General features: G+C 47.6%; 18 protein-coding genes, 2 long non-coding RNA genes and 5 pseudogenes across 63 annotated transcripts; 14 read left to right on the plus strand and 11 right to left on the minus strand.

Annotated features, from left to right (window-relative positions):
* Positions 1-2,483: 2,483 nt before the first annotated feature.
* LOC141567258 (uncharacterized) lies at positions 2,484-14,537 on the minus strand. Its single transcript, XR_012489762.1, has 3 exons — positions 14,389-14,537; positions 11,767-11,862; positions 2,484-11,539 (listed from the first exon to the last, which is right to left on the minus strand). It is a non-coding gene; the product is annotated as an uncharacterized LOC141567258 (long non-coding RNA).
* Positions 14,538-14,661: 124 nt separating this feature from the next.
* Positions 14,662-45,080, plus strand: FAM193B (family with sequence similarity 193 member B). Of its 12 annotated transcripts, none has more exons than XM_074313393.1 (12): positions 14,917-14,995; positions 20,974-21,034; positions 23,564-23,683; positions 29,226-29,468; positions 30,265-30,490; positions 31,563-31,938; positions 34,296-34,497; positions 35,362-35,601; positions 41,629-42,643; positions 42,773-42,848; positions 43,626-43,723; positions 44,700-45,080. In XM_074313393.1, the coding sequence occupies exons 3-11, from the start codon at positions 23,564-23,566 to the stop codon at positions 43,720-43,722; spliced, it is 2,595 nt and encodes an 864-aa protein (XP_074169494.1). In that variant the 5' UTR covers positions 14,917-14,995; positions 20,974-21,034; the 3' UTR covers position 43,723; positions 44,700-45,080. The 12 variants fall into 12 exon arrangements, with proteins under 12 accessions (XP_074169492.1, XP_074169497.1, XP_074169491.1 ...); XM_074313392.1 differs by lacking the exon at positions 14,917-14,995 and adding an exon at positions 15,261-16,051; XM_019711002.2 differs by lacking the exon at positions 14,917-14,995 and adding an exon at positions 15,261-16,051 and having other exon boundaries at positions 20,979-21,034.
* A 4,797-nt stretch (positions 45,081-49,877) lies between these two features.
* Positions 49,878-55,097, plus strand: DDX41 (DEAD-box helicase 41). Its single transcript, XM_019711036.2, has 17 exons — positions 49,878-50,013; positions 50,097-50,207; positions 50,476-50,635; positions 50,710-50,784; positions 50,913-50,973; positions 51,102-51,238; positions 51,629-51,701; positions 51,826-51,979; positions 52,057-52,193; positions 52,947-53,109; positions 53,222-53,353; positions 53,616-53,687; positions 53,816-53,912; positions 54,051-54,200; positions 54,291-54,362; positions 54,465-54,575; positions 54,740-55,097. The coding sequence occupies exons 1-17, from the start codon at positions 49,987-49,989 to the stop codon at positions 54,874-54,876; spliced, it is 1,869 nt and encodes a 622-aa protein (XP_019566595.2). The 5' UTR covers positions 49,878-49,986; the 3' UTR covers positions 54,877-55,097.
* Positions 55,098-57,014: 1,917 nt separating this feature from the next.
* On the plus strand, positions 57,015-61,463 carry DOK3 (docking protein 3). The gene is made up of 5 exons (XM_019711037.2): positions 57,015-57,173; positions 58,142-58,447; positions 60,129-60,228; positions 60,321-60,493; positions 60,573-61,463. The coding sequence occupies exons 1-5, from the start codon at positions 57,108-57,110 to the stop codon at positions 61,251-61,253; spliced, it is 1,326 nt and encodes a 441-aa protein (XP_019566596.2). The 5' UTR covers positions 57,015-57,107; the 3' UTR covers positions 61,254-61,463.
* A 5,326-nt stretch (positions 61,464-66,789) lies between these two features.
* On the plus strand, positions 66,790-82,158 carry PDLIM7 (PDZ and LIM domain 7). 3 transcript variants are annotated; one of them, XM_019711041.2, is made up of 13 exons: positions 66,790-66,917; positions 67,877-67,983; positions 71,544-71,695; positions 71,770-71,800; positions 72,249-72,367; positions 73,011-73,147; positions 73,308-73,344; positions 74,395-74,456; positions 74,606-74,843; positions 75,800-75,980; positions 81,355-81,475; positions 81,564-81,679; positions 81,824-82,158. In XM_019711041.2, the coding sequence occupies exons 2-13, from the start codon at positions 67,888-67,890 to the stop codon at positions 81,908-81,910; spliced, it is 1,377 nt and encodes a 458-aa protein (XP_019566600.1). In that variant the 5' UTR covers positions 66,790-66,917; positions 67,877-67,887; the 3' UTR covers positions 81,911-82,158. The 3 variants fall into 3 exon arrangements, with proteins under 3 accessions (XP_019566600.1, XP_019566601.1, XP_019566602.1); XM_019711042.2 differs by lacking the exon at positions 72,249-72,367 and adding an exon at positions 72,733-72,749; XM_019711043.2 differs by lacking the exons at positions 74,395-74,456; positions 74,606-74,843; positions 75,800-75,980; ... (1 more) ...; positions 81,564-81,679; positions 81,824-82,158 and adding an exon at positions 73,623-73,984.
* A 7,464-nt stretch (positions 82,159-89,622) lies between these two features.
* On the plus strand, positions 89,623-104,319 carry DBN1 (drebrin 1). Of its 4 annotated transcripts, none has more exons than XM_074313401.1 (15): positions 89,623-89,867; positions 94,287-94,342; positions 94,909-95,021; positions 95,215-95,289; positions 95,404-95,550; positions 95,661-95,738; positions 95,991-96,142; positions 96,234-96,297; positions 100,138-100,197; positions 100,288-100,411; positions 101,162-101,299; positions 101,627-101,797; positions 102,206-102,879; positions 103,176-103,278; positions 103,441-104,319. In XM_074313401.1, exons 1-15 carry the CDS (start codon positions 89,782-89,784, stop codon positions 103,509-103,511), a joined length of 2,112 nt encoding a protein of 703 aa, XP_074169502.1. In that variant the 5' UTR covers positions 89,623-89,781; the 3' UTR covers positions 103,512-104,319. The 4 variants fall into 4 exon arrangements, with proteins under 4 accessions (XP_074169502.1, XP_074169503.1, XP_074169505.1 ...); XM_074313402.1 differs by having other exon boundaries at positions 89,643-89,867; positions 100,138-100,191; positions 103,441-103,715; XM_074313404.1 differs by lacking the exon at positions 101,162-101,299 and having other exon boundaries at positions 89,643-89,867; positions 100,138-100,191; positions 103,441-103,715.
* A 308-nt stretch (positions 104,320-104,627) lies between these two features.
* On the minus strand, positions 104,628-113,863 carry PRR7 (proline rich 7, synaptic). 2 transcript variants are annotated; one of them, XM_074313405.1, is made up of 4 exons: positions 113,714-113,850; positions 110,158-110,324; positions 105,410-106,072; positions 104,628-105,191 (listed from the first exon to the last, which is right to left on the minus strand). In XM_074313405.1, the coding sequence occupies exons 3-4, from the start codon at positions 105,828-105,830 to the stop codon at positions 104,794-104,796; spliced, it is 819 nt and encodes a 272-aa protein (XP_074169506.1). In that variant the 5' UTR covers positions 105,831-106,072; positions 110,158-110,324; positions 113,714-113,850; the 3' UTR covers positions 104,628-104,793. The 2 variants fall into 2 exon arrangements, with proteins under 2 accessions (XP_074169506.1, XP_019566554.1); XM_019710995.2 differs by lacking the exon at positions 110,158-110,324 and having other exon boundaries at positions 113,714-113,863.
* A 2,911-nt stretch (positions 113,864-116,774) lies between these two features.
* On the minus strand, positions 116,775-131,286 carry GRK6 (G protein-coupled receptor kinase 6). 2 transcript variants are annotated; one of them, XM_019710993.2, is made up of 16 exons: positions 131,087-131,286; positions 127,359-127,454; positions 126,269-126,381; positions 126,069-126,146; positions 125,658-125,758; positions 125,237-125,329; positions 125,071-125,134; positions 124,789-124,929; positions 124,308-124,498; positions 123,480-123,517; positions 123,298-123,387; positions 122,177-122,385; positions 121,954-122,091; positions 118,725-118,862; positions 118,509-118,643; positions 116,775-117,858 (listed from the first exon to the last, which is right to left on the minus strand). In XM_019710993.2, exons 1-16 carry the CDS (start codon positions 131,136-131,138, stop codon positions 117,805-117,807), a joined length of 1,731 nt encoding a protein of 576 aa, XP_019566552.1. In that variant the 5' UTR covers positions 131,139-131,286; the 3' UTR covers positions 116,775-117,804. The 2 variants fall into 2 exon arrangements, with proteins under 2 accessions (XP_019566552.1, XP_019566553.1); XM_019710994.2 differs by having other exon boundaries at positions 116,775-118,316; positions 131,087-131,283.
* Positions 131,287-131,366: 80 nt separating this feature from the next.
* On the plus strand, positions 131,367-147,157 carry LOC141567259 (uncharacterized). Of its 2 annotated transcripts, none has more exons than XR_012489763.1 (2): positions 131,367-132,581; positions 146,612-147,157. It is a non-coding gene; the product is annotated as an uncharacterized LOC141567259 (long non-coding RNA). The 2 variants fall into 2 exon arrangements; XR_012489764.1 differs by lacking the exon at positions 146,612-147,157 and adding an exon at positions 134,889-135,561.
* Positions 147,158-151,813: 4,656 nt separating this feature from the next.
* On the plus strand, positions 151,814-169,792 carry F12 (coagulation factor XII). 2 transcript variants are annotated; one of them, XR_002135785.2, is made up of 16 exons: positions 151,814-151,935; positions 152,249-152,306; positions 154,857-154,956; positions 155,073-155,143; positions 155,408-155,518; positions 155,653-155,784; positions 155,940-156,044; positions 156,180-156,345; positions 156,440-156,646; positions 156,730-156,978; positions 157,183-157,319; positions 157,416-157,565; positions 158,117-158,265; positions 158,357-158,632; positions 160,328-160,529; positions 168,498-169,792. XR_002135785.2 is itself a non-coding variant. In XM_019711033.2 (14 exons), exons 1-14 carry the CDS (start codon positions 151,879-151,881, stop codon positions 158,522-158,524), a joined length of 1,860 nt encoding a protein of 619 aa, XP_019566592.2. In that variant the 5' UTR covers positions 151,814-151,878; the 3' UTR covers positions 158,525-158,671. The 2 variants fall into 2 exon arrangements, 1 of the variants encoding a protein (XP_019566592.2); XM_019711033.2 differs by lacking the exons at positions 160,328-160,529; positions 168,498-169,792 and having other exon boundaries at positions 158,357-158,671.
* Positions 158,804-160,162, plus strand: PFN3 (profilin 3). Its single transcript, XM_019711035.2, has one exon. The coding sequence runs from the start codon at positions 159,691-159,693 to the stop codon at positions 160,102-160,104; it is 414 nt and encodes a 137-aa protein (XP_019566594.1). The 5' UTR covers positions 158,804-159,690; the 3' UTR covers positions 160,105-160,162.
* SLC34A1 (solute carrier family 34 member 1) lies at positions 161,141-173,659 on the minus strand. Of its 2 annotated transcripts, none has more exons than XM_019711031.2 (13): positions 173,503-173,659; positions 172,145-172,274; positions 171,855-172,004; positions 171,640-171,768; positions 171,425-171,568; positions 170,288-170,399; positions 169,984-170,179; positions 169,807-169,902; positions 164,822-164,891; positions 164,384-164,551; positions 163,044-163,160; positions 162,831-162,955; positions 161,141-162,180 (listed from the first exon to the last, which is right to left on the minus strand). In XM_019711031.2, exons 2-13 carry the CDS (start codon positions 172,251-172,253, stop codon positions 161,659-161,661), a joined length of 1,938 nt encoding a protein of 645 aa, XP_019566590.1. In that variant the 5' UTR covers positions 172,254-172,274; positions 173,503-173,659; the 3' UTR covers positions 161,141-161,658. The 2 variants fall into 2 exon arrangements, with proteins under 2 accessions (XP_019566590.1, XP_019566591.1); XM_019711032.2 differs by having other exon boundaries at positions 172,145-172,285; positions 173,503-173,583.
* A 10,216-nt stretch (positions 173,660-183,875) lies between these two features.
* RGS14 (regulator of G protein signaling 14) lies at positions 183,876-198,011 on the minus strand. 3 transcript variants are annotated; one of them, XM_019710996.2, is made up of 15 exons: positions 197,785-198,011; positions 190,354-190,375; positions 190,001-190,179; positions 189,547-189,639; positions 189,319-189,462; positions 188,842-188,985; positions 188,623-188,725; positions 188,177-188,289; positions 187,543-187,746; positions 185,721-185,797; positions 185,370-185,496; positions 185,175-185,256; positions 185,023-185,069; positions 184,830-184,944; positions 183,876-184,582 (listed from the first exon to the last, which is right to left on the minus strand). In XM_019710996.2, exons 1-15 carry the CDS (start codon positions 197,827-197,829, stop codon positions 184,380-184,382), a joined length of 1,698 nt encoding a protein of 565 aa, XP_019566555.2. In that variant the 5' UTR covers positions 197,830-198,011; the 3' UTR covers positions 183,876-184,379. The 3 variants fall into 3 exon arrangements, with proteins under 3 accessions (XP_019566555.2, XP_074169508.1, XP_074169507.1); XM_074313407.1 differs by lacking the exon at positions 190,001-190,179 and having other exon boundaries at positions 197,785-197,964; XM_074313406.1 differs by having other exon boundaries at positions 184,229-184,582; positions 184,830-185,069; positions 197,785-197,970.
* A 2,852-nt stretch (positions 198,012-200,863) lies between these two features.
* LMAN2 (lectin, mannose binding 2) lies at positions 200,864-220,817 on the plus strand. Its single transcript, XM_019710997.2, has 8 exons — positions 200,864-201,294; positions 201,460-201,578; positions 211,536-211,653; positions 212,295-212,374; positions 212,549-212,710; positions 212,829-212,943; positions 215,606-215,725; positions 217,224-220,817. Exons 1-8 carry the CDS (start codon positions 201,105-201,107, stop codon positions 217,382-217,384), a joined length of 1,065 nt encoding a protein of 354 aa, XP_019566556.1. The 5' UTR covers positions 200,864-201,104; the 3' UTR covers positions 217,385-220,817.
* An 11,292-nt stretch (positions 220,818-232,109) lies between these two features.
* LOC109434223 (proteasome subunit alpha type-2) lies at positions 232,110-233,027 on the plus strand (annotated as a pseudogene).
* A 759-nt stretch (positions 233,028-233,786) lies between these two features.
* On the plus strand, positions 233,787-234,632 carry LOC109434216 (large ribosomal subunit protein eL15; annotated as a pseudogene).
* Positions 234,633-246,039: 11,407 nt separating this feature from the next.
* LOC109434222 (large ribosomal subunit protein eL39) lies at positions 246,040-252,316 on the minus strand (annotated as a pseudogene).
* A 181-nt stretch (positions 252,317-252,497) lies between these two features.
* MXD3 (MAX dimerization protein 3) lies at positions 252,498-257,155 on the plus strand. The gene is made up of 7 exons (XM_019710988.2): positions 252,498-252,630; positions 252,884-252,980; positions 253,259-253,364; positions 254,068-254,097; positions 254,225-254,339; positions 256,399-256,582; positions 256,656-257,155. Exons 2-7 carry the CDS (start codon positions 252,911-252,913, stop codon positions 256,766-256,768), a joined length of 618 nt encoding a protein of 205 aa, XP_019566547.1. The 5' UTR covers positions 252,498-252,630; positions 252,884-252,910; the 3' UTR covers positions 256,769-257,155.
* A 251-nt stretch (positions 257,156-257,406) lies between these two features.
* PRELID1 (PRELI domain containing 1) lies at positions 257,407-260,524 on the minus strand. The gene is made up of 5 exons (XM_019710991.2): positions 260,244-260,524; positions 259,449-259,674; positions 258,391-258,504; positions 258,201-258,279; positions 257,407-257,949 (listed from the first exon to the last, which is right to left on the minus strand). The coding sequence occupies exons 1-5, from the start codon at positions 260,333-260,335 to the stop codon at positions 257,801-257,803; spliced, it is 660 nt and encodes a 219-aa protein (XP_019566550.1). The 5' UTR covers positions 260,336-260,524; the 3' UTR covers positions 257,407-257,800.
* A 36-nt stretch (positions 260,525-260,560) lies between these two features.
* RAB24 (RAB24, member RAS oncogene family) lies at positions 260,561-272,450 on the plus strand. Of its 3 annotated transcripts, none has more exons than XM_019710989.2 (9): positions 260,561-261,056; positions 261,140-261,208; positions 261,417-261,495; positions 261,603-261,670; positions 261,757-261,856; positions 262,084-262,134; positions 262,275-262,337; positions 265,436-265,501; positions 268,311-268,448. In XM_019710989.2, the coding sequence occupies exons 1-9, from the start codon at positions 260,940-260,942 to the stop codon at positions 268,361-268,363; spliced, it is 666 nt and encodes a 221-aa protein (XP_019566548.2). In that variant the 5' UTR covers positions 260,561-260,939; the 3' UTR covers positions 268,364-268,448. The 3 variants fall into 3 exon arrangements, with proteins under 3 accessions (XP_019566548.2, XP_074169522.1, XP_019566549.1); XM_074313421.1 differs by lacking the exon at positions 268,311-268,448 and adding an exon at positions 271,886-272,450 and having other exon boundaries at positions 260,562-261,056; XM_019710990.2 differs by lacking the exons at positions 265,436-265,501; positions 268,311-268,448 and adding an exon at positions 262,455-262,810 and having other exon boundaries at positions 260,565-261,056.
* NSD1 (nuclear receptor binding SET domain protein 1) lies at positions 268,491-409,531 on the minus strand. 12 transcript variants are annotated; one of them, XM_074313415.1, is made up of 24 exons: positions 409,337-409,521; positions 406,763-406,876; positions 405,939-406,028; positions 355,307-355,442; positions 345,322-345,494; positions 340,858-343,423; positions 320,055-320,179; positions 316,942-317,212; positions 315,140-315,249; positions 309,449-309,524; positions 307,250-307,368; positions 306,175-306,318; positions 303,085-303,208; positions 297,769-297,969; positions 295,728-295,907; positions 290,198-290,354; positions 288,536-288,741; positions 285,632-285,744; positions 281,411-281,680; positions 279,919-280,035; positions 278,681-278,822; positions 274,073-274,179; positions 271,994-272,198; positions 268,491-270,405 (listed from the first exon to the last, which is right to left on the minus strand). In XM_074313415.1, the coding sequence occupies exons 2-24, from the start codon at positions 406,790-406,792 to the stop codon at positions 268,778-268,780; spliced, it is 7,290 nt and encodes a 2,429-aa protein (XP_074169516.1). In that variant the 5' UTR covers positions 406,793-406,876; positions 409,337-409,521; the 3' UTR covers positions 268,491-268,777. The 12 variants fall into 12 exon arrangements, with proteins under 12 accessions (XP_074169516.1, XP_074169514.1, XP_074169519.1 ...); XM_074313413.1 differs by lacking the exon at positions 409,337-409,521 and adding an exon at positions 408,802-409,054; XM_074313418.1 differs by lacking the exon at positions 409,337-409,521 and adding an exon at positions 408,554-408,623.
* Positions 332,921-333,506, plus strand: LOC109434228 (large ribosomal subunit protein uL6; annotated as a pseudogene).
* A 26,725-nt stretch (positions 409,532-436,256) lies between the features above and the next one.
* On the minus strand, positions 436,257-451,430 carry FGFR4 (fibroblast growth factor receptor 4). Of its 4 annotated transcripts, XM_074313424.1 has the most exons (20): positions 451,266-451,430; positions 450,278-450,495; positions 447,066-447,219; positions 443,871-444,013; positions 442,959-443,222; positions 442,786-442,866; positions 442,499-442,665; positions 441,892-442,015; positions 441,187-441,377; positions 440,918-441,056; positions 440,380-440,573; positions 440,153-440,298; positions 439,949-440,070; positions 438,625-438,735; positions 438,348-438,538; positions 437,862-437,984; positions 437,715-437,785; positions 437,344-437,481; positions 436,996-437,101; positions 436,257-436,896 (listed from the first exon to the last, which is right to left on the minus strand). In XM_074313424.1, the coding sequence occupies exons 4-20, from the start codon at positions 443,959-443,961 to the stop codon at positions 436,750-436,752; spliced, it is 2,406 nt and encodes an 801-aa protein (XP_074169525.1). In that variant the 5' UTR covers positions 443,962-444,013; positions 447,066-447,219; positions 450,278-450,495; positions 451,266-451,430; the 3' UTR covers positions 436,257-436,749. The 4 variants fall into 4 exon arrangements, with proteins under 4 accessions (XP_074169525.1, XP_019566566.2, XP_074169526.1 ...); XM_019711007.2 differs by lacking the exons at positions 447,066-447,219; positions 450,278-450,495; positions 451,266-451,430 and adding an exon at positions 446,429-446,586; XM_074313425.1 differs by lacking the exons at positions 447,066-447,219; positions 450,278-450,495; positions 451,266-451,430 and adding an exon at positions 446,384-446,560.
* Positions 451,431-459,256: 7,826 nt separating this feature from the next.
* Positions 459,257-485,919, minus strand: ZNF346 (zinc finger protein 346). Of its 5 annotated transcripts, XM_074313428.1 has the most exons (8): positions 485,695-485,919; positions 485,031-485,145; positions 476,004-476,107; positions 475,353-475,445; positions 473,514-473,658; positions 469,503-469,688; positions 463,609-463,702; positions 459,257-460,611 (listed from the first exon to the last, which is right to left on the minus strand). In XM_074313428.1, the coding sequence occupies exons 2-8, from the start codon at positions 485,107-485,109 to the stop codon at positions 460,524-460,526; spliced, it is 789 nt and encodes a 262-aa protein (XP_074169529.1). In that variant the 5' UTR covers positions 485,110-485,145; positions 485,695-485,919; the 3' UTR covers positions 459,257-460,523. The 5 variants fall into 5 exon arrangements, with proteins under 5 accessions (XP_074169529.1, XP_019566568.1, XP_019566567.1 ...); XM_019711009.2 differs by lacking the exon at positions 485,031-485,145 and having other exon boundaries at positions 485,695-485,914; XM_019711008.2 differs by lacking the exon at positions 485,031-485,145 and having other exon boundaries at positions 469,503-469,736; positions 485,695-485,914.
* Positions 485,920-496,153: 10,234 nt separating this feature from the next.
* Positions 496,154-497,971, minus strand: LOC109434224 (U6 snRNA (guanine-N(2))-methyltransferase THUMPD2; annotated as a pseudogene).
* Positions 497,972-511,671: the final 13,700 nt, after the last annotated feature.

Here is a 511,671-nt window from a genome sequence, read left to right on the forward strand (position 1 = left end):
GGCAGACCAACTTTTACTTGGTGTCATTGTTTTTAAATTCTCTGCAGACACACCCCTTATTGCCCACATCATGGGTAGAAGATTCCGCCACCCATCCTTGGTCAGCGCCACATTCCTTGCAGAGGGAACAGCAAGTGCAAAGGCCCTGAGGTGGAAGCATGGGGAACAAAGGCCCCTGCGGCTGGGGCATAGCGAGCAAGGGGAGAGGGGAAGCTCAGGAGTAAGAGGACAGCAGGAAAATCCTTGTAGACCATGCTGAGGATTTCAGCTTTTACTCTGAATGCCTTGCAGGTCTAGCTGAGGACTGGGATGTCTTGGATGCATCTGGTGACTTGGGCGACCCAGAGGCCTCACCCATGGGAAGGAAAGATATTACCCATATGAGGAATGCCCAGACGAGGCAATAAGAAAGTGCCCTCTCTGTGCTCCAGGCTCTGTGAAGGGTGATCTTGTACGTGGAAATCTCAGCCCTAGAGGCCTAGGCTAGAAGTGTGGGATGTCCCTACCACAAGGTGCCCTCCAAGAAAGGATTTTTGGAGGGAGCTTGTCACCCCTGTAACTGCAAAGACTTATCTGCAGAGGAGAATGAAGCCAGGTTTGTTTCCTGCCATCTTCTCATGCGATGTGCCTCTTCTGGGATATGGAATTCAGGTGGGTTTTGGAGTGAAGGAACGGAATCCTTCTCCCAAATTCAAAGCCACCATTGTGATCCAGACCAGCATCAGAGAGCCTCTGGAGGCTTGAACGGGCAAGAGCTGCTTCTTTCTTCAAGGAGATGGCCAAGAGGAGCCACGTGCTGGACCTTCCCACTCCTCTCCCTCCTCCCAGAGCCACTGATGGCAGCAGAAGTGGTGGAAACCTGAGCGATGCGGGCAGAGCCCCAGCTTCCCAAGGGCACTCCAGCTGGACTTCTGGCCACACAGTGAGGCCCCGGCAGCAACAGCAGCTGGAAGAAATGGGTCCTTCTGGAGATTCCTCAAGCTTTCCAGGATCCTATCCTTCAAACACCTGCACTGGCTAGGGTGACTGAATGGCGGACCTACCACAGGAAGGAGGACACTCTTGGCATGGTGAGTAGGGCCCCAAGCCGATGAATAGAAACATTAAAAGACATGTAATTTTTTTCTGGTGGGGGGAATCCAAGTTGTTCCTGTCAGCCCAATGTTATCCATGTAGTAGACCAGTGTGATATCCTGTAGGTCAAGGTCACTGTGCACTATGTTGTTGCCCAAAGCCAGGAATGGATGTCCCAGGGCAGCATGAGGTCAGGTGTAAACCCCAGCCCCTAAGGGACCATTGTTGGCTTCAGGCCTTCAAGGCTCGCTTGCTGCAAGAATGTGCCTCTTTCTCCTGGCTCTGAAGATGCCCCTTCCTTTTTTCCAAGCTGAACAATGTATCTAAATTTGTATAATGTTGTGTTTGGAGTAGGGGGGATCTCTCCTCTTCCCTACTGTCTTGGTAACCCAAGTATGCTTGAGACAGCATCCCTGTGGAAGACAGCCCCTAATGATCCGTCTTTACTGGTCTCCATGGTCCCATGTGGTCCCTTCTCACACTGAACAGTGTGGATCTGGGTAACTAATAGGATACGGCAGAAATGACAACATGTGACTTCCGAGGTTGGGTAACAAAGGCACTGTGCGTCTACCTTGCTCTGGCTTGGATCACTCACCTGAGGGAAGCCAGCTACCACTCTACCCAGGCACTCCAGCAGCCCTGTGGAGAGGCCCACATGGCGAAGAACTGAAGCCTCCTGCCAACAGCCATGTGAGTGCGCCATCTTGGGAGGAGACCCTCCAGCCCATCAAAGCTTTCAGATGACGCAGTCTCAGTGACATCATGACTGCACCTCGTGACAGACCATGGGCCAGAACCACTCAGCAAAGCTGCTCCCAAATTCTTGACCCACAGAAACTATGTGAGATTTTAAATGTCAATTTTTGTTTTAAGTCACTAAGTTTTGGGGTAATTTGTCACTAAAACAGTCCTCCTCCCCAATTAACTACCTTTGAGAAGTTACCTTCTTCCAGACCCCACCTCCGTCATGGGCATTTTGCAGGATCCCCATTCCCCACAGACTCAGGTTCCTGGGCGTGGGCTCCAAGCCCATTGGAGTTCACATTTCTTGCAGACCACTAGAGTGTCATCTCCTGGACCCACTTTAAGCCAAGAGATACCAGGGGGACTAGGGAGTATGGGAGTGGGTACTGCTAGCAGATTTCATGTCCATACTCTGCCCTAATGTGATTTCTTCAATGACTATATAGTCTCAGGAGTGCAGGTGAGACCCTTTCTAACTTCCAGTGATATAGAAGAATTTTTCCTATAACTTCAGTTTGACTATTTCAGTGGGAAACTGGGAAAGGGTATAAGTCAAAAGCGCATACATGGAATGCCACTTTGGACTGGGAAGTTACTAAAACCCTGAGTTACAACATTATCATATCTATTAGAAAAGTCACTCCAGGGTAGTGGGGGCAGGGGCCTGGAAGGGACAAACATGGAGTCAGAGTGCTCTGGGATGGAACCATTATTGGCCAAGATAGCGGAGATGACCTCATTGTTGTGATGTCGTTGCTTCCGTGATAAATCATTTAATTAACTGACTTCTGACAGGGCAGCCTGCATTAGTTATCAGAGTATTTCAAGAGACCCTGGTCTTTAACTCTCTCTTGGCCAGGGCTCTGTTAGGGAGCTCTTGTGTACAAACATCTTGTGTACGAGGTCTGACAGTTAAGTTCGCGAACTCACCCTAGAAAAAGTGCTACACACCTCATTGCTGAATATCACTACAGTCACCTTCGAAGTACTCCCCTTGGGAAGCTGTGCACCAATGCCAGCACCTAGTGCACCCTTCAAAGCAATTTTGGAACTCTTTTTCTGGAATGGCCATCAGAGCTGTCATCGTATTACACTTCACGTCCTGAATGTCATCAAAATGTTTTCCTTTCAATATTTCCTTTATCTTTGGGTAAAGAAAGAAGTGATTGGGGGCCACATCAGGTGAGTAGGGAGGGTGTTCCAATACACTTACTTGTTTACTGGCTAAAAACTCCCTCACAGACAGTGCTGTGTGAGCTGGTGCATTGTCGTGATGCAAGAGCTGTGAATTGTTGGCGAAAAGTTCAGGTCTAACTTTTTCATGCAGCCTTTTCAGCACTTCCAAATACAGATAACCCCCGTATAACATGGCTGTTAGGTTCCTAAAATGCCGTGTTATGTGAATCCGTGTTATATGAAGCAAAGAACTAGTACAAAAAAGGGGGTTAGGTTCTAAAAATTAAAAAAGCAAATTATTATATTTTTATAATTAAGAGAAATGTCTTTATTAAAGCAATTTTCACCAAAAGGATAACATATTCATATGTATTAAATAATGTTTTCTTCGTCATCACTACTAAACACCATTAACCAAGGGCGTTTTCTTTTTGACAAGATAGTTTCATCCTCTGAACTTAATACTCTAAGAACAAAATGGATTTAAAATTCTAATAAATTTTAAAATTCTGCAGTCAAATCTGATATGACAGCCACGCTTGAATGAAAAATTTCAAATGAGTTATCGTTTGCTCTTAAAAGCTCTGTTTACGTTCTGTGTTGTTCGGGGATTTCTCTAATTCTCAAACCGTGTTAGGGTGAAATCGTGTTCTAGGATGCCGTGTTGTACGAGGCTTTTCCCCAGTTCTCGAACCATGTTAGAATGAAACTGTGTTATAGAAGCGCTGTGTTATACGGGGGTTACCTATAGTAAACTTGTTAACTGTTTGTCCAGTTGGTACAAATTCATAATGGATAATCCCGCTGATATCAAAAAAAGTTAGCATCATTGTTGCAACAAAGTTCTCAAACTTAAATACCAGACCTTGCATGTGCCAGGCACTGTGCTTAAGGGTGGCAGAATATGCCACCCCAAAATATGCCACTTTGGCATAAGAATGATTGAGTTAAAGGTACTTGAAAAAAACAGCTGGTACAAGAAGGGCATTCTTCCTAAAAGGAGAAGATAAGACTCCCATGAAAGATGCTCTCTCTATACCAAGAGGAAAGATTCTTATCAACAGAGAGGGAAGTCAAGGCCAAGAGAAATTTGTACAAACAGATCTTGTGAAAACAAAACAAAACCTCTTATCTTTAGTCTCCCCACATATTTAGTTATTTTTCCACAACTGTCTCTCTTCATTCAACCTAGTATATAAACACTTAGGCCTGGCCACTTCTCTGGGTCTTCATTTTCTTATGGGGGCTCCCATGTACATGTAAAAAATCTATACAGTTGAACCTTGAACAATACGGGAGTCAGAGGTGCTGACCACCACTCCAAGCAATTGAAAATCTGCAGATAACTTTTGACTCCTCCCTTACTTACCTACTAATAGCCAACTGTTGACCAGAAGCCTTACCGATAATATAAACAGTCAATTAACATATATCTTGTATGTTATATATATATTATATACTGTATTCTTACAATAAAGCTAGAGAAAATATTAAGAAAATCATTAGATACATTTACAGTATTTATTGGGAAAAAATCCACATATAAGTGAACCTGCACAGTTCAAACCCATGTTGTTCAAGGGTCAACTGTATACTTTTCTCTTATTAATCTGTCCTGTATCAATTTAGTTCTCAGGTCCAGCCAGACCCTAAGGGAAAAGAGGTAAAGTTTTGACTCTCTGGTGCTAAAGTCTCCATTTACATCTCACAGTCCCAAGAGACACTGCTTTTATCCTCATTCTCTAGATGATAAGACTGAGACCCAGAGAAATCAAGGACTTTCCTAAAGTATTGCCAGGAAGTGGCAGAGCCTAGACTGCAACCTAAGTCTATCTGACTTCCAAGTCTTTGCACTACCGTGTACAGAGGAGTGAGTCACAGATGGCTTCAAAGAAGAAGAGACACTTGGACTGGCCCTCAAATGATCAGTACAAGTTGATCAGACTCAGGAGGGGTAAGGGAGAGCATGCAAACAGTATTGAGCACATCAAAGTTGTAATATGGGGCTGAAACCCAGGGTTCAAGGGAGAGAGAGGCGGGGAAAGAGGCTGCTGCAGGCAAAGGCCAGCTGATGAAGGGCCCTAACTACCAGGCCTGGTAACTTGGAAACTATCCTATAGGTGGGGCCTCCTGTGTTGTCCTCGGCTGGGGTGACATGGTCAGACTTAGTCTTTGAAGACACTCTGGGGACAGCACGGAGACTGGATTGGAACAGAGTTCTCAACATCACTGTACATCAGAATCATCTGGGCTGCTTGTAAAAAAACACCTGGAAATCACACTCGAAGAGTCTGATTCAGCGACTGGAGAGAGGCCCAGTGATCTGCATTTTCACAAGTTTTCCAAGTGATTTTGATGCAGGTGGTCACTTGAAAAACCACCAGTAATCCAGAGGGAGAAAAGAAGCAAGAAGAATAATTATGAGGTGGCTGCCAGAGACAAAGGATGAGTCCTGAACTCAACGACCTCAAGGAAAATGGAAACAGCCTAACTAGTAGGCAGGACAATGTTTTCATAATATTACCCTTTGTCTTTCCTTTTCCTAGTAACTCACACCCTCCCCCCAGACACACCCTTTCAAATAGCTAGTCCATTCTCCGCTCATTGCCCCTCAGGGGTGCAATATGACAGGGCGTTAACAAAATAAGGAGTCTGTCTGGTATGATGTGTTGGACTTATTTCAAATAACACAGGAGTGGAGAAGAGAGGGAGAGGGAGAGGTTATAGACAAATCAAGGCTGGCCATGAGTTGATAATTGTGGAATCTGAGTGATGACTGCAAGGGGATTCATTATAGAATTCTGTCTACATTGGTCTGTTTTAAAAAGTTTTATTAAAAATGGGTTTTTTAAAAAGCATTTCTGGGGCCGGCCCGGTGGCTCAGGTGGTTAGAGCTCCATGCTCCTAACTCCGACGGTTCGATTCCCACATGGGCCAGTGGGCTCTCAACCACAAGGCTGCCAGTTCAATCCCTGGAGTCCCACAAGGGATGGTGGGCTCCACCCCCTGCAAATAAAATTGAACACGGCACCTTGAGCTGAGCTGCCGCTGAGCTCCCAGATGGCTCAGTTGGTTGGAATGCGTCCTCTCAACCACAAAGTTGCCGGTTCGACTCCCTCAAGGGAAGGTGGGCTGTGTCCCCTGCAACTAGAAAACCGGCAACTGGACATGGAGCTGAGCTGCGCCCTCCACAGCTAAGACTGAAAGGACAACAACTTGAATTGGGGAAAAAAAAAAAGGCCTGGAAGTACACACTGTTCCCCAATAAAGTCCTGTTCCCCTTCCCCAATAAAAACAAAAACAAAAAAAAGGGGGGGGGACTATTACCCAAAAAAAAGTATTTCTGGATTTGGTTTCAAAAAGACGTAGGGAAAAGGGGAGAAATCTCAGATACAGCCAAAAAGTTGCAAGAAAATTCATGAGCAAGAGGGGGATAGGGGAGAATTGGCCCAGGTGAAGGGGCGCCACAGGCAGGACACTTGTGCACCTGGGAGAGAATAACTCACCTGATCAATGTATTGGGGAAGAACACGGTATGTGCTTCGCTCAGCCCTGCCCTTCTTCCTCTTAGGCTCTGCCTGTCTGCAGGGGGGTACACATTCACTGCCCCCCACCAGGGGCTCTGGGACGAGACCTACCCAGTCGAGCACTGCCATAACAGGGGGGTAGCAGGAAGTGTGCCTAACTCAGGAGTTCAGTTATCTATGAGTCCACACTAGCAAATGCTCTGACATGGCTTTTGTCAGTAGCAAGGTAATAGTCTGGCCTCCACCTGCCTCTCCTTTGCTTTATTTTCCAGTGTTTAGAATACGACTCAGGAAGACAGTGCCATCCATGGGGGGGTTCACCAGAAACCCCAAAATGAGGGGTTCCAGGGTCTGGTGAAGAGGATGGAAGGGAAGGAGGATGGAGGGAAGCGATGACAGCACAGAGGGGGCCCCGAGGAAGGAGGAAAGAATTCAAGAGAGAGGGGAACATTGCCCTGGGGAGCAGCGAAACCTGGCATGGAGATGGCTGTGAGGCACATCTCGGCACAAAGGACCTTAGCTAACCTCAGCCAGATTCCCACAGGCCAGAGTGGCACAAGGCAGGACGAGAGCTGTGGTCTCTAGCAGACGTGCGGGTGAGAACAACCAGGTCTCACCAGCAACCAGTGGGGACCAATGGCATCTCCATGAATAGCTGTGAGCACCAATGACCTTGAGAACTCAGTCCTCCACACACTCACACCCGAGTACTAGATGAGGCTCTGGGCCTTAAATATAACCCTAGGGAAGGGGTAAAACCCTCAATTAGTTGAGATTAAGTTTCTGCCACTCCAGCAGAATGGGAGTTCAAAATAGAAATTAACTTGAGTTATAGAAAACTTTAATTATATTTCTTGCACAGGTGAATTTATGAACAGAAATTCCTCTTTGCCGGAGTAAATATTTTGGAGGCAGAATCAGTAAGACTTGGAGGTCAGATGGATAATGGGATGGGGAGCAAGAAGAAGCCTCTCCTCCCTTTGAAGGGTTTGTTTCCCAAACACCCCAGACAAGTGCAGGTTCTTGCAACACTTTCTGCCAAGTTTTCATTCCTTTCCCTGGTGGTCTTCCTGCATGGCCCTCAAACACGGGTTCAACTGTTCTTGCCGTTAATTAGTGATTAGGAGCAATTACCAGGTACTCTGATAAAACAATCTACTTTACTAGCAATTTTCTATTTACTTCCTAGAAAACGTAGCTGTTAAAATTGCCCCGTTCAGACTATTGTACAACGGTCACTGTCCATCCAACACGCTTAGTCTCTCTGTTTGTGGACCTCCCTGTTTCATTCTGCCTGTGCCCAGGCTCCATCACCCTCATGAAAGGTCCAATTCTCACCCTGGGATTTAAGATCTTTCACTCTGGACCTCATCTGTCCTCCTCTCCAGCCTTATTCCCTCTCTTCTAAACCCCCTCTCCCTCTCTGGGGAAGTGTGGCAAGTCTGCCCCAAGCCCTCATGCCCAAAGCTGCAAGGCCATTCTCAAGTTTAGAGGGTGGAGGACTGAGGGAGAAGTGAGCAGAACTGGTTACCTCTCTAAAAAAGTACTAAGAAAGTGCTTAGTTTGGCAGAGGCCCCACTCAGGGAGAGAAAGGGGCCCTGACCTGCCTTCCTCCTGTGGAACCAATTCTTCCCAGAAGCCTGCCCTTCCAGGTCAAGGGTGTGAGCTGGGTGGGGCTCAGTAACTGCGTGGGGGCTGGCTGAAGTGCAAGCATGTGTGGATGCATGTGCGTGCATGTGTGTGTGTGCGCGTGCGTGTATGCGCGTGTGTGCGCGTGTGTGCATGTGTGAGTGTGTGTGTGTGCATGTGTGTGCGTGCGTGCGTGCATGCGTGCATATGGTCCCAGGGTGCCCAACATCACCTGTGCAAGTGGGAAACATACAATTTCTCCTTCCCTACTCTCCACTCAATTACAGGCACATCTTGGAGATATTGTGGGTTTGATTCCAGACCCCAGCAATTTTTGCTGGTGGAGGGAAGGTCATCTTCAATTTGTAAAAAACGCAACATCTGTGAAGCGCAATAACGTGACGCACAGTAAAACAAGGCGTGCCTGTAGTTAGTTCTACACTGCTTGCTTTGGGGTGGGAGTGGAAAGTGAATCACATACGTGGGAAGTAGGAGAACTAGCAAACCATCCAGGCATTTGTGTTCCAAGCCCAACTCCTTACAGACCTGCAGATTGAGGCCAGTGGCCTTCAAATTTTTGCTTGCATGCCCTATGAAAGCAATTTATAAAACTACATACCCTCTCACACAGCTACACAAACTGTAGCGCCCAGTGCAAAATGAAAGCCTGGCCCCCTTGCTCAAACATTATTAAGAATTTCAAGAAGGTGGCGGCCAAGTTCAGAGCCCTTCTGAGTGCAAGGGCCCTGTACGGCTGCATGGGTTGCACCTCCATGAAGCCGTGCTCCCACACACTTTTTAGTTAACATGTAAAAAAATACATAAATTCAAACAATCGCAAAAGATGTAATTTCAGCATATTGTACATTGTATTCTTGCTTTAATTGTATTTTCTTCCAGTTCTCAGAACAGCATAGTAAGCTAATTTAATGTATGAGAAATGTTTGTCATGACTGCTCATCAATGTCGAATGGAAAAACTGTGGTACTTCCATACAATGGAATACTACTCAGCAGTGAGAAGGAATGAGTTATGGATAAACACTACAACATGGATGAATCTCAAAATGATTATGCTGAGGGAAAGAAGTCAGGCAAAACAGAGTACACGCTGTGTGAAAATGCAAAATATTTGCAAAGAGAGAAAGCAGATCAGCGGTAGCCTGGGGAGAGGGGAAGACGTAGGAGGGAAGGCTTAAAGTCAGGTGGAGCCACGTGGCTGAAATCTCATCAATAGAGTGGAGTGAAAATGATCTATAGTCATTTCTGGGTATCGCTCATTAAAACATCCCACGCAACCCTCACTCTGTGTTCTTTCCCAGATGGATGAAGAGAACCTAGATGGGGGCAGAGTCATATGATAGAGGGGGACTGGGTCCCTGAATGACTGCATGCAGCCAAGTCCCCTTTGACTGGCATTGAGCTGTGACATGAACAAGAAACTATTATGTTATTGAACTGCTGTGTTGGGATTGTTTGTTATGAGTCAGCCAACCCTGAGTAACACGTGGTCCAACGTAACCTCCCTGCCAGAGAGAGCTGGCTGGTCCCCTCAAAAAGTCAGGCTCTGCCCAGGGCTCAGGCTGGTTCTGAGGCTCGCAAATTGGGTTCAGCACTGAGAGTAGAGAGGCTGGACGTGGGAGGGAGCAGTCCGTGCTGGTGGGCCTGTTTTCTCCTAAACCATTGAACAAGCCCTGAAATGGCTGGAGAAGGAGACTCTAGCCTGAGAGCCGCAGGAGGCACACTGCCCACCAGGTGTTTAGAGGTTCTTCCATACATAGGAAAGCCCTTTCGATGAACGTTCATCTGGGACACAGATAACCCAACGCTCTGAAGCCATTCCGGGCAATCGTCCGCACTTGTCTGCCTCAGAACTTCCTGTCACTCAGCCTTCAGTATGTTTCCTTCGAGTCTCTGACCAACAGATTAAACCATTACCCAACACCCAGGAATTGGTGTGGTGTGTCTTTACTTCAGGACCTCTGGGAACTCTTCCCTTTTCTAGATTCCCTAGGCCATCTCAGAGGAAGGCTGGAACACCCCAGCAATTCACTTCTGGCTGGAGCCGGCTGTAAACTGGGCTTTAGATTTTTCTTCCTTGGTCAACTCAATATCGAATGTAAACAACTTGCTCAGGCAACCTACTTATGCCTTTAGGGCTTGCTTGGACCCAGGCCATACATGTCACTTCCTCTTGATGATGGAGTGCTGCTGGCCGCCCAATTTTATGGCTAGGTAGATTACATAACATGGTCATCTGGTATGCCATAGTCAGGCATCCAATTTCACCAGACCCATGGAGCAAGCCAGGAGATTTTTCTCAAAAGGAGGATAACTGTTTGGTGAAGGAGACTATAACTGCTTCAGAAATCCAATGCCAAAGGCAGAATTACTTACTCTGCAGCCTGATAAAGTAAGAAAACCTGCTCTCTTTGTATGGTTCCCCTAAAGTTGGCAGCTTTCAAGTGACCCAGTAAAAGGTGAAAATAATATACCTAAGTATGGTATATTTTACCACCCAAGTCTAAAGGAGCCCACCAAGTATTATATCTCTTTCTTAGTGGTAGGGAGTGTGGTATACAGCAGCTTGTCCTTTATTTTGTAGGGAGTATCTCAACAAACCCCCAAGTCCTAGAAAGTTCACTGAGTAAATAGGCCCCTATGTATTTGTGGGACCTGTTATCTGTTCTCTGACAGAAACATCTTGCTTACCAAGTCATCTTGGGTATCTGCTACTTCCCGTTCTCAAGGTTCATCAGGATGCAATGTCATCAGTGTCACAGATTAGCTGATATTCATGGCAACGGTGATATGGTAAAAAATTTCTGTAAAGTAAGTATGTCCAGAGAGTGGCATACCCCTGAAGCAAGACAGAGGAACACAAACTACTCCTGAGGTTTGGTACAGAAGAAAAAGCATGGACTAGACATATACTGACTATTAGAGGCCAACTGTGCTAAACTGCTCCAAGAATGACCCCTCTGAAAAAGTGCCTGCAATGGGGGTCCCTACTAGAATAAGTCGATCATAATGCTCTGCCATTCTTTAAAACCATCTATCTTCTCTGTCGATGTATGAATGGATAAAGAAGATGTGATATATATGTATGTATTTACATATAAAGAAATACATATGAGGTATGATCAAACAATATGGTAAATGTTTAAATTAAAAATAATTTATTACAGTAAAAGACACATTGCCATTAATCCCCCTCAAAATACTCCCCTTTGCTTCAAACATACTTATCCCATCGTACTTGACACTTTCTGAAGCAGTTCTGGAAATCTTGTTTCATGAGTGTCTTTCGTTACACTGTTGTGGCTGCCTCGATGTCCTGCATCATTTTGACTTTGGGGAAGAGCCAGAAGTCTCATGGTGCCAGATCTGGTGAATAAGGTGGATGAGGACACACCATGTTTTTATTTGACAGAAACTGCCATGCCAGAAGTGATGTGTGACACAGAGCATTGTCATGACAGAGGATGATTTATGGCACACTTTAAAACACACCTTCTCTCAACTGTACCTCACACCCGACTGACTGCACCAAAGAAGTTGAAACTTGTCACACACTCTTACTAAGGTTCGCTTCCTATATTGAAGGTCCCTACCTTTCCATTGAGTGGCACTCAGCAGCAGCATTCACCATATTTTGTGATCATAATGGGAAGGCTCTCTGTCACACATCGCTTCTGGTATGGCAATTTCTGTCAAATAAAAACACTTGGAGGAAAGCTCAGTTGGTTAGACGCAGTGATCTTAACAAGGTTGCTGGTTCAATCCCCACATGGGCCACTGTGAGCTGTGCCCTCCACAACTAGACTGAAACAACTACTTGTCTTGGAACTGATGGGTCCTGGAAAAACACACTTAAAACCATTATGGTGTGTCCTCATCCACCTTATTCACTGGATCTGGCACTGTGTGACTTCTGGCTCTTCCATAAAGTGAAAATGACCATAAAAGGTAAATTTTTTTAATCGATTCAGGACATTGAGACAGTCATGACAGCACAACTAAACACACTCATGAAAGGGGACTTCCAGAACTGCTTCAGAAAGTGGCAAAAACAATGGGATAAGTGTGTTCAAAGTGAGGGAATCTATTGAGGGGGATTAATGGCAATGTGTCTTTTACTATACTTTTTTTATTTAAACATTCACCATATTGCTTGATCACACCTCGTATAAAGTACATATATAAACATATATAGGAATATATGAGGTCGGACAATTAAGTCCGCAAACTCATCCTAGAAAAAGTGCTACGTATGTACCTCATCGCTGAATATCACCACGGTCACCTTCGAAGTACTCCCCTTGGGAAGCTATGCACCAATGCCAGCACCGAGTCCACCCTTCAAAGCAATTTTGGAACTCTTTTTCTGGAATGGCCATCAGAGCTGTCGTTGTGTTACCCTTGATGTCCTGGATGTCATCAAAATGTCTTCCTTTCAATATTTCCTTTATCTTCGGGTAAAGAAAGAAGTCATTGGGGGCCAGATCAGGTGAGTAGGGTGGGTGTTCCAATACAGTTATTTGTTCACTGGCTAAAAACTTCCTCACAGACAGTGCTGTGTGAGCTGGTGCATTGTCGTGATGCAAGAGCCATGAATTGTTGGCAAAAAGTTCAGGTCATTTTTGTCTAACTTTTTCACACAGCCTTTTCAGCACTTCCAAATAGTAAACTTAGTTAACTGTTTGTCCAGTTGGTACAAATTCATAATGAATAATCCCTCTGATATCAAAAAAAGGTTAGCAACATCATTGCAACAAGTTCGCTAACTTAATTGTCAGACCTCGTATATAAAGTATATATATAAATACATGTAAAGGAATATTATTCAGCCTTAAAAAAGGAAACCCTGCCTTGTGTAACAGCATGGACATTTTATGAAGTGAAATAAGTGGTCACAAAAAGACAAATATTGCATGATCTCACTTATACGTGGAATAGTATATTTAGAAAAAAAAAAAGCCATTCTCACAGTAACAGAATAGAATAGGTTGCCAGAAGCTAGGGTGTGGAGACAAGGGGAGTTTAAAAAAATAGAATGGTGGGGCAGGCGGTTAGCTCAGTTGGTTAGAACACGGTGCTCTTAACAACAACGTCGCTGGTTCAATCCCCACATGGGTCACTATGAGCTGTGCCCTCCACAACTAAATTGAAACAACTACTTGACTTGGAGCTGATGGGTCCTGGAAAAACACATTAAAAAAAAAACACAGAATGGTGGTTGCCAGGGGCTTGGGTGGAGGAGGGAATGGGGAGTTATTATTTAATGGGTACAGAGTGTCAGTTCTGCAAGATGAAAACTGCTCTGGAGATAGGTGGTGGTGATAGTCGCACGACCATATATGAATGTACTTAATACCAATTAACTGTACACTTAAAATGGTTAAGATAGGAAGTTTTATGTTATGCGTATTTTACCACAATAAAAAATAAGTGGGAAAAATGCTACCTATCTTATATTTTGGCCAAACTGAAGAGGTAATGGTGATATAGTGAGAATCACCCTGAATCTTCCAAGTTTTTGGTAGATGAGATAAAGCGATGAGATAAAGTATTAATATGTATTTATGCTCTTGGCATTTAAGGAGAGCCCCAAGGCCTTCCATTACCCCTTCCTCTCAAAATAGCCCTGGCTTCCATTTTTAGGCCAATGTCAAGATTCTGCCCCTGTTAATGACACTAATAGCAACTCTACATGTAACCACCATATGGTTTCAGGGTACCACTGGCCCTGGCTCGAGACAGACTGCACTCAAAACTTTTTTAAAAAGTTGTACCATGTACATGTGTTATATATTCAAAAAAGGAGAGGGAAAAAAATCCTATTTTTAACAATTAAATACACAATTATTACATTTTAAAAAATGTTCCTTTGTGTATTACTCAAAATCTCCTGCACATACCACTTTTTGGAAACAATGACCTAGTATGTGTCCCAGTCATCTCATTTTTATCACACTGGTTGTAATTGCGTAACTGTCCACTTTCTCCACCAGACTGGGGGACAAGGACCCGGGTCTCAGCCCTGCTGTCCCAAGCACGGAACGCTGGAATCCCAGTTGACCATACATTGCAAATAAAGACCTAGACGAACCCTTCGTCTCTTTCAGCTTAGGCCGTCCACGAGCCCATGAGTTCTGGCAGGACGATGTTGAGCAACCATTCGCCTTTAGTAGCCTCGATTTTCTCCGCTGCAAAATAGGAACGATCGTACCTACCTCTCCGTGAGTCAGGCGAAGGGTGTGAAAATACCGTAGCACTAACTAAACTAATTAATTCACTCATCCATTTAACAGGCAGTTCTGAAGCGCTCAGGGTCTTGCAGCGCACTTACTACAGTGGACACCTTCTCCCTTCTCGGGTCGCGGGACCGGGTGGGCGCTTGCCCACCAGGTCCTTTCTCCCGCGGACTCAGGGTGGTGACCTTATTCAAAATGGCGCAGGCAGCCTCTGGGGCTAGTGCGGCGGCGCGGACTCCGCGTACCCTCTGACCTGCTGGCAGCAGCGGAGGGGGGAGCCGGGCGCCGCCATATTGGCTGTTGTCCTGCGAGGGGAGCGGCAACAGCGGCGGCGGCGGCGGCGCGAGTGGAGCGAGGGAGCGGCGCGAGCAGCAGCATGACTCGGAGGCGGAGCAGGCCGAGCGGCGGCGCGGGCCGGCGCGAGCGGGCGCGGGCCGCGGGGCCGCAGAAGCCCCAGGCGCCCGAGCCCCCGCCGCCGCCGAGCCTGGAAACAGGAGCGGGTGCAGGGCTCCCGGAGGCGCCCGCGGAGCTGGACCGCGACGGCCCCAGGGAGGAGGACGAGCATAAGCTGACGCCCGGCCCGCAGGTAAGAGCGAGCGAAGCGAGTCCGGCTGCTCCGGCGCTTTCACCTCTCCGGAGCGGGGCAGGGATGGGTTTGGGGATGGACCATCTTCCCCCGCAGACCCCAGGGTCGGGGCTGAGGCTTTCTCCGCCGAGGCAGGGGTGGAGGCTGGACCCCTCTCTCCAAAGCCGAGGCTCGGCCCGTCCTGTTCTCCTGAGACCAGACTGCCTGCCCCTTCTGTCCGCCTCCGGGCTGGAGCAGAGAGGCTACACCCACACTGGGACCGAGCTCTGATCCGGAGGCCACAGCTCAGCCTTCTGCCCTTCAACTTCCCCGGGCCCACCTGCTCCCCCACCCACCCACGGGCCATCTCAGGACGCTGGGGCCTGCAAGGCTGCAGCCTCTTCTCTCTACCCCCGGGAGCAGCTCCACCCCTTCCCCTCACTGCCTGCAGCCACTGCCCCCTCAGCAGCTGTGCCCCCAGCATGTGTCTCCTGGGGCCTCCCTCCTCTCCCTGCCCAGCGGAGCATTTGGAGCAGAAGACTATTTGATGGGGCTCCTGCACTGAGCTGGAAACCCAGCAGAGCCTGCCCTTTCCCTCTATACCCCTGACCTCCAAGGCTCCCGCCCCAACCCTCGTATTCCTGGGTTTGGCGAATCCTGGTGAGAGGAAGCAATGGGAGGACTCGCCAAAGCTTCCAGCTTGCCACCTGGAAGGTCACTTTCTTTTGAGCAAAGGAGCTAATGGGAGGTACCCTGCCAGTGTTCAAGGAGAGGCCTGGGTGGCACGAGCCACAGCTGCTCTGGGAGGGTTGTGGCACCTGGGGCTGGGTGGCTGTCCCTAAGCTTGCTCTGACACAAGAGTTTTGAGTTGGTCTTTTGGCTGAGCCTGCCAAGGAAGGCAGGCTCCTGCAGGAGTCTTGGAGGGTCGGATGCGGCGCCGGATGAGGCTGAGGCGTGGCGGAAGATGCGTTTGGCTCTGCAGACACTGCATCGGGCAGCAGGGGACTCTGGGAGGCTGGTGCAGCCAGAAGGCATGGCTCTTGACAGCCTTCTAGTAGAATCTCTGGAATTGTGCATGTGAGTGGGGATGCTGTTGGGGGTACCATTCCCAGAAAGCCTTCCCTCACCTCCCCAGTTCCGTGAGGTGTCCCCTCTGTGCCCACAGTCCCCTGTGCTTCCCTCTGGTATCACTCCCCATCTGTGATGAAACATTCTGTTGATGTGCCTATTACCACGCTGCACTGTGAACTCCAGAGGCCCAGTCCGTGTCATCTGTCTCTGGTCCTCCATGCCTAGCCCTGGGCCTTGCTGACACGGAGTAGAAACAACTAGGTGAATGAGAGAAAGAATGAATCCGTTGAGAACTTGTGCTTATTGTAACCCTGTGTTGATGCTGGTTTTTGTGTCTCAGGTCACAGTAAGATTTTTAATTAATGAAGATGTCACTGCTTACTGAGTGTCAGAAGCCCCACTTTTACCCCAGCCCCCCCCCCCCCCCCCGGGCTGAGACAAGTTCCAAAGGATTCTACTCCCCACGTTGGAGCTTACTGTCACCTGGTCTGACTTCTGACCCTGAAGCTGCTTCCCCTCTAGCTTTCTCTTTCCCTTCTCTGGACTGCTATCCAAAAGCGATAGTGAGGGAAGGGAGAGCCAGGAAGCTGTTGTCTTCTCTCCGTCCCATTCAGACCATTCAGTACTTTAGAGACCCCTGCCACAGAGCCAGCCGGAAGTGTTCATGGCCAGAGAGTTTGGACGGTGGCTTGATCATTTAGTTTTTATTTAGGATGCGTCTTTCCTAAGAGTTATAAGCTTCATTAACACAGTATATTCCTACCATGTTCTTACCTACTCCGCTGCTTTACCTGGCCATTTCATTCATTTATTCATGCCCGGCACTTCACAGACCTTACCTGTAATCTTCCACCACCCCTGTGTTCTCCTCAGCATTTAGCAAAAATGTGATGAATTAACTAATGGAGTAATTATTTGTCTGCTTTTGCTGTATAAACTCTGAGCGTGCAGGAAACATGTGTGTTACTATTACACCCCATACCTGGTGATTAACAAATGTTAATGAGTTAACCAAAGGATATAATTACTATTACGTACTCCATTTTTCAGATGAAGAAACAGAAACTCAGAACACCTAAACATTTACCCAAATAGCTTCCACTGTAGGTCTCAGTGCACCGCACTACTCCCCCCCCCACCAAGGATACTCTTGTGTCCTGTAGGGGATTTAACACAGCATTTTTTGGGGGGAGGGGGGGTTAAACTATAGCCACAAAAAGGTAAAACTTACTGGCAAACTCTCTTCTGATTGTGTGCCACTTTTTTGTGCTGGGGAGGGGGGTTCTGGATTCCAGAAGCAGGCTTTTGTGACCTGGTGAAAAGCACCTGGCAGAAAGGGTCAGTCACTGCCCACAGGCATGCCTTTGGTGGGGATCGCTGGCTTACACCGCCACTTACAACCCTGGCTTACGTACCCAGAGTGGGTAAGTAAGGTGAAACTCAGTGTCACATGCCAACCTGCAGCCAGAGATGGCAAATCGGACCATTTCCATCCACAGACAGGTTCTAATGTCCCAAGTTACACATTGTTTTATTTTTGTTTTTGTTTTTATTTGAGCCAGTATTTAAAACAAAATCAAACAGTTTCCCACAAAACTGGATTTGTGCCATCTCTTAAAACTAAAAGTCTGGTGCTGCTGGGCCCACATTTCCACGAGGCAGTAATCTGCAGTCTCTGAGAGGTGTCTGCCCCCTTTAGCATGTGAGGGACACCCGATCTGTGCCAGGCCCTGGGCTAGCTGCGGATGCAGAAGTGAATCAGACCTGGGCCCTGCCCACAGGGGCTCATAGTCTAGAGAACACGGGTGTAGTAATTGCAGTGAGGCTAGGAGAGCATCGCTTCTTCTGAGTTAAGCTTCATAGGCCACTCACTTTGGTTCCATCAACTCCCCTTCCTTCATTTGCATAACCTGTACATGTTTAAATGCAGGACCTTGAGCTTAATTGGGATCCCAAAAGTCTTTACTTCCGATTGTTTCAGGCCACTAAACTATAACACATTGATCTGTTCACTAAGAACCCAAATCCTCTTTATTTCACAAGAAGACAGTTACTGTCTTCTTAGCAAAGAAAAAAAAACCTTACAAAGCAGTTGAATGAGGCAGTGAGAAACGTGTTCAGTGTTCAGACTTGGGGTGAACTCTAAGCTCAGACTCTGCGCTTTGTGACTCTGGTCTTGTTCCTCCCCTCTGCCTCAGCGGCAGCTTCACAAGACAGCGTGGAGCAACCCACTTAGCACCTAGTACATTGAGATTCCTCACACAAGAGTGGAGTCAGAGGTAGTATGAGTCAGGAGCTATGCCAGATGGCGATCGAAAGCCCAGGGGTTCTCACCTGCCAGCTCTGCTGGCTGTCTTTAGGTCTCTGTTGGACCACTCACCTTGTAATGCAGGTACACGCCCAGTAAACCCCCAGGAGACTTGTGAGACTATAAACCATCAGTTTGTGGGGGGTGAGCTCGTCCTGCCCTTCTCATTTCTGATCTCCCTCCAGCATTCCCTGGGACTGTTCCCAGCCTAGTTTAAAGGGACTCTAGAGACGTGGTTCCCCGACTGCTCAGAGTTAAACCTCCTCCCTCCAGGGACTGGAGCAGATGATCCGTCAGTATCTTTATTAAAACTGTCTCATGTTTATTCACTCAGTAAGCATTACCCCCTCTGTGCCAGGGCCTTTATTTGGGGTACACAAATGATGAAGCTAGTCCCCATACCCTGAGACCTTCCCCTTAAAATCACGGTCCACCCAGCCTGGGTATCTTCATTGCCGGTAGGAGGGAATGATAACGATGGGAAGATCCCTGCCACCTCTGGTTCTTCTTTGTAAGCCAGTAAAGATTCACTATGTAGAAATGCCAAAAGGCCTTGGAAGATGAAAACTTCCCTGCGAAGATTTTTTAAATTTTAATTTTAAAACATCCCAGAGCTGTAAGCTCAATATCTAATGTTGGATGGACTATTTAAGATCCTAACACCTTTACGTACTAAACCTCGAATTTGTGAGAACAGTTACGTTTTAATTCATTTCTGGGGTATTTATTGTGCATGTGCTCAAAAAAATGGCTGTTAAACTAAATTACAATAAAAGAAGTAAGTTAGGTTTTTCCCACTTCGTTCTTACCTGCCCTCACTGCGGCGCCAGGCTTAGGCCCGTTGCACACACCATGCCCAGTCTTCCTCTCGCCTGACCTGGGTGTTCATTTATTCTGTAGGCACCAATGGACACCCGATCTGTGCCAGACCCTGGGCCAGCTGGGGATGCAGAAGTGAATCAGACCTGGGCCCTGTCCACAGGGGCTCATGTCTAGAGGACACGTGTACAGTAATTACAGTGAGGCTAAAAGAGCATCGCTTCCTCTGAGTTAGGGTTCAAATCCTAGATCCTAATACTGATCTTTGGAAGTGTTTCAGCCTCTTGGTTTGTTTTCTCATGCATAAAATGACAGTGATGCCAGGCTCATGTCAGGGTTTGGCCAGTACTGCATGTCACCCACTGAGCATATGTGGTAGCCATGGTTATTATAGATGCTTGGTGCTGAGGATGCACCGACGTGATAGCCTAGACAAGGCTTTTCAGAGAGAGGCTGCAAGGTTGAATAGAAGTTCCTCCAGACAACAAGGTGGGAGAAAGTGTCTGAACAAAGGAAACAGCATAAACAGAGACCCAGAGGGAAGACATGCCCAACTCGTGGGAGGGAGAGTGACGAGAGGTCAGGTTGGAGAGTTGAGCGGCGTTCCTGAAAACCATACCAAGTTTGGGCTTTATCCTGTAGGCATGAGGAGTCAATGAAAGGTTTTAAGTAGGAAAGTGGACGTCACATGCTTCAGTAAATTCTCTGATAGCATCGGAGGAAGTGATTCTCAGTGGGAGAGACAGCTGCGATGGCCTGAGTCCACCTGTCCCTTAGCCCGGCCTAGCTAATCATCAGATCCCCTGGGCTTTGCTGGACCCTGTCCCACACACACAATCGGAGTCTATTGTTGTTAAATTGCTCCAGGTGGTTCTGATGTGTGGCTGGGCCTGGGGACTGCTGAATTGAAGGTGCTGTGGGGATCCTTGCAGGCCTGGGATACTCTTCAAAGGCTTGGGCTTCCAGGGCAGGTCAGGGGAGCTTTTCCATAAGCAGGAATATAAATAGCCTCAGTTGTAAAGAAACAAAACCAAACTTTCCCCAGTTCTCCATTTATTGCCCTGTTAATGATATTCTCCAAGTGCTAATCTTCCTTTGTATCAGAACACTTACCCATGCCTGCTTCATGGTGTATCATTGGGATGCAGTGAGTCATGGGACACGGGCCCTGCCCTTGCAAAGCTCACAATATTGTGGAGAAGGTAGATTTCAACAGCTAGGATACCTGTGATAAGCTCTATTCAAGAGAAATGTGAAAAGTGTTAGCGCGTTCCAGAGCAAAGCATAGTTCATTCTGCCTGTAGACTTAGGAGAACGTAACACCCACACTGACCCTAAAAAGGAAGAGACAGAGGGAACCGCATGAGTGAAGGTATGAGTGCTTTATGTATTTGGGGAAAGGGATGGTTAATGGTTCTTTGTGCAGGGCGTGCAGAGCAGCAAAGGACTGAGGGGAAGCGTACTGTGTCCTGGGAAAAGCCCCGTGTTTGTACCCTTCGGTTCTGTGCCCATGCTGCAGTCCTATAGGCCATCTCCCCTTTGTTCCCTACCCAAGGCTCTTCGTTCTCCATCTCCCTCTGTGGTTCCCCTCCATTCTGAAATAGATAGAGGGAAACTAAGGCAGAAAGAAGGGGCCTGAAACACTGGAAGTTCTTACTAGGAAGTTGGAGCCAAAGAACGCGGACTGGGGGGTTCAGAGAGACCTTGAAGGTCACCTGTCTAGTCCTCTGTCCTGTGCTTCAAGTAATAACTTTGGATTGGGCAAGTCTCACTTAGTAAGTTTCCCTGTCATTTCTTCCAGGACAGAAGAGGAAAGAAACTAACGGGTATTGAGCACCTACTGTGTGCCAGGCCCAGGCCAGGTACTTTACATAATTTATTTCCTTCTGTCCTCACAACTCTGAAGTATGGTTTCATTTTAATTTCATAAATGAGGAAATTGAGGTTCAAAGAAATTGAGTAATAATCGAATATCATACTGAAAATGGCAGAACTGGGATTTGAACTCACAACAGTCTGTCTCCAAAGTTCATACTCTTCCACCCATGAGATATTTGTGCGGGGGTTAAAGAATAGTAGGTAATGCAGTGTGCCTGAGGTTCCAGGTCAGGAAGCAGCAGCTCAGGCTTTCCTGTGGCTAATTGCATCCAGAAAGGAGTTTTGACAAGAGAGCTAGGCTTGGGGGCATGAAGGCCACTGGGGTTATAGAGACTCACTGCCCTCTCCTTGACTCAGCTTGTATAAGAGATGATTGGCCACAAACTGGCTTTATGGTATGAAACAAGTGTCCTGCCTCCTGGGAGGACCTGAGCCAACTTCCTGGGTGGGAGTTTGGGTGAAAGTTCCAGGGCACTGAGGTACGGTTATATCGGCTCCCTAAGAATAACTGCAGTTCTGATCACCAGCGTTAGAATGGTCCTGCGATTCTTAGCACTGATGCTTTCTCATCAGTGGCCCAGAGTGACACAGCCATACCTTTAGCATAGCATGTCAGGAAAGGGCTGGTTCAGCTGTGTTTTAGATTCTCTTCTTTGTGTAGAGCAGCTGAGATGTGAACCAGATGGGCTTTAGGCATTCATTCATTTATTTAGTGAATGCCTGCTCGGTGCCAGGTTCAAGCCAAGCCTAGGTTCCTGGGCACACTAAGTGACCAAGGTGCACTCCTTGCCCCGAAAGAGCTCCCATTCTACTGGGGGTGTGGGACCAACAGAGAATATGTCTCTGGCATAATGTAATAGGTGCAATACTTACAGAATTAGTTCTACTGAGCCTTGTCCCACAAATGTTTCATTGACCTTTAACCAGGATCTTAGGGGTGAGTAGAAATTTGCCAAGGAATAGAGCCGAGGTACTGAGGTTTAAAGGGCAAGGTGTATCTGAGGAACAGTATGAATAGAACCCAGGGTCTCAGGAGGAAGTGGAGCATGGAGAGGTCAGCTGGCACAAGTCATGAATGCCAGGGGCCAGAGAGTGCCATGATAGTGAGCTCAACAAAAGGAGCCTGAAGACTGAAGAGAGACCAAGGTAGGAAAGAGGAGCTAAAGGAAAGAGGTCATCAAACTCGACAAGTATGTGAAAAGGCACATACTGGGCTTACGTTAAGTAGAGAAGCCCAGTGTCCTGATTGGTTGGTTGTTTTTGTGTATTAATTTTAATTGTGTACTATTTTAATTTGTGTTCCTGCCCAATTCCCTAAAACAAATTTGAGGCATCCTAGGAGTTCGGGTGCATTGACAGCCCAGTGCATGAACCTGCCTGGTTTAAGCATGTGTTCTTAAGGCAGGAACTCTGTGGTTTGATGTTTTCCAGCACCTAGCACAATGGTGGGCACCAGGCCAGGCTCTGAGAATGTTTGTTGAATGAGGGAATGATTGGTGAACGGAACAGTGAGTGGCGACGACTGGGCTGATGAGTTTTTTCAGGCTAGGGATTCATTATTTTCTCTGTTTCTGGAAGAGAACTTTAGCTGCTGCTGTTGTCCTCTGCCTGTCTTGGAGACAGGGAGGCTCTTGGAGTTGGGTGCCTCTAGAGTGGAGTGCTCTGATGGGCCATTTCAGAAGACAATTTGGAAGGTGTTGCAGGGCCGCTGGTTAGATACAGCATGTGTTTGGAGGAACCCTCTCCGTACATGTAAGAACTCTTGGGAGTATGAGGAATCCATAAGAGGAAAGGGAGCAGATTTAGTGCTGGAAATTAGACCCAGCTTCACAGCAGTCTTGACAGCTGCCTGGTCTGATGACCCAGGTTATTCCCCAGCAGTTCCTGAATTGTGAACAGAATGGCTGAGGGGGAAATTTATTCATGCCACCCAAAAGCTCTCCAGGTGTGCTGTGAACTATATTATTGTTTATCACCATTGATTAGTGAGCACCCACTGGGTGACAGGCACTGTCAGACGCTTTACATCAGCGGTTCTTGAAGTGTTTGGTCTTGGGGCCCTTTTACATTTCTAAAAAGTACTGAGGACCCAGAAGAGCTTGTGTTGGTTATATCTATTGATAATCTACCAAATTAAGTATTAAAGCTGGGAAAATATAAAAATATTTAATTACAAATTAATTTGAGAATAACAATTTTAAGCTGATCATGTTAATGTAATAATTCTTTAATGAAAAATAAATAACTATATTTTCAAAACAAAAATGAATGAGTGAGAAGATGGTCTTGTTTTCATTTTTGCCATTTTTTTTAATGTCTGGATTAATATAGAAAAAACTGGATTCTTATATATGCTTCTGTATTCAATCTGTTGTAATTGCATTGTTTTGGTTGAAGTACACTAAGAAAATACAGCCTCACAGGTACCTAATTGGAAATTTTAGGTAATTTGGAAATTTTAATAGCCTTTCCAAATGATTGTTTTTATTTTATTTTTTTTATTTCTTTTTCAGATGATTGTTGATATTCTTCTCTGCAATATAGAATCTGAGACCATATCAGTGAAGTCTTTATACTCATTTACATTAAAATCTGTTGGTCCGTCTAGCACTTTCAGTGGACAGTTAACCAATGTATGATTCTTTAACATCATGCTTTGATCATTTGGAAAGTAGGTTCACTGAATTATGCAGATCTTCTAAACGTTTTTCCATTTCATTTTATAATATCAAAGATAACAGTTGTTAATATCACTATCAATTACATCAGAAAAATCTTTAAGTATTGGGAAGTTTATCAAACTCTTGGTGGTGGATACAGGTTTTCCAAAAATCTAAGTTTTGCTCAAAAGGTTGCTTTTTATCATTGGCCACAAATAAATTGTTTTCCTTGAAGTGACAGGCTCATTTTGTTCATTTCTTTTTAGAAAATATTTGCCAGTACCCAAGTCCAAATAACAATAGTTTGTCAGTCATTCTTTCACATGAAAGTGGTGTTCCCTGAAAAACGTGGCTTCCCCTTTCTTTGATTTTATCTTTTTATCCAGGAAAAACTAGAATGCCTAGCATAGTGCTTCTTAGACGAAGACAGAAAAGTCTTGAGCCTGATCAGGTGAGGGCACAGAGATACTGGTTTCATTGGCTGCACACAGCAGCCCCCTGGACTAGGGGTGGCCACAGACTGGGCTGGCTTGGCTCATTGACTGCTGGGGACGCGCTGCTACAGCATGGGTCCCCTGTGTGGCTCCCCACACTCTCCACATACTCTGGTTTTGTTCACGGAGTGAAGCCAAATTACTTGGAGCTTGTTTGAACAGATCCCAACTCAAGAGAACACCTGGGACCTTTCCTTCCTCTTCTCCCATCATTTGCCTAAGTCTAGACCTGTATCTAGAGAGTCTCTGAAATTTAAACTGAGCTGAGAAGGAATAATCAATTGTTGCCCCAGACAGCTGGGTTGAGGAATCACTTCCATCAGCCTTTGTGATGAAGGAAAATGTTTGGATGTTTCATTCATTTGATAAATATTTGTTGATCATGTTCTTTGTGTGGGAATACATGCCAGGTGCTAAAAATACAGCTTGAGAACAGTTAGTTGAAAGCCTGGGTTGATTTCAGGGCATAAGGGATCATAATTGCCGGGAATTTGGGAAATGGCAGGAGGTTGCAGTCAGAGGAATTTGAACCAAAAGCTTGTCTCGGCCAAAGCAAAAATACGAAGGAATAGTGGTGGCACTGACCAAATATGACATTTCCAGGGATTGGGATTCACACCATCCTCTGGCAGTTAGAGACGAAAATGTCAGACAGAGAAGTCCCCAGGCCCCACCAGCCATTGTATCCTGGTGCAGGAACCAAGGCTGAGGGTTAAAACAGCTTTGGGGGTCGCCCCCAGAACTGCCTGGGCCTAAAAAGAAGGGTTCAAGTATACCAAACTCAGGACAGTGGATAAACTAGTTTCTAGTATAGACTTACTAAGAACAGAACAGCCAAGGGGCCTAGATCCTAGATTGAGGGCCTACTGTGTGGACCCCTTGAGCTAAGCTTTGCATCTCTCATGTCACTTAATCCTCTGGGCAACTTTATGCAATATAGGTGGTATTGTCTCTGCTTCAGTCAGGAGTTACTTAGCTTCCCAGGCCCTGTGTTTCTTTAATTAGAAAGATGCCTGTCCTGTAAATTCACTTCCATTGATGGCTGTCATGCAGGAGACCCCGCAGGCCGCCCCACACGACAAATGGCACAGCGAGCAGGGTCTCCCGCACAACAAATGGTGCAGCGAGCAGGGTATCCCGCACAACAAATGGCGCAGCGAGCAGGGTATCCCGCACGACACTTGTACACAAGTGTTCAAAGCAGCATTATTTATTCTAGTCAAAAAGTGGAAACCACTCAAATATCCATCAATCAACGAATAGATAAATAATATATGGCATACTCACACAATGGAATATTATTCTGCCATAAAAAGGAATGAAGTACTGATACTTGCTACACCATTGATGAAGCTTGAAAGCATTACGCTAAATGAAAGAAGCCAGTCATAAAAAAAACCACGTATTATTCCTTATATGAAATGTCCAGAATAGACAAATCTATAGTGACAGAAAGTGGGTTAGCAATTGCCTAGGGCTGGAGAGGAGAGGAAGAATGGGGGCTAGCAAGAAGGTGGCGGCTGGGCTGGCAAGTGTGGATGGCGGTTTGCGTACAGTGTGGATCCAGCCTCCAGTGAGAGTATAGTGGTATGACTCCCCTACCTATGGCTCCGTGGGTGTTCCTTTTTGGCCTCACCATATCCTGCGTTCTTGTATGGGGAGCGGGAGCAGAGACCCCGCAGGCCGCCCCGCACGACAAATGGCACAGCGAGCAGGGTCTCCCGCACAACAAATGGTGCAGCGAGCAGGGTATCCCGCACGACAATGGCTAATCTCATATATTACGTGTACCAGTTTGGCTTTAGAGAGTCACATTATTTCCACATTATATGAACAGAGGCAACTCACTGTAATCTCTAAGGAATGCAGTCTCCACTCTTCCACACTTGAGATTGGAACCATTCGGGTAGAGGTCCAGGGTGGGGAAATGGCCTTTCTCTGTGGGAAGCAATAATTTCAAGCAGTGTCTCACCAAGCTGCCTGCAGCTGTATTGCTGTGGGAACACTTGACAAACCTCATTTAGCTGCTATGTGCCCAGCTGAGCTTAAGCCCTGTGCTACCCTGTGAGGGAGCCAGATGAGAATGAGACCTGGTGCTGGCCTTCTAGGAGCAGAGCCTCGTAGGACAGACAGAAGATGTAGGTAAATAAATTAGGTAGAAGGCACAAACGCTGTAACCAAGGCACAGTGTGCTGTGGGATATGGGAATGGAGGTGGATTACAAGAGGGGCTCTAGGAAAGCTTGGAGGAAGTTGGATGAAGCTGGGCCGTTCAGCACCCTCCTTATTGGTAAACGTGGGAAGGAAGGGAGTTTTAAGCAGAGGACCCCTTTAGCGAAGGCATGAGGTAGGAGAATAGAGTATTTGGGGAACTTAAGGAGTCACTTCATGGAGTTTAGGGCAAAGGTTAAGATGTCTGACAGGTCACCTTCGATTCATTGCATGTGAGAGATTCTTGCATTTGTAAAACAGTGGCCATAGTTTTTATATTTTCCACCCCAGTCCTGGTTTCAAATACTGTTTTCTCTCGCTGCTCTCTGGCTCATAATTAGTACCATGTGTTGAGCAACATATTATGGATCTGGCACTGGACTAGGTGCTGTGCCACAACCAACCCTCCACAGCCAACCCCGTTTTACAGGTGAGGCGACGAGTAAGTAGAACGTGCCCAGCATCGTATGGCTGGTAAGTGGCGGAGGCCCAGGACTGGTGCCAAAGCCAGCGTTGTCTGCACTGTACCCTACCAGGCCTCCCACCAGCCCCCTGGCACTGCATAGTCACACTGGTCACACAGCTAACTTACGAGAATTCTGTATTCGCTTTTAAAGGAAAAAACACTGACCGTATATTGCCATAAACTATATATTATACATTTGAATTCTTGGTTGTACCTAAAAAACCATATATGCTGTACTTCACAGGCCCTATAAAGAATTTAAAGAATAATTTTACTCATATAAGATTTTTATCTTATGTAATTACTTTAGAACCTAACACCCAAATGAAATGAAACTCTATTGAAGTAAACTTACTTGTCTGGGTGTTTGCCTTAGACCGTGGTCCCCATCATTACAGGGAAAGGGTTGTGAGTGTGGCCTCACTTCCTACCCCTGCACTGACTATGGCACCTGTAGCTATGGAAAATGTCCTGGGTACACTTCACAAAAAGACCTCATTTGCCTTAACTTCTCTGACCCTCATCCTTCTCCGTCCATCTTCCACCCTTCCCATGAGATACTCACCGTCAGTGGGTTCTAGGAGGCTGCATCCCCAGTCACTGAGCAGCTGCCTTGCTCACTGAAATGTTCCCTTGGCAGAGACCATTTAGGCTGTTAGTACCTTGTATGAGTTCCACATGTAAGGTTTCTCTCTCTCTCTGGTATTCTTTTCCAAGGTCCTTGTACTTCCCCAAACATTTCATTATGCTCCTGGTACTACTGTTTGGTTCTTTTCTTTTCCTAGAAATCAGGGAGCCAGGTCAGTAATTGTAACGTTACAGATGTAAAGGTACTCTGATGCCCACTTACTGTGAGAAGGTGATTTTATTCAGGAAAGATGATGTCATTAATCTTCTGTAGGATGAGGACGATACTCTTATTATGCCTCTGCTTAAGCCTGTGCAGACACCTTTACCTAGTGGTGGGTAAGTTTAGAAGGTACATCAGCTAACTGTTGCATGTAACAAGCCACCCCAAAACTTAGTGGCTTAAAACAACACCATTTATTACCTCTCGTGAGTCTGTGGGTTGACTGGCTATTTTTGCCAGTCGGGGCTGGCTGGCTTGGTTGATCTAGGCTGGGCTTATTCCTGTACCCGCTCTGCCGGCCAGTCAGCTAGAAAAGCTCAGTTTTCTCCTCACGCCTCTCACGTCCCTCCAGCAGCTAGCCTGGTCATGCTCATGGCATGGCTGAGGTGCAAGAGCGAGCAAGCCCAGCTGTGCAAGAAAGCAACTAGAAATGCACACACACTTTTCAAGCTTATGCCGGTGGCACATTTGCTAACATCCTTTGGGCCAAAGAAAGTGACATGACCAAGCCCACTGTCAGAGTGAGAGGAGACTACAAAGTTGTAGGATATGGGAAAGCTGTTAATTGGGGTCATTAGGTGCTATCAGTCTCCCAGTCAGTACCCCTCAATGTGAAAGAAAATCTGTAGGCTTATATTTCGAGGTCACGTTCATCCTAGGAGGGAAACAAAGTCCAAATAAGAATTGCTGTGTGTTGGGTTATGCCATGGGCGCGCAGAGCTGGGTGCTTGTCCTGTTCGTGCACCGAGCCTCACAACAACTCTGCAAGGTGGGTAGGAAATCGAAGCTCTGCAGGGTAAGTAACTTGCTCAAGGTCACCCAGCTAATACGTGCTCAGGCAGGGGTTGCAGTGCACGCTGGTCTGACCCCAGCGCGCAGCTTGTTTTCACCACAACTTTTGCCTCTCGGAAGCACCAGGGTCTGTCTTACCTTCCCTCCAACTCAGTTTTCAGTCGAGTTGATGCCTTTTGATCAGCTATACAAACCCTTCCTCCAAAATGCTGCTGTGGTCCTAGTGGAATTACACAGCCCTTCAGGAAACCTGTGTGTTCCCCCACACTCTGCATTAACTGCAGCGTTCTTTCATTCAGGTGGGGATTGGTCTGTAGACTGCACAGAGGGCCCAAGAATTGTGGCCTCTCCCGACATGTCAGAAGAAAAGACCGTCTTTGTACCCTTCACGATCTGGACATCGGGCAGTAGGGCGTTCGAGCACGAGCTTTGGAGTCAGCCTTCCTGGGCTTAAATCCTACTTCAGCCCCTCACTAGCTCTGTAACCTTGGGCAACTTACTTAACTTTTAAAATCTGTTTTTTCATCTAAAACGATGGGAATAATCACACCTAGTTTGCAGAGCTGTTATAAGGACTAAAGTTATGTATAAAAAGTGCCTAACCCAGTGCGTGGCACATAATAAGCATTATTTGTATTGTTGATGTTATTTCTAAGCAGAGCCTTTCCCCTCCTGGGAAACCCTATTTCTGTCTGTTGGACAGGCTCCCCTCGCCCCCAGCCAGTCTGTGCAGACTTGCTGCCTGCTGTGTCATCGGGAACGCAAAGGCTGGGAAGAAGGTCCTTCCCAGAACGGACTGGTGTTGCAGGGTGAGAAGCTGCCCCCTGACTTCATGCCAAAGCTCGTCAAAAATCTCCTAGGCGAGATGCCTCTGTGGGTCTGCCAGAGTTGCCGAAGGAGCATGGAGGAAGATGAAAGGCAGACAGGTCGAGAGCATGCAGTGGCGGTAGGTAACCGCTGGGAAGGAGGGCCGCCTGGCGCAAAGACAGCAGGCTGTTGAGCTCTTCCTTCCTGGCCTCTCAGGTGCTCACCTCGGGCAGCCCTACGCCCGCTGCTGAGAGGCTGCTGGGCTGCATTCACACAGCATTAGCGGCTGGGGTGCCCATGTGGGGGAAGAAGAGAGAGGCCTCAGGCAGCGCACCGGCCCCTGAGGAGCATGTGCACAGTGTGAGGGCCGGCTTGTAGGTATTGGGACATGGAGACCCTGCCCCCTTCATGTGACTGTCCTGCCCTCAGCTCTGTGGCAGCTTAAAAGCCAACCAGTATGATAGAGGGCAAATGTCAGTTTGAGGGTCTGCAGTGGGCCTCAGAAGGCCTCCAGAAAGCTGGGAGCCAGCTAGGTCTGCTGTTCCCTGAGTCACAGCAGTCAGACCATTGTTTCTCAGCCCCTTCAGCTGCTGCCTTTTGCCCAGGGTCAGTCCAGCTTCAGGACTCCCGACTTAAAGACCCTCCTCTCCTTGGCAGCTCTCAGGACTCCCTGAAGGCCCACAGTTGACACGCAGTCTCTGCCCCTCCCAGAGTCTCTCACCAGTACCCACACACTTCACTTCACGGGGAGCAGTACAGCCCTCCCGGCCGAGGCCTGGCCTGTGTTTGCCCTTGCACCTGGCGTTGTGCTGCTTTGGCCACAGCACAGGGGCCCAGCCTAGGGGAGGAGGCACTCCTGGGTCAGCTTAGGCAGCAGAAGGTCGGCTCTGATGTTTGCTCTTTCATCGTGGGCCTTTTTCTCCCCGCTTCTCCAGATCTCCTTGTCACACACATCCTGCAAATCACAGTCTTGTGGGGGTGACTCTCATTCCTCTTCGTCGTCCTCTTCATCGTCCTCGTCCTCGTCCTGCCATGGGAACTCGGGGGACTGGGATCCCAGCTCGTTCCTGTCAGCACATAAGCTCTCGGGCCTCTGGAACTCCCCACACTCTAGTGGGGCTGTGCCGGGCAGCTCACTTGGGAGTCCTGCTGCCATGCCCGGTGAGTCTCCAAGCTCGGGAGAGAACCAAGCCCCATAAATGTGGACAGCTGTGTTTTCCTAAACCCTTTATTCAAACAAGCCAGAAGATCAGTTATTAAATTAAGTGACAGTAGAGCTGCTCTGGTGGGAGCAGAGGCAGACTCCGTTCTCCAAGATCCTGAAGTTGCAAACTGCTGCTGTGTGTGGCTCTGTAGCTGTTCCCATTGGATCCAGGAGGGGACCTGGTGAGCACTGGCCGAATAGAAAGTGGGGTCTGGGGGCGCTTAGGGAATCAGGACATAGATGGCCTCACACCAGGCGCGTGGCTCACCGAGGACCTGGGTGCCCTCATCCTAAGGGATGGGTCTGAAAGGCCACTTGTCCCACAGAAGGCTGCTGTGATTATTAGCCCGTCTCATAGCTGTCTAAGCCTTCTTTAGACCCTGAGGTAACCCTTACAGACCCAAAGAGAAGAGTCATGGGTTATTGATGTCCTTTGTAAATATGGAATTACTGTCTATTTCTGAGAGGAGGGCCCAAGCTCTTCAAAGGGGTGCTGCCCCCAGAATTGTGAGAGTTGAGCAGTACAGTTGCAGTTATGTGTAAACCAGAGTTGTGAAAGCCTCCCACTGCTCTGAAATTTGGGGCCACCAGAGCGGATAGTGTACACCCAGCTGCCTCGGTCCCTATGGCCCACCGTCCTCAGCCTGCTTGCTGCTGCTCTGCTGGCTCCTGCAGATCCCGCCCTGGGCCTGAGGAAGCAGGTCCTAGAGACACCCTGACAAACAGCCCTGCTTATGCCACAGTGGCGGTGCGTGGCCATCCATGGGGCTGGCATTCCCGGTGCCTTCTCCTGCAGGCCTGGGCTCCTCGAGCCTGTCCAGCCGAGCTGCTGCCTGCAGAGAAACCTCTCCAGCCCAAGGCGGCACTGCTGGACATTCCCGAAAGCTTATGGTCCATTGTGCTGAGAGGCTGTGCCAGACAGTTCCCTCTGGTCACAGTAAACAGGACGCTGGGGCAGCGGGCCCTTGGGCTTTCCTTCCCAGAGTCTGGGCTCCCGCTCTGACACCTTTCTCCCCCATCTGCCCACAGGTGAGGTTTTCCCCATCTCGGAGCACCACCGGCACGCAGACCTCACTGTTCCACCTAATAGCCCCACTGGCCACCACCCCCAGCCAGCGTCGCTGATCCCATCTCACCCCGGATCCTTTGGCTCACCGCCCCACTCACACCTGCTGCCCACTACCCCAGCTGCACCTTTCGCTGCCCAGGCTTCAGAATGCCCTGTTGCCACTGCTGCCACCCCCCACACCCCAGGGGCATGTCAGAGCCCCCACCTGCCCTCCACCAGCATGCCGCTCCTGAAGATGCCTCCACCTTTCTCGGGGTGCAACCACCCCTGTAGTGGGCACTGCGGTGGGCCCCTGCTCCCCCCGCCAGGCTCGCAGCAGCTGCCGAGCACACACAGGTGAGTGAGTGAGCGAGCGGCCTGAAGGGCAAGCTCCTGCTGACTTGGACTTAGAGTTTGGGAAACCTTTGCCCAGGATACCTTTGGGGTGGAAATGAGAGGGTAGACTCTGTTTATGGTTTCGTGGGGTTTTTCATTGTTTTTCCAATTATGAAAGAAAGATGTGTTTATTATTTTTTGAAAACTTGGGAAATTTTAGAAATGTATAAAGAAAAAATGTCCTCATAACCTAAACTTTTTTTTTTTTTTTTTTTTTATAACCTAAACTTTTAATGCTGTGGTATTTTTTTCTTCCTGATGTTTCTGTATGTAACATAATTAGGTCCCTGTTCTATGTACATTTTTGTGTAATTTTTTAGTATCATCCGATGATCATTTCCCCAGTTAAAATTCTTCAGAAAACTTTTCAGTGCCCACATAATGTCTTATTTTATAGCTCTAGCATAATTTATTTTATCATTCCCCTATTCCTGGACATTGAGGCATTTCCAGTTTTTAACCATTATAAAAAAGTCTGTGATAAGCATCCTTGCACCGAAATCTGTGTGTTTGGGCTTATGTCCTTAAGGTAGAGTCTACCAAGTAATTCTGGGAACTGAGTTATGTTAATATGTATTTGAAAGATAACAATTCTTTGGAGAAGACAGATGTATATTTTTGTATTATGAATCAGATCCGTATTTATTATACATTTATATTTTCCCATCCAGAAATCCCACCACTCTGATACAACCACTCTTAGCAGTTTTCCCTCCGTGTCTCCCCGGCTGGGTGTTGGGGGCCCTGTGCCCTGCTCAGTGGTGGTGGCTGGGTCTCCTGCTGAGTGTTTGCGGCCGTGTCTCTCCCACTCGGTGTTGGTGGTGTCTGTACAGTTTCTCATCACCTGGTCTCACTTGGCATTCCTGTGTGGTGTTCTGAGCCTCACCATCACAGGATGGAGGATATTTTCCACAGTGCACTTTACTGTTCTCCAGTTGCTGAACATTTAGGTCATTCCAACACGTCAACATTATAGATAACGTCTCTAAAGAAGTCTTTGCCTAAAGTTTTTTCTGTTGTTTGGATTTTTCTCCTTGGACTAGATCCCTCAGAGTGAGGGTTCTTTGTTAAAAGATGTCAGGATGTCTTTCTTATTTTTCGTTTGTTTCTCTTTGCTTTTTGAGAAGGGACACACTGAAGAATTGCTTCCCGGAGAGCTCTCCAAAATGACATAGCACCAGTATTAGGGTGCTGGTCTGTCCGTGCTCTTGGGAAAACTGGGCATTTTCATTTTGCTAATTTAGTAGACGAAGAGTGGTCAGTTTGGATTAAGCTTCTCTAAGCACCACTGGTAATGGTTTCTTCCTTTTCCACCCTGTGCCAAGGGGACTGCCCTGTAGCCAAGCCTCCAGGCTCCTTGCCCCACCCTTCCACTTGGCTCCTCCCACTGTTCACCGGAGGAGGAGCCATAGCGCCTGCATTTCTCGCTCTAGATCTGGGAACTTATCACAGACTTGTCTCTTCCTTACCTGGGAAAGCAGTCTATATTACAAGATGCCCGCATGCTTCCTGAAGTCCAAAGTCAGAGCAGTGCAGAGGGTAGCGTGAACTTTGCGGACAGACCTGGGCTGAGTCCTGGCCACTCCTTGAGCAAAGCAGTGAAACATTCTGAGCCTGTCTCCTCCTCCACCGCCTGGTGGGGATAGCAACACCTATTTTGCAGGCCTTGGGGGATAGATAGAAATAATATGCTGAATACAGCACGTGGCCCAAACAGTAGCTCCTAGAGTCTGACCCACAAGGCACGTTTGACTTCTTAACCTCAAGGCCTCACGACCAAGGCAGCTTCACACACTGGTGCAGACCCGAGCATAAGACCTGAGAGTGAAAGACTTCCTTTGGATGCTCCAGGGGAGCCATCAGCCCACTAATGTGTTCAGACACCTACTTACTGAGCACCTACTATGTGCAAGGTTGTTAGGCTAAACATTGGGACCCAAAAATAGAAGTGGCATAATGCCTGCCCTTGGAGAACGCACAGTTGGTCTGAGACAAACAGGCAAATAGATCATCATGATAAAGTCTGGACAATAAGATAGAACTGTATGCAGTGCCGTCAGAGTCCCGGAGGGTCCATGGTGGGTGTGGGGGAGGGAGGCATGGGGGACCTTTCCTGAGTGGCACCGTGGATCTGGGCGCTGAGGGACAGCGAGGGTGTTGGCCATGTTCTTGTGAGGGCACTGAGGGGCCTGACCGCCTCCTCGGCCTTCGTGAGATGAGGCTGCTGAAGGGCTGTGGGGATGACAACGGAGGGGCTGCTTCCCCGGGCTCCTGCCCTGGCCTTGCTCACCTTCGGGTCTGTCTTTCTCCCCCATCAGCAGAGACCCCGTGTGCAAGGGGCACAAGTTTACACACAGTGGCCTGGCCTGCCAGCTGCCCCAGCCCTGCGAGGCAGACGAGGGGCTGGGCGAGGAAGAGGACAGCAGCTCAGAGCGGAGCTCCTGCACCTCGTCCTCCACCCACCAGAGAGATGGGAAGTTCTGTGACTGCTGCTACTGTGAGTTCTTCGGCCATAATGCGGTGAGTGAACCTGCCCAGGCCGGAGGGCTGGGGCCGGCACTGTGAGCCCGAGGCGCTCCGGCTCCCCCCAGCGGCCCCTGGCTCTAGTAACCGCACTGGGACCCTGTGCGTCCTCACACCTGCGTCTGCTCACTTCATCCTCACAGCACGCTGGTGAGGTAGGGATTCTTAAACATTTTTCTCCCTTTGCTCTTTTCGTGGTTTCTCTTAAGATTGACTATTTTTCCTTAGGCAAAAGGAAAGGAAATGGCAGAGAGAAAGCTATGATTCTGATGAGTATGTGTACGTGTGTAATCACAGAGAAATGAACGCTTGTGCGTGATGAAGGCAGAGTGGAAGCAAGGCTCTCGGTCCCCCAGATGGGAGAGCCAGCCGAGGGACAGGCTGTGAGCACAGATGGCGCCAGAGTACATGCTGTCTCTGGACAGGGGCAGGAAGCAGTTCAGAAGTCTCCTAAGGTGAAGAGGAAAGGGCGGCCGGCTAGGGGAGAGCAGTTGAGGACAGAAGAAATGAAAGTAATGACATTGCTAGTCACCTTTGAGCTAAGGGTTATCCTCATTTTAGAGATGACAAAATTGAGGCTCACAAGACTCAGTGACCTGCCCAAGGTCATACAGCTTCCAAGTGACGAAGCTGGGGTTCAAACTTGCTTTCCTGGCTCGCAACACTGTCACATATCTCCCGTGCCCTCCACCCACCGCTGCCTTGGCTCTGGCCTGGCTGACGGTGAAGCCATTTGGCCGTTGTGGCCCTGGGAGAAAAAACAGTTGTCTCGCTTCTCACCACATGTTTGGTGCCAGCGGGTGGGAGTGCTGTGGGCTTCCCAGGCCCAGGGTGTAATGTCAGCAACTCCCCCTCCCCCAGCCACCCGCTGCCCCGACGAGTCGGAATTATACTGAGATCCGGGAGAAACTCCGCTCGAGGCTGACCAGGCGGAAAGAGGAGCTGCCCATGAAGGGGGGCGTCCTGGGCGGGATCCCTGGGGAGCCCACCGTGGACCACCGAGATGTGGATGAGCTGCTGGAATTCATCAACAGCACGGACCCCAAAGTCCCCAACAGCACCAGGGCCGCCAAGCGGGCCCGGCACAAGCTGAAAAAGAAGGTGGGTGTGGGGGGGAGCCCCGGTCCACCACCTCTACTCCCCAAGGAATCCCTCGCCAACCCCCAGGACTTCTGGGGCATCAGTGGTGCTGGCTGCCAAAGGCCTTGGCGTGGCTCCCTGCTCTGGGAAGGTCTGAATGAGTTTGGGAGACATCAGGGTCAGGGAGATGGGGGGCCAGTGACTGGAGGACAAATGAGTCCTGGACTCAGAAGCCGATTGCTGGATTCGTCCAAGCCCAGGACTTGCTTCACTCAGTCAGTCATTTATTCACTCAGCAAACACTTCTGCAAATACTGGGAGGCAAAGCATGATGCAGTTAAGTTCTCACCCTGGAGAAGTTTGGTCCAGTGGTCCCTGGAGAGGTTGACACAAACCTGGACGAGCACATTAGTGTGTGACAAGTCCTGGGATGAGGGAAGCCCCCATCCTGCCTGGGCGTGCTGGAAATAGCTGTACCAAGAGGCTGACTCGGGAGCTGGTTCCCAGGGAGTGAGTAGAGATTCACCAGGAGGACCCTCCTGGCGCTGGGCATAGCACAGCCACAGCAGCTCGGTGTCACCAGGGCTTAAACAGAAGGGGCGGGACAGATAGCGGAGGTGGAGAAGGGCCTCGGGGGCCCTGCTGAAGAGCTTTGACCTGACCCTACAGCTGAGGGGGAGCCACTTTAATCAATGAATGCACTTGGTCAGATCTGTTTTCCAAGCTTTTTGTGTGGCAATCTGGAAGGTAGCTTGGCGGGGTGATACTCCAGGCCGGAAAGCCGAGAGCCAAGGCAGAGATGATTGATGATGGGGCTGGAGCAGGAGAGATGGATTTTCAGAGGAAGCAAAAGTGACAGACTTTGGTGATCTCGTTACAGGACAGGGACATGCAGGAGTTAGGGATGTGTCCCAGTGTTTGCTTGGGTGACTGGCAGGATGGCATGCCTTTCGCTGAGCAAGGATGGGATTGGCAGAAGATGGGAATTTGGCTGGGGCACGTTGACTCGGAGACATCCAAGTGGAGATGGAGGTGCGGGGCTGGGAGTTGCCAGCGTGGAGATTTAATTGAAGTCCTGGGAGTGACCCAGCCCATGGGCTGAGTGAGCTCCTCCCAGAGGGCTGAGGACAACCCAGTGAGCCCTTCCCCGGCAGCCCTGATGCCAGGCGAGCCCCAGGGCTTGACGGCTCATCCCCTGCCACCTCGTTACCTCTTCGCCTGCCTGTCCCCAGCTGCATGTGCACAGGGCCACTCTCGGGACCCAGCAGTCGAGGACATTGGGTTTGACAATCAGCTCGCTTCAGGTCCTGGGTGGTCAAACAGCCCTGGTGCTCTGGGAAGCAGCAGTGGTTCTCCATCTTTTTCCAGCCCAAAGGACAAACCAGGACTTTTGCCCTGCAGCACCAAGTAATGAGCCAAGGGGTCCCTCCACTGCCTGCAGAAAGCACTTTCTTCCTCCCTCCAGCGTTGCCTGGCCAGAAGTTCCAGTGGGCAGCAGCGGTCTCTCTGGCCTTTCCTGGCCTCTTAAGGCAGTTAGGTCCCAGCAAGCACACTTCACAGTCTCCAGGATAGTGTGCTTTTCATAAATCTGTGTGCTGCACACCCTTTCTCCTTCACCCGTAAGGCTCTCCCCTCTCCTTTTCCTTCTGACAACTTCCTTCCAAGCTCAGTTCAGCTGTTTCCTCTTGTGCAGGCTCGCTAAGCTCACTTCTCCCACTGTACTCCTGCTACATCTCGCGTGTCTCTCTAGTCTGTCATTTATCACATACTACTCACTTGCTCAGAAACTTACTGCACAGCTACTGTCTGTCCAGCCCAGTCTAGAGGCCAGGTTACAACGGAAGCAGGCAGTTGCAATGTCATGTGCTAGACGATCATGGTCATTATCTGTTCATACATCAGCTTCCTTCCCATGTCCCTCCACCTACCTCCTGGACTTACAATCTGGCTGTCTACCAAAAACCCATCTTCCCCTAGGAGTCATCCAGTAGAGCCTGCTCATTGTCTCCCACCTCGGGAGATGAGCAAAGCTGAGTGTCTTTCTGCTCCCTTATACCATTTCCAGACCAGGACTCTAACCTCTGCTCCTTTGGAGCTGCCCCCAGCTCTGTCCTCTATAACCTCCCAGCCACTCCTCTTTATCCACCTGCCCCCTTCTCCTCTCCCCAGACCAGCTGACATCCCTTGACCATCGTTTACTCCTTACCTCTCAATTCCTTGCCCTATTGCCCTTCCATTGACATGCACTCAGGAAAACCGCAGCCCTGGGTCACCCCCTACCTGCCTCTCCCCTTCTGTACCTCAAGGAAAGCACCGAATCTATCTGTGGTACCGGGCCGCATGGCCTTCCACTTGCCTGAGCCCCACATTGCCTCTCAGGCCTCTCTAGCTCCCTAGTCTTCTTCCTCTTCATCACTTCGTTCTTCACAGCCCTTTTGTCAGACCGCCATTTTTCTCTAACTTCCAGGTTTTCCCCACCCCCACCTTAGTTTTTGGCTAATACCCTCACTTCCTGTTTTAGCGAGGCCAGTGGACAGGCACTCAGCGTCTTCTCACTGTACCTGCAAACTTTCTTCTTGTCATGAACGACCAGTTACCCTTTTCCTACCTAAGGCACATGCAGTCCTTTCCTGCCTCTCGGGCTAGCATCGACTTCCTGCCCTGTGGCTGCAGCCTCTCTGGGCTGTTTCCCATCAGCACGCCACTGTGCCCAGTATGCTGTCTTGTTTGAAAGCCCACTTCCCTGAGCATACAACTTCCATCCAACCCCGTCTCTTTCCTCATCACAGCCCAACTCTTGAAAACTGTTCTCTGTAGTCACTGTCTTTACTTCTGTCAGCTCATTGCAAACTGTTTTCTACCCCCCCACCTCCACCCCTCAAAAGCCAAACCATGCTCTCCTGTTCCATCTTTGTCCGCTAGGCAATGTCTCCCATTTTGTGTTTATTCTCCTTTTCTTTGGCTCCTCCACCCTCATCGGGGACAAGGAGAGGACAGTGGGAACGCTGAGCTCTGCACGTTCTCACCATGCTCTCACCCCCCTTCTGTCTCCTTTCTGTGCTCCTTTTCCTCCACCTGACCCTCCCCCTTGAGGACATCTCCCTGGGAGACAGAAGCCATCTAGATAGTGGTGCCTTCCGCTTGGTATCATGGCCACCTACTCCTCCCTGCACGTCACAGTGACGGCCGCTACTGCTACTGGGCACCTCCTCACGACGTCCCACAGGTACTCGAACTCAGAGCACCCAAAACTGAACTTGTCGTCTTTCTCCAAAGAGACCTGCCCCTCCTTCTCCGTTGTCTATCTAGTTGGATGCACCACCCACCGTCTGCCCAGTTGCCTGAACCAGAACGCTGGGTGCCACCCTGGGAGGAATGCATCCTGATGACCGGGAGCAGTGGGCCTTGCACTTGGACCTTAGTTTGAAACCTGGTTCTGCCACTCTTGCTGTATGACCTTGGGCAAATCACTTAACCTCCAAGCCTCAGTTTCTTCATCCAGAAAATGAGAATAACAATAGAACCTAAGTCAGCTTGTTGCGAGAATGAAACGGAGTGATGCACACAAAGGTTCGGCAGAGTGAGCGCTCGGTCCGTGTGGGAGTCGGAGCAGCATAGCAGGGGCCGCGGTTGTGCTCGTGACGCATCTCGTTCTCCCCATCCACCACCAAGCGTCCTGGCCACACTACCTCCTACATCACTCAAACTGTCCACTTCTCTCCACCCACGCCCACTCCTTAAAAAGCCTTCAGTGGCTGAACATCCCCTCAGGGTTGAACCCAGACTCGAGCATGGCCTGCAGGGCTCTTGCCAGCTTGGTTTCAGTCTGTCCTCCTGGCCTTCCTGCCCACCCCCACCCCACCTCACCCCCAAAAGAAATCTGGGCTCCTGCTGTACCTCTGAGTGGTTGGCATCCCCTAAATATTTAGTGCTTTTCCATTTCCCAGCCTTTCCACTTGCTCTTCTGTCTGCAAACTGCTGTCTCTGTCCAGGATAATGCCCCCCCGCCCACCCTTCATGCTCAGGGTGATACCGCCTCTGGGAAATACTCCCTGATGGGCCCGGTCCTGGTTCCCAGAGCACCCTGTGCTTTCTTCCCTGTAGCTCTTGGCACTGTCACTCAGAATTAAACAGCCTGTGTGCATGTCTGTCTCCCCCAGCAGAGTCAGGTCAGCAAACAGAGACTGTCTCCCGCACAGTTGAATTCTCAGAGCCCAGCCCAGTGCCTCAGAGTCGATGGTCAAGAAATGATTGTCAGACAGGACTGAAAAACAGGAACTTCTGCAGATCACAGCTGGTGTGCTGTCCTGACTCTGCCACTCACTAGCCATGCAACCTTCGGCCAGTTTCTTAGTCTTTCCCAAGTCGAGTGTCCTCATCTGTAAGTTGAGGCTAATGATGCAACAAAGGCAGTTGTGAGGATTAAATGAAACAGCATGCGGGAAGTACTAGCTCATGGTACTGAGCAGAAAATGTGTGTTTTTGTGCTTTCCCCTTCTCGCTACCAAATTGTATGTGGTTCCACATCACTCCCTCTACACCAGCCGTTTTCAGACACCTTTGTTTAGCAGCAGAATGCTCTTCTGCAAATGAAGTCTTGCAAGGAACTCAGTTTCTAACAAAGCAGAGCTGTTCTGGTGCAGGGGAGGAGTGAAGAGAGGCACTCCCAGTCCTTTGTGCATACCCACGGCCTTGAACTCCAGGCCGCATAGCTGGAAACGCTGCTGCAGACTGAGCTGCTCCCTCACCTGAGCGCGGTACCAGGGCACAGCCCTAGTTGCACCCAGGGAACGGAACACACCCTCTCAGGTATCCCCATAGCGACCCTGTGAGGTATAGGTAGGTCATTTTTCTCCCAAGTTTACAAATGACGTTAGTAAGGTTCAGAGAAGAAGTGATTTGTCCAAGGTCTCACAGCTGTGGTCCTAGTCAGTTGTGGAGCTAGTGTTCAAGAAAGACGACAGGACAAATAAATGCACGCCTATTGGGCACAGAGTCACCCTCCTTAAGTTGACTCTGAGGTGATAGCAAGCCCTCTCTTCTCTCCCCACTTTCCTCTTCCTGTTTCTCCTTCATTCCCAGATCGCTAGAAATATGTGAAATGGTGGAAGTCATGCAGCCCCTGGCATGGCACCACCACCTCCTTCCTATAGGCCTTTGGCATCTGTCTCCTGCTCCCTCTAAAGGCCTTCTTGGCCTGCTGGTGCCTTGAGCTTGGGCGGGCGGCGGGGGAGGGGTGACTCAGCCCACAGACGTTCTTTTTCACTCTCCACATCTGGCTCTGTCAACACTGATTGGCAGGGCCTGGCCTCCCTGAGCCTCACACAGGCAAAGACACTGCTTTTACATCTTGCCCTAGGGCCCCGTGTGGCTGTCCCTAGTGTGTCATGGGGCACACGTTAGGCATGCCCTTGATTACTTGAGGCCAAATGAGCAGTGAGTGGCCTTCCTATGGGAACTTCGCCCTGTTCAGTGGCACCCATACACAGCGTTAGGAGGGCACACACATTCCCAGCCTCCAGAGCAGTCTCAGCCTCACAGCTTCCTGAAAGACCCTCATGATGGCACGGCTTTTTCCCCTACCACCTGCAGAATTGGAGAGAATGTCTGTAGTCGCCATCTTCCTCACATGCATCCCCACTTTGGTCTTCATTTCAGAACTATTGTCCCCATTTTGCAGATGAGTCCACTGAGACTCAGCAAATGGGTGGATTGCTCAGGCTTAGGCCTGGGAGGCGAGGTTCAATTAGCTACGTCCCTATCACTTTGAGTCTAGCCTCCTTAGGCCCTAAGACGTCACTGGGGCTCTGGATGAACAAGCTGTGAAAACCATGCCTTCTGTGGCTGTAACAGCCTCCAGGCCCAAGATGCGTACCTGTCTGATTGCACTTCATCTTCACTCCTGCAGGGTGGGAGAGCGGGCCAGGATCATGAGGCACTGCCTGTAGCCAGTTAGTGGCAAAGCTGGGCCCCACGCTGGTGTGTCAGTTGTCACGTTGTGTCTGGCAGCTTCCAGGCCCTTGCTGAAACTGCCTCTTGTATTGGCAGGAAAAAGAGAAGGCCCAGTTGGCAGCAGAAGCTCTGAAGCAGGTGAATCGTGGTGTTTCTGGAAGCCGGGAGCTGAGGCCTGCCAGGGAGAGGCTGTTGGAGTGGCCCGACCGGGAGCTGGATCGGGTCAACAGCTTCCTGAGCAGCCGTCTGCAGGAGATCAAGAACAGCGTGAAGGACTCCATCCGCGCCAGCTTCAGTGTGTGTGAGCTCAGCGTGGACAGCAATGGCTTCTCTAAGGACGGGGCTGCTGAGCCAGAGCCCCAGAGTCTACCCCCCTCGAACTTCAATGGCTCCTCAGAGCACCGGCCTGACATCAACCTTGACCTGTCCCCTTTGACTTTGGGCTCCCCTCAGAACCACACGTTACAAGCTCCAGGCGAGCCAGCCCCACCGTGGGCAGAAATGAGAGGCCCCCACCCACCGTGGACAGAGGTGAGGGGCCCCCCTCCCGGTATCATCCCCGAGAATGGGCTAGTGAGAAGACTCAGCACTGTGCCCAACTTGTCCCGGGTGATCTGGGTCAAGACACCCAAGCCAGGCCACACCAGCTCGGAGGCGCCAAGCCCAAAGGCAGTCCCCAGTTGCAAGCAGGAGCTGCCTGAGCCTGTGGCCTCAGGTGGGAAGCCACGGAAAGGCAAGAGACAGGGCAGTCAGGCCAAGAAGAGTGAGGTGAGCCCAGCCCCCCGCTCCACGGCCAGCTTGGAGTCTCCTGGTGCCAAGGGCCAGACCCCCAGTCCCAAGCTGCCAGGCAAGGCCCTGGAGCCTCCCAAAGTGGGCAGCTGTGCTGAGGCCGGAGACGGGAGCCGGCCAGGACCAGGCTGGGCTGACAGCCCCAAAGCTGACAAGGAGAAGGGCAGCTCCTGGCGAAACTGGCCAGGTGAGGCCAAGGCGCGGCCTCAGGAGCAGGAGTCTGTGCAGCCCCCAGGCCCAGCGAGGCCCCAGAGCTTGCCACAGGGCAAGGGCCGCAGCCGCCGCAGCCGCACCAAGCAGGAGAAGTCAGCCGCCTCCTTGGGTGAGTGCCCCAGGAGCAGGGGCTGAGCGCCCCGCCAGGCCACGGGTGGAGGGCAGTCCTCGTGTGTGGGCAGCGCTGACCCAGAGGCCTGGCTGTGGGCACTGAGCCCTCCTGGCTGTGTCTTCCTAGACGACGTGTTCCTGCCCAAGGACATGGATGGTGTGGAGATGGATGAGACCGACCGGGAGGTGGAATACTTCAAGAGGTAGGTGTGGGCACTGCCGCCCCCGCACTCCCAGGCGTTTCCCACCAGCCTGTCTGCTGGAACCCAGGGAGCCACTTGGCAGGACAGTGCAAGGGACCAGGCGAAGGAGGCATGTCAGGGCCCCCAAGAACCAGGGCTTTTCCGGCTTCATTCACTGGATTCACTTGCACTGTCTGCTCTGCCTGGGCTGAGCTCAGGGGCTGAGGCAAATCAAACAGGCTGGATGGGAAGAGCATAAACCTATAGTCCAGCAATGAGTGCTGTTAGAGGAGGAAGGGTGTGGGTTTGGGCAGTGGCTAGAAGGGGTACCGCAGACCACGCTGAGCGGTGGGGGCAGCCAGGGCAGCGCTCCGACAAGAGGTGGTGACTGAGCCGAAACCTGAGGAGTAAGAATGACTGGCCCGGAAAAACGAAAAGGGTATTTTTGACAGTGGGGTCAGCACATATAAAGGTCTGAGGGTGAAAGAAACTTATGTCCTGAGGGGAACGGAAGACAGCCCAGTATAGCTAGTGTAAAATACAGGGCGGGGGGTGGCGAATGCCCGTGCAGCATCACTGTCTTAATGCGTTGCCACCTGAGCTTGTGGCACCCCAGCCAGGAAGCCCCCCTAGCCAGCACAGTTGCCTTACCTGCTAGACTACAACACCCAGGACCTGGACAGGTTGTGCACAGCTGACCCGGCTCCTTTAGTGACCAGGACACATGGGTCTAGGAGAGAGATCCAGTAGGTGGGTTCAGTAGATTGTGCTTCTCCTCTGTCCCCCCAAACCTGACAGGTTCTGTTTGGATTCTGCAAAGCAAACACGCCAGAAAGTTGCTGTGAACTGGGCCAACTTCAGCCTCAAGAAAACCACTCCCAGCACAGCTCAGTGAGGTATGGAGACCCCAAGTGTTGCGTGCACCCCCTCCCAGTGCTCTGAAGCACAGGGCTACAGTAGGGCTGAGGCTTGCCGCCCTGGCCCCTCCGTCTTCACAATGACAGCCCAGCAGGCTCTGTTCTCCGCAGCGCAGGACCCATCTCTTCTCCCGCAGCCCTGTCCTTCCATTACTCCTCCCTGGGTCAGGCCCCCCTGCCGTTGTTCCTGAAGCGTCCCTTCCTGCACTGCCATCCCCTGGGGTATCTCCACCAGGCCCCCACTTCCCCTGCCAACTTCCTCCCAATGTGCCCAACAGCCGTGGGCCCCCGAGGGCTGCCCCTACCGCTGACGTTATTAGCCTCGGTGTTGAATCTCACTTGCTGGGCCCAGCTCCTCGTGCATGCTGCCAGGGCCAGCCCCAAGGGAGCAGCGTGGCAGCTGAGCTAGACCAAGGCCTTGGAGGTCATTTAGGCCCAAACAGGGCAGGTTTCACGAAGAAATTAATAGTGAAGCCGCCTTCTGGAAGAAGAGACCTAGCCTCCCCTCCCAGCCACCTGCATAGGCCCTTCTGTCTGAATCGTTGACCTGTCAGATGATGTTTTGGATGAGAATAGAGCAGGAGGCACTGGGGTGAGAACTATAGGACAGGAGAGAAGGGTCGCTGGCGGGCACGCTTTGGTGCTGGCTTTGAGGCCTAATGGCTGTGCATTAGGGCTCAGCTGTGTCTCTGGGCTCAGGCCTTTTCTGACTGACAATCACATAGCTGTCCTTAAGGCAACAGGAAACGGGGGCTGATGTCCTCACCTGCCCTCCTCCTGTCTGGCCAGGGCAGCAGACTTCCTGGATTCTCTGCTGAGTCTCGTAGTCCCTTTTTGGGTCAAGATCCCCTACCCTTGATGCTGTTCCTGCCTCCACGGGGACCTATGGAGACCCAGAGCCGGCATGGGGAGGCCATTGCTCTCACCGTGTGGCCGTGCTCTTCTGTATTCGCAGCTCCTGCCGGGTCCAGTTTCTTCATGGTCTCCTGAGACCCCTGACTGCCAGCTGAAGGTCTACAGTTTCCTCGTCCTCCACAGCCCCACCCACCTGCCCAAGACCCTCGCTGCTCCCCGCCATCCCGGTCCAACCAAAAGCTGAATGGATGCTGAGCCGGGCTGGGACCCCTCAGGACCTCCACAGAGCCGCCTCCTGGTGCTACGCGGCCTCCACACTCAGAGTCTGGGGGCTGGGCTGGCCTGTGGGCGGGGGCTGCTGGCCCAACACTGCTCTTTTTGTGTTTGTTTTTTTGTTTGTTTTATTTTATTTTTTAATTCTTTACTTTTGATACTGTGAAGATCTTTCCTGCCGAAAGATAAAGCAACATTTGGACACAGAGTTGTGTGTTTCGTTTGCTGGGCTGGGTCAAGGGTGAGCTGAGGGATGTAATCAGAAGCACGGGTCTGTCTTAGTCTCTCACCTTGTTAAGCATGTACTTGCTGTGTGTCAGTGGTTTGGCATTGTTTCCACATAATTCTTGCAGCAGTTCTAAGTAGGACTGTTATCCCATTTTATAGATAAGGAAACTAAAGCTAAGACAGGAAAATGACTTGAGTGAGCTCAGTCTAGCTCACAGGGTTAGAACACAGGCCCGTATGACTGCCGCTTGCCTTTTCCTCCTGTTGGGAGCAATCGTATGGGAGCAGCCCCTTCCCCGCACTGGGTCTGTTTCCCCCTCTGCAAGATGGGTGAGTTGGAGCGATGGGACTTGGTCTCTGGGCAGCTGACATAAGAAGGGGCCTGGGAGAGGCTTGAGGTCTTTATGGACTGTGCATGTGTAGCCCAGATGTTTAGGGTTATCATGGGAAGTGGGGGGTAGATGGAGTTTTTATAAATTGAGTCTGACTTTCAAATGGGAATGAGACATGTAGCTTAAGTGCTTGAGAGTTAAGAGGATAATGAACCCTTCTGTAAAGTAAAGCAAACTACCTCCCCCCACTTCCATGGATCTGTTTTGTAAATTCAGATATTAATATGCTAGGTTTGCTAAAAATGCAGCATACCCGTGTGTCCCAACTCCCCCCAATGTCGTTTTCTCCCCTAAAACCAGCTCTTAACTTGAGCTAATGTGGGGGGCGGTGGAGGCAGGGGCCACACAGTCACTAAGAACCCTCTACGGAGTGCGGGGAGCCAGATCAGAAACCGCTTGCTATTCCCTCCCCCAACCCCACCTGGTGGAGCCCCACCATGGACTGGCAGGCAGTACCAGCTTTCTCTTCTAAAGAAGTGAAACAGCATTGCCCACATGCTCACAATTCCTGGTCCCTGGCCTTTCCCAACCCCCAGGGAAGTGTGGGCACTCCCCTGTGAAACCTTTTTCTGTGTATTACCTGTGTTCCTCTCACACTTCAACTCTTGGCACCAGGCTCCTGCCATGCAGTTGAATTAGCATAGCTATTTAAAATTCTGCATTGTTCGAAAATTGAAGGCCTGATTACAGCAGTCGCTTTTCCTACAGAGGAGGACTTCTGCGAGTGGCATTTGGGGCCCTCCATGCCTAGCCTCTGCCTCCAGCCACACCTGCAACCTCCGTCACCAGCGAGGCCTAGCACCCTTAGATCTCTCAACTTTTGCTCACACACTTCCCTAATCCCAGACTACACTTTGTGAATTCCTGCTTATCCTTCACATCCCAGTTGAGAGGCCACTTTTACTGCCAATCAGTTTGCCCTGCCGTTGTGATCATTTCAAAGTGGTACCTGCCTGTCTTTTGCTACTTCTTAACCTCAAAACTGGTTAGCTATATTTCTGTCTCCTCAACAAATCTGTAATCTCACAAGCCAGGTTTGTGTCTTGCCCATCTTTATCTGCTTCAGCACTCAATACACAATGCCCAGCACAGGCTCATATGAAATACATGAAGAAGGAAAGGACAGCATTGACCACCACTCTTCTTAAAGTCCCCAGTGATAAAATTATTCCGACGGGGCCCCACATGCTCTGGGCCCTATCTACCTCTCCCACCCTTGCTCTGGCTATCCCCACCCCATGTGGGCCAAGCGATCTCTTTATTCCCTAGGAATCTGTGCACTTGTACATGGCCAGACCACTCCTGCTGTACCCTCTTTCAGGAAGCCTCGTCCTCTCCACTTCCTGCTCTGAGATTCCACACTTCTCTGGAAGCTCAGATCCACTGTCTCCTGGAAGCCTCTGGTTCTCCAGGCAGCGAGGCACTCTGAGCTCGATTACAGCATTTACCATAAGCATTTACACACATATGTACAGACCCTCACCATCATCAGTATTTTATTTACCCCTCACTACTCTGAACATAGATGTTGTCTCACATAGATGAGGACACCAGTCAGCCTCAGTGCTTGAGTCAACTGTTCCGCAAGCAGCACCCCCGTGCCCCGGGCCCAGTCGGTCGGGTCCTGGAGCTCCCTGGCCACTAGAGGGTGCGCCAGGAGACGTCATAGTCTGGGCGTGGCTGGGTACCTGACGGGATCCGCGGTCTTCCCTTGGGGTGCCTCTCCCACCACCGGGCTTGATTCAGCCTTTAGCACAGGGGTGTCCAATATTTTTTCACCAAGGGCCATATGCGGTAAAATACACAAACAGCCGGGCCACTCACTCGAGGTGAAGTACATATTGCCTCACCTGGTTTATTTAAGTAAACTAAATCAACCAGCCTACAACACTGCTTTTCATGAATGGGACTTTTTTTTAATAACAAAAACGGCAGTTCATTCTCAAAATAGTTGCCTCTGATTGCTTCTGGATGGTGGTCCTTCTTGACAGACCTGGAGGGGGTGGGGATATAAAATAAATTATATACTATATTTCAAGCTTGTTATGCAAATAAGTTTGGATTGTAAACAGATCGACTAATATTTGTTTTAAAAATGCTATCAACATAAAATGATTACATTTATTAAGTAATAGGGCTTAATAACACATGGAACATGTAATATATTTTGAACTCAGGGGAACATGGTTGCGCTCAGTGGGAAAAATGAAGTTGCGCTTTGGCCTGCACGATTGCTGGCAGGTCCAGAGTCAGTTTTGTAGTTGAGATGCAAAGGACGTCACAGAGATGGTCGTTGGTCATTTTGTTTCTCAATCTGCTTTTGTTCAGCCTCATCAGAGAAAACGTTTGTTCACATATGTATGTTGAGCCGAACAGACTCATCATTCTTTTTGCGTGGCGTCTCATCAGAGGAAACTTGGCTTCTTCCAAGCTCCGGGAGAAGTCAGGTAAGGAGAGAAGCTGGTGTTGATTCTTCAGAGAATCATCACACTGCATTTCTATAAGTTCTAATTGTAGACTCTCTTCTACTTCTTATGCATTTATCACGAAGGGAGTCGCGAATAGCTTGATATCGTTCTCAATGGTAGAAAAATCTTGGAAGCCCTGAGAAAATTCTGTCATGAGACATGTGATCACAGACACATATTTCCCCTTTTTATCAGAGAGATCGGCCTTTGGAAACGCAGATCTGATTTCGGACAGTGTGGGGAAGTGCGCGACATTGAAGGTGCGCAACTGTGCCTCAAACACTTGGAGCTTCACACAGAATGCTTTCATGTGTGCGTGAAGATGCGGTACGAGTTGGTCTTTGCCTTGTAGGTTTTTGTTGAGTGTGTTGAGGTGTTCAGTTAAATCAACTAAAAACGCCAGGTCTGCCAAACATAGAGGGTCACTCAGCTCGTGAAGAGGTCGGTCCTTTTCTTTCAAAAACTGGTCAATTTCTGATCTCAGAGAATAAAACCGCCGAAGCATGGAGCTGCGACTTAACCAGCGCACTTCTGCATGGTAGAGCAGGTCCCCATATTCAGCATCAACGTCAGGTAAGAAAGTTTGAAATTCTCTGTGGTAGAGTGCTCATACTCTAATTATGTTTACCGTTTTCACAACAGTGTTCATCACGTCGCTGAGCTGTACTGTCTTGGCACAGAGTGCTTCTTGGTGGATAATACAGCGCATTTTAACTGCCTCACCTCCGCTCTCCTGCACCTGGGCACACACCATAGAGGCCATTCCTTTGCGCTTGCCTGTCATAGCTGGAGATCCATCCCTTGTAACTCCACACAACTTGTCCCATTTAAGTCCTATTTTGCCAATTGCATTTGACACAGCTTCAAAAATGTCTTTACCCATTGTTGTGGTATCTAGACTGCTGGGATCAAGCAGCTCCCCCGTAACGCAAAAGTTATTGTCAACTCCCCGCACAAAAATGAATAACTGTGCAGTATCCGTGGCGTCTGCTCTCATCATGTGCAATGGAGTAGAAATCAAAAGCACACGTTTTGTCTGACAGTTGATGTTTTATGTTGGCCGACAAATCTTCGATTCGCCACACAGCTGTGTTTCTTGATAGGCTAACGCTGTCGAATTCTTGACTTTTTTCTGGGCACATTATTCCTGCGACTTTAGTGAGGCACTGTTTTATAAATTCACCATCTGACAAAGCCTTCCCATGCTGGGCAATGAGTGGAGCCACCTCATAGCTGGCTATTGTGGCATTTTCTTGAGTTTTTTTGGCACAGGAAAAATACTGTTGTTGAGTAAGGAAGCTAGTTGTCATCTGCTTAACCTTCTGTTCTCGTTCCACACCAGGGTAGGTAGGACAAGTAGGTCTGATGTTTGGTTTCGTAGTGTCCTCTTACATTGTACTCCTTCATCACTGCGACACTCTCATTACAAATCAAACACACACACTTCCCCTTGACTTCCATAAAGACGTATTCATTTTCCCACCGTGTCTGAAATTTTCTACACTCACTTGCCATCTTGCATTTTTTTGGTGTTGTCATTTTCAGTGCCCTATGGCAAAATTTTTCTTTCCTTAATTTCGTTTTGTAGAGGAACTGCCTTGATCAACTCAGTAGCTCCACCTAGAGTTAAAACCAAGAAATGCAATACCGCCAGGTTTCATGTGTGGGCCATATTCTGGTATATTTTTGGAATTTGCTGGGGGCCAATTAAAAGTGGATCTCAGCTGCAGTTGGCCCTCCGGGCCGTAGTTTGGACACTCCTGCTTTAGCGCAAGCTCCAAATCCTCCAGCATCCCATAATGCTTTGCCGGATGTTTTCGCCCTCAAACCGGCAATAGCTGCGTCGCCACTCAGGGAACATGGACGCCGCGCGCGCTCAGGGCAGCAGCTCAGTAGGAAGTTTGTCCCTCGGTGCGATCCGGCACTCAGCTGTCGTTGCTAGGCACCGACGTCCGCTCTTCACATATGATTGGGTCTTGGAGATAAGGCGGGGGTTTCGCCGTGGTGCGCATGCGTGCAGCGAAGGATGGAGGAGTCGGAACCCGAACGGAAGGTGGGAGCTAGGTTGTGATCCGCGCTGGTGGCGATACTCAGTGAAGGCTGAGGGTTCCGGACTTGACTTGTGTGTCTCTGCAGCGGGCTCGCACCGACGAGGCGACTGCCACAGGAAGCCGCTCCGAGGCAGAGGATGAGGACGACGAGGACTACGTGCCCTACGTGCCGTTGCGACAGCGTCGGCAACTGCTGGTGAGGGCCCCGGGTCGGAGGACGAGTGAGGGCGCGGGTGGGGGTTTCGCAGTGGGATGGTGACCCCTGGTCTGCGGGGTGAGGTGTCTACACGGGAGTGTGGCCCCCAGGCACACGAGGGACTGGCGACCTGATCTGAGAGGCAAGGTAGCTCTGCGCCTCGGGGCACAGGACCCTCTCCCAAAAGCCAGGGTCCTGACGCAGCTCCTGGGCCCGATGCCCCACTCTGTGTTGGGCTTGGCTCTGAGGGACGCTGGTGGAACCTCAGCTCCAGAAGCTGCTGCAGCGAAGGCGCAAGGGAGCCGCGGAGGAAGAACAGCAGGACAGCGGCAGTGAGCCCCGGGGAGATGAGGACGACATCCCGCTGGGCCCTCAGTCCAACGTCAGCCTCCTGGATCAGCACCAGCACCTCAAAGAGAAGGCTGAAGGTAGGCTCAGCAGCTGCGGAGGCTGGGCTTGGTGCGCCCTTTGGTCTGCTGACATCGTCTGCTTTTTTCCTCAGCCCGCAAGGAGTCTGCCAAGGAGAAGCAGCTGAAGGAAGAGGAGAAGATCCTGGAGAGTGTGGCCGAGGGCAGAGGTACAGTTGTAGCTGGGGCAGGGAGGAAGTGTACTGAGCCTCCTGCCCCAACCCCAGGAATGTCATATCTCAAGGGGCCTGGCGTCTGGGAAGCAGGTGCCAGCTCTGAGCACCATCTGTCTCCTCAGCCCTGATGTCAGTGAAGGAGATGGCTAAGGGAATCACATACGACGATCCCATCAAAACCAGGTACCTCTTTCCAGTTTGGGAAAAGGTAGTCACCCTTACTTGGGATGGGATGTGGCTGAGACTGGCAGGAAAACCCCAACGCCAGCTATGCCCCAGGGCCTCTCTTGACTTCTGCCTCCCACCCAAAGTTGGACACCCCCGCGTTACGTCCTGAGCATGTCTGAAGAGCGGCATGAGCGTGTACGGAGGAAGTACCACATCCTGGTGGAAGGAGATGGTATCCCACCACCCATCAAGAGCTTCAAGGAAATGAAATTTCCTGCAGGTACCTGGGGACTGGGAGAGGTACCACACTTTGATAGTCAAACGTCTGTCTGTGAGGTTGTGTCCCATCTCTCACTAAGCTCCGCAGCTGTAATACAGCCAGTGGGGATGGAGGGATTTAAGAAGCAGTTCCTTTCGGCTCCTTTTTCAGTTCTCCCAGCTGTACATAGTCCCTGTTTTGTGCCATTAGAGACTTTAGTGGATAAGTGGTGCTGGCCTTAGACCTGGGTGCGGGTCCAGCCTCCACTTATCCTGGGGCCTGTGTGTCTTTCCCTTGCTCTCTTTCTCTGGGCCTCAGTTTCAACACTTGTAACTTGAGAGGGACAGAGCCCATTTTATAGGCTTTGGGGCCTGATGAAGTCCCTGTGCGACACAGTGTTGTTTCCCATAGCCATCCTGAGAGGCCTGAAGAAGAAGGGCATCCACCACCCAACGCCGATTCAGATCCAGGGCATCCCCACCATGTAAGTATGGACGTGGGGGTTCTGGGGAGGGCGGTGACAGCCGGGAGCAGTCACTGGACAGCCATCTGGAGACGCAGTCCCTGTGTTCTGCCGAACCCGACTCAGGCCCATCCTCTCCCAACAGTCTGTCCGGCCGCGACATGATAGGCATTGCCTTCACTGGGTCAGGCAAGACCCTGGTGTTCACTTTGCCCGTCATCATGTTTTGCCTGGAACAAGAGAAGAGATTGCCTTTCTCCAAGCACGAAGGGCCCTATGGACTCATTATCTGCCCCTCGGTAAGATAGGCTGGCCTGGAGGGCAGCGCACCAGGAAGACTGCCTTCTGGTACCAGCCCCTGCCCCTGTACCTGCAGCGAGAGCTGGCCCGGCAGACCCATGGCATCCTGGAGTATTACTGCCGCCTGCTGCAGGAGGACAGCTCATCACTCCTGCGCTGTGCGCTGTGCATCGGGGGCATGTCTGTCAAAGAGCAGATGGAGACCATCCGACAGTGAGCACAGGCACCCCCACCCAGGGCCACCCCACAGCCGCTAGATAAACCAAAGGACCTTGTGTTTTAGCTACTCACAGATCCTTGCGGAGGCCTCCTGTGGGCCCAGCCCCCAGTCTAATGGGGTGGTCATTTGGGGTGGAACAGAGGGATGTAGTGAGAGACTGTGGGGGCAGCGCAGATGGATTGGGGTCATTCCAGGCAGAAGGCGCAGCGGCTGGGAGCCCGGGATGTCCCGGAAGGTCAGGGTGGTTCAATGTGTAGCCCAGCAAGGAGGTTGAGGCACTGGTTGGACCTGTGCCCTTGCCACACAGTGCAGTCCCCAGAAGACATCACCAGTTGTTTGGGGTCGCAGACAGGCCAGCCCCAGTCCCAGTTTCAGGGATGGTGCAGACACAGAACAGTTGAATTCAGCGAACCAGGAAAGTGAGCCCTTCAAGGCCTGCGGAGGCAGGGTGCAGTCTGAGACCTGTCTGGAGACTCAGGCAGCAGCCTCCTGGGAGTGAGAGGAGGACGCAGCAGAAGGATTCGCCAGGCAGAGGTGACCGTGTGGCTAGGGAGAGCTCTGGAGCACTTGGTTGGTCAGGAAGGCTGCAGCCCCCTCCAGGAGAGATGTGTGCTGTACATAGGGCAAGGTGCTGGGGGTGACGAGGAGGGGACAGGTGAGCAGTAACAGGAAGGGGACCCAAGGGCAGAGAAGGTGGAACACCAGCCTCTAGGTCAGGCTGAACAGGGTCTCTCCTTGGTCCCCAGTGGTGTGCACATGATGGTGGCCACCCCTGGGCGCCTCATGGACCTGCTGCAGAAGAAGATGGTCAGCCTGGACATCTGCCGCTACCTGGCTCTGGACGAGGCTGACCGCATGATCGACATGGGCTTCGAGGGTGACATCCGCACCATCTTCTCCTACTTCAAGGTGCCTTTCCCTGCTGGCCAGGGCGCACCTCCGTCCACTACAGAGGGCCCTGAGGCTCTGCGCTGCCCACCCTGTCGCACATGCCCTCAGCCCCTGCCCTCCTCTTCCTCAGGGCCAGCGGCAGACCCTACTCTTCAGTGCCACCATGCCTAAGAAGATACAGAACTTTGCCAAGAGTGCCTTGGTAAAGCCTGTCACGATCAACGTGGGGCGCGCCGGGGCCGCCAGCCTAGATGTCATCCAGGTGGGCAAGCAGTCCTGGAGGGCAGTCTCAGCTGTGAGGGCGGGGTCTGGCAAGGCTCCCTTTGAAGCTGATTGGAATGGGGTGGGGGGGTCCACCTTGTGGGCACTGGAGGTTTCATTCAAAGGAAACATTCTTAGTGTTTCCTTTGGTGGCAAGAGGCTACTAGTCACCCTCCGGCTGGGATTGGGGGACCCAGCCTCTGGCAGGGCCATGCTAGTGAGGCTGTTCTCAGATCCAGCTAACCTGAGCCCTGTGGTGGCAGGAGGTGGAATATGTGAAGGAGGAGGCCAAGATGGTGTACCTGCTCGAGTGCCTGCAGAAGACACCCCCGCCCGTGAGTGCAGCCAGCCAGGCTGGCCCAGGACACCCCAGAGGAGGGAAGAGGGCAGTAGGAGCAGCACATGGGAGAAGGTCACCTGGGTAGAGGCAGCGCCCGTGACTGGCATTGGCCTTCCTGGACAGGTGCTCATCTTTGCAGAGAAGAAGGCAGATGTAGACGCCATCCACGAGTACCTGTTGCTCAAGGGGGTCGAGGCTGTGGCCATCCATGGGGGCAAAGGTCAGAGTGGCGCCTGCATAGGCATGGATGCTGCTGCCATTGCAGCCCCTTACCTAACCCTGCCCCTGCCTGGCTGGCTTGTCACTACTCCCCAGACTCTTGCTATCGCTCTAACCCCTGCCACCTGACCCTCTGCAGACCAGGAGGAACGGACCAAGGCCATCGAGGCTTTCCGGGAGGGCAAGAAAGATGTCCTAGTGGCCACAGACGTAGCCTCCAAGGGCCTGGACTTCCCTGCCATCCAGCATGTCATCAATTATGACATGCCTGAGGAGATCGAGAACTACGGTGGGAGCTTGGGGGCCACGTGGGGGATTGGGCTGCAGGCTCGGCCCCCGCCCCAGGCAGTGGGCCAGACGCTGTCCCCTCTCTCTGCAGTGCACAGAATCGGCCGTACTGGGCGCTCAGGAAACACAGGCATTGCTACCACCTTCATCAACAAGGCCTGTGGTGAGTACCCCAGGGCCCCCTGGGGTCCTGGATCCCCTGGGTCTTCCAGGCCCTGGTTACAGGGTCCAGGGTGGGACCTAATGGTGCCCCACTGCCCCACAGACGAGTCAGTGCTGATGGACCTCAAAGCCCTGCTGCTGGAGGCCAAGCAGAAGGTGCCACCGGTACTACAAGTGCTGCACTGCGGGGATGAGTCCATGCTGGACATTGGAGGTAACTGCAGAGCGGGGGACGCTAGTCCAGGGGGGCATGACGGGAACACCAGATCTACTCTGCCCATCAGGGGACAGGGGGGCTTGGGGGGGACCAAGGTCTGGGGCGTGGAGCCTGGCCCTGTCACCATGCTGACCTCCTCCCCCCATACCCCATGCGCCCAGGAGAGCGTGGCTGTGCCTTCTGCGGGGGCCTGGGCCATCGAATCACCGACTGCCCCAAACTCGAGGCCATGCAGACCAAGCAGGTCAGCAACATTGGCCGCAAGGACTACCTGGCCCACAGCTCCATGGACTTCTAGCTGCCTGCCGCCCTCTTCTCTCCAGAGGCCTCAATCCCCAGGTTCCAGCCGCCTCCCACATACCAGCTCCCTGGACAAGAAGCCAGCATCCGCAGCCCAGCTGGCCTGGGCTGGCCCAGGCCGCGCCTGGCCGCCTGTTCCCTGTGCCCCCAGAATTACTATTTTTGCTTCCCTTTACCCGAGCTGCCATTAAAGTACAAGCCTCTGTGGTCTGAGCCCCAGCCCTGCCTCTGCGTTTCACCTCGTCCTCCCCCTGCTTCCTGGTAGCCTCACTGACCTCCAGGGCCTGGGCATCTCACCCACCTTGGCCAACACCCCGCCGGTCTGGTTGTGGAAGGAGCCGCCTAGCTGGACCCCGCTCTGTGCCAGCTGGATTTGTGACTCAGAGGGACCACATTGGTGGATGAGGGAAAATCGTTGGTCGGCTTTTCGGGTCTCTGGTTGGCTATCTAACCTCCAGCCCTGCCCCAGCCTCCCTCTTCATGTCGGTTGTATGATGCTCCTGGGGCTTCTGGGGCCCCTTGGGAGGTGACTTCCAGCCTCAGGCCCCCTGCCTGCTTGCCCACCTGTGCAGGCTCCCAGGAGGGAACCCTCCACTCTGTTTGCTGAGGGGCAGCAGATGCCATGGGGCAGCCACTCAGGCCACAAGCATTCCGTGGCGCACTGCCCAGCTCAGCCACAGGTGAGTGGCAGAGAGATCAGACTTGGTCATGGGCGGCAGTTACAAGAATATTGGCAAATGCACTGGGATTTCGACATCTGGCAAGGGGTAGGCAGAGGACTGGCACTGGTGGCAGCTCCTCTGTGCCGGGCACTTCATGTGCACAGCCACATTCCTATCCCAGCAGGACAGCAGTTGCCCAAGCCATGCTTGTCGCTCGGTGTGTGTCCTCGGGCCGGTTACTTAATGTTTCGGAGCCGTGATTTCCTCATCACTGAGATGGCAGTGAGAGCGCAAAGGGCCTGGGGTGTGGCGCTGAGGCTCAGGGCTTCCCGGCGACAGTGGGTACAGGCCAATTGTGGGAGACCCTTGGAAAAGATTTCCTGCCCAAGAAGCTACACACCCCATATGTGACCCCCAGTCTATTCCTCAGCCTGTTTCCACATTCCTTCCCATAGGTGGCATTGAATGAATGGTGTGAGGCTGTCCCCAGAATTCAGATCCACACACAGCTCCGACAGTGGCCTCCAGCAAGGCACAAAAATAAGCCACCAGCAAGAAGCAAAGCTTAAAAAGAGCATGTGAGCTCTCCAGGGGCCCACTGGGGGCATGCCACCCGCACTCATATGGGCAGGGCCATGCCATGAGGACTGGGGCACGCTGCTGGGGCCTTTGTGCTCTCAGCATGGGGTAGTCTGGGGAGGCCTCCCAGAGGAAGAGGCAGCCAGCGTCAGAGCATGGCGGTGAGGGGTGCCCTGGAGTGTAAGGACCGGACACAGCACCTGGAGTGCTGGGGTGAGGAGTGCAGTCTAGACCTGAGGGCAGTGGGGAGCAGGAAACATTTAGGAATGGGAAAAAGGTGGGCCTCGGTGAGCCAGTGGTTCAAAGGAGAGATGTGGGTCTGTGGAGTACCCTGTTTCTTTTCCTGTGAGTAAATTTATCCCTGCTTTCATTTCCCTGGCAGGAGCGGGACTGCTCTATGAAGTAGCCTGCTTCTTGCCTTTCCTCAAACAAACGAAATGCACAGGCAGGCAGTGGATGAGGGCAGCAAAGATGGAGAGAGCAAGTGAATATTAGAAATATTCCAAGATAAGGACCAGCCAACCAACCAGGGCTCCAAGTGGGAAAGCAAGGAGCTTGCCAGTCTGGCTGGAGAAGGGTCCTGGGGCAGAGTTGGGGCTGTGGGAATACCAGGCTCCAGGGTGCACAAATGCCCCCGGGGGGATGGGAGGAGTCTGAGCCCATGACTAGGGAGCCAGCCTGCAGGTCAGATTCTCACTCCCGGCTGACCCAGGTGCAGGCATGGGGCATTTGCCCTCAGGTGGTCCAAGGTCCCTGCCAGACACACGTGGGCATGTTGGCCAGTCCAGTCGGAACCCCAAGGAAGAAATATGCCCCCAACCCCTATCTTAACCCCTTTACTGGAGATGGGGTTCCCTTCCCCCAGTCATGCAGCTGCCTCTCTGGACAGAGGGGAAGTGGCCAGAAGGGGAAGTGTGAGGAGTTCCCCTCAGCCTGTAACCAGTCTTCTCAGGCCCTCGGAGTGGTGGACCTGTGGCCTGCCGCAGCCATGGAGCCTCTGGAGACCCCCATCAAGGACGGCGTCCTCTACCAGCAACACATCAAGTTCGGCAAGGTGGGGACCCTGGCTGCCAGGCAGCTGCCCAGGACAAACGGCCTCTGCCCCAGACTGGGACAGCCCACCAAGACCTGGGAGAATGGAGATGGGAGTCAGGGTGGGGGATCCAACCCAATGGTTGGGGTGGGACAGAGCCCCATCCTAACCTGAGCAGGTGGGCTGAGCCTGAGCCGGCCTTGGTGAGACCCTGCCTCATTTACAGATGGGGACGCCGAGACAGGAGGGTGTAAGAACCCAAACCTTGGGGCAGGGCAGAGTCGAGAGACTGGCTACTCCAACAGCATTTCACCCTTCCCAGGGCCAGGCTGGGCTGGGGGGGGGGCTGAGCTGGAAGAGGCCCTAGAGGTGGAGCCCCACCCTGCAGAAGAGGGCATAGCTCCTCCCAGCATGTCATGGGACATAGTGGGGGGGGTTCACCTTCAGGCAGAAGGCCCTACACCCCCGCAGCTCAGCTGCAGCTGGTGCCGGGGCAGATAAACAGTCTGTTTCCTTTGCTTGACACTATTTGCATGTTTCCTTCCTTGCCATGGTGAAAGGGAGGCCTCAGTCAGCACCCGTCCTTGTCCTGTGGCCTAAGTAACCTTTTTGGGAGGTGGGGGGAGGGAGGTGCACCAACATAATAACGGCAGTGTCAGGTGGTCTGTTGCGGCCGCTAGATACTTTACAGACATAGTCTAGTAGAAGCCCCACCCTGGTCTTCTCATGACCTTTTGAGAGACCAGAACACTAGTGATTATGGGCGTACCAATTAGGAAAGCGTAGGGTGGATCTGAACCCAGGACTGACTGACCCCAAGCACAGACTATTACCCCTGCTGGGGTGGCTGTGGTAAGGCCTCCTTCTCTGAGGCCCTGAGGAACTGGGGGAGGCAGAGGACAGCCTGAGTGGCCAGGAGCATTTGCTGAGCGGCTTGTGCTGAGCTGAGCTGCAGGGAGGGTCTTCATCCCCATCCTTATCTCCCCCAGAAGTCCTGGCGGAAGGTATGGGGTCTGCTGTATGCAGGAGGCCCATCAGGTGTGGCACGGCTGGAGAGCTGGGAGGTCCGGGACGGTGGCCTGGGGCCAGCAGGTGACAGGTGTGCAGGTCCTGGCCGGCGTGGGGAGCGGAGAGTCATTCGCCTGGCTGACTGCGTGTCTGTGCTGCCGGCTGACGGTGAGAGCTGCCCCCGGGACACCAGTGCCTTCCTGCTCACTACCACCGAGCGAAGCCACCTGCTGGCTGCACAGCACCGCCAGGCGTGGATGGGCCCCATCTGCCAGCTGGCCTTCCCGGTGAGCACAGGGCAGGAGGGCAGGGCATCCAGGGGCTGGCCCAGGGGAAGTGCCTCCCCCCACACACCTTATTCATTCCATGCTCACTCACATCCTGTCACTTAGCAAGTAGCTGCCAAGCAACTATGAGCCTAGGAAACAGCCCAGAAGCCACAGAACAAATCTCAGATGGCCATACGAGCTATGGGGAAAATACAAGGCTGGGGTGGGACCAGGAGTGAACCAGGGGACATTAGGCAGGATGGTCCAGGAAGGCCTCTAAGGAGAGGACAGTGGGCCTGAGTCTTCAAGGACAACCAACCAGGCAAACATCTGAGGAAACAGTGTCCCAGACGCTGAGGTCCGAGGAGTTTCCTGAATAGAAGGAGCAACATGGGCAAAAGCTCTAAGGCGGGGAGAAAGTTAGTGGGTTCAAAGGGCAGAAAGCAGGCAGTGTGGCTGGAGGCTAAGGAGTGGGAGGGCTGAGAGCCAGCTGAAACCACCTTGGGCCACATGTGGAGTTTGGGGTTTTATTCCCAGTGAGAGGAGAAGCCTTCAGGGACTGAGTCAAGGACTGAGTTTTAAAGCTTTACAGGATCTGTAATGGACCAAAAGGAAATGAGTCTCATGGTTTCTCAAAAAGTGAAACAGAGTTACTGTCAGACCCAGCAATTCCCAAGAGAATTGAAGCAGCTATTCAAACAATTTGTAGTAGAATGTTCAGAGCAGCACTATTCTTAATAGCCCAAAGGGGCAAACAACCCAAATGTCTGTCAGCCAATGATGGATAAAGCAAATGTGGTCTGTCCATACGATGGAATATTACTTGGCCATAAAAAGGAAGCAGTGCTGACACAGGCTACACCGTGGACGAACCTTGAAAACATGATACTAAGTAAAGAAGCCAGACACAAAAGGCCACGTGTTGTATGATTCCATTTACCAGAAATACCCAGAATAGACAATTCCATAGCAATAGAAAACAGGTTGGTGGTTGCAAGGGGCTGGGGGGAGGGAGGAATGGGGAATGGGTACAGGTTTCAAAGTACCTAGAGTGATGAAAAGTTCTGGAACTCGATAAAGGTGATGATTGCACAACTTTGTGACTTTATTAAAAGTCACTGAATTACTTTAAAATGGTTAAAATAGAAAATTTTATATTGTATATATAAAATTTTTAATTAAAAAATTTTTAATTTTAAAATTTTGAAAAGAAAAAGGGAAATGAACAGGAGCAAGGAGACCAGTGAGGAACCCACCCGTTGCATTTGACCCTGGCCATACTACCGTGGGCCAAGGTGGTAGGTTCCAAGTCAGAGCCCAAGTGTGTGAGGGGACAAAGGGTAGGGAGGGGTGAGATGGAGCCAGAAGCCTGGGGGAAGAAGCTCTGCCCCTTCACCACTGTAAGCTATGGGGGACACACATGGGCTGGCCTGGTCCCTGGCCTAGTGCAAGGGTGTGGGGCCCACCCTGTTGTGTGCCTCTGCTTTACAGCTCACAGCACCCTCCAGGGGGAGCAGAGGAGAAATTAGCTCAGAGAGGTGCGCAGGATACAGTGTGTCAGGGGCAGAGGTGGCACTGGTGCCAGGTCCCTGGGTGGACTTGCTTGTCACAGAGTCCCGGGTGCCATCTCTCCCATGAGAAGGGATTCAGGAAGAGGAGTGGAGGTGACTCTAACCTCTGATGATGACCCATTCCCCAGGGCACAGGGGAAAGTTCCTCCGGACCAGGGGAGGTGGAGGCTCCCAAGCGGGGTCTGGTCCCCATGGAGGAGAACTCCATCTACTCATCCTGGCAGGAAGGTGAGTCAGGGAGGTGCAGGGGCAGCCTCAGCACCACCACACCCAGGGTTAGGACCTCTGGGGGACCCATCAGCTGTGCCCTCTGCCTGCAGTGGGCGAGTTTCCAGTGGTGGTGCAGAGGACCGAGGCGGCTGCCCGCTGCCAGCTGAAGGGGCCCTATGTCCTGCTGCTGGGCCAGGACGCCATCCAGCTGAGTGAGCCGGCCAACCCGCAGACCCTCTACACCTGGCCCTACCGCTTCCTCCGCAAGTTTGGCTCTGACAAGGTGAGGGGCTGAGCCTGCAGGGAGTGGGGATGGCAGGTGGCCCCTTGGTCACTGACCCACCCATGTCACCCGTGCCCAGGGCGTGTTCTCTTTCGAAGCCGGCCGCCGCTGTGACTCTGGTGAAGGTCTCTTCGCCTTCAGCAGCCCCCGAGCCCGAGACCTGTGCGGGGTCGTGGCTGCTGCCATTGCCCGCCAGCGGGAGCAGCTGCCCGAACTGGCAGCCTCACGGCCCTGCCCCCTGCCACGGGCCACCTCCCTGCCCTCGCTGGACCCCTTTGGGGAGCTGCGGGAGGTGCCCCTCGGGCCCGAGCCGCCTGGCTCCCGGAGGGTGTGCCTGGCCGAGCCTGGACCACAGAGTCTGCCCCCGCTGCCCGCTGAGCCCGGGCTGTATGCAGCTGTATGCAAGCGAGCCAGTGGGCCTCCACGCGCTGCGGAGCACCTCTACGAGAACCTGTGTGCGCTGGAGGCCGGCACCGCACTGACCGAGCTGGGGGACCCCATGCAGGAGGGACCCAGTGGCCGCAGCGCCCCAGCCAGCCCCATCTACCACAACAGCGAGGACCTGGGCTGGCCTGGCCCCGCCCAGGACAGCAGCCTGGAGGCCCAGTACCGGCGGCTGCTGGAGCTGGAGCTGGGCGACAATGGTGAAGAGGCCGGGGTCTCCAGCCGCCCCGGAACTCATGCGGGCTTCAAGGCCAAGCTGGTGACACTGCTGAGCCGGGAGCGGAAGAAGGGCCCAGCCCCCTGTGACCGGCCCTGAATACCTAGAGCGGCCTGGTGTGGGACAGGAGGGCCGGCAAACAATGGACATCTGGGGACACAGCCCTGCATCCACTCTGGACTTTGGGGACACGGGGACATGGCAGGTGGCCTGGGGAGGCCCCTCAGGAGTTTTGCTGGCCCTCTGGTGTGTAGTGTACAGGTCTGCTGAGAATAAAGCCTTCAGCTCCCCTCTTGGCCCTGCCTTCTAGCCCACAGCCCACACCTCCTTGCTTTAGCTCCTGACATTGGCACTTGGGGTCCACACAGGCACACAGATCCTCCCTCACATGTGTTGCAGCAAACACCAGTGACCTCTGCTGGGTTCTAAGAATATGGATGACCTGGACCTGATCTCTACTGCCAGTGGGCCCCAGTCCAGTCCAGTAGGCAGGCAGGATGCAGATAATTATGGCTCCATATGCAGCAGAAATGAGTAGGGCAGAGGGAGAAGTGAGGCTTGCTGGTGGGAGAGGCACCCTTTGGATGGAGTGTGAGGGGCAGGCAGGGCTGTCCCAGGCGGGTAGGGAGCCCGGGATTTCCAGGCCAAGGGTGGGCATGGTGGGCCCAGAGACCAAGGAAGAACATCTACATAGATGCTCCAAGGGCCTGAGGGGAAGTTGGGGGCCCAACATGAGAGGCCTGATGGTCCTGCAGTGAGTTTGGTCTCATCCTCAGCAAAGGGACAATCAGACTAAGGAAGGAGCAGGTGGAGGCAGAATTTGAGGGAGCCAAATGAGACCACCAGGAAGTCTGAGCTGTGGAGAAGGTGATGGGGGTGGGGGAGGCAGGTAGAAGGGACTTCACCCAAAACCCCTGCTCACACTGAGACTCAACTGCACAGATGTTCTGGGGGAACCCCTGGCTTCAGTTTCCTCAACTGTCAAGGCTAAAACTAAATTACACACCAGATATGCATCCATTCATTTTTAACTGCGTGTTTTACCACGTGCCTACTCTGTGCTAGGCACTGAGGACGTGGCTGTGTTCAGGAGCCCACATCCCAGAAGGAGATAAGCAAGTCTCATGAAGACTTTAGTGCCAGCCTTACTGTCCTCCCCTCCTGCTACTCCTGTCACCACCCCTGGGACCTCCATGTACACGAGCATCATGCCCCCGAGGACCTGGCCTCCTGGCCCCTTGACCACAACGCGGCCTCAGCTGCCCATACCTTTGGCACATCCTGAACTTCATCTTAATGACAGTGATGCTCCATTGTCACTTCACAGTGACACAGTCATTTCCAAGCATCTGCCTTGCCACCTCTCCTTCTGGCCCACTTTTTCTAGCAGGATACATAGGGCTCCTCAGCTGCCCGGAGCCACAGTGACCCTTCTTGCACTGTCTGCACGACTGCTTTCTACAATTCCATCCTTATCCTACTTGGATTCTGCAGTCCCCTAATGGAGCCATACCCTGCACTTCTGTCTCCTTCCCTCTTATTTGTCCAGCAAAGCCCCAGCTTCCAACGGTGCCTGGCAGTTGCCCATGGCAAGAGAAATTCATGTAACCAGGCTGACTACACTCTTTTCACCAGCATGATCTCAAACCTCACAGAGACAGGCTCTCCATACTGCCCAGAGATCCTGTGGCCCAGAGTAGCTGCTGTTTTTCCTCCCCAAGACCTTCACCTTCTCTCCACCCCTGCCCATTCCCACCTTGCAGATACCCAGACAAATACTGGCCCACGGAAGTGAACAGCCTCCACCTCCTACCACCTACAAGTGCACCTGCACCATCTTCCTGACCTATGTTGGAAGAAGTGTCTGTTCCCAAAACGTTCGTGCTCTGACCCCAGCTCTTCTCCCCTCCTCACAGCTCGGCAAACTGAGTTGTCTCCTCTCTCCTCAACCCATTAATTCCATTATCATCATTTCCAGCCTCACCAACATGCTCTATAATTTCACATCTTTAAAAGAAACCTTCCCTTGACCTCGAATTCTCCTTCAACACCTCCCCACTTCTCTGTTCCTCTTCACAGAGAAAGTCCTCAAAAGAGTTGTTGATTACTCTCATTTCCACTTTCTTTCCTCCATTCTCCCTTCCGACTCGTCTCCCCGTGGTGTCCACTACACCATTACATTGCTCTTATCAGGGTCACCCACCACCTTGTTCCCCAAAACAAAAGCCTCTGGACTCCCTTTGGGACCAGGACTTGCCCCACTTCTCAGCAGCACTTGACACCCCTCCTTGACTCGTTTCCCTCCTCCTCTGCTCCAGCTCTGCCCAGGGCTCTGGCCTCCGACACAGTGTGACTCAGCCCTGGCTGCACGGAATCACCTGGGAGCCTTTAAAAGATGCCCACGCCTGGGCCCACACCCAGGGGCTAGGGCTTCAGTCCAGCCATTTCTCCAATTCCCCAGGTGATTGCAGAGCGCAGCCAGGCTTCAGAACCACAGCCCTAAGTGAGCCAATCCTGTCTCCATGTCTCCCAGACATGGCGTACCTTCAGTTCAGACCTCTCCAACGAGCTCTGGATTTAAGTGTGCAGCTGTTCAAGATTCTGGGTGTCTAAGATTCACCTCCAAATGTCATGTGAAGGCAGGCTGGGGGAAAGGGGCTGCATGCAGTGCTGTCCCAGGGTGTCTGTGGCCACAGAGGGCAAAGCCTGAAAGGATGTTGCAGCCACGGGGAGGCAGATTTTGGTTCCACTTATGGACATTCCTTGTGATAGTAACGTCTTCTCATGAGCTATCTGGCTGCCTGCCATAGAGCAAGCTGAGACAAGGAGGCTCCAGTCAAGTGTCTGCCGCAGGGACCCCTCCACCCCATGGTGGCAATCCAGCCCTTGTCAGCTCAGCAAATCCCAGTTGACACTGTAGGTTACCGAGAGTGTCAGGGACATAGCCAGAAAGGACCCAGAACTCTGAGTACCCAATCTGGTGTGCTTCCCTTTATTACAAATCGAAGCCTCTTTGTGTCATGGCAGTGGCTGTGAGCTTCCCACCACACTGGAAGCGAAAGTCTTTGGAAACAGATCTCTGGGATTTTAGGGTCGTTGCCCTGCAGCTGCAAGTGTCCTGGCCACCAGGGGGCAGTGTGTCCTAGCCCAGTGCCTTTCCCTACCCAGGGGCTGCCTCTGCAGGGAGATCTGGTGGCCTTCCAGGTCTGAGCCTTGCACAGTCCCAAGGAACCAGACTCTGGGGTCCTCTCTGCTGGAGGACTGCCAGTACCCCCAGGCTGACCCTTCTTCCTTTGCTCAATTTCTGTTTCACTCTCTCAATTTTTTCCTTCACAGCAGGGACACTGTGTGCAGGCACTGGGGAAACGATGGGCAAGACAGACAAGCCCCTGCTCTCATGGGACTGACATTCTAGTGGGGACAAAGGACAATGAAGAAACAAACACTTAATATAATGTCAGATGGTAGTAAGTTCCCTTACTACCTATATATGTCAGATGGTAGTAAGTAATGTCAGATGGGGAAAAATAAAGCAGGATAGGGACTAGTGCATGATGTAGGTGAGGTGTCAGGGGGCTGCTGTTTTAGATAGTATGAATCAAGGAAGGCTCCTCAGAGGCAACATCTCAGCAGACACCTGAACAAAGTGAGAGAGGCTGTTGTTTAGATAACTGGGGGAAAATGTCTCAGGCAGAAGGAGCGGCAAGTGCAAAGGCCCTGAGGCAGGAATATGCTTGAAGTGTTGGGAGAAGCAGTGAGGAGGCCAGAGGGACTGGAGTAGAGTGACTGAGGAGGAGACAGGTGGGAGGTGGAACCAGTTTATTAGTGCCATGTACATCTTAAGGACTTTAATTTTATGGGCAACATGAGCCCACCAGAATGCTAAAAGCCAAGGGTGATGTGGTACAATTTTTGCTTTAAAAATATCATTTTGGCTGCTGCAAGAAGATTCTGGAGTGGGTAAGGATAGAAGCAAGGAGGTGTGTTAGAAGACTGCTAAGGGGTCTAGGCACGAGACGGGTGGCAGCAACAATGGTGGCAGTAGTGACCAGATGTGGAACATATTCTGAAAGAGGAATTTGCAGAATTTGGAGTATGACAGAGAAAGAAAGGAAGGATAACTTCATAGTTTTTACTGGACCAGGTGGATGAACAGTGAGTGGTGCCATTTACTGAAGTGAGGAAGGAGCTAGGGAGGTGGGAAAATCACAAGTTTAAATTGGGACATAATGATTTGCAATATCTAGTAGACATCAACTAGAGAGGTTGGACCAGGTGGTTGGCTATTATAGCCTGGCAATCTTGCGGGGAGGTCAGGGCTACACACATAACTTGGTAGTCCTTGGCATATGGGTGTTATTGAAAGCCACAGACAGGAGGGGGTCTCAGAGAGGAAGTGTAGAGCGGAAAGATCTGATGGCCAGGCTGGGGGACAGATGACGACCTCCCAAGGAGGTGGAGAAGCAGCAGCAATGGCGGAGGAGGGATGAGGCTGGGGAAAGTCCGAGTGCGCCTGGACCAGCGCTGCTCCTAGGTAGAGTCAGAGGAAAGCTGAAGAAACACCACTGATTTGATAACTCAGAGGTCTTTGGAAACCTTGAGAAGATGGAATTAATTCAGAGAATTGAAGTGGGGAGGACAAGAGCCCGACTGGAGTGGGTTCAAGAGAGAACAGGAGAGCAAGTCGAGACAGCATGACAGAATTCCTTCGAGGAATTTCACTCTCAAGGGGAGTAAAATAAAAGAGCCATAGCTGGAGAAGGACGTGCGGTCAAGAGAGGATTTCTTTAAACACGAGACTCTTACAGCAGTTTGTGTAGTGAGGGGAATGATGTACAAGAGGGGGGAATGAGATGATGGCGGAAGGGGGAGAACTGCAGCGGCCATGTCCTAGAAGGAGCTGAGTTCACTCACCCGCACACTCCCGGTCCCTGCTCAATTTCCTCCTCTCCGCCTACGCTGGCTGCCCAGGTTGAGCAGGGACGGAGGAGCAAAGTGGGGACTCTGACACCCCCACTGGAGGCGCTGCCCGCTTTGGAGCGGAGTACCAGGACACAGCCCACCTCGACAGTGTGGGGCCAACCCTGAGCCGAGCTGACCGACCAGGGTCAGAGGGCAGGGCCACAGGTCAGGCTCAGGGCCCAGCCAAGGGGCCCCTCCACTTACTTCCCTCCACTCCTGCCATTGCTTTCTGCTTTCAGTGCTGTGCAAACATAGCTTCAAATTTCCCTGTCCCCCCTTCAACTGACACCAACTCGATGTGAGCCCCCCACCAATTCCCTCAGCCGCCGATGGCTGAGCCTTACGCCAAACAATGCTTGTCTTCACGGCGGCCCTGTGAGACGAGCTTTATCGTCCCATTTTTCCGAGGAGGAAATTAAGTTTCAGAGACGACTGTTTCCAAAGGCGGCTTTCTTTTCAGTCGATCAATAGGAGGCGCAAGGGGCTGGGCGAGCGGCGTCGCGAATCCCAGGCCCCGCCCAGACCCCGCTCCAGTGAGGGGACCCTGGCGGGCTGTGTTTTCCAGCTCAAAGCGAGATGGGACTTCGTGATTGGGCGGGGAGGAAGGATTGGGTGGAGCTTCCCACCGCAGGAGAGGCCGACAGTGGGCGTGACTTTGATGGGGCGTGGCATCGGGTACCGCCCCCTTCCGCGGTCTCAAAGCGGACGGCGGACGCGGGGGCGGGGTCAGAACACCTCGGCCAGTCCCAACGCGGTTCCTTTGAGCCGGCTGCGGAGCGGCGCCCCGGAGGGGCAGAGCAGGTACCGGCGACCGCGCGGGAGTTTGGGGCTGGGCCAGGGAGGGGGCTGCTAGGGAGCACGGAGGACTTTAGGGGTCGTAGCCAGCACTGAGCTTCCTCCCGCGGGCGCGGGCCCCTGCCTTCGACCCCGCCTCCGCCTCCGCCTTCCTGCGGCGAAGCCGGCTGCGGCGGGGCCGATTGGCGCCTGCCCTGCTTCCTGCCCCCGGGACTTGGCCAATACGTGGGGCCCAGGCACGGGAACCAGGGGGAAACTGAGTCACGCCTGGATGTAGCAGGCCTGTGTGGGAGGCACCACTCCCACTGAGCCCCAGGATAAATCTCCTTCCTGGCCATGCTTTGGGGTGCCAACCCCCACCGATTTCCGCAGGGGCCGCACCCCCGCCCGCCCCCAACCCCCAGCGCCCAGGGGTCCCGCCCTGGCTCGACTGGTCCCGGAATGGCTAGGACCCGCTCCAGCCCCCTCCCTCTCTCCCCCTCCCCCCGGAGTCCCGAGCCCCCGGGTGCTCCCTCGGCTGGCTCTCTGCACAGTGTCAGTTTACACGCCTTATATAGTCCGAGCAGGCTCCAGCCGCGGCCTGCCTGCTGGGACCTGGGGGCGGGGGAGAGGAGCGCCGGCCCCTGACTCACCCCACCGAACGAAACTCAAGGCTGGCTTGGGGGGAGGCCGTGCCACATTAGCTCTGCCGCCCACTCCTGGATGAAAAGAACCTATAAGCTAGATGCGGATTCTGTTCACCCTCAACAGTCCCTGGAGGAGGGGGGTTGCTCCTGTCTTTCCAAAGTGAGACTTGCCAGCCAACAGCCCAGCTAGACCTGACAAGGAGAGGAGCCTGACTACTTGTGCCCTGGGTGTGCTCAGCATCTGCCTGTGCCTGCCTGGCATCAGTCCAAGGCTGGTGTATGGAGCTGCACGTGCTTGTGTACCCACCATACCAGCCACTCACCTTTCTCTCCTCTCAGGAGAAGGCACCATGGATTCCTTCAAGGTGGTGCTCGAGGGGCCAGCACCCTGGGGCTTTCGGCTTCAGGGAGGCAAGGACTTCAATGTGCCCCTCTCCATCTCCCGGGTAAGCCTAGGTTGGGGGAGGGTCTCCCTCAGGAGTCTTTGGGTGCTCAACTGTGTATGGGGAGTGTGGGAGGGATCTGAGCAGGAGTGAACCAGGGCCAATAGGCCAGGATGTATCTGGATCCAGAGGTGTGGGGGCACCTGCCATGAAGACTCCCAACTGAGTTACTGGAAGAGGAGCCCCCACACTTCCCCAGCACCGCACTGTATCTGATGCCATTCCAGGAAGCTCCTGGGGCCACCTCTAAGGCTCCAGGTGTGCCCTTTCTGCAGGAGGGGAGCCTGAGGTCTCTAGGAAATGTCTAAGCAGCTTGAGCGAGCAATACTTGGAGCCAGGCTCCAGGCAGGGCACTCTGACTGCAGGCTCTCACTTCAGCCTCTTTGCCACCCAGGAAATAGCCATTATTATCGTGGTTTTCCATATGAGAGAACTCAGGGCTGAGAGATGGAAGGGCTCTTTCTGAGAGTCCATGGTCAAGCAGGAATTGGAATTAAGGCACTGGGATAGCTGCAGTTTTGTGGGTAGGACCCAGGGGTGGGTCTTCCAGCCTATGTGAGGACCTCTATCCTCACCCACTGGTCCCATACTGGATGCAGTGACCTTTGACCCCTAGTGGGTGTGGACTGAGTTCTAGGGCTCTGACCAGCTCCTGAGAGCCTGCCCTGGTGGGGGCGGAGCTGGGGGCTGGCTCCTCCCTGTGGCAGGGGGATTGCCTTATAAGCCAAAGAATGCAGCCCCACACTGGGATGGCCAACTGGTGGCTGTAGTCTGCAGAGCCCAAAAAGGCTGGCCTAGGCCTGGACCCCTGAAGCCCATCAGTGGATGCCTCAGCTGGTGACCACCAGTCCATGGCTCCAGTTGTAGGGCACAGAGAACAAACTTCCTACCTAGGCACAGTGAGGCCAGCCCTTTGGCTGGAGTCTGACTAGTCTGGGGGTTAGGAGGGGGTGGGGACTTCCTGCCCCCACATCCGCCTGTCCAGAGAGGCCCACTCAGGCATCTGGTGGGCAGGCAGCTATTGGCAGGAAGCCTAGGGCAAGCACAGCCCAGAAGGGGCCAGAAGGTTGTCCAGGCACTGCCCAGCCTTAGAGGTGCCCCAAGGCGGAGTAGGTCTCTGGGAGTTGGGCTTGGTGGCCAGGGCAGGGAGTTGGTTACCGTTTTTCCCAGGGACTTTTCCAAGGGGTTCCCCTGGAAACTGCCCAGTCAGCAGGGTAGTTAAGGGCAGTGGTCCCCCTAACACACACACACACACACATACATACACCCCTATACAATCCTCAAGCCTTGCAGCCCTGAATACCTATTCTGTATCCCCCTCCCTGGGAAAGTGCTGGCTAGTGTGGCTGGGGAGCTGTAGGCCTTGGCTGGCGTGTGAGCCTCAGTTTCTTTGGATGGGATGGGCAATGTAGTGGTCTCGGGGGTGTACTTTCAGATGTGGCCTGTTGGGGGCACTCTTGGCTCCCTTGTCAGCAGCCCTAGCATGTGGGTGGGACCACCATCTGAGCCCAGCCCTGGAGTTGGACCTGGGCCCTAGTGGGTGGGTGGGTGGGGTGGTCTTTTATGAGCTGGGGCGGTTCTCTCCCTCTCCCCTGACCCCAGCATGGAGGGAGGGACTAGGGCTGGCTGTGGGCCCAGGCCTGGGAGATGAGGTAACGTCTGGGACTGGGGGGTTGGGCTGCTCAGTGGAGCCCTCAGGCTGACTCACCCCCCCACCTCATGCAGTGTCCAGCCCGCTGGCTTTTTCCCCATCTTTGGTCTCTCTGGCCTCCTTGCTTCTCTCTCAAGTCACCATCCCTTCCTACTATCCTAGTTCTCCTGCTTTTCTCTCCACCGTTCTGACCACTCCCCTACCCCTCACGTGCTTCCTATCCTCCTCATTCCCACTCTTGGGAAGGAAGTAGTTCCTACTCCCCACCCCCCTGGGAACCAGCTGCTCCTGCCCACCCCAAGACCCCCACCTCAGTCTCAGCCCCCACCTCCCAGGAGCCAGCCTGTGGGTAGGAAGTGGCTGAACCAGGTTTCCCTTCTACTGACTCACTATGACCTTGAGTAAGTCACTTCCCCTCAAGGGCGTCACTTCCCCATGTTCATTATGAGGGGTTAGATTGAACTAAAGGTGAGATAGGGGATCCAGGCTCCAAACCCAACCAGGGGGTCAGGGAGTCTTTCCAGGTAGGCCAACCTCTGAGTTGGGCCCCTCAGCACAGGTGGTCTGGCCCTACCTCTTGCTAGATGGGCAACTTGAGACAAGTTACTTAACCTCTCTGTTTTCCCGTGTGTCAAATGGGTATAATCCCAGACTACTCCACAAGGTTGTTGGAGAATTCAGTGGCAGTATGTGGCAATACTAGGTGCTCCATAAAGTCTTACTGTTTAGCAGGTGAAGAAGGAGCCACCCTGTCTTATACTTCTTACCTCTCAAGTGTGAAATACAGCCATCAAACCCATCTCTCCTTTTTTGCCCTAGTACTGTCATTCTCAAATCTGGTCCCTCTGTGCATGGGCCTACCTGAGGAGCCTCCTGGGCCTGTGCGTAGCCTGTACCCCCACTTCGCCACTCCCCCCGCCCCGCTGTGAAGTATGCATCTCTCTTCTATCACTTCCCCACAGAAAGCCCGCTCATGTCAAGTGGCTGGGTAGCCCTGGGGGCTTAGAGCCATGAACAGCAGCACTGTTCCGTCTTGCAGGGCCCAGTGGGGTTTGTCGAGGTCACTTCTATCAGGGACCTGGGAAATAACCCCACCCCAGGCCTTCAAACTGCTAATGGCCCCTTCAACCTCAAGGCCGAATCTTGGTTCCTCGTCCCCACCCCACCCCACCCCACCCTCTCCCTGCCTTCAGGACTTTATAAATGGACTGTCTCACCTCCGGGGCAGCACGTGCCATTCTTTTCACCAAGGCCCAGCACTTTCCAGAAGTCATCCTTGATGGTCCCAGCTTACGCTGGTGGAGATCATTCCTTCCAGCCTACTGTAGCCTCTCATTTGCCCCAGTAGCCTGGGATCCCCCACCAGAGCCTGAAGGATTGGAAGAATGGGTGATGTGGCAATTGAAGGCTTGGGATGACATTCATTTACAGCCAAGAAGCCCCAGCTGACACCATGGGCCCCTTTTAGGCAGACATTGTTCACTGAGAACTGGAGGTGATGGGGGCCTGTTCCTGGCTCTCAGCGGGTCCTGGCAGATCCCCGCAGATGGCCCCAGGACAGGGTTGTTGGGAGTGTTAAGAGGTCAGTGTCAGTACCCAGGGCTGTCAGGAAGGGGCTTGCCACATGCTGAAACCAGAGGGCATGTCTGGTGGGTGGAACAGCCTGGGCCAGCTGTGGTCGGAGCTGAGAAGCCTAGAATGTGGGGAGGTTCATGGAGGTGAATAACTAAATAAGCTCGGTGATAGTGAAACTCTGGTGAGACACACCCCTCCCAGATGGCTTTGGAATCCAGCAGCTGCCCAGAATATGTTGAATGAAGAGGCCTCTGGGTTCTGGAAGTGGGCAGCTTGGGCAGGTTGACTATTGTTGGCCTCAGTTTGGTCTGCAGTCTTGTGTCTTGTCTCTCCACAGCTCACTCCTGGAGGCAAAGCTGCACAGGCCGGCGTGGCAGTGGGCGACTGGGTGCTGAGCATAGATGGTGAGAATGCAGGAAGCCTCACGCACATCGAAGCGCAGAACAAGATCCGAGCCTGCGGGGAACGCCTCAGCCTGGGTCTCAGCAGGTATGCAGGCTGTGACCCACCGGCGGGTGGAGCACCCTCAGGCCTGGCCCACTCATTCCTTCCTTCTTCTCCAGGGCTCAGCCAGCTCAGAGCAAACCGCAGAAGGTAGGCGACTGGCTTGGGCCATCTGGGCAGGTGGGGTGGGATTGGATTCACAGCCTCAGTGCCCCCATCTCTGGCCGGGAGTAAAGGACAGAAGCCGGCACTGGGGAGAGGTGGGGGGGCGGGCACTGGGAGTTGGGTTGGGGGCTGCCGCACGGTCCTGGCACCACGCATGTTTGCCTGTCTGTCCACGCTGCCTCTGCCGGCCTGTGCTACAAGCCGCATTCATGGGCTGAGTTCATCGCTCCCAAATGGGCCCCTTGAAATCCGAGTCGCCCCCTCTCCCCAAGCCTCATCCAGATGTGTGGGGGCGGGGCTGGAGTGCCTCTGTCCTCTCCGCACCAGAGGGGGTGCCCCCACTTCCCCCCCCCGCCCCCCCCCTCGTCAGGCCCCGCCACCACCTGCCCGTACTGCCCTGCCCCCCACCGTGTCCGGATCTGTCTTCGCCCAGGCCCTGGCCCCCGCCGCGGACCCCCCGCGGTACACCTTTGCACCCAGCGCTTCCCTCAACAAGACGGCCCGGCCCTTCGGGGCACCCCTGCCCGCTGACAGCGCCCCGCAGCAGAATGGGTACGTCCCGCCTGCCCACCACCCACCAGCCACATCCTTAGTCTGTCCCTCCACCCGCTGCTGCTCTGTCCGCTCTGCACACCAGGCTGCTGTCCAGTACCGTGTGGCAGTGACCCCTGGCGGCTGGCTGCAGGCTCAGGGCCCATCCTAGGGTATGGCTCCTGCCCAGGCACTGCCCTATTGGAGGCTGGGAGTCATACAGCATTGACCAATGGCCGCCCGGGTTTGGGGTGTTGGGCCCACTGAGCCCTAGACACTCAGTGCAGCCTTGTCCCCGGTCACTCTGACCCCTTGCTATCTTTTTTCTTCCCTTGTGTCTGTCCCTTTGTTCCTTTATCTGTCCCATCTGTCTATTTCCTTCACAGGTGCAGACCCCTGACAAGTCAGTGAGCCCCCTCCTCTGCCTGTTTCTCTCTTCCTTCCTGTTGGCACTCTGGGTGGTGGCCCCTCCCCACCCTGGCTCCCTCTTACCCTGATTGCCCTCCTCCCCTCCCACTTATCTACCCCCCATCTACCCAGCAGAGTCCCAGCCTTGCCCTTCCCTACCCTCCCACCACCATGGCCCACATGTACCAATTCCAGGGAGGGGCTGCCCCCACTGCCTACCTCCAACATGAGGTTCTGAGCCACACCCTCCCCACAGACAGCCGCTCCGACCGCTGGTCCCAGATGCCAGCAAGCAGCGGCTGATGGAGGACACGGAGGACTGGCGGCCGCGGCCTGGGACAGGCCAGTCCCGTTCCTTCCGCATCCTCGCCCACCTCACGGGCACCGAGTTCAGTAAGTGGCAGCCCAGGGCAGGGCAGACTCTTCTCCTGGCCCCCAGCCTGGGTATGGGCTCATCTGGAGCCTGCTCGGCACCCTGTGACCCTCTGCCAGGGCTCAGGGCTGGGGTGGCCCTCTGTCTTCTCTTGGTCAATGCCTGCCTCTGCCCTCTCAGTGCAAGACCCGGATGAGGAGCACCTGAAGAAGTCAAGGTAACAGGCACAAGCACCTCTGTCTCATGTCCTGCCTTTCCCGTTCCAGCCACCACCCTGTGTCTGCTCCTGGGGGTCCCCAGCCAGGGCTATCCACCCTTCCTTCTTTCCTTCCTTCTTTCCTTCCTTCTTTCCTTTCTTCTTTCCTTCCTTCTTTCCTTCCTTCCTTCCTTCCTTCCTTCCTTCCTTCCTTCCTTCCTTCCTTCCTTTTTCCCTCCCTTCCTCCCTTGCATCTCTCCTTCCTTCTACTTCCTCCTCCTTCTCTCTCTGCCCCTCAGGGAAAAGTATGTCCTGGAGCTGCAGAGCCCACGCTACACCCGCCTCCGGGACTGGCACCACCAGCGCTCTGCCCACGTGCTCAACGTGCAGTCATAGCCTGGCACTCACCGGCTGGCTGCCCTCTCTGCCTCTCTCTCTCTGTTCCTCCTGCCCAGGGCATCCCCTGGTGCCTGCAGCTTCTGCCTATCTGACCCACCCTTTTCCTGCCCCTCGACTGAGCCTCCTGCTATCCTGGCCCTGGCTGCCTGCCTGGCACAGGGCCTGGCTCCGTCTGCCACTGCCTTCCCTCTTTGCCCTCTGGTACTGTTGTCTGCCAGGTCTGTGCTGGCTCAGGCATGGAAATAAACACTCTCAGCCCTGCTTTCTCTGCCTGTCTTCTGTCTTTCTGGGCTGGGTTTGTATTTTGGGTGTGGGAGTGTTAGATGGTTCAGACCCAGTGTGAGTCCTGCCAGTCTAGGTCTCAGTGGAAGGGGGTACCTGGCAAAGGGGGCCCTGCCATCAGAGCTGCATCTCTCAGGAATGAAGGGGCCCCAAGAGCTGCCCCAGAAGCAAGAGCCCTGCTCCACCTCCCAGCCCTGTACAACAGACCAGCCCGCTGGAACCTAGCTAGGAGAAACTGTTACCCATTCCTACCCCAGTGGGACCTGGAGTCTAGCCCAGCAGTTCTCATTCACCCAGGCATCTCCCATGGGCCTAGCAAGACCGAGGTTGGGGGGTGGGGCCACATTAGGAGCCCCAGCTGTGCAGGGCCTTGAATAGCAGATCTCGCAGCCAGGTGCCCAGGACAGAAGCCCCAGTACCAGCCTCAGCTACACCCCAGGAACCCTGGCCTGGTGAGAGAGTGGGTTTGGGCCTGGGGAAAGGTGGGTAGCCACAGGGGTGTGGGGGTGGCGGGCCCCTCCCAAGTTGCCCTGGGCTCTACCCCCTGTCCTTTGGGGTCCCTGGGCACCCCCCCTAGAGTCACTTTCCTTGACCTTGGCAGGCCCTACCACCCCCAGCCCCACCAGCCGCCCACCCTGGGCTGTGGACCCTGCATTTGCTGAGCGCTACGCCCCAGACAAGACGAGCACAGTGTTGACCCGGCACAGCCAACCCGCCACACCCACACCTCTGCAGAACCGCACCTCCATCGTGCAGGCGGCTGCTGGAGGGGGCACAGGAGGGGGTGGTGGCAGCAATGGCAAGACTCCCGTGTGCCACCAGTGCCACAAGGTCATCCGGTGGGTGGCCTTGTTCCTTTCCTACTCAGGCCTTCCCTGTCCTAACTCCTGGTCCTAGTGTCTTTCCAGCCTCTACTCCCCTGTCTTTCTCCCCACTCATTTCAGCTGCTACTACAGGAGGACGGGATTTAGTTTGCAGTTGGAATGGGGGTAGGGACCTGGGCTGGGTCCTCAGATTCTGAATCCTGCGTCACTTCCCCCCTCCCCCCTTTCCCCCACTCAGCCTCTATCAGCATTTGCCCCGTTGAAATGGAGGAAGTGCCAATGACGCATCAGAGCTGCACCCCTAGGCTTGCTGCTCTCAGACAAGGAAGGGCCTGCCCCTCCCAGCCCCTCTGCCTCTCTCCCTCCTGCTCACTCGGTATGTCTCTGCTAAGCCTCTGTTCTGAGAACAGACAGGCCAGAGGCCCCTCCTTTGTACTGCTCCCTGGGGCTCAGCAGACTCATAAAGCCCCCCAGAGTCAGTGTACCAGTTTCTGGAGCCTACTGAGTTCTCAGCCCTAGCCCTGCTCTCGAATGCTGTCAGCTCTGAAGCTCTGCAGAGTACCCCCATTTATCTGGGACCTTGGCAGATGGAACAGGCAGGTAGGACAGGGAGGGCCCGGGGTCAGCTCAGGTACCCACTGGTCATCAGGGCTCATGGCACTCGGGGCCTCCTGCACCCCAGGGCTCCGGTTCCCTGGGTTCAGCTAATTAGACCCGAGTCAGCAGCCCCACCCAGTATAACCCCGCTCCATCCTGTCCCAATACTGCCTCACTCCCTCATTTCCTGTCACAAAGCAATGCAGCTTCATTATTCTCACTGTGACTTGGTAAGTCACCTCCTAAACCTGTTTTTTTCCCCTCTTTGGGAAATGGGGAGAATGGACTTTCCAGGCTTCAGAATAGGCGTTCAGTAAACCCCCTTGGGCTCGGGCCAGGAGTTCCCACCTCATTTGCCCTCCCTTCCCCCTCAGGGGCCGCTACCTGGTGGCACTGGGCCACGCATACCACCCTGAGGAGTTTGTGTGCAGCCAGTGTGGGACGGTCTTAGAAGAGGGCGGCTTCTTCGAGGAGAAGGGTGCCATCTTCTGCCCACCCTGCTATGACATGCGCTATGCACCCAACTGTGCCAAGTGCAAGAAGAAGATTGCAGGCGTGAGTGGGGCTGGCGGATGGGCAGGAATGCAAGTCTGACCCCGATGCATTGAGGAGTGTGGTTGAGTAGCTCCTGGGCCTGGGAGCTCTCTGTGGGTAAAAACCCTTGGGATCCTTCACAGCCTAATGAGTGGGCTGCTCTCTTGGCCTCACTTTGCATTAGCCAGGATCCTCTTAATAACAAAAGTGTATTGGTACCAATAACTGACAAGCCCAGGGGGCACTAACTTCAGATCCAGCTTACTGAAGGTCCTGAGGTCATCAGGACTCTCTACCCCTTGCCTCTATTTTCATCTGTGTTGGCTTCATTCCCAGCTTGCCTTTTCCCTAGAAGGTGGCAAAGATACAGCCACAGCGATTCCAAGTCACATCTTCTCAGCTTAGCACCACAGAGTGAGCAAGGGCTTCACTTCTGGGCCTGTTGATGCATCAAGAGTCCCAGTGCTGCTGCTCATTGGCCTGGCTGGTGTCGCATGCCCATCTGACCCCAAGCCCCGTGACTCTGATTGGTCAGGCCTGGGTGACACCCTTCCAGGGTCACAGGCTGAGAGTGAGGGAGGACTGGTTCCCTGAATTAAAACTAGCATGATGTTCCCTGAAGAAGGGAAGTAAGTGCCGGTCAGGCCAAAATAAGAGGTGTCTGCTGTGTCAGTGACATTGCATTGAGCTGCAATAACAGAAAACCCCACTGTAGAGATTTAAGCAGAAGGGGTTATACTTAAATTATAAAGATTCCAGGGCTGGAACAACAGCTCAAGAATGCCTCTAGTCTTTGCCTGCCTCTTTGCTCCCAAATGCTTAGCATGCAGACCTTTGCCCCCAAGCTTATCAGATCATGGTCACCAAATGACTGCTCAAGCCCCAGCCTGATATTCTTGTTGCAGGCAGGAGGGAAGCGGAAGGGACAAATGGGATTCTTTTAATGAGGTTTTGCCTTATAACTGGAAGAAAGGAACGCGCATCTTACGTCTCCTTGTTGGAACTGTTACCCTCTGAGCCCCTGGGCCACAGGGCAAACCCAGTAATTTGGCTTCCATGCTCCATAAGAGAGGAGCTCCATAACTCCATGGGAGTTAGTTGTGACAGACTTTTGAGAGGCTGGTCCACAGAGTCTGCACCCCTGGTGAGTGAAAAAAATAGGAGATTCAGAGATCAGTTGATGTGCTTAAAGGACGCAGGACTATTAAGTGGCAAAGCCAAAAATTCAGACTAAAAAACTTGATTCAAAATCCGAGTCTTCCCACTGAGGCTATACACACAACATAGCCTGGCCATGTTTCCTGTGGTGCCAGCAACCTGCCACCAGAGTCAGGCTTGGAACTTAGATCAGCACGTGTCATGGCTAAGAGTGACAGGCCATCTACCTCCCCCATTCGTTCTCTTTGTTAAGTGTGGGCAGTGTGTCCCATGCTGGGGACACCTCGGAAGAGACAAGTGTGGGTCCTGCCCCAGGAGCTCACTCTGGGGAGGGGGACATGGAAGATAAGATGTCAGACTGAGGCCAGAACCAGGGGAAAGGGTACAGAACAGGCCGGGGTGACAAGCTGAGGGCGTTCCTGTTGTTCATACATGGAAATGAAGCACAGAGACAGGCACAAACTGCCTAAGGCTGCACAGAGTGGGAGGGCTGAGCCTCAGGCCCTATTGACTCTAGCTTGGGCTCTTCCTGCCACTTGTGCTTCTCCTTATTCCTGTATCCAGAGGCGGAGCTGCCAGGTGTGGCCAGAGAACTCTGTGGTGATACTCATGTTAGTGAGCGTTACCTTGACCACAAGTGGTAAAGAACTCAAAATGATGGCAGCTTATTTCTCACCTAAGAAAGTCCAGAGGTGGGCATCTGGAACTGGTAGGCAGATCCAGGCTCCTGTGTCTTGCTGCACAGCCATTTGCGACACAGGCTTACTTTCCACTAACAGTTCATGGATCTGGAGCCTCAGCCAAAATTCCCACGTTCCAGCCAGCAGGAAGTTGAAGGAGAGGAAGGAATGGAAGGCCCACGGCAGCCATCTTTAGAAGATGCTGCCACCCAGCCTTCTGCTTCCGTCCCATGAACTCAGAATTCAGTCATATGACCCCACTGAGCTACAAGAGAGGCTGGGAAATTCAATCTGTTTTGGGCAACCATGTACCCAGCAAAAAGTGGGGGTTCCATCATTAGATGGAAGAATGGATATTACCACACTCTGTCACTATAGTGAGTTTATGTGGGGCACTTACTGTGTAGGCACCCAGCTTCACAATCACACTACAAAGTCAGTTTGGTTATTCCCATCTTACAGATGAGGGAATTTTGCCCAAGATCACAGCCAGTTCCCTGCCAACGTAGGCCACACCCTATTGGACTGTTTTAGAAGAATGGGCTGGATCCCAGGACCCCTTGAGCTGGGCATCTGGGTTTGCTAACTACAGATCAAGGCCCTAATTTTTTTTTAATTAGTTTCAGGTGTAGGGGCCCTACTGTTCTGCCTGCCTTACACTGTTCTCTTGTCCTGCCTCCTGCCCCCCCCCCCAAGTGCTGGGGGACAGGGTTATCACCCAGGCCACAGATGAGGAGCTGGCTTGGCTCCTGAATCCTGGAGTAAGCTTTGATGTGAAACCCTTCTCCTGCTCCTGCCCCAGCCCGGGCCAGTGATTCCACAGAGAGGCCCTGAGACCTCAGCTTCCCCTCTTGCAGGGATTCTAGAGCCTGACAGCCTAGGGAACCCCCACCTCACCCTTGGAATGGGGGACAGGAGGATGACCTCCCCAACCTGCCATGAGCTCTGTTCTCTTCCTGCGTCTGGTGCTGGGGACTCTGTGCTTGGAGCTCAGTGTGGAGCACGGGGAGGCACAGGGTGATCACATTGTGAGTGGAGTTGGAGAGAAACTGGAGGATGGGGACACATTAGAGGGGGGAGCCATGCTGGTCTGGTGACCATCTGGGACCCTGTGTTCTCAAGGCTCACCACTCACCACTAGACCCCTTCATCCCAGTAATCCAACCACAGGTGCTATCCCATTTTGCCAACGTGGTGTTCTCCCCACTCTACCCCACCCCTTCTACCTCAGGGCCTTTGCACAGACTTGTCTGCCAGGAACACTAGCCCCCTCTTACCTCGTTCCTTCTCATTTGGGACTCAAACATCGCTCTCTCAGGAATACCTTCCCTGATGCCCACCTTCCCCACCAGGCCAGATACCCCACAGTTTACTCACTACCCCCCAGTCCTTTTGTCCCATCTCTTCCGGAGATGTGAACTCCGTGGGCTGGACTAGGGAAGGTGGTCAGTCAACACTTAAAGGAGTGAATGGAAGTGGCCTGTAAGCTGACTTAAAACATGAGTAGGAATTAACTTGGAGAAGGATCAGGAAGTGCTGCAAGCAGAGGAAATAGCTTGTGTCACAAGACAACACCTGGGAAAGTGTGAGGTGAGGCAGGAGAGGTGGCAGGGGCCGTGTTAGGAATTTGGAGCTGGGACTGGTGAAGACAGGTGTGCCTCAGCAAGCTGCTGGGGCCAGGGTTGGGGCAATGGGGGTGGGAGAGGCAGACAGGTTTAGGAAACTAGGTAAAATAGACGTTGATAACTGTCTCACAGGTTCTTGTGAATACTGTCAGAAGCCTGCCTCCCTGCCACGTGCTCACTGGGCCCAGCTCTGGGCCTGCCCAAGCCCCTGTCTTACCAGCAGACAGCTGACCTTCACCTTCACATTTTGCTCCTTGAAAAGAGGCAACTCTAGGCAGTGAGAAGAGTCAGCCAGAGGTGGGCACAAAACTGATTTCTGCCATCCATTGGCTGGGTGACCTGGGTCAGGTTACTTTCTCTGGACCTCACTAAAATGAGGGTGGCAGTAAGTCCTGGCCAGGGTGGTTGTGTGGTGTATGTGAGATGAGACATAGATGTACAGGGCACGAGTGGGCCATCTTGAGAGCTAGATGCTGCCTACACTTAGATCTAACTTGGTCCATACCGTCATTTTTAAGTGAAGGGCCAGAATTTAAAAATCAGATTTCATTTTAGTGCATAGATTTCAACCTGAGCTCTCCAGGCATTCCTGAATGAAGCAGTCAGCACACCCCTACAGGCAGGATAGCTGCTCCCCGTGACACAGTCCCCACCCTGCCCTATCTTGTATACCGCCTGGCCCTGGCAGGCACTGGGTCTGGGAGTCCCAGCTTCAAATGTGGGCCCTCATGACAATCCTGCCAAGAATGGGATTAGGTTCCCAGTTCACAAGAGAAGGAACCAAGTGTCGGGCTAAAGCTGATGGCCAAGAAGAAAAGCTGAACCCACAGATCTGACCCCCCTCAAGGCTCCACACTGCCCTCTGCCTGCTCCAGGTCTGAATGCTGCTGCCATGATTGGCCGGAGGTGGGAGTGGGGGCTGCTGAGACTCTGCTTCCAACCTTTAACAGTGGAGCAGGTCAACTGAGAACTCTTGAGTACCCACAGGGCCAGGCTCTGGTGGGAGATAATAGGACAGCTGATGTTTCCTGTCTTCCAGGACCTTACATTGGAGCAGGGGTGGGGGCGGTGGGCAGGTGATAAGCAATAGACCTAACAGTTAAATTACCTGTAGTATGCTAGTAAGAGGCATCTTATGGGAAATGGAAAGTGCAGGTTAAAGGTTTTGGGAGAGTGGCATTGGGAAGGCGGGTTGGAGTATGAACCGGTGTTGTCACAGTAGGCCTCATGGATAAGGTGACACCTGAGCAGAAATTTGAAGGAGGTAAGGGCTGAGGCTTGCAAATATCCAGCAGAGCAATCCAGGCAGAGGGGACAGCTGGTGTGGAACCCTAAGATGGGGTGCCTGATACTTCAAACAGGCGAGAAGCTGTTGGAGCAGAGGGACAGACCAGACCTGCTAGCCTCTGGGCCCTCACAGGGCTCTGGGTTTTGCTTGGAAATGTGGAGCAGAGGGGGATGTGGCCTGGCCCTTGCTGACGTTAGTAGGAGCAGAGGAAGGAGCATAGAAGCTGGTTTTGTGTGATGTCTGAGGCTCATATCCTGAATTAGGGAGGCTGTGCAAAGTGGTCAGAATCTGGATGCCTCTTGAAGAGTAACCCAAAAGGATTTTCTGGTGGAACTGACGGGGGGTATAAGAGAAAGGGGAATTTGGCCCGTGCAGATGGAAGGATGGAGTTGCCAAAAATAGACGGGGACAGCTGTGGGAGGATCGGGTTTGGAATGTGGAGATTGGGAACTGAGCTTTGGACATGGCGAGTCAGAGGCATGGTGGACATCACGGTGAGACCTCGGGAGGAAATAGGGAGGATGTGTGTGCAGACATAACATTACCATAAGAAGGAAGAGGGCCCAGGGCCCACCTCCGTGTATCCCCTGCTCTGGAGAGGAAGGAGGGGACTGAGCTGCCAGGTAACTGTTGCCTCCTCCCAGGAAATCATGCATGCCCTGAAGATGACCTGGCATGTGCATTGTTTCACCTGCACGGCCTGCAAGACACCCATTCGGAACAGGGCCTTTTACATGGAGGAAGGGGCGCCCTACTGCGAGCGAGGTAAGGGGGCAGGGCCAGGTAAAAGGGGCGGGGCGAGAGCAGGCAAAAACCCAGCCCTCACCTTCTCTCTGCCTCCATTTCCCCCCAGACTATGAGAAGATGTTTGGCACAAAATGCCGAGGCTGTGATTTCAAGATCGACGCTGGGGACCGCTTCCTGGAGGCACTGGGCTTCAGCTGGCATGACACATGCTTCGTGTGCGCAGTGAGTGCCCTCTCAGACTCGGGACCCACCCCCAGTGCCCTGTGTTCTTCACCCACCACCTGCCTTTTAGATTCATGAAAGGTTGGGAAGGGGCCTCTCCTGCCTCCCCCCAACCCCAAGGGACTGGACCTTGGCTGTCCCCAGATATGTCAGATCAACCTGGAAGGAAAGACTTTCTACTCCAAGAAGGACAAGCCCCTTTGCAAGAGCCACGCCTTCTCCCACGTTTGAGCCCCTGCAGCCCACTGCTGCCCCGCTGCCCAGCCGGAGGGGTCACTGGCTCTGGAGTCATCGTCTCAGATTTCTGGGTAGGGCTGGCAAAGGTCACCCCAATCCCAACTCCTGGCCCGAGCCTGGGGTTCCCTGAGCCCTGCCCCACCCCCTCACTTCCCCCCACTCCCTTCACCATCACAAACCGGTGCTGGCCACACCAGCCCCTGTTCACATCCAGTGCCACAATAAACCTGCATCCAGCTGTGTCCTGTGTGTACTTCCCCTACTTGGCAGGAATGGTGGGATCTGAGGCACATAGAAGAGTAGATGAAGCTGATTTTCCTAGGGCTGACCATCCTGAAGGTACTTGTGAAAGGGTCATGGAGGACTCATGGTCAGCAGGAAGAGAGGAAGGGGGATCCCATGTGCTGGGCCCAGATGCCCACAGAAGTGAGGGGAGCCTGGTCTGGCCTGGTGTGGAAGTTGGAGAAGAGGAGTTGGGGTGATGTGCAGAGATGGGACTCGGAGGTCCCAGCTGCCATCTGTCTGCCAGAGAGCTGCTGCAGGGGGCTGGAGAGGGAGGCCCCCAGGTTCTGGGCTGCCACAGTGGCAGGCTGAGGACCTACGACTGCCTCCTGAGAGAAAGGGGTGTGTGTGTGTGGGGGGGGTCAGGGCACAGAAGAGTTTGAAATAGTGAAGCAACCAGTTCAGACTTGTGTTGTAGAAAGAGCCTTGGCTGTGAGCTGGGTGGACAGGGAAGGAGCCTGGGAGGAGGGGTAGGGTCCAGGGGAAGAGAGGAGCGGAAAGTGACATGGCAGAGATGGGACCCAGTGACAGGTCTCAGGGAGCCTAGAGTGGGGGCCCAGGGGGCTGAGGGGTGACATGAGGAAGGCAGGCAAGTTTGCTAGGCCTCTGGAATATACCAACTGTTGCTTACATTGTCTTACGCCATCCTCCGAGCAACCCTGTGAGGTGTCTGCAGTTACTCTCACTTTGTAAATGAAAGGTTAGGAGATATGATCTGATCACACAACCACTGAGCCAGAAGCCAGGCCTGAAGCTTGGTGTACTGTCCTGGGACTGATTGGCACAGCCCCATTCACCAGCCAGTGCCCCACTAGGAAGCTTGCTTCCGCCTGGTACCCTGATGCATGTTGACTGGTGTTGGCCCCATCTATGCAGGGCCTCTTGGTTCTTACTGGTACCATCCACCACCCTAGGGGGACTGTCATCCCAAGCCTGGACTAGAGAGGGACTGAGGAGAGGGCCAAACTAGGCCAAGACAACTCAGCATACCTTGACCACCTGTCCTTCGGGCTCCCTGGCATGAACATCTGAAGTTGATGTTCTCCACAGGTTCTTGGGCCCGTCCCCTTTAAGAGAAGAGAAGGATCTGTTGTGTTCTCTCGAGGACTCTGGGAAATGGGTGCAGGGCTTCCTGTGTTATTTTCATCATGTCTTGCCAGAGTCTAGAACACTACCTGACGCATAGTGGATGGCCAACAAATGTTCCTCAGGCACCTCGTTCAGTCTCTCAACCAAATTCAGGGAGCAGCTGAAGATTAAGTGTGGATTCACCTCGGATTCAGTTCTGGAGAGTTTGGGACAAGTCTGGGGCAGTCATCACAGATGCTTGTAGTTGATGCCTAGGGAAGGCTGGGGCGCTGGACCAGGCAGGCCGGACCAGGAGGAAAGCAGGTGGAGTGTGTTTTTCTTTCCACCTAGACATCAGCATATTAAACAGTATCTTTCACTTCCACAAAAAAATGTACTCTCTCCCACTTCTCTTGAACCGTGAAGCCCTTGGTCCATGCTTGGTTTCCATAGATAAAAGGGAGCAAGATCACAAGGGCGGATGATGGGAGTTGTGGGGAAGGCTCCCCACCTTCTCAGGGCAGCCGCCCTCAGCCTCAGCCAAGGGCTGCCACACGGGAATGCCGAGCTGTGGCCAGATGTGCCGGTTTATCAACAGCGTCCGCAGATCCAGACTTTCATGTGAAGTCTGGTTTTTTAATGTTGGCAACTAAGGCAGATTTCAAAATTCTGTTTAAAAAAGAATAAACAGGTCAAATCCAGTGTGAGCACAGCTGGGGCCCCAACATAGAGAAGAGGTACTCCAGGAAGCTCCAACATCTCAGCCCTGGGCAGAGAAGGCAGGAGCTGCCAGAGGCCAAGAACAACCAGAGAACTGGGGCCAGGTGGTCGGGCGGGGCAGCCGGCTCAGCCAGAGTGTTTCCAGAACCTGCCAACAGTGTCAACCAGGCAGATAAGGCCGTGGAGTCCCCATGGCATTTCGCAACAAGGTGACATTTGCCAGATCAGTTTAGCAGAGCGTTGGGGCTGCTGCCAGAGTTAGAGGAACAAGGGGGAGGTGGTGAGGATGTGGAAGGAGAGTGTGGACAAGAGAGTGCAGACAGCTCGGAGGAGGCTGGGCTGTGGTGGCTGGAGGACCACGAGCAGCCCTACAGCTATGCGCCAAGAAGGGTGACAGGAGGAAACGGAGGTGTCTGCCAAGGGAAGGTGGTTGAAGAAGGGGAAGCTCACACCGTATTTCCCAAACAATAGGCCGGCCAGACCAGCAGCCCAAATGTGTCTTTTGGAGCAAATATTAGTATAAGACCCGGTCTTAATTTTACTATAATATAAGACTGGGTTTTATATTAGTTTTTGCATTAGAGCTGATGGTCCGGCTAGGTCTTATTTTCAGGGAAACAGTAGAAGGGTGGATGTAAGGGGAAAGGAGGATGAAGAGCAGAGAGCTGGGGACTAAACCTCAGAAAAGAGGTGCTCACCTAGATGGGAGTAAAAACAAGCATGGGGTACCTGCTCTGAACGGCCTCCTCTGCCAGGACCCACAGAGCAATCACTTAAAGAGTATATGTCATTTAATCATGGAAACACTTAACAGAGATGTCATTAAGTGCATATTTCAGATGAGGGAGCTGGGGCTCAAAGAGAAAGTGACCTGGCCAGAGCCACCCAGCCAAAGTGGCCTGGGTCTGCTGCTTCAAGGCTGCAGTGCTCCCACTGCGCCTCCTGGCTGCCCCCCCATCACAGAGCTGCAGGGATCACAGTGTTCCAAAGCTGGGGTGCGAGGCTGTGTGGGTGGAAGCCGTGGTGACTGGGAAATGTCCTTGTGTCAGGTAGGGGAAGCCATTAGCGCCCTTGGAGAGTGCAGCCTCCCCAGCTAAAGGGGCAGAGCCCATGGCAGGGGGCTGAGTGGGAACTGGAGAGGCAGTGTGTAAGAGGGGCTTTTTCCAGCTCAGAGCAGCTAGAGCTCATTTAAAGTCAGCAGGGAGAGAGGCGGTAGAGGGAGAGGAACTGAGTACAGAGAACAGGCAGGAACTGATGATTCTGTTGCTACCTCCTCAGTGCCAGGCCCTGCGTGGCCTTGGAACACATACAAGGTACACACCACCCTGTGGACCCTTCCATGCAGCCCTGCTATGGGAAGGGAGCTGAGGCCAGCTCCATGCAAGCAGGGAGCAGCCAGGGGGCTGGGATTCCAACCTGAGTGGGCCTGAGTCCAAAGCCAACCAGGAGTGGAGGTAGGGATCCTCCCCAGCTGGGGTATTAGGGGGAGGTAGGGTTCCAGGGGCCCTGGTAGGACAAGAAGAAGCTTGCTGGGAGCCTGAGGAGGACTCAGGAAGTCGGGCCACGCCTGAGAGATCGTGCAGTGGGGTAGCTACAGAGTGGTCAGGGAGGGCCCCAGGGTGGGCCTGGGTCTCCTGCTCAGCCTGGGGAACTAGGTCAACTCAGCTTTCACCCATTTCCCTTGCCACTGACAAAAATGACCGCTACTAGGTAGATTAAGAAGGACTCTTTCAGGGCAAGTCGAACTAGTTTAGCAGAAACGGAGAATTTATCTCATTTAACTGAGAAGGTTAATGGTTTCAGATCTGGTGGGATCTGGTACTGTGGGTGTTACCATCAGTCTGTCTGCTCTCTCTCCATCTCTGGGCGCTGCTTTCCTAAGTGCTGGCTGTATTCTCAGGCGGCTCTCCCCATTATTGGGGAGACACCCCTCAACCAGCTCAACAGCCCCAGTAGAGGCTTTCTTAATGATTCCAGCAAAAGTCCCAGGGCTGATGCCCATTGGGCTGACGGGTCATGTGTCCATCCCTGAAGCAGTCACTGCATCTGACCTGCTGGCCTGGATCACATGCTCCCCTCTGGAGCCTGTAGTGGAAAAATCAGCCGGAAGACAAAGGTAGGGATTATGGAGGAGAGACCCTCGAGCTGGATCCAACAAGATCTGGGCGAGAACAGACTGCTTCCCATAAATCCCCTCAGAGACTGTCCCATGGTCCCCTCCCATGTGTCCCACCTCCTGCTCATTCCTGGAACAGGTCACTGCACACCTGCCCCCAAGCATGGGAGGCGTTTTCCCCTTATCTGGGCAGGTCACACCCCAGTGCCCCATCCATCCTGCCCTGCCCTATATAACCCTTTGTGCCTGCCACGTGGCCTGGAGGACATCCCTGTCACCTCAGTGCCATCGCCCAAGATGTGCCTCTTACGTAAACTCTCTTAATAAACTCTTGATATAATGCTGGAGTTGTCAGCCTTTTTCTTCAGTCTCTCAGGGCTGGGAAGTTTTACATAACAGGAATGCCTGACCATGGACATCTGCTGCACTGGGCACTTTTTCTCCATGCCCAGGACTCCTGTGCCCGGACTCTTCCTTAGACCCTACAGCTGTAGCCTGAGGAACTACCTCTGACTAAACTGCAGGCCAGGCCAGCCCTACATGTGGAAATGAGAGTGCTAGAAGGGGAAGTGGGAGAATATGTGGTATACTGAAGTGATGTGGGACAGACCTGGGTTGCTATCCAGACTTGCCACTCACCAACTGTGTGCCTCAGGGCAATCACTGCTCCTCTCTGCACCTCAGCTTTCCTGTCTGTAAAATAGTAATAACAGCTAACATCTCAATGGCATCTGCTATGTGCATTTGCCATTTTAAGCACTTTCTAGATACTGTTTTAATATCCTCAAACAGACCCTATGAGGTAGGTATCATCATTATCATCCCCATTTTGTAGCTGGAAATAAGTGAGACAAGGAAGTTCAAGGAGTGAGTCTAAGGTCGCACGGTTAGCAAGGTCTGTGGATTAGCAAGATCTGGGCAGCAATTGGCTTGTGAGGAGCCGAGCTAATGTGGGGAAGTGGCTGGCCCACCATACCTGCAAGGATGAGGGGGCATTTTTGAAGGTGTGCTTGGTATGAACTTGCAGAGTCAGGGTGAGGGCAGAGAAGGCTCCACCAGCCTGTGCTAAAAAATAGTCCCGAGGCCAATGTGCCATCCTTGAAGCCTTCCCTGAGATGTGTGGGGAGCACAGAATAGGAAGGTGGGTGTGGGAGGGAGGAGGACTAGGCTGTGAAAATGAAGGGAGGGGTTCTTATTTTCCAAGCTTCCATCCAGTCACATTTTATCCTCACAACATATTATCAAAGCGGAAACTCAGAGAGGGAAAGCATTTTAACCAAGGTCACACAGCAACTGACCAGCTTCAGAACTGAATTCTCCCTCTTTGTTGACTTTTGCACTCTGGGGACCCAGAAACCACTGGACCAGCCTCCCAGGGTGTTGTGGCAGCTCACTCTCTGGGGGTGGGGGAGACCACTGTGTTAGTGGCTTAAAAGGTGTTCAGTGCTGAGAGTAATAGACACCAAGTCCTGGTGGGAGGACCGCCAAGTAAGCACCCAGCACCCACCCACCAAAGCGGGGTGTGTGGCTTTCAGGGCTAAAAGGAGGCAGGCTCACAGAGGAGGTAGTGATCAATGGTCACCCCACTCCCACAGGTTGAAGAAACGGGACTAAGACAGGACCACTGAATTTGGCAATTTAGGGGTCACTAGTGACCTTGGCCAGAGCAATTCCAAGAACAACAGGGACAGGGGGAGACAGATTACAGATATACAAATTACAGGATGAAGATGTGGAGGGGGAAGGGTGAGAAGACCAGAAGGGGTGGGCTCCAGGGCAGCCAAACAGGCGACCCTCTTGGTTCCACATACAAGGCCTCTCTGTACCATCTTTGTAAATTTTCTATGAAATCTAAAACTATTCTAAAATGAGCTTATATAAAAATATAGATGGTAAAGAGGGCATGGCTGGAAAGAGGCAGGAATTTGAGGGAGAGCATGCATGTGGGGCTTCTGTGTTGTGGATGTGAAATTGAGTGAGCAGGAGGCTGGGAAGGGGGCCAGGGAGGGGAAGGTGGGAGGAATTCTGAGCTGGGACAAGTCAAAGGAAGCAGGAAGGGACTGAGACCCAAGATCTCCCCTTCAGCCCTGCCATGGGGTTTCCTCCCAGAATCCTAGTGACCTTGCCTGGGCCTTGCTTCAAGTGGGGGCTGTGGAGAAACTGCCAGGGTCAGGGGTCCATGGGCATAGTGGGCACAGGCAGGGGTCTGTGAACTCTTTTGAGTTTTAAGAGGGTTTTCTTACTCCAAAGCGCTGGGAACCACTGCTGGAGGAGATCAATGCACACACTACTCTCCTCCTCTCTTGGCCAACTCAGAACTCAGAGGCCCAGCTGGACCACCTCCCAGATTAGACTAGGTAATTAGCTCAGGTTCCATCACCTCCCTGGGAAGATGGGGGTGGCTTTGTAGGTGGTGCGAAAGGCTTCTGGGAACTGAGGAGAGTTTCAGGGTCCCACCTCAGCAAGGAGCAGACGTGTTTCTAGAGGTGCTGGCAGTGGTGCCCTCTCCTGCAGGGGACTCCTCTGAGGCCCTAGTGCATTCTGCGCTCAGAGCTTTGGGGGGGAAAAGTGCCAGGAGGCTGGTCCTGGAGGAACCCATCCCTGAGTCTGGGGTTAGATGCTGCTACTTGAAGGAAGTCTACTTGGGATCCTCCAGGACGCCTGAGGCTTGAGAGTCAAGGCAAAGGAGTTCCTGGGCTGACCCCATCTCAGAGGGTCCAGGAGGCTGCTGGTAAAGAAAGGGGCGTGGAAGAGGCTGGCGATACTGTGGTAATGAGCTTGGTTGGGCCTGGGAATGGTCAAGGAGGCAGGGATGTAGAGGCGTGGTTGGGAACTAGGATAAGAACGAGGACAGGATAGGCTGGACTGAGGAGGGTGCATCTAGGGATGGGGTGTGGGGAATGGGGGTGCATGCCAAGCAGAGTTGGGAATGGGGCTGGAATTGGGGTTGGGAAAGAGATGGCAGTGGACAGTGGTAGGATGGACTGAATGGGCCTTTCCGAGGTGAGGTTGGGCGGCAGATGGGCCAGGGGTGGCTGATCTGAAAGCCAAGGGGTTCTGTGAATTGGGTTGGGGCTGGGGATTGGGATGGATCAGGGATGGGGGTGAGACCAGGATGGAGATTATTAAGCACCAAATGGGACTGGGCCGGATTGGAATTAAGTGGATTTGGGATTGGGACTGGTAGCTGATTAGGAGAAGAATGAAGCAGGGTTTAGAGAAGAGTCGGTGAGCTGGGGACGGGGATGGTTGGAGCTGGGGAAGAGGGTGAGTACCTTAGGCTGGGAACACGGTAGGTGAGGGTTTGGAACACGGTAGGTGAGGGTTTGGGACGCGGTGGCGATGGGCCTCGGGAGAGGAGGGGCAGGTTGGCCCGGGTGCGGACGCAGGGGCGGTGGGTGAGGGGCGCGGGGGCGCCTGGGGCAGGCCAGGAAGGGGGGGCAGGCCTCCCCCTGGGCAGGGCCCGGGCGGCGCTAGGACCGAGCGCGGAGGGACGAGCCGGGCGGAGCCAGCGCCCCCCGCCCCCCGCCGGCCGGCTCCCCTCCCCCGGCCGCTGGCTCGCTAGGCTCTCAACGCTGCAGAGTCTCCGAGGCGGCGGTGGCGGTGACTCCCTCGTTCCCTCCCTCCTCTGTCCGTCCGTCCGTGCGTCTGTCCGTTCGGCCTGGGTCCGGCCCGCAGTATGGCCGGCGTCAGCTTCAGCGGCCACCGCCTGGAGCTGCTGGCGGCGTACGAGGAGGTGATCCGGGAGGAGAGCGCGGCCGACTGGTGAGCCCCCGCCCCCGCCCCCCGGCCCCTTTGTCCCCGCGCCGCCGCCGCCGCCGCCGCCGCCGCCGCGCCTTTGTTTCCACCCGGCCCGCCGCACGGCTGCAGGGAAGGGAGGGGGCGACCCCGAAATGGTGGAGCGGCCTGGGAGGGTCGGGAGGGGCTGCCTTTGTGCGCGCCGGGGAGGGGCCGGGCGGGGTGCTGCCGGCCCCGAGCGCCCCGAGGCCGGCCCAGGCGCGCGGTATAAGCGGTGGCTAGACGCGGGCCGGAGAGACGCAGAATCTGGACGTGTGGCCCGGGGCCACATGGTCCTGCAGGAGCCCATCCCCCGTCCTCTCCCCCGCCGGGGCTCAGGGGACAGGTGTGCATGGGGCGGCCAAGGGCACCTTCGCTACCTTCTAGCGGGCGCGGACCGGGCGGTGACGGGGCGGGGACCCAGCTAGCGGAGCCAGCTCAGCCTGCCTGGCCCAGCCCCGCCGGCCGGCCACAGCACAAAGGAACGCTAGGGCGGGGGAGGAGCAGAGCGGCTGGGGGCCGAGGCGCCCCGCCCACCGGGGGGGCCTCTCGGAGTTGGGGTGTGATGGAAAGACGTTCATTGCACATGGCAACCGTGCAGTGACTCCTGTTCCTCTCAGTGGTCGTGGAGGAGACGGAGATAAAGGGGATTGTAGGTACTGGGCAGCTGGGCTGGGAGATGCCAAGGGGGCCAGCTGGGGACCTTGGGAGGAAGCCCTCAGGCGCACACGCGTGGAGGGAGCCCCTAGAGAGGGATGAGAGTTGAGTAAATCCACTGAGCTCCTAGCCCCATCGCACAGTGGCAAGGGGCTCTCGGCTCCCTGGTGGGGGAGGAGCTGGGCTGCCCTCTTCCCCCTCCCCAGCTGTTGTCTCCCCGAGCTCTGGGAGGGGTGGACCACCTGCTCTGAGGCTGGAGTCCCCAGGGTGGTAGGAAAGCCAACGGGTTCCACACTGCCCCATTCAGGAATCATCCCCCCAAAAGACTCTTCACTTGGGGCAGGTACCCATTCTGTTCCCAGGCCTCTTCTACCCCTGGCAGGCAGGAAACTGAGGCACAGAGTGAGGGCAGGCCTGAGGGACCTCACTTGAGCTGGCCTTACCCTCACCCTGGGAAGGCATTTGGGAAGGGACACTGACCTGGGGGCTGGAGGAGGGGACAAGTGTTGAGGTATCTGTGCCACGGTACTGCAGCACTGGCGGGCAGCCAGGCCTGGAGGGATGGACGCGGGAGACAAGCTCTCATGTCCTGCAGGTCAGTCACAGGAGAGGCCAGCACAGGCTAAGTGGTCAGGCGGTCCACCCATTGTCCCAGCCCTGCCCCTGGGGGCTGAGATCATGGGAGAAGTCCAGGGCAAGTGGCTGGCTTGGCCTAGGGAGGAGCTGGCCTCGAGATACGATGGGCCCTGCCTGAAGAGAGGCAGGGTCCATCATAGAATGCCCCCCTCACACTCATTCTGGGGATGCTGTCTACCACCACCCCATCGGCCCTCACCCCCCAAAAGTAGAGCTCTGGAGGCCCAGTGCGGGACCACACAACCACTGCTGGCCCACGTCCTCTTCAGCAGAGGGCTGGGCTCCCACCACGCAGCAGCATCCGTGTGGCCAGAGTGAGTTATTCATCACTGGCGTGCGTCATCCCATCTGGGTGTGTGTGGCACACAGATGCACACAGCCTCGCACATGCACACATGTATTCACTCTCAGTGGCCTAGGTAGCATTTTGTAAAAAGGGTGTGAGGATCACGTCCTGCTGCCATTTCCGAGCCAGGGGTGCAGTGGGGTCTCAGGACTCAGGCACAGACCCGACACTAAGTCTAGAGGAGGATGTCTTGGGTAAAATTGTGCCTGAGCAAAGGAAGCTTATCATTGCCCTCTGTTATCTTGCCTCTGAGTGGGGTGGGAGAGCAGGAGGGGAGTGGTCACTCCTGTGTCAGGGCATCTGAAATGGACCACTGTCCAGGTGCTGGGAGCAGAGGACCCCAGGAAGTTAGGTTGTGTAGTGGGAAGAGCCAGTGTTGCCCTGGATGTGACAGACTCACTGTGTGACCACACACAAGTGACTGCTCCTTTTGTGTTCTTGAAAACAAGGAGACTCAACCATATCTGGGACATCCAGGGCCCATCTAGCTCTGACATCCTGAGAGTGTAATTGTCCTGAGGGGTCCACCTGCCCTCAGCCTCCCACATTAGCTGACTCCAGCATCTCCTTGGAGCTCCAGCTCCCAACTCACCTCAGTCCAGTTTCTCTGGCCTAGATGGTTTTTCAGTGTTAGTGCCAGTATCACAGGTACCTACTGGGTGCCACTGTGGGCTGGACCCTGGACCCAGAGAGTGAAGTGTGTTGATTGACTGAGTCAGACATCCTGCCTCCGCGAAGCTTAGGTCTGAGGCAGTGCCTGTCTCCAGGGCTTCGAGCTGGTGAGACATGTAGATTCCTGGTTACCCCAATTCTGACTTCGTGCGGTTTCACCAGCTCCCACTGCCCAGGCCCAGGCCCAGGCCAAGGCCGGCTCTGCTGTATTTGAGAAGCACTGGTTCAGTGAGATCTGCGGCAGGCTTAGATGCCTTTTTCCATCCCTGCTGGGGTGTGATAATGCCTGAGAAGGTACAGCTCAGGACAGGGCACAGCTTCCTAGGGAGCTGGCATTGGGGCCCTGAGGGATTTCTGCCAGAGGTGGGCATGTGGTGGAGAAACTGGTCTGGCCTTTTTGTGACAGGAATCACATATGCAAAGGCTCGAGGGTAGGAAATATCCAGAACTGTGTTTGGCGTCCGCGAGCCATCTAGTGTGACCCCAGTGTGTGGTGTGGATACAGAAGGTCTAGCTGGAGAGGCAGGCAGGTGGGGCTCAGGGTTGAAGGCCTGCTGAAGGCTTTGAACTTAGCTATGGTTTCTGTCAGGTCAGTGGCTGGAGCTGAAAGGTGGCTGGAAGTGGTCAGGCAAGGGTTGAGGATGGAAGGGGCAAGACATGTGTAGCAAAGGCCCTCAGAACTTCTGGGAGGCTAATAGTCACCCCTGGGAGGTGTGTGTGTCTGGGAACCAGGGTCTCAGAGTTCTGCCTCAGTTTCTCATTTTTGGAATGGGAAGGGGCAGACTTTGCTTCTCTGAGGGCCCTTTGTTCCCAGTGATGGGTTAGGGCAGCCGGACAGGTGGTGGGACAGCTGTGCTGGGAAGCAGCTGCCAGCACTGGGGCCCAGGCAACAGTTGGACCAGGAGCTCTGGGCCTCACAGCCCACCTGTGTCCCTTTCTGGAGGGAGGGGTCCCAGAAAGTGTGTGTGTGTGTGTGTGTGTGTGTGTGTGTGTCCGTGTGTCCTCCCTCTTCCCTCCCTCCTCCCCTCTCTCCCTCCCTCCTTCATTTCCTCATCATACCTTCACTTTCCGTCTTTCTCTTCCTTCCTCCTCTCTCTGATTCCCTCCGTCCCTTTCTCTTCTCCATCTCCCTTGTGCTCCCACCTCCTCTCCTCTAAGCCCCCAGCCTCCTGCCTTGGCAGTAGGAAAAGGGAAGCTTGGGGAAGGGGCTGAGCCCTCTGGAGCCTCCTCAACAGGGCCCTTCTTTCTTGCCCCAGGCCTGTCCTCCCAGGGGGTCCTTGGGAGCAGACATCTCTGCCTTCCCGCCTGTGAAATGGATGCTGTGCCACTGCTGCCTGGCGAGAAAAAAATCTAGGGAGGAGGAAGGAGGAAGGCTCCTAGGTCAGTTTTCTGGTGATGCTAAGGCAGAAGGAAAGGCCAGCAGTCCCAGGAGGCCAGGGCCTCAGCTGGGACAGAGGTGGCTTAGGAGCTAGAAGGTCAGAAGAGTGTGGTCACCCAGGGGCCAGAGTCTGGGCAAGAGTGAGCAGGTGACCTCATCCCCATTTCAGAGAGGAGATTGAGACCCAGGGCGGATCCCTGGGGTCCTTTGTGTTCAGGAGATTGAGGTTGGGATGGGCCAGTCATGTGCCAGTTGCTGAGTTGCCATGGTTACCAGGGGATGCCCTGAGCAGAGTGAGCACCAGGTTCTCTCCTCCTCCTCCCTTGCTGTGGTGGGGAGGGGCAGTGGGTACAGAGGCAGCGCCAGGTAGGTTCCTGGCAACAGCCAATGGGGATGAGGAACGTGGTAGCCAGGGAACAGTAACCAAGGAACCGTTGCCTTGGAATCTCCATCTCACACCCGCTTGCTGGATTGTAGGCTGCCAGGGCCAGGGCTCTGAGGACATGACACATGGGCAGTGATTTCTACCCCACCCCCATTGCTTATTCCCCACCTAACCCAGGCCCCCTCCCCTCCAGTTGTCAGTCGGAGAGTGCTCAGCCAGAACCCTGTCCTGTTTTGCCCCCTCTGTGTCCCTCCTCCTTCTCTGTAGTGTCATCCCCACCCCAAATTGGCGCCTGGGCCTTGACAGTTCTGAGCTACCCCTCCCTCTCCCCAGGGCTCTGTACACATATGAGGATGGCTCAGATGACCTCAAGCTTGCAGCGTCAGGAGGTAAGAATTCCAGCCATTCCTTCGCCTTCCTCTCCCGCCCCCTCCTCCTGTTTTCTTCCCCACCCGCCTGGCTCCAGGCCACCTTCTCTCGCCTGCATCCAGCAGACCCACACTTATCTGGCAGGGGTCCTTCCTGGTCATCCCTAAGATTCCCCAGGGTGGGGAGGGAGGGAGCCTTGTTTCCTGTTGGATTATGAGAAGACAGCCTTAGAGAGGGACAGTGACTTGCCCAAAGTCACACCGGGTAGGGGGTCCAGCAGGGATGGCCCAGACCAGCCCCACTTTCTCCTGAGCCTGAAGTCTTTATTTTACCTCATTGGGCACTAGTACCTCCTGAGACATGAGGATGTGGGAAGAACAAGCAGTTTCTCAGTCCTACCCCAAATCAGGCCCTGGGGGATTTAAACGCAAAGCTAGTGCCTGCACCCCACTCTCACACCAACAGAACTCCAGGTCCCGGGGGGTGCCTGCAGACCCATAAGGGGAGTCTTTCCTGTGGGTTCCAGGCCCTTTGCAGGGTAAGGGGTCAGGAGACAGGAGTCCTGACACCCTCCTGATTCCCCTAGATGGGGGCTTGCAGGAGCTCTCGGGCCACTTTGAGAACCAGAAGGTGATGTACGGCTTCTGCAGCGTCAAGGACTCCCAGGCTGCTCTGCCAAAATACGTGCTCATCAACTGGGTATGCAGCTGTGGGCAGGGAAGGGAGCTGAGGCCCCAGAGCAGTCACTCTCCACCCTGCTCCACCCACTGACAACACTGCAGAGAACCCCACTAGACCCCTGGGAAGGGAGCTGGGGGCTTCAGGCTGCTGTCCCCTGCCCCCCGCCCCCCCCCGTCCTTTCCCAACAGCCTCTTTGTTGGGTACATTGCAGGTCGGTGAAGATGTGCCTGATGCCCGCAAATGCGCTTGTGCCAGCCACGTGGCTAAGGTGGCTGAGTTCTTCCAGGTGCGAGTGGGGCCCGGGCTGGTCAGGGCGGACCAGCCACCTAGGGCAGGGTCAGTATACAGGTGGTGGTAACAGAAAGGAGCCATGCTGCCTGAACACACCTTCTTGCTGCAGGGTGTCGACGTGATCGTGAACGCCAGCAGCGTGGAAGACATAGATGCGGGCGCCATCGGGCAGCGGCTCTCCAATGGGCTGGCGCGGCTCTCCAGCCCTGTGTTGCACCGACTGCGGCTGCGCGAGGATGAGAACGCTGAGCCGGTGGTCAGTGTATGCCTGGGGCCAGCTAGTCTTGCCCAGGGCTCCGCCTGCCCCCACCCTCTCTGTCCTCAGACATGCCCTCTAAGCTCATGCCACGCCATTTGGTTCTGCAGGGCACCACCTACCAGAAAACTGATGCAGCTGTGGAAATGAAGCGGATTAACCGCGAGCAGTTCTGGGAGCAGGCCAAGGTGTGGTCCCGGACCCCAGCCTGCAGGCCTAGCTGACCCAACCCCACGGGCGGCTCTGGGCCTTACCCCAGGTCCTTCCTTCAATAGTGTGTCCCATTCCATGCACTCCCCCAGCTGAAGGCGAGACTTATTCCTGGCGGGCTCACCCTGTTTCCCAGAACCAGTACCTCCCCAGCCCTGGGTTGGGGTGGGCAGGAGGAGCAAGGGGCCCCAGGCTCAGGGCCTACACTGCCTTGGCACGGGTGGTTGCAGAAGGAGGAAGAGTTAAGGAAGGAGGAGGAGAGGAAGAAGGCCCTGGATGAGAGACTCAGGTTTGAGCAAGAGCGGATGGAACAGGAGCGGCAGGAGCAGGAGGAGCGGGAGCGGCGCTACAGAGAGCGGGAACAGCAGATTGAGGAGCACAGGTGGGCCAGCACCGCCCACCGCAGGCCGCACCCCAGCCAGCAGGTCCGCTTGGGCCTGTCCTAAGGGCTGCCTGCCGGCTTATCTTTCCAGGAGGAAACAGCAGACTTTAGAAGCTGAAGAGGCCAAGAGGCGGTTGAAGGAGCAGTCTATCTTTGTAAGTTCTTAGCCAGGGCTCTCAGTCTCCTGGTCAGGGAAATGAGGATGGTCTTTGTGTTCCTGGGCTTTGTGGGAAGATCAGTGGCTTGAGGACAGTGCTGGGCATTCTGGGTACCGTTGCACGGAGTGTGATGGAGTGTCAGGCCTGCCACTCAGTCACGTGGGGTCTGACCCCTGACTGTGGAAAGAGACCTCCTTGGAGAAGCTTATACTTTAGACAAAGAAAAATCTATCTTGATCCAGATCCTTGCTGACCAGGCTCCCTTGTCCCCTCCCAGCAGGGCCTGAGTGGCTCAGTGTGGATTAGACATGCTTCCTGTACTTAGGGGGCTCAAGAACTGGTCCTTATAACCCAGTGCTGCAGAGTCACACAAATGAATTTGAACTGTGTGTATAGTGTCTCCTTCAGAGCAGACCCTTGTTCCAAGGGTGCTGTTGGAACCTCCAAATATTGGGGTGTCCCATAGGACCTGTGGATTGGCCCTTAAAAATCATGTTTTGAATGGAATTTTGAGCATGGTATAGTTTAGGACAGGAGGTGGGTGATATGTGGGTGATACTCAGGGCCACACCCACAGGACACTGGGAGGGAGGAGGCAGGACACCCTGCAGACACTGGCATTAAGTGGCTATCACAGGTGACTCCGGTCACATCAGCTCCTGGGCAGATGAAGGTGATGTGTGTTTGGTAAGCTCCAGCCACAGTTTATTCATTCAACAAACCCCAGCCACCACCTGCCATGTGACAGGTGTTAGAAACATGGTGAAGAATAAGATGGGCAAGGCCTTTTTAAAATTAATTGATGAGTTTATTTTTAATTGTGGCAAAATACACATGACGTGTACCATCTTAGCCATTTTTAAATGTACACTTTAGTGGCATTAAGTATATTCACATTGTTGTACAAATATCACCACTGTTTATCTCCAGAATTGTTTTCATCTTCCCATGCTGAAATTCCGCACTCATTAAACACTAACTCCCTATTCTCCTCTCCCCAAGCCACTGGCAACTGCCAGTCTACTTTCTGTCTCATGAATTGTACTCCTCTAGGTATCTCATATGACTGGAATCACACAGAATTTTTCATTTGGTCACTGGCTTATTTCACTCAGCATAATGTCGTCAAGGTTCATCCTGTGTCAGCATGTCCTTTTTAAGGCTAATAATTTTCCATTGTATCTATATACCACATCTTGTTTATCCATTCAGAGTAAGGGCTTTTTGAAAAAGCTTTTTATGGGAAATTTCACACTCACACATGCACACAAAGTAGAAAAGATATATAGCGAACCCCCTGAACTGATGGCTTATCTGCACCAATGATCAACATTGGAGGCAAAGTCTTAAGGAATTTTTTTTTTTTTTTTAGGAAGTACTGTTATTTTATTTTTTATTTCATTTTATTTTATTTTTTAAATTTATTGGGGTGACAATTGTTAGTAAAATTACATAGATTTCAGGTGTGCAATTCTGTATTACATCATCTATAAATCCCATTGTGTGTTCACAGTCTTAAGGAATTTAAACCATTATTTTATAGTCCCATCTGACCCTTTAAGTGTGGCTCATGTGGCAGTGATAGTGAATGTTCTAGCAAGTCCGTGTGATGGCCTTACAAGTAAGTTCAGTTTCTCTAAGGAAGGTCCCATGTGAGAAACTTTGGAATTTAGAACTATAAAATGCTTTCTCTTAGCTTAAGGAGATGTTCTGCTTTCTCTCCCCTAAGAACTGCATTCCTTGTCCGAGTTCCCTTTATGTCTGGGCTGCCAGGGAGCTCCCAAGTATGTTCAGGTACAGCAGTGCTGTATACCCGTATGGTTAGTGTATTGATCTCTCTCCTACCCACAGTTTCAGTGTTTTTGACCTTGTTGGTAGTTAAAGCTTTTGTGGTATGTTGCCTCTGGTCTTTTTTCTGAATAAGGCAGAGGAACCTCAGGTGGTTATACTAGGCAGAGGCAGAGTATCCACAAAGGCTGGTGGGGTGTACATCTATGAGAAGGCATGGAGCCTGACTGGAGCCCAGTGGGCTGAGAAGCAGGAGAAATTTGGAGAGCAGTTTAGACTTAATTCTGGAAGACATGAAATTGCGGTTGGAGTGACAACCTTCTTAAGGGGGGATACTTTGAAGGGTCATTCTCCTAATGCACCCTGACAGAAAAGTTTTCAGTTCTAGGTTATGTGCTCAAAAACAAAGGAGCCCTGTTACTTCACCACCGTACCTGCAGCTTTTTCTCCTCCCCTCAGTCCCTCCTGTCTCATTTGCCACAGGAGCAGCAGGGGACACTGATTAAGAAGCTTTTGGTGTAGTAGTGAGTCCAACTGAGCAAACTTGTATCAACTCATCCTTGTACTGGCCGCTCACACACAGACCTGAGTTCTCGTCTCTGTGTCACCCACAGAGAGGGGGGAGATGATCCCAGAAACGAAATTTCTCAGTATAATCTGGTGTGTGCCTGGAACACCTCGTGGGGACTCAGAGAAGGAAATGACCTGAATGGGCCAGGGACCTCTTCCCCAGGAGGCAGTACACAAACTGAGGCTGGAAGCAGGAAGAGTTGGAGATAGGGTGGGGCTGGGGCATTTGGGGAGGGAGAGAGAGCCATCAACCATGTCAAGTGGAATGACATACATGTTCCAGGAACGGCAGCTATGTCGTGCTGCTGATTATGTCTACGTCTCACAGAGTGTGGGTGGGTCAAGGTGGGAGGGGGGTGTTGGGAGAGGTAACAGGCTAGGTCAGGCAGCGGCAGGGGAATGTGGACCAAGCCAGGGGCCTGACCTGCCTATACTCCTGAGGTTGCAATCTCAAAACAGCAAGTGAAGTGAGCAGGTGAAGGGCAGTAGGGAGTGGTGGAGACTGTGACAAACTGGATAGATTACACCTGGTGTGAGGTTGGCTGCAGCATATCTCTGGTCAATGGCTGCCTTGGGGCTTATGGGCCAGTGTTGCCAGGACTTCTGGCATTTTAAGAGAAATTGGAGATCTTGATTTCAGTATGAAATTTCCCAATTCTTAAGTGGAGGCAACTAATTAACGTGTTTTAAAAACATACAGTGGGGAAGACCGTTCGAATTCTGAAACGTTCGAAAACCGAGGCATGGTTTCCCCGTAGAAAGTAATGCCAAATGGATTAATCCATTCCAGACCTTTAAAGTCAACCCCTAAAACTGCAAATTTAGCATGAATTTTACTATCTAATGATACCATAGATCCATAAAATTTACAGCGTTCGTAAACCGAAATGTTCGTCAACGGAGACGTTTGAAAACCGAGGTACCACTGTACTGGCAAAACAGAAGCCATGTATGTGCCATATTCAGCCAGCTCTCACTGTGGCTCATGAGAAACCCCTGAGGGATTTTAAGCTAGGAAAAATCATAGTCTAATCTGGATTTTGGAAGGTCCTTTCAGGGCGTATAGAGAAGAAATTAGGGGAAGAGAGCACAAAGGCAGGGGACTAATGAGGAAGCCTTGGTCATGATGCTGAGGTCCAGGCAGCAGTGATGGGGGTGCAGTTGGCTGGGTGCTGGGGTAGGAGGTTCAAGAAGAGTTGGCTGCAAAGCAGGGAGCACTCCTGGGTGGCCTTGGGTGCCTGGTTGGATGGGGTGAAGGAGCAAGCGGAGCTGAGCTAGGTGTCCAGGCACTTGTTTAGGCTAGAGATGAGGTAGCTGAGAGCCTTGTGGATGGAGAGAAGGAGCTGAGTGACTGGGTGGTGAAGGGAGCCAATGTGCCACCTCCAAGCCTTTCCTGCCAGATCATGGAGGAAATATGGACCTATACGAAGGCCAGAGCTGCTGGTGGAGTGGCCCAGGAACTGTACCTTTGGTTTTCAGGGTGACCAGCAGGATGAAGAGGAAGAGACCCAGATGAAGAAGTCAGAATCGGAGGTAGAGGTGCGAGCTAGTGGAACAGGGCAGGTGAGGCCAGCAGGGGCTGCCTCAGTGGGGCCCAGCCTGGCCCTGACCCTTTCCTTGTGCCTCCAGGAGGCAGCGGCCATTATTGCCCAGCGGCCTGACAACCCACGGGAATTCTTCAAGCAGCAGGAACGGGTTGCATCGGCCTCTGCAGGCAGCTGTGATGTGCCCTCTCCCTTCAACCACCGACCAGGTAGTCCCAGGTCCCATCCCCACCTAATCCCCATTCCTCAGGTTTTGGCCTTGAGCCTTTTCGAAGCCCTTTCTTGGAAGGGAAGCCTTGCCCAAGGACCTTTGGAGACCGCAAGGTTGTTCATCAAGTGTGCTTCCATCCGCTGCCTCCCAGGTGGCAGGACTGAGAAGGCTTGGGTAGGGGGAGGTCGATGTTGGGCCTTGGCTGAGCAGTCGGCCCCGCCCCCCCCGCCCCCCCCCCATTCATCTGGACAGCTTTGGCATGGGCGAAGGCGCCCCCTGGCTGTGGGGAGTGGAGTGGCCCTGCTGGGGTTGAACCTAAGCCCTACCTGAGGGCTGTGGTGCATGTAGGGTGAGCTGGCTCTGGAGCCTGCACCCATTTTCCCTGTCGGGATTCTCCTTGCAGCTTCTGCCTCCCCCAAAACACCCTTTTGCTGGCCTGAGTGTTTGCCCCTGTGTGTGCTTGGCCTGCGTTGGGGCTCTATGGTTGGGACAGGCTGTCCCGGGGTGTGTGCTGCACAGAGGCTGGCTGTGTGGGGCAGGCTCCTTGCTGTGCGTGGCTGTTGCTGGTGGGAGTCCTGACGGCTTGAGGCTATAGCCCAGCTTGGCTGAATGTGCACCCTGGCAAAAGGCAGCTTGGACATCCAGGGCCAGCCCTGGGGGCGGGTGAGGCCTTGGGGCCAGGGTGGGGGAGACTGACCCTCTCTTGTCCTCTGTCTCTCTCTCTCTTTCTGTCTGTCTCTCTTGGCAGGTCGTCCGTACTGCCCTTTCATAAAGGCATCGGACAGTGGGCCTTCCTCCTCCTCCTCTTCCTCTTCCTCCCCTCCACGGACTCCCTTTCCCTATATCACCTGTCACCGCACCCCAAACCTCTCTTCCTCCCTCCCATGTAGGTAGCAGCCCCAGGCCTCGGCAGGGGGGTAAGGAGGGCCCCCCGCTTCCCAGCAGCCCCCCACCGTCACTCCCCCAGCCTGATCACTGATCTCTGGTGTTTGTCCCCAGGGCAGGTACTGCCTGCCTCTTTTCCCTGGCCCTGAAGGGGCACTGGCCTGGCTTACAGGTCTGGAGTTGTGGTCTGGCCCCTGGGGGGCCTGGGGAGCTCCCAGCCCCCATCCAGACTCCAGAGAAGAGGTGCTGGCCAGGCCCCAAGGTGGACGGTCCTGGTCCCACCTGGCTCCTTGGCCCTCATTGACCAGCTTGGGTGTTTGTTCCACAGGCAGCCACCTGGACAGCCACCGGAGGATGGCACCCACCCCCATCCCCACTCGGAGCCCATCTGACTCCAGCACGGCCTCCACCCCTGTCTCTGAGCAGATTGAGCGGGCTCTGGATGAGGTTACGTCCTCGCAGCCTCCACCACTGCCACCACCACCTCCACCAGCCCAAGGTAAGTGAGGGGACCTAGCTGCCCCAGGCCTCTTATCAGTCCCTGTGCTGGAAACCCCACGTGGCCATGGTAACAACTCCCCAGGGATCTGAGCCACCCATCACCCAGACTGCACTGCCTTGGAAGTGGCAGTCAGACCTGTCCTCTGAGCCTCAGTGTGTGTCTCTCCCTGTAGTGGGGATCGGGCCTTCCTCCCAGGGCTGCTGAGCATCTTAAAAACAGTAGGTAAAGATGCAGCAGGGCCCACTGGGTGCTGGAGGGTGCATGGAGCATTTAGTGGAGGTCTTCTTTCCAGAATGTCATTTACTCCTCAGTGGGTGGGCCGGGTAGGTAGGGTGGCTGCCCAAGGCCTACATCCTTCCCTGAGGGAGCTGGTCACATCTGTCTCCTTCATTTGTGCTGCAACAGAGACCCAGGAGCCTGGCCCTGGCCTGGATAGCGAAGAGACCAGTAAGGAGGCCAGAATTGCAGCCCCTCAGGCCTGGGCTGGCTCCGTGGAGGAGCCCCCTCAGGCACTGGAGCCTCCCCGGGGGCAAGGCAGCCCCACAGAGGACTTGATATTCATGGTAGCTCCAGAACAGGCTGTCCTGGCTGCCCCTCTGGAGCCTGCCATAGCTGACACCACTGTAGCAGACACCCTGGCTGCTGCTGCCACTGAAACCGACATTGCTGCTGCTGACACCGCTGTTGCCAACACTGTCACCTCAGCCAGCCTCATTGACCTATGGCCTGGCAACGGGGAAGGGGCCTCCGCACCCCAGGCTGAGCCTAGAGCCCCCACACCACCCTCGGGTGCTGAGGTCACTCTGGTGGAGATGCCCCTGTTGGATGAGGTGGCTCAGGAGCCACTGCCACCAGCAGGTGAAGGCTGTGCCAGTCTCCTCAATTTTGATGAGCTGCCTGAACCGCCAGCCACCTTCTGTGACCCAGAGGAAGCAGTAAAAGGGGAGCCCCTGGCTGCCCCCCAGGCCCCAGTTCTGCCCTCTGCTCTAGAGGAGCTGGATCAAGAGCCGGAGCTGGAGCCGGAGCCGGAGCCACACCTGCTGACCAATGGCGAGACCACTCAGAAGGAGGGGACCCAGGTGGGGCAGGGCAGCCTGGTGGGACGGGTGGGAGTCAGGACTTGAGCAGGGGACTGACCCTGCATTTTCAGGCTTGCAGCAGTGACCCCCTTTCTCTGTGATCCACATTATTGGGGGGAATCTCCATTCCATTCCCCATCCCTGAGCCCGCTCTGCTTTTGTTCCCAGGGTAGGCATTTGTTTCCCTGGCAACCAGGGATGGAATCTCTGGTTGCCAAGGAAACGGGCTCAGGCCTCGTAGGTCAGCTCAAGTCTTGCTGGGTTGGACCCAGTGACCCGGTGCTTTCCTCCTACAGGCCAGTGAGGGGTACTTCAGCCAATCACAGGAGGAGGAGTTCGCCCAATCAGAAGAGCTGTGTGCGAAGGCTCCGCCTCCTGTGTTCTACAACAAGCCTCCAGGTAGCACTGGGATGGGGTGGAATTAGGGTAGGGGTGCTGGGTTCAAGCGTGGACAGGCACCCCCAGACGCCTATATATCTGGCACAGCTCCCAGGGGTTGGAAGACATGGCCGTGGATCTGCTGTCTTATCTACTAACTCTTCTCCCTTCCCAACACCATAGAAATCGACATCACCTGCTGGGATGCAGACCCAGTCCCAGAAGAGGAGGAGGGCTTCGAGGGTGGAGATTAGCAGTGGCGCCTGCCCTTGCCAAGGCCACCCACCCACGCCAGCCTCTGACCAGATGGCCTGCCGCGCCTGCACTGGAAGCAGCTCCGCCTGGCACCCATTCCGGATTCCGGCCCTGGCCGGGAACTTGGCCGCTTCCCTACCCACAGGGCCTGACTTTTACAGCTTTTCTCTCCCTTTTTTTTAAAAGTTGATAGGAGACTTGTACAGTTGACTGGTTTTTCTCCCGTTGGTAGTTGAGACGCTGTTGCAAATTATACCCCCTCCCTGCCCGGTCCAGATTGTAGCGCTTAGTCCTCCCTGCTCACTCAGCTGGCCGGGGTGGAGGCCTCACCCTGCTTGGGGCCTGGCATCGGGGGGATCTCTGGTGGGAAAATGTCCCCCCCACCTCTTTTCCTAGTTTTATGTTTCTTGGAAAAATATCACTTTGTATTCTTTGTCCAGGGCTTCAGATATTTTGCACGAATTTGAAAACATGGCAATAAATGGCTCGTGGGCTCTGGCTCCCTGGGACCCCCTCCCCGCCCTTCTCTTGACCCCTCCCCACCCGGCCCAAAGGAAGTAGCAGGCCCAGCTGGGGCCCCTCAGCTTCCCAGCCCTTTCCTGCTCGCCTCCTGCTGGGCGGGTCCCAGGCTGGAGGCCTTAGGCGCGATTCAGGACAGGGCTATGGGTGGGGCCAGGGGCTTTGGGGGCCCCGCCCCAATTCCTCTTTGCTTGGGTTCCTTTTTCACATTCAGTAACTGTTTTTTGGAAAGCACAAACTTATGTAACGGGTCGTGCTCATGTCTGTTAATAAAGAAATCCAGATCCCTTCGGGCCTGCTGCTCCGGGCCTCCAGGGGCGGATCTGGGGTGGGCCGCCAGCCCGGACCCCCATTTCCAACTCCTCCCACTTCCAAGGCCGCAGAGATCGCCCTCAGTGTGATCTCATGGGCAGGGAGGGTGGAGGTCTGAGGCTCCCGCGGGTAACGAGGCTGTGGTTTGAAGCAGGCTGACTTCAGGTTTAGTTGTACACCCTCTGGCCACTTTGCAACCGAAAAGCGCATTCAGGTTTGGTCCTGCATAGACCCATCTGGCCACCTGAACCTTGGGCACAAGCAGTGGGTGACCTCTCCGCTTGTACCAAACCAGATCACACACACCTTTATTATCCTCAAAATGTAACAAACGGGGTAAGAAATCCCTCCCTCCCGCCCCCCCATCCCCCGGAGTCCAAGGGAAGCATTTAAAAAGCCCGCAGTCAGTCCAGGAGTCCGCGGGTGGGGCCCGGGACGCCAGGCGCCCTTCTATACGGCTGTAGTCCTCCCGAACAAGGGGATGGAGACCGGCAGGCGCCAAGCTCCGTGCTCCAGCGGCTCGCGGCTGCTGAGCTCCGAGTCGGTCCAGCTGGGGAAGACCCGGCGGCCGCGGTCCGCCTGCAGGCAGAGTGCAGGGCAGGGTGGCGCAGGCCGCGGGGCGCTGGGCAGATGCAGCGCCGACGTGTAGCCTCGGTCTAGGAAGAGCGGCTTGTAACTGGGCGGCGGCTGCTCCTGCTTCTCCGAGCTGTCGCGGCGGCTCAGAAAGGGCGTGACGATCTTGCGGTAGAGGCCGCGCGTGTCCGTGAGCACCTCGCTGTAGGGCGGCGGCGGCTCGGCCATTAGCACCGCCTCTTCGTAGCATGGTGGCTTGGACATGTCCGATTCCGCTGCAGAGTGGGAAGCGGTCCGAGGACGTGAGACCACCAATCCCCAGCCTCCCCCACAAGTCTTGGCCAGGCGCCAACCCCAGCCCCCACTCCTTCCTCCTAGGTTCTGGGGGAGGCTGTACGGGGGAAACCGGGCGGATCAGCCGTGAGCCCTCCCGCGGCCGAGACTCGGCCCAGTTCGGTGGCTCGGGTCGCCCCTGGCGGAGGTCACTACTTACCTTGGCGCGGGTAGCTCCAGGGACGCGGCGGCACCGAGAGGTGCGGCGGTGGCGGGTGCGGCAGCGCGTGATGGTGTGCGTGCGGGTGCGCGTGCAGCTGCGCGGGCCCGTGGTGCAGCAGAGGGTGCACGTGCACGTGCGGGTGCGCGTGCACCGGCGCTTCGACGCGGCCGCGGTGCGGTGGTGGCGGCGGCGGCGGCGGCGCCAGGCCCGGGGGGCTCCCAGCTAGGCTGCCCTCGAGCTCGAGGGGCTCCAGCTCGAGGGCGCGCAGGTTCTGCTCACGCAGTCGTTCCTCCTGGCGCCGTTTGAGGCGGCGGCGCAGGAAGCTGCAGAAGCAGCAGAGTAGAACAATGAGCCCCCAGATGAGCCAGAAACCGGCGAAGCACGTGAGAAACGTGTAGGTGCCCTGGGACATAACCATGGTGGCGGCGCGGGCGGCGGGTCCTCGGCTGCTTCACTGGACACTGGGCTCCTCAACGTGGCCCCGGGCCCGCGCCACGCTCCCAGGCGCCGCCAGTGTCACTTGGGGACCCGCGGGCCGGGGCTGCCTGCGGCGGGGCTCAAGTCGTGCGCGCGCCGGCGGGGGGCAGCAGCCTTGGCGCCTGCTCCTTCCCATGGCGCCGGCGGGCGCGCGGGCGCGCCTCACCCGGGGCCGCGCGGGACCTGTGGGACAGACACAGGGTGAAGGCGCGCTGCAGCCCCTGACGACTGCCCTGCCCGCGTGGGTGCCCTGCGCAGTCCCGGGGAAGCCTCTGCCGGAACCCCGGCACTCCCTGGGGGCCCGGTGACGTCACCGATGATGACGTCACGCCTCGAGGTTTCCCGGGTAAGGTTTTCCCAGATCTGAGATCCAGCCGCCACAGCTGAGCCGAAGGGACTCCAGGCGGGCCAGCAGGGGGCGCGCGAAGGCCACATCCCCGGGGTACAGGGTACTCCGGCCTGGAGAGGGTTTCAGAGGCCCGCGGGCAGAGCGCTGAAGAGGAGTCGGCGCCGTTTCCTGGTGGCGGGGAAAGGGTGGCCCACCTCCTAGTGCTCCCACAAGCAGCCACCGGCCCCCAGCTTCAGCCCTGTGCATGTGTCTGGCAGCCCCTGGCGCTCTATGTCTTGTACCTGCTCCCACCCCTGGCTGCCCAAAACATGGAATATCCCAGCCCACACCGTGGCCTCTCAGCCGTCACCGCTCTTGCAGAGGGGCTCGGGCGGGTGGTTCCGGTTGCTACTGCATGCCACCTGCCTTTGTATGCGTCCGAATACCCGCCTGCCAGGCGTGGGCCATTCCCTCTCTTCCTTTTCTCTAGGCCCCTCCGCTTGCCGGATCCCAGTTCGGTTGCCTCCTACTCTTGCGCAGCCCCTTTCGCCCTGCACTTCTAACTCCAGAATGTCAGGTCACTTCCCTTCAATTTCTTTCCCTTTCTGCAGAGGAAAGGAAAAGTAGCTCATCTTTGGTACCACCTGGTCCCACATCACTCCAGATGGGCACCTCTCCTTCCATCTCCTTTCCACAGCAGGGTTTAGAGGGGAAACTTGCATCCTAAGAGGTATGTAGGAGGGAACCCTGACTGCCGGTGACACGTGGCAGGCGACTATTCACCACCCCCGGAGAACAGAAATGAGCCTTATACCCACGGGCTTTATACCCAGGGGCTTTCACATATAACTCTTTGGGGTACCTGGAATTATTCCTATTTTACAGGTAAGGAAGGGGGGAAGCAATTAGCTATGTAGATGGCAGGTGGCAGTGCTGTAATTTGAACCCAAGCCTTGCCACAAAACCCTAGTCTAGGGTGGAAGAGTGCTGCTGCTTGAGCTTTGTGGGTCTCTTCCAGGAGTCCCATGGATGTCCCTATCCTCAGCATGTCCAAGGCACACACACATTCAGGTCTGGGGGCCATGGTGGGCCTGAGCCCCAAGCTGAGGACTCCACATCAAGCCATCTCAGACTGCTCTGGCAGTAAGCTGGGGGGAAGCCAGGCCACAGGCTACCCCAGATGGCTCCTGTCTGACTCCACGGCTGCCTTGTGCCATGTGCCACTTGGTGCCCGTGCCAGTCCCTTTCTCCTGGGACTGCGTTCCAGAACAGACAATGGCAGGAACAATAGCTCCACCCGCCCCCTCGACAACCCTGCCATGAGGCTGCCATGGTGACGCAGCCCAGATAAAAACACGATGCTGCCAGTTACTGGGAATTAATTAAATCTGTTGTTCTCCTTTTCCTGAGCCCACAGGAATTTTCAGGAATGCTCTGAGGAAGCTGGCACTAACTAGGGGGCCCATTGGCCTGCAGAGCAGGAACAGTTCTGGGTCAGAAAAGGCACTTCTGGCGCTGGAGGTAATGGAGTTTAGCTGAATTAGAAATGGACTGTCTACTGAGTGTCAGGCCTGGTTTTAGGCCTTTTCCATGCAGCATCTTGTGTGATCTCCAACACCGCCTTCTCACTGGCGGTCCACTGGATATATGAGACCAGCTCAAAGAGGGAAATGAACTTGCCCCAGGTCACACAGCTAACAAGGGGAGGAGCAAAGATTTAGCCTGAGTCTGAATCCAGTCCGTGTCAAAACACCTTACCCTACATGACGACTGAGCTATATAGGAAAAGCCCAGTGCACATGAGCACTGGTACATGAGGACTTGGCAGCCATGTGGACACTGAGCAGAATGGCCAGGTTGTAGCCAAAACGTGCCTTCCTATTCATTCCCACCAAGGCCCAGCCCTTCTGGCCACCAACCCTCAGCTTAAGAGTGGAAAAAGGCTACAGGGTGGAGGAGAGATGGGATAGCAACTCCAAGGTTAACCAGGAACAAAGGACAGGGACCATGCCCTGAGGAGCCCAGCTCAGCTGGCTGGGCATTAGGGCAGACGGGGGCAGGCCACACCCAAGACCCTCTGGGTGCCACTATGGTCCCTTAGCCAGGAGGCAGGAACCACTGCTGCATTTTACAGACGAGGCCACACTATGTGTCCAAGAGAGGAAGTCTCAAACTGAGCACCAACGCCCAGTTTGAGTGGGCAGGACCCTGTCTGAGGCCTGCTTCCTGCGCAGTATCTGGCCCAAGGGAGTCACTCCATCCATCTATCTAACCCACAGTGGGTGCTCAGTCCATCATTGTCAGGACATTTGTTCAGAACTTTCTAAATGTGCTTCCTGACCAGGCCAAGCTACTCAGCTGACCCTTTGCCCCTTGGGCCTCTGTCATGCTCTTGCCCGTGTCTGGGAGCCCTTCCTGCAGACCCTGCTGTCGCCTCTCGCTCACAGCCACTCACCTTCCCCGGCCCCTCCAGACTATTCATAGCAAATACCTGCTCCTTGTCCAACTCTGGCTGTGCTAAGTGGTGTCTTCTGATGGGCTCCTCTTTAAGCCTGCCATTTTATGATTTGTTGTCTTTTTTTCTTACCTTCTTGCCAGTTATTTAAATATTTTTAAGAATTCTGTCTTGATTTATTTGTAGAGTTTCTGTGCCTATTGCTTTGTATGGTTTTCTGAGGTCACATGCTCACTGGGAGCACATCAGGGGGATGAAAACAAGGCTGGGGGAGTGAGTTTCTTAAACTCCATGTCCCCTCAGTCTCCTCAGTGAACATGGTGAAGGCTGAGATAATCTATGCAAAGGGCTTGGACATGCTCAACAAATATTAGCTGATGATGGAGGCGTCTGAAGTGGGGCTGCAAAGGTGTCCCCAAGGCGCTCCCCACCCAAGGGCTGGACACATCGTTCTCGCAATCATCCAGTGAACTGGGTTAGCATTTCACTTCCCATTTGACAGATGAGAACACTTGGCTCAAAGAGATTAAGTGACACCCAAGGTCACCCAGATCTCTCATTCTTGGGCCTCGTGCAACCCTGCAGGCACCTACCACACTACCCTTCTGCATGAAGAACCCTAGCACCCCAACCTCAGAACCCACAGATCTGCTACTGGGTCGTATATCTCAGCAAAGGGCCCCCCAGTCATTTCATCCACCAAGTGCTCCTTGCAGGGCACCTTCATCTGTCCACTTCCTTTGGTCTCCCTACCACTGCCCTGGCCAGGCCACCAGCATCTCAACTAGGCCCCTATGACCATGCTGCCACTTCTCTCTCTACTTCCGTACTGTGCTCCTGCCCAGCTCACCCACTCTGTCCACATTGCCCATCCCCCCAGGCCTTCTCTGGCCTGCACCCTCCAGCCATTTCCCACTGCCTCAGGAGACAGCCCAGCTCTTTAACATGGTTAGATGAGTGCCTCTCAAACTGGCGTGAGCCTCAGAGCCATGTGGAGCTTAAGAGAGAGTGCTGGACTCCACTCCCAGTGTCACAGGTCGGGGGTGGGCCGGAGAGTTTGCATTTCTAACAAATTCCCAGCAGGCGCTAGTGTTGCTGGTGCAGGGAACAAGTTGAGAACCACTGACCTAGATCACAGCCTCAGAAAGGGGTTCCCACGAAGACCTCTTGAGCCTCACCTCTCAGCACCCTGTGCCCCACCCTGCGCTGCCTAGTGTTCTGCTTTTTCTTCCTCAGCAGCTTACCACACAGCCCCACTGCTCTGGCCCCAGGGCTCACCACTATGCCTCATGGCCTCATTTGCCACTTCCCTGGACAAGTCAGCCCCCAGCCAGCCCGCCTTCCCCCGGGGCTGGCTGAGAAGCCCAGCGATCTCAGTGCTCTGCAGTAGCCTGTGTCCACCACCAGAGGCTGCATGTGTCTCGATCACCTGGCACACAGTAGCTCAAAAACCACTTGAAGGAATGACTGGAGGTGTCCAGTTACCTGTTTGGTCTTTTAGCCGTAGGGACAAGGAACACATCAAGAGCTGGGTCTGCATCCAATTCATTCCTGGGAAATGTTGGCCATTCATCAAAATGTCACAGAGAGAAGCCGTCACCCAGCTCTTGGCCCTTGCAGGGTGGTTTATAAGCGAGCTGAGGACCATACATCTAAGTGAATAAAAGGAAAGACTACATGGAGACGCATGCCAGGGCGCTGGGTGGGCGGAGGGAAGCCCAGGCATCTGGGGCTCTGGGTCATGAGGTTCCCTGGATGTGAGGCCAAAGCTGCTAGTCAGATGAAGGAACAGGGACTCAGAGCAGGGACAGAGGATGGAGGGAGGAGAGTGGGGTGGAATAAGGTGGCTGCCACACTGCCCTGCGCACACCAGGCCTGATGCTAGCCTCTTTACATTTGTTATCTCAGTGACAGCCAGAGGTAGCTACTGCCACCTCCCTTCTACAGACAAGGAGCCAGGGCCGGCTGAGGCCCACATAGCCAGGTGGTTGTGAAGCCCAGGTGATGGCAAAGTCCGCTGTCCTGGCAGGAAGGTCATTTCAGGGAGGCACTGGTGACATTTTTACACTCCTCCCACACCAAGACAGATGAACTGAAGCCAGAGAGAGATGACGGGAATTGTCCCAGCTGCCACAGTCAGCCAGATGTGGAGCTGGCCAGAACCTCCTTTCCAGCTAGGCCAAGGTACTGGCTTGGCACCCTCACTTGTAGATAGCATCTCTGAGCCAACCCTGGCACCGGGCTAGGAACCCAAGGCTTGGAGAACTGCAAACAGGACAACAGAGACTGGGGCCCCAGCAGCTTGTGGGCACAGACGCTTTACTTGGGTTAGTATCTACTGCACTCAGTTCTGTCCCTGAGGGAGCTGGCCGCACCTCAGGGGTGGGAGGAAGGGGGATGAGATCCCCTCTTCTGTGGGTAGCCTGGTTTAACACGCAGAGCACTGAAGGGGGAGCCCTGGGTTCAAATTCCGCTTCTGCCCTGCCTGGGCTGTGTGACCCCATCCCCGCTATCCTCATGCCTGAGACGCAGAGCCCTCACACGTAAGACAGGGATGATGAGACCTGCGTGGCAGCACAAGGGAGGTACAAAACTGATGAGGGAGGTGAAAAGAATTCTAGACCAGCATACACGGCTACACACAACAACCCAATGCCAGCATCCTGCCGCCTCAAAAGGCTCAAAAATGGGGAACAAGCCTTTGGCGCTACATCTACACATGCCCGAGGGTGGTCTGGCAAAAAGTGCAGTCACTTCACCGTGGACCACAGGTCTCAGCCTCATGACTCTCAGGCTGGACATGGTTTATGGCTGTGTTCTGTTGGCCCACAAGCAATTTTTTAAAAAATATTCTGATTAGCTGCCAACATTGAAAAACCAGATTATACATCAAAGTCTGGATTTCTGGCTCATCTTGAAAATAGGACAATTTGGTCATACCAAGTCCACATTCTCACATGGTGACACAAACTGCAGCTGAGTAGCTCCCCAGACCACCTCACTCATTCCATTGCCCCCTGGGCCCTGGAGGCATTCGGGTTTCCAGCCCCTGAGCTAGACTGAGCACTACATGAGCCATCTTTGCTAAATTCCTTCTTCCACAGCCAGGCTGCAAGCTGATCAGGCCACAGAGCCCACAAAGGATTAGGATGTGTGTGTGTGTGTGTGTGTGTGTGTGTGTGTGTGTTGTGGGGGGGGCGGCAGTTTCCCTGGGGATGAGGCAGCCCTCACCGCTTGGTCTTCCCCAGAGAGAGAAAATGGAGGGAGGAAGGGAGGGAGCCAGCCCGGCAACAGCACAGTCCTATAGAGCATCTGAGGAGCAAGAATGTGGCTGATATTTCTGGAGAAAGGAAAGGTGTACCAAGGTGAGAAAGACAGCATTTGCTCAATGGGAATGTGAAAGAAGATTAAGAATGCTCCTCTAGTAGGCTCTACAGATCTTTCCTGCCTGGCTCATAAGAGATGTGTAGTAGGTAGCGGGGCTGTGCCAGCAGACAACCCTGTACTGGACCTGGTTGTGTGACCTTGGGCAAGTCACTACCTTCCTGAGCCTTGAAGCCTTCACCTCTACAGTGGGATGATAAACTTACCTTGCACAACTGTTGTAAGGATTAGGAGATAATAGATGCAGAGCCCTTACCACAGGTTTCACACAGAGCAGGAAGGAAATGAAAGGGGCCTGTAAATAATCCCAAAAGCATTGCTGCCTGTGGGAGGGAGACTGGAGCCTGACTTAGGGCACCACCCATCTATGGGCATCCATACCAAGGCCTCAAATGCCTGGGGTAATGGTCACCTCTGGTGGCCGGGATAGCTCCCTGGACGGGAAAGGAAAGCCAAAGGTGGTTGTGGTCAAGGCATCCGGTCGGTTGGTCAGTAGGGTCTGGCATCTGCTGAGTCAAGCTAGGGAGAGCTGGCCAGAGGGCCATTTCTCTCCCCAGCATGCTGCCCACTGAGGGGAGGTTGGGAGGGAAGCCAAAGGTCATTTCCTCTGACTCAGCGGCCATTCTCCTCCCAGAGGAACTCCCCTGGAGATCAGGGCATCTCCATGCAATGCTGGCCTGCCTGCTGGCCAACCTGCATGCCACCCAGCACAGTCTGGGCTTTGTGCTCAGACAAGAAAGGGACACTTGTGATCCAGACAACGGGTCGGAGCGCTCCCATCTGGCCCGGGCTTCAGCTTCCCTCCCCGGGGTCAGCAATGTTCTTTCCTCTGCCCCTGCCCACGCTGCTCCCACCCCTCCCTGGAGAACGGTGGCTGGGAACGCTGAGCAGAGACCCACCACCGGCCCAAGCCACATTTGGCACATGCCCCGGCCATGAGGAGGAGGGACGTGAGCTTCTTTCCTCTTCCCTGGTAAGGAACATACCTCTGGGCACCCAACTCGGGTCGCGCCATTTCGCAGGCGGGTGGTGGTAGCGGCGGTGGGGATGGCGGGGCACAGACCCCGGACCCAGCCTCCATGCTTCCTCCTGCCGCGGCAGGCTAGGGCACCCCCACATTTGCAGCCACCCCAGGAGCTCTGCTGCGACGACTGCAGCCACGTGGGAGCCAGATCGTGCCCATGGGGCGCTCGCCCCCCACCCCCACCCTCGACGGTCTGTGGAGGCAGGCACACCCAGACCTGCCAGAAGGGCGAAATTCCCTCCACCCCGAGAGGGGGAGCCTTCGTATCCCCTCTCCCTCTGCGACCCGGGAATGCGACCCCGCGCAGGATGGGGGAAGGGTAGGAGGGGTAGGAGGGGGCGTCGCCGCCCTGCAGCCGCGTTGCCGGGGAGCGCAACCCCGTTGCTGTGGCAACCGTTTCCAAGCGAACCGGTGGCTGCTCGCGCCCCGCTCCGGCTCCCTCGCTCACTGGCGCCCTCCCTCTCCCTTCCTCCCTCTGGTGTGGGCTGGGGGAGGGGCTGGTCGGGGCGGGGGTCCGGGGCGGCGACCCGGGGCCAGGGAGTGGAGCGGCCCCGCGGGGAGGGGCCGGCCACTGGACCGTCTTCCGCCCGCACTCCGTCCCCGCCCGCTCGCCGCCGCCGCCGCCGTACTCACGGGCCCAGGCATCCTCCTCGAGCTCGTTCTCCTGGCTCCGGGAGAGCGGCGCGGACCCCGCCGACAGAATCCCGGGGCGGGAGTAGAATGCGGCGGCCCCGGAGAGCTGACTGGCAGCAAAAGCAGCTCCGAACGTTGGGCTGGAGCCGCGGGTCGCGCGCACGGGCGCGTACACGGCGCGTCCCGAGCCCAGCGTGCGCGCGCGCGGCCGCTAGCACAGGGCCCCCGTCCCCCGCCCCTCACAGCTGAGGAGGCTATCCCGGGAGCCAAAGGCGCAGGACCCGCACCCATCTGCAGCGCTGGGCTCGCCTTGCACAGAGAATGCGCACGCCAAGCCGCACACCTTCTGGCAACAGGCTGTCCGGGCCGGGCACATGCAGGCGGACCCGGCACACACAATCGGCGGAGCACACGGGATGCTCAGTCAAGCAACTGAAGTCCAGACCCCTGAGACACATACATACATACATACACACAGCTCAGCCGGGAAAGCACTCACACGTCCAGACCCCGGCTGCATACTGACAGGCACTGCACACACGCAATAGGCACGGCGTGGAGCAGGCAGACACCCAATATGGCTCCAACTCATGAATTCATGGCCCCCTCCCACAGTGTCCCCAGTAAGTGTACATCACCACGTGCCTACTTAGAAATAGCAGCAGGAGGAGAACCAAGTGCAGGATCCATAATGCTGGCCTCCATGGACCTTGCTCATGCCCAGGCACAGAAGTGAGCCTAGTGGGGGCCCCACTCTCTACGCTGAGTCTGAACCTGGAAGTCCACCAGCATCTTAACTGGGTTGTTTCATCTGGGGAAGTCATTACACCCCAGGGGTGTCATCATGGTGGCCCTATGAACCCAAGTGCCCTGCTCCCGATGTACGGTGAGTAGGCTATTCAGACTCCTTGGGTTTGTAGTCAGGCTTAGCGATGCAAAGACACAAACATGGCCATAGCATTTTGCTTTTGGGGGTTGTGCCCTGATGAGAATGAGGTCTAAGACCCAGGACCTGTGCCAGTTTTGGTCACAGCTCTAGGTGTGTGTGTGCATGCAGCAGGTGCAAGCCCAGCCCCATCTAAACCATATGGACCGAGAGGCGTTCCCCAAAGGAAACTTGGGATGCTTTCGTACATGCTGGGGAGACACCCTAACACGTTAAAAACTCTTCAGGGGCTCCTCTGCCTTGCAAAGGCCCCATATCCATACACAGCTTTCAAAGCCCTGCATAGCTGCATCTCATGACTTGGGCTCCAATCACCCTAAACCACTACACTATCCCGCTGGCTCCTCCACCTAGGTACATCTGGTCCTGTGTCCTGGAGGGCACCAACTCTGACACCTACATAGCCAGAAGCCTCCCCTGCTTGGTGTTGGCCCCTAACCCCAGTCTTGGCAGCTCTAGAATTCTCTCTGCCAGTGCTGACCACATTGGGTCCCATGTCTGCCTCCGTACCAGACTGTGCTCCAAGGTGGCAGGGGCCTTGTCTCCATCTGAATCCCCAGCTCCCACCTCAGAGCTGGGTGGACAGGAGGTGAGCTTAGGAAAAGCTTATTGGGAAGTGAATTCTGGGAGTTTCCTCTGCCAAAGTCCATTGTGAAAATTCAGGTGAGCTGAACACTAGTCAAGAAGTTTCCGGAATGCCTCCCTAGCCCAAGGGGGTTGGTGGAAGGTCTGGACCCATTGCAGGGGTTATACCTCAGGGTCCTACCTATCCACCTGGCACCCACTCACCCCTGCCCAGGGCTGGGCTTTGGCCTCTGAGTGCTGACACCTAATAACTACCCCCTTCCCTCAGAGCCTTGAGGAGAGGCAAATGCACCTTGGGCCCCAACCTCATGCCTCAAGGGCAGGATCCAGCTTCATCTTCAGCTGGCTTCCTTTCTACCCCTCAACAGCCACTCACCAGCTGGAAGACCTTGTCAAGGCCCTCTCTCTACTGTTTTTTTCAAGTTAATAGAAGAGGCAGCACACACTCCACTGCTCATCAAGAGTTGGGACAGCACAAGAGGGCCCTTTGCTAAGTTGGTGCCTGGAGCCTTCCGGCTGCCCTTCAGATAGCTGTCAGCTTGGCACCTAGCACCCACTCCTCTGGCAGGGAAGAGTCCTTGCCAGTGACCTAGAGGCTCATGGAGGGTGTCTGGCTGCTTCAGTGTATTCTCAAAGCCTATGCAAAGCCAGCTTGAAAAGTGACCAGGCTGGGACTTGAACCCAGAACTAACAGCAAAGCTCATGTGGACTCTATAGCACAGCCCAGAGGAAATGAACAAACCCTTATGGTGGCATCCCGGGGGCCGGGGTCACTGGGAGATTATGCAGCGACAGGTCTGTGAAATCTGGGACAGACTTGTCAACAGGTTGTACCCCCAAATCTTAGCGTAGGTGGAATGCTATGGAATAGAATACTCCCCCAATCCCTCTCTGGCCCCAGCTGAATGTCTCCTTCAAGACCTGGCTCAACTGCTATCTTCAGAGGATCCTCCCTGTTGCCCACATGGCTGGTCCCCACCCACCCCTGCTACAGCCTAACCCGCAGTATCATCACTGTCTCACCTTTGCCCAGCCACATTTCCTGCTTCAAGGGCAGAGGAGTGGCTTTAAAGCATATGTAGGCCATGGGCCAGAAACACAGCAGGGGTCCACGTAAGAGACCAGGCAGGTGTACCTAACAGCAGCTCCCACCTCACTCCTCAGGCTGCTCCAAGTCCACAAGTGACGGCCAGCCCCCCTTGGCCTTCGAGGGGACACTACAAGCTAAGCCTGCCTCTCCAGCACAGGCAGAGCCAGATACCCACACCCCAGTGTGGATCCCAGGCTTCTTCCCTCAGGACTCATCCCGTTGAGGAAGTTGAGGAATCCTCTGGGTGAGACCAAGGGCTACCAAGGTCTGGCTTCCTGGAGAGGCTGCCGCCAAGAGCAGCCCTGGGGGCTCCTGGGCCTTACTGGAGGGGCAGCCCCACCAGGCCCACCTCCAATCCTTTCCCACTTCCAGCAGGTTCAGAGAAGCAGGAAGACTGCTGGACACCAGGAGCAAGAAAGAAGCAGGCAGGGGTAGCTGGCCAGGTTTGTGCTCGGACTGTATTCACATAGAGACACGTGGCAGCTTACATTGGACAAAATGAGTAATCAAAATTGGCTTTAAATATGGAAAAACCAGGGTCCTGTAATCCCATACTGTCCCAACACTGGGACTAGGATGGCCATCACAGTCTGCGAAGGGCTGGGCTGGGGTCTGGGGAACAGGCACACCACCTCAGCCTGCCCTTATCTCACACACACACTCTCTCTCGCACACACATGCACACGCTCACACACACCCCACAGGCACATAGGGAGGGGTGGATTATTGCTGGGCACAAGTGTCTATTGTTGGGGGAGTCTGGAATGTTTGAGGGTTGGCCAGGGACACCCCCCCACACACACCTGGGATGGGGCATTTCTGCAAGAGGTGTCTTCAGGACAGGGCCCAGCATGAAGGACGAGGCACCCTGGGAGCTGGAAGGCAGAGGCAGACCCATCCGGGACAGCCTGGGCAGTGGACTGATGGGTCCCAGGGCCAGCCCAATCTCTGGTCACACTGACATAGGCCTAGGGGACGCAGAGGCCCCAGATCCAGCTCTGACAAGTGCTGAGAAGGGGCAGCATTGGGCCCCAGAGGCGGTGGCCTGAGTCCAGGGCGGCAGGGGCAGGCACGAGTCTCACTTGGAAGTGGGCGGTGGTGAGCACAGTGCTGGGGGCTCAGGGGCCTGAGGCGCCTTGGAGTTTTGGCAGTGGCTCCTCTGCCAGCTCCAGCGTGGGTCTTCAGAATGCTCTAGTTGCTATATACATCCGTACAAACACATAAATACAGAAAACCCCGAGCCCCATAGATGAGAGCTGAAGGGACGCACCTTTGTCCCAGGGACAGCCCAGGCCTTGCCAAACTCAGCCAGATGAGGGGCTGAAGGGCAGAGGACCCTGGGGACAGTTCCAGCTGTGTTCCCCAGGCCACACCTGGAGTGGACAATGGGGAGGACCACTGTGCAAAACTGTCAACATCACTCAGAGTAGCTGCTACCGCCAACCGCCGGTGGGAGCCTCAGGCTGGGGGCTAGAGGCGGGTGGGGAGCTCTTCATCACTGTCACTGCAGTTCCCACAGCAATCCTGGAGGGTGGGGAAGACACGGAGGGAGAGAGGCAGAGCAAGTGCCATTAGCCACCAGTGCCATCACTGGGTGGCCCTGCCAGGGCAGGCCAGGAGCTGCCTAGGGCCTGGAGCAGCAGCTCAGGCCAGACATGTATTGGACATCAGTGCAGAGGCTGCTGGCCACAGGCTGAAATAAGGGGGACCAGGTGGACCCCAGGCTCTGCCAGGGCAAGGCCCCGTCCAGCCCCTCTCCCCTGGGGTTGGTGGAGGCAGGGCATGGGGAGACAGATGGCTAAGCAAGGCTAGCAGCTTGAAGGTGCTGGGGTGCAGGGAATGGAAACAGTGGGGAGGAGAAAATGGGCAGCGGGCACCGGACTTCTTTCACCCACATCTCGCCTCTGCCATGGAAGGGCTGCCTGTGGCTCCCCGAGGCCAGGCAGCTAGGCCAACCCACGGGGAGCCCACACTGCTCACCTCTGGAAAGAGAAAAGAGGCCGTGAGCCCAGCCAGGGGTGGGGGACAGGCGGGAATGAGGCCAGAGACCCTGGGCACCGCTGGCACGGCTGGAGGAAGCCCATTCACAGCACATGCGGGCACGGGCTCGGCCTCCCACCCACCATCCCTTGGAGCCAGGCTGGAGGCCCAGGTAGGACACTGCTGGGGGTTACCTGGCGACTGAAGAGTCTCTGCAGCAGTCCCTTTTTGGGGGCCGCAGGCGGCTGGCCCTTCCAATCCAGGTCTGGGGGAACCGAGCCGTCCAGCCCGAAGACATTCAACTCCTGGAAGCACTCAGTCTCCACCATCTGCAGGGCAGGCAGCTGTTAGAGCTGCCCCCAGCGCCACCCGCTGGAGCCCACCTCACCAGCTTGGCAGGCCCCACCCACCTCGTTCTGCCAGGGGATGGACACGCTGCCCGTGGCAAACTTCTGGTAGAAGTCCTGGTCGGTGGGCTCCAGCTCCACACCCTTAACCGTGGAAAACTGTTCAATGTCCAAGACATCCTTGCAGTAAATGGCCTGGGGCTGGGGGGACAAACACAGGACAGCCTAGCCTTTAGAATTGCTCCAGCCTTCACCTGGTTGTTCTGCCCTTGCAGTTCTCCGGTTTGGAGTAGAAAACTGGCGCCCGTGCACTTCCTGAGCATGACAATCCCTTCTCTCTGAGGCCATGTCCCCTTTGTAAACTAGGGATCATTGTCCTTCACTGACCTGCCACAGCCAGCCATCCCCACAGTGCCTGGTGGAACAATTAACAGGCGTGCCCTCCATCTGCACACGTCTGTAGGGTGTGCAGCTGGCAAGGTGAGCGCAGGCTGAACCCCAGCAGGCCCTTCCGGCAGGGCACCCTCGGTCCTGGGATGTCCAACAGCTTGCTCCGTCCCCTCACACTTCACAACCAACCAGAGGTTAGAACAGCCCTGCCACACTCCCAGCAGGCTGGGAGCCCATCTCACTCCAGGCCACTTTGTTTTCAAAATCCTACTATTAAGGATGTCAATTAAAACATCACCATAGAACATGGTGTACCGTGTTTCCCCAAAAATAAGACCTAGCCGGGCAATCAGCTCTAGTGAGTCTTTTGGATTAAAAATTAATATAAGACTCGGTCTTATTTTATTATAATAAGGAGCACATGCCCCTTATATTATATAAGACTGGGTCTTGTATTAATTTTTGCTCCAAAAGATGCATTAGAGCTGATTGTCCTGCTAGGTCTGATTTTCGGGAAAACATGTAGCTGCTTTGGAAAAGTCTGGCAGTTCCCCAAAGATTAAACATAGCATCATCATATGAGCCAGCAGCTCCACTCCAAGGTGTACACCAGAGAAATGAAAACATAGGTCCCCACAAAAACTTGTATCTGCATTCATAGCAGCATTATTCATAACAGCCCCAAAGAGGAAACAACGCCCATGTCCATCAACTGGTGAAGACAGACAGACAAAACGTGGCAGTCATACACTGGAATACTATTCAGTTAGAAAAAGGAACTGATATTTACAATACTGATGAACCTTGAAAACATTATGCAAAGTGAAAGAAGGCCAGACACAAAAGGACCATATAGTGCATGATTCCATTTATCTGAAATGTCCAGAATAGACAAATATATAGTGACAGAAAGTAGATTAGTGGTTACCAGGGGAAGGGGAAATGGGGAATGACTGCCAATGGGTCGTTTTTTTGTGGGGGAAGGAGGGGGGTGATAAAATTGATTGTGGTGAGGGTTGCACAATTCTGAATACGCTAAAAACCATTTATTTAAGGATATACATAAAATGAATAAATTGTATGATGTGACTTAAATCCCAATAAAGCTGTTAAAAACTATATTGCTTTTCACCTGCTGCTTCTAAAAAGTTAGAGTCCAAGGCACTGATTTTCTCTCTTCGAATGAAAGATGAAGCAGTGGGATGGTTTCAAGGTTAAATGAGATATGTGCATGGGAAACAGGAGTGGCAGTGCCAGCCCCGAGGTAGGCATTGCCCCAAGGTAGGCTGCTGGTATCAGGCTCCATCGCCCACAGCCAATGCCCACACCATGGGATGCCAGTGAGGCCTACATGACACAATCCTTCAGAGGTGGCAGCTCCCTAACGGGTCCCCCATTTCCACTCATCCACTCCCCACACCTCACATTCCTGCTCAATATTCCCCAAAGGCCCCCATCACACTTAGAAGAGATGTCTGTCACACCGGCCCCTCATTACTGTATCATCTTGAGACTGGTCCCTGCCCCAGGACCTCACTGGTTGGCTGTTGCTTCTCCTTGGAATGCTCATACTCTGAATCTTGGCAGGGTTCTCTCCTTCCTATATTTTAGGCTTCTGCTTAACCATCAGCTCCTCAGAGACCATCCTGTCTAAAAATATACCCAACCTCCCCACCATTCCTAATCTTCTTAGCCTGCACTCCTGCACTTCACATTACCTAATTTTTTTTTCACTTATTGGTTTATTTTGGTGTGTCTTCCCACTAGCACATGAAGGCAGGACTAGGTCCTAGTGACATCATTATCTCTGAGGTCTGGCACATCTAGGTACTCAGATATTTGTTGAATGAATAAACAATCACATATGTGGTTGACAGCCATCAACCTGGTCTGCCCATCACCTTCCTGCCTCCCCAGTGTTCCTAGTGAACTGTCAATCACAAGACCCAGTCATCTTACACATAGAAGGGGAGGAAGCACATGATCTAATCTTGACCAATCAGAACCTTCCCTGTGACTTTACACAGAGAAGCCTGAATTCAGTGGGAGGAGTCAACAGGGTGAAGCAGAGCCAAGAGATGGAGTCCTGGCAACATAGTGTGACACCCTGATGTCGGCCCTACTCTGGAACTATCTTAACCAAATAAACCAGTAAATTGAGTTTTTGCCATCTGGAATCTGATGACTCAAGGATATTCTTGCCTGCAGGATGCCTGACCCACAGAGATGCTCAGTAAATGGGTAAGAATCTACAAGGGGGAGTACTCTGCCCACAGAAGGGAAATCAGTGCTGCCAGGTGTAGCGGGCAGCTGATGTTCTGCCAACCCAACAGCCCTTCCTCCTACTGTCAGCGGCATCTTGGCTTTCCTTTGAGGAACTGGTCTCCCCCACTGGCAGTGGTTCAGGTGGGTGTTCTGATCCAGGTGTGAACACTGAGGGGCCTCTGAGCAATCAGAGGCCATGAGCATCAGCCTGAGGCCTCACTCCCCCCCCCCCACCCCCCCGCCTGCCTTCAGGATTTCTTTTGAAATTATTGGGCAAGAAGCATGGTCTACTGGAATGGCTAAGCTGGTAGGATGTGGGCCCGAGCTGCTGGGTCCACCGCTGTCACACCCTGAGGAGAGCTGCCTGCTGGTGAAGACTGCACATTGACCAGTACAGGGAGGAGGGAGGGGAAGAGAGAGACAATTCCTACATGCTGGAGCCCCGGATGTGGTATGCCAAAGCCAGACCTCTCCCGAGGCTTTTCACTTTCATGAGCCCAGGGAATTATCTGTCTTGTTGACTAAGCCACTTGAGTTGGGTTTTCCGACATTTGCACTGAAGGTATCCTGAGCTCCAAGAATCCCCAGCCCCTACCCCAGGTTGGCCCTGCCTTTGGCAGAAGTGGGTGGCACTCACATCAGGCTTGAATGGTGGCTCCAGCATGCCCGCGCCCAGACGCTTGAAGTTCAGCTTCTTAAAGAGAGGGTGCTCCTTCACCTCACGGGCACCGCCCCCACAACACCCCAGTCGCTCAGCAGGGTCCTTGCAGAGAAGCTGTAGCGGGGAGGGGCGATCAGGGTGGCCTCAGGAGAGGTGCCCCCGCCCTGGCCCTGGCCGGGCCTCCCGCTGGCTGCCGTACCTGGGAACAGAGCGAGCGGGCCTGTGGGGAGAAGCGATCGCAGTACTCCTCGGCCACCTCTTTCACCAGCCGCTCCACCTCCTCCCTCTTGATCTTCTTTTTCCTCTGCTGGAAGGGCGACTGGCCTGCGATCATCTCATATAGAAGGCAGCCTAGTGCCCACCAGTCTGGGCTGAACGTGTACCGTTCATTCTTCACCACCTCCGGAGCTGGGAGGATGGTATAGGTGTCAGGGGTAAAAGGAGTTAGGGGTGCCTCAGGAATGCCCAGAGCACATCAAAGCGAGGGATCAGCTCAGACATTCACCAGCCAGGCAGGCACTGTCAGTGGCCTGGTAGGGACTGTGGTGAGTAGAAAAAGCACACGCCCCATCAAAGGGAGCTGATGCGGCCCCTTGGGGGGCCAATCTTCTCATTTTGCAGAAGTCAGAAATCCATATTTTTAATGTGAAGCTGTCTGGTTTATTTAATGTTGGCAACCAATTCCAACTGTGTTAAAAACAGTTTGACTGAAACACAAACATAGGCCAAATGAGGCCTGTGTGGCTACCAGTGTACAACCTGTGGATTTAGTCTCCGAGAGAGGAAAGGCGGAAAGTCATTTGCTAGGGGCCTACACTGCCAGCCAGGGCAGGTCTTGAGCGGGGTTTGTCTGTACTGCCTCTTTTCATCTTCGAGGCGACCCTGGCCACAGGGATGGTGACTGCTTCATGGTCAGGGAAAGGGAATCTGGGGGTATGGGGGGTCTGGCCCAAAGACACACAAGCAAGGGGCACGGGGCATCCTTGGGACTCTGTCTACTGTGTCATGTGGTCCCTGAGGGAAACTCGGGGCCTCATCTTGGCCCCTCCCCAGATGGGCAGGTCAGGGGAGTGGAAGCCTAGGGCCACAGACACAGGATGGAGTCCCTTCTCGTCCTTCACAGGTAGCCACCTGCAGACCCAGCCAATAGCTCAGTAAGTATGCAGTGACTGAATGATGTGGGTTCACACATGCATGGGGCCCCGGCTGAGTTTTGAGCTCCTGATCTATAACAGAAGGACATTAGCTCTATTCCTCGAGACACAGAAGACTCCCAAACAGAAGTGGTGGGGCCAGGCCCAGGACAGTGAAGGGACTCACCCATGTAGCCCACGGTGCCCACACGGCCTTTGATGGTCTGGCCCTCGGGCACGTGCACAGCCAGCCCCAAGTCAGAGATGCGGATGTGACCTGAATGTGGGTGGAGAAGCGGAGGACCCATTAAGCAGGAGGGCCATACCCCACCCTACTCCACTCTACCCCAGCTGTGGCAAATCACGCACCATGATCATCCAGTAGGATATTCTCTGGCTTCAGGTCCCTGTGGAAGAGAAAGGCAAAGTCAGATGCTGCTCAGTTTGCAAGGCAGCCAGACAGGGCCCACCCCTCCCAGCTCACTCGCCTCCTGGGACGGGATGTGGAACAAGGTGTAGGAGCTACTTGCTGCCAGGGCAACAGATAGCCGTGTCCTTCTCTGGCAGCAGCCCCGGCTCGAGGGAGCAGAAGATGGATCAATGGAGCCAGGACTCCTGGGACTTGCTAGGCAAATGGAAGGCAGCTCCCACCCAGGGAAGCTACCCAGATATCACCAGTAGCCTTGGCTCACCCCTGGTGTCGAAGGGCTCCCCCCACCCCATACCTCCACCCTTTGGCTGACTCTACTTTTTCTGTCAAATGGGGCTGTTCATCCGTCCCCTCCTGGGGCTGTTGCAAAGCTCAAATGAAATCATACCAATAACAGTAACAGGCAGAGCTCTCTCTGCTGAGCCCTGAGTGCCAGGCTCCAGTGTACTTAACTGCATTATCCCATTCAGTCCCTATGATAACCTGCCAGGCAGGAATTATATAGCCTCTACTTCCCAGGAAAGGAAATGGTGTTGGGAACAGGGATTGGGGTGTGACAATGCCGGGATTCACACCCGTGTCAGCTGGGCCCCAGAGCCTGGGTTCTGAGCCTCGCAAGTTCGCCTAGCGTGAGCGAGTATGGAGCCCCCAAGCCGGTGCCTCGCAGGGCTCAGCACGGGTTTGTGGCTGCATGACTGCCCTGGCACACCCACATCGTTCCACCATCCTTCCAGCTGCAGCCCCTGGTGGGGAGGCCAAGCCCCCACCTGTACACGATGCGTTCCCGGTGCAGGTCCTCCAGGCCGCAGCAGATCTCCGCGGTGTAGAAGACGGCCCGCGCCTCGGGGAAGCCAGCCTGGCCCATGTGGTAGATGTGGAACTTGAGGTCACCTCCGTTCATCAGTGTCAGCACCAGGCACAGTGCGTCCTTGGTCTCATAGGCATAGGCCAAGCTCACCTGTGGCCGGGGGGGGGGGGGGGGAACCCGAGCCCTCAGGCAGGCGCCACAGGCTACCTGGTGGTGGGGCTGGTGCCAGCCACCCAAAAAATCCTTCTCGGTGCCACTCCTGGGGGGACTAGCTTGCTCCCCAATCCTGGTGTCAACATCCCAAACCTGCCCTTCCCAAGCATCTTCAAGAGTGGGAGCCAATGCCTAGAGGGGGCCGGCTGGGGGCAGACCTCAGCCTGGTGAACGGGGAGGGCAAGCTCATGGCCAGGGGTAGGGCGGGGTCTCCTGTCTGTACTTACTACAAACCTACTGTTCACTTTCTCCAGGATTTGCTTCTCATTGAGCGCCATGGCCTCCCCTTTCCGCTTCTTGATTCGCTTCTTCTCCAGCTTTTTGCAGGCGTACATCTTGCCTGTTGCCCGCACCTGGCAGGCACACACCTATAGCCAGGGTAGATGGGGTAAATGGGAACCAGCTGTGACCTTGTTGGGGTTACAGGGACTCAGAGGGGGATATAAAGGGCTGGTCCAGGACCTACCCCACCCCCTCACTCTGCAGGGATCTCTGGGCTGGCCACTCACCTCCCCAAAGCCACCTTTGCCCAGGACTCGGTACTGCCTGAAGGTGTTTTTGGTCACTGGCTGCCTGTGGGCAAGAGGTTGGGGAGCAAATGGCTGAGCAGGGGCCCAGGGCCCATGACAGCCCCAACAACCTGGCCTGCCCTGTCCCAGCCTTCAAGGAGCTCACCTTTCCAGCCACTTCCACTGCAGGAAACGGTTGAAGTAGATGCTGTCGAGGTAGTCAGCAAAAGGGGCCACGCTCAGGTACTCGTGGGTCTGCCTGTTGAGAAGGCCCAGCCTGCCAGTCAGCCCAACACCCCAGGTTCTCGGCTTGATGGGCCAGGCCCTGCTAAGTGCACACTCAGCCCGAAAGACAGCTTCCTCTGCCAACCCTCCTGCTAACCCACCTAGGATGGAGACACACCCATGCTGAAGCTGAGGATGTTACAGAGAGGGGAGGCAACCTGCCCAAGGTCACACAGCAGGGTCAAAGTCAGGAAGAGAGACTGAATCCCCTCACCAGCAGCTGAGCTGTTCACAGCCTTCCAGGCCCACAGAAGCCCCCTTCTCGGGACACAATTCTAGGCCTGTGGGAAGGAGAGGCTTACCGGGTAAGCTCCTGGAAGAGGTCTTTGCAGGGCCCCTGCTCCAGCTGCCGGGCACAGTCAGTCACCAGTTGCCGGGGGATCTCAGGGATGAGGTCAGGACCCTGGGGATAGGCCACAGACAGGTCAGTGCAGGGCCCCATTGGCCAGCTGCTACTTCTAGGGCACATGCTGGGGGCAGCTGCAGGCCCGTGGTATGCTAGCCTGCCCTGTTGCTAAACTCAGTTCCTGCTGCGACCCTTGAGGCAGAGCCACTGGCAGGCTGTCCAGCCCACCCTCCTGGGCTCTGTGCCCGCAGTGCTGCCTGGTGAGCCTGGAGCAACTCCGGGGCATCTCTGCCCAGGCAGTGGTCACTCTTCTCCCCATCACTGAGCTCTGCCCACTGCCGTCATCCCACCATCACTGCTCACTCACCGTGGGGCTCAGAAAATTCTGCATTAGCCGTTGCCCACATGCCTTCCGCTTCTCATCAGGGGTCACTTCATACTCAGCCTATAGGGTGGAAGGTGGAGAGGCTTGGGTCTGGGGGATGTGACAGTTCTGGAATGCTAGGTGGAGCACACGGGGTCTGGAACCTCTGCCCACGCTGGAAATCAGGGCTGGGCTGCACTCACCACCCCATCCAGGAAGGCAGTGCAGCGGGTCAGCTCAGGCCTCGTAGTGCAGAACTCTCGGAACAGCAGGTGCCCGATGGGCTGCCGCTCGCAAAGACTGTAATAGTCACGCTCTGCAGGCAGAGATGGGAGCTGTTGGGTTCTCGGACCCGAAGCCTGCTGGCAGGGTATTGCTGTCTACACCGCCAGGGCCTGGGCCCCAACGACAGCTTTCAGCCCTGCAGTACGGCACCCATTATCTCCTTTAGAGCCTTCACCACAACCCTGAAGTGGGCACTACTGCCCACCTCTACTACATCATAGCTTGGGACTCTGAGGCCCAGAGAGGCTAAGCGATTAGTCCAAGGTCACACAGTCAGGAGTGTGGCTCCAGAGCTGGGGCCCTCATCTCCCCGCACTGTCTCCTGGGTCATAACACTTGCATTCGTCACAGTGTTGGGGTTGGGTGTGGTCTGTGAGGTTCCGGCCAGGCCCAGGCTGAGCCCACACCTGCCGCCTGCCTGGCGAAAGTACGGAGGAAGCTGTGGCTTCCGGTGAACTAGAGGTTAGGCCTCCTTCCCAGGCAGTGGAAGCCGTCACAATATAGTCCTTGCCCATGTGCAGGCTATCAAAGGGGCCTGAGCAACCTCCAGTGCTGCTCAGACCTGGGACCATAGCCCAAATGAGCAGGAACTGGGGTCTTGGGCACTTCATCTCAAGGCTTTGCTGGGCTCCCTAGACTGGACTGGGTGGGGCTGAACACATGTCTGGGGCTCCCAATGCAGTCAATCTGTGGGCTTGCTCCAGCCCTCACTGCACCCTGTCCGAAGCCCAGCTCCCCCTAGGCCTGGCCCTTCCTTCCTCTGCTTCTCTCAGACTGCCCCAAATCTGACCCTGCCTAAGTCCCCACACCTACCCCAACCACCCCCTGCTGTCCTGTTTGCTCTCTACCCTCCACCCATCCCAAGCCCAGGAACTGAAACTAGGCTGGGTGGTGCAGCCTCCATCTTCCTGCTCCCCAGATCCCCCAACCCTGCCCTTTTGCGCCAGGGTGAGGTCTCAGGGGAGGCTCCCTGGCCTCAGCACCCGCTGGTCTCCACCCAGGCCTCACCGAGGCTGAGCCGCAGCTCTTCACACTGGCTGATGTGCGGGAACTGCAGCATCTGCCGCCATTTCTTGCTTTTGCCTTTGCGATTCCCGCCACCACCTGTGGGAGCAAACAGGCGCTGAGTCAGCCGCCTTGGTGCCTCCCTTCCATCCTCAGTACCGTCCAGAGGCCTACAGGGACCGGCCTCAGCACAGCCCACTCTAGGAGGCACCTTGGGCCTTTCTTTCACGTGCTCCAACATGCCCTCACTGACTTCTAGGACACTTGTGGTCCCCTGGGCCCTCCTGCTAGGGGCTACTGGGCTGGAAGAGCCCAGAGGTAGGCAGTGAGGCCAGGCGGCTGGAGGACGGTGGGGTTTCTGGGCAGCCTCAGCAGCCTCAGCTGCTTCCTGCCAGGTAGCGTTTTCCAGGTGAAGAAAGTAGATAAGGATATGACAGTGGCGGGACCTGTGTAAGTCAAGACCCAGAAGAGATTCTTGGACGTATGGGATATGCCTGAGAGCTGCCAGAGCCAGAGAGCAGCCTGGGTCACCGGGCCCTGTGTCAGAGCTGTCAGAGACTCAAACAAGGTGATGGCACGAGGGCTGGCACTCAGGATCCACACCCCCGCACACAAGGCCTTCCCTGGCCCCGAAACCTGCCTCATTTTACCTAGCTGACCCCCCACCTATAGCTGCTGAGAGCAGGGTAGCAGCTCAGATGCCTACAGAGCCAGACAGGTATGGTGACTGTGGACCAGATGGGAGACAAGAAGGAGTGGTAGGGCGTACGGTGAACTGGACCAGGCATGCCCCTTCTAACGGGCAACTGAAGCACAAGTCCAGCTGCTGCTTGGTTGCTGCTAGGTGGGAATGCTGGCTCAGTGTGGCCAGCTCTCCTGAGTTTTCAAAAGCAGCTGGGAATCCGGACTGTTACACGAAATATCGGTTCCTATTTAAAAAAAATACCACTGCAGTCAAATAAATAAAACACGTCACTGAGAGAGTTAGACAGATGTGGTCCATGGGCCACGAGGTTGAGGATGACAGAGGGGCCTGAATCTTGGAGTCATAGACCTTGACTGGAATCTCCAACTCATAGTTTAGGCTCATCACTTGCCCTCTCTGAACCTTAACTTCTCCATGTGTAGTTTGGGTCCAAAACCACCTCCAGAGGCATTGTGAAGGTGATTAGGAGAGTCTGTGTCTAGCACCCAGTAGGGCTCTGGCAAGTGGTAGGCCGCCAGCTCCAACAACTCAATGGCAACCTCAAGCTTTCCCTTGCCTGGCCTCAGTTTCCCCTATGGTTTACCCAGCCTAGTTTCCATCTGGCCTGGCTGAAACATGGGCTGCCTTCTAGGGAGGAAGCAGGGATGGGTCCCTCAATAGGTTCCCCTACCTAAGCTGCCCGGAGGAGGAAGTATTGCAGGGTACCCGTTGGGAAACCTGCGAGCAGCCCTCCTGCAGCCTGTACCCAGCATACCCCACAGTCATTGCTCCACTGTGAGTGAGCAACAGACCCGCATCTCCAACCCCGGCAAGGCCTCCCCACAAGGGGAACTCCTCCCCACCCCCGCAGGTCCCTCACCCAATGCTCCATCCGCCTGCCTCCCCCATCAGTTACTTCCTCCTCCCCCTCCTTCCAGCCACATTAAGGCAGCAGCAGAGTCACATGCAAATATCCTGTCCTGGAACTGCCACCAGTCAGTGGGGCTCCTCCCCACCCTAGCCTGGTCCCCTTGCTGTGCCTCTGGGCATCTGGGAAAGGAACAAGTAAGTGAGGGTTCACACCCCAGGGCAGTCCCACTTCATCCTCACAGCAGCTCTACCAGACCTGGCCCAATTTCATGAGGCTCTGAAATAAATCAATTTGTCCAAGATCACAAAACCTGGAGGTGCCAGAGGCAGGATTCGAGCCCAGTGCCCTGGGACCACAACCCAAGCTCCTTTCCCACCCGAAGTATGCTAAGGAATCCATTAGGTGCCAACTCAATACATACACTAAGGGTTCTCAAACCACTTAGGACCTCAGATCAGTTGGGAAGCTGGCAAAGACCCAGTGCCAAACTGTCAGCCAGTTCATTACGGGATTCTGATGCAGCCAGTCCATGGGCCACAGTTCAGGACTCAGTGACAATTGGGATTTCCTTTAGTTTTCATATCCTGTCCACAAAAAGGTTACTGAAGTTCAGAGAGAAAAGACTTATCTAAAGCCACACAGTTGGGAAGGCCAGGGCCAGGTGAGGTGAGGGTTCTCCAGTGGAGGCACCGGTCCCCGGTCTGGCCATACCCTCCTACGCCTCACTCATGGCCTGAGGAAGCCTGTCTGAAGATGTCTAGTCTCTGGCCAGGCAAGGCAGTGCTCTCAGCAGCCTGAGGCCTGAACTGGCTACAGCCCTAGGAAGGAGGCCTGGCCAGGCTCTCCTCACCCCACCTCCCTGGCTGGCTGGATGACGAGGCAGAACAGAATGGGCAGATGCCCCCAGAGGCTGAGAGGAAGGCCTAGTCCCGGACTCGATAAGGGACAGGAGATAAGGAAGGGTACTAAGGACCCAGCCTGCCATGCCCATTCCCAGACAGCACTTCCCTGGGGTCAACATGCTCTGGGCAGCCAGAGGGTATCAGATGCTGTGCTAGCTGGGGGCTCCTCTGGGCTTCCTACAGATGGTGTGGAGGGCATCCTGTGTCCTAGGCCTGGGTCAACCACAGTCTTGCTATGTGACCTGGGGACTAGTCCCTGGTCTGAGCCTGTTTCCAATCTGTAAAACGGGGCAAGAAGGTAAAGCAGATGACTCTTTGAGCCTGCAAGCCCAGCAAAGAGTGGAAAAACTGTCATGACCTCCTGCCCTAGAGTTCCAAAAAGGGTCTTGTTCACTGCTGCTCGCCAGCACCCTGGACAGGACACAGCATATAGCGAATGTTTGGTGATTAAATTACTATGGTGGACAATACCAGGTGAGGGGCAGGCTAACCACAAGGCAGTGAGGACCAGTTCTGGTCCTTCTGTGTCGCCCAGGACCCTCTAGAGCAGATGTCTGCTAAGATCTGGGGAGGGAACCATGAGGAGCTCAGCACACACTCCGTTCACCAGTCGGGCTCCCTCTGCCAAGCCTTGTACTTACAGTCCTCCCAGCCCAGCATGCTCTCTTCCTTCAAAGCTGGCTCCCACTTATTTCTGTGTCCCTTTACCCCACTAGACCCTGGGCTTCTTGAGGGCAAAAATCGTGACCTATTCCATGGTCTCCAGCGTCATGAGGCACCCAGCAAGCGGAGGTCATGTTGGTAGCATATGTGTCCAACATTTTCCCCAAGTCGGGTGGCCGTTCATTCATTCTCCAAACCTTTAGCCTGCACCAACTTTGTGGCGTTCCAGGCTGTGCGCCGGGGTCTGGGCCTCGGCACGTGGGGTTAAGTTGCCCCTTCCAGGGGCATCTTCTCACCCCTCACCTGCGACAGGCCTCAGAGAGGGTCTCAGGGCCCACCCACGCCCCTTCCTTCCTCTCCTCTCTCCTTTCCTCACTCTCTCATCCTTTCCCCGCCGCGAGGGCGGTGGCCTGACCCCCGCCCCTTCCTGGGCCCCGGCTACCAGGGGCAGGTGCGGAGGAGGACGCCGTACCGGAAGGGCTAGTGTCTGAGTGGGGTGCGGGGCGCTGAGCACGCTGCCCTAGGGGATCCGGCGGCTGGGGCGCGCCGCCGAGCTCGGAGGCCGCGTGCCCGCGTTCTTTGCACCCCGCCGCCCGCCCGGCCGCCTCACCTTCCCGGGCCTTGAGAAGCACCGTGTTTGCTACGATGTTCTCGAGCTCCATGGGCTGCGGCGCCGCCGGGCCGCGCCGCCGGCCAGGATCGCACGCGGGAGCCGGTGCCGGATGGCGATCGGCGCGGCTCCGCTCGGCTCGCAGTGACCGCGCCGCGGCCTCTCCGGCCTCCCCGGCCGCCGCCGCCCGCCTCGCACTCTCCGCCCCCTCCCCGAGGCCACCCGGCCGCCGGCCCACCCCACCCCGCCCCACCCTCTGTTTACTTTACTCGTCCAATAACCAGGCGGGCGCTCCCCGCGCCGTCTACCCATTAGACAGCCTCTTCATTATCCTCCTCCCCCTGAGCCAGGGATTCGCTCAAAGGAGCAAGGAGGCGGGACTTAATACGTCATCTCTTCCTGGTTGGTTTGAGGTGGGGTTCGGCCCCTAGGTTCGAATTTCTGGGCCTTCGTAGGATACCGAACTGCCAATTAGGGCCGAGCCCTCCTGGGACAACGGAGGTGGGTCCTCTGGGTCACGCCCTGGAGGCCGGATGTTCAGTCTTTCTCTGCAATGCACTCTGATTGGGCCATTAGAGGGGGGTGTGGCCCGGGTTCCTGGGGCTCGCCTTGGCTTTTCTACGGTTTGTAGTGGATGCACTTAGTATTCTGGGCTTCTGAGCCGCGAGCTGGTTTGGGCCGTCTGTCCGGCGGTGTTCCTTTGGGTGGGACCATCCTGGAGGGCGCACATCAGAAGAGGGGAGAGGCTTCAGAAGCGGCCTCCGGCTCGGCCGCCGCTGGCGCCCCCGCCCCACCCCCGCAGCCGGATGTTGTGATTTCTCTCCACTCACACTGCCTCGCCCGCCCTCGGCCTCTGCTGCCTTATAAGGCAGCACTACCACCCCGAGAGGTTGGGGTGAGCTCACGCCCATTATACAGGTGGGGAGCTGAGGCGCCGGAGGTCCTGTGGCTGAAAAGAAAACAAGGCCGAAATTTTACAGCTAATCAACACCTTCTAGCTCAACATCCTACTCCCTCCAACCCCCACTTCACACACCAGGAAACGGACTTACCCAGACTCAGCGAGTAAGGCAGAACCGGATTCAACTAGGCTTCTGTTACCTATCCATTCAGTCATCCAAAAATACAGAGCACCCGCTTTGTGCCAGGCATCAAGCCAGGTGCTGGGAAATACAGTGGTGTCAGCAAGATAGCTAAGCTCCCTGCTTACATGCTAGAAAGGGGATAAAGATAATCCTGTAAGTAAGTAACTGGGACGGTCTCAGAGAGTAATAAGTGGTACTAAGACTGAAAATTAATAACGGGAAACTTCATTTAAAATGGAGTGGGGAGCCTGGAAGGGGGAACCCTGTTGCACTACCACTGGACATCATTTACAGACCCCAAGAGGAAAGAGTCAATTAGGGACCTCATCAGGAAGAGACACACCTTACAAGTTGGTACTACTTTACTCCAGCAGGAGGAAGATTTCCCTTCTTGCCCAGCAACTCAGCGGGTAAGAAACCGTCAGCACCCTGAACTATCCCTTTCCTCCAGTGGACTTTTCTTTTAAAACAACTTCTCTCTACTTCCTCCTTTTTATAAAATAACGTTTCTCTCCTTTGCTTGTTGGACTTGCCTATAGTTTTGTTATATATGGCATGCTTGTTGCAAATTGCGGTTCCCGGCTATTCCAGAATAAACCCCTGTTGCTGGTAAAATAACTGGCGATTTTATTTTTTAGGACAAGACAGAGTCAGGGGGAATGGTATCAAGGTGTGACATCTGAGCAGATTCAACCACACAGAGATCTGGGGGAACAGAGTTCCAAGTAAAGGCAACAGCAAGTGCAAGGGCTCTGAGCCTAGAATAAGTTTGGTGTGTTCAAGGAACAGGAAGGAAGAAGGCCTGCTTAATTTCAGGGCCCAAGGGTCTGAGATCAGATGAAGGAGCAAGGGCACTAGCTAGGTGGTGGAAAGCTTTGCAGACCATGGTGAGGAGTTTGTTTTTCTTAAGTGAAATGTGAAGCTTTTAAAAGGATGCTTTATACTTAAAAAGATAACTCTAGCTAGTGGATTTTAAGGGTGCCAAGAATGGAAGCAGAGAGAGCAGTTGGGAGGCTGCAGAATTCCAGGGGTGCAGAGAGGATGGTGGCTTGGACCAAGAAGGAGGCTGTAGAGATGGAGACAAGTGCATGGATGTAGGATACATTTGGGAGGAAAGGTAAGTACCTTGAAAGAAGGAAACCCAGTGGCTAGTAAGACGAGGGCAGGTACCTCACCCAATGAAGGCTGTTGTGTGCAAGTGACACCTGAGAGTTAAGTGAGACTGTGTAGGTTTCAGGGATTATGGGAGCGGGGAAGGAAAGAGCCTTTTGGACAGAGGGCTAGCGCGTATTCAAAGCTCTGTAGAGGAAGGCACTAAGGGCTCACACATTGGGTCCCTGAGGGCAGAGAACCAGGCTAGAATTTCAGGTGCACATTGGGGTGGGCATGGAGGCCAAGAAATGAGGTCAGGCCTTGGAAGGGCCTGGATCAGAGAGCTCTTTGGAAGCCAGGTTAAGAGTTTGGACTTCATTCTGAGGATAGCGCTGCGCTGTTGTGTGTGATCAGAGTTGCTTACTCTGAGCCAGATTGTGAAGGACCTGCTAGGGGTGGGGATCAAAGGTCGAAGAGAGGGGCTTAGGCTGACTTGTTTGGCTGCCTAGCATCTGAACAGCCCTCCTCTTTAGGAGGAAACATGAAATGCAGAGACAGGCCCTGCTTTCCACTGTGGAAATCAGAGGAGAGGCAGAATTTTCTCTCTAAGGTCACTGGTAGCTGGCACACGTTTTCAACACTTCCAATTAGGTATTTGTATCCAATGCAAATGATTAACATAAGACATCAGAGGACCATTTAGGATTCATTACGGAGGCAGAGGAAAGGGACCGGGAGGTGGTCAAGCCAGGCCCTTCCTGGGCAGGGGGATTCAGCAAGCACCCAGGAGCATCCATTCAATTCCTTCCTTGCCTGCTTGTTACCCAGGTTTATCTTCGTTGTTTGCAGCCAAGTATCCTGAGTAAGACAGGTGGGAGGCCTTTTAGGAGGAATCATTAGAAAGGAATGACAGTGCCCGGTGCCCTGTGCTGCAGCAGTGGCCAGGAGGTACCACAGGCAAGAGGCCATATTGAGAGTGATGATACAGCTGGGATAAGCAGGACTTGGTGACTGATATGGGGTGAAGAGGGGAAGATGTCACCCGTAGCTCTCAGGTTCTGGCTCATTCTCTACCTACAGCCAAAGTGATCTTTTTAAAAGGGGCATTTACCACCCACCATCTTCGATACACATTTCTAGGAATTTCTCCTACAAATATAATTTCACTCAGGCAAAACCAGAAAAGGATATTCAAGGTTATTCCTTGCAGCTGTGTCCAAAAAGATAAACGGCACTAATTATCCTAAATAGGACTGATTGAGTAAAATTTCGTCTTTTCCGGTATAGAAATGATGTAGCTGCTAAAAAAAAAAAAAGAAAAAAAAGGTCTGGGGGTGCTCTTCTTGTACTGATAGAAACAATCTCCAAGATATACTGTTAAATGAAAAGGACAAAGTGCAGAGTAGTGTGTAAGATTTGCTACCATTTTTGTGGAAAGGGACAGGATAGGCTAGGTTACGCTGCAGTAACAAACAATCTCTAAATTTCAGTGACTTAAAACAACAAACGTTTATTTCTCAGGCCCACCACACGTCCAATGCAGGTTGTTGGGAGGTGGGGAGGCTCCACTTAGAGCCATCACTCAGGGACCCAGGATGACAGGGGCTCCATTTGTATTTCTACAGTGGCAGCTGGAGCAAGGAAATGTGGTGAATCGTCCTATGGCCCTTAAAGCTTGCACATGAAAGTGACACAAGTCCCTTCTGCTCACATTTCATCTGTCAAGGCAAACCACATGGCCACAACTGACTTGAAAGTGGTAGGCGGTACGACACTATGGGGGAAGATTATATTTTCCAAAGATGAGCCTGGCAGTAAGCTCCCATCCCATAGGCACTTCAGCAAGGTGACCTTGCCACCCCCACAGCAAGAGGTGGTCTCTAACTTCCCTGTCCCTTGTGACTCTTGCTATCAGTAGAATCTGATGGCACATGAGATCTAAAGCTAGGTGAGAAAAGGCCATGCAGCCTGCTGCTCTGGCAGTGCTTACCCTCTGGAAGCTTTTCTTGGGATGTTCCCTCGGAATCAACAGCCAGGCTATGAGAAGCCCAAACTGAACAGAAAGGCCAGTAGGTGCTCTGCTCCCGTTGGCATTCTGATCGCAGCACCATGCGTGTGAGTGAGGAAGCCTCCAGGTGATTCCAGCTCCTGGCCTTTGGGATCAGCCCCAGCCATTCAAGTATCCCCCCTGGCCTTTGTGGCAGAGAGACGAAGCTAACTCTGCTGGGTCCTGCCTGAATTCCCAACCTTCACAAAATCCATGAGCATAATAAAATAGTTGTAATTTTATGCCACTAAGTTGGGAGTGGTTTTTTTTATACAGAAATGGATTCTTAGAATAACAACTGTATGCCTGGAAGGAAAATATTATTGGAAATATTTGGTGAACAATACTAACAGCTGCTACAGTTGGATTTGCTTTGATGGGGTGCTTCTGGAAAGCCCCATGAAGCCTGGGAACATTGGTTGCTTCTAGGAAGGGAAATGAAGTGGCTGGGGACAGGATGGGAGGGAGGCCTTATATCGTATACCCTTTTGGACTTTTCATCTTGTATCCCAAGACTGTACTGTTAATTTTTTTAAAAACCTGATCTTGTCACTTTCCTGCTCAGAAACCTCTAGCATCTTCCTGGGGTGGGTGGGCAGTCTCTCAGATGGCCCCAGTGATCCCCCTTCCTCATATTCCCCCTAATGTGATCCCCTTCCCTTGAGTATGGGCTGGACCCAATGACTCACTTCTAATGAAAAGAATGCAGCAAAAGTGATTGAATGTCACTTCCAAGATTAGGTTACTAAAAGGCCCTGGCTTCCATTTTAGGCGACTACTCTCACCTCTTCGCTGGCTCACTCTGAGGGAAGCCAGCTGTCAAGTTTAGAGCTGCCCCGTGGAAAGGCCTACATGGCAGGGAACTAAGGTCTCCCACCAACAGCCTTGTGAATGAATGTGGAAGTGGATCCTGCCCCAGTCAAGATGACCGCAGCCTAGTGAGAGACTGAGCCAGAGGCACCCGTTTAACAGTGCCCAGGTGCTTGACTCACAGAAACTGGGACATAATAAATATTTGTTGCTTAGGCTGTATCCTGTACTAAATTTGGGAGCAGTTTGTTATCCTTTATTAGCAGCAATAGACAACTAATACACTTCCTGTTACACTTAAAAATGAAACCCAAGGGGCAGCTGGTTAGCTCAGTTGGTTAGAGCGCGATGCTCTAACAAGGTTGCCGGTTCCATCCCCGCTGGGCCAGTGTGAGCTGCGCCCTCCACAACTAGAGTGAAACAACTACTTGACTTGAAGCTGATGGGTCCTGGAAAAACACACTTAAAATAAATAAGTTTTTAAAAAATAAAAATAAAACCCAAACTCCTCCCCATGACCTACTGAGGCCCAACTTGATTAGGCCCTTGTAGTTCTCATACTTTCCATCCCACCCCTCTCCCTCTTGTTGTCCTTGTGAAGGTTAGCTACACACCGCATCCACCGGGAGCTCCACTGTCCAATACAGTAGCTGCTAGCCACATGTGCCTATTTAAATCGAAATTAATTAAAATGAAATAAAATGAATGTTCAGTTCCTCAGTCACACTAGCCCCATTTCAAGTGCTCAATAGTGCCATGTGTGAGTAGTGGCTGCCGTATGAGACAATGCAGACAGAGAATATTTCCATCATCACAGGAAGTTCCATCAGACAGCACTGGTCTGGAGGAAGGAGTGGGTTCCATTTTTACAAGGGTTCCATGGTGACAACCTGAATGACTGAGAGAAAAATGGCACCCCTGAGAAGGAATGAAAGGTGGTGGGATGGGTACCTTTTGAGCTCCTAAACTTGTCTTTGAACAGGCAGTTCTGCCTATTCTGCCAGGTATGCCCCAAGTCTCCGTTACGGAGGACTGGGGTTTGTTTGTGTCTGCATGTATCCAGGCACTTGTGAGCAGGAACTTGATGGTCTCCCATTTCTCATCCCATAGACCCACACCCCTGCTGTAGAAGACAGAAGCCAGGGCAAGAAGATAGATGGTGCCTTTCTGCTCTGGTCCAAAGCAGTTGATGGAGGAGCCCCAGATGTGCAGGGAAGACTGGGGCAGATGTGTAGAAATTGCTGGCAAGGGGGAGGGTGTTCACATGGAGAAGTTTCTTTGTAAACTTCTGTAGATTGAACCCCAACTGTATGCCAGGCTCTGCCTTTTCACATGCATCCCCATGCAAACATCTCACTATCTCTGCCACGCAGAGTGCCCATCCTTCCCTCTAGAGGGGTGGCAATTAAGGTTCAGAGAGGCTGAACCCCTGACCCAGGGTTTTGCTGGGGGCTCAGTGCCAAGATGGGATTTGAAGATTTCTTGATTCCAGTTTATTGTTGTTTTTCTACCTCCAGTCCCTGTTTCTAAGGCCATTATTTTCCTGTTCATTAAGCTACTGATTTACAGAGCTGATCGTGAGAAGTTTTGTTTTGTTTTGTTTTAGGAATTTCCTGATAACAATGTATGAATACTTGAATCAGTTGGGACTTTTGGTTGCAACTAAAACTGGCTTAAGTAAAAAAGGAAATTTATTGGTTCAAGTAACTGAAAAGTATAGGTGGTAGTTCTGACTTTAAGTGTTGTTGGATCCCAGGTCTCAAATGGTGTCACTCAAAATTTGTCTTTCCCACATTCTGATTCTGCTTTTAATCTGTGTTGTCTTTATTCTCAGGCAGGTTTTCCTTTGAGATGTTAAAGCAGCTCCATGCTCATTTCTTACCACTGTGGCAACTTATATAAAAAGAGCTTTTATCTTGATGATTCCAGAAAAAATCCTGGGGCTGCCTCCCACTGGTTTGATTTGAGTCAGGTGTTCGTTTTGAACCAATCACTGAGGAGAGAGAGAGAGAGAGAGAGAGAGAGAGAGAGAGAGAGAGAGAGTTCTGATTGGTTAAGTCTGAATTACATGTCCACTCTAACCTCAGCTGAGGGATGGAGTAAACTTGATTTTAGCCATGGTGGATGAAATTGATGGTGGGGGAAGGGAATGGGTGCTTTCCCCAAAAAACACTGAGGGACTAAAGGGTTCCAGGATCCAATTCTCAGACACCAGCAGGGTGTCCAAGTGTTCAACTCAATTCTGATACTATCTACCTGGAGATAGAATCAGATTCCACAGGTAAAAGGCTCAGTCCCACAAGACCACCCTCCACGTCAGACACCAGGTTGTTATCTATGCTTCTGACCAACTGGCTATAAATCAGAGATTCTTATGACTGAGACTCTCCTTGGGTTCGACTAATTTGCTAGAATGGCTCACAGAACTCAGGAAAACCCATTTACTCACTAGGTTATCAATTCATTACAAAGGGTATTCAAAGATACAAATCAACAACCAGATGAAGAGATATATAGAGTGAAGTCCTGAACAAAGGAGTTTCTGTGTTCATGGAGGTTGGGGCCCTGCATGGTGGCACGTGGAAGTGTTCCAGTTCCACAACATGGCAGCTCTCCTAAGAATGGCTAATGAGCTGTCCTTTAGGGTTTTTATGGAGGCTTTGTTACGTAGTCGTGATTGACTAAGTCATTGGCCAATAGTGATTATATTTAACCTTAAGCCTCTCTTTCCTTCCTGGAAGTAAGGGGGTGGGGGCTGAAAGTTCCAATCTTTTGACCACATGATTGGCTCTTACTGGCAACCAGCACCCACCCTTGGGTGGGGTGCAAAAGTTATAACAAGAGAAATTCCCATGTACTGGGTTTCAGAGCCGTGAGCCAGAAACTGTTGATGAAGGCCAAATAAATGTGAGAAATATATTTCAGTCATCTGGATGATCATACTATCTATATATCTATATCTACATCTACATCAATATCTATATATATCTATATCATCTATCTATCTAGCTATCTACGAGGTTGGACAACTAAGTTAGCGAACTTGTTGCAACAATGTTGCTAACCTTTTTTGATACCATAGGGCTTATTCCTTAATGAATTTGTACCAACTAGAGGAACAGTTAACCAAGTTTACTATTTGGAAGTGCTGAAAAGTCTGTGTGAAAAAGTTAGATGAAACGACCTGACCTTTTCGCTAACAATTCATGGCTCTTGCATCACGACAATGCACCAGCTCACACGGCACTGTCTGTGAAGGAGTTTTTAGCCAGTAAACAAATAACTGTATTGGAACACCCTCCCTACTCACCTGATCCGGCCCCCAATGACTTCTTTCTTTACCGAAGAGAAAGGAAATATTGAAAGGAAGACATTTTGATGACATTCAGGATCTCAAGGGTAATATGATGACAGCTCTGAAGGCCATTTCAGAAAAGAGTTTCAAAATTGCTTTGAAGGGTGGACTAGGAGCTGGCATTGGTGCATAGCTTCCCAAGGGGAGTACTTCAAAGGTGACCATAGTGATAGTCAGCAATGAGGTATGTAGCACTTTTTCTAGGATGAGTTTGCAAACTTATTTGTCAGACCTCATATCTATCTATCTATCTATCTATCTATCTATCTATCTATCATCTAGCTTATAAATCACAATGTTACAGAGCCATTACTACTAAAAGGGACAATGAATGCTAAACAGGTGTGGACGATGAAGGGGGTATGTACTGAAAGTAACCTCACAGGGTGATCTGATCATAAATTTCTAACTGGGCGGGTCATGGTGGGTAGTCACACCCCAGGCCTATGACTTCTGTAGTAAAAGGCTTATCTTTGTAAGCAGCCCAGTCCACTGTTTCTGTGCATCCAGGTTAACACACGTTTGAAATACCAGAAGTAATCCTCTTTTCCAGACCCCTCAAAGGGGTAACCACCCTCAAGGGAGCACATAATCATGTTAACTATCCTGTCCCTTGCTTTCGCTCACCTTCCTGTAATCTTCCATATGGCCCCTCCTTAATTCCAAATGTGTAAAAGAAGCTGCAAAACTGTCATTCTCCAGAGCATTTCAGATCTTGCTTCCCAGCAATGTTGTCAGTTTGGCTCAAATAAATTCTTATAAAAATTCTCTACAGATTTGGATGTTTCTTATGTTGACAGAGGGGAAATGATAGATGTCCACCACAGGCTCTCAAGTTATAGTCACCTTGAGTTTTCTGGAAGTCAAAGAAAGAGGCAGTAGGAATGAAGAGAAGTGGAGGGATTTGAGAAACATGTAGGCAGTGGAATGAATAGAACTTGGAGGTTGATTAGACTTGAGGCATCAGGAAGAAAGAGAGAGTTCTTGGCTGCAAGCAACAGAAAATTAGCTACTTAAACAAAAGGCAGTTTACTTTACACAAAGGTTCTCAGGAGTTCACAGCATCAACTAGAAGGAATAGGCTGAAAATAGGCAAGAATTAAGGGCCCGGAGCGGACCAGGAAGCAGGAATTACAGCAGACACTGTAGTTGTCCAACTAACACCCCTGTCATTCCCTTTTCCTGTTTGCAGAGTCCCAATTCTGGTCCAGTGGCTTCTTTACCTCACACACCTCTGATCTAACTCCAGGGTTGATTGGTCTAAGGCAATTATGAAGATCTCCTACTCTGACCAGGGATTGGTTTAGGGGTGTCAGGTGACCCAGTTCTGGCCAATGAACCATGAGGGGAGAGGTCTGCTTGGGATTTTTGTGAGGGGGTGTCTTCATTTCTAAGAAGCATTTATTGGAAAGGAAAGTCTTTCTTTTTCACTGGAGTTTATGTGATTCCTGGAGCTGTGACATCCATCTAATGACTATTAGGGTTTGAACATTGAGGACCATTGAAAAGAAAAAAGGAAGAAAGAAGTTGGGGTCTTGATGACATTGTTAAACCACTGAAAGCACGACATGGTTTCTGGAGACCCTCTACTCTAGATCTCTTGTGATCATGACAGCGAATGGAAAAACAACCCCACATGAGATCCGCAGAAGGGGCTTCTGGCCCGTGGGTAACAAATGGCAACTATGAAGGGATCGGTGGCCTGATCACCTGGCACTCCATTTGGGGAAGCCAGGTCGACCCTATGTCCTTTCTCCAGGCTAATAAGTGCTGAAAGAAAGGCAGGAACTATAAAATGGAGTTCTATTAGCAGTCAGGCATGGAAAACGAAAGCTGGCAAATGGAAGTGGATACCAAGGAAAAAAAACTCTGGACTTTATATAGCTGAGGACTCTTGCCTGAACCCAAGGTTGTGCTAGGGGGCACCCTGCACAAGGTCTCTGGTTCCTTCTTGAGTACTGAGCCCCTACAGGGTTCCAGGAAAAGGTGAAAGAGGAACCACCATATCCACAAGGTCAGTAGTTCTCCCTAGGGGACTAGCCTCTCTCTCTCTCTCTCTCTCTCTCTCTCTCTCATCTTTTTTCTCTCCTCTGAAAACCTAGGCTCGTTCATTTACTTCCTCCCCCTTCTGCACTGCGTTATCTCCATCACTGGATCCGGATAATAGCTCAGCCAACACAATGAGACTAGCTACAAGTGTTGTGGCAGACTCAAAGGATCCGCTTGCCTGCGCACACTCAAGCCAATAAAGATCCGAGCAGGAGTTTGCAGCAAAGAAAGTAAAGGTTTATTTAAGGAGTTGGCGCCAAGCCTGAGACACAGGTGAGCCTGTGCTCTCAAAAACCTGGTTCCCCTGTTGCTTCTATGGCTCGGTTATAGAAGGGAAAAATCATTAATCATGGTTGCTATGGGAGCTGGGGAGGTGGGCTCTACTGATTGGTCAGGGCTCAGGCAGGAGCCATTGATCAGGGCTGCAGATCCTGGTGTCAGTTATGACATTGTTCAGTCTGGTCTCCAGGGGATGTGGTCTGTGGGGCTGTTCCACTTTCATGGGTCCGGAGCTGAAACGTAACTGAGGCCAAGGTGTTATCTTTGTTTGACTAAAACCTTATTCTAGTTTGAGGTTTAGTTATTATAATATATCCTGGTCATGGTTGACAGACCTGAAGCTTTATTTTTAAGTGAGTTTGACACGGACCAGAACCTAATGTCCTAAAGGGCTTAATGATTAAAAGGAAAGAACATACAGTATGTGTACAGGTAGGAGGATCTGGGGAAAGAATGCAAGGGAGTCATAGTTCTATCCAGCTAAACAAAGTTCACTTGAATTAAACCAGAATGCATGCTAAACAAATGAAGTTCACGTGGAGTTACACAAGCCTATGGGGAAGGGAAAAGGGGGCAGCTGAGAAGTCCTCACTGGAAATGGGGATGACATAATAGCTATCAGCAGTCCCTTCTCTTCAGATCTCTATAATTGGAAAGGTCACTCCCATGGGTAACAAAAGGACCCAGAGGGAGTCCTAAATCTAATAAGGGGCATCTTCCAAGCCCACAACCCCACGTGGAGAGACATTCACACTTTCCTGAATGTTCTCCTCACGGGAGAGGAAAAAGCCCTGGTCATTACCAAGGCTAGGGAGGAAGCCGACAAGGTAAACCGAGAGAATGCCAGAGAGCAAGTACATCAGCCCATCGTCCAGGTAGCCCCAGAGGTGGGCCGCAAATAGAATTATAGAGATGACGCTGGCGGGGGGGGGGGGGGCACCGTCTTTCCCACTTTAAACCTATGATCCTAAGAGGAGTTCAGGCAGCTGGGGAAAAAGGCCGATAAATTGGAATACAAATCAGGAGATTATCCAAGGACCTAAGGAAAACCCCTCTGCCTTCATGGAAAGACTCTGCAAATGTTTTCGCATTTATATTAATACCCTGATTCGATAGAGGGAGCAGCAGTCCTTTGGTGCCACTTCATATCCCAAAGTGCCCCCTATATCTGGAGGAAACCACGGAAACTAGAATCAGAACCAACTACTCCCTCCTCTAGACTGGTAGAACTGGCCTTCCGGGTGTTCAACCGTCAGGATCTGGAGTCCAAAGCTAAGGAGGAACAGAGCCCCTCAGCCTGCAGGGTCGGCCAGAGCCCAGGGCATGACAGGGCCTTCCCAGAAGAGACCCTACAACTCCAGTCAGTCACATGAACTCCCAACCAGGGGGATCGAAGAAACCCCAGAGACTAGGAGCCCACCATTGTGCCCTCTGCAAAAAGGAGGATCACTGGAAAGTAGAATGCCCCCCCCCATGCTCCCCACAACAGCCACGTAGCACACAAGGCCATGGCGCATCCTGACAGATGGCACAATCCGTGGGAGAAGAAGACTGGAGGAGACGTGAGGCACCTCATAAGGCCCTAAAGTCACTCCTGAGGAACGTCGGCGGACCCTGACCATAATGGAGGGGAAGATTGACTTTTGGTCTATACAGAGACCTCCTACTTACTTGGTCTTGAACATCTGGCAGGAAAATAGGATCCAAACAACTGTAGTATCGTAGGAGTAGAAGGAAAGTCAAAGAACAGGTCATTTCTAGCGTCTTTTGGATGTAGTTTAAAGAGACAGAGAAGCTGACCTTTAGACAACCTCTAACTATCTGGACTCCCCATCACACTCAGTCTCTCACAAGAAAAGGGGGCAAAATAGCTATCCCCAGGGACAACTCTTCAACTACATGTGATACTCCTAAACAACTCAAATTTAACCCTCAAAGTCTGTAATACATTAAACTGAGCCACCTTCCTCCCTATAGAACAGGACAATTTAACTCACAATTACCTGGCGATATCAAAAGAGGTATATTCCAACCGGCCAGACCTCAAAGCAAGATATACTATGGTCTCCCTTTTCAAGACCATGGAGGCTGGTGCTCTGCTACCAGGTGGCTCTGCCCAAAGGGCCAAACTAGTCACCTTAACCAGTGCTCTAGAGTTGGAAAAGGATAAAATTCTTCACATATATGCTGACTCTAAATATGCCTATTCCATTTTACGTGAGCATGGGGCTGTATGGAAAGAAAGAAGAATGTTAAGCTCTGGAAATAAACACAGCACTGAAATTCTATGCCGCTTAGAAGCTATTAAAATGCCCCAACAGGTAGCTGTAATACACTGTCAGGGACATAGAAAGGGGGGCACTGAAGTCATACAGGGAAACAATAGGGCAGACCTGGCAGCCCCAACGTGTGGCCATACAAGGAACTGCCTTCCAATTGTCTTTATTACCATCACACCTAACCCTCACTCATATACTCCCATCTATTCCCCAAAAGGACATGAAAAAGCTCTTAAATAGGGCTATACTAAGAGCTCTGACCACCCAGGATAGTTAATAAGCCCCCAAGGGCAATTTCTCTCCCCAAGAGCTGTAGCTCAACCATTAGAGAAGCCCACCAGGCCCCTCATTTTGGCCAGGAGACACTCTGTAACTGGCTGTGCAAAATAATGGTGGCCCCTAACTTCCGAGGCTTAGTCTGGGAGGCAATTGAAGCGTGTCCCACTTGCTATCTAAACAATCCTAGCACCCATTCCACCAGGGCCCTTGGAAAATAGGTTCATCCAACTCATTATTGAAGTTCCCAACCTGGGGAAGATTGGCAAATTGATTTTACCAACATGTCAAGGGCTCAGGGGAACTTCAAATATCTACTAGTACTTCTTGACACATTTTTGGGATGGGTAGAGGCCTTCCCCACCTGAACCAAAACCACCCTAGAGGTCTCAAAGACTCTTTTAAAAGAACTTATCCCAAGATTTGGGTTACTATGCTCCAGCTAGAGCAACAATGGGCCAGCCTTTGTATTGGCCATCACTAAAGATGCCTCCAAGGTCTTGGGCATCAAATGGCACTTCTACTCTGCCTGGAGACCCCAATCCTCGGGAAAAGTAGAAGACCAACCAAACACTCAAAAGGACTTTTGCCAAGTTATGCCAGGAGACCTCTCTGCCCTGGATTTCTCTCCTTCCTAAAACGCTGATAAGGTAACAGGTAGCTCCAAAAGGGGGACTTAAGCTAAGCCCCTGCAAATTCAGGTACGGCAGGCCTATCCCATCTAGACCTGGTTTGCCACCCTGATTGGAGACATAGTCAAAGACACCAAGGTCTTTGGGAAACCAGGGGTTACCCACCCCCTCTGACTTGACTTTTCTACATCCTTCCAACCTGGAGATTGGGTCTTCTTAAAAACTTAGAGGGAAAACGGGCCCCAAGGTCAATTAGAGCCTAAATGCAAAGGACCTTATTTAATGATTCTAACACCCAACTCTACCCTTAAGTCACAGAGAATATTGTCTTAGATGCCCTACAGAAGGGTAAAGCAGGTGACCAGCCCAGAGCCTGAGACACTCCAAGACCCACAATACTTTACTTCTGCAAGCCTATATCAGACCTCGAACTATTGTTCCAGAAGAATAACAAACCAGATAAATAATCTTCTAATACTTTGCTAACTAGCACCAATCTACAGCCTCCTCTTCGCTATAGGGTTCCTATTTGCTACTTTGAAGGGTATTCTTCTCTTCCCCTCAATAACTCTTTTATAGCATAATGAAGCTCTTCTAGCTTTTCCCATTAATAAACCTTATGTGGGTAGAAAGGGTACCCCCAACCCTATCTCTATGGGAAACAAATGCCCTAGTTAACCTCTCGTATCATCACATTAGGAAACAATGTATTTCGACACTGGATTTGTCACCATCATCCCCACACCAAGGGTAACTGGCCTCAATGTCATCCAGTCAAAACAGCAGTGAACCTCACATTTCACTCAGGCCTCCCCCAAATCTTTTCCTAACAGCTCTCCCATAGTCCTCAGACTAGACAAGACAGACAACAAACCTTGAATGCATATACCTCACCCAAATTTTTAACTAGTCTAGCAGAACTGGGGTTAGAGAACTTTACTGTAATTCCTCATAAACCCAATGCCTAGACTGCCAAAGTGGTCAGCCTATAAAAACTAGGGCTTCCTCTTTCCTCCTGCTAACATTCAATAACCCCCTGAGGTGCACTCCTAATACAACCCATTGGTGTCCTGCCAGCCATAAGATTAAGGATGAGAAAGAAGCAACAAGCCCCCGGGGTCGATGTACACTTTGGGAAGGGCTTGAGAACGAATCGTGGTGACTCTACTACCTACCTCCTAAAGCTGAGAGGGCACCAACGGGGCCCAGGGACCCTGAGTTTTGGGGAGGCCTCTTATCCTCCTGCTGTAATAAAAGCCCCTCTTGGGACCCAGTCTTAATCACATGGTTTAACTCTATCTCCCCTTGCCAATCCTGTACACCACCAGGATATGTCTTCCTATGTGGCCCCAGGTTTAAACGCCTCCCCAGCCAAGGGAGGCCCATCCCAACTTTTCCCTCTCTCCTCTTAGCTATAGCTTACCCGTGATAGACAACTCTCAACATGAAGGCCATTGTACCCTGGACTCCTAGTTCCTGCAGGCATCTCCATACACAATCAAACGACAGACAGTAATAACACAGGATATGAGCTACCGCCAGGAGATAATCAGACACATTTAAGATTAGCTAGGGAAAGGTTTCACTTCTCTAATGAGGCCCCTGTCATCATCTCTTCCAGCTAGAAGAAGCTACAGAAGACAGACCTTCGTCCCTCAGCACCAACTCAAGAATGAAGAGTGAAAAATCGGAAAGGGGGAATTTGTTACTCCACAGCAGATCTGTGATGAAGCCCTCCCCACTCTAACTCTATTTGTCTCTGAGGAAAGGAAGGCCTGTGGATAGTTGTTAAGAACTTGACCAAACAGGTTGAGACCAAGATGGCTGCCTAAGTGACCCCCCAAAGGATTTCAAAGCTCAGTATAATCTAATCTCCATGCTAAATGACACACCTACTGGTACCATGACAGTTGACAATTGTCATGAAAACGGGGAAGAGACCATAAAAGGACAAAAAGAAGGCAGAACGCTGATTCCAAGAAAACCACCACCCCTTTCCCAAAACACCCATGAATATTCCTCCCATCTATTTATATAAACCTCCTCATTTCCACTATTCTGTTTAGACAACCCTTCAACCCTTAACTGAGGAGAAGCTGAGCTGAGAGCAAGGCTCCACGTCTCCGTTCTCTCCTGCCATTGAATAAAGCTTGTGCTGTTAAGGTTCCCTTTCTGTCTCGTTATTGGCTTCACAGAAGGGGCTTTTGGCCCCCGGGGTAACAAAAATCATGAATTTGAACTTTCTTCCTGCTTAGGCTTGGTTTTTTTTTCCTCCCCCTTCTTCCGCCTTCCCCAACCCCCACTCAGGTTCATTTCTCAAATGACTCTCTTGGGCTGCCAGCCACTCATGCTCACGGCAGCACAGCTCCAGGGAGAGCTGTTGTTCACAATCTTAGCTGTAGAGGGCGCAGCTCACTGGCCCAAATGGGAATCGAACTGGTGGCCTTGGCGTTAGGAGCTCAGTGCTCCAACCACCTGAGCCACAGTGCCAGCCCTTAGGCTTGATTTTTCAATGGCATCCTGGCATTACTTGTAGCAGGGACAATCTGGTCAGGGCACAGGTGATGCAGTGCCAGACCTCCAACAAACAAAATTCAACTGAGTAAATTTGGAGATCTAGCTGGCTTTATTAAGCGAGTCATGAATCACGCAGCGTCCCATCTAGAGACTAGAAGGGCCCGCTGGAAAGTTGTACAAACTGGAAGGATTTTATAGTGATAAAGATGAACTGGAACTTGAAGAAAACATAATAGGGCAGGAAGGTCTATGGCAGGAGGTAGGGCTTATGGAAGTTCACTGGAGAACCCTACAGGAAGAACTGGGAGTCTAAGGAAACTAGTCAGGCTGAGAGGTATGTAGGCAGAGCTGGGTTCCTTGAACTTTAGGGTCCTGACTTCCTTTTCATAAAATCCTGTGGTTCTAACTTCCTGTCTCCCTGCCCTATATATACAGAGGGTGCCAAAAAAATGTATACACACTTTAAGAAATGAAAAAAACTATTAAAATTGTAATACTCAATATATACCATAACAAAAGGTGAATACAAGTCACGTTTGACTTCTGCAATTACAAGAGGTGCTCAAAGTGGTTACCATCAGCATCCAGACATTTCTGATTACAGCGAACTACTGCTTGAGCAACGTTGACCAAAGTGTCCACTTGTACGCATTTTTTTGGCACCCCGAGTATATTCACCACCTTGGCGTAGGGCAGAATGTGCACGTGGCTCATTGGGTCGCATGTTCTCATGTTGCTGCAGAGCTTTTTCTTTTTCCCGAATAAATCCTTTTGGTGACGGACTACCTAGTCGATGTTATTGTTCAGTCGCCAGGTCTAACTTCCTTTATAATAAAACTCTATGGCTCTAACTTCCTTTTCCCCTTCCTTAAATACCCCTCCGTCCCAGGCCAGAGTGTGCAAGTGGCTTGCCATCTCTGCATGTGCTGGGTTGCAAGCTTTTGCTTTTTCCTGAATAGATCCTTTTTGGTGATGAAATACCTAGTCGATATTATTTTTAAGTCAATGATAGGAAGAAGGGTGGGGCAAGGGAGCTAGTATTAGTGAAAGAAAGGATTCTTTTTGGGCCTGGACATCTTTTCTTAGTGGGGAGAGGAGGTGAAGGGTTTTTTATTATGGAGATTGCCTCTTCTTTCTACGGGGGATGGAGAGAGCCTATGTGACAGGTTACCTTACTGGTGTTGGCCAGAAAATTCCATACTGGTTGATAAAGATTGTGGGGGAGGTTGAAGCTGCAATTAGATCAGGTTTGGTATCATGGTCTTTTAGCTCAAGTGATGCCATTTTGGGCCTGTGTTTTTTTTTTTTTTTAAACAGTGCTCTCTGGCTATGCTATGGTAGGGAGAGGGTGCTCTGGCCCATTAGGCTTCCATAGTGGGAGGCGGTCACTAGAAATTATCCTTTCACCACACAGTGGGGGAGGGGTGATTTCCCAGATAGAAACTGGGAGACCAGAGGAAGAGGAAAGGGGAATGGATGTTGAGCACTCAACTCCCCATGAGTGTCCATCTTCAGTCCCAAAGGACTTCACGCCCCATCTCACATTCCCTACAAAGCGCCCTGTGCTCAGCACATTCCCCATCTGACATGATGCATCCAGGCTTTTGTGAAGTTGTATTACTCACTCTGAAAGCACCCCCACCCGTCCCCCACAAACCCTTATTCATTGTGAAGACTTGTTCTAAAGGCCCCTTCCTTTCCAATGGCGAGCCAGCTTCTCACGAGGAGGAAGGGGCCAATGTGTGATTGGCCCTGCGCAGTGGTCTGTACTCAGGTGCAATCAAGAACGAAGATGCTCTGGGTGGTGAACATACATGTGATATATAGATGATGTATTACAGAATTGTACACATGAAACCTATGTAATTTTGCTAACAATTGTCACTTCAATAAGCTTTAATGTTTTTTTAAAAAGAAAGAAATTGCCTTGTCTTTTCACCAAGGTGGTTTTATTTTAACTGTAGTGACATAATCAAATATAACGAAAGAAATATTAGATAACCAAAAAAAAAGAACTAAGACGCTCTCACTTTAATGACTTCATCTGTACATCTCCTAGTTTCACTTTCATCATGGTCTTAACAGTTGTCCATCCTGTTACCTTTGAAAACAATTGTTGAAAATGTGCTCCTACCTCTCCTGCCCTCCACTTGCTGGGTTTTTCTTCCAGGAAGTCTTCCATGGCCTGTCTTCCAGCAGAACTAAGAAATTGCTGCATTTTGTCTCCACTTCATTTCCCACAGATTATTTTGTATCAGTCAGGACTCCTCTGAAAAGGAAAGAAATCCATTCAAATTGATTTTGTTGTAACTGAGAATTCTTGAGGATTCTTCTAGTTTTAGCATCCAAGTTCTCCAACAAAGTTATCAGGGATCAATCCATTTGTACTAGTTGTCAAATGCTGGGTGACAAATCACCCTAAAATTTACAGCTTAAAATAGCAATCCATTAGGATTCCTCCCAGTTTCTGAGGTTCAAGAATTCAGGAGCAATAATGTTTTATGTTAACTATACCTTAATAAGAATAAAATTTCAGGAGCAGCTTAGCTGGCTGATTTGAGGTCTCTCATGAGGCTGCAGGTCAGACACTGGCTGGGGCTGCATATCCACTTCCAATGTGGCCCCTTTACACAGCTTTCAAATTGGTACGGTCTGTAAAACTGGTACTTTCTCCCCACAGGCCTCGCTGCAGGGCTGGTTGAGTGTCTTCACAGCATGGCAGCTGGCTTCCTCCAGAGTGAGTGATCCAAAAGACCAAGGCAGAAACTGCAATGCCTTTTATGATGTGGGCTTGGAAGTCAAACACCATCACTTCTGCCATATTCTATTGGACACACAGAACAGTTCTGACTCAATGTGGGAGGAGACTATACACGAGGGCATGAAATGCAGGAGGTGAGGGTCACTGGGGACCATCTTGGAGCCCACCTGCACGGCATGCCTGATCATTCCTTCCCTGTTGGCTCTGCTTTTCCCATGTGTAGGCCTCACTGTCAGGCCTTCACTGAGCAGACAAAGATGGCCATCAACATCTCCAGGTTTGCATTTTTAGCAACTACAAGTGGGAAGAAAGTACCTCTTTCACCAAAGTTCTGGTGAAATTCCCAAGACTGACTCTGACTGGCCAAACTTGTATATGTGCTTCTCTGTGAACCAACTGGTCAGACAGAGGCCACACCCCCAGTCCTGGACCGGAGGGTAGAGTTGATAGCATAGAGACTCATGGAGTGAATAAAGCAGTGGTTCCCAAAGGAAAAATCAGGGTGTCATTACTAAACCAATGTTAATGGACATTGGGCAGGAAAAACAACATGTGTTCACCCCATTGCCCTCCCTTATGCTCCAAGTGTACATTTTAGTGCCCCTTGTTTTAGCATTTTTCCCATAGGATCATTTACTTTCTTGGCTCATTTTCTGTGGTTCGTAGAATTCTAATATGACCCCTGAGATTCCCACCCCCTGGTGTACACTTACCTTCTCCCAGTTATTCATTCAAACACTAACCCAGATGTTTCTGTAGAAGAATGCTGCAAATGTAATTAAGGCTCCAAATCAATTGACCTTAAAATAGGAAGATTATCCTTGGTGAGCCTGACGCAATCAGGTGACCCCTTAAAAGGGACAGATTTCTTCCTGGAAAAGGAGATTCCACATGGGGGAGACTTTCTCTGCTGTCTTGGAAGATGGAGGGGGCCATATGGCAAGAAATGCAGGCAACCTAGGAGCTGAGGGTGGCCCCTGGCTGACAGTCTGCGAAGAAACAGGGACCTCCATCCTACAAATGCAGGGAACTAAATTCTGGTAACAATCTGACTAGTTTGGAAGTGGATTTTCCCCCAGAGGCTCCAGAAAACTCAGCCGTGGTCTCAGTTTTGTGATACCCTGAGCAGAAAACCCAGTCACGCAGTGCTGGACTTCCAACTTACAGATTTGTGAATTAATAAGTGGAGATTGTTTTAAGTTGTGATGTTTGTGGTTCATTTTAGGCAACAATAGAAAACAACCACACTTCGCAATGGACTCTTAAGATCGCTACAGTAGGGAGCTTCTCTTGGGTCTCTTTAACCCCCTCATCCCTAATGGGACCTGGAAACCAAGAAGACCTTCTTCCTGCTTCCAGTCGCACTGTCTAGGAAAGAGAGGGGGAATGCAGCTCCCCATCATTTTATCCCGAACCCCCAACTCCCAACTTCCCCACCCTTGGAGGCCTGCCAAAGAAGCTGCTATGCTTGGCTTTCCACAAACAACATGTGCCCCACTGGGCGCAGGAGGGCAGCTTGACCAATCTCCTCTCCCCATGTCTCAGAGACCTTTGGCCAACTCTATTGATCTGGACTCCTGGGCAGGCGGTTGGATCAACGGACAGACGCCATGAGGGCTCTGCTGCTCCTGGGGTCCCTGCTGGTGAGCCTGGGGTCGGCACTTCCGGTAAGGGCTGTGGGAACCAAGAGGGGTGTACTGGGATGGCCCTGGGCGTCCTTATCACAGCCTTGGTCTCTGGCTACGACCAGCCCAGAAGGCCCAGGCAGAGGAAAGAGACAGCCAGAGCCTATGGCTATGAGGGCATGGCCTGCGTTTCTGGGGAAAGGGACCTTGAGAAGGGAGGAGGAAGAAGGGGCCCAGATCTCGTGAGGAAATCTCTACATCTGTGGGCTGTGAGAAGAAGCTGGGGATGGCGTAGGATTCAGGGCAGGCTACAACTTTCTGGGCAAATTCCTTGCCCTCTTCTCCCCTCTTGCAGACTCCACCTCGGAAAGCCCCCAAGGCACATGAGCGCATAGCAGATGAACACACAGTGGGTAAGTAGCCCACTCTGCCTCCTAAGATACCCTTGGGTGGGAATGAGTACGGCTGGGAGTGCACCAATGGTCAGTCTCTTGGGTCAAGGGGCGGGATCCTGCGCACAACCATCAATCCTGTCCCCAGAGTCATCTGGCTGACATTCAGACCTGAGTGCCTGCTGTGCGCCAGGTCTGTGCTCAAGGGCACTGGGGGCCCAGAGTGGTAGTGTGCTGTGTGCTCCTTGAGGGCAGGGTTTGGGCTGTATCTGAGTGCCTTTCCACTGCCTGCCAGTCTTCCTCAGTTTCCCCAGCTTCCCCTCTTCTTTTCCTTTCCTCGATACATCTCACTGAGTCTTGCCACACAGTGGCCAGGGCCCTCCATGGACAAGGAAGGATCAAGAGCTGGGCTCTGGAGTTCAAATGCCTCTGAATCCTGGCTTCATCGTTTATGAGCTGGGTGACTCGGGGCGAGTGACTTGACTTCTCCAAACCTCAATTTCCCCATCTATAAAACCAGGCTGGTAATAGTAAACCTCTTAGGGTTGTTGGGAAGGAGAAATGAGTCATAAATCCATGTAAAGCACTCAGCCCACTATCAGGTGCATGGTAAATGCTTAAAATATATTAGCTTTTCTTATTAAGCTCCCTTTTCGGAGGGGGGTGGTCTGCCATCTCCCCCCTCCTCAAACCCTGCCATAGCTCCCCACTGCCTTCATTCTTCCAGGCACTAAATATTCACCTAGAGTTGTGAACTCATTGCCCCTGATGGCGAGTCTGGTGGGGACAGGCCCAGCCCCTTAGCATGGCACTGAGGCTCGGTATATCCAACCCCAACTGCCTCAGCCTCCTCTCATCACTTCACACTCAGCCAGACTGCTCTCGGCCCTCTTGCCTGATCCAACCTAGGGGTCCTGCCCTTGCCTAATCACCTACTGAGGATGATCCTCCTCTCTGTCCATCCCATTGGCATCTTAAAAGTCCATCTCAAACCCCTCCCTCTTCCTTTACTGTCCTGTCCCTGGTTTGGCCCTCAGCAAGTGCCATTGTGTTAAAGTGCCTTTAACAACAAAAGAGCAGCTAATGCTCATTGAGCAGGTACTATGTGCCAGGTTAAGTGTTTTATAGGTGTTATCTCATTTAAGCCTCACAGTACTCCTCTGAAGCAGATACAGTCAATTCTTGTTATGTGTGGTAGTCACGTTCTGTAAAGTCACTGCGAACACTGCGTTAGCAAATATACTGAACCATTGCTCCTAAAGGAAATATAGGGTTGGGTTCCTGTGAGCCTCTGGTCACAATTGTTTCATCAACTGTCAAAATATAACCTTGTTTTATGTGTGATTCTGTTTAAAGACATATTGCTTAATATGTATTGTTGATTTGTTAACATTGAATTCACAGCCAGTGGTACTATAACTCATGCCTAGACGAAACTTACCTAAGACACATATATTCTCCATAAGGCACATCACAGCCCACTTCTACTTTGGGACACTAGACAGCACTTCAGCACTATGGGGGTCATTTTCAACAGCAAAATCACCTACCAAAAGCACAAAATGTGAAAAACGTGGCACTCAATAGACCGTGAAAAGGACACTTGTTTACACTAGGAAAGCTGAAACAAGAAGTAGAGTGTCACCTGGTTTGACCTCAGATGGGAATGTATGCTTCTGCTAACTCAAATTTTTCATTGCTTTGTACATGTCTGTGAATGACCGTGAAAGCCCCTCAAGAATTGGTTTGGAGGGGTACAAATAAATTTTCGCAAGAAGGCAGATCCACAAATACAGAATCTGTGAATGATGAGGCTCGATTATACTGTTTTTAAAAATTATAATGGCAATATATTTTTGTTGCCAAAATTTTAGAAATTACAAAAATGCAAAAGAAGAAAGTCATCCATAATCCACCATTTTCCAAAAACCACTCTTACAAATTTTGAAAACGTCCTTCTAGATTTCTTATTTATGCATATGTATTTGTATAAAAATAGGACCATACTGACATGCTGTTTGTAACTTGTTCTTTGTTTAAAATTATGGATACCTTTCTGCACTAATATACCTACATCATTATTTAAAAATTTTTTATTGTGGTAAAATCCACATAACATAAAATTTATCTTAACCATTTTAAGTGTATAGTTAAGTGGTACTGAGTACATTTATATTGTGCAAATATCACCACCACCCATCTCCAGAAATCTTTTTACATGCAAAACTGAAACTTTTCGACTATATAATTATTGCCATTTTACGGAGAAGAAACTAAGCTTCAGAGTGGTCAAGTGACTTCAACATTTAACAAGGACTTATGAAGTGCCTACTTTGTGGCAAGTACTCTTCTAAAGTGGGGGACTGCCGACTTGCCCAAGGTCACACAGCTATAGGAGCTGGAGTCAGAGTCTGCTCCAGCTGCTTGACTCTGGAACCCAACTTCTTAAGCAGGATGTTTGAAGGCACAATGATCTTTTCAAGGGTCTATCCTTTTTCAACTAGACCTTCAGGGTGGTGCCTGGAAGGTTGGGCACAGGGAACATCCTCAGAGAGTGTGTTATCCTTGCAGTTCTCACTGTCACTGGGGAGCCCTGCCACTTCCCTTTCCAGTACAACCGGCAGTTGCACCACAAATGCATCCACAGGCGCTGGCCCGGCTCCCGGCCCTGGTAAGATAACCCAGACGTGGTTGGAGCAGGGGCCTGGGCAGATGGACTCTGCCCATCCTTCTACCCAAGAACACTGCTTGGAGAGAGGGCGCTGGGAGCCTTATCTTTCTCTCCAGGTGTGCTACTACCCCCAACTTCGAGCAGGACCGACAATGGGCATACTGCTTGGAGCCCAAGAAAGTGCAAGGTGACACACGTAGCCTCTGGGGTGGCCCAAGGTGCTCTTCTTCCCCCTAGTTACTCTCCTGGGTATCATCAGACCCTACACACCTGGGATTCTGGGTCTACCCAGCTCCTTCCCTCCCTCCAGAGGGAGAAGTTCTGGAAGGGGGATAGCCCCATTTTAAGGCCTGGAAACAAGGTCGTAAAACAAACAGGTTCAGGTACGGACATGACTACCATCTGTCTGACTCAGGCTCCCCGCCTGCCTCCCACTGTGTCCATCTCTCAGATCACTGCAGCAAACACAACCCCTGCCAGAGGGGAGGGACCTGTGTGAACATGCCAAGTGGCCCACACTGCATCTGTCCAGAACAATTCACCGGGAAGCACTGCCAGAGAGGTAAGGAGATGCAAGGGCCAGGGAGGGGGCTCGGGAACAGGAGCGGCCGGGGCCTACTGAAGAGGTCTCTGGATCCCTGGAGACTTGGCATGGTCCCAGCCTCTCCTGAGACCGCCGCCCCACTTTGTCCCCAGAGAAGTGTTTTGAGCCTCAGCTTCTCCAGTTCTTCCATGAGAACGAAACATGGCATAGTCTTGAGCCGGCAGGTGTGACCAAGTGCCAGTGCCAGGGTCCCCGAGCCCACTGCAAGCCCCTGGCCAGCCAGGGTGAGTGGATCCGTTGGGTGGGCGGGGAGGACAACCAAAGGTCAAAGGTCGGGAGGAGAAGATACCAGGACCCCAGGTGGTGTGCCAGTGTAAGGAGGAGAGCTCTCTGCTGGGTCTTTGGGCCCACAGGTGGCTCAATGTGCTCCTTCTCCCAGTCTGCCGCACCAACACATGCCTCAATGGGGGCCGCTGCCTAGAGGCGGAGGGCCACCGTTTGTGCGGTTGCCCGGAGGGCTACGCAGGACGGAACTGCGACGTGGGTGAGTTAGGGCAGAGGGGGAAGCAGAAGCCCCGCCCCAACGTGGGGACAGCATGTGGAGAGGAACAAGAGAGTGGCTGAGAGGGCGGCAAGACCATACTATCCCCTGGCAGCAGGGAGTCTCCTCTCTCCCCAGACACTGAGGCGAGCTGCTACGACGGCCGCGGGCTCAGCTATCGCGGCAAAGCTGAGACTACGCTCTCCGGCGCTCGGTGTCAGCCTTGGGCCTCGGAGGCCACCTACCGGAACCTGACTGCAGAGCAAGCACTGAACTGGGGACTGGGCGACCATGCCTTCTGCCGGTGCGCCGAGTGTTGCAGGGCAAGGCATCCCCTTCCTCTCCAGGGCCCCCTGGGGCTCCCCATGCTCTAACAGAGCTCCCTCCTGTGGTTACAGGAACCCGGACAATGACACCCGCCCGTGGTGTTTCGTGTGGAGCGGCGACCGGCTGAGCTGGGAATACTGCCTCCTGGCACAGTGTCAAGCCCCAACCCGGACGGCTCTCTGGGCCCCACCTGTGTACCAGGACCACCCTTTGCCCTCTTTAAGCAGCGTACATCCCAGGATCGACTATCCAGACCCCAGCTCAATCCCGCATGATAGGTAATAGGGAAGGAGCGGAAGTCCTAGCAGAGAGGGCGAGGGCGAGCTACGTTCCAGCCGCTCGTGGATCTCCCTGTCCTTAGCCCTGGCTCCTCCACAGCCTCGAGAATGATGCAGATGCAGCAGACTTCCTTGCCCAGACCAAGCCCGGCGGGCTGTGGTCAGCGGCTCCGGAAACGGCTGTCCTCGTTGAGCCGCGTCGTCGGGGGACTGGTGGCCCTGCCCGGCGCGCACCCCTACATCGCCGCGCTGTACTGGGGCCATCGTTTCTGCGCTGGCAGCCTCATTGCCTCCTGCTGGGTGCTGACCGCGGCTCACTGCCTGCAGAACCGGCCAGTACCGAGAATCCAGCGCCAGCCCGGGCCCTGGCTCCTCTCCTCCATGCCCAGCTTCCGCGCGACACCTTAAGCTCCCCCTTTCCCCTTCAGAGGGTCCCAGGAAGAAGCTGAACCCCAGGAAGGGCTCGAGAAGGGAGGCTCCCCAAGGCCGCCTGTGGCCCGCTCTGACCGCGTGTCTTCTCCCCGCCCTGCCCACAGGCCGGCGCCCGAGGAGCTGACGGTGGTGCTGGGCCAGGGCCGCTATAACCAGAGCTGTGAGCAGTGTCAGACGCTGTCGGTGCGCGCCTACCGCCTGCACGAGGCCTTCTCGCCCATCACCTACCAGCACGACCTGGGTGCGTGGGGACGCCCCGAGGGGATCAGGAGAATGAATGGTGGGGAGGGCTTGGAGCCTGGCGTCTCAGCCTCACACTCCTTCCTGCCCTGGTTAGCGCTGCTGCACCTGCAGGAAAGCGCGGATGGCAGCTGCGCGCGCCTGTCGCCTTCCGTTCAGCCTGTGTGCCTGCCGAGCAGTGCTGCCGACCCCGACCAACCCGAGGCCGCGCTCTGCGAGATCGCCGGCTGGGGGCACCAGTTCGAGGGTAGGCAGAACGGCTGGGAGAGGGAGGGAGACCTCTGGTCATCTGGCTAGGCCAGAGAATCCCACAGCGTGGCTACCACCAGGGACAGGAGGCTCTGAACTGGTGGGTTGTGAGGATGTGCAGGGCCATTGACCCAGTAGCCCGCTTCTCTCAGGGCCTGGGATTCACTGTTGGGGGCCCCCAAATCTCCTGAGGGGTACGGGGAGAATCACACTTTCTCTTTCTCTCTCTGGGCGCTGGGCTGCAAGGCTAAAGGACACCGTCCCTGCGCTCCAGCAGGGTGTATAGATGAGGAGTGAGGTTCCCTGGTGGGGAAGCAGAGTGGACTTCCAAAGCAGCCCTGCTCCGGGGGGGCCTATTCACATCCCGCTCCTTTTGGGCCTCAGTTTCTTGATCTGTGAAACAGGGTTACCGGGAGCTCCCTCCCTCATGAGCTTGCTGTGAAGGAGGCAGGAAATCAGTGGGTTTGGAAGAGCCTGGCTCAGCCAGGTCCACTGCGAAGCGGCAAGCCAAGTCCCAAGGGGTGTGAACAAAGTGCTTTCGGTTCCCAGGGGCAGAGGAATATTCTAGCTTCCTGCAAGAAGCGCAGGTACCGCTCATCCCTCAGGAGCGCTGCTCCGCCCCGGACGTGCACGACACCGCCTTCCTCCCTGGCATGCTCTGCGCTGGTTTCCTGGAGGGCGGCACCGATGCGTGCCAGGTGAGGCCTTGGGCCCGCTTGGCGCTCTCCTCCGACCGGGTTAAGTGCAGACCCCATGCCAAGGACGCTGAGCCGCGTTTCCTCTACCCAGGGTGACTCCGGGGGCCCGCTGGTGTGTGAGGATGAGTCCGCAGAGCGCCAGCTCATCCTGAGAGGCACTATCAGCTGGGGCTCGGGTTGTGGCGACCGCAACAAGCCAGGTGTATACACCGATGTGGCCTATTACCTGACCTGGATCCGGGAGCACACCGCTTCCTGACCTCCCAGGAGCTGGTCTTTCCCTCCTGCGCGATTCTGGATGGGAGAATGGCTGGGGCACAATCCTGGACGGCAATGATTGTGTTCCGGCACCACCAGCCCGTGTAAGGTATGGTGTGGGCACTCAATAAAGTGCTTTTGGAAATGCTTGAGAGGCACAGCTCTTAGGGATCCCGCTGGGAAATGCTGAGACAGTAAACTCGTGCACAGCTTCTACACACCCTTGGAACAGGATCTATCGATACCTTATGCAAGATTTAGATTCGTGTCCAGCTGATGTTTACTGAGCCTTGTGTACCCAGCCCTGAGCAAGGTGATTCCACATATTATTTCTCGTTTGAAACTTACCAATATTTTAAGTTTATGGAGACGTTCTCAACCTCGACTGTACATCAGAATCACCTGGGGGAGCCTTTTGAACCTATGCCCCAAATCCACCTCAGATCAATTAAATCAGTACGGATTTCTAGGGATGGGGAGTGGGCAGTGGTATGTTTTAAAAACGTCATAGGTGATTACATGTGCAGCTGGGGTTGAGAACCATGGTTATAAATGCTTAACTTTAAAACAGTAATGTGAACTCTTCAGGCTGGGGACCAGCGAGGAAGACCCTCACTGCCGCCCAACCCACACTAGGGCAGTGGGTCTCAAAGTGTGATTCCTGGACCAGAGGTAGCAGGGTGGGCAGGGACCTTGTTAGAAATGCATATGTTCAGGCTACACATCATACTACTGATCAAACTGAGCTGGGGCCCAGCAATCTGTTTAACAGTTTTCTAGGAGATGCTGATGCTCCTAACGTTTGCCAACCACGTTCTGGGGGTTGAATGGTTACCAGGCCAAGAGGTTCGATTGTCCAAACATGGCATTTTTCTTTTCGTTTTTAAACACATGTGTACTGTACTTGAAGGGTCATCTAAGTTGGATTTGGAGGATTATTTTGACTTTCATACGATCCCCTCCGTCAGGCTAAATTTAGAACTTCACCAGGGGTAAGATGCGAATACCTGCTCCGATTGTCCCGCAGAAGGTAGCTGCTCTGTGACATTTCCTTGCCTCAACGTCACAACCCCGCCCCCACATACGTTACAGTGCCCGGGGAGTTCTAGGAGGGAGCAGCCCAGCATCCCTCAAAAGTGCAAGGTGAGGGGCACACTTTGAGCCAGAATGGGAGAGTGGAAAGGCTACATCAGTGCTGTGCTGCGGGACCAGCGAATCGACGATGTGGCCATCGTGGGTCACTCGGACAATCGCTGCGTGTGGGCATCTAGGCCCGGGGGCCTGTTGGCAGCCATCTCACCGCAGGAAGTGGGTGTGCTCACTGGGCCGGACCGTAGCACCTTCCTGAAGGCGGGCCTCAGCATGGCGGGCCTCCGCTGCTGCGTCATCCGAGACCACCTGCTGGCGGAGGGTGACGGAGTGTTGGATGCGCGCACAAAGGGACTGGATGGGCGTGCCGTCTGCGTGGGCCACACCCCGCGCGCACTCCTAGTGCTCTTGGGCCGACGGGGTGTGCATGGGGGCATCCTCAACAAGAGGGTGCACGAGCTGATCCGTGGACTGCGCACTCATAGCACCTAGCAGACAGCCAGGCAGCAGAGGAGCCAAAATAAAGTCAGATCCGGGCGTGGCAGACTCATCCTTGGATTTTCCTTTTTTGGGGGGGAGGGGAGATGATGATGATGACACCGGTTTCATGGAAGATCCTTGCAGAAGGGTTACCTGGTGGGGCTGGGATTTTGGGTCCAGAGGCTTCCCAGCTCCCTATGCTCTAGAACTGGACCTGCTATTTGTTCCCCCACAGGGACCTCTGACCTGATTCCCCAGACAGGAGTCCAGGAGCTTTGCCGCCTTCCCCAGGGTCCTTGGGCCACCGCAGCTGAGCAAGAGTTCCAGGGAACAGCCTTCTCAAATCCTCGAGCTCAAGCCTGAGCATCCTTTCCCCCAAAACTTTCCTCACCTCTGGCCAGCACAAACATAAAAGGAGTCCCCTCACCAAGCTGGAGGTCAGTGTACTTCTCACACCCTCCATTTGGCAGGAGGGGGCACTAGCAAGGATTGTGAGCAGGTGACAAGATGGGGCTGTGGCTTGGGGAGCAGCGCAGGGACTCCCAGGCCCGGGCCCTTGCATTTCCCTCCACATACCTCAAAGGGGGTGGGTTGGGGGGATGTGGCCAAGACCACCACAGCTGGATCTGGGCCCGACAGCCTTCCTGCCGCTTTGGGGTCCAAAGGTTCCAGAGATGTTCCTGGGTTAGAGGGAGGAACTTTGGTACCTTCCAGCCCTTTGATCTTGTCCCAAAAAGAGGGAGGTGGGAATCAGAGGCAAGGAGAGACGGGGGAGGCCAGCCGGGTAAGTTGGGGGATGGAGGTGCAGAGAGCCCTCCTGACACTTGCTTTGGGGCGGGCCCGAGGCCCTGGGGTGCTTCCAGGCAATCTGAACTGTGGGTTGGACTCATTACGGCAGGGCCAGGCAGATTGTTGGGGTGAGTTTGCAGGCTAGCTCTCCAGGGCACAGTGGGCTGTCTTTGGGAGGGGAGACAGTGCTGCTGAACCCCAAACCATGGTCTCTTCTCCCCCTCCCCAGATGAGAGCAAACAGGCTTCCACATGCAGGACAAAGTTTCATTCTTATTTTTAATCGGGCAGTGTTGGGAAAGGGCATTTTAGTGATGATTCAGAAAGCTGGGTGAGGATGAGGAGAACGGTACTACGAAGGAAGGAAGGTGGCCGGGAGGGGGGAGAATACAGCCAGTGACTCAGGCACCACATCTATACACGAGCAAACAGCTGCAAGTCACTACTCAGACCTACCCTTACTCCTGCCCTGCCCTGTTGGAGTTATGTGCACACAAGGACACAAGCATAGGCCTCCAAGCATATGTGCAAAGGACAGGAAATTATACCCAGGTACCCTGCAGCCTGCACAGAGCCCCCACAGGGACACCACCACGTACACACGTGCAGGCTGACACACAAGCTCACACACCAGCTCTCAGCCACACAGCCCAGACCTCTGAGGACCTGCACAAGGACAGGCCCACGCCCACAGTACACAGACCCACCCCTCTGCCTTTCCACCTCTGGCACCAGGCACAGGCCCTTCCCCACCCCAGGTGGCAGTCTGGCCCAATGCCTAGAGGCGGGTGGCATTGTGGCGAGCAGGCAGGGCAAGGCGGGGAGATGGTGTGGCAGGGGGAAGCTCCTCCAGGAAGACCCTGGCGGGCAGTGGAGGAGAGCGGGGCAGTGGGGGGGAGCGGGGCTCAGGCCTGGCATAGCACAGGGTGGCACGGGTGATGAGGCGGTCCAGGGGCTTCAGGGAGTGCATCCAGGGGGGCAGGAAGTCCCACGTCTGCAGCCACTTGGGCAGGTGCCGGGGGCTGCGACTCTGCAGGATGCTGATGAGCACCACGAAAGCCAGCAGGGCCCCGAAGGGTGCACCCACACCTACCATGGCCCGCCAGCCTGCCATGGAGATGCCAAACACCAGAGAGGGCATGAGCAGGAAGCAGAGCAGGAGGTAGAGGACCGCGAACCAGCGGTACTTGGCGGTGCGCGTGCCCAGAGCCTTGGCCATGCGGATGGGCAGGCGTGTGCAGGGCACCGGGTACCACAGCAGGATACCCGAGATGTTGAAGAAGAAGTGGCAGAGGGCGATCTGCAGGGGAGAGGGCAAAGGGGCCCACGTGGGCACAGGCCCAGCTGGCTCCTGAGTCAGCTGGGCAGGAAAAGATAATAGGGCCCGGCCTGATTGGGGCAGCAGGAAAGTCACTGCTTAGGGCTGATGTGCCTCCAGTAAAATATGGACACACTCCTGGGCCAGGTGACAAACAACCACTCCCCTGAACACTCCACATCTCCCCCAGGGCCCCCTCTCCCAGGAATCCCCCAGAAGCTCCTGCCCAAATCCAGCAGCTCAAAGATTTCTCCTCATTAGTTTCTGGTGGCCTCCTGATGGATCCGCGCCTGGGCCCCAGCCCCTGGCTTGTCATTACTCCTTTGCAACCCCTCTGCCGTGTATCCCCTACTCATCCTTGATCCCCCAGACTGGGCCAGGCCCTCTCTTAAGCACCCCTTCCTAAGAGGGCACATCCCACGCACTGTTTATTGGTGTGATTCTAAGTCACATCCTCCTGGTAGACGCGAGGGTCCTGAGGATGGCACCAGCTCTACTTTGCCGGTATGGTTGCCACAGAGCCTGGCATAGTGGGTGGCCTCTAGTCAGCAGTTCAAATAATTTGTTACATGTTATCCCACCCTGGGTCAGTGCCACGCCCCAGTCCCAGCCCAGTCCTGCCTCTGGCACACCTGGAAGGCGCTGGACAGCTTCTCCCGGGGACTGGCCAGTGCAGCCAGGATGGCCGTGGTGGTGGTGCCAATGTTGGAGCCCAGTGTGAGGGGGTAGGCACGCTCGATGCTGATCACACCCAGGCCTGGGGGCAGAGGGCAGAATATGGTCTCCCCGCGCCCCGCTCAGCCCTGTCCCTGCTAGACCCTCCCCCCCCCAGTATGGGCACTCACCAATGAGTGGAGTGATGGCCGAGGTGAACACAGAACTGCTCTGGACAACAAAGGTCATGCCAGCACCCACCACCATGGCAAAGTAGCCTGTGGCCCAGGTGAAGGGGGCGGGGAAGTCTGCGAGGAAACCCGTCCCAGCAGGGTCAGTGGAGGCATGTGGGGAGGGCAGCCAAGGCCTTCCTTGGGGAGGAGGTCTTGGATGCCAACTTCCAAGGGGAGCTTGTCAGTTCCTGGTCAACTGCGGTGTCTTCTACTGGCCCTCTGATCTTGAGTTAAAGGCCCTTCTCAGCCTGGTTCCATCACACTTTTGCCCAGGCTGTTCTCTCTGCCCGGATACCCTCCCCACTCCTACATGTTCACCCTCAGGGTTCAGTGTGGATAGCACCGCCACTGAAAAGCCCCCCCCCCCGACCCAGCCCTCGGGCAGACTCTGTATCTCCCTCCTCTGAGCTCCCTTCCAGCATTTGTCATGCAGCCTCTGCCTGTGCCAAGCAGATCTGAAAGCTCAGAATGAAGCTTAAAATGAAAATCAGATGGTGTCAGTCCCCGCCCCCAACCCTCCAAGTGGCCCTATCATCCTTCACAAAATCCAGGCTCTGAGCACAGCCTGTGAACAGTGATCTGATCCTCCATTTCCTTGATGACCTTTCCCTGCCTCCCTCAGCCTCCCTCACTGAGCTCCCGCAGGCAGCTGGCCACCTTTCTGGGCCACAAACCTGCCCAGCTGGTTCCTGCTTCGGAGCCTTTGCACTTGCTGTCCCCTTCACCCAGAGGCACTTCAGCCATATCTGGATGCCTCATTTAGAGCTTTCTGCTCAAATGTCACCTCCACACAGAGGCCACCAACCGCCCATTAAAACCAGCCTCTCGCACACTCTATTGTGTTGCCATTTTTGCTTTCTCTTCGGCAGTTACCTCTCTTTTTCTCCGAATGTATCCTCCCTGGTCGTTTGTTTTTCATTGCCCTCTCTCCCTGTGGGCCCCGAGCCCCCTGAGGGCAGGATCCATCTCTGTGCGCCTCACCTCTGTATCCCCGGCACTATCCTACACTTGGCACACCGTAGGAGCTTGATGACCATTTGTTGATCAAATCAAACTGGTCTCTGAGAATCTTTCTAGAGCTACCTCCTAGAATGGGACCATAGCCAGAGGCAGGCAAAGATCCCTAGCTATCGGCACCTCAGGGGCCTAGAGATCACCTATTCCACTCGCTTTGATCACATGGGGAAACTGAGACTCAGATGGTAGGGCTTTCCCCAGCTCACAATGAGGCAGTGACAGGACTTAGTGAGATCTGAAAGGGCTCGTCCTGGGCCTGTCTACCCACTTCTTGGGCTCACCGGTGTTAATAACCTTCTGAATGACCTTGGCCACCTGGCCCTTGAGCAGAGAGTTGAGCATCTTGACAAGGAGGATGAGGCAGGTACACAGGAGCACCAGGGAGCCAGCCAGCAGGATGAGCCCTACAGCCAGGTCAGGCAGCCCGGTGTCCACGAAGATGTGGTTGCCTGTGGGGGAGGGGGTCAAGTTGCTGAGAACTGAGCCCCTACCTGGCTTTCAGGCCCCCACCATTGCCACCCTCTTCAGTTTGGAGCCTAAGGCCCCACCTCAGTCTCCTTAAACCTCGACAGCAGGCCTGACCCAAGCCCAGGAGCTGGGCTCGTTGGCAGCCACCCTTCCTTGGGCTGGAAGTAGCAGTGACCAAGTGGGGGATGGCTCTATCTCTGCCAGGCTCTGCCCCTGCCAGGCCAGACCTCTCCCACCATGCGGGCACTCACATTTCTCCATGGTGGCATTTCCAAGGGTCCGACTGGTGTTGGCCTCTGCCCTGGGCATAGGGGTGGGAGCCTAGATGAAGAGGAAGGTGACTTAGAGAATTTAGGAAAATGCAGCCTGGGGCTGGAGCTAATATGGAGATCAAGGAGAGGGATTTGGGGGAATGGTGATGGGCCTCCTTGCTACGTGCCTTTGGGTGGTTTGCTTGCCCTTTCTGAGACTATCTGCTCTGCTGACAAGATGGAGGAAAAATACATGCCACACAAAAATCTGGCCACGGTCAGCCCTCTGCAATTTTGCCCCATTAGTCCACTAATCTGGCTCTCTCCAGGCCCATGGTCTGGTGGCTTCTTGCCCTTGTTTCTCCCACCTCCCCTTGGCATTGGATGCTGCTGACCATAGTTCTCTTCTTCTGCAAACTCTTCCTTCCCCGTTTTTTATTACCAGTCCCTCTCGGTGCCCCTCTTCCCCAGCGTCCTTGCCCCATCCTCTCTGCTGAGGCACCTTGCTCAAGCCCCATTTCCTTCTTGCTAAATTCCTTATCTGGAGAGGGGCAGGGGGCAGGGGTCACTGGTGGGCCCCACATCTCTTCCTTCCCCACCTATATTATCAGTGAAGTGAGGGAGGTTTCTGGGGAGGCCCCCCAATTCAGAGGGCCCAGGGCCAGGCAGGTAGCTAAGTGAGGGGCTCAGGCTGAGCGTGGAGGTGGTGGGGGGAGTGTGTTGGGCCTATAGGGGCAGCAGCTATTTAGCTCCAGGCTACTGTCACCATTCAGGGACACAGCCCACATGGCCAAAGGGCCTTATCTACACGAGAAACCACAACTCTCTAGTTTTAGATAAATGTTGTAAATTTTGGCAGTCTGTAAATGTTGGCAACCCCTCTAAGGCGTGCTTTACCACTCTGTGGAGGCCAGTCTGGTCTGCAGACACTAATTTGTAGCCTCATTGGGTTAAAGAGTTATTTTTAAAATGTAACCTGGGTTGCCTTCCCTTTCCCCCAGATCTCTGAAAGGAGAAAGTGGGCTTGGCTTGGCTGGGGAGCCATGTCTCACACAGGGGAATGGAGCCCCAGAATGGACATTTACTCCCAGGGCCCCAGGCAAAATGCAAGAGCCACTACTTCCCCCATAGTGGCCCCCACAAACATATTCTGCCTCTTCTGGGAGTTGATATGGGCACTGGTTCCCTTTCCACCCCCACCCCCAGCTCTGCATCCCTCACACCTCTGAGCTCCCCTGGTGCGGAGGGTGGGGCTCAGGTGGGGTCCTGGCACTTTAATGTCACAGCTCTTTTAAGTTTGATTCTAAACTGTGTCATTTAAAAGGTGTATGATAGAGGTAAGATCTAGTACTTATAGCACCTACTTTTAAATCAGGAGAACCAGGTGTGAGGAACAGAGACAGGTGTTTGATGTCAGGCATATCTGAGTTCAAATCCTGCTGATTATACCAACTACTTTGGGCATGTTATGCCACCTCCCTGCGCCTGTTTTCTCTAAAGCAGGACAATAAAAGAGCTGTTAAAAATGTTATAGGAGAAAATGAGTGTGAAATGCTCAGCAAAGGGCTTAGCTTATGACAAGCCTTCAGCAAATTGTGCCTCCAAATAAGGACAGACGCTTCCCTCCCAGGGCCCATCTGGGAGTACACAGTGGAAAGGGTGTGTTCTGTGATTGACTTCCTAGTTCAGGATCAGTGGCTCCTGCAGATGTGTCTGAAGGTCTTGGCCCTTTTGGAGAAGAGCCTGGTGGACCTTCCTGGGGGGGCCCCAGTCTGGATCCCTGAAAGAAAGATGACTCCCTGAGATGGATGGGTGCCTGACCAACCTGTGCCCCACTGACTTTCCCTCGGCTGAGCCTGGGGTTCTCTTGGGGGAGGGGCCTGTGGGATCCTGGGAGGCTGGAGGACAGTAGCTTGGCTGGGGTCTCACTGGGGGCTGGCAGTGCTGAGACAGGGCAAGGGCCGGGGATAAGACCTGGGGTTTTGGAAACTTGACCTTCCTGCCTGAAGTTGTATGGCCCTGGCTAAGCTCACAGGGGGAGTCCAGAGACTATAAAGGGAAGGAAGGAGAAGATAGAAGCTCCGGCCTAGATAAAGAGCTAGCAGGCCCAGGGTCTAGGGCATACCCCCAGGATGTGCCCATCCTTCCTGGGCCTGGGGGCATGGTGGAGGTGGGGTGGGGGAGTGGGAGGGGTGGTGAATTCCGTGGGAAGAACAGAATGGTGAGCGTCAGACAGCCCTGGGCTCAAACCTCAGTTGAAACACTTCCAGCTGTGCGACGCTGGACCAATTACACAACCTCTCTGGGCCTCAATTTCCTCCTCTGCAGCAAGAGGTCCACAATGCTGCCCACCTCTCCCCAAGGGCTAGTTATGAGGAATCTTTGAAGCGAGTAGGGATTTAAATGCCCGCGGAGCCACCCCAAATTAAGGAGGCACCTCTCGGAACTGCAGGAGATGATTAACCTCACAGAGGAATGCCGGACTCTAAGAATCCTTCCGCTGGGAGAAACACCAGGATGTGGGCCTGCGCAATGGTTTCTCTTCCAGGGGAAGGGGAGCTCTAGGGTCTTTGTTTCTGGAAGCAGAGGGAGATCACCGTGCCAGCAGCGCCATCTAGTGGTGAAGAGGAGAACTCTTTAGAACAGCACCTACGACCTCTGAATGTCTGTGGTCACCTGGTGGCGCTCAGATATGGTGGGCAGAGTGGGGAATGGGCATGAATGGTGGGACAGCAGACTCTGTCTGGAAGAGGCAGCAAGTTGGGGACTCAGGAACGCAGGCTCCAAATTCCCCCAGGATTTTTGTCCTACTTCAATCGCACAGATTTGGGCCTCAGTTTCTCTGAGCCTTAGTTTCTTCATCTGTAAAATGGGGATGTAATAATTCCTGCTTCCAAGGTTGCAAGTCCTCAAAAGATGCTAAACCAGGCAGGTATGGTTGACAATCCACAGAATGAGAACAAAAGAAGGTCATTCCCAAGACAGCGTCAGGCCCAGAGCGCCAAGAGGTGTTGGAACACTAAAACTGCCTCTGTTTTTTCTTTCACCATCTAGACAACCACAGACTCTCAGTCCTCTCCTTGGTGACACAGCTCCCTGGAGACTGGTTTGGGTGGGGTCGGGTCCAGCTTGGTGAAAGCTGGAAGCAACGGGGATAGGTTGGAAGGGAGCACAGGGAGACTCGGTGGCCAGAGCAAAACTCGAGTCTTTGGTGCAGGAGGAGCCACCAGCACACGTCCCCTCCCAAGAGCGAGCACAAGGCTGCACAAGCCACGTTCCCACTGAAATGGTCCCACAGAGAAGGCGAGAACAGGGAACTCAGGTCTCACCCCCAGCAACTTTCCAGGCCGAGGAAACTGCTCTTAAGGAAAGGATCTCCTGGGAGAACTGAGCAGAGTAACCAGTGCTCAGGCAGGTGGCAGCTGGAGCAGTGAAGACCGCTCTGGCCCAGCAACCTTGGGTGGGTTGCTTCACGCGGAAGACGGGATGCTCGGGTGCTCCTGTCCACCTCACCAGCACAGCATGGGGGTTCCATCACTGGTACGTGCGGCAGGGAGATCTGCTGGGTGCAGGTGGGCCACGGGGTTTCAGAGCAGCGAGCGGGGTGGCCCAGGAGCTCCCTTACATGGCTCGTTTTTTGTGCAGATATCAAAGTGTGTGATTTCTCTCACTCTAGGTTTTGCTATGAAGCAGAGAGGATTGTGATGATTCGGAGAGCTTCGGGAGTGCCCCGCAAGCCCGTGAGAAGGTGGAGGTTGTTAGAGAAGTCACAAAGCCAGAGTAAAAGCTGCCTGCACAGGCTTTTTGATGTCAAACTGCTTTGGACACTCAGTGGGGCTGAGCCGGCACTTTGCCACTCAGATGCAAGGGAATCTCCCAGGGCAGGTTGAAAGGCGGCTCTCTGTTCAAGCCACAGGAGAGAAAGGCTCGGTAACATCAAGTAGCAGGTGGAGATGATGAGAAGGAAAGACCTGGGCTTTGGGTTTCTGTATATGTTGTTCTAAATGGAGTTGATCTTGTGTGTGATAATCAAGGCAAAGCAGGTGCTGGGCATATTTTGGTTTTGATGCAGCATTTCCCCATTTATGGCTGAGTGAGAAAGTGCGCTGATTGCCTGCTTCCTTGTTAGCTTGGTGTAATGGCCGGTCCATCAATGTCCAACTCATCCAAAGAGATTGTCATCCGGGCAGTAGAAGCCAGGAAGCAGCAGAAACCGTGCGGAAGGACAAGGGGACACATGCCTGTGGGAGTCTCCAAGGCAAGGAGCCCTGATGTTGGCACAACGAGCTGTTGTGTCTCCAGTGAGGTCTCCATGTGGCCCTGGGCTAGTATCCTGTTAGTCCTGCTTTCCTGCACTTCCTTATAGCATTCTCTCCCTGCCCTTCTTTCCACATTACCGGGGCCCCAAAACATGGCAGAGCTGAGTCACTAACCCCCTGGAACCCCTAGTGGGGAAGAGAGCGCCCTAGAAGGTGAGACCTGTGCTCAGGGACCTGACACAGCAGTACAAGTTCCAGCAAGTTTCCTAGCCTCTTGGAGCCCATTTCTCTACCTGTGAAACCAGAGGATTGAATTGGATCAGTGGTTCTTAAACTAGAGAGTGGAGCAGATGTAGTTGAAACTAGGCTGCCAGGCTCCCACCACCGAGTTTTTTCCCCCCGATTTAGTAGGTTGAGGGAAGGGCCTAATACTCTGTATCTCTTACAGGTTGCCAGGTAGTACAGGTGCCATTGGTACACACTTTGAGAATCACTGGGCTAGATCGATTACATGCCAACCCTAATTGATTGGTAATGGCTGTCTAAAGCCGGTGTGAGGCTGGGAGAGATTAGCAATGTCTGCCGTAGGTGCAGTCTCACAGTAAAAGTGAGATGTACTTGCCCACTGGAGGCTAATGCTCTCTAGGGTCTCCCTGGAGCATTTTGAACAGATGCTGCCGCTAACAATCAGCTGTCCTCTCACCTGGGGCCAGACCTGGGACTCACCTCCGTGGGGTCTGGGTGGCACCAGATCTTAATGAGACTGTGGTTCCTCAGGGACTCATCACCGGTGGCGATGCTGGTAATCACGGATTTGTCCAGCTGTGGGCAAGATGTGGGCAAGGGGAGTGAGGGTGGGGCCCTCGCTGTTCCCAGTGCCCCCTGTGCCAGCCCTGCTCCTACCTGGATGATGAGCTTAGTGAAGGGCTCCGTGATGATCTTCAGCAGGTCAGGGGCGTCTCGGCCACCCCGTATGTTGAAGCGGGCCACCACGAGTCGAGTGACATGGTACAGGTACCCGGTGGCAGCCTCCAGGGGCAGCAGGACCAAAACTGACAGCCAGTTAAAGCAGTCGTGCACGGTGGCCCCCGCGAAGGCCCTGGGCAGGGAGGCCACGTTGCAGGGCAGGCCCTTCCCGTGGAGGCTCCTGACCTCTGGGACTACCCTCCCCCACAAGCGCAGGCCCCTCGCCACTCTACCCCCTCACCGCCGAAAGTCCGTCCTGTCCCCTGCCTGCATCAGGGCCACGATGGTGTTGGTGACAGAGGTGCCGATGTTGGAGCCCATGATGATGGGGATGGCAGAGCTCACCTCCAGCACTGGGAGAAGAGGGGACCTCTTAACTAACTGGCTCACTCTGCTCCTACTCCCAAACACTTCCCGCCATACCCACCCACATCCAGGCCCCCAGTGGGCATTCCCGCCATGCTGCTGACTCTGCCCACCTCAGTGTCACAGGAACATGTGGGTACATGCTGTGTGTTTATATGTATGTGCATGCATGTGAACCAATGCACATGCACTGCACGTGCACATATGTGAACATGTGTGGGCACGTGCATATGAAGCCATGTGTCCTATATGCAAATGTGTGTCTTGCTTGTGTGTGCACATGTGTACATAAGTGTGATGGCTAGGCTATGGTACCCAGTTATTCAATCCAACACTAATCTAGATGTTGTTGTGAAGGTGTTTTGAAGATGTGATTCACCTCTACAACCAGCTGACCTTAAAGAAAGGAGATAACTTCAATAATCTGGGTAGGCCTCACCCAATGAGGTAAAAGGTTGTCAGAGCACATCTGCAGCCTCCCAAGGGATGAAGACATCCCACCTGTGCACTGCAGCACGGGCTTCTGCCCAAGAGTTCTGGCCTGCCCTTCCCACGGCCTGCCCTTCCACACGGCCTGCCCTTCCCACGGCCTGCCCTTCCCCACAGCCTGCCTGCCAGCTTTGGGCATGCCTCACCAGCCCCACAATCATGTAAGCCAATTCCTTGCAATAAATCACATAAGTATCTCCTGCAGATTCCGTTTCTCTGATTTCTTTGGTTCTGTTTTCCTGACTGATGGAATGAGTAACTGTGTGGCAGTATGGAGGTGAGCCTTCCTGGGGTTGTGCCCCCCATTTGCCTCCCTTCCAGCTCCTGGGGCATCTCTCCTTGCTGAGAGTCTTGGCCAGGCCTTGGAGGACAGAGTGGAAGACACCAGAGCTCTGCCCTTTGTCCTCAGCACCCTGTCCCCACTCTTGCCCCCTGAACCCCAGCCCTGCCCTGCCCCCCCCAGCCCTCCTGTCCAGCACACCCAGTTCCCCACACTTTCCCGGGCCCTGGTGGGCCAACTCACAGCCAGAGGAGACCATGCTGACAATGATGGACGTGGAGGTGCTGGAGCTCTGCACCAGCACAGTCACCAGGATGCCCACCACCAGTCCCGCCACCGGGTTGGACAGGATGACATTGTCTTTGAAGATGTCGCCAGCCACCTTCCCTGGGAAGCATGAGCCAGTGCTGTCTGAGGCTCTTCAGGGACCCTCCCCCAGCGCCCTCTCCTGGCCCTACCTCCAGCCAGCTGGAAGGCCGAGCTGAGCACATCCAGAGAGCAGACGAAGAGATAGAGGAAAGCGAGCACCAGTGGCACCTTGAGGAGGGTCAGGCCAGCCCCACGCAGCTTCTGGACCAGCCCGGGCTCTGGAGATGGGACAGCTGTGAGCACAGCAGCCAGACAGCTGGGGCACTGACTGCTGACGCCCTGACGCCTCCCCACCCAGGCCCACCTGGCTTCTGCTCCTCCTCCAGGGCCAGCTTGGCAGACAAAGGGTCATGGAGTTCCAGAACCTCCCCGAAGGGGCAGCTGTGCTCAGCGAGGGCCACGGGGCCCAGGCTGGGGAAGGCATAGGCGGAGGTCCCTGGGATCCTGTGCAGGACTGGGGAGGGAAGCTGGTCAGGAGTTCTCAGAGGCCCCAGGTCCAGGGGAGGGCAGAGGGGGTGGGTGGAGTGGTAGAGGCTTCGCCCAGGATGTGGGCAACTGAGGGCAAGTAGGGTCCAGGGGTGGGAGCACACTCACCCTGAGGGCTGGGCACATAGGCAAAGGCTGCCCCGTGCATCATGTGCCCCCCGCGAACTGGGAGTGGGGAGACAGCAGGGCCCCCCAGCCTTTCTCCATAGGACATCATCCTGGGCACACGCTGTGGAGCCTGCAGCAACACTGAATGACAACTGCTGTGTCCTGGAAACTCACACACACACACCCACGCTCACATCCACACTTACACACACTCACTTGCAGAAAAACTCATGGCATGTAATCCTAAACTACACACCCAGAGAAGTACACCCTCCACTCCCCCCCCCCCCCCCGGGGATGCACACTCAGGTGCTCGGGATGAATTGGGCATTCATTCATTCATTCATTCATTCATTCATTCAGCAAGTGTTTATTGAGCATCAGCTCTATGTCAGGCACTGAGCTAGATGTTGGAGGACAGTGGCAACTAAATACAGAAATAGCTCCTGCCCCCAGGAAGCTTACAGTGTGGTACAGAGACAGATGTCAATGAAATAATCCCTTAAATAGGTGGAAAATGACAATGGGGACAACTGTTCTATGACAGATATAGATGCCTGTGATGAATGGGTGGGCTCTTGGGGGAGGGAAGAGGGGATCAAGCTGAAAAGAATGGTCAGTAGGAGTTACCAGAAGGAGAAGGGGCAGGGCATGTGTGCAAAGGCCGTGTGCAGGGAGGAGCTGAGAATGCCCAGTGGCTGGAGGGGACCAGGGAACATGCTAGCTAGAGGCTGTAGGTGTGGGCCTGGGGCTGGGCCACGCAGGAGTCTTGACTGTCCAGTGCTGAGGAACCATGGACACCTGCTTGCTCATGAGGCCGGCTGGACACGCTCTCAGGAAGGGTCCACTGGCCTGGATCCCAAGTTCCTGGCTTCCCCTCACAACTGAAATGTTTTCCCCATCCAACCCCTACCCCACCCCCCAACAATAAACAAACCCTGCTGCCTTTCTCCCATGAATGAGGCTCAGACCAGGAATGGTTTAGGGAATGAGGGCCCTCCCACCCTGTCCCCTAGTCTGGGAAGCCCAGACTTGCTTTAGGCCCCACCCCTGAACTGCCCCAGGAGCTCTTGGCTGTTGGGGCGGGAGTGCTCCAGTCTGCTTCAGCGACCCCCCACTCCCACCCCCAACATTGTCCCAAGGATTCTTGGCTGTGGGGTTTGAGGAGTGGTGTCGAGCTGAATTCCCAGCCCTGGAAGACCATGAGTCCTTTTTACTTTGGGGAGTGAGCCAGACTGGGCTGGGCCTGAGATGTTGTGGGGGCAGGAAGAAGGCGCCCAGTTAGGACAGAGTGAGAGGACTGGGATGATGAGCTAAGAGTAGAGGATGAGGTTGGGATGAGAAGGCCCTGGGCTCACCTGGGGTTCTGTGTTTCAGCTCCTGCTGCTCAGCTGCTCAGGGAAGTCCCAGAGAAGCTGGGACCCTCCTCTTTATATCCTCTGGTCAAGGGCAAAGTTCCTAGAACCCTAGCTGCCCTCCCTCTGTTCCCCGATTAACCTCACCCCCGAGATTCCTCCCAGTTAATTGCTAATCGTCAGCTCTGCAGAGGGAGTCTGTAGTCAGGCTATCCCCTCCCCCACACAGACAGTCAGCCTGAGCCACCACCCAGACCCAGCCAAGGCAGGGACACATTCCCTACCCCCAGGCAGAGACCCTGAAGCAGAGACCCTGAAGCCACTCAGGCACCTTGCTCCCAGGGCCCCCAAAGAGATTCCATAGCTCCAGTCCCTTCCCCTCATTCTTGGCATGACAGGACTCCCCAGGGAGTGACCCAAATGTCCTGTTGTGTCTGTAGGTCTTGGGGAGGAGGTGTTTGGAGGGGAGGGAGTATGTGATGGAGGAAGCAACAGGAAACAAACATGGCTGCATAGTATGGAATCTTGAAGCATCTACAATGCCTGACCATTAATCCAGGATGTGAGTCTAACAGAAAGTGAGGCCCCTGGCCAGACATGGAAGGACCTGTGTGCATTTTAGAATGGTCCCTCTCAGTGTGGGGGTGGAGATGTGGATTGGGATGTGTCACAGGGAGCAAGTCTGAAAGCAAAGAAATCAGTTAAGAGGCTGATAAGATGGTCCAGGTAAGAGATAATGAGGTCTGAACCAAGGTGGGAACAGGAGGGATGGAGAGGGGAGGATGCATCCCAGGGATACTTGGGCAGTAGAATTGGTGATGGGGAGAGTGGGAAGGGAGGAAATATATCACAGTTGGATTTCTGGATTGGGAAACATGATTATATGAAACTCAGAAGGGTCTAAGGAAGCCTTTCAGAAGCTTGTTTCCCTTTCACAGGACTGTGGAGCCTGAATTAGTGACCAGATTCACAGAGAGGTGAGAAGGAAACTTCCTTTAGACTAAGGGATCATAGTTGGATCAGATCCAGCAATGGTGGTTCCATTTAAGATCTAGTTTGGCAACTGTCTGACTAACCTACCTAACATCATCCATCCATCCATCCATCCATCCAGCCAGCCAGCCAGCCAGCCAGCCAGCCAGCCAGACACCAGCTGGTCATATATCTGTCCATCTATTTCTAAGCATATTAGTTGAGTTCCTACTCTATGCTGAGCCAAGATTGGCAAGACCAGCTTCTCTCCTGGTCCAAGCAATGGTCCAATCCCTGAGTCAGCCTGGGATTCTGAGGCCAGTCATCTCACCTCTCTGAGCCATAGTTCCTTCACCATAATGGCAATTAGCTCAGCTTTTTCTCTGAGTTATAGAATTCAATGAGATAAATGACCCATTCCAAGCCTAGAACAGAGCCCCTCAGCGTGTTTGCTCTCTTTATGCTCTCATGACATTTTCACTGTCTCCAGGATGGCTGAAGTATCCTGGCCAGAAAAAGGCCCCACCTGCTCTAGAGTCTCAGTCCTGTTTCAGGTCCACAATTCCTCTTGGCCCACCAGCTACCACTGATTGCTCAGGGCCCCCTAAGCTGTAGTCCTACTCAATATTGAATGTATTTTATTAGGGTGACACAGACCCAACCTTCTTCCATCAAGGAAGGTAGACATTTCTGCACCGTTCCCTCTGTAATGTGACAAAAGTTAACTAGTTAGCACTTAATTTGCAGTGCATTGTGGAGTTGTCCACTGTGTAGTACTCAGAATGGACTCCATAGAAGTGACTAAGAGCAGAAAACATGGCAAGCCTGTGTTTGGATCCCAGGTCCATTACATCATGGCTGTGTCAGTTTAGGTCACAGAACCCACAGGGGAGAGAAGTGGGTGGGGGCGGATGTGCAGCTAGGATTGGTTTGGTAGAGTAACCGTAAGTCCCGGTTTTCCTGGCCAAGTCCTGGCAGGACTGTTGGCCCAGCATCCCCTTTCACTCTGGGAAGTGCTCGGCTTAGGACAATAAGCCATATACGAGACGTGATCAAACAATATGGTGAATGTTTGAATAAAAAAAATTATTACAGTAAAAGACACATTGCCATTAGTCCCCCTCAAAATACTCCCCCTCGCTTCGAACATACTTATCCCATCACTCTTGCCACTTTCTGAAGCAGTTCTGGAAGTCCTCTTTTGTGAGTGGCTTTAGTTGTGCTGTTGTAGCTGCCTCGATGTCCTGAATCATTTTGACTTTGGGGAAGAGCCAGAAGTTGCACGGTGCCAGGTCTGGTGAATAAGGTGGATGAGGACACACTGTAATGTTTTTATTTTGACAGAAATTGCCATATACCAGAAGCGATGTGTGACACGGAGCGTTGTCATGATGAGAACGCACACTTGAAAACACACCTTCCCTCAACCATAGCTCACATCCAACTGACGGCACCGAACAAGTTGAAATTTGTCACACACCGTTACTAAGTTTCGACGCTCCACTTCACACCGTGTTGAAGATCTCTGCCTTTCCGTTAGATGGCATGTGGCAGCAGCATTCACTGTAGTTTTTGATCACAACAGAAAGGCTCCATGTCACACATTGATTCTGGTAAGGCAATTTCTGTCAAATAAAAACATTACAGTGTGTCCTCATCTACCTTATTCATTGGATCTGGCACCATGTGGCTTCTGGCTCTTCCCCAAAGTCAAAATGACCGTGAAAAGTAAACATTTTTGAATTGATTCAGGACACTAGGCAGCCACAACAGGGCAACTGAAGACGCGAAAGAGGACTTCCAGAGCTGCCTCAGAAAATGGCAAGATTGATGGGATGTGTTCAAAGCAAGGGGAGTATTTTGAGGGGGATTAATGGCAATGTGTCTTTTACTGTGATACATTATTTTTTAATTTAAGCATTCACCTTATGTTTTTATCACACCTCATAGTCTTATGACTTGTTCTGGGAGATTCTGGGAAATTGAGGCAGGGAATCAGCCACCCGGTGCTTACTACAGAAGTCTCCACTCATAGGAAAAGGAAAATAAAAGCAACCCTGCTTCTCAGGACCATCAATGTGATGTTTAGAACAGTGCATTTTGTCCTTTTCTCTCTGCCTTTTTTAAAAAATTGAGTTTATTTGAGCCAAACCGATGACATGCTGGGAAGCAAGATCTCAAATGTTCCCAAGAATGAGTTTTGTGGTTTCTTCTTTTTCACCCCTAATTGATGTAGGAACCTCTTCAACCTGGAGAGAGTGGTTTGAGTAAGGTAGGGTTCATGCATGGGTGGAGGGATGTCCCCAAGCTAGGGAACTGCGGTTGTTACTGAGTTCTTCTGTCAGAGTTGTCCTTAGGCTCAGAGGCCCTGCTAAAGTCACATTAAGGATGGGTCAGAGGCTGTCTGAGCCTGAGCACCCCAACCCAGGAGCACCCGACCCCCGACAGTGGGTCCAGAGACTCCAAACTGCAGGCCCTTCCCCACCCCACCCTACCTTGTGCAGACGGGCGGGGCAGAAGTGGCGGAGACCTGCTTCACAGGCACTGCTTCGAGGCTGCCCTTCTCTGCTCTCATGGAGCTCAGGGGCTAGTGGGGGAGGCAGTTACTGATCAAACTCATCACAAAATATATCATTACAAAATACTGTGGACTTACACATTCAAAATATTCCCCAAAATTCTGGGTGTGGGATGGGGCTGCTCTAGCCCTAGCAAAAGCCCCAAAACGTGGGGCTGAGCAGGGCTGCTTCTGGGACTCCTGAGAGTAGCACAGAAGGAGGCTGCACGCCAGCCTCCAGCCTCTCAATCCCTTTGCTCATTTCAACCTCCTTCCTGCTCACGGCCTGCCTCCTCCCTGTCTATGACAGATTCTGTGTGTCCCCCGAAGGGTGACTCCTGTCCTATTTGGTCACATGCACACTGGCCACGGCCTCCCCAGACCTCTAGGCCTGGAGCCTGCGTGGTTGGCTGTGTTTCACATTGAGAAAAGGCTTCCAGGAGGAGTCATCCTGGAGGGAAGATGCCAAGATCTGTCTGTACCGCTGTGTCTGAGGGGCCTCTGGCGTGAGCAGTTGGATCTGTGGGTCTAAAGCACACACTGTGCTCCTTACCCCACATGGGGCCTCCTGCTTATCCCAACCCCAGGAAGCAGCATGTGGTCCATCGAGCTGGAAACGGAGCAGGCGTCTTTGACACCTCCTTCTCCACCTCCTCATCTCTAATCCATCACCAAATTCTCCTGATTTTCCTTCTCCAGGAGCTCTGGGCCACTGTCACTCACCTGGGTTATTGCAATAGCCTCCAAAATGCTCTCCCAGCTCTGCCCTCACTCCTTACAATCCAATCTCCAACAAAGCAGCCAGCCAGCTTTTCAAAGTGCAGTTCTCATCATGTCACCTCTCTCCCTTTTAAATCCTGCTCCTGCTAGCCTCTCAACATGAAGACAGCATTCCATCACCGCCTGGGAGCTCAACGTGACTTGGCTCCCCCTGTGAAGGTACCCCCCCAGGGAGAGTATGCACAATGAGGAGAGCTGGGGCCCAGGGCTGAGTCCAGAGGAGCCCCCACATTTCTGGGAGGGCAGAGGAAGAGGGGCCAGGAAAGGAAACTGAGATCCCCACCTGCAGAGGGGACCAGGAGGAGAAGCAGAAAAGCGGGTACCCCAGAAGCCAAAGTTGCCACGTTTTGAGAGGCGCCCTGGTCAGCTATGTCTGCTGAGAGGGCAGCTGATATGAGAACAAGAGCAGATTTAGTGATGTGGGAGAGCGCTGAGGGAGGAGGCAGCTGGCCACGAGTGGGAAGCGCAGACATCATGGCCAGTGTGCATGTGACATGCTGACAGATATGGAATTTCGTCACACCAACGAAAGCGATTTTCCCAGGAGCAGCATGGCTGCTGACCGGAGTAGATACGACGCCAAGAACAAATATGCCAGTCCAGGAACGGAGCAAGCTGTGGAGGCGGGCACAACCAGCTGTCTCTGCAATTCGCCACTAAGATCCATTGCTCCTTAAATACACACAGTTTTCAACGGGTGAATTTTCTGCAGGACCTAAAGTTTGAGGACAATCAAGGGAGGAAAAACTAACATTCCAGACCATCTGTCCAGGAACTGGAATTTGGGGGGATCTGGCTAATGAGCGGTGTAATCCCATAGCAGGGTTTCCCGACAGCAGTTTGAGAACTGCCTCCTCTAATCAACGTGCTATTTATTCACCCAACACATAAACCCCATTGAGTCAGCATGGGGCTGCTGTGCATTGGGAATACAGCAGTGAACATTCCGTTCCAGCAGTCAGGCCAGCATGGTTACACAGGGACACAGCTGCTGTGCATTGCACACACATGGACACATCCTCTCTGATCGGTGGTCAAGGCAGCCCTTCTCACCTGTGGGCTGGGTGAAGAATCGGAGCTGCTTGCCACTCCTGTTGGGGAACAGAGCAATGCGTCCTCTGACCCTCTTGACTTTGTCCTCTCTTGGAGAGCCTGGGCTTGAATCTGAGTTGCCAGCATAGAGCAGGCAGGGCCCTGAGACATTGTCCCATCCAAGCCCCATTTCCTTTCTAAGACGACATTAGGGCCTGTGGGGCAGGGCAGGAGCAGCTGACCTGAGAATGTCCTGTCTCTATTTCGGGGATAAGTGCCCTGGGTAATGATTAGTCCTGGTGACCCAGGCACTGGTCATTCATTGACTGATGAGGCCAAAGGCTGTGGCCAAAAGAGCTGAGGCTGCTTCAGGCTTTTCTCAGAAATCACCTCTCCACTGCAGCTCCCTTTCTTACGGTGGTGTTCCAGCCCTGTGCTCTTCACACTGGCCCAGGGGACCAGGCCTGAGCGGGAGGCTGTGGGCAGCATGTTCCCAGATGGCAGGCCCAGGCTCTGCCTGCTAGGTTCCAGACCTGAGACTCTGAGCTCTGGCTTTAGATTTCAGGTCCTGGGCTCCAGCTTCTGGGGTCCCCACCCTGGTTGTGGCCTGCAGCTGGGAGCTCTGGGTCCTGCCCCTAAGTTCTCAGGTCCAAGCTCTGGGTTCTGAGTCTGGGTATTAGACTCCAGTTCCAGGTTTTGTACCCAGGCTCCAAGCTCCTGTTCCACACTCCATACTCTGGGTTTTGAGTCTGGGTTCTGGGTTCCTTCATTCAGCTCCTTGGCATCAGGACAGGAAGGTGGTGGTCTCATTGGCTAGAAGGGTCACCCCTCCCCACCCATCTTAACTGGCACCCTGTGCTGGTCTGGAAGTAGGGCACTGGTTCTGTGGTGCTTTTCTTTGGTTTCTGCCTCTGCCCTACCCCCAAGCCAGTTCTCTGGAGATGGGAGCTGAGATGGCCACAAGCACCCATTGCTCAGACCCTGCAGAACTCACAGGACACATACATGTTAATGTCCCCAGATCTTCTTGGACCCCCTAGGACTAACAGAGACATGAATGGCAACTCCAGCGGTTGTGCAGCTCTACGGGCCTGTGCCCAGCCAGGCCTGCATCTCCTTCGAGGTAACCAACCGTGCGTGTTCCTCCCTAGCCCAGCCTGTGTTTCCTTGTGGAAGCTGAATTCCAACCTCTAACTCCCCCAGAAGTAAGTCACCTGACCAGCAGGCCAGGCCCCCTGCGGGGTGCACCTTGTGCTCACTCTAGGGGTGGGGGTGGCTGCAGGGAGCACCGACCCAGGGCTGCGTCAGCACTTTCAGTGGGCTCCAGGTGAGCAGCCCGTGCCTCTACCTGCCCCCACCCTGGCCCGGAGCACAGGTCACTGGGAGCCCCTTGCTGGCCAGTGCCTATGTCATATCCTCCCTTTCCCCAGCCCCAAGGCCATTAAGTGGGCTTGGACACAAGAGACAGGGGACAAGATTCTCTCTCAGAGGCTTGGAACCACATGGGTTTGGATCCCATGGTGTCCTCTATGAAGTCACACCTGCTGGCCAAGCCTGTGTCCTCTGTAAGATGGGGCTGTTGGAAGTTGCAGAGCAGTCAGCAAATGTGCGCTCTGTCCCTTCCTTCCCGCCAGGCACTGGGTAGATGGGCCCACACGCCTCCAGGCTTCCTACCTGGTGGGATGAGGAGAAGCAGTTCTGTGAACTTTCCTGACCACCCAGGAGTCTAGCTCTGTGCAGTGGCTTTGGAACACAGCCCGTGGGTTCACCAGCGGCTGCCCCTGGGCCTGGCCAGGCTGGGATGACGAGAGCCCAGGACCTCGAGGGGTTCTGGGAGCACAGAAACTGGGAGGAGGGAACTGGGTTTCCTTCAGCCCAGGGCTGCTGCAGGGGACATGTTGGAAGAGGGGATCACAGAGCGGATTATGGCAGAGGGACACACCCAGCCAAGCCAAAATGGGCCTCTGGGGTGGTGCGCTGAAGTCCCCAAAGGAAGAGTTGAGTTCTACTTCTGGAGAAAGAGATGGTGGACCAGCAGTGACAAAGAAGTGGCCTTGGGAAGTTCTTTGTGTTATGATTGTTTTTAGTCTTATCCTTTTAAAAAAAGTAAAGCTAAGGTGAAAGTCTCCTTTGACCTCTACCTCCAATCCTGGTGCCCTCCCCATCTCCTTGTCAGTTTGACATGTATCCTTTTAGAACATTCTCTCCCCTTTCTGTACACTTATAAGTCCCTGTGTGTTTGTGGTTTATATAAAGATTTCATGCACTGCTCTGCTTTTTGTTTTTTTTCTGAATAATGACACATTGTGGAGAACTTCCCACATCAGGACACACTGTACCCAGTTCCTTACCTGCTGTGTGACATTGCAGAGCATGGACACAACACCACCTGCTGTGTTACCTGACTTTCTACCCCCATCCACATTGGGCTGTTTGCCAGTTTTCAGGTCATAGACAACCGTGCAGGAATAGGTCTCCTGCCTGGGAATGAGCGACTCTCTAGTGGCACTGCTGGGGTCACACGAGGTTGTTTTTAATTTTTAGCAGAAACTCCCAAACTGCCCCTCAGGATAGCCATATCAATATCCCCTCCATGGAAGGGCCCTGGGGGTTGCTACAGCAGCCAGGCCCTCCCTGGGGTATATCACCAAGTCAGACAACATAAGTGCTGGTCAAGTTTCAGGGACGATTCCTTGTAGGATCCTGGGCTGGTCCCTTCCCCTCCTGCAGTGGTGGTTTCATCCCCACCAGGCTGTTTTATTGTGAGAACAAAAATGAGATAAAAGATGGAGTGTGCCTAACTTGGGGACCTCAGTAGATGTGAATTCCTCCCCCTGCAGGGGCTGACCTCTAGGGAGACTCTTCCACTTGACCCATGACCCCCATTCTCATGGGACCATCTCCTTGGTTCCTAAGAGTGACAGACATCATGAATCACTAGGGGGTCTGCAGAAGGATAGACGTGGCCTGCAGTATCTGCCAACTTTGAGAAGATACCCCATCTCTCAGCCAGTGTCCTCACTTCTCTAACCTTGGGCATGGAAGGGTGTTTCCTCCCACAGGGAGAAGTCCCAGGGCCCAGGGAAGGTCTTGGGCTTGTCCCTTCCTACCCTCATCTCTGGCCACAGACTGTGACCCTGGTGCTATGCGGTCCCTGGCCAGGGCCCCCACTGCCCTGTTGTTCCTGCAGCCTCCATTGGGACTATCTGAGGCTGCAGCCTCATTTGTCAGCCCACTAGGCCAAGGAAACACAGAAGTGACTAAGAGGCACGAGGTCCCTGCCAGCAGAGCACATACATCATATTGCCAGCAAGTAAATAAGAAACAGGATCATTACAGAGTGGGCTGAGTGCTGTGAAGAAAAAACACTGGATAGACTGGTAGAGAACAAAGTTGGGGAGCACTTCATATAGGGTGTCTTAGTCCGTTTCAGCTGCTACAATAAAAATACGTGAGACTGGATGGCTTATAAACCACAGAAGTGTATTTCTCACGGCTCTACAGGCTTCAAGTCCAAGATCAGGGTGCCAGCATGGTCGGGGGCTGGTGAGGGCCCTCTTCAGGCCATCTTCTCGCTGTGCCCTCACATGGTGGAGGGGTGAGGGAGCGCGTCCCTTTTATAAGGGCCCTAATCCCAGTCAGGACGCCTCCACCCTCATGTCCTATGCACCTCCCCTGCCCCACTACCTAACACCATCCCCTTGGGGGATGGGATTTGAACATATGAATGTGGGGGATACACACATTTAGACCACAGCACCAGGTGACCAGGGAAGGCTCCTCTGAGATGTTTAAGCCAAACTCTTCAATGAGCAGGGCTTTTGTGGGTGCAGATCTTGGAAATCCCATACAGAGTAACAAGTTTACACACATGGGGAAAATGTATTGGCTTGCCTAACGCCGAAGTCTAGGGGTGACTGACTTCAGGCATGTGTGAATTTAGGCATTTAGATAATTTTGTCAGTAATCTCCTTCCATCTCTCAGTCCTGTGTTGCCCTCATTTGCAGGCAGGTTCTCTTCCTACAGGTCCTTTCTGCAAATCCCCAGGAAATGATAGAAAATGACCAGGACTGGTATTCTGATTGGGTGAGAGGATCATCCCTGAACCATACTCACTGGTTGGGCCTGAGCATGAGCTCATGCCAACAGCCAGGGGTCAGGTCAACACAGCCAAATATGGACGGAGGGAGCAGAGGGCTGAGGCCCCTTCTCCTAGGAAGGCTTGGCTTCCACTTCTGGAGAAAGGCTCGGTGGGTCAGCAAACCCCATGGATCTCTCTCAGAAATTTCAAGGATGAGGAGCCCATTACATGATGAGGGTGAAGGGGGGCTGGGGATCCTAGTGGAGGGGACAGCAAGTGCAAAGAGCTGGAGTGGGGATGAGAGCTCAACCTATTGGAGGGGTCAGGAGGGCCACTCACTCCTCAGACACTTTCTCCAGGCTCCTGTGTCCCCTTGCTGCCTCTGTCAAAGCACCAGGACTCAGTCTGGCTTCTCGGCCTGCAGGCTGGGGCCCTCCGTCTGGGAGGTCTTCCCTGCTGCCCCTCCCTGTGTGAGGTTTCCTTGGCTTCCTGGGGACAGGAAAGACCATCCAGACAAAGCAGGCAAGGGGCAGAACCTGCCCCTACCACACCACCCAGTGTTCCCTACAAGGCCTTCAATGCCTCCAAAAGAACCGCAGCTAGAAACACAGTCACAAAAGAAGCAGAAGACAGCGACCAAACACTATTCAGATCAGAGACCGTAAGATAGCATGATGACATCTGGCAGAGGCACAGCTCCCCAGAGGGGCCTTCCCCTCCATCCCTTCTCTCTCTCTCTCTCTCTCTCTCTCTCTCTCTCTCTCTCTCTCTCACACAACACACACACACACACACACACACTCTGTGCAGTCAGGAAGAGAGATTCTGATAACAGGAAGTCAAGGGACACATCCTGAGGTCCCCAAGAGCTTCCGGGCACTGTGAACTTGGTGACAGAGGCAGTGCGGTTTGGGGGGAGGGGGGGAATACAAGGTACACAAGGAACACCCTCATGGCAGAATAACAATAATTATTATAATAACAATATCATACATCTAGGACAAACCCAGCTGCCCCAAACCGACTGCAAAATCTGTGTACGGAGGGGCTACCCACCTGCACCCCCAGGCTTTACTCATACCAGCTCCCTGAGGAGGGGCTGGCCCCTCTTCCTGCTCCCTGATGAGGCCTGGCACAGGGTGGGGAGGCTGGCACTGCCAACGCCGCCCCCGTGTTGGACATGCCTACACAGGGAGGAGTGTGGGGTGTGTCCATCTCCACCTACTGGCTTGGCTGTAAAGGATGGGTGGGCAAGCCTGTAAGGGACCAAGTGGTGGCAGCTGTGGGGTGTGGCTACTCTGAGCCCCTCTCCACCCCATCCTGACTCTTCCTACGGGCCTGCCCGTGGCAGGAAGACGCCAGGGACACTCATGGCACAGACAGGGCATGCAGAGCGGGCCTATGGCATGCTTGGCCCGCCAGGTGCCATGCAGCCAGCCTGGGCGGTTGGACAGCTGTCAGAGGACCGAGTGGGCAGTAGAGTCTGAGGTGCCCCCTTTGGGCTGGGCCGATGATTCAGTCTGTTGTGGGGCCTCCTGGGAGGTGGACCCTTGGGCAGGCAGCTGCAGAAATTCTGGAAGCACCAGGTCCTCTTTGCGGAGAAGGCCCCTTTGGTCATGAGCCCCGCTGCTTTGCACCCGGTTCAGCAGCTCCACCAGGCCTGGGGGTGGCCACAGAGTCAGGGGGCCCCCTGGTACAGACCTGCCCACACTAGTCCACCCCAGTTCTGTAGCCCATACTATTGCCACGGCCTCCCTGATCCCAGCACCATGCCCCTCCCGCCCCTGTCCCAGCTCCACTGGTTCCCCAACCCCAACGGCCCCCAGCCCGCCTGTTTCAGCCCCAGTGGCATCCAGCCTGGTCCCAACCCCCCTGGTCTTCTCTAGTCCCCACCATCCCCAAAGTACCTTCAATGTCACAGGTCTGTCGCTTCTCAGTGACACTACTGGGCGCCTTGGCCAGCAAGTTGAGGGGCAGTGGAGATGGATGGGTGGCCTTGTCCTGGGTTCTAGGTGGGCCTCCCTGAGAGAACTCGGGGTCAGAGCCACAACCAGGAGGGGAGGAGCAGCGCGCAGAAGAGGGGCGTCGCCTTTCGCTCACCTGGTTACAGCATGGGGATGTGACACTGGCTTCGGAAATCTTCGCACCTGCGGCAGAAAGCACCACCTTTTGTGTTTGCCTTCTATTTGGACCCCGTTACTCCTGGGCCAGAGCCGTCCCCAGGGGAAAAAGACCAGGGCCAATATCCCTACCTGGGATCGTGTGCAAAACCAGTCTCTGGGCAGCCATCGAGCTCACTAGCTTCCCTAGATCCAGCAGCTGCTTCTCACCTGGCTGCGGGGACAGGTCAGCAGCCCGCAGGACGGGCAGCCGGCTCCGGCCTCCCTGCCTGCCTGTTCAAGCTCCGCCCCCCGCTCCCCCCCCCTCCCCCCCCCCCCGCGACTCACCCGGCGCAGCTCCACCTGTTGTGGACTCAGGCCGTGCTTCGCTAGGATGGGCTGTAGCGCCTCCTGTAGCCGTTTGGTGGGCTTGGCGGAGATCCGCACCACGCGCTGCAGCGCAGCCAACTCGAGCCTGCGTGGGACCCTGGGGCTGCGGAAGGGTGGAGAGCCGACCCCGCCTCTCCCCCAACCCACCCACGCCAACCCCCGAGGCGTCAGAGTCTAAACTGGGGAGAAGGGCCAGCTGGCCTTGGGGCCTTAGCCCACCGGGCGGGGTTAGCACAAGGGGCGGGACCTGCAGGGGAGAACAGCAGCTTGAACAAGACCTGGACCCAAGCCTGGACTGGGGGCACTCACTCGAAGGTGATCCTGTTTTCCAGCCGCACTTCCTGGTCCGCCAGCACTGTGCAGTCCTGATCCAGGACCAGGGCCTTCTGCAGACGCCAGGCAGGGTCTGAGTCCCTCCCCCACCCCTAGTTAGCCCTGCTGCGGAGGGAACCACCCTCACTTCCTCACTGGCCACCCTAAGGGTCAGAGGGAAGGGCAGATGGGCAGGTGAGCAGTAGAGATGCGAATGGGGCAGAGGCCAGGCTGGAGTAGAAGCCTGGCATGGCCAAGGCCAGGGAGAAGGGTGGTGAGAAAGCTGGACAGACTTGCAAAAGGAACAGTTACGGGAAACATGGGGGTGGGGTCAGCACGAATGGTAATGGGGTTGCTTGGGCAAAGGAGCAGGCTTAGGTCCTGGGTCACAGGGCACCTCTTCCTGGGCCAGGATAGTATCTGCCTCCTGGACAGCTGCTCCTTGTCCCTATGGCATGTGAAACCCACCCAGACCAGCTAGACGAATTTCCTTCCTCACCACCCACCTTTGGTCAGCCACCCAGGCCTTGTCCCTTTTTGGACACTTGACCACTTCTCTCCATCCCCACCTACTATGGACACTTCTTGTCTCTTCAGTGCAAAAAGGGCTCTTCCCCCAAGATCTCTGTGAGAACAGGAGGATGTGAAGTGCCTGACACATAGTAGGTACATAAAGAGTAGCTGTAGTGATTACTGCCCCCAGAGGCCCCATGCCTGCACCAGCTGGGGGCAGGGAGGCAGCCCCTCCCCTGCCATAGGCCTGTGTTGTGCTGCAGGGACAGGTGGGGTGTGGGTGGTGAAGTTATATTTAGTAAACATGAAAGCCCATCTGGGCTCTGGCGGCTGCCTGGGAGGCCTGAGAGTGGGCGGAGCTCTTCCCACTGCTGCCCTCACACTCCCATGTTCCAGGCCCCTGAACATGCCCTGCACTTCTTACCCATCAACAGGTCTTCCCTTAAACTCTTCCTTCTGCCTGGAATGTCCTCCCCCCACAGCTCTGACAGGCAAACTCCTCCTCATCCTCGTTAACTGCTGCTTCTTCCAGGAAGACTTCCTGGGACAAACCAGAAATGTCTACCGTGCTCCAGAAACACTCTGGTGGTTGGATTCCTCCTCCCTGATCACATTCTGCCTGGCTCACCTCCAGCTGATAGACCTTGGGGACAGAGCTCAGGCCCAGGTCCCTCTGCCCACCCACCTGGCAGGGCCTTAGTACTTGTCTACTGGTTGATGAAATCATGTTGGGTCTTCTGGGATGCAGCATCCTTCCTTTAGCTCCCCCTTACTGGGTGGTTTAATTTAAAGTTGCGTTTTTCCTAGTCTCCTTGTTAAAGCTATGCTAGTTTGCACCTAAGGGAAAGTTTTTCATAGTTGTGCATGGGTGCTCCTGGTGACAGAGGAGGTGAGGGTTCCCCCAAATGGTCATTTCAGGGATGGGCAATCAGCTTGGAGTGATGCGGAAAAACCCAGCTCCAGCAGCGCTTCTCCCTACTCTACCTCCCAGAGATTGTCACTGTGAGGATGATGGGTAAAGCTGGAAACCAGGATGGGGGTGGGGTAGGGATAGGATTTTCGGGGGTTAAGAGTGCATATCTGAGTTTCAGTTAAGAGTTGGTGCTGGGTTGATTTGGAGTTGGGCGTGCGGGGAGGGAGTAGAGTTAGGAAAGGGGTGGGAATAGGGGATGGGGTTGCAATTAGGGTTGGTCCAGGGGATTAGGAATGGAATTAGGGTGGAGGTCATAGCTGAGCACAGAGAGAAATATGATTGGGCTCAGCATCAGGCAGGGAGTTAGAGTTGGGGACCAGGCCAGGTTCGCACCTGCTCGTTGCCCACCAGATAGACCTTGATGTCAGGTAGAGAGAGGCCACGTTTCTCACAGATGCCTGCCAGCATGGCCCGGATGGTGAGGCCAGGTCGGGCCAGGGCCAACGAAGCTGTGCCATCGGGCAGGTACACGCAGCAGTACTTCCCTGGCCGGCTTTCGCTCTCACCTTCTGAGCTCCCAAGGCTCTTCCGGTGGCTCTGATTCAGGGCAGGAGTGGGGGGAGGTCATGAATACACATGCAAGAACATGCAGACAGGTGAGCTCACTGGGGCACACACATGTACACATGCACACACACGTCCAAGAGCACACCTATAGGCAAGTAAGATAGTCCTTCTCCAGGAACACGTGTGTGCTCACCCAGGCACACAGGCACCCAGAGGCAAGTCCACCTACTGACCCCCACACAGGCACCGTGTACACCTCGACTGAAGAGGATGTGCACCCATGACATGCATGGAGACAATGTGATAAGTACAGGAAGAAAGTAAGGACGCTGAGGGATTGGCTTGAGGGGTCAGGGGGTGGGAAGTGGGGACAGTGACTGGGAATGATGGCGGCCGCCACACAAAGGGGCCTGAGTAGTGGCCCTAGACCACACTTCGTCTCTCCCGGCAGTGGGCTCACCTCAGATTTGCTGCTGACGAAAGCAAGGAAGCCGAGGTCCAGACTGGCGGAGGAGTTGAGGGAGCCCTGGGACTCTCGCCGCAAGGCCGAATTTGCTGCGGTGCCCGCCAGTTCTAGAAGAGAGGGAGCAATGAACAGGGCAGCCCCCCACCCCCACCCCTCTGCTGAGGCCTCTCCCCAGCCGGTGGACACTGTTGGAGGTCTCCTGCATGGGTCTAATGTGGCTTGGGTTCCTGCAAGCAATGCTATTGAGGGGGCTTCCCAAACTTCTGGGGTCTAGCCGGGGAACCGAACCACGGGGGAAACGTGGTGGTCACAGGTACCTGTATTTATTTCGGTTTTCACAGACTTACAGGCTGTGGGACAAGTAGGAGGAAGGGGGAGTTCTCAAGGCTTGCCCAAACTCCCGGCCCCCACTCTGCTATGAGGACCACTCCCGCTCTCACCCCTGCGGAAGGACTTGCGGAGCTGGCGGCCCTCAGCCGGCGGTAGCTGTCCCAACTCCTCCACACCCAGCGGCAGCGAATTCCCGGGCTTCAGCTTCGGCTTCTGCAGGTACAGGGAAGACGCTGGCACGAGTCTGGGCGCTAGCCTGCACACAGACGGTGGGCAACCCCCGCAGATCTGCACCGGGCCCCTTGATCCCTACAACCCATCGTCCGCACCTTCCTCGTCGCGTCTGGGCTGCCGAGGCGCGAGGAGCCAGGTTCCGGTAGGGGTCGTCCCTCCGCCTCCGCCAGGAGGCACTGGCGGTACAGCGGGGACTTGACAAAGCGCGCATAGCTGTCGAACTTCATCAAGTTGAAGATCTACGGGGTGGGAGCCCGGGCGGTGAGCCGGAGTCACCAGCCAGGCCCCCGGGGTTGCGTGGGTCCCCAACCTAGGGAGCCAGCCCCTAGCCCCGCACCCCCACCTCCAAGGCCCAGGCCCCTCCTGTATCCCGGCTAGGCCCCGCCCCTGGACCCTTCTTCACCGCAGCTTTGGTACCTACCTCTGACTGGCGCCCTGTCCCCGCATTTATCTGGCTCGGTGCCCACGTCCAAATTTGTCCCCTTCCCTACTCCACGCCGCTCAGGCTCCGCCCCTGGATCTGCGCCCGCCTCTGCTTCATTGTGCTCCCTTCCTGGGCCACACTCTCTCACCTGAAGCTGCTGTGCCCGGAACATGTCCGGTCGGGGCTCGGCCAGCACCTCTTCGCCGAGCCAGGCCTGCCGGTCAATGTTCACCGGGCTCAGTGCCTGGCTGGACAGGAACTCCTGATAGATGTTGCGGGCCTCCTGAGCTAGCTGGGCAGGAGGAACAGGAGAAGGTCAAGGGCACCGCCCACGCCCTGGTCCCACCCCTCTGCCTCAGCTCCCCCTTCCCCCTACCTGTTGGGTGTCACTGGCAGGGATCTGCTGGAAGCGCTGGCAGGCCTTCCAGAATGTCACGTTCTCGGCACTGAACTCCTTCTTCAGGAACTCCTGGGGAGGGGTGGGTGAGGAGGAGGCAGTCAGAGTCACAGAAACTCAGTCAGGGGATTTGGTCAAAGAGATTGGGATAGAGACACAGGGCTAAGAGGCCAAGCCAGACAGGCCAGACAGACAGATGGGGCCAGATCCAGAGGCACAGAGAGAAAATGAGTAGCAGAGACAAGGACAGAGAGAAGCAAAGTTCCCAGCTGGGAGAACAGGGAGAGGGTGCCAAAGAAAGGCTGGAAGACAGAAGAGTCCCACTGACCAGCCTGAAGCTCCATCCATGCCCTCTTCCATGTCCCAACACCCCCTCACCTACACCCCCAGTGGCTACTACCTTCCACCCTCCCTATCGCACCCCAGGTCTTACAGTGAAGTAAGCCAGGCCCAGTGGGTCCTGCAGCAGCCGCTCAAAGGACAGGCCCCAGCTGGCCACAGGCTGCTCCTCGGTGGGGAAGGAACTGCTGGGGCCACTGGGGAGGCTGTGGATGCTGAGGGAGCTGCCTCGGCCCTCGCCCTGGCCCTTGGGCCCTGCCGTGCTGCTCAGTTCTGCGTGGGGATGGACAAGTGGAGGTGAGCCTTTTGGCCTTCCCCAGCCCTTAGCCCAACCCCATCTACAGATACTTTCTGTGGAAAGATAGCAAGTAGAAAGGGTATCCCCACCCCATTTCCACATACACCACCCGCCACCCCCAGCCAGACTTCATACACTCTGTCACTTACCTCCATCTGAGACAGCTAGAACCTACAAGAGACCCAAGGTAGAAAATCAGAGTAGAGCCCAGGGTGGATTTTCAAAGACAGTTCTGGCCCCGGCCCCCAGGACTGGAGCTGTGTTTTCCTCTGCCTGGAGGGCTGTGCTGGGCATTCCCAGCCAGGTCACTGCTTGCTCAAGGTTTTGCTTAGGCTGTCCACAGCTCTCCTTCCACCATGTGCCAATCCCTGTGTGCTGGGACTTATGCCTGGTATCCTCCAATGTCCCCTGGCTCCCTCCTTCTCCAGCGCCTGCTGGGTGAGCCCAGGTGTACATATAGCATGGTTATGTAGGATAGGAACACAGACTTTGAATCCTGTCTCTGCCACTTACTAGCTATGTGACTTTGGGCAAATTACTTGTCTCCACCTGGAAATAGGGGATGATGATAATAGTAACTTACTTCCTGGGGCTGTTGTGAGGACCAAATTAGTTTAAAGCATTTACAGCATCTGGAACAGTGGCCAGGATGTGGGAAGCGTTATATCAATGTTTGCTCTTGTCTTTGAGGATGGAGAGGTATCTCTGTAGCTGATGGTCTCCTTATTGCAACCGTTTCCTCTTGAGGCCTACGGTCTCCCTTGAGTCCCATCCCTCCTTGGGTAGGTACAGGATGCTATTTTATACTGCAGAACAGTTGTTCTCAAACTTCAGTGTGCATTAGAATGGCTGGGAGGGACCCACCTCCAGGGATTCAGATTCAGTAGGTCCAGGATGGGGCCTGAGACTCTTCACTGCTAACAAGCTCCTAGATGATGCTGACGCTGCTGGTCCATGGGCCACACTGTGAGTAGCATTGCTGTTGAGGCCCACTCCATCCTTCCCCCCCCTCAACGCAAAATCTGAGTTCTCTGGGAATCCCAACTATTAGTGAAACAGAAAAACCCTCCTTTCAAAATGACTCTTGCTTGGTCTTCCCACCTTCCCAGCAGCTCCTCCAGCTTCCTCGTCATCTCCTACCCACACAAGGTGGCCTCTACCCCTCCCTGACTCTGTCTTGGGCCCTTTCTTCCACCCACATCTCCCCAAATTCCTGCTAACATCTCTGCAAAGTGTCCCACAAGCCCGTCAAACTAATCCAGTCCCAAACGGAAGCCACCTCCTGCCACCACAGCAGGGCACCCAACCAGCTTCCTTGCATCTCGTCTTTCTTCCCAGCACCTGAGCTCCCGACACCAGGGCTTGAGTCATCCCCAATTCTTCCCTCCCTCTCGCCTCCTACATTTTCCCTAGGTCGTCATGGGAGCTTGCACTACCTTCCCTTCTTTCCATCCCTGCTGGAAACAGGTCTGCAACCACCCCCACCGCCATCCCTTGAAGCCTCTCCCTGCCTTCCTGGCTGCCATCTCTCTCTCTCTCTGATCCCCACTCACACCAGGGGCACTCAGGTCACACGGAGGAGCTGGCCTGCAGGTATGTAGGACATTACTAATATCTTGGGCCTCAGAATGGTTTTTTCTTTTTAAGTTTAAAGAAGTTTCCCTCACTTAAAAATCAATAGTTTTACAGAAAACCCCAGCTTTCTGTCTCCCCTTTATGACTGTAATGCCCCAGCTATCCTGAGTTTCTTCCAACATGGCAACCTTGGCTGGCACCGAACAGCAACCAGTGCCTAGAAGGGGCACTGGTTGCCCCTCAGAGGTCCCTGGGGCCAGTTGGATGCATTTGTGTTACTTATGGAGGCAGGCACTGCTCTGGACTGCATGAGTTCAAATCTGTGCTGTGTGACCTTCGACAGGCTACTTCACCTCTCTGTGCCTCAGTTTCTTCCGCTATACAAATGGAGCAAATAATATTCCTAAATTTCTTTTGCCAGTAGCTGTTTTCTTGAAACTTTTGAGTTGTCTGGGAGAGTTGAGACCATCTGAGAGCTTTCATTACTAAATTCTAATCATATTTAGAGATTTAAAAAAACCTGATTCCCCCTGTAAGATTATAGATTTTTATATTGGCGAAGACTATCCAGTTGTGAATAGGTTATTTCCTGATCAAAAGGCCAGTTATATTTTGCATTAGTTCAAAGCTTTTCCAAGGGCCGCAGGTCCTTGACTATTTTTACAATATAGCAAGACCTATTAAAATAGAACGGCAATGCAAACAACTTTCCTCTTTTGAGGACTTTCATTAAATTCTGTTCTTGACTTCAAAGGGTTGCTGTGATTAAATAAGTTACATATATATACAGAGGGTGTCAAAAATGTATACACATTTTAAGAAAGGAAACCTGTATTAAAATGATAATACTCAATATACAAGTATACCGATAACAAAAGATGAATACAAATTACGTTTGACTCCTGCAATTACAAGAGGTGCTCACAGTGGTTACCATCAGCGTCCAGACACTTCTGATTACAGCGAACTACTGCTTGAGCAACGTTGACCAAAGTGTCCACTTTTATACATTTTTTGGCATATATATATTATATATATAATATATAATATATAGTATATGTTATATATGTCATATATATATATATATCTCAGAATACTATCTGCCAATACCAAAGGAACATTACTATTGTTGTTGTATTAGTATTGGTGTCTGACCCTGCTCCTGCTTTCAAATTTGCAATCCCTGCCATAGGGGAAAGAGCACAGGTGTCAGGGTCTGTCAGACCTGGATTCAAATCCCGGCCCTGCCCTTCTCTAGTTTCATAACCGTGGGTTCCTCCCTGAGCCACGTGTCCCACCTGGAGCACTGGGATAGGACGAGGGAAGGTTTGGGCAGGGCAGGGTTGGGCCTGGAATCTTTTCCAGCACACCCCGCCCTGGCCGCCCAGCCTTGCCCTCCTGCCTCAGTCTCCCCTATCCATCCCATGGCTGCATCCAACTCATCTCCCGAGGCTGCATGACAAAGTCTCAACTGTTGGGGTGTGCAAGGACGACGGAGTCCCCTCCAGCCTGCTCTTTCCCTTCCTGGGAGCTCCCCTGATCCCCGCACCTGCCTGTCCAGGCTGCTTTGCGGCCCTTCCCAGCCACTGTGCTGCTGTCTGTCCACGCCCTCCTCCCAGGTCTCTGGGAACCATCCTGACTCCCCTCTCCTCCCCATCCTCGGGTGCCACCTGGCCCTGCCTTCTGCCACACCCACTGGCCTCTCTCTGGCCTGCCCTCTAACCTGGGACTCAGCCTCTCCTTTGCTCAGAGCCCCCACAGCAGCTGGGGCAGGCAAGGACCCCAGAGAGCTGACAACCTCTGACCTGCCCCCAGTTCCCAGCCCACACTCCTATTTTGTTTTATTCTTTGCATTAGGTAGAATTGACTTTCTGTATCTTTAGGTGGGGCTGGCTCCCAGGGTCTTCCTGGGCCCCACTCCCTGCCCTGGGAGACGGAGCAGGCGCTGGGTTGTAGCTGAAGCTCTGCCTGGGCCTGACTAATGAACCCCTTCAGCCCCCCTCTTTCCCTCCCCCTCATTTCCACCCTACACTTTATCAAACTTTTCTGTTTTCCCCGCACCCCTACACACTCCTGCTTCCTGCTTTGCTGTTTCCTCTGCCTGGGTATCTGCTCCTGCTCCCCCGCCCAATGGCTCTCCAATATATGCCCGTTGATATTAGTCACCCACAAACACCAGCCACCCCAAATCCCCCTGCCCACCGCGCTCGTCTGGGCCTCTCTACCTTGCCAATCTGGTGGCTCCCAGAGGGCAGGCCTGTAGGAGGGAACCCACCTGAACTCCCTCCCTCCTTGCCCCGCGGCTCCCAACCAGCCATCAGGGCCCTGAGCAGCCCTCCTCTGCCCTCCTAGGCGGACTTGGCACCCCCCCATCAGGGATGCCCCACCACCGAGCACCCCATCTCTGCAGCCTGCATTCACCTTCCTGAGCCCCTCCTGCCCCACTGGTTGTTGATCTATGTGGTTGGGGCTGAGACAGGGTAGGGACCAAGATCCAGAGGGAGTGGTTCCAGTTCTATTATTCCAGGGCAAGTGACTTCCCTTCTCTGGACCTGTTTCCCCCTGGGGAGCATGGACTCGGCATTCCCAAACTTCTGGGGCTGCTGGGAAGGGCGAAGGAAGCCCGTATGTGAAAACAGCAAGCATGCAGTGGTCAGGGGCTCCGCTGACCTCATGCTGATGCTGCTGGCCGTGGTCTGACCTGCCCAGGCTCCCAGGCCTGGGGCAGTTGTGCTGAGCAGGGCTGGCCTTGCCCCACCCCGGCCTGCCTGAGGAGAAGTGGTGAGTGAATGGGAGAAAAGGGGAAGAGAGGATGAGGAAGGGTGTGGTGGCCAGTGACACCTCTGACCCATGGCCAGGCCTTGGTTTGCCATACTTTTTCCTTAGGAAATGGGCCCTGGAGGAGCCCCTGGTATCTGAGACTACTACGATGAAGGTGGCTTAGCATTTCTGAGCTCCAGTTGTGTGACAGGCACACTCTGACAGCACATGTCCTTGTTCTCACTCCATCCTCACATCCTGATCCTATGTGGCAACTGGTACTACTTCCATCTCACAGGTGAGGAAACCTAGGTCCACAGAAGTCATGCCGTTGGAAAACGGCTGAGCTGAAGTTGGAACCCAGGTGTGCCTGACTCTGGAGCCTGAGGTCTTCCCTCTGCTAAGCTGCCTCCCTGGGCAGACCGATGTCCCAGGGGAGCTGGGAGGCCCAGGACTTCAGCCCTTGGGCCATAGTTGAGCCAGGTCAATTGGGAGTAAAGGGCCCAGCGGCTCCTCTTGAACTCTGACCCCTGGAGGGGTCAGCTCTCAAAGGGAGGGCCGATTTACTGAGCATCTTCTGTGCTGGACACTCTACTATCGTCTCATTTCATCCCAGCTTAGAGAACTGAGGCCTGAGATCCTCTCTGGGTACATCCACAGAGAATCCTGGGAGCCTGGCCCTGTCAGTCCAAGCGGACCCCAGCTTTGGCCCCTTTGTAAGGCCACCCTGCTTCCCAGGACCTGGCCTTGAGCTGGACCATGCAGAGGTATAGTGGGCTCTACCGTGCACGTCTCCTTGTCAGGTGGGGAAGACAAACTGGGCCTGCTGAGAGTGACAGGACACAATAAACCCTCATCCCGTGTTTCCCCACATCTGGGCCTTTCCCCAGGCCATGCCCTCCTCCAGCTGGCACACCCTTTCAGGATATCTTACATGCCACAGGGCACCAAGTGAGTGGGGAGGTTAGTTCTCCCTCCCCAGGTCCCTCCCAAGCTTTCTCTACCCCTGACCAGTGGCTGTTACCCAAACCCGAATCTGAGTCTGGCATTTGTGTCCGTGCATTCATGTCTTGCCAGCCTGGGAGCTGCTTGAGGTCAGGGGCTAGGGTGATGGGCTTGGGTCTTGAGAGCCTGGGACAGGGTCGGTATAGAGCAGGCCCTAAGGAGGGGTTGTTGATTGAATGAGTGAGTGAACAAATGAAGTGGCATTTGGGGCTGTGTGACATCTCTGGCAGGGGGGTTGGGAGCCATCTCTAAGTAACAGGTTTCATTGCAACTGCCTGACAAGCTGAGTGGCAGAAAGACAAGGCTGACAAATGAAGCTGCCTCTGCAGGGAATGGCAACGGGTAGGGTGGTGGCAGGGAGAGGTGGGGGAGGACAGAGCCAGGTGGTTCAGGGAGGCGGAGGAGCCCTGGCATTGAGACAGACCAGCCGGGTTCAAATGCGGGCCCCTCTACTTGCTGGCTGCCCTCAGGAAGTCATTTCCTCCTCTGAGCTCCGTCCATGGAAGAAGCCAGATGCCTGGCTTGCAGCTACTTCTCTATGCACATCCCTGCTACAAATGCCCTGCCTGTCCGTCCCTGCCCATCTCAGCTGTGCATGGCCTCAGAAAACTCCTGATGACCAGCAAGTAGCCAACCTGTGGCCCCCGGGATTCCCAGAGGCAGCACAGAGCGTTTGGAATAGACCCAGGAAGGGCAAAGATAAACTGATGTGTGCAGGTTGCTGAGAGGAGCTAGGGCGCCCATGGGTTTGCTGGGGCTGCGGGCAGAGCTTGGGTGCCCGCTTTGCCCTGAATGACTTTGGGTAGAGCAGCTATGGTTGATACAGGAGGGGCAGAGGCTGGGTCTGTCTCTGGCACCCTCAGTTGCCCTTTGGGGTGGGTGTGGGAGTGGGCATGGACTCCAAGTGTCATGCCTTCAGAATAGGCTCACGAGGCCCATGGGTTCCTGAACTTTCAGTTAGGGTGACAGTAGAGACAGTGAAGTGGGGACTGGACCAGGTTGGAGGGGCCTGCCTCTCTCCCATCCAGCTAGCCTGGGGCTGGGCCATAGAGATGCTGGAAGAAGGGGAGATGGAGACAGATCTTGAGAATTAGAAGGGAGGAGTGGGGTGGCTCAGCTTCTTGGTGAGGCAGGGAATCTTTGAAGAGGGGCTGAGAATGAAGGGAGGGCATTAGGCTGACATTTATGGCCCCCCCCCCCACAAACACAATGGGTCGGGGGCCTCATATTCACCATTCCACTTAATCATGTCAATAAGCCTTTGAGGCCTGTTCTAATCTCTTCATTTTAGAGATGAAGAAAAAGAAACAGGGTCGGAGAGAACCCCCTAGTAAGGGCCAACAGAGCAGATACTGGAACCCAGGTCTCCCTAGACCCGCTGGCTTTGTCCCACAGTACTAGGCTGGGGCTAGGTGGGATGTTAGAACATAGTCTGACCTTCCTGGGGTTGTTGGAAGGGGCTGGGGACTTGCCAAGTGAGCTGGTATCCTAGGGAGAGAAGGGAGGCCCAGCACAGCCTGCCTTATCTGTTGAATGAATAAAGAAGCTGGACCTTCCAAGGGCAGCTCTGACCTGGGGACCAAGCAGCCAGGGAGAGGGTGTAGGGGGTGGAGCAGCTGCAGTAGCAGCCAGGGGCATCCTAGTACCCAGGCACCACTACCCTTCCCGGTAGTCCAGGAATAGAACAGACAGAAACTGAACCAACCTGGCCTAACCCTTCCAACCCATCCCAGACTGCCCAAGGACTGCTAATTTTGGCAGGAAGCCTCTGGAGCAGGTTCAGCCACAGGGCAGTGACCCAGTGAGGGCTGCCCCTGACCTGACCTTGGGCATCAGGACATGGGTGAGGAGGGGAGGGCTAAAGTTAAATGAGATGTGAGGGCTTGGGCCACCATGGGGGGTGTGCAAGGAAGAGGCATGCCAGGTGTCCCTGCTATGTTAGGATACAGGCAGCCCCAGGTAGTGCCAAAGTAGCAGGAGAGGGAGCAGTGGGGGCTGAACCAGAAGCCTGTGCCCGCTGTGCTCTGGTCCCATCCCCAGGATCGCCCCAGGTCCCCAGCAGGCCATTCTGGAAGGTCTTGGGCTGAGGGCAGCAGGTCCCACCGCTGCTGTCTGTACCCAACTTCTCCCGCCTGCTAGCAGCATGCAGGCTGTTGCCCAGCCCTGCCGGGTGTGTTCCTGGGCTCCACCCTGGGTGTACCCACCCCTCCTCATGGACCTGGCCTGGAGCCCACACTCACCATGCGCCCGTTGGGGACGCCCAGGTGCTTGGGCTTCCCTGGCATGCCGCAGCTGTTCACCGGTCCCCGCCACGGGGGGTGCCCACCATGGGGACTGTGGGCAGCACCGGCCAGAGCTTGCAGGGTGGCGGGCAGGCAGCAGAGAGAGCCCGGCTCTGCTCCTGCGGGCCCTCACATCCTGAAACACCAGCTCACTACCTCTTTTCTTTGCCACAGGAAGTGTCTCTATAGAAACCGAACCACAGAAAGAAGCAAGGTCTAAGAGAGAGAACGCCTCTTCCTACACACACACACACACACTCATGCACACACACACACACATACATTCACGCACACACATGCCACCAACGCAACTTTGGCAGCACCCCACACAGGCACCAACACACAGCAGAGGGTTATGTGTGCCCAGTGAGGAGCCCAGCCTGGTCTGGCCCTGCCCAGGGAGCTCCATGGCCATGTCTGGGCACACAGAAGTGCATGCTCACACACCCAGGCACCTTTGGGACACCCTGGCAGGGGCTCCCATGGACATGTGTACATATGCACCGAGTATCCACACGTGGGCCTTACTCAGCACACACTTATCTCACATCTGCTATGTGCTGGGCCTGTGCCCACTCAGCAGTCGTGCTCATGCAGTGACTTACTACCCCTATTCCCCAGATGCTTCCCAGGCATGTGCCCAGGTGTGAAGACAGATGGACACCTTGTATGCATGGTCATGCACGCACACCATTCCAGTGTGTATGTCATAAACATACAGGCTCTCCCTCGTAAGGACCACCTGATGTTCAGTCATATATATATATATATATATATATATATATATATATATATATATATATGCATAGTCCTATGGACATAATGCCTGACAGGCATGCCTGCACACAGGCACATGTGTATCACCCAGGCAGGGCCACAGATAAGGTTTAATTGTGCCCAAAGACACATGTGCATTTACACTCCTTTTGCTCACATCCTCTTGCTCACATATAAATTCCACCACAGTAGAACCTTTTCAACTGAAGAGTGCCACCCTGTCCTCTCAGCCTGGCCCTTTTAGCGTGGCCCAGACCCAGATGAATGTGGGCCTTTTAGCCAGCGTCCTCAGTTTACCTCTTTCTTACACATGCACCTACTACAGGGACTTGCATTTTACTTTAAGTATGGACTTAGAAATCTCAAGTCACCCACTCCTGTTTGGGCCCCTCTCTACAGGGATAAGGTAACACCCTCTTAGCCCGAGACACCCACATTTGTGACTCCTATGCTTACAATTATCCCATTGCCTCATTTTTGTGTTTTTTTTAAAAAGATTTTATTGGGGAAGGGGAACAGGACTTTATTGGGGAACAGTGCATACTTCTAGGACTATTTCCAAGTCAACTTGTTCCTTTCAATCTTCGTTGTGGAGGGCGCAGCTCAGCTACAGGTCCAGTTGCCGTTGTTAGTTGCAGGGGGCACAGCCCACCATCCCGTGCAGGAGTCGAGGAATTGAGGAATTGAACCGGCAACCTTGTGGTTGAGAGCTCACTGGCCCATGTGAGAATCAAACTGGCAGCCTGCGGAGTTAGGAGCATGGAGCTCCAAGCGCCTGAGCCACCAGGCCGGCCCTCCCATTGCCTTCTTGAAAAAGGTGCTGTTCCTTAACTGGGAGTTGAAAGGCCCTTTGAGTTCTGGCTTCAGCCAAACTCTCGCCCACCTTCTCAGTCATTCCAAACTGTTTGCCTTCCTTATGCTTTCAAGCATCCCTCCTGCCTTTGCATTTCCTGTCACCTCTCCCAAGGATGTCTTTCCCCTTTATAAGTAAACTACTCATTCTTCATGACCTGATTCCAGATTCTAGAACAAATACTCATTCTTTCACCAATGACTTATTAATTACCTCCTATGTGCCAAGCACTGTTCTAGACGCTGGGGATTCAATAGTGACCAAAGCTGACAAAAATCCCAGCCCTCGTGGAGGTCTAGTGGAATCTACATGTCCTTGTTTGTATGGATATAGATAAATCTCTGGAAGGGTATACCCCTTGGGAGAGGAGTGGCAAGAGGACTCTTGTTGTACATATGTCTGTATTGTTATTTATTATTACTTTAATAATAAAAAAAACTCATTAAAAATATATGACCCAGAAAAGATGTTTCAGTACTTAACCCTGAATAAGTTCATTCATTCAAAATGGAAGGTTCTTGAAATAAAGAGGCAAACAACCAACAATTCCACCTTGTGATCTATAACAAGGGTCATGAATTCAAATGTCTAGAAGGGTCAGACAGGTGCCGTAAAGTAGTGGCCAGTGTGTAGACTAGCTTAGAAGAGGAAGGCATTTGGGGTGGGGGGGGGAAAGGGGCAGCCCATGACCTTAGTGTGGTTGGATCTCCCAATTTTTCCTGAGAAACTGGAAATTTGGATTTCTAATGTGATTTTAAGACTCCTGGTTTAAATATCTCGGTAGTTAAATCATTTATTGAAATAGCATTAACAGGTAAAACAGAGCTCTACTTAGCTGCGGGCCACCAGTTTTCAACCTTTGGTCCACAGCCAGCTTTCCTGCACTTCTCACGGACACTGCTTGTTGCACCAGGCAGGCGCTATAAGCATTTGGATCCGGATGCGTCCCAACCATTACTAGCGTCCCAGAACAGGGTGCAGTTCTGCCGTCCTGCCGGAACCCGACAGGGGCTTAGGACCTGGGAGTAATGGACACTCAAATCGGTGGGAATTTTAAGTCTCCAAAGGCGTGAAGCTGGAGGGGATGAAGCCAGAGCCAGTTAACGGCTCAGCCGGAGTCACCCAGTGAGTCTGAGGCGGCGTGGGAGTTGGAATTCAGGCTTCCGCCTTCAATTTAGAGCTCCTTTCCCCAGGGAATGGGAAAGGTTACTTCAGGGACGCGATCAGTGGCCAGAGGCTGAGGGCGCAGTAATCTTGATTTGTCCAGCCCGCGGAAGCGGCCTACCGTAACTACAAGTTCCAGCATGCCGCGCTTCGCAGAAGACCCTCGTGTTGTCCTCGACTCAAACCATCCCTGTGCTCCCCATTGGCTCACAAGCCTAACGTGCGGTTCCGTGATTGGTTCTTGTTCGTTAGAACCCGTTGCTGAGGCTAGCCGACAGGTACGTTGGCGCCGCGGAGGAGATGGAACTACACTCGACCGGGATGCAGGCTGCTCAGCAAATAAAGCCGTCGTCCCCTCGGCTGCGAGGCTTTGCTTTTAACTTGCCGGTGACACTAGGGTTGGAGGGTTTCCGGCCGGAGGCCATTAGCTAGGACACCCGGAAGGCGGAAGTCCTAGAACGGAAGTGGTCGAGAGGAAAGGAGAATGGCGGCTGAAGGCTGTATTTGGGGCTGGGGCCGGCGATGCCTGGGGAGGCCTGGGCTTCCCGGCCCCGGCCCTGGCCCCACGACACCTCTACTTCTTCTCCTGTTGCTGGGGCCGGTGACTGCGGATATAACTGATGGCAACAGTGAACACCTCAAGCGGGAACATTCGCTTATCAAGCCCTACCAAGGTGAGGCCTGGGGCGGGAATGAGTGCAGGGCGAGGCTGTGTAGGGTTGGGGAAGGGGGTGCCCTTTCTGTCGAACAGGGCAGCTCTGTGGGTTTACTGCCTCCGGCAAGGCCATTCCTGGCATAGCCTTTTACGCACCTGTCTCTGCCGGTCTCTCTACCCGCAGGGGTCGGTTCCAGCTCCATGCCCCTGTGGGATTTCCAAGGCAGCACTATACTCACGAGCCAGTACGTGCGTCTGACCCCTGATGAGCGCAGCAAAGAGGGCTCTATCTGGAACCATCAGGTGAGTGGTTCCCCAGAGGGCCGGCATAACCTTAAGGCTTGCCCCTCCTTCCCCAACCCCTTCCCTATTTTGGTCACATTCACCAGTAATGATAGGTAATGGCTATTGAAGTTACTGGTGTCAGGAGCTGCACTTGATACTTTTCACCCTTCTCACTTAATTTCTTCAAAATCCATGTGAAGTAAGTGATGTTATTTCCATTTTACTAAGAAGCTAAGGCACAGAGTTGAAAGTTTCTTACCTAAAGTCACTCAGTAAGTAGTAGAGCTGTCAGGCTGTCTGAATTAAACCCTCTCAAACAGTGGGCTAAATGGAAGGAATGGGATCATTATGGGCATTAACATACCTGATTGCATTTAATTCTCAAACAGGCTGTTTGAAATAGGTGGCTATTGTGATTTTATGCAGAGCTAACACAGACAGTGAATCATTCAGCATATACAGAATTTAAACTTTGATCTATCCACCTCCAAGCCTAGCAATTCCCTCGCTACACTTGACACCCTCCCTGTGGATGGTGAGGGAATCCCTTAGAAATACTTGCAGACTCTGATCGCTCCTCAAGTGCTTGATTGAGGGTCTTGTCATCAGTGGTATGGAGGAGCTGGCCTTGTGGGTAGTTTAGTTTCTGTGACCTTCGCTGCAGATGTCAGGGAGCCTCAGGTGTCACTAGTATGTTACATATAAGTAATGGCTAAGATCAATTGCTATACAGACTCTACACTGAGGAAGTCTAGGTCAGGAAAGGAGTGGTAGGGGAATAATTTGGGGCTGGATTACAGAACCTGCTCCTGACCCAGCCTCCCTGACCTGAACCTATGCCTAAGTTGTTGGTCATTGTCCTAGTTTTCTCCATCACCCTGCTCTTTGGTCCCTTCTGGTTGATGTCCCCATTTAGTTGTGGGAGCCCACACTGTCCTTGTATTGCCTCATCTGCCGGTCTCCTCAGCTTCTCCTCTCCTTACTGCTAGGGGCATCTGGGGTTATTTTTCTCAGCCTTCACTCTGATCCTCAGATCCTGGGCTCTCCTGTGAAGGGATAAATATGCATTATGTCTATGCATTCTGGCCCCTGGTGCCTGGCATCTCCAGTCATTGCTTTGTTGATTTTGTTCCAGCCTCTCTGGCTGCCCTCTTGCCTCAGGACCCTTGCACTTGTTCCCTCTGTCTGGTCCATTGCCTCCTGGCTCTTCATGCCTGCTTGGTTCCTTCTCATCTGTTAAGTCTCAGCTCAAGTGCCACCCACTCAGAGGGTACTTTAGTAACCACCCCATCTCCTCTGAGTCACATTATTCTGCCTTAAGATTTTCAGGAAACTTATTAAAATGGTAATGTAGCCTTATCATCATCATTATTATTATTATTATTTTTTTTTTTATGGAAGTGAATTCAGTATAGCATTAAGGTTTTTTTTTTTTTTTTGTACGTAAGGTACAAATAGTGCTGGAACTATTGGAAATTGGGTTTAGTCACAAGTAATTATGGTTGTAGGTAGCTGGTGATTGGCATTGTCAGTGTGTGGCAATGTTGCGGGGCTGACAGATTTCTGTACTTAATTTCATCGAATTTTCACAGTCTGGAGTGTAATTGTCTTCCTTCCCCCACCTTCCCATTCAGCTCCAGGGACCTTTCCTGTTTGACCCTGTAGATACTCCCTGAAGGATTGGAGTGTTTCCTGTAATTCCTGAAAGAAATTGCTTGAAACTCTTAGAATTTTCTGCCCATTGTTTCCCAACAGCCACCTTTTCTTTTACTGGGCTGGAGAGATATTTTCTGGACTTTTCTCTCTTTTGTCTGGACTTTTCTTTCTTTACTCCATCTGGGAGAGGTAGCAAATTAGCAAACGTTGCTGAGTACCTGCTGTCTTCTGAGCAGAGATAAGACCCACTACCTGCTGTAGTGGGGGCAGAGTGGTCTGGGTGAAGTAGTGGCCCAACAGCGACTAGAACTCAAGTGCCTGTTGGCTGGAGCTCAGGACATGGGAAGCCCAAGGGACTGGTCGGGCCCATCCTGAGGGGTCTTGTGTGTGAGCTGCAGCATGGTCTTGAACCTTTTTTTGCTCATGTATTGTCTGAAGATATACACCCCCCTTCACTTTTTAAAAGTTGATATCTAATAATTGTTTGACATAAGTTTAAATATTTGCAAAGGATCTAGTTTCCAGCATATTTTAAACATTGCCATTTTAAAATAAGGCTATTCAGTATCCTTAAGCGTATTCAGTGGGATCTAAATATTGCAATTAGATACCTACTTTTTTTTTAAATTAAAGCTTATTGGGGTGACAGTTGTTAGTAAAGTTACATAGGTTTCAGGTGTACAATTCTGTGATACATCATCTATATGTCACATTGTATGTTCGCCACCCAGAGTCAGTTCTCCTTCCATCACCAGATATTTGATCCCTTTTAACCTCATCTACCACCTTAGATACCTACTCTTAAACACTATGAATAAGCCTAAATTGTATGTCAGTTTTTTTATTGAACTTGTTTTTTCATATCATTTTCCACACATTTTATCGCAATGCAGTATATTTAATGCTTGAAAATCTCAAATTGATCAACCTGTCATACGAGCTATGGTCAGACAATACGGTGAATGTTTAAATAAATAAAAAATATTACAGTAAAAGACACATTGCCATTAATCCCCCTCAAAATACTCCCCCTCACTTCGAACACACTTATCCCATTGTTCTTGCCACTTTCTGAAGCAGTTCTGGAAGTCCTCTTCTGTAAGTGTCTTTAGTTGCACTGTCGTGGCTGCCTGGATGTCCTGAATCATTTTGACTTTGGGGAAGAGCCAGAAGTCGCACGTCGCCAGATCCTGTGAATAAGGTGGATGAGGACACACTGTAATGTTTTTATTTGACAGAACAATGTGTGACACGGAGCATTGTCATGAGGGAGGGCACTTTAAAACACACCTTCTCTGCTGTAGGTCACACCCGACTGCACCGAACAAGTTGAAACTTGTCACACCCTGTTACTAAGCTTCGATGTGCCACTTCCGTATTGAAGGTCCCTGCCTTTCCGTTGTTTGGCACTCGGCAGCAGCATTCACCATATTTTGTGATCACAACAGAAAGGTTCCATGTTACACATCACTTCTGGTACAGCAATTTCTGTCAAATAAAAACATTACGGTGTATCCTCATCCACCTTATTCACCGGATGTGACACTGTGCAACTTCCGGCTCTTCCCCAAAGTCAAAATGACTGAAAGGTAAATGTTGTGAATTGATTCAGGACATCGAGGGAGCCACGACAGCGCAACTAAAGACACGAAAGAGGACTTCCAGAACTGCTTTAGAAAGTGGCAAGAACAATGGGATAGTGTGTTCGAAGCAAGGGGGAATATTTTGAGGGGGATTAATGGCAATGTGTCTTTTACTGTAATAACTTTTTTTTTTAATTTAAACAGTCACCATATTTTTTTATCATACCTCATATTCCTCTGAGACTAAAATAAATGTAATAATTTAAACTTTTTAACTTTGTTGGGACCTTGGAACTAAGTTTTAATATTTTCTTTAGGATTATTACCGGTACACAATTGATCAGATAAATGAATTACACAATTTTTGAATGATTATCATAGAAAAGTAACAATTTTTTTTAATTTAAACATTCACTCACCAACAGTGAGCTGTTGTTCCCCCACCCCGTCCGGATGGATCTTATTGTCAGAATGAAACAGTCCTTGGCCCCATTTCTGCGTTTTATTTATTTATGAATATGAATGCTGAGAATCTGTGTTCACTTAAACAGTAGATGGAGATGCAGGGAGTTTTATTATAGCAGGGTCACTCAATATTTTGAACTTCGTTTATAAACCCCACATCTTGCAGTGATCTTTCATCAGAAATTTTAATGATAACAGCTGACTTGGATTAGCTCTGCTTTCCACTCTGTTGTAAACAAGACATGGAAACCACCTAACTGTACATGCTGTGACTTCCAGGTGATTCTGATTTAGTTGGTCTGGGGGAGGGCCTGGGCATATAGATTTCTGGCTCCTCTCTAGGCGGCTTGGCTGTGCAGCCAGAGCGGGGAACCGTGGCTACCTCCTGTTCTGCCCCACAAAGCAGCATCCAAGTTGGTTCCAGCACATACTTTACCTGCATTAAATTTTTCAGAGGCTTTATGTTGTCTGTATCATAGTATTTCTATCTGCTGATCTGCAGTCTTCAATCTGCGGTATGTGGACACTTTCTAAGGCCTGCTTCGTCTTGAAGGAGTCAGTTTCCAGGTCCTCAGCTTCCACGTGTGCTCTTTCCTGAAACTGACCTCCCTGTGAAGGTGCCAAGGACCAGAGGGTAGGTTTTCCTTTCCCACCTCCCCATTCTCAGCTGCCCTTCTCAGAGGCATACCTTGCATCAGCTTGGGGTCGTGTCTCAGTGTGCTGTTCTCAGATGCAGAGAACTCCTGGGCACCAAAGAGACCATTTGAAATCTGGTTTCTGGGCTGACTTTTGTACATGTGAGATAGGTTGTTAAATGTTTTCAAATGTATGAGGGCTTTTCTAGTTATGTTTTTAAGTTATTTTTGATATCTAGTTAAATTTCACGGTCAAGGAACATACTGGATGATTTCAGCCCTTGGAGGCCTGTTGAGACTTGCGAATGGTCCTTCAAATGGTCATGTTTGGGAAAAACGGCCCGAGTGAGCCTGCAAAGCACGTGGCCCCTCTGCTGGTTGAGTCATCAGTCGGCCATTCAGATCCTTGAGGTCAAGTTTGCTGATTGGATTCAAATCTCTATATCCTTCCTGACAATTTTGTTCATTTTTATCAGTTACTAAGAGAGATGTATTAACATTTCTGTGTGTGGATTTGTTTTTTATCTTTTATAGTTCTGGTAGTTTCTGCTTCATGTATTTTGAGGCCAAAATTTTCCTAGTAAATGGAATCTTTGGTCATTAATAAGAGTCTCCTTTTAAACTTTGTTATTGGTATGAGCTTGCTTTTGGTTAGTATTTGCATGTTGTATCTTTTTCTGTTCCTTTTTCCCATTTCTTGATGTTTTAGAGTTGTCTCTTGCAAACAGCATATAATTAGGCTTATTGGGGATTATTATTGTGGTAAAATACATATCACATAAAGTTAACAATTTTACCCTTTTATTTTATTTTAAAAAAATCTAATGTATGAAACCATTCTCTTCAGTAGGATACTCTTTGGCTTGAAACAATTTTTTAAAATGCTGTGGCCATCAACAAAAAATTGGTTTTGATAACTGTATTCCTCAGACTTTTTTTTATTGTGGCAAAGTATACATAACATAACATTTACCATCTTAACATTTTTGAGTGTGCAGCTCAGTGGCATTAAATACATTCACCTTGTTGTACAGCCATCACCACCATCCATCCCCAGATCTTTTTCATCGTCCCAAGCAGAAACTCTGTACCCATTAAACACTAACTCCCTATTCCCTCTCCTCCCCACCACCCCTGGGAAGTCATATTGTACTTTCTGATTTCGAATTTGACTCTTCCAGGTACCTCATATAAATAGAATCATGGAATATTTGTCTGTGTCTGGCTTCTTTCACTCAGCATAATGTCTTCAAGTTTCATCCATGTTGTAGCCTGTGTCAGTACTCCATTCCTTTTTTTTTGGCTGGATAATATTTGTGTGTGTGTGTGTGTACACGTCATATTTTGTGTATCCATTGATGGACTCTTGGATTGCTTCTACTTTTTAGCTACTACAAATAATGCGGCTAGGAACATGAGGGTACATGGATGTCTGAGTTTCTCCTTTTACTTTTGGGGTATATACCGAGGAAGGGGAATTGCTGAGTCATGGTAACTCTGTGTTTATCTTTTTGAGGACCACCAAACTGTTTTCCACAGCAGCTGCACCATTTTACTTTCCCACCAGCAATGCACAAGGGTTCCAATTTCTCCACATCCTCGCCCCCACTTGCTCTTTTCTGTTTTTTTGATAATCGTCATCCTAATGTGTGTGAAGTGGTATCTTGTAGTTTGGATTTGTATTTCTAATGACTAATGATGTTGAGCATCTTTTCATGGGCTTTTTAGCCATTTGTATATCTTCTTTGGAGAAATTCAAGACCTTTTCCATTTTAAATTGGGTTATTTTGTTTTTGTTGAGTAGTTGGAGTTCTCTCTATATTCTGGGTATTATTAATTCCTTATAAGATATGGAATTTGAAAATAATTTCACCCATTCTATAGGTTTTGATGTGCAATAGTTTTTAAATTTCATGAAGTCTAATTTATCTGTTTTTGTGTGTGTGCATGCACTATTTGGTGTCCTACACACCCAAGAAATCATTGAATCCAACATCATGAAGATTTTCTCCATGTTTTCTTCTAAGAGATATATAGTTTTTATAGATTTATAGTTTTAATTTTAGCTCTTAGTTGAAGTCTTTGATCCTTTATTTACTTTTTTAAATTAAACTTTTTATTTTGAGATAATTGTAGATTTACCTGCAATTGTAAGAAATAACACAGAGCGATCGGTATACCTTATCAGCATTTAGTTCATTGACATTTAGTAAAATTACTGGTGCATTTGGGTGTAATTTACCATCTTACTGTTTACTTTCTATTTGTACTTCCTGTTCTGTGTTGATTTTTCTCTCTTTGGTTTGTTAATTTTTAATGACATTTTTATTCTTCTGTTAGCTTGAAAGTTCTGTGCTTGTTTCCCAATTTTGTAGTGGTTACTCTGGAGTTTAAAACACGCATCTGTATTTTACCAAAGTCTAACAATATGTACTCTTGCCTCCTTCCTGGACAATGCAAGGACCTTAACTTTAACTCCAGTTACCCCATTGTTGTCATTTATTTTAATCTTTTCTATTTTACATAACATAAAACAGTGTTTTATACAAATATTTATTTAGATATTTACTGTCTTTGCTGCTCTTCCTTTCTTTCTAAATCTCTGCCTTTACATTTGGATCACTTTCCTTCTCCTTGAAGAATTAAAGATAGTTCTAGTGTTTCTGTTTATCTGAAAATGTTTTAATTTCACCTTTGTTCTTTTTTTTTATATAAGAATTTATTTTCCAGTGTGTTAGTGATCAGTAATCCTTCAGAATATCCCCCTCCCCTGCTCCCCACCCAACTCCAGTTCAACCCATTGTTTCTCAGTCTAGTTGTGTAGGACCCAGCTCCCTGGCCCATGCTGGTGTTATGAGCCTTGTGCTCTCCCCTGCTGAGGCAGTCGGTTGCCATCTGCTGGTCTGCCGCTCACAGCTGCTCACGGCAGCCCAGCTCCAGGGACAGCTGTTGTTCACAATCTTAGCTGTAGAGGGCGCAGCTCACTGGCCCATGTGGGAATCGAACTGGCAACCTTGGCATAGGAGCACAGCGCTCCAACCATCTGAGCCACCGGGCCAGCCCTCACCTTTATTCTTGATACATTTGCTAAGTATAGAATCCTATGTTGATTATTGTTTTCTTTCAACTCCAAATGTATCAGTCTATTGCTTTCTTGCTTCTAGTGTTTCTGTTGAGAAGTCAGGTATCAGGCTAATCATATAGCTTCTTGGCAGGTAATCTTTTTCCTTTGGTTGCTTTTAAGAATGTCTGTCTTTGTTTTCTTCCTCCTCCGCTCCTTCCCTTCCTTTCTAATGTATAGGTATAGTTTTATTATTTATTCGTCTCTTTTGGTTTGTAAGACTTAAGATTTATGGCATAATTCTTTGAATGAGTTTTAGTAAGTGCTTAGGTAGCTCTTTAAATTTTTCTTTGCCTTATTCTCTTGCTGCTTATTCTGAAGCTCCAATTATACATACCTTAGACTTTTTCATTCTCTGCTCTGCCTCTTACCCACAGTTTTGTATCTGCCATCCTTTTGTTTTCTCTGCTTCATTCTGGATATTTTTATCTTACTGGACTTGAGTTCACTAATTCTCTCTTCATCTGGTTTTAATTTCAGTTATTGTATTTTTTGTTCTGGAAATGTTTGTAGTGTGCTTTTTAAAAATTTCAGTTATCTACCAAAATTTTCAATCTTATCTTTTCTCTCCTTGAATGTAATAAACTAGTTATTTGATTTGTTCTTATCTTGTTCCTTTATGTACCTGTTAGTTTTGATTGTGTACCAGATATTGTATTTATAAGATTTTTGTTGTTGTTAAAAAAATGTGCGGCCTAGGTGAGTCTGTTTAATTTCAGGGATTGAGAGGACTCCGAGCTGGCACAGCCCCTGGCAGGGCCTTTCTCATCTTTCTCACGTTTGCTGTCTTTGTGGTTCCAAGCTGAAGCAAGGTTGTTTTCCAGGCCTCCTACCCCCTCCACAGGCCGTGGACTCAGATTCCTTGTCCGTCTTTCCCTGAGAGCTGGTTTTCATCACCTCTCAGTTGCCCCCTCCAGAATCTGCAGATTTTTCCAGAGCCAATGACTGTTAAGAACTGGGAAGGCTGATTTCACACGACTTGCAAGCTGCTGCACAGGTGCCTGCTATCTCTGTGTTCTCGGGGGCCAGGGCTGGGTCTCATCTTCTGGGTTTCGGGTACGCAGAGCTGGAGCACTGGTCTGACGACTCAGTGAATGTACAAGCCAGTTCACCCGTGATGGGATGTAACGATCTTTGTTTTTTTCTGATTGCTGAGATAACATGTTTATTACACAAAATTCAAACATGGAAAGTAAACATTCCCTGTGGCACCCTTCTTCCCAAAGTCATCTGTTGTTAATGTTCACTCATATGCTTTTCATTTTTTTTCTCTACATATATACTAATTCTTTTTCAAAAAGGAGAACATAGCTCTGATACTGTTTTTTAAATTTTATCTTTGATATCTTTAAGTGTAAGTGCTTCTGGCTCTGCCTTGTTCTGTTAAAAGGCTGCAACAGCCAACTTGCCCCCAAGAAGATGGGAGCGTACGCAGTCCCACTGGTTGTTTGAGTGTGTGTTTCTCTCCATCCTTCTCCACAGTGGTATTAATGAGCTCTTTAATAGCTGCCAGTCTGATAGGTCAACAATATCTTGTTTCCATTTGCCTGTCTCATGGGCCTTTGTTTAATCAGTTGCTCACACACCCATCTGCAGACTTCCCCGAAGTGAATTCTTGTCCAAGTATGTGTCACACTGTAGTTTTCACAAGCAACTTCCTGGTAGTAAGCCCAGGCTGTTTCCCTTGCTGTGGGCCGTGCCCAGCTCTGCACCTGGTATTCCTGGATGCTGGGGAGCATCTGCCTGCCCCGTATCATGGCAGCCCAGAGGCCCCAGCGCATGACCCTTCCAGCCCCCAGCCCTGGTGCGGTCACCACACTGGGGCCAGCTGGGTCTGCAAGAGGCAGGAGGTGTGCTGGCCAAGAGTTTGGGGATTGGAGTTAGCCAGACCTGGGTTTGAGTCCCTAAGTTTGAAGGTTGCTTGGAAGGGGAAATAGGGGGATGGGTTGGGTAGAAAGTCAGAAAGGAGCTGATGCAGTTTCAGTGAAAGACCTGAAGGCCATGGGAGGCTTAGAAGACAGAGCATAAGCTTTCACGTCAGACAAACCTGGGTGTGAGTCAGGACCGTCCACTTACCTGTTGTGGACAAGTTATTTTGTCTGTGAGTGTGTTTTCTGTTTTGTAAAATATGTGGCTCAAATTGGGGTAGTAATCCTTCTACAAGATCCCAGGGCAGGAGCAGTGGGGATGGAGAGAAAACAGGGTTGATGGATTTGGCTAGTGTTGAGGAAAGTGAATCAAAATGGAGAAGACTGGGGCTGGGCTGGGCGGGGGCTGGGCCTCAGGCAGCCTTGGGAGCTGTGTGGCCTCCCCGTCCCTACCTGGGAGGCCCAGCAGCCCCCCTTCTTCCTGCTGAGAAAACTGGGGGTGTCTTGGTCAGTGGCACTAGTGACCCTACTGCCTGGCCCTGTTCCAAGGAATGCCCAGTCTCAGTGGGGGCAGGGTCTGTGCCAGGTCACCCCAGCTGGCAGGAAGGCCCAGGGAGCTCTGAGCGGCCCCTCCGCTCTCCCTCCAGCCTTGCTTCCTCAAGGACTGGGAGATGCACGTCCACTTCAAAGTCCACGGTTCCGGGAAGAAGAATCTCCATGGAGATGGCATCGCCTTGTGGTACACCCGGGATCGCCTGGTGCCAGGTAGGGCTGCACTCGTGCAGGTGGGGACATCTGTGGCCAAGGATCCTCCACTGGGCACCCTCCTGGTCGGGCGCTGCTGCTCCTCTTTGAGGAGCCCTGCTACCTCGGGTTGGCTCAGCGGGGCGTCCCTTAGGGAAGAGGAGGAGCTGGAGCCTGCAGCTCAACTCTGTACCCCATGGTGGCCTGGTGTTGTACACCAATTAAGAATGATTTTTACCATTTTAAAGGGTTATTTTTAAAAAGCAAAAAACAAGGCTATGTGACCGAGACTATATTGACCCACAAAGCCCAAAACGTTTCCTGGCAGGACGTTGGCAGAAAGTTGCTGCCCCCTGGATTAGAGGCTGGAGTTTCCCCAGTGCCACCTGGTTTCCACAGGCTGGGTACCCCTGGTCACCTGACTCCTCAGAGCACATGGCCGGTGCTGTCCCCTACAGTTCAGCTTTCAGACTTGAGTCCTCCCTGCCACGGCCCTGACGCCGTCGCAGGCTTTTTTCTTCAGAGGTGCCTTCTTTTCCTGGGTGAACGACTGACAGGTTGCCATCTCTTGCCCCACCCACACTGGCACTACTTTGTCCTCAGGTTACCCAGGGGACAACCCCAGTTTCCCCCATGACGAAAGCATCTCCTCCTCATTCCAGGGCCTGTGTTTGGGAGCAAGGACAACTTCCATGGCTTAGCCATCTTTCTGGACACGTACCCCAATGATGAGACCACGGAGGTAGGCCCTGGTCCCTCCCGCAGAGCAGGAAAGCAAGGGCTGGGCAATGGGGGCCGGGAGGTCTCCCTGGTCCCAGCACAGAGGAGCCTCCAGGGATTGGGGTGGTGGTGCCCCCGCCGCCTCCCCCAGGCTGGGCGGCCTATGGCCGTGCAGTAACTGGTGTCTTGGTCTCAGCGCGTGTTCCCGTACATCTCGGTGATGGTGAACAATGGCTCCCTGTCCTACGACCATAGCAAGGATGGCCGCTGGACCGAGCTGGCCGGCTGCACGGCCGACTTCCGCAACCGCGACCACGACACCTTCCTGGCTGTGCGCTACTCCCGGGGCCGTCTGACGGTGAGCAGGCCGGTGGGGGGGGGCAGGGGGGACGTGGGGCGGCGCTGCCTGTGCGGGTTCTGAGGCGCTTGGGGGCGGGCGGCGGGCCTGGGCGCGCTTGACCAGCTGGCCGGCGCAGGTGATGACCGACCTGGAGGACAAGAACGACTGGAAGAGCTGCATCGACGTCACGGGGGTGCGCCTGCCCACCGGCTACTACTTCGGGGCTTCAGCCGGCACCGGGGACCTGTCTGGTGAGTGGCTGAGCGAGGCCTGACGGCTCGGTTCTGACCTGCCCTGGTCTGTTGGGAGCTTGTGACATAGCTGATCACGTTCCTCCACTGGTTCCACACTGCCTGGCTTCTCCCTGCTCTTCCCGTCGTCTGTCAGGGTTGACGCGCCAGCGCTCAGCTGTGCGCAGTCCTCGGCGAGCCTCCCTCTCCTGAGGAGGCTCGGAATCTGGGCTCTGTAGACCCCACGTGTCCATCTGCAGCCCGTGTTACTAGCCCGCTGTCACCAGCAGCCCGCTCAGCGTCTCCACCCGGACGCCCAGCAGGCGTTTCGGCCTGCACATGCCCGCAACTGAAGGCCACATCTTGCCCCCAAGATGTAAATGATACCTCTGTCCTCTATTTGCTCAGACCAAAAACCTTGGTGTCATTCTTGGTTCCCCTTTTCTCTAACGTGCCACCTGTCATCCATCAGCGAGTACATCACCTCTCGCCCCTCCTTTACTACCTGGAGGGTCCGGACCGCCGTCACTTGGACAATGGCAGGAGCTCCCAAGCAATCCCCTCCCTCCACGCTGGCCCCTGACAGTCTGTCCCAGCACGGCAGCCAGAGCAGTGCCATTAGAGCTCTCATGAGGTGTCACTGCTTCTCTGCTTGGAGCTCTGCAGTGGCTCCCCGGCTCACTCAGAGTCCAGCCCACCATCCGCGCCAGCCAGGTCCTAGTGCCAGTGTCCCCCCACACCCTTTCCTCTGACTCTGCTCCCTGCTGCCTGGATGTTGCCTCCAGCTGCTCACACACCAGTGCCCTCCTGCCTCGGGCTTTTGTGCTTGTCCCCCTCTCATCTCTTTCAAGTCTGGCTCAGATGTCAGTTGTTCACTGGGGCCTTCCCTGATACCTTTATTTAAAATTGTATACGCATACCCCAGTCACCTGCACACTCTTCGTCACCTTTCCCAACTTATTTTTCTTCATAGCACTTAACCCTCTTGGAGTCTACTGTATAATTTATTTCTTTATCTCTTTCCCTCACTGAATTGTGAGCTCCATAAAGTCGAAGCTTTGTCTTTGGCCCACGGTGAGTCCTCTGTAAGCATTGGGGTGCCGCCAGCCCTGGACGGCACTTGTGGGTGGCCCTTGGCCGTGGTCCTCGGTCCACCTCTTGGGCCTCACGGCACCGGGCCCAGGGCCAGCTCCTGCACACCAGAATTGGGAAGCAGCGTGGAGCACCGATGGAAGGCTTATTTATCCTCTGGATAGACCTTTCTGTCGTCTGGAAACCAGCCACTGTCAGGAGCCTGCTCCCCATGAAAGCATCTGGGTTCACTTTGTCCCCGGAGTGTCCATGGTTTGGGGGTTTTAAAGTTTTTTTTAAAGATTTTTTTTTTAATTGGGGGAGGGGAACAGGACTTTATTGGGGAACAGTGTGTACTTCCAGGACTTTTTTTCCAAGTCAAGTTGTCCTTTCAGTCTTAGTTGTGGAGGGTGCCGTTCAGCTTCAAGTTGTTGTCCTTTCAGTCTTAGTTGTGGAGGGCGCAGCTCAGCTCCAGGTCCAGTTGCCGTTGCTAGTTGCAGGGGGCGCAGCCCACCATCCCTTGCAGGAGTCGAACTGGCAACCTTGTGGTTAAGAGGACACTGGCCCATGTGGGAATCGAACCGGCAGCCTTCGGAGTTAGGAGCATGGAGCTCCAACCGCCTGAGCCACCGGGCCGGCCCGATTTTAAAGTTTTTAATGTGGAAATTGTAATTGTGTACCCAAAAGAGGGGCTAGTGGTCCAGTGAGCCCCCTCGTGCTGGTAGTCCTCACCTGCTCTCTGATTACCTGGTAATCCAGTCACAGCGCATTCAGGTAGTCAGACCTGTGTCATCTCTGGATCCATCACCACCCTTCCCTTGGGGCTACTTTGAATTTCATCTGACAGAATTTCGGTATCTGTCTGTCCTGAGGGTTTGGGAATGGAGCCAGGTCTGTGGCAGATGCTTGTTCTCTAAGGCTGTTTGGAGGCCAGTGAAGAGTGATGCAGAGAGTCGTGCGTGTAGTAGTGACTGATCGTTCATCGGGGGGTTGTGAATGTCAGTCTCTACAACAGGCATCTTATGGGTAAAGTCAGGTGATATATGCCTAGGTAGCTATTTACACAACCGAGACCACTGGGAATTGGAGCGTTGAAGGGATTGCCCCAGGTTAACACCCGTGGAGTGGCAGAGCTCGTGTGGGAACTGCAGTCTGACTGCAGAGCTGGTGCCTGTCCCTGGGCCGCCAGGGGCTGCGCACTTTGGGCAGCTGGGTGCCACGTGGCTCTACCGACCTGGCCACCAAGTCCTTGCTCTTGAGGCTCTCCCTTTTCCAGGCACTTCTCAGATTCCAGTCGGTTAGCTGAGCTGGTAGCGGGAGTCAAGCTGACTGGGACCCCCACCTTGGCTCTGAGCCTCGACCTCCCCATCTCAGATGCGGGGTGATCAGTTACTGTCCAGTGGAGGTTCTTTCCTCCCCAGACTGGTTGGACCTGGGCCTTTCCCAAGTCTCCTCAGGTGCAGCCGCTTATGGTGTTGAGGGCCAAGCCCTCAGCCAGGCAGGAGTTGGCTTCTCCCAGGGGGACCTGGTCACTTGATGTGTCTGGCAGGGGCATGGGCCATGTGCCCTGTTGTGGGCTCAGGCCCTTCTAAGCTAACTGTTGGTCCTGCAGACAATCACGACATCATCTCCTTGAAGCTGTTCCAGCTGATGGTGGAGCACACTCCCGAGGAGGAGAACATCGACTGGACCAAGATAGAGCCCAGCGTCAATTTCCTCAAGTCGCCCAAAGGTAACGTGTGCGCGGCCCCTCCCAGTCTGGCCCATGGTCCCTCTGTCCTTGTCAGGTCTGGCTGTGGTTGTGGCCTGGGCTCTTGGGTGAGCAAACCTGGTGTCTGCTTCCGCCTGCACTTGCTGCTGAGTAAGGGCCAGTAAAGCCACAGGAGCGTTTGTTGGTGTAAGTGACAGCAGGGCAGTGATACCGCACATGCGTGACCTCAGTGAATGGCCTGGGAAGTAGGTCCTGCCACCAGCCAGGGAACTGACCCCTCAGGTTTCTTCAGCTATATAGAAGGAGGTAAACGTGTTTGCAAAACCCCAAACCTGGGCTCTTCCTATGGCACAAATTAGCCATGACTCCCTCCTCACAGAGTGAGGGTCTGGTTGGAGAAGGGAGGCCCCTGTGTGTGGAAAAACATGTCCCCGAAGCCCTGACGTCGTGCCTGCGGGCCCAGCGGGGCGTCAAGGGGCCTCATCCCAGACCTTAGTCATCGTGCCGAGCAGGAGCCAGAATGGAACCCAGCATTTTATGTGACATCTCACTTTTTTAAGGTTCAGATTACGTTTAAACATTTTGAGGGTCACACGAATCCTATCATAGGCCACTGTCTTGCCACCTTTGGTTCCAGGGTTTCTGGCAGCCAAGGGCTCAGAGACCTCATCTGCTCACCCACCCAGCAACCCCATGTGGTTGGCCAGGTGGGGATTAACTTGTTTGCAGACTTGTTGCCTTGTTCTTTCCCCCAGAAGATGGTTCCAAAGCTTTCATTCAGTGCCTAGCTATGGGCTGGGTGCTGTCCCTGGCTCAGTCTAGTGGGGGCAGGGGGACCGTGGGAGCGCCGAGGCTGACAGGCTACGGGGCTGCGGGAAGCACCTCTGCTTAGGAGCTCCTGGTTCGTTGAGCAGCTGTTACCGTCACTGCACGGGCGGAGAGGGGCCAGTGGTGGGACCGTGTCAGCAGGCCTGCCTGGTCAGGTCTTTCGGGAAGGGAGGGTGTCACTGGGCGCCTGGCTGGGAGGGGAGCCAGGGTGGTCGGGATTCTGGGAGATGGCACAGGTGTCAGGGCCTGGTACCTGGCAGTCATCAGTGGGCTTAGCGGGCGGGGCGTGGTGTGGGGCAGGAGGGCGGGGCGGGGGCTGGGTGGCCGAGACCCCGAGGAGGCACTGAGTTCATCTCGGTGCGAGGCAGGGTAGACGGGACCTCAGCCCACTGCACCGGGGTCGGGGGGTGAGAGGGGTGGGCTTGTGAAAGCAAATCCCAGGCCTCCCTGGGCAGGCCGGGCTCTCGGGGAGCCCTGGAATCCAGTGTTCACCAGCTTCGTGCAGCACAGAGGTGCCCCAGGCCTCGGTCTCTGGGAACGCGGGGTTGCCCCTCTGTCCACTCCCCGGCCCTCACCGGGGCGCTGTGCCTAGCCACCGCCTCCACCGTGGGGTGGGGTGGGGGCCTCGGGGCGCCCGATCTGGGAGCGCTGGGCCTCTCCGCTGTGCACCTCAGCCCCCCTTCTCCCTCAGACAACGTGGACGACCCGACGGGGAACTTCCGCGGCGGGCCCCTGACGGGGTGGCGAGTGTTCCTGCTGCTGCTGTGCGCGCTGCTCGGCATCATCGTGTGCGCTGTGGTGGGCGCCGTGGTGTTCCAGAAGCGGCAGGACCGCAACAAGCGTTTCTACTGAGCCGGGCGCTCGGCCCAGGGCTGGTCTCGGCCCCGGCACCAGTGTGAACTTTTCTTTTTACTGGGATTGTGAAAGCAACAAGACGACCTTATTTCTTAACAGTTTCAAAGAAATAGTTGAGGTATTTTCGTACATTTTGCTTCTTGCCCAGCAGGGCCAGGCTGCAGGCCTGCGGGAATGAGGGTTTGGCGTCCCCACAAAACAGAAGCCCTTGCTGGGCGTCAGCATCTCAGGGGCAGGGCGTCTGTACCTGGAGCGGGGCTGAGGCCCTGCTGCTGGCTGTTGACACAGGAGGCCCCACAGCCACACGGGGTGACCGCCTGAGGACATGAGCAGTGACTTTGTTCCCAGCTGCGTGGCGTGTGTGGCAGGAGACAGGCCCCCTGGGAAGTTCGGCCTCTGCGTCACCTCTGTGCGTCCTCCCGAGGCAGACCCTCCAGGGATGCTGGAGGAGCCGTTGGTGGGGCCCGGAGTTTGCTAAATAAAGTGACATAGCTACCCTCAGCTGTGTGAGGGCCCTGAGGGGCATTTTTCTTTTTTTCTGAGACTGCCAGGGTTCCCAGCTCTCAGCCTCATCTCCTCGGGCAGGTGGGTGCTGTGCTCCCCATTTGGGGAGGTAGGGGAGACAGCTCTCAGGTCAGGCAAAGCTCACCCAGTGCCCATAGCCAGGGGTGTCATGGGGACAGGTCCCTGTGCTGTCTCCCACACTCTGGGCTTCTGGGTGAAGGGGTCCAGTGGAGTGGATTTGGGGTACCATGCAGAGGGTGTGACCTCTGCCCATGCAACCGAGGCTCTGGCTAAGGGGGCTCCGGGATAATCTGGAAGGACAGGCTGGGGTGGGTGGAGGCATTCCCTTTGGGGTTCCTCGAGGGGACAGATGGCACAGGGAGTAAAGGACGTGCAGCTGAAAGGAAGTGCCACCATCTGGTTCTCCACCTGGCTGCAGCCTTCTGACCCCCCCAACTCCGTCTCGGAGCAGCGTGTCCTTGTCCAGTCCAGAGCCATCCTCAGTGTCTCCCCACTCACAGTTCAGTAACATTTGAGTCTCCATCCTAAAAGCAAGAGCTACCAACCCTATCTTTCTGTCGCAACCAGGCTTTTGTAATAAACACTCAATTAGATTCTCACTAAAAAAGGCGACAGTATAGGAGGTGAAGTGAAGAGAAGGCCCTTAGGACCCCCTCAGTCTTTTGGCAGCGCTCTAGAAGCTTCATTGAGCTGTGAACTGTTTCTTGTCCTCCTGGTGTTTCACAGGTTCAGTGTTGAGATTGTTCAGGAGCTTACAGCTACCGAGAGGTGTGAGCCGAGCTCCCCCACGGGGGCCTGGGAGCCTGTGCCTGAGGCTGTGAGAGCAAACACGATCCTCTTTATTGAGATATTTTGTTGAGCACTTTATCCCGGTTTCTTTACATGAAAAGCAGCAAACTGAGTGCTAGGTGCCAGGCGTGGTTTGAGCAGTTGACGTGTGTTAACTCATTTCGCTCCCCAACCTTCACCCATGTGGACTCCAGAAATGCACTAGGTCAGACAGCTCTGGCCTCCTGACCGTCTCCCTCTTGGGGGAGCCGTGCCTACACTGACACAGCTGGGGCCTGGAGCCTGGAACTCGCCATGGCTGCTGTGACCATGTCGTCAGCACCACACGTGCCGTACTTGGCCTTTAATTGTGGGCTCTAGCTTGGCCTTCGGATTCCTGAATTATTAGGCAGTTTGGCATCTGTTTGGCTGTCACCTTGGCTGCATATTAGAGTCACCTGGAGAATGAGTGTGCCTGCCTCGTTCTCCAGTTGTGTAAGAAGTCGGTGGGGCCTGGGCAGGGGCGGTTTTACAAGAACCACTGTGGGAGGTTCTGATGAGTGTAGTGGCTGAGAGCCTGCAGGTGTTGAGCCTGCAGTGAGTTAAGGCAGAGAGTAGAGCGACCGTGGCCTGTGCTGGGTGTCAGGGTCTTGTTGGCTGCCCTTTCAAAGCTCATACCTAGAGGTGCTTCCCCAGAAGGTTAGATGTGTGTCTTTACATCTGTCTTTTCACACACGGGATCGTCATGCCATCATCATCTTGGCCATGTGCATTTAAAAAGTTATTTCCGCATATAAGTTAAATATAAATGTGTATTCCTGGACCTTCTGTGCAATGTGAGAAATAAACATTGACACACGTGCATCCCCCTTTGCCCCCTGCCCTAAATGGGTACCCCTCCCCGTGGAGGGACTGGCTGCTGATTCTGACTCTATGTGTTTCTTAAAAACGTTAGCGTGGTCTGTATCCTGCAATACATGGTATTGTTTTGCATCTTTAAAAATTATAAATGATACATAGGCCTTCAAAACCCAGCATTGTGAGTGTTACAAGTGGCCTCCAGTGTCTCCATCCTGCACGGCCAGACATCCAGATGGGTTCCGGGTTTTTGTTCTTAGACCCAGTGCTGCTCTAAACACTTTTGTGCAGGTCTTTACGCACAGTGTGCCGGAGCTGTGTCGTAGCCTACGTCTCCTTCAGTGTCACTAAACGTCAGGTTGCTCTCCAAAGTGGCTGTAGCCAGTCGACTCCCGCCTTGGCGACTGGGCCCCCCTCTGCCCGCTTCTTAGCACTTGATATTGTCAGAGTGCTCATTTTTTGACGGTCTGATAGGTGCAAAAGTTGTCATTTGCATTTCTCTACTAGTCAGGTCGAGGACCTCTGCACTCTCAGAAGTGCCTTTGTATTTCCTGCATGGGGGTTTAATATCACCCCTTTTCTTTTTCTCCTGTCGGATCCTCGGGTTGTTGCTTTGCAGACATCTCCCAGTGTGCATGTCTCTGTTTTTCTAATGACGTGTGATACACCATCTGCGTTTTAATGCTATTTGCTAATCTTCCAAAGATGTTTTCTCCCCAGTTTTTTAAAAATTTGCTTTTTAAATGTAGCATTTAAGCTGCTTGGAGTTAATTTTTGTGTAGAGAGTGATATAGGGGTCCGATTGTTCCCCACTGTGCCCAGCCCATTGTCCCAGTACCTTTACAGACTCATTCATTTCTCTACGTGAGCCAAGCCGCAGCGCCTCTGAGGCAGGTGCTCAGCGAGCTGCAGCCGAATCCTGATGCCGCCCCTCTCCTCCTCTCCCGGGGCCTGGAGCTCATACTCAGCCGAACCGCCTAGCTCTTCGGTGAGGGTGGCCCGGTGAAAGCAGTGGCTGAGCAGACAGAGGCTAGTGGCATCTGTGGAGGAGGATCTTGGTAACAGAGATAGAACAGCTGATGTGGCTGCCTGCCTGCCCCCCTTTTCCTGCTGGAATGCGGTGACCCCAAAGATGCACAGGCCCCCTGACCCTTACCCGTGACCACGGGGGCAGTGGTGAACATGGAGCAGGGAGCAGGGTGGAGTGTGGGTCCTTATGACATTGCTGAAGTGCCCACCACAGGGATTTTATGTGAAAAAATAAATCTGCTTGTTCACACTCCTGTGAGTCATGTTTTCTGTTGTTTGTGGCTAAAGACAGCCAGCCCTGCCTCTGTCCATGGCATTTCTAATATGTACATGTCTGCTCTGGACTGCAGGTGAGACTCACAGGCCCACTCTGCCACACACTGGTCACTAGGACGCAACAGAGACCAAAGAGACAGAAACCTGTGTCCCCATGGAGCTTAGAGTCTAGTTGGGAAATTAGGTGAAATAAAACAGTAAAATACATGGTACGTCCGATAATGCTTGTATTTGTTTTGTAGAGCTGCCATTATAGAACCACAAACCGGGTGGCTTTAAACAACAGAAATTTATTGTCTCCCAGTTCTGGAAGCTGGAAGTCTGAAAACAGCGGTGTCGCAGGGCCGTGGTCCCTCTGGCAGCTATAGGGAGGAAACGTCCCTTGCCTCGCTCGTCCTAAGTCCTGGCGATTCTCCACAGTCCTGGTGTCCCTTGGCCTGTAGACACGTCACTGTGATCTCTGGCTCCATCGCCGCACGACTGTCTACATTGTCTCCCGTCACCAAATTTCCCCTTTATAAGGACACCGGTCATAGTGGATTAGCCACCCTCCTTGGCCTCATCTTAACTCGGTTAGGTCTACATTGACTGTATTTCCAAATAGTCATATCCTGACATGCTGGGGCTTAGGACTTCAACAGAGCTTTTTCTGGGAACACAATTCAACTCATGACAGTGGTTAGGAAGGAAAAGATTAGGGGTTAAGAATAGTCGGGCGGAGATTGAGAAAGACCTGCTGCGTCTTGGCCAACACCTGAGGAAAACGGAATGAAAATTCATTGAGCTGTTCACATAAGACATTTTTCATATGTAACATTTCAGTATATGTTAACTTAAATACATGCATTTCTGGGCCAGCCCGGTGGCTCAGGTGGTTGAAGCGCCGTGCTCCTAACGATGAGGTCGCCGGTTCCATTCCCACATGGGCTGGTGAGCTGCACCCTCTACAGCTAAGGTTGTGAACAACAGCTCTCCCTGGAGCTGGGCTGCCGTGAGCTGCCGTGAGCTGCCGTGAGCTGCCGTGAGCTGCCGTGAGCTGCCGTGAGCTGCCGTGGGCTGCCGTGGGCTGCCGTGGGCTGCCGTGGGCTGCCGTGGGCTGCCGTGGGCTGCCGTGGGCTACCATGTGCTGCCAGGAGTGGCCGGCAGCCAGTGTGAGCTGCTGTGTGCTGCCATGAGCAGCCAGTGGCATGAGTGGCCAGCAGCCATCTGACAACTGGCGACTGACTGCCTCAGCCGGGGGAGCGCAGGGCTCATAATACCAGCAGGGGCCAGGGAGCTGTGTCCTACACAACTAGACTGAGAAACAACGGCTTGAACTGGAGTGGGGGCGGGGGGAGGTGGGAGAAGGGGGGAAATACGCATTTCAAAATAGCTTTATAATAAGAATCTCACCATCAGTATTTGACATTTCTTGATTTCTGTCAATAATGTTGACAATGCATGTGTGTACTGAAATATTCTTTCCCATGGTTTTATCATGATTCATTTCGATTTTCAATTTCAGTTCCATCATGGACTTAAGGCTAATTCATTCATGCAGCTCAGACCTCTGAGCCAGTGGGACCCTGCGGGAACTTGGATTTCCAAGGAGGCACAGCCCAGTGGGCAGGGAGTGTGGAACAGCCGATGCTGCCACTGACGGGCAGGGCAAGGTCTGTGCTGCTGCCAGTGCTGAAGAGGCCGGAGCCAGCTGGCTGTGCTGCTTCTGGCCTGGGAAAAAGGAAGTCAATCCCTTCTGCCCCTTCTAATCTCCACCTAGTACCCACCAGCGGCAGGGCCTGCTGGAGGCCGGCGGGCTGAGGAGCCTGAGAAACAGTTATGAGTTCCAGAACTGTCCATATAAGAAGGTGGGTTTGCCTCAGAAATGAGGGTGAACAACCTGCAGGTAGCAGGCTGCTGGGCATGTGGCCATCTGCAGGGTGGTAGCCAAGGTCCCTGGACCGGCCACCACTGCAGACAGCATTCACAGGGAGAGAAACCTACTGTGTATGAGTTGGGTTGGTGTCATGCAGGAGACCCTGCTCGCTGCGCCATTTGTCATGCAGGGTGTCATGCAGGGTCTCTGGTCCCGCTCCCCATACAAGAACGCAGGATATGGTGAGGCCAAAAAGGAACACGCAAGGAGCCATAGATAGGGGAGTCATACTAGTATATTCTCGCTGGCGGCACTATACTCTCACTGGAGGCTGGATCCACACTGTCCGCAAACCGCCATCCACGCTTGCCAGCCCAGCCGCCATCTTCTTGCTAGCCCCCATTATTTCTCTCTTCTCCCTCTCTCTCCTCGTAGCCACAGCAGTTATATTGTGGCCAATGGCTCACTGGTTACAGCTGACGTCCAACTAGCCACAGCTGATGGCCATGCAATCACAGTTGGCCATTTACTACCTGAGCCAGCACCTGTCTATGTGAGGCCGAGAGCCTGGAAACTACTCTCTGGGGCTCCGCCCCCACAGTTGGGTTTTACTCACAGCTGAACTCAATCCCAACTCGTGCAAGTGGGGACTGGTGATTGCAGGGAGATTCTATTGTGTAGAAGCAGGGAAGGACATTAAATGGTAAATCGCACAAGTCAGTGAGAATTTGGGAGTCAGATCTATGGAGAGAGAATGTTAGGAGGGAACCTGGGCAAAGCCTGGACTGACTGGCGTGGAGATGACAGATACATGACAACCTGGTGACGTGTCAGGGCCGCGCCATGGCTCACCCTCATGGTCTCAGCCGACCACTGCTTGGCTGGAAACTCCAGAAACCTGGAATCCAGAGCCGGGCTGTGTCGGGATCCTGGGGGAGCCTGCCCTCACCACCATCCTGTGAGGGACAAAAAGGAAACCAACAGAAATTATGTGGGATTTTGGTGCCAAAATTGCTATTAATTTTTAAAAATACACAATTTTTCACTTTCCTGGTCTCTCTGTGCTCCAATTCTTGTGTCTCATGTCTTCCCTTTGCGTTTTCTGCCTTGTTTTGTGGTACATTCCCTTTAGGAACTCTTAGAGATTGTTCGGGGACATGATCATTCTGAATTCCCTGCCTGACAGTAGGTTTTATCTGCTCTTATACTTGCGTTTTGTGTTGCCAACTAGAAGTCTGATGTCATCTTTTGATTCTTGTTGCCTTCCAGTACATTCCAGTACATTCTTTCTGGAAGTTTTTAGAAGTAGTTATCTTTGTGGATCTGACACATTGTCAGGATGTGTACAGGTTGAATTTTTTTTCTTTTTTTTTCTCCTTGGCACTAGGGGTCATCTTTCAAGTTAAAACTCATGTCTTTCTTCATCTCAGAAATTTTCTGTTGTTTGTCATTTACTCTTCTGATGACCTACTGTGATGGCATCACACGTTGCCCCCAATTTGACGCTTCTCCCATTGAGAGGTAGGTTGATGTCTTATTGCCTTTCCTTGGGTCTGGGTGGCTTTTGATTGCTTCCATTGGTGGAATGTGGCTCTGCTACTTCCTAGGTCAGGTCATAAAGGCCAGGGAGCTTCGTCTGCTTGTGTGGGACACTGGCCCTCGAAGCCCCGAGCCACCATGTAAGAAGGCCCACCACCTGAAGCCCATGTCGGAAGCCCCGTGCAGGCCTCCGGCAGACAGTCTCAGCTGCTGTCAGCCCTTCATCATCAGGGCCCAGACGCCAGACGTGTGAGGGAAGAAGCCACGTGGGCCCCCGTGTCAGCTGCTCATCCCAGCCGAAGCCCAGCATCATGGAGCAGAGAAGAGCTCACTGAATCCTGTGCTCTTTCAAATCCCGACCCACAGAACCATGTGCATAAAAAATGCATTTTTTTCTTTACACCCCTAAGCTTCCGATGGCCTTTTATGTGGCAATAAAGAATTGTACCATCATGCCCCCCCAGAACCCCCCCAGCCCTCCTCACCATCTCCTGGTTCTCTCCTTCTGTGCTCCTATTGAAGGTAGTGGAGGGGAGAAGGCATTGAAGTGGTCTTGGCCTTGGTCATCCTGTGCTCTGTGCTTTCAGTCATCTGATGGTTGGAAAACAGGTGTTTCCCACTGCAGATGGGAACCACGAGCCAACACCTCATGTGGAGTCTGCAGTCCACGTTTGTGACATTTGCACTAAGGGTGCACACACCCCCTCTATTATCTGACCCTTGGGGACATGGCCCCCACTCACCTCCTCTGCGGCAGGCAGGAGAAAGGCACTTCTGCACGTGTAAGGCCACAGGTTTGCAAAATCAGGATATTTCACCTACTTTAATATACGTGGGTTGGACTGCGGTTCCACTTACATGCAGATTTTTTCAGTAAATACACGCACTGTTTGGAATCCATGGTTGGGAGCAGATGGACGCGGAGGCCGGCTGTGTGCACTGATGCATACCATTTTATACAGGCGTCTTATGCATCCACGGATTTGGATATCGGCAGGGGGGTCCTGGAACCAATCCCCAGCGCATACCGATAGGCAACTAAGTTTTGGGGGATTCAGAAGCTATACACGGATTTTCAACTGCGTGGGGGGAAGGGTCAGTGCCTCTAACTCCCCACATTGTTCAAGGGTCAACTGTGCAGTAAACATGCCATACAACTAATGAGCAGAGAAGTTTCTCGGAGCATTGGGTGCCGAAGCCCAAGTCTGAAACCATGAGCATTCACCTTTCCAGTCTCAGGGAGGTTGGATACAAACATCCACACAATTGGCAGAAGCTGGACCCTGCGTGGTTCTCAGGGTGGGCTCCGGGAGCCACCAGGCCTGCTGAACCCAAATGCTGGGGGTGGAGCCTGGGAGCCTGCATTTTTAATAAGCACGGAGGGGAGTGCTGTGCATACCACAGGTTGCGGGCCGCTGGATCAGACGCCTTGTGTCCCTGTTAGCATTCTGCAGGGGCTTACACAAAGCCACCACAAAGCATAGTTGAAAACCTATGGTAATGATAAAACTATCCAGTAAAAATGTTTTAGAATGAAACTTGGGCAACTTCAATACCCATCATCTTGGACACAAAATCTGTTTCGTAATGGTATTCCCTACTCTCCCCCAGAAAGCAGACAAACACAATGGTGAGACCCCAGAGCCCAAGCATTCGCCTCCGCGGCTGGTCTCTGCTTCTGGCTGGGTCCAGGTGCCAGGGTCCGCGGAAACCCCAGGAAGCACCTCCCGGGAGCTCATTCACTAACACTCCAGTCAAATTAGAATCATTTGGTAAGAAACTTCCCAAACTGAGGACAGAATCCGGTTACACTTTCAGCCTCATATTCTCTATCTATGTCAGAGACCCAGAGTCGGAGTTTTCTGTTTCTAAGAGCAGGGCCGCCTTCAGAGGAAACCTCATCTGAAGGGAAGCCTGCCGATTTTTCCTTGGCTGGTTTTTGAAGCCCCAAAATTGCGGTGGGAGCTAAATTTTAAACCCGGCGTTAGGTTATTTTCCCCCCTCAGCCTTGAGGTGTCTGATTCAGGATTCTGATAAGGCGCCCCCTCTCCCTTAAATCTGCTTAAAGAAATGTAATTTGGAATGCAAAACTAAATGTGTTTAAGGTGAAGTCTAATTCTTAACATCATTACTTGAGTTGGTTAGGTTTCTGTACGTCCCTGACCACCATCTGAGAACAAATTTAACATCCCACCAAGTGTGCACAGGAACATAAGTTCCCTTCCGTAAGGCAGCTCGCCATTTAAGTGAGAGGCTGTTCACCCCCGACTGACAGAGCCATGCCCTAGAAATGCTGATGACTCAGAAGGGATGAGATTCTCAAAGGAGAACCCTATCACGCAGGAACTGAAAGTTTTCACCAAGGAGAGAAAAGACCTTGCTAAAAACATAATTGTGTGGGTTAATTGAAATGATTTACTGGTAGTATTAATTCTGTTTTGTTTTTATTTAAAAACATCAAATAACATATACAATAATTTAAAAATCAAACACACCAAAGGTCCATAGCAACAACAAAAATGCCCCCCCTGTGACTTAGGAGCCATGGTTTTCAACTTTGTGAGCTCTTTTTCCTGGTCGTTACTTTTGTGTATCTAATTCATGTGTTTGTGTAGCTAATGCCTGTTTCGCTTTGTCTTAATGTGTAAGCATTTTACATTTATTTCAGCATTATGTATTTCATTCCTTGTATACTTGAGGTTTTAGTTCTTTTACTCCCCACCTTCTCTCTAACCTCCAAATGTGAGTATATCTCTGTTTTTAGCGAAGTAAATGATCAGTAAGTACTGTGATGCAGATAAATTCCACTGTCAGCCAGGTAGAGCGTTCCCATAACACCGCCCTGATTGTTTGACACTTGCCTTATTTTTAACTTGGATTATTTCCCATATACGAATCCTCACTTCTTTCTAAAGCTCCATGGCCATCCCATTGTTTCCACCTCCTTCCCTGGACGTGTCCTCTCCCCTCTGGTGTGGCCACACACCGCTGCCAGGTCTTTCCTTCTTTGCACCCCTGCATTTGCCATGGCTGGGACTCACGCCTCTGTCTTTCCAGGCACAGCTTCCTTGTTTTGCTGGAATCTAAACTGAACCCGGGCATGGCCTTGAGTTCTCTTTCTCTTCCCAACTCTGAAATAACCACACGTAGAACTGTCACCACAAACATCTGCCTCAACCCATCACATGCACCAACCAGGTCCCCTCACTCCTTCCAGAACACACCACAAAACAGAAACCTTAACTTGCACCATGTCCTATGTCAGTTATCTCTCAAGAAAGCTGGGGTGAGGGGACTACATGAAGTTTTAAGTGAACTGCGACAGTGACAGATGCGTGGCTGTAGACATCTGGCTGTGCTTGATTTCCTCTGTCCCTTTTTAGATGCAGGAAAGGAGCAAGTTCAGCCCCTTCTGTGTCTCACTGTCATCTTAAATAGGGGATCACTTTAACGTCTGCCTTGGGACTGAAGGTGAGACATTCATGAACCCATTAAACGGAGTTCTGTTTCTGCCACAGACGGAGCACTCACTACATGTTAGCTGTTACCATTATTACAACTTATTATGTTAATTCTTTCCCTTTAGTAACATAGACTTTCCTTATGTGCAGATCATTTTTGTGTCCCTCAATAAAGTTTGCAGTTTTCTGTCTAAAAATTTCTGAATATTTCTCATGACTTTCATTCTAATTTTATTGTATGGTTAACTACATCTAGCTTATTAATCTTTTCTGGTATATTTGCTGATTCCTCTTTAAAAAATAGGAAAATTTTATTTTGAATTAGTTGGAATTCAACGGCTTCCTTACTTTCTAATCAGAGCAAATATATCAGCGGTTGTATCTGTAAGATTTTATTTTAAATTCATATCACCTGCAAAAGATTTTATTTAAAATCTGAAAAAAAGGAAGAAAATACCCACAAGTTTCATATGTTCCCAATTGGGGAACTGCTAATTTTCTCCCTGATATGTAATAACTCCCTCTTCCCTCCTGTCAAAATCCAGATTTAATTTGGGGTGGCCTTTTCCAGCTCTCTTGCTGGTGGCGGTTAGGGAGAAGTTAGTGGGAGGCATCGGGTGGTGCTTCTAGAAAGTTCTTAAAGGGGCTGGTCACCCTTCTGCCCCTGCCCCTCCTCCTTCCTGGGATGTCCCATTACTGTTTGGCAATGCAGTGGCCATCTCAGGCCATGAAGTGAACTTCAGGAGTGACACCCGTGCCGAGGACGGCCTAGCAGAAAGGCAGAAGGAGCTGCAGGCTGTGCCATCCTACCAGCCCCCAACGCCTGACACCTGACAGTGAGCACGTCCTCTGCAGGAGAGAAAAACAAACCCCTGCTTAGTCAAGCCACAGGGTGGCCTTGTCATCAACAGCTAACTCCGTTTCTAACTGATGCATGAGAGACTTAATTATTTCATGAAAAGACCACTTTCCCTAAACACTGATTCTGGAGTCCCACTTAACTGTGAAGCAAGTTACAGTCACTCAAGAATGCAAGAATGTGTCTGGGACCCAATTCCTCACACTGAAAGGTTCAAATCCTACTTGAAGATAGAAAAGGAATGGCCAATTTTCAGGGAAAGCATTTACAATTCTGCTGTTCTCTCTTGTGTGTCTCAGTTCTCTCCCGAAGCCCAGAGCATGTTACTCAGCTGCCATGTTCGTCCTGTCTACAGGGCACCTGGGGGACACAGGACCCAGCTCACAGGTCTAGCTGGTATTTTCCCAAAGGTTTTTGGTGCTGTGCCCTGCACTCCTGCCGAATGTTTGAGACCCAACTTAGTCTGGTCTGCTCAAGGATTGATTCACTGTTTGTAGAGCAAATTCCATGCCCATCTCCCCAGACCACAGAGATGAAAAACAATGCCTTGTTTTAATTCCCGTTTCCTTAGCCCTATCCAGCGGAGTCACTTCCCATTTATTCTCCTGGTGTCACGCTGAACATCCTGTGGGTTTGGGGGTTTTGTTTTTTTTCTGCTTAAAATTTTCTGTCAATATATACTCAACTTCTAGAAATTTCTCTCAAAATTGTGAGAACCGGCAATACATTTCTAGAAACTTCTCTCAAAATTATGGGGTCTGAACACACCATTTGTGTCTTTTATTTAAATGAGATTCATGGGTTTTGGGGGAGATAAGTACCCCCATTGGGTTCCATCAGGATTATTCTTCGGGCAATCAGATGAGCTTTTCTTTGTGGCTTAAAATTTCTGTAGCTAGGCTCATGCCTCGTGATTATATAATTAGTCTTGAGAGCTGGAGCTGGAGCGTGAGATGTCTGTATTAGCCTTACTTTATACTTTTCCTTTTTGTGGTTTGTCTGATGAACAGTGAGAAAAACCAACTGAAGTTATTTGTTTTAGAGTACTATTGGTATTTTTAATGACTGTTTATGCATTATGTATAGCTGGTCTTTTTCAGTGTTCTTTTTTCAGAAATGCATATAAGGAAGCCCTTAATCTTTTCTCTCGATCTATCTCTAATCTGTATAGGCTACACTTGTACAAACTGGAATGTAACACCCTTGAATGTTATCTTGTTCCAACTGAATTAGAACAATCAATATTAAGGAAAAATATCCATTGGGAGATCATATGGATTATAAGCTACTGAGTTATTAGGAGATCTTAATAAGATGATGATTCTTTGAAAATATGACATATTGACTTTCCTCGTCTATGAAACTATCCAGAGTAGTGGTCAAATGTTAAACAAACTGCCTGTACCAAAATTTTTAAAAATTTTGATTAAACACATACAGCATAAAATTGACCATTTAAACCATTTTTAAGTGTACAGCTTAGTGGCATTAAGTGCATTCACGTTGTGCAGCCATCACCACCATCCATCTCCAGAACTTTTTCATCTTCCCCAACTGAAACTCTGGCCCCACTAAGCGGTAACTCCCCATTTTCCCTCCCCTGGCCCTTGGGAACCCCTGTTCTACTTTCTGTCTTTGAATTTGTCTGTTCTAGACACCTCATGTGAATGGACTCATATAATATGTGTCCTGTTGTGTTTGGCTTATTTCATAATGTCCTCAAGGTTAGGGTTTCAGTGTCATCAGGTTGGCATGTATCACAATATTATGGCCAAATAATATTCCATTGTATGTATGCACCATATTTTGTTTATCCATCATCCACTGATAGACTCTTGGGTTGCTTCCACCTTTTGACTGTTATGAATAAAGCTGCTCTGAGCGTGGGTGGCGGGATCTGTTGGCTCCCTGCTTTCAGTGCTTTTGGATAGATACCTAGGAGTGGAATTGCTGGGTCACGTGGAAATTCTGTGTTTAACTTTTGGAGGAGTCTCCAAAGAAGTGACCTGACAACTTTCCATGGCACTGTAACTGTTGGCACAGCCTCAGTCAGGGTTGGCCGGCCTTCCTGCCAGGATATCACCAGATTAACCAGACTTGTGACCATGCCCCTGCCCAGCCATGTCTCACTTACTCAGGGCTGGCTGCACTCTCAGAAGCCGCATGGCAAAGGTGCCTGCACAATGATCCAGGACACCGCTCTGATGCTTGTTTGATAGCCCAGGAAGTCCCAGTCTACAGACAGTACGGTCACGTCTTGGAAAGTCAGGAACATTGGCAAACATGGAGACCTCAGGAAAGATAACGCCCCTCTGGCTCCGGGTGCTGCCTGGAAAGCCTGGAAGCGGCTAGTTGGACAGCCCTCGGTTCCTGAATTCAAAGTGGAGAAACTGATAAGGACCATAAAAAACACTTCTGATAAAAAAAACAAAACAAAAAAACACTTCTGGCAGGATAGAAGTTGTAAAAAACATAACCCTTGGGGCTTTACCAAGCCCCAGCCTCAGTGCCCCAGGTCAACTTTTGTCAACTCCCCAAGGAGGCTACAAGTATTAAAGAACAACTCTTGTCCCACCTCTGCAGAGGAAACACGCACACCAAGATAATTTTAGAAATTCAAACCACGGGATGTTCTCACCACTCTGGAGGAACTCTTGGTCCCCTGTCCATCTACAGGTGACTGGATGAACAAATCGTGGTGAATTCATACAATGAAATAGTAACAATAAAAAGGAGCAAAGTGTCAAAAAACGTTTACGTGAAAATGGCCTTACACAAGAAAGTTACACTGTGTGATTCCATTGGTAAGACATCTTAAAGCAGGCAAGACTAATCTATGGTGGAAAAATCCAAACACTGGTTGCCACTGGAAGGTGCAGGCGGGGGATTGACTACCATATTTCCCCGAAAATAAGACCTAGCCGGACAGTCAGCTCTAATGTGTCTTTTGGAGCAAAAATTAATATAAGACCCTGTCTTAAATAATATAATATGACGTATGACCGGGTCTTACATTAATTTTTGCTCCAAAAGAAGCATTAGAGCTGACTGTCTGGCGAGGTATTATTTTCAGGGAAACATGGTAAGAAGGAATTGCAAATTGATGGCAGTGGTTTACATATCAATAGGGGTTTGGTTTACACAGGTGTCTGCATTTGTCAAAACTCATTGAGTATACAGTTGGATTTGTGCATTTAGTTGCATGTAAATTTTATCTTAAAAAGAAAAAAAGAACTATCAACATATGTTGAACCCTTGTTTTAAATGCCGAAGTATTTAGACGGAAGTAAAGTTTTGGCTAAAGACTTATTTTGAAACACATTGAAAAATCAAGATGATGACTGTATGGATGGGTGCTTGATAAAGTAAGTACAGTAAGTCCTCATTTAATGTTGTCTATAGGCTGTGTGACTTTAAGTGAAGCGATGTGTAATGAAACCAATTTTACCACAGGTTAATATAAACAAGAGTTAAGTTCCTACGCGTCTCATCAATGTTACAATGACACAATGTCAAATGAAAGGATGTTCTTCGAGGACCTGCCATACAATCAAATGTTAACGGTAGGCTCTAAGTAGTGCCTATATGATTGTTTGGTGTAACAGTCTTTTAACTTGTTTGGCATGCTTGATATTTTTCGTAATAAAATTTTGGGTGGCAAAAACTACTGGAGGGCTCTCTGGGTAGTAGATGGCGGAGCGCGGTTACAGCTTTTCGCTGACTATTCAGCCCGTCTGGTAAACTTGTCCAGATTGAATATGCTTTGGCTGCTGGGGCTGGAGGAGCTCTTCCAGTGGGAATTAAAGCTTCCAATGGTGTGGTATTAGCAACTGAGAAGAAGCAGAAATCCATTCTGTATGATGAAGTGTACACAAAGTGGAACCAATTGCCAAACACATAGGCTTGGTGTATAGTAGCGGCACGGGCCCAGACTACAGAGTGCTTGTGCACAGAGTTCGAAAACTGGCTCAGCAATACTGTCTTGTTTACCGAGAACCCATTCCCACAGGTCAGCTGGTACAGAGAGTAGCTTCTGTGATGCAAGAATATACCCAGGCAGGTGGTGTTCATCCATATGGAGTTTCTTTACTAATTTGTGGTTGGAATGGGGAATGCCCGTATTTATGTCAGTCAGAGCCATCTGGAGCTTACTTTGCCTGGAAAGCCACAGCAGTGGGAAGGAATTATGTGAATGGGAAAACTTTCCTTGAGAAAAGATACAAGATCTAGAACTTGAAGATGCCATTCATACAGCCATATTAACCCTGATGGGAAGCTTCGAAGGGCAAATGACAGAAGATAACAGAAGTTGGAATCTGCAATGAAGCTGGATTTAGGAGGCTAACTGCAACTGAAGTGAAGGATTACTTGGCTGCCATCGCATAAGACCGAAGGGACTGGAAAATCCAGAATTTCAGATAGTCTCTATCCTTAAACATGTTTAAAGTATAATTTTGTTTTGTTTTGCAGGCTTTTTGCATACTTATTTATACATGGTTTAATGGACCGATGTTTTTAAAATTACACTCACAAATCATAATAAACTGTTAAAAAAAACTACTAAAACAATATGTGGAATGTATCAGGGTCACAAGGTACAAGATCAATACACAATAGGCAATTGTATTTCTATAGTCTAGCATATCATTGGAAAATAAAAATGAACAAATAGTGCCACTTTTTAATGACATCCATCAAATGATATATTTAAGAATAAATCTAGTATAAAATATGTGCTGGATCTATATGCCAGAAACTTCAAAACACTAATGACAGAAATAAAAGAAGACCTAAAATGGAGAGATACGTCATATTCAGGAACTGGAAAATCAATATTGTTAAGGTGTCATTTCTTCCTGATTTGATCTATAGATTCAGTGTAATCCCAGTCAATATCCCATGAGGCCAGTTTTTTGTTTGTTTGTTTGTTTGTTTTGTAGTAATTGAATGCTGATCCTAAAATTTATATGGCAAGCTGAAGAAATTTTGAAGAAAGGGAACAAATTTAGGGGACTTGGCCAGTCCCTGATTCTAAGACTTACTATGAAGCCACAGTATTACAAAAATAGGATGTCAGTGTACAGATAGACACACATAAGCATATATTAATGAAATGGTATAGAGACCAGGATTAGACTCCCACGTGTATGGTCAATGATTTTTGATAAAGGTGCCAAGATATTTCAAAGAGGGGAAGATTGTCTTTTCAACAAATGGTGCTGGAGCTACTGAATGGGGAAAAAAAGTGGTCCTCTCCCCTTATTTCACATCGAATGCAAAATTAACTAAAAAATGGATCATTGCCTTTCTTTCCATCTGACCACAGCCATCAGGTAAGCTAAGATGGGCGCTTACAAGTACATCCAGGAGCTATGGCGGAAGAAGCAGTCCGATGTAATGCAGTTTCTTCTCAGGGTGCGCTGCTGGTAGTACCACCAGCTTTCTGTGCCCCACCGGGTCCCGCGCCCCACCCAGCCTGATAAAGCGCCCGGGCTGGGATACAAGACCAAGGCAAGGTTATGTCATCTATTGGATTCGTGTCTGCCTTGGTGGCCGCAAACGCCCAGTTCCTAAGGGTGCAACCTATGGCAAGCCTGTCCATCACTGTGTTAACCAGCTAAAGTGTACTCTAAGCCTTCAGTCTGTTGCCAGGGAGTGAGTTGGGTGCCACTGTGGGGCTCTGAGCGTCCTGACTTCTTACTGGGTTGGTGAAGATTCCATGTACAAATTCTTTGAGGTGATCCCCACTGATCCATTCCACAAGGCTATCAGACGGAATCCTGACACCCAGCAGCTCAGCAAACCAGTCCACAAGCACAGGGAGATGCGAGGACTGAGATCTGCAGGTTGCAAGAGCTGTGACCTTGGAAAGGACCACAAGTTCCACCATACTTTTGGTGGTTCAGGCCGTGCAGCTTGGAGAAGTGCAATACTCTCCAGTTCCACTATTACTGCTAATATGAGTAATGTTTGTAAAATTCTTACCTAAGAAAAAATTTAGGACAGTCATGTTTGCTTAAAAGTGTTCTTTAATTTGTCTGTTAAAACTAGTCTGGGGGCCGGGCTGGTGGCTCAGGCGGTTGGAGCTCCATGCTCCTAACTCCAAAGGCTGCCGGTTCGATTCCCACATGGGCCAGTGGGCTCTCAACCACAAGGTTGCCAGTTCAATCCCTTGAGTCCCGTAAGGGATGGTGGGCTCCGCCCCCTGCAACTAAGATTGAACACGGCACCTTGAACTGAGCTGCCGCTGAGCTCCCGGATGGCTCAGTTGGTTGGAGCGCGTCCTCTCAACCACAAGGTTACCGGTTTGACTCCCACAAGGGATGGTGGGCTGCGCCCCCTGCAACTAGCAACGGCAACTGGACCTGGAGCTGAGCTGCGCCCTCCACAACTAAGACTGAAAGGACAACTTGACTTGGGGAAAAAAGTCCTGGAAGTACACACTGTTCCCCAATAAAGTCCTGTTCCCCTTCCCCAATAAAATCTTAAAAAAAAAAAAAAAAAAAAAACACGAAAAAAAGCACACTAAAATCTCAATAAAATAATAAAAAGAAGACTTTTAAAAAAAAAAAAAACTAGTCTGGGGTGGCCATTTAGTTCAGTTTGTTAGAGAGTGGTGCTGGTAGCACCAAGGTTGCCGGTTCGATCCTCCGCTTGGGCCACTGTGAGCTGCGTCCTCCTTAAAAACAAACAAACAAAAAACTAGTCTGCAGATTGTTTTCACGAATACATTGTAAAATTATGAAAGTTAAAGTGCGATAATGTTTGAAGACTAAATGATGGTGTATTTTGTTTCTCATAAGATAAAGACTTTTGTCTTTGCTTTATCTTATTTAGAGAGTTGATATGTCAGTGTTTAAAATGCTGTTTGGTATAACAGGTGTAAAATAAGTACTGTGAAAGGAGTGCAAAAAAATGGATCATTGAGCTTAACATCAAAGCTAACACTATAAAAATTCTAGAAAAAATTTTAAGAGAAAAATATTTGTGACTTTGGGAAAGGCTATGACCTTAGGACACACAAAGTTATAAAAAAAATTGACAAATTGGACATTATCAAAATGCTCTTCCAAACACACCATTAAGAAAGCAAAAAGACAAACCACAGATTGGGAGATGATAGTCACAATAGCTATCTGACAAGGAACTTGATCTAGAACATAAAAAGAGCTCCTAAACCTCAATGATAACATTTAGTGGTGGGTTTTTTTTACATTAATGCAGAATCTATATGCATTGTTCTATTGCTAGCTTTTTTCAGTTAATAATAGATTGTGGGTGTGGTAGGCTGAATAATGATACCCCCAAAGATGTCCCTGTCCTAACCTTCCCAAACTTGTGAATATGTTTCTTTAGATGGCACAAAGGACATTGCAGATGTCATTAAGGATCCTGAGATGGGAAGCATAGCCTGGATTACCCAGGTGGACCCAGTCTAATCACAGGGCCCTTCGAAGAAGGAGACAGAGGGTCAGAGTCAGACAGACAGATCTGACGTTCCTACACTGTCGGCTGAAGATGGATGAAGGGGTCACAAGGCAGGGAGAGCAGGTGACTTCCAGAAGCTGGAAAAGGCGAGGGAATGGATCTTCCCCTAGAGCCTCCGGAAGGAACCCAGCCCTGCTGACCCCTGGAAGTTAGCCCCATGAGATTTCTGACCTCCAGAAGTATAAGATAATAAGTTTTGTTGTTTTAAGCCAAAGAAAACTCCACATAAAACTCAAGAAGACAGTTGATGCAATAATACAAGTATGCAAAAGATGCGAACATACACCTCACAAAAGAAGACACACAGATGGCCAGTACAACATGAAAAATACTCAGCATCTGCCGCGTCAAGCGCAACACGGGCAGTGAGGGAAGGAAAAGGAGCGGCTTAAGGTTAAGTTTTTTAAAAAAGAAAGAAACAGAGACTTAATGCAGTTAAATCTCAGAAGGCCAGGGGGCCTCACAGTCATGAAAGACAAACCCAGAATCAAGCCGACTGATGGCTTTTATTGATATTCACATAAGGCATTAGCATTATCTGTGAATCTCATACATCTTAATAGAAAACCAATTGGAGTCAATCACCCTTGCCTGCAGACAGCTGGACCCTAAGTCTCAACTTCCCCGAGGGACAAAACCTATATACATATGACTAGATGGAGAGCACCTCATTGAATCACTTCCCTTGCAGGTTTTGGGAAAAAATGCAGCCACAGAGGCTGAGGCTTTCTTTAGCCTGAGGAAGGTGGGGGCTGTGCCCACCTCTGTGAACCCCGTGGGTTCTCCTGTTGGTCCCCACGACTGCGTCTGGCTTGAGTTGTTCCTTCCGTGAGGAATCTTACTCGTCATTGACTGTCCAGTCATCTTTCTGGGACCAAACAGGGAGGCATAAGGTGCAAACACAAAGGTGAAGCAAAGTCCCTGAAAGGATCTATCTTACAGACTCTCCTTTCTATGGGGGCAGATAGAAGGAAACAAAAGGTTAAGCTGTTGCGTTTCTACAAGCATCATCACCTCTGCCTGCTTCCCTTCTCTCCTATTAAGAAAAATAATCTTCTGGATTGTCTTTTCACTTTATGTATGGCATCCACTGAAGCACAAAAGTTTTACACTTTTTAAAATAAACTTTTAATTTTACAGAACTTTTAAGATTTACAGAAAAATTGTGAAGATACTGCAGAAACTTCCCACGTACTCCACACCCAGTTTCCCCATTACCATCTATTATGGTACATGTGTTACAATGAATGAACCAATATTGATACTTCATTCATATTTCCTTGGTTTTACCTAATGTTCCTCCTCCATCTTACATTTAGTCATCATGTCTCCTTAGGCTCCTCTTGGCTGACAGTCTCTCACACTTTCCTGTTCTTGATGACCTTGACAGTTTTGAGGAGTACCTACCAAGTGGTAGAATGTCCTACTATTGGAATTTGTGGTGTCTTTTTCTTAATTAGATTGAAGTGACGTATGTTTTTTGGAGGAAGGCCACAGAGGTAAAGCATCATTCTCATCACATCACCAACACGACTTATCACTGCTGATGTGACCACCTGGCTGAGGTGTGTCTGTCAGGTTTCTCCACAGTGAAGTTACTGTCCTCATTCCCTTTCTATACTGTCTCCTGGGAAAAAAATCACTATGTGCCCCTACATTAAAGGACTGGGGAGTTATGCCAACTCCTTGAGGGCATAATATAGACATAAATTATTGAGAATTCTGCATGGCATTTTGCCCATGGAGCTGGGGTTCAGAAAATGGGGAATGATTGGGTCCAAAAGGTACCTGAGGGACCTTCTGTCCTGAGGTGTATTCTCCCCATTCCCCTGGTTGCAGGCTCACTTATCAAAGCAAAGCTGAAAGTAGGTTTGGGCCCTTTTACCAGGTACATGGTTGTCCAGGCCCCTAGGGCCCTGGGGGTGGTGAGTCACAGGATGGCAAGATTTCTGAGGTGCATGGAGCCTGCAGAGGAAATCTGAATCCCTTGTTCCAGTGAAGTCACACAGACAGGCCAGAATGAAGGCTTTCCCCAGGGATGAGGGAGCCCACTGGAAACACGAAGAAAGAACAGGCAGTTAGAAAGAAGAATCAGTTGGAGATGCAGGGCCTGAAACGTGTGATTGTTGACATAAAGAACTCAGTAGATGGGTTGAATAACAAAATGGATTTAACAGATAAGGACGTTGAAAGATCTGATCAACAAAGCAGCCCAGAGGCCTGGGGAGGAAATAGAGAGATGGACGTTCGTGAAGAGAAATGAAGAAATACAGAGAATATAAATGGAAATCAACAACAAAAAGATAGCTTAAAGACCCTTTGTATCTGGAAACTAAAAACATACCACCAAATAATGTTTCAACCAGAGAGGCAGTCATAATGAGAGCCATACACTACTATAACCTGAAGTTTCAGCCAGGTAAAGAGCGTCTAAAAATTGCAAGTTCATATAACTTGTGAATGTAGATGAAAATCCCCAAGCAAAATATTAGATAACTTTTGTCTCTGTCTTATTTGGGATCCAGGTTTGGATATTGAAACAGATTCTCCTCCCCTCCCACAATGCTTGAAACAGGATGGGAATGGATCCCTCACGTCAGTCCAGGGCTGGTCTGCTGGCTCCCCAGCACTAGGACCCAGGCTCCTTCTATCTTTGGGGTCACGGATCCCTAGGGTGTCCCCGAGTCCACTACCATCACACTCCAGCCAACAGAAATAGGTGCAAGAGCAACAAGAATTTACACTTTCCCTTTGGAAAGATCTGATCTAGAAGTCGCAGACCTTAGCTCCACTCACAATTGGCCAAACTTAGTTATGTGGCCATATCTAGCTGTAAGGCAGGCTGGAAAATGTAGTTTTCCTTTGGTGCATCCATGCATCCAGCTAAAAATTGGGGGGTCGTATTCTTACAGAAGCAAGAGAAAATAAATATAAACAACTAACCAGTTATTTCAGACATATTATCAAAATCATGTAGTGTATTAATAATAATAATAATAATAATACATCCTGAGCAGACATGTATCAATGTAATTCACCAAGTCAGTGAACTAAAGGAGAAAATTTGCTTTTTCTTCTTTGGTTGCAGAAAAAAATTATTTTTATTATTATTTTTAAAGCAAACACAAAAAGGAAACAGGAGAATTTCCTTAACGTTACAAAAGCTATGCAATAAAAACCTATAGCAAAAACCGTGCTTAACAAACCCAGAATCATTCATGTAGGCTGAAAATGAACAAGGATGCCAGCTAAACCAATACAATTCAATGTGTAACAGGAGTTTTGGACAACATAAGAAGAGAAAGAAATAAGTAGTAAAAAAGCATGGAAAGGGGAAGGACAAAACTGGCGTTATTTGCAAATGATATGATCAACAATATAAAAAACATAAAATACAATCATAGAATTAATATGAATTAATCTGAGTTTCCAGATACAAGATCAATTCCTAAAAATCAAAAACATTTCTCCACACCAGCAATACTCAACTAGAAAAGACAATAATAACAACAACAACAAAATCAAAGTATCTAACAAAATGCACAAAAATTTTGTAGCAAAAAAATACTTAAAGTTTTAAACTTATTTAAATGTTGTTGAGGTTGGAGAGTCCAATAAGTAACGCCCTTTTACACTGAGTTTGGAATAAATTGTAAGGTGGCCACAGAAACCAAACAGATGGAGCTCAAAGTACAATGGCAGTCCATCAGAAAGAGGTAACACATCTATTTGTTTGGGTTCACTGAGAAACAAATGCCACGACTGGCTTAGATGAGCAGGAGATTCTGGGATACTGGGAGCGGGAGAAGGTGGGGAGAGCCTTCAGATCACACCACAGGTCAGACACCTGTGAGAGGAGACAAGGAAGGAGGGAGAATCGGGTGGGAAGGTCTCAGACTGCAGCATGGTTGCAAGGAAGATTCAGCCAAGAAGACGGGACCTTCTCAAGCTAAGTGGAAGGCTCCCATGTCTTGCCCACCCTGTGCTCAGTCTTTAGCTCCAGCAGGCGTGACCATCGTGACAGCATGGCGGTGGGTCCAGAGGGCAAGCAGCCATGTTCCCAGCCACTACAGCCCACCCATTGCACCACACAGCTCCACAGCTCAGGACGGAGCTCATCCATGGTTCCTGGTGGCCTCTTTTCTTGGCAGGAGGGTAACTTAGAGAAGGAAGGTTAGTGAAACAAACTACAGTCTTGTTGCTGCAGTTGGCTCCAGGGCCACGACTGGGTTTCATCCTCACCTTCCTCCACTATCCATTCTAAGTTGCCCTCGCCCTCACCTATCACCTGGGCAGGTCTTGGTAGCTTACTTGGTAGACTAGCCCAAACCTTTACTCCCGAGAGAGCTGGACTTGGTGATCACATCTTTCCAGGCTGGGCTCTGCCTATGGACATTAATTAGACTACATCCTGAGGGGCTGAGGAGAGCCAGACCCAGGCACTCCTTTCCCTTCTCCTGGTACATTAAACACTGAGCCAGTGGTTTCCAGGGCCGGGCCCCTGATAGCCCACTGGGCGGGGGATGAATCATGATAATAGTAGACAGAGAACGGCAGTAAAGTTTGTGAGCTGAACGATAACATTTGTAGAGTGCCGTGGTCCCTTGAGGAGGACACCCTCACACTGACCCCATGAACGGCCCGTGACACATGATGGGGGAGCACCCTTGGAACAGGCCGAAATCCTGACTCAGCAAGGCTCAGAAGAAAAGGCGGAAATTGTTCAAGTGGCCCGGGAGCACAGAATGTCCCGGACACTAGGCACTTTCTATAAATGACTCAGTTGGCCCCACCGCTGGTGAGCATTGCCCGGTCCGTGGATCAGACTCATCTCACACCAGTAGGAGGGTGGTCACTCCTCATCCCCTTTGGAAGGACCTTTTCTAGAAACTGATGTAGCCAGTTACCTGTACACCCCAGGCACTCTGTCCTGGACCTTGGGTGCTCCACCGAAGTGGAAAAAGATGCTGAGTGCCCTTAGGCGCTCAGTCTCAGACACAGCAACTCAGAGAGGACCCAGCTTTGCAAGACCCATAATTTAGGCTGGAGATTCTCAGCAACAGCCCCCCGCCAAAAAAACACACAAAAAAAACAAAACAAAACAAAACAACAACAACAAAAAAGACAGAAAGAAAGAAAAGAAAAACAACAACACAGTGCAGCAGCCATCAAGGGTCAGGTACACCAACATCCAGCAGTCCCTTCACAGGCACTGGATTCTGTTGGATCCAGTTAGTAAACGAAGAGCAGCTTAAAGACACAGCATCTCTGTCTGGTGTCTGATCACTGTACCAACTGTAAGGGGACCCGGGACGTGTTTCATCAGGTGTAGTAAGACAGACACAGAAATGGGTGTCATAAAGGCAGACTTTTATAGTCACAGTTCCCTACAAACAGGAGGCACATCTGCCATGCAGGGCCACACAGGGAAGCACGGGGGGCGGTCAGGAGATGAAGGGAGAGGGGAAAATGTGGCCAAGAGCCTTTCTGTGGTTCCTGCAGGAAAGAATGGGCGAGGCAGGCTCAGAATTGACCAGTTTGAATAACTGCAGTGAACTCTGGGGTGTAGGGCTAGCCTGAGTGGGTACCTGGTTGTGGGGTGATCAGAGCAGGGGAGAAGCCCAATAAAGAGGTGGTGGGTTGTGGGCTCTGGACTGGTTGGACTGAGCATAAAAGGTGTGCTCGCAGGTGAGTTGTTCACTGTCTCTAAATTGGATGGGAGGGTGGCTATGAGGAAACCTGGGTTCCCAGGACCGTGGGTTCACCACCGTGTGGGACTGCAGCTATGCTGCCATCAGTTACTGGCAGCAAAAGTCAGTCATGGGATTTAGGAATGAGAAATTCAACGCCCGAGGAGTTGGTCCACTGGATGCACAAGAAAATGCAAAAATCACCAAAACTAGCAAAATACAGCATCCCATGATGATTATGAATAATAGCAAAAGGGACTGTTGGCACAGACCCTGAGAATGGGCTGGGCTTCTGTTGCAGCTGGTCTGAGCTCCAGCCATTAGTCTCTGGGTCACTACTGAAGGGAAAGTAATGTTAAAACAACAAACAGGGAAGACATTGGAATGAGTCACAAGGAGAAGGAGGAAAATAAGGGATGGTCCCGGGACTCATCCCAGCAGTGTGGAAATCTTTAAATGATTATTAAGAAATAGAATGAACAAGGCAGACATTTATGGGGTCAAAGGGCATAACCCAGCATTCTTGGAAGTTTTGTGAACTGATGGGAGTCCCTACTGTTCCCCAATAGTGCAGGGCCCTAAACAAGTTTGCCTTATTCTCCCTCCTGTGGAGGAATTTAAAAAGCTGGAAGGCAAAGATGGCTATGAGAAAGCAGACATCCAATCATCTGGGACAGCTGTCCTGCAAGGTAATCATGCTGAGGACCAATCCCGGCTGGAGACCCACAGCCATATGAACTTGGATAAAATGGTCAGAGGATGCAGAAGAGACTTTCTGGGGCTCCTTGATATGGGGCCCCCATACACTGTGATTCCAAAGCCTGTATGTGAATTCCTGACAGGCGTTACAACTGGATTGGGAGGATATAGGAATGTAGCGAGTGGTTGATAGGATAAAGGTGAAAGTATGGATGGAAATTGGAAAGTTTGAACGGACTTTATGAGATGTGGTTGCGTCTCCTTTACCTGAATGTGTCTTGGGGATGGATATTGTATCTGACTGGAGAAAGCTTCACTGTAAAAGAGAAGATGTAGCACTCTCCCGCTAGTATTGACTGGACATGTGAAATGGAGCCAGTAGCATTGCCCAAGCCCGGACAGGGTGTTAATTTGCTGTGGTACAGCCAGCCCCATTGCAGCCCAGACTGGAGCTTATGGCAGAAGCCTGTGAGTGTCACCTAGTGGCAACTGCTGGGATTTGGGACCAGAAAATTTCCATTTGAGAGACAGTTACTAACTAGCTTCCTATTGGACTTTCATTGAGATTTCCCCTATGACTGAAGGACATAAAATAACTTTGAAACCTGAGATACCCACAACGCCTTGGATGATGTTGGAGAAATGCTGTAATAGGACGGGCAATGCCCTGAAGAGTTCCATCACAAAACGGAAATGGTTTCTACAGGACCTTGCTGGGGGTGGGGAGGGAGGACAGTGAGAGGGACTCAGGAGCAGGGGGCCTCTTTTCTCCAAGGGCCGACTCTAGAACCACATGAGGGCTGCGGGAGCTCACGGCCCTATGAATAGCTTCCTTCCAACCCACAAGGAGCTGCTTGGTTTGTGCGTGGTGGTTCCACAGCGGATGCACAGCTCTTGTTTAGAAGGCCGCCACCCCGATGGAAGAATTCAATACAAATTGACTTGGTGGGCTGAATTACATGCTGTGTGCTCTGATGTGTGGGTTTTTAGCAACTCACAGGCAGTGGCCAATGGCCATAGGGTCAGGCTGAAGGCAATGAAAACAGGCCTATTGATGAGATGTCCGTCCGTATGGGGCACAGCCCTATGGGAGTCACTATGGGAATATGGGGGGTGCATTAAAGTCGGACAGGTTGATGCCCATAGGAAGAACCCCTTCAGGACTGGAAGGTGAATGGAGCTGGTGAGTGGATACTCTGGTGTGCTCACTTGAGGTGGCCACCTGGGCCCATGAAATAAATGAGTGGACATGGTGGGGGGGCTGTAGCAGTGCGAAGTGGGCTGAGTCTAGACATAGTCCGCTTCACAGTCTGAGGCACAAGATGCCAATAAGAACTGTTCTGTCTGTCAGCAAGAGAGACAGAGACTACAGGTGGCTGCTGGCGGACTCCGGAAGAGGGTCTGTGCATAGCTGGCAAGTCAGATTGATGCTGGGAGCCCTAAGGAGGGGGACTTGACAGGAACAGACTGACTCTGGACTGGCTGAGCTTACCCCATGGTGGCTGCCAGTGCATCTGGGTACAATAGAAAAACTGGAACAGAAGCTACTAGAACAATTTGGACTGCCAGGTCAGATATCTTCAGTGCATGAAACACATTTTACAATCCTCAGAGTAATGGTTTCATGAAGAATTGAAACAGGCAATTGAAACTTTTTTTTTGGTCGCAGATGGGGAAATGAAAGCATGAAAGGCTTCATGAACACCTTCATGAGTGTGTTCACATTCAACGTGCGGGGGTCAAGGGAGGGTCCCCACTAGATAGATTCCTTTGCTTTTGGGGGGAGGTTTGAGGGACAGGGTAGGAAGGATGCTGGTAAGACTGTACTTTTTTCTTTTTCCCCACATCACCTCAACTTTTGTCCTACCTGATGCAGGGACCCCAGGACCAGGGGTGATCCCGAAGTAAGAAACTGTAACTGTATCTTCAAACTTTACGTCAGAATTCCTGAGTCTGATGCGGTGGGTTGTGCTTTAACCCCACCTGGCAAAATTGGGGCTGACAGTGAATGTATCTGGATAGCTTAGGGGGTGGGACGGCCCACCAGGTCTGCACCTGTGTAACCCCACCCCCGGGAATGGCAGTGGCCCGCGGGGGGGTGCAGTCTAGACCAGCCCTGTGGCCCAGCCTAACACCCCTCCCAAAAGTAGAAAAGGCAGGGCATACATGGAGAGGAGGGGGAGTGGTAGCTGAGGGTTAAGGAATGAGTGAAAGGTTTATGGCACAAGAGAAATCCAGCATGCCGTCAGGGACTCGAGAGAGGCTCAGCACGAAACGTTACTCTTAGCTCAGTGATACCAGATGCCTGAAAGGGTGAAGACATATGTTCCTGAGACCACTCCTGCTTTTGGAACCTAAAAAACTGGATTGGCAGTCTTCAAACCTGAACGGCATCGCCCTGGGAGACATTTCAGTCACGCAGAGTGATGACAGACTGGACTAATTGGCAGTGGCTGAGTGGGACTCTGGTAAGGTGCCAGAGCTTTTCAGGACACATCTACTGCCACACTGCAATAGGGTGTGATACTGGCCTGGTCAGAATGCTGGTCTTGAGAGTCAAATGTATTGCGAAACTGAGTTATAGCCTTGTCAGGAAAACAGATGGAAAATGACTGGCCTGAAGAACTAGATTTACCTACCCATCGGCTAATTTCTATGCTAAATAGTTCTGCACACATTTATCAGAAGATACAAGGGAGGCAATTAATAATTTAATTAGTACAAAAATATGAAAACGTATGTACTGGCTTTAGAGGATGAATTAGTTGTTTCTTTCAATCTACCCCTTCCCTACACTGGCCCCTCCATATGTTAGGCAACATGACCCTTCTGCTGTTAAGAGTCTTGCCCAAAGGCAGGGATGGCCTGTGTCCTAAAGAATTTAACTTTGCCCTAGAAGAGGTCCAGGCTTTGCCCTCAGCTCCTGGGAGATAATCTTTGTTTGCCGAGGTCCTTGAGCTAGCCAGAGTAACAAGATGATTTAGGGTGGGGACTGGTCACACCAGAAAGACCAACAAGGTGAAGGAGGGTGGGGCTTTGGGTGTCATGGCATCAGTCACCTGGAGACGGAGATCAACAATATGGGTGATTAATCAATCAATCATGCCTATGTAATGGACTCCATCAATACTGAACACTGAGACTCAGATAAGCCCCCATGTGTGTTGTCACACCTTGATACTGGGAAAGTAACTTGTCTTGACTACATGGGGAGAGGGAGTGAAAGGCCCTTATCTTATACTTCCCCAGACTCACGAGCTTCTTCCCTTGGCCAATCTTAACCTGTATCCTTTCCCTGTAATAAACTGTATAATACAGTGTGTACCATGAGCACAATAGCTTTGGGTGGGTTCTTTGGGTCCTGGTAAATTATCATGCCCAACAGTGGTTTTGGGAATCCCCTGCACTTGCAGTTGGTGTCAGAAGTGACAGTAGTCCCCTGTGAACTGTGTTCCCTCTGACTGAATAATTGGCTAAATCCTCACAAAGCTCAATTCCAGAGGAATCCAAATGATAAGTCCCTTGCTCTAACCACCACAGGACTTGCACACTTTAGAAAATAAACAAAACAATATATACTTGATATAATTATACTCCATTATATTTTCCCTCACCTTTTATATTCTAGAATCAACAACAAATTAGAAGACATGAAAAGAAGCAAGAAAATGTGTTTTATTTTTTATTTATTTATTTTTTAGAAGGCCTCACATATTTATTACTGAACCAACCTACTAGTGCAGAAACATATTAAGAGAAAACTCATTTCCCCCATAATTTCCCAATAAAACACACCCAACTGTTCAGATAGTAGTGATCTTTTCAGTGCCATGGTTAAGATCCAAGCAACCCTGACATAGCATAAATATGTGGCGCCATCTCATGTGCGATTCCTTATAGATCCAGCTTGGTTCTTCTCCAATGTCTCCTCTTGGAGTTGTCTGATTTTACCAGTTTTCACCTGAATCCATTGGGGAATGGGCTGATTTTGCTTTTGTTTCTTTGCCAGGAACCTCTTGATCCTGAAAGTCTTGTGAGAAGACATAGTGAGGAAGAGTCAACTGCACGCCCTACAATGGCGGCGTAAAAGACAGCCAAGAAAATATGTTTTGGGCCGGCCCAGTGGCTCAGGTTGTTGGAGCGTGTGTTCCTCAACGCCCAGGTGGATGGTTCGATTCCACCATAAGCCAGTGAGGTGCGCCCTCTACAGCTAAGATTGTGAACAACAGCTCTCCCTGGAGCTGGGCTGCCGGGATCAGCTGGAGGTTGGCGTGAGCTGCTGTGGGCTGCCTACCAACAACCCGGCGACTGACTGCCTGGAGTAGGGGAGGGCAAGGCTCATAATACCAGCATGGGCCAGGGAGCTGTGTCCTACACAACTACACTGAGAAACAAGGGCTTCAACCGGAATGCGGGGGAGGGGGAAGCAGAAGAAAGAGGGTGGAGGGGGAAGAAAATGTGTTTTATAATCAAGAGAAAACACATTCAATAGAAGTACTACAAAAAACCCAAGTTGGTGCCGACCTGGTGGCTCAGGCGGTTGGAGCTCTGTGCTCCTAACTCCGAAGGCTGCCGGTTTGATTCCCACATGGGCCAGTGGGCTCTCAACCACAAGGTTGCCAGTTCGATTCCTCGAGTCCCTCAAGGGATGGTGGGCTGCGCCACCTGCAACTAACAACAGCAACTGGACCTCGTGTTGAGCTGCGCCCTCCACAACTAAGACTCAAAGGACAACAACTTGACTTGGAAAAGTCCTGGAAGTACACACTAAAGTCCTGGAAGTCCCCAATAAAGTCCTGCTCCCCTTCCCCAGTAAAATTAAAAACAAAAACGAAAAACAAACCCAATTTATTAGAATATATTGTAAATATATAATATAAATATATATTTATAAATAAAATGTATAAGTTATAATTTACATTATTATAAACATATAAAATAATTAATGGGAAAAGAATAATAATTGGAACAGAGAAGGGTATTAACCTAAAAATAAAAGGTCAAAGTGAGAGGCAACAAGCATTTATTTGAGATCCAAAAGAATAGCTATTAGGAAGCACTGATTCAGGAAGAAACCCAAACAGTGTTCTGATTAGGAGACAAAGGCAATGGGTCTTTATGAGAAGAGGATGGGGAACAATTACGTCAGTAGATGGAAGGCATTTCTATGGGTGTTAAAAAGCTAAGAAAGGAATTTCCATAGGTGCAGATAAGCTAACATAGTGATGCTAATTCTAAAGACCGTCTTCAATATTCAGTCTGGTAGTCATAATGTCTGCTTTCCTGTTATCTTTGCAAACAGTTATTTGGAATACAATGCCTTAGGCCCAGTCCAAAGTTTATTTTGCCCAGGTTTAACATTCAAAGGTTTGAGGAGTAAGATGTGCAAGGCAGTTCCTTTGAGATGGCAGTTCTGCCTCTATTTTAAAGTGACTCCATTTACATTATTTTCTACAAGGGGTATAATGAATTCAATAGTGAGTTGAATAGTGCCCCTCAAAATTTCATATCCACCCAGAACCTCAGAATGTGACCAAATTTGGAAATAGGGTCTTTACACATGTAATTAGTTAAGTTAAATGAGGTCACATTGATTAGAGTGGGCCCTTATCCAGTGACTGGTGTCCTTATAAGAGGGGAATTTGGACACAGAGACACAGGGGAGAATGCCTTGTGAAGATGGAGGCAGAGTTGAAGTGATATGTCTACAAGCCAGGGAATGCCAAGGATTGCTGGCAAACATCAGACGTGAGGAGAGAGGCCTGGAACAGATTCTTTCTCAGAACCCCCAGAGGGAACCAACCCTGCTGACACACAGATTTTGGACTTCTAACCTCCAGAACTGTGAGCGAATAAATTTCTATTGTTTTACGCCACTCAGTTTGTAATATTTTGTTATGGCAGCTCCAGGAAATTAATACACATGGTAATGAGCTATTCTGGGATGTAGCTAGAAAACTTGAAAAAATGAACCAAATGGAAATTCTAGATCTGAAACATACAATAGCTGAAATAAAAAGTACAATGGATGGGCTAAACAACAAGTTGGCTGCTAGAGAAGATAGACAAAGTGAATTTGAAGACAGGTAAGTAGAAATTATCTACACTGAAGCTGAGAGATTTTTGAAAACTGAAAACATTAACAAGCATCAGTTACCCTTGATATATTATCAAACTGGGAGATAGACATGAAATTGAGGTCAGAATAAGAGAGGAACTAGAAAGAGAATAGGGCAGGAAAAAATATTTGAAGAAATAAAGGCTAAAAGAGTTCCCAGAAGCTCAAACCACCCAAGCAAAATAAATACCAAGAAAACCACACCCAGGCGGTTGTCTAACCTTTGTCCTCAGGTTTTAGGAGACATCCTTTTTCCCCCCCTGGGGAACCTTGGGCTAGCCAGGGAGTAACAATGTGAAAATCAAAGATAAAGGGAAAATACTAAAAGTGGATAGGGGAAAGAGACATTACATATAGGGGGGAAGATAACAATTCCAGCTGACTTAGAAAAAAATGCCAGTCAGAAAGCAAAAGAGTGACATAATTCAAGGGCTGAAAGGCTGCCAACCTAGAATCTTATATCTAGTGTAAATATGCTTCCAAAATGAAGATGAAATAAATTTATTTTCAGATAAACAAATGTTGGTAGAATGTGTTGTCAGAAGACCCACATTACCAGAAACTCCAAAGGAAGTTCCCCATTCCCCAGGAAGACTGACCGTAAATGATGCCTGCTTAAACGCAGCTCTACAGGATGAAGTGAAGGATGCTGGAGATGGTAAGTGCGTAGTGGTGAAATACAAAAGAGTTTATTCTTAATTTTTAAAAAGGGAATTGACTGTTTAAAGCAAATTTGTAGCAATGAGTTTTAGGATTTATAACATGTGTAGAAGTAAAATATATAACAACAGTAGTAAAAAGAATGGTAGAGAGTAATGGTGTATGTTTTTTATGTTACATGTAAGATGTTTTCTGTATATATTATATATTATAAAATGGTACAGTATTAATTCAAAGTAGACTGCGATAATTTAAAGACATATATTATAATTCTTAGCATAACAACTTAAAAGAGGTACAGATAAGAAGCCAATTGTGGATACACAATGTAATGCTAATAAAGACCCAAATAACCTGAAAGAAGTCAGAGAAGAAGGAAAAAAAGGAAAAGGACAGAGGGGACAAATGCAAAATAAAAATCAAGATGATAGACCTTAAACTCAACCATGTCAAAAGAATTTTAGTAAATGCAATTCAAAGGCAGAGCTTATCAGACCACAGGGGGGGAAAAGCCCCAATGATATGCTGTGTTGAGAAAAACATATTAAATATTAAAGACATTAACAGGTTAAAAGCAAAAAGATAAGGAAAAAACTTACCACGAAAACAGTAATCAAAAGAAAGCTGTTGTAGGGTTGGCCGGATGGCTCAGTTGGTTAGAGTTTGGTGCTCTTAACAATAGGGTTGCTGGTTCGATCCCCACGTGGGCCACTGTGGGCTGCGCCCTCCACGGCTGGATTGAGGCGATTGCTTGACTTGGAGCTGATGGGTCCTGGAAAAACACGCTTAGATAAATAAAAATTAAAAAAGAAAGAAAGAAAAAGAAAGCTGTTGTAGCCTTAAAGAAAGGGAGATTGCCAAAGATAAAAAGGGATTTTTCATAATGCTAAAAGAATTAAGTCATCAAGAAGATATAACAATCATAAATGTATACTCGTATGTACTTAATAATAGGGTTTTGCACTATGTAAAGCAGAGTATGTCAGAACTAAAAAGATAAATACAATCCCACAGTTATAGTTGAAGATTTTAACATTTGTCTCCCGGTTATTGATAGAATAAGCAGGCAGCATAGCCACAGGTACTGTGGGCAGGCAAAGCAGAGGGGTGGGGAGTGCACAGGGGGCCACAGGGCTGCAGTGTTCAGGCTGACTGTGCAGGACCTGGGGGGTCTGGGACAGTGGTTCTAAGACCAGTCACTGCTAAGGGGGCAAGAGCACTGGAGGTCTTCTGCTTGGTCCTGCGCCCAGATGGTGCTAGCACTAGCATTTTCTCAGAGGGGCCAGAGGGGCATCCAAGGGTTTGGGGCAGGAATCCCATCATCCCCACCTGCCCTGCTCCCTGGGAGGTGTTGCTTCCTGTCCCCCTGGCTGGCGGCCCTGAGCCATATTCATGGGAGGCCTGAGGCCAGGCTGACCTAGCCTCCACATTGTTCTTAGTTCAGATTCTACCCATGGTTCCTAGGATGAAGTCCAGACTCCTCAGTGTGGTCACTCCAGCCTCCCTGCTGCCCCTGTCTCACTTCCACAACCTCCCGTGGGAGTGTCTCTAGCATTGCAAGTGTGCTCTGCTTCCTCCCTCTGCTGGGAACTCTCCTCCTTCAGAATCCCTCTCTTCATCTTACCCTCACACAAGGCCAGGCCACCTGGGTCCCTGATGTCTGACCAGTGGGTTTGTGTCTGCACTGTGTGGGTGCTGACTTTAGTGAAATCAAATTGTAAATTCATTCACAAGCCTTGTGACTCCTTTCTTCAAACATATGTAATTGTGGGTGGGGGTCTGCAGAATCCATCAGCCTGTTCTGGGCCCTGCCAGCCTCTCCAGGGCCGGCTTACACCTGCTCTTTGCTCTCTCTGTGCTAGCCACAGTGGCCACCCTTCAGTCTGCATATATTCCTTTCACTCTCTGGGCCCCTGCACCTGCTGTTCCTGTGTGTGGAATTCTCCGACATCTCTCTTATACGTAGATAACAGCTATTCATCCATTTCCCCAGAAAACCTTCTCTGACCTCCCTGATTAGGTCAAATGCTCCTTAGAGTGTGCCCTTTCAGTGTCTGTCCTGCCAGGAGCTGTCAAAGCTGTATCTCTATTGTGTCCACCTCCCTCTTCCTCTGTGATTTCTGCAAAAGCGGGAAACCTGTCTGATTTTGCACATCGTTCTAGTCTCCAATCTCAGCCCCAGTACAGTGCTCAGCAAATACTGAGGGGGCCATTAAGTGCTCAGCAAATACTGGGGGAGTGAAGGTCTGGGTGAATGGCTCAGATCTTGGCCAAGCAAGTCAGTGATTCCCCTAGGGGTGACTCTTAGAGAAACTCCAAGGTTTTTCCAAGGAGGCGAAGACTGACCGTCATGTGCCATGTGTTTACCTAGCACTATGTCTTTATAAAGAATCTAGTCCCTCCTCGTCCACCCTCTCCATTGCCCGGTCACTGACTGGGTCCGCCTGGCAGCATTGCTCCACCCTTTAGAGCCTTTCATCTCCCTGCCTCCGCACTTAGTCTGTCACTGTGCTCGCTGGTGTGGTGCTGGTGCTGCTCCTAGATGTCACTGCAGCTACTCCCTCGGGAGGCTAGGAGGTCACCAGAATTCTGCGGGAGGAAGAGGCCTGCGTGTAGTGGCCCGAGCCATAGAAATCAGTTGTACCTACCTACTGGGCGGCACAGGCGTGGGCTCTGAATCGTCAGCAACGCTGTCGCAGGGCTTCCCGAGCTTACAGGAGGGAGGTCACTTCCCAAGTCACGGAGCTGAGAAGCAGCAGTGACAGGAAAGGAACCCAACTCGGTCGGCTCCAGAACCCAGGGCTCGCTATCCAGCCGGTTAGCGTGCTTCCAGGCTGTGGCGGGGCTCCGGAGGTCGGTACACTACTGACATTTCGTAGCGACAGTAGCTGTCTTGCAGGTGAGGAGGAAGAGCCAGGAGACTATTCCCATTGGGAACCTGATGTCCAGCGGGGCCCACAGGGGCAGATGGCCAGGAGGCCAGGGCACAGACCCCGAAGCGCGGAACTGGATCCTCGCCCCCTCCCCCAACGCCTGCGCACTGTGGCCCCATTCCCCGCTCAGCCCCGCCCCCACCACAGGGTTTTCAAATTTGAAACCTGCTTCTTTTCCCGCCCGAAAGTGTTGACCAGCGGCGGGAGAGGGCGGGGCCGCGTGCAGCCAATAGTGCTTCAGAGGCTCCCCGGCCCCGCCCCGAAGGTGACGGCAGCTAGCCGCAGGAGGCAACCTGCAAGCGGGGTAGGGCGCCAGCCCGCCCCGCCTTCGCGGCGCCCACGTGCAGCGGCCCGGCCAGGGACCTTCTGGGGACGGACCAAGGGCCCCCAGAGCACCATTCGCAGTGCCCGGCCCTCGCCACCAGTGCGGGCTGGAAACTGAGGCCCAGGGACACCAAGTAGCCGGTGCCGGGTCACTGAGCAAAGTGAGCAAGACACATCAGCCCCTAGCCCTGGAGTTCGCCTAAAAGCCGGGCCTGGAGCTGGCGCCGTAGCGTCCCCGCGAGAGTCCAAGGGGGCGAGCTGCGGTCCGGACGTGCCCCAGAGGGGCGGGGCCAAGAGCTGGGCGTCCCGGGGGCGGGGCATCCCGGGGGCGGGGCTGCGCGCCTGTGTTTGTTGCACCGTGTCAGTTACATTGTAACAAAAGTGGTGCAGTCACCCCTCCCGCCCGCGCCCCAGGCCCGCCTGCCGCCAGCTGTCGCCGACATGGAACCTGTGGCCAGCAACATCCAGGTCCTGCTGCAGGCCGCCGAGTTCCTGGAACGCCGCGAGAGAGGTGAGGCAGAAGAACCTTTGGCCGGACTCCAGGCGGCGACCTCGCTGACACGGGCCTGGGCTGGACTTGGCTCCTAATTGGAAGGATGCATGCATGGACTTGGGGCAGTAGCCCCGGGACATCCCCACTTTCAACTAGAGAGGGCTCTGCTGGTGGTTGGGCTGTGAGGGGTTGGGGAAATGGACCTGGCGCCAAAAGCCCCTCCCTAACTGTGCCATGCCAGGGGCGCCCGCTGGGACCAGCCCCAGCTTGACGCGGGTGGGGGCTCTTTCTGGCAGAGGCTGAGCATGGCTACGCATCTCTGTGCCCGCACCGCAGTACAGGGCCCGTCCACAAGAGGAGGAAGCGATCCCCCCAAGCTCCTGGCGCGCTGGACAGTGGGCGGTGAGGAGGGCTGGGATCAACGGGGCGGGGGTGGGGGGCGGTGCGCGACGCCCCTTCTCGGGCCCCTCCTCGGCCCACTTCCTCCTTGTTGCTTGAATCTTCTGGGGCAGGTACCCTAGTCTGGAGACATTCAGACCCCTCCTGCCATCTCTCCACCCCCCAAGCACACACCTTTCTATTCACTCAAGGACTATTTCTTGCCTACCCCTGATATGCCAGGAACTGTGAACAAGGGAATTCTGTGTCCCGCTTCCACTCACACTCCTACACTCCACCTATCAAACCACTCACTTTATCCCACAGGCTTCCTCCTTTTCTCTCCTTGTCTCAACATTTTGCACATGATGTTCCCTCCAATTTGAGTGCTTCTCCCTTCACTACCTGCTTCGGGTAACTTGTGTTTCCGGCTCAGCTCAATTGTCCAGGAAGCCCTTCCTGACTGCTGGTAGGGGGCTTCATTTGGACCTCACAGCCACCATGGGCAGGCCTCTCTCAGCATTTGCTGCCCCCCCCCCCCACGCATCCCGTGTGTCTCTACTACCATCTGGCAATTCAGGTGCCTGAGGCCAGCACAAGATCCCCACACTGAGCTAGTTGGGGGCAGGCATCTGTAGTGAGTGGGTTTTGAGCCCCTGGGAGCCTGGGACTGAGGGTGTGGGCAGCAGCCGACACTCCTTTACCCCATTCTCCCTGGCATTGGCAGGTCTGTACACAACGAGCTGGAGAAGCGCAGGTGAGTACCAGCCCTGCCCTGACAGCACCAGACCCCAGGAACCGCTCCCTTTGGCCTGGCCTTCCCTGCCAGCCCTCTGGCCAACAAGACTGGACTGGCACTGCCCTCCAGACCCCTTCCCCTGCAGGAGGGCCCAGCTGAAACAGTGCCTGGAGCAGCTGAAGCAGCAGATGCCCCTGGGGGCTGACTGTGCCCGATACACCACACTGAGCCTTCTGCGCCGGGCCAGGATGCACATCCAGGTAAGGGGCTACCCTCGCACCCCGGGCCAGCGTGCCAGGACGAGTGGAGAGGTGTAGTAGGGAAGAGCTGTATGGAACTGGAGAGAGGCCTGAGGTCATAGCCCCAGTGTGTGACAGGGAACAGTTTTCTGTGCTTTTTTTAGTTTCCACATTTTTTTTAAATGTGAAGAAAAGCAAAAAATAACTCAGAGGATTGTTCTGAGGCTTAAGCTTCAGTGTTCACCCAGTACATGTTCACTGTTGTTTTTATAGCTATTACTCCTTCCATCCCAACTGTGAGGCCCTGGGCCAGGCTCTTAGCCTCTCCGGACTTCCTTTCCTCCTCTGTATGGGGGGCATGGCTGTTGGGTCATGTGTAAGGCCTGGGGTGGTCTTCGCTCTTCCTCTCCCTGTCCTTCAAGTCCTGTTCTAGGCAATCTCTCCTGAAGCCACTTTGGGAGGCAGCTCCAGAGGCCAGGAGGGGGAAGACACTAGGAGGGACTGTCACCCTTGTTCCCAGGGCTCTGATGCTGCCCCCTGGTGGACATGAGTGGGGTGTGCTGACTCAAAGCTCCAGGCAGCCAGAGACTGGGGATTAGGAGATCCATTGGAAATAACAGAGGCCTTTCCTGGCCCTTTTGTCTGGGGAAGAAATGGAGACACAACCCGGCTTATGAGCGGCAGATTCAGAACCCAAACCCAGGTCTTCTGACTTGCATTCTTTCCTCCAACAAGTATTTATTGAGCACATGCTCTGCCAGGCCCTCCTAGTCACAGGGGGTTGTGGCGGAAACAGATGGATGTGCTGTGGCAAATAAATCAGTGTGGGAACTGTCCGCACTGTCCCATAGGTGCCTGAGTTCCTGTTATGGTGGCTGAATAACACCGTGGCTGGATAGCAGGCCCAAGTTTGTCACATGGAGCTTGCCTGGCCTGGTTCTCGGAGGGATGGTGTGCCCCTCAGGTGCTGACTGGCTGGTGGGCAGGACCCGGGGATCGCTCCTTCCTTGAAGCCCCATCACCCCTTTCCTGGACTCCCTGCTTCCTGGTTTGCCTCCATCAGGCTGTCCTCCACCTTGCCTTAGGATGTTCTTTGCATCACATAGATCTGTCTAGGTCTGTCTCCTACGAAAACCTTCCACGGCTCCTGACAGGACAGTCTCAGACCTTATTTCCTGTGAACTCAAGGACCTTTACAAGTCAGGCCTTGCCGCTGGCCTGCTTTTTTCGTTTCATCTCTTCCCCATTCTCCATAAAAAAGCCGAACTCTCTGTGCTCTTCCCGGTCTCCGTCTGCCCGGCTACTTCTCCTCCCCCATCTTCACCCCGGCAGCTCTTACTCATCCTTCTACACCCAGTCCCAATGCCCCCTTGTCCTGTGCTTCCCTTCTTGTTGACTGAAGGCTTCTGCCCACAGGGCTCTGACGTGAGAACCCTTGGTCTTCCAGTTCCTGGTACTCAGGGCTGGCAGAGCTCTGGTGGGGGTCAGGGGAGGAGATTAACGCTGAAGCCTTAGGGATCTTGGGAGGGTCTGGACCAGGAGTTACAAACTGGTAGCCTTTTGTTTAGTCTGTAGTTTTCTAAACGTTTAAATTAGTTGGCAGACTTAAGAGGGCATTTGACATGAAACATCTGACTTTCCAGCTCTCTTAAAGAAACTGGGAGATCTGGCAGCACTGGGCGTTTTCACGTGGCAGTAACTGGCTGGAACCTGGAGGTCGCCTTCTCCTTCAGCTGGAGTACACGCTTGTGTGCCATAGTTTGTCCCTCCCATCCCTGTTGCTTGATACCAGCACACGCCACTCCTTCACATCACCTGACTAGGCCCCGAAGGTCTTTGAGATTGTGTTGCTCTCCCTCCCCCCACTCAGCTAGACAGCATTCGCAGGCCATTTACATGGGGCAGGAGGGCCTGGAGGATGTGGGGGCAGCCCTTTGGGGCCTAGATCTAGTGAGCCCCCCGCCTCCGTCTGGAGCAGGCAGTGACCAAGTAGCCATGGCCTGCTCCTGAGTGGTGTTGGGATGAGGCTCTGGCCCCCCAGGCAGCTGACCCCAGCCCCTTGCTCCTTCGGGATCTGCAGAAGCTGGAGGAACAGGAGCAGCGGGCCCGGTGGCTCAAGGAGAAGCTGCGCAGCAGGCAGCAGAGCCTGAGGCAGCAGCTGGAACAGCTTCGGGGCCCCACAGGGGCGGGTGAACGGGAGCGGCTGCGGGCAGACAGCCTGGACTCCTCAGGCCTCTCCTCTGAGCGCTCTGACTCAGACCAAGGTGAGTGCCCTGAGGTGGAGGGGTGGGGTGGGCAGTGGGGCCAGGGCTCCTGACTGGACTTGTCCCTGTGCAGAGGAGCTGGAGGTGGACGTGGAGAGCCTGGTGTTCGGGGGCGAGGCCGAGTTGCTGCAGGGCTTCAGTGCCGGCCAGGAGCACAGCTACTCGCACAGCGGCGCCTGGCTATGACCCCCAACGACCCAGAGTGCACCTCTGCCCTCATACCACCCTCGGCTCCACTTGGCCAGGCAGGAGCCCTCCCCAAGCCTCAAGGGCTGCTTGGTCACCTCCTGTTGTAATGGACTAAAAGGACCCTTGTATGGGAACAGGTGCTCTCCCTGGGCCCACTGCGGCCCCAGTCCCTCCTAGGGGTGGGGGCCTCGCCTCCCCTGAGCGCTGCAGGCAGGCTGCTTGGGCCTGGGCTGTCCTTCCAGGTGATTCTTTTTTGTAGCACTTGGCTCTGCTGTCCCCATCGGGACAGGAAGCCTCTTGGACCCTCATGTTCCTTCCTAGACAAGGCCGCTGGCCTTTACCCCAGATACTGTACAGTATTTTCATTAAAAGACTCTAACTTCCTGTCCATGGTTTTGCCTGATGAAAATGGGGGAACTCCCAGACACAAACTAGGAAAGAGGAAATGAGATCTACCACTAATACTGTTGACTGCCCAGCAGTGTTCCTTTAACCCTCAGAGATCAGAGGCCACCTGTCCCCACTTTTTAGGTGGCACTGAGGCTGAGTGATCTGATTTGCTTGCGGTCCAAAGCCAGGAAATAGGGGAGTCAAGATTCGAACCAAAGCTTTCGGACTCCAGAGCTGGGGCTGACTGAATTCAATAAGTATTTATTGAGTGCCTATTAAGTGCTAGGTACGGTTCCAGATACTTGGGACATATCAGAGAACAAAACAAAGGTGCCTGCCCTCATGGAGCGTACAGTCTAGCGTTTATGACCACTTTTCCTGCACCTTGTCTGTCACCCTAAGTAAGTCACGGCATCTCTGCACCTCGGTCCTCAGCTGCCCGATGCAGGAAGAAGCAGGCCTGACCCAGACGTGGGTAACGTGTCCTGTGCATGTAGATGCCAAACAAGACACCACCCCCAACCCACCACCCAGAAAGCAGATTGCGCTGGAAGTTGACGTTTAATAATAAAGTACAGGGTGAGGGCAGGGATTGGAGCTGGGGGGTCTGGTGTGCAGCCACACCAGCACCTGGGCTAGCTATACGAACTGCCGCTGCTGCTGCTGCTTCTTGGTGGCTGCCTTGCTGGCAAGGTCTTTGGCCTTCTCTGTAGCTGCCAGTGCCGTCTCCTTTGCCTTTTCCTTGGCTTCCTTGGCTGTCTCAACAAGGGTTTTGGAAGGGGCCTCACCTGTAGCAAAGGGCAGGGGGCTGGCTTCAGAGGATGCCAAGAAGACCCACACAATCACTTCCCCCAACATTCACCTCCTGCAGGCCAGGCCCCATTGGAAAGGCGGTATTTGCCCCAGGGTACACAGAGGAAGAGTTCCAGGCTTCGAATGGAGCAGTGACAATCCTAGGCTCCATACTAGTCAGGGCAGCTAGGACTTGACCCCAGCCTCTGCCTGGGAGGTTCCCCCCAGCAGTGCCCAGAGCTCTTACCTTGCAGCTTGGCCAAGATGTATTCGAAGCCCTTCATCGTCTTGGTCACATTGCTTTTGAACCGTGCGAGACCAAATTCCTGGCAAAAGGTGAGAAGGGGAAGGATTCTGAACTGCCCACTAACCCCCAGCCCAGTCTCTATGTCAAATGCCCTGGGCCCGGAGCCCCAGCACCACACAACGCTGCTCACCTGGACGGCTCTGGAGACGCCATATAAACTAGAGGAGACCCAGGCTTCCCGGTGGATTTCGGTCCAGCCGCTGTTATCAGAGTTCACACAGTAAACACATCGTTCCTCCACCACCTGTGCAGGGGGTCAGGCCAACCACAATCATGTGCGAGTTTCATTTTGCCAACTTGACATAAATTTGATTCCCTGCCTCTTTTCATGAGGGAAAGCAATAAAATGAAAATTCATTCCTTTACCTGCATTTATATGAAAAGCAAGAATGGAAAGGTCATTTTACTCCCTACAACTTCTCTGACCCTTTAAACTAGAAAGCACATCGACTCCTGAGATCAGCAGAGGGCCTTCCAGCTCCACCATGGCCCTGAATTTTGTTTTATACTTTTACGTCTAGATGTGTGCAGTCTTTTTAGCCTGCCTTCCACCCGATGCAGCTCTTGAGCTCCCTGGCAGTCCAAATAAAAATGGAAATCTGGCAGTTGTCATATTTCCAGGGAGGAGAAAGTGGACCAGTACTTCCAAGAGAAACACTGCAAAGACCTGTCCCCCAGCTGGACTGAAAGATATTTCTCACAGGAGGATCACTACCTGGGTAACTTAGAAAACAGAGGTAGTGCTCAGGGTGGTCTGCTGTGAGGCCTTCAGATAACTCCGGGGCACTGTATTAAGCTGCCTGCCCTGTGTCCTTGAAGGTCACTTCCCTTCTCTGAGTTTCACTTGTCTCTTTGCACATGAAAGAGTCATACCCACCTCCCAGGGTTATTGTGAAGATTAGCTAAGAAAGAATAAACGTTCTCTTACAGCCAAGAGATCAAAGGTGTATGGAATCCTCTTGCCCCCAAATGTCAGGCAGAAACCCATATGTAAGACACCCAAGAGTTTAACTCCTCTAGCCCACGTGGGTAAGAGACCCAGATCCTCCAGGAACCCTTATGGTTTGATGGATTCCTGTTTGAAAACCCATGCCTCCCTCCGTCAGCATCACTGGCTCCCTAACCACTTGTACCTGGAACTCTCTACCTTTGGGGGTGCAGGGCGGGCGGGACCAAAGGGGGTCTCACCATCAGCCGGCTGTGGTTGATGTTCCAGGTGAAGGTGGTCATGGTCTGGTTCTGTGGGTCCACAATAGAGTCTTCCAGGATGTACACCGAGTGAGCAACATTGGCAGGAAACAGTCGCTCGGCCCAGCGGGGCATCCTGTTGGTCTTGGTCAGGAGTCTCCGGGACAGGAGCTTCTGGTCAGGGGTCACCTCCCGGTGCACTATGTCTTCCGTTAAGACATGTTTGCTGCAGGTATCGGAGTAAAGGTGACTCAGGAGGCTGCCTCTGAGAGACTGCCCCTTGGGGTTCTACACCTGGAGCCTCCTGGCCAGAATAGCCAGGCCTTCCCCCAAACTTGCAGAGTGATCTGTGTTGTGGCTCAGACCTGGAGAGTCGCTGGAACCTATCCCAGGGCAAATTCCAACTTCTGCCCCCTCGCTGACCTGGATTCCTGGGAATTCCAGCAGGGCTGGCCTTCGCGATTTAGTGCACCGCTGGGGAGCGCCACAGGCAGAGGAGTAGGCGAGCGCTCAGAATGCCAATCCCAGGATCCCTCCCAATTCCTGTGCCGCCGCCTCTTCCTGTCTCGTTACCCCGAGATGTGAGAACTTTAGACTGGGCCTCAAGTAGACCGCCGCCCAAGCCCAGTCTCCTCCAGTACCTTGCAGGCCTGGCCTGGCCGCTTCCCCAATAGGGTCCTCTTGCCCTAAAGACGGCCACGGTTCCGGCGATCCCCTACCTCGGACTCGATGTCGAGTCTTACCCTGCCCCACACTTCAATCTCCAAACAGCGAGGGGGAAGCCAGGCTACGTACCTATAGGGATTCGGGTACCGCTGCCAGAAGGCAGCGAACACTTGGTCCCAGGAACTCCGGAGCACGCTCTGGCCCAGGAAATACTTCACCATCGTCCCGGCAGGGGCGGGCTCAGCACCCGCGCAGCATCAGGGGTGCAGAGCCCGGGGGGCACGCGGAGGCCAGGCCGGGGCTCGGCGCACGCCCGCCAGGCTCGCAGCTCAGTCACCACCGTGCCGCGCCCCGCCAGCCGCCGCCATGAGGAGTTGTCAGGCCGCTCGCCACTTCCGGCGCAGCCGCGCAGTCCTCACCACTTCCGGCGTCCACGCACGTGATCCAAAGCCCGCCCCCTCGCCCTTTACCCCTCCCCCGCGGGAGTCGCGGCGCTGCAGGCTGGAGCGGGGTTTGAGAGGACCCCGGGCTCGGTGGGGAATCCGAGCCTGAGCGGTGCCTGAACCCGGCGGCGAGCGAACCGAGCGGCGGCGTGCAGCGCCGCTTAGGGCGCTGCCCCGCGCGCTCCCAGGCCGTCCCGGGCCCTGGGATCTTGGAAGGATCAGCGCCCGGGGCCGAAGAGCGGGGGTAGGCAGGTCGCTGCCAGGGCTCCAGCCCGACGCGGGGCATCGACTGTGGCTTGGGCGCTGCCTGCCCGAGCGGAGATCCGGGTTTACCTCGTGCGGGGGCTCAGGACCCCGACGCGGGTGAGGCTGCCCCGGGAGCATGAGTGGGCAGCGCGTGGACGTCAAGGTGGTGATGCTGGGCAAGGAGTACGTGGGCAAGACAAGCCTGGTGGAGCGATACGTGCACAACCGCTTCCTGGTGGGACCCTATCAGAACGTGAGTGCGCGCCGCGGGTCCGGGCACGGGTGGGAGGGGGCTAGCTCGCACCCGCGGCCCTGATTGCTTCCCCCTGGTTGCAGACCATCGGAGCCGCCTTCGTGGCGAAGGTGATGTCCGTCGGAGACCGGACGGTGACTTTGGGTATTTGGGTAAGTTCCCTGGTCAAGTAGTCCTGGGAAAACCCATTCCTGAGAAGGCTTAGGTCCTGTCTGTCCCTGGCTGACTTGTGGCCTTATACAGCCCATTTCTCTTCTCTAGACCCCAGTTTGCAAATGGGGGTCTGGAGGACGTAGTATTAGTTTGCAGCCTTGTAGCTCAATAACTCAGGCCAGGGCTGAGCCACCCCCTGCCCTTCAGGACACAGCAGGCTCCGAGCGCTACGAGGCCATGAGCCGAATCTACTATCGGGGTGCGAAGGCGGCCATCGTCTGCTACGGTAAAGGGGGGTTCTGGCCTGTTCCTCAAACAAGGGGTGGGTACCAGGCGAGCCTTATGGAACGGCCCCTGACGCTTGGTTGTGCCTCCTCCGTGCCCCACACTAAGACCTCACGGACAGCAGCAGCTTTGAGCGGGCCAAGTTCTGGGTGAAGGAACTGCAAAACCTAGAGGAGGTAGGTGGCCGGACCTCACTGGAGGTCCAGGGGCGGGGGCTCTGGTGGTCCGTGCGGAGGGACCCTGACCTTGTGTTCTGCTTCAGGGCTGTCAGATCTACCTGTGCGGCACCAAGAGTGACTTGCTGGAGGAGGACAGGCGGCGAAGACGTGTGGACTTCCACGATGTCCAGGACTATGCAGATAGTAGCTGCTCCTCAGCTCCCTGGGGAGGGGGGAGGGAAGTGGCCGCTTGGGTGGGTCAAGAAAATAAGGGACTGGACTGCCTTGGCAGCCATGGCAAGATCTCCTGGGATGGCCTTCTGCTCCCCTGAACCTGTGGGATCCAGAAGAGTCCATGAACTGTCAGGCTTCCCCTTTGTCTGTGTCCACATGATTCTTAGGTATGAGGCTTTAGTCGATTTTCTTTACAGATATCAAAGCTCAGCTCTTTGAAACATCCAGCAAGACAGGCCAGAGTGTGGGTAAGTGCCGTCCTGGGTCTCACAACAGGAACACGCAGGGGCACCAGAGGAGGCAGAGAAGAGCCTAGAGGGCTGGGTCACTGGGTGATCCTAAGGGCTGTTGGCATTGGGTCCTCACTGATCATCCTTTTTCCTGCCAGACGAGCTCTTCCAGAAAGTGGCAGAGGATTACGTCAGTGTGGCCGCCTTCCAGGTGATGACAGGTGTGTGCTTCCCTAGCTTCTATGGAGACTTCCTCTAGGCCCTCAGCATCTGGCCCCCTTCATATTACCTGGTCCCCCAACAGAATGGTGCCAAGCTGCCACCTCTCTCTTTGACAGAGGACAAGGGCGTGGACCTGGATCAGAAGGCAAACCCCTACTTCTACAGCTGTTGTCATCACTGAGTCACCACTCATCTGGCCTGGGGGAATTAAAGGAATTCCCCCAGAGGGGCTGGACCTAGCTCTTCAGGGTTTGGGTGGTCAAATGTGAGCTACCCCAGGTCCACATGGCAGCAGAGGTGGCACATGCCTGTGCTGGCCCCTGGAACGGATACAGCATTGGGCAGACTGGTGGGCATCAGGAGGGTAAGGGCTGATTTGGACCCCAGGCTTCTGTCCTGGACAGCACTTGTGTCTGCAGATTACTTAAGTGGCTTCTGATTTGTAAATAAAATCAATGCACGGAGAATCACACTCAGCCCCTTTCCCTGCTGTATAGATTGGGTGTCAAGACACCTAGTTTTTTCTTGGGCCACCTGGCTGGCCTCACTTCCTTTATTAAGGTTCCTTCCAGCTCTAGTTTTCCTTTGGAAACCAAGTTCACTTTATCCCAGGGTTGCAGCTGAAATAATAAGAGAAACAAAAGGGCCATTTCCTGTACTTTAGTGGGGGCAAAGATAGGGTGAGGCTAGGGTTGGGGCAGTGCAAAGCTCACAATTCCTTCTTAGTGCTGAGAAGAGCAAGGCAGGCACTTAAGCGGTGTCCAGAGATCAAAGGATCAAGCATTCTACCCCAGATGGGCTGGTTCTACTGAGTCTGACACAGCTAGGTCCATGAGTCATGCCTGTGGCTCAGATCCCAAGCTTCTCGTCAGCATCCTACAATGTGTTTTAATGGTAGGAAAACCATAGGTTCTGCAAGACAAAGGTCTTTGGCATCTAGATTGGGATCCAATTCAGCTACTAAGTTAGAAAGGGACTTAAGCTCAGTCTGTTCTAAGTATAAAATGAGGTATCGGCTGCCCAGTGCAGGGATGTGAAGATCATGAGTGAAAAGTTAACTCCAGCACTAAGTCACGGGGAGGCATCCCAAGGTTCTCCCAAAGTGGATTTTTGGGCCTTGGAGACCCAAATATTTCTGAAGGATGATCAGGTGTTACTGTAGACAGGACGGGCACTTCCTGTCCAACCAAAAGGAAGCATATGGGACCCCTTTCCAGGACCGAGGCTTGGCCCCTTTGCCTCTGCTTTCCTGCCTTAGGCCAGGGCCAGGGCCTCTAGTACCCAGCACCTACCGCTGAAGAAAAACTTGGCCCAGATGATCTGATTCACTCAGGAAGTGCTTTGGTTCCACTTCCTTTTTAAAAACCAATTCCTCAAAATACCTTTATTTCATGGGTGACGAAGGCTTCCTGTGTAGGGACTGGAACTAACATCAGCCACTCCCCAATTTGAAACATACCCAACATCTCATGGCTCCTGGAAGCCCACACCACTCCCGTGAGATGCTTGGAGGAATGGCTCAGCTCCACTTTGTCCCCATCTGGGAACTAGCTTAGGGACTGGCTTCTGCTCCTATGCCAAACCCATCCTCCCTCCTCCTGGGCTACATCTCCCCATGGACAACAAAACACAACACAGGGCAAGGGCCATTAAGAGTAAAGTTAAACTTTACTTTACAGTAATTTTTTCTATATACAAAGAATTACAGTACATGTTTATGGGGACTCCTAGCACAGGGCTCCCCTTTTCCACTAGGAGTTTCACTTACAGCTGACAATCTATGGGGATTAAGGGAGACAAAAAACCAAAACAACCCCCCCCCCCAAAAAAAAAAAAAACAGTGATGGACCTCAGCTGATCCCCCCACACCCCTTTCTTAAAAATATAAAGCTAGATCTCTATTGTCAGCTTGTTTCTTTGCCACGGCATAGAAAGTTGATCTTCCGTGAGCGCCTGTGTGCTGCACCCACCCAGCTTCTACACTCACCTGGTCGACAGCGGCAGCACCCACCTCAGGCCTGGAGGCCACCTCTTCTCGGCCCCTACCCCGGAAGTCAAGCACCAGAACCATTCATTTGTTCCTCCTCCCTGGGCTCACAATCTGCAAAGCTCTGCTTGACTTCCAGGGTGTCACACCTAAAGCCCCTCAATAGCCTGATGTATGGAAAGTCATGGGAAAGCAGCTCTAGAGAAGGGAACACATACAAATTTAACATGCTGTTTTTGCTTATGTTGGTAGGAGACAGTTCTCCTAGGCTGTGGATTTCTAATTAAAATACACTTTCCACTTCCTTAAGAAAGATTACCTTTAATCTCCCTAAGCGATAGAGGTGCTCCCACAAGAGGAAGAAGTAGAGGGGCAGAAGGTAACCGAGGGAGACCCTGTGCCTGGAGCTCTCCGCCATCATGTTCCAGGCAGTGTGCATGGAGGCTACAGACAAAGGTGACACCAGCCTTAAGAAACTTGCCACCCTTATCTGGACACGTTATCTCTTCCACTGCTGGACTGCACTGGACCACTCCAGGGTCGGGTGCAGGTTTCACCAAGGCTCTGCCTTCTTCTCTAACAGAGCCTCAAAGAAACTGTTCGACATAACATCTCTTCCTCTCAAACAGAAACCCGGTTTTTTTGAGTCACCAGTCCCTTCACCCTTGGCAGTGCTTATTTATACCATGAAATTAGCACCATCGTTATTACATTTGTGTGTGTGTACAAAGCAATGATCTATTCTGATTTCAATTTATATTACAGCAACTCCTGGCCCTGCTGCACTGGTCCTAGAAAGCTCAGCTGAGAGCTGACTGGCCATAGCCAATGAAAGTCTCCTGCAGCAGCTACCTAGCTCTAAATGACCTGGAATGTCTAACACACTCAGCAGCCAAAACATTACTCAGTAGGAAAGGGGCTTGTGGCAGCTCCTTTCCTGCCATGATCTCAGGGAGGTTAGGACACGGGGCAACTCTGACCTCCTTCCTGGTTGAGGAACCCTAGAATGACAGTATCTCCCCCGCCCCAAAAGCCTTAGGAGAACCCACTTTATAGGAGCTGAGGGCAAAATCCATCCACGTTTAGTGCTCTCCTGATTCCTCTCCACAGGGGAAGCTGCCAGGACCAGACTTTCTTCCTGCCATTGTGTTCTCATGAGGCGACCTGGGAGTCCAGGTGAGGAGAGGCTGCCAGGCCTGGGAAAGGATCACTGACGCACCTCATGCCCTGACCATGGTGTGGGGCAGAGGAGGTGAAGAATAATTATTTTCATTAATGCCAAAGATGTAGATTTGGTAGTTCAGAAGAGGATCAACACAGTGGTTTAAATCACCTCAAACTCAGTAACTTCAGGGGGAAGCAGGTTTTTAAAAACTTGGATGCTTTTGTAGCAGGGACACCTGTTTTGCTATTAGAATGGGTTCGCTCCAGTAGGCGGCAAATGAGGCTTTAAATTCAAAATTTAAGTCTCCATAATTTTTTCCCCCCGATTTAAAAAAGGTTAGGAGAGGTATTGGTTTTCTAGCTACCTATGGAAGCTAGGGCTTCCCCCTCGGAAAGGCTTCCTGGGGAACTAGCTTAGAGAAAGACTCTCGAGACCCCGATTTCCAAGCACTCAGCCAAATATCAAAAAAACATCCTGCACAAAGACCAGGAGTTTCTAAGAGAAAAGATTTCCTTTTAACTGCCAATTCATACCCCCTGGAGGAAAGGTCTCAGTACAGGCTCCAGGAGTCCCCAGTGGCTGACAAGGTCACTCCCCACCCTCGTGAGAGTCTCACATCCCAACAGTCCTTCTGTATCTGCTTCCAATGGTTCGGTGATTGCTTTCGTGATGTTAACAATCTAGGATCAGATGCTGCTATCAGTGAGCCTGATAGTTGAATTTTTAGTTTCCATTCAACCCGAGAGACACTTCCAATGGCCCTCAGGAAAGCCTGGCAGCCCATCTATATAGATAAAGAATTGCCTCCTCCCTCCAAACCAAGCACAGTTCAGAAGTTGTTTTCCCAGGCAGGTCTGGAAGGAAGTTTCCAGTGAATGGTGGAGAATGGGAAGAACCAAAGCAAAACCACAGAGTGGCCAATCATGGCCCACCTTTCCCTCACTCCTTCCTGTCCTGTGAGACATATCTAGAGCGGCTGTCAACTCAATTACCTACCAAGGCCTACTTCAGAGAAGCTACTTCAGGATCAAACTTCTCCAATGAAAAATTTTTACATAGCCTGCACACACACACCCCCCCCACACAAAAAAATTCACAGTTTATTTCATGAAATAAAGAGCTACGGTAATTTAACACACAACATAGTGAAAGGAGATTCTGACAGTGCAGTGCAGATATCTTTTTCTGATCACAACTACAGATGACATGAGAGAAAAGGGCACAGGACTGGCACCAAGCAAACCCTACTCATACAACCTAAGAGATTAGGGAAAGAGACCTACTAGCTGCAGTTATATACTTATTATTCTCACACATGATAAATACTTAATATAATGAACTTTAATGTTCTGGGTGGATTTCTTTAAAAATATCTTTTCCATGGTTTAAAATTTTAAAAAAAGAAAATAAGATGCTTTGTTTTCTCTTCCTTTTGAGCAGAGCCTTTTCTCTCTGATGGTGTGGAAAGAGAGAGAGAGGATGAAAGGGAGAACTAGGCAGGTGGAATTTACAGAAGAGATTCTGAGGTCTAAGTGAGATGCAGGGATAGGCCCCTAAACTCAGGGCAGCCCTGCCCAGCCTTGTGCCTCTGCCTGAGTTCAAGTGTCTCAACCCCAGAGACAGACTTTGGGAAATAAAAGCAAATTCTCTTTTTAATCTTTATATAAAGCGCAAATGCTTCTATAACAATTACTGTTCCCTCCTTAGAGTAATGAGAGTAACCTCAATAGGAACTTGGGACAAAATACAGAATCCTGTTGAGGGTGCAAAAGCCGTAACTGAGACACAATGGCCAGGAGACATCTGGGCCCGATGGCCTGTTGGCTAAAGCTGCTGGCTAAGCTGGCAAAGCAGAGAGGTAAACACGTTTGGTCTAGGGACAAGAGGTGGGTGAATGGGAAGGAACTGGCCAAGCAGCACTTCATATTGGCCATCGGCGAGGCGGATGAATCGAGGGGGCAGGGTAGCACCAACAGATTCCCCAGCCCTTGAGCCCCAGCTCAGGGCAGCAGTAACAGATAATCAGCAGTATGAGGAGTCATCTCTTAGACTGGACATTTCTCTAAATGCCACAGCTTGCCAGTCAGAGTTCTGGCTTGCCTTTGAGCTGTCCACAGGCTGGTACTCCTAACACAGAGCCCAGCAGTTCGCAGGGGGAGGGTGGTAGAATCCACCAGTGAAGAAGAGGACCCCCTTCACTCATGTAGGAGAGCAAAGGATCAGGAGAGAAGTACTTTTCCATCAGGACCTGACACCCTCTCTGAGCGGGTGCTGATCTAGCCCAGAGCTTGCCAGAGTTCCCCTATGTCCACTGCCCGAGACGCTGAAATCTGAAAGCACCTGAGTGTTTGGGGTACGAGCATGGGGTAGGTTGATGTAAAGGGAGGAAAATCGGTAGAAAATAAAGGTAAGCTTGTCAATTGCCTTCTTACACTGTGGGAAAGCTACATCCTAGAGCCTAGCGCCCCAACCATCTGCTCTGCCAAGTACAGATCTTCAGACTCGGCACAGTCCTGGCAGAAGCAGCAGCGGCCACCCAGCCTACAGCCCCACTTGGACTCTGTGCAGCCCCCTCCCGCCTATAAAGGAGACATCCACATGAGTGTGCATGCGTGCACATACACACTTGACCAGAAGAACCTTACTCAACACAACCATTTCTGGGACCACAAAGGACATTACAAAATGAATCTGGAACCCGAGGGCCCCTCAGAACTTCCTGTTATTTCCTGGTCAAAGGTTCTTAAAAACAGACTAGAAACCCAGGCAGGCATGTTAGGCTCACAGGGATTAGGTCTTATTTATCTCTGTATCTCCTAGCAGTGACTAGCACCTGGCCTAGCACACGTGAATGCTCAAGAAATCACCACTGATTTGAATGGATTATCAGTTCCTCCCAAGGGTTCATCAGGTGCCCACAGCGGGGCTCCATGGGGCTAGAGAAATAGCGCTGAGAGCCCCTCTACCTTACAACCTGACCAGCAGAATTGAATCCCATGCTTGACTCCAGAGTGGACTTTTTATTTCAAGTTGACCATGTGTAAAGGTAGGTTGAGGGAGAGACCCACGTCTGTCCTCCTTGGCTGAGGCGCACTTGGATTTCCATACGTGGTTCACACAACCATAGCCCCCACTGCTAATGTCACAAGAGTTCTGAGTGTTGGGATATAAAGAAAGAATAACAGTGGGAAAGTGTTGGGGGTCTGTGTTTTAAGGGGAAAAAGGAAGATTTCCTTTCCCTAAGAACCCTGGGGGTAGCTGGTCTGGTCATGTGACATTTACTGGTATTATTTCTGTTCTGATTCTGCACACTTGTGACTGGAAGGAGCCTGGTTAAGAGCTGGAAGTGTATTCTGCTCTGGTTTGGGGTTCTGCCCTCTTCCAAGAGACCAGCAAGTCTGTGCCAATGTCTGTGTGCTCCCAGAAGACCAGCAAGACTGCGCCAGTGTCTGTCCGGCCACCATGGGCCAGAGCCCTGGCCCTGGTAAGGCCTTTCCCAGGGCCCAGGGGCTCTGCTCTGTGGTTGCCAACTTCTTCTCTTCAGTGGAGAGGGAGGATGGGGCCTTCCCAAGAGGCCTGAAGGACTGCCCACTCTTGGCAGCAAGTCCAGGAAGTTGCTGGCCTCCGGCCATCTGCTTCATCTGCTTCACCAGGCCCAGTGCTTGGTTGGGAGGCCCTGGGATCTGCTCAGCTCCTGCAGGTGCTCTTCCTGAGGCCTGAGTTGCTGGCTCATATAAAAAAGCCTTGGCAGGTGTCTGAGAAAGAAGTCTGGCCTGGGTGAGTGATTTAACAGCTTGCCAGGGGTGCTCCAAGGGGGCTGTGGCTTTCCCAGAAGCCTGAAGGACAGGATCTGACACACTGCTTCTCTCAACAGCTCGTGGCATCTGCCCCAGACCTTTGCTGGCAGGCCAAGAGCTGGACTCCAACACTGGCATCTTCTCATCAGCTTGTGGTGTGGCCTCAGGAGGAGAAGCTGCCCGCTCCTTCTGGCGAGGAGTCATGTCTATGAGATCCCTCACCAAAGCAGCTCTATTTTTTGACTGAGTGTTCTGGTCCACGGGCCTCAGTGCTTTTTCTTTAGCTACCAGGGTCTGGACCACAGCTGATAGCACTTTGTCAGGTGGGAATCTCTGGGACAAAGAGACATGGGATTTGTCTGGGGACCTGTCTGAAGCCTGGGGATTGGGGCTGCTGGTGACTAGCAGTCTGTCTGGCGGTGGAAGTCTCAGGCCAGTGGGGACTGGGGTTTTCTCCAGTGACTGGGGCCTTGGGCTGGCAGCACCTATGGATTTATCCAGCCTTGGGTCAGCTGTCCCCAGAGGTCTTTCCAGTGGTTGGGACCTGACTGAGGGTGAGGAGCTTGGGCTGGTCACTGGAGAGGGTTTGTCAGATAGTTGGGGTCTTGGTCCTGCCACTGCAGGGGGCCTGTCCAATGGCTTCTGGCTGGAAACCAAGGCTTGGGGTTTGGTCCCCGACTCAGCAAGGTCCCTGGCCCTCTCTGGAGGCTGGGGCCTGGAGTCAGTTCTGTCAGGAGGTCTCTCAGGCAGCGCTGGCCTCTGACAAGTCCCTGCCAGAGCTTTTTTGGACAGTGCCAATGTCTGGTTGGTATCAGCAAGTGGCTTGTCCGACATCTTGGGCCCCTGAGCAGCTACTCCTGATGATTGCTCTGCCAGGTGAGTGCTTGGGCCTGGAGGCAGCGATACTGGGGGAGGCACATACTCACGGATCTCCCCAGGTTCAAGCGGGTTGGGCCCACAGGGGTCATGCTCAGTACAAGACAGACGCCCATCCAGTTTGGAGATGAAGAGCATCCCTTCCCGATGCTGCTTGCAAAAGGAGCTGGGACACATCTCACAGAAGGAGGCTGCTTCCTTCCCGCAGATGTCACACTGATGCCAAGGACACTCCCATTTCCCTGAAAACACAGATGTGAAACCAAAGCTTAGGAAAACAAAAGATATATACGAAGTGCTCTGGAACCAGGTCAAAGGAGTGGTTTCAAACTGGCACATATTGCAGTGATCTCATGCTTCCCCTGCCCCAGGATCTCAGCTTCCTCTTCTGCACAACCACATATAAAAATAACAGCCAAGTATCAAGTAGCAGTTGAGTACCAACTAAATATACATGCAGAGTAATGCCTTATTTCTATTTCTTGCAAGAAAAAAACCCCAAAAAACAAAGCTCCCCTTAGGTGGAATGTGAATATTACTTTTATATTTTTGCAAACTCCATTTGTCGTATACAGCCTTTAAATATTCAATTCTAAGATGGAAAAATCTCAGCTATTTAAATTCCTGCTTATTTGGTTATTAGTAGGAAGAGGGAACAGATATACAAATGTAAAAAAAATGGAAGCAGATTTACCTTTGCTCAATTTTAAGTCTTGAAACTAGCAAAAACTTTACCTATGTTGTCCACACAGATGCAGTACAAAAAAGATCCAAAGCTAATCTGAACTGCAGTTTACCTGCCCCATTTCATGACGCCTGAATCTCTGTGAACAGTGTTCCCACCCTGGCTTCTTCCAGATAAACTCTGCTAGATCTTGCTTCTGGCTCCTAGGCAAGATCGTTCTATCTCAGCCCGTGCCAGCCACGGCCCTGAGAAATTAATTCTGAAACAATTTTCCATTTCCACCTCCTGGCACTGACAGGTCAATGTTATGGCCTTGCCCTCACACCACCTCAGTTTCTATTATTTCATTACTCTGGCAATCACAGAGTAATGAAATAACTCTGGGACAAAGTCCTTCTCACTCCCAGCCCACAGTTCTTTTCTTTCTGTAATTCCTGGAAACATGTTAGGCCACTAGTTATGTATAATCTCCTCAACCAGAGTGGCTTTCTACTGGTTGCCACTCACCTTTGTCATTTAAAATAGACAATAGGTCCAAATCCCTAAAATCTTCTAATTCCAAACCACCACCCAAAGGTTAGTGACTTCTCCAACCACAAATTCCTGGGTACCATATCTGTCTAAGCAGCTTTCTCACATGGTACCTGACACAGCTATAGAGGGAGCGGGCTGGAGGGAAGCTAACAGGGTGTCAGTCCGTACCTCACTGACTAGAACGACCCAAAACTCCACTCTGTCTCAACCTCTCTTTCTTTAGAAAGAGCACATGATTTAGTGGCCTTGAAGTCAGAAAATCTGGCTTTTAATCCAGCTCCTCCATCTACACGCTCTAATGTGACAAGTCATCTCACCAAACTTGACTCTCAGTTTCCTCATCTGCATCATGGGAAGGTGAAAAGGTCTCATCTTTATGGGTTGCTGGGAGGACAAAATAACATAACAGAAATGTAAATGAAGTGCTTGACACATATCAAGTGAATTTCTGTTCCCTTATCTGTATCTTGGGGTTCTAAACCTTTGCTGTCATTTATTTCCAGAATGAAAACCTGGGCCATATCCCCTCAACACTGTGCATGGGAAGACCAAAGGGCTCTGAGAATTCTGGCAGAGAACAAGGAGCACTCTACACGGATTTTGGTACCAACCTGCTGGTCGCTTGGTTAGATTGAGACAGTCTGCGTGGTATACTTTCGGGCAGCCCGGCTTCTTACAGGAGACAAGCTGGCCAGCATCGCCACAGCTGAAACACTCATCCTCTCGCTCCTTTGTGATTTCCCCTTGGCTCCTGCGCTTCCCCTGTTGCTTCTTCTTGAATTTCTTTGACTTTTCTTCCGTGGCAATGGGTTGATTCTAGAGGTCAGATATTGAGCAGTCAGCATTCTGTCGACACATTAGTTGTATGATCTTGACCAGGTTAACTATCCTCTCTGAGCCTCAGTCTCTCCTCTGGGAAGAGACAATCCTCATAGACTGTTGTAAAGATAAGAGAAAATGCAGAGAAGGCACCTAGCATGTCACAGATACCCAAAAAATGGTTGTATTAATTCTAACTTTTGTATCAACTACTCCTGCCACCTGAATAAAAAAGAAAAATGTGCTTCATTTTGTTGACACACAAGGCTGGTGTTAAAGGTCACCCTTGTATAAGTTTTATTGTTATGTTTGTCTTAACTTCAAAACTAAGGAAGAATTGTGTGTGTGCGTGTTTGTGCACATACATTTCTTAGCTTAGTCATCAACCCTTCACTGAGCGCTTAGTATGAGCCACGTGCTAGGAAGACACAGAAAACTAATTCACGGTCCTTGCCCTCAACAAGCTACACATCTTTAAGTCAAATAAGATTGATGTCCACCACGCCCCAAGACAGACCCTGGTGCAGTCAGCAGGTCTCTTTTGTGCTCCCTGCGGCCTATACTTAGTCATCAAACCTGGTGGTTTTCATCACATTATTTCTCTTGGCCTAGAAGCATCCAGGACAAATCTGATTTATTTCTAGTGATCTCCCATTTCTAATCTTCTGCTCTTGAATTTTTCTCTCACTGATTCATGTATGAAATGCTACACAGACCTTAAGGATGCAGAAACTGACATCCCCAGTGCATGAAACACCATTAAACTTGGGTTAAACTCAGCTACTATTTTAATTTATAGGGAGTAAGTCAACTGGACGTCTTAAGGAACAAGACCATTTAACCAACCAACTATAAACAAAAAACAAAACAAAACCCAATGTAGTATAATCTTATTTAATAAGATAAAATAATTAGTGGGTGATCTTCAGCTTCATGTGTTGCTGCTCAAAATAACTGCCCTCTTTAGTTACTGGTTTCTATGCTAATTTGCAGTTTTCAGTTCTTAATGTTGATTTTATAATTAAAAAACATAATGGGAAATGCCCAACTAGAGTCACCATATAATCAATCTACTGTGCATCAAAATTAAACTTCAATTTTCATTGTGCTGTTACTTATTATAGAGAAATCTGAAAGCATCCAGATGTTCACTTACTACTGTCCAGCCATTATAGAAAAAAATTAACTAAAAAATGATTAAGAAGACTATGTAATAGCAAGGAAAATTTTTATAATATTTATGAAAAGCAGGATACAGACTTGTAAACAATTCTTAACAGTTATAGAATTATAATTCAGTTAAAGTGCACATAAAAAACCAGGAAGACACAACGTTTATACTATGTTACAATGGTAAGATTAAGGGTCCTATGTTTATCCACAGTGTTATATTATGTTTAGAAACTTAAATTCATTGGGGGGGGGAGGAGGGAGGGACCGGGAAGGAGAGGGAGGGAGGGAGAGGGAGGGAGAGGGAGGGAGAGGGAAGGAGAGGGAAGGAGAGGGAGGGGCAGGCAGTACCAAGAATCTAAGCAGAAGCAGCTTACTAGGAAATGTGAATGAGATCAGCTGAGACCAATAAAGACATGAGCAGTAAACCACTTTACAGATTCCTATTTTACAGCTTTTTATAGCTAGAAAAGTATCACCAATTAGAAGTCAGATTGCTCAAAACACTTCAACAATACCCAAAGATACTTTCTCGTATAATCAAACTGATCACCGGAATGCTTAGTTAATTGCCAGCGGCCTTACTGACAACTATTCAATGTCATTATTTCAAAGAAACATCTTCTTAAAAGACTCAGGCCTGCACTGAGTAGGGCAGGAGGGCCACACCATTATTCCCGATGCAAATGTTTGGAAGGTACCTTTGGCCTTACACCCAAAAAGCCACTGCAATTCGGGGCTCCACATTTGCAAACGGTCTTTCCATTCCCAAGACATTCTAGGTTGTAGTTGAAGGTAAGTTCAGTGCCTGTATAAGAGACCGTGAAAATATTAATATCTATGGCTTTAATTATATTATTTCTGTATTAATCACAAAGGATATTGACTTAAGAAAAATAGATTAATTTTAAGAGAATAAAAACTTTATTAACTTCTAAATCCACTATATTAATAAATTCTGAATTCTGTACCATTAATTAGCTAATACAAACTAATAAGAGAAAAACGTAAGTGGATTAACAAGTAATACTTAAAATAACTTTTACTAATTATTCCAAACTTTTCTTGATTCCCTCTACCAAGGCCGTAGAGGTGTTAATATCCCGAGTTGTTTTTCATTTGTTTTCTAACCTTTCAGATTCAAAATATATTACTAAAAACAACTTATTTTACACTTTATTCCAGGCACCGGGAATGCGAAGTATGAAGAAAACCTGTTGGTCTGTGCCAAGGTGAGCACCAGGCAGCGCTCAAGGGACAGACATCTCAGTACAGAGTCATACCAGAGAGCTCTAGCCCACAGACCTAAGCCCTGGCTTATATCCCAGTAACACCACAATCTAAGATGAGTGACTTGAGCCCTGTGTCCATCTCTTACATGGAGAAATAAAAATCTCACAAGCTTATTGAGAGAATAAGACATAATGCACATAGCAGTAATTTGTAAACTTTAAAAACTCAAAACATGTTAGGGTAGGCCTAACAAACACAATAGTTTTTTATATGTATATGAAGAGGTTGTCTCTGGGCAGGGGTAATGGCTTAAGTGACAATCATTCAGTCAAAATTGTCTAATCTTAGAAAGATTTCCCAGTGCAGACTGACCCATCTTCTGTCACTGAGACTAATTAACATATATGTACTTTTTCATCCAATATTAGAAGTAGATTATTTGGTTGAGCAAATAAAGCAGTGGGCTTATACTTAGGGTACGAATGATACGAGTACTAGAATCACTCACAGCCTGGTGAGAGGCTCACACTGCAAGAGCTAGCAGGGTCAGAAACTAACCAAGGTTAGCAGCAGGGTCACGTTTCCCCGCTCACACCCACTGTGAACTTACTGAATGATGGGTAATTCTATCACTCTATTCTTTTCTTATTAAACAATTTATATGTACATAGCTTTCAAGATTTTAGTGTGCTTATAACATACCTCAGCCATATACACAAGTATAAGACAGCAGGATACGTGGCATAACCTGAAACTCATTCAGCATCTAGTATGTAAACATGACCACACAACAGGGTAGAGCAAAAATATCAGTGTACACCAAGGAAAGACTCATACCATTCTAGAAGAGTCCAATATACAATAATCCTTGACAGGTCTGAACTTACTGCGGATGGCCAAAGAAGAGATACGTATGAGTGAGTATGACATACATGGGAGACAGAAAATCACAGGTATGTGATGAGCCCAGGAAGTTGGATGAGTAAGGAGAGCCAGCAGCAAAGTTCTGATCCCACCTACCAAGGCCGAAGCTATTACAGGCACCTCGCATGGCACTCAGCACATTCTATCTCGTTTCCCCATCCCACCCATGAGGAATCAAAGTCAAGCGAGGACAATAACAAGGTCTATGAATTCCAAAACTATGCTACCTGAGCTGATATGGGAGTAGAGAGAACAGAAATTTGTGGCTAGACATGGTAGAGGCAGCCACCCCCAAGGATAAACTAAAGTTCTGAGTATAAGTGTGGAACTACAAGTTGTCAGGAGAGATATAAGAACTGAAGTCTGGGGCCGGCCCGGTGGCTCAGGTGGTTAGAGCTCCGTGCTCCTAACTCCGAAGGCTGCCAGTTCGATTCCCACATGGGCCAGTGGGCTCTCAACCACAAGGTTGCCAGTTCAATGCCTCGACTCCCGCAAGGGATGGTGGGCTCTGCCCCCTGCAACTAAGATTGAACAGGGCACCTTGAGCTAAGCTGTCTCCCGGATGGCTCAGTTGTTGGTTGGAGCACGGGCTCTCAACCACAAGGTTGCCAGTTCAATTCTTTGACTCCCGCAAGGGATGGTGGGCAGCGCCCCCTGCAACTAAAATTGAACACGGCACCTTGAGCTGAGCTGCCGCTGAGCTCCCGGATGGCTCAGTTGGATGGAGAGTGTCCTCTCAACCACAAGGTTGCCGGTTCGACTCCCGCAAGGGATGGTGGGCTGTGCCCCCTGCAACTAGCAACGGCAACTGGACCTGGAGCTGAGCTGCGCCCTCCACAACTAAGACTGAAAGAACAACAACTTGAAGCTGAACAGAACCCTCCACAACTAAGATTGAAAGGACAACAACTTGACTTGGAGAAAAGTCCTGAAAGTGCACACTGTTCCCCAATAAAGTCCTGTTCCCCTTCCCCAATAAAATCTTTAAAAAAAAAAAAGGAACTGAAGTCATGTATGACTGAGTAACATCTGAATAATTAATACAGAGGAACCACATGCCCCCTGACCCCCAGGTGGTTAAAGAATGAAGAAAAGAATGAGAGGAGTCAGACGAAGAAACCAAGTAACATGGATATAATACATATACTTTACAGCACTTTGGCAAGGATTGAGATAATATGCTTGAAACAGTGTCTGGCATCTGATAAATGGTAGCTTTTACAGCATTGGCTTGATAATTCTTGTTACAAAACAGAAATTTACCCAATGTACTCTGAAGCCACCCATTCAAAAAACTTGATACAAGTTACCATTTAAAAAATCAGTACCATAGTCCAGCAGAGTGCAGTGCAGTGATGCTCAAACATTGTTACCTTTATCATCTACTACTTTAAGTGAAGTAGTACAATACAAAAATATGAGAATTGTCAGAACCTTTAAAATTCTGAAAAACTTAACTCCTGGGCAGTATATTTAAACTGTAGAGAAAAAGATATACTGGGGTAGGAAAGAAAAATGTCTACTGATAAAAAAAAAAAAAAAAAAAAAAAGTGGAGCCGGCCCAGTGGCTCAGGTGGTTGGAGCACAGAGTTTCCAACGCCGAGGTCGCCGGTTCGATTCCCACATGGGCCAGTGAGCTGCGCCCTCTATAGTTAAGATTGTGAACAGCTCTCTCTGGCGCTGGGCTGCGTGAGTGGCCGGCAGCCAGTGAGAGCTGCCGACTGACACCTGGAGACCGGCTGCCTCAGCTGGGGAAAGCGCAAGGCTCATAATACCAGCATGGTCCAGGGAGCTGTGTCCTACACAACTAGACTGAGAAACAAGGGCTTGAACCGGAGTGGGGAGAGGGGAGGCGGAAGAAGGGGAAAGAAAAAAAAGCAACAGACCAAAAGCTGACCAAATTGCTCTTTAATTATTTTATCTTGATTAATGTTGCCTGAGGTAAACACACCTTGGGCAAAGGAGAACTTTGGTCTTATTCCAGGATGCTCATCTGGGATTTCTGCCTCCACAGTAATTGGACTGTACTGTCAATTACAAACTACCTAGGCCAGTCCCTTCTTAGTTTGAATGTAGGAGAATGATCTTTAAATTTAAATGTTTTGCTCGTGTCCCTACAAAACTCATTTTGAAAAATTATGTACTTCTTTGTACATTCAAAATTCATTAACTTTATACAAGTCTAAATATTTTCTTTTAAATCATGCAATTTAAACGGTGTCATGTGTATGAATATATGCTTAACATAAATTCATCAAAACCTTGATGTTTCAGAGTAAGCTCCTTTAATTAATGGAAAATATATATTACTTTACTTTCAAGCCTCTCAGCCATATCAGATTGACTTTCAAACATCTTAATAATGTCCTGCTTATAATACCTCACTCTACACTTAGTTCTTAGAGGCACAGGCACCCAGGCTGGGCATGACAGAGCTGTGCATTCTCTGAATGTCCAGTTCTTTGGCATCCTAGAGGTGAGTTGTTTGTGTTAAAGTAGCCATGGGTTCATAAACCATAAAATTCGGATGGGTAAAATAAAGTGGGTGAAGGGCAACTGTGAAAGGGATGATAAGGAGCCATGGATTGCTGATGCTTTCTAAGGCAGATCAATTTTCAGGGAGTTCATATAAAAGTTATGGAAAAGGTCAGGAAATTTATTCCGTTAAAACCATCCATACCCAGAGCTTGAAGACAGTAAGTATGCTAAGTGAAATGAGTCACTCACAAAAGAACAAATACGTATGATTCCACTTATATGCAGTTCCTAGAGTAGTCAAAATCACAGAGACAGAAGTAGATAGTGGTTGCTAGGGGGTGGGGGAGGGGGCGTGTGGAGTTAGTGTTTAATAGGTGCAAAGTTTCACTTGAGGAAGATGAAGAATTATGAAGATGGATGGTGGTGATGTGAATGGACTTAATGCCACAGAACGACACATTAAAAATTTTTAAAACGGTAAATTTTATATTATATATATTATACCACACCACCACCACCAACAAAAAAATTCCATGCCAAGTACTATCTGGAAAGTCTTTTTATATACCCTCAGAGTTTGCAAACCTCATTTTGAATTACAGGGCATGTGGGATTTTTGGATGATAAAATCTGAAATTCCTTTCTTAACTCCAGAATGCTTAAATGATTCTTACCTGCTTTAATGTCACTCAGGGCAAAAAGGCCAACACGGGTATCTCCATTCACAGACCATTTCTGTGTTTCACAGTTGGGCTGGCAGCAGTGATTCATGAACCGAGCATAGTTTCCTTTGGGACCAGCATCAATGATCCGGTCCTAGAATTCCAAGAGATGCTGCTTATCAGATACTTCCTGAGAATTCTACCACGCTGGAGTTCCTATTTGTAAAGTCTGAATCTCCCAGTACTTTTCAAAGTGTACTCCCTGCATCAGCACTAGCATCACCATCTGGGAACTTGCTAGAAATGCAAATTCTTAGGTTGCACTTCAGATATATTAAAACAGAAACTCTGAGGTGGGGCCCAGCAATCTGTGTTATAACCAGCTCGTTAGGTGATTCTGATATGTGAAGTTCGAGGACCACGCCCTAAAAGCAGCAGCTTGTCCCATCCTCTAAATTAGGCAGTCCTGAATCCTGGCTACACATCAGAAATCACCTAAGGAGTGATTTCTGATGCCAAGGCCCATCCCAAACGAAGATGAGAACAGCTGGAGGTGAAGACTGCACAAACCATAAGGGTACATACAATTTGATAAACGTCTACAAAGTTTCACACCAGGAAAGAGTTTTGTTGCAAAACTAGTGGAAGAAAAAATAAAGATAATGATGATGATAATAATAAAGCTAGCAGTACCTAATATTCAGGTACAAAAAGGAATCTCAGATATACAAAAAATAAACACATTAGAATGGCAGAATTAGGCATTAAGTTCCAAATACAATTCTAGGCCCCAATGAAATGAAACGCATCAGAAAATTCCTGTAATTGGAAAGCTGACTTGGGTTCCATAAGCTGAGTTCTATAGTCAATTTATATGACCTTCTCTATGCACTAAATAAATATCAACAGTCAGTTTGTCAATCTGTAGAATAAAAGAATGATTATTTACTTTTCTGGCTTCAAGTTTTAATCTGATAGGAAAAATACTAAAAGATATAGCCCCCAACTTACACTGGATAGATCAAAACTTACACTGGAATGCTAAAAGCAGCATAGTTTTTGGCTACAGACGTATAACCAGAAATGAGCAAACTTACTTATTCCATCCACAACCTTGATCGAGCAATCTCTAGGAACATGGGGAAAGACACTATTTGGGTAGAGTACGACATGCCTACAAACACTGTGGCTAGGACAACACTAATTTCACAATCTTACAAAGTCTGAAAATAACACTTTCCATTACTTACCTTGTCTAGGGTGAGCATATAGAAATTAGTGATATCGTGTTCTTGGGCGTAACGGATTCGGGCTCTGCATTCTTCTTCATCTATTAGCTCACCCACATACTCATTCACAAATTCACCCTGGAACAAGAAACAGCTCTTGACTTACTGGCAAAAAGCACAACTGTGTTCACAGGTACACCTTTACTTTAAAAAAAAAATAATAATGAAAATAACAGATTCATTATTCTCCATAGATTCTCCAAAGCAGTTCATGTGCATGTAACTCGTCACTTAACAAAGGTTTATTCAAGAAACATAAGAAATATGATGTTTCAAATATTTGACAATGAAAAGCACCTCTCTACTCCTGCCATTTGGAGAAACACAGGGATACGCTGGATGCTAAAGACCAACCAAAATGGAAGGAAGCCCACTAAGGCTCCACTGTAATGGTGAAATGGACAGTCAATCCCTTTACCTGCCCAAACACCTAAAAGTCAATTTCCCTAAACTATGTACTTTTCCCTTGGAACGTGCCCTGCCTGCTGCCCTTCCACATTTCACACCACTGTCCTCCAGACTCACTACATCACAGTCCTACTGGCTTTCATTCATGTTGTCCCCTCTACGCAATGCTTTAACACTCAACTGACTTACGCCAACAACTACTTATCTTTCAAGTCACAACTTAAAATAGTTTCAGAGACAAGCAAGTTCCAGGCCCTTTGCCACATGCCTCCAAAACCCTTTCTGCTTCCATACTGGGTTGATTACTTCTTCAGTGTCTGCCCCGCTCTAGAATGCTAGAATGTAAAATGTATGAAAGCATGGAACGTGTCCCTTACTGATCACTGCATCTTAGGCACAATGTCTCAGCAAATGACCAAACAGACCAACCCAGATTCACTTTCTTTCCTAGAAACAAACTTCAGTGAAATCCTTCACAAAGTATAACCAGAGTAAGATTTATTTTATTAAAACGTCAAATAAGATTTATTCTACACAAAACTACACAATATTATCTATTTTTCAGAAATCTGCAGATTCTTCCAAGTTTGAAGTTGAAAATGTTACTGCATTTTCATTAGAGAAGGCCTAACCCTCCTTCATGGTTTATGACCCCAAACCTATTTTCCCTGAGTAAAACCAGACTTTATTTGTAGATGATTAATACATCTGAATCCTGTGCTCACTATCCCCTCTCTCTTAACTACAGGTGCTAGGATTTTCATAAAAACGCAAATGAAGGCCACAGTGTCTCTGAATTTCCCTCATTTTTTCCATCCTCACACACAGTGAACATGATCAATACTGAAGATTTTGAGAGATGATGGAGCACATCTATCCTCAAACCTCTAAACTCTAGAAGGCCATGGCAAGACACAATAATAGGTTAATCCCTACTGTTATTTTCCTTTATGATCAATTTTCCCATATTCACCAAGAAGAATTACTCATATTACACAACTGCAAAGAAGGAAAAAATCTGGAAATTAAGAAACGTTTTCTTCACCTTTTTAATATCTGTTTTTGTTCGGAGACCCCAGCCCCTCTGTAATGTGCGAAAAATTTCAACCTCTGGGTACTGGCGCTTCGTGAAGCACTGGTTCTGGCAGCGTCCCCCAGCAGGACAGACCGTGGGGTGGCACTCATAGAGTAGCATGCGGTTGATGCACTCGGAGTCTATCCCACAGGGGTTCTCGTCAGTAGCTTTACAGTTGCAACGAGGAATCTCCGACAAGTCTGCAGTGAAGATCTGTACCCTGCCAATTGGACGGTTCACCTGGAGAAGAAACACATACTGTAGTACATCAGGCAAGTCAACACAAGACAATTCAGGACCTACAAAAGGCAGGTTTCTTTTCCTTCAAGTTGCAAGCCACATTTCACACTATTTTGAACAATCAAGATTTAGTAGCATTATTCACAATAGCTAAAATGTGGAAGAAAACCAAGTGTCCACTGACAAATAAGTGGATAGGAAAAGTGCAGTAAAAAATTAATGGAATATTATTCAGCCTAAAAAGATAAAATGTTTCGAAACATGATATAACATAGATGAACCTGGAGGATATTATATGAAACAAGCCAGTCAAATAGATAAATACTGTATAATTCCACATATGTAATTTAGAGTAGTCAAAATTAGAGACAAAAAGAATGGTGGCTGCCAGGGGCCAAGAGGAGGGGAGAATGAGAATTATTTGTTTAATGGGTAGAGTTCCAGTTTTACAAGATAAAAATTTCTAGAAATGGATAGCGGCAATAGGTACAAACACTATGAATATCTATGAACTCCTAAATGTGGTTAAGATGATAAATTTTATGTTACCTGTATTTTACCACCATAAAAATTTGAGGAAATAAAAATTTAGGCAGTTTGATATAGAAATAAAGCCTCACTTGACATACAAAATGTTAAGTCCCACAAAATTTTTTTAAAAAATTAATTTTAAAGAATCATAATTTCAAAGGAGGAAGGCCAAGTGAATTATATATAACTGGGTTTGTGCTGTTGCCACACGGTGGCGCCACATTAGCTGCTATAGAAAAAAACCACCTCTCGAAGTGGTAAAGCGGTTGTCATGCAAATGTCTTTGGGTTAATAGGGGTTCCTATATGTGAAGATATATTTTAATATTTACTATTGTAATTTGAAATATTTTTAATAGACTACAGCAATATCACTCGTGCATTTTATTTAGTAGTGCTGCCAGTACTGAAAACTACAGTGAAAAATCCAGTGTGATTAAACATAGAAGGTCATATAGCTGCTGTGACACTGAAGCCATTAGTAGTTTTTACAACTACGTACTTGCAACAATGCTGAGGAAAAAAATAGACATCCCATAATAGAGATGGATTTGTACACTATGAGAATGAGTCTCCCCTACTTGGTATTATTTCACTTGGGAACAGTCTGAGTCTTCAGAAACCTGTCCCATACATAAAATTTGACTATTCAGAAATTGTGTGATTTTCCTAAATTGCCTTGCAACATTTGTGAGATACGAAATATATGTAAACGGTCTAGCAGCCTTTCAACATGGTAGATACTATAATTAAGTTCTTTCTTTTAATGTTCCTTTTAATTGTTTTGTCACATCAAATATTCTAGATTACCAATTCTAATCAATCTAAAATCACTATGATTACCTAAACAGTTATTTCTATCCTCTAAATTCTCAAATGGTTTCACTTCTAACACTTTGCCTCTTATTCTTTAACAATATTATAAAATCTATAATTTGTACAAATATGTTGTTTTCAACTCAGTTTTTAATAATAACTTAAGAGGACAGACATCTCATTGCCAGATCTCTTCCCAGATTCTTCAAAATACTGGTAAACACTGCAAACCTCTTGTTAATGGAGGAATACCCTTACCACCTGCAACTGGAAGCCATAAACCTACTAAGGCAAGTTCTACAGGGATAGAAGACAAGAGCTGAGTTCAATCACCTGAAACTACACGTCCTACACAATGGGTTTCTGAACATTCACCCCTGATTCAAGGTCCCTTTACCTGACATCAGCAACCCCCTAAAAAAGTTTCATCCTGTTCCTCCTTTTCTTTATTTAAAGGTATGTTTCAGTCCTTCTTTCTTGACATCTGATCTAACCTGTTATTAATCCCACATAAATCTCTTGCCTAACGTAAAGCAAACAAACAAGTAAAGCAAAACACATGGTTAAGTAAGAACAACACAGATAAATAATTGTAGGTAAATGCTTACTCTAGATCAGGACTGACACACTTTTTTGTAAAGGACCAGACAGTAAATATTTTAGGATTTGTAGGCCCTAGATCTCTGGTGCACGTAGCTCAACTCTGACATTTAACCCAAAAGCAGCAAATATGTAAATGAATAAGCATGACAGTGTGCCAATAAAACTTTAGTTATGAATACTGACATTTGAATTTCATATAATTTTCATGTGCCAGGAAATATTTTATTTTTTTCCCCAACCATAGTAGGCCAGATTTGGTCCATGGACTAGAGTTTGCCAACTCCTGTTCTAAATCCTTTTCCTCGAAATATGTTTGTTCCAAAAAAAATGAAGACACTGGCCTCTAAATTGTGTGATTAGATCACTAATGGGAAGTTGCTCCATCAATTGTCAGGCTTTTAATATGGTTGATATGCTACTCTGAAATGTCTACCTTGTTGTTATCTGACATCTATGACTGTGGGAACTGGATCACTTTCCCTTTATTGAGGCTTACCTACATTTAGTATTATGTCTCTATGCACAGTAACTCCATTTAACTCTCAATATACAACCTGGGTCCAATCCTTTTAGATGCAATTTCAGGTTTTAAGGTTTTTTTCCCCAGCAGTTTTGACTATTTGTAAGGATTGGTATTTTATAATTTTTATTCTTTTTTAGAGGTTTACCAAAGATCAAAAAGAAAATTTACTTATTTTTAAAAAATGGAATGAAACTCATTCTATCCACTAGACCCTTTTATAAATCTAAGCTATGTTATGGAATTTTAGGGTTTACTATATCTTGTAATATTTTACTATTTCACAGTTATTATTATTCATCAATGACTCCTAACGATGCAAAAAAAAAAAAAAAAAAGACTAAGTAAGAAAATGGAATTACAAAAGCACGATGCAATAGTGAAATGGTCACACTAGTTTTTTCATACTGCTTTGCCCAAAGTACTGTATTATCTTTCCAGAAAGACTAGAAGACTAGATATAACATCTTTGTAATCTGTTTTTACTAGGGTTCCTAGATTTAGCAAATAAAAACCCAGGACACCAATTAAATTAGAATTTCAGATAAAGAACAAACAGTGTTTTCATTTAAGTATGTCCCATAGAAAATTTGGAACATACTTAAACACACTAGACTCTAAAAATGGTGGTGAAACTGATTTCTAAGTGAAATCTCAGACTATAAGACTTCAGAAACTCAAAACCAGTGAGTACAAAAACAATGCATTTCTAATGACAAAAAAGAAATATGGTATCCAGGAATGACCTTATCACAAATATTTTGCAAGAACCTGGGTGATCTCATTTTGTTAACAGAGCTAATAGTATTCTTTCATGTTTTCTGACATTTGAGTACCAAAACCAACTTGATAAAAAAGGTTTTTAAAAAGGTTTTAGTAAACACTCAAATGTCTAATAAATTTGTTCTATTCCTTTATCTTTAAATCGGTAAATTATTCTTGAAAATGACTTAAAAATATATAAAAAATACAAAGGGCCCACTGGACTCAGATAAGAAATGGTGACGACTCTTGTACCAGGTAACTAAGGGTTACACAGACCTAACATGAATTCTCCTGACCTTGGGAATCCTAGTCATCCTGGTCACTGAAATCTTTAGTCACCAGCCATTACCCAAGTAGACTTACCCATGTGTATTATCCACACTATCTGAGGACCATTTATCATTTTTTATCATGGCTCTTTGGTCCTTTCAAAACGCAAGATGTTGGCTATGAACAGAATCTAATCCAATCTTCTTGTATGAGAAGACTTCCAAGGCAACACAAAAAAAAGAGTATCAACGCACAATTGATTTTATAAAGTGCTCACAATGTGCTAGGAATGGTGCTCTGGCACTTTGTTCTTATCTTCTTTCAAGCTTAGACTTCTACTTAAAAGGCTATGCTTGTGCTTCCAATTCTTGTCATGAACAGACTGAGAAGAGGGCAAGCTATACAGGGTCTCTCCTTGGGATGGCCTCTCCGGAGGCCTATTCTTACCTTTATATGTTTGTAAGGCGGCGGCTTCTTATCATTCTTCCGGTCTTCCTGCAGCTGCCTCAGCTCCTTCTGAGCCTTCAACTCCTCGAACCTGGCTGCAGCTTCCTGAAGAGCTAAGACAACGCACAGCACAAGTCAATCTCTGGGGACAGCTATTGATTTCGCTTCCCCCCCTTTTAAGTGGGAGAAAATCCATGTTTTAGACAAAAATCATCAACACTATATGGAAAACTAAGAAGTATATATGACTTCTATTTTCAAGGAAGTGATAGTCCCCAGGGTATTCAGATATAGCATTAAGACAAAATATAATCCAGCACTAAAGGGCACAGTACAGCTTCAGAGGAAAATTTAAAACAGAAACAAGTTAAATAATTTGAAAAAGCCCACACGTAACATCTCCTAACAACCACTAGCCTGCACCTGCTCAGTGCAGTCACTGCCTTTAAGCCTAATTCTTTGCTTGGTCTTGAACCTCCTGCTTCTAGACAACATCTTGCCTCGTAGGTACCCCAGGTAATGTGACACATTCCTCTGGAAGAAATCCAAAGTTGAAGTTTTCCTCTCCTTTTTGCTTATTCTCTAGAGCACCGGTCCTACTCTTATTACTTATTAGCTCTGATACAAAGGCAGACCTTCATAGATAATCTGCATTCAAGGCCTATACTTAGTGCATAAAAGATGCTTAAAACATTGTAATATCTGAAAAGTCCAACAAAATCTTAAGATTCTCATTCTTCTCCATGTAAAGCAAAATTTTAATTCATCATTCCTGACCCAGGTTAAAAACTCTGAAAAGAATTCCAATTTTCCCCCCTTTCTTCTGTGGCTTTTCCCATGCTATCAAGATTCTTTAAAGAAAATCTCACCTCGGATACATCCCTTTTTCTCCATTTCTCTGTCATCATGCAGCAGAGTTTGTACTGTCTGGAGTCCTCTAACTTGTTCTAAAATTCCTTCTTTCTTCATCTTATTTTCTAGCATGTCCTGCCTATCTACTCAATGTCTATCCAGTACCCATTATCCTCTCCACCCCATAGCACTCCCTGTGACAGGCTCATCACCTATGCCCAGAACTAGAAACAGCTACATCACCGACATTCCTGGTGGCAGCCTCTCACCTTTTATGGTCCCTACACTCTACCCAGATTGATTTCTAAAACTCTGCTCTGACCATAGAACTTACCTACCTTTTCAGGTAAATAGCCTAGTGCTCCCCGCCCCGTGCTTAAACTATACCAAATACTTGCAGGTCACTAACTCAGCATGTTAGACTGAAGATGTGCTTTCACATTTGCTTTCTTCTTGTTACAACATTTTAAGTTAACTTCTTCACAGTCCGTGTAAGGTTAAAAAATTGGATTCTGGCGCCCAACTCCCAGCGTTTGAAACCTTCCTCTATCACTTACCAGCACCGGGACCTTGGGCAAGTAATTTAACTTTTATGTGTCTCGGTTTCCTCATCTGTAAGTTAAGGATGATGGCATTTAACTTACAGGATTGCCACAAGGATTTAATGCAGAAAACAAACTAAACAGGGTCTGACAACAAACGGCAACTATTACCATTATGGTTCATTCTTCAAAGCATCACATAGGAACGAAGCTACACGTTATTTCCAAACTTCGGTCCCTAGTACAGTCAGGCTTCCTCCTGGTGTGCTCCCATAGCATACCATGCACACTTCTACAACACTCAGTAAATGAAATTTTGACTGCTGGTACCTGTGTCTAAATCCCCTATAAAAACATGTGCTCCGTGAAGGCAGAGGCACCCGGCCAGCCCAGCATCAAGGAATAGAAAGAGGAGAATCCCAGAGCTTCAGCAGGCTCAGACTTGCAGTATTCCCTACACTCCACCATCTCCCACAGCCTCGGTGGTGGCCAGCTCTGTGCAGACAAAGATGTTGGAGACTGGGTCCCTCACCATTTAAGATGACAACAATCATGCTACAGTATTAGTACTGATAGCCCTTATCTACACAGAAACCACATGGCCAACAGGTGAGGACCCACTGAAGTAACATGAGGCAAATGGGACCTTTGAAAATTTCTTCCCTATGGACATCATTCTCATTTCCCATCCAGGAAGTTTTCACCTGCCTAGAATCTTCTTGCACTTCACCAGGCAGATTCACTTTCTTAGAACCCTTTTTGCCTCATCATGTGGACAAAATCTTATACTTAAATGTCCAAATAGATTCAAATAACAAGTGATACCTGTATTGCCTTTCAAAGGACTACTAATAGAAGAAGGTAATTATCATTGACAGAATACCAACTATGTGCCCTGAAGGTTGACTTTTTCATTATCTCACTAAATAATCAGAGCAAACTTTACTCATTATATAGTACAGAAAACAGAGGCTCATAGTTGATTTGACCCTGTTTGGCCCCAAATGTCCCCCACTCCTTCACTGCTAGGACAGCTTATAAAAATCTCTTTTGATTCAGAATATTTATGTTTTGACTTTCACTATCTTATTTTGCTCTATAATTTTGGGTGAGTTTTATTTCCCCCAGCAAACTAAAACAACAATAACAACAACAACAAAACCCTCCTTGGAATAAATGTGGCTCTGCTAGAGATTGTGACCCTTGCCTAGCAAACCAATGTTTATTCTATAAAACAGTTACAAAACTTCAGTACTTGAAGAGATGTTGAGAAAATAGAACTTGTAAGACAACAAAAACGTCCCTTAAGGAAATTCCAGTTAAGAAAAGGTTAGGCTCAAAAACAATGAGTTATATGGGTCAACTTCCCTGCAAAATCCTATAGCTGCAGCCACATGCACCCTCAGAGGGCAGAACATAGCTGTTAATGGAACGTATGTAAATTCTAACACAGAGCAGATACTCAGGCAACAAGGTCTGCGTTAGTCTGAGAAACAAAAAGTATAGTTACCTTTTTTGTATGTTCCATCTACTCCTTTGCCCATCTTATCCTTGCTGCTTACATCCCCTTCCATGTAGGGAAAGACTCGGGCCTGGTGAGTCCACAGATAGTCATTAGACCCAAAGAAAAGCACAGGGAACTCGCCCACATCATGTCTCATCTTATCGATGTTGGAAGGTACAGCTCGAGGATGGCAGATCTCAGCTGGCCACCACCTGGGAAAAGTGAAAACAAAGATGGGAAACTCTGGAAGACTGCAAGGCACTAGGAAAATAACCTACTTTTAGGATAAAATAAGGAATAGCAATGTCTGTCTATCCACATTAAAGTCTGACCTTCAGCAATCTTCTAGTCTAACCAGAGAACATCCATCCTCACACACATGCTTACACACACACACACACACACACACACACACACACACACACACACACTCCCTCAGACTCAGTTAGTCTACGTCAAGGAGTCTATAAAAGGAAATAAGTAGAAATAGAAACAAAGCCTTATGACTGTAATGTTCACTGAAGAATTATCTATAAGGATGACAATCTAAATGCTTAATATTAAGGGAATAATAAAAGTAATTATGGTACACTATACAATGAAATACAATTTGGCCTTTAAAAAGGAAATTTTCAGTAATTACTAAGGGATAGAACAATGGCACCAAGAAAGTCTCCCCGCAAAGCACATATATACAACAACTTTAGGAAAACAATTTGGCATCAGCTATTAAAGCTGGAAACCTCTACCCTGCTATTCTAGTCTGAGAAAGCCCTAGAGAAGCTCCTATGCGTGTACACCAAGAAACATTGACAAAACGTTCATGGTCCAAATGAGAACGAAGAGCTGAAGTAAACTACACCGTGTAACTATAGTGTACTAGTGAACTAGAGCATGGTGCTGACCACAATAAATCTCAAGAGAATAATAGTGAATGGAAAAAAAAAAAGTTGTGGGAAAGTACAGCAAAAATAACCCGTTTATATATAAAAGTCTAAAAAAACATGTAGCATAAAACATTATACATATGGTAAAACTATACAGCAAGGCAAAAGAATAAAAAACACAAAATGCAGTATAGTGGTTACCTCTGGGTGTGAGGGGCATGGAGGGAGACTCAAAAGGACAGTAACGCGCTTTCTTTAACTGGGTGGTACATACACAGGTGCACAGGTGTTCCTTTTGTTATTCTTTAAAATCATGCATGTTACAATATTCTTTTGTATATTGCATGATCAATAAAAATAATTTTAAAAAGCAAGACACAAAACTGAGTATTAAACTATAAGGACAATTATTTTGAAGGTGCATGTACTGGTGTGTCTGCAAGTAAATATGCCAAAATGTTAACAATGTATCTTCTGTGTTTGTAAGGCCATTCATTAACGAATTTTCTATAGTAGTATGTGTTTATTCCCATGACCACAAACATAAAGTGAATTCTTTTATTAGGTTGATACAAAAGTAACTGCAGTTCAAAAGGTTAATAAAAATTGCAAAAACCGCAATTACTTTTGCACCAACCTAATAGAATGGAAAATTAATGGGGGGTTGGGTGGACCTTGCTTAATCAGGGAGATCATTTTTTAAAAATTAAGTATTATATGTAAGAGATCCCAAGAAACGGGAAGGTGAAAGAAATGAGCGCTAATCTCCATGCTCACTCACCTGTATCGTCCAACCTTTACCCAGACAATTTCCCTGTAGTGTGGCTTTTTGCCTGCCTTACAGTCATTGCAATACCAGTTTCCTTCAGGGATATCAATGTTCAGGCATTCCCGATGAAAAGCAGCAGGACAAGAATCACAGCACAGAAGGCTGCCTCCTATAAGAATAAAAACTCTGTCACTCAGAATTACAAGGTTGCATATAAAGACCCAGCTAAAACAAATTGTGCTCAGCTCCTAACCAATTATTTCTCTCTCAGCCAAGGGCCTAGTAATTTAATCAGTTATTCAGAAAGACTTTCATACAAGAGCATTCCCTTTCCAATATTCGTGAACCACACCCCTGAGGGTTTGTTAGATTCACAGCAAATAAACATGAGATCTTATTGGCAAAATCAGGTTAGGGCAAACCTCTAAAAGTTGTGTATGTATATACACACATATATACATTACTTCCTCTTCACTAAAAGGTAACACACTAAGAGAATATCAATGACACACAACGACCAGAGTATACAGAGCACAAGCTTTAACTAATGTCAGATTTGAGCACTACGATCATGTGACCTTGGGAAATTTATTTTCCTGAGCTTTAACTTCCTCAACGGTTAAGTTGTTTTCTACAATGAACAATAAATAAGCAAATCTGTCTCAGGAGTAAACAAGTGAATAAACTGCCAAGTAGTGTCTGACAGGTAATCAGTCTCTGTAAGGTCAGTTCTTTCCTTCTTTTTAAATTACTAACTTTTTAATCTTTCTTATGTTTGGCACTCTCATGGCACTTATGACCACTTTTCAGAATAACGTTTATAAATACATAAATGTAATAAGTAAAATAAAAAGGACACTGATCAAAATGTTAGAACAAGAGATTAGTTATATACGTTTCTTTGCAATGCATAAATAATAAGATCTAGCAGTAGTAATGACTGCAAATATTTCAAAATATCAACTGCAATAATTGTTATTTTCATTGGTGACTAAAATCACAGGTACTAATGTGATTTGTTGATGTAAGTTTCCCCTCTCCATCCAAGTTTTCAGACACTAGGCTTATTACCGCGTTTCCCCAAAAATAAGACCTAGTCGGACAATCAGCTCTAATGCAACTTTTGGAACAAAAATTAATATAAGACCAGATCTCGTATCATATCATATCATATATCATACCGGGTCTTATACTAATGTTTGCTCCAAAAGACACATTAGAGCTGACGGTCCAGCTAAGTCTTATTTTCCGGGAAACATGGTATAGAAGCTCTCTTATCTGTGTTGTATACTGGAGCTCAGATTCAGAGTGAGATTTCATTTGGGAAAAAAGTCTGTTGCTACAAAACAAGTTTGAAGAACTTGTTTACTCAATACATATAGCCTATACTCTATGCTCTGACACTCATTTAGCTATTCTTGTGCATCTTGTGGATAAGTCAAGCACTGGGACATTAGGAGTTACCTAGAGTCACAAAAGTTTAACTGCCCCAATAATGTAATAACTTCTACAACATTCCTATCTATGCTTAGTTATCTGCTGAGTCACAATATAATAATAGCACAGTTTACCAACTAACTACATGGCCTTAGTAGAAAAATCCTTTTACTAAGCTGGCATTCATGACATACCAGAAGTATTTCACATGCAATAAGGCATTTGATCAAAGAAGGATATAACATAAAAACAAATCTAGACAGAATACCCAGTGAAAAAAGGCCAAGGGTCAGAGCTGAGGGGAATCAGTTTTGCAGGGAAGGACATAATGGGATATGAACTGAGGGGAATATGAGGAAAGAAGTCAACAGGATTACTCTAGGTAGACAGGTGGGAAGTAGGCAGGACAGTCTGTGGTAGCGGTATAGGATATATAGAGAAGAAACGACCAGAAGATAAAAGAGTAAAAACTGCATGAATCATCAGAGGAAACCAAAAGATGAAAAAGTGACATTTGGTGGAAGAGGGTAAGAGAAAATAAATTTGAAACATATTTCTGTATTCTAGGGATTGATTCCTTTCAATTTAGGAATTTACCATATTATTATCCTAATACTATGGATAGTTACCTTCAGTTTTCTCCTATACGTGGGCCCAAAAAAATGTCCTAAGAATAGTCTCTCGCTGTGTTCTAAACAGCAGGATAATCTTAAATAGTGGGATCAGAAGTTCCTCAGGCTTTTGGGCCTCAGGACCACTTTATACTAAAAAAAAAAATAAGGGAGATTCCCAAAGAGCTTTTGTTTATGTGGGATAAAAATGTTGATATTTACCAGAGATTAAAACTAAGAAAATTTTAAAAATATTAATTCATTTTTAAATTACAATAAATCTACTGTTAACATAAATAACATTTTTGTGAAAAAACTGTATTTTTCAAAATAAAAAATTTTTAGCGATGGGACGGCCAGTTAGCTCAGTTGGTTAGAGCACAGTGCTCTTAACAGTAAGGTTTCCGGTTTGATCCCCACATTGGCCACTATGAGCTGCGCCCTCCACAACTAGATTGAATAACCCACTTGACTTGGAGCTGATGGGTCCTGGAAAAACACACTTAAACAAATAAAAGTAAAAAAAAAAAAAAAAATTTAGTGAGCTCAGTGTTTCACACTTTTACAAATATTTTTAAATTTATTGCAATATGCTGTTTGGATGATGTCCATGAAAAAAACCTGATGTCACATGTAGTTGGAAAATGAAGTATTTTAATAATTTGCTTAGTAACTGTACATATTCCTTCTTTGATACTATTCACTAAAACTCCACATGGTGGACTTCATTTGCAATGTCAAATCTGAAACCATATCAATAAACTTTTAGTAGTATTACATTAAAATTCATTGATCTGTCTTGCAGTTTGAATGGTTCTTTTATATATGCATGCTTTTTTAACATCATGCATTGGTCATATGAAAAATGTTGGTTTGCTGAGTCTGGTAGATCTTCCCAATGTTGATTTATTTCATTGTGTACTTTGAAAATGTCATTTTTGTTAATGTCACTATGATTTCATCAGTAATACCAGGAAGCCATTAAGCTCAGGATGGTAGATAATATTTTCCAAAATTCTAATTTTCACTCATATTTTATCACTGGCAACAATTTCTGTCAGTTGTTTTCCTTCAATCGATAGGCTCATTTTCATGAAAATGTCTGACAAATATCCAAGTATAAAGAGCCATAGTTTGTCAGTACATTCTTACAACTAAAAATGGTTTGCCATGAACAAGGAAGCTAGTTCAGATTGGCAACTTAATCGCATGACTGTTTTTGCCATCACAGAACCACTTTACATGTACTTCCCGGCCGGGTGGCTCAGGTCGTTGGAGTGCCGTGCTCCTAATGCCAAGGTCGCCAGTTCGATTCCCACATGGGCCAGTGAGCTGTGCCCTCTACAGCTAAGATTGTGAACAACAGCTCTCCCTGGAGCTGGGCGGCCATGAGCAGCCGGAGGTTGGCGTGAGCTGCCGCGGGCTGCTGGGTGCTGCCATGAATGGGGTGATGGCCAGTGTGTGTCCAGCAGCCAGTGTGAGCAGCCGGCAGCTGGCGAGAGCTGCCCTGAGTGGCCCACCTACGACCGGCGACCGACTGCCTCAGCCGGGGGAGCACAAGGCTCATAACACCAGCATGGGCCAGGGGAGCTGTGTCCTACACAACTAGACTGAGAAACCACGGCTTGAACTCTAGTGGGGGAGTGGGGGGTTGGGGGGGGTGGAAGAAGGAAAGGGGAAAAAGATAAAACTATCAATTTTTTCCCTTCCACTTTATAATACCTTTTAGGAACTAAAATCCCTTATAGTAAGGAAATTCATAAATTTTTTCTCTTTCCTTTTGTTTCTTCAGTTTAAATCATGCAAAATTAATTTTTAAAAAATTATACCATGATACCATCTTCTAGAATTGTTTCTATCCAGTTATCTACACCTTCCATCTGTTTATATGCACAGATGTCTGGAGTAATATCACTTAATATTAAACGATGTTTTTTTTCTGATGGTGGGACTTTGGATAATTTGGGGTTCATTTGTTCTCTTGCCTCCAGTTGTTGTTTTTTCTTCTTTTTCCAGCTTTATTGAGATATAGTTTACATATAACACTATCTAAGTTTAAAGTGTACAACATAATGACCTGATATGTATATACTGTGAAATGATTATGCAATAAGATTAGGTAACATATCCAACATATCACACAGTTACAATTTTTTTTAAACGATCCGCTGTGGGGACAGAGCCAGGAGAGCAGTTTCCAGGCTCTCGGCCTCATGTGGAAAGGTGCTGGCTCGGTTATTAGATGGCCATCAGCTGTTACTGGTTAGCCACTAGCCACTAATATAACTGCTGTGGCTACGCTAGGGGTTGGTTGGTTGGTAGAGAAGCGGACTGTGGCTAACAAGTGGATTGCGGATTGTGTTGATCCTACTTCTGTGTCTCGCCCGGCCGCCAGCAAGACGGGGGTGCAGGAAAACCCCTCGTTGGGGTACTGGCAGATGTTTGCTTTTGTGTTTCGACCAGCTGCTGTCAAGAATATAGTGGTATGAACTCCCCTATCGATGGCTCTGTTGTTGTTCCTTTTTGGCCTCACCATATCCTGCATTCTTTTTTTTTTTTTTGGAAGGGGAACAGGACTTTATTGGAGAACAGTGTTTACTTCCAGGCCTTTTTTCCAAGTCAAGTTGTTGTCCTTTCAATCTTAGCTGTGGAGGGTGCTGCTCAGCCCCAAGTTGCCGTTCCCTCAGTCCTAGTTGTGGAGGGCGCAGCTCAGCTCCAGGTCCAGTTGCCATTTCTAGTTGCAGGGGGCGCAGCCCACCATCCCTTGCAGGACTCGAGGAATCGAACTGGCAACCTTGTGGTTGAGAGCCCACACTCCAACCAACTGAGCCATCTAGGAGGCAGCTCAGCTCAAGGTGCCGTGTTCAATCTTAGTTGCAGGGGGTGGAGCCCACCATCCCCTGCGGGACTCGAGGAGCCGAACCGGCAACCCTGTGGTTGAGAGCCTACTGGCCCATGTGGGAATGGAACCAGCAGCCTTCGGAATTAGGAGCACAGAGTTCCAACCGCCTGAGCCACCGGGCCTGCCCCTATCCTGCATTCTTGCGTGGGGCACGGGAGCTGAGTCCCTGCATGACATCCACTCTCTTAGCAATTTTCAAATATACAATACAGTATTGTTAACTATAGTCACCATGCTGTACATTACATCCGCCAAACTTAATTCATCTTGTAACTAGAAGTTTGTACCGTTTGACCACATTCCCCCGTTTTCCAAGAGTGATTCTGTTTCCTTTCTCGTGTATTTTTCTTTATTAATTCAATTGTTTAATATTTTAATAAAAATCCAGTCATTATTCAAAATAAAAATAAAAATAAAACCTCTCCCTAATGGAGAACAAAACCAAGTTTGAAAGTTCTGCTATGTTATTAACTCAGGATACCACCTCCCAATAGTTCTTATAGTGGCAATGTGAAGAAAACTTTCCAGTGCAATTAAAATATTGTATTAATCTCTTTTTAGACTTTTCATACATCATGAAGTCCTGTCTTACCTTCAGAGCACACGAAACACCAGCTCACATTAACGTGCTCATGATTCCGGCAGCCCCGCCTAGGTGCAAAGTGGTTGGGGCAGATGATGCTATTAGACGCTAGGATCTTTGAACCAGCAGCCAGGCAAAAGTCATTGGCATGGTATGCCACAGGGCAGCGGACACAGCGCATCAAACGACCTAGAAATATGAGAAGTAGGAAAACCAGGGAGGAGCAAAAGAAAAATAAGAGATTAAATACAAAAAAATGTGAGCTATTCAAGTGTATTTGCTAGAACTGAGAAAATGTCCCAAATAGAAGTAAGTACTACTACGGCAATGGGTCTTGAACATCCAGTTCATTATGAAAAGCTCAGGTGGCAGGTATGTGTAAGTCGCCACAAGAGTCAGAACCCACACTGTTTTAAGTGAGTCTGCATCATCAAGGAAAGCCCACTCAAACCCCTGCCTACTCCTAGGAAACCTGGAATCACCTGCAAACTAAATGGGGGTGGGTTGGGCTGGGGTGTGGGGATGTGCACCATGAGAATAAAAGGCCCGCTGGGAAAAACACTAACGCTTGCTTTTGTTGCCTGGTACTCTGATTCTTAAAGCTTTTCAGGTAAATGAACCCCCTACTTCTCCCAGATGAAATATATCCTCTAACATACTTCACCAACTACAAACCATTACAAAACAACCTAAAGGCAATCTACAATAACTACTGAAAGGGGAAAGTAGCTGATGATTAAACTGCAATTTTGATCAAGCAAGTTAATTTACTGTATTTAGGATTGATGAGATCTACAGGGCCTGGAAATCAACTTACAATAGGTACTGCCAGTCTGATTAAAAGAAAAGTCAACACTACTAAATTTTCCTGCTCAATCCCCCGTGGGTGAAGGGGGTTTCATTGGGCACATAACCATTTAACAGTAGAGAATATTTGGTGTTTAGGAAAATAAGTAAGAAACCTACTATTACTGAAGAGAAAGAAATGATTGTTTTCTCAACAGGTAACAAATTAAAAAACTTGAGTTTACCTACATACACATAATTTTGGAAACCTCAGTTCTCAACCTAACTATGAAGGAGAAAAAAGCTTTCAGGATAGGAGTTTCTATTAAAAAAAAAAATCAACACAAAACAAAAACCTCAGTTCTGACCTACGAGGTGTGATAAAAAAATACAGTGAATGTTTAAATATAAAAAAGTTTATTACAGTAAAAGACACATTGCCCCTCAAAATACTCCCCCTTGCTTCGAACACACTTATCCTATCGTTCTTGCCACTTTCTGAAGCAGTTCTGGAAGTTTTCTTTCGTGAGTGTCTTTAGTTGGTGGCTGCCTTCATGTCCTAAATCATTCTGATTTGGGGGAAGAGCCAGAAGTCACACGATGCCAGAGCCAGTGAATAAGGACATACCGTAATGTTTTTATTTGACAGAAATTGCCATATACCAGAAGTGATGGGTGACACGGAGCGTTGTCATGATGGAGGATGACTTACGGCACACTTTAAAACACACCTTCTCTCAACTGTAGCTCACACTTGACTGACTTCACCGAACAAACTGAAACTTGTCACAGTTACTAAGGTTCGATACGCCACTTCCCATATTGAAGATCCCCGCCTTTCCACTGGATGGCACTCGGCAGCAGCATTCACTGTATTTTCTGATCACACCTCATACATGCATGTCTGAAGGATATTGCATCTGACAACCACAGATATAAAGGGCCCAAAGGAGAAGAACACACTTGGGTCTAATGGAGTAAGGGGGGGGGGGGGGAACGACGACATACAGCATAATACTTTTTCAAAAGAAACAATATAAAAATCCAAATATTTAAAACTACCACATTACATTATGGCTCGATAGAATACAACGTGGTGACTGCTTAACTAGTCCATTACTCTCTTCTCTCTCACATAAAATGCTGGTACTCTGACAAAAGCTAGAGAGGTTACAAAGAGACATAACAGACTGCCCCTGGAAATATCCACTGCCAATGAAACCAACATTATATAATTAGATTGGTCCACATGAAAAACCCATACCTTTAGATGCAGAAACACTGGCTGGATTAGCAGCATGGCAGGTTATACAGATGTGGAGGGAGCACCGGAAGCCCTTGTTCTGCATGACAGTGGGTGGGTACTTCTGGACACATTCTTCATGGTAAAACTTTCCGCACAAGGGCAGAAGGCACCTTTTAACATCTTGCCCACTCTGTTTACATACAAAACAAGTATGGATTCCTGGGAAAGAGAAGGTAACAAATTAATAACAATTCAATAATTCATCCAATGCTAAACCACTAGATGAAAAGTTAGTGAGTACACAATTATACATCAAATTCCAACATGGGTTTTTGTGTGGGGGTGTGCGTTCCCACACCACCAAGCAATTCTTCAACACCAGCTATCTATCCTACAATTCAACTCAGACACTATCTACCTGGGGATAACATCCAAGGGCTCAGACCTGTAAGACTGCCTTCCTTGCCCTTCACACACCAGCTGCAGTCCAGGTTGTCACCTGTACTTCTGAACAACTGGCAATAAATCAGAGGTTCCCACAATCACCTTCTTGGGTTCGATTAATTTGTTAGAGCAGCTCACAGACTTCAGAGACTCATGTAACTTACTAGATGACCAGTTTATTATAAAAGGATGTAACTCAGGAACAGCTAAAATACCATGCATAAGGCAGGGTATGGGGAAAGGGCTCAGAGGTTCCTTGTACTCTCCAAGGACACCACTCTCCCATAATCTCCACTGTGTTCACCAACTCAGAAGCTGTCTGACCCCAGCCTTCTGAGTTTTAATGGTTTCTTCATTACATAGGCATGATTGGGTGATTGGGGACTGATTTAACCTCCAGCTCCTCTCTCCTCCCAAGGTCAGGGGGGTGGAACTGAAAGTTCCAACCTTCGTCATATGATTGCTTCTACAAGCAAACAGTCCCTATCCTTACTTAGATGGGTCCAAAAGTCACCTCGTTAAATACCAAAAGATATAGACAAAGGACATGTGCTAAAAACTTGACGAAAACTAAATATGTATTTATTATACATCACAGTATTACAGTAAAAAACTTTATAATGCACTGATCAGGCTGATGACATGAACTCACTGAACAATTTTAGTATCACTACTAAGCAGGAAACTAACAATACATGGTTCCTGACATGATGTAATAGGAAGTACACATCACCTTGCCAGAAGAAAACTGACGTGAAACTAACCCAGCCTCTAGATCTAATTACAAGTTTCCAGCAAATATGGAGGATAGAGAAGAAAGTTAGAGGGACACCTGAAAGATGCAAACAACCAAATTTAGATTGGGAAAAATTTAGCAGGAAAAATGATCACTGTCTCAAGACATAAATGACATTAAAATATAGGGCGAATGGGATAGTATAGGGAGAAGGGGATAGTACTGTTGTTGATTAGGAGAAACTTAAGAGAAATATCAAAAAAATCCAACACAGGGATCTTATTTGGATCTTGATTCAAAACACTGTAAAAAGACATCTTCAAGACAAGTGGGAAAATCTGAAAATGGGGCTGCATAGTAAGTAGGTTACTATGTAATTTTGCTACACATCAGATATATTTTTTTAAAGTTGTCAGAAAGACCTTTTGAAATAAATAGGTAAAAATGACTCAGAAATAAAGTTGGTAACTACTGAAGCTAAGTGATGAAAACATAGAGATTCTTTATACACTGCTCTCTCTACTTTGGTATATGTCAAAGGATTTCTGTGATAAAAAGTTTAAGGGGGGAAAAACGCATTTTACCTCTCTCTGAGAAGCAATACAATGTAAAGGAAAGAACCCAGGCTTGAGATCTGAACATGAATCCTGCCTCTGGTACTTGCTGGAAATAGCTCATTAAAATAACTCACCTCATCTACAAATAGTGAGATAACCCAGCTAATAATGATTTTAGGAAAAAATTTAAACATGTATTTGGATAGAAGCAAACTCTTGCCTGATGCTGAATAACTGACAGCCAACATTAACGAATGAAGGTGGGCCGCCCTACTGTAGGAAAACAGGGTGAGCCACAGCAGTAAGAAATGACTTCCTTATTCTTACTATATTCATCTTTACTAAAACTAGGGTAAAATTTCCTACCCTCAAAAATAATAACCTCTTTTTACCTCACATCATATACAAAAATTAATTGAAAATATAGATCATAGGCCTAAATGTGAAAACTAAAACAATAAAATGTTCAGAAGAAAATCTTTATGACCAGTGTTAAGCAAGATGTCTTAGCTATGACACCAAAGCAAAGTCCGTAAAAAGAACAACTTGATAAACTGGACATTATCAAAATTAAATACTTCTGCTCCTCAAAACACTATTAAGAAAATAAAACAAGCCACAGGTTGGGAGAATAATTTTAAAAAGCATATATCTGATTAGGAACTTGCACCCAGAACATACATAAAGAACTCTTAAAACTCAACAAGTAAGAAAATAAACAACTTAATTTAAAAAAAAGATTTGAACAGACACTACAGCAAAGAGGATAGCAAATAAGCCCAAAAGATGTGCAATAGCATTTGTCATTAAGGAAACGCACATTAAAACCACAATGAGATACCACTACACGTCTATCAGAATGGCTAAAATTAAAAAAGGCTGACAGTACCAAGTGTTGATAAAGATGTGGAAGAACAGAACTCTCCTACATTGCTGATGGGAATGTAAAATGGTGCATGCACTTTGGAAAATAATTTGGATGTTTCTTTACAAGTTAAACATATACCGACCATATGATGCAGCTATTCTACAATTGGGTATTTGCACAAGAGAAAAGACAATGTGTCTATACAAAGAATTGAAAGTTCATAGCAGCTTTATTTATAATAGCCTGATCTAAGAACAACCCAAATGTACATCAATAGATGAACAGATAAACTGTGGTACATCCATACAATGGAATACTACTTAACAATAAAAAGGAATGAACTCTTGATCCCTGAAACAATGTTGTTGAATCTCAAAATAACTATGCTGAGTGATGGTTTCATAGGTGTATATACACAAAGACACATCAAAACTTATCAAACTACACTTTGTGCAGTTTACAATTACACCTCAATAAAACTCTTTTAAGAAAGAGAATAAACCACTGATATACACATCAACGTAGATGAGTCTCAAGAAAACATGTTGAGCCAGACACAAAAAAACTACACATACTCTGATTCCACTTATATGAAATGCTAAAAAAAGAATAAATTTAATGTGAAAGCGTATCATCGTTTGCCTGAAATTGGGGAAGGGGTTGGGTGGGGTGAGTGAGATCGACTGGCAACTTTCTGGAGTGATTAAAATATTCTAATTGTCCTTGTGGTTGTGGTTATATGGATGTATGAACAGTATCAAAACCTATCAAAACATACATTAAAATACGTACATTTTATATTAGGAAACTTATACTTCAATAAAGTCTTTTTAAAAACAGTTTGGTGAGTCCGGGCAAGACGGCAGAGTAGGTAAACATTGTGCTTGCCTCTTCCTATGACCACATTAAAATTACAACTAAATTATAGAACAATCAACCTGGAGAACCATCTGACGACTAGCTGAACAGAAGTCCTATGGCTAAGGATGAAAAGAAGAAGCCACGTTAGGACTGTCAAAAGTCACTTCACACTTCTCCCTATATCCTGGATTTTAAAAAAAAAATTATTGGGCTGGATAGCAGTATTTCCCATAATGTTCAACAGCCCTCTGTGCAGAAGGCAAAATAACCCCACGACTATCTTGGCTTCCAGCTTTTGCTCCCATATTGCTAACAGTGGCAGCAGAAAGATGAAATAACTCAATCTTACAAGACCATCTATTTACAGACAAAAGTTAATTCTGTCTCATTTCCCACAGAAGCTGCTCTAAACCTATACTCTTCCTTTCAAGTTAGAAAGACCTTTCCCCATCATTCTCACCAAGCTAAGAAAAAACTTATTCAGCTTCCTTCTTCTGTGTCACAAGTCCATGGTGCATTCCCATTTTACCTTTTCATCTCCTCAACATTATCCTCTCCTGTCTGTGACTTTACTCCATCAATTATTCCCTCTCCTGCGAAAGAAAGTTATTTCCCTACACAGTTCCTAGGCTTCATTCTCCTTAAGATGTTCTTCCTTTTGACTCTATAATATTCTCCCTTCAGCTACTGCCCTCTTTTCTGTTGAAATCAGGCTTCTGTAAGAAACAGTGTATATTCAGTTACCCATTAACCCTCAACCTGGTTTAGCATGGCACCCTCTGCCAAAAGAAAAAGAAAAATATATATGTATGTGCATATATATATGTGTGTACACACACACACACATCTCACACACACACATTTTTTAAATTGCCAAAAACAACAGCCTCTACTCATTCCAGAACCATTTTGGTCTGTCTCTTTGTCATATCTGTCTTTGCTCATGACAATGGTTTCACAGACATTGTTCACTAGCCCCTCATCTGTAGCCCCTTTTAACTGGGTATCCCCAGGTACTGGCATTGGCCCTCTTCTCACTCTACAGATGTTTTCTCTTTGGGCAGCATCATCCACACCTACGGTTTTAATGACTTCTGAGCAGAAGATCTATACCTTCAGCCTTCATTTGTTCACTATTTAAATGCTATAACATCCACATATAATGCTGAATAAAGTACCACCTCCTTAGCAGTTTGTGAAGTGCTTTACAAGCTCATTTCGTCTGAATAGTCCTAGTTTCTGACCCAATCTCTGTGTTATAACTCTGAGAATATCACTTTCATTTTTTGGTAAACAGTTTTACTGACATCTGATATACACACGAAAAGGTATACATCCTAAATGTATGATTCACGAATAATCATGAAGTGAACACACTTACCTAATCACGACTCATATCAAGAAATATAAACCCTCACTCATAACCCAGAAGCCTCCCTTGTCACTAACCAGTGCCTCTTCTCTAAAGTACCTTAAACTGTAAATACACTGATCTATGCTTCCTACTCCCCAGTAGCCTATGCTTTTATTACAGGATGTTCTGTCCTTCCCATCTCCACACCAATTTTTATTTCTCTCTTAAAGCCAAACTCAGCTATCTACCCCTGTGGCATTGGCTCATCTTTCTTCACATACCACATTAGATGTGTCTCCACTATAACACTTTGTATTACATTATGCTGCACTGGACATTCATTGTTTACGTGGTGTACTTTTCTGAGGGCAAAGACCACACAGCACCTATCTCTGTCTGTAGCAACTAGCCCAGTATTGCGACAAAACAGTGCCTCCTATAAATGTTTCTTTCCCCCAAAGAATTTAACACGCAAACGTTCTTTGGGAGAAGATTCTTCTATATCTCACTTTACCTGTGCGACATTCATTGCAGATAAATTTTCCTCTGGGCATCTCAGTTAATCCAAGGCACTCCAGGTGGAAAGCCCCACAGCACTGAGCCTCACATAACAGCAGCTCACCCAGTTTCTCACAGTTCTGTTAAGAAAATAAAATAAGGTTTGTAAAAATCCCCAGAAGGCCCTCATGAAGGCACAGATTAACGAGCAGGTTTGCTAGATACAAGAAATCCACCGGTCATTCAGCCCGTATTTAATGATTAGGTCCTAATGCCAGGCACCACGACGTCACTGGCTCTCAGGGTTCTTATATTCTCAGGATACAAAATACAAGTAAAAACTTAAACAAACAATGATAAGCATTACGCAGAGAATTCAAATAGATACTTTGGATCGGGTTTTTAGGAATGGCCTCTCAGACTGGCTCTGAATGACAAGTCAGCCATGTAACATGAAGGAAGGACCAGGAAGGCAGCAAGTACAGAAAGTTGACTTCACAGGCAGAAAAATCCACGGCATGTCTGAGAATCACAAGGAAAACCAGTGTCACTGGACTCAAGTGAACAATGGTTAGAAGTAGAAGATGTGGTACAAAAAAGGCAAAAGGTCTCATTATGGGTATTCATTTGAAGATAGATCCCTCTGAATGCTACATGGAAAATGAGTTTAAGAGTAGAAAGGTGAGAACAGAAGCAAAGAAGACTATTGCAGCGGTTCAAGCAAGAGATACTGGCTAGCTGGCCTTGGGTCATAACTGTTCTTAAAGGGCTCCAATCAAGGTTTGAACAACCCTTGAGATATGAACCATCTCAGATCATCTTTCTGAGATGATCTCATCTAATACAGGGTGTCACTAAAAGGGCCTTAGGAATAAGGGTCTACATCTGTTGCTTTGAAAACAGTGTGAGACTTAATGAAAATTCTGCAAATCCCCAACATTTGTTAGTTTTCACCCCTCTAATATCCTAACTTGTTTCCCCATAGGGATTAGCAGAAAAATGCTAAAAATGAAGGGAAAAACACAAGTCTTTTTCTGTAAGACAAGGAAGAGGAAAGGTGGCTAGGCAGATCTAGTATCTTCAGGAACCCAAACAAACAGAACAGGTCTTGGCCACTTAACATCAAAGTTTAAATAAACAAATGAATAGAATTTTGGACAAAAAAGGCCAGAGGCAGCCAGAGATTAAAACGGGGACCCCAAGACCTTAATCAACCTGTAGTTTGAGCTAGTCTAACATGTTTGGCTCTCCCATTATCCACTAGTCATACATAAAAATTGACAAATGTCAGAAGTATTGTATATTTTGTTTTGTATATTGAGAGTGCCAGTGACATTAGCTTTAATGTACAATAAAAATCATCTTCATCACTGAAACAGAAAATCTTCAATTACAGTATATACTGAAGAATATATTTTTCAAATTAACCAAATGTATAGACTAACCCTTTAATTGAGATGACCATCTTCAAACTGGGATACTTGAGAGTGAAAAGGGGCACTATTCATACATTGTACAAGGACAACAAATTTCAATAAGGGCTGATCTATACAAGCCAATACCACTAACTGAATCCACACTTTTAATCATTTTTTGCGGATAATCTTTGGTGCATAACAGTCCTTTTTTTTTCTTTTTTAACTTTTATTTATGGTTTTTAAACGTGCTTTTCCAGGACCCATCAGCTCCAAGTCAAGTTTCAATCTAGTTGTGAAGGGCGCAGCTCACAGTGGCCCATGTGGGGATTGAGCCAACAACCTTGCTGTTAAGAGCACCATGTTCTAACCAACTGAGCTCACCGGCTGCCCCAACAGTCCTTTGATACACACACACACAATGTGTACATAATAGTGAAAATGAACAAAGAAACTGAATTGAAATTATATTGGCCATAACAACACATTCTGGATTTGGGTTAAATTTATTTTTAGTGGGCCGGCCCAGTGGCTTAGGTGGTTGGAGCGCCGTGCTCCTAAAGCTAAGGTTGCTGGTTCGATTCCCATATGGGCCAGTGAGCTGCACCCTCCATAGCTAAGATTATGAACAACAGCTCTCCCTGGAGCTGGGCTGCCATGAGCAGTCAGAGGTCAGCGTGAGCTGCCGTCGGCTGCTGAATGTTGCTGTGTGTTGCCATGGGCTACCATATGCTGCCAGTGTGAGTGGCCGACCAATGACTGGCGACCGGCAACTGACTGCCTCAACGGGGAGGGGGGGCGGCAAGGCTCATAATACCAACGTGGGCTGTACAACTACACTGAGAAACAATGGCTTGAACTGGAGTGGAGGGAGCGGGGGGAAATTTATTTTCAGCTGTTTCAATTAGAAGAAAACAAAAAACAGAAACTTAATATCTTCAACATTTTATATGCTAGATTTTTAAGAATTTACAAAGGTAAATCGAGACCATAAAAAGAACATAAACAAATCATCCATTTAATTGACTCTACTCCCAAGTCAAATAATGGCTCTTTAACAATAAAGTTGAATCCCATTTCACAGACAGGCAATACAGCATAGTGGTTTGGTTAAGATTCTAAACCCAGACTGCCTGGGTTTAAATCCTGGCTTTGCTATTTAACATCTCTGTGCCTGTTTCTTCATCTGTAAAATAAAGATAATAATGGTAATCTACCTCAAGAGATTTTTATGATGAATATGATATAATATTTATAAAGTGACTGGAATAGTGCTTGACACAGTAAACACTGTATAAGCATTTGCTAAATAAAGAGAAAAATACAGGTAGCAGGTTCTCTAAAGTTATTACCTTTAAGTAAATAAATAAATCTATCTCAAGGCGAAAAATTCCTGTGAAACCTAGATTCTCCCCCATGCCAGTTATAGGAAAATGATCTTTGACTAAACAAGCACAGATTCACCTTTCCCATCTCAGACCTACTTCAGGACATCTGACATCTACTCGGGGGCAACAAGGGCAAATGGTTCACCAGCACTAAATATTTATCTTCCTCTTTTTGTGGGGAAGGAGAAGTGACTCCACTGGAATCATCCAAAAAATTAACATAACCATGATTGGGCCATCAAAAAATGGACAGAGCTTCTCTTAAAAGCAAGCAATCATAATGCAAATGGCAATATTTTCTACCTGACAAACATTCTCCTTGAGTGCAGCTCCTCCACCTCGTTCACCCTGCAGTTTTTTAGATGCAGGCATCCCGTGGTCATTTTCTACACCATCTTCAACAGTCTCCTTAGGGCTTGAAGCTGTCCTGTGTGTCATCAGTTCTCCCTTGCAGAAAAAAAATAATGTCCAACATCTGCATTATTGATGTCTCCTCCATCTGACCCCCTCCCTCTGGGCTGCTATTTGTCTAGCCATTAAGCACTTACAGATGTTCAGCCAATCACGCGGGCGGACTGCATGCAATGTTAGTTCTAACCCTGCTGTGATTGGGCGGGTAGTGGGCGCCTCATGCCCTGCCACTAACTGCTCTGAGGCTGTTCCACTGGAACTTTTTGAGCTGTTCCATTTTAAGGTTTCACTAAGGGAGAGAAAACATTCTTAAGTTTATTTGATTACTTATTTGTCCTTCCAAGATCAGTGTTTCCTAAATAATGCCCCCCTTGGGCATTCTATTCAAATTGTCCTGGAAAGAAACACTCTTTTTATTATAATGTGTGATGCTGGCCTGACTTGTTCTAATTCTCTTTTAACCTGAGCTGGAAAAGCCAAAGATAGCATCAATGCCTACACTGATGCTCTGCAAGGAAATGGTTTTAAAACTATCCTTGTTTCCTAAAAGCCGATGCTTACACATTATTCTACCATTAAGCAAGAAATAAGCAAATGAGCGTTCCCCCTAAGTGCAGCAGTCTCAACTTTTTCAAAGGACAATATCCAAGTTCATTTGATCATATGGTTACTTGATACTGTGTGCTCTGGTTTTTAGAAAAAGTTTACTTTCATGATGAAACAGTTATATATTTCATCTGATACTTAGAACATAGGATGCGATCTTTTAAAAAGGTCATATCCACAGAACCCTCATGTGCCTTTTTACCAGGTTCAGGCTCTCCTTTTTCTCCAGGATTCCTTATAGCCATTAGCCATTTCAGCAGACTACTACTCTTAAATAAACTCGAGGGGAAGAGGGATGTGGCCTCTACTGTGAAAAGCAGCTTCGCTTTGGGAGGTCAAAAGATGAGGAACTGAGTAATACCTCTGAGCCTAGAGTTTCTTTTGATGGATCTTCATTTCTCACTTTTTTACAATGCACCTTGGCTGTAGCATGCCTCTGTCGTTTTCGCTTCCTTGGTTTATCAAATATCTTGGTAGTGCCTATGACAAGAAAACAGATGTTATCCACTGTCTAATCACACCCATGTCCAAGAACTCCTATCCTTAACTAAAGGATTCTCACAGAACGTTAGAGTAAAAACCAACCTTAAGACTAATTTAATTCTCCAACTTTGTAGATGAGGAAAATAGGCAGAGAAGAAAAGAGACTTACCCATGACTATATAACTAGTTGGGGAAATAGCTACATATGTAAAAGTTTTGCCTCATACAGATTAAATAGTAAATGTATAGGTAGGTTATTAAAGCAATTTCATTTTACATGGTTGAAATGAAAGACTTCCCAGTTCCTCAAAGGACTTTAATATACTATAGATGGGGAGAAAAATGCGTTTACTAGTTAGACAAAGATACTAAAACCTGAGCTACGAAATTAAAGACAGTAAATTATGTAACTATATGATTTTAGGATTAAGATGCAGAGTTGAAATATGTAAGATTTGGCTTAAAGGAAGGGGAAAAAGACCCCCCCCCAATACATTCAGTGGCTTAAAGAATATTCATGAGGTATTACTATAACCTTGAACATCCAATATAAAATGAATGCATAGTCAAATCTGGCCTATTTAGAAAATGAAATTCCAGTCTCTTATTTTCTATATAGATATTTCAACTCTTATAGAAATATGAAGAGGAATCTAAAGAGGTATTTCATAAAATGTTCCAAGAAAATGAGGCTAGATATCAACATGAAGACTGGACTTTAAAAAAACTGCCTTAGTGCTCTTTTGGACTGTCTGATGGAGAAGGTCTGCTATCAAAGCGGCTGATAGCCTATGACTAAAGGAAGAGTTAATACAATGGCAGAATAAAGGTTCAAAGTTCTCACAAGCCAAAATATTTAGATGAAATATACGAAGGATAAAGTGCAGGGTGTAGGTTTTACAAAAAACTGAAGTACAAGGGATAGGAAAATAGCTGTTACTATTTTGAAAACTTTTTTCGTAAAGCAAGCAAGCAAATTGATGAACCTAAGGAATTACAATCGTGCACAAGGTTAAAATAAGCTAACATATTGCTAGATTTACTTGCTAGAAAACTTAATAATCATAAGTTACATTTGAAGAAGTTGTGCATCTAAGGCCACATGAAGTATAATCATACCACGATACCCTTTGCTGACAGATCACAACTGATGTAGTCAGTGGGCCAAAATGTGGGCTAATATCTCAGGAATGACAGTAATAAACAATTGACATTGGCAGACAAATAGTTAAAGTGGTAGAAAGAACTGGCATGGAGAAAATCTGGGGTAGATAATGAAACAGTAGTGTGCAACGAATTTAATCAAGTCTGGATTTAGTTCCCCAGTATTGCTACCTCTTTCATGTTCATATTTCTTCTGTAAAATAGGGATAATACGGATGACATCCTAACTCTTTGCAATGCTTTAGATTGCTTAGAGGTAACAGTCCTATGCAAAGGACCTGGTAGAGCAAATGCTCAAGCTATGATTATACCTATTACTGAATGAAGGGCTGCCCATTCCTCCTGTGGGTTAAACCAAGATCACCAAACAGAAGTTCCAGGGGTCAGATTCCAATTTAATCTAAAAGATTTCCAAGCCCTTAAGAAGCAAATACAATGGACTAGGCTCAAATATAAGTTCTCTTTTTCAAGCAAATGCTCACTTTTTTGATGTGATAAAAGAAACTAAGACTCTTTATGAAAGACTGGCTTACGTGATTTATCATTTCCCTCTCAACTCAGATTCCCTATTTTCTGTCCTACAGAAACAAAACTGAATCAAAACCAAGAAAGTAGTGATGCAGTCTGGAGAATTATCTAAAAAGTAAGGAGCTGATTCTTCAATATTGTTCCTAACATTTCCTCAATCTAATATAATTCTAATTCCAATTAACTAATTTCAGCATAAAGTTGAAAATGATGATATAATTTTCTAGTGCCGTGTGTAGTTTTAGAAAGCACATTTTAGGCAAACAAGTCTTAGAAATTACAACCTCACTGGCCTTGCTTACATACGTAAAAACTTCTTTGGTTAACTGACAGGTGCTTCACACTTATTTTTTTGTTACATTTTTTAAATCTGAAAAATACTCACCTCTACCAAACTCTTTAGGATGAGATGCAGCACATGATTCAGTAATTTTATTCTCCAGGCGACCAGCTTCATAACACTACAAATAAGTAAAATGTAACATGGTTTACAAAGAAATAGAAAATAAACCCTTTGTACTATATGCCAAAAGCTGAACTGTCTATTGCCATAGATACAGAATCCTGGATGTTTTCTGACAATTAAAAGAATAAATAGTATGATAATAGTAAGGGGGTTCAACAGAAACTTCATGGGAAAGGCATCAGATTTTTTTTTTTTTTAAATATTCCAAACTCATGACCACCACATACTCATCAAAAAACAAACAAACAAACAAAAAAAGCTTACCCTTCCAATATATAAAGCAGATACAGAATGCAGCTGTGACCGAAGTGGGACAAGAAAGAGAAGGGGTATGTACCCAGACACTCATCTCAGTTCTATTCCCCACCACCCTGTATTTAAAATCTATCTTAACATTGTATTAATGGCCATTAGATTTTATGTAGACTTATTTACTTGATGAATTCTAAATATTAAAAAACTCTGACTCATGGAATGTCTTCCTAATTAACATAAATTGAAGCAACATTAAAACTCAAAACAAAGCACGTCAAGAATAATTCCCAACACATTTTATTTCCCTACTACTAATGCTTTTATGAATTAGTTCCATTCCAAGAAAATGTCTTCTCACACAAGAATAGTATTTTTCATCATGACTATAAAACAAAATTTAGTGGCCACAAAAAGTCAATATAATAGATGCTATTCTTGCTATAAAGTTCATAAAGTTTGAGGTCAAAACAAGATAAAGTACAGCTGTAAATTGCCAAATGCTCACTATATACATTAATAAATCGTAAGAATACTACTTTTTCCTCGTGTACAGTGTGGATAAGAATCTTACAAAGTCAAATAAAATGAAGGAGTAATTGTTAGGTATCCAGTTAAATGGAACAAGACTAGTAGACAGTTACAATTACAATGTGCCCAAACCTACAGTCAGAGAACAATGCAGAAAATATTCTCATTTCTAACCTCATCACCTCATTTCTAACCTCATCACCTTATTTTGTAAGTTAAAATAGATGTAACAGTACCAAACAACCACACTATATAAATAAAAATCCATCTGCTCTTCTTAGAATGAAAAAGACAACAGACTGTTTAAGTGCCTTGGAGAATGTGACTAAGATTCCCTTTAAGTATATGTAATTTACTTTACATGTACTCTGGTGTGGATATGCATTAAGCCAGTGCACCTTTAAGTTACCATTACCTCAACAGCTTATCCCTCTTTCTCTAACCCACTGATTGATTCATCTACAGACAGGGTGGCCCATGGAGTAGTCCCAACATGCAACTGAATCATGGCTTCAACCTAATGACAAAATATACCTCAGAGTGACCAAGACCTCAACTGTAAAGTTGACCAGGTCAGATGGTGGGACTAAATCCTAAAACAGAAAAAAACGTCACTCTCTCTTGAGTCTGATTCTAGACATCATCAATAATCCTGGTTTCCCTTGGTCTAATGCCAAATCTAATGCCCCCTTTCCTACCAAAAAAGCTAAAATTCAACAGTAAAAAATTTATTAATTCTATCTAATCCTTAAAAAGAGACCAAAAATATGAGACAGAGAATGAGAGTTATACAGATATCAGAGATTTTTTAACAAATGATGCTAAAACAATTGGACATCCGTGTGTGTGTGGGGAGGGGGATCACTTCAAAACTCTATCTGAAAAAAAATGAAGATGGAACAAAGACGTGCACATAAAATCCAGAATAAAACTAAAAGAAAACAAAGGAAGAACACCTTTGGGTCAATGGGGTAGGCAAAGATTTCTTAAAATAAAAAAAGTGTTAATCCTAAAAGAAAAATATTACATTAAAAAAGGTCTTCTCGTGAAAGAAAACTAAGAAAATGAATAGGCGAGCCTCAGACTGCGAAAAAAATATTTACAGTACATATATTTGACAAGGACTTGTATCCCAAATATAAAACATACTCCTAAAAAGCAACTAGGAAAAAGATGAACAGCCCAACCCAAACTGCAAGCATGCTTGAACAGTCACTTGACAAAGATACAGGTATGGAAAATACTAAGGAGCTCAACATCATTAATCATTAGGGAAATACAAATAAAAACCATAGTGAGGGCTGGCCCGGTGCCTCAGGCGGTTAGAGATCCATGCTCCTAACTCCGAAGGATGCCAGTTCGATTCCCACATGGGCCAGTGGGCTCTCAACCACAAGGTTGCCAGTTCAATTCCTCGAGTCCCGCAAGGGATGGTGGACTCTGCCCCCTGCAACTAAGATTGAACAGGGCACCTTGAGCTGAGCTGTCTCCCGGATGGCTCAGTTGTTGGTTGGAGCGTGGGCTCTCAACCACAAGGTTGCCAGTTCAATTCCTCGACTCCCGAAAGGGATGGTGGGCAGCGCCCCCTGCAACTAAGATTGAACACGGCACTTTGAGCTGAGCTGCCGCTGAGCTCCCGGATGGCTCAGTTGGTTGGAACATGTCCTCTCAACCACAAGGTTGCCAGTTCGACTCCCTCAAGGGATGGTGGGCTGTGCCCCCTGCAACTAGCAATGGCAACTGGACCTGAAGATGAACAGCACCCCCCACAACTAAGATTAAAAGGACAACAACTTGACTTGGAAAAAAGAAGTCCTGGAAGTCCCCAATAAAGTCCTGTTCCCCTTCCCCAATAAAAAAAAAAAAAATCTTAAAAAAAAAACAAAAAAAAACGTACTGAGATATCATTTCATTCCCACCAGAATGGCTAAATTTAAAATGACTGACGAACCAAATGCCAGTAAAGATGTGCAGTAACTGGAACTTGCATATACTGCTGGTGGGAGTGTGAAGTTGTACAACCACTTTGGGAACTGTATGGCAGTTTCTTTAAAAGGTAAACATGCATGAGCCAGCATCCCACTCCTAAGTGTTTACACCAAGAGAAGTGAAAATATTTATCCACAAAAAGAGAGAATAATCATTCACACCAGCCTTGTGATTAATAGCCCTAAAATGAAAAAACGCAAATGCGCATCAACAGGAGAAAGAATAAGCAAATTGTACTTGGAATACTACTCAGCAATGAAAGGGAATGAATATTAGCATCTTGTGGATGTATCTCAAAAACTTGTTGAATAAAACAAGCCAGATTAAGAAAAACAAAACAATATATATGACATTCAAGAACAAGCAAAACTAATCTATGGTGACAGAAGTAAGAAAGCATTACCTCTGGAAAAGACGAAAATGGGGAACAGAATGAAAAGGGCACAAGAGAACTTTCAGAGGTGAAGGATATAGAGCACACACCTAGTTTTGGTGGTACTCACGTGGTATATACAACTGTCTAGAGCCATCACACAGAACAATTAAGATTATGCATTTTATTGGTGTAAATAATACCTCAAAAAAAGAAAAAAAAAGAGTTCTGGGATATATTTCCCTATATAAATTAAGTATTATAAACTAAAACATGCTTTTTATCTCCTGAGGAAAAAACTAACCCTCAAACAGAACAAATCACATTTTAAATTAGAAAACTACATGAGTAAGATTATATTATACAAAATAACACTAGTTTTTAAGTAATCAAGTCTCAAAACCTTTGAGGATTCATCTTATTCCGTCAAATCATTCACTAATGTATATCAATTATATCTCAATGAAACGGGTGTAGGGGACGATCATTCCCTTAAGTGACCTGAATTCTTCCTTTCTGTGAAATTAGTCATCACCTCACCTCTAGCAGTAACGCCACAGCCTTCCATGACTCACCTTGTATACTACTAAATTTATCATCTGATTGTAAATGTCACTTCCATGCTCAAAATATTCACCTGAATCTCAGTTTCCCTGGCCATTTCCATCTATTTCTTCCAACAATCTTGCAAAGTGGCAAAGATTTGAATAAGACTAAGCCAGGAGCGAAAGCACTGCAGAAGGAGATTATCAGAGCCTTACTAGAGTACAAGGTACAATGAGAGGATGGTGAGCTGGAGACATGGTATTGTCACTGAAGGTTGTAAAAAACTGCAGAGAAAGTTCGGAAGGCAGGAGATGAGCCACAGAATAATTGAAAAGTCCATGTCATAAAACTGCTTTGAGAAGAATAAAAGAATTAAAGGATATAATGTAGTTTTTAAAATAAGGTATACTGGGCGATGAACACACAATGGGATTTATAGATGATGTAATACAAAATTGTACACCTGAAATCTATGTAATTTTACTAACAATTGTCAACCCAATAAATTTAATAAAATAAAATTAAAAAAATTAAAAAAAAATAAGGTATAAAAACAAATAAATTAAAATTTATATTTACATACTAATATAGTGGGTGAATATCTAACAAAACCAAAAACTAGAAGCCTTTAATGTAGGATTTTAAAAAAAGGAGTTTGCTATAGCTAAGGAAAGAAGCCTAAAAACCTCAAGTTATTTGTGACTTAATTACAATACGCATTTTTCCTTCAAAGAAAAAAAATTCTACTAGGAAATCTATGCATCCTATAACTGAAATTCTAACATTTACCAAGAGTTATTCCTCACACATAAGGGGCACAAGAGGGCGGGCCCGGTGGCTCAGGCTGTTAGAGCTCCATGCTCCTAACTCCGAAGGCTGCTGGTTTGATTCCCACATGGGACAGTGGGCTCTCAACCACAAGGTTGCCAGTTCAATTCCTCGAGTCCCACAAGGGATGGTGGACTCTGCCCCCTGCAACTAAGATTGAACAGGGCACCTTGAGCTGAGCTGCCTCCCGGATGGCTCAGTTGGTTGAAGCGTGGGCTCTCAACCACAAGGTTGCCAGTTTGATTCCTCGAGTCCTGCAAGGGATGGTGGGCAGCGCCTGCTGCAACTATGATTGGACACGGAACCTTGAGCTGAGCTGCCGCTGAGCTCCCAGATGGCTCAGTTGGTTGGAGTGTGTCCTCTCAACCACAAGGTTGCCCGTTCGACTCCCACAAGGGATGGTGGGCTGTGCCCCCTGCAACTAGCAACGGCAACTGGACCTGGAGCTGAGCTGCGCCCTCACAACTAAGACTGAAAGGACAACAACTTGAAGCTGAACGGCACCCTCCACAACTAAGATTGAAAGGACAACAACTTGACTTGGAAAAAAGTCCCGGAGGTACTCACTGTTCCCCAATAAAGTCCTGTTCCCCTTCCCCAATAAAATCTTTAAAAAGAAAAAAAAAATAAGGGGCACAAGATGTTTCCTAAAGAATCACTATCCAGCTGTTCTCCACTACAGAAAATTATTTCCTATTTCCATCTACTATTTAATGATGCTTTCTTGGCTAATGAAAATCAAGTTTGCAAACTCAAAAACGTAAGTTCAAATGTTTCTGCCTGGATTATAGATGAGCTGGGTCTTTTCTGAGGTGTTATGTAGACAGGGCAATGGGATATGAGTTGGTTAGTGGCTTGTAGAAACAGAAGTGAAGTAGAAATCAGGTACAGGAGGTTTTGAGCCCAGAAAAGAAATAATACAAACTTTACTCCATCTTAAGAGCTTTTTCTCATTTTCATTTGAAGAGAAAACCTAAAACCAAATGATACACATCTCCACACAAATGCAAAATAGCCCTTAATATAGGAACTCTCAGACCGACCAAGTATATGCTGACATTCTGTCATTTGAATTGACTAAAATAACATACCTTTTTAGAAAGGCCAAGATCCCCTTTCTTGGGCATAAATCCAGGGTCTAAATCATTTGATTCAAGAAGTTTCTTAGTTGGTTTTCTCTGACGCTTACTTTCATAATTTCCTGAAAGTGCATGTATCTTTTCATTAGATGATTTAGAAACTGGGCACAAGCTAATTTTTAAAAATCTATATACCATACAAAAATAAGTCACCATATTTTTTAATGTTCTTCTCATCTCGTGAGGAGGGACTAGGTAGAAATCCATTTATTCTAAAATATTGGTTAACATAAAACAAAACAAAAAAATAGTTCTCAATATAGACATAAACTAATGAGAGGATTCGTGTGTGTGCGTGTGTGTGTGTGTGAGAGAGAGAGAGAGAGAGAGAGAGAGAGAAAAGGGAGAGGGAGAGAGGGGGGAGGGAGGGAGAGAGAGGGAGAGGGAGGGAGGGGGAGAGAGAGAGAGAGAGAGAGAGAGAGAGAGAGAGAGAGAGAGAGATTGATTGATTGTGAGAAAAACAAAAGAACTAAGGGAGAAAGCAAAAGGGCAGAACTGCCCTTACAGCAATGCATCTGTGGTTAAGGACAAAAGGAGAAGTGAGGTGAAGCAGAGCCTGAATGCTGGGTATAAATGGACCAGGATCAGAATTTTTGTCCTCCTCCTAATTAAATAAAAGACATTTACTTACTTTGTAGGACTGCTCTTAAAAATTATATAAAAAGGGCCAGCCCGGTGGCTCAGGTGGTTGGAGCGCTGTGCTCCTAATGCTGAGGTCGCTGGTGCGATTCCCACATGGGCCAGTGAGCTGCGCCCTCTACAGCTAAGACGGTGAACAACAGCTTTCCCTGGAGCTGGGCTGCCATGTGCTGCCGTTCCATGCCAGGAGCAGCTGGTGGCATGAGTGGCTGGCAGCCGGGGAGAGCTGCTGTGAGCTGCTCTGAGCGGCCAACCGGACAACTGGCAACCAGCCGGGGAGAGCGCACGGCTCATAATACCAGCAATGGTTTGAACGGGAGGGCGGAAGTGGAAAAAGGAAAAAGGCGGGTGGTGGGGGGGGCGGGGGGGGCGGGACGGTGTATGTAAAAGAGCCTAACATTTTTGTTTCTGCCTTACTTGATTAAACATAACTGGGATACTTTTTTTTTTTTTAAAAGGAGTAACATCACAAGGTATCGTTGGTAAAGTTATTGCCAAAATATTTCTTGGGTGACTACAATACTGAATAATCAGAAGATGAATTAATGACAGTATATTTATATCCAACTCTCAACCAGGTGACATGTATATAAAGAATGACGAAGTAAAAAGCAATTGGTAATTCCCTTCAAGGGAATATTTACATTTAGCTGCTTACTGTGTGTCAAGTAAATTACATTACACATTATTACATTATGATCTCTATTTTATACATGAGAAAATAAGTTCAGAGGTTAAACAACTTCCCAAGAAACACAGGATTGGGGGAGCCAGCATGTGAAGCATAAGTTTCATGTGCTTACTCCATACTATGCAGTGCCCCTCCTAAAAACCCTGTTATCCGGGGTGTCACTTCATGCAGTGGGTGATAACATTCATGAACAGGAACAATGGAGTAAGGAGAGTAATTTTTGAAAATATGTCTCTGTAACAGTGTGCCACCAATTTATGGTCAGTAACTACACCCATTTAGCCAGCACTTTAGGGATCTGTCAGGATAAAAGTGGGTAGTGTGTTGTACAGAGATACTACTGGCTTTCTATCAAAATATACTAAAATCTCCTGCTTCCTCTAATTACATCCACTTACATACTGAGACCCCATTCGCATCTTACCTGGTGTTTTAACTAGCAATTCCTCAGACTCAAGGGGAGGCCGTGGAGAGACTTCCAGAGCCACAGGCACAGACAAGGTCAGCTGTGGCAACTCGGCATGTCCACCTCCCAGTTCTGACTGAGCCAAAGGTCCTTCCAAAAATGGAGCCTCCCTTTCAAGAACTGGAGGCTCTTCTTTGGTTGAAATCAAAGAATTCTCATCCACCTGCTTGTGCTGAGCACTAGATCGACTTCGCGCTAAAAGGTTTTCCTCTTCACAACGGGAACTTACCTAAGAGCAAAAAATAAAAATAGAATCCATAGGCCAAAGTTGTAATTTGAGTGTCAAAAAGAATAATGCACTTAAAAAGAAATGAAATTCCGACACATGCTACACCAGGGATGAACCTTGAAGACATTACACTAAGTGAAATAAGCTAGTCAAAAAGAATAAATATTGTATGATTCTACTTATATGAAGTACCTAGAATAGTAAAATTCAGACACAGAAAATAGGATGGTGCTTACCAGGAGCTGGGGGGATGGGTAAATAGGAGGTTTTTTAAAATAGGTAGTTTCAGTTTGAGAACATGAAAAAGTTCTGAAGATGATGAATGGTAGTGATGGTTGCAAAGCCAATGTGAATGTACTTAAAGCCGCAGAACTGTACACTTGAAAATGGTTAAAACTATAAATTTTATGTTATACAGTAGTCACCCTTATAGGCAGGGAATATGTTCCAAGACCCCCAGTGGGTGCTTGAAACCCTGAATAGCACCAAATCCTATATATACTGTGTTTTTTCCTACACATACATACCCATGATAAAGTTCAACTTATAAATTAAGCACAGTAAGAGATTAACAACAATAACGAAAAATAAAATAGAACAATTATAACAATCTACTGTGATGAAAGTTATATAAATGTGGTCTCTCTCTCTCTCAAAATATCTCATTGTATTGTACTCACCCTTTTTCCAGTGATGATATGAGATGATAAAATGCCAAACCTATTCCTGAGTCTGTAACCACCCCTTCCTTACTTGTAATAAATGGCTTGGTGTCTGTCACTCATTTCAGTGATCCTTTGCTGAAGTCTTCGTATAGACGCAATGCTTTCTGGTTCAACATGCTGCCCTCAATCGGAACACATTTTCTGTTCATGTCTTCTGCACACAGATTTAGTGCCTTTTCCATCTTAACGCACTTATCATGTACTATGGCTGTAACTTTTGCATGAGGTGCAACAGCAAAACTAACACAAATTTCTTTTTCCATCTTCACAATTCCATGGATAGATTTGTTCTCATTGTAGATCTTAGCAACCTCAGCATACAATTGTTTCTCTTTCCTTATTAAGTTGAGTCCTTTTAACTTTTCACTTACAAGAAGCACTTTAAGGCTTCTCTTTGGCATATCCGAACTGCCAGCATCACTGCTCTTGCATTTTGGAGTCATTATTAAATAAAATGAGGGTGACTCGAACAATAAGCACTGTGATACCATGATAGTCAATCTGGTAACTGAGAGGCGAGTCACATATACAGCGTGGATATGCTGGACAAAAAGGATGCTTCACATCCCAGGAGGGATGGAACAGGACCTGGCATGAGATTTCACCATGCTACTCAGAACAGTGCCCGATTTAAAACTTATGAATTGCTTATTTCTGAAATTTTCTATTTAGTAACTTCTGATCATAGGTAATTGAAACTGCAGAACTGGGGGGACTACTGTATATATTTTACTATAATTTTTTTAAAAAGGGAAAAAAGTGCAGTTGATTGTGATACATAGAAGCTATAAAAATTCATTAAGGCCACAGTGATAATCCAACAAAGAGAAAGAAAGAAAAAAGATTCCCTAATATGTCACTAATTAAAGCAGCTAATAATGAACTCCTAATGTTAAGTTGGTAAATAAATGGGATAGAAGCAGGACTTATTCTGCCTTTCATGTATTTCAGGACAATGAAAGGGTTCAGTTAATGAGCAAGACTGCCAGCTAATAAAAATAAAAGAAATAATAAAAATATGAAAATCTTCATTTTGTAACTCATAATGCAATTCTTGATATAGACAAGGACCTTCAATTGATAATTTAAAAAGCCATCAGGGAAATGGCTGATGGGAAACAGGACATTCTTTTGGAGCCAAAGTAATTACACATGTACTGCTTCTTGATCAAAAGGGGCAAAACAGCTTAAAAGAGAAGAATCAGTCAGTCATGGCTGTAAACAATTGGATGTTAAATAAATGCCTTCTGATGTCATGCAGTATCACTTAGGATGTAATCTAGCTAAAAACGTTCAACTTGGCTCTATCAAATTGTTACTTATAACTTCCACGTTAACAGGGGGAACATGGAGGATAAAAAAACAAGCTTAGTGACACCTATTAGGAAGCATTCACACACACTGAGGTTAAAGAGCGGATAATTCAAATGTGTCACTCACATTGCTTAGATAGATGGGCTAATGAAAAAAGGGGACTTGCCTGGATTTAAAGAGATTTATGAAATATAACAACCAGAATACAATGTTAAGTCCTAGACTGGATGCTGATTTGGATAAACCAAATGTAAAGGTTAGGGGACAAACTGGGGAAATCTGAATATGGATTTGTTATTAGATAAATTGATGTTATTACATATAATGTTAAAATCAGTTATAAGGGAAAATGTTCTATTTTTAGAGGTGTATATTATTTAGAGGTGATGGGTCAAAATGTCTAATTTACTTAAAAATACTTCAATTTAAAGAAACTAAATTTTAAAATAAAGCAAATAAGATATAACATTTATTTAAAAATTAGGATCACACTACATATTTTTATGTCCTGTTTTTTTACTAAACATTTTACCATAATGTTCCTAAATCATTAAATACACTTTGAAAGCAAAGGGGGAAACACACACACACGCACACACACACCAGTACAAAGACTCATTTGTACAGTTCCTGTATAACTAGTATATGATAAGTAGAATGCCAGAAGCTGGAGGCAAAAAACTGAAAACATTAGATCCCAGTTAAAAAAATTATTGTCCCATGAATACAAAATATGATATTGAAGGCAAAATTGCAGCATCTTAAAAGGGCTAATGAAAGATTGTTCAAATGTTGGAACATACCTTGTGTACCTGTTCCTGTACCTTCTTTTGTTTTTTCTTAGGAGCAAATATCTGATCATATTCTTCAGTATATTCCAGAAGCCACTTGCTTGGCTTCCTAAGGCGTTTCTTCTCTGACCGCACAGCTAAAAGAGCAGAAACACGTTCAATATTAACTAAAAGGTTAGAGGAAAACCCATTATTTTCATGCAGCCATCTCTGCACTCCCAAAAGTACAGAAATGGGAAACTCGCAAAAACAGTCTGGCTTAAGTCCCAAGAGAATAAAAATGATTTGCTATGGTTTATCACATGCAAAAATTGGGAGGGAAGGGGGAGACTTTTGTCGATCTCTCTCTCTCTCTACACACACACACACACACACACACACACACACACACACACACACACCCCCATCCAATCTTACAGAAAAGATTAAATTGAAACTAATGTCCTACAGTAACAGATATAACTAACATTACGAAATAGATTATACATCAGGTAAATTAATAAAATACACCATGAATTATTTTAAATAACATCTCTGGATTATTCAGAATATTGGACAGATATTCAGCGAGAATATTTACCTAATTAGTATTACCACATGGATTTCAAAAGCACTTTACACACACTTCCTATCACAGTGAGTTTCACATTAGAAAACAAATATTTCAAAACAAAAATCATCAAAAATATATAATTAATTACATATCTACCATTACCTCAATGTTGTAAAAAAATGTATACAATGTATGTCAAAGACAGAAAATAAGATAAAAATATAGAATTTTGGGTACCTGCTTAAAAAAAAGACTCATTTTGTGGTCAAAATATCAAAGTATCATACCATTTTCTCTTTAAATTAATGGTGAAACTAGTATCTATTATAATTTCCCTATAAAACTTTAATTTACTTAACACGCTATAGTAATTTTACTATATATACTATAAACTCTTTGGGAGCAGAAGGTAATGCCTAAAGAATGCAGGATAAAGTCGACATAAGAAGCAAGAGGCATTTCATGATATAATGATTTCAAGGTAAGCTATTCCTGCCTCAGCTGAATGTGGCAATGCGGACATTCTCTCAATAAAAGGAACCCAAAAGTTGAGGCCAAAAAGAAAAGGTCACAGGCAAGCTTGGCAAAAGCACCTACTCCTTAGACAGCAGATATGGAAACAAGGCATAAAACTGTCACTGAGACAAAATGTGGAAATGATTTCTTTACATTAATCCGAAATGCTGTAATTTCAGAGTAGCAAATATTAGTAATATGCCATTTCATTTATTTAAAGTTAGTATAAAAGGAGTTGAAAATTTACGTCCACACAAAAACCTGCACATGGATTCTTTTTCTCCCCCGTTTCTTTTGCCTCCCCCACACACACTCTGGTTAAAGCCCTTGTTTCTCAATGTAGTTGTGTAGGACACAGCTCCCTGGCCCATGATGATATTATGAGGCTTGCGCTCCCCCTGGGTTGAGGCAGGTGGTCACCAGTCATCGGTCGGCCGCTCACAACAGCTTTTGCCGGCTGCCGGCCACTCACGCAGCCCAGCTCCAGGGAGAGCTGTTGTTCACAACCTTAGCTGTAGAGGGTGCAGCTCACTGGCCCAGGTGGGAATCAAACTGGCAACCTTGGCATAGGAGCACAGCGCTCCAACCACCTGAGTCACCGGGCCAGCCCCACCTGGATTCTTCTAGCAGCTTTATTCTTAATTGTCAACAATCAAGAGGTAAGTAAATGGATAAATAAACTGGTATATCCAGACAATGGAATATGACTTAGTACTAAAAAGAAGTGAGCCATGAAAAGGCATGGAAGAAACTTAAGTGCATTTTACCAAGTGGAAAAAGCCAAGCTGAAAAGGCTACATACTATATGATTCCAACTATATGACATTCTGGAAAAGGCAAAACTATGGAGACTGTAGAAAGTGGTTGCCAGGGGATTAGGGGAGGAGCAGGAGGGAGACAGGGATGAAGAGCAGAGCACAGAGGATTTTTAGGGTAGTGAAAATACTCTGTTCAGCATAATGATAGATATGTGTTATGATGTATTTGTCAAACCCATAGAATGTAGGACACTAAGAATGAACTCTAATGTAAACTGTGGACTTTGAGTGACTATGATATGTCAGTATAGGTTCATCAATGGAAACAAATGTACCCCTCTGGCGGTGTATATTGATAATGGGGGAGGCTATATGTGTGTGTGGATGGGAGGAGGGGGATATAGAAGTTTCTGTACCTTTCCCTCAATTTTGCTGTGAACCTAAAACTGCTCTAAAAAAACAAATGAAGTCTTCATAAAAAATAAAAAGTTAATGGTAAAGGCAAAAATAGTTATCAAAATTGTATACCTACAGAGCTCCCAATGTAATGATGGGGCTAGTTAAACCTTGCAACCACTAGAATTTTCCTACTTCTCAGTTAGACCTGTGACTCAAATTGGAGAATTTTTCCCAAGCAAGTATTTCAAAAGAAGTTAAAACCACAAGCCAAGCAATTACTTAAAATGTTCCCCTCAAATAATTATGTCTGAAAAAATCTCTCTTGGAGACAAGAAATAACCAAAACACATCTTAGAATAAATATATGCATCTGTACCTATGACAACTGATATAATTACCATCAAACCTTACGTTCTGAGGCAAACAGATTATGTCTTTAATATGGTTCCATTAAATATGGCATCCAAGTTTTCAAATATCAATAGCAATTTTAAACAGAAATAATATTAAAGAAATGATAGTGAATAACGGGGTTTACTATATGCAAGTCACTGTTCAGCCATAAAACATTCATGAGTCTCTAACCCTCACTTTAACCTGTAAGGGAGGTGATAATATCCCCAATTTATAAAAACGTAACTGAAGCTCAAAGAGCAAAACTACTTGCCCAAGCCCATTCAAGTTAGTCCATTATGTAAGTGGCAAAGCCATGATCCCAACCAAAATCTGTCCAAACGCCAAAAACACTGGGTTCTTTTTTACTAAAACAGGCCCCTATGCTGTCACATCATATCCCTCATCCGTCCTCCATCACTACCTCTCCCACACTAATTGGATCTCAAGTCCCAGACAGGTTATGTTCTCTTCTTTGTCTTTTTATCAGGTTCCAAGGGCTAATTAATCATTCTTCCCTTTCCTCTTGAAGCTGCTGTCCCCTATGCTATCTTTGGATTCACTTCTCTCACAGAATAACTTCTCAGAATAAGCTGTAATACTCCAGTTCTCTATTTCTTTGATATCTATGTGAAAACCAACAAACAGCACAAAAGATTGGAAATTAATGTGAGCAACTTTGTATCTGACACACCCATTAGATTCCCATGAAAGTGCATGCTTGTTCCTCACCAAAATTTTATACAACAATCCTTTAAAATGTTAGGGCTTGGTAAACTACTAATAGGGACTGTTTTTGAGTGACTAAAGGTTTATTGTAATATAGCCACATTCATTTTTTTTTACAAATAGTCTATGGCTGCTTTTGTGCCAGAAAGGCAGAGTTGAGAGTAACAGAGACAGTATGGCTCACAAAGCCTAAAATATTCACTATCTGTCCTTTTAGGAAAAATTTACCAATTTCCCCTTTAAATGAACAACAGAATAACACACTGTAAATGTAAACAGCCTGGTCACAATTGAATGACTTAACACCAAGATGCTTCCTGGTGGTTCCTGGGCTCCCGTTTCTTCCCCTTCTCAACTACACCTGCCACAACACCCTCCTGCCCTGCCTAAGTTCTCACCTAAACTAGGTAGTTTACCAAGTCAAACCACTTCTAAGTTGAAAGGGCCTAGAGAACTCACCTAAGCCAAGCACTCTTCAAATGGGCAAACTAAGGCCAAAATGAAGTCATTTGCCAAGCTAAAGAGTATCAGGAACAAGGGAGGAATATGACCTTTTGGATAATGGAGGGAAATATTAAAACCAAGAAAATCACAAAAGCCAATGGAAAGAGGAGTAAATCATGTAAGCCTCATACATGCTAATCAGTACATACGAACCAGCAGGAGCCAAAGCACACCACCACCAGGTTTCCTGTCAAATACACATCAAATCCTAGCCCAGAGCCAAGACCTACTGTGAAGAATGGAGATAAACTGTACATACAGGACAAGTCTAACAATAGCTTTAGACTACAGAGTGTACACATATCAGCTAAAATTATAAAATAGCCAAAAAGTTGAATTGACCCCAAATGTTTGCCAACTGATGAATGGATAAATAAAATGTGGTATATCCATACAATGAAATACAACTCAACAATTAAAAAGGACAAAATACTGACATATACTACAATATGAATAAACCATACAAAAAATGCTAAATAAAAAAAGCAAGACACAAAAGATAACAAATTACATGATTCCAATATCCAGGGGGAAAAAAATCTAGAAAGGATAGAACAGGGTATGAACAAGGAGTATGAACAGGGACTAACTGTAAATGAGACAGAGGGATCTTACTGTGTGGTATAAATGTTCGAAACTGATTTATGGGGATGGTTAAACAACTCAGTAAATTCACCAAAATTCATTCACTTGTACACTTAAGAATGTGTGGATTTTATGGTATGCAATTTGTATCTTGACTACAGTTGTTTAATAAAAAAAGTCAAAGTCCCTTTAAGATTGAATTATAAAGTTTCTCCTTTTCATCAAAACAGTGAATTTTCCCAGAGAAGTAGAGTAATAACAGCAACATCACTTCTTCCATATAGATTATGAGTCCCTTTCCTTGTCATACCTCTACTTCCCTGGTTCTGGAACCTCAGAGGCAAAGAGTTTAAGGGGGAAACAAAGCAAAATGCTGAACAACTATTCATAATAATGGCAAGTATTCAGCCCAAACCTCCTATTGAAAACAAATAAAAATGCTGTATAAAATATTTTTAAAACTATCTTAAAAGAAGCAAAGCACTGACAAGACTGTAAAGAACTGCAAATCAAAAACGAATACCAAGTGACAACCAAGGGATATAAATATAGCGCTGAAATTGACTTTGTCCTGAAGACTTTTTGACAATCCTGTTACAGCAAAAGGGGCAGAAATTTGAAGGAGACTAAACTAGGGACCCAAAGGGCTCTATCCCCAGAGTTACAGTGAAGCAGAAGTACTCCATGTCCCAGCCTCCAGGAGACAACAGGAAAGGTGCCTTGACACAGAGTAGAAGAGGAGCAGAAGGGAGAACAAGTATTTGAGAAGTTGTGATTGGTCCTCCTATGGATTTGCAGTCTGGTAGGCTAGGAAAATTCAAGCTCTTGTAAGAAAATCAATCGAGAGTTGCAGACTTACGGTCAAGATGGTCGAGTAGGTAGGTACACGCTGTGCTGACTTCCTCCTACATCCACATCAAAATTACAGCTAAAGTATCGAAGAACCACCCTTGAGAACCCCTTGAAGACTCTCTGAACAGAACTCATATAGCTAAAGATACAAAGAGGAAGCCATGTCGAGACTGGTAGGAGAGGCAGAGGTGAAAAACAGGCTGGCACACCCACGTGTAGCAGTTTGGGAAGGATATCTCAGCTGAGGTCCCCACAGAGGAGCGTGAGATTTCAGACCCATATGGGGTTTCCCCAGCCGGAACACCAGTGCCAGGAAGATGAGCCCCCACAACATCTGGCTGTGAAAAACAGCAGGGATTCTGTCCAGGTGAGATGGAGGGCTGCTGCACTCAGGTGTTCTCTTGAAGGGCCTGAACAGAGACTCACTCACTCACTCACTCACTCAAAGATACTTGCCCGGAGCTCCAGAGAAGGGACAGCAGCTCGAAAAGCACTATGGACATACGGGGAGAAATTTAATTGTCTGGTTTTAGAGTAAAGGCTGGAGGGGCAGCTCTCTTCTGGACTAGTGCCAGCAGGCACCACTCAGTGTTCCTTTGTTGAGCCCTCCCCCCCACACAGCCAGCCAGTACTGGCAGGTGCCACATCTGAGTCTCCATTAACCTGGTGAACATTGCTCTCACCCCATCCTGGTGATTCTGAGACCTCATCCCACCCAACTCGTGTACTGGCCAAACCTCTTTCAGCAGTTGTTTCTCACAAGCCCTCGGCTTCTGCCCGTGCTGCAGACTTCCCAAAAAATCCCTCAAAGGGCTGCAAATACCAAACAAGCAGCATCTGGGCTCTGTACCACTTGCTAAGTGGCCCCATGCCTGGGGCTAGTGGCAGTTGGCCTCAGTTCACAGCTTAACCTCTCCCAGGCTCCTCAAGCACAGCACAGGCAACTACCAACTGCAGATCATTTTCTAGCTCTTAGATGGCCCCGGCCGGACACAAGCAGCAACTGAATTTTGCCTTCACCAAAGCGCCTTCCTAGAGGTCCCAGGATCAACACTCCTGGTAGCCAACTTCTGACCACACTAGAGCATCACGCAATTAGTGCTGCAAATGACACACTCAAAGCCCTGGTAAAACAAATCCCACTCTGTAGGGTCAGCCCATGTACAACAACTTGTCGACTGTAGTCAGAGCCAGTTCTCACAGCCAGTCAGTCTGAGTGTCAATCCCACCCACTGATGTGCTAACAACAATCAAGTCTCAACTATAACAGAAGAGCAGACACAACCCACACAAAGATACCCCTGGAGCACATGGCCCCAGTGAACAGGAAGAGTAAGCCAATGGGCCCCACAGCACACCTACTACATAAGGCCACTGTACCAAGACCGGGGGACAGCAGCTCTACTTAATACATAGAAACAAATACAGGGAAACAGCCAAAATGAGGGGACAAAGAAACATATCCCAAATGGAAGAGCAGGACAAAGCCCCAGGAAAAGAACTAAACAAAATGGTGGCAAGCATCTGCCAGATGCACAGTTCAAAACACTGGTTATAAGGATGTTCAATGAACTTAGGGGAAAAATAGATGAACTAAGTGAGAACTTCAACAAAGTGACAGGAAACATAAAAACAGAGATAGAAAATATATATTTTTTAAAAACAGAAATGAAGAATATATTAGATGGAATCAACAACAGATTAGATGAAGCAGTGATTGGGAAGACTTGGTAGCAGAAAACAGAAATAGCAAATTTCCTAACTGAAATAGCAAACAGAAAAAAATTTTAAAAATGAGGATATTTTCAGGGACCTCTGGGACAACATTTACATCATTGCGGTACCAGAAGGAGAACAAAGAGAGCAAGGGATTGAGAACCTATTTGAAGAAATAATGACGGACAACCTCCCTAACCTGGTGAAGGAAATAGACATACAAGTTCAGGAAATGCAGAGTCCCAAAACAAGATGAGCCCCAAGTGGCCCACACCAAGACACATCATAATTAAAATGCCCAAGACAAAGATAGAATCTTAAAAGCAGTGAGAAAAGCAGTTAGTTACCTACAAGGGAGCTCCCATAAGACTGTCAGCTGATTTCTCAACAGAAAGTTTGCAGGCTAGAAGGATTGGCAGAAAATACTCTAAGTGATGAAAAGCAAGGACCTACAACCAAAATTACCCAGCAAGGCTATCATTTGGAATCAAATGAAAGATAAAGACCTTCCCAGACAAGAAAAAGCTGAAGAAATTCGTTGCCACCAAACCAGTATTACAAGAAATGTTAAAGGCAACAAACAAGTGTTGGCGAGGAAGTGGAGAAAAGGGAACCCTCGGGCACTGTTGGTGGGATTGCAAACTGGTGCAGCCATTATGGAAAACAATATGGAGGAGGCTCCTCAAAAAATTTAAAAAATAGAACTACTTTATGACCCAGCAATTCCATTCCTGGGTATTTATCCAAAGAAATCCAAAACACTAATTCGAAAAAAATATATGCACCCCCTATATTTATTGTAGTGCTGTTCACAATAGCCAAGATATGCAAACAACTGAGAAGACCATCAATAGATGATCAGATAAAGAAACTGTGGTACATTTACTCAGCCATAAAAAGAATGAAATCTTACCATTTGCTACGACATGGATAGACCCAGAGAATATTGTGCTAAGTGAAATAAGTCAGACTGAGAAAGACAAATACCATATGATCTCACTTATATGTGGAATCTAAAGAACAGAAAAAATGAGCACACGAAACAGAAATAGACGCAAAGATACAGAGAAAAAACTGATGGGTGCTAGACTGGGGGGGTGGGGGTGAGTATGGAGGAGAAGATGAAAAGATCAGAAAGTACAAATTGGTAGTCACAATACAGTCACGGTGATATGAAATACAGTATGGGGAATATAATCAATAATGTTGTAAAGGTTATGTAGGGTGCCAGATGGTTACTGGACTTATCAGGGGGATAACTTAATAGACTGTGCGGATGCCTGACCAGTGTGCTGTACACCTGAAGCTGAAGTAAAATAATATTGAATGTCAACTATAATTAAACACACACACACATACACACACACACACACACACACACACACAGTGACAAAAAACGTAAACACATTTTAAGAAACGAAAAAACTGTATTAAAATTGTAATAGTCAATATATACCAATAACAAAAGATGAATACAAGTCATGTTTGACTCCTGCAATTACAAGAGGTGCTCAAAGTGGTTACCATCAGGATCCAGACACTTCTGATTACGGCGAACTACTGCTTGAGCAACGTTGACCAAAGTGTCCACTTGTATACATTTTTTGAGCACCCCATGTATGTACGCATGTGCATATGTATGTGTTTGTTTGTGTGTGTGTGTACACACATACGATGTAAAGTACAGCATAGGAAATATAGTCAATAGTATTGTAACAGATATAACGATGTCAGAAGGGTAGTAGATTGGGAGGGGGTTATGACTTTGTAAGGGGTATAAATTATCTAACTAGTACATTGCTTTGTACACCTGAAACTAATTTTTAAAAAAAGAAATGTTCAAGGGACTTTTTTAAAAAGAAAAAGATTAAAATATGAATTAGAAAATATCACAAAGAAAAAATTTCTCACTAACAAAGGAAAACACATAATAAAGGCAGTGTTGAATCAACCAACACTAAAACTAGTACAAAGGCTAAAAAGCAAAAGTAGGAAGAGCATGTGTAATTACAACAGTAAATTAAGGGATACACAAACACACACAAGTAAAAAATAATAACAAAAATATAAATGTGGCAAGGGTTGATTTAAAGTAGTAGTGATTCTAGAATGTGTTTGAACTTAAGCGACCATCAACTTAAAACAGACTGCTATAAACATAGCTTGGTATATAGGAAGCAGATGGTAACCACAAACCAAAAATCTACGAGAGAAATACAAGAAATAAAGAGACAAGAATCCAAACACAACACTACAGAAAGTCATAAACATATACGAGAAGAGCAAGAGAATAAGGAAGAAAACAAGAGAAATCCTACAAAAACAATAGGAAAACAATAAAATGAGAACAACCACATACCTATCTATAATTACTTTAAATATAAATGAATTAAATGTTCCAATCAAAACATGAATGGATAAAAATGTGGTACATATACACAACGGAATACTATTTGGCCATAAAAAAGAATGAAATCTTACCATTTGTGACAACATGGATGGACTTAAAGGGTATTATGCTAAGTGAAATAAGTCAGAAAAAGACAAATACCATATGATTTCACTCATATGTGGAATCTAAAAAACAAAATAAACAAACGAAACAGAAAAATTCACAGACACAGAGAACTGATGGTTGGCAGATGGGAGAGGGGTTTGAGGGTTGGGTGGAAAGGGGGAAAAGGATTAAGAAGGACAAATTGGAAATTACAAAATAGTCACAGGGATGTAAGTTATACCTTGGGAATATAGTTAATATTATTTTTATAACAATGTATGGTAGTGGGTACAAGACTTATTGGGCAGATCACCTCCTAAGTTATATAAATATCTGACTACTATGCTGTACATTTGACATTAATATAATATTGCCAACTGTAATTAAGAAATAAAAAAGTTTTTAAGAAAAAACAATCTGTCATTCGTACATGTTAACAGAATAAAAAATAAAAAGGAATGATCATCTCAACAGATACAGAAAAAATATCTGACAAACTAAAGAAACTAGGTATAGAAGGAAACTTTCTCAACCTGAAAGGCGATCTAAATCATAGTTTATGGTAAAAAACTGGATGCTTTCCCCTTAAGATCAGGAACAAGACAACAATGTCTGTTCACCCCATTTATCCTCAACACTGCACTGCAGGCTACAGCTAGAGTAATAAGGCAAGAAAAAGAAATAAAAGGTATCCAGATTGGAAAGGATGAAGTAAAACTACCTGTATTAGCTGATGACATAATCATGTATGTAGAAAATCCTAAGGAATTCACAATAAAATGAATAGAGGTAAAAAATGAGTTCAGAAAGGTTGCAACATACAAGACCAATATACAAAAATCAATTACATTTCTATATACTTGTGTTGAGTAATCCACAAATGAAATTAAGAAAAGTAACTTCATTTATAATAGTATCAAAACAGAATAAAATATTTAGGAATAAATTGAACAAAAGTAGTACAAGACTTGTTCAATGACAACTACAAAACATTGTTGAAAGGGATAGAAGACAGTCTAAATTTATGGAAAGCCACCCCTTTTTCAGTTTGGAAAACTTGATATTGTTACAATGGCAACACTGCCCAAACTGACCCGCAGATTCAGCAAAATCCATACCAAAATTCCAGCTGTCTTTTTGCAGAAAATTAATATAACAATGCTGTAAAAAATCCAGAGGAGCCAAAATGATCTTGGGGGAAAAAAGTTGAAGGATGCATTCTGTCCAATTTCAAATTTATAACAATTAATTACTACAAAGATAGGGTAATTAGGACTTTGTGGTACTGGTATAAAGATAGACACATGTATCAATAGAAAGGAAGGGAGGGCCTAGAAATCAACCACCACATTGATGGTTCAATTTTTAACTAGGGTGTCAAGACCATTCAGTGGGAAAAGAATACCCTTTTCCACAAATGGCACTGAGACAACGATCAGGCAATGGTTACACTTAGATATGAAACCAATCAAAGAAATAACAGACAAATTAGACTTCATCAAGATTACAAACATTTGTGCTTCAAAATACACAATCAAGAATGTAAAAGGAAAAACCCACAAAACTAAGAAAATACTCACAAATCATATCTAATAAAGGACTTTTATCTAGAGGATGTAAAAAAATCTTAATATTCAATAATTAAAATGGAAACAATCCAAATGTCTATCAATTGATAAAATATTTTTTCGTACAACAGAATATTATTTGGCATTATAACATGACATGCAGCAAAAGTGACAAAAGCAAGATGGCAGAATAGGAAGTCCTCACACTATTTCCTTCACAGAGACTCCAAATTAACAATATGCTCATCAAAATACCTTTATGAGCACTCTAGAAACCAGTTAAGAACTTGCAGTACCCCAGGCGAGTGCAAAGTCAACAATAGCAGCACTGAAATGGGTTTAAGAGCCAATTCACTTTTTCTGAAATTGCCACTCCCAAAGCAAGCACAACAGAGCTCCCTCCCCTTCATGGATCCAAGGAGAGAGGAGGGAGGTGGCACACGTGTCCAACATTCCAGGTTTTCAAGAGACAGTTTCTGTCTAAACTGATCAGAAGCACTAAAGGAACCCGCATAGTTTGGAATCCTGGGGGCCCGCTAAAAACAAGGGGGAGAGTGGGTAACACGCTGTGAAATCAGAGGGCCTGCAATTAGGCCGACAGAGGCCAGCATGGCTTAGTAAGATCAGAGACCATTGAATTCACGGCTTCTCTCTACAACGGAAGGGGAAAGAGTGGAGCAAGCATTTGGCAATCCAGATTTTTGGAGAATTGCCCAAGGGGCTAGTATCTGTCTCATCTGCTTCTGGGAACTGATGGGAGGCCAGCATGCTTTGGATCCACGGATAATGAGAGAGTGGGGACCTCGTTCCAGTAGCACCAGTGAACCTGCAGCACTGCAGAAAGACACTAGAGGGAGCAAGAGATTACAAGTCCTTGAAAAAGAAATGGGCAAACCTCTTCAATTAGGGAGTTATACACAGATGCCCAGAGAGGCCCATCCTCCAAAAGGTTCCCAGAATCTCTAGCAGACACGACTGGTTGAGTCTTCCCCTATATGAAGCCAGTTCATAAAGACTGGGAGAAGTGGTTGTTTATTCAAATGCATAAAACTCAGCCCTCCTCCCCCCAAGAAAGATCACAAAGTACAAGAAGAAACAGGAAAACATGGCCCAAAGAATCAAACTAAACTCCTAGAAACCAACCACAAAGTAACAGAGATCAATGAATTATCAGACAAAGAATTCAAGTAATTGTCTTAAAAAAGCTCAGTGACCTACAAGAGAACACAGATAAGTAAAAGAAACCAGAAAAAAGTAATATGAACAAATTAAAATATCAACAAAGAGTTAGTAACTATAAATAAGAACCAAACAGAAATTCTGGAGCTAAAGAATACAGTACCTGAACTGAAAAACTCACTAGAGATTCAACAGCAGACTTAAGCATAGAATGGAATCAGCAAACTCTAAGACAGGTCATTTGAAATTATCAAGTCAGATTAGCAAAAATTAAAGAGTGAAGAAAAGTGAAGCATAAGAACTTACAGACACCATCAAGTGTAATACACACATTACGGGAGTTCCAAAAGGGGAAGCGACATAGAAAGGGATAGGGAGCTTATCTGAATAAATAATGGCCAATAATCCCCAAATCTGAGGCAGGAAACAGACATTCAAATTTAGAAGCTCAAGATCTCCAACCCAAAGAGACCCACGCTGAAATACACTGTAATCAAACTGTCAAAAGACAAAAAGAAAACCTTAAATGCAGTGAGAAAAGCAACTAGTCAAGGACAAGGGAGCTCACATTAGAGTATGAGCAAGGGAGCTCAGCAGAAACCTCATATGCCAGAAGGGAGTAAAATGATATAATCAAGTTCTTTGCTGCATCTACTACGAGGATGAAGACCAATCTCAGCAACCAGATGGTGGACATTCCAGAAAATGTGGATGTCACTCTGAAGGGGCGCAGTTATTGTGAAGGGCCCCAGAGGCACCCTGCAGAGGGATTTCAATCCCATCAAAGCAGAACTCAGTCTCTTTGGAAAGAAGAGGCTCCTGGTTGACAAATGGTGGGGAAATAGAAAGGAACTGGCTACTGTTCATACTATCTGTAGTCACGGACAGAACTTGATCAAGGATGCTACGTTGGGCTTCTGTTACAAGATGAGGCCTGTGTGTGCTCACTTCCCCATCAACGTCGTTATTCAAGAGAATGGTTCTCTTGTTGAAATCTGAAATTTCCTGGGTGAAAAATATATCTACAGGGTTCAGATGATGTCAGGTATTGATTGTTCAGTAGCTCAAGCCCAGAAAGATGAGTTAATTCTTAAAGGAAATGATATTGAACTTGTATCAAATTCAGCTGCTTTGATTCAACAAGCCACACAGTTAAAAACAAGTATATCAGAAAATTTTGGGATGGTATCTGTTTCTGAACAAGGAACAGTTTAGCAGGCTGATAAAAAAGATCTAAGTAGTCCAGCTATAGAAACATCAAGATGTCGAGTGATTCCTCAGACTTATTTATGATATTTCAAAGATGGAATGGTGGGCTGCGCCCCCTGCAACTAAAGACTGAAAACAGCCATTGGACTTGAAGCTGAGCTGTGCCCTCCACAACTAGATTGAAGGACAACGGCTTGGAGCTGATGGGCCCTGGAGAAACACACTGTCCCCCAATATTCCCCAGTAAAATTTATTTAAAAAAAAAAAAACAAGATGCAACTATAACTTCTCTACAAGATATATCACCTTAGATGTAAAGACACACATAGGCTGAAATTGAAAGGATAAAAAAAGATACACGCAAATCAGAGCAGAGGTGGCCTGATTAGACAAAATAGACCTGAGTTAAAATTATCACATGACAGGGAAACAACCAAGATGGCGCATTGGGTAAACACTGTGCTACCTTCTCTCACAACCGCATCAAAAGCACAACTAATCTACAAAACCACCATTACTGAGAATCGCCTAAAATCAAGCTGAACTGAAGCCTTTCAACCAAGGACACCCACTCCAGACTGGTAGGAAGGGCAGAGACGTGGACCGAGCTGGTCCCACACTTGCATGTGATCATTAAAGATAAGGAGGGTTATTTCGGCTGTGGGAGTCCCCCCTCATCCCCCAAAGGAGTGAGAGGTCCCAGCCCCACCTTAGCCCAGGATTCCAGTGCCGGGAAGAGAAGTCCCCAGAATTGCTTGTTGTGAAAACCAGTGGAGTTGTGACTGAGCGAAACCAAGGACGGCTGTACTCCTAGGCTCTCCTCTTAGAGGGACCGTGCATGGACTTACCCACCAACAGAATCACTCACTCTGAGATCCAGCGCTGGGGCAGCAGCTGGAGAGGTGGCAGGGACACAGTGAGGAACTGAGTTGTCTGTCTTGGGACAGGGGCTGGAGAAGTGGCTTTCTCCTGGGTGGGGGAGCTGGTGGAGGCCACTGATTCTTTGCTGAGCCCTCCCCCTTTCCCATGTGCAGAAGAAGGCAGCTGCCATGTCTGAATCTGCTGTTCATTTGCCACGCCCAGGCAATTCAAGACCTGGTCCTGACCAACTTTCTGGAATACCCAGGCCGCTTCCAGTGGCTTTTTCATGCAGAACGCCTGCTTTGGGTAAAGCTACAGATTTTCCTAGGTTCTCTCAAAGGTTCGTGGAACCCAGACAAGCAGCAACTGGCTTGAGCATGTCCTGTACCTCTGGCTGAGCAGCCCTAAGCTGGCACTAGCAGCAGCAGGCCTTGGTTTGCAGCTTGGTCTCTCAAGGTGCTTTGTAGCACAGCACCGGCGGCAGCCGTCTGCGGATTTCTCTGTGGCTCCTGCCAGGTGGCCATGGTGGTGCACGGGCTGTGGCTGAACTTGACCTACAGTGCATGCCCACTAAGGTGGCCCTGGGGCTGGCGCCTCCAGTGGCCAGCTTAAAAATGAGCTGGAGCATCACCCAGCGGCCTTCAAGTATGACACACCCAAGGGGGCAGATTCGGTAGGCAAGTCCTGTTAAGGGAGATCCTGCTCTGTAGGGTCAGCCCCTGCATAACAACTCTTCCACTGTAGTCAAGGCCAGTCCTCAAAACCAATGAACCCGATGGTCAGTCCCTCACACTGACATGCAATTATCAACCACGGCTCAACTATAAGAGGGCACACACAACACACACAAGGGACACACCTGGAGCACGTGGCTCAGGTGACCAGAAAGACTGCACCACTGAACCCCACAGCACAGCTTCTACATAAGGCCACTCTACTAAGACCAGAAGACATAGCAGCCCTACCTAATAGAGAGACACAAACACAGGAAGACAGCCAAAATGGGGAGACAAAGAAACATGTCCCAAATAAAAGAACAGAACAAAGCTCCAGAAAAAGAATTAAGCAAAATGGAGATAAGCAAACTACCAGATGCAGTGGTCCAAACACCGGTTATAAGAATGCTCAATGACAGCAGGCAGAACTTCAACAGAGAAATAGGAAGCATAAAAATGGAAGATGGAAACCATGAAAAAGAACCAGTCAGAAATAAAGGATATAATAATGGAAATGAAGAATATATTACAGGGAATCAACAGATTAGACGAAGGAGAGGATCCAACCAGCGATGTAGAAGATAAGGCAGCAGAAAACACCCAGCCAGAACAGCAAAAAGAAAAAAGAATCCAAAAAATTGAGGAGCGTTTTAAGGGGCCTCCGGGACACTATCAAGCATACCAACATTTGCATTATAGGGGTACCAGAAGGAGAAGAGAAAGAGCAAGGAATTGAAAACCTATTTGAAGAAATAATGACAGAAAACTTCCCTAATCTGGTAAAGGAAACAAGCCCAGGTAGCACAGAGAGTCCCAAACAAGATAAACCCACAGGTAGCCAACACCAAGACACATCATAATTAAAATGCCAAAGGTTAAAGACAAAGAAAGAAGCTTAAAAGCAGCAAGAGAAAAGCAGTTAAGTTACCTACAAGGGAGCCCCCATAAGACTGGCAGCTGATTTCTCAACAGAAACTTCACAGGCAAGAAGGGAGTGGCAGGAAATATTCCAAGTGATGAAAAGCAATGACATACAACCAAGATTGCTCTACCCTGAAAAGCTATCATTTAGAATTGAAGGACAGATAAGGAGCTTCCCAGACAAGAAAAAGATGAAGGAGCTCATCACCACCAAACCAGTATTACAAGGAATCTCAGAGGGATTCTTTAAGATGGGAGGGGAGTTATAGATAGGTGAAAAGGGAAGGGATTAAGAAGTACAAATTAGTTGTTACACAGTAGTCATGGGGTTGTAGGTTATAGCATAAGGAATATAGTCAATGATATTGTAAAGGTGCCAGATAGGTACTAGATCTATCAGGGTGATAGAGGGGAATAGGGTTGGTGGCAGAATAAAAAAGGTGAAGATATTAAGAAATACAAATTGGTAGTTAATACAGTATGGAGAATATGATCGTCAATGTTGTAAAGATCATGTAAGGTGCCAAATGGGCACTGGATTTATCAGGGGGATCACGTCATAGACTGTGTCCAATGCACTATACACCTGAAGCTGAAGTAGAATAATATCGAATGTCAACTATAACTAAATATGTAGGTTTATATAGACACAGGATGTGGAGTACTACATAGGAAAGATAGTCGATGGTATTGTAACAGCTATGTAAATTGTCAGAAGGGTAGTAGCTTGGGGGGGGGTTGGTTATCACTTTATCAGGGGTTTAAATGTCTATTTCTTTGCTTTGTATACCTGAAACTAATTAAAAAATAAATAAAAATAAACTATCACAAGACAAATTAAGATCATTATATTATGATAAAATGGTCGGTTCACTAGGATAATAAACAATTTTGAACATACTTTAGAAGATAACAATTATAAACATATATACACATAACATTAGAGCACCGAAATATATGAAGCCAACACTGACAGAAGAAACAGACAGTAAAATAATAGTAAAATGCCCAGCTTTCAATAATGAATAGAACTACCAGACAGAAGATTAACATGAAAAGAGAGAACCTGAGCATCACTATAGACCAACTAATATTAACAGACATATATACAATACACATTCTTCCCAAGTGCGCACCAAACATTCTCCAGGATGGATCACATGATAGACCACAAAATTCAAGACTGAAATCATGCCAAGTATCTTTCCAATTACATTAGAATGAAACTATAAATCAATAGTTGGAAAACCGGAAAACTTACAAATATGTAGAACTTAATGCACTCTTGAACAACCAATGGGTTAGAGAAGAAATTTTTTTTTTTAATTTTATTTTATTAAATTTATTGGGGTGACAATTGTTAGTAAAATTACATAGATTTCAGGTGTAAAATTCTGTATTACATCATCTATAAATCCCATTGTGTGTTCATCACCCAGAGTCAGTTCTCCTTCCATCACCATATATTCGATCCCCCTTACCCTCATCTCCCACCCCCACCCCCAGAAGAAATTAATTAAAAAATCAAAAAATATCTTGAGACAAATGAAAATGAAAACATAATCTCAAAAATTACCAGACACAGCAAAAAAAGCACTAAGAGAAAAGTTTATAGCAAAAAGTGCCTACATTAAGAAAAAGGATTCCGGGGCCGGCCCGGTGGCTCAGGCGGTTAGAGATCCATGCTCCTAACTCTAAAGGCTGCCAGTTCGATTCCCACATGGGCCAGTGGGCTCCCAACCACAAGGTTGCCCGTTCAATTCCTCGAGTCCCACAAGGGATGGTGGGCTCCACCCCCTGCAGCTAAGATTGAACACAGCACCTTGAGCTGAGCTGCCTCCCGGATGGCTCAGTTGGTTGGAGCATGGGCTCTCAACCACAAAGCTGCCAGTTCAATTCCTCGAGTCCTGCAAGGGATGGTGGGCAGCGCCTGCTGCAACTATGATTGAACACGGCACCTTGAGCTGAGCTGCCTCCCAGATGGCTCAGTTGGTTGGAGTGCGTCCTCTCAACCACAAGGTTGCCCGTTCGACTCCCACAAGGGATGGTGGGCTGTGCCCCCTGCAACTAGCAACGGCAACTGGACCTGGAGCTGAGCTGCGCCCTCACAACTAAGACTGAAAGGACAACAACTTGAAGCTGAACGGCACCCTCCACAACTAAGATTGAAAGGACAACAACTTGACCTGGAAAAAAAGTCCTGGAAGTACACACTGTTCCCCAATAAAGTCCTGTTCCCCCCCTTCCCCAATAAAATCTTTTAAAAAAATTAAATTAAATTAAATTTAAAAATAGGGGAAAAGATTCCTAACATTAGAATGAGCAATGATATCTTTGATATGACATCAAAAGCACAAGTAACAAAAGCAAAAACAGACAAATTGGACTACATCAAACTTTAAAATGTCTGCACAGCAAAGGAAACAATTTTACGAAGTGAAAAAACCTGCAGAATGAAAGAAAATATTTGCAAACCATATGTTAAAGAAAGGGTGATTATGCAGAATAAACATCTCCCAGAACTCACTAACAAAACAAACAAACAAAAAAACCCTTTTAAAAAATGGGCAAAGAACTCAGAACAGACATTTCTTCAAAGAAGATATACAAATGGCCCACAAACATATGAAAAGATGCTCAACATCACTAATTACCAGGAAATTCAAATCAAAACAACAATGAGGTATCACTTTACACCTGTTAGGATGACCACTATCAAAAAACTAAAATTAAAATAACAAGTGTTGGCGAGGATGCGGAGAAATTGGAATCCTAGAGCACTGTTGGTAGGAATGTAAAACGCTGCAGGCGCTTTGGGAACCAATATGAAGATTCCTCAAAAAATTATAAATAGAATTATTACACGATTCAGTTAGCTCACTTCTGCGTATACACCTAGAGAATTAAAAACAGGATCTCAAAGAAATATTTGTAACACCCATGTTGTCTACAGCATTATTCACAATAGCCAAGATATGGAAGCAACCTAAATGTCCATTGACAAATGAAAAGCTCAAGAAAATTTTATATGTACATATAACATACTTTTATCCAGCCTCAAAAAAGAAGGAAATCTTGTTATATGCTAGAACATGGATAGACCTTGAGGACACTATGCTAAATGAAATAATCCAATCACAAAAAGACAAACACTGTAATTCCATTTATATGTGGTATCTACAGTAATCGAACTCAGAGAAACAGAATGAGAATGGTGGTTGCTGGGGCTGGGCAAAGGAAAAAACGAGGAGTTATTGTTCAATGGATATAGAGTTTCAGACATGCAAGATGAAAAAGTCGTAGAAACCTGTTGTACAACAATGTGCATATCGTTAATACTGCAACGTACGAGAGGTGATCAAAAAAATACAGTGAATGCTGCTGCCGAGTGCCATCCAACAGAAAGGCAGGGATCTTTAATACGGGTAGTGGCGCGCCAAACCTTAGTAAGACTGTGTGACAAGTTTCAACTTGTTCCATGCAGTCGGGAGTGAGCTACAGTGGAGAGGTGTGTTTTAAAGTGTCCTCCAACATGACAACGCTCCGTGTCACACATCATTTCTGGTACATGGCAATTTCTGTCAAATAAAAACATTACGGTGTGTCCTCATCCACCTTATTCACCAGCTCGGGCACCGTGCAACTTCTGGCTCTTCCCCAAAGTCAAAATGATTCAGGACATCAAGGCAGCCATGATAACACAACTAAAGAAACTCACGAAAGTGGACTTCCAGAACTGCTTCCCAAAGTGGCAAGAATGATGGGATACGTGTGTTGGAAGCGAGGGGGATTAATGACAATGTGTCTTTTACAGCAATAAAAATTTTAAATTTAAACATTCACCGTATTTTTTTATCACACCTCATACACTTTAAACTTGTTCAGAGAGTAAATTTATATGTTTTTACCACAATAAAAATAAAGCACTGATGCATGCTAAGTGAAAGAACCAAACACAATTATTGTATGATACCATTTATATAAAATGTACAGAATAGGCAAATCTATATAAATTGAGGACAAATGAAGGGAAATTGATAAAGGGGATAAGGTTTCTTTCTGGGGTGATGCAAATGTTTTAAAACTGATAATGTTGATTGCACAAGTCTATATTAAAAATCAGTGAAATATAAACTTTAAAAAGATGAATTTCATGGTATGTAGATTCTATCAATAAAGCTGTTAGGAAACAACCTACTATGGTAAACAATTTTTGAGAAATCTTATGTTTAAGAATAATCAGTTTTATCCTCAATAACTACAATGTATTTATTAATATCTTGAAAGACTTCTGTTTTCTTTCTGCTGCTGAGGCAGGATAGCTGGTACTTCACTCTCAAACCGTATTCTAGAAGTGATGTAAGACATCTACGGCCTTAACACACGTGCTACAGAACACTTGCATTTTTTCAAAAGCATATGTCCCCTCTGTCTACTACCTAACAGGTGGACTTTCCTTAAGTTGTGGTCAAAGGAAACCTAATGTTCAATAAAATCTATTTGCTTTTTGTAAGCAACTCGATTTAAATCTCAGGCTCAGAGTCTCTCAATAACCTACAATACCAGATCAAATCCCAAAAAGTTTATGGATTTAAAAAGGTAGGAAAACCAACAAAATGTTACTGAAAACTACTAAAAGCCAAAGGGGGGAAAAATGAGCTTCTGATTAAACAACTTCTGAAAATATACAGAAACCTGGTCCTCAACATTCAGACCCTTCTGCATAAAGCTGTTTCTTCAAGTGATAATCCCTCCCTCCCAGTTTACACTTAGCCCTTCCATTAAAACAGACCAACTTCAGAGGTGGTCATTATCACAACTTCCTCTAATCCCTTTCTACAGCAGTCAAGAATCCTTACCTGGTTCAGGAAGCTCAGGCTGGGGAGTCAAACTGGGAATTCCTGGCTCCTTTTCCATCTCCTCAATGCTGGCACTGGATTTATCACAAACATTCAACCGTGGCCCAACTGAATCTAAGCGGCCGGCATGATTTGGATCTGTCAGCACATCCTCCAGTATGTTTGTCGAAGGAGGAGGTCTATGCTCTGGGAACTCATCCCCCTTCTTTACAGGGTCAGCAGGAAGCAAGACCCCAAAGGCACCCTCAGAGTTTTCTTTCTCCCTAAATCTGTTAGTGCGCTTACGAGGTTTAGTGCGCCTTTGGTTTAAACGCTGCCATCGCTTTTTAGGCACCACTTGATTTAGACCACTGGGTTCATCATTCTCACTGTTCATTTCAGAGTCCAGCTCTGGGCCCTTTCGATTTTCAAAAGAGGGGCCTTTTTCAGGAATTTTATCAGGGTCAGATTGGTTGACTTTGTTGTCAAAATGAACATCGGAAAAACATGCACTGTCTTCATTTGTTAAAGGGCCCATTAATTGAAGGGGTTCTTCTTTAGCAGGGTTTTCTGCACCACCTCTCAAAAAGCCATTCTCTGAAACCCCACTCTCTCCCTGTAGTGCAGCCTCTGGAGTCACACCTGGAAGCCGGTTCAGTTTTCTTTTGCGCTCTGTCTTTAAGGCTTTACGGTTCACTGTGCTCTTGGCCATCTGGCCTGAAAAACCATCTCGCAATTTGGATGATGGCTTTGATCGCCCACAGTTGCGCCTAGTGACACAGTTTGAACGACTTTTGCCAGCAGCAGGGAGGTCTCTTCTGTTGGACACTAAGCCAGGTAGAGAGGCAGACAACTCCCCAGATAGTGCAGAGTCACCCCCGCTAGGGCTAGGATGGACTGGATCCTGAGTGCCATTTCCATTTTTTTCTGAACTGTGAGTGGAGCCTCCTGAAGCCAAGACCTTAGATGTCCCTACAGGACTACTGGTAGAACAGTCCCCAAGACCAGGACTCCGATAGGAGACCAAGTTTTGAGCAGCCATTAACCGCTGCTCCTTGGTCTTACTATCGTGCATATCTTTCAACATCATTAGCAACGTACTGAATTTGTAGTCCGGTTCAATAGGTATATGATTCTGACTGGAGGTGGAAGAAAAAAGTAATGGTTTTGATGGCTTTGATGTTCCAGAGTCACTGACATCTTCACTTAAGGATCTGTAAGAGAGCTCCTTCAACTCTGACAGAACATGTTTCACCACTGCTGTTTCTATGTCACTTGAATCCCTGGTTTTCTCATGCATGTTGCTCAGTAGTTTCAGTCCATCCACTTTCCCACTTTTGGAAATGCTAGCCAAAGGAGAGCCTTTGGAATCCGAAGAACAGCATTTCAAACTGCAGTCCTCATTTATAACTGGAGCTTCTACTACAACTGGATTTTCTTTATGTTTGTACTTTACATTTCGGATCTTGGGCTGTTTGCTTTTTGAATGTAACAGAGCCTGATTTGTAGCCCCACTCTTTATTAGTGGGTTCTCACTGGAAATGCTGGATGGGGTGTTGAATTTTGGAGGGAGGCCATCATTTCTAAAATCTGATTGGGGTTTGCGGACAAGAGTGGACACTTTAAAATCAGAGAGATTAACCTGAGATGTCTCAGTTCCAGACTCTGCTGTCTTAGTACAATCTGTTAAGTGATCTGTATGTGAGTTAGTAATGAGGGACTTCTGCTTTGCTTTTACCTTAGTGTTCGTGGCAGGATACCTAGCATACTTTACCTTTTCGCTTTTCTGCACGGATAACATGTTCCCTGTTCTATCAAAAGCATCTGTAATTTCAAGAACACTGTTATCAGACTCTGAACTATGATCTATAGGATCCAGATCACTACTTCCATCATCAGAAGTGGTACAGATACTAATGGAATCACTTCGTTTTTCTTCATCACCTGCTCCAATATAGCAGAGCTGAACTTTTGAACTGCACACCAGACCTCGTTGGAGCTTCTTCTTCTCTCCAGAACGCTTAGAAATCAAGGCACCCTCAGACAAGCCCAGTAAAGAGTCACAATTTGAAGTCTCAAATTCTTTCTTTGCAGTGTTTTTTGTACAAGAAGAAAACAGGAAACTTCCCGGGGCAGTGCCAGCCCCAGTAAGGCTGTTTGCTATCCTGGAAAGTTCATTAGAAGCCTGCTTATCAGATACATCCCCAGAAATAAAGTTTATGCCAAGGTTCTCGGGAATCTTTCCCCTCCGTTCTTCCTTATGTGATTCAAACTGCATGTGGCCCTTTTTCACACAAGTCCTTTTTGGATTATCAGTGCTCTTTCTGGCTCGAGACTTAGCACAAGGCTTTTCCTTCTCATCTGCAGAATGTTCAGAGTCAAACGCCAGAGATTTCAAGCAGCCATTAAGCAACAGGTCATGTTCAGATTCAGGATCATTTGTACAGTCCTCAAATGGCATATCCTCCTCACTGTCCAATTTGATCGAACTGTTGACACATTTTCGGTTCTTCGACCCTTTGGGAACATCATACTGTTCAGCAAGACCAACACTGGCTTCCCATTTACTCAAAATTTTCTGAGGAACCTTAAATTAAAGGAGAAAAAGATTGTCACTAATCAAAGAAAGGGGAACGGGCAACAGGGAGCTGATCAGTGGACATCTCACAAATCAGCTTTCAAAGTATCTTCTACTTCCTTCAAGGCCCTTTTATGGGACCAGCCAGGTAGCTAGCACTCCCAGCTTACCCAGAGCTTAACTAATGGGGAGTCCTCAACACTACATTACCACTAAGATCTGTCATCAGAGGAAAGACTGATCTCATAAACCCTCCATTCTCTCGGCCTTTATAAGCACAAAGGAGTGGACCATAACTTAGACTACAGCATTACATTACTAATCAACATCACATTACCAAATCAAGAAATAACCAGACCCTTCCGACTTACCTCTCCACACTTTAAATAAGGATTTATTTTCTTCCTGACTTATGAAGGCCAAGCACTTGCTCGGCTGCATAAAGAAAAAGGAAAAGGCTAAAGAAATGAATATGAAAAAAAATGAGAACAGGAGAAACGAATGCATCAGACCTGCCCTAGGAGATCTGAAATCTGAACCTCAGGTTATCAGTAGGCCCTTGGCTAATCAAAGTTCTTCTATACATGTTACATACAATCTGGATTACAACCAAGCAGTCCAGAGACACCAAAACACTCTGTGTATAACAAATTACATATGCTCTTTCCTTGATTCCTCAATGCATGAGGACGTTGAGGCTCTGTGAAATATACCTAATTTTCCCGACTCTTATTTATTTCTCTCCTTGGCTTCATAGAATAGGTATTAGTCAAGGTTCTCACTAACACTTAGTGTTCACAAATACTTAAATACTTGTGAAAGGGATGTTCTGCTGAACATGTAAAAATTCAGGTCACTAGACAGGTAGCCTCCTCTTATAAAGCAATAAACTGACTGTCTGGTTAATTTTACATACAAACACACACCCATTAATTCTCGCAACTGCGACCAGAGTAAGTCAATTTTCCAGAACCTGAGAGCTCTAATGAACATCTCAGAAAAGGGAGTTGGTTAATCTAATAGCTAAAGGTATGACACAAAAACTCTGACACTTCCCCACCACCAACTACCCAAAGTATTACAAAGGATGTAGCTATAAGCCTCCGTTAACAGCAGCACATACTAGTTGTTTTGGAGCATCAACCGTATGACATATTAAATATTTATAATTATTTCTAATCCACCCAAGGAACGTATTGTTACACTAGTTTTAGAATTAAAGACATTGGTCCTTAGAAAACTCAAAAATAGCAGGGACTGCATACTGACTCTAAATTATCCTAATTATGATTTTTATCGTCTAAAAGTATGTATACATAGAAAAGTAAGAAACACAAATCTAAGAGGAACTATTTCCCCTTCTAGAATTGACTATAAAAGAATATTAAAATATGCCAAAAAATTACTTGGCCAACATAAAACGCCAAGAAAACAAAAAAAAATCCCAAAATGTTCTTCATTAAAACATAACCAGTTTTGAAACTGCAATCTTAAGCATTCGCCACCACACACAAAAACAAAACAAAAATGTTTAAAGCTTTATCTTTCTCATTTTTAAGAGAAATGTTTAATCCAGAGAGTGAGAAGTAGAATATTGTTTTGATGATTATTTTCTTCTTACATAACCAAAGATGATGATTATGCCACTTTTTATTGTCACATCTAAGTGACATGGCAAAAATTAGCTGAAATCATCTCTCAAAAAACTGAGTGTAAATAATTTGGAAGGCTAGCCCCATCTCACCCCTGAAAAAGTAAAAAAACAAAAATCCTTGCCTTGTACCTATTTTCTCACAAATATCCTACTACTACAGGAAATAACTTACATTTCAAAAATATAATACTTCTTCTGTACCTTCTCCCTGCCCACCCAAGAAGATCATTTGAAGGTCTGTTGCTGTTTTTACCTTATGCCTATATCCTTTTTCTTTCTGCTTCCCTCTTCTTCTAAGGACAGGTAGCTCTTCAAACTGATGTCTGCCTTCAAACATGACAATTGCTTTTCCGGCCACCCAAGCTCTTTCAGAAGGGTCTCCGAAAGCCTCCACATAGTACTGCCGATAGGGCCTCCGGTTGGAAACTAGATAAGGAGAAGAACCAGTGTCATTACTTTAAAAACAGGACTGTTCATCATCAAGATAACAGGCACACCATTGTTGCCAAACAAGCTTCTGTTTACCAAATTAATTCAGTCAACGAGCTAAAAAATCTGAACAAGAAACTGAAGTAGGTGAGATAGAAGGAAAATTTTAACTATTCAATTAATGTAGCAAGAAAATGATTAAATTTATGAAAGAATGGTTTGGTCTGATAAGCTATATATTCTAAACCAGTTAGAGGTTGATTAGCTAATCACAGAACAAATTCATGTAGCAACCAGCTGAAGTTCCTTTTACCATCAGTCTATAAAGTCTTACACTCTTGTTACTAGAAAATACAAAGGGCATATAAGCTACAGCACCACAAATATAACAATGAACAAGAACTAACCACCACACAAACTCTAAAAACACTATGCTAAAATGTAATGAGGAAGAAACGCTTCAACACCATGCCATGTGTAACACACTAACGTTTATGGAGTAGCTATTCCAGGCCAGGCCCTATATTAGGTGCGTGGCATGGATTCTTCTAAACAACCAACTCTAAGAAACAAGTAGTATGATTCCCATTTTATAGACATAGTAAGTCCAATAACTTCAGAGAAGGCAAATTCAGAATACAACATTGGCTCTGCAGAGAAAGTGGAACTTGCTATTTCAAAATACAGAAATTTAAAAAAAAGAAAAAGAAAAAAAGAAATCCCAACAGCAATAAAAACAAAAAGAAATCTAGTTATTCTACAGTTTCCTGGTTGTTGAAAGTTCTATGCATACAATTACCAAAAATAAAAACAAAAATCTCATCCAGGAAAGATTATAATCAAGTTTATCTAGTATATGTATCCCCCATACACTTAGCATTTTTCATATCACTAAAAAATGTCAAAAAAGAAATATAGTCAGGGCTACAAATGATTTGTCTTTTTCTAGAAAAGGAAATCATTTTAAATAAAAATTCACTTTAACTCAAATCTAATTTCCTTACAAGAATCATATTCTGTTTCAAAAGGCAAAAAAGAATGTAAACAACTCTCTGAAAAAACAGGAAAAGCCTATTTCCTTCAGAATGAAAGAAAAAGGGAAGGAGAGATTTATAAACTGAACTTTAGAACAAGCTGTGAATACTTTCAAAACTCCTATCTTCATAGTAATTGGAAAAGTAGCCAAAATGTCAAGTTAATTTCAATAGAAGCGTCTTTATAAATGCTTATTTCAAAGCTGTAAAACCAAGAAATGAAACGTACCTATGAGTAGCTATCATAAACTTTAGTTGAAATGGTTGTTTTTCTATAAAAATACAGCTTATTAATAAAATTACAACCTGGTTAAATTTTCTGTTTATTCCATTTTTAAAAACTGAAACAACTGAATTCCTTAGACTCTACCTAGTAAGTTAAATCTTTCAATAGAAACCACTTATAATGAGGGATAAAAATTGGTCAGATATATATGTACTTATACAGAGGTTCTTAAAGTCCATTTGAGAATTAAATCATTCTCCCATAAATAAGTAAATTCAACAAATCTGTATAAGTAATACAGATTGAACATTTATGATGTGCCAGCAGTATAGAAAAGACAAAAGAACTCACTGCCTGTTGGGTAAGAAGTACAGAAATAGACTGTGGTAAAATGATGACAATTCCAGTAACATAAACATTCACTTTCAAAAAAATAACACTAGCCCTTGAGCCATTCTCTACTGTTCGGGTCCACTTCTATTTCTTTGAAGTGAATTATCTCTTCTAATAAACTACTCTTTCAGCACTTAAAGTAACAATAATAATAATAATATCAATAACAACAACACTAAAAAGTGGAAAACAATAACTGGAGGACAAATGGGACACCCGGGCAGAACTTTTAAAGGTAAACTGCTTATGAAGGGGAGAATTCCAGTATGAGGGCTCAGATACTCAAAGGCATGAATGAATAAAACCAACGAAAATGGCTGGAACTACAAGTACTTTAGAACACTAAATCATAAAGTGAAAGGAAAGGGAAACTAAACCGGTAAGCAGTGGCCAGACCTGAAACAGCGTGGATACCATGGTAAGAGCCAGACTATTACAATGTTGGCAATGAGGAGTCTCATTTAAACTGTGGAACCACAGGCTTAGTTTTGCATCTTAGAAAGATAAATCTTCTTGATCTGTGAATAACATATTTAAGAGGAAACAAGAGGAGACTCACTAGACCTGAGATTATCAAAACAGTGTACACATGAGATAACTAGAACCTAAACTAAGGTAATAGCAAGAAGAATTAAAAGAACAAAATTTGAAGAAAAAAAAAATTTAAGACAAAAAGACTTGTCATATAATAAAAAGTCAAAACAGATTATTTGAACACCAATGTTCATAGCAGCGTTATTCACAATAACCAAAGGTTAAAACAATCCACTGAAAGATGAATGAACAAAATGTAGTATACAGTAATTCCTCTTTATCCATGAAGGATACATTCCAAAACCCACAGTAGATGCCTAAACCACAGACAGTACCCTATATTTACTATGTCCTTTCCTATACACACATACCTATGACAAAGTTTAATTTATACATTAGACATAGTAAGAGATTAACAATAACTAATAATAAAATAGAATAATTATACTGTAATGAAAGTTATGTGAGTGTGGTTTCTCTCTCAAAATATCTTCTTGTACTCTCACCCTTCTTCTTGAGATGATAAGATCAAAGTGAACAGTGCAAGCATTGTGACACAGCGCTAGGCTTACTACTGACCTGTCGATCCATCAGGAGGAGGATCATTTGCTTCAGGGACCTGGGTCACTGACGCATAACGATGTCAATGGTTGGATGTCAGGCGCAGACTATGTGGGTGGTTGGGGAAATTTCCTATTTTTGGACTGCAATTGACCATAGGTAACTAAAACTGCATAAAGCAAAACCAAGGATAAGGGGGGACCTACTGCTTACATACAATGGAGTATTACTAAGCCTTAAAAATGAATGAAATACATAATACAACATGGATAAACCTTAAAGATACTATGCTAAGTGAAATAAGCCAGACACAAATGAACAAGGATTGTAAGAATTTTTAAAAAATCAATTAAATATTTTTAAAGTGGAAATCTTTAAAGGTAAAGAACGTAGACTGAATACTCAAATTTAGTTTTGTTCCTTTCTGAAACCCCACTAAAAACCAGTAAAAACAGTTTTTAAAAGGAACAAATACAAAAGACAAAGTATAGAAAAAGAAACAATAAAAATCTGGGAAAGCTGGAAGTCAGATGGTGATGCATTAAATCTAAGAGAGTTGAATGATAAGATAAGCCTGCCTTTAGAAAAGTTGGAAGCAATCTGATTTATCCCCAGGTTGCTGCTGTGTGAAGGATACCCTAGAAGAAGAAGTATAGAAAAGTCTAAAAACAAGATTGGCTGAAGGTCTGTTCAAGTTAAAGAGTATTTCCAGGTCAAAATGAAGTTAATCTCTACTAAAGCTACAGTAAAGAGACTTTCAAGACATAAATCCATTAAGGACAGGGAGAACAAGAGGACAGCTGAGTGTAAATTACAAGTGTGCTATACAGTTTTAGAAGCCGGGAAGCACATAGATAAGTATTATAGTAACTAACTTAATAGATCCAAGAATGCCAAATCAGTGAGCAAAGCCAAGAACCAACTTTAACTACACCATGCATCATTTTAAAGGCAAAGTAACTGGGAACACCTGGTACCTCTGGAGTTTAGGAGAGTAAAATGGAGGATTGGTTGAAAGCTGTCAAGCAGCGGCAGATACCTAAATTGCCTCCTCCAAGCCAAACCTCCAGATAATGCCTCACCCCTTCGCCCAGAGAAGACTAGAGCTCCTTCTACTCGACGGAATAAAACAGGTCTCTAGACTGATCAACACCAAGCACAATCCAGAAATAAAACCGTACCAAAAAACAGAGTAGGGAACGAGTAAACTGAATGCTACCACCACCCAGTCTTCTTTCGCTGCACTGAGCTCCCAGAACACAAGAAACCGGATTCTCACTCTCTTGGTAGGAGGCTAAAGAATCTTCTCTGAGGAGTACCACCACCAAGCCAAGAAAAAAAATGGAGAAGGTACTGACAAGAGACCGAGGGGGTCACCCTACAAAGAAACTAAAGGTTGACAACCTCTACACATTCTGAACTGCCCACATGGCTCTTTAGTTCTCACTCTTGAACACAGATATAAGGAAAGCCTCAAACATAAAAAAATAGAGAACAAAAAAAAAGAATATTGCGCTAATGAAATGAGATGCAGGGAACAAAAAGGAATTCTTGAGAATTAAAAACATAACAAAAATGTCAAACTCAAAAAAGGTTTGAAGACAAAGTTGAGGAAACTCTCTATGAAGTAAGAAGAACAAAACAACAAAAACGCCAAAAAAAAACAAAAAGAAGAAGAAAGGAAAAAAATTATGAAGTCCAATGCAGGAGAGGCAACATCTGATAAAGAGTTACACAGAAAGAGGATAAACAGAGCAAAGGAAATAATCAATGAAATAATTCAAGATAATATCCCAGAATTAAAGAAAGTAAATTTGTAGATCAAAAGGGCCCATATTAAGTGCCCACTACAATGGAGGAAAACAGAATCACAAAAACGTATGGAGCCTTGCAAACTATATGAACAAAGAGAAGAGTCTACAAGTTTTCAAAAGAGAGGGACAAAAATCAAATACAAAAGATCAAAAATCAAAATAACCTCAAATTTAATATAATAGCAACTCTGGAAGCTAGAAGACAATGGAGCAATGCCTTCAAAATTCTGAGCAAAAATTTCCAGCCTAGTATTTTATACCAGCCAAACTATCAAACAAGTGTAGGAAAAGAATAAAAAATATATTTACATAATGCAAGGTCTCAAAACATTTACCTCCCACTCCCTTTCTCAGGAAACTACTGAAGAACTTGGCATACATTCAAAATGAGTGAGTAAACCCAAAATAAGGAAGACATGAAATCCAACACTAACTAGAGAGTTGAACCGGATCCTTAAGATGACAGCTGTTCACCAGGCATAAAAGGTAACTAGTGTACACTGAAGGAATATATAAGGTGAGATTTCTTCAAGATGACGAAAATGACAAATTACCAATGTATCAGATCATGATGAAAAAATAAAAACTAGGGGAGTTTTATAAATATACAGAATATTAAAAACCATCTCCCTCACCAACACACACACACACACACACCCCTACCACGAAAAACAAAATGTGGTGAGGACAAAGCAAGCAAAGTACTGTGTACACTGATATAACAACGTACACACTGAATTCCTAACCAAAATCACAATACAATGGGGAAAACAAAAGGATGTTAGAGATTGGGTGGGAGGTGGAACCCAATGCAAGTGTATAATCCAGAAGGTTGGAATTTTGAGATACAGAGATAAATATCAAAAGATCCAGCCAGTAAAGTTGACCGGTGCTTAGAGGGAGCAATGGAGCGACAGCAGATTGTTTTCCTAACAAGGCTTGTAGAATTTACCATTTGACTTTTTAAATTATATGCACTGTATATGATATAATAAGTAATGACTTTTAAAAAGTGAAAACCAAAACCTTTATAAAAATTTGAGTTTATTTGGAATATTTTGCTTCACTAAGAAAACAAACATGATCACAATAATATAAAAACTGCACTATAATGTTTAATTTTTACACTGGTAACTTATACTGCTACAGGAGAGTCAGACATTAATAGTGGTCATAATTTCATTGTAGTGGGAATCAGGATTACTTTGATAGCTATCCAAAATTTCTGCTACTGGGCAGTATCAATAGCAAGACTGGTGCTTCTACCGGGAATGTGTTATGAAGGAGATGAACAGGAAAAGGAGCACATTCAAAGAAAAATGGAAAGTTAACTAAGAGTGTTACTTAAGCTTCCCAGAAGTTGGCTGACTATAGCTTTCCATAAACTATAGGGAAAAAGAAAGAAAACAAAAGGGAAAAGTACAAAATGCAAAGAGAAAATGGAAAACGTGAGTAATATGAAATAAGGAACTGTAAGGTTAAATAGATCCATTTTAACGTTTTATCATTTCTCCAGTAGGAAGCTATATGAATTCAGCCTTTCTGGGAAGCTCTTTTGAATTTAAAAGTTTTAACCTTTTCTAGCCCCCAAAACATGGTCTCTTCCTGCCAGTAAAGGCAATTGCTCTCTGGTGTGACCACATTCTTGACTCAGAAACCGGCCAGTTGGGAATCCTCAAGTAGGTTGTACCAGTCACTACATGCACCCTCAGCCACCCTTAACACAAACCCTGGAAGGGGGTGCTGCTCCTGCTCCCGTCAGGGCCCATTCCTCACTGCGACGTGAATCCCATCTCCGTCTTCCCTTCTCAGAAATCCTATGTTATGATCCCATCTTTGATCCTCCCCCACTCCCTTCTTCAGCCTCTCCCTATCTCCAGAGCTCTTCTCATCAGTACTAACTGCATGATCCTGCCAGTTTTTAAAAATCCTCTGGACCCCAAACATCTCTCTTGCTGTAGCACCCCCATTTCTCTGCCTTTGTCTCCATTTCCTCAAATCAGTCTAATTCAACTTCAGCCACAGTCATACGACCAAAAAAAACAATGTTACCAATGATCCTCACCTACTTATTCCTAATGGACATTTTATTTATCTCTAGGCAACATTCAACCAAATTGACCTCACCTTCCTTCTTAAAACACTCATCATCAGTATCACATTCTCCTGGTTTTCCATCTCTTTCTGACTCTTTCCGACTCTTTCCCAAGCTCAGTGTCTTCCATACAGACCTCAAATGTTGGCTTTCTCAAAGCCACCTTCTTACTCACTGCATATTTTGCCCCAAGACCATTTCGTCCACGCCCTCCCTGCACATGACTTCAATGAATACAAGCAAGTCGATGTCACCCCTGAGTTACAGACACTCGAGTACTCTCAATAAATGGCAAAACTAGTTATGCACTGGTGAAGCTAAAAACCCGGGAGCCATCCTGAGATACAGAAACCGGGGAGCTAGAAACCTTAGGATCTTACTCTCCCTCATTCCCCATTATCCATCCATTACCAAATCATACAGATTTTATCTCCTATTTTCACCACTTTCATCTCACCATAATCACCACAATGACACTTTTAACTATCTCTTCTAATTTATTTGTCCCTCCTATTCCATTTTCTACATTGCAATCAGAGTGAACCTTAAAAAAAACACAGACCTTGCGATAACATAGATGAATCTTGAGATTATAATGCTAAATAAGTCAGACAGAAAAAGTAGAGAACCATGTGATTTCACTAATATATGTGGGATATAAAACTAAAAACAACAAAAGAACAAGAAAAACAAATGAGAAACAAAAACTCATAGACACAGACAATAGTTTAGTGGTTACCAGAGAGTAAGGGGGAGTGGGGGTGGGAGAAGAGGGTAAAGGGGATCAAATATATGGTGATGGGAGGAGAACTGACTCTGGGTGGTGAACACACAATGGGATTTATAGATGATGTAATACAGAATTGTACACCTGAAATCTATGTAACTTTACTAACAATTGTCACCCCAATAAACTTTAATTAAAAACAAACAAAAAACACAGATCAGATCGCAACACCCTCTGCTCATAGCCCATTAATGGTATCCCATTGTTCTTACGGAAAAATACAAATTTGTAAATGAAGTTTGCAAGATGTTGCAGAATGACACATATCTACTTCCCCAGCCTCATATTGTGCCACCTTCCATCAGTCTATGGGCTGCAGCCTTCTCAGAGGTGGAGCAATTAATATTTTTCTGTACCTGGAACCATCTTCTCCTTTTGTCCTTAGTTAAGTCCTACTCATCCTCTCAGTTCTCTGATCAAAGATAATTTTACTAGCAAAACTGGCCCTGAATACCCCCTGCACCAAAAGTCCAGGGTTAGGTAGCTCTACTATATATCACTGACTGTAAACCAGTATTTTTCCTTGGACACGGGCCACAGTTAAGTAATTGTCTATTTCTCTGATCATTTGCTGGTGTCATGTCTCTTTAACTGAATTCTATTTATGAGGGCAAGAAAGACTGACATTTTGCTCATTACGGGATCCCTATACCTAGCACAGTACCTATACAATGTACTTAGTATTTGTCAAATAAATGGCCTGGACCCAACTGGTGCGCATGAGGAACAATATAATGCCCAGTAAGAAACCAGTAGTCCCACAGGCATAGAAAGGGAAGACGTGGGAGACTGAAAGAATTTTCTAAATTTAAATGTCCAAACAGACCACAAAAAATAAGATATTTTTTTAAAAAACAGAGAGCTGTCGGGCCGGCCCAGAGGTTAAGGTGGTTGGAGCGCCGTGCTCCTAATGCTGAGGTCACTGGTTCGATTCCCACATGGGCCAGAGAGCTGCGCCCTCTATAGCTAAGACTGTGAACAATGGCTCTCCCTTGAGCTGGACTGGGTGAGTGGCCGCCAGCCAGCGAGAGATGCCGTGAGCTGCTGTGAGCGGCCAACCGACAACTGGCGACCGACTGCCTCAGCCGGGGGAGCACAAGGCTCATAACACCAGCATGGGCCAGGGAGCGGTGTCCTACACAACTAGACTGAGAAACAACGGCTTGAACCGGACTGGGCGGGGGGAGGCAGAAGGGGGGGAAAAAACAAAACAAACAAAAAAATCAGAGCGATAAAGGTCTTTGGGCAACTCAATATTCAATATTCAAAATATAAAATCAAATCCAGCAAACCCATTTTTGGTAAATCATCCCCCAGATAAGTGGACACATGTATATATAAAACACACAGTTATTCTTCACATCATTGTGTGTACACACAAATACATGTATGTATGTATATACATATATACACATTTGTATATATATAGATGTATGTAATTGTCTTTACAACACAAGATTAGAAACAACTTAAACATCCATCAGCAGGGAAATGGTTATGTAAAATATAGTGTATTCAAAAAGTGAAAAACCATGCAGTTATAAAAAAAAAAGTTTTCAATGCACTAACATGGAAAAATCCCCAAGAAGTCAAAAAAGCAACTGTAGAACAATCATACAATATGCTATTTTTATGTTAAAAGAGGTAGGGAGATGAGAATGTGTATGTGGATTTACATAAAGAAACTCTAGAAAGAAACATTAATAATAATTGGTTAGTCCTTGAAAGGAGGGGTAAATAGGGCAGATAAAAGGAGGTAATGAGTTCATTTTTTAAATCTATGTGTATATGACCATTCAAAAACTAAAATACATATATTAAAACTACAGTAAAATTACAAAGCACATCAATAGGAAAAAGGGAGCTCAAGATCAAGTCTCCGCTCCATCATATACCATTCAAAGATAAGAGTCCTGAATTCAAACAGAACAAGCACATAAGTAACCAACTACAGTAACTAATGGCAATACTCTAAATCAAGATTTTACAATTCAAAATAACTTAAGCATTTTTTATCCCTGTTTCATCTTTAAAACAAAAATGATATAAACCTGAAGATTAAAGTAGAAAAACGTAAATACACTGAAAAGTGATCCTGGACAATGTAAACTTTAGGTAATAAGCCTAACATTTTCCTAGAATCTACAGATAGAATAATTGACAATTTTTGAACTATAGAGTAAAATAAAACACCTTTAAAATATCCAAAAAAGTAAAATATATTAATAGGAACTCATTCATGAAATGCTCCAAGGTAAAAATGGATTATTACTAAAGGCAACAAAAATTGGGTTGTACTATAGGCAACTGCAAGTTTATAATTCCAAACTCTATTTTACCACGTAGAATAAACTGCAAGCATTACCTTTCATTTTTGAGTGAGTGTTAATCAATGGATCAGAGCAAATCCTGCAGGGCCACCATGGGCGTCTCTTGAATTTTGCCCAGATGAGATCTCCAACTTCATACTTCAGTGGTGTAGACTTTGTCTTGGGCTGACACTTTAGATAAGACAAAACATGGGGCATCAATAAGAATCAAAATCTTTTGAAATAGTATCATTTTCTCACTAGCTTGAGCAAGCAATACCTAAAAAATTCTAGATAAAAACACTTCAGCTTAACAATTAACAACTAAACTTCTTTGTCTTAATTGTTCATAACATAACCCTTCATACAGTGGTAGCTCTCAATTTATATTTGTTTTATATAAGTAATTATCTACATTCTGGGAAAATACACAATTTGATTTATAAAGAGCTAAGAACTGAAATAATAAACAGAATCATCCTAAGGAAAAGATATCTTTGCCCTACTCCTTGGATCATAACACATTTGCAGGAAAAAGAGAAAATTATGAAAAAAATTTTAACAATGACAAGAGACTATTAGTCAGTCAATTATATGTCAATTATATATCAATAAAACTGGGGTGGGAAAAGACACCTTCTGCAGGTGATGTTCTACATCTTTCCCAAATAAAGACAGACATCCAATTAATTAACAATAATGGTTTGAATGAAATAATCCTGAAAAATACAGGCTAGATTCTAGCAATGCCAATACAACTGACTTGGATACTTCCCAGAATACATGAGAGAGGCTGCATCCAGAACAGTGCACTGCACAACTCCAAGGGACACTGGTCATGCAGAATACATTATGAATCAAGCTTCTTGGACTTGTTCAATGCAGAAACCCTGGCTGCATCTTTTCTCCAAAAACAGTATGTCTAATTCATCTGCAATCCAAATGCCACCATCTCAGCTCTAAACCACATTCATGCCTTTAACACCCCAAACAGTACACATCTCTTGCCCTGAGAGGAAGACAGCTTTGTGTTTTGTAGAACCAAGTTTCAAACCTGATAAACCACACAAAAAGTTACAATGTGATGAGATATTTCTGAGTAGCCAAAAGAAGCACCAAGGGTACTTGGACAAAGAACAACCTACACCATTTACTCCAAGAGGATGTACAAATATTATTACGATTTTTTGAAAGTGCCAAGTCTTCAAAAAGACTTGGTGAGCTCCTCCCTCAGACTCAATGTTCCCTCCTAAAAACCTAAATCAGTATCTACCTGGCACAGAATAAGTATACAAAAAAGAACAAGCTGAATGAATTGACTGAAGTCATTCAAATAAAAATAATGAATAATGATGAAGCCCAAGGGTATCATTGGATTGGTCTCCATTCAATGATTTGTTAAGTCCCCATTCAACTTTTAAGACTGCATTCACACAGAAGTTAAATTAAATCTCATAGAATGCCCTTACTAAAAATACTGTGATTAGTTCTTCACGTATCTAGTTACTAGGAAATGAGAAACTAAATCTTATTATATAAATAAATGTTTTTAAAAGCCCAAGGTGCCACTTTTCCCTGATATCAGTTTATAAGTTATGGGGGAGGAGGGGGGCACATGACTTCTAAGCTAATTGGCTTTGGACTTTAAAACCAAGATACCAAGATGGGATGGAAAAACAAGTCTTTTATTTGCCTGTACTGAAAACTACAATTTGAGTAGGCTTCCCATAAATTCCTAATATAATTTAATTTGTGATCACTTAATTTATTTTGCAATCTTGACTGAATATGAAACTTGCCTGATTAGTCAAGTCCTAAATGACTTTAAATACACTAACATTTACTTGATGTTTGCTATGTGCCAGGCACTGTTCCTCCTTTAATCCTCTTAAGGTAGATACTATATTATTATTCCTATGTAGTGGCAGAGCCAGGATTCAAATCTAGGCAATCCAACTCTGGATCCCAAACTCTCAACCACTACTTTATTATCCAATAACAATAAAACCCCACGATTGTTATGTGCTTTATGACAAATTCAGCCATAATCAACTTATGACACGATGTTGGTTCTGTCTTCCCCGCATATTACTACTACGAACTGATTTTATCATCAGGAAGTATAGCCATAAAACACAAACCTTCAACAGAGAGCAGAAAAAGACCATGAGTAGTGTCAGGTAAAGTCAGAAGCCAGAATCACACACCCAGACAAAGTAGTAGTGTGTTGTCTTCTGACTCCATCACAAATTATGCCACCTTAAACAAACCAGTTCATTCAGCCTGTTTCCTAAGCCATAAAATCAGGAAAGAAACACCTCTACCACAAACCATCAAAATAAAATAACTATTAATTCTGTTCCTAATATTTTCACCCAAAGGAAATAATCCAAATAAGTAAAAGACTGCAGAAAAATATTTAAGGCAAGTATTTATGACAACAAAAAACCTATTAAACAAATTATGCTGACAACTCAATGAACTATGCAAAGTGCAGATAAAGTTATGGGATACACACATACAACATACCAACCATTTAGAAAATATGCTGAAACTGTAATGATGATAAAAAAAATAAAGTCATTGAGAAACACAAATAAAGTTTTATTAAATTAATGGTATCACGGGTGGAGATTTTTATAAACCTGAAATGTTAATTTTCTCTTTACTGTCTTTACTGATTTACCATGATGACCATATAAAACAATATATGCAAACCCACTGGGAATAAATGTCTATACAAATACATATTGTTAATACTATTATTAATGGACAACATCCAAATCATACTGACCTTAACACATAAAGTCAGACACAGGCAAGAATGCCAAAGAGAAGCCTCAAAACATGAAAATAGACAAAATAAGAACATGGGGGGTGGGGGGAAAGAATATGACTCTTCTCTTCAGAAGAGCTTCAAAATTTCACCTTGCTCCCAAATAACTCCTTGTTAAATCAATAATTCAACTATACACAAACTTACAAGAGATACAAAGATGAATTCCTGATCCCAAGATAGTTGAGGAATAACACAAAAGACTAGAGTGAAGAAATGTCATCTGAGCTTAGAATGGCACGACAGGCATATTTCATAACAACTTTTCCTAATATCCCTATATGTCCGGTCGGAAGAAATCACTGAGGCTAAGCCTTTTTATGTACACTACTGCGGTGAACTGTGCTCACTCAAAAGATACACCTCCATACCTGTAAATGTAATTTTATCTGGAAATAGGGTCTTTGCAGATAATCGAGATGAAGTCAATTAAAGTTGTCCCTAATCCAATATAGCTGTGTCCTTATAAAAAAGAAAACTTTGGACACAGACACAGACACACATAGAGGGAAGATGATATGAAGAAATAGGGAGAACTCCATCTACAAACAAGGAATGTCTGAGGCCACCAGCTGCTAGGAAAGGCATGGAACAGATTGTCAGAGCCCTCAGAAAAAAACCAACCCTGGCAGACAACTTGATATTGCAGTTGTAGCCTCCAGAACTGTGAAACAATTTAATTTCTGTTGTTTAAGCCACTCACTTTGAGGTACTTTATTATAGCAGGCCCAAAAAACCGGTACACATACATTATCTTGCTTAATCCCCACAACATTATGAAATAACATTATCTCCATTTTACAGATAAACAAGATCAAAATGGTTAAATCACAATTGGAAAGGCTGAGATTTAAACCCACATCTGATTTGATTCCAAAGACCATTTTTTTGCACTACAATACCCTGTTTTCCTCTAATTTTAACTGTAAGTAAATACGGTCAGAATTTGTGTTCTGTGTTTAAATCAAACCTAAAAACTAACTTGATTCAAAATCTCCATTTCTTTTCCCTTACTGACAGTAACATGTCACACATTAAACTTGCCTGTAGAAGCTTGTCACTGCTTTCCTTAAAGGGCTGATAAATTTCTGCAATCAAAATCAAGAAGTGGCTCCTGAGCCAAAAGCTGTGATTAAAGGACATTTTAGGTGCAATTTGAGTATTTTCACTAAAAAAATTTCCATCAAGAGATCCAAACCAGACCTATATTGCATTTCTAAGATAAAACAAGCTCAGGTGGTCCAGGTATGTTCCTAGATGTTTGAGACAAAAACTTAAGTTGTGTTCTATTAATGTTACCACAGAGCCTTTGATACCAGGTACATCCAAAACTTACAGTTGAGTGAACTATTCAAAATCAGCTAAATCATAGTACTACGGTATCTTTTTTCCTTTATTTTAAAATTTGTACTGTGGTGAGAACACCTAAATGAGATCTATCCTCTTTAATTTTAAGCATACATTATTGTTGTCTATTTGTACAAAAAACAATAGCTTCTAAAATAACTTAAGAACGTACAGCGATATAGGACTTAAGGTAAAGACCTAGGGTGTGGGGAAAGCACTAGTACTTCGCATGATAATTATCAAAGAACTCTGTGTAGACTAAGTTCTCATTTTGGTTACTAAGAATTCCCATAAAATTAAACTCGCATAAGAAAACAATGGCAAAATAGAAGACAAAAATTTATCCTTTTAAGACAATTGATTTATGAGATATTGTAAAAGCTACTTTTTACAAGCTGAAACTGTCCATTTTGAGAATAAGTTCATCAACTCAGGAAGAGTATAAATGATCCGGCTTATAAACAAGTAAAATTCATATTCTGAACATTTGTTAACAGTCTGCTACTGCTTCTATCAATTCCAGAAAGAAAAAAAATTAAATAATTTGATTTAAAATTCCAAGTTTTAAATGTTATACTAAAGAATTATATTGTATAGAACTATTTGAATATTACTTTGAAATTTCAACTTTTTCCAACCTAGGCAAAAGTGATTCCTTTATTCTTGTGATGAAAACAGGTAGTTTCACTATTTTACAACTAGGACACCTAAGGTAAGAAATTAAACTCACATTGTTGTTCATTTAACAAGAATATTTTGAGTAAATAAAAATAGATAATCTTACATTTGTATAAATATGGTTTACAAAGCACTTTCCAATATAATCTGATTATCACTTGATAATACCAAAAGCTTCTCTTCAAGTCTACACAGCACCAATCCTACAGCAGAATTTCAGGGAGTATATTGCCGTAACAAAAATTAACAAAAAGACTCTTCCAGGGGGCCGGCCCGGTGGCTCAGGCGGTTACAACTCCATGCTCCTAACTCTGAAGGCTGCTGGTTCAATTCCCACATGGGCCAGTGGGCTCTCAACCACAAGGTTGCCAGTTCAATTCCTCGAGTCCCGCAAGGGATAGTGGGCTCCGCGCCCTGCAACTAAGATTGAACACGGCACCTTGAGCTGAGCTGCCGCTGAGCTCCCGGATGGCTCAGTTGGTTGGAGCGCGTCCTCTCAACCACAAGGTTGCCAGTTCGACTCCCGCAAGGGATGGTGGGCTGTGCCCCCTGCAACTAGCAATGGCAACTGGACCTGGAGCTAAGCTGCGCCCTCCACAACTAAGATTGAAAGGACAACAACTTGACTTGGAAAAAAGTCCTGGAAGTACACATTGTTCCCCAATAAAGTCCTGTTCCCCAATAAAGTCCTGTTCCCCTTCCCCAATAAAATCTTTAAAAAAAAAAAAAAAAAGACTCTTCCAACACTAACACTTAGTCCAGTACCTGGCAAAGAATAGATATTTGATCATTATTATCTAGCTGATTCCCCAAACAGACTAACATGCTATGCTTTATTACTAACAGAACACTTAAGCATGTATTTCAAGTTAATTCCAAGAGGAGCCCTTACTTAGCAAATCTACCTTATAAGAAACGCTACAGGGAGTCCTTCAGCTGAAATAAAGGACACTTAAACAATGACTCAGATGCACATGAAGAAATAACATCAAAAAGGTAATCAAATAGGTAAATATAAAATACAGAAAAAATGTCTTTTTATATTATAAAAAGTTTCTCGTATCTGATTTAAAAGACAACTGCATAAAGCAATAAGTATAAACCTGTGTTGATGAGCACACATTATATAAAAATGTAATTTGTGTGACAATAAAATGACAAAGGAGGAGCGAATGATAAAGCTAGAGTGGAGCTAAGTTTTATTATACTATTGAAATTAACTAGGTATTAATCCAAACTAGGTTGTAATAAATTAAGATGTTAGATGTAATCTTAACTACTTAACCAGAGCAACCAATAAGAAAATGTGTATGTGTATGTGTGATATAAATAACAAGAAAATTAAAATGTTACACTAGAAAATACCTACTTGACACAAAAGAAGGCAGTTTAACAGAGGAGTAGAGGAACAAAAGTATCTTAAGACATAAAAAATAGCAAAATGACGGACATTAATCCTACTTATCACTAATTACATAAAAAGCATGAGTTTAAAACTACAATTCAAAGGCAGAAATTAACAGAATTGGTAAAAAAATGATTCAACTACAGGCTGTATACAAGACACACTGTAGATCAAATTCAAAGAAGTGACAGAAAGTAAAAGGATGGAAAAAGAAATAACATGGAAACAGTTAAGAAAGAGGGGAGTGGCTTCTTCTCTAACAACAGACAAAATATACTTAAAAGCACAATGGTTACTAGAGACAAAGACTGACTTTCCATCTAATAGAAAAATATAACAATTATAAACATACATGCACCAAACCAGATTCCCAAATTCATGACGCAACAGCTGACAGAAATGAATGGAAAGAAAGACAAACAATAGAGACTTCAAAACCTACATTCAGTAATGGAGAGAACTAGACAGAAAATCAGTAAGGACACAGAAAACTTGAACAGCAGTATAAACGACGAGACCTAACAGACACTGTAAGAACATTCTACAGAACCACAGAATACGTAGTTCTCAACTACACATAAACATTCTCAAGGATAGGCTATATGTTAGGCTATAAAAAAGTCTAAACAAAATTAAAAGAACTTGTAATACAGAATTGTACACCTGAAATCTATGTAACTTTACTAACAATTGTCACTCCAATAAACTTTAATTAAAAAAAAATTTAAAAGAACTTATATCACAAAGAGCATATTCTAACCACAATAGAATGAAATTAGAAATCAAAAAAGACAAGGAAGTTTGGAGGCTTTAACAACACAATGCTATATGACAAATTTAAGTCAAAGAAGAATTCACAAGGAAAATGAGAAAATACACTGAATGAAAATGAACACAAAATACACCAAAACTTATAAAATGCAGAAAAAGCAGTTGTTAGCGAACGATTTACAATTATAGACATATATATTTTTTAAAACAATCTTTCAAGTACCCTAACATTTCACTTTAATAAACTAGAAAAAGAACAATAGACTATGCCCAAAACAAGCATAAGGAAGTAAATAAAGATTAGAAGGAAAAAACCAGTCACAAAGAACCACATTTTATATGATTCCACTTATATGAAATATCCAAAACAGGAAAATGCATAGAGACAGAAAACATATTGGTATCATATCACTACTATCATCACAGTAATCCTGCAATGTTGTAATTATTAGTCCCATTTTATGGAAGAGGAAACTAAATTTCTAACTGTATTGATATGATCTTCTCATGCCATAGTTATGAAGCCACCATTGTCACTAGTGAGCTTTATAAATATGATGGCCATTTTATGAAACATCCTTCTCAGCGTAATTACTCAGTCATTCAAGAGTTATTTACTGAACCATTTCTATATCCAGGCACTGTTCTAGGTATTGAGAATGCAGCAGTTATCTAAACAAAAACACCTGCCCTCATGGAGTTAACATTCCAAATAGGCATAGCAACCTCAAAAAAAGTAAATATCCCCCCCAAAAAAGGAAAATTTAAAGAGGGCTGAAGTACGAGTGAGTGCTTAATGGATATGGGGTTTCAATTTGGAGTGATAAAAAGTCTGGAATTAGACAGTGGTGATATTTGTACAACATTGTGGATGTATTTCATACCACTGTGTACTTTAAAATGATTATAATAAATTCTATTATATTTATTTTATCACACACACAAAAAAGAGCAGGAAGAGACACACATACCCATGTATGTATCTATACATATAAATATATAACAAAATAAAGAGAAGTTAGAGACATAAGAGGTAAGAGTATATAATGAGAAGGGCTAACAACACACTTAATTAGGGACTTAGAAGAGCAGAAGAAGAATGGGGCAGAGAATAACAAAAATTGGCTAAGAATTCACTAGAATTAGTAATCCATTGATTCAAGAGGCCAACAAATCAAGAGTAGAATAAACATACAGAAATCCACACCTACACACATCAAAATATTATAAACAAAACCAAACAACACTCCCGCCCCCCAAAAAAATCTTTAAACACAACCAGAGGAAAAAAAGACACTATTACCCTTCAAGGCAGATTTCTAATTCCCAACTACTGACCTCACCAGCAACAATGGGAGTCAGAAAACAGTGGAATGATATTTTCAATATGACCTAAGAAAATATATGCTAATCTAGAATTCCTTATCCAGCAAAAATATCTTTCAAGAAGTAGAGCTAAATACAGTTGTAGACAAACCAAAACTGGGAGAGTTAACAAACAACGTTAACTAGAGTTTCCTTTCCTCTCGGGAAGGAAAACTCTAGAAGATATACTTCAGGCTAAAGGAAATCACCTCGGGTCTGAGATGTGAAAAATGAAGGAGTAAATGTGCAAAATGAACAGTGATTGTTTAAAACAATGCCGAGTGCAGTTTAAAACAAAAACAAGAATGAATTAAAATTTACAAAAATATTCCATACTGAAAAGGGGTAAATGAGGTTAAAGTGTTCGTAAGGTTTACGTATTACTAGGGAGAAATAAAGTGCTTTAAAGTCTGTGTATTGTCAGGGAAGAAGGTAATGGGAATTTTAAATACCGAAAAGTTAGGGAAGCCTGTTGTAATTTCTGGTAACCTCTAAATGAAGAGAAACCAAATATGGAATTTTCAAACTTGAAGGGGGTAGGGGAAACAAAAGGAACAATGAAAAATGTTTTAAGTCCAAAGGAAAGCAGGGGAGGGGGAAAAAAATAAACAAGACAACTAGCACAAAACAACATGGTAAATTTAAACCCAAATATGAGGTGTGATCAAAAACTGGTGAATGATTAAATTTAAAAAAAAATTTATTATGGTAAAAGACACATTGCCATCAATCCCCCTCAAAATACTTTCCTTTGCTTCCAACACACTTATCCCAGCGTTATTGCCACTTTCTCAAGAGTTCTGGAAGTCCTCTTTTAGGAGTGTCTTTAGTTGTGCTGTCGTGGCTGCCTGATGTCCTGAATCGATTCAAAACATTTACCTTTCACAGTCATTTTGACTTTAGGGAAGAACCAGAATTTGCATGGTAACCAGATCCGGTGAATAAGGTGGATGAAGACACACTGTAATGTTTTTATTTGACAAAAATTGCCATACTAAAAGTGATGTGTGACACGGAGCCTTTCACTGTGATCACAAAATATGGTGAATGCTGCTGTCGAGTGCCATCCAACAGAAAGGCAGGGATCTTCAATATAGGAAGCAATATGTCAAACCTTAGTCACACTGTGTGACAAGTTTCAACCTTTTCAGTCCAGTCAGTCGGGCTTGAGCTACGGGTGAGGGAAGGTGTGTTTTCAAGTGTGTCATAAATCATCCTCCAACATGACAACACTCCGTGTCACACATCGTTTCTGGTACCTGACAATTTCTGTCAAATAAAAACATTACGGTGTGTCCTCATCCACCTTATTCACAGGACCTGGCACCATGTGACTTCTGGCTCTTCCCCAAAGTCAAAATGATTCAGGACATGGAGGCAGCCATGACAACACAACTAAAGACACTCCTAAAAGAGGACTTCCAGAACTCTTGAGAAAGTGGCAAGAACCATGGGATAAGTGTGTTCGAAGCGAGGGGGAGTATTTTGAGAGGGATTAATGGCAATGTCTTTTACTGTATTAAATTGTTTTTTAAATTTAAACATTCACCGTATTGTTTGATCACAGCTCATGTATCGCTAGTTAATGTGGACTAAATGTTATAGTTCATTTAACCAGAAAGATAATTGTTAAAATGCTGTATCTCTAACAGCATAGCCTCAAAATAAAGAAAGCAAAAATTGGCAGAATTACAAGAAAAAAAATTATAATCATAGTGGAGACAGACCTCTCTTGGTAATTAACAGAATAAGCAAAAAAATTTAAAAAATTAAAAAATAAATAAATAAATAAATCACTAAGGGTTTAGAAAATTTCATCATGAATAACAAACCTGACCTAATGAATATATATAAATTCCTATATTCTAATTGTGGAATATACATTTTTTCTAAGCACAGGGACTATTTATAAATATTTACCATGTACTGGGCCACAGAGTGCATCTCAACCAATTTGAAAGGACTGAAATCACTTGGAATAGTCTCTGTCTATAATGTAATTAAGTTAACAATGAATTACAAAAACATAACTAGACTATTTTTGTTTGGAAATTAACAAGTATACTTTTAAATAATCCTTAGGTCAAAGAATAAATCATAATAAAAGAAAACATTTTCAACAGAATGATAAAATACCACATCAAAGATCATGAGGAAGGAACATACTCTAATATTTTTCAAAGAACAGCAAGAAAGTCAATGTGGCTGGAACAGAGTGAGCAAGTGAGAGAATAGGAAGAAATGAAGTCAAAGAAATGATTCAGGGAGAGGAAGACATATGCTTTATTATGCCCTTTTACTCCGAGTGAGATAGATGGCTTTGACGGGTTGATATTTTGAAAGGATCACTCGAACTACCATACTCAAAACAGCCTTCAGGGGGGCTGGGTGTAAACAGAGATATTGCAATAATAATCCGGGTGAGATATAACAATCCTGTGATTCTATCTGGAATTAGTGGAAGAGGCGAGAAGTACAAAGAATCGAGGAAGTTTGCTGTTGTTGTGGATATAGGTGCCACAGAAACAGAAAACTCAAGCACTACTCCAACGGGTTTATGTTTTTTTAATTTGGTTTTTTTAAAGGCTTTTTTTTTTTTTTTTTAATTGAGGAAGGGGAACAGGACTTTTTATTGGGGAACAGTGTGTACTTCCAGGACTTTTTTTCCAAGTCAAGTTGTTGTCCTTTCAATCTTAGTTGTGGAGGGCGCAGCTCAGCTCCAGGTCCAGTTGCCGTTGCTAGTTGCAGGGGGCACAGCCCACCATCCCTTGCGGGACTCAAGGAATTGAACTGGCAACCTTGTGGATGAGAGAGCCTTACTCACCCATGTAGGAATCAAACCGGCAGCCTTCCGAGTTAGGAGCATGGAGCTCTAACCGCCTGAGTTACCGGGCCGGCCCGGGGTTTATGTTTAAATATGGGAAAGATGAAGTCGCCATTTATTAAAAATGAAAAAAACTACACTGGTACCTCATTATCTGCAGTTTCCCCTTCCAGTTTCAGTTGCCCTCTGTCAACTGAGGTCCAAAAATATTAAATGGAAAATTCCAGAAATAAACAATAATTAGTTTTAAAATGTGCGCTGTTCTTAGTATGATAAATCTCAAGTAGTCCTGCTCATTCCCATCCTGCCCAGGATGTGAATCATCCCTTTACCCATCGTATCCATGCTGTATAGGCTACCTGCCCATTAGTCACTTTGCATCCAAATCAATTATCAGGTTGACAGCCCAGTTATCACAGGGCTTGCATTCAAGTAACCCTTATTTTATTTAATAATGGCCCCAGAGCACAAGAGCAGTGATGCTGGTAATTTACACACGCCAAAGAAGTGCTTATTATATATCAGCAGGTCAGTCGTAGCCTAGCACTACATCACAATGCCTAAATCATTCACCTCATTTCATCTCATCACGTAGGCATTGTATCATCTCACATCATCACAAGAAGGGTGAGCATAGTACAATAAGATATTTTGAAAGAGAGGTCACATAACTTTTTATTACAGCATATTATTGTAATTGCCTTATTTTCTTACTAATTATTGTTGTTAATCTCTTACTGTGCTAATTTATAAAATAAACTTTATCATAGGTATGTATGTATAGGAAAAAACATAGTGTATATAGGGTTCAGTACTATCCGTGGTTTTAGGCATCCACTAGGGGTCTTGGAATGCATGCCCATGGATAAAAGAATACTGTACACAAGAAGTAGGTTTTGGGAATAAACATCTGGAATTTGGTTTTGAACAAGCATGAAACTCCAATTTTACAACCTAGTGAAAACGCCAAGCAAGTCACTGTATATATGAATCTGGAATTCTGGGAAGAGGTCCAGGTTAGCTAGAGATATAAATTTAGGAGTCATGAGGGTCCAGATAAAAGAGCATCAAGAAAGTGAGTATAGACAGAAAAAGGCATCTGATGACTAAGTCCTGAGGCATAGAAATAGGTAAGGATTCTTTTTAAGTTCTGCAGGGATCACTTGACCAAGAGATTCCTTAATTCTCTTCATATTCTCGGGGGGGGGGGGGCGGGGGGGTTACAGGGAGAGATGGAAAAAGGAGAAAAACAGCGAAGTTCTTAGAAATAACTTACCCCTATGGTCTAATCAATTTTAATATCGCCTCCTTGGAGAGCAACATGGCATACCCTTTGACGCAATACTCACATTCCTGGAATTCCATCCTAAGAAAATAATCCAAAAGAAGGAGAAAAAACTAAAGACTATAACATTTTCTCTGTATCTTTAACTGTAACAGCAAAAGTGAAGACAAAAACTAACTGAAAGTACAAGAAAATGACCAAGCAAATTTAGAATAATTTGCTGGTTTAAGCAGTCATTAAACTTTACTATGTGAAGCCAGAAAAATATAATAAAAAAATACAAAACCTTTAAAGATGTCACTACCACTATGAAAAAATTAAATGTGCATAAAAGAATATGCAAATTTTAATTGTTATGTATAGAACTCTGGTTAGTTTCTTTTTTTTCCTTTTTAAACTTTCTTTAATGGAATTGTTTTATGCAATTCAGGTTAAAAAGATATAAAGAAGTAAAATTTGCCAAACAAGTTTTTTCATTTCTCTCATTTTTCCTCTAGTCATTTAAGGATACATTGTTTTAATACTAGGGGCAGCCGGATGGCTCAGTTGGTTAGAGCAAGAGCTCTCAACAAGGTTGCCGGTTCAATTCCCACATGGGATGGTGGGCTGCGCCCCCTGCAACTAAAGATTGAAAACAGCGACTGGAATTAGAGCTGAGCTGCACCCTCCACAACTAGATTGAAGGACAATGACTTGGAGTTGATGGTCCCTGGAGAAACACACTGTTCCCCAGTAAAATTTATAAAAAAACAAACAAACAAATCTTAGGTCACTTGATAGTAGAAACTATTGTCTTATCTCATTCTGTCTCCCTAGGCAACCCATATTAGTAGATGCTCAGATGTTTGCTAAGTTTAGATAAAATTTAGTTTAAGTAATTCATGTCCAATCATTCATTCAAGTATTTCCTAAGTATGAAAAGTGGTAAACCGTGATTACTTCTACAGGATGAAAATTAAGGAAGATTCGCTTTTTCTCTATTTTTTTTACAGCAAACACTTATTTTCAAGGAAAATATTTTGATTTATATTTAAGCATTTTATAAATATTCTGAGTGGCTTATAACTAGACACAGGGATGGAACAAACAAGTCCTCTGGGAGCTCACTGTCTCTTGAAGAAAGAAATTAGCAAAACAAAACACTATAGCTGCTATGGTCGGAGTGGAGGAGTCTGAGGGAAACGTCACTAGCTTTACTATTAGTAACAAATTTCTCAAAACAAACTTAAAGAGATAATGACAGTCAAGATAATACGTGGCTCCTTCTTGTGAAATGAGACTACGATCTAGATACTACTTATTTTCAATTCATATTTCACTATTCCCACCTCAAAAGCTTATATACCAAGCTGTCCAGTTTCTTTTTTAGACAATGCTCTTTATCTTTGCATCTCCTCTCTGCCTGGAATTCATCTCTTTCTTCTACGTCTCTTCAGGAAGCCTTCCATCAACCACTATCCTTTGGCTGGGCCAAGTGCCTCTCCGCTGCATCCTATGCCTACCTCTTAGCTCATCATTAAACTGTGTTTCCAGTTTATGTTTATCTATTCCACCAGTCTTTAAAGTTCAAGGTGTTATTCACCTTTACATCCCCATTATCTGGGACAAAATACATGTTCAATAAAATAAAAGCATTTTAACTGAGCGGAAACAAGCTACAATGAGCCATTTCCTAAGCAGCAAAATTAGGTGCTGTATTCTGTCAACTTGCGCACCTGTCAAAACTTATGGGTTGGGCTGGCCCAGGTGGCTCAGGTGGTTGGAGCACCCTGCTCCTAATGCAGAGCTCACAGGTTCAGTTTTGATTCCCACATGGACCAGTGAGCTGCACCCTCTACAGCTAAGATTGTGAACAGCTCTCCCTGGAGCTGGGCTGCCATGATCAGCTGGAGGTTGGCGTTAGCTGCCCCGGGCTGCTGTGTGCCGCCATGAGCAGGTGATGGCCAGTGTGGGTGTCCAGCAGCCAGCATGAGCAGCCGGCAGCCGGCAACAGCTGCCGTGAGCGGCCGATCAACAACTAGCGACCGACTGCCTCAGCCAGGGGGAGCGCAAAGCTCGTAATACCAGCATGGGCCAGGGGGCTGTGTCCTACACAGCTAGACTGAGAAAAATGGCTTGAACTGGAGTGAGGGAGGAAGCAGAAGGGGGGAAAAAATAATTCATTTAAAAAGAAACTAAAAAAAAACAACTTATGGGTCCTTCGAGCACATTAAGCTAAGCAACATAGGTCAGACAAAGACAAGTACTGTATGATAGCACTTATATGTGAAATCTGAAAGTTAAACCTGTAAAAACAAAACAAAGGAGCAAAATTGTGGTTATCAACGGATGGGGCAGGTGTTTAAGGGCATAAACTTGTAACAAGTATTAAATAAACCACAGAGATCTAATGCACAGTATAATGATTATAGACAATACTGTACTATAATTATGAAATGTGATATCACTACCTTAGCAATCATATTACAATATACATAAATGTATCAAACTAACATGCTATACTCTTTTAAACTTACTCAATGCTACATGTCAAATTTATTCAGTTAAAAAAAACTTACAAGTCCTTAATCCACAAAACCCTCATTTGTCTTAAAAAGATAAACAATATAGGGGTGGATGGGTGGCTCAGTTGGTTAGAGCGCGAGCTCTGGGCAACGGGGCTGCCGGTTCGATTCCCACATGGGCCAGAGAGCTGTGCCCTCCGCAACTAGAATGAAGTCAATGAGCTGCCGCTCAGCTCCCGGTGGCCAGATGGCTCAGCTGGTTAGAGTGCGTGCTCTCAACAAGGTTGCCTGTTGGATTCCTTGACTCCCGGCAAGGGATGGTGGGCTGAGCGCCCCCTCGCCCCCTCCCACCTCCCCCAACCCCGCAACTAAGATTGAACATGGCACCTTGAGCTGAGCTGCCGCTGAGTTCCCGGATGGCTCAATTGGTTGGAGCGTGTCCTCTCAACCACAAGGTTGCCGGTTCGACTCCCGCAAGGGATGGTGGGCTGTGCCCCCTGCAACTAGAAACGGCAACTGGACCTGGAGCTAAGCTGCGCCCTCCACAACTAAGACTGAAAGGACAACAACTTGACTTGGAAAAGTCCCAGAAGTACACACTGTTCCCCAATAAAGTCCTGTTCCCTTTCCCCAATAAAAAAATCTTTTTAAAAAAAAAAAAAAAAAAAGAAAGAAAGAAAGATTGAGGCCGGCCAGGTGGCTCTGGCGGAGCTCCGTGCTCCTAACTCCGAAGGCTCCCCGTTCGATTCCCACATAGGCCAGTGGGCTCTCAACCACGAGGTTGCCAGTTCAACTCCTCAAGTCCCGCAAGGGATGGTGGGTTTTGCCCCCTGCAACTAAGATTGAAAACGGCACCTTGAGCTGAGCTGCCGCTGAGCTCCCAGATGGCTCAGTTAGTTGGAGTGCGTCCTCTCAACCACAAGGTTGCCCGTTCGACTCCCGCAAGTGATGGTGGGCTGTGCCCCCTGCAACTCGCAATGGCAACTGGACCTGGAGCTGAGCTGCGCCCTCCACAACTAAGACTGAAAGGACAAGAACTTGACTTGGAAAAAAGTCCTGGAAGTACACACTGTTCCCCAAAAAAGTCCAGTTCCCCTTCCCCAATTAAAAAAAAAAATCTTAAAAAAAAAAAAGATAAACGATATATTTAAACACATCTACATTAAAGGTCTTTACTTCAAAGATTGTGAAAAACCCGTCTCTATCCCCCAAACTCCCCGGTTTCGGAATGGACAATACAACTAAATTTGGGACAGGGGTAGGGTAGCACATCAGAATTAAATCAGGCTATTAAATGCCCCCCACCCCACCCCCGGCAGTCAGTCACCGGCTCACAGCAGACCCCGGCAGCTCTCACCAACTACCGGCCGCGTACGCTGGCTGCCAGCTGCTCCTGACAGTACACGGTAGCCCGGCATCACTCAGCAGCTCACGCCAACCTCCAGATGCTCACAGCAGCCCAGCTCCAGGGAGAGCCCGTTGTTCAGTGTTAGCTGTAGAGGGCGCAGCTCGCTGGCCATGTGGGAATCGAACCGGCAAACTCCGCGTTAGGAGCACAGCGCACCAAACACCTGAGCTATTCGGCCAGCCGGAGGTTATTAAATTTTGAAACTATAGTTCCATAAGCAACCTTCAGATTACCAATAAGTATCCCACATATCCAGATTTTGGAAAGGGGGTACTTTGGCTATTCAAAACAAATGTTTCAGTATGATAGGAGTAGCTCTTTCCCCAACACTTATTCACCATGGGAGCTTAGTTAATTATTAGACTAAGTTATTAGACTAACTTAGTTATTCACGTTAATCTAATCAGACATTGGGTACACTAAAATATTTGGTTTTCTGGAAAGCTATGGAGTAACCCTAGATTTTGGGAAGGATCACAGATCAACCTTCCTCCCTGAAGACTCTCTCAGCTCTAACTTCAATCTCCCTAAGCACAAGTGAAAATGGAAACCCACTTCTAATGTGTTACTGTATATTAGAAACATCCCCAGACACTTTTCAACCTAAGCATTCATAATTGTGTGAGTATTCAAAATCATTGTAGGGTCCCCAGCCCTCTTCAAAGAACTGACAAGAAAAACAACAGAACTCCAGCCCAGTTCCACAACTATATTTCATTCAGGTCAGAAATGAAGAGGGGTTCCAGTGCACCTCACCACATCACACACTGGGCATTTGCCAAGTAAAATAACTAGCAAACATAGTGAGCTAGTCAGCTGCATTTGGGCACAGTAAGAATCGGGCACTGTGCTGAACACTTAATTATCTCACAACCTCTTAGCAGTAGCTTCTAAGGATAGGCTAGGAGGGCATTTTTCTCCATACAAAAGATGAGAAAATAGAGGCAGAAATTAAGACATTTGCCCAGGTTCACAAAACTAGACCCAAAATAGCAATGCAGGGATTTAAACCTGACTCCAGTAATAATGCTTTTTACATTGCACCAGTCTAATTCCCAAAATATAAACCAGAATTTTCTTTACATGGGAGTTTACACTTTACAAATGAATTTTCCACGGTATTTAAATAAAACTCACATTTCCCCATACATTTTGGAGATCCAAATATTCCTTGATCAAGAACAACTTTAAAAGTCTATTCACACAAGCAAAGTCACTGCACTATTCCACAGCCATCAACACATTTTCGGATTTGCAAACAGCCTTTTCTTGAGCCAAGTAGGGCACTTACTAGGATCAGTTTGGGAAAACAATGCATAGTTTAGAAAAGCAATACTTTAAATGTACTTTAATCTCATCACTTTTTAAATGGCCAAGAAATGGAAATAATCTAGATGTCGGACAGCGACTTAGCTAAATCAATTACAGAACATCTATACATTAGAATGCTATACACACACCCTTAAATACTAAGTTGGGAAAAAAGGTAACAAAAACGTAGTTACACAATGATCTCCAATTTTATAAAAACATACTTTTCAAATGCAAATTTACCTAGGGAAAATTCTGGAAGGCTAGAGGTCAGAATGATAATAACTGGATCTCTGGAATTTTCCAATTCTTCTACACTGAACACATATTATGCATATAGTTTTAATTCGATTTTTTGTCATACATCACAAAAATAACCATTTTAAAGTGTCTGATCCAGTAGTTTTTAGTATATCTTGCATAATATTTTTAAGTGAAATATTCTTAGTTGGTAATTATTAATATAGTTCTATCATGCAAGAATTGATTTTCCCAGTCTCAACTCAAAACTGCAAGGGAAATGTTCAATTCTAGAGTGGTATGATGTGGAAAAATATTATAAGCATATGCATTACTCTCATCTCCCTCACAGCCACATAATCTAATAAATGCATATTTTAATTATCAAAGCTCTTTCAACATCCATTATATCACTGGAATATCAAAAACCAGGTGAGGGAAGTAACACAGATTTTATCTCATATTTACAGACAATGAAACAGAGGCTCAGGGTGACCTTTCCCGAGATCTAGAGCCCGTTAGCAAAAAGCAGGGATTAGAAGTCAGCATCTTCTGACCCCTCCTCCATCACACCAACCACAGAGCACAGAAGTGAACTGGAATCCTTAACATCTTCTCCCACCAATCCGACCTACCGGCGAGGGGGAGTCAGAGCTCAGTCTGTTAACTTCTGCTGAGGAAAAAAATGGGACCTGGCACCCAGATGAGCAAATCTAGCAAGGAGCAGCTAGACAGGTGATCTCTGGCAGCATTCCAGGTTTAGCCTGCAGCAGTCTGAGGCAAAAGACTCAAGATTACTGTGTAAAAATTAATTATAACTAAGAAATGACCCTTGCTTACTGGATAGATCCCAGGGACAATAGAAAGCCTGGATCAAAGGGACTCACTGAAGTCTTAGAAAAGGACAAAGGAAAAGCAGAGAATTGATCGAAAGAAAACTGGAAAGCAGAGCTGGGTTGGTCATGGAAACTGATCTACTGAGGACCACTTGGTGAGGTTGGGGCTAGGAGGCTATCAGCGGAAGCCCAGCTGGAGCATGTACCTGCTCAAGAGGTAGAACAGAACAGAAGGCCAAGGCCTTTGGCTTAAGCCTTTTGAATTCTCAGACCCACAACAAAACAGGTTAGGTGACAGTGCAGAAGACAGGCCTGCAAGGGTGCAGCCTCTAGTAGCCCCTGGAGGTTTAAAGAGGGAGGACAACTATACTCTGTGGCCTAAGGCAACAAAAGAAACTTGTAGCAGTTGCTTGTATGTTATACAGGAATTGAATGATTTAAACATTAATTCAGGGCCTTCCATGGGCTTTTAATCTGGGGTATTTCATTAACACTGACCATAGGCATTTTCCCTACAATAGTGCCAAACCATTTCGACATATTAGATAAATCGATTTTATTCTGTGTAGTCTTTCTGCCCATATATTTTTCTTTCAATGTTTGAGAAATCTACTATGCACCTAGCACTTCTCATTTATTATTATATCATCATGCAACTGCTGGGTATGACCTGGAGATTATTTTTCCTTAGACTTCTGCTTTAGTCTGTGCCTTTTAGAGATCTGTTGAGTGCTAGAGGAAGCAGATCAATGGTTCTCAACCCTGGCTGCACATCAGATTCACCTGAAAAGGTTTATAAAATAATACAGCCCCACAACCACCAACCTGGAGATTCTTCTGATTCAGTACATCTGAGGTTAGACTCTTGACACCTAATTTTTTAAAAGAGATCCATGGGTGATTCTAATGAATAGTCATAGTTGGAAACGAATGCATTATATAAATAGTATTTGACTATAATTACAGCACTGAGTTTGTTTTGGGTGGGGGAAGTAGGATAAAACAGGGTAATTTCCAGAGGTATGATACTGACACACAAGAAAGAGGCAACTGACTACACAATTCCAATGTTGTCTAACTCACAAGAAAAAGGAAGCTTTTAAGTCCTCACTTAACATCGTTGATAGGTTCTGCGACTTGAAGCAAAAACAACATGAGGGCAGCTCGATGGCTCAGTTGGTTAGAGTGCAAACTCTGAATAACAGGGTTGCCGGTTCGATTCCCACATGGGCCTGTGAGCTGTGCCCTCCACAATTGGATTGAAGACAATGAGCTGCTGCTGAGCTGCCAATGGGGCGGCCGGGCGGCCGGATGGCTCAGTTGCTTAGAGCACGAGCTCTTAACAACAAGGTTGCTGGTTCAATTCCCACATGGGATGGTGGGCTGTGCTCCCTGCAACTAAGATAGAAAATGGCGACTGGACTTGGAGCTCCACTAGATTGAAGGACAATGACCTGGAGCTGATGGACCCTGGAGAAACTGTTCCCCAATATTCCCCAATAAAATTTATTATTTAAAAAAAAAAAAAAAAAAATATATATATATATATATATATATATATATATATATATATATAGTAAAACCAATTTTGCCAAAAGTTAATTGCTATAAACAAGAGTTAAATTCCTAGGCATCTCATCAACATTTTAACAAAACACTGATCGAGGACCTGCTATATTAGATGCTCAGAACCAGAAACTAAGAACATTAATATATTTTCTCTTTTAAACTTCCTAGTGACAATGAGGCAGGTATTAATTACTATCTCCTTGTTATATAGGTGTAGAATTTGAAGCTCAGAAACGGGAAGTGAGCTGGCCAAATGACAAACAGTGCCATGTCTGTACTCTGTTCAATTGCCCATGCTCTTTCCACTAGGTCACAATACAGAAGACAAAAAAAGAAACACCAGTATGTTTCAACTTTTAGTGCTGGTAAAACCGCACTTGACACATTAATAACCTCTGTCTTTCCATGAGGGAATTTTACTTCTAAAACTCTCGCTGGGCAAATGTTCCTCACAACACCTTTACACTACAATTCAACTAACAGAAGATGCCCATGATCTCTTCAAAACAGACACATCATACATATCTGTGCTCTTTATTGTACTTCTTTAACCTGCATTAAAAACCAGTCAGTGTTAAAAGGCAAGTCACCAATGGCAATACTAAACTTGAGCCTAGAGTTATCTTATGTTTAGAACAAAGACATAATCTTCAGAAAACATAACCAATTTGTATACAGCTTTCTGAAATGAAAAAGAACAAGTGTTACCCATAGTACCCTAAACTTTTCATGTACCTTTAAAAAACAAAATGATGCTCTCTGATACATCTAAGGGGTTTCCTCAAGAAAACAAAAAGGCTAGAACATCTGGCCTTCTATTCTAGTGCCTTTTCCCTAAAGCCATGCTGTCTTAATGTCATACATCCCGATCCCTCATACCATGGAAAGGCCCAGGAAGGACACAGGACATTTTAGCACAAGCTGTGGTGCTCTACAAAACTAGGTATGACTAAATCCTAACTGTAAATTCAGACAAGTTACTTAACTTCTCTGAACCTCAAGTCCGTCATTTGTAAAATGGAGAAAATGTAATTAGAAATAAATGTCTACAGAGGGTCTGGCACAATTCCATTACAAAACAGGCACTCAATAAACGACTGGCATATATTACTTTTGAAATTCACCCACAGCTCATAATTCAAATAACTGATAACCTTAAGTCAAAGATAAGCTTTGGTTATCCAGAGAGTTTGCCATTTTGGGGTCTCAGTGACTCAGCTCTGCCAGGTTTCTGAAGTCCCTCCATGGCTACTCCAAACCAGTTACCACCTCAGCAGGGAGAATACAGGAGGAGGAGATGTCTCACAAGGACAAGGGTGTGAGTTCTTCTGTACTTGTTTTTGAGGCAGTCCTTTTATGAAACTAAACTATAATAAACCTGCAAAATGGCACTTTCATTCACTCAACAAATATTTACTGACCTGGGACCAGACCCTGGGGCCTGGGGCTACAGAAATAATTACAACAGAAATTAGTAAAAGATAATAAAGTTGCAACAAACAAACAAACCAAGTCTAGTTTAAGGCTTGAATCTGTCTTCCAACTTTATAACAACACACCAGTCTTAATTCTGGTGGGAAGCTCAGCCTTCAAATAAACAGGATGACAGTCCAGGTCCCGCAAAGGCTCTACAACATGTCCACTCCCTAGACCCAGTCAATGTATAACCTCATGCTGTTAATTCCCTTCGAGCGCATTTATAAAATGGATGTGGTACAAATTTGATATTAGCTAGTGCTATAAGTACTTAAATATATATAAGTTGTAGGACTTTAATCAAAATGCCAATCACATTAAGTCAGTCTCATCAGAACAAAGCTTTCTAATGAATTAAAACCAATTCTAAAGCAACCCAAACTTAAGTAAATTAATCTGTTTACACTTGATTATTAATATGCTTATAACTGATAGTAGAAATTTGTCAATCACCTGAAGATATTTTAAAAATTGTAATTACTCATATCCTTCCTTATAATTACTCATAAAAAATGGCTTAGTTTAAAAAGCTAATTAGGCGTTATTCTCCAGAGCATGTTTAAGATCGTGTTTCCTGGCATATGTTGTCAGCTTGGCTCAAATAAACTTATAAAAATTCAAAAATAAATAAATAATTTTTTAAAAAGCATAATTAGGTATAACACTATACTTGGATACTTAAATAACTGAAAACAAGTTTCCTTCCAACAAAAAGCACTAGGAAAATGATAGAGCATTTTCACATATAATTTGAAATTAGTTTTTGAATACATTTAAAAATACATATTTGTCTCAGCACTAGTTATTTTTTTATCATAATCATTAATCAGTAAAATAGAAGTAATTTTTCCACTTAGTCTAAAAAAGTAGTCACAGAATTTCTTTTTTAAAATTTTTCATGGAAGATGTCAAATATACACAAAAGAGAAAAACAGTATAATGAATTTCTTGGCAACCATTACTCAGTTTCAACAAATATCAATTCATGCTCTTTGTTCATTTATAACCCTATCCACTTCCTACCTACAACTTGCATTCCACAGCCCCCATACCTGGATTATTTTAAAACAAATTCCCAGCTATATCATTTCATTCATATTATTTCAGTATGTATCTCTAAGAGGACTCTTTTAAAAATTAACGTTAATTATCTCTTTTAATAGACTATAAAGAACTGAAGTAACTAACAATTTCAGAACAGCCCAAACATATTTGGCTTCTTACCCCCTTGCCCTCCTTCACACATTCGTCACACAAAGTTATTCCCAACTCTAACAATGAACAGTAAGTCCTCACTTAATGTAGTTGAAAGGTTCTGTGACTTTAAGCGAAATAACATAATGAAACCATTTTTACCAGAGGCTAATTGGTATAAAACAAGAGTTAAGTTCCTTCATCATCAACTGTATTTTTACATTTACTGGTTTAGGTGATCTCTCCCTCAGGGCTTCTCAAAATCCTTCTGCTGAAACTCCGTCCCAGAGGTAGTTTCAATTGTGGTCCTCAGAGGTAGTGGTCTGGAGAGTCTCAGGAGCTACCCAAGAGATTAAGAAGAAATCCTGCCTGCTCTCTAACCCAAATCAAAGCAGCTCCATCCTTTTTTCCTGTTTGATACTGGTGTTCTGTATATGTCGTTTGAAGTTAAAAAGTAAAACACAGGGCCAGCCTGGTGGCTCAGGCAGTTAGAGCTCCATGTTCCTGACTCGGAAGGCTGCCGGTTCGATTCCCACATGGGCCAGTGGGCTCTCAACCACAAGGTTGCCAGTTTGATTCCTCGAGTCCCTCAAGGGATGGTGGGCTCTACCCCCTGCAAACAAGATTGAACACGGCACCTTGAGCTGAGCTGCCTCCCGGATGGCTCAGTTGGTTGGAGCGCATCCTCTCAACCACAAGGTTGTTGGTTCGACTCCTGCAAGGAATGGTGGGCTGCGCCCCCCTGCAACTAGCAACAGCAACTGGACCTGGAGCTGAGCTGCGCCCTCCATAACTAAGACTGAAAGGACAACAACTTGACTTGGGGAAAAAAAAAATGTCCTGGAAGTACACACTGTTCCCCAATAAAGTCCTATTCCCCTTCCCCAATAAAAAAGAAAAAAAAAAAAAAAAAACCATAGGTGATTATTATTTAAAAAAAAGTAAAAAACGCAAACCAAGTCCAAGTTCTTAGACTGACAAATAAAACCCTTCCTGCTTACCCATTCAAATTCAAGGCCCACCACTGCCTGCATCACACGATTTATACTTAGCAGTTACACCAAAATCTCATACTGTTATACTTTTAAGCCCTCAATCCTGCTTTTTCATCTATTAAAGGCATTCTTCCTTTCCCTTTCTGGCTAATGTCTATTCACACTTCACGATTTGGCTCTAAGAAGCTTCTCCTTGGACCAGGCAAATGTTCTCCTTGGGTCTACTTTACCCCCAGTAAGCTTCTGCATGTCCCCCTATGCGTACCTCTCATTACTGCACTTCCCATATTACATTGAAATTAACTCCAGATTCTAAGTCTCAAGGACAGGGACAATCATTTTTTTATTCTTTTTGTTTTTTTGGGTCTTACTCAGTTTTTAAACTCCAATACTTACTAGGTCCTCAAAAGTGCTCTATCAAACACTATCATCAACAAAACTTAAGACAATGCAGGTGCTCAATTAAGTATTTGTTAAAACAAATAATTCATCCTGTAGATACATGCCTTGCTTCCCCGAAAATAAGACCTAGCCGGACAATCAGCTCTAATGCGTCTTTTGGAGCAAAAATTCATATAAGACCTGGTATATAATATAATATAATGTAATATAATATGTAATATAATATCAGACCGGGTCTTATATAAATTTTTGCTCCAAAAGACGCATTAGAGCTGATTGTCCGGCTAGGTCTTATTTTCGGGGAAATACGGTACATGCTCAATTATGGAGTAAGGTACACACAAAGTTCATGGCTACAGTACTATTTGTAATAGCAAAAGTTCAGGAAACTAAACATCACTAAGGGGCAAAATTAGGTACATCCATATAGTAATCATTCTGCAGCCATAAAAATGAATGAAACAGTTCTTTGTGTACAGATATAGAATGATCAGATATAGTAGGTGGAAAAAAGGAAAGGTGCAAAAAATGGTATAGCATGCTACCACTGGAAAAAAAACAAACATACCTGGAACGGAGATTATATGCATTTGCTTGCATATGCATAAAATATCTGAAAGGACAACACACAAGAAACTAATAACTAACTGCCAGGGAGGGAAATTAGGTGATTTAAAGACTTTTCACTATAAATCCTTTTAAATTTAAAGCATGTAAGTGCTACAAATAAATGATGCCATTTTCAAGCAGGAAAACACAAAAGAATGGTTGTAAAATCCTAACTGGAATAAAACGTTTCTTTAAAAGGCATTTTGAGAGAGAGTGAGTCTAGAGCAGAGAAAAATGTGGGTGCTGGTTGGTACGAAGCGTTTCTTCTCACCCATACTGATGCGCACACACAATCTAATACTGAATTTTAAACACAAGGAAGCGCAACAGCAGACCCTGGGGATGTTCACAGACTTTGCAAAGTGACTAAAACTACTCAGGCTCCCTTTGGCCTTTACTCAAGGTGGTCCCTCTGCCTAAAATGCTCTTTTAATTCCTGTCTCCCACTCTCATCCCCACCCTCCCAGCCCCTTTTATGCCCACATTAACTCGTACTCGACCCTTCGCACCCAGTCTCCATGTCACTTTCCTAGGGAAGCCTCTTAGAGCCCCAAACTAGATCAGGTCTCCCTGGGAAGCATGCTCAAAGTTACTTACACTTCTCTTCCTAGTCCTCAGTTTAACTCTAATTATATAACTATTGTGGGATTACTCGTTTAATGTTTGTCTTCTTCCCACACCCCCAAATGAAATACCCATGAGGGTAGTAGATCCATGTGTTTTGCTCATTGCTATATTCCCAGCACTTAAAACAGTGCCTGGTACATTACTGCTCAGTATTTGTTGAAATATAAATGAATAAATGAAAGAACAAAAAACTTAATGTGCAGAATACATGTCGGTAGGAAAACATGCACTTAAACACACATGCAAAGAGAACGCTTGAATGCACAAATCTGCAAAGCATCTGTTGAAGTGTCACACGCATTTAAAACTGTAGTCAATGGGCACTTTGTCCTCTAGCTGCCAAGTCTTCTACAGTATTCCAGAAATTTAGCTAGTCTCCTTCAGTGGTGTATGGTGTGATTCCCACACAGAGGTAGGGATGACACAAGTACAAAAAGCAGTTGAGAAAAGAAAGTTATTTATTGCATGTGCTAAGAGGCTCCTGATACTAATACTAAGGGACTAGAAAAAACAATGTAACTCACAGTTCATCAGTATTTCTTAGATTCTCAAAACTAAACCTGTTGGATTTATGTAAATTCTGTATCCAAAGTTTCTGGTGAATAAACTGGATCAAATACCAACTTGATGAATATGAAGAGCCAACAGCTCTTAAATCTATTGAGTCAAATAAGTATGTTGAGCTTATCAGCAGCATGTATAATTTGAAAACCCAATGTTTGGGGGCCAATATTTAAATTTTTAAAGAAAAATCTAGACATTTTAAAAACTGGGAACAAGTTGAATCTCAGGCTAAGAGAAAAACATTTCTGAGAACTACTATGTGCCAAGACCTTTCACTTGTAATACAACAGAATCACAAAAATTCCAATAGGTAGGTATAACCTCCATTTACTATTGAAAAACCCAAAACAGAAATCTTCCAATGAGACCTCAATAATTGCTGTGCTCAATTCTGACTGATCCCCCAAAGTCTGGGTATCTACCATTTTGCTCTCTCCAGTAAGTTGGACCTGGGCTCTGGACTAAGTTCTGAAGTTAAAGAAAGAATCCTGAGGTCACCTGAGGCTTTTTCCCAAAAATACAAAAAAAGGTTGTTAAAAGCTCTTCCAACAATGTGTATCTTGCAAAAATGAGACCTTCTAGATTTTTAATGTACTAATCAGGAAAAGTAATAACAAAAGCCAATTTAAAACACTATAGGTAGGGGCAGCCAGATGGCTGTGGGTTAGAGCACGGGGTCTCAAAAACAAGGTTGCCGGTTCAATTCCCACATGGGATGGTGGGCTGCGCCCCCTGCAACTAAAGATTGAAAATGACGACTGGACTTGGAGCTGAGCTGCGCCCTCCACAATTAGACTGAAGGACAACTACTTGGAGCTGATGGGCCCTGGAGAAAAACACTGTCCCCCAATATTGCCCAATAAAATAAAATAAAATAACCAAACAAACACACACACACACACTACAGGTAAATGCAGACAGTATACTGGATATACAACCATAAAAACTAGTATTAATAATCTGATATTTAGTTTTTAACCCCTCAATTTCAAAACACTGAGTGTGAAGTCACTGAAATTAAGAAAAGGTAGAATTTTTTACACCTGAATGTTCGTATCACATAACCTTTGCTGTAAAATAGATAGGCTATATCACTTGCCTTTCTGAAGATTAGCTTTTTAAAACTTTACCTTGCAAGTTATTATTTTAAATGACATTCACCACATATTATAGTCAAATCTTTAACATTATTTGCCCTTCCAAGAATAACCTCTAAACAAGACTTTCAAAATATTATTATTTTCTGTAATTCATATATACATTCAAAGTATCTTTCTACTCATCACAGAAATTAATTACAGGAAATTAACCCTAATCTACTGTGACCACATCTGTGATAATATAGGCCAAAGCCAAAATCAATTAAATAATATATATTTACAAGCTCTACTTTGATGAGTTAAAAGGCAGATAACTATTTTGGACAATGGTAACTTGAGTGTATAATAATTTTCTCCAACTGATATAGTCTCTGGCAAGTCCCAACTTATTTTCTTTTTACATCTCAAAAATACAAACCTAACTTTCCTTTCTGCAGGCGGATCAAAATGAGAAATGACTTAGTTATTTACCTCCCAGAATATTCATTCACTCTTCCTGCAAATATTTATTGCTTACCTACTTACCAGAAACCGAGAGGCCTCAAGGATACAAAATAAACACAACAAACTTCCAAGCTTGAAGCTGTAAGTTTAGTAGGGAATACAGGCCTCAAAAGTAATCAAAACATATTATGAAAAATGCTGTAACAATATTAGGAACACAGAAGAACTTTTTACCCTCTTTTCTGAAAACCAAGAAGACATGCTAACCAAAATGACAATATGACTATCAGACTACCTAGAAACATCCTTCCTATTAACCACCAAAATTGTGTATGTAGTTAATTTAACTAACAAATTACTGTTTCCATTTATTAAAACTTAAAATAATAGATGTGCTTATGAACAAAATATTTTGACATACCAGAAATTTTTGTATGAATAAGTATTGTCCTGATGAGACCATTTAAAAACTCTTGGGATACACAGGAAATTGATAAACTTTTCTGCTAAGGGCCGGATAGTAAATATTTTAAGACTCTGTAAGACATAGTCTTTTTTCCAACTACTCAACTCTCTCAACACAAAAATAGTCAAATAGTCAAAGACAATATGTAAAAGAGCCATGTTCCAAAACAATTCTATATATGGTTACTGAAATTTAAATTTCATGTAATTTAAATAAGCCAGACACAAAGAGACAGATTCCACTTATATGAGTAACCCAGAGAGAGATTCATAGAGAGATCTCTATAATTGAACAGAGGTTACCAGGGGCTGGAGGGAGGGAGAAATAGGGAGTTACTGTTTAATGGGTACAGAGTTTATGTTAAGGATGATGAAAAAGTTTTCACTACAGAGAGTGGTAATTGTTACACAACATCTTATATATAATTAATGCCATTGAATTGTACACTTTCATATGGATAAATGGTATTATGTATACTTTCCCAAGAAAATGGTACCAATCAAAAAAAAATCAATGTAATATATTACATTAATAGAACATGTGAAAAGAACACATGATCACCTCAACAAATGAGAAAAAGGTTTTATCAAAATCCAACACTCTTTCACGATAAAAACACTCAACAAATTAGAAATAGAGGGGAACTTCCTTAACATAATAAAGTGTATTTATGAAAAATCCACAGCTAATACCATATTCAATGGTGAAAGACTGAACGTTTTCCCCTTAAGATCAGGAACAAGAACACAATACTTTAACAACTGCTATTCAACACTGTACTCCAAGTTCTAGGCAGAGCAATCTGGCAACAAAAATAAATAAAAGGCACCCAAACTGTAAAGGCAGAAGTAAAACTATCTCTACTTGCAGATGACATTAATACTATATACAGAAAATCCCTTAGAATACACACACACACACACACACACACACTATTAGCGCTAACAAACAAATTCAGCAAGGATGTAGAGTACAAGACCAACACTCAAATATCACTTCTGTGTCTATATAAGAGCAATGAAATATCCAAAAAAGAAACTGGGGAAGAATTTCACTTTTCAATAACATCCAAAGGAATAATGGTGAAGGACTTGTACACTGAAAACTACAAAAGATTGCTGAAAATAAATGAAATGCCAAAATGAATTAATAGGCATCCAATGTTCACTGATACGAATTCTTAATAGTTAATATAGCAACACTCCCCAAAGTCATATAGATATATACTTATGAAAATTCCAAAAGCCTTTTGGAGAAAAGGAAAAGCCAAATCTCACATTTATATGGAACTGCAAGTAGACAGAACAGCCAAAATAATGTTGAAAAATAAAATTAAAATAGGAGGACTCATACACCCTGAATTCACAACTTAACTACAAATCTACAGTAATGTAAACAGTGTGATACTAGCTTAAGAATAGAAATATAGATCAACAGAATAAAATTGACAGTCCAGAAAATAAACCCTCACAAATATGTTCAATACATTTTCAACAGTAGCGCCAACACCATTCAGTGGAGAAGAATATTCTCTTCAACAAATGGTACTGAGACAACTGGATCACTACATGCAAGACAATAAGGTTGGACTCCTTCCTCATTCCATATTCAAAAATTAACACAAAGTAGATCAATGGCCTAAAGAAATAACACTCTTAGAAGAAAACATAGGAATAAGTCTTCATGACCTCAGATTTCGCAAATGATTCCTAAATTTGATACCAAAAGAACAAGCAATAACAAAACAGACAAATAAGACTTCATCGGGGCCAGCTGGTGACTCAGGTGGTTGGAGCTCCGAGCTCCTAGCACTGAGATTGCTGGTTCGATTCTCACATGGGCCAGTGGGCTCTCAATCCCAGGGTTGCCGGTTCAACTCCTCGACTCCCCCAAGGGATGTGGGCTCTGACCCCCCGCAACTAAGATTGAACACGCCACCTTGAGCTGAGCTGCCTCCCGGATGGCTCAGTTGGTTGGAGCACGTCCTCTCAACCACAAAGGTGGCCAGTTCGAGTCCTCGACTCCCTCAAGGGATGGTGGGCAGCGCCCCCTGCAACTAAAATTGAACACGGCACCTTGAGCTGAGCTGCCGCTGAGCACCTGGATGGCTCAGTTGGTTGGAGCGCATCCTCTCAACCACAAGGTTGCCGGTTCGACTCCAGCAAGGGACGGTGGGCTGCGCCCCTGCAACTAGCAACGGCAACTGGACCTGGAGCTCAGCTGCGCCCTCCACAACTAAGACTGAAAGGACAACAACTTGATTTGGGAAAAAAAAAGAAAAAGTCCTGAAAGTACACATTGTTCCCCAATAAAGTCCTGTTCCCCTTCCCCAATAAAATCTTTAAAAAATAAAAAAATAATAAAAAATGAGTAAAGGAAAAAAGTCTGGAGATGGATGATGGTGATGGCTGTACAACAATGTCACTGAAATATACACTTAAAAATGTTTAAAATGATTGTACACCTGAAACAAAAAAGGTCATAGGCAGGATTTAGCAGGGGATGCTGAAACCATATTACAAGGTACCAAAAAAAAAAGTTTAAAATGAACAATTTTGTTATATATATTTTACACTCATTTTTTTAAAAAAATTGGGCAAAGAAATAGATATTTCTCCAAAGATAAATGGCCAATAAGCACATGAAAAGATGCTCATTAGCCACTAAGGAAATGCAAATAAAAACCAGGAGACACCACTTTACGCTCACTAAGATGGCTATAATAAAAAACAAAACAAAACATGAAAACTAGTAAGTGTTGGCCAGGATATAGAGAAATTAGAACCCTTGTACTTTGCTGGTGGCAATATAAAATGGTGCTGTGGGATACATTCTGGCAGTTCCTCAAAAAGTTGAACAAGTGCAACATAATCAAAAAGAAAAAATAATAAAAAACCTGCCAATGAAGAATAGTCCAGGACCATATGACTTCATAGGCAAATTCTACCAAACACTGAAAGAATACCAATCCTTTGTAAACTCTTCCAAAAAATAAAGGGAACACTTCTGAACTCATTTCATGAGGCCACCGTCACTGATATCAAAACCAGACAAAGACCACAAAAGAAAACTACAGATCTGAAAGACAGATCCAAAAATCTTGAACAGATTAGCAAGTCAAATTCAATAGCATGTTAAAAAGAATCATACAAGGTCTAACAATTAAGTTCACAAACTTGTTGCAATCATGTTGCTAACCTTTTTTGTTATCAGAGGGATTACTCATTATGAATTTGCACCAACTGGACAAACAGTTAAACAAGTTTACTATTTGGAAGTGCTGAAAAGGCTGTGTGAAAAAGTTAGATGACCTGAACTTTTTGCCAACAATTCATGGCTCTTGCATCACGACAATGCACCAGCTCACACGGCACTGTCTGTGAGGGAGCTTTTAGCCAGTAAAAAATAATTGTATTGGAACACCCTCCCTACTCACCTGATCTGGCCCCCAATGGCTCCTTTCTTTACCCAAAGATAAAGGAAATATCGAAAGGAAGACATTTTGATGACATTCAGGACATCAAAGGTAATACGACAACAGCTCTGACGGCCATTCCAGAAAAAGAGTTCCAAAATTGCTTTGAAGTGTGGACTAGGCACTGGAGTCAGTGCATAGCTTCCCAAAGGGAGTACTTCGAAGGTGACCATAGTGATATTCAGCAATGAGGTATGGAGCACTTTTTCTAGGACAAGTTCATGAACTCAACTGTTAAGATCTCATATACTATGACCAAGTCAGATTTATCCCTGGGATGCAAGGATGGTTCAACATTCACAAATCAATCAATGTGTTACACCACATTAACATAATGAAGGATAAAAATCACATGATCATCTCAATAGATGCAGAAAAAGCATTCGACAAAATCCAATACCCTTTCATGACAAAAACTTAACAAATTAGGTATTGAAAGAAGTTACTTCAGAACCAATAAAGGTCGCATATGAAAAGCCCACAGCAAACATGATACTCAATGGTAGAAAAACTGAAAGCTTTTCCTCTAAAATCCAGAACAAGGAAGGATGCCAACTCTTACTACTTATATTAAACACAGTACTGGAAGTTCAATTAGGCAAGAAAAATAAATAAAAGGCATCCAAATTGGAAAAAAAAGAAGTAAAATGAATCATTTGCAGGTAACATGATACGCTAAAGACACCACCAAAAAAACTAAGATTAACAAATTCAGTTAAGTTGTAAGCTACAAAAATCAAAATACAAAAATCAGTAGCATTTATTTACACTAACAACAAACTATCTGAAAAGGAAATCAAGAAAACAATGCCATTTAAAATAGCATCAAAAAGAATTAAATACTTAGGAATAAACTTAACCAAGGAGCTGAAAGACATGTACACTGAAAACTATAAAACACTGATGCAAAAAACGGAAAAAGAAACAAATAAATGAAAAAGACATCCGTATTCATGGATTGGAAGACATAATATTGTCAAAATGTCCAAACTACTCAAAGCAAAATCCCAATGGCATTTTTTACAGAAATAGAAGGAAAAAAAAACTAAAATTTATATGGAACCACAAGAGATCCCCCAAACAGCCAAAATATTATCAAATAAGAAGAACATAGCAAGAGGCCTCATACTTCCTGATCTCAAATCTATTACAAAGCTACAGTAATCCAAAGAGACATAAAAACAGACATTTTGACCAATGGAACAGAAGAGCCCAGAAATAAACCAATACATTTACAGTAAATTGATCTTCAACAAGGGAAAGCAAGGATAGTCTCTTCAATAAATAATGCTGGGCAGAGGGATAGTGGATGGGGGGAGGGGGGTTCACACAGTTTGAGGGATATAAATGATAAACGTCTAAGTACTGCTTTGTCTAGTGCACCTGAAACTAATAAAAAATAAAATAAAATACACATTCTACCTTAAAAAAAGAAAAAAAGAAAAAAAAAGAAAACAAACAAATAAATAAATAAATAAATAATGCTGGGAAAACTGAATGTCCACATGCAAAAGAATGCAACTGGCCCTTAACTTACAACATACAGAAAAATCAACCCAAAATGGATTGAAGATTTAAACAGAAGACCTAAAACTATAAAACTACTGGAAGAAAACAGAGGAAAAACTTCTTGACATTGGCCTTAGCAATGATTTCTTGGACGACACCAAAGTACAAGAAACAAAAGGAAAAACAGACATGTAGAACTACATCAAACTTAAAATTAAAAGCTTGTGAACCACAAAGGAAATGATCAGCAAAGTGAAAAGGCAACCTATGGAATGGGAGAAAATATGTATAAATCATGTATCTGATAAAGGGGTAGTATCAAAGTATCTAAGGAGTTCTTAAAACTGAAGAGCAAAAAACAAATAATCTGATAAAAAATAAGCAAAAGCTCTGAATAGAAATTTTTTCCAAAGAAGACATACAAATAGTCAAAGACGTATGAAAAGGGCTCAACACCACTGATTATCAAGGAAATGAAAATCAAAACCACAATGTGTTATCACCACATCTGTTACTATGGCTATTATCAAAAAAAAACAAAAGTGTTCATGAGGATGTGGAGAAAAGGGAACCTTTGTACACTGCTAGTGGCATTGTAAACTGGTACTATGGAAACCAGCATGGAGGTTCCTCAAAAAATTAGAAACATACTATCATATGATCCAGAAATCCCACTTCTGAGTATATACCCAAAAGAACTGAAATCAGAATCTCAAAGAGATAACTCCCATGTTCGCTGTAGTATTCACAATAGCAAACATTTGGAAACAACCTAAATGTCCACCAACAGATGAATGGAAAAATATGGTATCATACATTGTAAACATAAGAAATGCCACTGAACTGTATACCTAAAAATGGTTAACATGGTTAAATTTAACCTCAATATGTTTTTTAAAGTGTCTAGCTTCCTAAGTATTTTTTAAATGGAACATTGATATGTAGTATGAGAAAGTGAAAAAATAAAACATTACATTACTTCATAGCTACACGTGCACTGGAGTTGTTTATTAGCAAACAGATATGATGTAAAAGTCAGACAAAAATAAATCCTCATACTAGACAGAAGTTAACATTTGGCTTTGAAGTACAGGGCAGATTTGCAGATGACACTGCCTTTCTATTCATATTTTTAAGCCAATTGACATGTAGAGTTGAGAAAAACTAATAATCAGATTTCTACCTCTTATTTTAATCTCCCATTTACAAGACAAGAGTCCGCTAAAAATACATTATATAATGAACAGTGCCCTCAGTTCTTTGCAACACAGGAAGCAGCATAGCAGAGAAAATGCCCTGAAGCCAGATGACCCTGGCTGGAATACCAGCACCAGTTTCCCAGTGATTTGGGAAAACACTTAGTCTCTCTAAGCGTCCATTTCCTAACATGTAAACCTGAATTAATGGCTATGCCTAGCAACTCATGGGGTCATTCTGAGGATTAAATGAGGTAATACTTATTAAGTGCTTAGTACAGAGCCTGGCTGCCTGCCATATTGTACTCAATATATGTTCAGTATGATAATTAACAATAGCAGCAAATACCCACCATGTGCCATGCACTGCGCTAGAAGTTAACTTTCAAAACATTTTATAGATTAAGAAATTAAGGTTGAGAGGTCACTTGTCTGACTAAGGCAAACACGAGAGTCATTCTGGTCTCAAAGTCTACAAAGTCTACATTCGTTATACAATCCCAAGCTGCTTTTCAATATAAGATACTTCACCCATCTTTGTCACTTAGTCATTATTTGTCAACTGAGGGGAAGTTAACTAAATTACTTCACAATTACTAAAGAAAAGAACAAACATAATAAAGTTAAATACAATACTAATAAATGTTATTTTTTTAAACTGTAGTAACAATTTTAACAAATCCTCAGTAACAGTGTGGAAAGACTTATGACTTTTTTGATGAGATTTAATCTATACTTTGTCCTAATGAGTAGCAGCCAAAATTAAGAAACAGGTTAATACTAGACAGAAAAATCAAGAGTTCACAAGCAAATACAAATGGAAAAAATATATAATTTCAATCATTTAAACAAAAAAAGGGATAGAACTCAAGGAAAGTGCTAGACCTTGACTACCCCCTTCCAATTATCATCCTGTCCTGGTCAACATTCCCAGTCTAATCATGCCATATTGAACTCCTTATTCTCCCAAAGCAGCAGCTATTTCAAACCTTGGAATCCTAAACCTAGCCTCGCTCAGATTGTCCTGCTCTAACTTCCACCACATTGTCTTAAGAATGCCTGACACGCAAACCATCACTGAGTGATAAAGGAATGTACTATGTCGCGGTTAATGTTAGCAATTTTCAAAATGCAAAAGTACAATAAAATGGACTTCGTAAAGTTACTTTCAATTGAAAACTTAGAAAGTAACTCCTATTATAAAACTAATCACATAAAAATGAAGTCAAACTCATTCTATTAGGACAGTATTTACACTGACACCAAGACAAAGACATCACAAGAAAACCATAGACTAGTATCCCTTATGCATGAAGATGCAAAAATCCTCAAGAAAATAATACCAACCCAAATACAGTGACATATAAAATACAGTGACATGAACAAGTGGAATTTATCTTAGCAATGCAAGGCTGGTTCAAAGTAACCCACCCAAAAAAATCAGTCAATGTAATAGATCATATTAAAAGAATGAAGAGGGCTGGCCCGATGGCTCAAGGGGAGAGGGAGGTAAGAGGCGACAAGGGGGAGGGGGAGGAGGGGAATGGGAGAGAGGGGCAAGGCTCATAACACCAGCATGGGCCAGGGAGCTGTGTCCAACGCAACTAGACTGAGAAACAACGGCTTGAACCGGAGTGGGGGGGGGGGAGGGCAGAAGAACGGGAGAAAAAAGAAAAATAAATAAATAAATAAATAACGAAATGCAGCAGGGGAAATATGATCATCTAAATAGATGAAAAGATGTTTGACAAAACCTAACACCTATTCATGATAAAAAACATTCAACACGCCCCTTCTAAAACCCTCTTGGTTCGTTCTGGACTTTAGAGATCCTGCAGTAGCCCATCCTGCAGTGGCCTATCCTGCAGTGTGGCCCAGCCAGGCTCCAGCCCGTCCTCAGCATCCTCACTGGATGTGTGGAATCCACTGTCAGACACACCTCAAAATTTCTAAGAGATTACACTTAAAATGGTACTTACTAAAGTGTGTATGTGAAAATTCATCAAACTACACAATCATGACATACACATTTTTGTTTTAAAAAGTTTGTTTGTTTAAAAATAAATTCAACAAACTAAGAATACAAAGTACCTTCCTCAATCTGAAACACTCAGACAAAATCATACTTAATGAACAACTGGATGCATTCCCCCAAGATCAGCAGTAAGACAAGGATGTCCACTCTCACCATTTCTATTCAACATTATACTGGGGATTCTAGCCATGAAATTAATCAGGAAACAAAAACAAAGTACTAGGATTACCAAGGAAAAAGTAAAACTATGTCTGCAGATGACATGATATTATATATACAAAAATCCTACAAAATTTTTCAAAATTTATTAAAATAAAGGAATTCAGCAAGATTGCAAGATACAAGATCAATATACAAAAACACATTGTATTTCTATACACTAACAAAGAACCATCCAAAAACAAAATTAACAATTCTGTTTGCTATAGCATCAAAAAATAAAACATTTGGGGCAGGCCCGGTGGCTCAGGCGGTTAGAGCACCATGCTCCTAACTCCGAAGGCTGCCGGTTCGATTCCCACATGGGCCAGTGGGCTCTCAACCACAAGGCTGCCATTTCAACTCCTCGAGACCCGCAAAGGATGGTGGGCTCTGCCCACTGCAACTAAGATTGAACACGGCACCTTGAGCTGAGCTGCCGCTGAGCTCCCGGATGGCTCAGTTGGTTGGAGTGCATCCTCTCAACCACAAGGTTGCCAGTTCGACTCCCACAAGGGATGGTGGGCTGTGCCCCCTGCAACTAGCAACGGCAACTGGACCTGGAGCTGAGCTGCGCCCTCCACAACTAAGATTGAAAGGACAACAACTTGACTTGGAAAAAAGTCCTGGAAGTACACTGTTCCCCAGTAAAGCCCTGTACCCCTTCCCCAATTAAAAAAAAATCTTTAAAAAAAAAGTACAATAATTATTAAAAAAAATAAAAAAATAAAACATTTAGGAATAAATGTTTAAAAAGGAGCACAAGACTTATACACTGAAAATTACGAAACACCACTGAGAGACATTAAAAAAGACCTCAATAAATGGGAAGGTATCCCATGTTCCTGGATTGGAAACAATACGATGATGATAAGCCCCAAAGTGATCTACAGACTCAACACAATCTCCATACCCTTTTTTGCAGAAATTGACAAGCTGATCCTAAAATCTGTATGAAAATGCAACAGAAAAAAAAAAGCAACAAAATGCAACAGACCTAAAATATCTAAAACAATCTTAAAAATGAAAACCAAAGTTAGAGGACTCACACTTCCTGATTTCCAAACTTACTACAAAACTACATCAATCAAAAATGTATGGCACTGGGCCGGCCCTGTGGCTCAGGAGGTTAGAGCGCCGTGCTCCTAACTCCGAGGGCTGCCAGTTCGATTCCCACATGGGCCAGTGGGCTCTCAACCACAGGGTTGCCGGTTCAACTCCTTGAGTCCCACAAGGGATGGTGGGCTCCACCCCCTGCAACTAAGATTGAACAGGGCACCTTGAGCTAAGCTGTCTCCCGGATGGCTCAGTTGTTGGTTGGAGCACGGGCTCTCAACCACAAGGTTGCCAGTTCAATTCTTCGACTCCCGCAAGGGATGGTGGGCAGCGCCCCCTGCAACTAAAATTGAACACGGCACCTTGAGCTGAGCTGCCGCTGAGCTCCCGGATGGCTCAGTTGGATGGAGAGTGTCCTCTCAACCACAAGGTTGCTGGTTCGACTCCCGCAAGGGATGGTGGGCTGTGCCCCCTGCAACTAGCAACGGCAACTGGACCTGGAGCTGAGCTGCGCCCTCCACAACTAAGACTGAAAGAACAACAACTTGAAGCTGAACAGAACCCTCCACAACTAAGATTGAAAGGACAACAATTTGACCATTGTTCCCCAATAAAGTCCTGTTCCCCTTCAAAAAAAAAAAAGATTGAAAGGACAACAACTTGACTTGGAAAAAAGTCCTGGAAGTACACACTGTTCCCCAATAACATCCTGTTCCCCTTCCCCAATAAAATCTTTAAAAAAATAAATTAAAAAAAAAAGTATAGCACTGGCTAAGGATACACATATAAATCAACGAAAGAGTAGATTTGAGACTCCAGAAATAAATCCTTAAATATAGTAGTCCCCACTTATTCACGGTTTCACTTTTCTTCAGCTTCAGGTACCTGCAGTCAACCATGGTTCAAAAACATTAAATGCAAAATTCCAGAAATAAGTAATTCATAAGTTTTAAATTGCATGCCATTCGGAGTAGTGTGTGAAATCTTAAGCCATCCTGTTCCAGCCATCCCAGGAATCATGTATTTGTCCAGCATATGCGTGCTGTATACACTACCTACCCGTTAGTCACTTAGTAGCCATCTAGGTTATCAGATTGGTTATGAGAGAGAGAGAACACATTCATGTAACTTTTATTACAGTACCTTGTTATAATTGTTCTATGTATTATTGTTGTTAATCTCTTACTATGCCTAATTTACAAAATAAACTTTATCACAGGTATGTATGCGTATGTATAGTGTACATAGGGTCTGATACTATCCATGGATTGATTCAGGGATCCACTGGGGGTCTTGGAATGTACCCTCTGAGGATAAGGAGGAACTACTGTATTTTCAACAAGGCCAAGATCATTCAATAGGGAAAGAATAGTCTTTTTCAACAAATGATGTTGGGACAACTGGACACCCACATACAAAAGTTGGGCTCCGACCTCACGTCATAAACAAAAATTCAAAATGATCAAAAACCAAAACGTACGAGCTAAAGATATTACTTTTAGGAGAAAACATAGAAGTAAATCTTCCTGATCTTGGATTAGGCAATGGTTTCTTGGATATAACACCAAAAGCATAAGCAAAGAAAGAAAATAAACTCAACTTCATCAAAATTAACAACCTTTATGCTTCAAGGATACCACCAAGAAAATGAAAAAGCCCACAGAATGGGAGAAAATATTTGCAAATCATAGCTAATATATATCCAGAATATATAAGGAACTACTACAGCTCAACAATAAAAAGTAAACCAATATTTAAAAAACAGGCAGCGGTGGCCGATTCGCTCAGCTGGTTAGAGCGTGGAGCTAATAACGCCAAGGTTGCCGGTTCATTCCCTGCATGGGCCACTGTAAGCTGTGCCCTCCTTTAAAAAAACAAAGAAAATAAGCAAAGGATTTGCAGACTCGCCAAGGAAGCTGTACAAATAGTCAATAAGCACATAAAAGGATGCTTGACATCATTAGTCATCAGGGAAATGTAAATCAAAACCACAATGAGATACAGTAACACTTGACACTCAATAGGACGGCTAAAATTAAACAATAATAACAAGTGTTGGCAAGAATATGAAGAAATTAAAACCTTCATACATTGCTAGTGGGATTGTAAAATGGTGCAGCCACTGATCAAAAGTGTGGCAGTTCCTCAAAACGTTCAACAGTCACCACATGACCCAGTAATACCACTCCTAGGAATATACTCAAGGGAACTGAAAATATATATTCACACAAAAAAACCTGTTCATAAATGTTCATTAAAAGCATTCCTCCTAACAGCCAAAAAAGTGGAAACAATATGTCCATCAACTAATCAATGGATAAACAAAATGTGGTATATCAGTACAATGCAGTATTATTTGGCAATATAATGGAATTAAGTACTTATACATACTACAACATGAATAAACCTAAAAACGTTATGCTAAATGAAAGAAGTCAGACACAAAAGGCCAAAGGCCACAGATTAAGATTCCATTTATATGAAATACCCAGAATAGGTAAATCCACAGACAGAAAGTAAATTAGTGGTTGTCAGGGGCTCGGGGAGGGGAGAATAAGGAATGACTGCTACTACAGGGTTTCTTTTTGGGTAAAGAAATGTTCTGTAATTAGTGGTTTTGTTTGTTCAACTCTGTAAATATACTAAAGCCACTGAGTTGTCCCCCTTGAGACGGTGTATTTTTCAATAATTTTTAAAACGGCAGCTACTATGTTTTTTTAATTTATAATTATACAAGTAATATATATTTGAAGTTGAAACACTGAAAAGAATTCTTATGTAAAATGATGTAAATGTAGGATGTTGATTTAATTTTTAAAAGTCCATGCTTTTACAACAAAAAATACCTTAGAAAACTTTTTTTAAAAAGGGAAAAAGTGGGGGGTGGGGGGTGGGAGATGAAGGTAAGGGGGATCAAATATATGGTGATGGAAGGAGAACTGACTCTGGGTGATAAACACACAATGGGATTTATAGATGATGTAACACAGAATTGTACACCTGAAATCTATGTAATTTTACTAACAATTGTCACCCCAATAAATTTAATAAAATTAAAATTAAAAAAAAAAAAAGAAGTGCAGAGAAGCAAAAGATGAATGTAAAAAAAAAAAAGGGAAAAAGTACAAAATATCTAAACTCTGGGTAATTTGGGTACCAAATAAAAGTTTATTATTCCTTTCCCCCTCAGCTATAAGAAGTACCTTCATTAAGAATCCCCACTGGGGAATGGCTGGTTAGTTCAGTTGGTTAGAGCATGGTGCTGGTAGCACCAAAATTAACGGTTCGATCCCCGCAGAGGCCACTGTGAGCTGCGCCCTTAAAAAAAAAAAAAGAAAGAAAGAAAAAGAAGAGAAGAATCCCCACTGAATCCCAAAAGATTCATTTGTACACCCATGTTCATATCAGCGTTATTCACAATAGACAAAAGGTGTCCACTGACTTGATGAACAAAGAAAATGTGGTGTTACATACAATAGGTTATCTTTAAAAAGGAAGAAAATTCTGACATGCTACAACATAGGTGAACTCTGAATACATTCTACTAAGTGAGATAAGCCAGTCACAAAAAGATAAATACTATATGATTCCGCTTACATGACATATCTAGAGCAGTGAAATTCAGGGGCAGAAAGTAGGATGGTGATTGCCAGGGGGTGGGGGCTGGAGGGTGGGAAGTTGTTTAATGGATACTTTGTTTTTCAAGATGGAAAGCATTCTGGAGAATGGTTGCACAAAAATGTGAATATACTTAAAATTACTGAACTGCACACTTAAAATTGAGTAGGATGGTAAAGTTTATGCTATGTGTATTTTACCACAATTAAAAATAAAAATTAAATAAAGAATCCCCATTGAAATAGCCACATTCAATATACTGCTGATTGGGAGTGTAACTATATACACTTTTTTAATGGGGAATTTGGCAATATCTTTCAAAATTATAAACATATTTAACTTTGACCCACAATTCCACTTCTGGAGATTTATCCTACAGTTGTATTTGCATACATTCAAAATTGCTTATGTGTACGGTTATTCACTTTCAGCAAAAGAATGTCTGAATTAAAAACGTCGCATACACTTATACAATAGAACACTATCCAGTTGTAAAAAACAACGTGAAAACTATGTTCTAAAATGGAAAGATTTCAATGATATATTTTTTTTAAAAAGTCAAGATTAAGGGTACATAACAATCCGCTACCTTTGTCATAAAAAATGATGGGAAGAGGCCACAGGAATTGAAGGTGTTAACCGAGCAGACAAAGTACAAGGGTGCTTCACTGGTTACCTTTTTATATTTTTGAATCACATACCTCTTCAAAAATTAAATGTGAAAAAACAAAGTCCACTAGTTCAGCTTAAAAGTGAAAAGTGGTTCATTACAGGAGACACTTGTATACTTAAGCTAATTCTCCTTTAATTAAACTATTCATTTGTTTTGTGGATGTGGTAACCAGCCCCCTGGATGGCCCCCAATGGTTCCCACCTCATGGTATTCAGGCCCTTGTGTAGTCCCTTCCCAAATTGTGTCCCCTTGGATGTTCCTGCTTGGTCCCTCCTCCTCTCTTGGTTCATTCACTCTGGGGGAAGTCAGGGACAAAATGAGCAGCCCTATGGAAAGGCTCACATGGCAAGGAACTGAGGCTTCCTATAGCCAGCAGCCACGCGTGAGCCATCTTGGACAGGGATCTTACAGCCTTCAGATGACTGCAGTTCTAGCGTCATCTCAATTGCAATCTCATGAGACTCTGAGCCAGAACCACCCAGCTAAGCCACTCCCTGATTCCTAATCCTCTGACAATGCTTGTTTTAGGCTGCTAAATTTGAATGTAATGTGTTAGGCAGAATAGATAACTGATACAGAGGAAAACATTCTTTCCACAGTTCTAAGAATTTATGTTTTCAACAAGGATATTAAAGGCACTATAAAAAATTATCACCAGCATAGTACTAGATATTAAAATAAAATCCCTATTAAATCAATAAGACTGCAGCAGATATTTCTTCAAATTTTTACAAGTCTATAAAATTCTATATCAAATATATAGAAGCATAATAAGCTATGAATCAATTTTTTAAAAAAATCACTCCAAACCACAGATCTGGCTATACTGAAAATGAAACTTCAGCTGTACAACTACAGAAAATCATTAACTAAAATGAAAAACAGATTGAGAAGAAATATTTATACCCAATGAGATAAAAGGGTAACAGCTATAAAACATTAAAATCCAAACAGATAAGTCAGCAAAGGATATAGACACAAAGGTCATAGGAAAAATATAAACAGTAAACTAACAGAAATCATTTTTGATAATCAAGTTGTATTAATTAAATCAACCTGTGGTAGAATTATATACCTATTTAATAAAGAAAAAAAATCAATGCTATAAAAATTGGCTTTGTTATCCAAGTGTGGAAAATGCTAGACTCATACACTACTTAGATCTGTGCAAAATGGTACAGTCCTTTTGGAAAGCCATACAGAAAAGAAGTAGGTACATCAAGAGACACAAAAAATTTAACCCATTTCCCTGGTAATTCCACTATGAACAGTTTATCCTTAGGAAAGAGTTCCACATACTTTACTATGAAATTAGTAAGGTACCTTTCAAAACTTTACTTATAACTCTAGTCTACTCCACCACAGAACTAATTTCAGTGGTTTAATTACCTGCACTACTATATAACACTTCTGCCACAAAGCTCTACTACGTTAAAAAGAAAAGCACTTTAAATGTAGAACTTTATTGCTTCTCTCCAACTGCTCTGCAATTCTTTACAGATCATGGCATGGTGAAGTGTTGTTCTTTGATATACTAATTATAAAAATAGATTCAATACATTGTCAATTGAACCAACTACAATGTTAAAGAAATGACTTTGAATGTAAAATTCCAATGACAATTACATGACATCAATGTCTGTTATTTTTACTCGGTACAGATATAACCTGTACATCACCTACTTTCACCAGGGATTTCAACAGTTCCAATTACAATATCAAGAGAAATTAGATGGGGCAGCCACTTGGCTCACTTGGTTAGAGTGCAGTGCTCTTAACACCAAGGTTGCCTGTTCAATTCCCACATGGGCCAGTGAGCTGCGCCCTCCACAACTAGAGCGAAAACAATGACTTGACTTGGAGCTGATGGGTCCTGGGAAAAAAAAAAATCAGTTCCCCAATATAAATTTTTTAAAAAGAGAAATGAGAAATGACAAGGGGAATATACTCTCATAATTTACAAAGAAAGACTACCTTCAGACTCTTCCTAGTATACTAGGGGATATCATATAACCAGTAATTATTTTTAATTTAATCCAAAATGGATTTTATCCTTCCAGCAATCTTTAATAGAATATTATGGCATTTTACATAAGGTCACTGGAGATGTGGAAAGAACTTTAGAAGCCTTAATAAAGAAATTTCAACTAATACCAGGAACAAACACTAATATCTGTTTCAATTTATTAAGGGGAAACCTGAATAAGATTGGTGTATTATAGCAACGTCAAATCAATATCCTAGCTGTGATATTAGATGTTTTTGCAAAACATTACCATTGCAAAACGAGGCAAAATATACAAGGGATCTCTCCAGATTCTTAAAAATGCATGTGGATCTATATTAACCCCAATAAAAATTTCAATAAAAAGAAAAAAAAGAATGGAGATGTATGCTCATATAACAAGATGTCCCTAACATATTAACCAAGATATCGAATAATACATCTATTAAGACACTTGTGCTACCAAAAGATTTACAAAGAAAATTCTAATAGAATACCAACAGTGCAAACGAGGAAGTATATGGGGGTGACAGAAAAAAAGACTTTTACATTCTATTTTTTAATTTGACTTTTTTTAACCACGGATATTAATTACTTTTCTAACTAAAAAGATTCATAACAATTTCTTCAAAAGGCTGCACTTGAGATCATTTGAAAAGTTTCAGGAACAACTGTTAATTGAAAATCAAACCCAGAACCAGAAAAGAGGCGGGTCTCTTTTCAATGGGCTTCCCAGAAGGTGGAAATGAAACATTTATATCCCTAACAAAATACAAGCAACAAAAGCAACAACGTCATAAAGTTACACCACTTAATAGTTAGGCTACAGAAAGATACTGATCCTACTGCACAAATTAAATACTCCTGATTATCAAACAAAAATGGATCAAATTCCCAATTGTTAAACAAAAATAAACTGTCAACAGTTTAATGTCCTTATCAATTAGCAAGAAAAGAGTTTTGGAATAGAGACAAAACTAAAAATGCAAAGATGTTTCTCAAAATTCACAGCTCTTTCAAATTGCATTTGGCTCTTGGCATATAACAGGCATCACTTAATGAGCTCCTCCTTCAGAACTAGTTGCTTCAAATAAATTATCTTTTACACCCTCCTCTCAAGCAACCTTGCATGTTAGGTATCAGCCCTAATTTAGAAATAAGGAACTGGGCCTCAGAGAGATTAAAGGAACTTCTCCAAATAAACAGGTAGCACAGTATACACTGAGATGGGTCCAACATAAAATCATTACGATTTAATATACTTAATTAGGAGATTGAAAGTGAGAAGCGAGAGAAAAATTAATGCTTGAGATATTAGGGAGCTCAAATTCAAAGGCCTTAGAAATTGAGTGCATAAGGACATGAAGGCAAAAAACACCTCTTAAGTTTTGAAATTTGGTACATTGAAGACGAGAGCTGAGATTCCATCCATCATCATCCTAATCTAAAATTTAGCCCCCTCATCTCTGTAATAGCACCATTCATTCTTTTACTCAATAAATATGAGTGTCTAATACAAAGAAGGCACCATGCTACACATTGTTAAGATGCAAAGATGAAATCAGACCAGGAAGATGAAGGCCTGAGCCAGGGGACAGTATGAAGCAAGGCACCACTAACAATCCAGGATGACCTGGGTATAGCATATGATTTGGAAAGGTCATGACGGGGGTCCTATCTATTGAAGGACATTGAATTTGGGCTTTATTTGGTAGGCAAATGAGGAGAGGAATAGGCATTAAAGATAAATCAGAGACCTAGTATTTCTCATTTTCAAGGCCAAAAGTAACTTTGTATAAGATAGACTGGAGAGAAAAATTGTATGAAGATCAGTGATAAAGACCTCATAGTAGAATGGGAATGAAAAGACTGAAGAGATATGTATTATTGAGAAGTAACATAAAAACTCAGCTCTATAGCAAGGCATACAAGGCCTATCTTTATCTCCTGACAACCCCACTCTTCCCAGATTCCCATCAAAGGATTTCTTGAAACTTGTATATGCTATTCCCTGTTACATACAGCATGTCTCTTCTCAAATTATATACAACCCCTCTGTGAAGTTTGTCCTGATTACTCCAGGCATGCCTCCTCCACACTCCTCCAGTACTGCATCGATAACACCTCCCAAACCACTTAGTATTCTGTATTGTCATTGTTGACACTTGTCTTCCCCACACAGTCAAGTTCCTTAAGAACACAGACTTTCTTTCATACCAGCAGTGCCTAGCATGGAGGAGGCAGGCATTCAATGTGCTTTGATCATGCAAATGAATAAGTGACTCCAACGTTTCCTGCCTTGAAATGAACAGGAGGATGATGCCATCATTAACACAGAAGGAAATGCATGTTTGGCAATAAAAGAGAAGCTTGGTTGGCAATTAGACTTTCTTGGTCTGATGCTCAGAAATCAAGTCGCGAGTTTCCACACAGCACAGTAGCAGCAAAATGAATCAATGAAAGTGGATGAAACTGCAGAGAATTAAGGAAAGAGGAAAGGAAGAGAAGAAGCAGTCAAAAAACACGTGTGCTCCAATGTTCACTGCAGCTTTATTTACGGCGGCCAAGACATGGAAACAATGAAAATGTCCTTCGAAAGATGAAAGGATAAAGAAGTCGTGGTATATATACACAATGGAATACTGTTCGGCGGTAAGATGAAATAGTACCACTTGTGACAACATGGATGGATCTTGAAACTATAATGCTAAGCGAAATAAGACAGAAAAAATAGACAACCATATGATTTCACTGATATGTGGGATATAAAACTGAAAACAACAAAAGAACAAGACTAACAAATGAGAAACAAAAACTCATAGACACAGAAAACAGTTTAGGGGTACCAGAGAGTAAGGGGGGAAGAGGGCTCTAGAAGAGGGTAAACGGGGTCTAATATATGTCTAATATATGGTGATCGAAAGAGAACTGACCCTGGGTGGTGAACACACAACGTGAGACATAGATAATGTATCACAGAATTGTACACCTGAAATCTATGTAACTTTACTAACAATTGTCACCCCAATAAACTTTAATTTAAAAAAAAAAAGAACTATTTAAAGGAGTAGTGGTGAAAATACTGCAAATCTAGTAGGATAAGTATGGAAGTGTCATTTGTGATTTATGAAAGAACAGCTTCAGTAGAGTGGAGGACAGAGAAGCCAATCCAGAGAGCTTTAAGCAGAGATAAATGAAGCAGACAATTCTTTCAAGAAATTCACCAGTAGGGGTGGCCAGATGGCTCAGTTGCTGCCTGCGAGCTCTCAACAAGGTTGCCAGTTCAATTCCCTCATGGGTTGGTGGGCTGCATCCCCTGCAACCAAAGATTGAAAACAGGAACTGGACTTGGAGCTGAGCTGCGCCCTCCACAACTGGATTGAAGGACAACTACTTGAAGCTGATGGGCCCTGGAGAAATAGTTTCCCAACATAAACTTAAAAAAAGAAAAAAGAAATTCACCAGTAAAGGGGAAAGATAATTAGAGGGTTACAAGATAGAAGAAGGTTCCTTTAGAATAGGAGGATGTCATCTTGTTTTTAGGCAGAAAATGTGATGCAGTAGAGAGGCAGAGAATACACATCCCAGAGGGAAAGAGTAATGAATAAAACAAGGTCCTCCAGCAAGGAGGAAGTTGGATAGCACAACCTGAGAGGTGTGGAGATAGGATCAATTTTCTTCCGAGAGAGGAAAGGAGGGAGTAGAGAATTGCTGGGATGATGAGAGAAACCCTAAGGAATTGTTTTTTGGCTCAGTCACCAACATGACAAGCCTTAGACATCATCTACACTTCTCTCTCTCCTTCATTCTTCAAATCCAGGCTCCATTTTTCCTCCAATCCAGGCCGTCCCCAAAGGGCTGTCAATTTTCCCCTTTGAAATAATCTTGATGGATTTACCCCTTTTTCTACTGCTGACTCTGCTCAAGTATAAATTCTCCATAAAATATCTAAGTGAGGTAGAAAACAAACAACTGCAGCAAATCAGCCTCGTGAGAAAACCAGGAGTTACTTCAGGCCCAGGAAAGTATCAGAGACCTTCAGAAGACACTCAAGAATGCCAAGAGTACTCAGATAATTCCATGATTTCAAGGCTTTCAGTCTTGTCTCCAATAATCTCAAGTGCCTTGAAGGTTGACCTGTCTTCTATGACATCTCTTTGTACTAAAAGGCTATGAAGAGACCCAGAGACAACACAGAGCAAAGCACTTAATAAACTACGGTATCGCCTGTTTAAACTTGGAGCTCTGGGGACCAACCTTCCTTCAAGATTTTATCCAGCACACAAAGTACTGTGCACTATATGTACACTGGCAGAAATGAGAAGGTATCAACCCCATTAAATATAAAAGCAACAGGTCAGAATTATTAAGTATAATGACAATCACATAATGACATCACTGTATGCGAACAAAATAACTGAAGAGCACATGAGGGTAAACTGCTCATTCATGACAGGAGGCAAACAGTGTGCTTATATCTAGATACACAAAACAACAGACAATATGATCTTGAATTATGTGTCTTTCTCTAATTCCAGACATGAGGTTTACAACCCTAATAACTACTCTTACTCTCGCCAAGAGAATCTTTATTCTATCACAATATTACAGACAGACTAGAAGAAAAACAGCATTTGCTAGAGATTTTGCAAAATTTCCAGCTCTGAGCACAGGACCTAATACAGAGTAAGCGTGCTATACCTGCTGCACTGAATCAACTGAATAGTCTGAATACGTCAATAGTGTGTAGCTACATACGATTTTATACAGCTTTCCCAAACTATATTTTTCAGTTAAATTTGCATTCTGAGATTGACTTCATGTTCTTAAATCCTCAGATAAAAAATATCACAGGCAAAAATCAAAGCAATAGTTCAACTTTGACCCAAAGGCCTAAAAGAATAAATTAAAGATACTTGTTTCTTCAAGCCCATAATCTCTTTAACAATTTAGATTTTCTGCCTGAAAAAAATGTTTCTACATTTATACAAGTTTGCTAACTCTCATTTTAAATACACAACATACTGTCTATAGGCTCTAATATTTTCAACTGTTTTTAACAAAACCAATACTCCACCGATATCTCTTTGATGAGAATCAAACAGATTTCTACCTCTACTCGTATGCTTCTAAAGAAACATCTAGGGGTGGCCGGTTAGCTCAGTTGGTTAAAGCCTGGTGCTGACAGCACCAAGGTGCCGGTTCGATCCCCGTGTGGAAAGCCATTATGAGCTGCGTCCTCCTTAAAAAAAAAATAAAATAAAAAAGAAACATCTATCTCCACTGTTAGATCTATGTTTTCATGTAAATACAAAGGCAAAACTATGTATGTGTGCATAAAATCAATTTCAAAGTGAACGCAAGAAAATGGATTCATCTGAGCTGCCGATAGGTTGCCAATATAGCCTATTCACCCTAAAAAATATCTAGCACAATACAGACTCAAGGTAACTACCAAAACAAAATGTTTAAATCTACAACTGCCAAGCTAAGAAACCAAGAAATATTAAAGCATATTTAAGATACGAATCAATAGAAACAAAAGTGACACACCCACATTCTCCTTTTGTAACTTTAAAGAATAGCAGGGCTATATGGTAAAGTGACTATTTAATGCCACAAAACAATCACCACACACGCTAAAATTCTGTCTGGTTAAATCTTTACATAGTATTTCAGAGGCATTTGTTGGGGGTAGGGGTGGGAGGAATCCTCTTTGGTGACATTACAGGTGACCATGACAGGGTGTCTGGGCAGAAACAAAATCAGAACCAAATATTTAAAGCTGAAAGGAACGATTTTAACAATCAAAGTTTCAGATTTTAAAGGTGATGAAACTGAGGCTAAAGGAAGTCAACTAATCACTTAGGTAACTAGAGACAGTTGAGAAATTCTGCCTAAGATCACATAAACAAGAATTTTATCACTTTAAACACCCTGTATTACACAGCACTACTGAATAACTCAAATTTTTTCGATTTCTACACATGTACACACATACGATATATATATATATATATATATATATATATATATATATAAAATCTAGATATACATACATACACACATATATACTTCAAAATTAAAAACTAGGAAAAGTTCAAGAGCCTACTGATAGTCGTAGTTATCTAAAGTATACGATGCTGTACCTTCACAACAGGTAGTTCAGAAAAATTAGTCTAATTTAAATTTGGACTGATGTCTCATCTTAGTTACTTCCAATTTTTGCCCAAATTGGACTTCAACCTGCAACAAGAGTCACCCAAAAAAATAAGCCATGCCTTATGTGAAAACAGGACTCCAAGTAATTAGTTGGTTCACTTATACTCAAGATACCAGCAAGCCAACATCACTTTAAAAAAAAAAAAGCTAAACAATGTACACCTCCATCTTGGAAAATTAAATCTGAACTAAATCAAAAACGCTTAAAAGTTTAACTCTTAGCCAGTCCTCAAAGGAGAGTTAATTGGGAAAACCTAAAAAGAACCAAACTCGTACAATAGAGATAAATTTAAAAATCAAAGTAAAAGTTCCCCAAAAAGCTTATCATTAGCAATAGGCTTTCAGCTGTGAACTGATAAACCAAAAACCAATTAGTTATGTTTCCTTTTAAGTTGCCTGTACATATACATTTGTGTATATTTAAGTTGTACCAAAAACTGCTTACAAATGGCAATTCCTGTGAAGTAGATGATGATGAAGTTCCAGGTAATTCTAGCATGTTTCCTAATGTACTGGTACTGGACTCTGGATCATCCTGAAAAGATAAATTTATTGAGTTTAATTGCTCTTCTATGGTAACGTTTGTATCTCCTAGTGAAAAGGGGGCTGGGAGAAGGGCTGCTTTTTCATTGCTGCCGTCCACTTCATTTCTTTGCTTATTTTTCTGTGTTTCAGTTTGAGGAGCTAATGGCAAGAATGGCGATTTGACTGCACCGTGTCTACTCTCTGGTGTGCTGTCTTGTTCATTTCCCATGGCCACGTCTACACCATTCTCTGATTTAGGCTCATAATTGCAGGTGGCATTGGTCTGAGTGTCCTCAAAGATCTCCTCTATACTCTCATCCTCTGTGACTGGCTGTTCTGGGTCCATTTCAGAATCTACATCGTCCACACAAGTAAAACTCTCAAAGTGCAGAAAGCCATTCTTGATAGTCTTTGTTACTTTTACCTGGAGTTCGGGGGAGTTATTACAAGAGGGTTCCTGTTTCATAGCAAGTGCTGTTGGACCACCAGGACTCAAGGAAGTGCAAACAATTGGCGACTGAGCTCTTGAATCACTTTTTTCAGGGTCTTGAAAGGATTCTGATCCATCAGCAGACCCATTTAAATACTCTACATTGATCATGGAGGCCAAATCCTGTAGTTTCCGCAGTGGAATGTAACAAGATGGAGAATCTTGTCCATAAGCATTTTGGGATGTTCCACTGGCAGTCGATAACTGCATAGTACACCCATTAAGTGGCTCAGAAAAATTGGATTGACCATTACCGAAAGGGCTGTCCTTGTCTTCAGGGGCATCTAAATTCACTGGATTGGAAAAGGGCAGCAGACAATTTCTTCTAGGTAGTTCACAGGTCTGATCCATCCTGGGCCAGCATCAACCTGGAATCCAAAAACACAGAAATTAATCTGAGTTAACAGGCCATTGGACTCTTATCTTCAAAATGGCAGCCATTTCTCAAGGCCTAGTGGCCTCGATGCCTTTCTGCTGCACTTCCATGGGCGGAAAAGTTCCCCAACCGAGGATGGAAAAATGGCCTCGGAGAGGCTCCACAAACTCCATCTTCCCGGAGGTGGGCAGATCTTGCCACATGGAAACAGCCCGTTCCTTTTTCCTGCACTGCAGACTGGTGGACAGTTGGGCTGAACTAAAATTAAAATCCTTTGGCAGTAGAAATTCCCAAATCTCAAACAGGAATTGTCTTCCTCCTCCTCCGCTGGGGGTCCAGCGGCCAGATTTCCCCGTGAGGTTCGGAGGGTCGGGGAGGGGGGATCCCGGACGCTGCACAAAAAAGGTTACCCCCTTCCTGGCTCGCTCGAGCGCAGCGGTCACAATAGCGCTGCACCCTGCGCCCAGCCGGCGCCAGAGCCTTTACAGCGGCCGTCCGCAGGCCGCAAGCCAATCGGCAGAACCGGGTGCACCCCGAAGCTCGCCTTCCTGACTGCAGGCCGGCTCGGTCCACGGCTGCAGGGCCCAGAGGCCAGGACGCAGCAGTGGGAGAAACGGAGGCAGCCGGTGAAGCCGAGTCAGGGCAGCAGCAGCAGCAGCTGCTACAGCTTGACAAACATGGCTGCTGCCGACGCCGCCGCCGCCTGCCCGGGCCGCGCTCCTTCCCGCAGCCACGGCAGCACCTCCAGGCCGAGCCGATCACACTCATCAATATTCAGCAACAAGCAAAGTTTGCTGCGGGGGGGCAGCCGGCCCCGCATCCCCCAGCCCGCTACCTGAGGGGAAGCAGAGGCCGAGGTGTGCACGATAGGCCGGCGGGGCACGGGCCGCGCCGGGAGGAAGTTCGCGGCGGCCGGGCGGGCTAGGCCTGAGCCCGACTGGTAGTGATGGAGGGGGAGGGGGCCCGCGGCTGCAACGCCGCGGGCCACCAACACCGCGCTGCGCCCGGCCCTCCCCTGCGCCCCTCACCTCACGGCCACCACCATCTTCCCCGCCCGGCCGCCTCCTCCCTCCTCGCGCCTGCCCGCCGCCCACCCCACCGCACTAGTTACCGTGCCCCGTGCCCCCTCCCGGGCCGGCTGGGGGGAGGGGGTGACCCTCATAACACTGGGGCGCGAGCGGAGGGGTGGGGAGAGAGCGAAGCCGCTCGCCGTACCCCCCTCCCCCCCGCGTCTCTCTTCAGGGGAGAAGGCAGCGAGCGCGACCTGCCCCGGCCTAGTCCGCCGCCGCCTCCTCCGCCTCCTCACACCCCCACCGCGCGCGCCCCCGTGGCGGCGCGTGCGACCGAGCGCCTCGCGCCGGCCCGCGTGCTGCTGGCCCGGAGTGCGCGCGCACCCCTGCCCCCACCGCGCGCGCGCGCGCGCGCCCCCTCGCCTCACTCTTCGGGGTTCAGGGCGGGTGAAGTCAGGCTCGCGAGCGCGCCGCCCAATCAGCGGAGCCGCCGCTGCCGCCCCCTCCCCTCCCCCTGCGCACCCGCTCGCGGCCCGGGCCTACGGGCGGCCCGGCAGCCCGGGCGGGGCCTGAGGCGGGCTCCCTAGGGACCTCGCGCGCCTCCCCGGAGAGCCGGGGCCTGCGAGCGTCGTGGGTGGCAATCCGGTCCCCTCACCTACCTCGGGGCGCTGGGCTGGCCCCGAGCTGCACACGACTCCAGCACCCTACCTGTCTTGAGCCCCAACCCCAGCGACACCTGGCCCGGCTGAGGCCTGTCCGACCGCCCCGCCAGCCTTGCTCGGGCCCGCGTCAGTCCCGGCCTCCATCTTAGGTTACAGCCCGGGCTCCCCATCCACTGGGCACCTGTCCTCAGCCCGCTCGGCTCGGCCCGAGGCCAAGACAACCCCCCTCCTACCGCGGGTCTCACCTGGGGGCTCGGGCTGGGGTCTTCGAGGCCTCAGGCCCCGAGCAGGCACGACCGCAGGTGAACCCCCTGCCCAGCCGCACCCCAAACCCACACCACCATCACCACCACAGACCAAGCTGAGCAGGAAACAAAATGGAGGCAGCAGCTCGGGTCTTCCTCCCTGAGCCAAGCCTGTGCAGCCCCAGGGCTCCCTCCTGCCGCAGGCCCGACGCCCGCGAGGCAGGGGACTGGTTCGTCCCGGGCGCCGCAAGCAGCCGCCCTAGAGCAGCGTAGACAGGCCGGGCACTCGGCCCTGCGGGCCCCACAGCCCCTCACCCACCACCCCTTCCCTTCCCCCTCTCCCCATTCTTCTCCCTCCCCCCTGCCCGGCCTTGCGGGGTGAGCGGCTACCGGGAGCCGGGTCGGGTCGGGTTACCCGCCTGGGCACTGCCCGCCCAGCCGTGGCCTCGGCGGGGGTATGCGGCCGGGCGACCCCCGCGCTGAGCCCACCCCCCCCGCAACCGAGCCGGACAGCAGCCTGACAGCGCGCCCGCACCTCGCCGTGCGGCCCCCGCCCAGTGAGGCCGAGTCCCCAGCCCGGGTACTGCCGGGACGAAGCTCCCTCACCACCCCCGGGCCCAGGGGTCCTCGCTGCCTCGGGCGGGGCGAGGGGAACGCTGGGGGAGGGGTCCACTAATCCCTGCACCGCCTCCCGCGCCTCGTCTGGGTCTGGGCCTGGCACCGGGACTCGGGCCGCGGGCGCAGGCGGGCGTCGGTCGGTGTGTGCGCGCGGGGCAGGGGACGCGGGCCCGGGGCCCGAAGGGGCCGCGCCTCGCACCGCGGACGCTGCAGTTCTCAGCACCCAGGCAGATGGCCCTCTCGTGCCACCGCCGCCTGGCGCAGGCCGCCTGCTCCACAGCATCGCTCCCCGAGGAGCGCGCGCCTCGCCCCTGCGGGCCGGGCATCGGGACCCCGGCGGAACTGCGCTGTGAGGGCGGACTGCCGTGCTGGCCCCGCGAAGACTGCTGGCCTAATCCCCGGCCTGGGGCTCTCTGTTCTTGAGTGCCTCGGACCTCGAGGCCTGCACCCAGGCCCCCGGGGCTCCGCAGCACCAGCCTTGCACGGCCATGGCGCGTTCAGTCATCCAAGACTGCATTAGGGCAGGTCAAGGAACCCAAGCCCACGTTGACCCCACGACTCCAGTTGCCCTCGCCCAGGCCCTTCCCCCAACCTGCTCCGACCCTCTCTTCCCCTAGGTTTGCTTCCCGGCAAAAAGCTCACCTTGGCAGCTAGCTGGTCCCTAGAGTGCTAAGTGCATCCTCGCTGTTCAGAAAAAACCACGATGGATCACCACAGAAAATTCCACCTCCTCCAGAAAGCCTTCAGTGATTAAAGTTAACTCCATCTCAAAAGCTGAGCACCGCCCTCGAGAGCCACGTGACTACCATCCCTCCCAGGGCTTAGTAAACGTACATAATTATTGCCCCAGTGGAGCGTTTATCCACAGCCCTTCTATCTGTTAACCGTGAGCCCACCTGGGAGAAAGGCCACTTTTGGCATTGCCCTCCATGGCATCCTTACGGAGCTCCCTACAATCCATCCTTCAGACTTTCCCGACCTTAACCCTGGGACCAGAGACGGGCCCCAGTAGACAGTAGGCTTGGAGCTCAGAATGCCTCTAGTCTCCTGCTCTCCATGGCTCTGGGTCCAGCCGTGAAAGCACACTACAGGATCTTAACACACTAAATGCTGGGATGCAGGCCCTGCCAAGACAGCAAGCAGGTTTTCTCAGATGAAAGGTGCCCCACTGAAACCTGAGTGATGAGGGGGGCACTGATTCCCCCAGAAGCCCTCCTGTTGAAGAGAATGAGGTACATTGAAGGTTCCCAGGAGCAAAGTCAGGTTGGCAGTGTTTTGTGTGCTAGGACCAGCCAGGGAAGAGCTGGGTCTACACCCCAGGGTCCCACCCTACAGGGACCAGCCCTTTGTTCTGCTAAGGAGTCACTCCCGCTAACCTCTTCTAGGCAGTTCAGTGAGGAAACTCTGAGTGGTTCCTTTCTCATACCTAATAATTTGAGCCAATCATTTCTGACTGACGATTACCCCCTGCCAATTGCCAACTCATCAAGATTCTTCTCAACTTTCCCACAGACTGTCCTGAGGGCCTGGGAGCTGCTACTATATGTATAGCCTTGAGCCAGTCACTTAACAACCCCAAGCCTCAGTTTCCTTACCTGCAGCTTCCAATGCACAGGGCCCTGGGAGGATCCCGCAAAGTAAAGGTAAGTGCTAGGGGCCTGTACAGACTAAGCACTTGATGAATGCTTCATTCAGAGACTATTTCCTGCATTCCAGGCAGTGTGCTGGGTGCCAGGGAAATAAAGGATGAGATGCCTGCCTCGGGAAGCTCCAGGCCTCAGGAAAAGACAGTTAAATAAAGGTGCTAAAGTGTGAAGAGGGGCTGGGACAATGGTTCCTCCCAGAGCTGACCCCCCATGGAAGAGGAGCAGGGCCTACAGGGGGACAGGCAGCTGGGGAGGAACAGGTCAATGACTGGTCTCAGGGGAAACCTCTTGGACTTCCCTGGGGTGACCTCAGTGGGCCCTTCCTGCCTCTTGGAGTAGAACTTGGCTTCAGAGGTCTCAACCACAGCAGCCCCCTCTGGAGCCTCCCCATCTAGCAGGCCCTAGTCAGGCACCTCACACATGCCAGCACTGGGCTGAGGGAACCCACAGGGCCACATACTTTTCACATGGCTGCTGAAGGGGGGAAAGAAGGCTCTGTCCTGCCCTCCTCATCTCAGCTCGGAGACCCCTTCTGGGCCTCCCATCCTTAAGACAGAGATTAGAATCAATAAATACTTGCTGAATCTGTGCTGTGGACTGGGCCCTTGACATGCAGTACTTCCTTTAACATTTTAGGGGCCATATGAAGAACTGAGGTCCAAAAGATCAAGCCCTTCTATAACGTCTCAGAGCCCTAACTGTCACCTGGTGTGATTAGCCTAATATCCATTGCTCTTAGCCAGCACACCTTCCAACATGGTGAGAAGACCCAGCACAGGGGCTTGCCTACAGGAGCTCAGGAATTTGAGTGTTGGGCAAAGTAAAATTACCTTAGCCTCAGTTTCCTCATCTTTAAACTATGGTTACTGAGAATTCCTATCCTGCTGACATAGATACCTGTGGAGACATTTGGCCAGCATACAGTGATCCATTTTTTCTTAAAACTACCCCACTTTCATTCATGAATTCAACAGATACTTATTGAGCTCCCCCTCACAGCCTTGTGGGTGGGAAGACAGGTAAGTAATAGGTAGAAAGCTGAGCACAGAGAGAAACCAGAAGTGCTAGGGGAGCTTGAGGAGGCCTCAGGAGCAGTCAGAGAAAGCCTCCCGGAGTGGCATCCAGAGGGAGTCCTGAGGGACATGCAGAAATAGCCAGGAAAGGAGGGGATGAGGTAGAGGTTCTAGCAGAAGAGCCCAAAGAAATACCAGGCTTTGGAGAAACTGACCACAGTTCAGTGTGGCCAGAGGATAGTGGCGGGGAGTGGTGGGGCACAGAGTACAGAAAGAGCCTCAAGCAAGGATGGGGAAGGCACAGGGGCCTGTCCCTGCAGGGCCTTGTTGCTCAAGTTAGGCTTGACCTAACTTGGTCAATTTAAGCTTTATCTGGAAGGCAATAGGGAGCCAAGAAAAGTTAAGGAGCAAGTTCAGGCTTGCATCTCTGCAGTAGAAAGCTTGCTCCAGAAGTGCCAGAAGAGATAGAGCCCACCTCTGGAAACAACCCTGGCCAGCGCCTGGCCGATGGGATAGGCCAGGATTGTCTTGTTTCAATAACAGTTGTGGCTTCTTCTTTCTGTGCCAGCTACTCTCCACGACACCCTCTGATTTAATGCTGAGATGGGCACCATTGTTATCCCTATTTTCTGAAGAGGAAGTGTCACCTACTGAGAGCCCAACTCCCAGTGCAAGTAAGCAGCCTTGCACTTCCATTTCCAACTAAAGGAGCAGCTTCCATTTCCAACTAAACAGCCAGGTCTTGGGAGAGGCATGGAGGCCTTTGATAATCAATCCCAAATGCTGATGAACACCACAACCATCTCTTCTGATGGGTCCAAGAACTGTTTCCTTCCTCTCCCTCTCACCCAGGGGTTTCCCCAGAACTGGATCAGGCTTCAACTTAAAAGCAAGGAATGCATGGCCACATCTGAAGCCATATGGCCCTCCAGCAACGTTTATTTCCTGCCCAAAATACCATGTTTCTGTCTGCTGACCTGACCCTGCAGCCTAAGCCCCAGCCCCAAGGACTCAAGGTTCCACCTTCAGGTGTTCTTTCTCTCATACATTCTCTTTGGAAAAGCCTCTGTGTGGTGTCCACTAATCTCTGCCCTCATCACTTCCTGGCTTTGCAGTCTACTCACTGTCCCAGGATAGGCCACATTCCATCCAGCCTTGTGCTCATGACGGTCCCTCTGCCTTTCCCCCTAACTGTCTTACAAACTGCTCATCCTTCAGGGCCCAGGTTAGAAGACTCCTCCTCCTGGAAGTTTTCCCTGATCCCAACCCTGTAGGCAGTCATTTTTCCCGGATGAGCCCCTGCTATTGGCTTCCCAATCTGGTCGAGTCAGTAGGTGAACCCCTTACAAGACTCAGGGCATATGCTTCTCTGACCTTCAGTGACCAAGCCCAGGACCTTGAGGCTCAAAGTAAGTTCTAGGGAAACATTTCCTAATGCCGATCTATCTCCTCCGCTCCTCTCCTACAGACAGAAGAATTATGTTTTGATTATGGACCGAATGGGTTGTGCAGAACTTAAACTCTCCCTAACAGGATTTGGGGGTGTTTGGAAAAGACACAGGCCTCTGTGCCAGGCAGCACTTTCAGAAAATTGTAAGAGAACCTATTGAATCTAGAGTCAGATAGATGTGGGGTTGAATCACAGTCAGGCCACTTATCAGGCAGTCCCTTGCCCTCCCTCAGCCTCACAAATAGGGTGATTGTGCAGATTAATATGTGAATGTGGGCAGGGCCTGGCACTAGACACTGCCCAGAGCAGCTGCCTACTGGACATGTCCTTCAGGATGCCACCGGGCTCCACCCAACATATTCTTCCCTCCCCCACCCCCAACCTGTGCCTTCTCTGGGTGCCTGATTTTGTTAGATTCACTCTCAGCTTCCAACCAACCATTCTGAACATATTGATTCCTAGGGGAAGAGGGAAAAATAAGAGAACGCTGGGCTATGGCGGGGAGGGGAATGCATCATGGAAAGGGGGAGGTCTGCAGCCTGTGGCCAGGAGAGTGGCTGCACCTTCTGCCTAAGGGTTACCATTTTACATTCACCCACTCATTGTCTCCCTGCAAGGAGAGGATATTATCTTATTTTATAGATGAAAACCAAAGTTGAGAAAGGAGCCTGTGAAAGGTCCTGCTCTGGAAAGTGGTGGAGTGGCATGGAATTTATACCCAGTAGTCACTCAACAAATACTAAAGGGAGTCAGGTAAGACAAAGGCAGAGATGAGACTCTAGCGTAAGGGCTTAATGAAGTAGATGGACTTCTAATTTTCTGATCAAGTGCCCCTTTAAAGAATTTTGAGATAGTATGTATATAACCCACAACCCAGAAAGTGAGCATCTAATTTTGTTTTTAAGTCATATGTTACAAATAATAGAATTTTTGATTTGTGTGCACTTTAAATACATCTTCATCAAAACTTGCAGGACTATAGTTTCAGCTCTATTGATTTATAGAAAATGTCCCCCATGTGTCTAAAATGGCAAAGCCATGCCCTATCATCAAATCCCTCAGCCAACTGACTGTCAGTCAGAAAATATCTGACTCCACTTCTCAGTTACAACCAGCATGTTACCATGCGTCCCCATGACAACCATTCCCCTGCAGAGTTCTAATTTAGGACAGAATGACAATGCCAGAGTCTTACTCCCCTGAGACTGGTGAGGTAAGTCCTTGGGAAACTCTCCCAGCACCCTCTCCTGAGGTGTCCTGTCAGGGAGATTCATTTGGTGACACGTGGCTTTTCTCTTGGGAGATGGAAACTGTCTGAAAGGAGACCTGGAAAAAGGAGCTTTCTAGGGCAGACCACGGATTTCATATGGAAGTTAAAGTTCTGGGAACTTGTTCCCTTAACTCCAGCCATGCTCAGAATAATCTGGAAAATCTTCACATTCCCCAGGTGAAGACCTTAGGCAAAAACTGTGATTGAAAAACGTGTGGCTATGTAGAACAGGAGACAGCATTTGCCAAAGAGGGACTAGGGAGGGAGGGCTTTTTCTAAAGGCAGAACAGACTTGGTCTTGTGTAAATCATTCCATTTCAGGGCCTGTGTTTGCTCTTCCCTCTGTCTGGCAGGCTCACCTCCCAGCTTTCCCAAGGGCTTGTTCTGTCAATCAGTTCAAATGTCCCTCTTCAGACAGGCCCACCCGGCTCCTCCTTCACTTTGAAAAACGCCCTTTGACTTCCAGATCCCTCTATCACATCTTCTTGTTGAAGTGGTTTATAGCAATTACCATTTTCTGAAATTATCTGATTTTTTTCCTATTTATTTCTTTATTTTCTTTTTACTGAGATAGAATCCACATATTATAAAATTCACTCTTTTAAAGTGTATAATCCAGTGGTTTTTAATATACTTACAAAGTTGTGCCACGATTACCGCTCTCTAATTCCAGAGCTTTTTCATCATCACCCTAAAGAGAAACCCTGTCCATTGGCAGTCACACCTCCATTCTCTTCCTCCCCATAGGCCCTGGCAACCACTAATCTACTCTCTGACTCTGTAGATTTACCTATTTTGGACATGTCATATAAATGGAATCATACGATATGTGGTCTTTTATCTCTGGCTTCTTTTATTGAACATTACGTTTTCCAGATCCATTTATGTTATAGCATGTATCAGTACTGCTTCCTTTTTATGGCTGAATAATATTCCATTGTACGGATTGACCACATTTTATCAGTTGATGTCCATCAGTTGTTGGATATTTGGGTTGCTTCTATTTGGGGGCTATCACAAACAATGTTGCTATGAACATTCATGTACATAAGAGCACATTTTCATTTCTTGTGGGCATTTACCTACCGGTAGGAGTGGAATTGCTGGGTCATGTGGTAACTCCTTATTGAACTTTTTTTTTCCCCTTCTTCCGCCACCCCCTCCCCCCACCACTCGGGTTCAAACCGGTTGTTTCTCAGTCTAGTTGTGTAGGACACAGCTCCCTGGCCCATGCTGGTATTATGAGCCTTGCGCTCCCCCGGCTGAGGCAGTCGGTCACCAGTTGTGGGAATTGAACCAGTGACCTCAGTGTTAGGAGCACAGCGCTTCAACCACCTGAGCCACCGCACCATCCCCCATATTAAACTTTTTGAGAGACTTTGAGGACTGGTACCAAAGTGGTTGCACCATTTTATATTCCCACCAACAATGTATGAGGGTTCCAATTTCTCCACATCCTCACCAACACTTGTTATTATCTGCCTTTTTGAGTATAGCCATCCTAGTGGGTGTGAAACGGTACCTCATTATGGTTTTAATTTTCATTTCCCTAATGAATAATGATGTTGAGTGCTTTTTCTTGTGTTTATTGGCCATTTGTATATCTTCTTGGGAGAAATGTCAACTCAGAATCTTTGCCCATTTTACAAATTGGTCAGTTTGTCTTGTGTTGTTGTTGAATCGTAAGGGTTCTTCATGTATTCTGGATACAAGTCCTTTTTTGGATATAAGATTTACAAATATTTTCTCCCATTTTGTAGGTTGTCTTTCCACTTTCTTGATGGTATCCTTTGAAATATGAAAGTTTTTAATTTTAATGAAGTCCAATTTATCTATTTTTTCTTTTGTTGCTGTGCTTTTAGAAATATCTAAGAAACCATCGCCTGACCCCAGGTCATGAAAAATCACTCCTATGTTTCTCCTAAGAGTTGTATAGTTTAGCTCTTACATTTAGGACTTTGATCCATTTTGAGTTAATTTATGGTGTGAGGTAGAGTCCAACTTCATTCTTTTACATGTGGGTATCAGCACTCTCCAGACCATTTGTTGAAAAGACTGTCTTTCCCCATTAAATGGTCTTGGCACCCTTGTCAAAAAAATCAATTAACCATAAAAACATGGGTTTATTTTTTAATTCTTGATCTATTCCATTGATTGATAGGCCTATCTTTATGCCAGTGCCACACAGTCTTGATTGTCTGGGGTTTTTTTTGTCCCTAACCCCATCTTTCTAGAATGAAAGTACCAAGGGGGTCAGGACTTGTTCACTGTTATGTTCCCAATGCCTAGAATGAGGCCTGGTGCAGACTAGATGCTTGATAAATATTTTTGGCTTGAATGAATAAATTCTTGAATGAATTTCAAGTGTTGTTGGGAAGAAGCCAGTTGAGAGGGGAAGGTTGAAGGTACAGGACCAAGAGGTCACTGAGGTCAAGGAGGTGCAGGGAGTGTGAATGGAGTCATGGGGTCATGGGCCTGGGTACAGAGGAGAAACCCCTCATCTTTTGAGACATGCAGGGAAAAGCAAGGTGGGGCCTCAACTCTGTTTTAATTGGGAAAGGAAGGAAATTGAGGGAGGTCCCATCCAGTGCCTCTGTTTTCTTGGAGAAGTAGGAAGTGAGAGGGAAGGGAGAGGCTGTAGACTCAAGGAAGCTGAGTGACCTTGGGGCCCTGAGCCCAGGGGTGCCTAACTGGTGGGCACCCTCCACTCATGATTGGATCCCCTCCAGGGTTCTGGAGGGCAAAGGGTGCCAGATGCAGGGTCAAGGGATAAAGTGCTGGAGAGAGTACATGTGAAGTCATGGCCTAGGGACCCAGGCTGGCAGAGGCAGGAAAGAAGCCACAGCACAGAGCCCGTGACCACAGGCAACATTTCCAAAGCCTCAGTGCCAGCCACCCCTGGACATACACAGGACAATGTGCAGTCCTGGGGGGAGGTTGGGCAGGGCTACCTCCTATGGGTGACTTCTTGAGGCTGGAATGACCCGTGGCAGCTCTCCTGGCCAACACAGTTGGGGTGGGGGCAAAGGCAAGCTATGAAGCCAGCTTGGGGGCAGAAATAAGGACAAGCTAAATGAGCACACATGTCTGCCCCTGGCAATGAGTTTGGCTGGTACCTGGACTTGATGTCTACACATTTTTGTCGGCAGATTTGTAATATTCTCAAGCTTTCAGGAGGTCTTGAAGATATTCTTAAAGTATATAAAGAGGATATAAAGGAGCCAAGTGGTTGAAGGTGGCTAAAATGAAGAGAGGAAATTTTTCAGAAGTCATCAGCAGCAGACTATGAAGGGCTTTGAAGCATTGGGGTTTAATTCTGCTGGCATGGGGAATACCACGACCAGATATAACACTGAGAAAGATGGCCCTGCAACTATGTGGAGGGCGAGAATGGACCATTCTCTTTGAAATGAATGAACCATTTCAAAGAGAGTGGAAGCAGAGAGACTTAGGAGGATGCTTGGGCCATAAGGGTAGAGGCAGCTGTGACTTGGACAAGGGAAATGGGGATAAAGGACGGACTAAGAGGGGTTTCAGAAGGTAGAATGAACAGGATCTGGAAACTGGATGCAAGCATGAGGGAGTATGAAGTGTCCAAGTGGGGTCCAGATTTCCAGCTGAGGTGGCTAGATGGAGGCATCAACCATGGAGATGGGCAGACAGAAGGAACACAGCTGGGGCAGGAGTGGGAAATACATTCGGGTGTGTTTTTTTTGTTTTTGTGTTTTTTTTTAATATTTTGTGACTTTTTCAAACATACAGAAAAAGAAAAATATTAATATAACCGATACCACCTAGATTCAACATATGTTAATACTTTGCCATATTTCATGTTTAAGATTTTATTGGAGAAGGGGAACTTTATTGGGGAACAGTGTGTATTTCCAGGACTTTTTTTTTATTGGGGAACAGTAGTGTGTTTTTTCCCAGGACTCCTCAGCTCCTTCCAAGTCAACTTGTTGTCCTTTCAGTCTTAGTTGTGGAGGGCGCAGCTCAGCTCCAGGTCCAGTTGCCGTTGTTAGTTACAAGGAGCGCAGCCCACCATCCCTTGCGGGAGTCCAACTAGCAGCCTTGTGGTTGAGAGCACACACTCCAGCCAATTGAGCCATCTGGCCACCCAGGAGCTGAGTGGCAGCTCATTGACTTCATTCTAGTTTCGGAGGGCGCAGCTCACTGGCCCACGTGGGAATCAAACCGCACATGTGGGAATCGCTGGTGCTCTAACCAACTGAGCCACCCGTCCACCCCTACTTTGCCATATTTGCTTCACAGATAAAGAGATTCATTTCTGGACCATTTCAAAGTGAATTACTGACATTCTGATACTTCTCACCTAAACACAGCAAACTTCTCCAAAACATGAGGACAATCTCCTACATAACCACAGCACCATCCAATAATAATTCTCTAATATCTAATGCTCTTTCAATATTCAAATCCCCTCCCTCCCAGAAAAGAAAATCAATTTCCTCAAAATGTCTTTGGTAGATGATTTTTCTAAACTATATAATCCAATCAAGGATCATATATGACATTGGTCCTTGTATCTCTTCAGTATCTTATAATGTCCCCACCTCACGTTTTCCATGACTTTTGACTTTTGAAGTGACTGAGCCAGTTATCCTAAGAAGGCCCCATGTTCTGCAGTTGGCCGATGTTTCCTCATGGTGACATTGAACCTGCTCCTCTGCCCCTGCATTTCCTGTGAACAGCACATTAAGCCAGAGGCTTGATTAGATTTGGGTTAGCATTTTTTTTTCCGGCAAGAATGCTTTGGAGAAAGGCAGCTGCTGGTGTCTTGGCATGTGAGGCTTGGAGAGCCTGAAGGATGTCAGGGGCTCACATGTTAGTGGTTGAACATACATGTGGTTGGAAGACATGGAGGAAGAACCAGGTGAGGGAGAGTACCTCACGGATCCTCATAAAGGAGATGGGACCTGAAGCCTTTGGTGGGGGTGGGAGCAATGATGAGAAATCCCAGGAAGTCTATAGAGGAGACCCCCCCAGGGGGTTTCCAGAGGAATCAGTGGCGAGACAGGACTCATGAGATGATGACCACCTCAGGGCTGATAGTCAACAGAAGCCCTGCCCTGCCCCACCCCAAAAAACACCCTGGGCCCCTTGCTTGGAAAGTCCGTTGATGTGTCTATAGTTGACAATAAGCCCAAGGAGACTTACATAGGCTTTAAATAATAGGGCATATCCAAAATCAAAACTGGAAGCGCAGGGCTAGGATAGCCAATGGGAGGATGGAATTGATTTTAGAAGGCCTGTCTAATTAGCTGTATTAATGAGCTTAAGGCAAAGGATGAAACTAGAAAGGAGTGGGGAGCGCGGGCTCAAATTGGTGGTATCTCCAGCTCTGCCCAGGGAGGGAGCCCTGGGGCAGCCAGGGGACTTAGGGCTATGAGGGGCCTTGGATCTCCAGGCTGGGCAGGGACTGAAGCTAAACCATAGTGAGAGACTGGCTCCTGCTGCGTTATACAGCCCAAGCCTATGGCAATGAGGGGTCAGAAATACCCTCACAACACCCAGTCACACACTTCTCCGTGCTAACAACAGTTCCTCAGTGTGGCCTAGAACACCTTGCAAGACGTGGTCCTGACTGCAAGTCCAGGCTCATCATCTACCCTGTTCCCCTCCCTCTCCACCATTCAGCCACACTGGCCTCCTTTGGTGCCTGGATGCAGAAGACCTCGTCCTGTTAGTGCTAGCCCTCTCCATAGTTCTGTGTGCCAGCTGCCTGTGTGGTGTCTGAGAGGCAGCACACTGTGAAGTTATGAACACAGACTCGGACCCACAGACCTGGTTTGAAACCCCAGCTCTGCCACTTTAACAGCTGTGTGAACTCAGGCAAGTTACAAAACCTCTCTGTGCCTGTGTATCCTCTCTGTAAAATGGGGTTGTTAAGAGTTAGCATTACTGAACTCAAGGGTTTTGCCACTTGGGGTGTTCTATTCAAGAATGAGACAGTTGTTGTTAGGCAGTTTTATTCACTTGCAGCAAGTAACGGAGACGGGTTCACATCCACGGCTCTCTAAAGGGAGGCTTAGCCATTTCTTATATACACTATTTGGAATTACATTTTGAGTTCTTCTTTGCAGTTGCCTACACTTATTGGTTTGGGTTCCAGTGAAGCTCATCTGGTTACAGCTGCTTCTGCGAAATGCTATGCTACATTTTAACGTTTAGCAAATAGAAAGAACCACCCAGACCTTCAGACCCTTGTCCTATCTAACATTAATGACCTTCAAATAGTGCCTGGCACCTTGTAAGTCCTGTGATTGTTATAGTCATGATTATTGTTCTCATGAGGCTGAAAGAGGTCAAGATCTGCCTGAGCTCACAGAGCTGATAAGTGGCCTCCTTCTAAGATGTTTTTCAGTACACCAATGTTGCATTATAAATATCCCCACCTAACTGCTGAGATTTTCCATGTTATAAATCCCATGATTTTGCATACTCTATCCTACTACTGTTTCTGTAATTTAAATTTACCCTTGTCAGACTAAGGGGATTGTGGAGTTAGAAGACTGAAAAAGCATAGGGGCACATCCCTGTTGGCAAGCAGTTTACACACCAGTAAAACAATAGGAATAAAAAGTAGCCTTAACACAAGGCGGTGTGAGATGAGAATTATGAGTTCCTGAAGGGTAGAAATGTCAACAATCATAAAAAATATAACCAATGTTCTTTGGGAGCTCACCATGTACCAGGGACTGTGGGCTTTACAATCCTCACAAAAACACCACGGTTGGTATTTAGTAATTCCGTTTTATAGACGAGGAACCTGAGGCTCAGCAATGTTAAACATCTGTCCTAGGTCACATAATAAGCGAGTTACTTGAACTTCGTTCTGTCTTCCTCCAAATCACCACTTTGGACCAGTCATGACAGAAGGGACTGGGATGAACACACCCAGTATGTGTCGCATTAACTGGCGAAAGAGAAGAACAGGATTTAGCAAAAGGACACAAGGGTCGTAGCAGTCGGGTCTCTGGAACCTGACCGGGAACCTGCCTGGGAATCCGCCGCAGAGAGCGACTGTACGCACGTGGCCCGCACCACCTACCCGCCACAGATCTGGCTTCCACTCTGGCCACACTAAAGGCCGCATTCCTGAGAGAGCGCCTCTGATTGGCCAGCTCGGTCAGATGGCTCCCGCGGGCCAATCAGCGGCGGTCAGGCGTGGCCTGCACTATCCGAGCTGCGGGCGTGGAGCCTGGGAAAGGTGATCTTTGTGCGCTGGACGGTGCGGAGAAAAAGCTGCCAATACCTAGTTGTGCCCAGCGTGCCCCAGATCCAGCTAGCGATCCCACTGTCCCTGGGCTCCTATTTGTCTGAATTCGCCTCCAGCCCTGCCCCAGCGCTCGGTGATAGGGAAGAGACGGAAGAGGCCTGGGCCGGCCCTCCTCTGGGCTCTGGGTCCCGCCCTAATACTTCCTCCTGCTTTTGTGCATCTTTTTCCTCTCGCTCCTCTGGAGCGCAAACCCTTCCCGTCTAATTGCTCCTTCCCAGCAGCCCACAAACGATGTAGTGTTCCCTTCCTTTTAAGAGAAAAATCTCAATACCCCTACAGCCAGGCTCTGCCGCTCCTCGGCTCTACTGCCCCAGCCTCCTCATCCCACTGCCGTCTAGCTTCCGGTTACCAACAGTCCCACTCTGGCCAAATCTGGTGGCGTTTCATAATCTTTGCTGTTCACTTCAGGCAGCATTCGACTCTGTTGACCCTTGGAACTGATAAGGTTTCCAGGGAATTCTGCTTTTGTCTGGTTCCTCTTGTCTCCTACCTCTTTCACAAGCCCTTCTCCATACCCCCACATCATGGGCTGGCAAACAGGCCCACTTTGCTGATCGTTTACTCAGTCTCTCTGACTCCGTCACTGGCATCCCGTAAATGCTAGCAATGCCTGAGCCTCCATCTCTAGCTTAGATTTGTCCTAGAGGTCCAAACTCACTACCTACCTGCATGACTCAGGGGTACCTAAGGCTCAAGGTAGGTCATTCATTCAATAAATATTTATTAAGCTGAGTGCTCATTTAAAACAAATATACTTTTAAAATATATCTTTATATCTAAAATAAATATATATAAATATTTATTTACTGCTGTGTGCCGAAAGCTTGGGATGACTGTGTCTCCTGTGACCAGCACACAGTGGGTGCTTCATTACTGTATGCTGAGTTCATGTAGGAATGAATGCCTGGCTTAGTGCCTGGCACAGTGGAGGTGCTTAATCTCAGCCCGGCTCCCCTCTACCCTAGGGATGGAAACTGTCCCATCGTCTCACCCCCAGTGCAAAAGCTACGTAAGTGAGCTAAACTTAAGAGAGAGAAAGCCAAAATGAAAGTCCTTCTTGTTCTGTCTAATATTCTACACGCAGGGCAGATTAATCTCTTAGCTCAACAAAGGCAGCACTTCCCATTGATGGGGGCAGGAGAGAGAACCACAAACTTCCATCCTACTAGGACAGGTAGCTGCTGCAGCCAGACTGGGAGATGCACAGATCAGGGTTCAAATCCTGGTTGGATGATCTTAAGGGTAGTATTGGACTTCTTGGAGTCCTCATTTTCACCTTGAAGTTGGAAATATGAATAGACTACCTCACAGAGATGTTGCAAGGATTCTTCCTAGAGCTTTTAGAGGCACGTAGAAGGCATTGTTTGGGCTGAAAGACGGGATGGGAGGAAAGGCAGGACTTTTGTGGTGCAGTATCGCCACCTTGTGATCAGCCACAGAATTACATGGGGGAGGTTCTGGGAACTAGGAAGGGCTTCCTGGACTCAGGTCTTCTCTGAAGACTGAGTATGTGCTCCCTGTTGCCAGTGCCCACTTTTGTCCAGGCTTCCTGGGGCCTCCAAGGCCAGTGTTGGCACCTGTGGAGGAGAAAGCATCCCACCCCTGGGTTTAGGGCAGTGGCTGTGTCTTCTCTGACTCCAGAACTTTTGGTGGCTCCTCGGTGGCATTCAAGGCCCTTCAGAGCTGGTGCTCTTGACACCTGCTCTGAGCTTGAAACTCAGGATGACTTAGCTGTGAACCTGCCCTGATATGGTCTCTCTGCTTTCTCTGTTCCCAGCCCTCCCGGAGCTCCCTTTGTCCTCCCCCTGATTCAAGAGTGTGAAATACCTTTCCTTAGTGAGCATGTTCAGTTCCTGGGACAATATTCATGTGAGCACCTACTGTGTGCCTCGAGCTCTGCTGGGCCCCTTATGGACATTTTATTCCGTATACTCTTCATTAACCCCATAGAGCAAGTTATTGTGATTGCTCCCATTTTGTAGAGAGGACACTGAGACAGAGAAAGGTAATGTGACCAACCCAAAGTCACACAGCCATCGAATGACAGAGCCCTGCCTATAACTGCTAGGCCACCTAGTATGGTAGAGGAGATAGACAGAACACGGTTCAAATCCCATCTCTGCCATTCACTACTGACTTTGTAGTTTTGAGCCCAAGCGTCCTGTCATCTAAAATGTGGTGGGACCACATTAAGAAAGCTGGGCTACAAATGCATGAAACAGAGAATATATATAATATAATAGAAATTACACATTTGAGATGTTTCTCATCAAGATGGCAGAGTAGGTAAACACTGTGCTTACCTTCTGTAATGACCACATCAAAATTACAACTGAACTACAAAACAACCATCATTGAGAATTGCCTGAAGTCTTGCTGAATCAAAGCCCTAAAACCAATGACATACAGAAGAAGCCACCTCAAGGCTGGTAGGAAGGTCAGAGAGTAGAACGAGCTGGTCCCACACCCATGTGTGACCATTAAAAATATGTAGGGATATCTAAGCAGCTTAGATAGATATGAAGGCAACCAGCGTGTCCCTGAATGGAGGAATGGATAAAGAAGAGGTGGTGCATATATACAATGGAATATTATTCAGGCATTAAAAAGAGTGAAATGTTGCCATCTGTAACAACATGGATGGACCTAGATAGCATTGTGCTGAGTTCAGGAAGTCAGACAGCGAAAGGCAAATGTCATATGACTTCACTTATAAGTGGATTTTAAGGAACAAAATTAAAAAAAATAAACAAAACAGAAACAAATTCATAGATACAGAGGACATTTTGATGGTTGCCAGATGGGAGGGGGTTTGAGGGAGTGGGTGAAAAGGGGGAAAGAATTAAGAAGTACAAATTGGAAAGATTTTGTAGGGTATCCAATGGGCACTTGTCTTATTAGGGAGTCCGCTTCAAAGATGGTGTAGATGCCTGACCACTGCAGTGTACACCTGAAGCTGAAGCTGAATAATACTGAATGTCAACTATAATTTAATATCTATCTATCTATCTATCTATCTATCTATCTATCTATCTATCTATATTTGGTCACAGGATGTGGAGTACAACATAGCGAATAGAGTCAATGGAATTGTAACAGCTATATACGATGTCAGAGGGGTAGTAGATTGGGGGAGGGGGGTTATCACTTTGTGAGGGGTGTAAATGTTTAACTATTGCATTGTTTAGTACACCTGAAACGAATAAAAAGAAATGAAAAAAATAAAATAAAATAAAATGTGGTGGGAGCTCCCACAAAGCACAGGTGCTGGCTCTGAGGGGCAGGCAGTGCTTGGGGACCTAACACCAGAGGATGAGAAGTGGGGAGGGTGTCACAGTAGGCAGCCAGAGCTGGTGTGGAGCACACTGGAGTAAGTCAGGGCCCCCTCAGGGAAGGTAAAGCCCCAAGTCAGGACCTAGCCAGCAAGAAGTAGGACTCAGGGGTCCAAGCCCCCATCACCTGTCACCTATGTAGCTCCTGCCTGTTCTCACCACGCCCACCCGAGCCTCTTTAGTGCCTTTCTCACTTGGCAACTTTGTGTGAGCCTTTCCAAACACACATCTGATTATATCCTTTGCTTCAGCTCTGCCAGTTCTGTCAGTCTCTCTGGTCTCTGGTCCCTTCGCATCTCCCTGAAGGCATCTTAGGCCTTTGCACATGCTGTTCCCATTGCCTGAAACACTCTTCCCTTCCCTCTTTGCCTAGTTAATGTGGAAGCGTTGGAAGGTCTCCTCCTGAGGCTTAGGGAATTTGAAACCTGAAAGAAGACTAGGAGTTTTGAAAACGAGTAGGGAGTGGGAGAGTGCTCCAGAAAGAGAGAACAACCCGTACAAAGGAAAGGGGGGTGCACAGATTGGGGGAGGTGGGAGGGAGGAAGGAGGGATTGAAACTAATGAGAATGAGGTGTGCCTAAGGCCAGGGCCAACTCCTTAATGCTGTCTTAGGACCTTCGACCCAATCCTGGAGACTGTGGGAGGCTTTTGAGCAGGGCTAATTATAGTAGTTTCGCCCATCATCTGTTCCGTAGGTGGGGTGGAGAGGGGCTTGCTTATCAGCATCACTCTGAAAAATACAGCATTAAGAACTGACCGGTCCTCCAGATAACCTGATCACCACCAGCAGGGAAGGACATCTCTTCACAGGATCTCTACCTGAAACCTCTGTGGGTGCAGCCCAAGGCCCCTGCTCCCACCTCACACGAGGCTGAAGTGGGAGGCTGCATTTCTCGTGCCTGCCACGAGGTGGCACCATCACCCCAATGTGTCCCTTCCAGTCTGCTCCCTGAGCTGGAGACCCTTCCCACAGCGCAGTTATGCCTAGGACAGAGACCAAAGAGGAAAGAAGAGATCGGTGAGGTAAAGAGAGGAGGCCAAGCGATGGGCTGGGGGTGGTTTGGATGCAAGGTACAAGGACACAAGGACGGGGGAGTTAGGGTGGTGCTAGCTCCCTGTTGTTTTTTTCAGGGTCAAGCACGAGTCTGTCTGACTTAAATTTTCACCATTATCTGCCCCTCCAACCTCCATGCATCCCTCCTCAGGTCCCTGGAACACTCACATGGACTCTGCCTGGTCACCCAAGTCTTGGCTCTTTCCCACCTGCAAGTCCCTGACCACCTTCCTCGCCCTCCCACCACCATTAGTACCACCATTAGCAAACCCTCTTATTCTACATCTTAGATCAGCTTCTATCCCCAGGTCACTCCCTAGTTCAAGCCTGGGAGACAGCAATATGGCTTCACAATGGTGTTGGTCCCAGGCCAGAGGATGGGAGGGGAAGTGGACAGTAGAAGTATGGACACTGGGGCTCATTGTTTCTGTCCCCTGGGAGACCACGGGTGTATTTTGGGTGTATTCGGGTGTATTGGGAATACACGGGTGTATTCCATCTCCATCTCTAACTGGACACTGCAACAGGCCCTTCGCCCATCTCCTCACATCTGCAGTAGCAGCCCCTGCTCTCTGGTCTCTTCACTCCCCTGGGGATGAAGTCTGCAGCCTGCAAGTTTCACTGTGCTGTGGTCTCATCTGGCACTGTGGTCTTCCTTACGCTGTATGTGCTCTGTCCACATGTCAGATTGGAGTGCCTTAAATTCTCCCTACTCCTGCCTGCCTCGAGACCTTTGCAGAGTCTGTGCCCTCCGCCTGGAATGCTTTTCCTCCCTTTCATCACAAGACCAAGTGGTCCCCTCCTTCAGATCCAGTATCACTTCCTCGTGGAGCCCTTCCCTGCGTCAGGTCAGGATCAGTCCCCACTGTAGACACTCACAGCTGCAGCCAATTGACCTTCAGAGCCTGTGTTTAATTCTAGTCAGCACTTTCCTGGGCATTTGTTTAGTGTCTGTCTCCACCTCCAGGTTTTAAACTCTTCAGGGCAGACCTGTCTTCATCACAGGGTAAACCAGTGACTAGAATGACACCTGACCTAGAATAGGTGCTCAATAAACATTGGAGGCCCCCAATCCCCCCCACACACACACCCCACACCTTATTCTACCTGGTTAGCTCTTCATTCTTTTTCAACATGGGCACCCAGGTCATCTTCTCCAGGAAGCATCGCTGACCCCTCCCCTGCGTACCTGCTGCTCTTGGACCTCACTCCTTTGTGTTTTAACCCTTTGGTCCTCATTCCCCACTCTTATCACCCTGCTCCCCAGGCAGTGTGCTGATGGTCTTGTGCCTGTTTTTGTACGCTCTTTTCTTTTGTTTTCCCCCCTTTCTTCCGCCTCCCCCACTCCAGTTCAAGCTGTTGTTTCTCATTCTAGTTGCGTAGGACACAGCTCCCTGGCCCATGCTGGTATTATGAGCCTTGCGCTCCCCCCAGCTGAGGTAGTCGGTCGCTGGTCGTCGGTCAGCCACTCACAGCAACTCACAGCAGCTCTTGCTGGCTGCCGGCCACTCACGCTGGCTGCCGGCCACTCATGGCGGCACACAATAGCCCACAGCAGCCCACACCAGCCTAGCACACACCAGGCAGTACACAGCAGCTCACGCCAACCTCCGGACACCAACCTCTGGCTGCTCACGGCAGCCCAGCTCCAGAGAGCGCTGTTGTTCACAATTTTAGCTGTAGAGGGCGCAGCTCACTGGCCCATGTGGGAACCGAACCAGCGGCCTACGGCGTTCCAACCTCCTGAGCCACCGGGCCAGCCCTGCTCTGTGTTTTCTGTGTCATCATTTCTTTCGTGCAAATGGCTTTTTCCTTTAGAGCTCATTGTGTTTCTTACCATTCCACTGAGTCAGCGCTCCCTCCACGTGGCTCTGCATCCCCGTCACACATTACCCATCCACCTCCCAGTGAAGGACTCTGATTGCCTCCAATCTCTCCCCGACCCTTTACCTCCTGTCATAGTTTTTTTTTTCAGGGGAGGGTGTCATGCGGGAGACCCTGCTCGCTGCGCCATTTGTCATGCAGGGAGGCCTAGCGGGGTCTCAGCTCCCGCTCCCCATACAAGAACGCAGGATATGGTGAGGCCAAAAAGGAACACCCACGGAGCCATAGGTAGGGGAGTCATACCACTATATTCTCTCTGGCGGCACTATACTCTCACTGGAGGCTGGATCCACACTGTCCGCAAACCACCATCCACGCTTGCCAGCCCAGCCGCCACCTTCTTGCTAGCCCCCATTTTTCTCCCTCTTTCCCCTCTCTGCTAGCGTAGCCACAGCAGTTATATTAGTGGCCAATGGCTCACTGGTTACAGCTGACGGCCACAGCTGATGGCCATGCAATCACAGTTGATGGCCATTTACTACCTGAGCCAGCACCTGTCTATGTGAGGCCGAGAGCCTGGAAACTACTTTCTGGGGCTCTGCCCCCACAGAGGGTATGTATTTCAGGGCAAAATTGCTAGTTCATAGGGCTTGTGTATATATAATTAGTTGAAAGCTCCCAGATGGCTCTGAGATGGCTGTGCCACCGTCCAGAAAGGCCTCCCAAAGCTCTGCGACTCCTGGCAGTCAGGCTCTGGCTTTCTAACATTTGCCTGTCTGATAGTGCAAAGTGAGAGCATCTCTTGCATTATGCTTAAGTTTCAGGATCTCCTCAGATGCTTGTCAACCTCTGGATTTCCTTGTCAGTCAATCGCCGCATCATACCCTCTCGGTATTGCTTGCCTGTCTGTCTTTTTCTTGTGGATTTGCAGGCCTTCCTTAGATATTGGCTCCCTGTGCCCTTGAGACAGTATGGGGGAGTGCTGGTTTACAAGCACACCCTGAACCTAGAGGGACTTTAATGGCAATGACAGTCCTGAGCCCTCCCCGGGTTCCCAGCCCCACATCAGGGCTTGGCCCCGGGTCAGAGGACGGGACGGGGTTGACTGTCCCTCTGTGGACACTGTGGGGTTCATCAGTACACCGTAGTGTATTTGGGGGGCACTGTCCTAGCCCTTAAAGGGTTTGGGGAGCCCCTTTGAGATCAGCTTGCCAGCTAGAGATTTGAATTTTGAATTTGGGAAACTCATTCAACATATATTCATCCATGAACATCTGTGGGGCTCATTTGAGGTACAGCTGTGGACAGGACAACCCCTCGACCTCTCCGAGCTCACCTTCTAGTAAGGTGGCAGCTGGTAAAGAGTGAACAAATAAGATCATTAGAGAAGAAAACAAACAAGGGGCTAAAATGTGGACTAACCAAGGGAGGACTTTAGCCGGGGTGGTCAGGAGAGGTCTCTCTGAGGAGGTGACCTTTGTTCTGACAGGTTCTAGGTATTTTTGCCGTAAGCACCTTTGCTGTAAACATCTTTGCCACACAACTAATTGGCCATTAGGCAATCTTGCTGTAAAAGATAAAATGATGAAAAAAATAAAAGAGGGACATTAAAAAGGACAGAATGAAACATGACAAATTAATCACAAAATTGAAAAGTCTTTATTGTGAGAAATGAAAATGCATTGTCTTTGAAGTCTTTCCTTCGTAGTATTATACTTTTTATTTTTTCCTTGTTGATTCATCTCCTCATCTGGGATGGCACTTTTTCTTTTTCACTGTGACTTCTTTGTTAAGAGAGGTGTCAGTTTCCAACTAAAGTATCGATAATTAGCACTCTGAAGACTGCTGTGAATTAGTAGCGGACGTTTATATTTGCCACAGCTGGGTTTGGTGTTTCGGGTGGGAGGAATGACTCTGCTTACCGAAGGATTTGCAAACTGATACGTTATCATTTGGTAGCAGAGTGCGCACTCCAGCTTGTCGCAGAGCTTTGCAGTCTGGCTTTATGCTTAGTAGCTATCTCCCCCAGGTATCACCCCCAGGTATCACCCCCAGGTCTACTCATCACGGTAGAGACCATTATGAGCGCTAAGATTTCTATGACACCAAAATGGGCATAACAGCCAGAACTTCGTCAATGGATAATGAAACCAAACTACCAACAAGCTTCAGTACATTGTCTGCCGAATGTAAACCAAACTGTTAACCAGTTCATTCCACCAATTAGTTGCCGTGGGGTGAAAACACTTGTGGTGAAAGCACTTGTGGCAAAGATCTTCACAGCAAATATGCCTACGGTGAAAATACTGGACGCTGTGTTGACAGCCAGCCGGAAGAACCAGGGGACTAGCATTCCAGGCAGGCAGGGACCTGCAAGTGCCAAGGCCCTGAGGTTCGTGTGAGCTAGGGGAGGTGGAGAAACAGGAAGGTCACTGGGGCTGGAGACTAGATGGGGGAGGGGTGTGCAGGGAGTTTGGGGAATGTGCAGGGGTCAGTGGAGGCCGCATCTGGTGGGCCTGGGTTCTAGGCTGGGTTGGTGTGTGAAGTGGGCAGGAGATAGAACGGCTGTGTAGGAGAGTGCTGGGCCTTGGAGACTCCAAAGCTGGCTGTGGGGCGGCCTGCGGTTTGTTTTTTTCTTAAGTTTTTCCCCCCTTCTTGTACCTCTCCTCACCCCCACTCCAGTTCAAGCCATTGTTTCTCAGTCTAGTTGTGTAGGACACAGCTCCCTGGCCCATGCTGGTATTATGAGGCTTGTGCTCCCCCCGGGTGAGGCAGTCAGTCGCCAGTTGTGGGAATCGAACCGGCGACCTTGGCATTAGGAGTATGGCGCTCCAACCACCTGAGCCACCGGGCCGGCCCAGCCTGCGGTTTTGAGGCTAGAAAGCTTTGGAAGCTTGTGTGTACTCAAGGTGAGACTTTTCTTCTTTGGTATTTTTGGGGAAAGTTTTTTTCAATTTTTGTAAATAAGTAATGTACGTACCAGGCACAAAAATCAAAAGAAGCAAATGTCCCCTCCCTCTCTGACCCCAGGCACCTGGTTCCCCTCCCCAAAAGCAACCATTGTGACCACTGTCCCCCAGCGACTGCATCCCTGCATCGTCAGGCACACCTTTGACATAGGTGGGAGCACACTATGCACACGCCTCAGACCTTGAGTTTCCCCTCGGTGGTGTAAGTTGGAGAGAAGTCCCCTCCAGTGCACTGAGCAGCACCTTTACAAAGGCTCTAGAGCTGTCCTGTCAACACACATCTCTTTAAATTAATATTTCAATTAGTTAAAACAATCAGCTCCTCAGTGGCACGAGCCACATTTCAAGTGCTCAGTCGCCACACGTGGCTAGTGGCTGCCATCTTGGACAGCACAGATATGGAACATTTCCATCACTGGAGAAAGTTCTGTAGTACAGTGCTGCTCTAGAGAATTCCACGGCAGCCATTATTTATTTCTATTCTGTCTGTTTTCAGGGGATGTTTGGAAGGAGGCAGAAGCTCGGCTGTGTTGGTGCAGCCCTTGTATTGGGCAGGTCTGAGGTGGAGCACATTCAGTGGGTCCCCCAGGATCTGAGAGCTACCCCTCCCTGATGTTTCGAGAGCTGTGCTGTCCAATATGTGTCTCGCTGTTTCAGCTCTGCCAGTCAACCCTCCTCTCTTGGGACCTGATTTCCTGTGGAAGGAACAGGTGTCCCTGGCCGGGAGTCTCATCACCCTTACCAGGTCATTCAGTCATTTGACAAGCCTTAGGGAGGCCTGCTTTGCACTGGGCCTGTGTTCTGAGAGATGGAGCCCAAGAGGCCCCTGCCCTGTGTGGGAGAGAGAGGGTCCTTCCAGTCTTTCATAGAGGCAAAATGCCAAGGCTGTGTCGTGAGGTCAGCCTGGCCTTCCTGGATGGGGTGATAACTGAACTGAGTCCTGAAGGGTCCTGGGCTGGCCTGGAGGTTGGGGAGCTGCTTGGAGCCCGCAGCCATACCTCTCAGGACCAGACAGTGAGATCAGCAGGGCCAGGTCAGGCTGGGCCCCAAGTACCAGCAAGCCCTGGAGCCTGGCACTAGGGGGCCGGAAGGAGCTGGTTGTGGAATGTGAGCAGCCACTGGCTTGGAGGGGATGTGGGGAAGTCTGGGTGAGTTCAGCTGTTGGTGATTTCACGCCTCCTCCTCTGCCACTTCTTGGGGACAGGCCCCAGCCAAGGGGCCCAGGTGCCAATGAAGGTCAGATTTCGGCAGCAAGAGAATAAAAGGAGATTTCCTCTGGAGGGGAGCCCTCTCCCCCAGAGAGAGCTGCAGCTGCCTCCCTCCGGGATTAGGCTAAATCCTACAGCAGGTGGAGGGGCGGGAGGGGGACTCCCAGTTAGGAGCGGAGTGTGGGAAGGGGCTGAGTGTGCATACCTGAGTGTGTGTGTACCTGGGAATGGGTCTCCTGGGTCCCTTCACTCAACACTTTACTGCCCCTCAGATCTGCGCAGTGTGGTCCTGGGTGGGGGTTGGGGCGGGGCATGGGCAGTAACCACCAAACTGAATCCAGGGCTATAAAGTGTGCAAGAAGACACAGAAAATGGGGGCAGTTTCCCTTGGGGGACAGAGAGAGTGGGTGCTTGGGGTTGCTTTTCATTGAAAATCTTTTGTGTTGTTGGAGTTGTTGAGCTGTTTCAACCTGGAACAGGTAATACCTCTGTAAAATCCTGGTTCCCAGACTGTGGCCCAGCAGCTGCATCCCTGGTAATGTGGTAGAAATGTTAGTTTCCAGGCTCCACATCAGACCTGCCCAGTATGAGATTTTGGGGTGGAGCCATGTAGTCCAAGGCCTCCAGGTGATGCTGAAATATGCTGAGGTTCCAGAATGACTGACTCCAAACGTTTCCAAGCAGTGCTGGCTTCCTGGTACTCAGTTTGCAGGAAGGAAACTGAGAGAGCATCCACCTCTACAGCCATGAGCACCTCTGAATGGGGGCCCAGCCTGAGGTGGGCCAAACTTGGGAGGGGGGCTGGGAGGAGGCCCTGAAAAATGAGGTTTGAGTGAGATGCAAAGGGCCAGGAGGGCTTGGCCAGGTGAGAGGGGAGGAGTGTTCCCCAGGGAGGAACAGCCTGTGTGGGGGCCTTGAAGTGGCAGAGACCAGAGGCCATGGGCTTGGAGCCCAAAGCACTGGACCTTGTACACCTGTGCTCGGGCCTCCTGAATGTCCATTCACCCATGTGCGTGGACTGTCCATTGACAGATGTCCCTGCTTCTGCAAACCCAGAGCCTCCCCTGGTTCTCAGAAAGGCCGGGCCCCCACGGCTGTGGGAAGGAGCTCTGCAGTGGCACCTGGTCACAAACACTGACTCTCTGACTTACTCCCGTGTGACCTTGGCCCAGTCACTTCCTCCTTCTGAGCCTCAGTTGTCCTTATCTGGGCAACAGGGATAAGAATGTCTTCCTGATAGGGCTGCCTGGAGGTGAGAATGGGATCCTGGCAACTTGGCACTGGGGCCATTTCCTCCTAATCCCAGTTGTTGACTGAGCACTTAAAGTCACTCTCCAAGGAGTGTCCGCATTCCTGTGTTTCAGGCTCCAGAGGGTAACTGCAGTCATAGCAGCCCCCCTCCCTCACTGAGGCCCACCTGACCCTCCTTCCTAGCAGCCTCCTGTCCCTGGGCTCCCCTCCCAGATCCAAGTGGCTATCTATCTGTTGCTTCCACCAGAGCCCTGACTAACACACGGAACCAGCAAGTGGCAGAATCCAGAGGTGACCAATGCTTTTCCTACATGCTCCTGAGACCGCTGTCACAGGCTAAGAAGCCTCTTAGAACCCAGGCTGACCAAGGGGCTCAGGCTCCAGCTGCTGCCATGCTGTCCAGAGCGGGGGGGGGGGGGGGGGGGTAGCCGAGCTTGCACGGGAATTAGCAGCATGTGTCTCACAGTGACATGCAACGTCAGGAATGTGGAAGGGCCCCAGCAAGCGTGTGCCTGCCAGGGATGTGGGCAGGGAGGGGCATAGGGTGGGCAGCTGAGCCCCTCCTGGCCCCTGGGACCTACCAGGCAGCAGCTGCCCCTGTCACTCTGAGTGACCTGGCTCTGGTCTCCCATGTGCGAAGGACCCACTGGGAACCTGGGGCAGGGGGTCAACTCAGCACCTTCTTCGAGCCCATCCTTGTACCCTGGGCCTGTCACATCCCTCAGTTTCTCCACATTTAAATGGGAAGAATGATAGTTATCTGGTGAGGCTGTGTTGAGGGAGAGCGGTGGGAGGCTGAGCCTGACAACAGTGAGCTCATGCTGGGGAAGTGGAAAATGGTGGGGAGGGGGGCTCTCATCCCTTACCCCTTGTCCTTACATACTACTCTAATCAACCCCTTCCTTCCCCAGGTGGGATCTGAGGGACCTGCCTCTCCTGTGATTGGCTGTGCTGGCAAAGGACAGTCACTGGCCAGTGATGACCAGGGGGAGACTTGAGCTTGGGGTTGGGGCTCAGAAAGTTTGGGGGCTCCAGGGAGCCAGTGGGGGTCCTTCAGTGCAGGCAGTACATAAGCTAAGAGCTGCTTTTGGGAGCTTTCTATGGAGCTGCCTGTAGGGGAATGTGAGGGAATGGAACAGAGACCTCGGGCGGACGGGGACACTCAGGCTGCTGCAAATCCCAAGCACTAGTTCTCAGTGAGACACTCAGGAAAACCATGTGAACTCTGCACAGCGTCCTTCCCCAAGCCTGCGCTCATCCAAGTCTTGTTTCATCTTAAACCAAAGCCCAGACAGGCAGAGAGGGCAGGAGCCCTTCACACATTCAGCTGAAGGAAGTCACCATCAGAGAAGTGATAGCACTGGCCTTGGGACACTGAAAGTGACAGGCTTTGAACCTCTTGGCTTCCAGTCCGCTCTTCTTTCTACCCTTTTGGGGACGAGGGAAACTGAGGGAAAGGAGGTGGTCGGGATGACTCACTGGTTTCTGACCTGTGCCTTCTCTGAGACGGAGGGCCCTGGAGGAGGCAGTTTTGGAGGGGTATGAGTAATTCAGGTTGGGACATAGTGAGTCAGAGAGGCATGGTGGGGGTGTGGGGAGACCCAGAGTAGGAAAGAAGCATGGCCATGAACTGCTGCTCAGTCTTCCAGGGTGGTCCCAACCCCAAATTCTTATATCCAATCCCTCTGACCGACCCTGTACGTATTTTCAGCCGCCACCCCCTGGGAGGCTGTGGGGCAACTCAGGGGGCCTCCACAAAGGGTCTGCCCTGGTTGGGCTGTCCTATGCCTGGAAGACAGGGCAGGAGAGCCACGCACTGGATCACACGCCCCCACCCCACAGTTCAGGGGCTAGAGAGCAGCAGTAACTGCTGGGATGGAGCTGGGGCCAGGCCCAGGTTCAGAGCCCTGGGAAGCTGGTCCTCCCCACCCACCCAGAGGGCATCTGAGAACAGGGCCATGAGGGCTCCCCAGGGAAGGACCAGGCAGGCAGGGACAGCTGCAGCCCAGCCGGACAGGCGGCAACCAGCTGCTGCCTGGGAGACTGGCCAGGGTGAAGTGGGGCGGGCACGGCCCCCACAAACCCTCAGCCTGAGCCGCAGAGCGTGGGAGCCACCATGGGAGCCGCTGACAGCCTCGAGGCTGGGTTTTGGGCTTTCACGCTGTGTTTACGGTCAGCTTGGTTAATGCTGAGCAGATGGGGGAGGGGCGCTGCCAGCTCCCTTGGTGACAGGCCCAGAGCACGCACACACGCACATGTGCAGAGGGTACAGGAGTCCTGCCTGGTAGGCTCCTCTGCCCATCAGTATTCGTTCACACCATCACATACACAAGATGGTGCCAGCAAGAGACCAAAACAGAGACGCTACTGGGTCTGCTGTGAGGCAGCTGGAGGGGGATTTTGAATCTCTGGCTGGGCACTGAGCTCTCCGTCTGTCACACAGGCAGAACTCCCAGCTTGGGGTCCCTCCACCCTGTTCCCGCTCCATCCGCTGCAAGGAAGACACCAGGCACACGGAGGCTTATTGCAAAAAAATAATTTATAAAAGGCCAGTGGCTTCTGGAGCACAGGGGCTGAAGCTCCTACCACCAAGACACTGGGACAAGAATCAGAGGGGAGGCGGGGAGGCCGGGGGAAGCAGGGAGGTTTGGGACAGCCCTGCACCCAGGTCCAGCCAAACCCCTGGAACCAGGACCTAGTGCCAAGGCCCAGAAGCCAGGCAGAGCCCTAACACTTAGGCCGTTCGAATGCTGAGGCCTTTAGAATGTGGGGGCCATGACTCCCAGGGCAAGGGCAAGGCCTGAGACTGGAGTTGAACCCGAGGCCAGAGCCAGAAGCCTCAACTAGGGACCCCAGGACCCAGGACAGACCTCCCCAAAGCAGAACTGGAGATCTGGGACAGCACCCTGAAGCCGGGGCCTACAGCTGCCATGGTCAAGCACCAATGGGTCGCAGCTGAGCCAGCAGACCCAAGGCTGCTGGCTGTCCTGCTCACACGACCTCGTGCCCCCACTCAAGTCTGTACCCCAGAGAAGGGGAAAGAACTAGACCCCAGTGGCAGGGGGTCGTGGCTGAAGACAGAGTCGCTGGAGGAGCAGGTGCTGCTGGCATCCCCACCGGCCAGGGAGTAGGGTCCAAAGGTCAGGCGGAGGTCAAGGTACTGCGAGGGAACGGTGCTGGTCAGCCCTGATAATCAGCTCGGATGAGGGCCCAGAGAGAAGTGGGCAGAGGGAGGTGACAGGGCAGGAGGGGGCAGTACCTCCTCAGAGACGGCCAGCAGGACCTTGTCCAGTGCCTCCACCAGCTGCTTGAAAGTGGGCCTCTGAGAGGGCGCCGCGTGCCAGCACTCGCGCATCAGCCCATACCTGGGGGAGACGGGGCAGTCAGGAGCCTCACGCCTGGGTGAGAGAACCTCATGGCCCTGGTGGGGGTCACTCAGTGAATGGGCACAGAAGCCACGCCAGCGCCGCCCCCCCACTCGGCCAAGGAGGCAGTCAGACGCCACGGGGAAAGTTGGTGCTGACCACTCCCCGGGGCCAGACCCTGAGGCCAAGGTCAGGCAGAGGATGAGGACTGGAAAGTCGGGGCGAGTGGGGCGAGGGCTCACAGCTCTGGAGGGCAGTGAGGGGGGCGGTCCATCCGATGGCCCTCCCGCAGCAGTGAGAACAGCTCCTCCACAGGAATGCCAGGGTACGGGGAACCCCCGAGGGTGAAGATCTCCCACAGCAGGATCCCAAATGACCACCTGGAGGCAGGACCAGGGCTCAGCAGGGCATAGCTTCACTCCCTACTCCTGGGGCTGGGACAGGAGACCCTGCAAACATGATCTGCCATGGGGTGTGGGGACTGGGGCTTCTTTTGAAGTCTGGTTCCACTCAGGTTCCAGGGCTGTATGACCCTGGGCGAGTGCTTTGCCCTTTCTATGGAGTAGGACAATGATACTGGCAGAACTCTGGACCTCCACCTTCCAGGACTCACACGTCACTCTGGTGTGTGTAGACTCGGTCAAACAAGGCCTCAGGTGCCATCCACTTGACAGGCAGGCGGCCCTGGAAGGGACAGGAGGGGGCATCGGTGCCAGTCCCACAGGTGCCCCCGCCCCCAGCTCTGCCCACCCTCCCTCACATTGCTGGTTTTCTTGTAGTAGTCAATATGATGCACGCCACGGGCCAGCCCAAAGTCAGCGATCTTCATCACGTTGTCCTCTGTCACCAGCACATTTCGGGCAGCCAGGTCCCGGTGGATGCACTGGGGACAAGGCAGGAGACAGGCGTATGAGGACACACAGCACTTCCTAGGAACCTGGTGGGTCGGGATCATCACCCATTTCACAGATGAGGAAGTCAGGATTCAGAGAGGGGACACCTAAGCAGTCTAACTTCCAGGCCTGCCATTCTCTCTTGTGTTGCCTCTTTCCCTGCCCTGCCTCTTGGTTAGGGAGCATATGAGGATGGAATGGGGACGTGCAGTCAGCTACGTACAGATGCAGGGTAGTAAGGACTTAGGGTAATGAAAAGGGGAGGGAGAAGTTGGGGACATTTGATGCCAGAGGCATAAACGTGTAAAAACGAAGCAGTTGGAGTGGCCTAGAGTGCTGCCCATTGCCCGAACCTTCCGAGACTCCAGATAATGCATGCCTCGGGCCACCTGATAGGCGCAAGAGACCAGGGCAGGGAAGGAGAGTGGCCCCTCACTGCTCCGCAGCCCGTCGGGGCTGAGGTCAGGGCCTGGGGGGCGTCGGGCCCGCAGGAACTCCCGCAGGTTTCCCTTGGCGGCACACTCCACAATCACATACAGGGGCCCTGTGGAGGCGAGGGGGGACAGAAAGGCTGCTGAGGCTGTGCTCTATGCCCCAGCTGCCCCCCGCCCCAGGCCCACCCTGCCCCACCTTCCTGGGTGCAGACACCCAGCAGATTGATAATGTTCTTGTGCCGGCCAATAAGCTTCATCACCTCCATCTCAGAGACCAGATCTGCCAAGTCCTTGTCGGAGGCGTTGTCTGCAAGGGGACAGCCAGGATGACTACACAAGGGAGGCCGTGGGTAGGGGACAGGACATGGAGTGCTGGACCAGGAGTCACGAAGTTCGGGGCCTGAGTTCCTACAAGGCTGTGTGGCCTTGAAAAAGTCACCTAACCTCTCTGAACCAGGATCCTCTTGTATGAAACGGGACAATGGATCATGCTCTACCACTCAACAGCAATTGCGAGGATGCAAAAAGATCAAGGATCTAAAAGAGGTAGGCCTGCCAGTGGGGGGAACAGGAAACAGGAGAGGGGGAATAGGAAGGAAGCTTCGTCTGCAGGGCTTGGCGTTAGTCCCTGAACGGGGTGAGAGCTCCTGGGGGCGGAAAGCAGGCTGGCGCCCAGAGGTCTGTCTGACCAGGATCTGGCGTCCATCTGGCCTGGGAATTCAGGGAGCTGCCAGTGGGGCGCAGCTAGGGGAGGCCTGGAAGAAGGCTGTGGAGCAGGGGCTGGGCCCCCAGGGCTGACCTGTGGCCCTGGGCCAATGACATACCCTTGCCGCCAGACCTCACAATGCACATTTCTCAATCCTGTCCTCCTTGAAAGTGCCAGGTGGCCCCAGCTGTGCAGAGAGGAGGGTGGGGGGCGGTGGGAGCAGAATATGGATTTGGATTTGGACTGTTCTTACAGAGGGGGCTGGGGGACAGCGGCGAGAGGCCCCAATGGTAGGTCCCAGGTGTGTCCCGAGCTCCTTGGAGCTCCTATTTGGGGGTTGGGACTGAGTTTAAGCAGACGGGCTGTTCTCCTAGAGTGGTAGATACAACAGGACAGACCTGGGAAGGGCCCAGGGGAGGCTGAGAGTGTGATTAGGGGGGAATCGTGGGTAATGAGGTGGAAGCCTGCAAGGCTGACAAGGTTACTTGAGGCCAAGGCTGACGTGGGGCCAAAACTGACAGGGGGATCTCAAACCCCAGTCACCCCAATCCCTGTAGTCTCCATTATCTCCATGGTACCGATTTAATGCACCAGGCATTTTCTGTGCACCTCAGGACTGGGAGGTAGGAACATGTGAGGAAACAGGCTCAGAAGTAACTTGCCAAGGTCAGTAGCAGAGTTGGACCCCAGGCCCAAGGTTGGGAACCCGCAGCCTTTCCTGGCCCCCAGTGCTCACCTGGTAGCACCATGAGCCCCTTCTGTTAGTACCAAGGCCACAGTACCTACCCCGCTCCCTCCCGGCCACCACACTCACCCTTGAGCATCTTGACGGCCACAGTGCTGGCTTGGTCAGGCTGGGCCGGGTTCATGCCCAAGGCCTCCGCACGCACGACCTGCCCAAAGCAGCCCTCACCCAGGGGCTTCCCAAGCACCAGCCTGAAAACGGAGAAAGCTGAGGCCTCAGCCATCTGGGGATCATCTCTGCCTGCCATCCACACCCTCACTCCGTACAGTGTACCTGTCCCGGGGGAACTCCCACAGCGGGTCCAGAGGGAGGTCTAGACTCACGAGGCCAGCGAGCAAGGGGGGGCCGCTCGACGAGAGCCGGACGCCCCGCACCAGGGACGAGCTTGACTTGGCTGAGGAGCCCGACTCCAGGGAGAACTGCAGAATGGGAGACTATGTTGGTGAGAAGGCAGGCTGCGAGCCTCACTATAGGACACGGGGGCAGGGATGGCATGGTACCTGTCGGGCCAGAGGGAAGCGGGACAGCTTCTGCACTGCGGCGGGCTGCCGGGGCTGCCGGCCGTGGAGCACCTGCCCACGATACAGGCCAGCCAACAGCAGGAGCACCACCAAAGCCAGAGAGCCCGACGAGTACAGGATGATGTCTGTGTACTTGGCCTCGGGCGCTGCTGCTGTCCATGTGACATCCTCCTCTGTCCAAAGGCAGGCACACAAACACATAACTGACCAGTCATTGCTCAGATGCCCAGCCGTATGCCCTTGAACTCGGGCCCTCGCAGCTCCCAACACACACGGGGGAGCACACACCAAGAAAGCTGCAATTATACCCAATCCCGCATACCCCTGGGTCACACTGACAGTCACATGTGGACATACAAAGGGACTGCTACATGCAGAATCATACACACAAATCCACACACCATGTCCCAAGCTCAGATCCCACAGGCCAAGGAAGAATGTCCACCCAGCAGGTCATAGCCCACTTTCGGATCAAATGAGGATCCTGCCGCCCCTCCTGGCCCCATCAGGTGCTCACCTGGCAGCACCGTGAGCCAGGCCGACTGGTAGGAGAGGCCGATGGAGTTGCCTGCCAGGCAGGTGTACTCGCCTGCATCCTCGGCCGACACGTTCCGAAGGTATAGGACCTCTACCTCCGAGCTATTGATGTCTGTAGTCTGGGGATGAGAGATACACTCAGGGGTCACAGCAGGGCCTGGGGCCACACTGTGGCTAGCCAGGGAGCTGGGGACTACCCTGTAACCCCCGTGGGAGAAGGGTAGGGCTCAGGAGCCACAGGGGCTGGACCTTCAGGACTTGCACATAGGGGAAGCCGTCGGCACCGAAGCTGCTGCCGTTGATGACAATGTGCTTCAGCCACTGGATGTGGGGCTGGGCATCGCTGTACACCTTGCACAGCAGCTCCACGTCGCTGCCCGCCACTGCTGTGGTGTTGGCCGGGAGCCCCGCCTGCAGGATGGGCCGGTGCGGGGACCGCTCTGGGGTCCAGGCCGGCCGTCAACCCTGACCAGCGGCACCCACAGATGCACCCTGGTCACCCGCCTCTAGCTTTCACCCCAGCTCAAGGGAGGAACCTTCCCGATAAGCAGCTCTGACTTTGTCCCCTGCTTAAACCTTCCATGGCTCCCCACTGCCTTTGGGGTCAACTTCTCAGCCTAGTATTCAAAACTCTTCATGGCCTGGCTCCCCACTTACATGCCACACCCCAGGCATACACCCCTCCACAAATTCATTGTATTCTTTATACCTAAGGCTGTAGGTATATGCAGCCTGTACCCTCTGTCTCCATGTCTTTCCCACTTTTCCTCTCGGCCGAGCCCTGTACCTCCAGGCCCACATTACCCCGTGCTTCCCTCAGACCCACCGGGACACTTTGAGCAGCTTGAGTAAGTCATCTACGAGTGAGTGCATGTTGCCTGGCAGACCGGGCCCTACCTGAGGGCAGGGCCTGGGCTGCCACCCCCACACCGCCTCGCCTGCCTGTCCGCTCACCCAGCACATCCAGCAGATAGCTGTAGCGGATGCTGCCCACTGAGTTCTCCACAAGGCAGGTGTAGGTGCCACGGTCCGAGGGCACCACACTTTCCATCACCAGGCTCCAGTGCTGATGGCGCAGCTGGGAGAAGGGGAAGTGTCCATAAGGGGCCACAGACCCCTGCCCACAGGGGTGGGGTGGGGGACGGTGAGGCCAAGGCCAGGAACTTTGGGACAGAGGAGAAGGCTCCAAGAAGTTTTAGTCCGGCCTCTTCCTGCCCCTTGAGCCAGTCTTTGCCCTCTGGGTGTCGGTTTCCTCAGCACAGCCTGGAGCTGACCCTGCAGGATCTCATCATTGAGAATGAGCTGCCAGAACTTACTGATACCAGTCAGTGATCCTTTCCCCTTTACAAATGGAGTCACTTAGGCTGCGAGGCTGTCACTTGCCCGAGAGTGGCAGAGTGGGATTTGAACCAGAGTTGTCCAAGTCCACAGTCTAGTGCTCCTTCTGGGACCACACAGCAGCCTTCATTAGAGAATGAACTGGGGGGTTGACTTATAGGTAAGAGGGGACCAATGGGAATGAAAGTGGAGGAGCAAATGGCTTTGGGACCTGGAAACTCACCCGAACACCTCCAATGCGATGCTCTCCGTGGAAGTCCTGTCCATCCTTGAGCCAGCGGATGGTGGGAGTGGGGTTGCCTGCCGCTGGACAGCGGAACTTGACGGTGTTCCCAGCAGGCACTGCATGCAGTTTCTTCTCCATGCGCTGGGGGTGTGTCCAGTAGGGTGCTGGAGGGGAGGGGAAGGGACAACTTAGTGCCCCCAGGGTGACCACCTGCTTCCACACAGGTCTTTTCTCAGGGACCAGCTGGGAGATAGGGAAATGAGTCCTTGAAGATTTCTACTGACCGTGCTGTGGGTAAACGTGCCTATTTGAAGGGCCACTGTGGGCCTTAGGGTCCCCATCACCATTGCTGAAGGTCGAGGAGTCTATGTCAAGGACAGAAGAAGGTGTCGAAATCTAGGATCTAGGCCGGGGTTCTCCCCCCAGGTACCCCTTAGCCCCTGCCAAAGCCCCTTACCATCCACAACCAAGGTGACATTGTGCAAGATAAGCATGGAGCCTCGTGCTAGGCAGAGGTAGCGGCCAGCGTCCTCAGGTATGAAGCTGGCAATCTCCAAGCGGCCCCTCCAGCCTCGTACCCGGCCGGCAGCTGCCAGGCGACTGCCCTCCTTGTACCAGTGGCCACTACGCTCAGCCCGCCCACAGCATAACTGTACAGGCTGCCCAAGGGCCACAGTGAGCTCCTGCTCTTGCTGCTCCAGGCTGGGGGCCAGGCAGGGCTCTGTGGGCCAAGGGCAAAGGTCAGTGAACCCCACAGCCGTGGCTGAGGCAGCCCCCGACATACACAGAACATGCTGCACACGCAGGGCATAAGCATCTCAGACACGTGCTGCACACTTACTGCCCCTTGACATACACACAACCACATGCAACAGACGCTACGCACAGGGCAAAGGCCACTCCTCTGGTGCACAACACACACGGTGCATAGCACACATGCTGGACTAGACATGCCACTGTCCACACACACACGGCACATGCTATAGGTGCCACATACAGGGTACACGCCACACTCGGGGGCACATCACTCTCACAGTGTATATAACACACGTGCTGCCTGGGCCTTCCAAACTACACACACAGTACACAGAACACACACACGCGCACACACACAGCCAAGGGGCTCACCACCAGCTCTGCAGCCCAGATCAGGGCCCTGGGCCCTGCAAGCCAGTCCTCTCACGTGGACACAGAGATAGGTGGATGCTTGCTGGGAGCCAGACACTGAGTCTCAATGGTTGGGCCCTACCCTGCTGCCACCTTCTCAGGGCTTGGGCCAGGATCCTCTCCAGCTTTGCTTAGCCAGCAGTCCCCTCCTGGTGCCCACTCTTCCCACCCCTGCCACCCTCTCCCACCTTAGAGGTCATACCCAGCTCCATTTCCTCAGAGGCCTCAAAGGACAAAGCTGGAGCCCAGCGCGCCCTCAGCAGGACTCCTAACAGGGCCAACAGTAGCTGCATCTCCTTCCTGCTGCTCACGGGGCCCAGGCTGGGCTTCCCACCAACGGCCTTCCTGAAACAGGGAGGGAGAGGAGCCCCTGCTTCATGTGCACCTTGGCTGGCGCTGTTCCCCTATTTTGTGGATGAGAAAACTGAGACAGGAAATGGCGGGCCATTTGTCTGAGCACCCCCTCCCCCGGCAAGTGGCAGGGCAGACTGGAAGCAGGTCTGCTCTTGCAGAGCCCAAGGCCGCCCCACAGGAGGTTGTGCAGGGAGGTGAGGTGGGGCTTCCTGCTCTCCGAGGGTCCTGCTGAGCCCCTGGCACAAGTTCACAGAAAGGGCAGTTTGGAGATTCTCTCCTTGGAGGCAAGCAGAGAATGAAGACGCATCTTCTGCTCGCTCTCAGCACACATAATTTATTTTTTTGCTGAATAAATGAATTTATTGCTGAAGAGCGGGGAGGAGAATCTGAAATATAATACAAGGCCAAACTTCAGCATCTGGATGTTATCTGATCTGACCCCCACTCCTTATTAGCATTGCTGACATTTCCACAACCAGCTTTGGATACGTCCAGTGGCAGGGTGCTCACTACTAACACAGCAGCCCATCCCATGGCCAGCAGAAATGCTTCCTCATTTGGCACCAGAATAGCATCCTGGGAATACCTCTGCTTTCCCCCCACAACTTCATCTGAGGCAACAGTGGCTCTTGTAAAGAGTATAGACTCTGCTGTTTGACAAAACCAGGTTCAAATGCTGACTTATCAACTTGCAAGTCCCTGGCCCTGTCTGGGCAGCTGTCCTCACAGGACTGCTTTGAGGAGGAAAGAGAATATATATATGCAGGAGCTGGGTACATAGAATGTTGGAATGTTCTCCTGCCCCTTCCTCTCCCCATGACAGTTACTCTGGGTTTGCCCTCGGCCAGTCACCTCCAGTTCTGGCACTGTTCCTGTTAGGTGTGATGTACACACCCACCCCATCTGGTTACCCTCTTCCAGATGCCACCAAGGATGTCTCCATCCCCTAAAAGGAACACTCAAACCCAAGCATCAGCTGGGGCAGGGGAAGAGGGTGACCAGCGTAGTCCAAGGGGCCTACTGGCTATTACTTGGGGCTGGGTAACAGTTAGGTGGCACTAGTGTCTCTGGATCTACCTTGCCCAGGAAGGCCACTGCACCCTCTCGCCTCAGCTGCTGCCCCCCCACCCAGTCCAGCTCTGGCTCTGAGGCAGGGGGTACTTAGCTCGTCCTGGCCAAAGCCATTATCTCCCCCTCAAACTGCTTCTTTCCTGGGTTGCACCTGTAGCTGGAGCATCATCCCTTTCCCCGCCCTTCCCAACTTCTAGTCCATTCTGCTTCCTCAATTCCTCTCCAGGACAACCCACATCCCCTGCCTGGACCCAGAGTAGGCCGTGGTCATCTGTAACTTGGGCCTTTGCGAACACTCCCTATGCTTTCCAGCCTCGACTCACCAGCAGGACTTCAAAAATTACAAGCCGGAACTGTCACCGCCTTCCTGCCAGCTTCCAGACCTTTAATGGCTGTCTGTGTCCAGCAGGATTCAGTGCCCACTGTCTGTCCAGCATCCTAGGCCTCCTTGGCGGGCCGATCTTTGGTCGGGCAGTCAGTCCCTTCAGCCCCTTCAGACACAGGCTTTCAAAACTGGGCATGTCTTTTCTGCTGCTCATACCTCTGTGCCATTTCTCTTCTACACCTGGCTCAGATGCCACTGTCTCAGCACCCACCTCCAGTTTCTGTGGCCCCTCCTCTGTAAAAATCCTCCCACCCTCCCCTCTGCAGGGAGGGTAGCTTTCTGGGGCCACAGCTCCGGTTGGAAGTGGGGTGGGGAGGTCTGGGGATTTTATTCCACCCCCAGGCTACCCTGACCTCAGCAACTCGGCGTCCTTAGTTGGGTCACGCGGACATGGGGCCGAAGGGCCCGACTCTAGCACGGGGCAGTCTTGGGTTCGCCTCCAGCCGCCCGTTCGCCTCTAGCGCACAAGCACTGGGGGACCCTGGACAAATGACTGCACCTCTGGGAGCTTCACCGTTCTCATCTCGACTCGGGGTTCGCAGACGGTCCAGCAGCTGAGGGACCGGCGCGCTTTTCCTCCTCCACCCCTACCCGGCCACCCTGGGGGGAGGTGCGAGTCGGCGGGTCCTCAGGGGGAGCTGCAGAGACAGCCAGCCCGCCCCCGCCCGGGTGGGCAATGAGTAACCAGCTCCGCGGGCAGGGTGCTCTTTGGACGGAGTGGGACAAAAGGCCCTGTGTGCGTTGCGGGTTACTGATTTACCGTCCCCTCCACCCCCCCCCACCCCCCCCGCCGAGCGGACGCCCAGGTCCCCAGTACTGGGAGGGGGCAGCTCCCGCAGCCCCGCCGCCGCTCGCCCCCTGGCGGCTGTGAGCGCAGGCTGTGCCCGCACCAGGTCCGCGCTCACCTCGAGCCTCCGCGGGCCCGCTCCGGGCAGAGGGTCCCTGCTCACCTGGGTCCTCCGCGGCCCCGCTCCTAGCTCCCTCCAGCCCCCGAACCCGGCGGGGACCGCAGACTCAGCCCGGGCGCTCCTCCGCCCGGGGCTGGAGAGCCAGGAATGCACCCACGAAAGCGGCGTGGCCGCGGGCGCCCCGGCGCCCCGCCCACCTAGGCCCCGCCCCTCCTGGACCAGCTCTATCCTGACAGCGGTGTGGCTGCGGGTGGCACACAGTCCCACCCACCTGGAAACCAGTCCCCAAACCCAACAGCGTGGAGCGACCGACGGGGCCAGCCCAATCCCGGGGCCCTGCCCCAGTCCGCTGCACACCCCCTCAGACTCCGCCTCTTTCGCCCCACCCAGGCCAGGCTTCGAAGTTCTAGTCTATGCTCTACCTCCAGCTTGTCACCCCTGGGTCCTGAGCGCCCCCCTCCGCTAACCTTGGCCCAACCTAGCTCCTCTGTCTTCTGAGCAAACCCCCTCTGACCCCATCCCCATCCAATCTCTGCACAACCTTCAGGGTGGTATTTAAAATACAAATCTGACTGTACCAACCACAATCACCCCTTTCAAACTTTCCTTGGCATGATCTGCCCCCTCCCCACGTCTCCAGATGAATCCTTCATTCACTTTTTCCTTGCACACACTCTACCTCTGGGCCTTTGCACCTGGGGGTTCCGCCTCCTAGAAAGATCTTTCCCGGATAGGTCAGGTCTGGTTAGTTCCACCTCATTCTTAGATCTCGGCTCACTTCCTCAGAGAAGCCCTCTGGACTTGGCCAGGTTCCTCTTCTTACGTCGTCCCTCCTGTGAGCCCGGAGAAAGAAGCGGAGGGTTGGGTGGGCTGGTGAAATGATTAAGAGACCAGATTGCAGGACTCAAATCTCAGCACATCAACACATGGCCTTGGCAAGTTACTCCATTTGTGTCTTCATTTTCTCCTCGGTAAAACGGGTATAATGATAGTGTATCATCCTCAAAAATCGGTTGCAAAAAGTAGACATGTTAATATATGTAAGCCTTTGGAACACTGCCTGACGTAGAGCACTTGCTTTGTAACACAGGCTATGATTATTTAGGACCTGTTATTTCTTTTTTTTTCCTTAAAATTAAAAAAATTTTTCAATTACAATTGACACAATATTATATTAGTTCCAGGTGTACAACATAGTGATTAGACAGTTATATAACTTACGAAGGGCTTCCCCCCAAAGTCTAGTACCTCTCTGACACCCTACATAGTTATTACAATATTATTGACCATATTCTCGATGCTGTATTTTTACATCCCCGTGACTATTTTTATAACTGGCAATTTTTACTTCTTAATCCCTTCCCCTTTTTCACCCTTCCTCCAACCTCCCTCCCATCTGGCAACCATCAATTTTTTTCTCTGTATCTATGAGTTTGTTTCTGTTTTGATTGTTTTGTTTTCTAGATTCCACGATAAGTAAAATCATATGGTATTTTACTTTCCCTTACTTATTTCACTTAGCATAATACCCTCTAGGTCCATTCATGTTGTCACAAATGGCAAGATTTGATCCTTTTTTTAATGACTGAGTAATATTCCATTGTACATATATACCACTTTATCCATTCATCTATCTATGGAGACTTAGGTTGCTTCCATATCTTGGTGACTGTAAATAATGTTGCAATGAACATAGGGATGCTTAAGTATTAATAGAACCTGTTATTTCTTAATTGCATGTTCCAGAATTGTAACTAGACAGTTAATTTTGTAAATGGAAGGCAGAAACTGCCTCCAGACTTCACCATTACAACTCAAGTGCCTGACACACAGTAAGTGTCCCCCAAATAGTTCTGCCCTTTCAGGCTCAGGTCTGCCTTACTTGCAAGCACTTCTCTCCTGAGCGTCTTGACAGTGGCCAAATAGGAGGTCAGCTGATCTTTGACTTCTGTCCAACCCTAACCTGAGGTCCCAGCCCTTCACTCCTCTAGGCTCCTGGAGGAGAAAGGGAACCCCTCAGTTGGGGTCTCAGCTCACCTCCCAGTTAGCCCATGACCGGTGGAGCCCGTGGCCAAGGGGAAGCAGTGTCCTTTCCTATTGTTATGCCAAGGAGTCTAGTCTCTCCACCCCTACGGAAGCTTTTCCTTTGCATAACTAAAAGGCTCGTTAAAGTGATTTGTTTCTTTTATCTTTCTTTTCCTCCTCAAACAAAAGAATGGTCTCCTTCCAAAAATAAATCAGAAAAGAATCAGCTGCTATCTTTTCAAAACAGCTTGTCCTGGTTCCCCACCTCCGGGGTCCCTCCTTGCTGGAGCACCCAGGAAGCTTGAGACGCCTGGCACTGGTGTGCCAGCAAATGGTAGCCTCCTTCCCAGAAGGGGTCTCACCAGACTCCCAGAAACTTGGAGAGACGCAGCCCCCACCTCTGGTCCTCTTCTGGCTCTCTTACTGAATGTGGTTGTTGGGGGCCCGGTGGCTGCCAGCAGGCGCTGGACCCCACACAGCTTTCATTCAACTTCCAGGAACTTTCCAGTTTACCTGAGCCAAAGGCGAAGCCTGCCTGCCTCCTGAGATGGTCAAATCCCTTAGATGGGCAACCTTCCCCCATTCCACCGCACCCACACATCACTCACCCGGCCCCCCTCCCACACTCACAACCTCTCACGTTGACCCTCTGCAGTGTCTGACACTCTTCTCACAGGTCATTCATTCATTCACTCATTCATTCGCCAAATGTTTATTATATGGCGTGCACTGTTCTAAGTCCCCGGGGAAAAGCAGTGATCAGACCCAGTCTCTACCCTTCTAGGAGCTGCTGACATTGTAGTGGGGAGAGATCTATAAGTAAACAGAGCACAGAAGGAGACCTGCTGAGGGTCCACATCCAAGCCTGTCTCCACCTCAGAGTCTCACTCTTGTTAACCATCTGTCACCAGTTCACATTTGCAGTCTCTCCCAAAGACTTTCAAACAGACACACACCCTAGCAAGGGTTCAGGAGCCTGCCATCCTAAGATCCTGCCTTTAGCTTGCCTCTGCCTCAGTTTCTTCATCCAGAAAATGGGCATAGTCCTGCTTCCTTTTCCTCAGAGATGTTGGAGGAAATGCACGAGTTAAGAGATGGGAATGGGTATCTCCCAAACAGGAAGTAGAGACGTCCTGGCCTTGGCTGAGCTCCGGGTAGCTGCTAGGCACATGCCAGGCTAGGTGTCACGCATACATTATATCTTTTGACCCTTCCCCCAAGCCAAATGGGGGTAGGGCTCCTTAGTTCCATTTTGCAGGTGAGGAAATGGGAGCTCAGGCAGATGGAATGACTTCTCTGAAGTCACATAGCAAGCGAACAACAGAACTGAGACTTGAACCCTAATCATTCAGGACCATGAGGGAGAGTTCAGGGTGACCCCATGGAGCTGGGATTGTCTTGCTAACACATGGACACACTTTCTGCTCCCATCCTTAAACGTGACTGGGAAGGTGGAGACCCACCTGAGGGTGAGTGGGGAGGGTGGGCTGGGTCCAGGCGTTTTTCTCCCTGCCCATTTGGCCAGTACTGATGGGGCACCTATGAGGGCCCTTGTCAGGGGTTGGAGATTCTGGGCTCCTGGAGTGCCAGGTTGGGCCAGACCCCACCCCCACCTGCCTGGGAGCGTGGTGCCAACCATGTTGCTCTTGGATGGCAGCCGGGCCCAGGGAACACTGGGGCTCTTGTGCTGAAGGGCCGCCGGGAGCCCCTGCCCAGGCTTCGCTCCAGACCAGGCCTGGCCCATCCTCTGACCCAGCCCTGGGATTTCTTGTCTTCTTTCTTTTAAAACAATTTTTATTTTGAGAAAGTTTTAAAATACAGAAAAGTACATAGGGTAATAGCACACAGTTGCTACTCAGAACTCACCATTGTTCTTACTTTACCATTTTTCCAGGCCTTTTCTACCCTGGCTTCTCCCACAGGCTCCAGGGGAGTCTGGCTTGACTCATTGAAACGGAGGTGACGTGAACAGCAACTGAGCAGTGGTGAATGGTTGGGTATTCAAGCCAGGCAGATGTGGATTTGAATCCTGAAACTTGGTGCGCTTGGATAAGTCACTTAATGTTAAGCCTCAGTTTCGTTTTCTGTAAAACGGGAATAATAGCTCTTCTGTGAGAACTCAGCATGTTGATATAAAGCCTAGTGCACACAGCCTATGTTCACTAAAGAGTGGCCAATATTAATGTTAACAACTATGGGCCCCAAGGTATGGGAAACATACTCTTGTGACCAAGAGGGAGGGACTGTGAGGGTCACCCCTTCTCCAGCCTTCATGTCTCCTCATTCCCCACCCATCGGGCACATCTATGTCCAGTTTCTATCAGAAGATGACAAAGCCATGCACCGCAGGCTGCCCGGGGCATTGTGCTAGAAGCAGGGAGCCAGGGGGAGCTTGTGGGAGGCCTTTCGGGCCAAGCCAGATGGAAGGGAATGGGCTAGGCGAGATCTGAGGCTTTCTCTGGGCCAGTTCTGTTGTTTCTCCGAGTCTCAGCAGCACCCCAGTTCCTTTGTCCCCCGGTCCCAGATGCTGGGACATAGATCCTGCTAGATAGGACAGGGGCGTCTGCGGGCTGTCATGGTTTGCCAGAGTCAGCTCTCTCTAGATGTGGGCTTACAAGCCTCACACCCAACTGGGTCTTGGCTTACACATTTGTTTGGAGGAGAGAGGGAACCCAGACAGCTGGGAAGTGGCAGAGGCTGGGCAGGAGGGATAAAGGGTTAGTTGTCTGAAGGGAATCAGGAAACAAGCCCCAGAGGAGTCCTCACCCTTCTTTGTCTTGCCTGATGCCCATCTGGACCACGTAAGATTTTGTTTGGGCACAAATAACAGAAAACCTAAATGTCAAGGACTTACACATAACAGGGATTTATTCATCCGTCGCTTTGCCCCAAGTCTGGAGGTGGGTGAAGGTAGGTCAGAAGTCTGGGTTGTGGATCTTCAGTTCTCTAAATTTTCCCCTCATGGTTGCAAGATGGTGGCTTTAGCTCCTGCCATCACATTTGTACTCAGGCAGGAGGAAGGCAGAAGCCACGAAGAGTTGCTACACCCAGCAACTTCTGACTATCTCTTTGGCCAGACTGTGACACATGGCCACCCCCAGCTGCAAAAGAGGCTGAGAAGTATATTTCTTCTGCTGGACATATTGTCTCCCCTGACAGAACCAGGGCCTGTTGAAAAGAAGGGTTGCCTGAGCATTGGGTAAGCACTTAACAATCTCTGTACCACCAATCTCCTCATCAGTCCCCAAATGACTTCTTTAAAACACAGACCTACCCAAATCTTTCCTCAGCTTCATCTCTCTCCCCACTACCCACTGGCATCCCCAGCAACTCAGCCTGGCACTTAGGGCCCTTCAAGACTGGCCTGTGTTTCTCTCTCCTGTCCCCTCTCCCGTCTCCCCAGAGACACCTACTCTGTGTTCCAGCTGTTCGGAGCCCAGGCAGGCCATCCTGAAGACGTAGCAGTGTTCTCACTTTGGCGTTTGCACTTGCAGCCCTTGGTGCTGGGAGGGTCCTTCCTTGGTTCTGCCTGCCCCTCCTCCTCTCCCTCTGCCCATCGCACCTGAAGCCTGCCATTCAGCTTTCTGGACTCCTCTCAGGTATTTCTTCTTCTCTGAGACCCTGCCTGACCACCCCGGACTGGACAACTAAATCTTTTTTCTCTCTCTCTCTGAAAACAGCTCCTGAATTTTCTTTGATGTCCTGGTTTTCTCCTATTCCTAGTCCATGGAGTGGATTGTCGATGTAAGAAAAGTCCAAAACTGTAGAAAGACCAAAACTTTGCTTTGCTTAAGGCAAAAATTTTTATAAGAGTTTATTTGAGCCAAAACCGGCAACATATGCTGGGGAGCAAGATCTCAGATGCTCCCGAGAATAAGTTTTGCAGCTTCTTTTATGCATTTGAAATTAAGGAGGGAATGTACCGAGGGTTACATGGAGGTGGGAGAAAGGAAGGCAGAGATTGGATTACAGGATAGTTAACAAGACTGTGCTTTCTTAAGGGTGGTTACACCTTCTAGGGGTATTACTTCCGGCATTTCAAAGATGTGTTAACCTAGATGTACAAGGGCAATGGACAGGACTTATAAACCTCTCACTGAAGATCTCACTGTCTCTGCCCAGGAGTTCAGTCTTTTACTTCACTATAGGCTTGGGGTGTGACTACCCACCAACCTTCCCAGTTAGGACTTGATTTATTACAGCACCCCTTTTTTCATAAACAGCGGTTTGGGTGCAGCCAACACTTCTCCCTGGCTTCCAGGGTTTGTGCCCCTGGACCTGACTAATGAGAATATTCCACCTCCCGCCCCCAGGCCATTGTGATTGGGTCAGGGATGAGCATGTGACCCAAGCAGGACCAATGAGGTTATTGGAACTAATAGGAAACTACCCATCTCAGACGTTGCTGAGATATGAATTTGGAAGCCTGGAGCTGCTTGAGAAAGCCTGCTGATGAATGAAGCCAAGGCAGGAACCAGGAGGGCCAATGGGGGGGGGGGGGGCGTGTGCCTGGATTTAGCCATTCCTGAAGCCAATTATCTCTGAACATTTCATTTATATGAGCCAAATAGTGTTTTTTAAAAGCTAATTTAACTTTTTTTTTAATCTTTATAAATAAAAACCTCCTAATAAATGACACTCCCCTACCCCCCAGTAGAAGTTAATCCTCTTTTGTGTCTCCACTATCCTCTGTTGGCTCCTAGGCCATAATACTCATTTGTTTACGTCAGCAAATTCATTCTGTCATTGCCCCTATTTGTTGAAAACCTTTCATGGCTTCCCATTGCTTCTAGGATAAAGACTTGCATTTAGATATCTACTACCGAATAAACAAATTACCCCCAAACTTAAAATAACAAATATTTGTCTAGCTGCTGGCAGGAGACCTCCATTTCTCTCCATAAGGCTGCTTGCGGGGCCTCATGACATGTCAGCTGGTTTCCCTCCCAGCAGCCAACCCAAGAAAGACTGACACTGCAATATCTTTTATGCCTACTCTCTAAAGTCACACTCCATCATTTCCACCTTACTCTAATTGTCAGAGTGAGTCACTAATGTTGATGTAAGAACATCAAAACTTATAGAGAATTTTTACAAAAATTTATTTGAGCCAAATAGATACTCCTGGAAGCAAGATCTCAACTGAGATCTCAACTGAGACTGAGAAAAATACTTTGGAGAATAATAGTTTTGCAGTTTCTTTTGTGCATTTGAGATTAAGAAGGAAATTTAAGGGAAAAATTACATGAAGGTGGGAGAAAGCAAGGTGGGGGGTGGATTACAGGTAGTTAAGATTATGTGCTCTCTTGAGGGTGGTCATGAATTAGAAGGAAGGGTCTGAAAGGAAGTATTTCAAAGGTGTGTCAACCTGGATGCACAGAAACAATGGGCAGGGCTGCTTAAGGCAAAGATAGGTCTTTTACCAAAGAAGTTACAGGCCTGGGGCGGGACTGCCCACCAAGACAAGCAGGTTAGGAATTTATGATCAGATCACCCTGTGAGCTTACTTTCCTGTAGAATCCCTTTTTTGTCCACACTAATTATAGCCCACATGGGGGCGGGGAGTGGGGTGGAAGGAAGAGATTAAACTTGACCTCCTCCTGGAGAGAGAAATATAAAGAAATTAGTGGACATTTTTTAGAACCACACAAGACCAGTTCTTACCCTGGTGTTTGTCATTGGAACGCTTTGCTACGTTTGGGGAATACCCCCACTTTATGTGGCAGAGTTCACCTCTCATGATAGAAGCTGAAAGTGCTACCTACTCCCCCAGTTTCTCGTCCAGCTGAGGCCTAGTTTCTGCCTGTTCACGGCATCTATTCCAGGGAACCAGTGATGCCCGCACTGGGGCTTGGGGGGCCCAGGAGAACTGTTCCCTGGTAGGGGCTGTGTAACAAGGCTGAGTCCCTGGGCGTGGGGCAGTGGGATCTTGTCCAGGGTCCAGGCTGGCTGGGTGAGTGGCACAAGCAGCAGTGCTCAGGGCTTAGTGTTGGAGACAATGGGGTCCTTTCTGCACCCATTCTGTGATGCTGGGTTTGTGGCCCCAGCCTGTTTTTTTTAGTGCTCTTGGTAGTTCCATGAACTTAAAAACTGTCTGGATTTTGTTTCTGTTGTTTTCTGCTGAAAATCTTGGTATGTCTTGAGAGATCTGGTTTCTGCCAGCCCCGCTCTTTACCTAGTGACATACTGTCCCTCCTTCAAGGTGAAAAGCAACTTTTTGGCTCAGGGCCTTGGCACATGCTGTTCCCTCTGCCTGGACCATGCCTCCCCTCCCGCTGCGTTTCCCAGGCTACTCAGCCTTCAAGTCTCAGTTTGCATGTGCTGCCTCAGGGGGACCTTCCCTGTCCCCCTCCCCCCCTAGGCTCACTCCTATTATGTGCTCTGGCCACTGGCATTTTCCTGTGCAGCATTTTATCATAATTGCAGTGAGTCATTTGTACCCAGGAGGTCCTCTAGGACAAAGATAGTATCTCATTCTAGGGCCCTGAGGTACAGTAAGGGCTGAGGAAAAAGAAATTCCCTTTCCCACACTCTCTAGAGACCTCTGTGCTACTCTAATAACCCTCTGCTGGGAAACTGCTCAGTTCCTGTCAAGCTTCCTGACCCTCAAGGAACATTTTCATTCAGTTGCAAGTAACAGGTATTCCAACTCAAATAGGCTTAAGCAAAAGAGTGAATTTTTTGGCTTATGTAATTTTAAAGGTCAGGGATGGATCAGGCTTCAGGAGCAGCTGGATCAAGACTCATTCTCTCTTCTGCTCCATTCTCCAGCTCCCCAAGAGGTGACAGAGAAGGCTACCCAACAGCTCTGGGTTCAAGACCTCTCCTTTCAGCAATTCCTTCCCAGTCATTCTAGCAGAAGCCAGGAGAGTGGAGGTCATCCACACTCAGACCACATGAGCTGAGGGTGGGGCTCCTCAAGGAAAATCCTATTATAGCAAGGAAGGTATTGATACCAGGAGGCCAAAAACAAGGTATGGTTATTCTGGGAGACTTTACTGCATAATAAACCATCCAAAAATTTTCATCCTCCAACACGTGTAGAGGATGAAAAAGGGGTATTGTAATAAATCATAAATTCCTAACTGGATAGGCCATGGTGCATAGTCACACCCCAGGCCTATAACTTCTTTACTGAAAGGTTTTTAAGCCAGCCCTGTCCATCGTCCTTGTGCATCTAGGTTAACAGCCCTTTGAAATGCCAGAAGTAATACCCTTCGAAGGCGTAACCACCCTCAGGAGAGCACATCATTTTGTTAACTGTCCTATAATTCAGTCCCCACCTTGCTTTCTCCCACCTTCATGTAATTCTTCCTTAAGTTCCCTCCTTAATCTCAAATGCATAAAAGAAAGTGTAAAACTGTCATTCTCTGGAGCATTTGAGATTTTGTTCCTCTAGCAATTGTCATCAGTTTGACTCAAACTCTTGTAAAAATTTTCTACAGGTTTAGATGTCTATCTCAGCAAACACTTTATTATTCCTCATGATTCTGTGGATCAGCTTGGCAGTTCTGGTCTCTCCTGAGGTCACTTATGCTGGTGGCTGCACTGTGCCGAGGGTCTAAGGTGGCCTTCTTCACAAGTACGGAGCTGGCTGCTGGCCTTTGTCTTCATGAACCCTCTTATGTCCACACGGTTAGCCTGGATTTCCTTTCACAGAGGCAGGAGTGGAAGCTGCGAATCCCAAGTCGTAGCCTTGGAAGTTGCACAATGTCACATCACTGCACTCACCGATTAAGGCACGTCTTGAGACCAGCCCAGATTCAAGGTGTGGAGAAATGGATTCCCCATCCTGATGGCTTGCACAACACCAGCACATTGCAAAAGGGCACAGAAGGGAGGCCAAGATTCATGAGAGACCATTATTGAAACGATGACTATACCCCACAGTCCATCTCTTCTAGGTCCCCGCACTAACTGTTCCCACCCCAGCAACCTGGTTCCTTTGACCTTGATAACCACTAGAGGCTCAGCTCCTTCAAGAAGTCCCAGTAATGGTCCCTACCAGCCCATACCCACTTTTATTCATTTAGCCATGAATTTACTCCATCATCAAGCAGTTATTGAAACAATCACAGTCCTAGACTGGGCGCCGGGGGCCCAGTATGTGAATAAGAGCCAGTCCCTGCCCTCAAAGAGTTTCTAGTCTAAAAGAGGAGACAGGGAATGACACAGATCGTAACACCGTATATCATGGGCAATGCCAGAGCGGGCACAGGACGTTAGGGAGCATGGAAGGGCACCCAACTCAGCCTTGGGGTCAGGATGAATGGAAGTCTCCAGGTTGATAAGAGAAGCTGAGCAAGTATTAGGCAGAACTCCTGGTTGTAAGCGATAGAAACCCAACTTAAACTGATTTAAGGAAAACGGGAATTGATTGACTCATAACTAAAAAGTCCTGAGAGCATTACCTTCAGGCATGGTTGGCTCCAGGTGCTTATCAGAAATTAGTCTCTTCTCATCTCTCAGCTCTCTTTTCCTGTGTGTTGGCTTCTCAGGCAGATTGCCCTTATGTGTTGGCAAAGACAGCTCCAGACTTATGATTCTAATTTCCCAGTCCTGTGTCACAGGTTCCCTTGGAACCAGGGAGCAGGGTCAGTCTGTCAGAACCACAGAGCCTAAGAATGGAGCTGAGATATTACTACACAAAGAGTTAAAGAAAGGCTAAGTAGGCCACATATCAGGTGTGCTCCCACGCAGGTGGCTAAATTAAAGCCCAACAACAGAAGTGTCCTCTGGAAGGAAACTGTCCTGAGGGAACGGCCAGGTGGCCTTTGGGACTCAGGAAAAGTCATTCTATTCTCTTCTGCATTAAATCAGACAGCAAGGTCCTGAGGTTGGTCAGCAAAAAAGGGAGCGTTCTCCACCTAGTGGCCATCTGGGTCATTGCACTATAGCACTGATCCATTTACAGGCCTGGAAGGTTTCTTCTGCATTCATCCTGGACAGATGAAGCAGCAGTCGTGTGGGACCGCGAACCTGGTAGTACCAGAACACGAACGTATCTGCCTCTCTGTACTGCGGGCCTGGCAGAGTAGGTGAGGCTGTTAGGTGGACAGATGGTCAGAGGGAGAAGTTGTATTTGATGCTAGTGATTGCCCAGCACCAGTCTGGTCAGTGGTGAGAGCAGCTCATCTGGAAGGAGCTGCCATGAAGGAAGGGAAGGGCTTTCTTCTTGACCTTCTCTGGGAAGTACCCCTAACTGCCCATCATCACTGCCTCTTCAGGACTCTGGCTGGAAACTGATTTCTTCCAACTTCTATTTCACAGGCAATATCAAGGCCTCAGGTCACATAAAGCTGGTGGCAGGGCTTAGACCAACGTCCAAGAATCCTGAATCCCAGACCACTTCACGGCTGCTCTATGGGTACATGCACAGCTGTTTCTGCACTGAGAGCTTATTACATCCCAACACTTGCTTTGCATCCAGGCCTGGACTAAGTGGGCGCTGCTGCTATCCCTACCGGGTGGCTGCTCACTCTGAGGCCATGGTCCTGCCTGATGGGTGAGGCAGGCCCAGGGGTCACGTGGGAAGGATTTTGGTCCTTGTGTGGAAAGGGTTCTGGACTAGGAATCTAGAGAACTGGATTCCACTCTCCATTTTGCTGCTTCTTACTAGTGGTAAGACCTTGGGCAAATCCTTACATCTCTTCGAGCTTTGTTCTTTTTCTGTAAAACGGAGTATCATCACCTAGTTCAAAAGGTTGTTATGCCGATCAAATGCTGGTTTCCCAATGGCACCAGCTCTTCATACCCTTGCTGAGTCAGGGGTGCATCCTGGGCATTCCCACAATACCATACCATACTGGGCATTCCCACCATGCCATGTGACCACCGCTGTCATGGTCTTTACCAGTGTGTGAGCTCCCCAAGAAATCGTATTCATCCCTGTGTCCCCGTACCAACAGGGCTGGGCACACAGATGGCCGGCACTCCTGAATCCAGACTAAGAGGTCCTGCAGGCCAAGGGTATGGCATGGTACGACTGCCCACCTGCCTGTCTGCCCCTCACTTCCTCGCTTGGTAGGTAGGGCTGATTCTGACATCCTGGCTGGGGTAGGACTCTGGGGAAACTGCTGAGGCAGTCTGGGCTTTGGAAGCCGAGAGCCAAGAACCTGCCCTGGGGGCCGTGGAGGGCCTCTTCTGGCTGGCAGGTGCCTGAGAAGAGCTTACTGGGTGAAGAACAGGAGTTGAGGCCGCCTGGGCACCTTCCTCAGATCTGGCTGTCTGAAACAGAGGCTGGACAAAGGACTTCTGAAGCCATTAAACTCACTCCTTTCCCAGCTCATTTCTGGGTCATGGATAAGGTTCTTCCAAGAATGACCAGGCCTATGATGAGTCCCATGGAACAGACGTGTTGCTGTGTAAGAGTGAGGCAGGAAAAGGCCATCTCTCCTCATGCATCCACATTCATTCGTTCATCCATTCATTCAACAAACAGTTCATGAACCACACTCTGTAGTTAGGGAAGTGGAGATGAATGAGGTGAGGTCTCTGCCCGGAAGGGGTTAGCCTGGATAGAGCCATATTAGACAGCCTCCATGTCTGTCTCGTTTCCTGCTCCCCGAACTTCCTTCTCACATAGCAGCCAGAATAATTCTCTCAAAGCAGATTACCATTTAAACCTCCACAAGGCCCTCCATCACGGGGAGCTGGATGAGCGGATGAGGTTGTAGAGTTTAGGGCACCCGGGAAGACTTCCACAGGGTTGCCAAGCAATTTAGATGTCGCTCTCTGTGCCAACTCCTAAGCACAGTATTTAGGACCCCGGGAGTCTGAGTGCGGTGAGGGGGATCCAACAGCAATATGGTCCCAAATCCCAGGTCTGTTAAGTTGTAGTCTGGCTCATGGGAGAAATGCTTTATTTAGATGCTTCAGTGACCAAAGACAGAGCATAAGCACACAGCTGCACACCCACGTACGATACTAAAGGCATTTCACAGGCGAGGCGGCCATGAGAGCAGCTGGGGGCAGGCCTCGGACGGTGCCCCTCCCTACAGCTCCTGCTTGAAAGCTACAAGGAAAAATCACTCCCAGTGAAGTCCCAGGCAGAGTTGGAGAAGTCTAGGTTTGGGGTCTGCGGAACGTCTGATTGCTCACTGCGGAGACTTGCACCAGCTCTTTGTTTCCCTGGGGGCCCCATTCCACTCCCTGGTACCCAGAAATCTCCCGGTGGGTGATGGGGGAGGGCTAGCACCACAGCGACCTGGGCAGGTGGTCTGCTGCCCAAGAGGCAGGAGCGGGCTAGCTGGGGCCAAAGGGCAGCAATGAGCCTCCGAGTTGGCGGGCAAGAGGCAATTTCCCTTTAAGGGCACAGAACCATCAAGAAAACTTGCCTGTGGGGACCTTCCCACAGGACCTGGGCCGGAGAACGTTTGACAAAGGAGGGGAAAGGCCCCCTCCCCCCAACAGGGCAAGGAGGCCTCCTGCAGCTCTAGCGTGGCCCCAGCTGCTGCAGGTCCTAAGCACCAGTCAGGAACTGCGGAGGAGGGACAGGAGGGACAGCAGTGCTTGCCAGGACTGTGGCAAAGCCCCAGGGGACTTCATAGTGGGCAGAAACCTGTAAAACCGGCCAGCGTGTGGCGCCAAGCTCAGGAAAGCCTGCACTTGTGGAGGGAGGGGGAATGTCACAGCTCCAAGCTTCCATATGGCAGCTACTTCCATCTGCCCTTTCACGCCTAGGCCACAGTGTGGCGTGAAAGCGCTAATTTCACTGGAGGTGCCTCAAACCCAAGAAGAACTCAGTCCTTCAGCTGCAGGGACTGGTCCAAAGCTGACCTGACGAGGAGACAGGCCTGGAGCCTCATGACATGTGGCCCACAAGGGCCAGGGAGGGGGAAAGGCCATCCTCTAAACTCTCACCCTGTGAGACCCCAAGTCCTCTCAAGGTCCCTGCTTCCCTTGTCCTGACCTATAGGGCAGGGCCCATTCCAAAGGGGAGGAGCAGGGGTGGATCTGCCTGGACCAATCAGAGGCCGCCTGTGGCCCACTCCTGCCTCAGGCCTATGTAAGAAAGGAGGAAGAGGGAGCCAAGGGCTGACCATATCACGGTCACAGTCACGGGGGGCTGGCTCATAGCTGGTTCAAACTGGGGTGCTGGACAGAAACACCTCTAGCCTTCCAAGGTAGTTGAGTCTTTCTGAATAGGTTGTCTTTGCATTGGAATCTGGCCCAGGGGTGATACCATTGTTTTTGGTGACCTGGAATTGGAGAGGGCACAAAGGTACATGATTAGTTTGTGGTGGTTGCAATGGCGCTGCAGGTAGCTTGTTCTAATGGTAGTACAGCTCTCCCAGGGTCTGGGAGTGACAAGCAGGACAGCTCTCTCCTTTACTGGGTGCTTTGCTTCTAGCATCCTATTTCACCCTCATGGCAATTCTACAAGCGGGGGAATAGCACCCCCATTTTATACATGAGGAAACTGCAGTTCAGAAAGTGTGAGTGAGTGACCTGCCCACAGTCAGCTTTTAAGTGTGGTACACTCAGGACTGCAGCCCACGTCTTTGCACAGTACCAAACCATTCATTCTACCTACAGGGCCCCGTCCGAGTGGTGCAGAATGCCCACTGTCCCCCTCACAAAAAATCTACAGTGGCTCTCCTGCCACCCTCTAGCCCACTTCCTGGGTACCTAGCACCACTTGATATTGTCTTATTATGGATTTCTTTAGGATCTGCTTCTACTGGCAGAGGGGGACCCAAAGGATCGGGGAACAGTATTGGCCTTGGTTCCTACTGTAGCCCCACTGCCCAAATCAGGGCCTGGCACATAACAGGTGCTTAATAACCATCTGTTGAGTGAACAAAAGCTCACCTCTAATAGCTCCCCTTACTGGTACTAGCGCTTTAAGTATATTATCTCTAACCCTCACAGCATCCCATAAGGGGAGGACAATGAGCTTCATCTGGAAGTGGCAGAGTGAAAAGAACGTGCTTTGGAGTCAGAGGTTTGAGTCCCGGGTCTTACTCCAAGTAACTATGTGATCCTGGGCAAGTCTCTCAACCTACTTGACCTTAGGATTCCTTGGGTTGTAACGGGGGGGGGGGGGGCCCTAATTCAAAGCTGCTGTTGTGAATTACATGCGATATGTGTTTAACAAACTGTAATCCTACAGAAGAGGAACTAGAGGCTCAGAGGTTTACTGACTCACCCAAGGTGACATAGCTGGAAAATGTAGGAAGAAAACAGTAAACAACACTAGCATTTTCAAGTCTGGGTTGCCCTGGGATGGGGCTCTGGCTGGCTCCAGACAGTCTGTGACATTGCCACTGGTCGAGGTGCCACAGGCTGAAGGTATGCTAAACGGGAAGTGTGCCCCACACTGGACTGCTGGGGCTTGTCTCAAGTCCATATCTAAGAGAAACCTTGAGAGCCCTCCCAGTGAAAGGTGTGTCTACACATAAAGACGATGACCAGCTGCAGTGTGGGAGGGGGACTACAGGCAGAGTACAGAGGACTAAGGGCATTTTTGCTCCAACACTCCGTTACTACCACCTTTAACTCATTTGGCTGTGAGCAACGCAGAACCAAAGCCAAAGCAATCATTTCAGCAGACTTGCCTGCATGAAACTCACTTTCCTCATCTGTAAAATGGGGATAATTCCCATTTCAGAAGTTTATGTTGTGGCACACTGTCCACACCACAGTTCCCTTCTGAGAGGAAGGGACGGAACCACGTGGGCCCTCCCTGGCCAGGCTCTAGCCTCCTTGTCAGCATGACGCCCTGGAGGAGCTTGCTGTGAGCCAGACAAGCCTCAGTGTGAATTACAGCTCAGACTTCTAGGTTCACTTTTGAAGGACATTTTGGTTGTTTCCATGTCTTGGCCACCGTAAACAAAGCTGCAATGAACATTGGAGCACACGTGTCTTTATCTCTGAATGTTTTCAGATTTTTTGGGTAGATACCCAGGAGAGGGATTGCTGGGTCATATGGCAATTCTATTCGTAATTTTTTGAGGAACCTCCACACTGCCTTCCATAACAGCTGCACCAGTCTGCATTCCCACCAACAGTGTATGAGGGTTCCTTTTTCTCCACAGCCTCTCCAACACTTGTTACTATTTGTCTTGTTGATGATAGCCATTCTGACTGGGGTGAGGTGATATCTCATTGTGGTTTTGATTTGCATTTCTCTGATGATTAGTGATGTTGAGCATTTTTTCATATGTCTATTTGTCATTTGTATGTCCTCTTTGGAGAAATGTCTCTTCAAGTCCTCTGCCGATTTTTCAATTGGGTTGTTTGTTTTTTTGTTGTTGAGTTGCATGAGTTCCTTGTATATTCTGGATATTAGGACCTTATCGGATCTAGGTTCACTTTTAATGGTGGTTGCCTATATCTGTAAAATCAGAATAATGATCCCATCTTCCCAGGGTTGTTTGAGGATTGCCTGAGAGAATCTGCTTGGGCTCAAAGAATGTTGGTTATTTTCAGGATTATCAAGAACAGAGAACTCTTTCTGTTCACCTCTACCCTTCAAAGCACTTATCGCAATTTGTAATTACTGGTTATAGACCAAAAGCTCATTATCCTCACCTTATGGGATGATGTGAGGGTTAGAGATAATATAGTTGAAGCGCTAGTACCAATAAGGGGAGCTATTAGAGGTGAGCTTTTATTCACTCAACAAATGGTTACTGAGCACCAGGCCCTGGTTTGGGCACTGGGGCTACAGGAAGAACCAAGACCAAAAATAAGTATAGTTTTTTTGTCTTCTATCAGAATGTAAGGTCTTGAGAGGAGGGACTGGGTCTGTCTTGCCCACCACTCAGATGGGGTTCAATAAATAATGTTATCAATGCACGAAAGAACCTTGGCCATATTTGGTAATGTCCTGTAGAGGGAGCTCTTGTCACAGAACTGATGGCAGTGAAGACTAAGGTCTTCTGACCAGTGAAAACAGGCTTCCCTAGTTAGACTGCTAAAGGCCAGGAAATCCAAGTATTCTTAGGAGACCCCCAAGGAAATCGCCTATGCTTCTACCAAAACTTTCAGCCCAGGAGGGCCCACAGCTGGGGAGAAGCCGATGGGAGAAAGCTTACAGAGGAGACACTTCTTTCTGCTAACTCACGGAGCTTCTGTTGATTGAGAAAAGGCTGCCACGATTCCCTATTAGCCAAGGAGTACCGGGCCTTATGCTGGTTCAGAAGACCTGAACTCCCACTGCAGACGCTTGACTTCAAAGGCTGATTACTCACTGGTTCTTGTGTTTGAAGCCGCTGACGTGAGCTTGGTACTGTTCTATGGAGTTCAGCACTATCTTACACGTCTTGCACGGGTAGCCCTTCCCGGCTGAAACACACATAAAAGTCAAGATGCTTAGTTATGCAGTAAGAAGGGACCTGGGGACTGCTGCTTTTGACAGTGCATGCAAATGCTCTTCTGAGGACGGAGGGGTGGGTGAGGTCAGGTGGTTGGCCCTGACGAGAATCCCAGACGCCTCAGTGCTCAGGGGGCGTGTGCTGTGTGCCAATGTGCTCCCTGCAGTTGGCAACCTCCTCATTCCCCTCTGTGCCCCCGGTCCCAGCCTCGAGCCTGGTCCAGAGTAGCTGTCTATTGAGTAAATAAAAGATTGAAGGAACAAAGTGGTGATATTTGGTGTAACTGTCTTTTCCACCTTGACTGGTAAGTGGCCTCATTAAGGATGTCCTTCACTGAGATCTCTGGGAAGGTGCCACTCTCCTCGGCTTGTAATATCAGTAATTAATGGGAATGCCCACTATGAAAAATCAATCTGTCTTTCTCCCTTGGGGCTCACAGATGCTCTGTCTCGCTCCCAGTCCTGCTCCAGTGACGAAGTGGCCTTTCTCCATATGGTCTAGCACAGAGATGGTCAGGAGCCAGGATATGGTGGGGCTGGACTCCTGGCTCTGCCTTCATTTGACCTTGGCTAAACCCGCTCCTTTCTGATCCTCAGCTTTTCTCAATTATAAACCAATTATACCACAACTCATAACCATAATACCTACAATAAAAAGCAGCTATTATTTACCAAGTGTCTGATACACGCCATGCACTACAACATGACTTCAAGAGCTCTTCTGGCTCTTAAACCTTTCAAATCATCTACCACCCTGATTCTCATAGCTCTGCAGTGAGATCACCTAGGCTCGAATCCCAGCTCTATCATTTCTTACCTGGAGGACCACAGACCAGTTCCTTAACCTCTCTGAGATTTGGTTTCCTCATTTGTAAAAGTAGGGCTTCCCTGAGATTCAGGTTCCCTATATATAAAATGAGGTTAATATCAGTTATCAATCTCATAAGGTTATTGTAATGATTCAAAGAAAAGCATTTGGCACAAAGTAAGTGTTTAACAAATGTGAGCTTTTATCACTATTATTATTTCACTTTGATGGGTTCCATGAGTCATGCTGGCAAAGAGGAGAGTATCTTTTAACCAGCCTTCCACGGCAGCTGCAGCTGCTGAGAACACCAACAATCTCCTCTACCCCAATAAGCTAGACAAAGTTCCCAATATGTTTATTTCCCTTGTGTCTTCAAGTATTTCCTGGAAGATGCATCCCTTTAACGCACTCAAGGGGAAAATTACTGCAATCAGAATTCTGGTCTTTTTTAGACAGTTAAGGCCAGAATTCATGGTTCAACACTAACAGGGAAGAGATGCATAATAGACCAGCAGAACCACTCTCTCCCCAAGGTCAGGAGTGGGACCTGGGGCTGGTGTGGGGGTGACAACCACCAATGGTGAAGAGTTACTGATGCCCAGGTTACAACAGCCCATTTTATTCTCTATTGAGCACCAGGCACCATGCCAGGATATTTATACCTTCGGATTCTTACAACAACCCTGCAAGATAGATGTTTATCTCCATTTTTCAGAGCAGGAAATAGACCCAGAGAGGTTAAGTGGTTGATCTGTGGTCAGAGCTGGGATTTTCCCTCTGGCCCTTGAAGCCCCCGTTTTTCCCTCTATAGCACACCTCTCTGGACTCTCCTGTGTCCCCTGCGAAGTACAAGACGTCAGTACACTGTTTGCTGATCTGTAAGCTAGATTCAAATCGTTATTTGGGGCAACTGCAGAATTCACTGTTGCTTCTGAAAAACAAGTACCCACACATAAATTTTCATCTGCTTTTTGTCTTACATGTTTGATATTCTGGTTTACCTGCATGATTTTATGAATCTTACATCACTAGAGCTGATTTTTAAACATCTGGCTTATTTGGAAAAGCACCTGTATCACCTTTTTTCACTGCCAAGGCTTCTGAAAGACCTGTCTACACTTGCTTCTCTATTTCCCTGCCTTTCAATTAGTTTGCAACCTATCCCTCCATCCCCACCCATTCGCACACGCCCTTTCCAGGGCCGATGGTGGCTTCCTTGTATCTAAATTTAATGGACAAAATGGATGCTTATGAAGCCTCATCATATTTGACCTCTCAACAGCCCCTGACAGAACTGGTGACTCCTCCCTTCTTCAATGTCTCTCGCCCTTGGCTTTCAGCATGCACACTCTGTCTCCTGCTAACTCCTGTTTAACCTCCACTATTAGTACTGGCATTCCAAATTTCCAGAGAGCTCAATCTTAGACCCTCAGCTCTTCTCTCTCTAGACTCTTTAAGGGATCTTATTCATTCCCTTGACTTTAATTACCACCTATTAGGTTAAAACATGAAACCACCAATATCTAACAGTTTCTGACCTACTAAAATGGCAGTATCTCGAACTCAGACCTCTTGTTCAAGGTCTCGACCTGTATATCCAACTGCCTCTTTAACATCTCTACTTGGATGTCTCATGGGCATCCTAAACTGAAGTGGACAAAACAGGATTATCCACCTCATTGCTTAAGACTAAATACACTAAGTACACCATCCTGACTGTTCCCTTTCTTTCATCTCCCACATTTGATGGCCAAGTCCTGACAACTCTACTTCCAACATGCATCTTGCATTCATTTGCTTCTACCTCCTTTACTGCCATCTGAGTCCAAGCTCCTACCTTCTGCAGTATGAATGACTACCATAGCCCATTGCGGTTCTGTCCCCATTATCCTTACTCCCCATCCCAAACTATTCTCCACCCTGTAACCAGAATGATCTCATGCTGAAACTGCCAATGGCTTCCCAGTGCTCTTAGGATAAAGGCCCAAATCCTTACCATGACTCACAACGCCATGAATGGACACTCGCTCATCTCCCCAGCATCATCTTGCCCCACACTAACTATACCCCTTCCTCTAGGAAGCCTTTCTGATCCCTGCTTCTGCATGAGTTATCTACATAGTATTCCATTTGTTTCCTGTTCTAAAGTCTGTCATCCTTGTTGTTTGCTCAATGCTTGTCTTCTCCATAGACTCTAAGCTCCGTGAGAACTTAGACTACACCCGTCAGGTTTACCACCACATATACGATGCCTGGCACATTAGGAAAGAGACCAACAAGTATTTCTTGACTATCTATGAATTTTCTAAGACCTGAAAACCTGTCCTATGCATAGGAGTTGAAGAAGCTGGGGGATCAGCGTGGGGCAGAGTAAGCGACTGGCTCTGTGTAGGAGGCAAGACCCGAAGTCGGGAAAGCGATGGGGTGAAGCAGAGGACCCTAGTACCCCAGAGGCGACACGGAGTGCTCTGGAGGCTGCAAGGATCTGAGACTGTCAATGGCTTCCCAGTGCTCTTAGGATGAGATGCAGGTTTTAGTTTGATGTTCTTGGGTAAGCCTGGCGTGTAAGGCAAACTCCAAGTCTTGTTTGATCAGCTTGGTAGATGCCACACCTACCCCTGGTGGGAGAGAGCTGGACAGTCTGGGCCATTTCACATTAGACCTATACTTGTCATGAGACACCTGCCAGAAGCCCATGGCAACTATTCTCTGGACCCGACACAGAACTTGACCTGGTTTCAGTGCTGGCCCTGTTGCTTCCTACTGGGACCCGGGACAAACCACGTCGTCCGTCTGATCCTAATGTCCTCATTTGTAAAATGGGGGTAATCACACTTGCACAACAGAGTAGCTGTGAGGATTAAATCAGGTAATTACATGTGAGCACGTCTAGCCTAAGGCCTGGACTGCAGCAGCCATTGGCAAGTGTAGCATGACCGATGGAACAGAAGAATGAACGAACAAGCCTCTACTGACGTAGGGAAGCGTCAGGCCACTGACAAACCTCAATCCTCCGCTAAGGCAGAATCCCTGTCAGCTGATGACGTCACTGCCTGCATACCCCAGGTCATCACTCCACCTCTGTGAGTAAGAAGGGGTCAGAGTGGGCTCAATGCCTCTGCTGATGTCCTGCACCCAAAAAGCCTCCTGTCAGGTACACTCGGAGCTGCAGGCAGGAGGCGGGAGTGTACATTTTGGTGCCAGACAGAGCAAGAGACCCATAGTGATGTTGTCACTTATCAACATCAGGTCATTGCAGCTGTACGTCCTGGAGTGAGTCACTCTGAGTCTCTTCTGTATTTGTGAAGTGGGAAAATCATGCCTATTTATAGGACTGCTGTGGGGATTAAATTATAATGTATATATTAATATCAAAGGGGCATGTGATACTCCTTCCTGCCTCTCTGCCTAGGTTTTCATTACTGAGTTTGGCTGATCTTTAAAGCAGTCAGATGCCTTCAGCAAGAAAAAACGATCAAGGCTACAGTTTTAGGATTACAAATGTAATTTAGCCTTAGACAAATGGAGGTAGGTGGATACAGAAAGGCTTTGGCTTGAGATAAAAGAACAGAATGGATACAAGTTAAGATAAGCAGCCCCAAACATTGCAGTGCCTGAGTCCTGCCAGTGGACAAGAGATAATGAAGAATGACCAGGGCAGAGCTGAGTAAAGGAGCCGCAGCTACCACAGTGCCCTGGGTCGAGCCAGCTGGGTCCCATGTTGTTCCTAGCAGTCACAGGCCCACACAGGAGGGTGTTGTGAAGCAGGGTTCTGAGGAGCTTCATTCTGAGGTTTCCAGAGTCCTCAGCATCTGGGACTGACCAGGTTATCGGGAAAGGGACTGCCTGCACGTGGGAACAGTATGTCAATGCCAGCTGCCCCTCTCTAATTTTGAAGAGGTTTGTAAGGCAGCAGCATCCTTCAATGGCATCAGAGGAGCAATGCCTGGCACCCTGCTCGAGCCCCCCTGCGCACAAAGTCAGCAGTGTCAGTACTGGCCCAGGACGGCCGTGCTGTGCGGCTGCTTTGGGGTTTGGAGGACTGCTGGAGACACACGAGCCCTCCCCTGCCCATATGTGGTCCGGCACGTCCACGGCATCTGTCTGGGTGTTGACCTCTCCAGGACTGTGGGAGGAGCACACGTGACTGAGCAGCAGCTTCCCTGAGGCCAAGCCGTGCCACCTGGACGCCATGGCGGCTTCAAGTGTTGAGTGTCTGGTGCTGCATCTGTACAGCCTAGGGTCCAACACTGATGTCTACATAGGCTCCACGAGACAGGAACTGTTTCAGTCTTGGTCACTACTGTACCCCAATGAGGGAACACAGTAGGTGCTCAACAAATATTGACTGGCTGAATGAAAGAGAACATAATCATCTCTCCTCTCTCCCCGTCCTTTCCTATGTGATGGGAAGAGCTCCTCACTCCCGTGATGCTGACGGGCCTCGTGAGCTCAGGGGAGTCGCTAATATTCGGAGTCAGAACGGTCTCCTTGGCATTACTCTCAGGGACACAGGCCTCAGCGGCTGGGACAGGAGGGGCCCTGCTACAACCTGGCTACTGAGGCCGTCACACAAGGAATGTGGATGACATGGAGTTTGAATCAGAGGTTGCAAACTGGAGGCCTTTAGGCCGAATCTGGCTTACATACAGATTTGACTCACAAAGGGTTTAACATTTAAAAAGTTTAGTTGCTCATTTAAAAGTCAGGAGAATTCTTATTGAAATCTGGCTGCTAGATTCTTTTGAAAAACTGAAAGATACGGTAGTAGCTGGCTAGAGCTGGCTAGGAGACGCACGCCACTCTTTCGCTGACCATTTCCCCTCCTGGCTCTTTCCCTTAAATTTCCCGTCTGGCTTCTGCAGGCATTTGAGTTTGCCATGCCTGCCTTCGGAGACCTAAAGACGAAAAGCATAGCCCTGTGGCCCGGGGAGCCCGTGGTCACGCCCTGAGCCAGCTCTTACCTGATGAGTCAGTGACAGCAGGGTCTGCCAGGCGCCCGTAGTGTGCCATGAGTTTGAGCTTGGTCTCCTGTTTCCTGTGTTTCTTGCCCACATAATGTTGCTGAGCCATGACAGGGTCATTGAAAGTCGCGTGGCAGAGGCTGCAGAACTTGTCTGGGTCTATCATCTCTCTATTCTGGTGCAAGGCTAAGGTGGAGGCCACAAGGAAAGGGTTTGTAAGGCGTTTCGACAGAGCTGCGGCGAGAGAGTTTAAACAGAAACAATGAAAAAAACCCAGAAGATGCCAGACTTTCGAGTACGCTGAATGCAAAGGGAGGCTGGTCACTAGCTAATCACACTTGCAGATGTGGCACTGCAGGCGTGAATCACACGGTGAAAGCCTTCTCTAATTGGGGAAACTGGAAAGATTTGGGGGAGTACTTTGTTCACCAGCGTTAACTACTTTAGGCACATGAATCCTGATGTTCTCATGCGCTTCCGCTATCAAGTTGCCACATGACAACAGACTAGACATGGACACGCACGCCGTCTATCCCTCAGCGCTCCCCAGAGTGTCACAGCAAGTGGGACAAGAAGTTTCAGTTTTTTATTTCCATCCTCACAGTACCCCAGTACAGAGCCGGGAGCCAATGCACAGACATACAAACTGAGGGTCTGAGGGCCTGGAGGTCATTTAAAAAAGGCAGCCGTACTGGAGGCCTTTTGGGGCTGAGCGGGAAGAAGAGGATGCCGCTGATACTTAGTTACGTGCTTTGTAATGTACTTTTTCTCCTTTGGTCCCAGAACTAGTCCATCAGGCAGGTATCATTTTGCCACATTACAGAGAAAAACAGGCTCACGGGTGAGATGACTTGCCTGAGACCACCCAGCTAATGAGTGAACCCGGGTCTGTGTGACCCTTAAAGACTATGCCCTCTTTGCTATGCCAGGCTGCCAGAACAGCAGGGAGACCTGAAGGGTACGGCTCATGCTTTCACCTTCAGAAAAACCCCTGGCTTTGGTCAATGAATTCCATTCATCAGAGCCTGGGAGGGGAACACGCTTAAGTCTCCTGTGGATCAACAGATGTTCTAACGCTGACTGCAGGCCGTGCTGCTGCCTGGTAGATGCCATGACTCACTAATGAGTCCACATAGCTGGGATGGTGTCAATCTAGTAGCCACGGCTTTAAAACTGTGGCCTAGAACCCACACGAGTGGTGCGGGGTGGGGCTCCACAGCACTCACAGATGGCTCAGACGCTCTTTCAGCTCTGTGCCACTTCAGTGCGGGACATTCTGAGGATTTTTAGCAAGCCAGAAGAAACTTGCTGGCTTTCCCCACAGTGATTTTCCAGTACAGGGAACCTCAATTTCCCTGGCCATTGTTCAGCAAGTCACTTGAAAAGTAATATACATGTTGCAGAATATTTAATAATATGAGAGAATATTCAGTATGCAGTGTTGAGTTAAAAAGAAAAGGTTATACAGCAATCTGTTTCTTATGTCCTCAATTCTGTAAAATAACAACAAAAAACATACTGGTGATGCGTGGAGAAAAGACCAAAAGCACAGTGTAAAAGGGTGCTTTTCAGTATTTTCAACTTTTTTACAATGAATGTAGATTTCTGACATCAGAAAAGAGATAATAATGGTTGTTAAGACATAAAGGTCATTCTTTAAAAGATACTGAAGAGAAGCATCAGAGGTGAATGGTTAAGTCAAGTTAGAGGAACCACTTAAAGGACATCCAATAAAAATGAGAGCTATGGGAATCTTCTCTCAGGAAATAGCTTGACATATGGAAAGAGTATTCTATAAGGATGTTTGCTGTAGCATTATCTATAAATACCAAAAAGGTGAGGGAGGAAAACTTTAGAGGAATGGTTAAATGTGGTATGATGGGGTATTATATAGTCATTAAAAATGTTCACGAAAAAGTTTTTAACAACATGAGGAAATACAAATGTTACATTAAAATGAAAAGGGCATTAAAAGAAAATTATACACACAATATGATTATATCATTGTTAGAAAATATATACATAGTTCATATGTGTGTACTGGTATTTTGAAATGTTACCAACATATTGACAGTGTTGGCGGTAAGATCTGGGTGATAATTTCCTTTCCTCTTTGTACCTTATGCATTGTTTGAATTAGAATTATTCATAATGAGCATGCGTCGTTTTTATAAAAACAGTAAGGTTATTTAAAGTATTCTATGTTTATACGCACACATACATGGATTTAATCTAGCTATACATAAAACAGATATACACACAGATATACACGTACACATAACAAAAGATTATAGGAAAAACACTACTACAAAATGTTAACAGTGGTTATCTCTGAATGGTAAAATCATGGGTACTTTTTCTTTCCATTTATCTATATTTTTCATATTTTTTACAACATGCTTGTATTACTTTTGCATTAGAAAAATGTTTGAGAAATACAGTTATAAACTCATGTAATAACATGAAAACGTGCTTAAACTACAAAATTAAATGAGAAGTAAAAGCAGGACACATGCATGATGATTACAACATAAAAACATATGTGCGTGTGGCAAAGGCCAAAAGTGGATATGGAAAATAAACTCATGAATATGGAGTCTTTGGGACCGGGTATATTCCAGAGAATTTTCCCATTTATAGAAAGGTAAGTCTGTATAAAGCTCAAGAGAAGTGGTCTTATAAAGTTCTGTTCTTAAGCTGGTTTCTCTTGGCCTAATGTTTAATCTTTCTGGTACCAATACCGGCTTTAAACAAAAGCAATTAGTAATAGCATAGCTTCCTCATGAACCAACCAGAAGCAAGGCCAATGACATGCTCCAGGTGGTGGACGTCTGGGCAGCTACTGAGATCCATGGGGGTGGGGGGGCGGGCGTTCTACTCACTGGCCTTCCTAATGGTGGTGATAATACTAACAGCAGCTGTCATTTACTGAGCACCTACTATGTTCCAGGCTCCTTACATACATTACTTCATCCTCACAACCTATGAAGTAGATAGTATTATCAACATTTTATAGGTGAGGACACTCAGGCACGAAGAAGTCAAGTCATAGAGATGGTAAACAGCAGCCCAGGGTCGTCTGTGACTTCAAAGTCCACATTCTGTTGTTTCATAGCATAAATAACTAGATTTGGGTGTGACAAGAGGGTATAATTGAGTGAGTTTTTAAAACTCTATCTTCAAAGCCTTCCAAAACATTGTTGTCTTGTTTTCATAATACAGTAACATAAAAAAGGATAACAAGTATTAGAGATAGTGTAGTTTACTTCTTGGTCCAAAGTGAAGAGAGAAGCAAAAATCACCAAGAAAAAATGAAATAAAGATCAAAGAACTTTCACTCTTGAATAACTGCAGTTAGCAGAGGTTAAAAATCCCAGCAAGCCAGGAGTTAATGAGATGAAAGCGAGGGCCCCAGTGGTGACAAGATAGAGGGGCTCCTTTAGAAGTCACTGTGCTGGGAATGAGTTCATGGCAACTGCAAACACAGCTTGCTGGGCAGGAGTGGCAGCACTGAAATACTCAACTTCGAAAGGCAAGTCCCTGTCTTGAGAACAGGCAGCTTTGATGATTAAAGTGAGCAGGGCATAACCTGAGCACATGAAAAAGAGGAGGATTTAGCTTTTAACCTGGTACACGTGGTAAGAAGGGCAGGTGGCTGCTGGTAGGGAAAGATCTAAGCGGGAGAGGTGGAGGTGGAATGCTCTCACGGTGTGCATGGCCGGGGGCACTTTGGCAGTCCTGAGTTATAATATTAGTCAGGACCACAGCTCAGGGCTAAGAAACTTCTACATAGAAAACCTGATGTAACCAAAGAAAGGGAGGTTAGGTGAGCACAACTCTGAGGCTGTATTTCAACGAAGCGAGGTCTGCTTTCATATTTTTAAGGGCTCTCAAAAAATAGTTTGACCTCTCCAAGCCTGTGGCCCCAGTGAGCATTTCTGGGAGCACCTGGCATTGGTACCCTGAGGACGGGAGGGGTCCCAATATAGCACTACTCAGGAAAACCAGTACCTTCCACCTTAGTGGATTGCTGCTTCAGCTTTAAGTTCTTTGCGTGGGTCTTCCCCAGGTAGTGCGACTGGGCCACGACAGGGGAGGAAAAGGTCATGTTACAGATGGGGCAGCACTGGTTCTTGTCTTTGCTTCTGCTGCTCTTCTGGGTGGGAGAAAGAACACAGGTCTGATCACACCACTGCCCGGCCAGAAAATCTTCCATGGTTCCCCACTGCCCACAGGAGAATGGGCATTCCAGAACCCCCTTCTCACACTACCCCAACCTACCTTTCTGGATTCTCCTCCAGCTATCTCATCCCAGGCTCTCTACTCACCATTCCCCACTTTTTTCTCTATTGCTTCCCTGCTGCCTAAAATGATCTTCCCTCCTTTCCTGCCTGGCACATGTCTGCTTAGTCTTCAAGGCCCAGGTTAAATGTCACCTCTTCTGAGAGACTTTTACTCAAGAAAATCATTCAATAAACAATTATCGAGCCACTTTGTGTGAGTAGTCCAGGAAGAATTCACCTTGTTCCTCCTCTGTACTCCCAGAGTCTCTATCATACCGCTCGTCATCCTAAACTGACAGTGTCATAGCTCGGGAGACTCTGGGAAACCAAAGTGTAGCGTTCGGGCATGGACTGTTGGGACTCACCTTGTTTCCTATCTTTAGCACCTGCTGGAGTATGGCACACAGCAGGTGCTCAGGGTTTGTTGAACAAGCAGATCACTGGGTTTTATCTGATTATGATGACTAGAAAACAATGTATTTCAAGCCTATAGTAAGGGCTCCCAGTCTCTCTCCGAGAAGGTCTGATCTCTAGATAGAGTATTCATTCTAAGACAGTATTTTTTAACCTCGGCACTATGGACGTTTTGGGCTGCATAATTCTTTATTGGGGGGTGGAGAGGAGCCTGTGATCTTATTTGAACTACCGGACCACTCCAAGAGTTGAAGGAACTGAGATCCAAAGAGGTGAAGTGATGTGCCCAGGTCAGAGTTGATCCCATCTTTTTGAATCCTGAATCATAAGAGGGGCAATCAGGAATGAGTCCAGTGAGCTGGAGAAGGGATGAGCACGGCCCTTGCAAACCCGTGGTCACTATAGTAGGAGGCACAGCTTGCAAACTCTTTCTACTAGGAATTGGAATTTTACTTCATGAGACCCTTACGAGGTAGGAATTAGTATCTCTATTTTATGGGTGAAGTACAGCCTGGGTAAGTAATTTACCAAAGGTCAACCAGTAAGCTGCAGAGCTGGCACTGGGCACTAGTCTGCCGATTTCTTACCCTATGACACTTACACAGCCTCCCATGGAACAAAAATTATGGTGCCCTTAAGGCACTGGGGTTGTTTCAGCATAATTCTCGCAGGACTTCCAAGCCAAAAGCAAATCTATGAGAGCAGGCACCTGGAAAGGGGTTCCTTCCATTTATTTATTCAAAACAGTCCAGTGTTGAACTCAGCTCTTTCCCCTGATCTCAAGGAAGCCGCAGCCTGGCTTCCTTCCACTTTGTCTCCTTGAGTAGGGAATGGGCAGCTTCTTGTCCTACTCCAACAAATCACAACGCTCCATTTACTGAGCCCCTACTATGTGCCAGGCTCTGTGTTGGCTGCTTTTTCCTTCCCTCATTTTAATTTGGAAAAATCCTAAATCGTAGGTGATATTTATCCTCATTTTTATAGAGGAAGAAATCAAGGCTCAGAGAAGTAATAAGACTTGCTCAAGTCACATGACAGGGCTGGGATTTGAAGCCAAGTCAGTCTGACTCAAAGCCCATGCTCTTTACACCGCACCAACCTGCCTGCTGGCTTCATCAGGAAGCGAGCGGTCTCAACATGGCAGCTGGATTACCTGATCTGAGTCTAGCTTCTTCGTTTCCCCCTTTAATGTCTCCATTCCATGGATTGCTAGGTATCTCTTCACTTTGTTGGCATGTTTTTTGCTCTGCAAGAACCCAGGAAAAAGATCAAAGATAGCCAAATGCCATTGTACATCTAAGGCACTCAAAAACACTTAACTAGATTTTCACCTGATTCATCTTCACAAAACTTTTGAGCGAAGATGGTGGGGGAAGAAAACTAGTTTACTGAGTTCTTACTCTGTTCAAGTTACTTTACATGCTGTCAAATCTAATCTTCATAATATGAGAAAATTATCATCATCTCTATCTTGTAGATAAGGAAACAGAGGCTGAAGATGGTGAGGTTTCTTGCCCAAGATGAGTAGCAGAGCTGTGATTCAAACTCGGGTCTATTTAAAGCCAAAACACGTACTTTCTACTATATAAGCTACAACGGAAGGTGTAAGTATAATGATCCTGATTTGGATGGGAGAAATGAGGCTCGGAAAAATTAAGTCAGTCTTCAAGTTATAGTCAACATGCATGGAGGCAACGCCTAGATGGCTAAGAAGGAGCTGCACTTCACTGTACACGCCAGGGAGGAGTGGGGGCTTGGAACTGGGTCTGGAGTGTAAAGCAGTCTTAAAGGTACAGCGGCATACCTGGTAGTGTGCCAGCTTCTGGGACTCCGAAATGAGCAAGGCGCAGCAAACCTTACACTGGGTGTTGGTGAAGAGACACTGGTTCTTCTGGATCATGTGCTCCACTACAGAGAGGAAAATAAAGAATCTCTGCGTTAAAAACCTGCCTCCAGAGCACTGTCTTTGAACCCTGCCTCAAACTCAGGCCCTGGGTAATGGAATGCCACGCTATTATAGCTCAGCAAACTTTAGTCACTCTTCCCCTACTGCTTTCACGACTCATGCTATATTCTCACACCACCTACACTACTCCTTACTTTATAACTTTATTTAAGCCAATTTTATTTACTAAATAGTCTGAAAACTTTTAAATTGAGATACAACATATTGATTTCAGGTATACAATAAAATGACTCGATATTTGTATTGCGAAAGGATCACCACAATAAGTCTATTTGTTACCACACGACTTATAATTTTTTTCTTCTGATAGGAATTTTTCAGATCTACTCTCTTAGCAAACTTCAAATATACAATACAGAGTTATTAACTATAGTCACCATACTATACAAGTAAATTCTTTTAAAAAGGAATCTTTAGACCATAACTTAAGTAGACACCAATAAAAATGATAGAATTTTAGTCAGACACTGGCGTCAGGCTTGGAGCTTTCCTTAAAAAGAACAGTAAGAGAGCAGCGACTGTGAAGAGCGGCGTTATGACATGGTCACATCCAACTGAGACTTCTTTCCTGATAGAATCAGAAGGTCTGAAAGACTTGAAAAGGGAATCATTTTTTGACTGTTCCTTTAAAAGTTTTATTGTAATAATTCTGTATCTTTTTATTATTTATGGGACCTTTTTTGTGGAATTAAAAATAAAGCAACCTTCAAATTTGCTCCACTAAAAGATGAATAGCATTTTCTAATTATTTAAATTTCCATTGGTATAACTACACAGAATTGGTGAGAAAATTGTATTGGGGGGGGTGGACGGTTGGCTCAGTTGGTTAGAGCGTTATGCTTATAACACCAACGTTGCTGGTTTGATCCCCGCATGGGCCACTGTGAGCTGCACTCTCCTTAAAAAAAAAAGAAAATTGTATTGGGGCTTAACTATTAAAAGACTAGAACATTCTTTTTGTATGGAAAGAATGTGAGCTTCTATTTACTGAGGAATCATTAAAATTAAAAATTGGCTTTCTTTTGAATGGATCAGAAGATTTGAAGAGAAATTTTGGAGGATTTGTACCAGTTAGAAGATGGTGCTGATCTTTTATCTTCATGAGGAAACGTAAACTAATCCTATTCTTATATAGTCAACATAAACTATTACCTAATACCAGCTAAATGTTTGTGGTACAAATTGTGTAGGAACTTGGGCTCCCTAGGCATGCCGACTTGGGTTCAAATCCTGCTGCTGTTACTCACTAGCTGCATGATTTTACAGAAATTACTTTATCTCCACTCCATAGTTTTCCTTTGTATAAAATGGGAGTACTGGTGACATGTATCTCATAGAAGGGATTCCCCTTGTGGTTTCCCGTAGAGACCACTTAGCACAGTACCTGGTAGTACATGCTCAATCTCAATGTTATCATCAGATTATTTTCTGGGTCCTGTGGTTCTGAGAAAATTAATTATTTTCTATATTGTACCTATGATGATAGTTCTTAATCTAAAATTTGATAACTGTTAAAATTTTCCTCACTGTTCTTCACTTGACTTTGAAACATCTAAAATTACCTAACATTTTACACAAATCCCACTGTAGGAAACCATGATATTAACTTGTTCTTAATTGTTGGGCCTGGAGAACAAAGCCTTACCTTTTTGGGGAGGGAGTAAAAACTCATTCAATGCATGAATTCTATCATGACACTGATAAACTGAGGCAGGGCAGAGTCCAGAAAACTGTGAGGGGACGGCAAGCCCACAGTTTTTTATCATATACTCTGGACCAAAAAGTGGTCAAGATGCCCTGGAAGGAGTCTTGGTGGAGAACTTTTAAGGTGCCTCTTTCTACTTCACAAGGTCTAAAGCTTATCTACGCCAGCACTTTTGGGCAGAAGGGTTGTTGTCTGGCTGTATTTCTGCCTCGGAGGGTCTCGTTTATTTCCCCAGTTTTCTCCTACAGTGCTTGGTAAATTTTTGTGAAAGACTTTGCCTGCCTCAGCTGTGCTTCAGAGAACCAAGGGAAGTGGGTCTGTGAACACATCTGGGCCAGAGCTTTTTAAAGATGGTACCCAGGAGTCAGAGTCCAGTTATCTCCTCAAGCCTGGAGATGCTAGATCTTGTTTATTAAAGGAGATGGGGTTCCTTTTCAAGGACATTCAGAATCTGACTCCCAAAGACTAAACAGGGTAGGGACCATGTCATTTATGACTTTGTATCCCCAGCACAATACGTGACCTACAGTAGGGGCTTGGTGAATACCTGCTGAATGACTAAAATGCACCTCTCTGGCCTCAGACTGTACACTCACAGCCCACAAACGTATTTACAATGCCTTCTAGGTGCCAGCACTGGGCTTCATGCTGGGGTGGTATCAACAAATAAAACAGAATACAAAGAAAATAAAAAAGCAAGATAGTGGCACAGTGAGAAATACTAGAAAACAAACAAAGTGGTAGAGGATGGGGGCAGGATGTTAATGAAGAACACTGTAGGAGGCATCAGCCACAAGGTCGGCGGAAAGTGTTCCAGCCTGAGACAGGCCAAGTCTCTGAGGCAGGGATGAGCTCAGCATGTTCAAGGAATAGAGAGAAAACCAGTGGTGAATGAGAGAAAAGTGGTAGGAAATTAAGTTGGAGAGACAGCATGAGGCCTACCAGATCCTGAATGAACAGAAGGCCTCATAAATCATGATATGAACTATGGATCTTATTCTAAGTGCAATGAAAAGCAACAAGATCTGACTTACGTTTGGAAAAGATTACTCTGATCACTGTGTCCACTGAGTGCACGGGGATAGAAGCGGAAGCAGGGAGAACAGAGAGGAGGCTGCTGCAGGCTTCTGGGTCATAGATGATGGAGGTTTGGATGAGGCAGGTTGGCAATGGAGACAGAGAAAAGTGGATGGATTTGGAATTACATTCTGCAAGTAGATCTGACATTCAATTTCTTAGATTGGCTTGGGGGTGGCGAAGGAAAGAGAGGATTCAAGGATCACTCCTAGGTTTTGAACTTGAGAAACTGTACAGATGAGATGAGAACTGGAAGAAGACAGCCTTGGAGAAGAAATTAAAGGCTTTTCTTTGGGCTATGTTAAATGTGAGTGGTCTATCGGGCTTATGGGTAGAAATATCAAGTAGTCAGTTGAAGATTCAGGTCTGGAGCTCGAGGGAGAGGTCAAAGCTGGAGATATAAACTGGGAATCATCAGCATATCAATCATACTTAAAATTATAGACTGAAAGAGAATCCTAGTGTAGATGAAAAACGGAAGAGGTTCTGGGACTGAGTCTTGGGACCCTCCAAACTTAGAAATCAGACAGAGGAAGAGAAGTTGAATATAAAAACGAGTACTGGAGGGACTTCCAGCTGTGGCATATTGAGGAGATCCTCCCCTCCCCCAAAAGCGACTACAAAACTGACAAAACCACCACAGCAGCACTCTGGAAGTTGACCAAGGGCACGTCACAATCTGGGAAGCATTTATGTTTGTGCACCTGCTGAACTTCGGGTGAGAATGGTGGGCACTGGGGCTGCTCTCATCCCCTCCCATACTCAGCAGCACAGAGGAGGTGCCAAGAAGAGGCAGGATGTGAGAACCAATAGCTTCCCTGTGGAAGGGGGCAATCACTTAATTTGGAGTGGTGTGCAACATGCATAGCTCGTTACACTAGTGGTGGAAGTGACGATCTCAGAGGCAGGTGAGCAGGAAGGGCCAAGGGATCTATTAGCTTGAGGTGAGGCCATGGTTCAGTGCCTGGCTGAGACTGCGTGGCCATGGAGACGCAAGAGGGCCAAGTAAGTCACATACTCCCGGCCAACTCTGAGGCTGTGCACATGTGCAGAAGAGACGCAAAAGGGCCCGAAAGTAAAAGCCTGGAAAGACTTGAAAATGGCCTGAACTTTGAATGTGTTCCCTGCTTACACACAGATTCTAACAGCAGAGAACTGAGGTCTTAAGCACCAGGTGTTTGAGAACAAACTCTGTTGAATCACTGGCTGACCAGTAAGCAACACAGATACATAGAAATTATAAAAAAGAACCAAATTGGAAATATTTGCTCTTAAAGTCTTCAGCCACCATGTAAGCAGTTTTCTTCCAAACTGTGAGGAAGCCCAAACGATTCCATGCATGAAACCATATGGAGAGGCTCTCAGACTACCTGGATGGAAAGAGCAAGCTGCCTGGCCAGCCCCTGGAAGCACCAACCCATAGCTGTTTCAGCTCTAGCCACCATGTCACTGCAACTGCCTACGAAATTCTGAGTCAGAACTGTCCGGCCAAGTCTTCCCTGAATTCCTGACTCAGAAAAGCCATGAGAGGTTCATGAGGTTGGAGGAAGTCAAGGTCTACAAGGAGAAAAAGAACATACATGAATGATCAGAATTTTGCGAAGGTGCACGAAATGTGAATTCCTGCTGCCCTGATAGCCAAATACAACTCTAACCCAGCTACCAGCTACCTCTCCAGAGTGGGACAGGTTTGATCTAGGAAATGAAGTGCTTAGAAAATCATTGCAAAGGCTGAAGGGACTAGGTTGGGCCTCCAGAAACATCTCTAGGAACCATGCATAATTGTTCCAATAGGCAAGCTATAGTCTCTGAGGCCTCCATTACAGTCTTGTTGGAAATAGGAAGCTTCATTGTTATTGAACCTACTTCTCAGCTTATGAAGTTGGAGAATGGATGCTGGAACACTGATGTAGAATAGCTCACAGTTCCATGCCATTTCTTTATAGCAATAATAGCCAATGGCCATAGGAATATGGTCTTCGTTGCATTTCTGCCTTCCAAATCTTATGAGAAGCCATCCGATTGGCAGGATTTAATTGCTATCTGTATCGTAGCCAATGAGAAGATGTATGGGGCAGAGGCTGAGAGACCTAGAGTGTGAAGTTCAGGGCTGATTTTTACAGGGTCAATGAAGTAGGGACAGAGAAAGTCAGTGTGGGAAAGCAAGGTAATTCATAAACTTAAGAAATTTAGGGGAAGTAGTATCTGGGAAACAAAATGATAGACACTTCAATCTGAGTTGCAATTGTCTTTGGGTGAATTAAGGTGTCTTCAGTTGCCCTACGAAGACTTAGGGCCAGGATGGCTGGTTACTGCATGACTAAACTCCTATATTCCAACTATTAGGTGAACATTGCTAATCTATAATGACTTGCGAATCCTTGGGCCTTGATGTGGCCTTAGAATCTTCAACTCAGCTCTATAGAAATTCATCAATTGCCTGGAAGAGGTCCTTAGGGGGAGATGAAACCTATTTACTACCCCGTTTCTTATGGCTTATTAGAAGGTAGTGGGTGTCTAAGTACAGCTATAGTTAGAAAACAGCAAACAACAAAAGATCCTAGGAAAAGGAAGCTGGACATAATCTACCCATGGGTCCGACTGGTTAGGCAGTATGGTCTAACAGGGTGCTCTATGAGAATGAACTGGACAGTTAGCTCCATAAGGTCATGTAGCCTTACTACTTCCACCTACTTTGTGAATCCATATTGTTGATGATCTCAAGAAGCTCAAGTTTCATCATACAAAAGGGCAAGAAGAAAGCAAATGTAAAGACACTGATGATGTGGTGCTAAAAAGTCCAAGTCCAGTCGCGGATTTCAATCTTAGTTGCAGGGGGTGCAGCCCACCATCCCATGTGGGAATTAAATTGGCAACCTTGTTGAGAGCTCGTGCTCTAACCAAAGAGTCATCTGGCAGCCCCTCGGGCAGGTCAGTGGCAGCTTGTTGCCTTCAATCTAGTTATGGAGGGCACAGCTCATTGGACCATGTGGGAATCGAACTGGCAACCCTGTCGTTCAGAGCTTGAGCTCTAACCAACTGAGCCATCCGGCCACCCCAAAAATGTTTTCTATTTAGAACATGTATAAACAGAGTGGAGCTGAAATGAAATAATCAATAAATGAAATGAAAAATTCACTAGAGGAACTCAACAGGAAAGTCAAAATGGCCAAAAGAAAGAATTAGTGAACTTGAAGATAAATTAATAGAAATATTTGATCTGAAGGAGAGAAAAAGAAAACTGAAGGGTGGCCGGTTGGCTCAGCTGGTTAGCGTAGTGTTCATAACACCACGGTTGCTGGTTCAATTGCCACATGGGCCAATGAGCTGTACCCTCCACAACTAGATTGAAAACAACGACTTGACTTGGAGCTGGTGGGTCCTGGAAAAACATACTGTTCCCCAATATTCCCCAATTAAAAAAAAAAGAAAACTGAAGAATAACAAGCAGAGCCTCAGAGACCTGTGGGACACATCAAGCATACCAGCATATGTATAAGGGAATCTCAGAAGGAGAGAAGAGAAAGCAGCAGAAAAAAATATTTGAAGAAATAAGGCCTGAAAACTCCCCACATTTGACCAAAGAAAGACATTAATATATCCAAATATCTCAGACCCTCAAAATAAAATAAATACCAAGAGATTGACCCCTAGACACATCACAGTCAAACGATTAAAATATAAAGACAGAAAATTTTGAAAGCTGCAAGAGAAAAATGACTCATCATCTACAGTGGAATAATTTGATTAATGACTTCTCGTCTTGAAACAATGAATGCCAGAAGACATATGCAGAGTAGTGAACTAATCACTATGCTGTACACCTGAAACTAATATAAAAAAATAAAAATGGGGAAAATAGTGAAAAAGAACTATCAACCAAGTGAAAATAGTGAAAAAACTATCAACCAAGAACTCTATGTCCAGCAAAACTATCCTTCAAATCTCATGCTAAGTGACAGAAGCCAGTTGCAAAAGAACGCATATTATATAATTTCATTTATACGAAATGTCCAGAATAGGCAAATCCATACGAACAGAAAAAAGATAAGTACTTGCCAGCGGTGACTGCTAATGGGTACAGGGTATATTTCTGGGGTGATGAAAATGTTCTGAAATTAGACAGTGGTGATGGCTGCACAATTCTGTGAATATACTAAATGTACATTTTAAAAGGACGAATGTTATGGTATATGAATTAGGTGTCAATAAAGCTGTTATTAGAAACAAAATAAGAACTATCCTTTATGAATGAAGCCAAAATAAAAACATTCCCAGATAAAGACTGAGACAATTCATTGCTAGCAGGTCTGCCTTGCAAGACATACTAAAAATAGCCCTTCAGGCTGAAAGTGATACACCATAACTTGAATTCAGAGGAAAAAATAAAGAACATCAAAAATGGTAAATATGTGGGTTAATATAAAAGACATTATATATTTTTTTCTAATTTATTTTCTTCTTTAAAAAACATTGTATAAAGCAATAATTATGACAATGTTTAATTAGGTTTATAACATATATAGACATATATGACAACAACAGCACAAAGGAGGGGGAGGAAAGGAGTTACATTATAGGAATGCTTTTATATTTTACCAGAATTAAGTTAGTATTAATTTGAAGTAGACTATGATGAGTCAAGATGCATCCTGTAGTCCCTAAAACACCACTAGGAAAATAACTGAAAAAAAAAAATCAATAGGGGAACTAAAATGGTACACTACAAAATACTTAACACAAAAGCCAGTAAAAGAGGAAAAGAACAAAACAAAAAGAAGATAAATAGCAAAATGCAAAATGTAAATCTAGCCATAACAATAATTAAATTAAATGTGAATAGTCTAAACAGCTCACCCAAAAGGTACAGATTGTCAGAGGATAAAAAAAACCAAGATCCATATAATGGAATTCTACTTTCAATGAAAGGGAATGAAGTATTAATACACACTACAATTTGGCTGAACCTCAAAAACATGCTGAGAGAAGCCAAATGGAAAATACTACATTTGTATGTTTCCATTTATATGACATGTCCAGAAAAGGCAAATTTATAGAGACAGAAAACAGTTCAGGGGTTGCCTAGGGCAGGAGGTAGGAGTGGGGATTTAAAATAAAGGAGCACAAAAGACCTGGAGTGATGGGAATATTCTAAAACTAGATTATGGCTACATAACTATCCTTTTACTAAAAATCATTGAATTGTATAGTTACAATGGGTGAATTTTATGGTATGTAAATTCTAACTCAATGAAAGTGCTAAGAGAAAAAAAAAAAACCCAAGCAAGTAGAACTTGGGGTTACAGGTATCTACCTAAACCTCATATAAATATTGCAAAAGCGAGGAGAGGAGGGAAATGAACTGGGTTGTAAGCGACACTGTACATTCATACACACAGAAAGAGACAGTTCACTTTCCAGCACACAGCTGCTGGGTTGAGGACAAAGGTCACTTCCTCTTTTTGTGCATCCCAAACTCTTAGGCATTCCTCTCCACTGTTCCTACTATACATTCAACCGAAACTGTTTTGGTTTCTGCTTCCTGGACTCGACTACAGGTCCCTCCAGGGCAAGGGCAGTCTTTTCCTCATCTCTGTAGTTCTAACACTCAGCCAGTCTTGGGAGTAAAGCAGGCATCAGTGAATGTTTGTCAAATTAATGAAAGGAAAACTGCCAGGTTGGGGGGTGGGGTGTGTGTGCAACTTTATACCACACAAGTTGGAATGTATGAGGGAGAGAGGGGGCACATAATAATTTAGGAGTCAGACTAGACTAGTTTTTAAACTGGAGAAATATACTAGGGTATAGGTCTGTATACCATCCCAAATTGAAACATATATAGTCCTTGGATGTGGTCAAAAATTCCATTTTATCACAGTCCAATCAGCCCACAGGCAACATATTACACTTTACAAGATGAGTCTGCTCAGCAAGCAAACAAACCGTTACAGAAATCTGACTGCCATGAAGATTACATGATAGGATTAGCACAGAAGCCCCGTCTTTGTGCAGCTACCTCTGCTAAGGACTGTGAAGAGAGTCACATAACCAGGTCAGGCCAGCTCTTTCCATCTCCATCTTACCACTGCCAGGTAAAATGCAGAGCCAGCTGGGAACCTTCAGCGGAGAAGTGTCCCTGTTTCTCAGGCTCCTGGCCCCCATGTCAGAAAAGGGACCCAGTTGGCAGAGACCAGACACCTAAAAACAGGGGTAAACCAGGGCTCAGTCACCAAGGCCAGGAGGAACATGGGGGTAAGAAGGCTTTTAGATCCCTTGGAAGTGTGGGGCATGACAGTAGGGAGGCAAGAGACAGTAGGGGTGGGGGAGCCTGGAGACTGGGACGATGGAGAGTCAGGGAGAAATGGTGAAGGAGCTACGAGTCTGTGGGTCTCCCAGAAGGCGTGGAGAGGGATTACAGTCCACGAGCTTGGAAAGAACTGCGCTCTGGCGGGTAAAGAATGCAGGGCAGAAAGCACTGGCGGCCTGAACTTGAGAAGGCCCCTGACCATTTGCACGCGGGGCCCTGATTCTTGGGGTGCCGCGGACTCGATTTTCAGGGTAGCTGGCCCACGGTGCATGGGCCCGATGGAGTCCTCCGGCGCGTCACGCAAGTGGGCGGGCCGGGAGTTAGGGGGTGTGACCGTAGACCCGGGGGCTGGTCCGCGTTCTCGCCCCGGGCTTCCGCCACTTCCCGCGCAACGGGCAGGCGGGCTAGGGGCTTCCTGCCTCTGAGACCCTCGGACTCACCTTCCTCCCTCCCCACTGGTTGGGCCCCGGACACTGCTTCCCACAGGCGGCGCGCCCTCTCGCGGTCGAAGCGCAGCCGGTCTGGTTCCCGGCCCTCCCGCTCCTCCGAGATGTTGTATGGCCGGGCCCCTCCGCTGTCCGGGGCCTCCACCGTGCCCAACGCGGGATACTCCATCTTCCCCGCAACCCCTAACCGGCCGATAGCCGCTCCTGAATCTTAGTCTCGCGAGATGTGGCTGGGAGGGTGACTTTGCCGGGCCAACAAATCTCGCGAGGTTGGGCGCCGCAGACCGCGTTGCGGTGCCGGCCCCGGCTTCTGTTACCTGGTTGCTGTTGGGACCTCGAAGCATCTGTTGTGGAGTCGGAAGTTGGTCGCCGGTTCCACAGCAGCCCCCTCCCATCGGGACGGTATCGATCAGTCCTTGGCTCAGGGTTCTCACCTTGCTCACGGTCAGCCTTTGACACGTCTCATTTCGTTCTCGTGAAGGCCCTGTTATGTGGGAATATTTTCCCCATTTCACTGGCAGGGAAACTGAGACCCAAAAGCTAGAAATGGTTTACTCAAGAGTTCGTTACTAGCAAGTGATAGAGCCGGAACTCCATCTCCATGATTATAATAGATACCATTTGAGTTCCAAGTGTTAACCCCCAGACCAGAACTCCCCCTAAACTCCTCTCCAACAGAACTGTCAAACCTGAAATTCTATCTTCCAATCCCACACTTGCCCCTCTCGCAGTCTCTCGGAGCCACCATCTCTTGCCAAGGTTGTTGTAGTGGAGTTCTCACTGGTTCCTTCCCTTGCTCTTCAAGTATTCCCAGCACAGCAGACCCAGCGATCATCTTGGAACAAGCCATGTCATGACACTCCGGCGCTCAAATTCTCCAACACCTTCTTATTTCACTCTTCAAAAAAGCCAAAGTCCTTAGTTTAGCCAACAGGACCCTACACAATTGACTTAACTTCCCTCATTTCCCATTGTGTTAGCCTCCAATCCCTTCATTCCTGTCCCAGTTACCCTGGTCTGCAGGATATAATTTCCCCCAGGTGTCTTCATGGTTGTCTCCGATTTCCTTCTCTGGCTAACTTACCTAAGTTTTACCCCTCCACATACACTTCATGTCCATTCCTGCTTTATTTTTATTCCTCCTTAACACCATTATCAGATCATAGTTTATATTTTACTTTTTATCTTGTTTATTGTTTGTCTCCCCACTGAAAAGGCAAGCTCTTGGTTGGCTCAGTGGTTAGAATGCAGTGCTCATAACACCAATGTTGCCAGTTCGATTCCCACATGGGCTAATGAGCTGCGCCCTCCACAACTGGATTGAAAACAACAACTTGACATGGAGCTGATGGGTCCTGGAAAAACACTCTGTTCCCCAGTATTTCCCAATTAAAAAAAAAAAAGGCGAGCCCCAGAAAAGCAGGGATTTTTCTCTACTTCGTTCTCAGCTGAATCCCCAGCACCTTGAAACAGAGCCTGGACCCTCATGGGTACATACAAAATATTTGTTGAGTGAATGAAACTTTTGATATAATTACCTTACTTCAACCTCATTTGTTCAAATGTTTATTTAGGGTGTACTATTAGCTAGATGTTATTTTGGGCACTGGAATACAGTGGTGAGCTAGACAAATAGGGAAGCTCTAATAGAACATTTTTTATTCTGGTTGAGGAGAGTGTAATAAGTCAACAGATAGTAAAAAATGATAAGGAGAAATTAAAACAGTAAAACATCTTGGGTGAATAATGTGGAAGGAATATTAGGGTAGTCAGAGAAAAGCTCTGAAGAAATGACATTTGACTTAAGACCTGATTGATGAATATGGGATGGCCAAAGAGCTTGGGAAGAGCATTCCAGGCAGAGGAAACAGCAGGTGCAAAGGCCCTGTGGCAGGAATGAACTTACTGTGTTGGAAGAACAGGAAAAAGGATAATATGGCTGGAGCTCAGTGAACAAGGGGCAGAGTGGTATCAGAGGAGGCCAAAGAGAGATAGAGACAGAGCTATTTCTTGCCTGAGATCACAGCTCATTACTGGGATTTACTCATTTATACTACAAATATTGAACACAAACTGTGTCAGGCCTCATGCCCAGCTCTGGAATTTCCAGTGCCGTAGATGACTAATGTTTGTGCAGTGCTTTATAGGTTATGAAGCACCTTTAACAGACATTATAACATTAAATCCTCAAGGTGGTTCTCCAATGAGAGACACCTACATATTTAACAATAAAGAAAAAGACTGGGAGAAGTGAAAGTTTTTATCAGGGTCACATATCTGGTTAGTGACAGAGTTCATGTTTGAACACTGGTCCTCAGACTGTACCATGTCATTTTGCCAATACCGGATGACCAGCCTAAAAGCCAATGATTATACATTACTTATTTATCTTAAAGAAGACTTCTACTTATATTTGCATAGCATGAGTTATTCAGCTAGAAATCACAAAGGATACAGGGCATTTTTGTTAAAGTCCCAGAACTCACAAGGATATTTTTTAACACAATGGAGCACATCCTGGGAGTGGAGTACTTAAGATGCTGTGTATATTGTAAAACAGTCTCCCTCCCCCTATTCCCAATCCAATTAAGTGCTAAAAATAATTTCTATTTACTTTCCAATGGATGCTGTCACAGTATGTCCCCTGTGCCACTGAGCAGAGTCCCGAGCTACAGCTCTGAGTGTCTGAACAGCCCTCACTATCACCAGTTTTCTGCTGTGCGTTTGTGTAAGTCCTTCCAATAATGCCTCGGCCTGGACTCCTTGCTGGGACCTAGCAGTGCAGGTGATGATGCCTTATGTTTATGGGGCTGGTTATCTATTTCTTCTTTGTGGAAAACAAGAACCATTTCTTAACATGTTCTTTGTGTTGTTGCTATGGGAGAAGAACAATCCCAAGGAAATGGCTTTGCCAAGAGACAGGAATTGGCCACAGTTCAACAGATATTTCAGTTGGGTGAACACTCACTGTGTGTGCATGCGTGCACATGTGCATGGTAACCTACACTACGGAATTTAGTAAAATATAGTTCCTGCTCTCAGGACGGTTAAACTCTAGACAAGAAAGTATCTACTGTATACTTAATATCCAGGAGTATGTTTTAACTGCTAAAATAAAAGTGACAACTGTTTTGATTGCATCCAGGATTTAATTTATAGAGGTGACTGAGTGATGACACAGGAGTTCAACACCATTGAAAGTTTTATTATGGTTCAAAATAGAAGGGGGCCACGCCACACCATGCAGGACTATATGAGGAAATACTGGGGTTGTTCAAGAGGCAGAGGCGAAAAGGGAGAGCAAGGCCCAGAGCCTTTATTGTGGTTTCTGCAGGAAGGAATGGGTGAGGCAAGGTAAGCAGTTTAGGATTGGCTAGTTTGAGTAATTTCAGCAGGCTCTAGGCTATAGGAGTGGGTCCCTAGTTGTCTGGGGTGATTTAGGGCAGGGGGAATACTGACTTGGTGTGTGAGAGTTAAAGAGGTGGTTGGGGGTGTGGACTTTGGATTGGTTGGTTTACAAATAAAAGGTGTGCTTGAAGGCAGATTATTTGCTTTTGTTAGGAATTAGCTAACCCTGAGAGGGGCAGTTCTACCTTGGTCCACAAGGTCCCAATATATCAAAGTGTCATAAAATACAGAAAATAAAACATGGTTAATACAACAACCAAGGTTAGTATGGATGGAGTGGGACAACAAAGCCACAGTTGAGGGGATCATGATAGTATCTGGGTTACCCCATATGAGGCTTTCTACTTCTCAGCTCTGTGATCACATCTCTAGCTGTTAGAGGTGGCCATAGATTAGATTTTACTAACAGGATGTGAATAAGTATTGTTTGGTTTAGAACCTGAGATTGACCTCAAATAGCTGGGGTGCTCCTGAGGAAGATTGTGGAAAAGACACGCTCTGGGGATACATCTTTGCTGCAGTCTTTCCTGGGCTGGGTTATTTTGTAAGGTCTTCTGGCCCGCAGGAAACAATATCCTCAGGGGACGCCAGGTTTTAATTCAGCGCCTTTCCAAGGACAACTGAGGGTATAGGGGAGTTTGTTGATCACAGATTGGGATTTCCAGAGGATTCTGAGAAGGAGGGGAAAGAGGAGGATAGATTAGATGCATGTAGAGCTTCTCAACTTTTTCGATGGCATAGCCCACTTAGGAAATAAGCATATCTGTATGGAAAATTAGAATAAACAGATAAAGCTGCTGCTTCTCGTCACCCCAGTGGTGGTGCGGGGACTATGATTCCAGGCTGTGTTGGGACACCCTTGGGGCTGGAGGGGTGGATGCTCAGAGCTACGTGAGGTGCAATGGGTGGCTATGCTGTCTTGGACCCTGATGATATCTGAGGAGAGCAGGATGGGGATTAACTCCGATAATCTCTGAAAACAAACAGGCCATCAGTGGAATCTGGGAGGCACTCATCTTGACATCAGCTGCTCCGTTCTGCACTCATGATCTATGATTTTATGTAAATTATTTAACATTTGTAAGTTTGCTTCTTCATCTGTAAAATGAGAAAATGGTACCCACTTTAAATGGTGATTGTGAAGATTAATGAAAATATTTTCCGTAAATTACATAACACATTGCCTGGCACATACCAGTTTATTCTGAAAGCTATATTTCTTCTGAAAATATAACAAATTAATGTTGGGTTCCAGTTTCATCTTGATGACGACTGTATCAGCTAAACCACACTTTTCTCCATATTTTCTAGGACCAGTTTCAATTAATAGTCTGTGCATTTAGTCTAGTTTAATGCACCCAAGGAAATCTACAATGGCCTAAGATGATCCAACGCAGCTCTGTCATCTCTACTGAAGGATTGCCAACATTGGCATAGATCTTGAGCTGGCATAGTAGTTTGAGTCACATCTAATCAGCAGGCTTTATTTAAGGCCTTGTGCATTATGTGCCAGTGTCTTAGTCTGTTCAGGCTGCTATAACAAAATACCATAGATCCCCTAATACTATCGCACTGGGGATTAGGATTTCAATATACAAATTTGGGGAGGACATAAACATTCAGTCTATTTGTAGCTAGGTTCTGTACTGTACTCCGGAACCTCCAGTACTTCAGTGGTTCCCCATTACTTTCAGGACAAAGTTAAAATGTCCTTCTGTGGTGTAAGTGGCCGTTTATAGTCTGACTCCTTCCCTCTCCACGGTCTTCTGATACTCTCCCAAGCATCTGTGCTCCAGCCAGACTGAGTGGACTTCAGCACTGTGGTTTGTTCCCCGATGGGGCACCCTTTCCCCCCTCTTTATCTTGGCACACACAGTTCCCGATGCCTCTAATGCCGTTCCACCATCTTGTCTTTTCCCTTTGGCATACTTCTTCAAGTTTCACCCCAAGTTTCAGCCATAGTGTGACTTACTATGCAGAGGAGAGTTAACATAGCAGCTATTCTTTGAAAGGCCTGCTTTGAAAGGCCTGCTTTCAAGATTGGCTTTGGCTGGCATCTGGGAACTTGGGTTTCAGGAGGGTTCCTAAATTCCCTAACATATAAGAGTGGTTCACTGAGCCAAAACTGTTGGTACAAACAATATGGTTTCCTTCTGGGAGTTGAAATTTTAGTACATGCTGGGCAGAGTGCCTGTGTGACTCGCCCCTGATACAAACCCTGGATTCTGAGGCTCAGGCAAGCTTCCCTGGTTGACAATACTTGATAAGTGTTGTCACAGTTCTGTGCTGGAGGAATTAAGTGTTCTGTGTGACTCCTCTGGGAAGGGACTCTTGAAAGCTTGTGCCTAGTTTCCTTTGGCCTTTGTCCCATGTACCCTTTCCTTTGAGTGATTTTATTTTGTATCCTTTGGCTGTCATATGTCGTAGTTGTGAATGCAACTATGCAAGTCATGTGACTCTTTCTAGTGAATCACTGAAACTAGTCTTAGGGATGCCTGACCCACCTAGTAGGTGAAATTCTCCTTATTTCTACTGCTTTTTTCCTTATTTAAAAAATACTTTAAATGATCATATTTATTACATACAAAACATTACATATAAATTATTAAGAATAATAATTAATGAACACTCATAAACTCATCATCCAATCTGAACTAGAACGTTACCTGTCATTCCCTCCCTTCCTAACCATAATTCTGAATTTTGTGCTTATAATTTCCCTGCTTTAAAAATTATACATGGGATTGCTGGATGGCTCAGTTGCTTAGAGCTTGAGGTCTGAATAACAGGGTTGCCGGTTTGATTCCCACATGGGCCAGTGAGCTGCACCCTCCACAACTAGATTGAAGACAATGAGCTGCTGCTGAGCTTCCAGGGGGGTGGCTTGATGGCTTAGTTGGTTAGAGTGTGAGCTCTCAACACAAGGTTGCCGGTTCAATTCCCCCATGGGATGGTGGTGGGCAACAAAAGATTGAAAACGGGCCCTGGAGAAACACACTGTTCCAAGTTAAAAACATATATATATATATATACACACATATATAATTTAAATATATATATATATAATTTAAGTATATATATATATATATATACTTATATATATACATATATATATATATATACATATATATATATACATATATATATATATACTTAAATAACATATTGTTTAATTTTGCTTGCATTTGAGCTTCATAAGCATGGTATCATATTGTTTGTATGTTTTGTGTGACTTCCCTTTTCCCTCAACGTTAAGTTTCTAATATCTATGTTGTTGCAAGTCACTATAGTTCATTCATTTCCACTGTGGGATAATATTCTATTGTGTGACTATACCATAATTTGTTAATGTGTTCTACTGTTGATGGACATTTGGAATATTTCCAGTTTTTTTCTATTAAAAACAGGGCTACTACTAAAGCTCCTGCCATGTGAGGATACGACGAGAAGTTTGTGACCTGGAAGAGGTCCCTCACCACCGTGCTGGCGCCCTGATCTCAACTTCCAGCATCCAGCCTGTGAGAAATAAATTTCTGTTATTTATAACCCCCCCAAAATTAAATAAGAACAGGGCACTATTAACATTCTTATACTTATCTCCTGGTACACTTGGGCAGGAGTTTCTCTAGGGTATACACCTAGGAATTGAATTGTCGGGTAGGGTATATGGATGTTATACTTTACAAGCTAATGCCAAATTGTTTTCCAAAGTGGTTGATTGTATAATTTATATGCTCACCAGCAAAGTATTAATATAAGAGTTCCCATTGATTTTCATTCTCACCTGCACTTGGTACTGTCAGACTTAATTTTTTGCCAATCTAGAGGGTATAAATGGTATTAGATGTACGAGTATGGTAGACCTTTTCATTCCATCCTTTATCTCTCACTTTTTATGATTCATCAAGCATTTATTAAGCATCTTCCATGAACTAGATATTTTGTTAGGTACTAGGGAATTTTTTTTAAATTAAAGTTTGTTGGGGTGACAATTCTTATTAAAGTTACATAGATTTTGGGTGTACAATTCTGTAGTACATTATCTATATGTTACATTGTATGTTCACCACCCAGAATCAGTTCTCTTTCCATCACCATATATTAGGGTACTAGAGAATTTAATGGCTTTTTTTTCTAATTTACTTTTTTATTGAGGTATTAAGTATATAAATAGAAATCTTGAATGACTTTTATATATAAGTAACACCTGTATAACCACCACCTGTATTAAGATATAGAACATTTCTGGAGTCCCAGAATGCTCACTGGGGCCTCTTTTCACCAAAAAGAAATCATTATCCTGAACTCTATCCTCATAGATTAGTTTTGTCTTTGTATTTATTTGAACTTTGTATAAGTGAGTTGCTTAATTTCCAAATATGTGGGGCTTTTCCGAATTTCTTATTGTTGTTAATTTCTAATTTAATTCATTCTGATCGAGAACATAACTCCATAAGACTTCAGTCTTTTGAAATCTCTTGAGATTTGTTTTATGGCCCAACATATGGTCTATTTGGTGAGTGTTCCACTTGTACTTGAAAAGAATGTGTATTTTGCAATTTGTTGGGTATAGTGTTGTATATATATTCAATTATGTCAATGTGGTTAATAGTGTATTCAGAGTGTATTCAGATCTTTTATATCCTGACTGATTTTTGTCTAGTTCTATCAATTACTGTGTGTGTGTGTGTATATTGTTCAAATCTCCAACTATGGTTTTGGATTTGTCTACTTCTCTTTTTGGTTCTGTTATTTTTTTGCTTCATGTATCTCATTTGTAAATATATAGTAGGAAAGTCAGATTTACAGATAGACACTCCCCCCAACTCACCCCCCCCCCCCCCCAGGTTCAAGTCGTAGTTTCTCAGTCTAGTTGTGTAGCACCAGCTCCCTGGCCCATGCTGGTATTACGAGCCTTGTACTCTTCCCAGCTGAGGCAGTCGGTCGCCAGTCAGCGGTCGGCCACTCATAGCAGCTCACACTCATAGCAGCTCATGGCAGCTCAGGGCAGCTCTCCCCAGCTGCCGGCCACTCACGTTGGCCACGGCCCACTCACAGCAGCACATGGTAGCCCTCCCGCAGCTCACGCCCACCTCCGGCTGCTCACAGCAGCCCAGCTCCAGGGAGAGCTGTTGTTCACAGTCTTAGCTGTAGAGGGTGCAGCTCACTGGTCCATGTGGGAATTGAACTGGCAACCTCGGCATTAGAGCACGGGGCTCCAACCACCTGAGCCACTGGGCCCGGGACAGACACTTCTATTAGTGTGAAATGTCCCTTCTATCCCTAGTAATACTTACTATCCGAAAGTCTACTTTCTCTGATATTTAGATATGCTATGTCTCTTTTGTTTGTATTTTCATGGTATGTATTTTTCCATTTTTCCTTTTTTTTGTTCCTTTCATCTCAATAACCTTATATTTAAAGCGTGTCTCTTGTAAATAGCATATACCATAATTAGATTTTAAAAATCCAGTGTGGGCCAGCCTGGTGGCTCAGCTGGTTGGAGTGCTGTGCTTAGCTGGGCTGCTGTGAGCAGCTGGAGGTTGGCGTGAGCTGCTATGTGCTGCCGTGTGCTACCGTGTGCTGCCATGAGCGGCCCGTGGCCAGTGTGAGTGGCTGGCAGCCATGGGGCTGTTGTGGGCTACCATGTGCTGGCGTGAGCGGCCAGCAAGAGCTGCCATGAGCTGCTGTGAGCTGCTGACCACTGGCGACTGACAACCGTGTGTGTGGGGGGGGCGGCGGGGGGGGGGGCTGGGGGGGGCAGCACGCAGGGCTCCTAATACCAGCATGGGCTAGGGAACTCCTACACAACTAGACTGAGAAACAACGGCTTGAACTGGAGTGGGGGCGGGGAAGGAGGTAGAAGGGGGAAAAATCCAGCCTGACAATCTTTTATTTAGTGTTTAGTCCATTTCCATTTAACTTAATTACTGATGTAGTGTGTTTATTTCTACCATTCTGCTATTTGTTTTCTCTTTGTTCCATCTGTTCTTTGTTTCTTTATTCTGTCGTTTTTTTTGGGGGGGTTTTGCCTTCTTTTGGATTGCACAATTATTTTTTATTATTCCATTTTTTGTACGATTGCCCTTTATTTCAGAAAGTTTGTATATAACAATTACCTGAGAGTCATTTCTATTTGCAAAACGATTCATAACAAAGCAAGTATAATTTTCTTGTCATTGTACTATGCTTGTTAAATTTTAATGCAGCATCTTCAGAACTCGTTTTAATGGCATCTCGTTGTGTCAGCACCAAATGTTTGTGCTTGTGGATGTTCCTCATCACAGGAAGATTCTTCTTCTGTTGCCTTACTTATTTATTTTTTAATTGAAGTCTCTTCTCTGTCTTTGTACTTGTGATAATTGCGATATACTTTCTAAACTTCTGAAAACTTTTGTTTTGATGTTGAAGCTTCTGCTCAGAAACACTGAGGCAGAACAGAACTTTTCATGTTCTGACAGGATACGAAGGTTAAGAGTACTTTAAATATTTATTAATCGTTCTTTGTCAGAAACATTAAGCTCTTTAGAGTCTAAAGTAGAATCTTACTAAAAACCTGTGTCCAGCAGCCACGCTTCCCGTCTTCAGGGGAATTTGTCTACTTGGAATTCTGTGGGACTATCTAAATCCTAGCGATAACCACTTCTATTGCTGTAGAGCTGACATTTAAGGACTTGAACCTGGCTTACAGTATAGTCCCGAAGAATGTGACTTCTTATATTTATATATGAATGCATCTGCTTTTCCAAGTCTTATTTTGTAGCATTTCATTGGCACCAAAGAGCCAAATGGTGGCATTTTGTCTAAGCCTTCCTGGTCACTGGATTCCAACGAAGATGACACTGTCTTTGATATGCCAGCTTTTTCTTCAGGAATCAAGCACTTTCCAAGTTCATCTGTGTGCTGCCTTTGGAATTCAAAGGGATGCTGCTCCCTTCACAATATTCAAGGTGCCTGTGGTGATCTTTGCTAAGCAACGATACAATGATTGCGCCAACATGAAGCACCCTTTCCATTTTTTGCAAAATGCTTCTGATGTGTTTTCCTAACTTAAACTTTTTCCCAAACGGAATGTCAGAAATAATAATATCGACACTTTCTGATAGCAATGGCAATTCTATTACAAAGACTTTTTTTTTAAATGAAAATTTATGGGGGTGACAATTGTTAGTAAAGTTACATAGATTTCAGGTGTACAATTCTGTAATACATCATCTATATATCACAGTGTGTGTTCACTACCCAGAGTCAGTTCTCTTTCCATCATCATATATTTGATCCCTATATTACAGAGACTTTAACTAAATTTTATCCTTAAGGCCTGCAGCTTTCAGATTGTCACATGCACCCAGTAACTGTGAGTCACTGATAGCGTCACCCACATAATACACAGCTGGCCATTCTTTAGCAGCTTCCAAAAGTATTGTTTTGAATCCACACATTAGATCTGAAACAAACGTACCAGCCTCAATTTCTGCGACAGAGGCCATTGCCCATGCTATGGTAGATCTCAGTCCTGTAGTTTGTTTTTTTTTTAATTTATTTTATTTATTTATTTATTTATTTTTATTAAATTTATTGGGGTGACAATTGTTAGTAAAATTACATAGATTTCAGGTGTACAATTCTGTATTACATCATCTATAAATCCCATTGTGTGTTCATCACCCAGAGTCAGTTCTCCTTCCATCATCATATATTCGATCCCCCTTACCCTCATCTCCCACCCCCCACCCCCCGCCTCCCTTACCCTCTGGCAACCACTAAACTATTGTCTGTGTCTATGAGTTTCTGTTTCTCATTTGTTTGTCTTGTTCTTTTGTTGTTTTTGGTTTACATACCACATATCAGTGAAATCACATGGTTCTCTGCTTTTTCTGTCTGACTTGTTTCGCTCAGCATTACTCTCTCAAGATCCATCCATGTTGTCACAAATGTTCCTATATCATCTTTTCTTACTGCTGAATAGTATTCCATTGTGTATATATACCACAGCTTCTTTATCCATTCATTTATCGAAGGACATTTTGGTTGTTTCCATGTCTTGGCCACTGTAAACAAAGCAGCAATGAACATTGGAGCACACGTGTCTTTATCTCTAAATGTTTTCAGATTTTTTGGGTAGATACCCAGGAGAGGGATTGCTGGGTCATATGGCAATTCTATTCGTAATTTTTTGAGGAACCTCCACACTGCCTTCCATAATGGCTGCACCAGTCTGCATTCCCACCAACAGTGTATGAGGGTTCCTTTTTCTCCACAGCCTCTCCAACATTTGTTACTATTTGTCTTGTTGATGAGTCCTGTAGTTTTGATGTAAGCTCTGCTGGCTAAGGGAACCCTGAACACAGGAATTCCCACCACAGAGTAAATGTCATTAAATGTATAAAGATCTCCAAATTGGGATTCCTGAAATCTCATTTCCATCCAAACTGTTTCATAAGAGCAATTCCAATTATTCTTCCTATCTCCTGTGCAGTACAGGTCTTTGCAATAGCTGCACTACAGCGATGAGAAAGTCGGACATTCAAGTCATTCTCGTTTTATCATCTGCTTTTGCTGCATCATTCTGAAATTCTTCTTCTTGAAATTGTTCTCTTTTAGTGAGAAAATCTCCTTGCTCCAAGGTTCCTTCTCCTATTTGTTTTTCCAGTTGACATTCCTTAGTCTTTTGTGTCTCTTGCATTTGTTCTGTTTTTAATTTCTTACCAATGATGGTGTCATTTTTTCCCATTTTTATTTTTAGTGGGTTAGCATCTCTTTGAGGAAGTTTTTCCTTTTTTGTATCAAGTTCAAGAAGATTTTTCCAAAGTGAAATGACATTCAACCAACTCTCAGGATCATCATTTATAAGTCTTTGCATTTCATTAAATATTTTTCCTTTACTTACAGAAGAAACATTAAATGGAAACTGCTTTTTAATCAGCAAAAATAATCTTTCTGCAGATTTTAACTTTTTCAGCATATTCAAGTCAGAACAGGTGGTGAATAAAACTTTTCCTTAAATATATTCAACGTTGGTGTCTTCCAGCGGCGCCCACACCTCCTGCATCAGGAAGGGCTCTAAGCCTCTGCCGGTGACCCAGCCCACCGTGCAGAAGAACTGGGTGCCCACTGCAGGCCACCACATGGCCTCTCCATTGCTGAGCTTTTATTATTCAATTTTTGTCTTTTACTTGTTTTTTATTTTATTTTAAGAATTTCATTAAAAAAAAAAGAATTTTATTGGGGAAGGCGAACAAGACTTTATTGGGGAACTGTGTATTTCCGGGACTTTTCCCTCAATCTTAGTTGTGGAGGAGCCAGGTCCAGTTGCCGGTTGTTAGTTGCAGGGGGCGCAACCCACTCGTGGTTGAGAGGACGCGCTCCAACCAACTGAGCCATCTGGCCAACAGGAGCTGAGCAACAGCTCATTGACTTCATTCTAGTTGCGGAGGGCACAGCTCGCTGGCCCATGTGGGAATCGAACTGGCAGCCCCATTGCCCAGAGCTTGCGCTCTAACCAACTGAGTGAGCCACCCGTCCGCCCTTATTTGTGTTTTTATTATTATTTAATTACTTGGGTATTTGCTTATTATTTTATTGTTCTTTTAGTGGTTACTCTAGAGGTTGTAATATGCATCCTAACTCATCACAGTCTAAATTAGTTTTTTCCCACTTCCTGAACAATGGTAGAATCTTAAAAAACCTTAACACTTTCTGCTTTCTGTACTATTGTTGTCATATATTTTATTTCAATATATATTTTAAATCTCACAAGGCATTATTGTTGTTGTGGTTTTCAACTGTGAGTATTCATTTATATTTACGTACTTAGTCTTCCTTTTTGGTCTTCATTCTTTTTGCAGTACCATGTTACCATCTGGCTCATCTTCCTTCAGACTAAAGAATTTCATTTAGTATTTTTTTGTGGTGTAGGTCTCCTCATGATGAACTCGCTCAGCTTTTGGTTGTTAGAAAATGTCCTATTTTGCCTTCATTAATTTTTTTATTCTGATAAAATATGCATACCATAATATTTACTTTTTTAAACCATTTTAAGTGTACAGTTCAATGGCATTAAGTGCATTCACTTTGTTGTGCAACCATCACCACTATCCATCTCCAGAACTTTCTCATCATCCCAAAGTGAAACTCTGTACCCAGGAGGCAGCCGGTTAGCTCAGTTGGTTGGAGCACGATGCCCATACCACCAGGCTTACCAGTTCGATCCCCACATGCGCCAGTGTGAGCGGCGCCCTCCACAACTAGATTGAAACAACTACTTGACTTAGAGCTGATGGGTCCTGGAAAAACACACTTAAAATAAATAAAAGTTTAGAAACTCTGTACCCATTGAAGAACTCTGTAGTCCTTCTGTCTTTATGAATTTGACTATACCAGATACTTCATATATGTAGAATCATACCGTATTTGTCCTTCTGTGTTTGGCTTATTTCAATTAACATGATGTTTTCAAGGTTCATTCATGTTGTTTTATGTATCAGAATTTCCTTCCTTCTTAAGGCTGAATAATATTCCATTGTATGTATATAGCACATTTTGTTTATCCATCCGTTTATCCATCAATGGACACTTGGGCTGCTTCTACCTTCTGGCTATTGTGAATAAATGCTACTACAAACATTGGAGTTCAAATACCTGTTTGAATTCCTGCTTTCAATTCTTTCGGGTATATCTCTAAAATTAGAATTGCTGCATCCTATGGTAACTCTATGTTTAACTTTCTGAGGAGCACCATCCTGTTTTCCACAATTGCTAACCTTTTTAAATTCCCACCAGCAATGCATGAGGTTCCCAATTTCTTCACAAGCATGAATTTCCAATTTCTTCACATCTTTGCCAACATTTTGCCAACATTTGTTATTTTCCATTTCAATTTTGAAGTATGTTTTTGCCAAGTATTGAGCCCTAAGTTGCACTAAGTTGATAGATGTATTTTTTTTCCACCAATTTAGAGTGCTATTTTTTCGTTCTGTGCTATTTTTTCATTCTGTTCCATTCCTCTCTTTCTGTTGAAATGTTAGTCATCAATGTTAGTCATCAGTCTTTTTATTTATTTTTATTTTTTAATTTTATTGGTTGGCATTCCCTGCCCCCCTTTTTAAAAAATTTATTGGGGAATATTGGGGAACAGTATGTTTTTCCAGGACCCATCAGCTCCAAGTTGTTGTCCTTCAATCTAGTTGTGGAGGGCGCAGCTCACTGGCCCATGTGGGAATCGAACTGGCAACCCTGTTGTTCAGAGCTTGCACTCCAACCAACTGAGCCATCAGGCCGCCCTATTTTTATTTTTCATTTATTATTTTTTTCATCAATCTTATTCTTGCTCCTTTGATCATACTATATCCTTTTCATATGACTGTTTTTAAGATTTTGTGTCTTTCATTGGCTTTTAGCAGTTGGGTGTGATATGTCCTTATATTTTATTATATTTATTTTATTATATTTATCTTGATTTGGGTTCAGAGACCTCCTTGAATCTGTGGTTTGATGTCTTTTGTAGTTTTGGAAAATTCTTGAAGAATATTTGAATTCTTGAAGAAAATATTTGAAGAAATCTCTTTTCTCCTCCTAGGACTTCTGCTACTTATTATATATGTTTAAACGTTTTACCATGTCCTATAAGTCTCTTACACAATATATATTTCATATTATTTTTTCCCCTGTGCTTCTGTCTGCATATTTTCTATTGTCAATTCTTCTAGTTCACTAATCCTCTGTCCTACTGTTAATCTATTACTAAATCTACCTGTGGTATTTCTAGTTTTGCATATAGCATTTTTTTAGTTTCAGAATTTCCACTTGCTATTTTCCTTATTTTTAGATTCCAGTTATATGATGTAATTTGTCTTTTTATTTTTATTTTCTTGAACATCTTAATAATAAAGTCCCTTTCTGATAACTGCCAATATCTGACTCACTTATTGATATATTTCTGTTGTTTGTTTTGTACATTTGGTTTTCAGTCATTTGTTCCTGTTTTTAGCACGATTCATAGGTTTTGATTGGATACTGGACATTGTAGGAAAAAAGTAGATGTTAGGATTTATATTACCTTACTCCCAAGAGGGTTAAAATTTTTTTCTCTGGAAGGCGGATAGGGTATTGGCAGTTTGCCTTGATGCTGTGGATTCTTGCTTGACTCTTTATTTTTAATTACTAATTTTTAAAGTAAGAGCTTCTTCCAATGTTCATTTTAAATAGGTACAAATGAGTTTTTTCTGTTCTCTTTTTTGAATGTCATTATGGAATAATTGATTTTTTTCATTGATTCAAAGTGTTTTAATCTTTGATTAACAATTATTTAATCCTTGATTTAATCCTCCTTCCTCTTCTCCTTTTCCGTCTAAAACAATCCTAAATATACAGAAAAGTTGCAAGCATGATACAAAGAACCTTTCTTGTACAATTAAGAAGAGTTGCTGGCCTGATATCCACCATCCTCAAAACCTTACTGTGTATTTCCGAGAAACAGGAATATTCTCCCAAATTACTAAAATACAACTATCAGAATCAGGAAATTAGCGATTTGAACTTTGCAAAATAGCCTCACAATGTCCTTTGTAACAAAAGGATCCAGCTTAGAACCCTTTTAGTTAGAATTGCTTTTAGTTATGTGTCTAGTTTCCTTCCATCTGAAAGAGTGCCTTAGGCTTTCCTTATCTTTCATGACCCTGGCAGTTTTGAAGATTATAGGCCAGTTAATTTGTAGAATTTACTTCAGTTAGAGTTTGTTTGGTGTTTCCTCAGGTTACCCATCTTTGGTAGAAATAGAGAAGTGATGCTGTGTTCTTCTCAGTGTATCCTATCAGGTAGTGCACAACTTTGTGTCTCGTTACTGATGATGTTCCCTCTCACCTTAGTCACCTGATTCAGATGCCAGACTTATCAAACGCAAAATTACCCTCCTAATTTGTAATCAATAAGTATATTGTGGGGAATTGCTCTGAAGCCATGTCAAGATACTGTTCTTCATCACAGTTTCCATTTATTAATTTATATACAAAGGGTTCATGGTTTCCTATTTTATTTAGTGGGTTATAATCAGTTACTATCATTATTTATTTTGGTGCTCAACTTGTTCCAGATTTGGCCTTTGAGCTGGTTCCTTTGTCCTTTTGACTCGTTCGTCATCATTTCCACACTTCCTTGCTTTCTGAGATAACAAGATACTCCAGGCCCCGGCCCTAGAATCAGCCATTTCTTCAATGAATCCTGGGTCATTTTAGTGGAGAATGGTCTTTAGAAGCCAAAGACTGGGCACTAGGTATGCTCATTGTCATTGAGATGTTTGCTGCTCCCTGGCCCTCTCAGTGGACAGAGCCAGGGCACAAACAACCCTGCTCTGGGTCATCTCATCTTATCCTCCTCAGACTCTGACACTCCAAAATGGGATACTTCTCCATAGGAAACTTCCTCACCCAGTCAGGCTCTACCTTCTTGAGCTGGTCTGGCCCCTGTGTGGGCAGCCCCCCTGCTCAGACTCTGATACTCTGTGCTAAGCTGCTGCTCTGCAGAGATGTTCTCCACCCCTTCAGGCTCCAGCGCTAACTAAACTCTGGGCTACTGCAGAGCTTCCCATCCTGGGTGCAAATGCCTATTTTATTAGCACCATCTGACTGCTTGCTTTACAACGGAATTGTTCAGGAAGGGAGGGGAAAGGAAGTGAAGGGAGTGGAAGAGGGAGAAGGGAAAAGGAATTATTATTTGTTTTGAGCCTCAAATTTTCATAACTCTGGCCACTGACTGATCTATCATTCTAAGTTTTTTTTTCTTTTAGTCCTTTTGATATCACCCTATAAATCTTTGAAAGCATCCTTGTTTTCTGGCGCAAATAAGACAGTCCAGGATCATCTGTATTTTCCATGCACCAGACCTTGATTCAGCCATTTCTCTAAGGAGTCCTGTGATGTTTGTTCATTTTTAGTGGGGAATTATATTAGACACTGCAATCTGAATGATAGAAAACCATTGGTTAGTGGGGAGACATTGATTCTAATCCATTTTGGTGGATAGAATTTAAAGGTACGCATTAAAGATAATTAGTTCATGTTAGTATTTTCCACACAGTTTTAACATTAGAGTGTTTTCATTTAACATCCTTGATTTTTAATTATACCTGTATTTTTCTTTCATTGAAAATCTTGATTCCTGATATCATTAACACAATTATTTGTTTGCTTTAACCTATAATATAAAGACAAAGTTTAAAATGCCAAATCTGAAATTACTACAAATAATAAAATTGCTGAGAAAAGTACAATTCTATAATACATCATCTATATATTGCATTGTGTTTTCACCATCCAAAGTCAAATTTCCCTCTGTAACTATATATTTCACCCTCTTTACCCTTTTCTACTTTCACTTCACCCCCCCACAACTTCCTTTAATATTTCCTGTAAGGTGGGTTTGCTAGCAACAGATGTCTCAGTTTTCTTTTCTTTTTTTCTTTTAATCTAGGAAAGTCTCTATTTCACCTTTTTTTTTTTTTAAGATAGCTTTACTGGATATAAGGGTTTTGGTTGATAGATTTTTTTTCTTTGTGCACTTTGAATATGTTATCTTAGTGCCTTCTGGCCTCCATTGTTTCTGTTGTGAAGTCGTCTGTTAATCTTATTGGGGTTCCTTTGTATGTAAAGTGTCATTTTCTTTTGTTGTTTTCAAGATTTTCTTCTTGTCTTTGACTTTAATTTTTTTTTTTTAGATTGACAGATCCTGCTTCAGGTTTATTTGTATAAATAGTACAGGAGGCACCAGCCTCATGCAGACAGCAGCCCAGGGGTCCCACCAGTCCTTCCATCCTCACATTGGCAGACAGAGGCCTCTGCTATGGGGACTTTGTGGCGGTCTGGGTACCTTTGGGAGCAGGGACCTGAGCTGAAGGTGGAGCTGTCTCTGCAGTTGCGGCCGGGGCCTTGGCCTTTGGCCGGAGCCTGAGACCCTTGGCGATGGGGGCATGAGCATGTTTCCCAAGTTTGGGGTGGATGATGTAGGCAAGTTGACTGAACTTACAGCTGCCACCTTTTGGAGTCTTGGGCTTGACCTTCTTGGGCTTGCAAGGGCCTTGATGGCCTCAGCTGGTGCACTCATGGCCTTGGCATTGTTGGCTTGCATCTTCTGTGGACCTCTTTGAGTTTATCCTACTTGGAGATGGTTGTACTTCCTGGATGTATAGTTATGATTTTTCAATAAATTTGGGAAGGTTTCTGCCATTAATTTCTTCAAATACTTGTTCCTTTCTTTTCTCACACTCTTCTCCCCTTCTGGCACTTTAATTATGTTTGTTGATGTGATGAATGGTGTCCCACATTTTTCTGAGGTTCTGTTTATTTTTCTTCATTCTTTTACTCTGTTTTTCAGTTTACATAATTTCAGTTGATCTATCTTCGAGTTTGCTTAGTCTTTCTTCTCACATTTATATTTACTTTTTGCCCCTCTAGTGAATTAAAAAATTTTCAATTAGTGTATTTTTCAACTCCAGAATTTCCAGTTGATTCTTCCTAAATAATTTTTATCTCTTTAGTGATACTCTTTATTTGATGGGACACTGTCATCATACCTTCCTTTACTCTTTAATTTGGTTCTGTGAATGTGTATGTAATGGCTACGTTAAAGTCTTTTTTGGATATATCTAACATCTGATTAATTTAAGTTTCTGTTGCCTACTTTTTACCATTGTATGGATCATACTTTTCTTTGCATGCCTTGTAATTTTTGTTGGAAACTGGCTCTTTTAGAGAATTTATAATAGCAACTGTTATAGTTAATTTTATGTGTCAACTTGACTGGGCCATTGGGTGTCCAGATATTTAGTCAAATGTTATTCTGGGTGTTTCTGTGAGGGTGTTTTTATTTGAGATTAACGTTTATATTGGTAGGTTGAGTAAAGTAGATTACTCTCCCTGAGGTGTTTTGACCTAATCCAGTCAGTTGAAGGCCTGAGTAGGACAAAAAGGCTGACCCTCCCTGAATAAGAGAGAATTGTTCCTACCTGACTGCCTTTAAGCTGGGTCATTGACTTTTTTCCTGCCTTGATACTCAAACTAATATTGGCTCTTCTGGATCTCAAGCCTGCCTGCTTTTGGATGATAATCACACCATTAGCTCTCCTGGCTCTCAAGCCTTTGGGATTGAACTGGAATTTAACCGTCACCTCTTCTGGGTTTCCAGCTTGTTAACTCACCCTTCAGATCTTGGGACTTGTCCACCTTCATAATTGTGTGAGCCTTCATAATCTATTTAATCTAATCTGTCTATTAATCTATACGTTTACTTGTCTACCTACCTATACTGTATTGGTTCAGTTTCTCTGGAGAACCTTGACTAATAAGCAATTCTGAGTACTGGTCTCCCCAGCTCTCCAGGACTTATTATTTGCTTGTTTGTTTAGTGATTGGTTGGATTATTTTATTACAGTTTGCCCCAGCAGTGTTAAGCCTCTGATGTTGCTCCTCAGGGAAGTGGAGCTTTGGATACATCCAGTCACCCTAGGATGACCGTGATTTTGGTAGGACTCTCTTTTCTTGACCATACCTAGCTGTTAACCTCCTCTAATTGCCAGCTAATTGCTCTATTATTTTTAACAATGCCCTGGGGCATAAATTTCTCTACAAAATAATTCAATGAAACTCTGCCTCCTTTGAAAGAATAGTTTCTGAGTTTAGTGTTTGACATTTGTTCTGATTCCAGAAGAGCTGGGCTCCTCCCAGCTGTCTTTTTGTTGTTGTTGTTTTTCCCCCTTTTTTTGATTTGTTTTTGCTCCCAGTTGTCTTATTCCCTGGCTTTTTCCTGCACACTAGCTGGTCTACAATTTATCCTGTATCTACATTCTTCTCCTACAACCACTGCTGTTCTTATGAGTACCCTTGGACTCGAACTTCTCCAGGCTTTGTTGGAAATGAAGTCAGTTACTTTGGAAGAGATTAGGAGCTACCTTCCCTCTCACTCCACCCCCCACAACCTTGCCTGCTTTCTACCCTGTAAAATCTCTAAGCCAGATGCAGGAGCTGCTGAAGATGGGAACAATGGCAAGATTCCCATCCCCTCTCTCGGGTATGAGGACTTGGTGTTGGAGAAGAATGTCAGCTTGAGGATATCTTGGTTTGTTTATCCTGATATGGAATTACTGCCTTTCTCAAGCTGAGGCAAGGGTAATCAGGGCCCAAGTATTCTCAGTGTGCTGCACCCAAGTTAGAGCCTCCACTCCATGCATAGGGGCTGGGAGGAAGAAGGGAGCCCCAACTTCTCAATGATGTTTGCCTGGGACTTAGCCTCAGCCAGAGGTAGCTGGGGCAGAATGAGAAATGCTGATGTCCTGCTCCTTTTTCCTTTTGGAGGAAAGCCCCTGGACTGGGAGCTGGGGAAGGCAACCCTGTGTTCTTGGCTGCAGCAGTCTGGAGAGGAATCTCTACCTCCCTGAGCTGGGAGGGAGAAGGGAGGGACTAGTCTTTGTTCAAATGCTACTGATTCTCACTTTTCTTACTGAAATTTTGTAGGTTTCTTTTTTTGAGTAGATATTTCTTCATGTACTATTTGCCCTAAAAACTAGTTCCAGAGGTTTGCAGTGGTTGTTTTAAAATAATTTTAACTGGGGGTGTGAGTCAGTGGAGTTCTTCACTCTGTCATACTCTAAGTTGATCCTCTGAATAGATGAATTTTATGGTATGTTAATTACATTTCAATGAAATTGTTTTAAAAAAACAAGAGAAACTGTCACATTGTTGTGTCAGGATTGAGGGGTTGTAGTCATTGGCTTCTGGCCGTGGTCATCCCTTCCATTGCTCCTGTATGTGGATTTCATTAAATAATAAAAGTCATATAAAAAAAAAAAGATTCCAAGTTCAAATCATCTACTAATTACAAACTCATTGTTTCTTTGGCACCTATGTACAAATTGTCTTTTACCTGTTGTACTGTGTAAGGGTCTCTTGGGATTCTATTGTCTTTAGCTTATCCTTACTTGATATGGTTCTTGCCACATTTCTACAAGGTCCTCTTGTTGAAATTCCCTGTGACAGTATATTAATCTGTTATTATATTGGTCTCAAGTTAGCCTTTCTCCCATGGGTGAGCATTTTGACTGTTTCTAATTTTTAGCTAGCATAACATGTTGTTTGGATATAATCATCTTTGTTCAAATCTGTTTTTTTCTTTTTTGAATCATCTCCTTGAGACATACTCCCCAATGTGGTATTACTCAGGTTGAGCACGTGATCATTTTTATGACTCTTGACAGCTATTGCCAAATTGCTCTCTGGAAAGATTATACTTGTTTATAGTGCATTTCCAATGCAGAAATATACTTACTTTCTCACAATCCTGTTAGCATTGAGTTTTGTATGTTTTATTTGTTTTTGCTAATTTAACAAATATGCTGTGGGACTTTATTTTGTATTTCTTTAATTATTAGTGATGCTGCACATTTTTTCTAGTGCTTATTTATTGTTAATATTTTCTCATGGGTTAACTGTGTGTTTGACAGTGCCAACTTGGTTTATAGCTGTGTGACATTGGGCAAGTCACTAGTCACCTTTCCTCCCTGTGATTCAATTTCTCAAACTGTGAATTGGAAAAGTTGAACTAGATCAGTATTTACCTCGCTTAGCAGAATTCTTTTTTTCAAACATGATATTATATAGATTCCTAATGTTAGAAAGAGATAAAAGTGTGCATTTATTAATATGTAGTTACTCTATAGGTGCAAAATTATAAGTTATTTATAAAATCAATTAGAACAATGAGGCAGTCTAGATAAAGACAAAATTTTGAAATTGGACATTATAGGTGGCAACTGAAGTCTTTTCATCAGAATCATCATGTGGTTTACTCATATTCTTCTTTTTTTTTTTTTAACTTTTATTTTTTTTTTTTAATTGGGGAAGGGGAACAGGACTTTATTGGGGAAGAGTGTGTACTTCCAGGACTTTTCCAAGTCAAGTTGCTGTCCTTTCAATCTTAATTGTGGAGGGCGCAGCTCAGCTCCAGGTCCAGTTGCTATTGTTAGTTGCAGGGGGTGCAGCTCACCATCCCTTGTGGGAGTCGAGGAGTCCAACGAGCAACCCTGTGGTTGAGAGCCCACACTCCAACCAACTGAGCCATCTGGCCACCCGGGAGCTGAGCGGCAGCTCATTGACTTCATTTTAGTTGCGGAGGGTGCAGCTGGCTGGCCCAAGTGGGAATCAAACCGGCAGCCCCATTGCCCAGAGCTCGCGCTCTAACCAACTGAGCCACCCATCCGCCCGTATTAATATTCTTTTAACTTTTTATTATGGTATAATTTCAGACTTACAGAAAAGTTGATAGAATAGTACAAAGAATTCCCGTATACCTTTCAGCCAGATTTCCCAGATGTTAACAGTTTACTACGTTAGTTCTATCATTCTCTCTACATTTGCTTTATAGATATTATTTTTCTGAACAATTTGAAATCAAGTTGCAGACATGATGTCATTTTGCCATTTTACTCTAAATACTTCAGTGCACATTTCTTAAAAACAAGGACATTGTTTTTTCATACATAATTATAGTACAGTTATCAAAGTAAAGAATTACATTGATACAATGCAATCTAATCTATAGACCTCATCCAAATGTCCCTAACTGTCTCAATAATTTCCTTTATAACAAAAGAAAATTCTAGGTCTTACATTCTAATCAGTTGTCCTATCTCTTTAGTTTCCATTAGTCTGGAAGAATTCCTCAGCTTTTGTCTTTCATGCCATTGATAAATTTAAAGAGTACAGACCAGTTATTTTGTAGACTGTCCCTCAGTGTGGGCTTGTCTCTAGTTTTCCCTGATTAGATTAGAGTTTATACATTTTTGGCAGTGATACCACAGGCATTATAATAGGTTGTACATGATGTTGCTGTGTCTCATTACTAGTGGTGATATCTGGGATTACTTGATTAAGGTGGTGCGTGTCAGTTTTCGCTACTATACAGTGGTGCGTGTCAGTTTTCGCTACTATGAAGTTACTATTTTTCCTTTTGTGTTAATAAGTATCTTGTGAGGAACTTCTTCCAGAGCATGTAAATCTGTCAGTCATCAACCTTGAAGTACCAGTTTTAGCATTCATTGATGACACTTACCTTAATTATTACTCTAATGGTTGCCAAATGGTGTTTTTCTAATTTCATTATTCCTTTCACATTTATTAATTGACATTCTACCTACTGGAAGAGCTGTCTCTTTTTCTTTCTTTTTCTTTCTTTCTTTCTATCAGTATAGACTCAAGAATTATTTAATGAGTTATAATCCTGACTATCATTATTTATTTTGATATTCATATTGTCCTATATTTGACATGAGAAACCACTTCAAATTGGCTGTTATGTATGTTTGACATGTTGTCATCCTTCTTTGAGTACTTCTTTACTTTCTTGCACAGTCAGAATATCCAGGCTCATTTCGTACTTTCTCTGGATTCAGCCGTTTTTCTGAGGATCCCTACTTCCGTATAGTGGAGAATGGTTTTCAAACACCAAGATGTGGGGGTGGGGTAGGTGTTCTCTTTGCTATAGGAGTGTTACTGATTCTAGGCTCTCTCAGTACATAGATCTAGGATACTTACGTGTGTACGTGTGCATTTGTATGCATTTGGTTTCCCCCCCTTTTCAGTGTGGTTATGTTACTTATTTGCAATACAGCTTGGTTTATTTGTTTCTGTTTGCATTCCATTTAGAGTTTCCCCCATCCTTGTTGATTTTTTTTTTTAGTATCTGGAACATTAACTCAGTTCCAAAACAAGAAATGTACAAAAACATTTAAACATAGACTGTCTCCTCTCCCCACATTTCTGTTCCGTTTCAGTGGCTGCTCCTCCTATCGTTCTTTCCACTTGGAGTCCACCCACTCCCAACAGACGGCCAGTTCATGGCTTCTAAGTTGTCCTTTGTGCGTATGTGTATGGTTTTGTTTTGCTGTTGCATATTACTTTTGAATAATACTCCATTATTTGGATGTTCCATTCTCCTATGAATGGCGTTTAGGTTATTTGTAACATTTTTAAGTCAATAACTTTATGTATATGTATTTTTTTTTAAAAGATATTATTGGGGAAGGGGAACAAGACTTTATTGGGGAACAATGTGTACTTCCAGGCCTTTTTTCCAAGTCAAGTTGTTGTCCTTTCAATCTTAGTTGTAGAGGGCACAGCTCAGCTCCAGGTCCAATTGCCGTTGCTAGTTGTCCCACCATCCCTTGGAGGGAATCGAACCGGCAACTTTGTGGTTGAGAGGACACGCTCCAACCAACTGAGCCATCTAGGAGCTCAGCAGCAGCTCAGCTCAAGGTGCCCGTGTTCAATCTTAGTTGCAGGGGGCGGAGCCCACCATCCCTTGTGGGACTCCAGGAATTGAACTGGCAACCTTGTGGTTGAGAGCCCACTGGCCCATGTGGGACTCGAACGGGTGGCCTTTGGAGTTAAAGCATGGAGCTCTAACTGCCTGAGCTACCGGTCCGACCCTGTATATGTGTTTTTGTATTATTGAAGACATATGTCTCTTTTGTTTTGATTCACAATATCTAAAAAGATCCAGATTCACATAGATGAGTATTCATTAATTATAACATTTTTAAATTAGCTTGCTTGCAATCTCAAGCTGCTCTTCAATTAAACTGATTTGGAAGCTTTAAAAAGAGAAGGAAATTTTTGTTTCAAATGAAATCAAGAACACTGTCTGATGGTGTGTAGTCCTTATAAATGTAGACTGAAAAGCACCCAAAACCTACAATAAATGCTAAGACAAAAAAAAAAAAAAAAAGATTACTCCATGACTAACACAAGTACTATACACACAGACCTGAAACTCACCTAGCATTTTCTAGGAGGCTGTGCACATATGCTGCAGTACTGTTCTCTTGTTACAATTTTACATGTAGACATATATAGCCTTACATAAAAAATTAAAAAAAAGTGAAGAACTACCAGTTTCCTAATTAGTGTGGTTTGGGGCGATTAATAAATAGCACTCCTGTTTCTTGCCCAATATTGGAACCCAGTAAGAGATTAATTAGTGTGTTAGCCCAGTGAGCTTGCTTATATTTCAACCCTGAATTGGATGGACTTGCCCCGTTACAGGCCCATGGACTTGCCCCGTTACAGTCTTGGCTTTTCTTGGTGGAGATGGGAGAGGTGAGGGGTGGTGTGCTGTGCCGAAAAACTTACAGTGGTGAAGAACAGAGAATGTGTGCTTCATGCAGGTGGGCAGATCAGGAAGACAGTGAGGAAAGGGCTGAGAGGAAGATATGTATTTCCTTCTCTGAAACCTACCAGACATAAGTCAGCCTTACTCTGGGAGGAGTGAGTGAGGAGGTAGGATTATTATACTAACTGTAGTGCTTCTACATGGAACAAGAGGAGTTATAAATAAGTCATCTTCCCACTATTAATAAGTGACCCACTTAAAAAATGACAAGAGGGGCCGGCCCCATGGCTCAGGCAGTTGGAGTTCCGTGCTCCTAACGCGAAGGTTGCCGGTTGGATTCCCACATGGCCAGTGGGCTCTCAACCACAAGGTTGCCAGTTCGACTCCCGCAAGGGATGGTGGGCCCCGCCC

This window comes from Rhinolophus sinicus, linkage group LG10 (assembly GCF_036562045.2).
Source record: "Rhinolophus sinicus isolate RSC01 linkage group LG10, ASM3656204v1, whole genome shotgun sequence".
Classification (NCBI taxonomy): Eukaryota; Metazoa; Chordata; class Mammalia; order Chiroptera; family Rhinolophidae; genus Rhinolophus; species Rhinolophus sinicus.

Excerpts from the sequence above, each read along its gene's own strand:
- PDLIM7 (XM_019711041.2), top strand. The coding sequence starts at position 67,888 with ATGGATTCCTTCAAGGTGGTGCTCGAGGGGCCAGCACCCTGGGGCTTT. Across the intron at positions 73,345-74,394 it reads GAGCACCTGAAGAAGTCAAG|CCAGGTGCCCAGGACAGAAG; the intron begins GTAACAGGCACA and ends CAGATCTCGCAG. Across the intron at positions 81,680-81,823 it reads ACACATGCTTCGTGTGCGCA|ATATGTCAGATCAACCTGGA; the intron begins GTGAGTGCCCTC and ends GGCTGTCCCCAG.
- FAM193B (XM_074313390.1), top strand. The coding sequence starts at position 14,786 with ATGACTCGGAGGCGGAGCAGGCCGAGCGGCGGCGCGGGCCGGCGCGAG. Across the intron at positions 14,996-29,225 it reads AGCTGACGCCCGGCCCGCAG|GCTCCCCTCGCCCCCAGCCA; the intron begins GTAAGAGCGAGC and ends TCTGTTGGACAG. Across the intron at positions 35,602-41,628 it reads GGCACAAGCTGAAAAAGAAG|GAAAAAGAGAAGGCCCAGTT; the intron begins GTGGGTGTGGGG and ends TTGTATTGGCAG.
- PRELID1 (XM_019710991.2), bottom strand. The coding sequence starts at position 260,335 with ATGGTGAAGTATTTCCTGGGCCAGAGCGTGCTCCGGAGTTCCTGGGAC. Across the intron at positions 259,675-260,243 it reads CGGTACCCGAATCCCTATAG|CAAACATGTCTTAACGGAAG; the intron begins GTACGTAGCCTG and ends CGATACCTGCAG. Across the intron at positions 258,280-258,390 it reads GCGTCTCCAGAGCCGTCCAG|GAATTTGGTCTCGCACGGTT; the intron begins GTGAGCAGCGTT and ends ACCTTTTGCCAG.
- RGS14 (XM_074313406.1), bottom strand. The coding sequence starts at position 197,829 with ATGCCAGGGAAGCCCAAGCACCTGGGCGTCCCCAACGGGCGCATG. Across the intron at positions 188,726-188,841 it reads GCCCAGACGCGACGAGGAAG|AAGCCGAAGCTGAAGCCCGG; the intron begins GTGCGGACGATG and ends CTGTACCTGCAG. Across the intron at positions 184,583-184,829 it reads ACAGACCTGTGACATTGAAG|GCCTGGTGGAGCTGCTGAAC; the intron begins GTACTTTGGGGA and ends GGCCACCCCCAG.
- DDX41 (XM_019711036.2), top strand. The coding sequence starts at position 49,987 with ATGGAGGAGTCGGAACCCGAACGGAAG. Across the intron at positions 50,014-50,096 it reads AGTCGGAACCCGAACGGAAG|CGGGCTCGCACCGACGAGGC; the intron begins GTGGGAGCTAGG and ends GTGTCTCTGCAG. Across the intron at positions 53,354-53,615 it reads CCAGCCTAGATGTCATCCAG|GAGGTGGAATATGTGAAGGA; the intron begins GTGGGCAAGCAG and ends CTGTGGTGGCAG.
- RAB24 (XM_019710989.2), top strand. The coding sequence starts at position 260,940 with ATGAGTGGGCAGCGCGTGGACGTCAAGGTGGTGATGCTGGGCAAGGAG. Across the intron at positions 261,857-262,083 it reads TGTCCAGGACTATGCAGATA|ATATCAAAGCTCAGCTCTTT; the intron begins GTAGCTGCTCCT and ends TTTTCTTTACAG. Across the intron at positions 265,502-268,310 it reads GAGGCGACCTGGGAGTCCAG|CAGTGACTAGCACCTGGCCT; the intron begins GTGAGGAGAGGC and ends TGTATCTCCTAG.
- DOK3 (XM_019711037.2), top strand. The coding sequence starts at position 57,108 with ATGGAGCCTCTGGAGACCCCCATCAAGGACGGCGTCCTCTACCAGCAA. Across the intron at positions 57,174-58,141 it reads AACACATCAAGTTCGGCAAG|AAGTCCTGGCGGAAGGTATG; the intron begins GTGGGGACCCTG and ends TATCTCCCCCAG. Across the intron at positions 58,448-60,128 it reads TCTGCCAGCTGGCCTTCCCG|GGCACAGGGGAAAGTTCCTC; the intron begins GTGAGCACAGGG and ends CCCATTCCCCAG.
- MXD3 (XM_019710988.2), top strand. The coding sequence starts at position 252,911 with ATGGAACCTGTGGCCAGCAACATCCAGGTCCTGCTGCAGGCCGCCGAG. Across the intron at positions 252,981-253,258 it reads CCTGGAACGCCGCGAGAGAG|AGGCTGAGCATGGCTACGCA; the intron begins GTGAGGCAGAAG and ends TCTTTCTGGCAG. Across the intron at positions 254,340-256,398 it reads GGGCCAGGATGCACATCCAG|AAGCTGGAGGAACAGGAGCA; the intron begins GTAAGGGGCTAC and ends CGGGATCTGCAG.
- SLC34A1 (XM_019711031.2), bottom strand. The coding sequence starts at position 172,253 with ATGATGTCCTATGGAGAAAGGCTGGGGGGCCCTGCTGTCTCCCCACTC. Across the intron at positions 169,903-169,983 it reads TCACTAAGCTCATCATCCAG|CTGGACAAATCCGTGATTAC; the intron begins GTAGGAGCAGGG and ends TCTTGCCCACAG. Across the intron at positions 164,892-169,806 it reads GCCACCCAGACCCCACGGAG|GCTCCCACCCCTATGCCCAG; the intron begins GTGAGTCCCAGG and ends CTCTTCATCTAG.
- FGFR4 (XM_074313424.1), bottom strand. The coding sequence starts at position 443,961 with ATGCAGCTACTGTTGGCCCTGTTAGGAGTCCTGCTGAGGGCGCGCTGG. Across the intron at positions 440,299-440,379 it reads GCTTCCCTCTGGCCCGACAG|TTCTCCCTGGAGTCGGGCTC; the intron begins GTACCATGCCAT and ends CCCATTCTGCAG. Across the intron at positions 437,985-438,347 it reads ATTATCTGGAGTCTCGGAAG|TGCATCCACCGGGACCTGGC; the intron begins GTTCGGGCAATG and ends CCTTGTCCCCAG.
- ZNF346 (XM_074313426.1), bottom strand. The coding sequence starts at position 479,097 with ATGTCAGATCTACTTGCAGAATGTAATTCCAAATCCATCCACTTTTCT. Across the intron at positions 469,737-473,513 it reads GCAATCCACTAAGGTGGAAG|CTCTGTCGAAACGCCTTACA; the intron begins GTACTGGTTTTC and ends CTCTCGCCGCAG. Across the intron at positions 460,612-463,608 it reads GGCTTCAAACACAAGAACCA|GTCACCAAAAACAATGGTAT; the intron begins GTGAGTAATCAG and ends CTCCAATTCCAG.
- LMAN2 (XM_019710997.2), top strand. The coding sequence starts at position 201,105 with ATGGCGGCTGAAGGCTGTATTTGGGGCTGGGGCCGGCGATGCCTGGGG. Across the intron at positions 211,654-212,294 it reads CCGGGATCGCCTGGTGCCAG|GGCCTGTGTTTGGGAGCAAG; the intron begins GTAGGGCTGCAC and ends TCCTCATTCCAG. Across the intron at positions 212,375-212,548 it reads CCAATGATGAGACCACGGAG|CGCGTGTTCCCGTACATCTC; the intron begins GTAGGCCCTGGT and ends TCTTGGTCTCAG.
- F12 (XM_019711033.2), top strand. The coding sequence starts at position 151,879 with ATGAGGGCTCTGCTGCTCCTGGGGTCCCTGCTGGTGAGCCTGGGGTCG. Across the intron at positions 151,936-152,248 it reads GCCTGGGGTCGGCACTTCCG|ACTCCACCTCGGAAAGCCCC; the intron begins GTAAGGGCTGTG and ends CCCCTCTTGCAG. Across the intron at positions 154,957-155,072 it reads TGGCCCGGCTCCCGGCCCTG|GTGTGCTACTACCCCCAACT; the intron begins GTAAGATAACCC and ends CTTTCTCTCCAG.
- DBN1 (XM_074313401.1), top strand. The coding sequence starts at position 89,782 with ATGGCCGGCGTCAGCTTCAGCGGCCACCGCCTGGAGCTGCTGGCGGCG. Across the intron at positions 94,343-94,908 it reads CAAGCTTGCAGCGTCAGGAG|ATGGGGGCTTGCAGGAGCTC; the intron begins GTAAGAATTCCA and ends TGATTCCCCTAG. Across the intron at positions 95,290-95,403 it reads AGGTGGCTGAGTTCTTCCAG|GGTGTCGACGTGATCGTGAA; the intron begins GTGCGAGTGGGG and ends TTCTTGCTGCAG.
- PFN3 (XM_019711035.2), top strand. The coding sequence starts at position 159,691 with ATGGGAGAGTGGAAAGGCTACATCAGTGCTGTGCTGCGGGACCAGCGA.
- GRK6 (XM_019710993.2), bottom strand. The coding sequence starts at position 131,138 with ATGGAGCTCGAGAACATCGTAGCAAACACGGTGCTTCTCAAGGCCCGG. Across the intron at positions 127,455-131,086 it reads GCTTCTCAAGGCCCGGGAAG|GTGGTGGCGGGAATCGCAAA; the intron begins GTGAGGCGGCCG and ends TTGCTCCCACAG. Across the intron at positions 118,863-121,953 it reads AGCCACCATTCAAGCCTGAT|CCCCAGGCCATTTACTGCAA; the intron begins GTGAGTGCCACC and ends TTGTCCCCCCAG.
- PRR7 (XM_019710995.2), bottom strand. The coding sequence starts at position 105,830 with ATGGTTATGTCCCAGGGCACCTACACGTTTCTCACGTGCTTCGCCGGT. Across the intron at positions 105,192-105,409 it reads CTGGAGCTACCCGCGCCAAG|CGGAATCGGACATGTCCAAG; the intron begins GTAAGTAGTGAC and ends CCCACTCTGCAG.
- NSD1 (XM_074313410.1), bottom strand. The coding sequence starts at position 406,859 with ATGGATCAGACCTGTGAACTACCTAGAAGAAATTGTCTGCTGCCCTTT. Across the intron at positions 295,908-297,768 it reads CAGTGTTTCTGCATCTAAAG|GTCGTTTGATGCGCTGTGTC; the intron begins GTATGGGTTTTT and ends TCATATTTCTAG. Across the intron at positions 270,406-271,993 it reads TCTAACCAAGCGACCAGCAG|GGAAATGGGAGTGTCCTTGG; the intron begins GTTGGTACCAAA and ends CTGTGTTTTCAG.